This window comes from Emys orbicularis, chromosome 1, assembly GCF_028017835.1.
Source record: "Emys orbicularis isolate rEmyOrb1 chromosome 1, rEmyOrb1.hap1, whole genome shotgun sequence".
NCBI lineage: Eukaryota > Metazoa > Chordata > Testudines > Emydidae > Emys > Emys orbicularis.
Window position 1 is genome coordinate 245039027 of NC_088683.1, and position 550794 is coordinate 245589820.

At 42.5% G+C, this 550794-nt stretch overlaps 1 protein-coding gene across 1 annotated transcript; it reads left to right on the plus strand.

Moving 5' to 3' along the window:
* Positions 1 to 94568: 94568 nt before the first annotated feature.
* OCA2 (OCA2 melanosomal transmembrane protein) lies at positions 94569 to 392424 on the plus strand. The gene is made up of 23 exons (XM_065423234.1): positions 94569 to 94840; positions 146303 to 146401; positions 147425 to 147613; positions 152055 to 152112; positions 153866 to 153938; positions 167784 to 167941; positions 169339 to 169421; positions 169786 to 169939; positions 210166 to 210237; positions 213000 to 213065; positions 215087 to 215143; positions 216262 to 216386; positions 229690 to 229828; positions 241594 to 241726; positions 266602 to 266749; positions 270087 to 270144; positions 272005 to 272113; positions 292711 to 292838; positions 299049 to 299108; positions 299729 to 299833; positions 307879 to 307972; positions 336422 to 336515; positions 392337 to 392424. The coding sequence occupies exons 1-23, from the start codon at positions 94569 to 94571 to the stop codon at positions 392422 to 392424; spliced, it is 2562 nt and encodes an 853-aa protein (XP_065279306.1).
* Positions 392425 to 550794: the final 158370 nt, after the last annotated feature.

Consider the following 550794-nt stretch of genomic DNA (forward strand, 5'->3'; position numbering starts at 1 on the left):
CAAGTTTAGCCTTTGGTGCCAGGAGACCAATGCTAGTCCAAGAGAGTCTGGAACTGGATCTACCTTTGACTTTCCATAAGAAGATATGGATTAAGGTTTTCAGCCCCACACCATAGCACACCAGGTATCAGCCATTAGAAGAGTTCGATCTTGAAGATCTTTGGGCTTTTTGGAACAGAATCCCCAGGTAGCCAGATTTCTCAGAGTAGTCAGGCTGGCCAGACCAGTGGTCAGACCAGTCTTCCCTAGTTGGGACATACTGCGGGTGTTGAAGGCGCTAAACACTCACCCTTTTGAGCCTCTCTATATCAGCCTTGTATATCTCCATCAAAACCTGTTTTCTGGTTGCCATCATGTCTGCTAGTCGAGTTTCAGAGCTATCTATATAGGAACCCTACTATATGTTCCATGAGGACAAGGTGGTACTGAGAACTCCAGAGTCTCTTCTTCCCCAGGTTCTCTTTCCCATCTCTTGGAAGAGATTATCCTTCCTTCTCCCTAAAGCCACAGCACCTGACTTAGAAGCTGTGGCACACTTTAGATGTCAGAAGATCACTGAAAAATCTACCTCACCCTCACAGAATCCATGCGGAGGTCAGGCGCTCTGGGTGTCTCCTTTCGCTCAAAATGTTAAAGGCTCAGAGTCTCGAGACTAGATGGGTCAGACTATGCGTTGTTGATGCTTACAAAGTGTCAGGCACTCCTCTTCCAAAAGAAATCAGGGCACAGTTCATGAGATCCATGGCCACCCCAGGGGCCAAACGAGCATGTGCCTCCATTGTAGAGCTATGCGGAGCACCCACATTGTCATGGGTTAAAACTTTTATCAAACGCTACAAAGTGGATTGTACAAATTTCTTTCTTCCTCAGAAGCCGCTTCTAGCAGGAACATGCTCCAGGTGGTGGTCCTGTAATGGTCTTGCCTTTTGGACAATCCTCAATGCGGTGGGGAGTCTGCCTCTCTCTTTTTCAGTTTGCCTTTTCTTGTTCCTTATTAGTCCTGTTCATTGCTCGCTACTTCCATCAGTAGCCGAATTGTAGGAGACTACTGGGCTACAGAATGGAAAATATCTTACTTGATAATTTCCTTTCCGCTAACAGCATCTCCCACAATTTTACTCACCCAAGATGGCTTTCTGTCAAGAGTCAATATTTTATTTGGTGTATTTAACCTGCAGGGAGTTGACCTGGTGTACGTGGTTAATGAGTTGGACATTAATGTTAGTTATACATTGTCAGAGTTTTTCACCTAGCTTTGGAATGACTTGTTGGCAAGTGGGAGAAGAAGGCATGGTCTACACAAGCCGCGCTGCAGCTTTGAACCGCCTCCAGAAGCTGCAGATAGGCAGAGCGCAGCCCACGCATAGCAGAATTGTGGGAGATGCTAGCAGAAAAGAAATGACCAGGTAAGAAATTTTGTGTTCTGAAACTTACCACCAGGGCCGCCCAGAGGATTCAGGGGGCCTGGGGCAAAGCGGGGGAGCTGCGGTGCTTGTACTCACCCGGTGGCGGTCCGGGTCTTCGGCGGCATTTTGGTGGCGGGGGGGGACCTTCAGTCGCTCTGCGTCTTCGGCAGCACTGAAGGGCCCCATGCCGCCGAAGACCCGGACCGCTGCCGGGCCAGGGTCAAATTGCCCCACTTGCCCCCCCCCCCCCCCCCCCCCCGGGCGGCCCTGCTTACCACCATTGTAAATGCTGGTGCTGCTCCACCTGTGGTAGCAATGGTGGGTATGTTAGTGTAGGCGGGGCTTTAGACTCCCACCAGGGTGTTAAGCACTGTCATATAAATTGTTTCAGAGCAAGTCTACACACCATGGTGGTAAAATACCAGTGATAACCAACACCTTGTTTATGCAGGTACTCCCACCATTGTCACTGCTGTTAGAGGTGAATTCATGTTAGCAATGGAGGGAAAACTCTATTATAGACAAGGCTTAAAGCACCAGCCAGTCCCAAGTCCCTTAAGGCAAGTAGAAGAATAAGATGAGGACACTCAGGTCTTGTCTATATGTACAGCAGTGCATATAAAGCGCTTTAGTGAAGATGCTACTAAGCCAATGGGAGAGCTTCTCCCATTGGTGTAGTTAATCCACCTCTACAAGAGGCAGTAGATCTGTCCAGAGGTTAGCGCTGTCTACACTGGGGGATAGGTTGTTATAACTATATCACTCAGGAGTGTGGATTTTTCACACCCCTGAGTGATATAGTTATACCAATGTAAGTTTGCAGTATAGACCTGTCCTGCATAGCACCTTATGCCTGAGGAATTTAGAGAACTTCACACAAACATTAAGCCCCTGAAATGTTTTGTGCCCGGGGAGATCTCTGTACACCACTGAAATCAATATGGCTCCATGCAGGTACAGCCATTCTCCAGCAAACAGTGAATTGCAGGATGTGGTCTTATGTCTCTTAAGTAGGGAAGTAGATCAGCTATAGCTATGGTAAAATAGCAACAATATTTTCTAAAACAACCAGTTAAGGGTAAACTTAGATCAAGATAAAATCACCAATATTTTATTACCAGGAATATATCTTGAATATAACTGAGTGAAAAATAACTGAGTTTTTGGTTTGCTGGAAGTTTTGGGGGGAAAAAATGGTTTGGGTCAAAACGAAAATGAGAAATTCCAAAATTTTCAATGAATTGGTAAAGTCCATTTCAGGTCAAATGAAATGTTTGTTTGACCTAAACATTTTATTTCCAGGTAGTTTTAAAGGGCTAGATGCAGGAGAAGGGAGGTGGTGATGGTACCCTCTTCTAGCTTTTAGCCTAGTGTTTAGAGCAGTCACCCAGGATATGGGAGACCCAGGTTCAGTTCCCTCCTCTGCCTGCTGTGGAGCAGGGAATTGATCCTAGGTCTCCCACCTCTGAGGATGAGTGCCCTAACCATCAGGTCATTCTCTTTCTTTTTGGCCTGATGATTATTCATGTATCCTGGTGAGTGCCCTAAACAGTGAGCTAAAAGTTATAAGGATGGGGGGCACCCTTGGTTTTGTGAATGGCACCCAGTTCCTTTTTGAAGCTTGAACATGTTTTTGGTCAAAAACTGTCTGGCTAATTCTTGTTAAATTTGCATATAGATTCAGGTCAACCAAAACTGCATTTTTTATTTTTTTTTGAGGGGTGGTGGTGAATAAACTATTTGTCCAAAAATCTTGCCTGATATTATAGATATTATTGTTTACCTTATTACTAGAATCCAAAATACGCTTTTACACCTTTACGTTAACATTTCTAGAAACACTGCTCTTTGTTGATACCCTTATTTGGCTCTTATTTCAACTCCCAAGAGTCGTTCTTATGGCCATCAAATCACTTTTCCTGAAACTTACACTTTCAGTTATTTCTAGAGCTGGTTGAAAAATTTTTCACTTCCTGTTGAAATTTCAAAAGGTTTTGAAACTTTGACTAACTACAGTGATGTCTGACACCCTTCAGAATGATATACAAGATATCCGCTTATTATAATTAAGAAGTCAAATTTCACTCAGTTCTTTCATAAACTAGCATCTTGCTTGTAAATACAAAAAAACCCTAATTATGAATCCCAGATATTGTAGTATGCATTCCTAAATATACAAGGATCTCTGTGTCATAGGAAGTGATGCTATTGCTAAAGTAGAGGAAGGATTCCATTTTCTTCTCTTCAAATTGTAGATGTACTAGTAATTTTCCCCCCAAAGAATCACCCTTTGGGCTGACATTTTTCATGCTTGAAATTCTCAGTTCAAAGAAATATATTTTTGAAAGTTTGACAAAAATGTGTTCACCTGTTCTTGAGTGCAGTAGTGGCTAGAATAACTTTGTGACAATTATTTGGACAGATTTGGGGCCCCTTTAACTGTTCCTTTCAGCTTCTAAGCATTTGAAAACCATATACTGTGTAAACACAATGCAACTTACCACTAAGCTCTTTCCCAGTCCCTAAAGTGTGAAATGCCAAGATATATAGAGGATCATGCATATATTTGGAGATCACAAAGCAGACAGAACAGTGTTTGAATGAACTGCTTTTACTAAACTTAATGATTTACAGGTAGCATTAGCTGCGTTTGTTGATGGTGAACTGCAGCAGAATTTGACTTAATAGATGAACTTTATGGGAAGCATTTCCAGACTTTGATCATCTTTTTGGCTCCATTCACTTCTATAAAACTGCATAACAAAAACTCATGCAGTTTTGCCCTAAAATTCTTGGGTATCCCGTATTTCCAACTAGTGCCATCAAAGGTGACTTAGTTCAACTGGGAAGTTGTCGGCTTCCACTGGAATTATTTTTTAACAGTGTAAAACATACTGTTGGACTCTGGCAGACTGAAAATCCTGCTCTTCAAGACCCATTCTGAATGCTTATTTCTAGCAGCAGCCCAGTAGCTGCAGCAGTTCAAATTGAGACCTATATTCAGATGGTATTCCATCCCTCTCAAATGGGCATCTACGTCTCCTAGAGCTTTGGAGAGAGCAATGCGATGGGAACAGAGGACCTCTGCTATCACTAGCAACAGCACTAGGGTCCTACATTGCAGGAGACAGTACAAGTTTTGGAATCCATCATTATGTATTGCAGTGATGCCAGAGGCCCCTGTCAGGATTTGGCGCTCCATTGTGCTAGGCAGTACACAAACATGTAGCCCATGCACAGAAGAGCTTACAATCTAAGAAAAGTGGCATACAGGTAGGGAGAGATTAATACAATCCAATATATTTGCATTTTTCTTTTGGATTATTAATAAAAACACTATTTTTTCACTGCCCCATAGTCTAGACCTTGTGAAGTGATTGACTTCTTAGTGTGTCTTAATTAACTTGGGCTCTTTCTCAAGTATTGAACCTAACCATTCTCCCGTCCACACAAACAACCCTCTCACCAGAGTTTGGTGCTTTCAACTGAGGCTACCTAGTCCATTCTGGGGGACAGGCTTAAGCCTGAATGCTGCTTTCACTCAGGCTGATTACCTGCCTGCTTTGCAGTATGGATGCAGGCTGAACCACTTGGGTGCAAAAACAATGAGGAGTCTTGTGGCACCTTAAAGACTAACAAATTTATTAGAGCATAAGCTTTTGTGGGCTATGACCCACTTCTTCAGATGTATGGAGTGAAAATTACGTATTTATGCCTGCCTACTGTAATTTTCACTCCATACATCTGAAGAAGTGGGTCATAGCCCACAAAAGCTTATGCTTTAATAAATTAGTTAGTCTTTAAGATGCCACAAGACTCCTCGTTGTTTGCTGAAACAGACTAACATGGCTACCCCTCTGAAACTCGTCACTTGGGTGCAGATAGTCTTCCAGTGCCTTCCCACAATTCTGCTCCAGGGTGTCCAGAGGAACACACAAGTTCTCCCACAATTCACTGGGAAAGCATCAGAGAGCCTCTTATCTTACTGAAGTGCAAAGAACCATGGGATCTGATCCCAGAAGTGCTAGTGTCTTGTATGAGTGAGTGCAGCACCAATATAGACCCAGTAAATCAAGTATGGCTTTGCAGATTGACTTCTCACACCTGATCTAGGCCAATCCAGGCGCTTAGACACAGGCGCTGATCACTTGGGCTAACTCTGAAGTGAACACGTGCATGTCAGAGCAGAATTTGGTAGGGGAACAGCAAAGTAATCATTTAGCTGATGACCCAGTTGAGCAGATCAAATATACATTAATCAATCAGGCAATTAATTAGGAGCAGATCAGTTAAAGATGATTGAAGTGATGATTGTTCTGCTAATTAAGTGGTTATTGCTAAGAAGACAATATGGCATTTTCATGAGGTTGCTGCAAGTCCCCAGGTGAAGTTGTACCAAGTAGAGGATAGTGACTCAGCCAGCAGAGGAGTGAAAGTTTGTGTTTGGGATCAATCCCTTCCTGATGGTCCCCATGCCTGCCCTCCTTGAGAGCCTGGGCAGGGAAGATGTCAGGGCACTAAAGCCCACTGGTGCTTCTGTAAGTGAGGGATAGAGGGACTATACACCTCCCCTTACAGCTGGTCCCCATTGCTTGATCTACTTAGGGATTTATTTGATGCTTTAGCTAGTTATAAGAAATAAAACTAGACTTGGCAGTGGAAATTCTCGTTTTGTAGGTGCAGTTGCCATGACCACTTTCTCAGCCTCTGTCTAGTGGGTTAGAAATATGGCTGATTTTTTTTTTCCTCGATCCAAGAAAACTTATGTTACAGCCCAGAAGATGCGCTTCCCAAAGTCACCTATATAAAAAGTACAGGGCAGATACAGTATGTGATGTGCGACATTGTGGCATGTGTGGCGTACTGTCATACATGGTGATAGCTAGCCCCCTACCCTAGTAATCCAAGTGGTGCAATCATTTTACATACTTTCTCTTGGGTCCTCAGAAGTATTTTTTCTTTTAGTTTTTACAATGGTCATTCTTTCTTCCCACACTACAGACATAACACTTATTCTTGAAATATCAAGATTTTAAGATAAATATCTTCCAACAGCTTTTACTCTAGTTATTATGTAGAGCAGTCCACTGAAATGGGTTAATGATGTATGTAATGAATAAGCTCTTGAGATCAAAGAATCTTATGTTAGAAACTTTTATCTTGAAAAGGCCACTTGTTTTGCAAGTAATTGACTGTGAAACTGACACATGGTTATGTGTAAACGACAGCGTAAAAAGTCTATTCCTTTTGTCATCTGGTTTTTAGATGGCTTAACCATTAAGAAGAAAAATAAGTTGCTCCTTTAGCTAAACACAAACCTATTGTTTGCAATGTTAAGACCTCACCGTTTTTTATTTTTGTTCTTAGATGATGTGTGATCCCTCAGCTTTAAAATATGCCAGCCAAGTTTCTAATTTCCTTGAGGTATTTGAAGGGTGCTCAATAAGAAGTACTTACTAAAAAGTTGTCACTTCTAAGGGTCCAAGAAAGGAAACTGTGAAACGTATCAGATGTAATTAATATATTTAGTCTATTCATTCTGTTCTGTGAGCATTAACAGGCTTTAATTCTGTATTTGACACACATTTACGGAGAGATGTCCTGCAGGTGGTAAGAAATGAAACTACTATGATATATTTCATAAGAAGGGCAAGCGTACCTCCAGTATGAGTTTCTAAAGCAGTATACTCACTGGGCTTTGCTTTCCAAGTCTGAGTTCAAAGTTTTAAAATTGGTTGTGTGCTGCAGAACCTTGTTAGATGTTAACTCTTTTGGTACTTAATTCCAAGACGTAGTCCATTTTGGGTCCCCCATCCATTTAGTTGAAATGTCTATATGCATGCATGACTGACAAAAGAAAATCAATTGGAGAAATTCAAGCTGGCCTTCTGTTTAAGGTAGAGCACTGGGATTCAGGAGATACAGGTTCCGTTCACACAGACTTCTTATCTGTGCAAATCAATCTCCCTGTGTTTGTTTCCTCAGGTTACATCAAGACTCAACAAGGTCAGAAATGCACTCGGTCAATGCAGAAAATCCAATTGAGTAAAAGGCTCTGGAAATCAAAGTTTCATGTCTTCCACAGAAATGCTCATCTCTAATAGAATAGAATACTGTTTTGATGAATGTGATCTCTTATGAGATCTCTGCAAATTTCTTGTAGGGGGCCAATGACTAACAGAATTCTTTACTCCCTTCTGCCAGCACGCTGTTCAATGGGAATTGGCTGGTCCTCTGGATATGCTGCTGCTCTAAGTGAAGAACTAATGTAATTTGTGAGAAAAGATACTCATGATGACAGAAAACTCAAACATCAACCATTAAAATAGGCTGAAGATGGCACGCACTAAGCAGGAGAAGGTACAAACAAAAGCCAGGGAGTAGTCAAAAAGTTTCTTGCCTTGGTTGATTGTCATGTTATGCTACAAAAACATGGGAATAAGGTGGTCAGCATAAAAAAAATACATGCAAGAAATGAAATTGCAAATGCAAACGTATATGTTTATAACCAGATTAACTTCAATCCAGGTTTTGTTTTCTAAAATTGTGAGTTAGAGAATGCAGAGGAGATTAGTAGGAAATACTTTGAGCCAGTATTAGTTTACACTAGGTAGCTACACAGAATGGTCTTGTGCTTAGTGTGTGTTTAATGACATATATTTTATGCAGTGCTTTGAAAAAAAGAATGGATGGAAGCTTGGCTAGAATTTGCATATGGGCTGTTAAGTTTAAAAGATACTGGTATGACATGCATCTCTGTATGGGGGAAGGGGGGAATGAAGTGCTCCTCTCATTTCTTACAGAAGGTCTGAAAACTGCTGTTAATGCTTTTGTGAAAACCATGTAATAGGAACTGCTTCTGCAGATGCCAGCTCTGGGCTACATGTGAGGTGCCTTGCAATACCAGAGCTGTTCTAAAGCAGTTTCACTGTTAGGGGCCCAGTGCGCATCACCATATTGATCTAATATTCTTCCTGCTAGTATAAAAGACTGGGCTCCAGAACAGTCCTCTGTTCCTATTTGCATTGGCACAAGTGGTCTCTGAATCATTTTCCTCATGTTTGAGTAGTTTATTTTAGTTCAAATTTAATTTCAAGCTTCTGGGGCGGGGAGTTTCTAGCCTCATGGTTGTGGACATGACTTAGAAAAAGTCACCAGAGAGTAACTGATGGAGTGGCATGTGTCTTAGTCTACAGACAGCCTGGAAGAGAAGGATCCTACTAGTCACCTCCCTCTCATGGCTCTGCTGGGCCTGTGCTGGCAGGAGTTCATGCACAATCCTCTGCTCAGGTGGGAGGGGGGCTGAGTGTTCTCGCCTTTGGAACTGACCACAGCCAACCAGAAAAGAGGGGGCACTCACTGGGAAGTAGGAGTCCCCAACTTTCCACTAGATGGTGGTCATCCCCCCCATTAACCTATCAGATGACTTGTGTGCAGGGGTGCCCTTGTGGTGACCACCACAAGCAGGGGAAGGATCACATTGGGCCACTGAGGTGGGGTATGCCTAGAGCCTGGATTATGTTCATCTGGCCTGATTGTGAGAGGCATCTGGACAAACAGGAAGAAACAGAAGGATAGTTGGAGATGAAGGAAGCATCTAAGAGTGTTTAGCATTTTGTTTGTATGTTTATTTAGACTAGCTTAAGGACTACATTTTCTCACGTGGCTGGACAGTGTCTATCACGTTTGGGCTCCTCACTGACTCCTGCAGGCTCTGGCTTGAAGATCCAGTTTAGCATTTAAGATTTGAAGAGTGTGGATGGTGAAGTAATAACCACCTGCTGGTTACTTTTTGCACAAACTTTTTTTCAGAAGGCTGGTACCAGATGAAAAATGTTTTCCTTACATCTTAAACTGGCTTAAAATCATGTGCATGCTTCATAAACTGAACATGTCATTTTCATAACCATGATGTTTGAGCTGTAAAAGTTGTCAGTGGCTCTTTTCCATAGTAATATGTCAAGCAGGCATGATTTCCCAAGGCCAAGCTCCACAGAGGCCCCGGGTTTTGCACAACAAAACTTTATGAATGGTTGTGAATCAAAACAATGTTCCTCTGTCAAGGAAATAGACTTTGATTTACTCTGTATGCTAAAAATTACTAAAACTAGTTCTTAGTATTCTGTCCCAAGAGATCTAATTTTGTCCATGCTTTAGAATTGAGTTTGTGTGGAAGAGAATGTTTTCTGTTTAAACACAGAAATTAGAGATGAGGGAACACCTATCTTTGCTACGCCATCTCCTTGTTGATGATGATGCAGGATTCAATTTCTTTAGAATATAAAATTCCACTTATAAGTAGTTAAAAAGCAGTGGTCTCCAAACTGTGGAGGAACATGCCAGAGGGAGCACCACACTCCCAGCCCCGCTCCACCCCCAGTCCTGCGCCATCTCCAGGCCAGATCCACCTCCCAGCTCCATCTTCAGCCCAAGCTCCGCTGCTGAGGAAGCTTTAGCTGTGCAGTAATGGAGGGGAGCGCAGACAGATTCCGCTAAGGGGTGGGCTTGACTGGAAAAGATTGTGCACCCCTGTTATAAAGGGTTAACATATGATGAATAGATGTTTTATTAAGTGGTGGTTCAACTGTCTGAGTCCACCGGGTTGCTTATAACCATCTGTCATCTACGATTGTTGCACTTGTAACCATCTATAACATACTACTCATTTCTGTAATATGCTTATAACATCTATTAACCATTTATAAACAGTTTATAAACAGAACCTTAAGTTGAAGTGTGATGCAATATTCTACTCTTTTGTCCAATATAGTAGTAAATGACCTACCTAAGCAATGGGCCTAATACAGTGCAGATGGCATAGTGATCTTTGTGTTCTAATCTCAATACTCACTTTTTACCATCAACAGACTTTCCAGTCTTCTTCTTACGAAAGTAGATGGTCATATCCACTATTCTGGGTGTGGTCAATCCTGAAGCACTTTTCTGACTGCATCTCCCCATTCTATTATATTAATATAATATACAGTGATATGTTTTTAAGGTTGCTTTTTTGGATGGCCTCTCTCTTTTTATAAGGGACTCTGAATTCTTGTGCTCTTTGTCAGCTCTCACTTGAAGGATTAATAGAAAAGCCAACAGGAAGCCTGCAGAGACGAGCAGATGTTTCATGAATAGACCACTGGGTTTTTTGTTCCCTTTATATGAAATAATCCATTTAGCATTCCTGGTTGTGTAATCTCCTCAGCATCTATGCCATATGGTGAATCCAGGAAGCTAGACAGAAATTCATAAAAGATTTTCAAAGTATTATGTGAAGACTAATGTAGTTGAATTCAGCATTACTGGGAATGGGCCATTTAGCAGGCTTGCTCACATTAACACGATGAGATCATTTCCTACAGTATTGTCTATTTTAAGCAACAGAATTACCTTTTACTCAAAGAACTAAAGTCTAGAAATTCTGAAGCCACAAGCCAGTTGCTACATTGACTTCTGAAAAATGCTTCTTTCCTGCCCACGTCACCTGTAGAAATTGTGGCCTTGCTTTGACTAGAATTTAAGATGTGCCCTATCTAATGCATTCTAAAAGTTGAGGATAGACAATGTGTCTTTACCATTTTTGTAAATGTTGGGTTAAAGGCTATGGAGGAGGATAGGTTAGGGGCAGTGTACCTTGTCTACAGTGGACTTTTAAAACATGTCAGTTATCATGCATTTTCTAATGTGCTAACATTAGACCTTTAAACCCTCATGTAGACAAGTCCTATATGGAATACATAAGGCTGGTTGTTTGTAATGGCAAAAAATGAGGAAAGCCATATTTGGGGGTGGGGGAGGAAAAACCAATTCTGAACGCATGGTAAACTTTTATGGGAAATTATATCTGCAGTGTTGTCACTGTGTTGAGCTATACATAAAAACTTCTGATATTACTTCAGAGAGCTGTAGGGTGACCAGACAGCAAATGTGAAAAATCAGGACGGGGGTAGGAGGTAATAGGAGCCTATATAAGAAAAAGACCCAAAAATCAGGGCTGTCCCTATAAAATCGGGACATCTGGTCACCCTAGAGAGCTGTCTCTTTCATCAACAGAAATTGGTCCAATAAAAGATGTTACTTCACGCATCTTGTCTCATGGGTAGGTATCCTTTTGTTTTACAATAAATTGTTTTAAACTACTACGTCCATGGGGCGTTATTCTGGAATAGCTATAGCTATTAAATTCATACCTTCCCTTATTCCAGAATAATTTCCCCTTGTAGATAAGGTTTTCTTGAAAATCACATCAGCTGGTTGATGAACCATAGGGTCATGAGTAGCATGTACGCTTTGACAGCTAAGTCATGCTGCTTTTGACTTCTATACATACACGCACAAAAGGGAGCCAGTTTACATACTGTACATGCACTTGAGATTAAAAAAACAACAACCAAGCATAACTAAAGTGAAGTACTACAGTTCCACATAACTCACCAGCAGCAAATCAGACAATTTAAAACCTCAGAATCACCCTTCCAACAAGTCCCCACCCTTACTCTTTCCTGATGTAGACAAGCCCTCGGTGAAGGGCTGATCAGACTGATAGAGTTTTTCATATTAAGTTATGGTCTAAAAGTTGCAGAAGTAATAGCTGTGACAAACATATCCTTGGTCAAAAACTGTGTAATAAAATTTAATGGAAGTCCCTTATTATTCAAGCATTGATGTAAAATGAATAAAGATCCAACAAAGACAGTAGAACAACCAGCACTTTATTAGCCTTTTCCTGAGAGAGGAAGATCACAAGATTGACATTTTTTAATTGAGTTCCTCTTGTTGTTCTTCGAGTGATTGTTCACGTCCATTACACATTAGGTGTGCGCGTGTCGCATGCACGGACGTCGGAAACTTTTCCCCTCAGCGGCTCCCGTCGGGCCGGCAGGGTTCCCCCTCCCGCCAGAGCGGCGCCCCGCTCTAGCATATATATATCCCTGCGGGCCCGACCCTCCCTCAGTTCCTTCTTACCGTCCGTGACGGCGTTGGAACAACTCTGTCTCTCGCTTGAGAGTGTCCCTTAGCGTTAATAGTTAGTGTTCTTCTTAGCAGTTATCAGTTCTTTAGCACCTAGTGTTAATCTTAGCAGTTAACAGTTCTTTAGTAGTGGTTAAGCGCCTTTGTTTTAGGTGTTTGGTCAATCCCGACACCGGCCCTGGGCGGCGGGGCATGCCGCACGCCCAAGGCTTCAAGGCTTGTGCCGCGTGCCGCAAGCCTATGCCGATAAGCGATCCCCACGACTCGTGCCTCCGTTGCCTGGGGGAAGCACACCAAAAAGAGTGCTGCAAAATCTGTAAGGCCTTCAAGCCCAGGACTAAGAAAGAGAGGGACTTTCGCCTTAAGCAGCTGCTCATGGAGGCTGCATTACAGCCCTACACTTCGACACATCAGGCCGCGGCACCATCAACTTCGGTGCAGAGTGCCCCGGCATCGGTTCGTGATCCGGCACCGGCGGGGCACCATAAGCCGACGGCACCGACACAGCAAGACCGCCCCCGGCACCGGTCATCTTCGCCGGCAAAATCGAAGGGCCAACCCAAGGCCCGAGGACGCTCCCCGCATAAGAGGGCAGCGCCCGCGAAGACCTCGAATGTGCCTAAGGGAGTGGCGACCCCAGGACAGATCCCGGTGCCAGTGGTTCCGGCGCCGAGAGGCCCGTCGAGCCCCGGGATAGGCGCATCGAGTGGGGAGGAAGGGCTGGAGGAGCTTTTGGAACAACCCTCCACCCTGGACACGTTTGAGGCAGCAAAGTACCTCATCGAATTGTCCACTGAGGGCCCCCTCCAAGCCAAAGATAATCTGCCAAGACTGCCATCCAGAGGCAAGCCGGCAATGGTGCGCCCATCACGGTCACCATCTCAGCACCGTTCCCGGCGCCGTTCCCGGTCGAGCTCCGCCTCGGTGGACTCCCGGCTACTCTCCGCGCAGAGGGCCGCACAGCCGTCGGGCCCCAACAAGCGCCCGGCACCGAGACAGCAGCCCTACTCGAGTAGGCACCGGGACATGTCAGCCACGCGATCCCCAAGACCGACCACTCGCAGTCGTTCCTGGTCCCGAGGTCACCGGTACCAGTCCAGGTCGGCAAGACGTTACTCCCGGTCCCGGTGGTACTACTCTCCGACCCCGGACCGGCACCGTCCCACAGCACCACCTTTGCCATCCAGGTCACCGTCCGTGGTTTCAGAGGCAGACTCGGGCCAGTCCAGCAGATTTGCCCACAGGGCGCCGGCCGGTAGGGAACACGAAGCTGCTTGGCACCCACAGTGGGGCCAGCCAGGGCAATGGCCATTCTGGACCCCTTGGGCCTACCACCAGCAAGGCCCCCCATCCAGGACTTCGAGATCTGGCCCCTCGAGACACCGGTCCCGCTCCCCGCAGGGGCGCCCCTCCTCGCGCAAGGAGGCCACGGTCTCCAGACCACCGGAGCGAGAGAGAGCCGACTCGGCACCGAGCCCGGCACCGTCTCAGGCCCACACTATAGGACAGACCCTAGAGGAGCGCCCAGTAGGCGAGGAGTTGCAGGAAGAGGAGGACGCTCAGAAGGCCCTAACCTCTTCCTCCTCACCAGATGAAGCCGTGGCAGGCACGACAGTGTCTGGCCCTCCCCCGATTGACCATCGGGCGCACCAAGATCTGCTCCGCCAAGTAGCCCTCAATCTGGGGTTGCAGGCGGAGGAGACTAGAACAGGAGGATCCCATGGTTGACATCCTAAGCCCGGAAGGGCCCTCCAGGATTGCACTCCCGCTCATAAAAACAGTACAGTCGAACTACAAGACAGTGTGGCAAACACCGGCCTCCAGCGCACCAACTGCGAAAGGCGTAGAGAGGAAGTACTTCGCCCCTTCCAAGGGGTTCGACTTCCTTTTTTCTCACCCAGCGCCCTGTTCGCTGGTCGTCTCTGCGGTCAATGAACGAGAGCGGCATGGCCAGCAAGCCCCGGCCCCCAAGGCCAAGGAGGCAAAGCGCTTGGACTTATTTGGTAGGAAGGTCTACTCCTCCGGGGGCCTCCAATTGAGGATCGCTAACCAACAAGCGATTCTGAACAGACACAATTTCAATTCTTGGGCATCAGTCTCCAAGTTTAAGGACTCCCTGCCCCAGGGTTCACAACCAGAGTTCACTGCCCTGGTGGACGAGGGGAAGGCAGTAGCCAAAACCTCTTTGCAGGCCTCCCTTGACTCCGCGGACGCAGCGGCCAGGACAATCGCGTCAGGAGTGGTGATGAGGCGCTCGGCATGGCTACAGGCTTCCGGCCTTCCCCCAGAGGTACAAAACACCTTGCAAGACCTCCCGTTCGAAGGGTCAGGCTTGTTCTCAGACCAGACGGATGCCAGATTGCATAGCCTCAAAGACTCTCGAGCAACCCTCAAGTCGTTGGGAATGCACACCCCAGTGACACAGAGGAAACCCTTTAAGCCCCACCCACCGCAGAGGCAATACCACCCTCGTCCTAGACAGGAACCGTACCGCAGAAGGGGCAGGGATAACAGGCGTAGACGTAACAACACGCCTAACCAGGGCCAAAACCACGGCTACGGCAAGCCGCAGCCGGGAAACAAGCAAGGGTTTTGAAGCCGCGATTGAGGACAGCGTACTGACCCTTATACCGGATCCTCCTTTATGTTTCAGGGACCGCCTGTCCCATTTTTACCGTGCTTGGTCCCGTATAACATCAGACCGCTGGGTCCTTCGCACGGTGGAGGCGGGATACACCCTTCAGTTCTCCTTGCCCCCTCCCTCCCCATGTTGCTGTATGCAACTCTTGGGGCACATGGCGGCTTGCACACATGTAGTCAGACATGCCCGCCTAAGACTCAGACCGTTACAGTTGTGGCTGGCCCAAACGTATCGCCCCAACAGAGACCCCTTAGACCTAGTAGTGACAATCCCAGCTCGGGTGTCGAACTCCCTCCGCTGGTGGCTCGATCAGCAGCAGGTTTGCGAAGGGGTCCCTTTCACCACCCCGCAACCCACTCTGACGTTAGTAACAGATGCGTCGGACCTGGGCTGGGGGGCGCACCTTGGGGACCTACGGACCCAGGGCTTATGGTCCAGGGAAGAAAAGTTGCTTCACATAAATCTGAAGGAGTTAAGGGCAGCTCGCCTCACCTGCCAGACCTTTCACGCTACCATAGAAGGCCACAGCATGTCAGGTCTGACAGACAACACTACCGCCATGTTCTACATAAACAAGCAGGGCGGGTCCCAATCCTCTCCCCTCTGTCACGAGGCGCTCCTCCTATGGGACTTCTGTATAGCCCATTCAGTCCACCTACTGGCAGCATATCTCCCAGGGGTCCAAAACGGGTTAGCAGACCTCCTCAGCCGGTCCTACCACATGCACGAATGGACTCTGAGACAGGACGTCCTGCATTCAATCTTCCAGAGGTGGGGGTTTCCCCCGGTGGAAATCTTCGCCACCAAGGACAACAGCCAATGCCCTCAGTTTTGTTCATTCCAGAACCTCAGCCCGGGCTCATTGGCAGATGCCTTCGTGATTCCGTGGGGCGGGAGCCTGAGGTATGCCTTCCCACCATTCCCGCTCATCCACAGGGTCCTGCTCAAGACCCGCAGGGACAAGGCGACAGTCATCCTCATCGCACCATCGTAGCCACACCAGCATTGGTTCACGACCCTGCTGGAACTGTCTGTGACCGCCCCGATCGCCCTCCCCCTCCATCGCGACCTCATCACGCAGGACCGGGGTCGCCTACTCCACCCGAACCTACCGTCGCTACATTTCACGGCGTGGTATCTCTCTGGCTAAACGATACGGAGCACAGGTGCTCCCACCAGGTCCAGCAAATTCTTCTTGGTAGTAGGAAGCCCTCCACAAGAGCGACCTACCTTGCCAAATGGAAGAGGTTCTCCCACTGGTGTGAGCCTCATCACATACAGCCTCTGCAGGCCTCCGTCCCATCAATACTGGACTACTTGCTGCACCTCAAGCATCAAGGGCTCACCCCCGCCTCAATTAAAGTGCATCTGGCTGCCATATCGGCGTTCCACCCCGGAGAGTTGGGGCTTTCGGTGTTCTCCAACCCCACAGTAGTCCGATTCCTCAAGGGGCTGGAGAGGGTGTTTACCTACTCGCGCCCGCCGGTCCCTGCATGGAATCTTAACCTGGTCCTAACTAAACTCATGGGGCCTCCCTTTGAACCCCTAGCCTCTTGCTCCCTCATGCACCTCTCATGGAAGGTAGCGTTTCTAGTGGCCATCACATCGACTAGGAGGGTATCTGAATTGAGAGCCCTCACTTCGGAACCTCCTTATACAGTTTTTTATAAGGATAAGGTGCAACTGAGGCCGCACCCCAAATTCCTTCCTAAGGTGGTCACGCAATTTCATATGGGACAGGACATTTGTTTACCGGTGTTCTTCCCTAAGCCCCATACGGACCCAAGCCACTGCAGCCTGCATACCCTCGATGTCTGTAGAGCCTTGGCATTTGTCATAACTATAAAGGGAAGGGTAACAGCTCTCCTGTGTACAGTACTATAAAATCCCTCCTGGCCAGAGACTCCAAAATCCTTTTACCTGTAAAGGGTTAAGAAGCTCAGGTAACCTGGCTGACACCTGACCCAAAGGCCCAATAAGGGGACAAGATACTTTCAAATCTTGGGGGGGGGGGGGGAAAGGCTTTTGTTTTGGGGGTTGTTCGCTCTTGGGACTAAGAGGGACCAGACATCAATCCAGGTTCTCCACATCTTTCTGAACAAGTCTCTCATATTTCAAACTTGTAAGTAAACAGCCAGGCAAGGCGTGTTAGTTTACCTTTGTTTTCTCAACTTGTAAATGTACCTTTTACTAGAGTGTTTATCTCTGTTTGCTGTACTTTGAACCTAAGGCTAGAGGGGGGTCCTCTGAGCTCTTTAAGTTTGATTACCCTGTAAAGTTATTTTCCATCCTGATTTTACAGAGATGATTTTTACCTTTTTCTTTAATTAAAAGCCTTCTTTTTAAGAACCTGATTGATTTTTCCTTGTTTTAAGATCCAAGGGGTTTGGATCTGTATTCACCAGGGAATTGGTGAAGAGTTTCTCAAGGCTTCCCAGGGAAGGGAATTAGCTTTGGGAATGGTGGCAGCGGACCAGATCTAAGCTGGTAGTTAAGCTTAGAAGTTTTCATGCAGGCCCCCACATTTGTACCCTAAAGTTCAGAGTGGGGAAGCAGCCTTGACAGCATTCTATCTGGAACGGACCAAGCCATTCCACAAGTTGACGCAACTGTTCATTGCCATTGCGGAGAGAATGAAAGGCCAGCCTATCTTGGCGCAACGCTTGTCAGCATGGATTGTGCTTTGCGTACGCACATGCTATGAGCTCGCCAACGTACCAGCCCCGGAGATCAGGGCTCACTCGACTAGGGCCCAAGAGTCCTCGGCAGCTTTCTTGGTGCAGGTTCCACTCCAGGAAATCTATAAAGCGGCCACCTGGTCGTCGGTGCATACGTTCACAGCCCACTACGCGATCCATCATCAGACCAGAGAGGACGCGGTGGTCGGCAGGGCTGTGCTTCAATCAATTGTTCCTTGACTCCTACCCTCCTCCAATGGTAAGCTTGTGAGTCACCTAATGTGTAATGGACGTGAACAATCACTTGAAGAAGAAAAAACGGTTATCTACCTTCTGTAACTGTTGTTCTTCGAGATGTGTTGTTCACGTCCATTACACTTCCCACCCTCCTTCCCCTCTGTCGGAGTTACCGGCAAGAAGGAACCGAGGGAGGGTCGGTCCCGAAGGGATATATATATACGCTAGAGCGGGGCGCCGCTCTGGTGGGAGGGGGGACCCTGCCGGCCCGACAGGAGCCGCTGAGGGAAAAAGTTTCCGATGTCCGTGCACACGACGCGCGCACACCTAATGTGTAATGGACGTGAACAACACATCTCGAAGAACAACAGTTACAGAAGGTAGGTAACCGTTTTTTTTAATTGCAATACAGTACAGCACACATTGTATTGTACAGTTTTGGCAAATTGGAGTTGTGCTGTATTACTTACACAATAGGATGTTTATTTTAAACAGTAAGTGTCACACTGGCTGGTATGAGTCACAGCTAAGTGCACCAATCTCGGGTCAGCCTGTCAGAAAACAGGGCGTGTTCCCCAAACTGGCGGTATAGTCTAACATAAGATTTCACCAAGCCAATAACAAATGTATTATTATGCTTCCAAAATGCTATACTAGTTGTTATGAAGCCACAGACATTCCCCTTCAAGCCCCTCATGCACCATCCAGACAAACCAGACTTCTGTGATAAATTATTATTAAAACCAGAAAACACATATTTGGTTCTACCGGTTCCAAAGATGCTCACCCCAGGTCAAAATATACTTCAGATCTTACCCAAGAACCATGCTGGTAGCCAATTCTTTAGTAACTAAAAACTAATGGTTTATTAATATATTTTTTTTTTAAAAAGAGAAGAGGGTTATTAAATGATTAAAGTGAATCATATCTGTTACAGTTGATTTCAGAGTTTGTAGATCAGGATAAGAGCAGTGATGTTAAATCTGCCAGTTTGTAATAAGTCTGGTTCTTCTTCGAGTGATTGCTCATGTGTATTCCACTATAGGTGTGCGTGCTCGCCACGTGCACCGGTACCGGAAGTTTTTCCCTTAGCAGTATACGTAGTGGGGGAGCACCCCTGCGACCCGTGGAGTGGCGCCTGTATATCGCGCCATAAAGGGGGCTGCGTGCTCCCCCCACCCTCAGTTCCTTCTTGCCGCCAGTGAAGGTAGTCGGAACTTGCTCCAGCTCAGCTTAGCTGCAGCGTTTCTAGCTTAGTGGTATCCAGTTTCACTGAACTTTCTTTCGCAAGTGCCTGGCTCGGGGCATGCCCCGTGGCCCAGGCTTCAAGTCGTGTGACTCCTGTCGCAACTCCATGCCCAGTAGCGATCGACACAATCAGTGTCTTTGCTGTCTGGGCGAGTCTCACGTTAGTGACAAGTGCAAGATCTGCCGCTCCTTCAAACCTCGGACGAAAAAGGAGTGTGAGATCCAACTCCGAGCTCTCTTAATGGAGTCGGCATTGGCCCCGGCACTAGCGCGTCGAGCCGACACTGCGCCGGGCTCCACGTCTTCGGCACGTGGCGAAGCACCTCCGGTGCGCTGTTCTGAATCGGCACCTGGTACCGCGTTCTCGGTGCGCAGCGAGGCGCCATCAATGTCCCGACACCGCGCCCCAGCTAAGAAGCAAGGGAAGTCTCAGCGGCGCCAAGAGAAGAACAGGGGTGAGGCCAGACCCGAGTTGGGCAGCCCACGATCCCCACTGAGACAGAGACCTCCGACTCGGACTGAGTGGAGTAGTCCAGTCCCGTCCGTGCGAGCCTCGCCGGCGGTACGCATGCCTTCGATGCCAGAGGCAGCTCAGGCCGCGTGTGACATCTTAATGCTTCCAGTGCCGGGAGCGCCGCCTCAGTCGGGCCCCCGGTCCCATGGGAAGCCGCCTTTGGGCGCCCATCAGCCCTCCCCGGAGGTGTTGGAGGTCGAGGCACCTTCCCGGGTCGAGGTGCCGAGCAGAGTCCCACGACGCACATCGTCTCCGTGTCCGGGCTCTTCGATGAGCGGATCCCACTCCTCCGGTCTCGATCACCGTCGAGGAGGTGGCAAGAGGCAGCGCTGTTCCTCTTCCAGCAAGTCCGAGAGAAACAGGTCGCGACGCCGTTGGCACCAACGCTCGTACTCAAGCGCCCGCCGTCACAGGGGCCATGCTCGCGGTGAGTCCCGAGAGTCCCCGGCACTCAGGCGCCGTGGCCATAGGCGCCGCAAGGAGTCCAGGGACAGCTCCTCGGACATATATCTCTCGACCTCCTCCAGGTCGAAGTCTCAGGGCAGGAGCCGTCATGATAGACCGCTCCAGCCGTTCTTACGGCACCGTGCGCTCCTCCCGGACCTTGGCGTTGGCGTGCAGCCGTCTCTCCCAGTGCTGCACTGCACCGCAGGACCAACCCACCCTGCCGGCGCCCAATGCGCCTCTGCTCCAGGCTGTGCCCTGGCAGGGACAATGGTGCCAGTGAGCACCGTGGCCTCAGGCACCTGCGCAGCCGGGACCTTGCTCCGTGGCAGGAGCTTCTCGGGGCCGACCCGCGTCACCTCCCGGCACCGGGATCGGGCCATCGGTGCCAAACCCCTGGCACCGACTCCGGCACCGAACCCCGATGTGGAGCCCATGATGCCGTCGGCCGCCGAAGGCACTGCACCGTCCACCTCTTCGGCGCAGGGCGATTCGGTTGCAGTACCGCCTCCCTCTTCTCAAGAGGACTTTAAAGCGCATCAAGAGCTGCTTCGGAGGGTGGCAGCCAACCTCGAGCTCCGGGCCGAGGAGATGGAGAAGCCCTCCGATACTCTCTTCAATGTCCTCACCTCCTCGGTACCAGGGCGTGTGGCGCTCCCTTTCCATCAGGGAGTTGCCAACATCACCACTGGCCTTTGGCAGACCCCGGCCTCTCTTGGGCCTATTTCCAAGAAGGCCGAGAGGAGGTACTTCATCCCCGTGAGGGGTCTCGAGTACCTCTACACCCACCCAGCTCCAAACTCCCTGGTGGTAAAGTCAGTCCACCACCGCGAGCGGAATGGCCAGCTCGCGCCCACGCCAAAGGACAAAGATGCTCGTAGACTTGATACCTTTGGAAAAAAGGTTTATTCGTCAGCGAGTTTCCAGCTCAGAGTGGCCAACCATCGGGCGCTTCTGAGCCGTTACGAGTTTAACCTTTGGGGATCCCTCCCCAAGTTTGAGTCCCTCATTCGTGACAAGGATGCGAAGGAGTTCCGGGCGCTGATCGAGGAGGGCACGACCGCCGCCAAAGCGGCTCTCCAGGTGGCTTCGGATGTGGCAGACACAGCCGCTCGTTTGATGGCTACCGCGGTCTCCATGCGACGGGCGTCGTGGCTCTCGCTTTCGGGGCTGTCGTCAGAATCCCAATCCATAATGCAGGACCTGCCGTTTGATAGCAAGGCCGTTTTCGCGGACCAGACAGACACCCGTCTGCATGGGATGAAGGACTCCCGCACCACTCTGCAGATGCTAGGCCTGTACAGGGAGAAGCCCAGGCCTCAACCCTCTGCTCCGCAAGCTAGGGGCAGATATGAACCCCCACCTCAGCGGCAGAGGGATCAAAGGCGCCGGTCCCAATGCCAATCCCACTCTGCCCCATGGCCTGGGGCCTCGAAGGCCAAACACCCGGGGAAACGGCGTTTTTGACTCGTTGAGGGGGGTCACCGGGCCTGTTGCCAGTGTACCCCCCACACAGTTAATAAAGTTACCTTTTCTAAACCGTTTATCCGACTTCCGACTGCAGTGGTCCCATATAACGTCGGACCAATGGGTCCTCAGCACCATCTCCCAAGGGTACAGGCTGCAGTTTGTTTCCACTCCTCCCAACTGTCCCCCGGCCGGGGCTCCGGAGCATGCCATCCTCCTCGGTCAGGAGGCAGAGCGCCTCCTCTCTCTGGGAGCGGTGGAAAGGGTACCACGGGAATACCAGGTTAAGGGCTTTTACTCCAGGTATTTCCTCATCCCCAAGGTGAAGGGCGGGCTTCGGCCCATCCTCGACCTGCGGAATCTCAACCAGTTTCTAGTGCATTGCAAATGCCGCATGGTATCCCTGGCCTCTATTATTCCGTCCCTAGACCAGAGGGATAGGTTTACGGCGCTGGACCTCCAGGATGCGTACTTTCACATCCACATTTTCGAGGGTCACAGGCGCTTCCTCAGTTTCCTGGTGGGTCAGGACCATTTCCAATTTACGGTCCTCCCCTTTGGCCTTTCTACTGCCCCCAGGGTATTTACAAAATGTATGGCGGTGGTGGCGGCAGCCCACCTCAGGAGGAAAGGGCTGCAGATCTTCCCCTACCTCGACGACTGGCTGCTCACGGGCCGGTCTCGCGCTCTGGTGCAACAGCAGACGAGCTTCCTGCTAGACACCTGTGGGGCTCTAGGCCTACTCGTAAACGAGGAGAAATCCACGTTAATTCCGGTTCAGTGCATAACCTTTATAGGGGCGCTGTTAGATTCCAGGGTGCCCATGGCCTCCCTCCCATGGGACAGATTCGAGACACTCAAAGCTCTCATCGCCTCGGTCACGGACTTTCCGGTAACCACGGCACGGGTGTGCCTCCAAATCCTAGGCCACATGGCAGCTTGCACCTATGTGGTGAGACATGCCAGGCTTCGGATGTGGCTGCTTCAGCTCTGGCTGGCCTCCCGGTATTCCCAGGTCAGGGACAGCCTGGACAAGGTGGTCACAGTGCCCCCCAGGGTGGTGGCCCCTCCCGAGCAACATGCTTCAGGGTATTCCCTTCCGAGAGCCCCCTCCCTCACTAGATCTAGTGTCGGACGCCTCGGACCTGGGCTGGGGAGCCCACGTGGGGGATTTCAGGACCCAGGGTATGTGGTCACCAGAGGAACTAACCCTGCACATAAATGTCAGGGAGTTCAGGGCCATACGCCTGGCATGTGTGGCGTTTTGCCAGCACATACACGGGAGGGTGGTCAGAGTCCTCACGGACAACATGACCAACAAACAGGGGGGCACGCGTTCCCGGGCCTTATGCCTTAAGCCCAGCTCCTGTGGGAGTTCTGTATAGCCCACAATATACTCCTGCGGGCATTTTACCTGCCCGGCAAGAGCAACACGCTCGTGGACCGCCTGAGCAGGGTAGTCTCCCAACAGCACGAGTGGTCCCTGCACAAGGAGGTGGCCAGGTGGATCTTCCTACAGTGGGGTGCTCCCCAGGTAGACCTATTCACCACCGCCCAGAATTGACAGTGTCCTCGATTCTGTTCCAGAGTGAGAGAGGGCGACGGGGCACTATCGGATGCGTTCCTGCTCCCATGGTCGGGGCCCCTGTTGTACGCTTTCCCGCCCTTCCCCTTAATAGACAGGGTCCTACAGAAGGTGAAGTCAGACGGGGCGAGGATTATCCTCATAGCCCCGGATTGGGCCCTCAGCATTGGTATGGGTCCCTGCTGCAACTCTTAGTGGCCCCTCCTTGCAGACTGCCGCTACGCCCGGACCTCCTCTCCCAGGAGGAAGGTCGCCTCCTCCATCCCAACCTAGCCGCGCTCCATCTGACAGCGTGGCTGCTTCATGGTTAAATGAGGAGGAAGGGAGGTGTTCTGAGGATGTGAGAAGGGCCCTGCTGGAGAGTAGGAAACCCTCCACGTGGCGTACCTACCTGGCTAAGTGGTATAGGTTCTCTAGGTGGGCGAGGGATAGAGGTTCCTCTCCCTCTTCCACGTCTATCCAGCTTGTCCTCGATTACCTTCGGACCCAAGGTGGAATACACCTGAGCAACACATCTCGAAGAACGCCAGTTACGGAACAGGTAACTGTCCTTTCACCCAAAAGCTTGGGGGCTCCCAGTCCATTGTTCATAGTTTCCCTTTGTTAGAAATCAGTCCAGAGATGTGGAGCAGGAAAGAGGCAAGGAGATGTCACAGTCTCCAATTTGTACCCCCCAGTTCATGTGCATGGAAAGTTACTGTCTCAAACATGGAGTCAGGGATCACATGTTCTACGTGCCCTTGCTGAGCCATCCATTGTCTTCATGCTGTCTAAGGCACTCTCGGGAAGGGCCCCTTGGAAGAGTTGATTCTTCCAAATGGCCCATCAACCATGGCTGGCTGGTCTTGATGTAAATCTGTCCTATGGGTGTTACCTAGGAACACAACATGTTTGAGATACAAACACACAGCAAAGATCCATAACTTCATACACAATGACAATACACACATGAAAACAGGATAACATTGTTCAACAAATCACAACTTTTCCAGTGATACTGTACAAGGCATACTTTGTATAAAATTTATCACAATGTGCAACAGTGGTGATACAGAAGTTGTACTTTAGTGTAAATATGGTCATGTTTCTTTTTCTACAGCGTCACAGTAAGGTGGAAGATGGTGTAATCTTTCTCTGTAGTATGGAACATTATAATGTCCAAGAGGTGCTGTGAGTGTGGCAAGATGGGAGGCTGCCATAGTTGTTGTGGATATTTAGATGTGGTATTCAAAGGGCTATAGTTAAGGCTGCATGTCTCATGGATTCCATGACTTTCCGTGACCTCTGCAGCGGCCGGTGCGCCTTGCCTCGGGGGCCGCCTGAGCAGCTCAGGCAGCCCCTGCGCCAGCCGCACCGGCTGCTGCTGGGGCAGTCTCGGGCCACCGCCCCCAGCAACAGCAGGAGTTTGGGTGGGGGGCTCAGGGCTGGGGGTTGGGGTACAGGAGGGGGTGAGGGCTCTGGGCGGTGCTTACCTCGTGGGGCTCCCTGGAAGCAGCAACATCCCTCTGCTCCTAGGTGGAGGCATGGCCCAGGGGTCTCTGCATGCTTCCCCCGCCTGCAGGCACTGCCCCCACAGCTCCTATTGGTCACGGTTCCTGGCCAATGGGAGCTGTGGAGCTAGCACTCAGGGCAGAGGCAGAACAGAGATTCCTGGCCACACTTCTGTCTAGGAGTGGAGGGAGGGGGATGTTGCTGCTTCTGGGGAGGCGTGGAGCCAGGTAGGGAAGCCTGCCAGCCCCCCCAGCACCAGTGGGGGTCCCAGCCCCCCCAAGCACTCAAGCCGCCCCCCAGTGCCCCCGGGCCAACTCCCCCCCCAAGATTTAGTCAGGACTATATAGTACAAGTCATGTACAGGTCACAGGCTGTGAATTTTTGTTTACTGCCCAGGCCCTGTCCATGATTTTTACTAAAAGTACCCGTGACTAAAACATAGCCATAGCTATAGTTAATCAGGTCTCAGGTCTTTGCAAATGGAAGGCTGGATTCTGCCACTCTGAGTAGTATTAAGAGCTGGTGTGAAGAGCTGCTGGAGGCAGCCATTTGCAGTGCACAAGAAATTTTGTAGGTCCTGCAAAACACAAGAACTTTGCTATCTATTCTCGAGCGCCTTCTACTAGCACCTTATCTGTTAACTATTTTCACATATACAGATAGAGCACTCCTGTAACAAGTATAGTATTCTCCACATGATTTGCTCACTCGGAAATCAGAGTCGCAGAGCTGGATCCTGAATGATTAGGGACAAATCACCATACAATCACTTCATGCAAATCATCCCTTCAAAGAAACCATCAAATTGTCAGTCACTGAGCAAAAATACAAATGGTCTTAACTTTGTTGTGTCCTAAAATACAATATTTCATGACAGGTTTTTCTGGGTGCTTTTTGCAAGCAGAGATAACCCCCCTATGAAAATGATTTTCTGTTAAATGTATTGTGGGTTTGTAAAGGTGAATCCCATTGGCTGCATTTATCATGCACTTTGGGATTGCTCTGTGAATCTGTGCATTCAGCCCTGTGTGAAATACCGGTTAGATTTGGGTATGGTTTTTATGTTGTAAATGACCACTTTGTATCACTACCCTTGAGACACGGAAAGAATGCAAACATGATAGAGCTCCAGGATGGCTCCCCCCTCTTTATCCCTTCTGGTTCAGTGCATAGCTCTTTCTTGGCTGGAAAGTCTGTCAGGAATGCAGAAACCCATGTCTTGTGCTCTAAGCTACATGATTCTCTCACAACAACCAGCCTGTGAGCAGTCATATCACTCCCTACTGGGAAAGTGATGTTTACACTAAAACTACAGTTAGGACTTATTTTAGAATGTTTGAAGGATGATCTTACATAGATATTTTTCATGAGAGCAGTAATACAGCTGCATTAATTTACCTGGTAGGTGATTAATAGAGATGGGCTGAGGAGGCCATGTTTTTGCTTTGTAAAAACTGACGGTTATCTCCTGGCTTTGCAAAACTGAAACCAGGACTAGTTTGGGTCCAAATTCTATTTATTCCAAACCACCCAAGTTGGTGAGGTCAAAGGTGGTTACAGATAAAAACCTTCTGGTCTGGGCCAATCTCTAGTTACCCCTTGTTTCATTGGACTAACTTAAAATATATCTGAAATTCTAATTAATTCAAACTATATCCAGTGTTCCCTCTAATTTTTCCCACCCATGTTTGGAATTAGTTTTGTTATGTGCACCAATATGGAGGTGATGTGTGGTTTGAGGGGGCTCAGGGCTGGGCCAGAGTGTTGGGGTGCAGAGGGGTGAGGGCTCCGGCTGGAGTGTGGGCTTTAGGGTGGGGCCTAGGGTATGGGAGGAGGTTCAGGGCTGGGGCAGAGGGTTGGGTGCATGGGGGATGGGACCGGGGATGAGGGGTTTGGGGTGCAGGCTGTCCTGAGCTGGGGGAGAGCATCTCTCCCTGTCTGCGGTAGGTCTGGGGCCAGGGCCGGGGGAGAGGCGCCTTTCCCTGCTGCAGCCCTGAGCACTTGCGCAGCCCTTGATAGGCTGCTGAGCCTAGAGGGAACTTGGAATATGACATAACTTTTTACTATATTTATTACTTCTGGGAGAATTCTGTGCCAGAAGTTTAAAAATTCTGCACACAATATTTTAAAACTCTGCATATTTTATTTGTCAAAATAACACAATATAATCAAGTCCAACGGGGTTTTTTGTGTGTGTGTGTGGGGGGGGGGGCGAAGAGGTATTGTTAGGGAATTGGGGAACTTCCCCCACACAGACTCTGGCTAACCCCAAGCCTCTCCCATTCAATCAGGCACATCTGCCTCTGTCCCGGTGTGTCCCTGCACCCCTTGTGGCCTTGCAACCCCTCTCAGCCACCCCTCCTCCCCCTGTGGCCCTGCACCCCCTCCCCTATCTCCATGTGGCCCTGCACCCCCACTCCCATTCAGCCCCTGGCTCAATGCTGTCCCCCACTAGCTCCTGTGCCCCTGCCCCAGTCTGTCCCCCCAGTAGCCTTTCTGAACCCCAGTCTGTGACTGTCCCAGTAGCCTCGTGTGCCCTGCTCTTTGGTTCCCCCTACCCCCAATCCTGTGCCTCCTCCCCTGGTCCCATCATCTGGGCTCTGTGAGGAAAGCAGCCTCTCCTCCTCCCTATCTGAGGCTGGCTGAGCCAGCTGCCCTCTCTTCTGGTGCCACAGCAGCCCCTGGTGGGTGAAAGGTGTAATTGAAGTGCCTCTCCAGCAGAATGTATTTTCTGCAGAGAAAAAATATCTGCGGGGTTCATGAATTCTGTGCATGCGCAGTGGTGCAGAATTCTCCCACAAATACTTTGTGAGCTGAGTTTTCATGATTTAAAACTGGTTTTCAGTATATTTTTCTTGCAAAGTCTGCCCTTAGCACAGATATTAGTGTGCATGTTTTTAGTAGTACACGGGCAACATGTTAATTGCAGAGTTTTCTGAGATGATGCAGTGCAGCTAAGAAGTGTGTAAGTGCCTTTTTTCTATTGCTGCTGCATTATATTACTGTATTTCATGGTAACTTTAATGTCAGAGAAATTAACATCTTATTTTTTACTCAGCCCTGTGAGTCCATCATAATCTTCCAGTTTTCAGACTTCCTCTCCCTGCTTGGTTGCTTGCATAGATTATAAAACCAGAAAGGACCCTTATTATAATCTATTCTGATCTCCAGTATAACAGAGACCATGACATTTCATGAGCCCAATAACCTGTGGTTGAAGTAGGGCACATCTTCTGACTTTGTTTATGTGTATTTTAAACTGCTTCCTCTAGTTGTCTCTTCCTGTTTCCCTTGCTATACAGATTTTTGGTTATTTTTCATGTACTATGAAATCCATCAACTTCTCCTGACACTGAGCCTTGTCCAAGTTGTCATCTCCCACCCATACCTTCAGCCATAAACTTTATCTTATCAATAAGCCTCATTCTTCCCCTTTTTATACCATTTGTGATCCTGCCCAAACTGACTGTTCTCTGGTTATATTTGAATACATTCCCCTCTACTTTCCACCTCAAACATTCAGTCTCTTTATTCCAACAAGTATCTTGATCCCACTGGATTTTCCACTTTGAGATTTGCATTCTTGATCCTGTTTTTTGGTGTCTTGTGTCTCCTTCATTCTCCACCCTCTTGATGTCTATCTCCATTCTCTCTACTGTTCTTTAACCAACTTGCCCTATTGATTCACACTGTTTCCCTTATTATACAGATTTTTTGGTTATTTTTCATCTACTATGAAATCCATCAACTTCTCCTGCTAGGATTTCATTTAAGGGGCCAAGAGCGCTTATTTAAATGTCTGAGGATTGCCATGGGAACATTTAAGAGGCAAAAGCATAGATTTAATTCTGGTGACCACCACTAAGGTGTTCATCAGATTAGTAATATTGGGTAATTATCTATCCATACCTTTATTTTTAACTACGTGTATTGTTAAATTGCTCTTTTTACAGATGAATATCAAAGGCAACATTTCCTCCTTTGACTTTATTTTTTCCCCTGGGCTTCTACTTAATTCCTAAAACTTATTTCTTCTATAACACAGTATATCCCAGTGCTGTAACTAGTTAAACCATTATGGAGGTGGATACAATCGTGGCTGTACAGTTGAGGTTGAATGAGGTAGCTAGTATTGGGTGAACCCTTATGAAAGAAATAATCTACCAATACTTGAAGGGTGCATATACTAGATCCTAGATATCTTCATATTAAGTCTACAGATGACAAATTAAACCAGGTACCTCTGCATGATGGGGCCATCTGCTTATTTTCTTAAGGTTTTTACTACCTTACAATGAGCACTCATCCCAGGCTCTTGACACCGTGAATACACAAACTCCATCAATTACTCCCAGATCAAATACCCCAGCAACAGCGTAAATAAAACAGTTTAATTTGTACTCACACCAGAGTCCACCCTACCCACTAACACGTCCCATCCTTATGGGTAAGGGAGAAAAGTTAGATCACCATGGTCTGCTGAAAAGGCCTGACAAACTTGGAACACTGGAAAAAAACTATTGATGACATGGAGATCCTGCAGGAATTTAACATTCTGATGTCTGCCTCAGGTCTTTGGAAACTGAAAATAAAGTTACTCAGGGCCTGTCTACACTAGAAGTTATATTAGGTTGATATACAGCCACCGCAGTAATTACTGCAGTGGTTCGTGTCCATACTACCCTCATGTTGGTGGTGCGCATCCCCACCAGGAGTGCTTCCACCGACTTAAGAGGGGCAGTGTGGGGGCTGAGAGCCTGGGCTCTCAGCTCTGTGCAGCTCCCCGTACTCTCGGCTCCCTGCTCTGCGCCCAGGGCCGGCTCTAACTTTTTTGCTGCCCCGAGCCCCCCGCGCCGCCCCCCGCGCCGCCCCCCCCGCCGAGCACCGCGCTGCCAGAGCCCGCCCCCCCCCCCGAGCGCCGGAGCCCGCCGAGCGCCGCACCGCCGGAGCGCCCCCCGCCGAGCGCCACGCCGCCGGAACGCCCCCCGCCCCGCGGAATGCCACGCCGCGCTGCCCCCCATCCCCCGCCACCCCAAGATTGGCCGCCCCTTACCAGGTGCCACCCCAAGCATGTGCTTGGTTGCCTGGTGCCTGGAGCCGGCCCTGTCTGCGCCCAGAAGCAGGGTGGCTGCCGGACTCCCGGCAGGGAGCCAGCAGCCTCAGGGCAGCATCTGGCAGGGAGTGGGGAGCCAGGAGCCCAGGGGCAGCAGCCAGGCTTTAGCTGGAGCTCCCTCACCCACCCTGGGGTGACTGCCCGAGCTGTGACTGGCTTTCTTGTCCAATATGGGAGCTGTGAAATTGACAAGAATGACCATCAACAGCCGATGTAAGGAATGCAGTGTCTATAGGAACACTGCGTCGCTCTAACTACACTGAGGGTATGTCTACACTACGAGAGTACTTCGATTTTAGTTAATTCGACTATGTGGAATTGATATTACTAAGTCGAACGTGTGTGTCCACACTAAGGACAGTAATTCGACTTTGTGAGACTTTGTGAGTCCACACTAACGGGGCAAGCGTCGACATTGGAAGCGGTGCACTGTGGGCAGCTATCCCACAGTTCCCGCAGTCCCCGCTGCCCATTGGAATTCTGGGTCGAGCCCCAAATGCCTTCTGGGTAAAAAAATGTGTCGAGGGTGCTTTTGGGCGCCTGTCGTCATCCGTCCATCACTCACGCCCTCCCTCCCTCCCTGAAAGCGCCGGCGGGAAATCAGTTCGCGCGCTTTTCTGATTACTGACAGCGCGGACGCCACAGCAGTGCGAGCATGGATCCCGCTGCGACCATCGCTGCAGTTGTGGCAGTTCTCAACGCCTCGCAGCTTCTCCTCCACCTGTACCAGAGGCAGCTGCAGATCAATCATGAGAGGAGGCTACGGCACCACCGTGACGGCATGAAGTCGGACACTAGCTCCGACCTCTCTGAGAACATGAGACCCAGCGCCCAGGACATCTCGCTGTCACTGGGTCTTGTTGATACTGTTGAACGGCGATTCTGGGCCCGTGAAACAAGCACGGACTGGTGGGACCGCATAGTGCTGCAGGTCTGGGATGAATCCCAGTGGCTGCGCAACTTTCGCATGCGGAAGGGGACTTTCCTCAAACTGTGTGAGTTGCTGTCCCCTGCCCTGAAGCGAAAGGACACCCGGATGCGGGCAGCCCTGACTGTCCAGAAGCGAGTGGCCATAGCCCTCTGGAAGCTCGCAACGCCAGACAGCTACCGGTCCGTCGCTAACCACTTTGGTGTGGGCAAGTCTACCGTGGGGGTTGCTGTTATGCAAGTAGCCAGGGCAATCGTCAAGCTACTGCTATCTAAGGTAGTGACCCTGGGAAAGGTGGAGCTCATCAGAGATGGCTTTGCCGAGATGGGATTCCCAAACTGCGGTGGGGCTATAGATGGGACTCACATCCCTATCCTGGGACCGGACCACCAGGCCAGCCAGTACATCAACCGAAAGGGCTACTTTTCCATGGTGCTGCAAGCACTGGTGGACCATCGGGGACGTTTTACCAATATCTACGTTGGATGGCCTGGCAAGGTTCATGACGCTAGGGTGTTCAGGAACTCTGGTCTGTTTAGACGGCTGCAGGAAGGTCTTTACTTCCCGGACCACAAAGTAACTGTTGGGGATGTGGAGATGCCTACAGTCATCCTCGGGGACCCTGCATACCCGCTAATGCCCTGGCTCATGAAGCCCTACACTGGCGCACTGGACTCAGGGAAAGAACTATTCAACTACCGGCTCAGCAAGTGCAGAATGGTGGTGGAGTGTGCTTTTGGCCGTCTCAAGGGGAGATGGAGAAGCCTACTCACTCGCTGTGATCTCAGCGAGACCAATATCCCCATTGTGATAGCTGCTTGCTGTGTGCTCCACAATTTGTGTGAGAGCAAGGGGGAGACCTTTATGGCGGGGTGGGAGCTTGAGGCAAATAGCCTGGCTTCTGATTACGTCCAGCCAGACAGCCGGGCGATTAGAAGATCCCAGCGGGACGCGCTGTGCATCAGGGAGGCTTTGAAAGCCAGGTTCCTGACTGAGCAGGGTCTCCAGTGACTGTTTACTTTGTGGACACAGATGCTGAACCTGTCCCCGTTTCTTTACCCAGTTACTGTTGACTATCCTTCCAAGTTACATACCCCCTTCCCCACCTTCCCAACAAATAAAATCTGTTCCGTTTTGTTAATGAACAAGGTTCTCTTTCTTACTGTTTTCGCGGGAATGTTTTAAACCGGGGACGCAGACTGTGGCGGGGGGCGGGTTTAGTGTTTTGATGCAAATGATGCTTCTAAACTCCGGGAATGACAGGCTCCGCAGTGCTGGATTGGTTGTTTCAACGCAGCCTGCCAGCAGTCCTGGGCGGGACTGCATGTATGTGTCGGCCAAGTGACTTTCTGGCAGGGGGCGGAGGGTAACAGATCCCCTGCTGCGTGGCTCTGTGATCCAGGATAAGGACCGCGGCATAAGATCTCCAACTGCCCTCCCCCGCCACAAAGTCACAGATCAACCCCCTCGCACCCCAGAACATGAAAACCGCCTCCCAGACTGACCAGGGTAACTGGTGACTGTACTGTGTATGTGTCCTGATGCTGGACCTGCCCCCGCCTCTGTAGCCTGCTACAGGTGACTGTCCTGTCCAAGTAACAAACCCCTTCCCCCCCTTCAGACAGAATCCCCTCTAAAAGACACTCTCGGAAACAGTACTTAACAGAAACAGATGTTTTATTATGAACCGCACATGAAAAGGGGGGGGGAGGAAACTTGGACGTGGGCTATTGTGAGATGGGTAGGAAAGGACTTTTCAAACTTTGTGGAACGAGAGCCTCCTATTGCTGCAGCAGTCTGCAGGGGCTGACTGAAAGTTTTAACGGCCCTTGCCGCCCCTCCTTCTTTGGACTTTTGGTGAGGGGGGTGTGGGACTTGGTGGCGGGGGAGGGCGGTTAGAGATAGACAGCAGCAGGGCTCTGTCCTCCTGCCTCCGGTCTTGCAGAACATCCACTAGGCGCCGGAGCGTCTCCGTTTGCTCCCTCATTAGTCCAAGCAGGGTTTGAGTAGCCTGCTGGTCTTCCTGGCGCCACCTCTCCTCCCGTTCCATGACTGCTCGGTGCATTTGTGACAAGTTCTCCCTCCACTGTGTCGTCTGGGCTGCCTGCTCTCATGAGCAGTCCATAAGTTCATAAAACATGTCTTCACGCATCTTTCTCTTCCTTCTCCTAATCTGCGCTAGCCTCTGGGAGTGTGATGCCAGGCTGGGTTGGGAGACAGTCGCAGATGTGTCTGTGGGAATGGGAAAAAGGGAGTGAATTCCTGAGACAGATAAATGAAGTTGCTAACAAAGAACATAGTCTTTCTCTGTGAACAACACCATGCACTGCACCTTTCACATGCGCAGTCAGGACAAGGTCGAATTTTCGGCCCTCTCCTTCAGTGCCTGGGGTCTTGCAGTTGCGATCAGAGAAGCGTGGCAGGACACCTCTACTTTTCTTGCAGGAAAACATGGTAAGCCGTAGACTTGTGGCAGCTTAAAAATGTAATAGTAGCACTGGGCTCCTTTCGCACTGAAAGCAAGGCCACTCTCTGCTGGCAGCAATCAGGGAAGCATGAGCTCTGCCCCTGTCCCACCACCTCGCGGCTGTCCCAGGGAAAGATCCCTGTATGCTGCCCCTCTGCCGCCTCCACCATGTGGCTGTAAAGCAGTCCCAATACTAACATTCCCCTCCCTAATTTAAAGCAGGGCGTCATGTGCGACATAACGCTGATGAGGATCTCGGAGAGGGAGAGGGGACGGATGCTTCGGGAGAGCATGCAGAAGCCAGGGCCGTATGCCGCCATGCTCTGCCGTGCGATGATCCCGGACTACTTAATAGAGTCATGGCGTGGGAACGTGTCTTACCACGGGGGACCGAACAAGATCACCCTGCCGCGGAACCTGATGCGCATGCTTGAGCGGTACCTCCAGGAGAGCTATGCTGAGCTCTCCCAGGAGGACTCTCTGTCCATTCCCGGGCACATTGACCGTCTTTTCATTTAAGTGCAGCATAAGGGACTACAGAGTGGAGCGTCCTGTGGTGGCCTAATCATGAAAATCCGGACATTAATTGATTTTTTATACGTAGTTGGGACTAAATAGTTGCCTAAGGCAAAGAAATCATGAACACCCAATTGCTGATATAGTTAATATTCCTGTTTTGTTATAAATAAAAGTTTCTATGTTTAAATGAGTGACTGAAAAGCCCATTCTTAACAATATAAATATTCCAGTTATGTTAAAATGAAATGTTGAGATGTTTAAAGCACTCACTGCTTGATCCTTCCCCTGATTCGGTGTCCGGGGTAACGGCTGGGGACGGTTGGTAGGGGATCTCGGTAAGGGTGATGAAGAGCTCCTGGCTGTCATTGAAATCAGCGGTGCAAGCGCTGTCGACTGCCTCGTCCTCCTCATCTCCTTCCTCATCTTCCCCGTCCGCTAACATTTCCGACGAGGAACCGGCCGTGGACAATATCCCATCCTCGGAGTCCACGGTCAGTGGTGGGGTAGTGGTGGCGGCCGCACCTAGGATGGAATGCAGTGCTTCGTAGAAACGGGATGTGTGGGGCTGGGATCCGGAGCGTCCGTTTGCCTCTTTGGTTTTTTGGTAGCCTTGTCTCAGCTCCTTGATTTTCACGCGGCACTGCGTTGCATCCCGGCTGTATCCTCTCTCTGCCATGGCTTTAGAGATCTTCTCGTAGATCTTTGCATTCCTTCTTTTGGAGCGCAGCTCTGAAAGCATGGACTCATCGCCCCACACAGCGATGAGATCCAAGACTTCCCGATCAGTCCATGCTGGGGCCCTCTTTCTATTAGATTGCACGGCCATCTCTGCTGGAGAGCTCTGCATCGTTGCCAGTGCTGCTGAGCTCTCCACGCTGTCCAAACAGAAAATGAGATTCAAACTGCCCAGACAGGAAAAGGAATTCAAATTTTCCCGGGGCTTTTCCTGTGTGGCTGGTCAGAGCATCCGAGCTCGAACTGCTGTCCAGAGCGTCAACAGAGTGGTGCACTGTGGGATAGCTCCCGGAGCTATTACCGTCGATTTCCATCCACACCTAGCCTAATTCGATATTGCCATTTCGAATTTAGCGCTACTCCTCTCGTTTTCGAGGAGTACAGAAGTCGAATTTAAAAGAGCTCTATGTCGAACTAAATAGCTTCGTGGTGTGGACGGGTGCAGGGTTAATTCGATGTAACGGCGCTAAATTCAATATAAACTCCTAGTGTAGACCAGGCCTGACACGAGCCCTATGCCTCTCGTGAAGATGGAGTTATGATGTTGGTGTAGTAGGGCACTTACATCGGAGGGAGCAAGGCTGTAGTGTGTACACAGACAGAATTAGGTCAACGTAAGCCACTTTACGTCGACCTAGCTCTGTAGTGTAGATCAGGCCTAACTAATTCTTCAAACATGAGTGCTTCTTTAGGGAGACTCTGTAAAGGAAAACTATCATTGCTCCTTAACAGATAATTCTCCAAGGCAAAATGTCAGTAACTTCATTTTAGGTTGTTCGTTTTTTTTTTGTTTTGTTTTTTTGTTCTACATACAGCTTGATACACAGGTATTGATGCAAAACCTTTTTTTTTTTTTTGGTCTGCCTATGCTATACAGATATTGACTATTGTAGACATATAGGGTTATAACAGACTGGAAAAAAAAAACTATTCCATCTTTCATGTTGGCAAAAAATCAGGTAGAGGAAAGTGATTAGATTTCCTGCATTCAATTCTACAGTAAAATCTATAGGTCCTTGAAACATCAATTAGAGGAATGAACAAGTATGTGGTTTTTTTTGTTTTTGTTTTTGTTTTGTACTAATGGTGGAAGGAAGTGACTGATGCTTTAGTGTAGAGTAGCTAAATCAGCTGTTCTGTAACTTTTTGTTGTGACTTTAACAGTAGAGATAAGTATCTTAAAACAGGCTTTTTTGCTGTACTCAACTTCAGTAAATTTTTACTATCAAAACTCAGGCATATGTGAAGTGTTTGCTTAATAAAGCTAACAGTGATCCATTTACTTATTCTCTCACTGCCCTTTGTAACAACTAGCTCAGTATTAGGAAGAGCTTTGTTGAGGCTGAGAATACTGGTGGTGGTAGTCAAGTGCTAGCTCGTAACTGGAGGGGGATGTGGGGGGGGGGGGGGTCACATGATAGTAAATCTAGGATTTCTTGCTTCATTTATGTGTGTGCATAGAATGTTATGGTCATTACTAGATCAAGGGATGCTGTTAATAGCTGATGGTAATTCCTCTGTGACCTGTTCACTTAGGTAAATAAACTTTCCATTCAGAAAACACAAGGCATCTTGCTGCTCACTTAACTGAAGAAGCTGAGTTCATTTTAAAGTCTTCCTTTTCTTTGTGCAATCCATTTAATTTTTGAGTCCTTTTCTAACAATAAAAGAATCACTGCAAGAATTCTGCAAAAAAAATCAGGTAAAAATGCATTTTTTCTAAAAAAAAAAAAAAAAAAAAGTTGTTTTAACAGAAAAATTATCCAACTGTTCTAGTAATCTGGGGATAAGAAGCATTTTTAAAATGTACAATTGAAAAAACTTTATTTAAAAACATAATCAAGACTTGGAAAATAGTACAGGGTTTGATTAAGCTTATTTTAGCATTTTATATACATTTGAACATACAGGACTTTACAATGCCAGAGGATACACACACTGTGTTAGCTGTTTAATTGTAAGCGGTTGCTTTTAAATATTAAGCAATAACTACAGTAAGTGTTGCTATTGACCTTGTTACTTATTGATTAAGATGCCAACTTACATTGAAGAGATGTACTTGCATTACAAGATGTACAACTTACAAGAACATTGAAAAGATACGAAGTTGAGGTCATTTATTTTAGTTCATAGCAAATTTCATTTCGCTTGTCAGATTTTAAAACACTAACTTTTTGCCCTCAATCTCTTATGCCTGCGGACGAATAATAGAGCTAGTTCAGGCATATTTTTATCGGGTTATATGTTTTGCAAGATAAACTTAGTATCTTTAAAATATAAATTCAGCTCTGTTGTGATTGTGTTGCAACTAACAATAATATTGCATAGTATGAATACCTCTCTGAGCTAAGCAGTCTAGAATTATTTAATTTGTTTTAAACATCCATATAATTGCCATCAGCTTTTTCCCCCCTTTTGTTTGTTGGACTTGATGTATGGCTAAATTGTGGTATTATGCATTTTGGCTCTAGTTGCCGTGTGCTTTTGTTACTCGGCTTTCTTGAGTAACGGCAATGGAAAGAACAGTTGCTTAGACTAGAAATGTGTTACTCTGCATGGACTGATCTGTCTTATGCAGCAAGAGTTAAGCTGGTTACAAATTCCTTTTTTCCATGAGCTCTGGGGCGTTTATAATTTAGCTGTGAAAATTCAGATCACAGTTCACACTCAAACAGTGTTTGAGGTGTGAACCTGGGAGTGACCCTATATAAAGCAGAATGTAACTTTGTTTTTTATGTAGTGTTTGTATAATTATAAACTTTCTCTGAGTGGGGAAAACACTCTAGCATTACAGATTAAACAAATATAGGACGAACCGCAGCAATGCACTGCAAGTTTAAAGGAATAGGATTCAGTTTAAGGGTAAAAATCCTTTTCTATTTTTGGATAGATGCACATAATAGAAACATTTATTTATTTTTATTGTATTTATATATACTTATTTTCTGGTATTAGCCCATGATGGCAGAAATCTCTTGGAAAAACAGTTGATCTTTTGAGATGCTATCATTCAAAACGCTGACAATCTGATATCAGCTCCTGAGATTTGAGCACTGAATCTGAATCCAAAACCTATACCTGATTCACCTTGAATGTGAACTATCAATCAGTCCTCTGTATAGTTCATGGTAAGCCCATCTAAGCATAGGGATTTAATGACCAAATTTGCTTGGGCATTATATATGAATTCCAGCCACTAATCTCAATAGCAGAATTTGCCTCCCACTTCAAATATTTCTGGTTGAGTTTTGAGCAGCAGTGGAAGGAAAGAAAAGGGAGGAAGGAAGAGATGTGAAACTGATGCCCAGGAACAGAAAGTGGAACAGGCAGAGCATCAAAAGAGGTGGCTTGTTAATGGATTTCTCTTCAGAGGGCATGTTAAATAAAGACAAAGCCTATCAAAAAGAATATTGAGAAACTAGATGTTAGAGACTTAGCAGTTTAAACTGTATTGTAGAAGTAGTGTGTCCAGTTCTGGGCACCATGTTTCAGGAAAGATGTGGATGAATTGGAGAGAATCCAGAGAAGAGCAACAAAAATGATTAAAGGTCTGGAAAACATGACCTATGAGGGAAGACTGAAAAAACTGGGTTTGTTTAGTCTGGAGAAGAGAAGACTGGTGGGGGGACAGAGTGAACACAACAGTTCAAGTACATAAGTTTGTTAGAAGGAGGAGGGAGAAAAATTGTTCTTGTTAATCTCTGAGGATAGAACAAGAAGCAATGGGCTTAAATTGCAGCAAGGGCAGTATAAATTGGACATTAGGAAAACTTCCTAACTGTCGGAGTGGTTAAGCACTGGAATAAATTGCCTAGGGAGAACATAAGAATGGCCTTTTGGGTCAAACCAGTGGTCCGTCTAGCCCAGTATCCTGTCTTCTGACAGTGACCAATGGTGCTTCAGAGGGAATGAACAGAGCAGGTTATTAAGTGATCCATCCCGTGTCACTCATTTCCAGCTTCTGGCAAACAGAGGCTAGGAACGCTTCAGAGCATGGTTTTGCATCCCTGTCCATCCTGGCTAATAGCCAGGACCCATTGATGTACCTATCCTCCATGAACTCATCTTGTTCTTTTTTGAATCCTGTTATAGTCTAGGCCAGGGGCGGGCAAACTTTTTGGCCTGAGGCCACATCGGGGTTGTGCAATTGTATGTTTGGGGAGACTGTGCCTCCCCAAACAGCCTGGCCCCCACCCCCTATCCGCCCCCTCCTGCCCCCTGACTGCCCCCCTCAGAACCCCCAACCCATCCAACCCCCCCTGCTCCTTGTCCCCTAACCGCCCCCTCCCAGGACCCCCGCCCCTATCCACACCCCTGCCCCCTGACAGCCCCCCCGGGACTCCCACCCCCTATCCAACCAGTCTGTAATTGCCAGGATTGCCTCTGGAGCTTTTTAAAAAAATTGGCGTCACATTAGCTATCCTCCAGTCATCTGGTACTGTGCAATCTCAGTCACTGGAGATTTTTAAGAGCTGGTTAGACAAACACCTGTCAGGGATGGTCTAGACAATACTTAGTCCTGCCATGAGTGTAGGGGACTGGACTAGATGACCTCTCAAGGTCCCTTCCAGTCCTCCTGTTCTAGGGTTCTGTTAAACTAACTGTTGGAGCATGGTACGTTACAATGGATAAAAGCCTCTGAAAAGCCTTTCCGTACTTATTCAGCACGATAAAAAAAGATTTCTATAAATACTCAGGAATTTTTCTGAAAAGACTCAAGAAAAATAAAAAAGTCTAGTGAAAAGATTTTCACGTCTGGGTGCTTTTGCCAGACTATATTTTCCATGGTGGATTAACTTTGAACTACCAATTAAAAGTTATTACTAAATCCTGTTATAGCAGAAAGCAATTATGTTCTTAATCTTAAGATTTTACTAATGTGTCTCTTTCAGAGTGGATTTTTTACTTTTATTGCCAAGTCTTTTGTAAGTTACTGTCACAGGGTAGCTGCAAAGCCAATAGGTTTCCTTGTGAGGGTAATAGTGGTGGCCAGTACAAAATGTGCATTACTTAAAAAAACAAAACAGAAAGTGAGAAAAGGGGATAGATAATATTACTGTAGTAAAGTGTGTCTATTGGTACAATGATGACTTCATTTCTTGTTCTGAAGCATTTAAAATCCTTGAAATCCTGTCATGCTTTGAGAGAATTATTGCAGTTTTCAGACAGCATCATTTGGAACTAAAGACTGGATACACTTTACTGCTATGAAAATTGTGAGTTTTATCAGCTTTGTTCTTCTAAAACCAGACAGACCAAGCCTCCTCCATATTTTACAAAGGGGTCTTAACACTGCCAAGGTTGATAGATCCAAAGTTTAGTTTACCTTAAAAACTTGATTTTTTTTTTATTCCTGGTAATTATGGGAAGTAAGGACTATGGTAGTGCAAAAATCCTGACATTTTCCAACAGCCACCAAACAATATGACTGGCAATAACACATTCCATATTTGTCAGAGTTCCACCTTAGGCAAATACTGCACTATCTAAGAAACCGGTGTGTGGTAACTGCTGGCAGGTGCTTTTCAATGGCGATTGCTTATGCTCATCACTTGCTTACACCTGTATGTTTATCTCAGAAACATAGCCACGATTAGAAATAGAGGTGAACCACTAACATTTTCAACAGCAAGCAGAGTAAGAAAATGTTCTGAGTTCATTAGAAAAGCTTAATTGTGCCATTTCTTACAGAGACATGAAAGGGAAATACTACGTTCAGTCATAAAATCAACATTTTGACTCTTCTCGTGTTCCTCTAATTTACATACTCACCGCCTGATCATACCCCCATAAAGTTAGTGGAACTATTGCCATTGATTTCAGTGATCAGATTACTTTTCCTATTAATTTACTTTGAATGAGGTCAAAGCCTGAGATTTGTTCTTAAAGGGATCACGCTCATGACTGATAAGTAAAATGAGATCAGTGACACTGATGTTATTGTGTGTCTGAACATGATTCCGGGCACAACAGAACACCCTGCTGTCACATTCACAAGTGTTTAGAGAATTACCAAGTATGCTGGACTCCTCCGGGAGCCTGGCGATAGAGTACTCTACTCACCACAGGTGGTGCTTCCTCCTGGCAGTTCTGGGAAATAGCTCTGCCAGGCCAACGCCCCTTCCAGGGGTTACACTCACTCTTTCCCCCTTTATGGCCCGTCTCTCGCACCAGGAACTGCAGCATCCTCTTTGTGACTCAGTCCTCCAGCCAGGTCACCGTGTGGTTCCCCTTGTGGGGATGAGTATTGAAGTCCCTGCTCACCAGCAATCTCAGGCAGTCCTCCCATTCACTGCCCCAGGTGCCATTCCCTTAGTGGCTGGTAGGGGAACCCGGGTTCCCCACCCCCCCACTCTAAGTTCCTGCTCAGGGACTCTCTAAACAGCAGTCAAGGTGTGGCTTCCTCCTGCACCTTACTGTCTTTCCGAGTCTCTTCCTTATCTCCTACCCCTTCCCATTCCTCTGGGTTTGCCAGTCTCTCAATTCCCTCCCCCCACAGAGTAACCATGCGCTACTTGTCTCTATAGCCCCCAAATACACCTCCCTCCTCCCAGGGAGTGACTGCAGACTACCTCCCTACAGCCTCCTCTGGTTTAAATTTCATGTCTTTGGGTATGTCTACACTACGAAATAACTCCGATTTTAGAGAAGTCGATTTTTGGGAACAGATTGTATAAAGTTGAGTGCACGCATCCACACTAAGCACATTAATTTGGCGGTGTGCATCCATAGAACCGTGGCAAGCATCGACTTTTGGAGCGTTGCACTGTGGTAGCTATCCCGCAGTCCCCGCTGCCCATTGGAATTCTGGGTTGAGCTCTCAATGCCTGATGGGGCCAAAAATTTGTCGTGGGTGGTTACGGATAAATGTCATCAGTCAACCCCCCCTCCGTAAAAGCAACGGCAGACAATCATTTTGCGCCCTTTTCCCTGGATTGCCCGAGCAGACGCCATAGCACAGCAAGCATGGAGCCCGTTCAGCCTTTTTTCACTGTCACCGTATGTCTACTGGATGCTGCTGACAGACACGGTACTACAGTGCTACACAGCAGCAGCTGCAGCTCCTTGCCTTTGCAAGTTGGCAAAGACGGTTACTAGTCATACTGTACCGTCTGCTGCTTTGCAAGTTGGCGAAGACGGTTACCAGTTGTACTGTACCATCTGCTGCTGTCATGGGTGCTCCTGGCCGGCCGCGGTGAGGTCGGTCGGGGGCGCCTAGACAAAAATGGGAATGACTCCCCAGGTCATTCTCTTCTTTAAGTTTTGTCTAATAGAGATTCAGTGCTGCCTAGAATATCAGGCAAGCCTACCAAAGAACCAGAGAGGCAAACGGCCGCTCCGGGTCAGAGCCCCAGACATCCCGCAGAAATGATGAGCTGCCTGCCATTCTAGGGGGTGCCCCTACAACTACTCCACCCCTGTGCTTCCCTCCTCCCCCACCCCTCCCGGGCTACCTTGGCAGTTATCCCCCCATTTGTGTGATGAAGTAATAAAGAATGCATGAATTTGAAACAACACTGACTTTATTGCCTCTGCAAGCAGAGATCAAAGGGGGGAGGGGAGGGCGGTTGGCTTACAGGGAAGTAGAGTGAACCACCATTTGGCACTTGCTCAGCCTATAGTCTGTCCATCATGGCCTTGGAGATTTTTTTTAATGTTTTGGCATTCCGTCTTTTGGAACGGAGTTCTGATAGCATGGATTCGTCTCCCCATACAGCGATCAGATCCAGTACCTCCCGTACGGTCCATGCTGGAGCTCTTTTTCGATTCTGGGATTGCATGGTCACCTGTGCTGATGAGCTCTGCATGGTTACCTGTGCTGATCAGCTCTCCACGCTGGGGAAACAGGAAATGAAATTCAAAAGTTTGCGGGGCTTTTCCTGTCTACCTGGCCAGTGCATCCGAGTTCAGATTGCTGTCCAGAGCGGTCACAATGGGCACTGGGGGATAGCTCCCGGAGGCCAATACCATCAAATTGCATCCACAGTAACCCTAATTCGAACCGGCAATGTCGATTTCAGTGCTACTCCCCTCGTCGGGGAGGAGTACAGAAATCGATTTTAAGAGCCCTTTATGTCGACAAAAATGGCTTCGTTGTGTGGACGGGTGCAGGGTTAATTTGATTTAATGTTGCTAAATTCGACCTAACCTCGTAGTGGAGACCAGGCCTTTATATAAGCCCCGCCTGTTCCCCCACGGGTGATCTTCCCTAATTAGGGCTTTCCTCCCAGGCCTAATTCTCCCAGATTGCAGCCTAATTGGGTGATTGGGCCCACTTGGCCCAATTCTGCTCTTACAGGGCCAGTGTGGGGAGTATGACCCATCACAGGTCTATCCAGTGTCTACTTAAATCAATTGGTGACCTTCTACAGAGTTTAGTGGGTTTAGGATTGGGCCCATGAATTACAGTATATTTCAATAACCAAGACAAAAGCAGAGAGGTAGAATGATTGGATAAAACTAGACAAATCCACACAAGCGATGCTGATCTGAAGCCAATGGAAAGACTCACGTTAGCTTCTTTGGACAAAGTTCTAGATGTATCTGTCCTGTAAATGGTGTATGTACTAAGGTTCTCTTACCATTCAATATAAGAAAGCAATGACAAATACATATCTGCCCTTCTACAGTCATACGACACATACTTTTAGCTTTGGTTTGCAAAAATGCCATCTAATTAACAAATGTAGCTTGCAGTATAGTGTCTCTATTGAGTTTTCAGAAGTCTCATTTTCTGCTCATTGCATTTTAATTATTTGCATGCTGATGCTGGTTCTCTTATTCCACTGGGAGGGTTAACTGCTGTTTTGTTTGCTTGACCTATGAAATTACACATAGCACTTTATGGATGTTACAATTCAGGTCTGTTCTACTAACTTCTTTGACCTGAGCTGCTTATAGTGGAGTTTCACTTTATACTTGGATTATTAAGAACATTTAGTTTAATTTAAAAAAGAAACCCCATCTCCTACCTTTCTGTTTTAATTAATTAAAGCATCGTGGCATAATAAGACCTTATAACCTTGTAATATCAGATGTGACAGCTGCATTGATTACTTGTTCAATAGATGGGACTGAGCCTAATTTGGTTCTTCACATAAAAGGACAGATCCTGTTTTCTCTGCACACCCAAAACTATTGTCTTCCAGCCTGGATCAATAGGAGCTTTTGTTTTCAGGGAGTGCAGGATTTGCCCCTGTTGCGCATCCTGTCCCAACTTGGAAGCAAGTCACCAAGGATTTGGACTTGTGGAATGGGCTGTTTCCTTTTTGGGAAGGAAATGAATGGATACAGACTTTATCAATCAAATGAGACTAAGAAGGAATATCTAAAGGCCCTGATCCAAACCTCATTGAAGTTGCTGGAAAGTCTCCTTCTGACTTCCGTGGGCTTTAGATTAGGCTCAGTGTGCACACAGTTCCTGTTGACTTTAAACTAGGATGGATAAAACAGCAAAGGCAGCAGTGCTGTCTCTCTTTCTGATTCCCCCTGCACCAGGGAAGTAGTCCAAGCACAGTCCTGTGTTCAAGTTCTCAACCCTAAGTGTGCTTACACACAACTACCTAACCACTGCTATGCCACATCTTCCCCACTACATGGCTTTATTTTGCTTTACAGGCTAACTATACTCGATCCAGATGATTGTGTTGAGGAAGCAGGCTGTGCTCCCTTCCTGCTCATCTGCTCTGAAACACAAAAGAAAACTCACTGAAATGACACCGTCTCCATTCCTCTTTTAGCACAAAAGCTGGAGTATGTGTGAGTGCTATTAGTTTTGTTCGTAGCTGTTTTAAGTTCTAAAATACTTTCACTCAAGCTACTGGGCTAGAACAAACTCAGAAATTTGCAGTGGATCTTTACCTTCTCCTAAATATTCCCATCACAGATCTTTGATTGCTAATATCATTTAGTTTCTTTTGCTTCAATACTGTTGATTGCAAATGTATTTTAAGTAACTGCTAAAAAAAGTCCATGCAGAATTTAATGGGGACGAACTCCCTATGTTAATGTAACTCCCTCCGGGTATCCCTTTGAACAAAAAGAGGTTGTCCTTGGTGTTTTGTGTTGGGCTAAGTCATGTAATGTTGTCTTCCATTGTCGACCAGAGGGTTAGTTAAAACCGCCAATCTTATTTTCACTTATCAAACCAAGGAAGATTCAGAACAAAGGTTTCCAGAGGCAAAAAGCTAGACAGCTTTCTTGTACTTGTAATGATTGATTTTTGCATCATTTTTACAGTTTCCAGTAAAGAGGTCTCCTATAGTTTGGTCATACATCTGACATTTATTTAGTGCGCTACAAAATATGGGGATCAGTAGTCAAGTTGAGCTAGGTATTTCATGAACAGAGGCTCTTCAAGTTCCCTTGCAGCTTGCTATTGCTCTCTTGAACAGAGACAGTCAATTGTGTTGCATTTTGCTGTGGCTTTAAAACGTGGAAAAGTGCTCCTTGTGGACTTTTAATTCAAGGTGAAAGTAGAAACTTGTGACCAACGAGCAGATCCGACATACAGGGCCACACACTTGCCATTGATCCGTATGCAAAATTCCCATTCATGTTAATGGAATTTCTGCTGTGGATTCAGGGAAGTGTGGCACTGAGTATATTGATAAAATTCATGTCAGTAGCTGCTTTCTTACAGTAACAGAAGAGCACACTCTTTGTAGCTGCTTGTTTAAAAACAAAACAAAAACACATAAGTCCCCCCCCCCAAACACACCTCACATTTGGGTACAACTTTGTCTGCAAGTTTGCTCATTTCATAGAGTGAATCATGAAAATAATTCTTTAGACATTTTGTTTTGATACATTTCACAAAACTCATAGATTTTTCAGGAATTATCCACTCAGCTCTAGAAACTGGGCAACTTTCAGAACAAAACGCTGGAGAGTAAAATAAAACTAAAAATAAAAATTGCAGGGACGTTGTAGTTATGTCAAACCCAAATGTTACAAACTCGGGAGATTAAAGTAAGGTACTCTTTTATACGAAATCCAAGTTTGTATATGGAAATGCACAGGTAAGGCACCCAATCAACCTTAACTCTGCCTTCTAGTGACACCATGCGATTGAGGCATTTTAGTGTCTTTGGTTCCATATTAGAGGTAATTGATTTCTAAAGACAATGTTTTTTTTTTTCATATTTTCATAGATTCATAGATTCTAGGACTGGAAGGGACCTCGAGAGGTCATCGAGTCCAGTCGCCTGCCCGCATGGCAGGACCAAATACTGTCTAGACCATCCCTGATAGACATTTATCTAACCTACTCTTAAATATCTCCACAGATGGAGATTCCACAACCTCCCTAGGCAATTTATTCCAGTGTTTAACCACCCTGACAGTTAGGAACTTTTTCCTAATGTCCAACCTAGACCTCCCTTGCTGCAGTTTAAGCCCATTGCTTCTTGTTCTATCCTTAGAGGCTAAGGTGAACAAGTTTTCTCCCTCCTCCTTATGACACCCTTTTAGATACCTGAAAACTGCTAGCATGTCCCCCCTCAGTCTTCTCTTTTCCAAACTAAACAAACCCAATTCTTTCAGCCTTCCTTCATAGGTCATGTTCTCAAGACCTTTAATCATTCTTGTTGCTCTTCTCTGGACCCTTTCCAATTTCTCCACATCTTTCTTGAAATGCGGTGCCCAGAACTGGATGCAATACTCCAGCTGAGGCCTAACCAGAGCAGAGTAGAGCGGAAGAATGACTTCTCGTGTCTTGCTCACAACACACCTGTTAATACATCCCAGAATCATGTTTGCTATTTTTGCAACAGCATCACACTGTTGACTCATATTTAGCTTGTGGTCCACTATAACCCCTAGATCCCTTTCTGCCATACTCCTTCCTAGACAGTCTCTTCCCATTCTGTATGTGTGAAACTGATTTTTTCTTCCTAAGTGGAGCACTTTGCATTTGTCTTTGTTAAACTTCATCCTGTTTAACTCAGACCATTTCTCCAATTTGTCCAGATCATTTTGAATTATGACCCTGTCCTCCAAAGCAGTTGCAATCCCTCCCAGTTTGGTATCATCCGCAAACTTAATAAGCGTACTTTCTATGCCAATATCTAAGTAGTTAATGAAGATATTGAACAGAGCCGGTCCCAAAACAGACCCCTGCGGAACCCCACTCATTATGCCTTTCCAGCAGGATTGGGAACCATTAATAACAACTCTCTGAGTACGGTTATCCAGCCAGTTATGCACCCACCTTATAGTAGCCCCATCTAAATTGTATTTGCCTAGTTTATCGATAAGAATATCATGCGAGACAGTATCAAATGCCTTACTAAAGTCTAGGTATACCACATCCACAGCTTCTCCCTTATCCACAAGACTCGTTATCCTATCGAAGAAAGCTATCAGATTGGTTTGACATGATTTGTTCTTTACAAATCCATGCTGGCTGTTCCCTATCACCTTACAACCTTCCAAGTGTTTGCAGATGATTTCCTTAATTACTTGCTCCATTATTTTCCCTGGCACAGAAGTTAAACTAACTGGTCTGTAGTTTCCTGGGTTGTTTTTATTTCCCTTTTTATAGATGGGCACTATATTTGCCCTTTTCCAGTCTTCTGGAATCTTTCCCGTCTCCCATGATTTTCCAAAGATAATAGCTAGAGGCTCAGATACCTCCTGTATTAGCTCCTTGATGGTTTAACTTTAGCTCATAAACTAATAAACAGATTTGTAAATTCTCAGGTAATTCATTCTGTAACAACAGCTGGACGTTTGGGGAGGATACACTGTATTTTTCCTACATAACAGCGGCTGAATCCCTGCTTTCAGTGCAAAATGGAAATCAACTTTAACTCTGGAGTTGCACTGGTTGCTCCATAATAAGGGAAGAAAATTTAGCAAGTCATCTAATGCATGGGAACCCTGTGAAGGCTGGGTAATCAAGAAGCTTGTTGTGCTTAACTCAGCCAGAGTTCTTTGGCAGAAATCTCCACCAGACAGGTATCGTTTATCATCAAAGCTGTTCATACCATCAATGTATATAAGATGTATTGAACATTTCAGGAAGTATTTCCTGTTGTCTTTAGGAACATGTGCAGAAGAGCTGGAGTTTAAGGGGGCTGTTTAAAGCATCAGCATGGCTTGTGATTGTAAGGCGGGCTAGTAATATATTTTCTTTGACATTGTATAGTAAACAAAGCTTAGATACCTTCATATATCCTTGTCAACCATCTTCTCGTTGTGGAGCTTTGGAACAAGAGAGATGGTGAAAGTTTATCCACAGCAGGGGAAACTCAGATTTTAAAAATTGCTACTTGCAACTGGCCAGTGGTGAAGCATGATACGGGTAGGGAGCTTGTTACACAAACCCTGTCATATAAACACCATTGGCAGAATGAAATAGTGTCAAACAAGCCGTTTGACCTTAGATATATTAGCCTGCTTCACTGGAAGCTAATTAATGTAGAAGAATACTCGACTACGTGCAGCCAGGCTGGGTTTCTCATCTGTCAGAGGCTGAAGAGACTTGATCAAAATTGTTTTTCACAACCCATTTGCATTGTGCTTGTGTGCACTAGTTGGTTGACTTTGTAATTTCATAGTGTATGACATGGGGTTAATTTGATTACAAAGTTGTTCAATCCTGCAAATGCAATTTTCTGTTGCAAATTATTTTCTATGGTACATTAAACGGAGACGCTCAGAAATACAGGGAAGAGGGCAGGAGAAGCCACTTGGAATATCTCCCTGGATGAACAATCCCCTTCTGTCTGGGTTGGCACTGGAAGAACTTGCCGTTTGCAGATGACTATTCATGTGATGCCTTAGTTTCTTGGTGTCGGATATTAGTGTAGGTTATTGTAACGGTGGGGGCTATGTAAGATCATCTCAATTACCAACATCCTCATGCAGTGGTTTTCATATCCAGCTGCTCCTCAGAACTCTCCTTGTCTAACCAAGAACGTTAATTACAATCTTTGGAATTTTATGTAAGCACTGGACTAGTCAGCTGAGAACTAGTGTCAGCCAAAATGTTATCTCCACCATCATATGTAGGTCAGGCTCTGTTTCTTGTCTGATTTTGATTTGTTGCAAACGTCATGGTACTGTATGAAGTGAAAATCCCCCTCTGGTGAGTCTCTCATAGCATGCAGTGCTGCAGTTTTGTCCTGTGACTGGCATTTACAGTGATGAGAGATACAGGATAACATCTTTAAAAGGTCTTACATGACTCTGGTACCTCAGGTCAATTTTTAAAACTGACTTGACTAGGTACTTAAGTACCTAAATCCCATTGACGTAGGCTCCTAAATGCTTACATCCTGTCTGAAAATCAGATTTGGGCTCCTGAATCACAATTACTTTTGAAAATTTACCCATAGTCATGTTTAGTTTAATAGAAAACTGAATAGCTGGTAAAGGGAATGGTCAATTACCAGCTTTCGTTGTATATTTCCTATTTTTAGACTAGAAACTTCAGTATGGAGACTTTGTGTTTGGACAGTGACTAGCACATTGTGAGCACTTCCGAAATCCAAATAATTTTCCCATCTGTAAAATTAGGGATAATAAATAAATGTGAATTTAGACTGAATGAAGAAGAGCTGAATGTAAAGAGCACACACAAAAATAAGTTTTGCATATTCCTGAGTGCCTTGTACTGGCAACTGATTAACTATTTTCATGTGTACAAACATCTGCTTTAGAGCACTCCTGGACCATTACACTGGTCTACAATTTTTGAGAAGTCGTCTGCTTCAGAGATAAAATGTGCTATTTATTATGTATTTTGATGTGCTGAATTCAAATATGGCATTAAAACAACTGATTGGCTACTGTTTCGAAGATATTTAAGTTTTTTACATTTTATGTCTATGTATATTGTGTAGCTAGTAGAGTTTTAATCATAAATTGTAAACCTAGGTCTTTTCATGTGTTTATAGTTGCTTTACATGATAATATTTCACCTGTCCTGTTTATGTAACACTTTAAAAATCAGCAAAAGGATTATATAAATAAAATGTATTATGAAACAAAAGGCAAAAAACTATTCTGTACATAGTTTAGTCCTATTCAGTGTCTACTCGGCGCTTCTTGGCTTGTCCCTTTTATTCATTAAATGGAGCATCTCTTGTCACTGTCCAGCAATAGTCTGCAAGCATTGATGGGCTCCATTTCCCCTGATAGCGTTTCTCCATTGTTGCAATGTCCTGGTGAAATCGCTCGCCGTGCTCGTCGCTCACTGCTCCGCAGTTTGGTGGAAAAAAATCTAGATGAGAGTGCAAAAAATGTATCTTTAGTGACATGTTGCAACCAAGGCTTTTGTATGCCTTGAGGAGGTTTTCCACCAACAACCTGTAGTTGTCTGCCTTGTTGTTTCCGAGAAAATTTATTGCCACTAACTGGAAGGCTTTCCATGCTGTCTTTTCCTTGCCACGCAGTGCATGGTCAAATGCATCATCTCGAAGAAGTTCACGAATCTGAGGACCAACAAAGACACCTTCCTTTATCTTAGCTTCACTTAACCTTGGAAATTTTCCACTGAGGTACTTGCAAGCTGCTTGTGTTTTGTCAATGGCCTTGACAAAGTTCTTCATCAGACCCAGCTTGATGTGTAAGGGTGGTAACAAAATCTTCCTTGATTCAACAAGTGGTGGATGCTGAACACTTTTCCTCCCAGGCTCCAATGACTGTCGGAGTGGCCAATCTTTCTTGATGTAGTGGGAATCTCTTGCACGACTATCCCATTCGCAGAGAAAACAGCAGTACTTTGTGTATCCAGTCTGCAGACCAAGCAAGAGAGCAACAACCTTCAAATCGCCACAAAGCTGCCACTGATGTTGGTCATAGTTTATGCACCTCAAAAGTTGTTTCATGTTGTCATAGGTTTCCTTCATATGGACTGCATGACCAACTGGAATTGATGGCAAAACATTGCCATTCTGCAGTAAAACAGCTTTAAGACTCGTCTTCGATGAATCAATGAACAGTCTCCACTCATCTGGATCGTGAACGATGTTGAGGGCTGCCATCACACCATCGATGTTGTTGCAGGCTACAAGATCACCTTCCATGAAGAAGAATGGGACAAGATCCTTTTGACGGTCACGGAACATGGAAACCCTAACATCACCTGCCAGGAGATTCCACTGCTGTAGTCTGGAGCCCAACAGCTCTGCCTTACTCTTGGGTAGTTCCAAATCCCTGACAAGGTCATTCAGTTCACCTTGTGTTATGAGGTGTGGTTCAGAGGAGGAGGATGGGAGAAAATGTGGGTCCTGTGACATTGATGGTTCAGGACCAGAAGTTTCATCCTCTTCCTCATCTGACTCAAGTGAAAATGATTCTGGTGCATCAGAAACCAGCAGTCCTTCTCCGTGGGGTACTGGGCGTATAGCTGATGGAATGTTTGGATAATGCACAGTCCACTTTTTCTTCTTTGACACACCTTTCCCAACTGGAGGCACCATGCAGAAGTAACAATTGCTGGTATGATCTGTTGGCTCTCTCCAAATCATTGGCACTGCAAAAGGCATAGATTTCCTTTTCCTGTTCAACCACTGGCGAAGATTTGTTGCACAAATGTTGCAGCATATGTGTGGGGCCCACCTCTTGTCCTGATCTCCAATTTTGCAGCCAAAATAAAGGTGATAGGCTTTCTTAACCACAGTGGTTATACTGCGCTTTTGTGATGCAAAAGTCACTTCACCACAAACATAGCAGAATTTATCTGCACTGTTCACACAAGTACGAGGCATCTCTGCTCACTTTGGCTAAACAGAAATGTGTCCCTTTGCAAAATCGAACACTGACAAATAAGCGAGCACGACACTATGATTTCTAGAGCTGATATAGGGCAATTTGTTCAGCAGAGTGATGTAAGCTTTGTTATGATTGCATCATCCATGACTTCTAGGAATAACATGATGCAATTCATATGTATGACGCAATACCAGCTTCAGATTGCATCATTCATTGTTTTGCCTAAAAAGCAAGTACTGTCCAAACCCAGTCATAGATTTATTCATAGATTCAGTCAAAGATGTATTTTAGTCATTTCTGGTTTAAATTGAGATCCCTTCCCTTTATAACTCACTTATCCTCCGCCATTCCCAAGTCAAGGGTCGTATATACTGACCCAAAAGCATATCTTGAAAACTAGAGCCAATCAACAATTTTAAGCATCATTTTCATTCTCAGTGACCCAGAATTAGTAAAGTTTGACTACATTTATTTCAGAAGCATTTTGGCTGTAGAGCAGTGTTATTCTTTCTATAAAGGAAGCTGAAGAATTTCAGTTAAATATATAGACTTTGAAATCTTCTTTTTGTGTGGTTTTATTTTGAGTCCTTTCCTTTGTTTGCCATTTGCCCTCAGAAGATTTCTGCACTGCTAGATTTTCTGGCATCAGCGTTGCCAATTCCAAAAGGTTGCTAGTAGATGAACTCCTATCATGGTCAGAGTCAGTTTCAGCTGTATCTCCATACCTCTGCGGGGGCTCACCTGAGTCATCCCTTGAGGACAGCTGTTGCTTGGTTGTTCTTAGGCAATGGCAGTGGTGGTAGGCTTGTCCTTATACTTCTACAATGCATGACAATGGTGTTAGTCTTTGCATACATATCCTTGCCCTCTATCTGGTGTCCCTGTCATTAGGCACTGGCTGTAGTTTACTAGCTGTCCTTTTTAGAGTTCAGAGAGCTCCTTGGTTCCTCTATCATAGTAGTGTTTGATTTGCTGTCATTGCTATTTAATCTCCTTCTTATCCACTGCTGGATAAGTTCATTCGGTCTAGGCAGTAGAATCCCTGTATGATTGTGGGACATGTAATGCTGTGCTGGCTGCTTCCCATGCCTTCTGTTGGTAGTCCTCCAGACCAGAAATACTGTCCTTGGGTCTTTAATATCCCACGTTTGAATAGTTTCTTAGCAGCCTTGACAGCTGCCCTTTGTCTGGCTGTGATGCAATTAGATCCATTAGACTGGATGTGTCATGTTCAAATTTTGCTGATACTGCAAACTCCTAACAGGCAAACTGATGTCCATTATCTGTATTAACATTGGCTGGGATGGCATGCTGAGCAAATTGAGTTTTGCAGCATTCAATAACAGAGGTTGCTGCTGTGGCATGTGAAGGACCTATTTCCCAATAATCTGAATAGTAATCAGCTATCACAAAGTAGATGTGATTTCCCAATATACAGAAGTCTGGGCCTACCTTGCTCTATGGTTGAACAGGTATTTCAGGTAATTGAGTGCTTCCCTTTGTTCATTTGCTAGGAATTCATTGCAGATACTGCACTGACTACTGAAGTCTTTCACCTCACTGCTTATGTTTGGCCAGTACAGGACATCTTGGGCCTTGTGTAGACACGCTTTTAATATCAATATGCCTGAAGTGTATGCTGGCTACCTTTTCAGAGGGGATGTCTTTATAAAGACAGTAGGGTAATAACACCATTTTGTACTAACAGTTCTCCTCTGTACATCCAATATTCATGAATACTGAGTGGCATGTCCTTCCATCCTGTCTGGCCATCCTGACATAGTGACTGTTCTGAGTGCTTGAAGCACAATGTTTGGGTATGTCTCTATCTATCTACAGACCCTGATAATCCATCACACGAAGGGGTTCTGTCCCTCAAGTGATAATTGTGAAGGTTCAGTAATATTCTTTGGAAACATCTTGGCGCTAATAACAAAGGCTTTTGGATTCCAAAGATTTGGGGTCTCTGTCCACCTGCATATGGCCACATATGGCCAGGAGATATTGCTCAAACATGGTGCATGCAAAAACTATGGCTGGGCTTTCCTACTCTATTTGAGTATAGTTTTGCTCTTGTGGAGTGACCTGGAGCCAAATGCTACAGGATAACAATTCTGTAATAATGCTGCTCCCAATCGGTGTTCACTAACATCACGGGGAATGGTTCTAGGTTCCTTTACGTTAGAGTATTTTAGGACAAGATGGTTAGTGCCACAGGGTGAGCTGGCCCTTTAAAGGAGTTGGGGCTTAACCTCACCTATGCCAGGCCTAGCCACCTCCCCAGGTGAAGGGAATGACACCAGGGGTCATGTGATGGGAGAATGGGACTAGAATCTAGGCCTACTGGGCAGGGGCATGGCACAAGGAATAAAAAATTGATTCCTTTTGGGGGGCTGGAGATCACTGTCCTCCCAGAACCCCACTGGGGACCCTGTGCTCCGCCCTCCTACCCAGCCCCACCGCGGGGTACCCTGTGCTCCCACCACCACCAGGGACCCTGTGCTCCCCCTCGACAGACCCGTTCCTTGCCTGCCCCACCCCCAGAGTCTCTGCTCACTGCCACACTGCTATTGGTTAGGAGGATTGTCAGTCCGTATCATCGCAGCTGCTAATTGATGGAAGTAGAGAAGGGGGCGGGGTGGTGAGCTCTGGAGAATGCTAGCTCCCGGAGGAGGAGATCTGGCTGCCCAGCGCTGCAGCTAAGAGGTCGGCCTTGGCATGCTCTGGTATGAAACTTGGGGGGCAGGTGCTCCCCCACACTGGAGGCAGAGGAACTGTCAGCTCCTGTTGTGGCCCCGGGGCCAGAGGAGCTCGCTCTCTCCCAAAGGGCACTGTGCCCCTGCCAATTATTGGGGGGGAGCGTGCCCCTGCTTGCCCCCCTTTGTGCACACCTCTGCTGCTGAGGATTATAGAGGCAGGCTGAGTTCAGTTAGAGAATTCAGGGAGCCTGTTGGTGAGAGGACAGGTTGGTGAGAGCTCTCCACAGCTCCGAGGTGGAAGGCCTAGGAAAAGACCTGCAAAGGGCCAGGGCCTTTTGAGGGACAGGCCTCAATTGAGGGAGCTGGGAGAGAAGCCTCAGCAAAGAGGGCTGCCTAGGACTGCCAGCCTGGGGAAGAGTCAGCCTCAGCAGAGAAGGGACTCAGATCCCTGCACCAAGGGTTATGAAGCAGATAGAAGGCTAGATGGAAGAGTTTCCTTTTGAAACCAGACTGGGTACGTCCCTGCTACAGTTAGTCACTAACTTTTTGTATCCATGTAAAAGCATCTTGCTGTTGGAATTCCCAGCACCATACATCATCTTTATCCATCAGTCTCTTAAGGGCCTGATATGGGAGAGACATGGTAGGAAGTTGGATAGATTTAATAAGTCCCCCAAAGCACTTTATGGACAGGGCATGTCCTAAACTGCTCAAATCTTCTGAGATTTTAAGTCTTCTGTGGTTAGGTGTCCAACATATACTAGAGCTGAGAGGGAGCTTTTTTACTTTCCATTTGATTCACTTGATGTACAGTAACTCCTCACTTAAAGTTGTCCCGGTTAACGTTGTTGTATTGTTACGTTGCTGATCAATTAGGGAACATGCTCATTTAAAGTTGTGTAATGCTCCCTTCTAACCTCGTTTGGCAGCCGCCTGCTTTGTCCACTGCTTGCAGGAAGAGCAGACCGTTGCAGCTAGCTGGTGGGGGCTTGGAACCAGAGCAGGGCTGGCTCCAGGCACCAGCCAAGCAAGCTCGTGCTTGGGGCGGCAGATTCTAAGGGGCGGCATTCTGTCCAATCTTAGGGCGGTGCGGCTGCCCTATTTTTTTTTTTTTTTTGGCTTTGCCTCCAGGTCCGGCCGCCCTGTGCCGTTTTTGTTTTTATTTTTTGTTTTGTTTTTTTGCTTGGAGCGGCAAAAATGTCAGAGCCGGCCCTGAATCAGGGTGGACTGGCAGCTCCCCTATCAGCTCCCCACTCCCTTAAGTTCCCTGTGCTGCAGCTGCCCAGCAGGCTAGCAATTGCTGGCATTGAGCTGTCCCTCCCCCACTGCCATGTGCTGCTCCTGCCCTCTGCCTTGGAGCTGCTCCCAGAGACGACTCCTTGCTGTGCAAGGGGAGGGGGAAGGGGGGGGCTAATGTCAGGGTGTCCCCCTCCCCCCTGCTCCTGCATCCCGCTTACCCTATTTCCATAGAGCAGGGGGTACACACAACAGGGTTCAGGACGGAGGGAGCTTCCAGGCAGCAGCTGCGGTCTTAGCAAGGCAGTGTACTTAAGACTGGGATCAGCTACTTAAAGGGGAAATGTGCATTTCTCGCTCTCAAACGGTGTGTGTCTGTCTCTGTCTGCTATGCTCTCTCCCCTCCCTCCATGCCTGCTGCCTTGTAGAGTCAGGCTATATTAACAACCAGTTAACCCTTGAGGGCTCAGCCAAATGCTAGTTCATCATTTAGCAGTAAGGCATTCTCTGCGAAATATCCCACCCTCTGACTTCACCACCTCAACCCAGCTTCACAATCATCATCACTATGTACCAATATTAAATTGTTTGTTTGTTTAAAACTGTGTGTGTGTGTGTGTGTGTATTATTTATATTTATATTTATATTTATATATATATTTATATTTATACTATATATATATATAGTCTTTTGTCTGGTGAAAAAAATTTCCCTGGAACCTAACCTCCTCATTAAATTGGATTCGCTTAGCATTGTTTCGCTTAAAGTCGCATTTTACTGGTACACTTCTGGTGCCAGAGAAATGGCATTCACAGCCACTGATAACTGCCAAAAGGAGTCCAGAAGGCTGTCATAGTCTTACCTGTAAGAAATTATCTTTGGCATCTAAACAGGAGAAGAACTTTGCCTGTGTGAACCTTGGCAATATCTCTTCAATTGCTGGTAAAGGATAGTGGGAAAATTTAGAGCTTTACTGAGGTATAAGAAGTCAATATGTTTTTTGGAGTTTGCTGTTTTTTTTTTTTAAAAGTACCATATTGCTGATCCAGCGTGTCAGTTCCGTAGCTTTCTCTGATACTCCCATCTTCACAAGGCTGCCAAACTGTTTAAGTTCCTTCTTCAAAGGAATTACTATTCTGCTTGGGGCATGTTGTTGCAGTTCCACCTTAGGGTTGATTTCCACAGGAAGATATCCCAGGTCTTTGAAAACCCCCAATATCTATTATGCCTTCTTTAGAGGCATGTGGCTGGAACTGTCTCTTGCATTGTCACTGCATTAGCTACCATTTGTGAAAATCCCATCTCATCACTAGATTCCTGTGTAAGCAGAAGTGCTAGTGGTGTTTCAGTTATTTCCCAGCTTAGTTTGTGGGGCTTGCTCTTGTGCGGACATGTTGCTGAACATTGTTCCAGGAGATGTGCTAATACGCCACTGTAGAATTTTAGTCTGCAGTTGCTTTTGGTGGATTCATTTTTGTACAATTGCAGTGACCCTTAATGCTCATTGCTTTGCAGGTAGAGCCACTGTCAAATTGACATTTCATCTGAGTGACATGGGGATGCTTGAAGTTTCAGTTGTGCATATCTGTGTCCTTTGCTCTTCACAACCATGCAGCCACTTCACTCACTCCATGCAGTGGTTGATAAAGACAGACTCATCTGAGGAGGTGTCATTGTCACTCCCTATCTGGTGCACGTTTATAGGACTGTTTCTGTCTCATCTCCATAGACTTGCAGAATGCGTTCTTTTCTTGCAATAAGCACATACATTGCTGCTCTTTCTTGTTTCGCAGTATGTCTCCACAGAAAAAAGCGGTGCATGGGCTAGCCTACCTGAGATGGCTTGAGTCCAGGGAGCATGGGGAACAACAGTAGTGAAGACAGCACAGCAGGGGCATCAGTGCAGGTAGTACAAGCCCAGCACGGGCCCTGGGTACGTATTTGACTCAGTAGCCTGCCCTGAAGCCCATGCTGTGCTGTTTTCACTGCTATTGGTCTCCTCATTAGCTGGATTTAAGCTAGCAGGGTTAGGCTAGCCAGTGCACTTCTGCCTTTATTTGTGTGTGCTGTAGTAGCTTTAACTCTTTCTAATGCTTTCGATGTATGCACTGCTGTGGCAGCTGCCTTAAACAGCACGAGTAATTTCCAGCTCTGTCACAGCAACTGTGCTCTGGCTTCATTATCTCTGGCGCCTAAAGCTTTAAGTTCCTCTGCCAATATGTCAAATTTGCACTGTGAGGTTAACTGCTGCAGCCTGGTTGCATATTGGCCTGTCGTTTCAGCTTCAGTTTAATCAGTTGTACTGAAAGTGCACCTCTCATATATTACATTTCTCTTAGGCACAAAGTGTGACACACTGGCCCCACTGAAGTCAATACCAAAGCTCATGTTGACTTCAGGGGGACCAGGATTTCACCCGAAGTATTTTTTGATAGCATCTAAGATTTGGATTGCATCTCCCCTTTCTTCGTCTGCTCGCTGTAAGTACTCACAGATTAGGCATTTATCCATTTCTGTATTCTGTGTAGCTATTTTGATTATGTGTTTTGTCCAGCCTCACAGCTACTTCATAGCTTGGTCATGAGACCCTGTAGAATCTCCAGTTTTCACAGATATCCCCATGCCATTGCTTCGCAGCAGTGAGTGGAATATTGCTCATAGTCATTGGCAAAGTGACTGCCTCTGGTCAGCTACAGCAAAGAATTAAACCAGGAGAAACTTTTTCTGACAGCATGTTGCGAGCTCCGTGTAAAATGCAGCACACAACAAGCCATTTGCAATGCACAGCAAGACCTACAAAAGGCAGGAATACTGCATATTCGTGAGTGCCATCTACTGGCACCTTATCTATTAACTATGTACAGATAGTTCTCTTCTACAGAGCACCCCTGTAATAGCTACTAAAGAAAAATGTATCACTATTTACTTAATAGGGCTACAGTCAGTCTAAATTTACCTAGGCCAGAGGTTTTCAACCTTTTTTCATTTGCAGGCCCCTAAACAATTTTGAATGGAGGTGTGACCCCTTTGGAAATCTTGGACATAGTCTGTGGACCCCTGAGGGGTTGGAAACCACTGACCTAGGCATAATAGCAGCTGCCTGAACAGTTTTTCTTTGTAAATAACAGATATGCACCAATAATGGTCCTTGTCAGCTAATAGCTATTGTGATTTTTTTTGTTGTTGTTGGGCTTTTGGAACCTTTTGATTTTGAGACCACAAAATAAGTGTTATTGTTTTGACTATGATTCCACCCTCTCTGCCCACTTCTGTTTAGTGTGGGGACAGTCACATAGACATGTGCTTGCACATTTTCAGTTTAAAATGCACATCTAATTCTGCGCATGGCTATTTAGGTATAATAATGATGCATTCATAACATTAGAGAAACTTCTGTCTGATCATTTCAAAACACTTTAGAAATTATAGTGCTCCTGGGAGGTAAACCTTACCCCCATTTACATCTGGGAGAACTGGCACAGAATTTTAATGATTTGCCAAAGGGCAGCCAGGAAGTCTGGGACTTCGAAGAGAACCGAGATCTCTTGACTCACAGTCCTGTGTTTTAACCACCATATTTCCTCAATACATTCATGCACATTCATGTCCTAGTTTTTATGCATATACAAGGCAGGCAATATTTAAAAAATCAAGCCTTTAAAGTTTATAATACCTCTATCCAATCTTTGAAATGACTCTCTCGCAATATCACAGAGGTCTGAGTTAGATAGGAGTGGCTGCATGTCAGTCAAATCTGCTCCAAGATAGGTAGCATGCTTATATGTACTATGCACAGAGTAACACTCAGTCATGACATTGGATGGTAAGGGAGCTGTCAAAAAGGGAGTTGGCACGTCTCCTGAAGGAAGGCAGATTATATCCATGTTCTATTTGGAGGCTAGGGACTGAAGGCATTTAGCAACTGAGACACCTTTAATGTTTAGCTGAAGGATTTACAGGGATGGGCCAATGTTTTAAAAATTGTTAAAGGTTTCAGAGATCTAAAAGGATCAGAGAAATAATTGTGTGGATTTTTTTAAGCAATTTTCCCCACATCAATAGCCATTTCTGTTACCTGTGTTTTTAATCAAATTATGTTTTTTAAATCTTCACAGAGCTTGTGCTCAACGTTCAAGGTTAGGAACAAATTTCAGTTGATACTGATACTGATTTATTCTATAATCTGGAAAATAAACTGTCATTTTGAGATGATTAATTGTAGGATGCTGTGACCGAATGCACCCCTGTATTCACACCCTAAACATTACTGTAATAATCTTTCTACAAAATGTGCCTTGTGAGGTATCCCTTGAAAACTAATAACTCACTAGTCAATGTCATGGTGAAATGTATGCATCAACATTATATATAGTTATGAATTCCCCCTGTATGATGTTGATAGCACATGCAGGGGTGGTTAAACAGGTTTATGCTAAACAAAGGAATGTGTATTTACCTCAATTTACCTATAAGCAGTAAACAGGGTCCTTGAGACAGCAAAAGGAGACAAGGCAAATTGGCATTTCAGCATACACAGGGGGTAAGAAAGAGCATGGGGGGCCACCTTCACCCCCAGACTCCGTGTCACCTTCTTTACTGTTTGAATAAACTTTGCTTTGAGAGGTAATCCTCAGAAGAATCCACTTCAAAGGTGACTGGAATATAAAAGTGAAGGGCAAAAATACCTCATGGTGTGTCTCTCTCTCTCTCGCTCACTCTCTTTCACCTGAGAAGACAAAGGAACCAGCTCTTTGACTTTGGGAGAGGGGGAGGGCATCCTGACCTGAGAATCTCATCATCCCTTTTGCTGGGAAATGTGGTAAGGATTTTTACCTTGAATGAAGTCTAGTTTAAGTCTTAGCTACTAGAAAGCATTTTCTCTTTATTACTCTGGTAACCATTTCTGACTTTAATGCCTTGTAGTTGTACTCACCTCAAATCTCTGAGTTAAATAAGCTTGTTTTATTTTTAAATCAAAACGAATTCAGTGTTGTGTTTAAAGTGAGCTGATTAGTAACTCCATTTAAAGTAGCAGGCTGTTGTCAATACTCCTTACAGGGGCAACAGACCTATAATATATGAACTGCCTGGGAGAGGGCTGGATAGTGCTGAGCCCACGTTTTTGGGCAAATTTGGGAGTAGGAATATGTTGGGTCACCCTGAAAGTAGGAACCGAGGCTGGTGGAAGCGAGAGCTTGGCTCATGTGTTGCTGACCAGCTGCTGGGTCAGAGTTGCGGGACTAGGACTGCATCTTAACACAGACACTCAGGGTGTGACCTGCATGCTGTTTGGCTGTGTGTGAGCAGCCCAGGTTGGGAGCTACAACAGCAAAGCATTGTGAGGCACCCAACGTTGCAGGGCAGGTGGTGACACAACGCCTCACTGGTCTGCATTGCACCCCAGAATGCTCAACTGTAAAGCAAGTTTTTCATAGAGTTTAAAGCAAGAAGGGAGATTAGAGCACGCAATTATCCAGTCACCCCTGTATTTAGCTCAATAACTTATGTTTGGCAAAGCATATCTTCCAGAAAGGGGTCCAATATTCATTTGAAGATATCGAAAGCTGGAGAATCCACCATTTCCCTTGGTGGTTTGTTCCAGTGGTTAATCTCCCTCACTGTTAAAGTGTGCCTTTTTCTAATTTGAATTTGTCTGGCTCTAGCTTCCAGTCATTGGTTTAGTTTACAACTTTCTCTGCTAAATTAAAGACTCCTTTTATTACCTGTTGTTTTCTCACTGAGAAAGTACATATATGCTGTCATAAAGTCACTTCTCAGTCTTCTTTTTTGATGAGCTAAACAGATGGAGCTCTTTAAGTATCTCAATGTATGGCATTTTCTCCATCCCTTGAGTTGTTTTTGGGCTGTTTTCTGTACCCTCTCCAGTTTATCAACATCTTTTTTAAAATGTGGAGACCAGAACTGTATGCAGTTTTCAGTAGCGTAGAACAATGAATCGAGGCTAATACAAGAATATTGAAGACAGCTGCTCCTCTAATTAGTACACGGAGTACTATTTTATTGTCTTGTTCCAAGTTTGAGTATCTATTTCATTACAACACAAAGAGGAGATACTTGGAACAAGAACATAAGATAAAAGGTTTAAATCAGTACAAAGTAGCAGCTGCCCTTAATAACTTTAAAAATGAAATAAAATAAATAAAATAGAATATTTCACCTATAATGTGCCATAAAATGACATAATGAAATAATGTAAAAATTAGATATATAAAATACATTTCAAAATGAAACAAGGCCAAAACAAAATGTTCAAAACAATATTTTTTTCAAAATTTCCATTTCATGGGAAACTTCAAAAATAATTGTTTAATTCCAATTTGGAACAAAAACAAAATTCAAAATGTCAAAATTCCCTCAAAATGGAAATTCCGTGTTATGATCATCTCTAATAATCAGGGTCAGAAATCACTCAACTACATTGTGGAAGCCTCTATTTGTAACAGTTGGAAGCCAATGCAGTGCTTCTGCTTCACAGAATTTTCTTTTAATTCAGACTTGAAGGAAAATTAGCATTCAGATCTATATTGAAGATGCTCTAAATAATGATAATCATTCTCACTCATACATTGTTTATAGAGCTGCCATTATATTATGCAACTGTTCTCCATAACTCCAAGGTTCCAGTGTTCTAACCTTTCATACATCTCAAGGTGGTGAACTGACTTTGTGTTTTACTCTTTACTATACTTTCTAAGAACTGACCCATAGGACCAATTCTCTGGAACTAGTTTAACAGCACAGAAATTGATCTCACGAGCAAAAAGCTTATTCTGCAGCTACAGTTTATTAGCAAAACTACATTACCAAAAATAGGCTTAGCCTCCTGAAAAAATACACTGATCAACAATACTGAGGGCACTTCTGCAAGTTGTGGTGAGCATATATAAAAATCTTGGGACTTCACTAGAACTTATGTTCAAGTAAATCTATGTGTCTTCCCAAAATATAACTAGTATTTCATAGTTATATTTGAAATGCGATTAGATGGATATGAAGGAAAGCTAATCCTTTAGATTTTTAATTGCCACATTAAATATGTAAAATGACAACTCTAAGCATTCAAGTATACAGAGAAATGTAATGTTATACAGTTTTCCATTTACCTTAGGTAATGTTTGTAAACATAGGCAATCTTATAACTGTTTGTAGCAGGGTGGTTACCCCGCTCCTGCCCTGAAGGGCTTAAAACAGCCCTGGGGGAAGGTTGTGGCTGGGAGCTGCTAAGCTGGGCTGATTGGGAAGCTGCTGCAGCTGGGCCACACCCCAATCAGGCCTCAGCTGGCTCTATATAAAAAGGCTGTGAGCCAGAGGCCAAGAGTCTCTCTCTGCACTCAGAGAGAGAGAAGGGCCTGGCTGCAGGGAGCTTGAGACAGGGTACCTGAGTGGGGCAGGGCTGGGGAAAGGCAGAGGATCTGGGGAGCTCCAGCCTGGAAAGCCCTAGGCTGCGGCCTAGCATTGGGCCAAAGGTACTGGGGGTTGCAGAGGGCAGCCCAGGGGTAGGCCAAGGCAGCAGGTCCAAACCCAACCTTGCCTGTGATGCGTGGCCTATACTGCAGTCTGCCCCAAGGAGCAGGGGCTAGTTGGTGACTGGCAGTGGCCTTATTCTGAGGCGAGGTAGGGATAGTGGGTGGGGGCTCCCTGGGGAGGGGAGACCCTAGTACTGAGGGGTGTACTGCCAGGGGGCAGCACCCCAGATAAAAGGGCACCGGGGTCCGGGAGGGACACGGGGGCCGGAGGACAGGCGGATCACTGGCCTGCAGGGGGCGCGCCAATGCTGAAATGAGCTAATTCCCGGAGTCGACAAGCAGGAGGTGCCGCAGGGGTGAGTCCGCCCCTCTACACTGTTCCTCTATTGATTTTTTCCCATGACTGAGAGAACAACAACAAAATGAATCCAGTGTGATCTGAAATCCAAATATGGCCGGTGTATTTTTGAAATGCTGCATCTCTATGGGCACAATCACAGATTAAATATTTTAGGATGAATCGAGTGATTCTTTGTACACACTTTATCTTTCTGTATGAGTTGTAAGGTGAGATTTTTTTTTATTACAATATGGGGATGAGAGGAAGAAAGCTTTGTATTTGTGGGGAAATTACTGTTGGTAAATGTAGTCAAGTAAAGTCATCTCTTTGAGGGTAAAAGGCCTGATTTACATTAACATTAATCCCTCTTTACATCATTCTGGTTGTGTGAAGGGAATGTAAACTGGATCTAAATGTGATTTACTCTTGCTTTAAGGCCCCTTTGCAAACAGTGGGAAGGGACCTTTGTGTAAACAAGAATCAGACCCAGTGGCTTTGCCTCCCTTCCTTTCCATATTTTTACTCCATCGCACAATGTGAGAACAAGGGATCACTCCACGAAGATAATGGCAGGTACTAAAAATACATCTTCACACAGTGTGTAGTCAGATGGTCCAATTAACTGCTGTAGGAAGTCATGGGGTCAGATAATGTTATGATCAATAACAACTGTTGGTGAGAGAGAGAGAGAAGCTTTCGAGCCACACAGAGCTCTTCTTCTGTTCTGGGAAAGGAACTCGCAGCAAAATGCAAAGTGGAACAGATTGTTTAGCATAAGTAGTTTGCGCACATGTAAGCAATCATTCAAGGTAGACTGGCCTGTGAATACCTCTGCAGTCACAGGACGAAAAGAGGGGGTTAGTGGCCTGCATTACAGATTGTTGTCATAAGCCATAAATCCTGTTCACTCCATGATTTTTAGTGTCTTAGCAGAATAATGAATTCAGGCTCGTCTTTTGAAAGAGTTGTGCGGGTTTGCTTTGAGCATGAGGACTGATAAGTCCCTTACAATATGTACTAACTACTTGTGCTAAAACAGTGGTTCTCAAATTTTGTAACTGGTGACCCCTTTCACATAGCAAGCCTCTGAGTGCGACCCTCCCCCTTATAAAATAAAAACACTTTTTAATATATTTAACACCATTATAAATGCGGGAGGCAAAGCAGGGTTTGGGGTGGAGGCTGACCGCTCACAACCCCCCATGTAATAACCTCATGACCCCGAGGGGTCCCAACCCCCAGTTTGAGAACCCCTGTGCTAAGAAACCTGTTCCACTTTGCATTTTGTTGTGACCAGTGTTGCCAACTCCACAAAGCAGGAAGTCACCAGACAAACCCTGAAAAGTTGCTAGATGTAGCTGTTTTTGAGTGCTTAAACTCAAAAGGAGCAAAAAAGTCACCAAACAAAATTTCCAGAGAATTTAACAGAGAATTATATATACGCACACACAGGTGAGTATAATCACAAAATCATTCACAAGCAGCTCAATAGTGTTAGTAAAATCTATTCCATGCTCTTCTTACTACATTCTGTTGCACACCAGAATGTAGTAAGCAACTACACCGGAAGCAACTACAACCGTACACTGTCATCATCAGGGTGCCCTCTGCTCATTGGGAAGGGCGCTCTGTACACTGCAGCCCAGGTTGGCTGGGGTTGGTGAATTTCAGCTCAGCCTCCCTTTCTTGCCAGCCTGGATTTGAGCCGACAGGTGAGTGAAGGGGAGAGCCCAGAGCCAGAGTGAAGAGGGCATTCACCTGACCTGAGCTCAGCACTTCAGGGAGCCAAAAAAGTAGATTTAAAAACAAAAATCCGCTACCCGGATCCCTTCCCCCCCGTTTCCAGGGTTTCATTTCTGAGCAGCTCACCCCAGGCTAAGCCAGGGGAAGGAGTAAAGGGGAACTGAAATCAAGCTAGCTCCACCTTTGATCCTGTAGTAAGAGCTTCATTCCTGGAGGCGCAGTGCCTCTCCACCCCCACCCCCCCGTCCCATTGGGGGCACATGGCCCTGTCTCGTCCCACCCCACCTTCCATCCGTGTGGCTCTCCTAGCTGGTAAACCGCCCTGCCCCGCCCACTTCATTAGCCATCTTTCCCTGCATCACAGGGTGTGCTACATACTGTGGAGCGGCAAGAAAGAACACATTTTGGGTAAAAACAAGCCCTGGCTAATGTGAAGCTCTCTCCAAAGTGTGCCTGGCTTTAGCAAAGTATTTCATTAGCCTCCACAGACTTCTTTTCCTCGCCTGCAGATTATAGTGATCTCAGCCCAAGAAGCCCTGGAATGTGATTCCTTCTGAGAACATGCTCAATTGAGACGTAAGGATATTGACTTGGTGTGCAACAGAATGAGCATGGAATGGATTTTATTAACACTATTGAGCTGTTTGTGACTATACATATTGGTGACTTCTTTCTCTGAATGTCACTGTAATTGGCAAAGAAAGTCGCTAGATTCATCACTGGTCACTTTGACACTTATTTTCTCATTAGGGAAACCAAAAAGGCACTAAATCTAGTGACTAAGTTGGCAACACTGGCTGTGACACAGGGAGTTCCTTCCCCAGACCAGAAGAAGAGCTCTGTGTGGCTCGAAAGCTTGTCTTTCTCACCAACAGAAGTTGGTCCAATAAAACATATTTCCCTGCCTCTCTAATATCCTGTCTCTCTGTCTAACCAGAGTCACAAGTGGTCTGATCCTGTGAAGTGCGGAGCACTCCTGCGTGGCTCAAGAATTACCTCCAAAGTTTGGGTCTGAACTTTCCAAAACTCAGAGTTGTTTGCACCTGCAATCTGGATGGAGCCCATCTCTAATATAATGTTAGTTATGCATGCTACAGGCAATTGTGCCTCATGTTTTAGGTGGATCACTGCAGGGGTCAGGAAACTAAGGATTTTTCTCTCAGCTAGTTATAGAGTATTGCAAAGTTGCCAAGAGCATTATGGGAGTTCTTCACTTTCTTTGGCAGCATCAAAGATTTAAAATTGCAAATTAGTCCAGGAAAAAGTCTGTCTCTCTCTCTCCTCTTCTTCCTTAGTTCAGCCTTCACAATATTATATTGAGCAGTTCAAGTCAATGTTTTAGATTGGAAAGGATTGTCATGTGCCCAGAGCACTTAGTGTTCTAAAACCATCCATTTCCCTTTAAGTATTTTTGGCATGTGGCTATTCTTTCATCCAAGCTTCTCTAAAACAGCTGCTTAAGAAATTCATTTTTTGTTTCAGAAATTTTGGAGACAAGCTGTGTGAAGGTACAGTATTCATTAGGAATGGTAGAAGGGTTCACTAATGAACTTGCTGCCTAGAAATACATTGTCTTTAACAAGCTTTGCCTAGTAATAGGTTTTTGCTATTTGCATTCTATTAGGATGAACTGACTAAAGATGTTATCTTCTATTTGTGAAGCAAACTTGGGCAGTAGAGTTTCCCTTCATTAATGGTCTCTGACCAAGGGCATGTACTGCAGCCTGCCTTCCAGTCCCTCTGCTTGGCTCCCTGGAAGAAATTGCTGGTTGAAGTGTGTTCACAGTATGTGGGGTACTAGTTTTTAGCAATTGTTATGAAATTCAAAGCAAACCAAGATTGTACTCTGTGCCTGACGGTTACATGTGCAAAGGAGAGGTGACACTGCTAGTTTGCATTGACATATACAAGACAGAATTAATCTTTTGTGGAGCTGGTGCTTGGACTGTGGCCCTGCTTTGCCCCGAGGTCCGGCCCCGCTTGGCCTCTTTCTCCCGAGGCCCTGCCTGCTGCTTGTATGGGGGAAGGCAGAGAGGAGCGAGCAGGGGGAAGGTGGTGTAGAAGAGGAGTGAGTGGGGGGTGGGGCCTTGCAGTGGGGTGGGGGTGGGCACCGGGGCCTCTTCTGAGTGTGGGCCTGGTGTCATTGTAAACCCAGTACTGAACATATACAATTGACAACTGTGGTCATGGTGGGCAAGACTCAGGGTTTTTTAATTTTATTTTGAGGAGGGTTTATTTAGAGTCAATATTTTTGCTGTGGCGAAAGAGCAGAATATGGAGGTTGTTGGCAAAATGTTTCCTAGGCCTGGCAAAAAGTGGCTGAAGGTTGACCCTGCAAGTTCCTTTGCTCAGTTCTTTTATACAAAACAAATAATATACTAATGCACCCAGTTTTCACATTATAGGGCAACTTAGAGCAGTATGAAGGATTTTTTTTCAAGGTACTTAAACAGTCCATCACCACTAGTGTGAGGGAGAGAGCATAGCTATTGTTAGTTTTTTCTTGTGTCACTAGGTAGTACAAAACAAAATAAAACACAGAAAAATGTTCAAAGACAAACTCCCCATCACCTGTGGGCAAATGCTTTTAACAAAGCAGTCACCTCCATATCTGCTCTGTCAATACGTGGCCTCAAAGGCAACCTGCACAACAACAAAAGGCGAACCTGGGGATTTAAATTCATAATGCTGCTAGGCATTACAAATCATGGACTTAACAGGGACACTGGTTTCATGGCTCATTACAACAATCATAGAAACACACATACTGTACCTGCTAACCCTTAGTGGCCCACTGCAAACCCCTTTTTGCATAACAATCTAACCCTTATTGCCCCATCCATCTCAAATGACCTCCTACAACGTGGGTTTTCCCTTCTGCGTAACAATCTGTCCCATTTTGTATTTATCTGAGACACGTTGATTTCTTTTGCCAGGCCCGAAGAGCCCTGTGTAGCTTGAAAACTTGTACCTTCCTCCAACAGAAGTTGGTCCAATAAAAGATATTACCTCACCCACCCTGTCTGTCTGTCTCCCTCTCTTTCAAAAATCACTTTTAGTATTAAGCTGCTTCCCAATTATCTTTCCAAATGGTACATGAAACCTCCACAGTCACTGACAAATCAAATGTCTGTGTTTGTGCCTCTTTCATTCAGTATTTATGCCCGCAGAGAGAAGGGAAACAACTCAATAAAATTAACACCTTTTGGAAACATTTTTGCAGCAGTATAATCCTAGACCAAAGGTCCCCAATTTGTGGGGCACACCTCCCTGGGGGGGCACGGCTGTGGCCTGGGCCAGCTCCCACAGGGGGGCAGAGAGGGAGTGCCACCCAGCTCCACTCCTGGCCATGGCTGCTGGCCCCCGCCCTTGGGGTCCCGCCTGCCAGCCCCACACCCAGGGCCTTGGCCCCTGGCCGAAGCTCCACTCCTGCCCCTGCCCCACAGCTATGGCCCCAGCCTTGGCCCCCTTATCTCTGTTTGCATCCCCCTCTCCCGGAGCCCTGGCCCTGCTCCTGGCCCCGGCTCTGTAAGGGTGGGTGGGGTGTGTGGTAAAAAGTTTTGTGACCACTGTCCTAGACTTTAGTTTTCCTGAGTTAAAGCAATAATAAGCCAGTCTTGGTATTACTGAGACCTCTGGAACAGTTTCAGTTCCTCCTCCTTCACCTTCACGGCATATCCCCACTCTACCTATTATTTCTCATTTGCTATCAAGAAGTCAACTCCTGCCTCCGTTCAGCTCAGGATGCCAGCCTCTATCACGCACTCCTTAAATTTACAATCCAGCATCTTTGTGCTTTCTCCAGTGCTGCCCCTCATGCTTGGGAGGCTCTCCCCATAAACATCTACAGAAGTAACTCCTCTCACTTCAAATCCCTCCTCAAATCTCTCCTTTGCCGTGAGGCCTACAAAAAACTCAACAATGGCTAGGCAGCTTGTGTAGCAATACCACTGACTACCATGATGACCAATATTGTCTCACTGTTTCCTTGTATTTCCCCATCTGTCTGTCTTGTATCATCTTTTGTCACTTGTCTTAGACTGTAAACTTACTGGGGCAGGGACCTTATTTTTGTTCTATGTTTGTACAGTACCTAGCAGAGTAGGGGGAAAAACTCCAGTTTCTCTTCTGTAGTTTGGTGCTAATGTCATGCTGCTTCTTCATCACCTCAGCCTGGGGACTTCCTCAGTTGCTGGAATAAAATTTCGGTTGCTGTATCAATATTAAGATGTTTTCGTTCCTTTTTATCATACTGATGGTTGTGGAAATTCTCTTGTTTATCCTAAGTACTTATGCAAATAGAAATTTCAAATATATAAAGTCATAGATGACACGATTCCTACAGAAATTACCACAAACCTCATCACTTTCTGCTCAAAGTGAAAAGTGCACTTCTTTGCTGTATCCTTCATAAACAGCACATCACATGCATATGCATGCCAGCCAACCAACCAATCTGCAAATATTTCCCTGGGAGAGCACTGGAGAGGAGGAACTGTATGTGACAGATGCTAGTCATATTGCTTAATGGATAGTTGGAATGCATTCCGATATTGCCGTGATGGGTGCAACATAAGAACCGGAATAAAATAGATGAAAAAGACCTCTTATGAGCCTGGCGGTGTATTCACTAGAATTTTCTTTAGTGACCCAAAAGATGATGGGTGCATCTGCGACTCCTATTCAGAACGTATTCTGCAGTTTATTAGATCACACAATAGGAAAATTTTAGGGATTCTTGGTAAAACTTTCACAAGAGACTAAAGTCCCATTTTTAAAACTGACTCAGGCACTTAGGAGGCTAAATTCCATTGATTTGCAATGAGACTTTGGCTCCTACGTGTCTGTCACCTTTGTAAATGGGACTTGGGCTCAGGCACTTTTGAAATGTTAACTGTTAGCCTAAATTTTTCTTTGCTCAATTTTATCCTATGGCTCCTAGTTACACATCCGTTGGGCCCCTGAAATAACTCCTCTCCTTTCCTGGTGGGGTGTTTTGCCCATTAATCTGCATTTGGCCAAACTCTTCATGTGTAGTGCTTTTAATCTGTTCTTTGAAGTCAGTGGTGGTGGTGTTTGTATGCTGATCTGAGTTTAATGCTGTTTATTTTCCCTCTTGTGGTATTAGTGTTCCCTGAGCTGTACATAGCAGACATGCCCACCCTCACATGGGTAGGGGCATCAGATTCAGGGGTGGGAATTGAATGCGACTCTGACTTACTACCTGCTTTCTTGATCATGTCTCCAGCTAGTGGTCCAGTGATTATAAAACATCCTACTAATATCTCACAGTTAAAGGTTTTCTGCTTTAATTCAAGTGTTAGAAGCTTGTGTTTTTATTGATGAAGGGCGGGAGTTCCCATTTCAAAGAAGACTAGCTCAAACTCTATTAGCGAACTGTTAATGGGCAGCAGCAGAATCCACATGGCAGTTAGTCCACATCCCCAGCAAGCTAGTATGGGATAGGTTCACACCCTAGCTTGCTGCAAACCATCCTCAGATACCCACTCAGGGCTTCTCTACATGAACATGGTTTGCAGCAAGCCCCCATGTACCTGTTCTTCTGAGGGAAAGGACAGTAGGTCTGAACTCACTGGGCTGATGCCTTCCCCTTCCCAGTTCCCCTATGTGCTTGAATGTCTTGAGTCCCAATGGAGTTGAACTTTGCAGCATGGGGTGGGCAGACTCTGTATCATCCAAGCATCCCTCCCACAAGGACACACAGTAGAACCAAACCATTTTTAGAACCTTCAGAACTGTGGGGTGGGCAGGTTTTACCTCTCATCAAATATCCCTTCCAAGCAGGAAGTAAATGTTTTAAAACCTCTGTTCTACACATTCTAGGGGCCTGATCCAAAGCCCAGTGAAGGCAGTGGAAAGGCTCGCATAGGCTTCAACAGGTTGGTCCTAAGATTATAGTAAGCTGGCTCACATTCCACACATTCTGAAATGTTTATCTTGGAATTACATTTTCATGAGCTTTAACTCTTCATAAAAAAAATCAGTTTGACAAATCAACAGCTGTACCTTAGTCTGGGCTCACAGTCCTTGAGGAGTCCTCTTTTGTAAGAATTTCCTTGAAGCAGTGAAATTACTGAATTTGTCTCTGCTGTATCATGAAGCATTGCCACTAGCAACACTGAAACACCAGTTTTTGTTGATGCCTCTGTTAATTTCTCTCCCAATATCCAGTGTTGCTGGCCTGATTCTGAATGGCACAAACATGCATTAAGGCAAGTTTATTTAAAATGTGGAACTGATAAGAGTCAGGGTGTTGGAACTGGGTTAGTGCACTATCCAATTTCCAGAAATGTGCATTCAAATGGCGGTCTCATTCTGTTTCCCCTCTGTTTGCCCATCCCACCATTTGTCAATCTCTGATTCAGACCGAGACCAGTGATTAGAGGATCTGTTGGGTTTCCTCATCAGAACTGAGGGTTGCTGGCCCCAGCACTAAACCTGGGCATGATCATTGAAATGGAAAGCAAAACTTCTATAGAATCAGAACTGGGCCCAATGTGGGAAAAGGAAACTAAATAGAAATCAACAAGGACTAATGTCAGTGGAGCTACTTTGATTTACAGTAGCTACTCCTGAGGGCATTCTGCGCCAAAAAAAAAAAAAAAAAAAAAAAATTCTGTGCACAATATTTTAAAATTCTGCAAAATGCTCCAAATTTTATTTGTCAAATAAATGGGGAGGCTCCAGCATGGCATTGGGGAGCACAGGTGTCTGGCTGCGCAGAGGTGGGAGATCACTGTGCAGCTCTTCCCCCGGGACACAGATGCAGCAGTGAGGCTGCACCCAACCCTGACACAGCACAAGGACTGGGCCTGCCCCAGAAACACCCCAGGGCCCCGCCCCTCCGTGCCAGGTGCAGGCAGGCTCAGCAAGGCAGGATTCAAGTGTGGAGGGGCTTAGTATGGGGGGGGGGGATCCAGGTGTGGGTTGAGAGGGTTCTGTGGGGGGCAATCTGGGTGCGAACGGCTCAGTGGGGGAGCTGGGCGGGGGGGTGACCTGGATGCACAGGGGCTTACTGGGGGGGTTCAGGGTGCAATGGTAATAGGATTCTGCTGGGGGATCCAGATGAAGGTGGCTGGGGCTCAGCAGGGGGGTCTGGGTGTGGGGAGCTCAGTGAAGGGTCCAGATACTGGAGGAGTGGGGCTCAGTGGTGTGGCTCATCAGGATGGTCCAGGTGTAGGGGGAGTGGGGCTCATGGGGGGGGGGGTTCTGAGGGTTTGGCTCAATGGGAGGTTCTGAGTATGAGGGGGTCTGCATGCCTGGGGGTTGGGCCAATGGGGGAGCAGCTCCCTATACAGGGATCTCTCCCCCTGCAGCTGAGGAGTGATGGGTTCAGGAAGCAGAGGTGTGTGTGTGTGGGGGGGGAGTTTGCAGAGCTTCCTACAGCTGGGGGAGAAATCTGGAGGTGGGTCTGACCTGGCCCCAGAAGCCGTGCAGGGGCAGAGGAAGTCCCATCCTCCCCAGCTCAGCCTGGACTAGCAGCTGAGCTTGGCGTAGGGTAGGAGCCACCAGCCGGGTCTTCCCCAGTCCGGCCCCTTGCCCCACAGAGATTTACCTTTCTGGTGGCTGCCCTGGGCACCCGAAACATACTGCTGGGGAGGGGCACATGACCGCTTTTGTGGCTTCCCTTTGCTTCCCCATCAGAAAGTCATTTTTCTGCAGAGAAGCAAAGAAATCTGTTGGAGACATAAATTCTGCGCATGCGCAGTGTCACAGAATTCCCTCAGGAGTAACTAGCTGAAGAATTTCCTCCTGAAATGCTTTGCTATTTGCAATGGCTGTCATCAGAGAAAATTGTTTTAGTATTGTTAATTGTTTTATAAGATAAGAAAAATTCTATCCCTGTGGCTTATTTTTGCAGGTTATGTTAGTATAAGCCCATAATAGGGGAGCCAAGCATTTTCTGAATGTAGCTGCTGAATCTTTCAGCATAGAAAGGAATTAATTTCTTTTTTTTTTTTTTAAATGAAACTTTGTTTTCAAATGCTGAATATGGAAGTGGAAGGAAATAAAATGCTTAAATATTCAATTGGAAAAAAATGCCTCACATGGATGAAATATTTCAGGTTCTGCATTAATAATAAATGATTTAATAATATGGTTAATTTTATCTAAAGAAGTGGCAAGACTAGATTTTTTTCAATCTGTGTATTCTAAGGAAACAATTCTTATTCATTTTTTTAAAGCAACATTATGCATTGCACGGAGCTTGTTTCATCAACTGAAACAAATACTGTACCAAAGAGCTATGATTTCATGCATAAACCCTAGAGCATTTCACAAAACAAACTGCACCATCTGTTGGATATTCTGGCATGGGAGACCAGTCTAAAAGTTATATGCCTAGGCCACTAGAGTATCCTTTGGCAGTGGAGCACTATAAGAAAAAGGATCTTTTTATTTCTAGTTTGCCGGCCATTTGGACAAGAGGATAAACCAACAGTATGATGAACTCTGCTTTTCTGCACCTGTTTGTTCTATTTTTTCCCCTGTGGTACAGCTGCTGGGGCATATGGGCGCTCTAATTTCTTCATGTGGGAAGGCTCCTTATCTTCATATCTTCGATGGAACAAATTTAGGCTAACAGAGGACTGGAAAAATGTGACATGAAGATTTACTACATATCAGTATTCTAGCTGCTGCTGCAATTTGAAGCACCTGCAGTTTATCAAGTTAGACCTAAGAAAGATCGACAACACGGGAATAACAATAATCTAGACATGTCACTCGTGGGGGGAATAACACAATTTTCTGCACTGTGTTTTAGTAAGCCTGGCTCTCTCGCAGACAGAGTAATTTTAAATTTTGAAAAAAAAACAAAAAAACTTCATGATATTCTCTTCGTAGACTGAGGATTAAGTACCTCTGCTTGCTGATTTTATCCTTTTCCAGATGGCAAACATTGGGTTTTCTTGTTTTTCAAATAGAGCTGAAATGAACAGGGCTTGCTTTAATTTATAATGTTTGTATGACATAAAGGAGGAAATGAGCAAAGAAACCTATGTGTCATACCCCCCAAAAGTGAAAAATAGGGTTCAGCTGTATACACATTTACATGTGTAAAGTATAAAAACAACCATAAAACAAATAAACCCCAAACCAAAAACTGTGATATTTTTTGGAGACATTAACCTTCAGAGTGTTTCTTCTCAATAGCTTTTCCTACCCTGATGACAGTCTGTAATATCTTTATCCTGCAACATTTTTACAGTCATGGGGATTTTAAAGATGTTGTGATGAAGTAAAATTTTCTTAGGAGATTTTCTTGAGAATACAGTATGCACCTACAGAAACTCCTGCACACCAACCTAGGAAAGAGTCAGTCCTTGTAATGAATGTGTAACTGAGGGTTACATTACCAGGTTCCCAAAAGGTCCTCCATCAATGAGAAGCATCCATGCTTTTCTCATCTGTGAAGATTGTTTCATGTTCTGGAACTAAGGTTACACAGGAAGGCTTTGGATTTGAAGAAGAATGTTTAGCCTTTGTGAAGACAAATAGTGTTTATGCTCGTGGAATTTTTAAAAGAATATAAAAATATGACTTTTACACAATTTTTTTTTTTAAGTGCATGGCTCCGAGATAGGAGGAAAAAACCTTCGGGGTATACATTTAGGTCATGATGGAAAGGAGATTATTTTTGCTTTCAGGCCTGCTGTGTGTCTCTGATCCTACATAATCTTCAATATCTTAATAAGAGCAGGGTGCATATTTTGAATGGCCTCCAGCAATAATTTGTAAAACTATATTCTGGGGGTGCCTCCTGTTCACATTGACTCCAAAGAGAGTGAGATTGAGTCCGAAATCTAAATACTTTATTTTAAAATACTGTTGTCTCAAACGACCTTTTCTATATACTAGAGAGCATGACCTAGGCCCAGGGGGGGTATTCAGCACGTAGATGCCCCTGCTCTACGGTCTTGTTTTAGCTCCCCCGAAATTGTGGATAATTGGCTCTTCCTGTGCTGCCTTAGCAAGCTCTAGGCTACGACATCGCCTAGGCTTGCGTGAATAATATTGGCTGAATTCAATGAGTTATTCAAGAAACTTCATGCTATTAAAAAAGTTTCCGTCATTTGTCCATTTTTATGGAGCTGGAAAACGATTGTGGATATGCACAAGTTTTCAAAGACAATAGTCCCACCTCATTTTTATTAATCACCCAGTGCAAATCAGAGCCATTGGGGAACCCTGATGGAGGGCAGCTGGCCCTATGCTGTTTCAGGTAAGTCCTGATTTCCTCTTTTTAGTGCATTGCACATTGTCGTATTAAAATGAAAGTTTAGACCTGTATAACATACTAAAAGGATGGTTCCATGCTACCAGGGATCCTTGGTGATTCTGATATCAAAGCGTGGTGTCTTCTGTTGGCCTACTATGGAAGAGGAACTGGCAGGTGATTCGAATTCCCATGCAATCAGCGGGCATCTTTGCATTCACTTCAGTAGGCTTGGGGTCAGCCCCTTTGGCAGGCATAATAATAAGGAAATGGAAGGTGTGTTTTTTGTTTTGTTTTTTGTTTGTTTGTTTTTTGTGTTTATGCTCCTCTTCGCCTGTTCCATGTCTTCTTCCTTGCTCACCATTGTGCCTGCAACTCACTCCTGCCTCTAGTGGGCAAGTTGACAACTTTTCATTCAAATCCTTATTTAAAAATGTGCTTCCTACTTGAAGCCTCCACATTACCTACGGAGGTTGTGGAGTCTCTCTCATTGGAGATTTTTAAGAGCAGGTTAGACAAACACTTGTCAGGGATGGTCTAGACAATACTTAGTCCTGCCATGAGTTCAGGGGACTGGACTAGATGACTTCTTGAGATCCCTTCCAGTTCAATGATTCTATGTCAACCCACTAAAGAAAGCAGTAAGCAAGGAATGCTGTACCAGCTCCTATTTAAAACAAACACAAACAGAACAAACTAAAAACCTTGCAGCACTCTTAGGCCCATGGACAACAGGGAACTTGATCAAGTGCAGCCCCCTAACTTAAATGCATTGCACATGGGTAAAAGGGGCTTGTAATGGTCTGATTTATTGGAGTAGGTCATACTGGTACTGTGCAACTACACTAGGGGGTTTATACTGGCATAGATGCACTGGTACAAGTTTCCCTGATATAGACTGGCCCTAAGACAGAACTATTCTCTGGTTTACCCAGGGCATTTTCTGTGCATTGTTTCGCTGGTTCATTTAAATGGTTAAGTTCTGTGGGCTATGAACTGGGTTGTTTTCTGTTTTGTAAGGTTCAGGGCATTCTGTTGGCACTTCTACACACAACATACAATCTACATACACTAATAACAAATTAGTGGAGGAATTCAGCATTTCTTGCTGAAGTGAGTGGATTTTTTAATCTCTTATTTGCAATCCACCTTTAAAATGGCAATTGTACAATTTCTGTATGATCTTAGTGAAGGAATTGCTTTTGAAGATCAGCCTGGCTGCCACAAGAGGTCACTTCATCCCTGTTTTTATTCCACATTGCTATAATGGTTGATGTTTCTAAAAAATGGAAATGTATGGGAGAGAGAAGGGTGTCTTTTGAACTAGTTCCACGGGCTGGCATCTTGATTGAAACTCTGCTTCAATGTGCATTTAATGCAGCCTTGCAAAATTGTCACAAAAACTTACCAGGCCAGGCAAAAAATTGCTAGCCCATCCTTATAAATGTCTTGCACACAGCCTCTTCCTACCATCCATATTTGCACACATACTTGTGCACCAACAGAGAGAGACATTCTCTCGTTGGTTTGACAAACCGCACAACTGTTGCCAAATAACTTCTTGGGAGCACACACTTTGTGTACACACACACGCACACACACACTCTCTCTTTCTCTCACACAGGCTTCACAATAAACTTCATTTGCTCTCTTTCTGTCGTTCTCTCTCGCTCTCTTTTCACATCAGATTCTCTGTCTCTTTCAACACCTTTCACACCTGGCTGTTTCTACAAGAAACCAGAGTGCTCAATGGCTGTATAGATTTAAATAGTTAAGAGAGAAGGTGCCAGTAGATGGTGCTCAAGAATATGTAGCGTATAGTTCCTGGGGTTTGTAGGAACAATAAAACTAATTTGTGAGTGCATTGTACTGCAAATGGTTTCCTCTGTTCAGCTTTTTGCATCAACCCCACAGCACTGTTCACTCCCTCCCTCTGCCCCATGTCCATCAATTCATCACCATACAGCATTCATCCTCAGATACCCACTCAGGGCTTCTCTACATGAACATGGTTTGCAGCAAGCTAGGGTGTGAACCTATCCCATACTAGCTTGCTGTGGATGTGGACTAACTGCCATGTGGATTCTGCTGCTGCCCATTAACAGTTCGCTAATAGAGTTTGAGCTAGTCTTCTTTGAAATGGGACTAGATCAGTGGTTCCCAAACTGGGGTTCGGGAACCCATGTGGGTTCGCAAAATGTTACAGGGGGTTCTCAGGAAAAAATTCCCTAATGGCGGACAGAGTTGTCCCAGCAGCCCGGAGCCCCTGGACTTCCAAGAGCTAAGCAGATCAAAGCAAGCATATCTATCACACTGAGGAGATTTAAACTTCAAGACTCCTTATAAGAAATGGAAAGGATGGTGGATATTTTTTGCTGGTTTTAAAATTAAATAGGCAGCTTGTATTGTTTTTAAAATTATTATTAGTCTAGATCACTGGACTAGATCAAAGCACGTTAACAATGTTAATGTGTGGCAGCAGGGGCCACAGGGCCAGTTTGTGTACAGCAGGCTATTGTGGCGTAGATTCACACCTCAGCTTGTTGCAAACTAAATGTTTTATGGGCAAACCTTCAATGGCCGTTCCATTCACCCCTCTATTTTCTCACAGTGCATGGCTGCCTTGCCAACAAAATACATTAGTTCTCTTTTCTCTTCCCCCATAAATTCACTTCCATGCTTCACCCAGTCTATTGCTCTGCAGAAGTAGCTCTTCAAAGCTCTTCATCCCTTTCTCTTGGTTAATCCTTTTGCTAGTTGCAGCTGCCACCAGGAAGCACAGCACCATTCATCAGACTTGCAGTCCAATAGGGAATCTCACCTCTCTATGCTGCAGAGTAAGTCCTCCAGGAAGTGCAGAGATACCACATTCATAAGAACATAAGAAAGGCCCAGTATCCTGGGTCAGACCAAAGGTCCATCTAGCCCAGTATCCTGTCTTCTGACAGTGGCCAATGCCAGGTGCCCCAGAGGGAATGAACAGAACAGGTAATCATCAAGTGATCCATCCCCTGTCGCCCATTCCCAGCTTCTGGCAAACAGAGGCTACAGACCCTATCCCTGCCCATCCTGGCTAATAGCCATTGATGGACCTATCATCCATGAATTTATCTAGTCAGGGGTGAAAGTAGAAATAGGGACTTACCGGTACGGGGCCGGCTCTGGCCCCCGTAAGGCGCGGGGCCTCGGGCAGAAGGGGCGGGGATGGGAAGGGTCAGAGCCAGCCCCGGCCTGCCCTGTACTGGTAAGTGCCCTCCCTCTCCCCCGCCGGGGTAGCAGTGGCAGCCAGGGGCTCCGGCAGCAGTTTAAAGGGCCCAGGGCTCGGCTGTTGCTACTGCCCCGACCCTTTAAACCGCTGCCGGAGCCCCTGGCTGCTGCTGCTACCCCAGGGCTCCAGCAGCAGGGCTCTGGGGGCTATTTAAAGGGCCCAGGACTCCCCTGTTTTTACCGCCCCGGCCCTTTAAATAGCCCCTGGAGTAGCGGCGGCGGGGCTCCGGCGGCTATTTAAAGGGCCCAGGGCAGTAGAGGCAGTGGGAGTCCAGCCCTTTAAATAACCCCCAGAGCCCCGCTGCCGCTACCCCAGGGCTCCAGCAGTGGGGCTCTGCCTGCAATTTAAAGGGCCTGGGGCTCCTGCCACTGCTGAGAGCCCCAGGCCCTTTAAATTGCTGCCTGGGGAAGCCGGGCCGCCCCGGTACGGCACACCGGCTCTTGCCGGTACACCCCAGGTATGGTGTAGTTCTTTTTTGAACCCTATACACTCTTCATGTAGAGTCTGTGGCTTCCCCATGACACTTCCTGCTGGAGCGGGGGGGAAAAGCAGCCAAGGACAGTGCAGGTACAGACTCCAGCTGTACAGAGAAGTAAGAAGTTTGTTACCTTATTGCTGTACATAGTTCTGTTCATAATAAATGGCTTATCTTGTCAGTAAGATACTCATGGCAGTGGAAGGCACAATGTGTTGGCAGACCCAGTGAGAGGAACTGTTGAAATGGCTGCAACAGAATCTGTTCCACTGCAAGGAATTCCCACACCAGCACTGAGAATCAGGGCAAATGCTGAATGTGCCTGGAAATGGTTCAAACAGCAATTTGAGCTGTATACGAAAGCTTCAGAGACAAGTAAACTGGAGGATGAGCAAACAATTTTGCTGCTCTTAACAGTGGCACGTTTAGATGCACTAGACCTCTACAGTGCTTTCCATATAGATGGTGGTGGGGAAAAGAGAGGAAAGCTTTGCAGAAATAACAAAAATGTTTGAGGATCGTTGTGTCCTTAGAAATAGCATTATTTTTGAAAGGTGTGTGTTCAGATGAGAACTCAGAATGAAGGGGAAACAATAGAGGTGTTTGTCAGAGACTTAACACTAAAAAGTCAGTCCCATGAATATGGAATATTAAAAGACTTTCTCATTAAAGACCAGATTGTCCTGGGATGTAACAATAAAAAAGTCCACAAGTGGTTACTCTGGGAAATGGATCTGATGCTAGAAAGGTCACAGATCATACCACTGTGAATACCGGAGCTAAATCATCAAAGTAAAAGTTAACAGAAATAAAATTGGTCCGGGACAGAAAAATGAAAAGCAGGAAACAATACCAATGATGTGACAACCAGCATAAATATAGGAAATGTCCAGCATTCAGACAAATATGTACTCAGCCCAGCCATTATGCTAAAATGTGCAGCAAAAGCAGGAGCGTGCATTTATTAAGTGCCCAAATGCTTAAGAAAAAAGCTATTCTTAAGCACAATAATGGAGGAGGCTGGAAACGCAAAATACTGACTAATTAAAATGTGCACAAGTGGCACTTACACGACATTCAAGATAGACACTGGGGCACAAGTAAATGTAATGAAAGAAACTGAAATCGCGAGATGTAAGGAGCATATAAAGGTGCATGAGTCAAGTCTGAATGATTATAATGGAGGAAAAATTCCTGTGTTGAGAGTGTACACTGATAATTAAATACAAAGGGAAAACAATAAAACAAGGGTTTGTGGTGGTACATAGGAGCTAGCAACCAGTCTTGGTCCTACATTCATGTGAGGTGCTTGGGGAGGAGGTACCAATGTGAGATTTCTAAAGATAGCTACAGCACTCAACCTAAGGTTTAAGAATCTGAAGTCCTTCCAAAATCTGAGAGGGACGAGCTGTGGAGCATGCTTTCAGAAGTCTTAAAAGAGCAACGCTCCGATGCAGAAACTACAGAACCCGAACCACCAAAAAAGAGAATCAACCGTCTGCTGGTGGCATTTGATTCAGATAATGAAAATGAACATGTGTCAGTATGCACTGCTTTGGATTGTTATCGAGCAGAACCCGTCATGAGCATGGACGCATGTCCCTTGGAATAGTGGTTGAAGCCTGAAGGGACATATGAATCTTCAGCGCATCTGACAAGTAAATATCTTGCGATGCCGGCTACAACACTGCCATGAGAATGCCTGTTTTCACTTTCAGGTGATGTAAACAAGAAGCTGACAGCATTATCTCCTGCAAATGTAAACAAACTTGTTTGAGCAATTGGCTGAACAAGACGTAGGACTGAGTGGACTTGCAGGCTCTAAAGTTCACCATTGTTTTATTTTTGAAGGGAGTTTTTTATACATAATTCTACATTTGTAAGTTCAAGTTTCATGATAAAGAGATTGCACTACAGTACTTGTATTAGGTGAATTGAAAAATACTATTTTGTTTTTTACAGTGCAAAAACTTGTAATCTAAATAGAAAGTGAGCACTGTATGCTTTTAATTCTGCGCTGTAATTGAATTCAATATATTTGAAAATGTAGAAAACATCCAAAAATATTTAAATAAATGGTATCTATTATTGTTTAACAGTGCGATTAATCGTGTGATTAATCACGATTAATTTTTTTAATCACTTGACAGCCCTAATAAAAAGAGAACGTGTCCACTTCCCGACGAGAAGTGAACTATTGTCTGAAATGACAGGAGTCAAATTCTTCAGCAAATTAGATGTGTTGGCAGGATTTTGGCATCTCCTCTAGGACGCTGAGATTTTGAAGGTCTGCACTTTCAACACATAATTTGGCATATACTGCTTTCTAAGACTGCCTTTCAGAATATGTTCCACTCCAGAAGTATTTCACCATACAAGGAGCCAAATGCAAAAGAGTCCAGCAGATATGAAAGTGTACATTGATGACATAATAATTTGGGGCAGCACTGCTACTGAACATCAGGAATGACTGAGGGGAGTACTGTCACTGCCTGTTAACTGGGGGCCCTACAGGCTGGGAGCTGGCACCCCCATGTTGGACTGTTCCCATCCTGTGGGGGCTGCTTTATCAGCCTCCAACCTGGCTGCACAGGATTCAGGGGTGGGAGTGGCAGCAGCGGGGAGCAAACTTATAATGAGGTAAGGAGTGGGTGGGGGGGGCGGGGGAGCAGCAAACTGAAGTTTTGTCTACGTAGCAGATTGTCTTGAGAGGCCTCTGTTGCTAGGGTGAAACAGTCTCTCTTTCCCCTCCCTCTTAAACCAGTTAAAACACCAGAACAACCCTCCCTTCTCCCCTAGCCAAGAATTCCCTTAAAATGTAAGTAAGTCGCCTAGTCAGATGCTCCTACTTTTATATCCAGTTGACCTAACCACTTACACTGATAATGGCATACACACATGTGCCTCTTTGGTCTGTTAGCTCGAGTGAGGGGAAAAGTCTTCAAACTTGTGGAAAGTGGGGGGAAACAGTACCTCTGTGGCATGCTCTCCCTTGTCCCAGACATCACCGTTCCTTAAGTTCCTCCATTGAGTCCGGGCTCAGCAGGTCCAAAGGAAGGACGGCTGCTCTCTGCAATATCATCCCAGTTCATAAACAGTTTTTAATCAGAAGATTGTTATTCACTGATAGAACATAGGATCTTCTTGAGAGCTATTGCATTCTCTTGCATCAAAGATTTCTGGCATACGACGATAAGATAATGTGGACCCAGTACATATGTGGTGTTACAGTGAAACATTACAATGTTGAAATACACACACAAATCATAATTTAATGAAACTGTACATACATTATCGTTTGTAGACACTGAACACATTACCGACATGTTGCCATCCTTCCCTTATTCATGGTAAATAAGTAAAGTAAGAAGCCTCATTTAATGAACTGGGGTGCTGGGGACAGATTTTCAGCTGCGTCTAAGGATCTTGGGGTGCAGCAAAAGGGGACACAAGGCAGGTGTTTGTACCCCCAATTGTGGGGCTGGTTTTGCACTGGCCTTGCCCCGGGAGTAAATTAGAGCAGCCCCAGAGATGCTCTAAACAACAATTGCACAGGGACCAGTCTTCTAACCAAAGATTGCTGGGATATAGGGGTGCTGGGATGTAGGCTCTGCTTTCTTACCCTGGCTGCAGCCAGTTTAGGAGCTGCTACAGCAGCCTATGCCACTAGAGGATTCCCACTGCAGGGGAAAATCATACCTATAAGTGCTAGATATTACTGGCCAGTTAACCTAGCTGATCTGAGAACAGTACCTCCACAGTGTGGAATGGGTTGGATGAAGGTGAATATGTAGAGAGAAATTCTTCCCTCCCAGGAGAATTTCCCCCAGTTCAGGCACTGCATAAGGTTACCCTCATAATCCCTGAAGCTGCTCATAGGCAGCCTAAGAAGGTCTGCTTTAAATTGTGCTGCGCCTGGGGTCTGCCACCTTTGTGTCTCCTCCCCTTAGGCAGTGCCTGTGTATCTCTTGAAGGAACAGCACACATTCTCACTTAGTTTCTGTCTGGAAGGTTGAGTCTCTTCCTGGCAGTGGGAAGATGAGTAATGTAGATGTTATGTTTCTTTCTCGTCCTTATAAACAAGGTGCTTCTGACTCCTAATGGAGGAACAGTACAATTTCTGGATAGTATACAGAACGTAAGATATATTTTGTAGCCGCTTGACCTTTAAATTTAAATGATCTTTCCTTTTCTCCTGCCAGAATGCTATGATATAGTTATTGAGACTTTGGGAGACGTCATAGAAAATAACATTTTAAAAACTGATGAAATAGTATCCAAATGTGTCTCAGATTTCACTGTTTTTCAGTTATGTACAACCAGGGCAGCTCTATGTATTTTGCAGCCTCAAGCACGGCAGTGAGGCAGCCTTCGGCGGCATGCCTGTGGGAGGTCTGCCAGTCCCGCGCCTTCGGCGTACCCGCCGCCGAAGCCACGGGACCGGCGGACCTCCCGTAGGCATGCCGCCGAAGGCTGCCTGACTGCCGCACTCACGGCGACTGGCAGGCCGCCCCCTGTGGCTTGCCGCCCCAGGCACGCGCTTGGTGCGCTGGTGCCTGGAGCCGCCCCTGTGTACAACTATAAAGCAGTATACAAAAAACCCTTTCAAATTTAAACCACTCACAAAAATAGTTGATCTCATTAGCACCTGAAAAGATTTAGGAAAAAAATGAATATGCTGCATTGGTAACTTACAAAAGCCTTAAAAGTGGATGTTCAGCCACTTGTGGTAGGATGGAGAGGAGTTGTGATAATGACTTGAGCATCATACTATACCCTTCACAGTCAAAGTCTATATAGATAGATTTACACCAAATCATGGTGGTAGCACCTCCTTTTTACCTGTGATGTCATTCTTTTTTTGATCACCAGCTCTCGTAGATTCCAGAAAGACTAAACTGAACAGGATTCTATTTGGCTAATGAATCCCGAATGAGAAACTAAGGGTGTGTCTACGCTACAGAGACTATGCTGGCGTAATCCTGTAGCATAGAGGCAGCCAACGCCTACAGAAAGGTTTTTCCGCTTAGTGTAGGAACATCTCTCCCCTGAATGAAATTAGCTTTGTCGACGGAAGCAGTCTTCCATCAACATAGCTACGTCTACACTGGGGGTTAGGTTGGCATAGCTATGTCAGGCCGGGGTGTGGCTTTTTCACACCCCTGACTGACATAGTGATGTCAACCTAACTTTTAAATGTAGACCAACCCCAAGACAAAAGGAATAGGATAAAAGAAGCCAGAAGAGAAAAGGCCATCTATAGAGTTGGCTAATTGAGCCTATTATTATTTTGGGGTAAGACCTGAATGTTGTCCTTTATAGTGACCATTATGGGCAGGGTGGGCTTTGTTAATTTTTGGTTGCTTTTCTCCTTGAAGGGAAGACTAGTGAATTCGATTTGTTTTTATCCTGACTGTTCTGGAGCACTCTGGCTTCGCTTGCCTCTTCCATCTCTTGTAGCTTATTTTTATTCTAATATTGTTATAATAATTAAAGACACTAAATAATAAAATTCTTATCCTTTAGGGATCAGGGTGGGCGTTTAAGGTGCAGAGAATCAGTATTAACTCTTGCTACCTTCTTTTCTGGCAGTTTCCCACTGGGATTGGAGGAGACTCCATTCCTTAGCTTTGCTCTGCTGCTGTGCTCTCCTGTGACCAATTCTGCAGAGCCTAAACTGCTTGGCACTATTCCACAGACTCCAAGGGGGAGAGTGAGCATGCTGTAGAAATGTTGCTGTCTCCTTTCAGGTCTGTTCCCCTCTGTTGCCTTTCTGTATTCAGGGGGAGCATTTGGCCTTTAGTAATTAAGTGTTGCAATAAACCACATTCAGCTGTATGAGTTTAAGATGGAATGTTCTTTAACTCAGTCTTCCAGCTTTTTATGTACTGTGCAGATTCTGAAGTGTTGGTTTTTAAATACTTTTCACACTGCATTTTAATGACCATAATATAAAAGCTTTTCAGACTGTTAAACACTAAGGTTTTACTGTATTCACCATTAATAATCATAAAATAAAACCTAATTTGCATCAGGATTTGATTTAGGTTTCACAAATGTAACCAGTAACCTGTGAAATGGAAGGTTATCTTCATGAAACTCAAGTATTTGATCTGCTTAATGAAGGGCCACCAGCTATGGTATAGTTTGTGTGACTACAGTATTCTTAGAGAGTCTCCTAACTGAGAACAGAGCAGTTGCTTTAACAAGCATTGTGGCTGCAGTAGAAAGGCAGTGGTGAATTAGTATTAATATGACCTGAGAAGAAACTGCATGGGCGTGTCATCTATACTGTTTGAGTTGATGAGTTTGTGTTTTGTCTGGTAGCAGTAATGTGCAGAAGAAACAAACAGGATAGCAAAGTGGAATATGATAATATTAAAAATGATGATGCTTTTTCCATTTGATTATTTTTGTGAGGGGCGTTGAATGACAAGGGAAGGCCTCTAAGACATTGAACTGTGGTTTGTAGAACTAGTGAGCCACTTAATCGCTTTCTGCAACTAAACTATTTTTTTTCTCCTGTCCATGCCAAGTTGAAACCAAGGGTACATCTACACTACCCGCCGATCCGGCAGGTAGTGATCGATCTATCGGGGATCAATTTAATCGCGTCTAGTGTAGACACGATAAAATCGATCCCCAATCGCTCTGCCGTCGACTCCGGTACTCCACCGTGGCGAGAGGCGGAAGCGGAGTGGACGGGGGAGCGGCAGCGGTCGACTCACCGCTGTCCTCACAGCCAGGTAAATCGACCTAAGATATGTAACTTCAGCTACGTGACTAGCATAGCTGAAGTCGGCGTATCTTAGGTCGACCCCCCCCAGTGTAGACCTAGCCCCAGACTATCTGTTAAACTGCGACACACTGTGTTTTTCTACACACGTGGCAATCTGTATTTCTATTCTCAGCCTTGTTCTCTCTCTGTTCATGTAATTGACATGGCGATTTCTTGCAATATCCTTGGGAGACCAAATAGAATTAAAGTTAAGTATCTTTGGGGTTCATTGTATGAAAGGAATGGTTTATGTATCGTTGTGGGCCGGGATTGCATGAAGCCTCTAGAAGTGGGAGATGTGACTGATGTGAGACTTGGCGGTTCAAAGGACTATACTGAACAATGTGCCAGACAAGAGTGGACTATTGGAACAAAAAAAAAAGCATTAAGTGGTTTTCCTGGGGAATATCTCGGGGGAGGTGAATGCAATTCCCCACCTTCAATTATGGAAAAAACCCAGCCTTTTGAAGCTATGCCCCTGAGGAGTGGGTCTGTGGCTTCTGATCCCCAATTACAAGACTAAGATCAGAGGCACAAGCTGTATAAAAGAAAGACTGAACTGTTATGGTTCTGAATCTGATGAGGCCTGGTCTACACTACGAGTTTAGGTCGACTTTAGCCGCGTTAAATCGAATTAAGCCTGGACACGTTCACACGACGAAGCCCTTTCTTTCGACTTAAAGGGCCCTTTAAACCGGTTTCTGTACTCCACCTCCGACGAGGGGATTAGCGATAAAATCGGCCTTAGGGGGTCGGAATTGGGGTAGTGTGGACGGAATTCGACGTTATTGGCCTCCGGGAGCTATCCCACAGTGCTTCATTGTGACCGCTCTGGACAGCACTCTCAACTCAGATGCACTGGCCAGGTAGACAGGAAAAGCCCCGCGAACGTTTGAATTTCATTTCCTGTTTGCTCAGCGTGGAGAGCACAGGTGACCACGCAGAGCTCATCAGCACAGGTAACCGTGATGGAGTCCCAGGATCGCAAAAGAGCTCCAGCATGGACAGAACAGGAGGTACGGGATCTGCTCGCCATATGGGGAGATGAATCATTGCTGGCCGAACTCCGAAGCAGTAAACGGAATGGCAAAATATTAGAAAAGGTCTCCAAGGCCATGAAGGAAAGAGGCCATAACAGGGACGCACAGCAGTGCCGCGTGAAAATTAAGGAGCTAAGGCAAGCCTACCACAAAGCCAGAGAAGCAAACGGAAGGTCCGGGGCTGAGCCGCAAACATGCCGCTTCTACGCGGAGCTGCATGCCATTCTAGGGGGTGCAGCCACCACTACCCCAACCGTGTGCTATGACTCCCTCACTGGAGAAACACACAGGGAAGAGGGTTCGGAAGAGGAGGATGGAGGAGATAGCTCTCAGCCGCAAGGAAGCGGAGAAACCTGTTTCCCCAACAGCCAGGATATGTTTGTCACCTTGGACCTGGAACCAGTAACCCCCGAACTCACCGAAGACCCTGAGGGCACACAGGGGACCTCTGGTGAGTGTACCTTTGTAAATATTACACATGGTTTAAAAGCAAGCGTGTTTAATGATTAATTTGCCCTGGCAATCGCGGCCAGTACAGCTACTGGAAAAGTCTGTTAATGTGTATGGGGATGGAGCGGAAATCCTCCAGGGACATCTCCAGAAAGCTCTCCTTCATGTACTCCCAAAGCCTTTGCAAAAGGTTTCTGGGGAGGGCTGCCTTATCCCGTCCGCCATGGTAGGACACTTTACCACGCCAGGCCAGTAGCACGTAGTCTGGAATCATTGCATAACAAAGCATGGCAGCGTATGGTCCCGGTGTTTGCTGGCATGCAGACAACATCCATTCCTGATCGCTCTTTGTTATCCTCAGGAGAGTGATATCATTCACGTTCACCTGGTTGAAATGGGGCAATTTTATTAAGGGGACATTCAGAGGTGCCCGTTCCTGCTCTGCTGAACAGAAATATTCCCCGCTGTTAGCCACGCGGTGGGGGGAGGGGTGAAGTGATCATCCCAGAGAATTGGGTGTGGGGGAGGGGAATTAGTTGGGTTTGTGCTGCATGTTAACCCTGAAACCGCAGCCCCTCCTTTTACATTGCAAACCCATTTTAAATGGCCAACCCAACGGGTGCTTGGTATGGGAAATGAGAGCACTACTGTTTGAAACCATTCCCACATGTTAAGAAGGTTAAAAAAGCCAAAAGACTGTGTCTTACCATGGCTGCCTGCAAGCTGAAATCTGTGGCCTGGCACTGCGTGAGTGATCTCTCACACCAAACCGGCAGGCCCTCAATATAAGAGGAAAAATGCGACCTTGTAACGAAAGCACATGTGCTGTGTAATGTGAACAGCAAAATTTAACGTGAAAGTGTGTACCCATTGTTCTCTAAAATGTGTCTTTTTTAACCACCTCTCCCTTCTCCTCCACCAGCTGCAAATGTTTCTCCTTCACAGAGGCTAGTGAAGATTAGAAGGAGAAAGCGAAGGACACGTGATGACATGTTTACAGAATTACAGATGTCCTCCAACGCTGACAGAGCACAGCAGAATGCGTGGAGGCAGTCAATGACTGATTATAGAAAAGCCCAATATGAACGAGAGGAGAGGTGGCGTGCTGAATCGCGGGATGAACAGAGCAAGTTGCGGACTGAAGATGATAGGTGGCGTCAGCTTGCAGACAGAAGGCAAGAGTCGATGCTCCGGCTGCTGGAGCATCAAACTGATATCCTCCAGCGTATGGTTGAGCTGCAGGAAAGGCAGCAGGAGCAGAGGCCGCCGCTACAGCCCCTGTGTAACCAACAGCCCTCCTCCCCAAGTTCCATAGCCTCCTCACCCAGACGCCCAAGAACACGGTGGGGGGGCCTCCGGCCACCCAGTCACTCCACCCCAGATGATTGCCCTAGCATCAGAAGGCTTGCCTTCAATAAGAGTTAAAGTTTTAAACTGCAGTGTGTCCTTTTCCTTCCCTCCTCCCCCACCCATCCCGGGCTACCTTTGCAATTATCCCCCTAGTTGTGTGATGAATTAATAAAGAATGCATGAATGTGAAGTAACAATGACTTTATTGCCTCTGCAAGTGGTGCTCGAAGGCGGGAGGGTAGGGGAGGGTGGGGTGGTTGGTTTACAGGGAAGTAGAGTTAACCGGGTGGGGGGGAGGGGCGGAGGGTTCTTCAAGGAGAAACAAACAGAAGTTTCACACCGTAGCCTGGCCAGTCACAAAACTCGTTTTCAAAGCTTCTCTGATGCGCACCGCGCCATGCTGTGCTCCTCTAACCGCCCTGGTGTCTGGCTGCGCGTAATCAGCGGCCAGGCGATTTGCCTCAACCTCCCACCCCGCCATAAATGTCTCCCCCTTACTCTCACAGATATTGTGGAGCGCACAGCAAGCAGCAATAACAATGGGGATATTCTTTTCGCTAAGGTCTGAGCGAGTCAGTAAGCTGCGCCAGCGCGCTTTTAAACGCCCAAATGCACATTCCACCACCATTCGGCACTTGCTCAGCCTGTAGTTGAACAGGTCCTGACTACTGTCCAGGCTGCCTGTGTACAGCTTCATGAGCCATGGCATTAAGGGGTAGGCTGGGTCCCCAAGGATCACAATAGGCATTTCAACATCCCCAACGGTTATTTTCTGGTCCGGGAAGAAAGTCCCTTCCTCCAGCTTTCGAAACAGAGCAGAGTGCCTGAAGACGCAAGCATCATGTACCCTTCCCGGCCAGCCCACGTTGATGTTGGTGAAACGTCCCTTGTGATCCACCAGGGCTTGCAGCAGCATTGAAAAGTACCCCTTGCGGTTTATGTACTCGGTGGCTTGGTGCTCCGGTGCCAAGATAGGGATATGGGTTCCGTCTATGGCCCCACCACAGTTTGGGAATCCCATTGCAGCAAAGCCATCCACTATGGCCTGCACGTTTCCCAGAGTCACTACCCTTGATATCACCAGGTCTCTCATTGCCCTGGCAACTTGGATCACAGCAGCCCCCACAGTAGATTTGCCCACTCCAAATTGATTCCCGACTGACCGGTAGCTGTCTGGCGTTGCAAGCTTCCACAGGGCTATCGCCACTCGCTTCTCAACTGTGAGGGCTGCTCTCATCCTGGTATTCTGGCACTTCAGGGCAGGGGAAAGCAAGTCACAAAGTTCCATGAAAGTGCCCTTACGCATGTGAAACTTTCGCAGCCACTGGGAATCGTCCCACACCTGCAGCATGATGCGGTCCCACCAGTCTGTGCTTGTTTCCCGGGCCCAGAATCGGCGTTCCACGGCATCAACCTGCCCCAGGAACACCATGATTTCCAAATTGCTGGGGCCTGTGCCTTGTGAGAGGTCTATGTCCATGTCCATTTCCTCATCACTCTCGTGGCCGCGCTGCAATCGCCTCCTCGGCTGGTCCTGGTTTTGCTTTGGCATGTTCTGGCTCTGCATATACTCCAGGACAATGCGCGTGGTGTTCATAGTGCTCATAATTGCTGCGGTGATCTGAGCGGGCTCCATGATCCCAGTGCTAGCTAGGGCGTCTGGTCTGAAAAAAGGCGCGAAACTAGTATCTGACGGACCAGGGGAAGGAGGGAGGGGCGAGTGACGACATGGCGTACAGGTACAGGGAATTAAAATCAACAAAGGTGGCTGTGCATCAGGGAGAAACACAAACAACTGTCACACAGAATGCCCCCCCCCCCCCCAAAGATTGAACTCAAAAGCCTGGGTTTAGCAGGCCGTTGATTTCACAGAGGAAGGGGGGAAGCAAATGAATACAGAACAAATCTATTTTTTACATCTTAAGACGACGGTGCAGCATGACTGATAGCCCTCGGCATCTTCTGGGTGCTTGGCAGCAAATACTGGGCGCTTGGCAGTTATGATCATGATGGCCTTCAGGCCTATTGCACGATCTGCTGCTCAGGGAAGACTCTGCTAATGTGCAATGATCCGATCCAACAGGGCGCTTGGCATAAAATGGCATACTACGACTGATAGCCATCATCGTCATTGTGAAGGCAGCAGAATATGACTGGGGGGATGGGGGACTGGGGGACATACGGAGTTCCAGCCACTGCTGTACGATGAGGACGGTTACCAGTCGTAATAAACCATCTACTGCCAAAAGGCAAGGGCTGGTGCAATGCAGCCCTACGGCTGCCAGCCCCACAGCTGCCAGCACCCAGATCGCCGATGAAGGCTACAAGTCATGCTGCACCGTCTACCGCCAAAAGGCAGTTAGCTGCTGCTGCTGTGTAGCAATGCAGTCCCACGTCTGCCGGCACCCAGATGACATATGGTGACGGTGAGCTGAGCTGAGCGGGCTCCATGCTTGCCGTGGTATGTTGTCTGCACAGGTAACCCAGGTAAAAAGGCGCGAATCTATTGTCTGCCGTTGCTCTGACGGAGGGGGAGGGGCCTGATGACATGTACCCAGAACCCCCCGCGACACTGTTTTGCATCATTCGGGCATTGGGATCTCAACCCAGAATTCCAATGGGCGGCGGAGACTGCGGGAACTGTGGGATAGCTACCCATAGTGCAATGCTCCGGAAGTCAACGCTAGCCTCGGTACTGTGGACGCGGTCCGCCGACTAGAGCACTTAGAGCATTTTATGTGGGGACACACACAATTGGCTGTATACAACCGATTTCTATAAAACCGGCTTCTATTAATTCGACCTAATTTCGTAGTGAGACAGTTATGAATTTGTAATCAAGAGGAAAACCCAGCTGGGTGTTTTGAAGGACTGACACCTATCAGAGCCTGAGGTGGAGCTGGAGTGACCCCAGTAAGCTTTTTACCATGCGTGTGGGTTCTTTCCTTGTTTTAATATGTTTTCACTGCAATGCCTTTTACCTTTAAGACTAAATGTGCTTGCTTATAAAGAGCTGCTTGGTAACTTATAACTGCCAGCAACTACAGTGTTCACAACCTCTGCAGGGGAAAGCAAAGCCCAGACACTAGCCTTGTAGGCAGCCTGGCTTGCTGGGAATATCACTGTGTAGGGAACTGTATAGGCTGGAAAGCTCCTTGTCAAGAGGGAGAGAGATGTGGGTCTCTGCCCAAGAGAGGTGACAGCTGAGGAGCCGGGAGCCTGGAATGGATGCCCTTGGTGGACCACAGAGGGGGATCACAGGTGCAGTTTTCCTGCCCTGTAACAGCTCACACAGTGCTCTATTTTACTTCTCATATCATGTTAAGAGCTGATATAAAGAACTGCTAGAGGAAGCCATTTGCAGCGCTCAACAAGAAGTTCTATTGGTCCTACACAACTCAGAAGTTATGCTGCATATTCTTGAGTGCCATATACTGTCATGTTATCAATAAACTATTTATATATGCACAGATATAGAGCACTATATATGTAACACTATTGTTTTCTATGTTCTGGTAAGCTATTGAATTCTCCTGTATTTTGTCCCAAACCAGTTGATGGTGTTGGTACGGGAAGGCAAGACCAGATACTACATCTCATAGCATGGCTATACAAGTTTGCAGCAGGTGTATCTCAGCTAAGCATTATTATGGACCACTCTGTCTATAGACTCCAGGGAGCTGATTTAGAATGGTTTAGTGTCCCAGGTAATGCTTAATCAGCTTATGTTCTCTTCCAAATTATTAATTCCCAGGAAAACAGTACCCTTGTTACCAAACCATGTATGTGACTAGACTGACTCCTCCATTCTGAGAAGCATCCATTTCTTACTACATATTCTTTGTTGGCCAGTTTTTAACTCACAATCTGAGTTTAGCCCTTAGCTTGTGGGTTATTTATTTCTCTTAATACTCTCATGCGAGGCTCTTTGAAACTGTATCCATTGACTGTCTCTTTTCATTCCACATTTGGTGTTTCTATCCAGGCTTTTACACCAGACCCGTCACTGCGGTGTCCAAGTGTGTTAGGTAAATCTTTCCAAGAATTCTAATGGGCCTGACTTTTTAACTTTTTATGTATTTGCTTGTTTGTTTTGAATTTGAAGCCTCCAGTGTTCAATATATTTTTCCGTAGTGCTACTGCTTCACTCTTCTGTTTCCGTCTGATCTCTAAAATAAATACAAGCGAATATATTATCTGATTAATTTAGCCTTTTTTCCTCCATGTATTTCTCACAAACCAATCCTGATTCCTACAAAGGTATTTAAGTATTCACTAGAGTAGACAGTTGTTGTGAACAAATTTCAACATCTGAATTGTTCACGATGTCTTCCACTATTTGCTATTATTTATTGAGTTGTATTGGATAGTCACCTTCTGCATGACACATGGTATCTTTTTGTTCTCTGATTGGACGACTGAAACTTTTAACGTCAGAATAATGAATAACAAAAGAAATATGGACACAATGAATATCACACTTCCAATATGAATAGTCGCTTGTACTTCGCAGGGTCTATGAATGTTTTCTTGAATAAACTTGCCAGTAATCCCAAATCCTCATGAACTTGATGATTTCTATGACCCCATGAATAACAGAAGTACAAATTTGCCACATATAGTCACAAAAATATTTGTGAATCGCTTTTGTATTGTATTGTTCAATGTGGTATTATTCGACGAGCTTAAATAAATATCATCTGGTCCTAGTGATATATTGCCCTTGATTTTCTCAAGTTGCATTACCATTTGCTTTTCTTAGGTCCTTACACGAACTAACTATTGACTTCTATTGTGCCTATAAAGGCTGTAGGGTTGGACGCTAGGATGCGTTTTCTCTGCAGAGTTAACTTAGGTGATTGGTGCCCAGGTGTTGAGGAGCCACACTGCAAAGCCACATGCAAAGTTACTGTGTCCTTACTGGTGCTGTACTCACCCATGTGTGTTGCTGGGTCTTTGTGTTGCAGTAAGCTGAGCTGCTCTATGATTCTTTCCCAGTGAATTATGATCTGTCCTTCTGGGGACATGGGGGAATTGTGAAAAGGTACAGGAGGACTATCAGCACTAGAATGGTTTAACCTGTGTCCTCACTGTAAAGCAGGCAAGTGACCTGCCTGAGTGAAAGTGGCAACTGGGCTTTAGCCTGTAGCTCCACCCAGGCCAGCTAGCCTGGATTGAAAGCACCACCAAACTCAGGTGAGAGGTTTTGTCTGTCTGGGAGGGGAGTTGGGGCAATACCCGAGTAAGAGCCGAGTTAACTCTCTGGTGAAGTCATATCCAGAGAGGGCTGGATTCTCTCCTTTGTCCTAGATCAGCTCAGCACAAAGTGGGGGTTGGGAGATGGAGCCTCAGGGAGAAAGTTAACTCTTCCTGATCTGTGGCCGATCTATGTCAGCCCATATGCTCTAACTTATGTCAGCAATGTGTTGTCTGTTGAGGATTGGTTTAACATAGTTCCAATCAGCTCCTTTCTGGTCCCTGGCATGCCTCCTATGCTGAAGGGAGGAGTGGTTGGAACAAGAGTTGGCTCTAAAGCTTCCCTGCTGCTAGGAGACCTCTCAGTTGGCCAGTTACAGTTAGAATCTGGCTCCTTTGTGTCAGATGAGCAACACAAAGGAGCCAGATCAGAAAGCAACAGAGAGTCCTGTGGCACCTTTAAGAAAGGAAAGGAAAGTCTGGTTGTTAATTGTCCTTGAGACCCTCTTACACTCATAATGGTCCACAATTCCTGCTGATTAAGCTGGATATATGCAGAGAGCTTACTGGACTGGGGCTTAAGTGTTTCTGAGGTAAAAAACAGGGCTAGAAGTATGTGCTGTATCACATCTACCTTGCTGACGGTGTTGTACGGGCACCTGTTTCTCATTCTGATGGTCACAGTGTCAGTCAGAGCTCAAACCTGCCGTGGCAATGAATATAGTTCATTCTCTAGGATAAACCAGTGTGTTTTAATTTGGGAGAAGATGTTTTTTGGGGAAATTCCACATTTGGGTAAAGAGAAGAATAGCGATGTCCGGCAGGCTGTTTTATGTATTTATTTTAAATGATGGCTGTTTTTGAAGCTGCTCAGAGTTTTCAAATGTTAAAGTATTTCTGGTAGAGATGAATTACCAAGCAGACTACAGGTAAGGCAGTCAAAAGTGCAAGATAAATATAGTATGTCCAATGGCATTTTAACACCTGGATATCAACACACGTGTATGTGTGCCTGGAGGTAGATATAAAATATGTGTATTCAGTAAGGTCCTAATAGATTTGTTTTCACTCTTTTCAGGATAGAAAACCAGTCAAAAGATATGTACTTGGATAGCAAAGATGATGGAGCAATCTCTGGAAATCTAGAGATGGAGCTGAGTCAGACATCCTCTCCACACAATGCTAACTTGCACGGGAAGGTGGCAGCTGAACCAATTGCCAGCAACTTCAGTGAGCTGCGGCTGTTAAAGGAGTTTCATGGAATGGTGTCTGTTCAGGGACAGCCACAAAAGCCCTATCAAAATGGAGCAATAGGGCAGGATTGCTGTGTTCCCCTTGGGAAAGATTTCAGCCCACTCGCCATGCAGGAGAGGTAAGGGCAAGAACAAACTGAATCAGTTTCTTTTATTGAAAGTTGTTTTTATTCCCTTACAGCGTTGATAAAATATATTTTATTTAACATCTTTCTATAACCGTATGGAGTGAAAAGCTTAGTAGGAATTTATAGCAGTCGTAATTGCCTAGAGATGGTGACTGGCTCAGCAGGTTCCTGGACTAATATCAGCTTTTACAGCTGCTCTGCATCGATTTTGCTATGTTTTCCAAATCTGAGACCTGGGTTTTCTTCACCACTCTGTGTGTTTTGTGATGGGTTTGTTTAACCGACAGAGAGAAAACATCTTTGTTTTGATAAAATGACACACAAATTAGCAAACTGCTTCACAAGTCTACATCAAGGCAATAAGCTGCATCACTGCTGAGGAGGGCTATAGACCTAAAAAGACACTAATAATGCAGTCTTGAGAGTAAGCACAACATAATACCATACATGATCATTTAGCATCTGATTACTTGAGGTCATGAGCACCTGCTAGGAGATGTTCTCTACACTCTCACGGCAGCCACTTTGGCAGTATCAGGCCCCAAATGTGTGCAATTCTATTTTTATGTTTAAAGTGGCGACTCCGAAATATTGCAAGTGGCTGTATAAACTTTCCACCCCCATTTTCATTTTGCTGAAGAGTTTTGACTCTGGAAAGTAGCAATCGCTGAGCTTCTGAGACCCAATTATCATATAGAAAAATCCAACCTGAAATAAATAGAATAAGCACCCCAGTGAGAGGGGAGGTGGAAATAAAAGGCATTTAGAACTGTTGTCAAGAAACTTCAGTGGTTCTGAGGAGTCTTGATGTCTATTTCATAGCTCTATTTAAGGCTAGTAGGGACCATTGTGCTAATCTAGTCTGGCATTCTGCTTAACACAAGCCATAGAACTTTAGGGTTTCATTCCACCCAAAATGAAATGTTTCATTTAGATTTTGAGCATTTTTAAAAAATGTTTTTGCATTTTAAAAAAATGCAGAAAATATCAAAACAAAATAACTTTTGAACTGAAAAAAGTTTTCATTTTGAAACTGTTGAAGTGAAACATTTAAACTTCTTTGGAACTCTTTTGCTTTTTTGAGGTGAACGAACAATTCAGTGAAACTGACATGAATCCACTTTTGAAAAAAAAAGTACTCTATAGGACAATATAAAAATATGCTCTTACTTGACGAAATGATTTTTTTCCTATTCTGTTTCCTGTTTGTTAGCTGGGCCTTTATATGTCTGTGGGAAAGAAGCTGAGTTAGGGATTTCAGTGGATCATAATTTGTCCAAAATAGCCTTCAGATGGAAATGTGGAAATCTTTTACAATTTGAAAAGAATTACAACAACAAAAATAACTAATAATTATTAATAATAAATTAATAACAATCAACTCGTACTCCTTTTATATTCTTCTTCTGAGTATTTTTACAAAATCCCAAGCAGTTTGGGAACAAAGTCAAATGATGTAAAAGCTCCTTAATTTTGAGTGCAGCAGGAATTATTACTGGCCTGATGGAAGTCAAGATGTGCTTTTTCAGAAACATGATGACAGTAAGTGGAGTATGAGAAAATGGGCTATGGTGTCTTGGGGAGCCAAAGACCGCTCCTTTTGAAAGTCTTGTATGTGTCAGTATTGAATGGTGCTGGTAAATACAGTGCTGATATGCAGTAACTGCACAGTTAATAAACATGGTATTTTGAAGTTGAAAACAACATAAGATATAGACATTAGAGATGAAGAAGATGTATTAGATCATTGTATTAGATCACTTTTCTGCAAATGTAATCCACGTCTTGTGGTAACAACCATTTTCTGATTAAGTAAAATGAAGTTACTGTGAGTGATCTAGGGATAAATGTGCAATTTCCGTATCATCACCGTATCATATTACAGAGAATTATATACTCCTAACTTTTTATAATAAAGCATTATGCACCGGAAAAGGGTCTGCTTGAAATTCTCAACTGATCTGCCCTCTCTTCCCCCCACCCCCAACACAATTTCAGATTTCTACATGCAAATGCCATTGACATAATAAATAAATCTTGCAGCATTTTTAATTCCCACTTTTTTTTTTATCATGCATTATATCTGGTCTTCTGATAGCAAAAATCTGCATTGAACAAGTGATGATTTCAGGTGAAATATTTGCAATAATAGAACATTGAGGCCTGGATCTTGCAATCACTTATATTTGTGCTTAACTTTCCTCCTCTGAGTAATTCCATTGAAATCAATGGGACTACTCCTCATAGTAAAATTAAACACGTGAGTAAGTCTTTGCAGGGTCTGGGCCCCAACCTATATGTCTGTGCAATTCCAGAGTAATGAAAATTACACTTCTGATGTTATTTAGTGTGATGCTTACAGATGAAGAGTACTACTGATTAAAAAAGGTGAGAAAACAAACAAATAAACAAAAACAGTCCTAGTCGCAGGAAAGAATCCATTAATTTGACATGTCTGTGTAATTTGTTTTAATGTATCTATTTAAGTTAAATTGGTTAATTATCTTTCAAGGATAATAATCGCAAGGTGTCTAATTTTTTAAATGTATGCCAAAGCAAGCTGTTTCAATGAAGCTATTTAAAAGGATTGAGGATTTACTTCAGTCAATAAAATAAACTTTAAGAAATTGTTCTTAAATTAACTGGCCAATTTTATTTTTGGGAGGTGGATGTCAATGAACTGTCCTTTGCATTCGCTGTAGCATGCTGAGGTGCTGACTTTCTAATGTGCCCCAGGTTATAAATATTTCACACATTTCAATGAATCTGGTAACTCCAGTATATAGCATATATTTATTTATAGATGTAAGGAATAAAGAGTGCTTATACAAAAAGTTCTAGGCACCCTAACAATTTATGCAACTGACTAGTGATGGTCACCTAGCATCATACAAACAATCAGAGGCAGGGGGAAAAAAATAGCTCTCAGCCAGCCAATAAGTGAAAGCAATGGAAGAGCCTTTTGGACCCCACTGATCTCCCTTTCCATGAGCAAACTCTCAACCCTCCTCCAAAGCTTTATCAAATAAATGGCTATTGCATCATGTTCAAATTTGGGCTACATTGGACCAGGGTTATGTGGATGATGCTTTAAAACAGCAAGTAACACATAAATATTAGCCAGTGTTGGTTAAATAACCAACAGAGAGTGTATATTTATTCCAAGGGTTCACATTGTATCTTTTATGCATGAAAACAAACTGCATAATCTCTGAATAACAAATGCTTAAGAGAATATTTAATATGCCCAGACTAAACTGTGTTGAAATCCAAAATGATAATTTAGTTTATTTAAAACTTTTTAAGTTACTATTAATTCTTTGTATTGCAGTAGCATCTAAAGGGCCCTCCTGGGAATCAAATCCCATTAGTACTCTGCGCCCTGTAATGCACACCAGATTTCTGAAGGCTTCTACAATTCCCAGGCCATAACAGAATGGATTAACAACAAACTTCTAAATAAATCATTCTTACTGCCTTGGTTTCTGTTCCAATATGTGGGCAACGGACATGACAGATCAGAATGGTCCCTTCAGAAATGTAGGATTTCTACTCGAAAATGGCCAGTTTCTGACTTGTCTTAAAAAGAGATTATGTAATTACCAGGATAGCCAAAGGGAGGTTTGACCAGCCATTAAATCCAAAGCAAGAGAAAAGGGCCCAAAGTGCTATGTGAAGAAATAGCTTGTAATCAGGTTTCTTTCCGTCTTTCTCTTTTATATTCCCGGCCCCAAAATGCCCTGAGCTTTTCAGACTCAGGTCTGAATGACATCTCAAAGCAAAGAGAAGTGCCTAGTACAATTCCATCTATGTCTTCTTTCTGATTAATTCAGATTTGGCCTTTGGGGCCTAATAAGCCCACAGCTGTAGGCCTCCTCTTCTGCCTCCCAAGTTGAGATATGTACAGGAGAATTTCAGCTTTAGGTATAAAAACCAGCAAGTCTTTAGCCCTTTTCCTGTGAAGGTAGCCTAATCTGCCATTCATGCTATTGAGATGCCTCTTCTTATGGCCAGAGGTGACAGTTGGTGCTCAGCAGAGGAGTCCTGGAAAGGAACTAGTCATGACTCTAGTGCCATCCACCAGTGGCAGCCTGGACAGTAGTTCCAACACATGGGACTAGATGCACCACTTAATCAGATGGATTTATGGCTGCTTCACATCACTGAAGCAGTGCAAAGCAGTCAGAGTACATCAATTGGTGAACTTGGCCTCCCATTGTGCAAACAGGAGTTGAGGATGTAATGTAACTGAAGGCTAAACTCTGACTCCAATAGGAGATGTGCCTGAATATATGAGGGCAAAATTCTGGCACACTAATCATTTCTATAGTTCCAGTGCAACTCAAAGAACTAAAATGACTACACTTTTAACATATTAATTTGTATTAGTAGAGTCATATGTTTACAGTACATTTAAATTTCAACAGCACTACATATTACAACAAAAGTATGTATTGATAACTATTGAATCAGTAAGACAACCCACAATTCTTAACATAAGAAATATTATACCAGATCAGACCTCTGTTCAATTTAAGGAAGTCCAGTATACTGCTTCTGAAAGTGGAAGATACCAGATGCTTCAGAGAAATATACAAGAAGCCCAGAAGTGCAAAACTATGAAATTGCCCATAATGGAAATTTCCTCCTAACCCTTTCAAGTTAGTAGTTGGTTTATGAGCTGGAGCATTTTTGTATCCCTATTTTTAAAAAAATCCTGTATAATATAACCGTAGATGTTATTCATAGCATATGCTGACCTTTCGATAGTGACCACTTGTTACCACAATCATCATGACTTTGGAGGAATATGGGCAGATAAAGAAAAGGGAAAATGGAACTAGCTGCAGTAGAACCAGAGATGCATAATCAGGTCTATTTCTTATGCCCACTCATGGATGAAGGGTTATTTCAGAATGCAAAGCTCAGAAAGGAGGTGGTTTCTGTGCAGGATATTAGGAGGAAGTGGACTGGGTCAGCACAGGGTTCCCATTTTGTTACTAGAAGGAAAAAACCTGGCTCTTCTGTAATGTCAGGAGTCAGATCCTCAGTTCCTGTAAATCAGTGTAACTCCACTGAAGTCAATGGTGCTAACTGACTGATACCAGCTGAGGATCGGGCCCCCGGTCATCAAGTCCTTTCTACATCTCTTTTGTCCTAAAAGAGAATTGACAAAACTACCATGACTTTAATGGAGATCCCTGGCATGGATTCTGAGCTCCATTACCAATGGTAGCAAAACTGAGACCAAAGTTTCAGGAACCAAGGTTTAGCTTTTCCCAGAAGAGGCTCTGGTGCCACACTCTGAAGAGGAGTAATAAGGGAAGTTGCCATGCTAGGGTTCACCAACAAGACGGCAACAAAAACAGCCCACAGGTACCAACAGAGGCACCAACACTAACATCAGTTCCTCACTCCTCTCAACATGGAAGGGAGTATCAACGGAAGTTGATGCCAACACATTCACAGTCCTCCATGTCAATGAGACAGACACATAGGTATCACATGAGCTGATTTTAACACTGAAGAGTTGCTGGGCAAGAAACCCTGTGCTCTGCCTCCCCTTCTTTCTCCCCCTCAACAGAGGAGAGAACAGAGGAAAACTGTGTGATCACTGGATTTTCTCCAGAAACACTAAGCAATGCAGGAAGCAGGTGAGAAGTCTGACCCAGAACTGGGGATGTGGGTAGAGCAGCAAGAGAGAGGAACGAAGAGTTAAGGGTGGGGAAGGAGAGACAGGAGATGAAGGTGTCACCTATGAGGGCATGGAGAAGAAAGGAAAGGAGAGTGCTGAGAGTTGCAAAAAAAATAGTCAAAAAAGGTTGATAAATTGGAGTTCTTAAAGACCCAGTTGTGTAACCAGGGGGCATGTGACCGATACTGAAGGAAATAAGGTGGTGATCAGAAAGGAGAACATATTGAATGAAAGATCCAAGTGGGAGCAGTGCTTAGAAAAGACAAGGTCCCAGGAGTCACCATGATGGTTGATCCAGGGCTGTAGGTCAAATGAGGTTAGGAAAAGGAAGAGAGAAGCAATAGAATCAGATGGGACAACAGAGTGAAAGCTGAAGTTAGAGGATTTGATAGGTAAAATGGCAGCTCAGGCTAAAGGGACAAATCTAATGAAGACTTAACAACTGGCCTCAAACCCTTGAACAAACACGAGCCTGAAGTACTTGAACTGGAGGCAAAACATCCTCCATGTATGTACCCACTACCCTAGGCACTGACTCTAGTCCTGGAGCTCCCATGTAAAAATAATGGTGGGTGCTGAGCACTCACCAGCAGCCCCCCTTATCAGCTCCTCCTCCACCCTCAGCACCTCCCACCTGCTGGCGGCCCTGCCAATCAGCGCCTCCCGCCCTCCGTGATCAGCTATTCCACAGCGTTCAGGAGGCGCTGGGGGGGAGTGGGGAAGGAATGAGTGCAGGGCATGCTTGGGGGAGGGGGCAGAACAGAGTGGGAAGAGGTGGGGTGGGTGTGGGGCCTTGGGGGAAGGGGTGGAGTGGGGGCAGTGGCCAGAGCCCCGAGCCCTGTAAATTGCCGCCAGAGCCCCGCTGCCAGAGCCCCGGGGCTCCAGCGGCGATTTAAAGGGCCCGGGGCTCCCAGCCGCTGCTACCGCAGCCGGAGCCCCAGGCCCTTTAAATCTCGATTTAAAGGGCCTGGGGATTTAAAGGCCCTGCCTCTTCCGGTTGAGCCCCCGCCCCTTCCAGTTGTGGCTCCGCCCCCTGCTCAAGACTTCGGCGTACCGGTAAGTCCTTTAAGTTACTTTCACCCCTGACAGTACCTGAAGCCTTTAGAAACACTCCTAGATTTTCTTGAAACAGGGATAATGGACTCTCTGAGTGAAGCTGAACCCAATATCTGGGCTTATTTGTGGTTTTTGCTTCAAAATTTTCATGACTGTTGTGACTGAGACCATTATTTCCTGTTTCTGATATGGTAGTAACTTCATAAGGCTCCCATTAAAACTAGATGCAACACGTGGGAGTGAACAGGAGTTGAAGATAATCCGTATCCTGAGTACCACCTAGTTAAAACTAGATGCAACACGTGGGAGTGACAATCGGAAGGAATGGTGTAGGAGGAATGAGGGTAACAGAAATAAACGTATTATGTACATAGGCCAAATAAATACATTAATATTAGGCTGTCAAGTTATTAAAAAAAATAATCACGATTACTCGCACGATTAATCACACTGCTAAACAATAGAATACCATTTATTTAAATATTTTTGGATGTTTTCTACATTTTCAAATATATTGATTTCAATTACAACACAGAATACAAAGTGTACAGTGCTCACTTTATATTTATATTTGATTACAAGTATTTGCACTGAAAAACCCAAAATAGTATTTTTCAATTCACCTAATACAAGTACGGTAGTACAATCTCTTTATTATGAAAGTTGAACTTACAAATGTAGAATTATGTATAAAAAACTGCATTCAAAAATAAAATAATGTAAAATTTTAGAGTCTGCAAGTCCACTCAGTCCTACTTCTTGTTCAGCCAATTTCTCAGACAAACAAGTTTGTTTACATTTGCAGGAGATAATGCTGCCCGTTTCTTGTTTACATCACCTGAAAGTGAAAACAGGCATTCTCATGGCAGTGTGGTAGCTGGTGTGGCAAGATATTTACGTCTCAGATGTGCTAAAGCTTCATATGTCCATTCCTGCTTCCACCACCCTTCCAGAGGACATGTGTCCATGCTGATGACAGGTTCTGATTGATAACGATCCAAAGCAGTGTGTTCATTTTCATTATCTGAGTCAGATGCCACCAGCAGAAGGTTGATTTTCTTTTTCGGTTGTTTGGGTTCTGTAGTTTCCGCATTGGAGTGCTGCTCTTTTAATACTTCTGAAAGCATGCTCCACACCTTGTCCCTCTCAGATTTTGGATGGGACTTCAGATTCTTAAACCTTGGATCGAGTGCTGTAGCTATCTTTAGAAATCTCACATTGGTACCTTCTTTACGTTTTGTGAAATCTGCAGTGAAAGTGTTCTTAAAATGAACAACATGTGCTGGGTCATCATCTGAGACTGCTAGAACATGAAATATATGGCAGAATGCGGGTAAAACAGAGCAGGGGACCCCATGGAGTTCAGTCACAAATTTAATTAACGCATTATTTTTTTAACGAGCGTCATCAGCATGAAAGCATGTCCTCTGGAATGGTGGCCGAAGCATGAAGGGACATACGAATGTTTAGCATATCAGGCACATAAATACCTTGCAATGCGGGCTACAAAAGTGCCTGTTCTCACTTCCTGGTGACATTGGAAATAAGAAGTGGACAGCATTATCTCCTGTAAATGTAAACAAACTTGTTTGTCTTAGTGATTGGCAGAACAAGAAGTAGGACTGAGGGGACTTGCAGGCTCTGAAGTTTTACATTGTTTTGTTTTTGAATGCAGTTATGTAACAACAAAAATCTACATTTGTAAGTTGCACTTTTGTGACTACGGTACTTGTATGAGGTGAATTGAAAAATGCTATTTCTTTTATCATTTTACAATGCAAATATTTGTAATAAAATTTATTAAATATTTTGGATGTTCTACATTTTCATATATATTGTATTCTGTGTTGTAATTGAAATCAAAGAGTATATTATTTTTAATTGGTATTCTATTGTTTAACAGTGTGATTAAAACTGCGATTAATCATGATTGATTTTTTAAAATCACCATAACCTTTTTAAAGTTAATCGCTTGAGTTAACTGCGATTAATCGACAGCCCTAATTAATATCAGAAGTTCCTATTGCCCATCTACCCAGCTGTTATCAGTTGCCAGTTTACCATTGGCATCACAGTATATCTTGAAGAGGCATTTGAAGGAGTGCAGGAAAGTGGCTTTATGGATTAATTCCGGGAGAGCCCATGACATTTTGGGTTCATTTGAATTACAGCTGAGCAAACAGCAGACAATTTATTTGATGAATTTAGATAGAGGATAAGGTGAACAAGTTTTCTCCCTCCTCCTTATGACACCCTTTTAGATACCTGAAAACTGCTATCATGTCCCCCCTCAGTCTTCTCTTTTCCAAACTAAACAAACCCAATTCTTTCAGCCTTCCTTCGTAGGTCATGTTCTCAAGACCTTTAATCATTCTTGTTGCTCTTCTCTGGACCCTTTCCAATTTCTCCACATCTTTCTTGAAATACGGTGCCCAGAACTGGACGCAATACTCCAGCTCAGGCCTAACCAGAGCAGAGTAGAGCGGAAGAATGACTTCTCGTGTCTTGCTCACAACACACCTGTTAATACATCCCAGAATCATGTTTGCTTTTTTTGCAACAGCATCACACTGTTGACTCATATTTAGCTTGTGGTCCACTATAACCCCTAGATTCCTTTCTGCCGTACTCCTTCCTAGACAGTCTCTTCCCATTCTGTATGTGTGAAACTGATTTTTTCTTCCTAAGTGGAGCACTTTGCATTTGACTTTGTTAAACTTCATCCTGTTTAACTCAGACCATTTCTCCAATTTGTCCAGACCATTTTGAATTATGACCCTGTCCTCCAAAGCAGTTGCAATCCCTCCCAGTTTGGTATCATCCGCAAACTTAATAAGCGTACTTTCTATGCCAATATCTAAGTCGTTAATGAAGATATTGAACAGAGCCGGTCCCAAAACAGACCCCTGCGGAACCCCACTCATTATGCCTTTCCAGCAGGATTGGGAACCATTAATAACAACTCTCTGAGTACGGTTATCCAGCCAGTTATGCACCCACCTTATAGTAGCCCCATCTAAATTGTATTTGCCTAGTTTATCGATAAGAATATCATGCGAGACCGTATCACATGCCTTACTAAAGTCTAGGTATACCACATCCACAGCTTCACCCTTATCTACAAGGCTCGTTATCGTATCAAAGAAAGCTATCAGATTGGTTTGACATGATTTGTTCTTTACAAATCCATGCTGGCTGTTCCCTATCACCTTACCACCTTCCAAGTGTTTGCAGATGATTTCCTTAATTACTTGCTCCATTATCTTCCCTGGCACAGAAGTTAAACTAACTGATCTGTAGTTTTTATTTCCCTTTTTATAGATGGGCACTATATTTGCCCTTTTGCAGTCTTCTGGAATCTCTCCCGTCTCCCATGATTTTCCAAAGATAATAGCTAGAGGCTCAGATACCTCCTCTATTAGCTCCTTGAGTATTCTAGGATGCATTTCATCAGGCCCTGGTGACTTGCAGGTATCTAACTTTTCTAAGTGATTTTTAACTTGTTCTTTTTTTATTTTATCTGCTAAACCTACCCCCTTCCCATTAGCATTCACTCTGTTAGGCATTCCTTCAGACTTCTCGGTGAAGACCGAAATAAAGAAGTCATTAAGCATCTCTGCCAGTGTGGTTGTTTTGAGGTCTTCTTAGTTAGGCCTCCAAGGCCAATTGTGGAAAGATGCCAGGGACATATGAGCTTCAATCTGCTTTGGGGTATGACAGCTGTTTCATCATGTAAACCTCTTTTTAAATGTAGGAGGCTTTTAATGTTGACAACTTTTTTTACATTATAAGGTCAAAGAGTTAAGCCATCCAGGCAATCAGACTTCCAAAAGAAATAAACTGTATGTAGGCAATTAGAGCTGATAAATAAGCCATTTCTTGGATTTACATTAGCCAATTTAGATGAATAGATTACACGGCCAGAAGGGACCATTGTGATCATCTAGTCTGACCTCCTGTGTAACAGAGGCCATAGGACTTCCCACAATAATTCCTAGAGCATATCTTCTAGAAAAACATCCAATCTTGATTTAAAAATTGCTGGTGATGGAGAATCCACCATGAACCTTAGTAAATTGGTTCAGTGGTTAATTATGTTCACTATTAAAAATTTACATCTTATTTTCAGTCTGAATTTATCTAGCTTCAGCTTCCAGCCAACGGACCTTATTATACCTTTTGTCTGCTAGATTGAAGACCCCATTATCAAATATTTGTTCCCCCTTGTGTAGATACTTATAAACTCTGATCAAGTCATCTTCTTTTTGTTAAGCGAAATAGTTTGAGTTCATTGAGTCTATCACTATATGGCATGTTTTTTTAATCCTTTGATCATTCTTGTGGCTCTTCTCTCAACCCTCTCCAATTTATCAGCTTTCTCCTTGAATTGTGGGTACTAGAACTGGACACAGTATTTCAGCAGCTGTTGCAACAGTGCCAGGACCAGAGGTAAAATAACCTCTCTACTTCTACTCAAGAGTCCCCTGTTTATGCATCCAACGATGAATTAGACATTTTGGTCACAAGGTTGCACTGGCAGCTGTTGAGTATCCACACGACCCCCAAATCTTTTTCAGAGTCACAGTTTCCCAAGATAGAGTTCCCCGTCCTCTCTACGTATGGCCTACATTCTTTGTTCCTAAATGTATATTATTTGCTTGTGCTCGGGTTACTAAGCAATCCAGATCACTCTGTTTCCGTGACCTGACCTGTCCTCTTCATTATTTATCACTCCCCCAATCTTTGTGCCAGCTTCAAACTTTATTAGTGATTATTTTATATTTTCTTACAGATCATTGATAAAAATTTTAAATAGTGTAGGGCCAAGAAATGACCCCTGTGGGACCCCATTAGAAACATGCCCATTCAATGATGTTTCCCTGCTTATAATTACATTTTGAGACCTATCGGTTAGTCAGTTTTTAATCCATTTAATGTGTGCTATGTTAATTTTGTTTCATTCTAGTTTTTTAATCAAATTGTCTGTTTTGTGGTACCAAGTCAAATGCCTTACAGAAGTCTAAGTATATTACATCAACACTATTACCTTTATCAGCCAAACTTGATGTAATCTCATAAAAAATCAAGTTATTTTGACAGGATTTATTTTCCATAAACTCATGTTGATTGGTATTTATTATTTAATTTGTTATTAATTGAGTCCCATATCAGCTGCTCCACTATTTTGCCTGGGATTGATGTCAGACTGAGAGGCCTATAATTATCTGGCATCCTGCTTAAATATTGGAACAACATTAGTTTTCTTCTGGAACTTCCCCAGTTTTCCAAAAGTTATTGAGAATCAACATTAATGTCCAGCATGCTCTGCAGCCAGATTTTTAAAAACTCTTGGATGCAAGTTATCTGGAACTGCTGATTTTTTTTAAAAAAGTCTAACTTTAATAGCTGCTTTTTAACATCCTCCCAGGATACTAGTGGAATGGAAAGAGTGTTATTGTATGATATGACTACATCTATTTCTCCCTAAATGCAAAACAAAAATATTTATTGAACACTTCTGCCTTTTATGCATTAGTATTGGTAATTCTACCATTTCTATCTGGTAATGGATCAATACCATTGTTAGGATTCTTTTTGTTCCTTATATACGTAAGAAATGCCTTCTTATTGTCCTTAACTCTGCTGGCCATAGATTTCTCTTTGTTTCCCTTTGCTTCCTTTATCAGTATTCTACAATTCATAGCTTCTGATTTATATTAATTACTAATAACTTCCCCTTTCTTCCATTTTTGTAGCTTCCTTCACTTCCTCTCTAAACCAGTTTGATTTTTTTAACCACTATGACCTTCTTCTTTGATTGTGAGTTTCTGGGCATGTAGTAAAGTGTTCTTAGACAAGTCCCAATTATCATTCACATTTTTCTGATTAAAGTATTCCTCCCAGCTGATATGGCTCATATTTTTTTCCCCAGCTTTGTGAAATTGGCCAACTACATATATCACTAGTTTGGACTTTATTTTGTTTGCACATTATAAATGAGATCAAGTCATGATAACTTGTACCTAAGCTACCATTACTTTTTAGTTCTGTGATCAGTTCTTCTTTATCTGTCAAGATGATATCTAATATAGAATTCCCTCTGTGTTGGATGCAACATTTTTTGAGTTAGGAAATATTAAGAAATTCCAAGATGTTTTATTTCTGGCAGCATGAGCCCTCCAGCATGTGTCATTCAAATTGAAGTCCCCCATGTTCACAAAGCTTATTTTCCTACACATTATAGATAGGTGTTTAAGGAGCTGCTCATGCTTTTCCCTAGTGTGATTTGATACTCTGTAGCAGACACCAACTAACACCCCAGCTTGTGCTTTACCTGTTAGGACATTGATCCATAAACATTCAGGATCGTTTTTTCTGAGTTATCAGTGACACAGAAACAGGAAATGCCTAGGCTCCTAACATTGGTGTATAGGCAATTCAAGAATTTCTTTTCTTCATATCCTTTGGTTCCTTGATTAATTTTGTTTGTAACATCTCGATTTTGTGCTAAATATGTGCTCATGTCTTCCCTCTTTTTACACCCCCCCACTTTTGTTATTAGTTTAATGCCCTCCTGACTACTTTTGTCAGCCTGTCCCTGAGGAAATTTGTTCCTCTTCTACAGAGGTGGAGTCCATCCAAATTATACAGCCACCTCTCCTCACAGAAGATGGACCAATGCTCCACACAACTAAAACCCTCCTCCACTTACCTACCAAGAGGTTCACTTCTAGAATCTTCTGCCTTCTGTCATCCTTAGTTCATGGGATAGTAAGGATCTCGGAGAAGATTGCTTGGACATTCTTCAGCACACTTCTGAGTTCCCTGAAGTCATCTATTATCTGTAATGTACCTTGTGACCCAGTGAGACAAGTACCAGTCTGAACCATCTCCAATGGATCCTTGCCCATCAACTTTAGAAGCCTGTGCAGTCTCAGAGTGATGTCTTATGTCTTGGATCCAGGAAGACAGCACACTGTCCTGTTGACTGCTTGTCCCTTGCAGAATGTTCTCTCAATTATTTGTAGTACTGAATCCACCAAAAGGATTGTCTGTCTTCCTCAGATGGTTGGAGGTCTCTTTGTGGGCAAGCTTGGTTTTCTTACAGGTTGGGCCAAGCTGCCATCCACAAATTGTGTCCTGTACAGCTCTCCATTCCCTTGGACTAGCTGGATCTTGAAAGATACCTTCCAGAGTTTCCATGTTGTGGACCTGGTATTGATTGAATACTTCTAGCTGTATGGAATTCCTCCTGGTCCTCAACTCTCTGGTGGCCACAGCCAGCCCTTGTGTCTCCAGCTGTGTAGAATGCTGCCCTCTTGCCTCTGCTAGTTACGAACTGCTAAACCTCCTCTCTGACTTCCTGGGTGTCCGACTCCTTGTTGGCTAACTTGGGGAGTTGCTGTTGGTCCAAGGCAAAGCGTACGGCCATTGCCCCACCTGGGCACTAATTTCCCACACTGCAACATTTTATTGCTAGAACTGTTTTACCCCTTGTTCCCTGATGTTACCAATGCCCAGCTAGAGCACTCCTGGGATAATAGGTTTGAGTGGTGATGCTGATATTCTGAGTGCTACATGGGAATAGAAGTCTGGAATAATAGCCAGTCAAACTGATTTCAGTTACTAGACAGCAAGTCATGCCCCAGCTTTCTCCTCACGTAGGTGTGCAAGGGCTCAAATGCACTGGAATCAATGAGGCTTTTTCTGAGGGAGAGCAGCATGAGGGAAACCAGCACAGGACATCACACAATGCAAAAGAGCGCATGGTGGGTGTGGGGAAGAGTTAAGGGGAACTGAGGGGGTAGGACTGGTGCCTGTGTAAATCTACCTGTGAAAATCCCCTCATTGGTGTGGGGAAGGTGTGCCTAGACGGGTTACTGCACAGAAGGTTGTGGAGTGGTTCCAATGCTGCTCCATGGCCTGGGGAGGGGAGTACAGATTCTTGAAACCTTGATGGACGTACTTAGCAGTACAGCCTATTAGCTCAGCTGACATGTGGCAAAGAGGATTTAGCTCCGAGTTTCTGTCATGTTTGAATTACAAGCATGGAAATTAGTGATGGAAAAGTATTGTTAGATCTGCTATGATTTTGCACCCACTTTGCACAAACATAAATAACTGCACTGTGCAAGGCAGTGGAAAATCAGGCCCAGATCGGCACCTCACTTGTGGGAGTATGCCTGTCATTTATTTTGGATCCTCAAAACCTGGTGTTCTTATTCAATCCTCTGCTATGGCTGGATATTCAGGTAGAAGTGGTTTCCAGGAGAGCTTTTCCTCATTTGCTCTTTGGCAAGAGGGCTGTGAACTCCCAGTGAACTCTTTCTGATATGGAGCTCGCCACAGCCGGTCACTGCCAGGCTGGATTGTTATAACACACTCTATGCTTTAAGACCATCTGGAGATGGCAGCTAGTGCAGAAGGCAACTGTCTATTTACTGAGTTGCATTTCCCATAGGTCTCACAGTACACCTGTGGTCTGTTACCTGCACTAGCTATCATTTGATTTCCTCTGGTGTTTAAAATGAGTGTGACATTGGTGATCCACTCTATTGACTATTTATACTATCGTAGCACCTATGCTTACCCAGTCGTGAACCACGACTCCATTGTTCTAGACCAAAAAAATGGTCCCAGACATACTTAGATTGTAAATTCTGTGCAAGACAAGAGACAACAGATGGATACAGACAAGCAGACTGGGAATACATGGAAATGAGACCAAATTGGTCAACATGCCAAGTGACACCACTGATATCTCTCCAGCAGCCACAGTACAGAAACAGCCCTTTACCGGTAAGCACCTTACCTGGTGATTGCCTAGTTGCCACTGAATCTCTGTAGAATAAGATTGCCCAGTCAGGGTAATTCCCAACCTGGGTATATGTATGAGTGTTAGCTCTGCTTGAGCTAGTGCACTAAAATATTAGTGTGGCTATGGTGGCCTGGGCAGTGGCCTGACTATGTACCTAGGATCTAGATGGGGATATATTTGGGCGGCTAGCCTGAGCCGCCACTGTGGCCACACTGCTATTTTTAGCAAGCTAAATTGAGCAGAACTAGTATGTGTACATCAACCTGAGCTGGGAATTACACCTCCCAGTTGCAGTGTAGACGTAAGCATGCAGAGAAAAGTTCCTGTTAGGCTTTCTCGTGGTTGGCCCTTTACATTTTCCGGACACATGGACCCACAACCCTGAATCGGCCATTTTGCAACTTCCTGCTACCTCTCCTCCTCCTCCAGCTATTAAGTATTATTATGAACTCATGTTGTATTTTCTCCAACTTTTTCCCTTTCTCATTCGTGAGGAGATGGCACTTGTTCATCGTATTGCAGACACCAGAGAGAAAGAGAATAGACTAGTCAAGGTGGGAGATGAACAGTGCATGGACTAGGGATTTTGCAGGTGGGTCAATGTTTAGAGATGTAAAAGGAGACGTGATAGGTTTTAGTTGTGGCCTGGTTGTGGTGGGGAGGGAGGAGAGGAAGGGGCTGAAGATGAGCCTAAGTGCTAGAGGATTGAGTAACTGGAGGCATGGAGGTACTGCCAAGAGTAGTTGAGAAAGGAGCTAGTGGAGGGACCTGGAAGGAAATATTAGACTTTAATCTTGGGCCACGTTATTTCTGAGATCGCGTGAGGGTGGATTCTCAGTTGGTGTTAGTGTAGCATAGTGTAGCGTTGATTTAGGTGAGTGTAGATGTAAAAGAGGAGAGAGCCCAGGATCAAATGTAGGGAATTCCCTGTAAGCAGGGAAGTGGGGCAGAGGAGGATCAGTTGAAAGGGACACAGAAGGGAGGGTTAGAGAGGTAGGAGGAGAACCAGGAGAGGATGGAACCTTGAAAGTTGAGTGAGGACTGAATAGCTAGAAAGAGAGAGTGATCAACAAGGTGAAAGGATGAGCATAGACCCTGCATTGTCTAGGAAGAGGCTGCGGGAGACTTTGAGATCAGTTGCAGAGCAGTGAAGTGGGCGGAAACCGTACTGAAGTGGATCCAGGAGTGAATTAAAGGAAAGTGAGCTAATGCAACAATTGTAAACAGCCTTCTCAATGGGTCATAACCTCAGCCAGTGTAAAATGGTGTAACTCCCTTGAAACTGGAATAAGCAGGAGAGCAAGAGGCCAGCACCATTAGAAGTGAGTACCTGTCCTTAAAAGTAGCTCGTAGGAATTGATGGTCCTCAGTGGAGGTGTTCTGCACCTTGCCATATTGACTCCTTTCTGCTTTTCAGTGGATTGTTTTTCCAAATCCCAACGGAAATGAAGAGCAGGCTATGAACAGCATTAGGGAACTTCACCTTTCTCAAAACCAGCAGATATGTGTGGGTCTATAAAGAAAGATATCTTTCATATCTCCCCTTTTTAACTTGCCGTGCGGTTATAAGCAGATATTCTAGCGCACAGTTAGAAACGGGTGTGCACTCTCACGTTAGGTGCACTGAAAATCATTCTGTAGCCAGTAAATTTCTTAGCATAACAAAAGTTCCCAGAATAATGATCACGTTTTTAAGGATTGATGGGTATGCAATCCATGTTAAATTGAACATAGCACTTGAAAAATAGACAGGTGCAGATGAAATGAAATTAGCCTACACATTAAAAAAAAAAAATACAGGGTCACTATGAACTGTGATTTTTCTGTTTTTTTTTAACACTACGACTCATAAGGAGCTCAAGTGATTTAGTCTCTGAAAGCTAAAGCTGCTGAATGAAGCACCGAAATGCTTACAGCCAGCGCCCAAGCGAGCGGGTCTCTGTTTAGCATGTGCTAATGGGCCTGCCTGGGCAACTTGGAATCAATTGTGCAGATGGGTCAACAGCAGACAGTGGCCATGTGGAACCTGATCCACAGTAGTTCATGAATCAATCAGTGACCATAGTGTGAACGGGGGCCAGTCTTGTCAGAGTCAGAAGTGGGGGTGGGTGGGTCCTGGTTTCATTAGTTTGATCACTATTTCTTTGCACATATCTTCTACGCTCTGTATTTCTGCCAAGTGACGTACAGTGATTTTACTTCTGATGTATGGACCTGTTAAGATGAAGTATTTTATTTAAACAATAATTCCCCCATAGGTCCAATCTGTGGTTTGTTATTGATAGGTATCAACTACTTCTTCTTCCCAAGAGTGAAATAGGGAGAGTTATTGCTAATGTAAGCAGTTTGGTAGTTACGGTAACTCGCAGTTTAGAGAGATACGGCGAAAGAAGCTGACTTGTCCGTGATTTTAATGTAATTCAAAAACAGCTGGGAGAGGCTGATGGCTTCGCTAGTGGTTAATGAGCTATTCCCTCTCCCTCTCTGAGTAGTAAGAATAGAAAACAGGGTCCATCTGGCATACCATTCATAGTGTCATTGTTATTTCTGCGATGCTGTAGTATGAAAATGAAACTCTGGTGCTGTTTTTGCATGAAAGTCATTATGTAACACATCCATACTGACAATTTGACTGAATTTGTGTGTGTGTGTGGTGAGGCATTAAATTTGTCTTTGGAGTAGGAACTGTTATGCAGTAGATAAGCCTACTGTAGGATATGTAAGCCAGAATTAATATGCTTGCCTGTATATTGTAAATCAACGTTTTACAACTACTACTCCGCCCACTATTGTACTTTTATGTAATGTGATTTTTTTCCCTGCTACTTTTTTAAAAAAGAAGCAGCCTCAGATATACCCGACTTTAATCTCTAGGAGTGAGTGATAGGAGCAACTCTACCTCCTCTGTCATGCCAATGACATGTGAGATTCAATCCTCTTTGGGATTTATTGACAGCTGTTTCATCATGTAAACCTCTTAGAGAGAAAAGCATGAACCTGATTTTAATGAATATGTCTGATAAAACAAATGGTAAATCCAAAGGAAAAGTGAAAATGGAACAGTTTCTGTTGTCTGGAGAACTGTTTTTAAATGTAGACTGTATAAAGTATGCTTCAATATTACAGAAAATATACAATTTTACTCAGATGTAAAAATCCAGAGTACTGCTAATAAGTGTTTTTTTTAAAAACTTCCTAGTATACAGAAAACAGACTGTTCAGAATTGATTTCCATTTACTTATTGAATGCAGCATAGGTGCTTTTCAGCTCTTATAAATAAGACAAGTATTCTGTGTAAAAGTAACACAATGTGATTTCTGCATTTAGAACATAAGAACATGTTCTAACAGCATCTTCATCTCATGTCTATTTGGCACATAGAAAAATGCAGTCTTTGTGCTCCAATGCAAGGAAGCTAGAGTTATAGTGAAGGATGGCATTTTCACAGAGAAATTATTAAACTCAGCTCGTTGGGAACTACTACTTTGATCACAGGTTAAATAGCAACACACACCCAGAAAGTTGCCTTTACAAATCTGTTCATAGTTGTATAACGGTATTGAAGAGGATTATAAATTCAGAAATGTTCTTTCTAATCTATTTAGTTAGAAGACAGACTATCCCGGACTTGGTACAGAAAGAAGTGTGGCTAGTTTTCATATTACATACATAAATACAATATAGGTTACATTTTTTTGAAGCAAATAGCAAAGACTATTTCTAATTCTGAAATATCAAGAACCAGATCCTTAGACAGTGTAAAATACAGTAACTCCATTGAAGTCAACCACCAGCAGAGGAAGAGCATGGAGCTTCCTTCACTACCAGGCTCCATGTCCCCTTTCTTACCTCTCAAGGTAAAGTTTATTCAAGCTGTAACCCTCAGAAGAATTCTTTTCAAAAGTTTACTGGTCTATAAAGATGGGGGATGAATCTCAAGTGACAAGCAATTGAATTAACTAATTGCACACATTATTACTGTATTATAAAAATGTATCGAATGTGGTCTTTTCTGAAAGCTAAAGTCACACTAGTGATTAATATCATTATGAAATGTGTGTATTAACACTATATGAGGAAATAGGGATATTTAATTATATTATGCTTTAAAGTCTGTGGCCAAACAGGGAGAAACAGGTGCCCTCCCAGACAGGAGAGAAGGCAGCTATTTACACCTTGTTTAATCTCATTGGAGAGAGGTGACCAAAATCAATGGAAGTCCTATCTTACATGCAAATCAGCAAGGGGATGGGAAGTCCACAGGAAGGGAAGAATAACATGAGGTCGTTCTGCCTCTTGAAACAAAGTCATTGAACTTTGGAAGATATAAGCAAGGACAGATGCCACCTTTGACATCCATCACTAGACATCCACTAGGGAACAGAGCTCTTACATATTGAGAAAGATGGGTCCTTCAAGTAAAGAGTGGGTTGAAATATCTGGAAACTGAATATAGGTGACAGACCATCTTGAACAAAGCCTGTTTCTTGCTAAATTAGGTGCAAGACTTTTACATGGGTGTGTTCACTTGTATTGGCTTGTAACTCTTTTAACTTTATTCCTTTTACTTGGCATTACTTAACCTATCTGCTTTTGTAAATAAGCTTGTTTTACTATTAATGTAAACCAACTCTGCTGTGTTTAAATGGAAGGGTGTATTTTCCCCAGTTTCGTTAATAAGTTGTGATGTATTTTTGTGTCTCTAGATAGAGGAACAAATGAACCATATTATTTTTCTGAGCTGCCCAGGAGAGGGCTGGACATTGTACAGAACATGGTTTGGGGAAAATTCAGGACTGGGAGTGTGTTGGGGTCACCTTGATAGTTGTAACAAGGCTGATGGAAGCCACCGTGGGGTTGTAGTCAGGCTTCTGGGGTAAAGGTGCTGAACCAAGGCTAACTGCATAGCACACAAATGCTCAGGGTGTGATCTGCATGCTTGTTGCTGACTGTGAGCATCCCAGGCTGGGAGCTACAGTAGCAAGGCATTGTGAAGCTCTCAGGGTTACAGGGAATGAGGTAATGCAACCTCTGACTGGTCTGAATTGCACCCCAACTCCTGTGACAACCACTCCTTCATTAATAGCAGCAAGGCTCACAATGAGCCCAATCCTTTCCCCATAGAAATTAGCGTGTTTTTCCGTTGACTTCAGTGGAAGCAGGATCAAGCCCTATATAAATAAATGAATAACAATTAACAATGGGATCTGCAAAAGCTCCTAAGGAAGTGAGGAGCACAGTGGGATTTGTGCTTCTAACTATCTGATGCTTTAGAAAACCTCACCCTTAACTAACAGTCCTTTAGTTTTGTTACTCAGTTTAGTGCTTTTCTGTTGTTGCATAGCCTGGTCTTTCAACATGCGGCAATAATACTCATCCATTTAATGTGCATAAGAACATTTTTTTTCTTGCCTGTGATTTTGCTAATGCTCTTGGGGGTGGGGGGCAGCAATTCTTGTAGATTTAGTACCTTCACTGGTCTTACTTGACTGCCTTATAATATATATCTTAAAGTAATAAAAATGAAAAATTTTTGTGTGGATATGCCTTGCATTTTATTTTTATAAAATGTTTCTCTTAGTTACCTTTTCTTTATTTTAAACCATTTTTTTTATATTTCATAACCTATTTTCTTTAAATGCTCAGATACTGGTATTTTGCTACTATCTAGGGCCCCAGTCCTGTAAGGTGTGTGTGTGTGGGGGGGGGGGGGGGTCCCCTGTGACTGTGCGGAGCCTTACTGACTTTATTGTGGCTCTCAGAAATGCAAGTGACCACCCATGTATAACAACTCATGAGCTCAATGCCTAATTATGTTAATCTGGGGAACTTCTTTTGTTTTGTATCCGGATACTTTTTTCTTCTTCTTATATTACACTGTTGCTCTTCTGTGTAGAGCATCCAGTCAGCTCTCTCCCTCCAGTTCCTGTTGCCAGAGCATCCCCCAACCTGACTGCCATAGCACACTCTATTGGAATATCTCCTTCAGCCCATTGGCCTGGAAGCACATTTTAAAGAGCTCTTTGTCAGTACAGCCAGTCAGGAATTTTTCGATTAGTCAGTTTTCTGTTGGAAAATGCTGATTCATTTAAACCAAAACTTATTGCAAGAAAGGATCAGTTTTGACAAAACTTTTGTGAGAAAAGATTTGATAGTTCAGGATGTAATTTCTGGTCAAAACCAGAGCCCCACTCTAGAATAGCCTGGTGAGTGGAGCACTCATGCAAGTTACCTGGGTTCAAATGTCTGAATGGGTTCTGAGATCTCCAAATCAGTCCCTTGAACTCAGGTCTCCCACATCCCAGATGAGTGCCATAACCACTGGGCTATAGAGTCTGTCTTGCTCTATGGGCCAATGAATATTTAATTACTGATACAAAGTGGAACAGCTCCAACAGGAGAGAGTGACCGATACCCACCATAGAATAGCCAATGTTACTCAACTGTGATGTGGGAGGCCTGGGTTTAAGTCCTTGCTCTGGCTGATTTGGGAAACCCAGGACTTGATTAGGCAGAGCAGGGATTTGACCCCAGGTCTCAGATTAGTGCAGGATGGGAAAACAATTTCCTGCCCAACTCTGTCAGTCCAGTGTTGTTGTTCATCTCTGTACTAGTTTGAACTGATTGTTTTATGCGATTGATCTGGGAGGGATATGCTTTGCTGCTAAACAGTGGTCTAATTTGAGCTCTGTTTTCGGAAGGCAATATGAAATACATATTATACTCCCTTCTGAGGTGTTATTGACTTAAGATCATTGAACCTTTTTGATGCTTAGGAGTTTACAACCAGGTAACTGTGTAACTGTCTGATTCAACACATACTAAGGGCCAGGCTTTTGATACAATTCCTGTTTAAAATGCTTTCAAAACACTATGAAATGCTGGTTGACTTATAGACTAACTAGGTTGTTCAGGCACTGTATAAAATAGGATATCTCCATTAATTTATTTTTATAATTTATCTCCTAGAACTGGAAGGGACCTTGAAAGGTCATTGAGTCCAGCCCCCTGCCTTCACTAGCAGGACCAAGTACTGATTTTGCCCCAGATCCCTAAGTGGCCCCCTCAAGGATTGAACTCACAACGCTGGGTTTAGCAGGCCAATGCTCAAACCACTGAGCTATCCCTCCCCCCTATTGCCTAGAAAGTTTTTCTTCTTTTTCTTTTTTAAATATAAAATTATGGTATGGTATTTGTTCTTGTAAAATGTATATTCCACTAAACTGCTCTGTCCAAGCTATTACTGTGCCCTACTGTGCCTCTTTCATGATGGGCCCAATAGAAGAGATTTTTAGTACTAATTCTGCTTCTTCTCAACATACCCCAATCTGCAGGCTGCTGTAATGTATTGCAGTGTGAGAATCTGCTGCTCCGTTCAGTGTCTTTCTATTCTTTGTTCAGCAGTCTGGAGCCTTCTGCCACATTAGTAGAAAAATATTATAAATGAACTTGCACTGTCATACGTTTCTGCAGATCTCTTGTCATGGAATCCCCGTTGCTTAGTCAGCAGCAAACCTCTGACATTTTAAACTGTGGCGCATCTCACTTGGTCTCCCTGCCCCGGCATGGCTGGGGGGACAGCAGATGTTCCCTGGATAGGCCTTGTTTGACTAAACTACTATTAATGTACAGAAGTTTTGTTTTATGGTAACACTGGTGGGGCAGAGGCTGTCCTTTCTCATGTGTATGTACATTGCACAGCACAACAGGGCTCTGATCTCAATTGGGGCTTCTTGGCACTACTACAGTACAAATAATAATAATAATTAGGGCTGTCAAGCGATTAAAAAAATTAATCGCGATTAATCGCACGATTAAAAAATTAATCGCCATTAATCGCATGTTTAATCACACTGTTAATAATAGAATACCATTTATTTAAATATTTTTGGATGTTTTCTACATTTTCAAATATATTGAATTCAATTAAAACACCGAATACAAAGTGTACAGTGCTCACTTTATATTTAGATTACAAGTTTTTACACTGTAAAAAAAACAAAATAAATAGTATTTTTCAATTTACCTAATACAAGTACTGTAGTGCATGAAAGTTGAACTTACAAATGTAGAATTCTGTAAAAAAAACAAAAACCTGCATTCAAAAATAAAACAATGGAAAACTTTAGAGCCGGCAAGTCCACTCAGTCCTACTTCTTGTTCAGCCAATCACTCAGGCAAACAAGTTTGTTTACATTTTGAGGAGATAATGCTGACAGCTTCTTGTTTACAATGTCACCTGAAAGTGAGAACAGGCATTCTCATGGCACTGTTGTAGCCGACGTCGCAAGCTATTTATGTGCCAGATGCGCTAAAGATTCAGGTGTCCCTTCCTGCTTCCACCACCATTCCAGGGGACATGCGTCCATGCTGATGATGGGTTCTGCTCAATAAGAATCCAAAGCAGTGTGGACCAACACATGTTCATTTTCATTATCTGAGTCACATGCCACCAGCAGAAGGTTGATTTTCTTTTTTGGTGGTTCAGGTTCTGTAGTTTCCGCATTGGAGTGTTGCTCTTTTAAGACTTCTGAAAGCATGCTCCACACCTTGTCCCTCTCAGATTTTGGATGGGACTTCAGATTCTTAAACCTTGGATCGAGTGCTATAGCTATCTTTAGAAATCTCACATTGGTACCTTCTTTGCGTTTTGTGAAATCTGCAGTGAAAATGTTCTTCCAATGAACAACATGTGCTGGGTCATCATCCGAGACTGCTTTAACATGAAATATATGGCAGAATGTGGGTAAAACAGAGAAGGGGACATACAATTCTCCTCCAAGGAGTTCAGTCACAAATTTAATTAACACATTATTTTTTAACGAGCGTCGTCAGCATGGAAGCATGTCCTCTGGAATGGTGGCTGAAGCATGAAGGGGCGTACGAATGTCTAGCATATCTGGCACATAAATACCTTGCAATGCTGGCTACAAAAGTGCTATGCAAATGCTTGTTCTCACTTTCTGGTGACACTGTAAATAATAGGGCAGCATTATCTCCTGTAAATGTAAACAAAGTTGTTTGTCTTAGCGATTGGCTGAACAAGAAGTAGGACTGAGTGGACTTGTAGGCTCTGAAGTTTTATATTGTTTCATTTTTGAGTGCTATGTAACAAAAAGAAATCTACATTTGTAAGTTGCACTTTCACGACAAAGAGATTGCACTACAGTACTTGTATGAGGTGAATTGAAAAATACTATTTCTTTTGTTTATCATTTTTACAGTGCAAATATTTTTAATAAAAATATACACTTTGATCTCAATTACAACACAGAATACAATATATATGAAAATGTAGAAAAATATCCAAAATATTTAATAAATTTAAATTGGTATTCTATTGTTTAACAGTGTGATTAAAATGTAGATTAATCGCGATTAATTTTTAAAATTGCAATTATTTTTTTGAGTTAATCGCATGAGTTAACTGTGATTAATCAACAGCCCTAATAGCAATTGTTCATGTCTGGGCTTTTTCTCACATGATTCCCCTCCATTTTGACCTAGCTATCTTATTCAATACGGTATCTTTATATTCCAAGATGAAACTTAAGGAAATCACTTCTCCTCCATTTCTAATGTTTCTCTTTAGAAGACTTTATGCCTTTTCCCTGGAGTCAGAGTCTTTCTTCAGGAATCATAACTTAGTCTTTTTTATGACCCTTGGCCTGGCATGGCTGGAAGGTTGAGGCTTGCTAGGCAAATAGTTAATGCATAGCAAGCTCTGGGGCAAATCTAGAATGCAGTAGCCTGCTGCATTTTAACTGGAGTAGATTAAAGTGCACTAGGCAACTTTTAGTGCGTGATAGCAGGGTCCACATGGACAGTTTGTATGTGGCACACTGGGGTGTAAATCTGCAGCAAACTAGCCTGCCACACACTAACAGTTCATCTAGGCAAGTCCTCATTGCAGCATTGAGTGAGGTTTTTTTTATTTGTAACCTCACTGGAATCAGAAGGCCACAGCTTGCCTGTTGCACAAGGGAGACTTGTTGTCTCTGTGGAGATTGAGCAGAGTCCCTATGAAAGGTAATTTTACTGTAAATCATCAATAATTATTTGTTTGGGGGAAAGTCCCATAAAAAATCTGAGAAGTGCATCTCTGCTGTTACCAGAGGTTAATGATATCCCAGGCTCACTGATTGGGAAGTGTGAATCCAGCTCAAACTTAGGTATGGGAGGGTTGTCCTCAATATAAATCACACTTCATGTATATATTCTTGCAGAGGAATGTCAAAAAGTCTGTCATTTCAAGAGCGAGATGGAACAAAAACCAGTTTTTATGAGACTAGAGGGTAACTAAAATGTAGTTCTATACAAGGCTTAGCGGAACACAGTGCATGCCTGTGTTGAGAGAATCTAGCATCTGTGCAACTGGGGGGCAAAGAAATGCCTGATTGATATCCTGAAATGTGATGGATAGAAACATTAAGAAATGTGATACTATGTTGCCAAGGCAAAATTATCTACCTATTGAGGAGGGGATTTCCCCCTTCAAACCCTGGACTTTTGTTTTTATTATGGTTGACTTTTGGATGTGTAGGAACTTGTTGTTACACAGGGAATTGTCAAGAAGAGTTGTAAAAGCTGAAGTAGTGTTAGAATTCTTCTCCTCTTTTGTCTGTCTACTTTCTGGACAAGTGAAAACTTGGAGTGCCTAACTCTTGTGAATGTTCAACAAACAAACAAAAATCTTAAGATGTTCATCAGTTTCTATAATTTGTTATCCTTGATGTTTTTTAGATCCTAGTCAATTGAGTTTATGTACTCTGATCTCGTGTTTCAAATTCATCTTCTGTTGACACTGCATCAGGAACCTGTGTTGAATAGCTAAGTGTATTAACATAAGTTAGATAACTCCTTCCTAGACTGTGGTTTTCCCATCACTGCTCCCTGCTGAGGCCTTTAAAAGCAGAAGGAATATGCAGAGGTGCTGGAACAATTTGTATAGTGGGGGCGCTGAGAGCCACTGAGCCAAACTGTAAACCCTGTATATGAGGGAAACCACTTCAAGCCAGGGGCTGCTGCCACACCCCTAGTTCCAGCACCTATGGGAATATGCCTTGAAGCACATTGCCTAAGTTATAGTTTAATAACTCTGAAAGCCAGCATCTTTAGTAAATATGGCCTAAGGTTGTTGAGTTCACATTTTTCTAATACTACAGTAACATAGTTGTGCATGGTGTTCTACAATAACAAAAGAAAAGGTCACCAGCCCCAACAAACTTACAGTATAATTGGGATACTATATAGCGAGTGGTGATCACAGATTGTAGTACCATGTGGAGGGAGGGAGAAGGAATATGGCCACAAGAAACTGTAACAGCTAATGTAACAATTTTAAAAAGTAAATTAAAGAAATGTTGCAACTACAGCTAGTTTTTAAAATGATGCTTATCTTAGTTGTGTTTTTGTATCCCGCCCCGTGAATGATGGTTTTGAATTATTGTATCTTTTTCTTTTGATAAGGATGTGAGGGGAGAGTTGGACTTTTCCTGCCAGCTTCCACCCTCTGCTTCACTTCCTACTCTAATTAAAAAAGCCAGTCATCCTTTAAAACCAAGGAATCTGTTTATATTGTTGACATGTTTTCTATAAGACTGTCATCTGTGTGACTAATTTTTTTTTGACTCTATACAATAATTACACTTTGAACTCAGAAATGCGTTTCTAGGTGATCTCCTAAGGGACAAAGACAGCGGGTATAAATAATACTCTGTCCAAATCCATGAACCTGAATACACAGGGCAGCAATTCTAAACTGAAAATTATAGAAAGAACAACAGTTTCTATTTTGGGTTCACTTTTAGATTTATTTCATAAATTATTCCTGTTTATCTCTCAGGCCTTGTCTACACTACGAGAGTACTTCGATTTTAGTTAATTCGACTATGTGGAATCGATATTACTAAGTCGAACGTGTGTGTCCACACTAAGGACAGTAATTCGACTTTGTGAGACTTTGTGAGTCCACACTAACGGGGCAAGCGTCGACATTGGAAGCGGTGCACTGTGGGCAGCTATCCCACAGTTCCCGCAGTCCCCCCTGCCCATTGGAATTCTGGGTCGAGCCCCAAATGCCTTCTGGGTAAAAAAATGTGTCGAGGGTGCTTTTGGGCGCCTGTCGTCATCCGTCCGTCACTCAAGCCCTCCCTCCCTCCCTCCCTGAAAGCGCCGGCGGGAAATCAGTTCGCGCGCTTTTCTGATTACTGACAGCGCGGACGCCACAGCAGTGCGAGCATGGATCCCGCTGCGACCATCGCTGCAGTTGTGGCAGTTCTCAACGCCTCGCAGCTTCTCCTCCACCTGTACCAGAGGCAGCTGCAGATCAATCATGAGAGGAGGCTACGGCACTACCGTGACGGCATGAAGTCGGACACTAGCTCCGACCTCTCTGAGAACATGAGACCCAGCGCCCAGGACATCTCGCTGTCACTGGGTCTTGTTGATACTGTTGAACGGCGATTCTGGGCCCGTGAAACCAGCACGGAATGGTGGGACCGCATAGTGCTGCAGGTCTGGGATGAATCCCAGTGGCTGCGCAACTTTCGCATGCGGAAGGGGACTTTCCTCGAACTGTGTGAGTTGCTGTCCCCTGCCCTGAAGCGAAAGGACACCCGGATGCGGGCAGCCCTGACTGTCCAGAAGCGAGTGGCCATAGCCCTCTGGAAGCTCGCAACGCCAGACAGCTACCGGTCCGTCGCTAACCAGTTTGGCGTGGGCAAGTCTACCGTGGGGGTTGCTGTTATGCAAGTAGCCAGGGCAATCGTCAAGCTACTGCTATCTAAGGTAGTGACCCTGGGAAACGTGGAGCTCATCAGAGATGGCTTTGCCGAGATGGGATTCCCAAACTGCGGTGGGGCTATAGATGGGACTCACATCCCTATCCTGGCACTGGACCACCAGGCTAGCCAGTACATCAACCGGAAGGGCTACTTTTCCATGGTGCTGCAAGCACTGGTGGACCATCGGGGACGTTTTACCAATATCTACGTTGGATGGCCTGGCAAGGTTCATGACGCTAGGGTGTTCAGGAACTCTGGTCTGTGTAGACGGCTGCAGGAAGGTATTTACTTCCCGGACCACAAAGTAACTGTTGGGGATGTGGAGATGCCTACAGTCATCCTCGGGGACCCTGCATACCCGCTAATGCCCTGGCTCATGAAGCCCTACACTGGCGCACTGGACTCAGGGAAAGAACTATTCAACTACCGGCTCAGCAAGTGCAGAATGGTGGTGGAGTGTGCTTTTGGCCGTCTCAAGGGCAGATGGAGAAGCCTACTCACTCGCTGTGATCTCAGCGAGACCAATATCCCCATTGTGATAGCTGCTTGCTGTGTGCTCCACAATTTGTGTGAGAGCAAGGGGGAGACCTATATGTCGGGGTGGGAGGTTGAGGCAAATAGCCTGGCTTCTGATTACGTCCAGCCAGACAGCAGGGCGATTAGAAGATCACAGCGGGACGCACTGTGCATCAGGGAGGCTTTGAAAGCCAGGTTCCTGACTGAACAGGGTCTCCAGTGACTTTTTACTTTGTGGACACAGATGCTGAACCTGCCCCCGTTTCTTTACCCAGTTACTGTTGACTATCCTTCCAAGTTACATACCCCCTTCCCCACCTTCCCAACAAATAAAATCTGTTCTGTTCTGTTAATGAACAAGGTTCTCTTTTTTACTGTTTTCGCGGGAATGTTTTAAACCGGGGACGCAGACTGTGGCGGGGGGCGGGCTTACTGTTTTGATGCAAATGATGCTTCTAAAGTCCGGGAATGACAGGCTCCGCAGTGCTGCATTGGTTGTTTCAACGCAGCCTGCCAGCAGTCCTGGGCGGGACTGGATGTATGTGTCGGCCAAGTGACTTTCTGGCAGGGGGCGGAGGGTAACAGATCCCCTGCTGCGTGGCTCTGTGATCCAGGATAAGGACCGCGGCATAGGATCTCTAACTGCCCTCCCCCGACACAAAGTCACAGATCAATCCCCCTCGCACCCCAGAACAAGAAAACCGCCTCCCAGACTGACCAGGGTAACTGGTGACTGTGCTGTGTATGTGTCCTGATGCTGGACCTGCCCCCGCCTCTGTAGCCTGCTACAGGTGACTGTCCTGTCCAAGTAACAAACCCCTTCCCCCCCTTCAGACAGAATCCCCTCCAAAAGACACTCTCGGAAACAGTACTTAACAGAAACCGATGTTTTATTACGAACCGCACATGAAAAGGGGGGGGGGGAAGGAAACTTGGACATGGGCTAGTGTGAGATGGGTAGGAAAGGACTTTTCAAACTTTGGAACGAGAGCCTTCCATTGCTGCAGCAGTGTGCAGTGGCCGACTGACAGTTTTAACGGCCCTTGCCGCCCCTCCTTCTTTGTACTTTTGGTGAGGGGGGTGTGGGACTTGGTGGCGGGGGAGGGCGGTTAGAGATAGACAGCAGCAGTGCTCTGTCCTCCTGCCTCCGGTCTTGCAGAACATCCACTAGGCGCCGGAGCGTCTCCGTTTGCTCCCTCATTAGTCCAAGCAGGGTTTGAGTAGCCTGCTGGTCCTCCTGGCGCCACCTCTCCTCCCGTTCCATGACTGCTCTGTGCATTTGTGACAAGTTCTCCCTCCACTGTGTCGTCTGGGCTGCCTGCTCTCGTGAGCACTCCATAAGTTCATAAAACATGTCTTCACGAGTTTTTCTCTTCCTTCTTCTAATCTGCGCTAGCCTCTGGGAGTGTGATGCCAGGCTGGGTTGGGAGACAGTCGCAGATGTGTCTGTTGGAATGGGAAAAAGGGAGTAAATTCCTGAGACAGATAAATGAAGTTGCTAACAAAGAGCATAGTCTTTCTCTGTGAACAACACCATGCACTGCACCTTTCACATGCGCACTCAGGACAAGGTCGAATTTTCGGCCCTCGCCTTATGTGTCTGGGGTCCTGCAGTTGCGATCAGAGAAGCGTTGCAGGACACCTCTACTTCTGCTGCGGGAAAACATGGTAAGCCGTAGACTTGTGGCAGCTTAAACATGTAATAGTAGCACTGGGCTCCTTTCGCACTGAATGCAAGGCCACTCTCTGCTGGCAGCAATCAGGGAAGCATGAGCTCTGCCCCTGTCCCACCACCTCGCGGCTGTCCCCGGGAAAGATCCCTGTATGCTGCCCCTCTGCCGCCTCCACCGCGTGGCTGTAAAGCAGTCCAAATACTAACATTCCCCTCCCTAATTTAAAGCAGGGCGTCATGTGTGACATATCCCTCATGAGGATCTCGGAGACCGAGAGGGGAAGGATGCTGCGTGAATGCATGCAGAGGCCTGGGCCATATGCCGCCATGCTGTGCCGCGCACTGATCCCCGACTACCTCATGGACTCATGGCGTGGGAACGTGTGCTACCACGGGGGACCAAACAAGATTGCCCTGCCGTTGAACCTCGTGCGCATGCTGGAGCGGTACCTCCAGGAGAGCTATGCGGAGCTATCACAGGAGGACTGTCTGTCCATTCCCGGGCACATTGACCGCCTTTTCCTTTAAGTTGAGCATAACGGACTACAGAGTGGAGGGGCCGTGTTGTGGACTAATCATGAATATCCGGACAGTACTTGATTTTCTATACATAGTAGAAAAAAGTTTACTAAGCCAACTAAATCATGAACAACAAATTACTGATATAGTTATTATTCCTGTTTTGTTATTAATAAAAGTTTCTATGTTTAACTGAGTGACTGAAAAGCCCATTCTTAACAATATAAATATTCCACTTATGTTAAAATGAAATGTTTAGATGTTTAAAGCACTCACTGCTTGATCCTTCCCCTGATTCGGTGTCCGGGGTAAGGGCTGTGGACGGTTGGTAGGGGATCTCGGTAAGGGTGATGAAGAGCTCCTGGCTGTCGTTGAAATCAGCGGTGCAAGCGCTGTCGACTGCCTCGTCCTCCTCATCTCCTTCCTCATCTTCCCCGTCACCTAACATTTCCGAGGAGGAACCGGCCGTGGACAATATCCCATCCTCGGAGTCCACGGTCAGTGGTGGGGTAGTGGTGGCGGCCGCACCTAGGATGGAATGCAGTGCCTCGTAGAAACGTGATGTGTGGGGCTGGGATCCGGAGCGTCGGTTTGCCTCTTTGGTTTTTTGGTAGCCTTGTCTCAGCTCCTTGATTTTCACGCGGCACTGCGTTGCATCCCGGCTGTATCCTCTCTCTGCCATGGCTTTAGAGATCTTCTCATAGATCTTTGCATTCCTTCTTTTGGAGCGCAGCTCTGAAAGCACGGACTCATCGCCCCACACAGCGATGAGATCCAAGACCTCCCGATCAGTCCATGCTGGGGCCCTCTTTCTATTAGATTGCACGGCCAACTCTGCTGGAGAGCTCTGCATCGTTGCTAGTGCTGCTGAGCTCTCCACGCTGTCCAAACAGAAAATGAGATTCAAAGTGGCCAGACAGGAAAAGGAATTCAAATTTTCCCGGGGCTTTTCCTGTGTGGCTGGTCAGAGCATCCGAGCTCAGACTGCTGTCCAGAGCGTCAACAGAGTGGTGCACTGTGGGATAGCTCCCGGAGCTATTACCGTCGATTTCCATCCACACCTAGCCTAATTCGATATTGCCATTTCGAATTTAGTGCTACTCCTCTCGTTTTCGAGGATTACAGAAGTCGAATTTAAAAGAGCTCTATTTCGAACTAAGTAGCTTCCTGGTGTGGACGGGTGCAGGGTTAATTCGATGTAACGGCGCTAAATTCGATATAAGCTCCTAGTGTAGACCAGGCCTCAGGCTTGGGCAGTTGACATGCAACAGAAATGAGATAAGTATGTAAGTCTGAAAATAAAATGAATGTTGTCAGCTCATTAGATGTCTTTGTATATTAAATAATTTAATATTCCAAGTTCTATTGGAATAATTCTGTTCTAGTATTTTGTAGGCTTCCTGTAATATATGAGGAAGTCTAGTGCTCACATTATTCTTATTCTAATGCAGTCAGCCTTTGAGCTTGTATACATGCTTAAGAAACTATGTGGGTAACATTTCAAAAGAGTGGCCTCTATTTTGTAGGTGCCATTAACACCAGTAATATTTTCACCTACGTTTGTATGTCTTGCAACTGAAATGTAGATATAAATCTTGCACTTCTTAAGTACCTGATTGCAGTTGCAAATCAGATCATTAGAGTGACAAGTAATCCACTGTATGCCTGCAATTTATTTTTAAAATGCTAAAATGTAGCTACAAACTGCACCTGTCAAAAGGAAAGGCCAGCTCTGGTGCACTTGGAAGTGTATACCTTAAGGCTAGCTTCTCACTGCTTATGATGTGTGAGTGCAGTAGGGAAGGAGAGCAGTAAGAAGCCTCCTCCTAGCTATGGTGGTACATGTAAGAACTAGCCATGGCTATGCCCTTCCTACATACCAGTCAGCAGAACTATTTGGCTGCATGGGTGTGTGTGCGCAGACTTATCTTCTTTAAGGGAAGTAGCTTTGCATGCTCTCCTGTGTGTTAGAACAACTCCCAGGATTCATTTTCTCAGTGAGGCAGAATGGCTTTGGTGCTACTTCTGAGGTTTCATGGCTTTGCACCATGTGCAGTGCAGGGATGTGCCTAAATGGCTCATCTAGCCCTTTATGACTTTAAAAAAAAAAAAAAAAAAAAAAAACATAACATAAGAACGGCCATAGTGGGTCAGACCAAAGGTCCATCTAGCCCAGTATCCTGTCTACCAACAGTGGCCAATGCCAGGTGTCCCAGAGGGAGTGAACCTAACAGGTAATGATCAAGTGATCTCTCTCCTGCCATCCATCTCCACCCTCTGACAAACAGAGGCTAGGGACACCATTCCTTACCCATCCTGGCTAATAGCCATTAATGGATTTAACCTCCATGAATTTATCCAGTTCTCTTTTAAATGCTGTTATAGTCCTAGCCTTCACAACCTCCTCAGGCAAGGAGTTCCACAAGTTGTGCGCTGTGTGAAGAAGAACTTCCTTTTATTTGTTTTAAACCTGCTGCCCATTAATTTCATTTGGTAGTCCCTAGTTCTTGTATTATGGGAATAAGTAAATAACTTTTCCTTATCTACTTTCTCCACATCACTCATGATTTTATATACCTCTATCATATCCCCCCTTAGTCTCCTCTTTTCCAAGCTGAAAAGTCCTAGCCTCTTGAATCTCTCCTCATATGGGACCCGTTCCAACCCCCTAATCATTTTAGTTGCCCTTTTCTGAAACTTTTCTAGTGCCAGTATATCTTTTTTGAGATGAGGAGACCACATCTGTATGCAGTATTCAAGATGGGGGTGCACCATTGATTTATATAAGGGCAATAATATATTCTCCATCTTATTCTCTATATCATTGCAACACCCTCTTGACAACCTTCAGATTGTCACACTCCTCAAAATGCACTGCTGCAATTTGAGTTATTGGAAAGATCTATTCAAATACCAAGGGCCAGATCTACTTTCAGTTGCAACAGTGGAAATCCAGAGTAATTACACTGACTTCCATTGGTATTTGTGGTGCTGTAACTGAGGCCACAATCTGGCCTCAAAGCACTGCTTTTCCCATTGTGGTAGCAAACGTACTCGGAAGCCTTTAAATATTGTTGACTGCTTAGCTTTGCTCTTCATTCATGGTAGCACAACTAGAAAATCCTAATTTTTAAAATTCTTCTTTCCTTATTCTTTCTCTTATTTTTCTCCTTTCTTATTCACATGTAATTTCTTTGCCTGTCTTTTCTTCTTTTCTTGATCTCCTTTTCCTAACCTTTTCTGCTTCATTAGTATGTCCTTTCTTCTTCTGCTTCTTTCTTTTTAAAAATGTTTTGAACAGAAGCTAGAAATTCACTAAGCTGTCATTTTGTCAGGGTATACAATTGTGTGAGGACCCTAAGTCTGTTTGGTTTAACATGATTATTAATTCCTAATCCTGTTTGAGAGAATAATGTTTTGCCAGTTTCTTAATGACTGAAGGCCAGCATATTTTAGAAGATGTTCACAACATTCAGTTGTTCCGCAAACCTGTGTTTCTTTCTATTTTGTACTAGTGCCCATTAGCCTAGTATCTGAGCTTTCATCAATGCCAGAGAATCATCAGTTGTAAAATTATTAAAAATTAATTCCATGATGACTTTCCTAGCTTTGAGAAGTGTGATTCTTTGAAAAAATCATATATTTTTGAGGAATATCAATGTTAATTTATCATAAATTCAAGATGTTAGCAGATTTAGTTAAACTAAAAGCTTTTAGGAAATTCAGAGGAGAGGTGATGCTGGCATTTAAAAGTTACCCTGCTTGAGTGTGTTATGTTGTTAAATATGTAGCCATGCATTAAAAGGTTACTGAAAATGTTTCCTTAAAGCAGATTCATTTTTCAGTGTGCCCTGTAGCATTTGGGAATAACTTCTCTTGACAGGTTATCTGTATCTGATGCACAGAAATGTGTGTTTTGGTTTTGGACTACTGCCAATCTACACAACTGCTTCCTCTTACACACTTGTAAATTGTTGGCAGTTGTCAACAGTTGGACTGTTGGCACCACCTGCTTCTAAAATGTGTCACCTCCTTCCTCCCGTCCCCAGTTCTTGCTCTGCTTCAGCTCCAGGCATCTGCTTTTCCCAGAGCTCTAAATTTTTCTTTGCTGAAGGAGTAGGTGGAGGAAAAAAGCTGCAACTGCACTTTCTTTCTAACTTTGCAGCCCTCCACAGTGGGCTTTGTTTGTACTGTGGTCATTGAAAGTTCTTCTCTTGGTTCAAACAGGGCAGAAGAAGAATGAAGGTCCATTTAGGCCTCTTAGCCAGACTCAGATTAGACCAGGTTCAGATCCATGAATTCAACACCATCTTCTCAGCCTCCCTCAGTGGAGTGTCTCCTCAGAGAGGTCAGCCTCACCTTATTCCAGTTCTTTATCCAGAACTTGATGACCTCCTAAATAAGCAGTTTAAGCATGCCTTCACATCCGGGAGAAAACAGATCCTTGCCATGGTAGGTAAGAATCTGGTGATGATATGATGGTAAGCTTCAAGCAAAGGTAGCAGCTGATATCTAGATCCCTGCTGGACATTTATTCTATCAACATGGTGCCATGACAAAACCAAATCATAACTAACTCAGATCCAGACTAGGCTCCAGTTCTGAAAATCTCAGGCTTGGTCATCCAAATCCCTGGCCTTCAGAATGACAGTAATCCAGCTGCCCTGCTTTCTAGCTGCCTGGCTGTTGTTGGACTTAAAGATGCCTTGCCTAGCAGAACGCTCCATGAAGGGAAGGGGTGATACCACTTCCTCTCTCCCACTTTATGGAAATGCTTCCAGTGGCACAGCTGCCCTTGTGTGATGTGCTGGAAGGCAAATTGCACCTACAGAGGTGAATCAAGCTGTGTGTGTGTGTGTGTGTGTGTGTGTGTGGTACACAAGGAATGATTTCCAGCTGGGATAAGTCCAGCCCAGTTCTTATTGTTTCTTTCTAGGGGATGCTTCCTTTTTGATCAATTGTTTCTTCCTTTGGCTTACATGGGGATTCTGGTTTGAGTCTCAGCTGCAGTGATGTGCAAGGTACATTTACAGTCCAGCTACTGGATGGGGAATTCTCTGATTGGTTATATCTTCTGTAATAACTGGTCAGCAGTTGGCAGCTCCAACACCTTTGTGCATTTTGGGCACCCCAGTCATTACTGGATAAAGGGAAATTACTCCGTACAAATTGCCGAAGAGAAAACAACACAGTATATAAAAAAATGCCTTCATTGCTAAACTTTTTTGACATCTTAATGGTGCATGCTTTTAAAGAGTCAACAGGTTATTTGCTGATTTAGTGACATACTTAAAGTGGTCATTAAAAACTGTCTGGAGCCCACTTAGAGATGTGAGCTGTCAAGATGGCACTTCTTTCCTCGACTCTTAACGTGTCAATTGATCAAACTGCTTTTACACTGGGTAATCTTGCCAACAAAATAGTTTAGTTTTTCTATGGTGTAAGTGAAACCACTGTGGCTCAGACATGATAGAGAGATAGACATGAGATGTATCAAAGGAGCAATAGTTGATTTAAACAATTGCTGTAGGGTGGGGCAGTGTAATTTTTTCAATACAGCCACAGTCAGTAAATAGATTTTATGAGTATGGATGGAAGAATATGTTTAGCATTTACTTAACTTTTTTTTAAAAAAGGTCCCAAGTTTTTACTTTGATAACATGATAGATTGTGGCTACATTATACAAATATATTTTAAAAAATCACACAGTTCCCCAAACCAATAATTATTCTAATACATATGACTTGGTGTAAGGACAAATACTCTCTATTGAGTCAAATTACATGTGCTCTGAAAAAGGTTTTGTAGATGCTTTAAAATGTGTAACTAAAGAATAACAGGACTGCATTTGTCACTGGATTCTTGCCTGATTAATTACCGTATCTTGTGTCTCTCTACCCCAGGGCTTATCCTCCAATAAGTCCTGCTTTAAAGTTTTATTGACTTTACAATTATTATTCAGAAAAACATATCTTGGTTCTTTTGTATTTCTATGCTTCTTTTAATAAGCCACCTCTGTGGCTTCTCTGAGGGCCTTAGATATAACTGATATGCTGAAGCATTCTAACTTTTTCTGAAGCAGTTTTGCTGTAAATGTGTTTTATCTGGTGTCATTTTCAAGGAGTCGTATTCAAAACCGTTGACATTCTTGCTTGCAAATTCACCCCTTCTCCAATTCTGTCTGGTTCCTTTCCATAGAAGTGAAAATTATCATTTTTTTCCATTGTCATAGAAATCCCTATTTTACTGGTACGTAATGCAGCTGCTTAACAGACGGCATGTGAAGCATTATATTAACTGGTGTTTAAAATATATACGTTATCTTATAGGGAAGAGAAATGTATTGCACGGTGTGGAATGATTAATCTCTTTTCAATGTCAGACTAAATAATTAGGTGCCTACCATCGCTAGTGATTAATTTAGCAGTGTTTGTCAGCTAACAGCAGCACGTGTGGTCTGATTTCCTCCCTCTGGTTTTGTCAATATGTTTGAGGAGAAGCTTCTTTTAGCAGCAAATTCTTTGCTTTGGTGTACTGAGATTTGAAAACTTGCTATTTTTTGCATTGCAATTCCCAGAACAAAATCTTGCCCTTTCCTATTATTTAAAGGAAAGTACAGCGTAACTTTACCTTGGGTCTAGGAAAGACTTTGCAGGAGAGTGCTCCACAGTATGTCTGATGGTGCATAAGTGTAGAAACTCAGATAGATAGGGGCATGTTCTAAGAGGAGATTCTTGAGCTTCTCTCACAGGCCTGATCCAAAGTCCATTGAAACCAATGGAAAGACTCCCAATGACTTCAGTGGGCTTTGGAAGATGTCCACTCGGACTCAGTCTGCCTAATACATTAGGGTTGCCAGGTGTTTGGTTTTGGACCAGAAAGTCCAGTTTTAAGGGAACCTGTATGGTCTATGGTCAGAAGTATTGACTGGACACCAAAACTCCAGTTACCGCAATTTTCCAGGGCCATAACTAGGGTGGGAAAAGAGGGCAGCTGACACAGGCTCAGAGCTGATGTGGGGAGGTGCAAAAATGGGGTGGCACAGGATCGGGCCCAGTGTTGTCAGCCCTCCAGGATTGGGCCCGGAGCCCAGGGCAGAGCAGCACCTGCTGGGCAGGAGTGGGGAGCGTGGGGAGGAGGGGTCGCCCTGCCCCCTGGCTGGAGGTGCTTTTGGTTCCGCTTTGCCCCAGCCCCCAAGTGGGGCTGGCTTGGCTGCTGCCACAGGCTTGGAGGAGCCGCAACCAGGGAAAGAGAGTGGGGCCTGGCCCCTTGCTGGGCGCTGGGTGGAGGAGGATCCCTGTGGGGAGTTGAGCAGCCCAGGCAACTCCATAGGGCCCCGCCGCCCCAAGATACTGGCTGCTGGGCAGGACAGGATACTTGAGGGGGGGCTGAGTGACCCAGGCAATTTTGACCATAGCTGTAGTGCAGGGGTGCTGGAACAGGGGGAGGGGCAGGGAGCTATTGCCTCATCACTTTTAAAAGTGGGAGGGACAAGCCCTTCCACATTTTTCCTGTCTTAGGGGCAAGTGGGTGAGGGGGGTGGAGGTGCGAGTCATCAACCCATGCCAGCCCCCACTCAACCAGGGCTGTCTCCTACCTGCCTCTCGTGGGCGGGCAGGCAGGTAGGCTCCATGTCAGGCTGCAGCTCCCAGCCCTGGCTCCGTGAGTGGCAGATGACTAGTCCCCTTCCGAGCAGAGGGAGCCCAGATGGGGGGCCAGAGTGGGAGAGGAGTGAGTGGGGCCTTGGAGGGAAGGGGCGGAACAGGGGACAGAGCCTTGGGAGAAGAGGCGGAACAGGGGGCGGGGCCTGGGGGGAAGAGGTGGAGCAGGGGGCGGGGGGAGGTTCCAGCACTCCTGCTGTAGTGAGAAATTGGAAAGTTGGCAATCCTGTAATACATGCAGCGTAGTATGAGGAGTTCTCAACAAACAAATGGGAGCTACTCCTCCTTATCCCTCCTTATAGCCATGAGAGGGCAGTGGAGAGGACAGGGAAAGAGAATCCTTTCCCCCCAAAACAATTAGAATGAGATGTGGAAGGAGGGAGTAACTAGGCCTGATTCTCCACTACCTCTGCAAGGTAGATGTAAAATACTACCAAATCAGAATTGTTCATTCACTCACATTAGGGCGGGGGCATAATGATAGTGTGCTGCGGGGACCAGAGGTTCTGCGCAGATGCCCTGGCCTCCCATTTGGTCCCCCAGGCTCTGCAGGACTGCGGGTGAGCCCTGCCTCCTATACCCTACCCATCAGCTTTTCCATGAGAAAGCGTGGTTCAGCCCTGAAAATTCCTGCTGCAGACTTCTGAATGACTTTGCAGTATTTGCATTACTTGTAGCATCAATTGTGAGGTGGAGAGTTCTTTCCACTGACCATGTCAGTCAATTTTCTGGGTTCCCATGGAAACAGCCAGATACTGTGTGTTTGTAATATCAGTGATTATGAAGTATGATCTCTGTTGTCAGGAACTGGCTCATAAAAAGTAGGCTTCTCTCCATCAGTCAAAAGCACAACAAATGGTACATCCCTCTCCCCTGCAGCCCGAACCTGTATACTCAGTTCTCAGCAGCTGCCAAAGGGTTAAGAATACAATTTTCTGTCTGGAGAACAGTTTGTCTCTTAATTAATAACAACATACCCAGCTGCACTGTGAATGTGTTGTGAATAAATGCTGGAAGAGAAGCTTGAATACTTGACAGTAGTTACAGTTATACTTGAGGCAGGCTATACTTTTCTTTTCTGAAACCTGTATGCAAGAGGGATCTTTCCATATTGCTAGTGTTTTGTAGTCACTGGAAAGGACACTGTCAGTGTTTTTTTCCTCATGGCTATTGATTTGTTGTTTACTCTTCATTGCTTGTAATAGGGTCTTTGAAGTATGAAAATGTTTTTCTCTATTTGTATTATCTGTTGTTTATGTCCCCTTACGTTTTGGATGAAGCTGAAATTAAAATGATGTATTCTCTCTCTCTAATTATATTTTATGTCTACCAGCTTCTCTTAGGCCTGGTCTACACTAGGAGTTTATGTCGAATTTAGCGCCGTTACATCGAATTAACTATGCACCCGTCCACACCACGAAGCTATTTAGTTCGACATAGAGCTCTCTTAAATTCGACTTCTGTACTCCTCGAAAACGAGAGGAGTAGCGCTAAATTCGAAATGGCAATATCGAATTAGGCTAGGTGTGGATGGAAATCGACGGTAATAGCTCCGGGAGCTATCCCACAATGCACCACTCTGTTGACGCTCTGGACAGCAGTTCGAGCTCGGATGCTCTGACCAGCCACACAGGAAAAGCCCCGGGAAAATTTGAATTCCTTTTCCTGTCTGGGCAGTTTGAATCTCATTTTCTGTTTGGACAGCGTGGAGAGCTCAGCAGCACTGGCAACGATGCAGAGCTCTCCAGCAGAGATGGCCGTGCAGTCTAATAGAAAGAGGGCCCCAGCATGGACTGATCGGGAAGTCTTGGATCTCATCGCTGTGTGGGGCGATGAGTCCGTGCTTTCAGAGCTGCGCTCCAAAAGAAGGAATGCAAAGATCTACGAGAAGATCTCTAAAGCCATGGCAGAGAGAGGATACAGCCGGGATGCAACGCAGTGCCGCGTGAAAATCAAGGAGCTGAGACAAGGCTACCAAAAAACCAAAGAGGCAAACGGACGCTCCGGATCCCAGCCCCACACATCCCGTTTCTACGAGGCACTGCATTCCATCCTAGGTGCGGCCGCCACCACTACCCCACCACTGACCGTGGACTCTGAGGATGGGATATTGTCCACGGCTGGTTCCTCGTCGGAAATGTTAGCGGACGGGGAAGATGAGGAAGGAGATGAGGAGGACGAGGCAGTCGACAGCGCTTGCACCGCTGATTTCAACGACAGCCAGGAGCTCTTCATCACCCTTACCGAGATCCCCTACCAACCGTCCCCAGCCGTTACCCCGGACACCGAATCAGGGGAAGGATCAAGCAATGAGTGCTTTAAACATCTAAACATTTAATTTTAACATAACTGGAATATTTATATTGTTAAGAATGGGCTTTTCATTCACTCATTTAAACATAGAAACTTTTATTTATAACAAAACAGGAATATTAACTATATCAGCAATTGGGTGTTCATGATTTCTTTGCCTTAGGCAACTATTTAGTCCCAACTATGTATAAAAAATCAATTAATGTCCGGATTTTCATGATTAGGCAACCACAGGACGCTCCACTCTGTAGTCCCTTCCAGTACAGTTACACGAAAAGACGGTCAATATGTCCGGGAATTGACAGAGAGTCCTCCTGGGAGAGCTCAGCATAGCTCTCCTGGAGGTACCGCTCAAGCATGCGCATCAGGTTCCGTGGCAGGGTGATCTTGTTCGGTCCACCGTGGTAAGACACATTCCCACGCCATGACTCTATTAAGTAGTCCGGGATCATCGCACGGCAGAGCATGGCGGCATACGGCCCTGGCTTCTGCATGCTCTCCCGAAGCATCCGTCCCCTCTCCCTCTCCGAGATCCTCATCAGCGTTATGTCGCACATGACGCCCTGCTTTAAATTAGGGAGGGGAATGTTAGTATTGGGACTGCTTTACAGCCACATGGTGGAGGCGGCAGAGGGGCAGCATACAGGGATCTTTCCCTGGGACAGCCGCGAGGTGGTGGGACAGGGGCAGAGCTCATGCTTCCCTGATTGCTGCCAGCAGAGAGTGGCCTTGCTTTCAGTGCGAAAGGAGCCCAGTGCTACTATTACATTTTTAAGCTGCCACAAGTCTACGGCTTACCATGTTTTCCTGCAAGAAAAGTAGAGGTGTCCTGCCACGCTTCTCTGATCGCAACTGCAAGACCCCAGGCACTGAAGGAGAGGGCCGAAAATTCGACCTTGTCCTGAGTGCGCATGTGAAAGGTGCAGTGCATGGTGTTGTTCACAGAGAAAGACTATGCTCTTTGTTAGCAACTTCATTTATCTGTCTCAGGAATTCACTCCCTTTTTCCCATTCCCACAGACACATCTCCGACTGTCTCCCAACCCAGCCTGGCATCACACTCCCAGAGGCTAGCGCAGATTAGGAGGAGGAAGAAGAAGACACGTGAGGACATGTTCTATGAACTTATGGACTGCTCACGAGAGCAGGCAGCCCAGACGACACAGTGGAGGGAGAACTTGTCACAAATGCACCGAGCAGTCATGGAACGGGAGGAGAGGTGGCGCCAGGAAGACCAGCAGGCTACTCAAACCCTGCTTGGACTAATGAGGGAGCAAACGGAGACGCTCCGGCGCCTAGTGGATGTTCTGCAAGACCGGAGGCAGGAGGACAGAGCCCTGCTGCTGTCTATCTCTAACCGCCCTCCCCCGCCACCAAGTCCCACACCCCCCTCACCAAAAGTCCAAAGAAGGAGGGGCGGCAAGGGCTGTTAAAACTTTCAGTCAGCCCCTGCAGACTGCTGCAGCAATAGGAGGCTCTCGTTCCACAAAGTTTGAAAAGTCCTTTCCTACCCATCTCACACAAGCCACCGTCCAAGTTTCCTCCCCCCCCTTTTCATGTGCGGTTCATAATAAAATATCTGTTTCTGTTAAGTACTGTTTCCGAGAGTGTCTTTTAGAGGGGATTCTGTCTGAAGGGGGGGAAGGGGTTTGTTACTTGGACAGGACAGTCACCTTTAGCAGGCTACAGAGGCGGGGGCAGGTCCAGCATCAGGACACATACACAGTGCAGTCACCAGTTACCCTGGTCAGTCTGGGAGGTGGTTTTCATGTTCTGGGGGGCGGGGGGGTTGATCTGTGACTTTGTGGCGGGGAAGGGCAGTTAGAGATCTTATGACGCGGCCCTTATCCTGGATCACAGAGCCACGCAACACGGGGGACTGTAACCCTCCGCCCCCTGCCAGAAAGTCACTTGGCCGACACATACACGCAGTCCCGCCCAGGACTGCTGGCAGGCTCCGTTGAAACAACCAATCCAGCACTGCGGAGCCTGTCATTCCCGGAGTTTAGAAGCATCATTTGCATCAAAACACTAACCCCGCCCCCCGCCACAGTCTGCATCCCCGGTTTAAAACATTCCCGCGAAAACAGTAAGAAAGAGAACCTTGTTCATTAACAAAATGGAACAGATTTTATTTGTTGGGAAGGTGGTGAAGGGGGTATGTAACTTGGAAGGATAGTCAACAGTAACTGGTTAAAGAAACGGGGGCAGGTTCAGCATCTGTGTCCACAAACTAAACAGTCACTGGAGACCCTGCTCAGTCAGGAACCTGGCTTTCAAAGCCTCCCTGATGCACAGCGCGTCCTGCTGGGATCTTCTAATCGCCCGGCTGTCTGGCTGGGCGTAATCAGAAGCCAGGCTATTTGCCTCAACCTCCCACCCCGCCATAAAGGTCTCCCCCTTGCTCTCACACAGATTGTGGAGCACACAGCAAGCAGCTATCACAATGGGGATATTGGTTTCGCTGAGATCACAGCGAGTGAGTAAGCTTCTCCATCTCCCCTTGAGACGGCCAAAAGCACACTCCACCACCATTCTGCACTTGCTCAGCCGGTAGTTGAAGAGTTCTTTCCCTGAGTCCAGTGCGCCAGTGTAGGGCTTCATGAGCCAGGGCATTAGCGGGTATGCAGGGTCCCCGAGGATCACAGTAGGCATCTCCACATCCCCAAGACTTATTTTGTGGTCCGGGAAGTAAAGACCTTCCTGCAGCCGTCTAAACAGACCAGAGTTCCTGAAAACCCGAGCGTCATGAACCTTGCCAGGCCATCCAACGTTGATATTTGTAAAACGTCCCCTGTGGTCCACCAGTGCTTGCAGCACCATAGAAAAGTATCCCTTTCTGTTTATGTACTGGCTGGCCTGGTGGTCCGGTCCCAGGATAGGGATGTGAGTCCCATCTATAGCCCCACCGCAGTTTGGGAATCCCATCTCGGCAAAGCCATCTATGATGAGCTCCACGTTTCCCAGGGTCACTACCTTTGATAGCAGTACCTTGACGATTGCCTTGGCTACTTGCATGACAGCAACCCCCACGGTAGACTTGCCCACACCAAAGTGGTTCGCGACTGACCGGTAGCTGTCTGGCGTTGCAAGCTTCCAGAGGGCTATGGCCACTCGCTTCTGGACAGTCGGGGCTGCTCGCATCCGGGTGTCCTTTCGCTTCAGGGCAGGGGACAGCAAGTCACACAGTTCGAGGAAAGTCCCCTTCCGCATGCGAAAGTTTCGCAGCCACTGGGATTCATCCCAGACCTGCAGCACTATGCGGTCCCACCAGTCCGTGCTTGTTTCCAGGGCCCAGAATCGCCGTTCCACAGTATCCACAAGACCCAGTGACACCGAGATGTCCTGGGCGCTGGGTCTCCTGTTTTCTGAGAGGTCGGAGCTACTCTCCGACTTCATGCCCTCACGGTGGTGCCGTAGCCTCCTCTCCTGATTTCTCTGCAGCTGCCTCTGGTAAAGGTGGATGAGAAGCTGCGAGGCGTTGAGAACTGCCACAACTGCAGCGATGGTCGCAGCGGGATCCATGCTCGCACTGCTGTGGCGTCCGCGCTGTCAGTAATCAGAAAAGTGCGCGAACTGATTTCCCGCCGGCGCTTTCAGGGAGGGAGGGAGGGCGGTAGTGACGGACAGATGACGACAATTACCCAAAAGCACCCTCGACACATTTTTTTACCCAGAAGGCATTGGCGGCTCGACCCAGAATTCCAATGGGCAGCGGGGACTGCGGGAACTGTGGGATAGCTGCCCACAGTGCACCGCTTCCAATGTCGACGCTTGCCCCGTTACTGTGGACTCACAAAGTCGAATTACTGTCCTTAGTGTGGACACACACGTTCGACTTTGTAATATCGATTCCACATATTCGAATTAACTAAAATCGAAGTGCTCTCGTAGTGTAGACATACCCTTAGTTATGGTGTGTGTGTGTGTGTGTGTGTGTTGGCCCAGAACTGTGGGAATGGGGAAGTGCTCGTCAGACACCTTCAACCCCGCTCTGCTGTCTCTTCACCTGTGCTGAACGTAAGCTGAGTTCATTACAGCTGAGGATCTGGCCCTAAGTTTCTAGCCCATTCGATTGAGAAGATAACCCTCTAAGTGCAAACTGACTCCAGGGTTTAAAGTTCAGCACACTGATTTCCCCCCCCCCCAAATAAGTGTTGTTTAGTCCATGCCACAGTTGCTCAGGGCTAGCCAGTGGGTAGGGAGGGATTCACCTAAACTGCTGCTGATAGTTTTTGGGCCACTGTAAATGTCCTGTTTGCCACAGGCCACAAGAAGAGGGGCACCAGGGTCAATGAATCTGCATAAACGTGGATCAGTGGTCCTTCCCAGAGCTCACTCCCAGACCACCTGTCTTGACCCTAAATGAACCTTCAGTGCTGTATGTGTGAGACCAACCCCTAAGACAGCCATTGTATGGGGGTTTTAGAGGTGTAGAGGGCCTTGTACTAGACCTCCATACTGGCATGAATTTCACACACAATTATTGCTGCCTAGTCCACATCATCCTTCATGATGATTTTCTAACTTTTCTCCTCTCTACATTTTTTCTCTCTGAAACTTTCCACCTTTATGGTTTCTTTATGCTCTTATTTGTTTTATAGTTTGTACCTCTCTCACTCTAATTAGACCCATAACCTCATTAGGGAGTGGGGTCTTCTGATTTCACCAAGCTTGATGTTTTTCTGTTGCTCTTTCTATGCTTGTGTTTCCCTTACTTTTTCCACATTTTTATTGTCATGAACAATACTGTTTTGTTCTGAAGAAAGATTTCCAGTTTCAACACATTGGTCATTCTTTCTTGGCAGTTACATGAAGCTAGAGTGAAATTCAAAGGTGACTTAAACAATGCCGCTTACACACCAGTAAGTGAGGATGTTACATGTTGAGGGAGAGGAAGGGTAGGGTCATCAGATCTAATGTAACCAATATGAGGTTGTAAGATGAAGTAGCTATACCTTCTTACGTCGCTTTTACCCTTCTTTTGGTTACACTTGCTGCTGTCCCTTTCCCTTTCAGTTTCCTTGTGTGTTGGTTACTCACTTAGGAGTAGATGATGGTTTTACTGTGTGCCCTGAGTAAGGAGCAGCATGTAGCACTTTGAGTTACAATTCAGCCCTTGCATCCCTCGTTCTCCAGGATGGGAAGTAAGACAGTGCAGATTACTTTCCCCTTCACACCTGCTCAGCGGAGCTGGCTGATGCATTGTGGTGCTGGAACCAAGGCTTTGTCCACTTCCTGTCCACCTGCATGGGAGTAGAAGTGGCCCCACACTAGACTGGAGTTTACACCATTTACACCAGCTGAGGATCTGGACCTTTATTTCTAAATAGAAATATCTACTGTTTAAAGCAGGAGGATCTCATTCTGTGGAGGAGGTATCCTAATTCCTTACAATGAAAATGGCTGCGATCCAGCAGTTCCTGATGGATTCCTGCTCTTTTACACAGCCCCATTAACTCATGGGAAAATGTGTGGGTGTAAGGGTCTGCTGTGTGGATCAAATTGTAGGACTGGGGACTAAGTCAGGAGATGTCTCTGTTTTAGGTATGTATTGTATATGTCTACTACCAGAGTATCCAGTTATAAGCCTATTTCCATGTGGTATTTTTTAAAGGAGCAGAATGGTCAGTGAGAAACAAATTTAATCTAAGTAGTGTGGATAAGAAGTTCTAGATAATAAACCATTAGCAAAAGACAATGGGATCTTTTGTAGACTGTTTTCTGGCTACTAATCTCAGATTTTAATTTCTTTATTATAACACGGTAGCATGTGCCATTGTGGAGATTGTTAATGCCACATGTAAACCTTAGCAATACATAACTCACACCACACTCTGTCTTTTTGATTGAACGTTATCATTTGTGCCCCCAGTTCCAGTGTGCTATTTTACAGGAGAAGCAGTTAATCATTTTTTGTATTATATTATAAAATGAGCTTATGAATTCCTGATCATAGATTCATAAATTGTATGGGCAGAAGGGACCACTGTGATCATCTAGACTGACTTTCTACGGAACTCAGACCATACAACTTTGCCAAAATAATTCCTGTTTTAAGTAGACCAGATCTTTTAGAAAAACATCCAATCTTGATTTTAAAATCCCCAGAGATGGGGAATGTATCACAACCCTTTGTAAGTTGTTCCAATGTTTAATTAGTCTCATTGTTAAAAACGTACAACTTATTTTTAGTCTGAATTTGGTCAAGCTTCAGCTTTCAGTCCCTGGATCTTGTTATACCTTTGTCGCTAGATTGAAGAGCCCATGATCAAATATTTGTTCCTATGTAGGCAGTTACAGTCTATGATCAAGTCAGCCGCCAACCTTCTTTTTTTTGTTAAACTAAACAGTCTGAGCTCCTTGAGTCTATCACTATATGGCATGTTTTCAATCCTTTAATCATTCTTCTGGCTCTTCTCTGAACTCTCTCCAATTTATCACCAGTCTTCTTGAATTGTGGACCCCAGAACTGGACACAGTATTCTAACAGTAGTCACACCAGTGCCAAATACAGAGGAACTACAACCTTCCTACTCCTACTTGAGACTCCCCTGTTTATGTACCCAAGGATCATCTTAGCTCTTTTGGCTATGGCATTACAGCTAAAGCTCGTGTTCACCTGATTATCCACCATGACCTCCAAAACTTTTAGTCACTGCTTCCCAGGATAGAGTCCCCCATCCTGTACATAGGGCCTACATTCTTTGTTCCAAGATGTATAGATTTACAGATGGCTGTATTAAAAAGCATATTTTGTTTGCTTGTGCCCAGCTTACCAAATGATCCAGATAATTCTATGTAAGTGACCTGTCCTCTTCATTATTTCATTCCTCCAATCTTTGTGTCATCTGCAAACTTCATCAGTGATTATTTTATGTTTTATTTCAGCTGTTACCAGCTTTGTCTGTTACTTTGGGGTATGCTTATTTATTAGGGTTACTCTTTGGGTGGGGTAGTTCTGTAATTCTATCAATGTACTGCTTGTGTCACTTGTGTTCTCATACGGAGCTCTGCTTCTTCCTGCTGCAAATTCCCTCCCAATGGTGTCTGTTTTTTTGTTGGAGAATTGCGACTTAATACTTCAAAAACAGACTCCAATGAGAAACTGCAGAATTGGAATTAATTTGCAAACTGGACACCATTAAATTAGGTTTGAATAAAGACTGGGAGTGGATGGGTCATTACACAAAGTAAAAACTGTTTCCCCATGCTAATTTTACCCTACTGTTACTCACACCTTCTTGTCAACTGTTTGAAATGGGCCATCCTGATTATCACTACAAAAGTTTTTTTTTTTTTTTTTTTTTTTTTTTTTTTTTTTTTTCCTGCTGGTAATAGCCCACCTTAATTGATTAGTCTCCTTAGAGTTGGTATGGTAACACCCATTTTTTCATGTTCTCTATGTATGTATATATATCTTCCTACTGTATTATCCACTGCATGCATCCGATGCAGTGGGTTTTAGCCCACGAAAGCTTATGCCCAAATAAATGTGTTAGTCTCTAAGGTGCCAACAAGGACTCCTCGTTCTTTTTGCTGATACAGACTAACACGGCTACCACTCTGAAACAGGATTTTTGAGCACTGCAGGGATCTTTTAGCTTAGGTACGAGGAGTGTTGCTGCAGAGCAAATGAGGAAACCAAAAGACACCCGGGGGAGAGGGAGAGAGAGAGAGAATGGAACTGATGCATATTTTGGATTCAGCATCAGAACACTTGAGCATGGGTAGGTGTTTTTGTAGAGAAACAACAATGGTTCAAGGGAGAATACTAGATTTGTTTATGTATAAACTGATGGCTCATGGGAGTATACCAAAATTGTTTTGTTCAGGCTAAACAATGGGAGCTGATCATACCTGGCTATGGGCGGTGTTCCTTGGAGGAAGCTCAGAATGCAATTAGGGAGCTTCACTATTTTGGACACCAATAAAGGATTTATTACTAGAATTGGTCTAATAACTACTGAGCTGGGTGTGTGCAGGCATGGGTTTTCATTAACATCTGGAGCAGAGATCCCCCATCATGCAGTGCTTCGCTGATTTTCTGGTCCCAGAGTTCAGTGCAGTTCTTGCCTTGGAATCTCTGTTCTCCATTCTGTATGCGAATGGAGATGCCTCCTTGTCCCATCTTTGATGCAAATGAGGCGAGGGGAGTTTCCTTAATCCTGTCATCCTTATTCCAAGGGTTTAGGTGTGTCTCCCACTGCCTTTTCATTGCTTTTTGTCTTTCTTCTGATCGGCTTTGGTTCAAGCAGAGGCTGGGGTCGGGGATGTCTTTTGTGAGTCAGACAGGCTGGGTACTGCACTCTGGTTCCCCAGGAACACAGAGCTGCTAGGTAACACAGGTCATTGCTAAAAATATTAAATCGTGTAGGGTCAAAAATCAATGCCTGTGGGACTTTACTAGAAACACACCCACTCAATAGTGATTCCCTATTTACAATTAGATGTTGAGACCTGTCATATAGCCAGTTTTTAATCTATTTAATGTGTGTCATGTTCACTTTTTCATACTATTTTTTTAATCAAAGGTCTGTCAAGCAGAACCAAGTCAAATGCCTTATAGAAGTCTAAGTAGATCACATCAACACTATTACCTTTACCAACCAAATTTGTAATCTCATCAAAAAAAGATATCAAGATATCAAGTTAGTTTGACAGGATTCCATAAACTGATGTTGATTGGCATTAATTATATTACCCTCCTTTAATTCTTTATTAATCGAGCTGTATTAGCCACTCCATTGTTTTGCCTGCGATCAATGTCAGGCTGGCGTGCTTGTAATTACCTGGGTCATCCCATTTGCCCTTGTCAAATATTGGCAGAACACAAGAAACTTCATCCTGCCATCAGAATTGTAACTAAACATTTCAACTTCCGGTGAAAATTTCTGCAAGGAATGCATAGTTAGAAGATATTGTTAATGTTAAATGAGCCTAAAATTATAAATCCCAATAGTATTCTTATTATGATTATGGATTTTATTTTGTAAAAACTATAGGGTTTGAAACAATACTTTTAGACTGTGGTTGAGTTAAATGAGGGCTCAAGCTTTTAAAAACATGGAGTTTTTTTTCTTTAAACTTTTTTTATGTGAATGAAATGCTCATAAAAAGATGGCATGTTGACAGCCTTCGAGAATGGAGCCATCTCTTCACAGAACAGACCGTGACAATGAAACTCACACTGCACTGCCAATGTGCCGGAACCCTGATCTGGAGGGACCAGGTAGTTTAGTCCCAATGCCCAATCGTTTCCTGGTCTTTCTTCTGAGATTGCTAACAAGGTGCTTACAGGGGGGCGTGCGTGTAAGATGTAGACCATCTACTGAAATCACCATCTTCAGTTCACATAGGCCATAGCACAGCTAGCAGATGATAACAAATATTGAAAACTATCTGGCAGATCGAACTGGACACCTAAGGTCCTGCAAAGTCTTATGTACATATTTAACTTCACACAATGTGAGTAGTCCCTCTGACTTCAACGTGGCTACTTGCAGTGCATAAAGTGACAACTGTCTCAGTGGATCATGGATAGAGATGTGATCAGTGATGTAGCTGCGTGCTAACTTACTTGTGGTTTTGGAGATCAGGACCAAGGTCTTATGTCAGCAATAGAAGCAGAATAGGAGCTAGTGGAGGGATCAGAACAAAGAGATGATGGGTTCACAGTGGCCTGCAACAATGAAGAGGTAGGTTGATGCATATTGGAACCTCTGCATCGTTCCCATCCTTGGCTCTCTATACAGTGATTCAAATAATCCATTCTAGAGGTGAAAAAGCATGGATTTCTATGGGTAGATCCTCCTCCAGGGCAAAGTTTACTAGTAAGGTGGAGGTGTGGAGGAAGCCATTTTTTTTACCACAGATGCTATTTGATTATCCATGGTTAATGACTAATCAAACATGATCCCAAAACTTCACAACCACTTTGATGAATGGGGAGAAGTGGGGATTGCCGTGGATGGAAGGAGGAAGACAGGTGCGTCAGCCAGTTCTTCAAAGGGTTTCTTTCCTCTGATCCAGCATCACTTTGGTCTTGCCAAAAAATCTGAGTCCAAATGCAGCATAAAATTCTTTTTTCTGATTTGCGGTATAGAACTCTTATTCACAATGTGGATCTTTATTGCATACCTGCCCTGGTTGCACATGTGGAATGTCTTCTGTGGAAGTTAGGCACATGGAACAATACAAATTATGCAATCAGCGGGTGACTGCACTCAATGAAGAATGGAGAGAATTTTGCCTGCAATTTTTTAGGAAGCAACCACTTGATAAGTTAATATTTAATTAGTTATATAAATATACTTTTAGCTAATAAAATATTGTGTAGAGCCTTAGGGGGTCGTTAAAATGAGAATTAACAATTCTGTTGATTTATCTGTTTAGTTTTATTTATTTATTTTTAAGGTACCACTTTGGTTTGCCGAAATTATTCAGCGCAAGGTCAAAGGACAACTGCTTTACAGAGAAGACGCCTTTGCTGAAGGTTTCCTCTGAGGACAATGGGTGGGTTATTTTTATTTCAAATAAAGGATTGCTTTTACATCATTCCTTCTGACATTTTGATTGTAGGGTTGCAGAGAGGCAGCCTAGACAGTAGGGGTTGTGAGCAGAGTAGGACTTTAGTGGAATATGATGGGGAAATGGGAAGGAAAAGGGAGGAAGTAGGTTGTGTGAAGGAGGAGGGAGAGGAGGTCTGTAGGATGAGTGACACTGTCATGTAGATACCAGTGCATAGGATTTTCTTCACATATTGCTGCTTCCTGATGCATTGGGGAGCTGAGACAGCAGTGCTGTAGGAAGCTTGTGATGTGCTGATGTGTTGGTACCTACAGAATCCAATCCCTGGTGCACCAAGGAGCCAATTCTTATATGCACTGAGACACTGGCGCATCAAGGGTTCTTCCCCCATGGAGGTACTCTATTGACTCCCCAGTGAACCAAAGTATGTGTCAAAACATTGATGCATATAGACTGGGCACCTTCCAACTCCTGCCCCTTCACAGACTCCCTTACACCCTAGCTGCCCTTGCACAGTTACTCTTCTCCTTGTGCCTCTCACACAGCCCTACTTCTTCCCCTCTCCACTAGCCTTTCCACAGGCCACAGAGATGGGGAACCAGGCCAGAGACTAGCTGCACTCCAGTCAACCTTCCATGAGTCATCAGACTGGAGCTGTTCTCTTCACTGCCGCAAATGCATGGGGTTTGACAGGGCAGAGATTCACTCTCATGAAGCAGAGGTTTGTCAGAGAACCCCATCTGCACTGCCCAGTTCCTAAACGCACACAATTTACTTGACTCTGTGTAGCTCCTAGAATCTCAGCCAGATACCATTTCTTCCACCAGCCATCACACTAATGTCCTGATTCTGCAAACTCTTAGGCACATGCTTAACTTGACTACCATGAGTATTCCCAGTGAAATCAATCACAGGAAAGTTAAGAATGTGCAAAATCAGGATATAAACCAGTATATTTTTAAATTAAGGGAAATCATTTATTCATTTTTTATTAAAAATGTTTTGTAGGTTACAATGTCTGGCTCTTCATAATCCAGATTTTACCACAGATGATGATTCATGGGATAACAGCTCTGCAGAATTTGAGCAAAGGTCTCACCTAGGCAGTGAAATGGCCAGCTTGTCTAGATCTGCTTCCTCTGAGAAATATGAACTCTTGGACAACCTTCATGTCAAGTTCAATTTATCAAAGATGAGGTATGAATCCAGAGCTTGCTTGTTTTGTTTTTGTTACTTCTGAAAGGGTCAATAACCAAAGGCAGATGTCTTGAAAATGATTTCATTTCTGCAAATGAGTAAAATAACACTCCATATTCTGGGTCATGTTGTACCATCAATTTTTAAGCAAAACCAAAACACCCTTTGAAATTCATCGTGAAATCTGGTTAAGATTTATGGCTCCTTGTTATTACTCGCAACCTGTCTTAGGTCTCTAACTAAATACTATATAAGGGAAAAATATGTCTATATGCCTTTTTTTAAGTTCTTTGTGTTCATTTTGTGAATAATACCACAAGATCTTCCACAACAGGTTTTGCTGCTTGGATAAATTTTTGTTTGCATAGTTTTTAACTACCACTATCTTTGTAAATTTTTATTATAATCATAATAGCTTTTTATATGTACTGTAATGCAAAATGTGCCAAAACAGACCTGCATCCTTCAGTTATCTAAAGTAGGCAGACCTTGTATAAAGTCTACATTTACTTCTTTCTTAGGGTATAGGTTTATTAGTAAATTAAATGTTATCAACACAACCTGAACTTAAGCCTAAAATTGGTCAGTGTTGGCTTTTCCTAGATTTTAGCTGCAGAACCCATTTGTTCCAGATGCTAGTTCCCTTTGCCCCTTCTAGAAACTACAGCACTCTTTTTATATTCTAGTTGCACCTGCAGTAATCACCTGGCAGCATTGCACAGGGTTCAAATATCTCTTGTTACTCAACATAGGTGCCCTGTATCCTGTGCCAGTTCCTAGAGTCTGCCACTCTGTTACAAAACGTTATTTGGCTAAATCACACAATGTGCTTTGTTTTAGCTCACTGCTTCATGTTTATTTTCTAGTTCTAATTAGGGATATTTAAATAACATGGGATTTTCCCTATTCTCCATTGTTGTTGAATAAGCAGAGTAAGCTAACTGTATTGGCTACAGTTAGCACAGCTTGGATAAATACTGACAACTATACCAGCACTGTTTCTTTGCAATATTAGCAGCTTGAGCCAATATTTGATGTTTCAGTCCTGCTTGGTTCCTTTACTTAATCATTTGCAAAACCACATACTTTACATTTTGGGAAAGTACTATATTTCCTTGGTGGATTTTCCTGTGAGATATTTTGCCATATTGTTGAAGATATATAAAGGGCCAGATCCTCAGCTGGTATAAATCAGCATAGCTCCATTGACATTAATGGAGCTACTAGCTGAGGATGTGGCTCAAAATCAGAGACAGAAGGGGAAATTCTTCCCAGATTTGCACCTCATGCAGGCCCATTGAAGTCCAGTGGGATTCCCCTGGGGGTATAAATCAGGATAGAATCTGGCACAGAATTTGTACTTGCTAAATACGGTTAAGTCAAAGGCTGATCATTTCTGGTTTGTAAGCTGTTAAAAGCACTGCTCCTGTAATTCTAAGTGCCAAAAATCAACCAAACAAACAACCCTCTCCCCCAAATGCTATGCTTCATCAATAAAATAACATTTTTCAGAAGCTTCTAATTATATCTTGTCAGTCCCTGAGGATGAATTTGTTATTTAAGGACAAGTAGTTATGGACTTCTCAATTAACGCCTCTTGATTTCTATTGTACCTTCCAATGTAGTTGTCATCATGTTTCTTGTTTCAATAGTAACTGTTGAAACATAATTTGAAAGTGCAGACTGAAGATTTATCAAATGCATTAAATCTAAAATAATCTGAACAGGGCTTTAATAATTTGTAAAATATTAAAAAATCCTAACAAAGTACGTAAATAGTAGTGTGTTGTTAAGAGGCAGAGAATAGATGTGGGAGAGAGAAACAAAATATATAATTAAAGACATGTATTGGGTGTTCTTCACACATCCTACGTGGTTGTAGCTCACACGTATTATCAATCCTGAGGTGCCGGTAATTGCTTTTGTAATTTAAAATTGGTCATTGCTGCCTTGAGTTTCAAACCTTTTTTGTTCTGCTATTTTCCATTTTTCAATAGCTTGGACTTTGATGTTTCTAGATGAAAGACTTTAAATAGACTGAGCCTGCTTCTCTGCTCCCTTGCAGCTTGGATCACTCTGTGGCCACCTACATGGTTTCTAATTTTCCCATCAGTGATCTTGATCCTAGGACTTATTTCCACTATGATTCAAACATGACTTCTGAATCTTTTGAAACTTGTCTAATTTAGTTTTCTATTACACAAATGACTCTCTTAATGCAGCTGTTTATTGAACTAGACCCTTCTCAACTAATTCTAGTGTTTTGGAATGTTTTTCTCTTTGCCCCCATCAGGCTTAAAGCAACCCACTCACTTGACATTCTATCAGAAGGCAGTGGATTTTTTAATGTTTACTTTTAGCTAAAATACTAGGGAGACATCCATGGTTTTAGTTAATGGAGAGATTTAAGAGACAAATTACAAAGTAGAACCCATTGCTACTGTGAATATAAAACAATGTGACACACCCGGGGCACAATCCAGACTAGTGGGGGCTGTGTCCCCCCTGTCTTTGGGTGCCTTATAATGCTTTGTTGTAGTAGCTCCCACCTGGGCCACTCACAAACAGCCTTCCAGCAGGCAAGCCACACGCTGAGGGTCTATGTGTAATTGCAGCTTGACAGCTAAACCCTGGCTCTCACAAGCCTTACTTATACTGAAGGGTGACCTCAACACAGTCCCAGATCTTCCCCCAGAAATGTATGTCCTGTACTGCCCAGTCCTCTCCTGGACAGTACAAATATATTAAATCTGTTATTCCTTCAGGGAATAATACGCCAGCTTATTATTTTAAATAGAGTTACCCAGACACTCCAATTCAAACACACTGGATTAGATAAAACACTAAAACAAGTTTATTAACTACAAACTATATTAGATTCAAAGATTTATCACCATATGCTTCCAGCAAGGTTGCTGACCAAACTCTTCTGGTCAGGACCCACCCTTCCCCCCCAAGTCCAACTTCTGTTTTCCCTTGTCCTCTTAGGAGTGATACCAGAGACACAGAGAGAGAAAGGGTGTCTTGGGGTATCTGCCCCTTCTTTTAGTAGTCCTGTCCCCCATTTGAGAAGCATTTCCAGCTGGGAGCAAGTTGACAGGCAGTCTAGTGAAGGAAACTCCATGCTGTTTCTTTGCTAAGATGTAGATTTTTTGCCCGTGCCCCCTTCCTTGCCAAAGACTGGCCACTTAGCGGGTAATGGTTCATCAGCCTTGTTTCCACCTGTCTGAGGCGTCAGCTTGCCCTCTCTCAGCAACTAGTTTGGCCACTCCCCAGACTTATCTGGAAAACATACTTCAGTCGTGATTTCAGCTTATATTCAAACTTTACATATAATGTTGCTATATGCATTTTGCCATGATATTCTTGATCAGCAAGTTATGAGATATTTATTGATACCTCACAAGGCATACCTTGTACAAACATTATTCCAGTAGCATGTAGGGTGTGAACACTGGGATATATTTTCTATCACACATTGATTTTACGTATAGTATTGACAAATAGAAAAATAATTAGTAGAGAGAGAGAGCTCCCACATATAAGACACAAGGACATAGTTTTTAAATGGTAAATGTAAAAACTGATTACTGGAAAATGCAAATTTTTAATAGAAAATAGTTTAATTTAAAACAAGCCTGGTTTGACATACTAAATATTTTCCTGAGATTTTAGCATATTTGATGGCACTGAATCTTTTTAAAATAAGTCCTTGTTCAGTGTACTCAGGCTCACTGTGATAATGTAAAATATAAATCAAAACCAAGGTTCTGATAGTTTATCTGTGAATGTCCAGAAACTGGTGATGTTTTAAAGAGATACACCTCTACCCCGATATAACGCAACCTGATATAACACGAATTTGGATATAACGCGATAAAGCAGCACTCCGGGGGGGGCGGGGCTGCGCACTCTGGTGGATCAAAGCACGTTCGATATAATGCGGTTTCACCTATAACGCGGTAAGATTTTTTGGCTCCCGAGGACAGCATTATATCAGGGTAGAGGTGTAATTTGATTATTGCGGGACTCCAAATGTCTATTCGCTTCTTACAACTATGATTTTTTTTTCAATAATTTTCAGGGTACGTATTAGAAATATTTTGAGGGATTGATCAAATTTTGGAGAAGTCAGCCATGACGGTGTGCCTCTTGTGTAACAAGTAAAATGTATTTAGGGCCCAGCCTTGAAGTTCTTATACAAGGAAAACTCCACTGATGTCAAAAGTAGCTTTGTATTTGTAAGGATGACAAGATTGGGCTCTGGAATGGCAATAGACAATTGCTTGCATTTTAGTGCCCGTATTCAGTACTCTATGGGGAAACTGAGTTCTCTGGCTAATCATGTTATTTTCTATCTAAAAAATTTCCTTATGATCAAACACAAATAATGGTTTTTATAAAGTTTGTATGTATAAGTAACATTATTCTTACCTTTCAGATGCTGTTTAAGATTCCTAAAAGTTTCAACCCTTTTTATCTTTGTAGTGGTGTGCTCTGTAAGTATTGGATTTGCAACATTCTTACATTTAATATATTAGAATTAGTGTAATGATTTTAAATTGGAATTACTGTCACTTAAGGCTAAATTTAATCCTCTCAGGGGAGTGAGGATCAATGGGCAAAAAGATGCACAGGTCTCTTGTGAATTAGTTAAACACTGTCCCACATGCTACAAACTGTGCCCCCAAGGGAGCTTGGAGAGGAGGCAGGTCCAGTTAATTAGCATGTATGTCACTGGCAGGTGTATAATGATTTTGAAATGGCTCCTCAAGTACCGCTTCAAAACTGGGGGCCTTCAGGGGTCAGCTTCTTCCTCTGTCAAAATGTCCACACTAACTCCTCCACTTCTTCCTCAAACTCTCATGGAACTCCTTGCAGAGTGGAAAACAGGCCCTGCAAAACCTTGTGTGGGCTCTCTGCCTTCCCCAATGGCTGCTAAAATGTGGCTGCCGGTATCACTTCTGGTCAGCTAGCACAGGGAGGGGAGCTGCAGAAGGCTACACTCTAACAGCCATTGGGGAAGACAGAGAAACTGTCCCAGGAATAAAGCAGGGAGGGTGAAAATAGTATATAGCTTCATATTCTAGCTAGTTCCCCCTGACCCAGCCCTTCTTAAAAATCTCTCCCATTCTGCCTGATGCCCTAATTCTAATTCCTCTCTCTTTCTGTCTCTATAACCCTTTCCTCATCCTCCTCTGTCTTCTCCTTCTATAATCTCTGCTCTTTCCTTCTTCCTCTTTTCATTGTTCTAATACTCCTGTCTCTTTTCCCCATCCACAAGTGTCTCTTGCCTGTAAATGCCGTGTGTGTGTTTTTAATTTCCATCTCTAATGAGCTGTTTCTCATCTCTCCTCAAATCCCCCCTCTAGTCCACTGCCTGATTCTAGTTCTCTCCTCTCACTCTTTCCCTTCCGGGATCCTCATTTTCTCTCCTCCTTTCTTTCATGATTATCCTGGCTTTTCCATCCTCCTTGCCTCATATTAACTGATCAACAGTGCTGGTGGAGGCAGCCAGCTCCCGAATTAAGTGTCTCCTTGCCTGGCTCTGTTGCTCCCTAATGCACTACAATGAAACAAATCGAACGCTTGAAAGGTGGAGGCAGAAAAAGAATGGAGGGAGACACCGATCCAGGATCCAGTAGCAGTCACAGTGTTCTAGTGGAGGGAAGCTAGAGGCATAGCAGGGGAGGTGGCTGAGGGGGTTCTGCAGCTGAGTTGTCAGATTGCTGCTGTTGACTGTAAGGACAGTCCTAATGGAATCTGTGAACTGTTAGGCTGCAAGGCTCTGCAAGTGTTTTGGAGGGTTGGAAATTATCTGCTTGCCTGACATGAGGAATCTTTTTCTACCTGGCAGGATTCCTGTAGCAGAGGGCACAGTAAGCATTTGTTTCCCTTCAGCCAGGGCAGGATTTGGGCCTAACTTTCCAGACAGTTCCTTAAAACTAGCCTGCAACTTGGTCCTGGGAGAGACTTGATTACAATAAACAAAATGTATGACTTTGCTAGTTTAAATGTGGTGAAGGATTACACCTCAATACCACTCACTCTTTTTGAGAGTCACAGGCCTGGTTTTAAGTTTTAAGAGAAATATCAGCAATTGGAATTAAATATACCTGAAAACATTATTGTGAATTATGCATTTGTTTATAAGGTTCAAGAAAGGCCATTTCATATATTTTTTGAGACAGACTAGGTAGATAGGTCAACTCTGTAACAATTCAATGTATGCCCATTTTTTGTTTGTCATAGATATTATTTAGCACTTATCCAGATCAAGGAGCACCCTGGCAGATGTTGGCTGTGTCACCATTGGAAAGCTACTGTATCCTTTATCATTTTCTTTTTTTAATAATCAGAGAGAGCAGTGTGGTCATCGGTTATACTGATGATAAGCTGATTCAAAATGGCTGCTTTGCTGATTACAGCGATTTATTTCCTTAGAGTCTGTGATGCTACTTAACTGCCCTTATGGTAGCAAATTCATTTGTTCACAAACCTGTTTCCATAGTAACTTATGTAAATGATAATGAAGTGTGCAAAGGCCTGATTTTCCTATTTCTTCAACTGGACACCACTTGACCCCTATTCATGTCTTAAAAAGGGAACTGAAGTTCATAATGAAACCTGACCACAATATGCAAAATGTAAACAACAGAGGTGTAAAGTCACAATGACAGAAAAATCCCAAAACTAGTTCCCTCAAAGCTATGACTAGTTTAAATGTGAATTAAAGTTATTAATAATACATTTTAATAAATAAACCTTATCATAGTTTACCTGTAATATATAATTAGTAAGCAAGAAGATGGACAGAATCTTTTTTTCTTGTTAATGTCCAGTAAAGTTGTATTTAGAAAATGAAAAATGTACGCAGTGATGGAGATTTGAGTAGAAGCTTTGAGTCCTTGATGATTATGGTGGAATACTGCTTCCTTTGTCAATTATATGAAGTTGAACTCCCAGTTTGATGCTGTGGCCAATAGGGCCAACACAATCTTTGGAAGTATAAAGAGGGGATTCTTGAGTAGGAGCAGAGAGGTGACTTTACCCCTCTATTTGGCACTGGAGCGACTGCTACTGGAATACTGTATCCAGTTCTGGTGTTCACATTTCAAGAAGGATGTTGATAAATTTGAGAAGGTTGAGAGAAGACTCACAAGAATGATTAAGGGATTAAAAAACATGCCTTATAGCACTAGACATAAGGAGCTTAATTCATTCAGTTTAACAAAGAGAAGGTTAAGGGGTGACTTGATGGCAGTTTATAAGTACCTATATGGGGAACAAATATTAGATAATGGGCTCTTTGGTATAGCAGAAAAAGGTATAACATGATCCAATGGCTGGAAGTTGAAGCTAGATACATTCAGACTGGAATAAGGCATACATTTTTAACAGTGGTATAATGGAACCATTGGAACAATTTACCCTGGGTTGTGGTGGATTCTCCATCACTGAAAATTTTTAAATAAAGATTGGATGTTTTTCTAAAAGACATGTTCTAGGAATTATTTTGGGGGAATTCTATGGTCAGACTAGATGATCACAGTGGTCCCTTTTAGTTTTGGAAGGGTGCTAATTCAGATATTTTCTGGAGCACAAATTCTGATCTTTGCCGTCTCCACGGCAGGGACCCTGCTCCAGGCCCTGCTCCACACTCCACATTCCACATGGACCCCTGGTCTCCTTTGGCCGGGGAGTTTCTCCTCTCTCGTACCCACAGAGTGAATGAACTGATGCTGCCAGGAGTCCAGTTCTCAGTAGATTCCCTTGCATTTCACTGTACAGGGACAGACTCCCCATATACCAGGTCACAACACTATTTGGCTGGCCACCCCTCCATCTGTACAGAGTGGCAGTTTGGTCAGATTTGAGTGGTGTTGTGACACCATGCATCAGATCACAATGACACCCACTGAAATTTGGCCCAGTTGCCCTTCTGTCTGGACAGAGGGCTGGCCGGGTCAAATTTCAGTGACGTTGCAACCACACAGCTGGAGCAATGCTCTGGACTGCTCCAACAGCAGCCGTACTGATGTAGTAGGGGACCACTGCTTAAAAGTGCTTGGAGCATCTCCCCCCGCCCCAGCTTCATAGCCTGTGGAACTTTGAGCAAGTGCCAAAACCTTGAGGGGGGGGGGCATTTCTTTCATTTCCCCACTCCTGACACCTCTAATTGGCACCACTGCTTGGAACCTATGCAGGGGGTGAGGAGGGAAGACATTTAATTTGATGCTTCTATTACTCCTAATGTGAGCTGTTCATTATACATGAACATTTAGTGAATGATTAAATGCACCAATATTCTGCTGTTGAATCTGAGGTTTCTAGTACCTTGAAATCTAAGTATTAGACTATAGGGAATTAATATCTACATACAGACTGAAATATTAATAAGCACTGCCAGGCTTGCAGGTAATACATGGTGATATTATTAGGATAGGATTAAAATTAAAAATGATCTGGACAAATTGGAGAACTGGTCTGAAGTAAATAGGATGAAATTCAATAAGGACAAATGCAAAGTACACCACTTAGAAAGAAACAATCAGTTGCACACATACAAATAGGAAATGACTGCTTAGGAAGGAGTACTGCGGAAAGGGATCTGGGGGTCATAGTGGATCACAGGTTAAATATGAGTGAACACTGTAACACTGTTGCAAAAAAAGCAAATATCATTCTGGGACGTATTAGCAGGAGTGTTGTAAGCAAGACACGAGAAGTAATTCTTCCACTCTACTCCGCACTGAGTAGGCCTCAGCTGGAGTATTGTGTCCAGTGCTGGGCACCACATTTCAGGAAAGATGTGGATGAATTGGAGAGAGTCCAAAGAAGAGCAACAAAAATGATTAAAGGTCTAGATTGAAGGGAAAAATGAAAAAATTGGGTTTGTTTATTCTGGAGAAGAGAAGACTGAGAGGGGACATAACAGTTTTCAAGTACATAAAAGGTTGTTAGAAGGAGGAGGGAGAAAAATTGTTGTTCTTAACCTCTGAGGATAGGACAAGAAGCAATGGGCTGAAATTGCAGCAAGGGCGGTTTAGGTTGGACATTAGGAAAAACTTCCCAACTGTCAGGGTGGTTAAGCGCTGGAATAAATTGCCTAAGGAAGTTGTGGAATCTCTATCAGGATGGCAGAGATGGTCTAGATAATACTTAGTCCTTCCATGAGTGCAGAGGACTGGACTAGATGACCTCTTGAGGTCCAATCAAGTCCTAAGATTCTATGTATTTGTTTCTCTTGAATTCTACTGAAGAGGCCATACTTTGGAATGACTGCATTTCTTCTATATTATTATTGTTTGCCATATTAGTTCTAGAGTGCTACATATGTGAATGGTGAATTAGGGACCAATAGGAAAGGTCTCTGCCCTGAGAACTTATGCATCCCACTAGACAGTGTGTATTACGTGTTCTTTGTGCCTGGCCTACAAAAGATGAGGGTCTGTTACAGATCTTCACTGCAGAGCCTGACTGTGATGGGATGCCCGCCCTTTAAGGGCCAGGACTCCTGGGGTTAGGCAGCCTTGTTCAATTAGTCCCACCTATGCCATAGTTATCTGCCTCCAGCCAAGGGGGTAAGATTAATTGGGGTCAGGTAACAGCCTGGTTAATACCTGAACCTCGTAAAAAGGCCAGAGAACTCAGAGGGAGGAACCACAGGGAGCAAGTTGGGGTCCTGTGAAAGGCCCTGAAGTAGGTTCTGGAAAGACTCTTGAGTCAGGGCACTATCCCAGAGCAGGGAAGACTGAAAGGTAGCCCAGAGAGGCTGAGGCTGTGAGGGGACCCCAGGGAAAGCAGCTTGGGAGTCAGCACTCTATCCCAGAGCAGAGAGACTTAAAAGTAGCCCAGAAGAGGCTGGGAACTGAGCCCAGAGGATGGGCTGAAGAGGAGCCCAAACAATAAGAAAGAACCTTTTGTTTGTGTGAACTTTTGTCACCCCAGAAAGGAATTGAACTCTGAGAATTACCTAGCCAGAGGGCTGAGACACAGAAAACCCAGGTGAGGGGAAATTGAGGCAGGGAACATCCCTAGTGCCATGCTTCGCCAGCAAGGGATGCTACGGGGCAGCTATGTCTGTGACACTGGCTCATTAGCTCAAGCTTAGAGACTCTTGTTTTGGGCTCTGGAGGTCCCTGAGTTAATCTCTGATGGCAGCCATGGCACGTTTTTCAATTTAATATCTGCTGTTGTGTGAATTAGAAACATATGGCCCTGTTCTCCTCTCATGGGTGCATCTCCCATTGATGCCTGTACTCATGTAAACGTCTGATCTTGTGAGGAGCTTGCTGTCTCACAAGATCAGTCTCTATGTGAGCGCAAAATTTCCCCACAAAGGTTAGTAGGAATAGAACCATGAGTCCAGGTACAGAACTTCTCTCTCTAGATTTGACTCTGTTGTCTTTGGTGTTTGGAAAGGGCAGAGATCAGTGAAAAATAATAATGATTCAGTTCTGACAGGAAAGTCTATGCAGGCACTGCCAGTATGGCTAATTCAAAATTAACTGTGCTGGAGAGAAATAGAGGAAAGAGCTAAAGTTTTGAAAGCAAAATGTAGCTGATGTGGGAATGCAGAGGCTTGTACAGGCTAGAGATGGTTGGAAAACTTCTAATGAAAAATATTTTCAATGAAAAACCAAGAATTTGTAAGCATTTTCATGCCAAAAAGAGTGATACCCTTCTTTCTTCTTCCGCTTTTGTATTTTTTCCACCTTTCCAGCTTCAGTTCGATGTTTGTGGTTTTCCCTGTCATGCCCACTGTCTCTCAGCACCAGAATTAGTTTTGTTGGAGGCAGTACTTCCCATCTCTGGCAGTAGGAGCTATTTCTACTGGGATGGATGTTCTCCACTTTTCATTTTACCTATGACTACCTCTTTTCCATCTTCTCTCCCTCCTTCCCTTTCTTTCTATTGTTGTTCCTCACCTGTGTTAACCCTAGTTGTCTCTCTTCCCATCATCTTCTATGTCCGTCCCTCCTCCTGAACTGCTGTTTCTCTTTGCTTTTGCCCATTTCACCAAAGCACATCTGGGACACAGCACTGAGGTAGCTAGGCTGCAGCTGTCAAAAGCAATACCAGAAAACCACCCCCTCCAGTGACTTCATGGAGATTTTCCATGTCTGTAGGATTTGCTTTAGTACTATTTTGATCACAAATGCATTTGGTTTCTGTACTGGCCCTGATTCAAATTAAATTGATTTAATATAATCTTCCAAAATGGTGATGGTGCTATTCCTCTTTTTTTTTTTTTAAATCATTTGTAACTTATTGACTGAAAAGCTCATTCAGCTACAAGAGGTATTCTGTGCCAGTGCATGGCAGCAGGCCCTCTTTTGCAGTTGGCAAGGCTCAATACGCTGTTGTAGGGTCACCAGATGTCCTGATTTTATAGGGACAGTCCCGATTTTGGGGTCTTTTTCTTATATGGGATCCTATTACCCCCCACCCCCTGTCCCGATTTTTCACACTTGCTGTCTGGTTACCCTACGCTGTTGTGTCATGTTTGTGAAATATTTTCAAATCTTTGAATGAAAGGCAGGTAAGTGCAAAGTATCAATAATTAATAAGAAGATACACCTTTGGGAACTGGGTTTTAAAAATAGCAGAAAAGATAGTGATGCATTAACAAAACCCATTGCTGCTCATTTTAGGGATGAATACTTCTAATACACAAGGCTTTTTGGCCTACTTGACTGCACAGTCATCAGTATTCACAAATGATCTGAGTTCATTAATTAGAAAACCATGAACTACCAAGAGAAGTATTTCTGCATTTCTCCCATAATGAAAATAAGTTTTGGTTTTGTAGGATGTTCTGAAATGCTAGGTGTTCTCCACATTCATTACTGTGCTTCTCTTCATGCTGTGTTTCTAATAACTTTTGCCCTGATCTATACAAATTTGTATGTTGTACAGGCAATAGAGAACAGAGGTCTGGAGCAAATCAATGCACCATAATAGAACTAGGGTTTCTGAAATGAAAAAGTAATTGGGATTCTTGTATGCTAAAAAGGAATTGTGCAATCCAACCATATACCACCTCCCCCTCATTTAAAGAAGAGTGTGTTTCTTTGGCATAGTACTTATTTACCTTGCCTCACCTATTACAATTATCTTTAGTTGAATACTTCTCTCTTTAACTAGAAATGTTTGGCTCCTATAAAAAAAAGTGTTGCAGGTAATAACTTTAACACCTTCCGTTGCATTGCAGTTCTGAGATTCCTTCAAATTCTTCCAAGCTTTGAGCCACTTCTTTCCCACAAGACCTCGCATTTAGCTTATCGAGCTGTCAGCTCCCACGTTTGCTCTGCCAATGATAGCAGCCTTGATTACCTGTTTGTCCACTTCCCCCTCAAGTACCTTTGTACTTTCTCTTGTGCCAGTGCCTGCCATACATTGGGGAAATTTCCAATTAGACTCTAGTGCCATTTCCTGGTCCTTCAAATCGCCCCTCAAAATTCACCTCTTCTATAACTGCACTCAAATAATGACAAGGCAGGTGGTGAGTTGTGATTACTGCCCCTGACTGGCTAAGAATTGAGCACATCTGATTATTTTTTGTTACCTACACACTGCACACTAGAATCATAGAATCGTAGGGTTAGAAGGGATCACAATGGTCATCTAGTCTAAACCCCTGCCAAGATGCAGGATTTGTTGTGTCTAAGCCATCCAAGACAGATGGCTATCCAGTCTCCTTTTAAAAACCTCCAGTGAAGAAGCTTCCACAACCTCCTGAGGCATTGTTCTACTGTTAGGAAACTTTTCTTGAGATTTAATCTAATATGCTGTAGTTTGAACCCATTGTCCTGCCCTCTTTGACACGAGAGAACAATTTTTTCTCCATCTTTTTTATGGCAGCCTTTCAAGTATCTGAAGACCTCTGTCACATTCCCCTTGAATCTCCTCTTTTTCAAACCAAACATACCCAGTTCCTTCAGCCTTTGTTCGTATGGCTTGCATTCCATACCTTTGATCATATTTGTCACTTGCCTCTGGATCCTTTCCAGTTTCTCTACATGCTTTCTATACATTAGTGACCCAAATTGGACACCTATTTGAGGCCTAACCAGCTCCGAGTAGAGTGGTACTATTACTTCCTGTGACTTGCAGGCTACGACTCTGTTAAACCTAAAATTGAATATGAAAATATATAAATTTTAGGTTTAACAGAGTCGTAGCCTGCAAGTATATATATTGCAACAGCATCGCATTGCTGACTCATGTTGAGCATGTGATCCACCACAACTACACAGATCCTTGTCAGCAGTGCTGTTGCCAAGCCAGTTATCCTCACCTGCACATTCTGTATTTGTGCATTTGGCTTATCTTCCCTAAGTGCAGCACCTTACATTTGTCTTTGTTGAATTTCATTTTGTTGTCTATAGCCTAGTTCTCCAATTTATCAAGATCGCTCTGAATTTTAGCTCTGTTCTCCAAAGTATTGGCACCCCCCCCCAGCTTTGTGTCTTCTGCAAATTTGATCAGTATGCTCTCTATACCTATATCCAGGTCATTAATAAAGATGTTAAATAACACCGGACCCAGAACAGATCTCTGTGGAACCCCACTTGAGACCTCTCTCTAATCCAACATCGTTCCATTAATAGTTACTCTTTGTTTGCGGTTGTTTAACCAATTATGTATTCACTTAATGGTAGTTCCGCCAAACCTGCATTTCTTCAACTTACTTATCAGAATATCATGTGGGACTGTGTCAAAAGTCCCAAGTATATTATGTCCACCGCATTCCCCCCATCCACCAAATCAGTTACCCTGTCAAAGAAGGAAATCAAACTGGTTTGGCATGATTTGTTCTTGGTAAATCCATGCTCCCTGCTAGTGATTACCCCTTCATCCTCCAGGTATTCACAAATTGAATGTTTTATACATTGCTCCAGGTATTGAAGTCAGGATGACCAGTCTATAGTTACCCAGCTCCTCCTTCCCTCCCCCCTTTTTTTAAAAGATGGGCACTATGTTAGCCTGTCTCCAGTCTTCTGGGACCTTTCCTGTCATCCATGAGTTTGTAAATATTGCTAGTGGTACCAAGATTTCTTCAGCTAATTCTTTCAGTGAATTCCTCAAGTGAATAGCCCCAGCCGTACTGATTTGAATTCATTCAAATTGATCTGATGTGTTCTTTACTTATCCTGATCTGCATCCCTTCCCCTTTATTGTCTATGGTAATTTTACGAGTCATCTGGTCACATGTTATTTTATGTGAGAAGACTGAAGCAAAGTAGGCATTGAGCAGCTCTGCCCTCATATCATTTCCCATTACCCGCTCACCTTTTCCATTGAGCAGCAGACCCAACCATCCCTTATCTTTCTTTTTTGTCTGACATATTTGAAGAACCCCTTCTTGTTATCTCGAACATTCCTTGCCAGCTGTGACTTTCCTGATTTTTCTCCCTAAACGCTCTTGCTATTCTCATGTATACCTCCTTGGTGACATGGCCCTCCTTCCATTTCCTGTATGTATCCCTTTTCATTTTTAGATCGCTAAAAAGCTCCTTATGCAGCCACATTGACCTCCTGTGGCTCTTATCTTTCCTCTGCATCGGAATAGCTTGATGTTGAGCTTCTAGTGTTACATCTTTTAAGAACTGCCTGCCTCCGTTGACTCCTTTTCTTTCTAATTAGTCTTTCCACAGGACCTTGCTTACTAGTTCTCTGAGTTGGTTGAAATCTGACTTTCTGAAGTCCAGTGTCCCTATTTTGCTGTTCTCATGTCCTTCTTTCCATAGGATCTTGAATTCTATCAGATCACAATCTCTTCCTCCCAAGTTCCCGACCACCTTCACATTTGCAACTAATTCATCCCTGTTGGTCAAAACCAAATCCAAAATGTATTACCCCCCCTCCCAGTTGTTTCCACAACTTTCAGGATCAGAAAGCTGTCCCCTACACATGCTAAGAATTTGCAGCATGTATTAGGTTTTTCTGCAATAGTCTTCCAACTGATATCAGGCAAATTAAAATCCACCATTAATGCTAGCTCATGTGCGTTAGCTAATCTTGTTACCTGCTTGTAGGATGACTCATCCACTTCTTCTTCCTGATTTGGTGGTCTGTTATAGACCCCCAACCATAACATCATGCTGTTCTTTCCCCTTGTTATACTCACACAGAGACTCAACACTTCCCCTTGGACCTCAGAGCAAATGTATACATTCTTGATGTACAATGCAACACCGCCTCCTCCCCCCCGCCCATACCTATCCTTTCAGAGCAAGCTATACCCCTCATTGCTGGTACTCCAATCATGGGAGTTGTCCCACCAAGTCTCTGTGATGCTAATTAAGTTATAATTTTCTTCATATACCATGACTTCCTGTTCTTGTCCATCCTCCTTGACCCATTTGTTTGTCTCATCCACCTGTTATGTCTTGTCTTTTAGATTGTAACCTCTTTGGAGCAAGGAGTGCCATTTACTATGTGTTGATACAGTACCCAGCACATGAGGCCCCCAACTTGGTTGGTGTCTTTGTGCTACCACAGTATAGATATTAGCAATATTTGAGGTTCGTCCTGTGGCTAAGTTCTGAGCAATTCACAACTATCTCTTAAATTGACCGATAAGCTATGAGGCCAAAGTGTTTCTGGTCAGTGATTTTCAACAAAACTATTTAGAGTTTTTCAGTGTATGTGGGGAGTGGTGACATTGAAAAAAAAAAAAGATATAAGCTAATGAGAAGGAAAAAAGAAGAGCGAAGAGTTGAGGATGTTAGTTACTGTGATTATGGCTGAAGGTGCATGAGTTTTGAAATCACAGATTGAATGATCACTGCAATTACTTCAGTCACGGAGCAGGCAGAGGTCATTGTAAAACCTTTTAATCATAATGCCATGAAGAGCTGGGGGCAGCTGTTCATCAGTAATATCAAAAAGGGGTTTTCCTTTCCCTGAATGACAATCAACCAACTCACCCCTCTCCCCATTCTTAGATACAATAGTCTTGGTGACTGACTAAAAAATCCTATTGCATGTCTAATCTTTTGTGTTTGCCTTTTTGAGGTTTGTTTTTTTATTGCCGTACCTCTGTTTAATCAATATACTCCTCAGATTTCCTGCTGCAGAACAAATGTTAAGTGTCTCCTTGTACTCATTTGTACTGTCTGAAAGATGCTGAGCCCTCTAGCTCTGGTCCAGCAAAGAACTAAGGCATATGCTTAATGTTAGGCATGTACCCAAGCGCTTTGCTGGATTGGGGCCAGAGTGCCCAGCACCCTGCAGGATTGAACCTTAAATGCATTAATAGTACAAATATGAGGCAAAGAGCGAGCTGTGAACTTTAACAAACTGAAGCCTCCAAGGAAACATTTCCCTCCATCCCACAAGAAACCACCAACTCATAGCTGCCCTTCATTCATTCCTCCCCCAACATCCCTGGTATCACCTCTAGAGGAGCACCCAGATAATATGTGGCTGTGGCCCCACTTCCACTATTGGTGGGGACACTGCTGGCCATTGCTCTCATCGTTGATCTCTGTGGAAAGGATAATCTTGAAAGTTTGCCTCCCTTCCAATCCAAGGTCTCTTCTGAGATGACAAGAGGCCTGATTCCCCGTACCAGGCTTCTGCTGTATCCAGTTCTTTGCTTAGCTGAGGGTCAGTAGCTCATTTGGCTGAGAGAGTTAGCAGGGGAAGTTTCAGGGTTTCTTTAACTACTATATATGCTACGAAGTGAAACCCCAGAGTTCCTGCAGTTACTTTGGAACCCCTTAGGTCTTCTGATGCTAAACATTATGGGATGCCTTGTGGACTTCGTGCATTGCTAGCCATAACATAGGAGGAGGGATGTACGTGTGTGGGTGAAGTAGGAATCAGAATACTTCCTGTACTCCCAGAAGAACCCTGGGATTCCTGGTGTGCTCAGCAGCAGATTAACACATGGGCCCATAGGGCCCATGTCCAGGGGCCCTGGCCAATTTGGGGAGCCCCACAGGAATGCCAGAACCTGTGTAGAAGTGGGGGGACTACTGGCACCAGAACTATGGCCCCACCCCCTGCTCCTCCTCTTCCCCCTGAGGTCCCACCCCCTGGCCAGGCCAGAAGTCAGAGCCAGGCCATGGTAAGAGCCACCGAGAGAACCCGGGCTGCTGTGGGGAGCCCTGGACCTTTCACCTGCCCTGGGCGAGGGTGCCTGAGAACAGTCCCCAGGTAGTGTCCCCACTCCTGGGGCACGCCGCCGAGGGCAGGTGGAGGCTTCCTGGGCAGCTCTTACCACAGCCTGGCTCCAGCTTCTGGCGGGTCTTTGGGGGGGAAGAAGAGGAGCCGGGGGCGGGCCCCATGTAAGGGGTGGCTAAGGCCCACCTCAACCCCCCCACCAGGAAGAGGCTGGTGCCACTAGCAGGGCTGTGCTTCACGGCAGGGGAGCTGTAGTAAGAAAGAGTCTTGGGACTTGTTGGGTGGAAAGGAAATTGCCATTTTCCCCTATTGGGAAAACTTCTCTCCAGGTGCACAGAGTATAATGAACCTTGAACCCAGGCTCAGTGTGAGTTGGGTCTTTCCCTGCAAATGTTTTGTGCATCTCTTTGCTTTGACAAGCTTCTGAATTCAGTAAGCAATACATTGAAATCATTAAAATGAACAGACATCATTAAAATCAGACCTTTGAAAATGGTCCCAGTTTGACTCATAGAAACATGGCTGTAGTTTTCCACAGCAAAAGTGTTTTGAGAACATCAGATTGTATCTTAGATGCAGGCTATGATCTGCAGTGACATAACTGGGGAAAAGAGATGAGATTCTGAGTAATGTTTGGAAGGAGGTAACCCCAATGGGATTTCAATTTAAGTTTCTCAGCTTAGACCTGTGAAAGTTATTAAGTTTCATGTGCAATCAAATATAGGACCTTCTTGCTAGGGCTTTTTCTTATGGTTTCATGTTTGAACAGTGACAAATGAAAAATAAAGCTATGTAGGAAGAAACTATTTTGTATGAAGGCACCACTGTGCATACCTTGAAAATAAGTTTTCCTTTTTCTTATGACTTTGTTTCCTCTGTAGTAGTAGCTCTTGAATGTGTCATCTGTATAATTATAGGATTTATGTTGGATGTATTGTGTGGCAGGAAGGTGCCATAATTATATGCACCTGAAGCTTTTTTGTAGAAATAAATTATTGGCTGCACTCATAATGGTGTACATAATGGCTGTCAAAGGTGCCCCAAGTCATTAGGTTAATGAATACAGGTCAGCAAGACTTTTGAAAGACAATAATTAATGCCTCTCATTAGAGCTGTTGATATGGTTTCAATAAAGATTTGTGCCATTGCACTGGGGTTTGGAAATTGTGGACAGCAAGCTACCCTGGAAAACTGCAGCAATGGAAGAGAAATGTAATATAAAGTTTGGTAGGGACAGCATATGAATTTTCCTGTTTGGAATTTGTTTAAAGAAACAACTGTTGACTTCTTCATTGTTGCTTTGCATTTTTTAATTCATCATCTTGTGTAATTATCCCTTTTAAACAAATTAAAAATAAATGTTTGAGTGGATTCATTGCTTGGGAAAAGTGTCAGATGTTCTGACAGCTCTGGAGACTGCAGTCTTCTCTCCACAAGTCAGGGTACAGAGGTACATGCTTCCTCATTATGCACTGGTAATAACTCTGACCTGGAGAGACCTATTTTTTTTTTTTTTTTTTTTTACACAAAGGGTGGTTCAGTGTCCATGCTCATTCAGCCTTTCTGCTGAGAACTAATGAGCGTGCAACATTGTAATTCTTTGTAAAGATGTAGGAACTTCAAATATCAAACCAAAACATTCTGTATTAAAACAGTGTGGGGTCAACCCGGGATAACTTTAGTTATTTCACTAGAGATTATTTAAAAGTGGGATAAAGTGCTGTCCTGTAGGTGTTCAAACTGTTAAGAATGCTTTAAAAATTCTAAGTTGTGTTTTTTTCTTTCCTTGTTCAATTCTCTCAGTACTATGGGCAGTGAAACGTCTTTCTGGAAAACAAATTAATTGCCTGACATGAATTTGTAAAAATGTTGCAACATTTTTACATCTCTTTGTAAAATACCCCCATTAAATATCAGGTGATAAGGCCCTACTTCAGCAATGCTCTTAAGCACTTTTATAAGTTCCATGATCTAAGTACATGTGCTTAAATATAAACATTGGCTTTGCTGAACCACGGCCTCAATGCTGAAAATTCTTAAGTGAAATTGTGAAAAAGTCAAATTCCAGATTAGTTACATTAGCATGGTAACATATTGTTTTCAGTATTTCCCATCCCGTTCCTTATGTATCCTAAAATTTTGTTGGCTGCACGTTGAATATACATCTTTACTGAGTGGTCCACATGATGCCCAACTCAACATGTGCCCGCATTTGTGCACAAAACTACCTCCTGCTGAAGATGGCAGCTGGGATTTCAAATGTGTCATTCAAGCCTGTTGTCATGGTCGGGTTGTTGGCAGCCAGACCTAGTGCTGAAAGCGAGAGTCCGCAGTCATGAGACAGGAGTCAAGAATCAGCTGGGACAGGATACCAGGAGGTCAGAAGCAGGAGACAAACTGGAGGTTAGGAACCATGATTCAGGAACTAGAGTCAGGCCAGGTCAGGATACCAGGGTGTCAGAGGCAGGAGACAAACTGGAGGTTAGGCACCACAAGTCAGATGTCTGGAGTCAAGCTGGGTTGGGATGCCAGGAAATCAACCTGGGGAAGCAGGAGCAGCGTGCAGGAAGCAGGAGGTGTGACTTTTCCCATGACCCTTACAGGCCTGGGTTCAGGAGCTGTGGGTCATGACACCTGTAATTGGTGGAAATGTTGTTTATTATTAGTTCCTGACAAGATTGACTTCCTTTTCCATCTAGTTGCAAGTTTACAGCAACAAAACAGCCTTTAACTTAAACTGGAAAGAGTGGGGAAACAGTTGCCTCCCACATTCACAGTTCCCAGCCACTCCAGAAGTGGGCTTCTAGCACCACAGTTTTTTTAAAAAAAATTGCTCCCTGACAGCTGCATTTCACAGGGTGGGAATCTTTTTACATAGGTTTTGTTCTGAGAATAATTTCGATTGCATTTGAGAGACTGCCTCATATTGCATTTTTTGTCTCTGAGTTAAGTAATATACTGTATTTCAGTATAACATGTAATCCTATATAACTACCGTTGGAAGTTTAACCCTTAACGGGTTTTCCATCAGCTATGAATATTACAGATTTTCGTGAATCCGCTCTGCTGAAGTTAGAACTAGGAGGACCTTTTGCAGCAGATGTGGTTGATCGGCGGGCAGAGGAATACATAGTAGTGCAAATTGGGCAGATAGAAGACCCTGGATCTAGAAGGAGACGTCAGCCACAGGTTATGGTTTTCACATATCATTGTCTTTGGAAATTGTGTCACATCTTTTTTTGAGATTCCTTTCTTTTACTGATACTGGGTTATCTCCATCAACATTACATGGATTTTTGTTTTTGCTGTGAAATGTACATTGATGTCGGCATTAGCTATGTTGTTATTAGTAAATAGTAAAATTACATTTTAACTTGACCTTACAACATTGCATTTAACCCCTCTTTTTGGAACTTAATGAGTTCTGGGGACAATTTCTTCTGACCTGACACTTAACATACAAGTGCTTTTGTCTAAAAAGAAATCAAATTAGTGAAATATGGCTAGAGGGTTTTGGGGGAAAGAAGCACATGAAGAAACAGACATAAGGTGCTTTTTTGCACTTATGCAAACAGATTTCATAAAAAATGAGATGATTAACTGAAGGGAGAGACAAATCAGAGTACTATAAAGTGTGTTAATCTCTCTGCATGTGTAATACATGAAAATAAAAAGAAGCAACATAGTTTAAAAAATAACCATGACCACAGACACCTACTTTTTTTTTTGGTGATTCTGTGTATATGGTTGGCCTTTGATTTGTTGTTGCATCACACCTTAATCATCAGCATTGTAACTCATACAAACTCATGGTTACTATTTATAAGTTAATAAAAGCAGGTCCATTAGCTCATCAAGTAACGTCATTGGGCACAATGTTGTCGAGGTAATTGTAGTGTTAAACCAGCCTTTCTTACTGATGGGAGGGATGCTATAATTTGTGCAAACCGTAACAATCCCCAAGAGATCTTTCTGCTAAGTTGGAATAGCCAGAGTACATTTTGCTCCAGCCACCCACCTCTTGCTGGACACTTCCCTGGACTGCCCAGGACACTGGGGCGGGGGCAGGTAGCTAAAAATTATCTATGTTGACTTTATGCCACCCAGGTTCCTTTTCCAAAGGTATCCCCAGCTGGGTGTTTAAGACTGCTTTCTTTATTCTTTGTGCTGCTAGTCTGAGACAAGGGGACAGAGCAGGAATGAAGAATCTGGGCTACGATTTTTAACTGGACTTTGTCTCTTTAAATCCCTTTTGGCTCCAAAGAGAGAGAATCTCTGCACCCATATTTGAAATACACACTCCAGTATGCATTTAGATAACTTGCCCACATACCAGTGTGCAGCAATATATAATGTTGCAGAAGCTGTTTTTCCTGAGTTCTTTATAGTCATTTCTCCATGTAAAGGACCAAATTCTGGCTGCAGTTTCCATTGGTCAATGATCTCCAAACATCTTGGGTGTATACCAGAATTTAGACCCAACTGTGTAGACACCAAAATAAAAATGTGTAGAAAAATTGAACAGAGCCATGCACCACCTTTACTGATCTTTAATTACTGGTGTTGTTAAATTGAATCTCTTGCAGGTCTTATACAACTGGACTCTACCTTTAAACTCAAGACGAAATGAGCAAGTTATCACAACTAGAATCTTTGAGATACTTAACAGGTTGGCAGAAACCAACTGTAATAAAAGTTTGTATAAACTGATTATTTGAATGCTATGAAAATATATTTTCTTTTCTTTAAACAAAACTACTAAATTCCATCATTTTTTAATTCTTCAGACTGTCAGTAAAATATAAACGTTCCTAGTTTTTTAAAAGTAATTACAATATGATCATCCTATCCACGTCTTGGACTTAAGTTACATTCCAAGACCTGGCATTTACAATCTGGTATTCAAATATCGTAAAAGTTGCTTTACATTTTTTATTTTAACTAATGAAACAATTTTACAGTATTTTTTAAAAAAATATAACCGTTGCTATTTCATTCTGTAAGGAAGCAGAACTTTTCTTTTTTCCCTACAGTAATGCAATCTCCATAAACATTCAAGCTTTCCTACAGGAGTCTGAAATTGTTCCTCTCTCCATGAAGCATCAGTACCTTCATGCAAATATAGAGACACAAGTAACAATTGCATCAGTCATCTTAGCAGGCGTTTATGTGCTTATCATATTGGAGGTAAGTCAATGTATGCACTTTGTGTGTCTGTGTTTGTATCATTTTTGGCAGTTAATATACTTTCTGAAATTGAATCTGAAACCTTCCAGTACTATCAGACACTGCTTAGGGCACAAACAAGACTCCCAAATATGTTGAAGGAAATTGGAATGAATGGCAACTGATCCTAGTAGGTTATTACTAACTGCCTCCATAGTATTTGAGCAGTTCTTGGTTATTTCTTTCTATAGGAAACTTGTGGTATTTCCATTATATTTTATAACTTGGCTGTGAAACAAATTCAGCCTGGGTTGAAACTTGATGGATAAAACCTCAAGTTAAAAGCAAATTACTCACACAAGTTAAAAAGTCACTTTGATCATTCTCTTCTCTAAGACACCTCAGAACAAAGTAGAAATCTTTTGCACATGTAAAACAGTAAAGTAAACATTACTTTTATTTTTAAAACAATGACAATTAGAAATACCTACAATGCATCCTTTAGGGAGGAAGGAGAGGATTTGAGTTAATATGAGGGAAGTCAAGGAATGAAGAACTTTAAACATTTATTCCAAGGCCACTAGATATCCAGTTTAACTCAAATATCTTGTATCATGACTCAAGATGGTAGACATATGAGAAATGGTACAGGATTTATGTTTTGCCATTCAACAAGTCTTTCTTGGATTGTAAATAACAACATGAATATCCTGTAGCTAAAATATGAGACATAGGAAATAATTCCTTCTACATTTACACCACTTTTATACTGGTGGAAGTCCATGGACTTCAGCTGAGTTGCATTTGATTTTCACTGGTGCAGGTGAGAGGAGAATCAGGTCTATGGAGGGTCTCATAATGGCAATGTCTGGTTTGCTGATTATTCTTCCCTATCCATCATCATGATCTTTTTCATACTGTTCCCCATTAAAATGCTAAATAAGATAAGGAATGCCTTTCTTCCAATCCAATTTCAGTAACAGAGACAGAAGCCACGTGACAGAGGGTTAAAAGTTTAGATTATTCACTTCAGGAGTGGAGATTTATTTATGAGGCTGAAACTGGCTCTATGTACTTTATAGATGTGTTATCTCAATACACTAAATATGAAGGGGGATGGTATATTGGATTTTGATTTAAAGGCATCTATATATGCAGTACATCATTGAAATAACCTTAATACATTTTAATGCTGCTTTTATTCTCCAAAATGTATGCAGTCCTTAGCAATTGCAAAAACATTAGGTTTTGAATGTTTGTGTGACTGGGCTTTTTTGTGTGCAGATGTTTGCAAGTTAGAGGCTACTTGTGAAGAATTCACAAGTCATAACAGCCAACAAAACTTTCAGGGACTGAGACTGCAGACACTAGACCAGGGGTCGGCAACGTTCGGCACGCGGCTCGCCAGGGTAAGCACCCTGGCGGGCCGGGCCAGTTTTATTTACCTGTTGACGCGGCAGGCTCGGCCGATCGCGGCCCCCACTGGCCGCGGTTCGCCGTCCCAGGCCAATGGGGGCGGCGAGAAGCGGCACGGGCAAGCGATGTGCTGGCCGCGGCTTCTCGCCGCCCCCATTGGCCCGGGATGGCGAACCGCGGCGAGTGGGGGCCGCGATCGGCCGAACCTGCCACGTCAACAGGTAAATAAAACTGGCCCGGCCCGCCAGGGTGCTTACCCTGGCGAGCCGCATGCCGAACGTTGCCGACCCCTGTACTAGACCATAAAGCCTGGAAATGCATGCATGTTCCTATTGTTTCTAAGAGAAATGTTTAAAATAACTGTAGCTGTTTTTTTTTTTGCTAAAATATTAAGGGATAAATTCTACCCTGAGATGTGTGCTTCAGTGGAACTACTTCTGCAGATTCAAGCATAGAAACAGCAATAAAAAACTGGAAAAATTATTTTTGTCAGATTTCCATTGTAACTATTTTTTATTCTATATCTGAGTTTTCAAAATGGTAAAGTCTTCCTTTGTATCAGCAGTTAGCCGCCTTCGAAATGCAATTTGTTCCATTGGCAAATGTGACAAACAGAGAAACTTTTAAATGACAGAAATCAAAGGGGACAATAATCAACATTCTAACATAATATGATGATTGTCTGGTCTCCCCACGAACCACTTGCAGAATGTGAGTGACGGAATTGATAGACAATGACTTACCTTACATGCGGTATTTAAAACTGTGGCTTTTAGAGTAGTGATTTCTCAGTTCTTAGAGCTCTATTATTCTGTTCTCACTTCAGAGAAATCAATTCCCAGTGTCACAGAGATAACCTTTCACTACTTTCCATTTTCTACAGTGCTGCTGCTTTTCATTTTTTCTGTCTTTTACACTGTCCCTTTGTTTTACTCATTTCCATTTATCAATTTACTGTTCTCTGATCTTCCTTTAATTCATTTTTATAGCCTTCTGTTTTGATTTACTGTGAACTTGTAAAATATTTATCTTTTGAATTTGCCTTTTAAAAAAAAGCAAGGTGACTTATTTAGGGAAACAATGGTGTAAGGGAGTTAATTACCTTTGTTCAAAGACTATGTAACATATTGCATCTGACCAATAACATTTAACATGAACAGGAAAAGCCAAGTTAGGAAAGAAGCAGCTACGCAAGGATTAGCCGTTTAAATGGTTACATTAACTTATTCCCAGATCTGGGAGCTCTGAATTGGGGAGGGAGGCCAATGCAGCCCAAACTTTGTCCAGTTTTTGTAATGGAAGAAAGTTTGGATAAAGATTCAAAATTTCAGAAGCTTATCTAAAACTCAGAACCATCCCTTCTTGGTGCCCTCTTGAATTGTCTGTCTGAACGCAAGGCCATCTTCCTCACCAAGCAAGAGTTTTTTCCTGCTTGTCATGTTCTGTAGCGGATGCTCTATGGAAAACTCACATTCCCTAGAATCCACTCCCACTCTGATGGCCCTTTCTTAGAATCATAGAATCGTAGGGTTAGAAGGAACCATAAGGGTAATCTATTTTAACCCCTTGCCAAGATGCAGGATTTGTTGTGTCTAAACCATCCAAGACAGATGGCTATCTAGCCTCCTTTTGAAAACCTCTAATGAAGTAGCTTCCATGACTTCTCTAGGCAGTCTGTTCCATAGTCCTACTGTTCTTACAGTTAGGAAGTTTTTCCTGAGATTTAATCGAAATCTGCTACACTGTAGTTTGAACCCTCACTCCCTGTTGTCCTACCCTCTGTGACAAGAGAGAACAACTTTTCTCCATCTTTTTTATGGCAGCCTTTCAAGTATTTGAAGACTGCTATCATGAACCCCCTTAATTTCCTCTTGTTCAAACTAAACATACCCAGTTCCTTAAGCCTTTGCTCATATGGCTTGCATTCCATCCCTTTGATCATCTTTGTCACTTGCCTCTACGTCCTTTCTATACAGCTGTAGCCAATATTGAACAAAGTACTCCAGATGAGGCCTAACTAGAGCCAAGTAGAGTGGTACTGTCACTTCCCATGATTTGCATGCTATGCCTTTGTTAATGCAACCTAAAATTGCCTTTGTTTTTTTGCAACAGCATCACATTGCTGGTTCATGTTGAGATGGTGATCCACCACAACTCCCAGATCCTTCTCAGCAATGCTGCTGCCAAGCATTTATCCCCCATTCTGTATTTTTGCACTTGTTTTTTCTTCCCTAAGTGTATCATCCTACATTTATCTTTGTTATCTTCTTCTCAACTTCTGCTACCAGCAGTGTCTCATTAACTATGGCAGGACTGTACTGGCTTCACCCTTGTGCACTGGTCTCTGCTGCAGTCATTCTCTTGGACTTTTCTGGAACTTGGATTTCAGTGACTCCCATTTCTGAAACCTTTGTGGTGGAGATGAAAAAGGCTCGGTGCTGTAGTCAATATCTTGGATTTTCCTGGAAATGGGATTTCAGTGAAAAAGGCTCGGTCCAGGGAATGGGCAAAAGTTTAGTCTGGTTCTTATTTTGCCTAAGCCAATTTGTCCATCCCTTGCCATTTTGATTGTGGGGATAATTTTATAGTGTGAAACTAATGGTGTTCTGATGAAGTAAAATATTCAGAATTAAAAACTTAAGTGCATTGTAAATCCTCCTCCCAAACAATATTCTTGTGAATTTCACACTAGGGACCAAATTCTGTTCTATTAAAGCATTGTAAATCTGTATTGACCTCAAAGGAGAGTTACTTTGGAGTTACACTGGTTGTCCTACAAGTAGAAGTTGTACCTAGTATTGATACTGCACTACGGTAGAAATCATGCTGTTTGTTAGATCTACTGTCCTTCAGGCAAGACATTGTCATTATATCTATCATATATATATGTCAGCTTCTTAAAGACATTTTAAGCATTTTTTTTATTTTTAAATTGCAATAAAAGTAAAGATAGATTCATTGGTCACATCTTACATGCACAAAAAACACTCCCCAACCCCCCCCAACCAACCCCCACCTCCACAAAATCCCACTCAAACCAGTCTCCTGTAAAAGGAAAATCACCTTCACGATCATTTTGCTTTTATTGGATTCTGCTATATTTACCACATACACCCAGTGTTGTTCTAGCATATATCCTTTTTGTCCCCTTATGAGTTGGCATTCTGCAACTCAGTGCTTAAATCTATTTTATTTCTGTGGCCATCTCACCTTCATTTTCTGTTTGAAGTCTCCTTTATTCATGTGACCATCCTTTCCTTCAATAACTTTACATTGATTTTTTTAAAGTTGATTTTTCCTCAAATATTGATCCGTTACCTCTGTGTATTTGGAGTTTCTGTTGCTTTTATTTTATTGAAATAGCTCCTGTTTTAATTTCTTCCTTTCTTGGTTTTTCATTTGAAAAACACACTTTACCATGTTACATTTTATATTTTGAACCTTGGGCATTCATTTCTACTGTGTGTGTGTGTGTGTGTGTGTGTGTGTGTACTCCACACTTCTTATGATGTATGGAATTAAAGTAAAAGATATATCATGATGTAGAATTGTTGACAAGTATAGAGTATTTCATTTGGTTGTGAGTCACCTCAACTACACAGGAAATCAAAGCAAATGTATGTTTTAAAAGAATGTGTATTAGGTTTAACTATATTTTTCTTCTCATATCTGCCCTCTGTGATCCCTTCATGATTGATAAGTTCTACAGAAAAGTTGAGACATAAATATTGTTTGATGTTGTTATATGAAGATATCTGTAATGAGATATAGACATCTGAAATATTGAATTGAGGTTGATTTTCAAAGAATCACATTGAGAAAGTAGTTCACTATATAGTCCAACACACACACTTTTTAGAGTTAAGGTTGTGTATATATTGCCCCTAAAAACACTTATAGAACATTAAAAAAAATCCTCTGAGTGAAAATACGAAATGCTTTAAACTCAGAAAATTCATGGGTAAGGATTCAGTAAAGAAATATGATGAAGTCCTACTTCCAGTTGAAAGAGTCCAGCAGAAAAATTGACGCTAAGTGCAATGAAATCCTGGTAACTTATTACATCTGTTTACTGAGAAGGTGTTTTGGTTTTGGATCAATCTCTGTTATATACCCACTCTTCTTTCAGTTTCCTTCTCAGTTAACCCGTGTATCTATTTCTGTAATTAAAATAATTAATTCTACCACATTAACTCAAATTCAATAAACACTAGAATATTATTTTTAGAGGTAGAGCATATGCCAGTAAAACTAACGTGTATAGAATCTTATACTGATCCCGTTGTTTCCTTCAACTTTGTGGTGGCAAAACATCTTTGACTTTTGCCCTTCTGTCCTTATATACTAGTATTTCACAATTTGCTAATATTTTGGTTACCTAATACATGTATATTATATTATATTAATTATATTATATTATATTATATTATATTATATTATATTATATTATAATTATATTATATTATATTATATTATATTATATTTTAATGAAAATGATTTTAGGATTAATGAAGCATTTTGGATTGATAGAACTAGAAACTGAAGTTCTCTGTTTAACACAGGCAGCATCAATGCAAACCTTTTCTACACGGCCCCACCAATATAATTCAACACAGACTTACAATCTCTAGGAATCGAAGAAGGTAGTAAAGTCTTCATGGCCATTTGCTCTTTGGCTTATTCTCTGAGACTGCCAAGATGGATGCCAGTAGTGATCTTACCTAGAGAGTGGGCTGAGAATTCCAACTTTTTTCATGTAGGCCACCAAACAGCCTACTGGGCTGGATGTGAACTGGTGATCTAGAGCAGTGGTTCTCAAAGCCGGTCTGCCGCTTGTTCAGGGAAAGCCCCTGGTGGGCCGGGCCGGTTTGTTTACCTGCCGCATCAGCAGGTTCGGCTGATTGCGGCTCCCACTGGCTGCGGTTTGCCGCTCCAGGCCAATGGGGGCTGCGGGAAGGGCGGGCAGCACATCCCTCGGCCCGTGCCACTTCCAACAGCCCCCATTGGCCTGGAGCGGCAAACCGCGGCCAGTGGGAGCTGCGATCAGCCGAACCTGCTGACGCGGCAGGTAAACAAACTGGCCCGGCCTGCCAGGGGCTTTCCCTGAACAAGCGGCAGACCGGCTTTGAGAACCACTGATCTAGAGCAGTGGTTTTCAACTTGTAGTCCATGGATCCCTGAGGATCCGCAGACTCTGTCTAAGATTTCCAAAGAAGTCTGTGCCTCCATTTTATAATTTTTTAGGGTTCCACAAGTAAAAAAAAGGTTGAAAATCAGTGATCTAGAGGAAGAAGACACTACACTCTACTACCTAGTCCTTGGGTACTCAGGATTTATATGAATTAGGCAAATTATATTAACATTAGGCAAATAATTAGTTATAGCTTCATAGGAAGATGTGTGTGATTGATACATTTAATGTAGGGGGGAAGATCATTAGTAGGGACGAATAATTAGTTGTGTGGCCTTGTCCAGTATTTCCTTTAAATAAGGCCTCTCTTTAGCTATTGTAAATTAAAATCTAATAGATGACCACAGTTTGTAACTATTTATGCTACTTAAATATCATGTTATCAGAAACAGCCATGAAATTGCCATTTTAAACTGTTTTACAAAGCCTTTTATAAAGTTAAAAATAACGTGCAAAACAGAAGCTATTTCATTACACATAAGAAACTAACAACATATAAATTTTAATGGCAGAAAAATGATACCAGCAGATATTTGAAATTCTTTGAGAACCCCCATAATACTGTGTTTATCAAAGGAACCAGAGGTTCAGTTTCATATCCTGTTTTACAGGTAATCCTAAGAAAAAATCCTCCCGTGATCTTTAAAATGACATTTTAATAATCTAGCATCTTGAGTAACATTGAGTAACTGAATTCTTTGATTAAAATATAGACACACACAAATGCATTGTCGAGTTTTAAAATCCTACAACGGCTTACTTAACAAAACAAACAGATTTATGGTCACAATTTTTATTAACTTAATGGAAAAAAAGTTGCAATTTTCTTCCATATTATAGTGATGTTATAAACAAGTTTAAATTATGATTATACATCTGTTAGGTTTAATTTCTTGAACTCAAAGTAGAGTCAATTTTTATTCAACACTTAGATGGGAAAACTGAATACAATATTTTCTTAATATGCCAAATATTCATAATAGCAAGTGATTTGAATAGGTTCAATTAAGGTATGCTGAAGTTGAGGGAGATTTTTCCCAGTGCTCAGGTAGAGCTAGGGACCAAAGATCAGTGCACTCAGCATGGGTTCTTATCCCACTGATTGTTTTTGTTTAAATACGGAGGTAGCAGAGTGCAGATCTGAGTATCTCTCCATACTCTGCCAGGGGACTGGTGGCAACTATGTAAGGAGAGAGAGGAGTATTCATAGCCTTTGTTGGAAAGGACAAAGCAGGTTTTTGTCTTCTTTGGCTTCTCCTTGTCCGACCTTGCTGGGAGTGGGATGTCTCACTCATTTCCATGCTTTTAGTGAGGTAATGGGGAAGAGAATAGTTAGTCAGCTCCTGGTCTGGGCAAGAAATGGGGTGAAGATCACCAGTGCTGCTCATCCCCTCTCAGTGAAGAATCTTTGGGATTCCTTTTTCCTTTAGCTTCTCTGAGAAGGTGAAGAGAAGAAACTACTGGCCCTGTCAGCCCTCCATATGGTTGGAGGAGACAGCAATATGTTGCCCGTCTCATCTCTGGTCCTTGACCACATTGTTAACGGGGGAAGAAGAGAAAAGCATCCATGTACCAGAGCTACCAGATCAAGAGACCTGGCACTAGGCAGGGTTAATCTAGATCAGGGTGGGCAAGCTTTTTGGCCCAAGGGCCACATCTGGGTGGGGAAATTGTATGCAGGGCCATTGTAACCTTGTTCACTGCCCCGCCCCCCTTCCTGCTCGCTAGCTGTCCCAATAAAGTGCAGAGATGCCTCCAGTTATGCAGCACCCGTGGCTTTATTTACACACACACAGTTCTCCCACCACCAGTGTTGAGCTATATACAAGGCATGCAGGGTTGGTTCCCTCTTTTCCTGCAGTCAGTCCGCAGCTAGGAGACTGACCTTTCCCTGGCTGCCTTTTCTGCTGGATCCCAGCCCTTATGACTGCTGGCTTGTCAGGCCCGCAGGTGGAGCCAATCCACAGGCCAGGCATCAGGTCTGTTTCACCAGCCCCAACCTATTTCTCTTGATTGAAGCTGGCTGAGCAGGGGTAATTAGGTGCTTTTGCACCAGCACCCCACTACAGCCATGACTGTAGGACTGGGGCAGGGGGTTGAGATGTGGGAGGGAGTGCAGGGTGTGGGAGGGGGTGCAATGTGCAGGAAGGGGCTCAGGGCAAGGGGTTGGGGTGCAGGAGGGGGCTCAGGACACGGGGTTGGGGTGCAGCGTGCAGGAGGGGGCTCAGGGCAGGGGGTTGGGGTTCAGGGTGCAGGAGAGGTTTGGGGTGTGGGCTCTGGCCTGGCTCCGCTTACCTCGAGTGGCTCTGGGGTGGCAGCGGCATACAGCAGGGCTAAGGCAGGCTCCCTGCCTGCCCTGGCCCTGTGCCACTCCCGGAAGTGGCCAGCATGTCCGGCAGTGGCTCCTGGGGGTGGGTTGGGGCAGGTGTCTCTGCTGCACGCTGCCCTCACCTGCGGGTACCACCCCTGAAGCTCCCATTGGCCGTGGTTCCCTGTTCCCGGCCAATGGGAGCTGCGGGGGGAGGTGCCTTCAGGCAAGGGCAGCGCACGGAGCCCTCTGTCCCCCACCCCAGGGGTCGCAGGGATGTCTTGCCAGCTGCTTCTGGGAGCGGCACGGGGCCAGGGCAGGCAGGCTGGCAATCCTGTGGGCCGGATTGAGAGCCCTGATGGGCTGGATCCGGCCTGCAGGCTGTAGTTTGCCCTCCTCGATCTAGATTCTGAACGTGCATGGATTTGAATCCAATGAGGATGAATTCTAAACATGAAATCCATGCACAAAAACCTGGCCTGAACACTCCTCTTTTTTAGTCTTTTAAAGGGACAGTGTCAGATTAGAAATCATAGGCCAGATCCTGTGGCCTGGAAAGGATACTTAGTACTACTGGGAAAAACTCAAAGTAACCTTAAAGATGCTCTAAATAAATATCTGAAGTGTTCTCCTGATGCAAGTAGCACTGTGGGTGGATGTAAATGTGATGCAAGGGGCGGATGGGGGCTGGCTGCAGGCAGGGAAGTGACTTTTTTAGGCAAGGATCCTTGTCTGGTAGAATAGTGCCTTTGGAACCACTGTAGCCAGCATAAGCTATCCCAGTCTTGTGGCTGCTCGATCTTGCACGGGGAGCTGTTTTAGTCACTGGCTGCCACCAGCCTAAGACTACCTGAATTGCAGGATGATCGTCAAATAATTGCATCTGAGTTGCGGACAAGACCTGGAAAATCACGGAAAAGTAATAATGGACCTTTATTAATAGCAGTAACTTGGAAAAGCCACAGTAGACCTATTTGTTTAAGAAAAAAATTGCTGGAATGATATAAACACCCAACTGTTACGTTATGTCTGATGATTTTTTTTTTTTTTTTTTTTTGATATCCGGAGAATCTGGTGTAACGAAAGGGCTGTAACAAGGGTGGGGTGAGTGGGGCAGTCACACAGGGTGCAAGGCTGGGGGGGAGGGAGAGAGGAAAAATGGGCTGGAAAAATTATGAAAAAAATCTGGTAGGGGGTAGAGCCCTGCAGGAAGCATGTATTTGCCACTCTGACTTCTGTGCTGCTGCTGGCAGCGGTGCTGCCTTCAGAGCTGGGTGGCCAGAGAGTAGCAGTTGCTGGCCGGGTGCCCAGCTCTGAAGGCAGCGCCGCTGCCAGCAGCAGCGCAGAAGTAAGGCAGGCAATACCTTGCCTGCTGAAGCATTCTACCCCTTGCCATTTTTTCCATCATTTTATTGCTCCATTTTCCCATCCCCCTCCCATGGCTTTGCAACCTGGGTGGCTGCCCCACTCACCCCACCCTGGTTACAGCCCTGTCCCAAACTCTCCAAGATCATTTAATGTACTAATGGGGAAAAAGTATCTGTTGCAAACCTCAAAACGTATGCAAAATTCTGAACTGTGCAAAGCTAATTTGAAACTAAATTGGGGGGGAAGCCTAATATTGTGGAATCCGAAATTTCTGCATTATTGCAAATGAAGTAGGATCTTACACCGGCCGCAAAGGAGATGTGAAGGTTGCATAGAAGGTTATGAGTCACTGTAAGAATTTTTTTAAATCCAAACCAAATTACTGTTTTAATTGAAATTAAAAAAACAAAAAATCCCAAACAGGAGAACACTTAACTCTTTTTTTTCTTTAACTCAACCTGAGTGTTGGCCCTATAGTACTATCCCTGGCATTACCTCTCTAATTGTTTAAATAATTTTAAATATCTTTTGTGGTTGAGTTTTGTTGGGCTGGTTTTTCTTATTTTGAACAACCTTGCCTTTCTCATAATTAGGTTTGGCTGTACAGCTATGGTACTGTATGAAATATAAATTGTACTACATTAAGAATTCTTTAGATAGGAATGTTACCAACTGGATAATACTGCTTGCTCTTCTAGGAACTAAGTGACATAGTGAACTATAAAAGATGCTTTTGTCCAGACTCCTCTTAGGTAGAGCGCTATATTTTAATAGGGATGTGATACTTTCAATACCAAGTGTAAAAACTGCTTTCACAGCGTCCATTTTTGAGTCTTTATTGCCTTATTAATTTGGAACTGTCTTGTTGAATTTGTGAAGGAATGTGAAGCATGTATGTGCCCTATCTTGCATCATATTTCTGGGGTTTTTTTCAAACTGGCCAAGACAGGCAATAGAACATTAAATTAGCTTAATTGAATGCAGCTGTACAGCTTCCATGCTGCCTACGGCAACCAAGAGGGAAGAGAGCCATAAAGTCTTAAAATTTTAACAAGTTGCTAGAACACACACCACACATTTCTAACGCACACAAGCTTTCAAACTGAAAAAAACACTCATCACCTTTGTTGGGCCTCAGATGATTTCTTCCTTGAACAAAAGAGTGAGGCGAAGGGAATGAATGAGGGAGTGTGATGGAGTGTGTACCCCACACATGTCCTGAATGGGAGAAAATGGGCCTGAGAGGCCAATTATGTTATCTGGCTGCCCCTAGAAGGAGAGCAAGGCTAACTTGTGGAGATATGTTTATGAAAGTTTGTGATTTGGAAATGCTCCCTCATAAGGGACTGTGCTGTGAATGTGGGAATTTGGAGATGTTCCCTGGTGGCGGGGGTGGGGAATACTGCATGGCTGTGTGCAGCAGCTCACGAGAGATGCTCTCCAGTTTGTTTTTATTAAAGTTTTATTTCTTTCTCATTCACTGGTTTGTTATTTAATGAACCCCAAGGTCTTTACATGGTGTCAGAGGTGCTGAATGAGAAGGAATCTGCAGTCATTTTGAAGTTAACTCCTTTGTTTGCAACTGAAAACAGAGACAAAGGAACGCACCAGAGAAGCATGTGTAGCACCCTGCACAGAGGCTTTTGCATGTATTTAGTGAGCACTACAGTAGCTTGACTAGCTTAAGAAGGGGAAAAAAGCCAAAAATGGATGTGCTGCAACCTCCATCCAGTTTGCAATTGTCAGGCAATGTTGAAGAGAACTGGAAAAAAATCAGACAGATTTGAATTGTATTTAGCAGCCACAGGGGCAAAGGAGAAAAATGATCAAGTGAAATCATCTATCTTTTTTCATGTTGTTCGTGAGGAAGCATTGGATATTTATAACCAACTTTAAGTTTGAAGAAAGTGAAAGCATGAAGTTAAGTAAAATACTGACTAAATCTGAGGAACATTGCATGCCAAAAAGGAATGAAACCTTTGAGAAACATTTTTTTTACATGCATGCAAAAAACCTGATGACACCATAGAGCAATATGTCAGAGAATTAAGGAAACTCAGTAAAACCTGTGACTTTGGTGAGCTGACAGAGTCTCTGGTCAGAGATAGAATCATTTGTGGCATTAAAGACAATGTGTTAAGAAAGAAACTGCTCTGTGAAGGAGACTTAAATTCAGAAAAAGTTTTCCAAATATGCAGGGCAGCAGAAACTGAAACCACAAGCCAAAGAACTGAATTCACCAGAAGGGGTTATCCATGTACTAAGTACAAAAGAATATAGCCAGAATAGGTCAAATCAAAGAGTGCAACCACCCTCTATGAAAACCACTGCTAGGGGAAAGAGCGGGTACAGACGGTCATGTGGAAGGTGTGGATCACAGCATGGCCCCAAACAGTGTGTTGCCTTTGGGAAACTGTCAAAAATGTGAGAAAATAATCATTTTGCAAAATTCTGCAGATCCCAAATGCAGAAAAATCAAGTGTATTCAGTTAAAGACCATCTGGTCGAGGAGTTTTTTGTAGATGTACTGGGATCTAACAAGCCGGATGAGAAGGACTGGATACTGCCTATGACAGTAAATGGAACTATTATTCCACTGAAACTGGATACAGGAGCTCAGCTTAATATTCTGTCTGAACAAGATTGAGAGACTAAAAATAAGACCAAAACTGGGACCAAGAAAAATAAAAGTAACTGGTTATTCTGGAACAACCAGTGAAGGGGAGGTGCACTGCTAGCATCAACCATAAAAACACCATGTACAGGCTCCTGTTCATTGTAGTGTCAAAAGTGCCAATTTTAGGCCTGGCTGCATGTGAGAAACTCAGTCTGGTAAAACGTGCTCTCACTACAAGATCATACTGAACCTGGTTTATTAGGCACCCTTTCGGGAATATCACGACTTGTTTCAAGGGTTGGGTTGCCTGCAGGGTGAACATACAATCCAGATAAACAAGCAGGTTGCTCCAGTTATCCATCCTTGTAGAAAGGTGCTATTTGCACTCCATGATAAACTCAAGGCTGAGCTTGCAAGGATGAAAGCAATGCAAGTAATATGAAAAATTTGAGGAGCCCACAGAATGGGTGAGCTCCCTAGTCACTGTGGAGAAAAATGCTGCCAGCTACGCACATGCTTAAATCCCAGAGACTTCAACAAGGCTATAAAAAGAGAACATTTCAAACTACCAACCAGAGAACAGATTATGGCTCAGTTTGCAAATGTTCAATATTTCAGTAAATTGGATGCATCCTCAGATTTTTGGCAGCTAAAATTAACTGAAGAAAGCTCAAAATGATGCACATTTAATACCCAATTTGGAAGATACAGATTCTTACGCTTGCCCTGCAGCATAGCTTCAGCCCCAGAAGTGTGTCACAAAACCATACATATGATCTATGAACATATTAATGGTTGTTGACACCTCAATGGATCACATCATCATCTGGGGCTCAATGAAAGAGCAGCATGATTATAGACTTCGGGAAGTCCTGGATGCAGCTAGAGCTGCAAACCTCAAAAAGGAGAGAACTGTGTTTTAGGAGTTACAGAACTGACTTTTGTTGGGGGCATTATTTCCAAAGAAGGTGTAAAATCTGATAAGAGGAAGATTTCACCCATTGAAATGATGCCACATCCACAGTCAAAAAAAGATGTCTAACGGTTCCTGGGAATGGGTAATTATCTTGAAAAATTCATACCTAATCTACCAAAGCAGCAGCTTTGAGAAAACATCTAGAGAATAAAAATGAATGGTATTGGGGTGGAGAACTGGAGGAATCACAGGAAGGTTTAAAACAAAAACTGATACACAAACCAGTATTGAAGTTCTATGCACCAGGAAGGTCTATTAAACTCTCAGCAGATGTTTTACAGTTTGGGTTAGGGGCACTGATTTTACAGAACCATGAGGATTGTTGGCAATCAGTGGCATATGCATCCAAATCAATGACTGAGGCAGAAACCAGATAAGCATAGGTCAAAAAGGAGCTCTTAGGAATATTGTTTGCCTGGGAGAGATTCAGTCAATATATTTATGGACCACAAGCCCGTGATCGTGTTATTTAGCAAACTGATAAATGACAGTTAAGGATTCAAAGAACGATGATAAAGCTGCAAAAGTATGATTTGCTTGTGACCTACACGCTCGGTAAATTAATGTTCACTACAGTGGCACTTTCCAGAGCAGTAGCTTCCACAAAGCCAGAGAAGACTATAGAGACAGAGCTGCAAGCCTATGTAGATCTGATGGTAAAGTCAATTCCCATAGCTAAAAGGAAACTGCAACAAATAAGAGAGGAAACGGAGAAAGATGAATCGTTGGGAATCGTTAAAGAAGTGATAATTAAAGGGTAGCCTGAAGCATAAGCAGTTACTGTCCAAGCATAAGAGACTATTGGAACTGTAGACATGAACTTACTGTGATAGATGGGATAGTTTTCAAGGGCAGTAAGGTTGTAATGCCAATGAGTCTCTGAAAAGAAATGCTGCAGAAGATCCACAAGGGTCGCTTAGGGATTGAGAAGTGCAAACAATGAGTACGAGAGGTTCTGTAGTGACTGCGGATCAGTCACATCACTACTAATATGGTAGGGAACTGCTTTTTCTACTTGAGTTACAACCCATGCCAACAGGCAGAGCTACTGAGACCTCATGCAGTTCCACAAAGGCCTTATGAGAAGGTAGCCACTGACTTATTTACCTGGCAATCAAAGGATTATTTAATAGTCACAGATGATTAGTTTCTGTATCCAGAAATTTGTACACTGCACAGTACTAATAGTTAGTCAGTGATAGCTGGCAGGAAGGGAATCTTCTCCAGACATGGAATTCCAGATCAAGTCGTTAGCAATAATGGGACACAATTTTCCAGTGCAGATTTTAGGCAATTTGCCATATATTGGGATTTTCATCACAAAACAGCAAGGCCAAATTACCCCCAATGAAATGGACATGTGGAAAGGTCTATACGGACAGTAATGCACCTTATGAAAAATACTTTTGACAGTGGGAGTGATTTGTACAAAGCTTTATTGGCTTACCAAAGTACACCTCTGGAAGAATGGCTTTTCTCCAGCTCAGCTGTTAATGGGAAGAAGGATCAGGTCTAATTTACCAATTACTGATAACTTGCTGAAATCTCATAACAATGAAACCATACGGAAGATGAAAGAAAATCAGAAGTGGAAGCAGAAATATTATTTTGACAAAAGGGCCTGTGATCTCCTATCTCTTAACCCAAGTGATGGTGTGCCTGAGGAATTACACCTCGAATACTTGGGGCCAAAGAGGTACCATTAAAGAACAGCTACATCCAAGATCTTATGTAGTTCAGACAGACCAGGGGGACACATTTCGATGTAACCGAAGGGATTTACAAGCAATTCCAGAAAGTTCCAACACATTGACAGCTGAGGTGGACTCTGGCATTTCTTATTTGACTGTTTCTTTAACCATCAACACACAAAGGTGAACTTGTGAAGGAACAAGAGAACAACTCCGACTCTAATAAAAGGCTTATATTGAGAAGATCAGAGCGGGAGATTAAATGTCCTAAAAGCCTCATAGAGACTTGCTAACCTGCCTGTAAAAGTGGTATTTGAGTGAAGTGAGTGGTAAAGACTCACTCAAGAATGATGTGCTGGTAACCTCTCCTCTGTAGGTAGCTGACATATTGGGGTTATGGAAATGTACTAGATGGGTTGAGAATTTAATGCATGTGTTATTAGATAGTTAGCGGTTTATATACATGTACATAAAAGTTAATTCGTTTTTCTTTAATAGGGAAGATGTAGAGAGATATTTATGAAAGATTGTGATTTGGAGACTCTCCCTCATAAGGGACTGTGTTGTGAATGTGGGTATTTGGAAATGTGCCTTGGTGGCATGGGTGGGGAACACCACATGGCTGTTTGCAGCAGTTCACCAAAGACGCTTTCCAGTTTATTAAAGTTTCATTCACTGGCTTGTTATTTAATGAACCCCAAGTTTGTTACGTAACTGATTGTGAAGTCCAGCTGGGCAGGAGCAGGCTGGTTAGTATAAAGAGAGGAAGTTTGTAGTAGAAGGGGGCTGTAGGGAGAGTCTGTGATCACTCTCTGGGAACAGAAAGGTGGTGAGGAGGAAGCCCGGGGGGGGGGGGGAGAATAAGCCACAGGATCTTAACCCTGAAAGAACGGTCAACCTAGAGTGGCTGTGGGGAAGAAGGCCTGAGAAAGGTTGAGTAGGAAGGAATCCAGGGAAACAGCAGCAAGGAGTGGGAGTGGAAGTGCGCAGACCTTGATTGCTAGTTGTAGGGTCCCTGGCCTGGAACCCTGTGTAGTGGGAAGGCCCAGATTCCCCTACCAGCCACTGACAAGGTAGCATGAGTCCAGAGAAGGGTATGAGGACATTGGAAATCTCTGAGGCAAGGATGTGAAGGCCAAAGACCCTCTTGTGAGGACACATGACTGTCTTATGTTAGGCTTGTTGTTACTCTGAAAGGGGTGAACTAAATCTTGACCTGGACGGATGGCCGAGTTATGGAAAAGAGATTGCCGCAGGAATGGAGTGACTGTCAATATGGGCCCGGCCGTGAGGAGGCACTCCTGCAATGAGGGATTCTTTTACAGGGAGGCAGAAGAAAAGTAGTAATGAAGAGGTAGGGAAAAGACTGGAAGGAACGGGGAAATGGAGAGAACTGTTGGAGCAGAGAATGGGTGTCATGAAAGGAAGGGCTGGCTGAGTGAGTGAGAAAATGGCTCACAGCGACATTCCAGAGAAATTCCCCATTGTGGTAGAGAATTCCACATTACAGTGCTTCAGTAGTTGCTGGCACAGGTCTTCTGTACTCCATGGGGATTCACCCCTGCAGGAGGGTGGATGGTGTTTACACAGACAGCTTTCCTTGGAGGGTTGTGGGTGTGGGACAGCTACTTTAATTTCTCCTTGGAGCTTTAGGAGCTCCCCATAGTTGGAGGTTACATCAGGGATACGTTGTGTTCCCCAGTTATTCTGAACACATTTTCTGCATGGCATCTCCTCTTTCCCCTCTTCCAAAGGAAGCTGTCCATCATATTTTCAACTAACATTTGGCCATGTACACTACTCAGAGCCAAATTTTAGTGCAGCACTAGTTTACTTCTCCAGGTGCAACTAGGAAATCAGGGCAAATTATGTACGACTATTACACTAAATTTTTTTCTTTGACGAAACACAGGAAGTCCCTTCCAGTCTTGTGTTCTCAAGACCTTTTGCCTAGTATTTTTCAGGGTCCTATCCCTGGCTATTGTATTTATAGCCCTGAGGGATGGAATTTTCCAAACTACTTAGCATTGGCCTAATTCTGCTCCCATTGAAGTCAACTTCCATGGATCTCAGAGGGAGCAGAGTTAAACCAATGCTGAGCTCTTTAGAAAATCTGATCCTTAGTTTACTGTGTACACTGACCCAATCTCTTCAGTTATCTAAGCAGGACTGTTATGAAAACTGCTGTGTCTTTCAACTCCGTAACCAACCGCTCTGGCCTTATCAGCACACAGAAATAGTCTGGTCTATATCCTTCAAGCTAACAACTCTTAGGGTATGTCTACACCCAGCCTCTAGTTCGGCGGCTGGGAATTGAAGTTCTGGGTTCAACTTATCGCGTCTTGTCTGGACGCGATAAGTCGAACCAGGAAGTGATCGCCGTCGACTGCGGTACTCCAGCTAGACGAGAGGAGTACCGCGGCGTCGACGGGGGAGCCTGCCTGCCGCGTGTGGACCGAGGTAAGTTCGAACTAAGGTACTTCGAACTTCAGCTACGTTATTCACGTAGCTGAAGTTGCGTACCTTAGTTCGAATTGGGGGGTAAGTGTAGACCAAGCCTTAGCAACACTGAGACATGCTCGCTTTAGTCTGTTTAGTCATACAGGAAATTCTGCCTGTAGCTAAAATATCACAGGTATAACTTCAGCACATAAAAATAATCAACCTCCTGAATTTACATAAGGCTCCCTTTTCTATAGAGAACCTGATAACCCCAACTGAATCAGATGAGGGATTTACTGAAGCTCAGCTCATTGAGCTTTGTCTGCCTCAGTTCATTTTCTCATTAATTAAGACAAGACTCCCAATTTACAGCAACTAGCTACTTGTTAAATGTGACTTTCATAGGCTCCGTAGCCTCTAGTTGTGACCAAAGCTCCCTTCCCAGTTCTCCTTGTAGGTCCATAAAATACACTGCTGCTGACCACACATTATTTTACCATTATTTTGTCATTTTATTGTAAACTTTTTACAAAGTTGATTTTTTTCTCACAAATCTTATGTGCATAATATGTCATTCTGTCAAGAGAGGAACAATGTATCAGGGAGGGCAAAAAAAAAAAAGCATTTAACAAGTTCAATTGAATGAAACAACAACATTTCCATTTTTCATTCCCCTTCAGCATAGATGATAACAGCTAATTTACCTGATGGTGTGGCTAAACGCTCACATCTACATGACTTGATTTCTGTTAAAGTCCAGGAGTGTGGCGGTTTTGAAATCTGTACATTCTTTCATATCATTTCACTAGCTAATGGTAACTTTCAGTGCTTGAAATGTTGGTGGTCTTTGTTTCCTGCAGCTGTGAGGATCATTAAAATGTCTAATGATAGGAATATAAATGAAGGTGGTTAAATCCAAAGGTTGAAAATTGTTCGTTCAAGATACTTGTTTATAATTTAAGAATAATGAATACACTTTCAGAAATCATGTTTGGGTCACAAATGATTTGCAGAAGATTTGTGAACAGTAAAAAGGGCTAAATTCATTATATAATATATTCAAAATAAATAATTCAACCTGATTCAAAATCTATATTAAGAAGTTGTTTGCAATGTGAAAAAATAATATCAATTGGTGTAATTCATTTATTTAAACTTCATTTTTTTGGGTTATCTTTCCTATGAAATAAAGAAGTTTAGTAACTTAAATTTTTTAGGCTTATGAGTGAACATCTCAGCTCGGTAAACATGAACCAATGTATATATGAAACTCTTCTTATCATCCTATTACATTACTTATATTTACCTTCTATTTATGTTAAACAACTTGTCTTGTGTTTTAAATCAGTGCATTGGGAAGTGACAAAACTGCTATCTTCAGGTCGTTTTCCTTCAGGCAGAGATTTCTATACCACAGCTTTCCCCGCTGACATCAAATCAGAGGAAATAATTTGGCATACTTTGAGTAGAAATGAATATAAGGCTGGATGTCATAGATCAGTGAATTTTTTACCTTGGGGTTGTACCAGCTATTCTCTGGGAGTCGCACAATTTTCTACAGAATCTATGTTTTCATTTAAAAATATTCCTTGCGGTTCACAAAGATAACCTTCCATAGGTGTTGCAATAATTACGTTTACTGAATGTATGAAGCAGTATGTAATTTGCACAGACCTTTACAGATGATCCATATTTATAAGACCATTTCATAATTTATATGAATACTAAAATATGTAGATCATAGCCCTGATCCTGAAAACCCTTACTTATACATGCAATCTTTACTCACTCAAGTAGTCCTACTAAATACCTTTTGTGCATACGGCAGTACTGGAAAATAGAGTTACCATGTAATTTTTTGAAAAATAGGAAATTATTGGTCAATCTTTTTAAAAAAAGCATGCAATACTTTTCCACACTTATATGGCAAAATTTTAATATATTTTGACTTTTGCACATCCATCTGCATTTTTACTTGTTTTATAAAATTTTTCATTGACATTTAAACATATGTAATATTTTAGTTTACTGTTTGTACAGATGTTCCAAGTAACTATAGGCAGCATTACATTCATATTACTAAGTACAGAAAATATATAATCAGTGTTGATATTACTTTTCCTGTTAGTTGCTTTGTGGCTCCTGCAGGACAGGCTTTGTGAGCCCTGACACACCCTTTCTCTGGCCAGCTACATCTAATATTCCTGCTACATCCACGTTCTTCTCTCTTCTTCAACATGTAAAGTGGAATTATGCTCGTTTTGCACACCCATTGATTGCCACACCACTGCAAGTTACACTTTGTCACTTTTTTTTTTTTTTGGCTAACCTACCCCCAATAACAATCTTTTACTTTGGTAGAAGTCGCTGCATAAATAAATAATTCAGGGGCAGTGAATTTGCCCCACTCCATTTTGCACAAAGGAAGTGGACATGATTGAATTTCCACACCTTGGAATCCCCAACGGTGAAGACGAGTCCCCAGCAGGCATAGAACCCAGAAGAATTGGTTCTTACACCACTCATTCTCCTCTGAAGATCTGGTGTAAGAAGAATATCAGGAATGAGGAGGGTATTATGACCCGACTATGTTATGCCATCCCCAGCTGTGACCAATGCCCTGGAAGAGCCATTACCAGCTGGTGTTGGTTATAATGGTCTTCCAGGCTGGGACAGAGCCAAGCAGACAATCAGGTGGCTGTAATTGGGTCCCTGAGGTTCCCCATGCTCTCCTTCCTGCTGCACTCAGCAGACATCATCTGCAACAGAGAATCTACACCAGGGGTGGGCAAACTACGGCCTGCGGGCTGGATCCAACCAACCAGTCATTTTAATCCGGCCCTCAAGGTCCTGCTGGGGAGCAGGGTTGGGGGCCGCTTCACATGGCTCCTGGAAGCAGCAGCATGGCCCCCCTCTGGCTCCTATGCATAGGGGCAGGCAGGGGGCTCAGCTCTGCATGCTGCCCCCACCCCAAGCACTGCCCCCACATCTCCCATTGGCCAGGAGCTGCAGGGGTGGTGCCTGTGGATGGGGCAGTGTGCAGAGCTGCCTGGACATGCCTCCGCATAGGAGCCAGAGAAGGGACATGCTGCTGCTTCCGGGAACCGCTTGAGGTAAGCGCTGCATGAAGTCTGCACCCCTGAGCCTCCCCTCGTGCCGCAACCTCTTCCCCCAGCCCTGATCCCTCCCCACTCTCCAAACGCCTTGATCTCAGCCCAAAGCACCCTCCTGCACCCCAAACCTCTCATCCCCAGCCTGCTCCCCCAGCCGGAGCCCTCATGCCCCCAGACCCCTGCCCCAGCCCTGATCCCCCTCCCATCCACGGAACCCCTCGGTCCTAGCCCGGAGCACCTTCCTACACCCCAAACTCCTCATCCCCAGCCCCACCCCAGAGCCCACACCCCCTCCTGCACCCCAACCCCAATTTTGTGAGTATCCATGGCCCGCCATACAATTTCTATTCCCAGGTGTGGCCCTTGGGCCAAAAAGTTTGCCCACCCCGATCTACCCCCTGTATTTCTGTCCAATTGGCTTACATTCTGCATTGATTAACACCCCATGCAACACACTGAAGTAAAGCAAATTTCCATACCACTCCACTGAAGCCAGGAAGCCAAGTGCATCTTTGAAGTAAATCCCTTGCAGGGCAGAATGTAGCTCAACATTTCTATTCAAAATGTCATACATTTTGTCCCTTTTCTAAACAAAACCCAAATTTTCATCCATAGTACTTGACAGTGTTCCAGTGGAAAATAATTAAGCCAGGTTGCCTGTGTTTCTACAAATGTCAGGTTCTGATGCCAGATTAAAGCTTTAGTCCTACTTTTCAGATTAATTAATGGATCAAGCCCCTGTTGCATTATACACTGAATTTCTATCTGTGAGCTGACAGCTATGGTCCTCTGCGACAATGCAGATCACAAACACAGGATGAAGCCTATGAGAGCGGGGGATGACACATTCTTGGTCATGGGGATCTGGCTATGGAGCAAACCTTCAGAGGAGACCAGGCAAATGCAGAGTCTTAACCATCTTTTTCTTCCTCTTTGAAAAAGCCTTTGGGCTTTTTATTTACAACACTGACATCCCATTCTACCCATTAAGCCCCTATTGACACCAAAAAAAGTAAACACACATTTTTAAAACTCAAAACCAAACCCCCTATTCCTTGCAAAGCTTTTACCCCCAGACACTCCATGAGATTCAATAGGGATTGTGGCATTAATTTTACATGGAAGGTGCTCTAATACTACAGTGGTGGGTGGCAGTATAAAACCTTTAGCAAAATCGATGTTTGCTAGAGCTGTTTCCTATCCAAATGTTGAAGTATTGCCATTTTTATTAGATGCAAATGAATTCTTCACTCAGAGAGAAATATTTTAATGCAACAGGCCCACATACGTCACTGGATAAAAAGTGGAGAGCAGATGAATTGAGCTGCATTTGAAGCTTTACACTAAAGTCATTGACAATCATCTTTCAGCTGCCATTTATCACTATTATAAAGAGAAATGAAATGTTGGATATGGTGTATCATTTATCAAATATCTTCAAAGGCAAATTTTAGAAGCCAGGATGCCCTAGATTTCAACTGGAAAAATAGTGCTTTAGAATAATGTAGTCTGGCTTCTAAATCATCTCATTTTACCTGCTTAAAAGATAAGGCACTTACTTGCCTCCTGAATTTTGGAAGAATTGTTCATTTTCATAAAGGCAGCATTACAGTCTACCAAAAACACTTGATAAACTGTGCAGGAGTTGTACACGGGGGTGGCTTTAGCCCGCCTTGACTGGGGTCAATTGCACCCACAGAAATCACAAAACAAAAGGTGCCAAAACAACCTTCTGGGGTGACATGGGGTGGGATTGGAGAGCTGCAGTCTTTCCTTTGTGTTATGGAGGTGCGTGCAGCTCCCTAGCCTGGGCCACGTGTCATGGTGGCACGTCGCTGCACAATGATGTCAGAGTCGTGCACCATTTTGGAGGTCTGAAGGGCAAAATCTGCCAGAGGGAGTGCTGGTGGCCGGGCCGGGTGGAGCAATGCCCCCATGTGTCCCAGTCTCTAGGCTGCAGGGATGGGTTGTTGGGCTCCTGGCAGGGCCATCTCCCCCACCAGGTTGTGGGTGGGTGTCTGTTACTGCTGTGAGTAACAAGGTCTGGCCCCCTGAATGCACCCATTGAATCAGGAGGCACATCTGCCACTGATTGTAAAGTACCTTTGAATAGCTAATGGAATTTTGATCTGAAGTCGTTTCAGATGTTCTGAAATCATTCTGCCATGAATGGTTTTGGAAATTTACAGTATTTTTAATTAATATCAAGTACCATAAATGTGTTCAGAAAGAGTTGTAGAACGGGTGAGTTGGGGCAATTGATTTCTTATAGTAAAATACATACAGTAATAGGAATTGACATACAGGATTAGGCCACTGGTCAGAATGCTGTCTGTGACCATGACCAGTATCAGCTGTGCAAATTGTGCAAAGTTCTTGGCCTCATTGATATCTTGTGGCAGTGAGTTCTGCAGGTATATTGTGCATTGTTTTAAAAAGCATTTGCCTGTACACTATATCCCATTAATCTGGATGGTCTGGGGGACACCCAAAACTGGCAGATAACCAAGTGTTGGGATCTGCTTCTTCCAACCCCATCCTGGTCCCACATTTCCTGTGCTCTTCTGGCTGCCTCGGGTGCTCCAGTGCTGCCATGCAGAATCCCCTGCTGACTTGCCTCTCACTGCTGGCCAGACAGCCCAGAGCCCATTGATGTTGGAGCCCAGACAGTGTCCGCTGTGGGGTGTGCAGGCTGACCATGTCACTGCCTACTTTGGTGCTGCTAGGGAATTGGCTGCTGCCTGGCTCCGAGCTGGCCACACACTGCTACTGCAGGCACCAGTTTGGCAACTTTGCAGGCTCCTGGATGGTGGTACAGCCATGTACATTGGTGAGCACTGGGAGATCCAGCTTAAGGGGGGCCAGGATCAGCCCCTTCTCCAGTAACCACCTCTGGGGGACTGAATCATAGAATCATAGAATATCAGGGTTGGAAGGGACCTCAGGAGATCATCTAGTCCAACCCCCTGCTCAAAGCAGGACCAATTCCCAACTAAATCATCCCAGCCAGGGCTTTGTCAAGCCGGGCCTTAAAAACCTCCAAGGAAGGAGACTCCACCACCTCCCTAGGTAACGCATTCCAGTGCTTCACCACCCTCCTAGTGAAATAGTGTTTCCTAATATCCAACCTAGACCTCCCCCACTGCAACTTGAGACCATTGCTCCTTGTTCTGTCATCTGCCACCACTGAGAACAGCCGAGCTCCATCCTCTTTGGAACCCCCCTTCAGGTAGTTGAAGGCTGCTATCAAATCCCCCCTCATTCTTCTCTTCTGGAGACTAAACAATCCCAGTTCCCTCAGCCTCTCCTCATAAGTCATGCGCTCCAGACCCCTAATCATTTTTGTTGCCCTCCGCTGGACTCTTTCCAATTTTTCCACATCCTTCTTGTAGTGTGGGGCCCAAAACTGGACACAGTACTCCAGATGAGGCCTCACCAATGTCGAATAAAGGGGAACGATCACGTCCCTCGATCTGCTGGCAATGCCCCTACTTATACAGCCCAAAATGCCATTAGCCTTCTTGGCAACAAGAGCACACTGTTGACTCATATCCAGCTTCTCGTCCACTGTGACCCCTAGGTCCTTTTCTGCAGAACTGCTACCTAGCCATTCGGTCCCTAGTCTGTAGCTGAGCATGGGATTCTTCCGTCCTAAGTGCAGGACTCTGCACTTGTCCTTGTTGAACCTCATCAGGTTTCTTTTGGCCCAATCCTCTAATTTGTCTAGGTCCCTCTGTATCTGATCCCTACCCTCTAGTGTATCTACCACACCTCCTAGTTTAGTGTCATCGGCAAACTTGCTGAGAGTGCAGTCCACACCATCCTCCAGATTATTAATAAAGATATTAAACAAAACCGGCCCCAGGACCGACCCTTGGGGCACTCCGCTTGAAACTGGCTGCCAACTAGACATGGAGCCATTGATCACTACCCGTTGAGCCCGACGATCTAGCCAGCTTTCTATCCACCTTACAGTCCATTCATCCAGCCCATACTTCTTTAACTTGGCAGCAAGAATACTGTGGGAGACCGTATCAAAAGCTTTGCTAAAGTCAAGGAATAACACATCCACTGCTTTCCCCTCATCCACAGAGCCAGTTATCTCATCATAGAAGGCAATTAGGTTAGTCAGGCACAACTTCCCCTTGGTGAATCCATGCTGACTGTTCCTGATCACTTTCCTCTCCTCTAAGTGTTTCATAATTGATTCCTTGAGGACCTGCTCCATGATTTTTCCAGGGACTGAGGTGAGGCTGACTGGCCTGTAGTTCCCCGGATCCTCCTTCTTCCCTTTTTTAAAGATGGGCACTACATTAGCCTTTTTCCAGTCATCTGGGACCTCCCCCAATCGCCATGAGTTTTCAAAAATAATGGCTAATGGCTCTGCAATCTCATCCGCCAACTCCTTTAGCACCCTCGGATGCAGCGCATCCGGCCCCATGGACTTGTGCACGTCCAGTTTTTCTAAATAGTCCCGAACCACTTCTTTCTCCACAGAGGGCTGGTCACCTTCTCCCCATATTGTGCTGCCCAGTGCAGCAGTCTGGGAGCTGACCTTGTTTGTGAAGACAGAGGCAAAAAAATCATTGAGTACATTAGCTTTTTCCACATCCTCGGTCACTAGGTTGCCTCCCTCATTCAGTAAGGGGCCCACACTTTCCTTGACTTTCTTCTTGTTGCTAACATACCTGAAGAAACCCTTCTTGTTACTCTTAACATCTCTTGCTAGCTGCAACTCCAAGTGTGATTTGGCCTTCCTGATTTCACTCCTGCATGCCTGAGCAATATTTTTATACTCCTCCCTGGTCATTTGTCCAATCTTCCACTTCTTGTAAGCTTCTTCTTTGCGTTTAAGATCAGCAAGGATTTCACTGTTTAGCCAAGCTGGTCGCCTGCCATATTTACTATTCTTTCTACACATCAGGATGGTTTGTTCCTGCAACCGCAATAAGGATTCTTTAAAATACAGCCAGCTCTCCTGGACCCCTTTGCCCTTCATGTTATTCTCCCAGGGGATCCTGTCCATCTGTTCCCTGAGGGAGTCAAAGTCTGCTTTTCTGAAGTCCAGGGTCCGTATTCTGCTGCTCTCCTTTCTTCCTTGTGTCAGGATCCTGAACTCGACCATCTCATGGTCACTGCCTCCCAGGTTCCCATCCACTTTTGCTTCCCCTACTAATTCTTCCCTGTTTGTGAGCAGCAGGTCAAGAAAAGCTCTGCCCCTAGTTGGTTCCTCCAGCACTTGCACCAGGAAATTGTCCCCTACACTTTCCAAAAACTTCCTGGATTGTCTGTGCACCGCTGTATTGCTCTCCCAGCAGATATCAGGGTGATTAAAGTCTCCCATGAGAACCAGGGCCTTCGATCTAGCAACTTCTGCTAGTTGCCAGAAGAAAGCCTCGTCCACCTCATCCCCCTGGTCTGGTGGTCTGTAGCAGACTCCGACCACGACATCACCCTTGTTGCTCACACTTCTCAACTTCATCCAGAGACACTCAGGTTTTTCTGCTGTTTCATACCTGAGCTCTGAGCAGTCATACTCCTCTCTTACATACAACGCAACTCCCCCACCTTTTCTGCCCTGCCTGTCCTTCCTGAACAGTTTATATCCATCCATGATAGTACTCCAGTCATGTGAGTTATCCCACCAAGTCTCTGTTATTCCAATCACATCATAGTTCCCTGACTGTGCCAAGACTTCCAGTTCTCCCTGCTTGTTTCCCAGGCTTCTTGCATTTGTGTATAGGCACTTAAGATAACTCACTGATCGTCCCTCTTTCTCAGTATGAGACAGGAGTCCTCCCCTCTTGCGCTCTCCTGCTTGTGCTTCCTCCCAGGATCCCATTTCCCCACTTACCTGGGCATGGGGACACCAAGGGGCAGGTGACCCACTGGCTGGGGTGAGGGGTGGCACAGGGTGTGGCTTTCTGAGAGACTGTGTTCACCCCATGCCTCTACAGGTAGGGGGTGAGTGTTGCCATCCTCAGGGGAAGGCTGTGCTGGGGGCACTTTGCATGGGGTGCTGTGGAGTGCGCCACGTGAGGGGCAGCTGCAGGGCTACCTGGTGGACACACTGTGGATTCAGATTATTAGGATTTTCAGATAAAGGGAAATTTGGGTGACGGGAATATACTGTAGTAGGTTTGAAGTTTCTGCTCTTGTGAGTATGTCTTCACTGAGGGAAAAAAAGGCTTTTTCCATTGAGATACCTAACTCAGCGTGAAATCCTAAGAGAGACAAGGCACGGTAGTTTTTAACATCAATGTAGCTAGCTGGGTAGCTAGGTCTATCCTGAGGGGTATGGAGATAGGGTTGACCTTGACCACCTATATTTATAGATTGTAGATCAGAAGGGACCATTGTGATCATCTAGTCTGACCTTCTGTATAACACAGCCCCAAAATAATTCCTTTTAGCAAATCTTTTAGAAAAACATCCTGTTTTGATTTAAAAATTGTCAGTGATGGAGCATCCACCTCAACCCTTGGTAAATTGTTCGAATGGTTAATTACCTTCACTGTTAAAAAATTATGCCTTATTTCCAGTCTGAATTTGTCCAGCTTCAACTTCCACCACTGTATCTTGTTATATATTTGTCTGCTAGAATGAAGCACCCATTATCAAATATTTGCTCCCCATGTAAGTACTATGGATTGTAATCAAGTCACCCCTTAACCTCGTCTATGTGAAGCTACATAGATTGAGCCCCATGATTCTAGCACTATGAGGCAAGTTTTCTAATCCTTTTATCATTCTCATGGCTCTTCTCTGAACCCTTCTGAGCACTGAATCCCAAACAAGGATCATATTCCTGGGACAGTTGGAGAACTCTTTGTGAGGAAGCTTGAGGTAAAAACTATCATGCCTTTTCTCCAATATGATTTAACATTGAGATAACTACACATACCAATGTAAAAAAAACCAAACACAACAACACATTTTTCCAGTGAAGAGACAGCCTCAGTTTCATTGACTGTGCTATTTCTCTTGTATTGTGAGAGAAGGTTATTGAAAAGTAAGTAGTTGTGATTGGCTGAAAACTGCATATTTGGGGTGTTAAAGTGAAATGACAGATTTCCACTGCTTGCGTTAGGTTGTGATAAATATCTTTTGATAAATTCAGGATGGCACGAAAGACCCCAGTTCAGAAGTAATTCTAACCAAATATATTTTTACAAATGTCATCATCACAATTTAAAAATTATATACAAGTAAATAGCATAGATGTGTATTTAAAGGGTCTTTTTTTTTTTGCATAATTATAACCAATACAGCTTTGATCTGTAAAATGATTTTGGAAGGTCAAGAGCTTGTTTTAATATCCTTGGTTATTTTGAACGATATTTAAGAGCCAAGATATTAAATGATCACAACTAATTAAATAGAAGTCGTAAACAACTTTTCCATTCTAGATACTTGAGAACTTCTTCTGAGGTCTAATCTACGTGGGGGCACTCAAGAAAGTTAAGGGGAATCAACTGATGGTGTGAAGACAATATGCATAAATTACAGCACACTAAACTGTCACATGGATGCTCTCATTCAGTAGTAAAGTGGCAAACTAAGAATGACAATGTTTCAATATTTCTATGGGAAACAGTTCTTTCAAGTAGGGAGGCAATTTGTCTTAATATTTTATCTGACATTTTTAGTCGTTCAGACACAAAATGTGCTGTTGTGTTTGTTTAGACAGTTTATAGACTGGAGTAGTTGCCACACTAGGGTTCTGCTGCAGTCCCACCCTGTGGTGTTTTATGTAGGTGAAGTGAATTTTATCTAAATGATAAATATTGAAAAGTAAATCAGATTTTTGAAATTCGTTCAATTTTAATAATCTGTAGTGGTGGTAGTAACACAGGCAAGTTCTGATGTTGATTGTCATCTACTTGCTTAATTTCAGGTTTCTGGTCCAAAACATAGGGCCTGATTCTCCACTCATTACACTGGTTTACACCAGTGTGAAACAGTGGTGTAACGGAGTACAGAATCGGAGCCTGTGTCTCCTGGGGTTTGCTCAGGTCTGCAGGTTTGTTTCTAAAATATTAAGACTTTCAGTGATCCCATGGAACATAAATTTCTATAGACTAGAGGACGAACTGGGTCCAAGAATGCCTCAAAGAAGTCAACTGTTAAACTAATGGGGGATATTATTTTTCTATTTTAAGTAAAATAAAAAAAAATGATTTTTTGATTGACAGAACGCATGTGTGCATGTGAAAGACAGCTGAGAGGAAAATTAGGCTTTATTCTCATTTTGATATTTTGCATTGTACAAAACACAATTCTAACTTGGAATAGTATATTTGATACCTAGTTAGGCCACAAACCTGCAAAGAGATTTGCATTGAATATTATATATTAGAAAACCAGGGTCCAAATGAATAATAGGTTCTGGTCCAAAGCACATGGAAGTCAATGGGAGTCATTTTCCAGGGACTTCAATAGAATTTGGATCAGGTCCATAAACTATTCAAAATTTTGTGATATCCCTATAACAACATAATTAACTAAAGTCTGATATAATGCCCAAGTATCTTGAGATATTTTCAATGGCACTGTAATGGGGTTGGCACCTGCCTCTGGCTGATAGTGCTTGCAAACACAGTTCTTTTTCACAGGGCGGCACCCACCTCTCATGGATGGCCCCCTTTTCTCAGTTGGGTGGGAGCCTGTTTTTGTTTTTTGGTCATACATTAGGGTGGCACACACCTCTTATGAGCATCCCCCCCCCAGTGAGACTTCAGCAGCTCAGCTCTCCAGCTGAGCCCCCACACTGTCTCCCCTTCCCAGGGTATGCGGTCCAAGTTCTTATCATGGCCCTGTTATGGGGCCGTAGCTCTAAGGCTTCTCCCAGAGGCACTGCCTTCTTCAACCACCCAGCCGTGGCCCATCCCAGTATCTGCAGTTGGTGGTGTTTCAGCAGGCGTCCCTGGGCTCAGTCTTTGACCAGACCAGCGGGGCCCATCTTGGAACCCTCGCTGGCCTGGCAAGGTTCTGTGCTCAGTCCCCCTGGGCTTCAGCCTGCCCACGCTGACCTTCTGCTGGTCCTGCTGCTCTTCCTGCCAGCCAGGCACCTGGTCTTCAGCAGCCTTCCCCGGGCTTCAGTCCTGTCTGAAGTGAGCTTGCCACAGTGAGCTGTCCATGGTACTGCTTCTCTTCCAGCCAGCCAGTCAGTCACCCAGACTTCACTCCTCAAGCTCCACACAGAAACTGCCTTCTCTGCTCTGCTGCTTGTCTTATATAGGGCCCTTCTGGCCCCAGACTGGCTGCTCCATCAGCCCCTCTGATCGGTTGTTCCTCTGCAGCCATTCTGGGCTGCCTGCAGGACTTCTCTTTGCTCTATTTTGTGGCAGGGTGACACAGGGCCAGGGGGCCTCCAGACCTCGTCTACCTTGCCACAGGCACAAATGACTGGTGTCTAACTCAGAGTGAGTGAATGGTCTAACTATTATTTGCAGTTTTGAAGGTCTCTCAAATTTATATATTTAAAAATGTCATTATATATTGTAATTCCTTGTTAGTTGTATTATGTCCCTATTAGGGCTGTTTGAAAATGTTCCATTGAAACTTATTTTGATGGAAAATTGGATTTTTGACTGACCCAGAATTTTTGCAAAAAGTGTCCATCTGTGATGGCAAAACTCCCTTTGATTTCAATGGGATGAGGATTTGATCCTCTCCCCAGATGCCTCACTGCAGAGCTTCTGCCTAAACTCTTCCCCTGCCCTCTGCCAGATTTCCTGCTTCAGATTTAAAGAAACAGTACACACTGGGGATGGGATGAGTAATAGGATTGATAACAAGAGAAAAAAAACCCTTAATTGTAGGTCACTATCATCTTTCATAAGCACTAAATTCTCTCAAATGTATTTTTTAGATGGGGAGTATAAAGTATATCTGCTCTGAAAGATCAGAACGGTATGACCTAACTACAGCTCATAAGGGTTTTACCGGTAGTGTAGTATAAAAAAAATCTAAATAGAAATCTACTCTTTCCTATCCCTCACTCACAATCCATCCACTGAATAATTGCATCTTATTTTAGACAGCATACAAATGTATTTTCCACATTTTATTATTATTGTATAGCTTCTGCTTCATAGTTTGTTGGAATGAAGGGCTGCACAGTGGACAAGCTATTTACAATGTGTTTTGTACCTGAATAGTCATTGTTCAGTCTCTAGGAAATACTATTACTTATATCTCTTGGAAACTCATCAGGATGAAGAAGCTGAGTGATGACTCCATTTTTACAGGAAAGCTCTCTAGCCTTCCTGCAGAACTTGAGATAATATCACCAGGGGTGAAAGTAACTTAAAGGACTGACCGGTACTCTGGAGTCCTTAGGATGGGGCGGGGCCTCAACCGGAAGAGGCATGACCTCTACCGGAAGAGGCAGAGCCTTTAAATCCCCAGGCACTTTAAATTAGGATTTAAAGAGGCTGTGGTAGCAGCAGCTGGGAGCCCCGGGCCCTTTAAATCACCCCCAGAGCTACCAGCTGCAGAGGCGGCTGGGAGCACCGGGGTGATTTAAAGGGCCTGGGGCTCCGGCTACTGCTACCACCCCGGGCCCTTTAAATCGTCCCCGGAGCCCTGGGGAGGCGGTGGCGGGGCTCTGGCGGCAAGTTAAAGGGCCTGGGGAGGTAGCGGTGGCTGAGCCCCTGGCCCTTTAAATCACCGCCTGAGCCCCACCACTGCTACCCCAGGGCTCCGTCAGGCTCCGGGGACGATTTAAAGGGCCCGGGGTGGTAGCGGCTACCGGAGCCCCGGGGCTCCAGCCACTGCTGGGAGCCCCAGGCCCTTTAAATTGCCGCCAGGGGAAGCCACTCCACCCCGGTACGGCACACTGGCTCTTGCCAGGATGTACCAGCTTACTTTCACCTCTGAACATCACCCCCAGGTGACGGCGAGGTCCTCGTAACCTGTACTTCTGAGTATATGTATAATGTGAGATGGAGAAATCAGTCAACACAATTTACACAATAAGGAGTACATGAAAATTCCACAGATTAAAAGGCAACTTCATTCTGTAGAAACAAAGGAAAAATAAAAAAATACAACCAAATCTCTGGAGACCTTGGGACTTTCCAGGCCCTTACTATATATGTATCTTATTCCATGATCTCAGATGGTTGTATTCACAATCCGTAGAATACTTCAGGCACAGCATTGTAACTGGTGCCACTAGGGATCATTAGAAGTAAGCCCCCTATTTTCACATGCTCATAATTATCTGAACCTTTCACTTTTGGGGATGAAATGATCAGTGCTTGGTCTTAAGGGATTTTTTTTCTTGGCAAATGTTACCAAATAACGTAGAGCTATGGGAGAAAGGAAAAACACACTTTCCCCATTGCTTAAAAATTTAACTCCACTTCCTTTTGAACAGGGCAGCAACCAAAATGGCTAAATTTTGAAACTTGCCAGGGATGTAGCTCTTAGAAGGGTCTAGTGCCTTTGTCTGGTTTGAAAGATGTAGATTTGAAAACTACCACCATGAATTTATCCAGTTCTCTTTTAAACGCTGTTATAGTCCTAGCCTTCACAACCTCCTCAGGTAAGGAGTTCCACAAGTTGACTATGCGCTGCGTGAAGAAGAACTTCCTTGTATTTGTTTTAAACCTGCTGCCTATTAATTTCATTTGGTGACCCCTAGTTCTTGTATTATGGGAATAAGTAAATAACTTTTCCTTATCCACTTTCTCCACATCACTCATGATTTTATATACCTCTATCATATCCCCCCTTAGTCTCCTCTTTTCCAAGCTGAAGAGTCCTAGCCTCTTTAATCTCTCCTCATATGGGACCCATTCCAAACCCCTAATCATTTTAGTTGCCCTTTTCTGAACCTTTTCTAGTGCCAGTATATCTTTTTTTTAGATGAGGAGACCACATCTGTATGCAGTATTTGAGATGTGGGCGTACCATCGATTTATATAAGGGCAATAATATATTCTCAGTCTTATTCTCTATCCCTTTTTAATGATCCCTAACATCCTGTTTGCTTTTTTGACCGCCTCTGCACACTGCGCGGACATCTTCAGAGAACTATCCACGATGACTCCAAGATCTTTTTCCTGACTTGTTGTAGCTAAATTAGCCCCCATCATATTGTATGTATAGTTGGGGTTATTTTTTCCGATGTGCATTACTTTACATTTATCCACATTAAATTTCATTTGCCATTTTGTTGCCCAATCACTTAGTTTTGTGAGATCTTTTTGAAGTTCATCACAGTCTGCTTTGGTCTTAACTATCTTGAGCAGTTTAGTATCATCTGCAAACTTTGCCACCTCACTGTTTACCCCTTTCTCCAGATCATTTATAAATAAATTGAATAGGATTGGTCCGAGGACTGACCCTTGGGGAACACCACTAGTTACCCCTCTCCATTCTGAGAATTTACCATTAATTCCTACCCTTTGTTCCCGGTCTTTTAACCAGTTCTCAATCCATGAAAGGACCTTCCCTTTTATCCCATGACAACTTACTTTACTTAAGAGCCTTTGGTGAGGGACCTTGTCAAAGGCTTTCTGGAAATCTAAGTACACTATGTCCACTGTATCCCCCTTGTCCACATGTTTGTTGACCCCTTCAAAGAACTCTAATAGATTAGTAAGACACGATTTCCCTTTACAGAAACCATGTTGACTATTGCTCAACAGTTTGTTTTTCTATGTGTCTGACAATTTTATTCTTAACTATTGTTTCGACTAATTTGCCCGGTACCGACGTTAGACTTACCGGTCTGTAATTGCCGGGATCACCTCTAGAGCCCTTTTTAAATATTGGCGTTACATTAGCTAACTTCCAGTCATTGGGTACAGAAGCCGATTTAAAGGACAGGTTACAAACCTTAGTTAATAGTTCCGCAACTTCACATTTGAGTTCTTTCAGAACTCTTGGGTGAATGCCATCTGGTCTCGGTGACTTGTTAATGTTAAGTTTATCAATTAATTCCAAAACCTCCTCTAGTGATACTTCAATCTGTGACAGTTCCTCAGATTTGTCACCTACATTATTGTTGAAAATAAATTTCTCTTTGATGATCAAAAATGATTCAATCTGTGAAACAAATCTTCATAAGAACATAAGAATGGCCCTACTGGGTCAGACCAAAGGTCCATCTAGCCCAGTATCCTGTCTTCCGACAGGTGCCCCAGTGAGACTGAACAGAACAGGTAATCATCAAGTGATCCATCCCCTGTCGCTCATTCCCAGCTTCTGGCAAACAGAGGCTAGGGACACCATTCCTGCCCATCCTGGCTAATAGCCATTGATGGACCTATCCTCCATGAATTTATCTAGTTCTTTTTTGAACCCTGTTATGGTCTTGGCCTTCACAACATCCTCTGGCAAGGAGTTCCACAGGTTGACTGTGCATTGTGTGAAGAAATACTTCCTTTTATTTGTTTTAATCCTGCTGCCTATTATTTTCATTTGGTGACCCCTAGTTCTTGTGTTGAGAGAAGTAGTAAACAACACTTCCTTATCTACGTTCTCTACACCAGTCATCATTTTATAGACCTCAATCATATCTCCCCTTATCTGTCTCTTTTCCAAGCTGAAAAATCCTAGTCTTATTAATCTCTCCTCATACAGAAGCCGTTCCATATCCCTAACGATTTTTGTTGCTCTTTTCTGAACCTTTTCCAGTTCCAATATATCTTATTTGAGATGGGGTGACCACATCTGCACACAGTTTTCAAGATGTGGGCATACCATGGATTTATATAGAGGCAACATGATATTTTCTGTCTTATTAGCTATTCCCTTTCTTAATTATTCCCAGCATTCTAGACATTGTAGATTAAATAATTGTCAACCAGCTTTGGGAGTAAAAAAACACCTTTTATTAGGACATATTTTAGCTTAATATTTCCTCTTTAAATATTTAATCAGTGCAATAAAACCATTAGACACATGGTGACTATTTCTTTCAATGAGTGCTTTTCTAATGTAATCTTATTGCATTATTACAAGAGCATTTGTGGAGTTGTTGTCTAGTGCTCCAAAGAAGACACTGGGGTCCTATTTTTCAGCTCTGCTACTGATCTATTTTGAGATTTTGGACATGGCACTTAGCAGATGTTGGCCTGTTTGTCTGTAAATTGGATAGAATAACACTGTTAACAGGCCTAAAGTCTGTAAAAGTGCTTTGAAAACCTTGGATAAAAGATGCTTTGAAAGTGCAATGTATTTCAAAATATTGTATTTGCTATGGGTTAGACTAAACATTGTTATGGGTCAGGTGTGGCTGTGGCTGCTGCCTTCCATTCAGAATAAATATAAAGAAGCTATTGTACTTAGGTAGCTGAAACAAAGGCAGCAGCACCCAAAGCCAGGCACATAGAAACACTGAGGCCTTGGCTACGCTCAGGACTTGGCAGTGCTGCCGTGGCAGCACTGTGAAGCGCAAGTGTAGTCGCAGCTCTCTCGCAGCGCTGTAAGTACTCCACCTCTCCGAGGGGAATAGCGTGCAGCGCTGCAAGCGAGCGTGCAGCGCTGCAGGCACTGATTACACTGGTGCTTTACAGCACTGTACTCGCTGCGCTCGGGGGTGTGTGTGTGTTTTCACACCCCTGAGTGCAGCAAGTTGCAGCGCTGTACAGCTCCAGTGTAGCCAAGGCCTGAGTAGAGACTGAATCATGTAACTCAAGGTTTTTAAAATGCAGGGGTTGGGGCTCTGAATAGTGGAACTGTGTGTGCATGCATGTGTGTGTGTGAGAGAAAGAGAGAGGAGGAGGAAGGCAGACTGGGTGAGACAGTGGGACTGCCTGGACAAGCACAGTGTATGACCCTGGAAGAAGCTAGAGAGAGAGGGCTTCTGGGGTAGATGCTGGCTAAAGAGGCTTGGGGCTGTAAGCAAAGACTTTATCCACTATTGTTTGTTCTTCCTGCACTTGGCGAAGCAGGACTTTGTATATACCTTATAAATAAACAAGGCTGAATCAAATGTCTATTGTGTACAATGGGTATTCAAGACTACTGTTACAGAAGGCTAGTGAAGGGGAGTGACATGGTCTAAGCAGTGGGCAAAGAAAATGCTTTCAGCTGCTGGTTTCAGATAGACTAGAGGGCAATGCAGAGGTAGTGGAAGCACATTTTGAATAGGGAGGCAAAGGTGCACAGTGAAACCTAAATTACTCCTAGGGGAATTCTGTGCCAAAAATTAAAAAAAATCTGCACATTATTTTAAAATTCTGCAAAATTTTGCATATTTTATTTGTCAAAATAACACAATATAATCACACCAGTTTCAATTATTTTGGTAACAATACAGACAACAAACAAGAGTCAGGAAATGTTTTTTGACAAATAGATTTCTTACTAGGCATATTAATATAGAACTTTGAGTAATGAGGGTCCTGGAACAGGGATTTACAGAAAATTCAAAGATAATGAGGATGGAGAAGAGCCCCTGAAGCTGTGCCAGGCAGAGATCTATGTACACACTGCTGAGAGTAGATTCAAAAGAGTGAAGATAGCAAAATGATTTGGAGGAGATCCAGTGGGCAATTAGAGGCAGCGACGGCCCACAACATTTTGGCACCTGAGGTGGGGAGCGCAAATGACACCCCCATGGCCCTTCGCTTGGGCCAAAACTTTGAAAGATCTCAATTCTGCCTTCTTCCTGTTCTACTCCTCTCATGGTACTGCTCTACCTACCCCAATAAAGGAGAACTAACCACTTAAAATGCATTGTTCAAAAATTTTATGTAACACTTAACTTTCAAATGCCTGAACAGCAAATGTAACTTTTCTTGTCTGCATAGTAAAAACTGGCATTTTTATCTGTTTGAATAATCAAAGTGGTTCTTTCCGTGCTTTCTTGGTTGTAAAGATTTGAACTGCTTCCTGAAGGTCCACAGTCTGGGCCAGCTCATGCTCTATTGAAATGGAAGCTGCGTTCTCCATTGGCAATGGTTACAGGAAGTTTTAGAAGTATGTGCAGAGCAACAAAAGCATTTAGAAAGAGGGTGGTCATCTTATTTGTGCACATATATTCCAGAACAGCCTTTGGAGTTGATCCTGCTGAAATGTATCTTGAAAGGGCTTTCAGTTCATCACCTAAATCACTCTCATCAATATCGCGCATGTCATTTTGTGTCAACACTGTCTCTAGTGCCCTGCGTTGCTGGTGTAGGTTTTCTTCAGGTATAGTGAGGAGTTTTGGAATATCATACAACATCCCAAATATACTGCTGTGTTCCTTGAGCTACATGAAACATTCTTCAACTGACTGTATTGCACAATCTAGCACCTGGTTAAATAATTCAACTTTGAATTGTTGTTTGGGGTCTCTTATGGGATTATCCTGTGTCTCGTAATCAAAAGGTCGTCTTCTTCTTCAATGACTTTTGTATTCTTGAATGGGTGGGAAAATAACTTCAGTGTGAAGTTCCTCTGCCAACTTCTGTGCACTCTTCAGAACATTTTGAAATCCCTCATCTGACCGGTAAAACTGTAGGTCTGACTTTGCTTTGTCCAGTTGTTCCATTTCTCCAGAGTCTCTTGCTTACAACATTTATTTCAAACAGTATGTCATGCCACAACACTAAGCCACACAGAAATTTGAAGTTATGTATGTTTCTGGTGATTCCATTGCCCTTTGCCACTTTTCTCCCACGAACAGTTCCTGTCATAGCATTATCCTCCATAATGGCAACTCTTGCATCATCTATTGTCCCAATTTGATGTTTGATAGGCTTTATCGCCTCCACTCAACTTTCCCATCGTGTGGCACTCAGTGGTTTCAGTGTCAGAGAGGATGCTCCCAGATGTTGCTTCAAAATTTGCCGTCAATGAGTTGATGCAGAGAAAAATACATAGATGCTTTGAATTACATTAAAAAATTCAGCAGCCTCACTAGAAGCTGATGCTGCATCACTTACCACTAAGTTCAATGAATGAGTACTGCCTGGGACAAAAAAAGCTTGAGGGTTTAACTCTCAGATCCATGTCTGCACTCCTCTGTTCTTTCCTCTCATGTTGGCACCATTATCGTAGCCCTGACCTCTCATGTCAGCTATCACAATTCCTGTAGCTTCCAGATTTTTAAGAAGCACATTTGTCATACCAGCTCCTGTGGTATCATCAATGTCAATACATTTTAGAAAATGCTCTCTGACAGTCCCCATTGCAGGGACAGTTTCACTAGGTTCTGTTGTTACAAAACACACCATTAAAGTAATTTGTTCCGTATGGCTGATGTCAGGTGTGCAGTCCAGAATAACATAGTAATATCTTGCTGACTTCAGATCTGCCACAATCTTCTGTTTGACTTTTGTTGCCAGTAACTGTATGATCACATTTTGAATTGTTTTTCCAAAGGTAGTGGTATGTACATTTCTTGGGTGGTGACTCTTCTTAGATGCTCCTGGAGTACAGTATCAAACTCAGCCATCAGCTCCACAATTTTAAGGACGTTTCCATTGTTTGGCACATACAGCTGATCTGAAGTGCCATGCAGCGCTAGGTTTTGCGTAGCAAGCATTCTCACAATGACAATGAGTCTTTTCAGAACATTTTGGCAGTAAAGAGACTCTGATACAATCTTCTCTTGATGCTAATTTTCTATGGTGGCCTTTAACCTTAGTCTCATCTCAAGCTCTTTCCACCTATGGAATGCTCTGGTGATTTGCTGCCTTCTCATGGCATGCCGGATTTCTAGCCAGATTTTCCAGTCCTTTGTTCCTGTAGAACCCAATGTGGCTGGAACATTAGACTGGAAGAGTTTGCAACAAAAACAGTATGCAGCATGCTGGGTTTTTGAGTACATAAGCTATGGCCTCCCCACTTTGTCACCATTGCGGATTTCATGCCAGTAATGTGTTGGATGGAAACTTCTATTTTCATTTTCTTTGGGGAACATGAAGTTTTTTCACTTGCTGTGGTCCATGCAGTACAAGGAAGTCCCTCAGGCTACTGCTCAAGTGGGTCCACAGCAGGGCTGGCTCCAGGAACCAGCTGAGCAAGCAGGTGCTTGGGGCGGCAAAGGGAAGGGGTGGCACGTCGGGCTGCCGCTTGGGGCGGGAAAAACCCTGGAGCCAGCCCTGATCCACAGTCCTGGATCATCTAGACTTAAGGAACTAAACTCAGCAGCAGCCGTTTCTTGCGCCTCCACCACACTCTTCTCTGATCTACACTTTTCTTCAGGAATGTGCAACATGGTTACATTTGAGATGGAGATATGGATGCTGCAGTAGCTGCCAGGTCACCTGCACTCTGACTAACTGGAAGATCAGGCATCTCCTCACCACTCTCATCCTCACTGGGGCCAGAAGGCTCACTGTGAACATTTGTGTCTCTGTATCTCAGGAGAGCTCCTTCCTGCTTAGATAGAAAAGCTTCTTTTGCTTTCTTTCTTTTTCTGAATACTGCCCCAGCAGGGCGTTTTCTTCTTTCGCTCAGACTGCTGTTCTGTGCCAGCTATAGTGGCTCTCAACACTCAGTTGAAGGGGACAAATAAGCAGGCTGGTAGCAGGGCCTGAGTGAGGGAAGATATCAGCATCTTAAGGGCCCAACTGACTCCTACCTGCCTGTTATGTCTCTTGTACCCTCCTTCCTCCAGCACAGCACTCCACCATCTCTGTGCGTCTAGAGCAGAGAGAATACATATGCACCAGCAGCAGACACAATTTTCTACACTCTGGGTCCTAGTGGCATCCCCCCACCATCTGGCACCTGAGGTGGCCGCCTCAGTTTGCCTCATTGTAAGGCTAGCCCTGATTAGAGGGGAAGATATCAGGCCAACTGTTATATATGACTCATTCAAGGAGCTAAGGAGTGGAGAATAGAGTTGGTTGGCAGGCTTAACCCTGTCTATCAGGGCTGTGAATTTTCCACACCCATGAATCATAGAAGCATAGAAGAATAGGGTTGGAAGAGACCTCAGGAGGTCATCTAGTCCAACCCCCTGCTCAAAGCAGGACCAACCCCAACTAAATCATCCCAGCCAGGGCTTTGTCAAGCTAGGCCTTAAAAACCTCTAAGGATGGAGATTCCACCACCTCCCTAGGTAACCCATTCCAGTGCGACATAGCTAGGTTGACTTAGTTTTTAGGTGTAGAGGAGGCCTAAACAGATTTAAAATAGTCTTCAATAATGTCTTGCCTTTTGTTACAGATTGTTCACAGAACCCTAGCAGCAATGTTGGGCTCCTTGGCAGCTTTAGCTGCATTAGCTGTGGTTGGTGAGGTAAGTTGCAACATTTCAAGTATTCAGTTTATTTCTGTGCATTGTATCATAAATCCACACATACTTATTCCTGTGAAAATGGTCCCATGGTGCAGCAGTCTCTATGAGACTTTAAATGCTGCAAGAACAGTATTTGTGTACTCTGTGAATTCCTGTTCTTGGGGCCATGAAAGAGAGATGCAGTCTTGGCTCCAGATGGGAAAAAAGAGAGCAAGGCCAACTTAATGGTATGATATTCTGATTCTACAGGAACTTGAATAAAACCATTTTCAGCTTAATTCAGATTTACTCTAATTTAATCTACTTTACTCTGTGATGTAAATGGGCCTAGGTGAGGCCTAGTCTAACCTTCAATTTTCTTAGGTTCTGCAAACTCTTAACTTTTTGTAGCTTATGTAAGGTCTATATTAATAGTGATGGAGCTAGCAATTTTGCTAATGGATAATCTTTTACTCCATCAGGCTATTCAAATCCCATAGTTCCCCAATTTTTACCAGTAATAATCCCTTATATCTTCAAAAGTACTGAGAGAATGAAGGTCTGACTGGAAGTATGAGTGATGTAAGAGACCATATAGGCCATTAGGTTACTGAATGCATCCAGAATATACAGAAGATTAGAGGAGTTTGGCCATTTGTATCCCCCCAGAGGAGGGGGGTCCTGTAATTGCGTCTGTGGAGTCATCTCCTCCTGATCCCATGTTTTTCATATTCTTGGAAGGATCTGTTCCTGTGGTTCAGTGACGTATATTGCCAGTAAGAGTTAGTGCTTCCCAGATAAAGAAAGGTCAACCTGCCTATCCCTCAACTCTGATTGGACCATATTATTGGGCTATGAAGCTTGTAACATCTGATTTTCTTGGAAGCTCTCCAGTGCAGTGATGTTGAATGGAACAAACTAGAATCACAACCTTAAAGGTCTAGGTGCCCCCAAATAAGGTGTGGTCCTTTCTGGGCCATCACAACACCAAGAAGGGCTGCCGCTTCTCCTCCTTCCAGGAAGGAGGAGACCACGACGACAACATCTGACCAGCCAACTGCCCAAGGAAGCCCACCAGCCAATGAAAGATACTGAGACCAGAGATGACATCACCTGGTCCCTGATCTGCAGTCTTGATGCTGATGCTCCAAAGATCAGCAAGCTAAAGAATCATTTTTTTTCTCTAAGGCTATGTCTACACTAGCAGTTTGTCAGTAAAACTTTTGTTGGATAGGGGTGTGGAAAAAACACCCCCCTGACTGACATAAGTTTCACCGACAAAAGCGCCGGTGTGGATAACGCTATGTCAGCTAGAGACGGTCTTCCACCAACATAGCTACAACCGCTCATTGGCATAGAACGGCTCTATGGAGACCTTACAGTTGTGCAGCTGCAGCGATACAGCTGTGCCTCTCTAAGATCTGCAGTGTAGACATGGCCTAAGTCACCTTTTTCAATTTTGTTCCCCCTTTTAATCTGCCTGGCAAGGATGCTTGGCACCTTTATTGATTTTTCTCCAAACATTTCAAAAGTATGAACAAGAGAGTGTGTATGTGTATGTCAAAGAAATAGCGCGTGCTTATTCTAAATCTGCAGTAAATCCTAACTTAATTGCTTCATGTCCCATTGGGTTATAAAAGAGTATCTGCTCCCAAAAGGGAAATTATGGGTTGTTGATCACTTTGTATCGGAGAGAGGAAGATTAGGTAAGGAAAGAGTTAACTGTAGAAAGACAAGGTAGAAGTCATTCAGTAAGGGGCAACTTTAAGGAAGTCTGGTAACTGGTTCAGGAGCTTAAAATCAGACTATGACACCTTAAGTTTGTACAAAAATAGATCAGGTGTTATATTAACTCCATGATTTAAGTCTTAACTGTTTTCATCCTATGATCTGGTCAGTTGTTGATTCCATTCCATTATTGTCAATTTGTTGATTTATTAGTTCAATTCCAATTGAAATTTTGATTTGACAATTGTACTGTTCAATCCTTAAATAGTCTAGTAAAAGATTTATAGTTTTAGTTAAACGTTTACTTAATTTCAAGTTTGCTTTTATTAATTTGTAATAAATCCCTTACAGTCATAAAGCTGTTTTTTTTTTTCAAAATAGCAAGAAGAGATCACAATACACTCACCTGGGAAAAAAATTAATGTCGTAAGGTATACCAGAGCTCCTTGGCTCTGTCCGAAAACTGATATCTTTATCCCTCACATTTTTGTCATGTTCAGCCATATTAGGTTTCCCATGGAGCCTAAACAAACATATCTACTGGTTATACTGCCTTGGGGCCACCATAGATGATAACACTCCATCAGTGGTGTTTACTCCTTTCAAATATTTTTATCTTCCCCCATACTCCTTAATTGACAATTAGCAAAACTATATGTACTTACTAGTTCTTTCAATCTTTGCACGTATCCTTGTGACTACTCTTCTCTGAATTCCCTTCAGTTTGTCCACAGGTGACGGTGAATGTCCTATTCTGTTAGCAGAAAGTAAAGTGAAGTGCAGTCTATAAACCAGTTTTCATTTATTTCTGTACAAGAGAAACAAACAAACTAAAAACCAAATGTAGGTGCTAGATAATGAGCTGTTCAGGCTGTCAGCGTTTTTCAGAGATAATAGAAAAGAGCCCCCTTTGGGTACATTGCAGAAACACTAATTAATTTCTATCACAGCTTATTTAAATAGTTCACCAATTAAGTGGAATTTGAAGTTCCATAGCTAATCACTAGTTAGGTGATCCACAGGATTAACTGATAATTGTATTGTTTGATTTGCAGAGACCAAGCATGGTCAAAGTGGTGGAGTGGATTGATTATGAAACCCTGGCGCTGTTGTTTGGAATGGTAAATAAAATGTAACTTTTGCTCTAAAAGTGCTGGAATAATTGTAGTCAATGTCTAGCTGTTTCTTTTTATATGTTAACATCCTTTTAACTGAGAGCTGCTATGTTGAAAATTTGGCTTCTTTAGAGTGTTTAAAAACTGGAGGCAATCAAAAACTTGGAGAAAATGAAGCACTTTGGAAAATGTTGGTCTCGGTTTCTTCCCCTCATAAAACAGGGGTGATAACTAAAACTGTATAAATAACTGATTTTTTGGTTTGCTGAGTCAAGATGGAATAACATTTCTTTTATTGGACCAACTTCTGTTGGTGCGAGAGATAAACTTTTGAGCTTGCACAGAACTCTTCTTCAGGTCAGAAGAAGGTCAGAGCTCTTTTTCATGGCATTTTTTGGTTTGCTGGCAGCTCTGAAAAATTGAAAAAAAAAAGATTTGATCCAAAATGAATAGGAAAATTGCACAAAAATATTGGTGAATTTGTCCCCAAAATTAGCATTTTAAAGGACGAGCTGGAGGAGGAGTTCTCCTATACTTTAGCCCACAGTTTAGGGTGCTCACCTTGGATGTTGGAGAGACAGGTTCGATTCCCCTCTCTGCCTGATGTGAATAGGGTTTTGAAATTGGGTGTTCGAAATTGGGTGTTCCACATTTCAGGAGAACACCCTAGCCACTGGGTTATGGGATGTTCAGATGTGGGGCTCTCTCAATCTCTTATTTCAGCTGTTCTACTTTGTATAAATAATTAAATATACATAGGACTTAAACTTGAGTCTCCCTCATTATAGGTAAGTGTTCTAACCACCAGTCTATAGAATCATTCTCACTCACTTTCCCTGGCCCAGTGACTATTCTCTGTATTATTAATGACAATGAATAGTCATTGGGCCAGGGAAAGAGAGTGAGAATGACCCTATAGCTTGGGAGGATTTGAACCTTGGTCTCAGAGCCATAACCATTGGGCTAAAAGTTAGAAGGAGAGCAGCAGGAGCCACCACTTCTGCCCCTGAAAAACATTTGTGAATTTGTGAGAAAGTCACAAATAATTTTGGGTCAACCAAAACTGCTTTTTGGGGCAAATAAACTATTAATCAATTTTTTTTGCTGATCTCTAGTGATAACACATCTCCCATTGAAAGGATCTTTGAGATCTATAAATGAAAAAGCCTGCATACATGCCAAGTGTTACCACTAAGACAAGATGGGTAATACCTTTAATTGGACCAACTTCTGTTGGTGAAAGAGACTAGCTTTGGAGAGCGTTATCACTCTCATTCCACTTGTTAATTTTATTTACACTAAGCCTTCCTCAAACATACTCGACTAGAGAAAGTGATTTCCTTTGTCCTAATCAGTGTTCTGTTGTGGGCCTGAATGAGCAATTGGACAAAAGCATATACCTGGCTAGACTATAATAATATATCAATTATTTGCCCACCTCTACTCCTATTAATCTATGTTGCCCTTTTGTGACTGAAATTTGCTATGGTATCATAAATAGACAAAATCCACTGCCATCTACATCCATTGCCATCTATGAATTTTAATGACTTCCTGCATCCAAAAAGACTGGGGGACCAGGAAATCTCCCTGAAATATGGAAAAATTTAAATAATCTTAGGGAGTTGATGTCTTCTGGACTCTAAAGAGCACTGCTGAAGAAAACAATGGTAAACTAATGGCCACTTTTGATTAGCGAGAAGGGCAGAGATATTTGTAACATGTGGTGCCTACCAAGTAATTAGGAATGAAATTCACACCTGTAGAGAGGCCTGCACAAAGTCTATGCACCCCTTGCATCCTGAAATAAGACGATGGCCCTACTGCACAGATGTAAATTTTACCATAAATGCCAGTAATAGAAATCTGACTTCTGATGCGTGGCATCCTAATTTACGTCTGATGTCCTCTCCAAAAACAGGACCAAAATTGTGGCAGAGATGCAGGACTCCTTGTTAAAGCAACAAACCACACCATTCACTTTTTTATGTGAATAATTCCATCCTTATTTCTTTCTTTTTCTGTAGATGCTTTTAGTGGCCATATTTTCAGAAACTGGATTTTTTGATTACTGTGCAGTAAAGGTAGGTTTATTGTGACATCTTGCATTTAAATTCTTTATAGTACTGTATTTATATTACTGCAGCACTCTTACATATTTATTGAACTAATACAACTGCTGTTTAGTCAAACCTATTAGACTAAATCATACATTTTAAAACATTTATGTAAGGACAATTTACATTTGTCATACTACAAAGTAATTGTTAATTTATAATTATTTTAAGGAGCTACGTGTTGAGGAAGCATTTCAAGAAATGATATTTTTATAAGTTAAGGCCACAGACCCTGATTCAGTAGGGTACTTAACCACATACATAATTTTAAGCATGTGAGTAGTCCCATTAGGGTGACCAGATGTCCCGATTTTATAGGGACAATCACTATATTTGGGGCTTTGTCTTACATAGGCACCCTTGTCCCAATTTTTCACACTTGCTATCAGGTCACCCTAAGTCCCATTGACTTCCTATCCACTGTGTGCAACAGAGCTGGGCTCCATGCATACTCGTCTGTGTCCAGTCCAGAGGAGAGTAGAGAGGAGGTGTGGGTCAGACCACTGGGTTTATGTTTATATATGATTAACGGCCATAGACCTTTGTGTAGGGGTTGAATCAAAGACTCAGCTGTTATTCTATCTGAACAGAATGGTAGCGTGGGGTGGCTTAGGCTGCACAGCCCATGGGTTGGGAGAATAAATTCAATACCCAGTCGTCCCATTCATAGTTTCCTGTGTAAAGCTTGTTTACTTAGATTGTATTCAAGGCAGTAGATTTCCATATGACTATAAAAGGAGGAATGCAGGATTTGAAGTTAAAGCAAGAGAAAACAGGAAACCTGGATTCTCTTCTTGGTTGTGCCACAGATTCCCTGTGTTACCTTTAGCAAATCACTTACTCTTTCTGTACCTATTTCCTTATCTGTAAAACAGAAATATTTTCCTACTTCCCTAGAGTAGTTTGTAGCTAAATTAATTAATGTTTGAAAAGCATACTGAGATCCTTGGTTGGCAGGCCCTAAAGAAGTGACTAGTATAACATTGTTGCACCATCTTTTATAAAGTTGTTCATTGGTCATTTCTGAAAATGAAGCTGATATGTTCCATGCCTTTATGCCATTGCTATTTGTTTGGTTTTATTAGGCTTACCAACTGTCTAGAGGCAGAGTGTGGGCCATGATTATCATTCTGTGTCTTATTGCTGCAATTCTTTCTGCATTTTTGGACAACGTTACCACAATGCTTCTCTTTACTCCAGTAACTATAAGGTATTTTATGTTATGCCTTTGGCGTTAGTTGTTTATAGCTAACCATTGCTAGTTGGTGTGTGTCAAAAATCATATTTGAGATGTTTGTTCAGCAGTTTGAATGGACCTTACAACCCCAAATGCTCTGACTGTAATTACTATCTAGAGCTACAACTTTTAAAGAGTTCAGCTTCCTTATTTTCATGTATCAGTTGTGAGCACAAATCCAAGTACTTACAGATTTAACTATCTCTGCAGTTAAGTAGGTACAGATGCAAATACTCTGAGTTGTGCCCACATTTGAATTGTAATTGCAAATTGCGCAACCCATTTCGTTCTGGGCGCAAATTGCTCTTGCAAACAGGGGTGCTGGAATTTTTGAAAAAAAAACAGCCCCAAACCCCTATTCCTTCATGTATAGACTAATGTTTATGTACAATTTTGCCTCCTAATGGATGATTTAAAGAAATTATAATTCCTGCTAACGGGCAGTAGTAGTAGTAACTGGCAATTATTCTGTACTGAAGAACACTTTTTGGAATAGAAGACTCTGAATTCTATCCTTATTGATCTCCATGAAGTGGATACAATCCCAGATTAATTTCATATTTCTAGATTAATCATAGTTTTTTTATTAAAACAGTGACGTTAGTTACAGCAGCTTTCTGGAAACTGCATGTGATTTGTAATTACATTTAGTTCATGTGATTATAAATCACGCTTTGGCCTGAATTTAACCTACATTCAACCTGGTAAATCCAGTTAATCCAGTTTAGTTTAAAAAAAAAAAACTGGGGTGGGGAAGATGGTTTTAAATATGGCATCGGGTGATGTAACACTTGCAGTCCTTATCATATTTACGTGTATAGAATTGTATGAAGATATATGGCCCATTAAAATGTAGTTTACAGCAGGAAAGGTCTATTTTGCAAGTGGAATTTATTATAGGCTGGGAAACAGCTGGTGAATGAAAGCTCAATTTGTTTGCTGTATGATTATATTTTAAACAGATCACATCACTTTTACTCAAACAATATTTTTATCACTAACAGTAGGTAAAAATTAGATGGTTAAACAAGCGTCGCCAATTATGTTGCAGAATATTTGGAATTAAATAAAATGTAATTGGTAATGGATTGAAATCCTAAAAGTCTACATTCTGAAACACTGTTTACATGCAATACTACTGTAGCATTTATTCTGTTTTATACTAACAATTCTGTAACACTGGAAGTAGGGTAACATCAGCATATGAAAGAATCTTTTATTTGAATTGCTATTAGGTGTACTTCTAAACTAGCAAAATCACAATAATTTCTACTCTAATGGTTATTCTAAAAATATAAGGTTATTATGTATGTGTATATTTCTGAAAATGTCATGCTAGAGGTCATTCTTTTTATCCTGTTGTTGTTCTCCTTAGTCCTTACCTATAATTTCCCAGTGCTATTTTACACTGTTATTATCATGGAGATGAAGCTAACAGAAAAGTCTACTGATTCCATGACAATGAGGAGTCAGACTTTTTATCAGTGAGGCATAAAATATGATGTTCTGTTCTTGTCATATTTTGTGGTAAATTGTTTTTAGAAATAATTTAAGAAACCTTCTTTAGCTATAACTTATTTTAAAACATATTTTGAATGTCAAGACACTTTATGATTTGCAATGTTCTACAAAATTGCCTGTTTATATGGGAAATTGAAAATCTTGGATAAGTGAACTATAACGGTTTAATCCTACAGTTCAGGTAAACACATTTTAACTATCCTTCACAGCTTCCTTTTATAGACTACAGCAAGCATTTTTTTTGCAAAGTTTATCTATGCCCCATCAAGAAAAAATAGTAAAGGATCATTAAAGTTGTACAGTTATGCACTCAGAAGTCAAGGAATGACTTGTGCAACTGCATTTCAATGCAGTCTTTAATTACATAATCTCATACTATTGCTCAAATAATACAATGTAACTTTTTACTGTACATTTTTTTCCCTGGAGTCTTAGGCTAGGTCCACACTACCCGCCTGATTCGGTGGGTAGAGATTGATCTTCTGGGATCGATTTATCGCGTCTCATCTGGACGCGATAAATCGATCCCAGAAGCGCTCCCTCGTCGACTGCGGAACTCCTGCTCACCGAGAGGAGGAAGCGCTGTCGACGGGGGAGCTTGCCTGCGCTGCGTGGACCCGCAGTAAGTAAACTTAGTTCGATCTAGGAAACGTCGACTTCAGCTACGCTATTCTCGTAGCTGAAGTTGCGTTTCCTACATCGATCCCCCGCCCCAGTGTGGACCAAGCCTTAGATTAAGTGTAAATGGATAATATAGAACATAAGAACGGCCATACCGGGTCAGACCAAAGGTCCATCTAGCCCAGTATCCTGTTTACCGACAGTGGCCAATGCCAGGTGCCCCAAAGGGAGTGGACCTAACAGGCAATGATCAAGTGATCTCTCTCCTGCCATCCATCTCCATTCTCTGACAAACAGAGGCTAGGGACACCATTCCTTACCCATCCTGGCTAATAGCCATTAATGGACTTAACCTCCATGAATTTATCCAGTTCTCTTTTAAACGCTGTTATAGTCCTAGCCTTCACAACCTCCTCAGGTAAGGAGTTCAACAAGTTGAAATATTTTTATGCTTTTAAATGGACACTATTTTCATTGTGATAACATCTGTTTTAACTTAGGTTTTTACATGAGAAGTTCTTTTCGCTCTCTGAAATATACATTTTAATAACATAGGGTTAGATTGAGTCATAAACCCAGTTCTGTCTAAGGGCAGTGTGTAGCTGCACTGCCACCCAATCTCAGGAGAAGCCCTGGGAAGGAATTTTGACTGAAGCTCAATTTCTCCTCTGTTCCCATTTTGCTTACAGGGGGAGGAATTTATTGTAGCCATTTATAGAATACAGCTTATTTCCCCACTTCGCGCAGGCTCATCTCCACTGGTCAGTATGGGTTTTTTTTGGTGGGGGGTCGGGGGGAAGGGAGAGAAGGAGCCAAGGCTCCACTCACTTAATTGCCTCCTTGACCTGATGGGTTTAGGAGTGGGTATTGGTTACTCAGACCCTGTGGCAGAGACAGAGTGGTGCAGAGAGTGTTAACAGAAGGGTTCAGGGAGGCTTTCTCCCCATTGTTCTCCTTCCTGGTTGCATTAAGCTGGGTCATGTGGTGTTAGTTGGCAGCCATGTGCTGTATATTTTCTTTGCAACCAGCACCACAGCCACATTTGGGTGCAAAGCAGATGATAAGGAAGTATTGCATATCTTTCCTTTACCTGTAGTTAGTCTTTGTCTTTTTAGTTTGTAAACCCTTTGGGACAGGGACTGTAACATTCTGTGTGTCTGTACAGGACCTAGAGAGGAAGGATGATCCAGTGGTTAGGACTAGGGTGAGTCAGGAGACCTTCGTTAAATTCTCTATTCTGCCAGAGCTTTCCTCTGTTGCCTTACGGAAATCACTTAGTCTCGCTGTGCCTCAGTTCCCCATCTGTAAAATGGGGATAATAGCACTTCCCTTTGTCACAGGGGTGTCAAGGATAAATTCTTTAAAGATTATGAAGTACACAGATACTAGAGTAATGCAGGCCCATAGAAGTACCTTAGATAGATAAAATGAGGTTGCAGTCCATATTGTTGGAGTTTGTGGGCTCTATTGTAATCTAAATAATAAATAACAAATTGGTAAAATGAAATCCTCCCAGAGACAGGGGGAACTGTAATTTGTTCACCTGTGTAGGTTTCTTACCTGTGCCCCATATTAGAGGCTTTCCCTTCACCCCCTTCCCTGGCTCTTGTCATGCAGATGGAAAGCAGAAGACCGGAAGTCCGAAGTGCAGGCAATGCAATGTTTATTGGGCTTTAGTTCCAAGCAAGCATATTCCGAAGCCCTTCACACCAGTTGGGCTTATCTCTATACACCGATAGAGTTTTCCCCTTCCCCTCCCCCAACTACAGTTCTATACGCCAATAGAATCCTCTAGCTCCGCACACCGATGGAGCTCCCTCTTTCCAGTGTTCTGTTTCCAGCTCTAATGCCACAGAGCATTTACCCTATGTCCCCCTTCCCAGCTCTGACACTGCAGAACCTTGCCTGTTTCCCTGTTCCTCATTCCCCTATTCCTGGTCCCCCATTCCCACTCCCATTCCCACTCCTTCCTCTTAGCAGGCCCAAATATACCTGCAATGCACTCCCCTAGTCACACCCCTTATAACTGATGGTTCTGGAGGGTCGTGAGTCGGGGTCTTCATCTCACCCCTTTTGTACCCCATGGGAGGGGTAAGGAATGAGGTTGTGCTCCGGTCAGGGGCAGGCATTTCTCTGGTCTTTTAGTGTTTTACCTCCCCACACACACTCCCCTTGCCCCTCCCGACTGGTTGCCTGACCTTGCTTTGAGATAAGGAGTTGAGGCAGTCTTTAAGTGTGCGCTCATATATTACACTCCCCCCATACGCTGTAACACTTTTAGCTTCATCCCTTATCTCTTCCCATTGTACTAAAAGCCCCATCTGGTGGTGGGAAATGCAACACACAGCATCGTTGTCCTTCACACATATTACTATAAGATACGAGTAATAAAAAGTCAAACCCAAAATTCTGTCTCAGGCTGACAAACAAGCCTATATGCTAACACCCCAAAGAAGTGTTCTGAAAACATTATTGAATATCTTAAAATAAGTTTAAAGAATAGAAATAGGGAGACCCTTCAGGACATACAAAATTCTGGGAAGGACATTCATTTTCCATATATTAGTTTTACCCCATAAACTAAGGGTTAACAAACTCCACCTCTGCAAAATGTTAGCCATTTGGGCAATAATTGGTTCTATATTTATCTTAGGGATAGAATCATAGAATTGTAGGACTGGAAGGGACCTTGAGAGGTCGTCTAGTCCAGTCCCCTGCACTCCTGGCAGGTCTAAGTATTGTCTAAACCATCCCGGACAGATGTTTATCTACCCTGCTCTTAACAGTCTCCAATGATTGAGATTGCATAACCTCCCTAGGCAATTTATTCCAGTGCTTAACCACCCTGATAGCTAGGAAGTTTTTCCTAATGTCCAACTTAAACTTCCCTTGCTGCAATTTAGGACCATTGCTTCTTGTCCTATCCTCAGAGGTTAAGGAGAACAATTTTTCTCCCCCCTCCTTGTAACAACATTTTATGTACTTGAAAACTGTTATCATGTCCCCTCTCAGTCTTCTCTTCTCCAGACTAAATAAATCCAATCTTCCCCTCATAGGTCATGCTTTCTAGATCCTTAATCATTTTTTTTTTGCTCTCCTCTGGACTTTCTCCAATTTGTCCAGATCTTTCTTGAAGTGTGGCACCCAGAACTGGACACAATACTCCAGTTGAGGCCTAACCAGCGTGGAGTACAGCGGAAGAATTACTTCTCGTGTCTTGTTTATAACAGTCCTGCTAATAAATCACAGAATGATGTTTGCTTTTTTTTTTGGCAACAGTGGTACACTGTTCACTCATATTTAGCTTGTGATCCACTATTACCCCCCAGATGCTTTTCTGCAGTACTCCTTCCTATGCAGTCATTTCCCATTTGTATGATTGTTCCTTCCTATGTGGAGTAATTTGCATTTGTCCTTATTGAATGTCATCCTATTTATTTTATACAATTTCTCCAGTTTGTCCAGATCATTTTGAATTTTAATCCTATCCTCAAAAGCACTTGCAAAGCCTCTCAGCTTGGTATCATGCACAAACTTTATAAGTGTACTCTTTATGTCATTAAGTAATTGATGAAGATATTGAACAGAACCAGACCCAGAACTGATCCCTGTGGAACTCCACTTGATCTGCCCTTCCAGCTTGACTGTGAACCGCTGAGAACTACTCTCTGGGAATGGTTTTCCAACAAGTTATGCACCCACCTTATAGTTGCTAAATCTAGGTTGTATTTCCCAAGTTTGTTCAGTATCAAAAGCCTTACTAAAGTCAAGCTATACAACATCTACTGTTTCACCCTTCTCCACAAGGCTTGTTACCCTGTCAAAGAAAGCTAATAGGTTGGTTTGACATGATTTGTTTTTGACAAATCTATGCTGTCTGTTACTTATCACCTTATTATCTTCTAGGTGTCTGCAAATTGATTGCTTAATTATTGGATGTCCTGAATATCTTTGGGAATCAGTATTCCTAAATATTTCATGTAAAAGGATTGCCATTGAAAGTCCCAATTTGAGAAAAGGCCTTTGTGGGCATATTTGTTAATTCCTAAAATTTCTGATTTACCCCCAGTTAATTTTATATCCTGAGAGGAGTCCAACTTTATTAATAGTGGTTAGTAGGTTAGGAATGGTAACCTTGGGCTTAGATATAAATACATCATCCACATAGAGTGGGTGGGGTGGGGGGGGAGAGCCCAACGGTTGGGGCGGCAGGGGGTGCGGGTGGGAGGGAGAACCCAGCTCTGGGGCAGCAGGGGTGGGGCGGGGGGGAGAGCCCAGCGCTGGGGTGGCAGGGGGTGCAGGGGGAGCCCAGGGCTGGGGTGGGGGGCAGCCAAAAATTTTTTTGCTTGGGGCGACAAAAACCCTAGAGCCTGCCCTGCTCATACCTCTCTGAAATGGAAATGGGGTGGAAATAATACCATTGGTAACTACTCTAGAAGTTGGGTAAGAGTATAAAACCTTAATCCAAGCAATACATTCTTTATCAAACCCAAATTTTGCTAACACATGCAAAAGATAATCGCAGGCTATGCGGTCCAAAGCCTTTTTGGCATTTGAAGAAATGACAGCTAAGGGTTCCTCAGAATCTCTCAAAGTGGCAATAATATCAATCAGTTGGTGCAAATTATCTGAGCTATGTCTATTATGAAGGAAGCCCACCTGATTTATGTGTGAGGGAACTTTGTCCAATAGCTTAGCAAGAGCTTTAGCTAAGATCTGAGTGTCACAATTGATTAAAGAAATTGGCCTGTAATTACTACATAGTTCAAGGTCTTTCCCAGGTTTAGGAATAACTGAAATTACAGCTTCTCTTAGAGTAGGCAGGAGAGTTTGCTCTTTCTTGGTCTCATTTAACATATTCAAAAATATAGGTATTAAAGTTTCAGAGAACTTTTTGTGAAATTCAGTCGAGATCTGATCTGCACCAGGAGTCTTTCCAACCTTCATTTCTTTTATAGCCTGAGTCAGTTCCATGATTTCTAGGGGAGCATCTAATAGTTCCTTCTGCAAGTCAGAGAGCGGTGGCAGAGACAATCCAATAAAACAGTTATCTAGGGCATCTTTACTGATCTGCTCTTCAGCTAAAAATAGTTTTGAATAAAACTGTTTACACTGTTTATTAATATCGGAATGTACTGTATATAATTTGTTACTACTATTGTGAACAGCAGCAATCTTATTTCTGTTAGTCTTTTGCTTAAGTCTGCATGCAGCAGCTTGCCATCTCTCTCAATAGATTCCCAGTAGCTTTGCTTCAGACAGACTAAGGCAAACTCAGCCTGTTGGGACAGAAGCTTGTTGATTTCATATCTTAGATTGATGAAGATTCTGAGTTTCTCTGGGGAGGAGGCAGGAAGCATAGCATATAGCCAAGGCCTTAATTTCCTTCACCAGAGTATAAACTGTGTTCTCTCCATTTTGTTTTAAAGATGGCATGAGAGATGATACAGCCTCTAATGAAGGCTTTAAAGCACAGGCGATGTGTGTGTGGGGGGGCACACAGGGTCACATGCCCCCCAGATTTCTGCCGGGCTGAGCACGGCTGAAGGGACATGCCTGGGAAAGGCACCAGCAGCGAGTGATCCCGCTGAGCAGAGGTGGTGCCCAGAGCAGGGAAGTGAGACTGGGCTGGCAGTGCAGATCTCCACCTGAGAGGGTGCGGGGAAGCCTGCTGAGTCTCATTCCTTCCCTGCTGGCAGCTACAGTTACCTGCTTGAATATATGTCTGGACTAGCCTGCTTGGGGTGTGCAAAAGAGCTCAGGGAATCAGTTGGGGGCAATGGAGAGAGAGGCAGGGGAGCTGAAATGGGCGTGGGAGGCTGGGGGAGGCAGCAGGGGCCAGGAGTGATGGGGGTGGGTGGGGAGGCAGTGGGGGGCCAGGGGTGATTGGGGGGGCCAGGGAAGGCAGCGGGGACCAGTGGAGATTGGGGGTTCAGGGGAGGCATCGGGGTGCAGGGGTGATGGGTGGGGGGCTGGGGGAGGCAACAGAGGCCAGGGCTCCAAAATACAAGTTCACCCAGGGCACCATTTCCCCCAAGGCCGAACCTGGCAGGGCTGGACTTAAGGGTGGGCGACTGCCCAGAGTGCCGTGGTCAAAAGGGTGTTGCTGAAGGGTATCTTGGCAGTCACCCGGAAGTTGACTGTGGCTGTGATGGCGAGGGGGGGTCCCCGCCATTGTGTTCCCTCCAACTATCAGCAATTACCATTTGCCTAAAGGCTTCCCTGATGAAGTAGTGGGAGCATTTTTTAAAACAGAGTTCTAACTCCTTCTGGATAGAGTTAACAGATGATGTATCGAACAGCAGAGAGGTATGTAATTTCCACGTTTTAGTTGGAGGTGCATACCCTGGGGCCCTAAAAGATATATGTATAGGAGCATAGTCAGATATAACAGTAGTACCAATGCCACAGTCAGTGACAGAATTGATCGAGTCTTGTGACACTAAGGGCAGGTCTTCACTATGGGGGGGGGGGTGTCGATTTAAGATACGCAAATTCAGCTACGCAAATAGCGTAGCTGAATTCGACGTATCGCAGCCGACTTACCCCGCTGTAAGGACGGCGGCAAAATCGACCTCCACGGCTTCCCGTCGACGGCGCTTACTCCCACCTCCGCTGGTGGAGTAAGAGCGTCGATTCGGGGGTCGATTGTCGCGTCCCGACGAGACACAATAATTCGATCCCCGAGAGGTCGATTTCTACCCGCCGATTCAGGCGGGTAGTGTAGACCTAGCCTAAGAAATAGCCCAATCCTGAATATGTTGAATGAACTGCAGAAAAAAAATACTCTGGCCATAGGATTACTCAATCTACATACATTTTGTAAGCCTAAATCAGCCATGTATATATGAAGTACCTCATGAGTATTCATGTTTTTGTATGTAGATGAAGATTATTTAACAAGGACTGGATCTAGAGTTTTGTTAATGTCCCCAGCTACCAGGGGTGAAAGTAGTTTAAAGGACTTACCAGTACACCAGAGTCCTGAGTGGGGCATGGCCTCAACGGGAAGAGGTGTGGCCTCAACAGGAAGAGGCGTGGCCTTTCAAGATTTAAAGGCCCTGGGACTCCGGCCGCTGCGGAGCTCCAGGCCCTTTATATCACCGCGGGAGCCCTGCTGCTGCTACCCCAGGGCGGCAGGGCTCGGGCTAGAGCTGGGGTAGCGGCTGCAGGGCTCCGGAGGCGATTTAAAGGGCCTGGGGCTCCAGCCGCTGCGGGGAGCCCCGGGCCCTTTAAATCACCGCCGGAAAAGCCGTAGTGGCTTACTTTCACCTCTGCCAGCAACAACAATAGGATGGTGACCCATGTCATTTATACTTATAAAAAGTTTATGAAAAAAATTGGGATTATTCTGGTTTGGCCTGTAGAAATTGGCTAAAATGATTATAGAATTCCCTATTTCAGCCTTGAGGGCAGTAAATCTGTCCTTACTCTCAAACCTTGCACTTAGAATATTAACATGCAACTTTTTATATATTAGTATAGCAATGCCCCTCAGTTTAGAATTAAAGAAACTAGAAATTGAAAGGCCAACCCAATCTTTATTTTGTTTACAAGCTTCAAGTTCTGTCAGATGTGTCTTCTGGAGCATAGCAATGTCAACATTCTCTTTTTTTAAGCATTGAATATATAGTTTTTCTTGTAATAGGGTTATTAAAACGCTTTATCTTCCAGGAGACACATTTAATTATAGGAGCCATCATTGCTAAAATATACCAGATAAAATATAAAGTCACAGTGTGAAAAATGAGGAATTGCACATTCTCTTGAGAAGCATACAGTTCTTGCTTATCTAAGCTGCAAAAGTTACATAATCCAGTACATATTCACTGTACATGTCACTTCCCAGTACACATTCTACAGGAAAGGGAAGAAAATTCCCAGCATGGGAGGGTAACGGGAAGAAGGCAGAAAGCGGAATTAAATAAGTGAAAAAACAAAATGGAAAATAGAGTGGAGAGAGAAATACATGTAAGTACCTTACAATAAAAAAGGAGAATCTGTTTAAACAGTCTAAAATATACATTTGACAGTGTGGGGTGACTGGATCAGGTGAAATTTGGATATGCTCACAGCTCCTGGGACCCCAAACATTACAACTATAGTAATCACCTATATTACCAATAAAACCTTGATACATTAGTCAATAAGGAAGCACCATCTAATAAAGCAATGATATATACATAATTACTAATCAAATAATAGATAGTACATTGATGCGCCTTTCCCATGAGTATGTGTCTGGACCAGCCTGCCTGGGTGTGCAAAATTGCTCAGGGAATCAGTTGGGGCAGTGGAGAGAGAGAAAGGCAGTGGAGCCTGGGGAGCTGAAGTGGGCATGGGAGGCTGGGGGAGGCAGCGGGGGCCAGTGGAAGTAAATTGATGATAACCCTTTAATCCTTCAACCTCAATGAGAGAGAGAGAGAAAAAAAGAAGAGGACTAACATATCAGTATCAACTAGCACCCATCCACTTGTTTAGAACAGTCATATCAGATCTGAGCGAGCAATACATAAATTCCATAAGATCAGATCCTGGCATACATGTCGCTTCTTGTGACAGAGGAGTCTGTAGATTTTTTTGAGATATTTTTCTGCCTTTTGAGGGGAACTGAATGATACTATCTTCTTGCCATTCTTAATATGGAGTGTTGCCAGGTATTTAATAATATACTTCAAGGCCATTTGCCTAGCCAATTGTTTCACTTGGTTAACAGCTGCCCTCACTGCAACCACATCATGGACATAATCTTGAAAGAGCAGTATTTTAATTGCTGGTTCTCCCCATAACATCTCCTTTTTTGATCTGGATTTCTGCAATATAAGCTCCTTAGTGGTTAACTTCTAGAACTTCACAATCAATGTTCTAGGCCAATCTTCTGGAGCTGGCTTGGGGGTGAGGGCCCGGTGTGCTCATTCTATATCAAAACAAAAATTCTACTGGCAGATCCAACAACTTAGCAGTTTAGGGACAAATTCAGAGGGTTTACCTTTCTAGGTTACCTCAGGGATACCCACAATCCTGATGTTACATCATTGTGAGTGGCTTTCCAGATCAATTAGCTTGGTCTTAATAGGCTTGATATCATTACAGTTCTTCAGAACCTGTAATTACTGGTCGTTCTTCTTTGAAATCATCTTCCACTTCAGAAGTTCTGTGTTCAGCTTCTCCCATCAAGCTGATGGAGCATGCACTCTGAATCTCAGTCATGTTGATCTGTAGGGTGGAAACTGTAGATTTAATTTCAACAGTATCTGCAGCCACCTGTTGTAGTACAAGCCAGCAGCTGTGTTCGGGCTCAGGCACCATTTTGTTTGTAAAAGTGGGGGAGGCAGATTTCCTCTGTCTTTTTGGATGTGGAGAGGAAGATGCAGAGCTAGAGGGCATCTTGTGGGTTTCAGTAGTCAGGCACAATATTCCTTGAGGTTGGATGGGGGTGGGAGAGAGAGGTGTTAGGGGATGATGTTTTGGGATACCCCATGGGTGCTTCAGAGCTCAAGCAACCTGCATCCACTTTGGTCACAGTGCCCTTTGGTGTCCCCCAGGCACAAATTTTTAACACTAAGGTTAATTCCAGCTCTTTTAAGCACTTAGATTGCTTATGAGGGAGGGAAGTACTATTATCCCCATTTTAAAGATGGAGAACAGAGGCACAGAGAGATTAAGTCACTTGCCGATGGTCACATGGGAAGTCTGAGGTAGAGCAGGTAACTGAACCCAGTCTCCAAAGTCCCAGGCTAGCACCATCTTGCCCATCCTTCCTCTCTTCCTCTAGTTCACCATTGGAACAACTTATCTCATGTGATCCATTCTCTGTCATTTGAAGTCTTTGCATCAAGGTAGGAGGTCTTTCTAAAAAAGATACTGCAGCTTATGGGCACAGTCACAATTCTGTGCTTGTACATGCAGGAGATCAGACTAGATGATTATAATGGTCTTAAAATCTGTGATTCACTTAAACACAAACAGCTTTGAACACATGCTTAAGTCCATCCCTATTCAACAAATCACGTAAGCATGTGCTTAAATGCCTTTGAAATCAAATGTATGTCTACAATGAATCTGGGAGGTGTGAGTCTGAGCTCAGGTGAACAGATTTGTGGTAGCTCAGCTTGAGCTACAAGGCTAAAAATAACAGCATGGGTGTTGCAGTACGGGTGGTGGCTCAAGCTTAGACCCATAGGATTGGGTGGACTTGGGTGGCTAGCCTGAGATGGCACCAGTGCCACAAGTCCACCCTGTTATTTTTAGAGTACTACCTCAAGCTGAGCTGGCATGAGTCTGCCCACCTGTGCGGGGAATCACACCTCCCAGATGCAGTGTTGCTGTACTTAAGTGCTTTGCTGAATTGGGGCCTAAGACTTTGATTCAGGAAAGCATTTAAGCACATGCAAGTCCATCTCTGGTCAGTTATGCTCTTAGACGTATGCTTAACTTTAAGCACGAAATGGCTTAGCACATGCTTAAAGTCAAGCACGTGTTTAAGGGTTTTCCTGAATAAGAACTTTAGTGAACAGACTGTGCAAAATGTACTGTGTATGCACAGCATGATTTTTAATGGACCATAACTTGATAAACTCATTCTAGTGTTCTGAGATACTACTTCTCACTGAGGGCTATTTCTTTACAAATTGTTTAATACCTATAGTCAACTGTTCTGCTGATAGTGAAGTTAAAAAAATGCATGAATTTTTTTAATAATGTGGCAAGTGTATTTTCTACGCTCCTTGTCCTAAAAAATTGTTGAAATGCTACTGCTCAACCTTAAAAAAAAAAAAAGTATGGGCAGAGACCAAACTTGGTAAATTCTAGCCTGAAAGGTAAATGTGTTAGAAAGTTATATACCACGGTGAAGGGTTGTTAAAATGGAAAGGCTCATGTAACTTTAACTATAATTCAACTGTCGTAATGATTTGCTACTTTTAATATTGTTTTTAAAATATGTATTTTGAATGCAGTAGCCATTACAGTATATTGTAAAATGTAAGTATTAATTATGAAAGGCCAAGTTTTAACCTTTGTTCAACAGTTTGAAGTTTCTGACACAAGTGCTAACTTTTATAAATCATTTAAGGTTAGAGGCAATTTAATCAAAGGTTAAGGAGCTGATTTCATTTTCTTATGTATACCGCAGGTTATGTGAGGTACTTAATCTTGATCCTAGACATGTGCTGATTGCAGAAGTTATCTTCACAAACATTGGAGGGGCTGCCACAGCTGTCGGGGATCCACCAAATGTGATTATTGTTTCAAAACAGGAAGTGAGGAAGGCGGTATGTATTGTAATCCATTGTGTTACCTAAAAATAGGTACAGATGTGGGTTTATTCAGTAGTTTAGATCTTTTCTTCCCACAGAGATCCATATAGGGGGAAAAATGCACCTATTCTCTTCAGCTATTTTATCGTTAGTGCTATTGGGTAGAGCTGGGTGAAATTTTTCAAACCAGAAATGTGTTGAACAATGGCCTTATTTCAGAAACAATTTTGTCCCCTCCACATTTTTGATGTAATCCAAAAAGGAACTCGCCCACCATTTTGGGGATATTTTTTTACCCCACCCCCCTTTTCAGGGGCAAAATGGAAAAAGGAAGGACGGGGAAAAAAGGGCAGAGGCAGGTGAGAAAATGGGGAGCAGGAGAATTGAAATTGCTTGGGTTTTTAGTGAAGATTTCCCCCCAAAATCTCAAGTAAACAAAACAACCCTATAGAACAAAAGTGATTTTGAAATTTTTGAAACTTGTCACAAAAGAAGCGTTACTATATTTCAGTCAGCTCTGCTGTTGGATAATGCAAACTATGAGACTGCTTTGTCAAGTGTGGGATCTGGCACAGAATTGCAAACCTCAGGTGTTGTCAATTATTGTGTAGTTTTATTGGAGACACAGAGAACAGGTGACCCCCCCCCTCCCAGCATAGGCCTCAGCTTGCTGCTAGCCCCTACCCAGAGTGCAATGGCTTGAGAGGTTTTAACTTCCTACCCGAAGCTCCAGTATTAAGAATATAAGTTTCATTTTGCTGGCTAATTGAGGTCAATGAGAAAAGTAATATGATCTATGATGTACTGCACAGTAGGAGCTCCAGGCATCTGATCTTGGAACTTCTTTATTCACAGCTTCCCGTTGAACGCAGATGCCTTTTCCTTCCTTTGAGGGTGTGTAGAGCCCCTGTTCTCAGATTTTGGGAAGAGCGGAGAGTCATGTGGCTCTTCTACACCTCCCATTATAGCTCCCTTTGTTGAGAAGGAGAAGTCCCTTTGACCTCCCACATTTGTTTCGTAAGTGGGGAGTCACAGCTCCTTAGCCCCACTTCATCATGCTCTTTTCTAACTCTCTCTCCTTCCTCTTTGGATGGGGAGAGATTACCTCTCTGCTCACTCTGATTACTATAGTCTTTTGGGAGGTGGGGAGACTGGTGTATCCTCAGTGCACTCACAATCTCTCTCTCTCTCTCTCTCTCTCTCTCAGGACCTTGGTGTTTTGAAACAATAGGATGAGGGTGTTCTCTTCAGTGGCTGAGGCCCCCATTGGCTCTAGCCCTGTGATGATGTAGGAGTCTGCGTGGGTGGATTGGTTGTTAATGACATTCATAATGTCTGCATCCATGGGATATGGCTCTAGGCTAGCCCCCTTGGCATACCCAAGCCCTCCATGGAGTAGTGTAGAGCCATATCCCTGGATGCAGATACTATGAATGTCATTAACAACCACCCCACCCCACCCATGCAGACTCCTACATCATCACAGGGCCAGAGCAATAGGGAGCTCAGAGAGGGATTCTAAACAATATGAAAGGAACTGTCCCTTCCAGAGCTCCCTCTGGGATGGAGTGGTTCTGCCTACAGTAACCGGCACTCTCTAGCCCATAGTTTATTTGGTACAAAAACTCTAAAATGTGTACATGATACTCTTTTCTGTGGCCAAGCCTTCTAAATCCAGAATAACTTTGCAAACATAAATAAAGAAATACCACATAGTATACTGCTTACAGTGTCAAAATAAACTTTGCAGAGTAGAGAGGGAATTGTTATATAAAGCTCTAACTTTAAATTGGTTGTGTATAGCTCTTAATTATCAATTATGTCCATGTTGCTATACCAATAAGGTCTGTTCTAATTAACTGGATTGTTCTTCAGGGGAATAACAATGTACATTTTGAGAAACATCTTTCAAAGCCATAGTATTTAATAGATGAAGTTTACCTTCAAAAACATCTGAAATGTATTAGTAGAAAATCACAGTCTAGTCAGATAACTTCAGAGAGCCTGTGATGTTCCTGGTATTCATTGGGTGGTGATTGTGGTCATTAAACTACACATGTGCAATTATTCAGGCCATCTACTATAGATGAGAGTAATTTGTATCTGTCATGAACTGCATTTTCTCTAATATTCAGAAAGTCTATAAAAGTTTAACATTATAACTGAGGAAAACATTTAAGCAACCAAATTCAAGGACAATAATGTTGTATTCTTTTTTGGATAGTATTTTGATAAATTTAGAAAGACCCAGGTTTCTAAATGCCTACTGTATGTGATATCTTAGCAAATTCTGCATTTATGACTCCAGCTTAAACAAAAATATTGAAAAACCATTCAAATACTTTCACTTTTTGGATTGTTTTTAAATCTATATCATATTAATGAAATTAATACTTAGAGTAAATTAATGAGGGAAATCCTGCAAAGCCTTATGGGAGTAATCCTTATGCCTTTTTTAGTCTAGTTGTCTTTACTAAAACTGCACTCAGCAGTCATAATTACTTATGTGAGTCAGGTGTATAGGATAAAGCCCAAGAATCTGCCTAAAAAGTTTAGAACTTGCATACTATATTTGTACCAATTAAATGTGTTATCTTTTAATAAGTATTTTAATATAAAAAAACCCCAAACATAGTAAGTTAAGCCACTTTCATGTAATGTTACTGAAACTTTTAAAATTAATATTTTATTTCTATATTTTCCAAACAGCCCCTCCTTCCTCTGTTATCAGTAGCATGGACTGAGTGTTGTCACTGTAGAGACTTCTGAATTTTTCTCCTTGATATTTTCAATGAAATTCCTCTACCAGTTTTGCGTTTCCCTTTGAGTCACTTCTGAGGGAATGATTAATGCCTCTATTGTCCAATCCACAGAGAGCTTACACAAGTACCCCCAGCATATTCTTGATACTGTCTAAACAGTAACAATATTACAGCTTTGCAATCATCACTTTTTTCTCTCATGTGGAGATCGGTTAGGAAACCGCTGAGATGTTTATGGCTAAGTTTTTATTTTATATTTGTGCAAATGGTGCATGAAAGTGAGAAACTCTCAGAATCCTCCTTGCCACTTTGGCTGTAAAAATACAGGCTCGTTCTGAACTGCGGTTGATTTCAGTGGAGCTGCTCACATTCTTAAAATTACATGTCTAAGTGATTTGCTGCACAAGGATCATCACGTGTGTTTGTAGCTTAAAGTTTGTGGATGTAGCAGGAAGCAGAGCAGTTTAATAGATTAAGCATAGGGCCAGACACTTGTGAGTTAGATTCCTGGCTATGCCAGTAAGGGCATATCTGTACGAAGAGTTAGTGCACAGCAGGGTGGAGTGCAAGGTACTCCAGCATGCCTTGCACTAACTGTCCATGTGGACCCTGCTGCTGGGCCCTAATTGTTCCCTCGGGTGCTTTCCATACTGCTGTAGGTCAGTGTGCACTAGGGAACTGTTAGTGCTCAGCAGCAGGGTTCACACAGAGAGTTAGTGAGTGGCACGCTGGAGTGATGTAGATTTACACGCCGGCTTGCTGCGCACTAACTTGCTTCTTTGATGCAGGATGTTAACAGGAGAGAGAATTAAAGTGAAAAAGAATGGAAGGGAGAGGATCCAGCACAAAAAATTTCCCCTTTTCTAGGGCTGAATCCATTGCCTTGTGCAGCCATTTCAAAGTGGGCATAAAACACTAGAATTCTGATTTGGTAGCATTTTGAACTCACTCTGCACAGGTGTGAATGACTACACAAGGAGCAAGGGAATAGAGGGTCTGATCCTATGTATATGTGGGAGTGGAGGACACACACAGTAAACAGAGGCCTTAAGGAAAGGTTGGGCAACAAAAATTCTCAGCATCTCCTAATGAGTTTATCAATTTATTAAATATATGATGAGATCCCTTGTTATGGCCATATAGCAAATCTTTCTTGTTTTGTGACCAAAAATAGGATAACATTATTAAATTAGTTCTAGAAAACAGAACATTTTTAATACTTTAAAAAAACTCAGTTCATTTTTATCTAGTTTGTCTGTTATGGTGTACTCATCACTGTAGTAGTATTTGAGACTATAGAACTTTCATAACGATGCATAACTTTATTATACAAAATGTATAGGTGTAGGGTCATCACAAAATTGTCATTCTTTGGATTCAAAAGATATCATTTACTGTGATGCATTTATTGGTTATAGGTTATGATAAAGTTAGCATTTGTGGTCTATAAATAAAACTTACTTGTAAACTTGCAGCATTTATGACTGAAGCTCAAAAGAAAATACTTTGTATTAGACTGTAAAAGTATTTTAAGCAATACAGATTGTAAAATAGTGGACCATAAATTAAGGTGGCCACCTAATTCAGAGGAATGTTTTTGCTGAGTTATTGTATAATAGTTCTATAAAACTTCCAATTGCTTTATAAAACGTAGGATCTTTCCCTTATTTGCACCTTTGCCGTGGTTTCTTCTCAGAAAAATCGGAGTGATTGTGTGAACGCCATGCTGCTTAGTGCTGATGCGTAGTGGGGCGGTCACCCTGCTCCCGTTAGGAAGAGATTAAAAGCAGCCAAGGAAGGCTGGTTGGGTAAACAGCCACATGTGTGGCCACACCCAATTAGGGTCCAGCTGACCCTGATAAAAGGGCAGGCTCAGGGAGTGATAGAACACTCTAGCTCTATTTGAGGAGCAGAGAAGACTAGGCTGCCTGGGAGAGCAAGCAGGGTACCTGAGGCAGAGTAGGGCTGGGGAAGGGCAGGGAGAGCTGAGGAGCTTTGGCCTGGTGGGTCCCCAGGTTGAGGCCTTGCCAAAGGCCAGGGAAGGTACTAGGGAGGCAGCTGGGGCTGGAAAGGCAATTGGTCCAAACCCCCTTGCCGATGATGAGTGGCCACTTCAGACTGCAGTTTGCCCCTGAGGGAAGGGGCTAGATGAGGACTGGCAGTGGGTCACTGAGGTGAGGTGGGCTTAAGGGTTTGGGGTTCCCTAGGGAGGGGAGACCCAGAGTGTTGGGGACACTGCTGTGGGGCAGCACCCTAAGGTAAGGGGCACCAGGGTCCGGGAGGGATGTAGGGCCTGAAGTGCTATAAGTGGTGGAGATCAGGAGAAAGCATGCACTAGTAGGAAAACACCGGCCAGCAGGAGGCGCGCCAAGGCTGGAACCGAGCTAATTCCCGGATAACCAGCAGGAGGCGCCGCGGCAGTGAGTGCCTGCCGTGCTACATGATGTCATAAGCTATTTCTTCTCTCGCGTTCAGGAGAAGCTATGGATCTTCATCATTGTCTAATTTAAATATTTTCTTCACTTAAATTTGTTCAGTCATTGTCGCTCCTTTTGCACATGGGAACAGGAACTTCTTCTCATGCCAGGATCAGTGTAGAATTCAGTCTCTCTGAGTTAGATGGGAGAGAGATCCAAAGCAGAGCTACAAGCAACAGCCTTTTTTTAGGTTTTGAAGTAGTTTTATGTTGTTAATATTCAATGACACAGCAAAAATATTTGACACCAAGACTTTAAAATCAGATTATTCTGGTTATTAACTTATATTTTGCAGTTCAAGTCAAGCCTGGTTTAGTAGTCAATATTTTTTCCTAAATTTATGGTCATGTAGAGATTAATTGTTAACACTATAAGAAAGAGGGGATTCCATGCTGCCGTATGGCAGGCGGCACGGGTTCTTCGAACACTAGCAGTTATTGAGTTAGTGACTGTTAAAATTAGTCCAGGATGGAAGTACCAGTTACAAAGAGGGAAGTAGAGGAAGGTAAGATGGTATTCAGAACTGTGTGTTTTAGGTCCAATATCATATGACTCGCTAGCAACAGAAAATGAATGTTACCTTCTGCAATCCGTGTAGCTAACGTATTTTGTAGACAGGGTTAAATGTGTAGACATGGTTAATAACTTTGAAAATGTACTAGCTGGTTGTAGTCAATTTTAGGTCCATTAAAGGTATTAAACAGGAACACACTAGTGGTTTAAATGTGTTAGATGACACTTGTTTGATCACGGCCTCTTAGGCATGGCCATGGAGACTTTATTTTGGTTGTTTCTTGTTGCTCTTGAAATATAAAATAAAGGCCATTCTCAGTGAAAGCACAGTATTTGGTTGCTCCTTATGTAAGGAAAAAAACAAACTAAATTTTCAGTGATATCTTGCAATTATTTCTGCTCTTGGTCATTCAGAAGACATTAGACCATAAAACAATACCCAGGCCAGCAGTGCTGTTTTGGCACTGGTCCAAGGCTTAAGTCTTGGATTGTCATATTTAAGTGTAATTTTCTCTCTCTGCCTTAAAACTGAAGACTTTTTCTCAGAAAGTTTTATGTGCAAAGAAGTAATTTCACACCTCCATAAGCAGTGAGAAGAAAACATGTCAGATAACATGAAGATAGTGATATATTATTTCAGGAAAATAGCGTGTTCCTGTATCTCACTATGAAATAGAAACATTTGTAGAAATTTGTGCTTAAATACAAGAACAGATGCCCATCTGCTTTCAGTTTTGGAGTTGCAGACAATAGAACCTGTAAGCTGTAATCACCCTAAAACAAAGCCTTAAGGATGCCTTTGCAATCTGGAAAGGTTGGGCTATTTCACAGAATCAGTAAGGCCCCAAGTTAAGGATATTTTCAGCACCACATAGCATTTGTCTGACATACTGAAACCTCTTAGATAAAAATTATTTCTAGTCTCTATTGTGCAAGTCAAGCTATTTGAGCCAATTGTGTGAGAATAATATTTATGAAAATTCATGGAAACTTTGCAGTGTGCAGTAGACACATTAACCATTTAAACTGTGTTCAGAGATATAAATAATAAAAAAGTTAGAAGATAATTTTTCACTGACTTGTATGCCCAATATAATTATTTAGATGAGTAAGTGGTCTGAATGGTGGCCCTGGCTATATAGAAGTGCAGGGGAGAAAGGGGACATGATGTGCAAGGTATGTGACTGGTAGAGGATACAGGCTCCGTAGGGATGCTACATCCCCTTCCCATGCAGAGGGATGAGGAGGTGATGGGGAGTGGGTGGAGCCTTGAAACTACCCCCTTTTGCACCCATGGGTGCAGCTATGCTACCATCTTGGGTTGCAGCGAGTAAACCCCTAGTGCAACATATTCCCTCCACAGAGCAGCAGAGGGATTTAGTGGGAGATTGTGACTCCCTATATCACAGTCCCCTCCTTGGGTTGCTCCAGGGGCAGTGCAACAATGCATTACTCCTATGTTGTGTTCTGAGGTGAAATCCAGACCAATGAAGGGTTGTTATCACTTGCCCTGTAGTCCCAAGTGCTTTAAGTGCTCTGTTGCTGCAGCTCCCCTGTGGGAGCCTGGACTGCTCACAGTCAGCAACAAGCATGCACTCTCTGTCTGTATGCTGTGCAACCCTCATCGAGCACTCTGACATCAGCAGTTTGCCTCCTGTAGCAACACAGTCACTCCCTGGTTTCAATTAGCTTTGATTATACCTGGTGAAATGACCTCAATATACCCCCAGTCCCAATTTTTCCCCAAACCGTGTGCCCTGCAATGTCCAGCCCTTTCCTGGAACATTCAGAGGAATACTAAACTTGTTTGCTCCTCTAAAGAGGCAAAATGCACAGCTTATTAGTGTAACTGAAGTAAACAGTCACTTCAATTCAAACACAGCACTGGGTTGCTTTAGATTAAACAAGTTTATTTAATTACAATGACATAGGTTTTAAGTGAAATCAAGTATAAGGGATAAAGACTGAAACGATTACAAACAAATAATACTCAAAATGTTTTCTAATGCTACGACTTTAACAAGCTATTGTCTAGGTATCAGGTAAGATTCTTACCACACACTTCTTCCAGCAAGATGACTGACCACCCCTCTCTCTGGCCAGGATCTCTTCGCAAGTTTCCTTTGTCATCTTAGGTGAAAGATAACTTGGGGTTCTTTGCCCCTCTCTTTCATAGTCCAGTGAACTTTTTAAATGGATTCTTCTGGAGGTTACCGCACAAAATGAAGTTCATTCAAGCTGTGAGAGAGGAGACCGGGAGTCTGGTGGTGAAGGAAGCCCCATGCTGCTTTCTTCCTCCACGGGTGTCTGCTATAATGCAAATTGATCTGTTCCTGTCCCCTCCAATGCAAATGAATGGCCACTTGACATGTGATTGCCAATAGACTCCAATGACACCTGTCTGGAAGTGTCAACTCATCCTTTGTCTGGGAGAAATCTGTTTACTCACTCCACGGACTTGTCTGGTAAACACATTTTAGTCCCACACATCCTTCACATTTGTACGATCCCATGGGCTTTTACTGTACATATAACACACAAGAATATTAATAATCAGTGTGTTATTACTTTTTCAATGATACCTTACCTCAGGGGTTCTCAACCTTTTTCTTTCTGAGACCCCCCCAACATGCTATTTAAAATCTCCATGGCCCACCTGTGCCACAACAACTGTTTTTCTGCATATAAAAGCTAGGGCCAGTGTTGGGGAGTAGTGATCAGGGCAGTTTCCCGGGTCCCTCCACCATAGGGGGTCCTGCAAAGCTAAGTTGCTCAGACTTCAGCGACAGCCCTGGGTGGCAGGGCTCAGGGCCATGGGCTTCAGCCCCATGCGGTGGGGCTTTGTCTTTCTGCCCTGGGCCTCAGCAAGTCTAATACCGGCCCTGCTTGGCAGACCACCTGAAACTAGCTTGTGGCCCCACCACGGGCCCTAGACCACGGCCTTACCTGACACACATCAGATCAAGTTTGACATTAATGAATACACTGAACTGATCAGGCCAGCTGAAAATCTCTACTAGATCTCAGGGAGTCCCTTTTTCTCTGGCATTGGGATGTTCTTAGATTACACCCTAACATAGAGTTTTGTTGCCTGCAATTCCTCCACACCCATCTTCCTTCTGCTTATATCTTCAGGGAGGAGGTAGTATTCTTCTTCCTAAGAAATTCAGAGAATGTCAGTTGACTGCTGGGCAAATCTTGCTAAATTTAATCTTGCTTGTTTTTTCTGATATTACTTGGTATGGCTGCTGCACACCCAGTCCTGAAAAGTGTCCACAGTGTCGAAGGGAGCTTGGAGCATCAGACTTTACGCAAAGTATGAAGAAGATAGCAAAGGAAACTAGCCAGTGGGGCTGGGTGTTGAATTGCCTGTCCTCTTCTCAAAAGATTTAAAGAATAAGCAGGGTTGATAGGAGAAAGTTTTGGAGCTGAACAAAACCCCGAAATTCAGCCCAATTACTGAAACACTCTGCGCAGCTTGAGTAGCAGCTGTGATGGAATACCAAGAAGATGCAAATAATTTTCCTCTGCTGATGTTGTGCACAAATCCTTACTTCTGAGACTTTTGTGTGTCAACTCTTGTGCCCTGTGCCTAGTCTTGAATTTCAAAGAGTATAAATTGACACTGTCCCTTCAAAATAAGTATCTGTATGCACAGCCCCATCTCAGTTCAATTTCTTTCAGCTGTCAATCAAACTTGAGAGCTGCTTATCAACTTCAGCATTTTATTTTTTTTTCCTGATTGCTATGCTTTTCTTTTTCACATAAGAATTTAATTTTGAGGGTTTCATATAAAGGTATTTCTTGTACTGTGTTTTTCTGTTGAGAAGTTTCTGCATTGTTACAATTGATGATAAAACTTTTCAGCACTGGTGCAGACATCCAAAACCTAGAGATGTAAGAAACTTTGTAAATCAAAGTCTAAGGCCTGGTCTCTGAGGTACCATATTCTTTATCTTTGCCATGTTCCCATAACACATGACTCTGGTCTAATCCAATCATCAGAAATAAAGGTGTTTTCTGTGCGTTTTAGGTCCCCCTTTCTCCTTTTCATTTTAAAAGTAGCAAATAATGTAAGTGCCTTTAACTCTATCTCTTTCGAGAACTCCTATCAACAGGATCCACCAAAGTGCTGTCTTTCTTTGCACTGAGATAGATAAATTGCTGTCAGTGCTATGAAAAGTCTCAAGTGCATTACATTCTGAGAGTCTGTTGAAAACTGAAAGAATTGGACTTATTCCAGTAGCTCTTGGTTAGGTATATTCTGATCATCTCTCCTGTTTTACTCCTCATGCAACTGTGTCCCAGTCATTGTATTATCCTGGGAATGAGGATTATTGGTTTGTGCAGCATCAAAGTGCATACAATTCAATCCCAGTCATACTCCTGGATCTCTTCAGATTATATAGGAAACCTGCAAACCTTCTAGATTAGACTGTGTAGAACCAATTACTGCTTCTTCATATCTCTTGAATCATGGTTCACGTGGCAGCATTTTCTGTCTTCTTTTGTGGTCCATATCTTTAAAGAAAGAGGCCCTTATGCAAACATTTGGGTAGTTAGGCCCATTTTCATGCAAAATGTCTGTAATTATGTAAATATATGCAGGACAATATGTCTGTTTTTGTGAGCGGATGTTGAAAAATCTGGCCCTGTAAGTCTTTGTTTGCTCACATGACTCTTGGTAGATCTCTTAAAAGTTTGTAGATTGATTCCTTCATAATGTTCTCTCCTTCAGCTTTGAAACTTAATTTGATGCCTGCTAAGTATCCAGACCAGCCTTTATGAGCTTTACAGGATTGACTTATACAATCTGTTCTGAAAAGATGGAAGGGGTTGCGTGGGAGGGCCTCTGTCTTGTTTGCTCTGGATGTTTCCACATCATATATACTCGAACTGAGAGCTTTCCACATAGATGCTCTCAATAGGGAGTATGGTGCAGCCTAACCGTGTGTATTTCAGGTTGCAAGTCCAAGCTGTCTTAAAATTCAGGATGTAAACAGCCCCTGATTCTGCATGGAAATGTTATTACTATGTATTATTTGCATTACAACAGCAGCAAGATGCTTTAACTGAGGCTGAGGCACAGAAAGATTAAATGACTTCACACAGCAAGTCTGTGGGAGAGACGGGAATTGAACCCAGATCTCTTGCGTGGTAGTCCAGTGCCTTAATAAATAATATTAAAAAAAACTTCCTCCCAAATCTGGCTTTGTGGAGATTCCCTGTTGAGAGAACTCTTGTTGTGGATACTGGAGGGAACCTTGATATCAATATATCTCTAATATCTAGAGTTGAAACTCTTTGTCATTAGGGCCTTTATTAAAATTAAAGCAATATAATATAAATAGGGGACAAAACTTGAATTTTTTTTGGTAAGAAATAATGGGTGAGGTTTTCAAAAGCACACTGCATTGGCTCAACTCTCCTTCCATTTAAGTCAATGGAGTTTTACCTTTGACTTTAATGGGAGCAGAGCTAGATCAACACTAAGCACTTTGGAAAATTCCACCCCAAATATCGAACATTACATTATATATTTGAATTCTGCTTTTGACCCTGTTCCAAGCCTCCGTCATACAGGAAGTATAAAGGAACTCAAATAAATACTAAATTGAAGAAAAAATATTGCAAAATGTGTTCTAATTGCTAGAGAATGTTTTTGCTGTAATAGCATATTGTAGAATTTGGGACAGGTCTTGGTTTGAGTAAAATGGATGCAAAAACTCATATTGTCATCAGTGGAGCCAGGAGCTGGTAATTAGTGTGTAAATATATAAGAACTATTTTGATACACTGAAATTTAATGGAATATTTTTGAGTTGGTTTGGTTGGAATGAAATTTATTTAATAATAATTTCCCTGAGACTGGGGAAGCACAAAATATGCTATGCTTGGAAATTACCTATTGCCTACTTTGTTACGTGTATATAATCACTGAATTGTAAAGTACATAATGACAAATACTTTTTCAGGTAATGTAGGAAAATAACTGATCTGTAATTTATAATTGCATTTTTACTCCTAGGGATTGGATTTTGCAGCATTTACAGGACATATGTTTGTTGGAATTTGTCTTGTTCTTCTGGTCTCCTTTCCTTTCCTCAGACTCCTTTACTGGAACAAAAAACTTTACAACAAGGAGCCAAGTGAGATTGTTGGTGAGTTAGAGCATGAAATCATATTTTTATACCCATTGAGTTGGATAATGTTTAAAATTAAATGAATGCCGTGTACCATAAGGTTGTGTGTATGAAAACAGATTGGTCCACACAGCCTCATTCTATCTCTGAATGTTAGTATTTTACTAATAGTTTGGTTTTGGTTGTTTTTTATTTTGCAAGTAATGATTTTCCTGACACTACTGCTTTTAGTTATTTGTTAAGATTTATGTACATACTGAAGGTGTGCAGCAAATTATATGAAATTTCCACCACAGTAAATAAACATTATGCTGATTACATCACCTGAACCTAATGAAGCATTTTTCATTGTGCTGAGAGGCGTAATTGAAATAGACTTATCAGCAATTTAAAAATCATTGTTGTGTGTTTTGTTTTTCGTTTGGGTCATTATGGTTGTAGGAGGTGTGACCATGGGAAGAATTCTAAGATAATCTAAACTACTCAAAATAACATTTGTGCAGAATTCTCACTCGTGGCCTTTTGTTCTACAAGTTCCTTGGAACTTCCCAAGGTCTAAAGGTTTTTGGTCCCTAAAGCAGCTGTCATGGGTTGGGGCATGAGCTTTCCATTTGCCATCCTCCCACTGGTAGTTGCACCATATAGCGGTCTAAATGCTGCTTTTGGAAGCTTCCAAATAGTTCTTTCTTGTCTGCAGTTAGAGAAAGAGTTTACTGTAGGAGCTTTGTCTCCAGCTTTCTGTTGTGGCTCTTCATCCCAAAACAGACAGGAATGGGAAGGACTATCTTCTTCTGGTGTGGCCATTCCTATCTGCCAATCAGGTCCAGTCCTTTTAATTTGTCTTTTAGTTTGCTGACCTTACGGACTTTTGTTTCAGTGTTTTCAAAGCCTTAGTCATTGCTCTGGGGCTTTAATTTGACGACTGGAATTCCCTCTCCAGTAGAGTTGCTGTGCCCTGGCACCAGCTGGTGAAGAAGGTGTTACATACCTGTCTCAGCTAGCCCTGTTTGAACAAGGTTGAGTAATAAGTGCTCCTCCGTAATGATGGTGATTGCTCACCTTCTCCTGCAAGAACTTAGTAGTCTGGACAACCATGGTCAAAGCAAAGGAAGGCTGAACATATGGCACCACCCCCCAGAACCCTGTGCTTCAGTGCTGGGATACAAAGGTTGGAGGCAATCTTTTGAGTGATAGCCAAAGTACAGGTTGAGCTTTAGGAATAGGTGTCTGTCCTGGTCAGATCCTTTCTGCAGTAACTTAAAAGGTAAGTGCATGAGGGTGTTGATTTGTCCTGTCATCAGATGTGGGCAGCATTTGATGTAGTTGATACAGTAATGAGATCTGCTGTCTTGGTAGTGACTCCCACCAGAGGTGGGTGGCTGTAGTCTCCTCCCTGGAGATCGAGAGAAAAACCTAATGACTTGCCTTATCAATGAGAGAGCTTGTTTTGAGCTTGTATCCTGTCCCTTAGGCCCTCTCCTCAAGGGAGGGAAGGAAAAGGTTCTACCGCTTAGAAAGGTGGCTTGTGCCTTGACACTTGATTTCAAGGGAGGCCAATACCCATTTTGCCCAGGATACTCATTCACAGCAGCAGAAGCCAATGGCTTTTCAGTATGTTCTAGGGGATATAGGAGAGATAAGGTGAGGTAATATCTTTTATTGGTGAGAGAGATACACTTTCAAGCTTACACAGCTTGTCTTTCTCACCAACAGAAGTTGGTCCAATAAAATATATTTTTTCACTCACCTTGTCTCTGTAATATCCTGGGACCAGCATTGCTACAAAAACACTGCATACAACTAGGGCAGATAGGCAGCCAACCACTTTCTGTAGCTTGCCAGGACATCCCCGTCAGAGCAGATTTAAGATCCTTTTACCCTGAGGTGTGCCCTTGTCCCCCTGTACATGAGAGTCCTATGAATTGCTCTGTGGGACTGCAAAAATCAAGTTTTCAAAAATTATCAAGATTTTTTCCCACCTCTGGGTATCAGGAAGAGATGTTGCAGGAAATCTATTCCTAATGTCCAAAAAAGCTATTAAGCTTGTGCTTCTAGGCAAGAAAGGAAAGGATGTTATATCCTGATAGTAAAAAAGAAAGAAGCATCTGGCAACACCTTAGGGTGCAGGGAACTGAATCAATATTTACCCCCCAAATAGTTACTGGTTACCATGGGAGCCTTCAGTGATCTTTTAGAAGAAATTATCTGGCTAGGTGCTCTGCAGCTGCCTACTTAAGGATATTCAAAAATAAAGGAAGATTTGCCATAGGGGGACTACACTACTAATTTTGAGTCTTGCCTTTTGGGCAGGCCTCAGTGCTGCATCTTTTCACAAAATGGTTGGTGATAGTCATAGCTTACCCTACTCACCATGGGAGTGGAGGTTTCAGCTTCCTTGGCTGATCAAAGACACCAGTGGGGTGACAGAGTCACTAAGTTTAAATGATAATTTACCCAATTCCCAACTTGTTCTGAGTAGACAATTGAAGTATACAGGATAGGTGGGCTGAGACCTCCATTATTACTGCTGTTAGGGAGGATCCAGAACTCTAAGAGTGTAGGAAGTTCCCAGCTGTCTTGCACAAGGCCCAAGAATAAGAATCCTGCATGGATGAGCTCTTCAGAGAAAAATAATTACAAGGTGAGTAATTATCTCTTTTTATGGAGGGGAGAGTGAAGCCCCATAACTTTAAAATCCATTGTAATTTTGTATAATTATAAAAGATTACCACCTTTCTTTGCCTACTGGGAGTATATTATTATAATCTTTGGTATCCAGCAATTTTTTCATAACCTACCTGTTTGTTATTTGAAATGAAATTAGTTCACTTTAATGAATTTCTTTTCTAATTAAAGTGATAGCTTTCATGGATATTTTATTGTATAATTGGAGTTGTTATACAGTAATATTTTGTTTAAAATGCCATTCTGCAAGGAGTCCCCGTGACAGAGTGTACTGGGCCTGTTGAGGTCCCCTGCTGGAGGCCTTGTGGTCCTACTACATCCTGCCCTAGAAAAGGAGCAGTAAAGGTGGGTCCGCCAGGCCTGCCTAGAAAGGCTGCAGGGAAGAAGCCAATCAGAGCCCAGCAGGCTCAGTTAAAAGGAGCTGCAAAGTCTGAGCAGGTCAGTTGCTGGCTGGGACCAGAAGAGCGAGGAAGGACTGCAATGTTGTGAAATTCTCCATGCGAGGAGGCTGGGGAGAGACCCTGCTCAAGTAGGAACAGACAGAAAACCCAAGGACTGTAACTGTAAGGTAACTTGGGTGAAGGTGATGGGACAGAGTGGGAAGCAGCCCAGGGAATGCAGTAGCAGCCACTATTAAGGAAAGCAGCATGTGGCTGATATTTGCAGGGTCCCTAGATTGGGACCTGGAGTAGTGGGTGGGCCCGGCTCCCCCCACTGGTGAAGTAGCCAAAGCCCTGAGAAGGGGACACATTTTATGTAGAAGCCCAAGCACAGGGCTGGAATAGAAGCCCAAGAACAGGGCTGAAGACCCTGCAGAGGGCCAACCATTTGTTGAACTTTACCAGTGGAAGGGGACTGAAGTGAAGGAGTGACCTGCTGGAGCGTTGGGGCAATAAGAAGGTGAAGAATCTCCAGGGAGAAAGCCCTGGGGACACTGCTCTATATCAGGGCAGGCACAGACTTAAAGCTAGCCCAGAAGGAGATGAGGTCTGAGCCCAGAGACAGGGCTAAAGCCTTGAACAAAGGCACAGGGATATAGGCCCTGTTGGACCTTTTACCCTGGAAGGGGTTCATCCATTTTAGACTTTGTGTGACCTAGCCATATTTAGGTCATATTCACCCCTAAAATGGTGAAGTTATTTTTGTAATACTTTCTTTAATAGAAAATTGTCTTTTTATGGTTTTAACTTTTACATTGTGTTTGAGTATTTTAAAGAAATCAGTTGTGTATAGTCACATTACTGATTAACGTGAATAGTACATTCATTCATGAATATTATATTTAGCCAATAAAGTGTTGTAAAGCTTTAAGAAACTGGCATATTTTGCCTCAAATTAGCCTCCTTATTTATAATCCCTGTTACGCTCAGCCTAGTATATTCAGAAATTATAATCAGTGTTACTGTGTGCTTTCCCCATAATCAGCAGCTACTCTATCTCTGAGAAGCTAATCAGTAGCTGCTCAATTAAATCAAATGCTAAAGCACTATTTCTACTGAAATTTTCTGTGAAATGGGAAGAGAAGGTGATAAACACAGATTTCATTAAAAGGTAGCTGCAGTAATTTGGCTTTGGAAAAGCAACAGAATATGTTCAAGATGTCTTAATGAGTCCTTTCCATCTCTAATTGCCATGATTCTGTGATAACTTGAAATGTATTGTTTGAAGCAGCTCTTTTAATCAACTAAATATCTGCCATTTTACTCTCTGATTAGCAATCAAACAGTCTTTGAAGTTATAGGAAATGGCACTGATATGCTGTTCTCCCCTGATTTTTATTGTCTGTTATGTACTTTAAGTATCTTCTGTTGTTTTTGGCTACTTAGATTAGTCAGCTCTGAGTGGGGTACTAAAAACAGATTGACTTTGATTTTAAGAAGAGGTAATTCTGTTTATTTGAGGAGAATATTGACATTTTATTTTCAGCATTGTGCATTACCTGTCACTTTAAATCCTGGCATCAGTTGAGGGCTGTAAAACCCAAGCAAGCTTGTGCTCTTCCCATAATACGGCTTACCTCCTGTGGTTTGCTAATCTTGAAACAGACATAATGATAAAAAAAAAAAAAAAGAGAAACAAACATAAATAGAAACAAACAAATAGAACTTTAATATCTCTGTCATGGTTACAAAATGAACTGCAGCTTAGATTCCTGTTAGCACTTTGTGAGTGCACCCCTTGGGTGATATGCTTGGCTTTCTGCACCTCACTGTGGGCGGAACCATGCGGTCCAACCACGCTTAGACTGGGTCTCTGGGCTGCAACCCCCCTGTTTACCAGCTGTGTTAATGTGACAGGCCCAACTAGGTGTGGTATCTGTCAGTCCATTCCCTCCAGGGACCTGTGGCCAGCAGGGTGGTTAAAGTGACTCAAAAATGGCTTCTTCAAAACAAAGCATTATTTATTGATTCCCCCAAGGTACCAAGCACATAGAGCAAAGGGTAAAAACAGTAAAGGTTTATATACACATGTCCCCTTTTTTTAATCTTTAATCATTCCTTAAAAGCTTTTGTGCATTGCAATCAGCCCAGTTACCTCCACCAAACTGCCCCTGCTGGTTTCTGCCTCTCTGTCTCCTTACCAGCCAGTCAGCTTTCACTGACACTCTGGTCACTCAGGGTATGTCTACACTGCAGTTAAAAACGTGTGGCTGGCCCATGCCAGCTGACTTGGGTTCCTGCTAAGGAGCTGTTTAACTGTAGTATAAACGCTTGGTCTGCAGTCTGGGCTCTAGGACCCTGCAAAGTGGGAGCGTCCCAGAGCTTGGCTGCAGCCTGAGTCTGAACATCTACACAGCAATTAAACAGCCCCTTAGCCCAAGCCCTGTGAGTCTTAATTAGCTGGCATGGACCAGCCATGGGGGTCTAATTGCAGTGTAGACATACCTTCAGTCAATCCCCACCCTTTTCTAGGCCTGGTGTTCTCGAATGTTTAGAATCCTCTTTATCCTAGCCTTAGCCTTGGGAAGAGTAAACCATTCTCAGCTTGTCTGGAGCCCGGTAGAGGATATTGCCCAATAAACATCTTCCCCATGGTTTTCTCCAGGACTATTGCTGTGTCATTGTTTTGCCTTTCCTGCTTGGTTTCTTTAACCATCCCTTTTTATAGAATTCCATTGCTAGTAACCTGTCAAACAAACATACAGAGGCAAATTCATCACAAATATCACAGATATTTCCCAGTTTGTTATGATCCTAGTAGGTGTGGGGGAAGGCGGGAGGCAAAATGTATTGTAGAAACATGTGAAAAGAATGTTGCATTCCCCATGTTGAAGAAACATCTTCTATACCCTAATAAGGTACTGAAGAAAAAGATGAAAATATATAAAACCTACATGAAGTGCCTGTGCATTTCCCCGAAACTTGGGTATTCTAAGAACAAAGGACCAAGTACAAAAAGTTCAGGGCAAGAGTTCAGAAACAGTCTACAAAAAAGGCATTTGAATAGCTCAGGATGAATAAGAGAGATCTTTACCCTGTTTCAATTTGTCACTTGGGACCTGGCTTCTTTAATCTATCTTTCTTTAGTGGAGAAGAATTAAAGGAATTTCACACTCACCTAAGAAAGAAATAGGATTAGGTGGTGTGGTCAGAGAGTGGGAAAGAGATGTTCCCTAAAAGACTATGAATGGGGGAAACAATGGTATATGCCTGTAGGAGAAAATATTGTTATTCCTCTCAAATAGACAGAATTTTCTGTTGTAAAATCAAAGGCCTGTCTTAAAATCATTGTTATTCCCTTGAGGATTAATGACACATATTTTTCCCCATTGAGAAGTACTGCCTTCTACCAGAGGCTTACAGCTACTTAGCTGCTAGTGTTCAGATCTCAGGATTTATGAAGTTCTTTATCACCAAGGTGGTGGGTTATATACAATATTGTGGAGCTGTCACTCCCCTTAATGACTGCTGTAGACAGGCTTTCCTCTACGAGAACCCATAATTTGGGGAGATATAGCCCTCCAATTTTTCTGTGTTGTTTGATCCAAGTTCTGACTGTATCACTCACTCAAGAAAAAAACTATTAAATCAAGAGCGTCAGATGCCAGTTGTGGGGCCACGTGCTGTCCAATTGATGTATTTATCCAGCACACATGTCAATTTAACAATATACTGTAGTCTAGCCCACTAGCCACAGAGGAAACAGTGCTGCAGTGGCGTATCACTTCGCACACGGAGCCAGGAGAGCACAAGGGAATTGTCTAGGATCGTGTGTTTGTAGTCATGTGTAAAGAATTTGGTATAAAGAGAAAGTGATGTAATCTGCCTCAGCATGAAGTGCAGAGGCATAGAAATAGACTGGTGTGCTAGTCTGTCTCCCTCTCCTATGTGAAGTGCTACTGCTGTCTCTGCAGACATCAGAAAAAGGGTGAAATGGGAGAGGAGAAAAAAGGCACAAAACCTGGAGATTGAAAAGTATCAAAATGTAGAAAACAAAAAGAGAAAGTAATGGGGGAGACAGAAAAGAGAGAGGGAGGGACAATACAGCTACCTCAAAAGGAGAGAAGAAAAGACAAACTGAAAATCTTATTTAGTCCTCACTGAGCAATACATTTGACACCTGTGTGTTAAGTATAGAGCCTCCCATTATCTGAGTAGTGTTGTTGTAGCAAAAATATCATTGTACTGTACATCATTTGTAGAATACAGAATGTTGTCAACTTTGTACTGTAATTGTAGAAGAATACATGCAGTCTTTCTATGGTCCAATTAAAATGTTGTTTTAATACTTTTTTCCCTTGAACTTGTATTTTATTTTTTCTTACTACTAAACCATCTAACTATCCTCTTGCATTCCATTCCTTCTAGTATGTTGTATAGGAATTCCATACTAATTAAAATTGAGGTGGTTTAGAGGTTTCAAAGTTCACACCTTCCTGAGTGCCACAGAGACAAGCTTCTGCATCCTTTCTCTGCAGGAAGGCTTAGAGGGAATTGTGGGCCAGGGAGGGGGCATGGTCAGTGGTAGCTGTCTGTTGCCTGGGTCCTCTGTATAGTAGAAATACAGTATCTCTGTTTAATTCTGTGTTCCATTCTCCTGAGTAAGGGATTAATGCTTTAGGCTCTTAGGGTCTGATGCACAGTCCATTGAAGGCAATGGAAATCTTTTAATTGACTTCAATGGATTTTGGGTCAAGTCTTTAGGAAATTGGACATGTGGTGTTAGATGTCAAAGAGAAATTTTTAGGGATCTATCATTAGATAACAGACATTCACAAAAGACATTTTTTTGTTTTTAACTTGTCCCAGCATTTCTGCCTGTTAGTTTACTCTCTCTAAAGAGGATATTTGGATAGCTACAATAGCAGATTTACCTTGAACATTACATTTCTGATGGTAAAAATATCAAGTTGCTATCTCTTTCACTTGCAAAGGTACCCATAAAAATACAAACCAGTGTAAATGTCTGTAAACCTATCACTAGGGTTGTAACCTTGATAGTGATTTTTTTGCTAAAGCTCACAGGTTATGCTTCCTCAGAGCCCCCAGAAAACTGAGATTCCCTGTTTTCAGTGACACTTAGTTATCTGATTTATTTATAAAAATTGAGATTGTATTAATGCTTACTCATGCTAAAGCACAGTAGGGTGTTATCACAGGGGACAAGAGTTAGACGTATTTTTCGGGAGAACAGGCCAAATGTGTGTGGTTTTTTTTTTTGTTTTTTTTTTTTTTTTAATGTGGTTGAGAGTGGACTGGTGGCAGTGTTCTACAGGCCTGGCAAAAAAAAAGTCTAGCTTTTTATGGTATCAGTGAATTCCTCTAAAATGCCTGACTTTCTGTACAATTCCCAAATGTCATCTGCTTTAGTGGTTGGCTACTTCTGTTGATCTTCAAAAATAACAGGAGTACTTGTGGCACCTTAGAGACTAACAAATTTATTAGAGCATAAGCTTTCGTGGGCTACAACCCACTTCTTCGGATGCATATAGAGTGAAACATATATTGAGGAGATATATATACACACATACAGAGAGCATGAACAGGTGGGAGTTTAAAAAAAAAAAAAAACACTTTTGAAGTGATAATCAAGATAGCCCAGTACAGACAGTTTGATAAGAAGCAAGTGTGAGAATACTTACAAGGGGAGATAGATTCAATGTTTGTAATGGCTCAGCCATTCCCAATCCCTATTTAGCCCTGAGTTGATTGTGTCTAGTTTGCATATCAATTCATAATTGGGTCTACTGGGGTTCTTTAGAAATAGATCTTGTTTTGACAGAGGCATATTTAAAGATTATGATAATTTTGACAACAATAATAGTATTTAGTACTTATGTAGGACTCTTCATCTTCAAAGTGCTTTCCAAAAGGTAACTAATTCTCACAACACTCCCATGAAGTAGGTAAGCATTACTATCTGTTTTACTGATTCTGAATAAATGCCACTTATCAACATTTCCTTCAATCCCTGGATAAACCAGTAATTTTATTTAATGTTAAATTAACAAATGCTGCATTTTTCATACATTAACCACACACATGGTCTAGAATGTTGTATGGGAAAATAAAATATAAAAATTAAGGTTGAAGTCCTTGATTAGCTGCCATAGGCAGGTAAGGTAAGGACCAAGCTTCTGTATCCTTTCTCCGTGGCCAAGGTGGCGGCATGCTCTGTGGGTGTACCACCTGTAAGGATTCATTGGCCAAACACCCTGAGCAGGATGGATGCTGTTACTGATTATGTCTGAGGATTCAGTTCCTCATCCTTGCTCGTGTTAATCTGACCATGTTAGTTCATTACCAGGGTGTGGCAGGGGAGACAGTGCTGCAATGTTAAATTTGTGGAGTTTTTCCCATAATGGAGGGGGGTTACCTCCCTCCTTTTAAAAGGCAGAGTGTTTTGTCCATGGGACCTATTTGTTCCTGTGATGCCCCACCAGCTCTGGGATCCCCTATCTCAAAGGTTCTCAACCTTTTTTTCTTTCTCAGCCCCCCCCCCCCCCGCCGCCAACATGCTATAAAAACTCCACACCCACCTGTGCCACAATAACTGGTTTTCTGCATATAAAAACCAGGGCCAGTGTTAGGGGGTAGCAAGCAGGGCAATTGCTTGGGGGCCCCATGCCACAGGAGCCCCCACAAAGCTACATTGCTCAGGCTTCAGCTTCAGTCCCGGGTGATGGGGCTCAGGGACCTGGGCTTCAGCCCCATGCAGTGGGACTTTGGCTTTCTGCCCTGAGCCCAAGCGAGTCAAATGGTGGCCCTGCTTGGAGGCCCCCCTGAAACCTGCTCAAGCCCCTCTAGGGGGCCCCGGACCCCTGGTTGAGAACCACTGCCCTATCTCATTTCCATCTGCTTTGAAGTGTGGCTGTAATGGAGCCAAGCTCCATGAACTCCCCCTGTCTTGCAGCCTCTGAGACTTCTTCCTTAACTAGGTTCCAGAGAGCAGAAGGGCTCCCCTTGTATCACACGGGAACAAGTACTTAAGTCCAGATGTACAAAGGCATTTAGGCACTGAAAGATGCAGATAGATGCCTAGTGAAGTTTTCAAAAGTGCCTTAGTCAAGTAGGAGCCCAATAATAGTTAGACAACTAACCTGCTTAGGTGCTTTTGAAAATCCCGCTAGGCAGCTCTCTGCATGTTGAGGCACTTAAATACCTTTGTAAATTTATCCCTAAGTTGTTGAATGTCAGGGGTGGGCAAACTACAGCCCAGGGGCCGCATCTGGCCCTCCAAAGACATCTGAATTTGGCCCTTGAGCTCCCGCCGGGGAGCAGGGTCCGGGGCTTGTCCTGCTCCATGCGGCTTTCGGAAGCAGCGGCATATCCCCCCTCCAGCTCCTATGCGTAGGGGCAGCCATGGGGCCCTGTATGCTGCCTACATCCTAAGCGCTGCCCGCGCAGCTCCCATTGGCCGGGAGGACAGGGCAGTGCACAGAGCCGCCTGGCCACGCCTCTGCGTAGGAGCCGGAGGGGGGACATGCCGCTGCTTCTGGGAACTGCTTGAGGTAAGCGCTGCTTGGAGCCTGCACCCCTGACACCTTCCTGTGCCCCCAACCCCGTGCCCCAGCCCTGATCCCCTTCCTGCCCTCCGAACCCCTCAGTCCCAGCCCGGAGTACCCTCCCGCACCCTGAACTCATCCTTTCTGGCCCTACCCCAGAGCCCGCACCCCCAGACGGAGCCCTCACCCCCTCCCACACCCATACCCCCAATTTTGTGAGCATTCATGGCCCACCATACAATTTCCATACCCAGATGTGGCCCTCTGGCCAAAAAGTTTGCCCACCCCTGTTGTTGAATGTCCTTAGCTGGATAGTGGTGTGGGTGAGGGATCCAAAAGACAAGTAGTGTGCTAAGAAATCCAAAATGCCCTGTGTAATCATTTAGCATGAAAGATTATGCAAAGAATAATGTTTAATGAAAGGAATATTACTAGGGATATTAAAACATTCTGCTCCAAACATGTATTAGCATTGCTAAACCATTTTAATTTTCCAACTGAATTACTTAGTTTATTATACTAAAGGTTGTTGTCAATACTTGCAGTAGCGCTGAGAATGTCCTGAGATATGAGAAGTTCATATATTTCTGGCACATACTGCAATGTGTCTTTTAACCAGTTGTGGTCCTTTTAACTTTTTTAGGAAACAGATAATATTTTGGTTCCTTTAGACTTGAGATTGTTCTATGTTTGAAATTCTTGAGTGCTTTCTTACTGCTACTTTAAAGTTGTGAGAATCCCTTGGGGAGAGAAAAGTGAAGATCAAGTATTCTCCAGCTTTCTGATAACAAAATTGTATACTAATATTGTGTAATAAGGGAAATATGTAATTTTCCTCTTATTTATGATAATTCTATTTAAATTGAAAGGTTTCTAGTTGGGAGAACTAGTGGTGCACTGTGATCAGGAATCATCTAAACTACTTTATGCAGATGCAGAAGTATACCACAATATCTTTATGTAGCTATAGAGCAATAGTCTACACCAGGGGTCGGCAACGTCGGTAAATAAAACGGGCTGGGCCAGTTTTATTTACCTGCTGACGTGGCAGGTTCGGCCGATCGTGGCCCCCACTGGCTGCGGTTCGCCGTCCCGGGCCAATGGGGGCGGCGGGAAGCGGCGCGGGCGAGCGATGTGCTGGCCGCGGCTTCTCGCCGCCCCCATTGGCCCGGGACGGCGAACCGCGGCCAGTGGGGGCTGCGATCGGCCGAACCTGCCGCGTCAGGAGGTAAATAAAACTGGCCCGGCCCGCCAGGGTGCTTCCCCTGGCGAACCGCGTGCCAAACGTTGCCGACCCCTGGTCTACACTTTTATCATATTCCTTTCCCAAAGGGGGAACCTACAAAAACAAAATCCTAGTTGAGGGATGAAAACATCAAGAGGTGATTGCTTTTATATACCTATCTCTTGTTCTCATGACATTCATAACCCTGATCACTGAGTGCATACCAAAATGAATGAAGAGATACTTATGTCAGTCAGCAGGGCCTGGACTTGATTAAACTTTCTGTGGTGATATTGTGGGAAGATGTGACACAGAAGCCTATTGGTGGTTCATTACTTTGTGTCAACAACTCTTGTCAAATCTGACATACTTACTACATCTAACACACTGTTTTCATGATACATTACATGCCACCTTTGGGAACTAAATAGCTCATTGATCATTAATATTTTTGCATGATGTGGGTATGGGGTGTGTACAAAGTTATGGATTTATGTTAGAATTATGTTCTTAAAATGTGTTTGACAAGCAATGCGTAAGCCCAGTCTGCCTTAGACTAAGCAATGTGTATTTGCTTGTCTCCCCAGCCTGGTCGTAAGGCAGAAACAACGAATGTATTTTTACATATTAGGTAAACAAAGCTAAGAGGCATGTCAAGGGGTTACTGTCTATAAAAATGGGGATCTGAACCTCAAATGATAAGCAATTGAATCAACTGCTTATACAATATTACTGCATTATAAAAGTGTATTGAGTAAGGTATTTTATGAAAGCCTGTGACATATTGTTGATTAATACCATTGTGAAATGTATGTATTGATACATGAAGAATTATAGATACTGACTGTTGTTATGCTTTAAAGTCTGTGACCAAACACAGGGAGAAAGAGCTTTTCTCCCAGAGAGTAGGGATGGTAGCTCTACCTACGGGTCTACAATGTAAATTAAGGATTATAAAATTAAAACAATGTAAGCCTCATTTACATATGAATCAGCAGGGCAATGGGAAGTCAACAAGAAGGGAGGAACAGCAGGAAGCCCACCTGCCTCTTGTAACAGGGTCACTGAACTTTGGGAGATACAAACAGAAACAGAGAACCATTTTGGTATCCATCACTTGGATTAAGGGGCCAGAGCTCTTGAAATCACAGAATGTTGGATCCTTCGACAAAGGGGGTTGAAGTCTCTGGGGACTGAGTTTAGATGAGAAACCTGCTTCTGCAAAGATTGTAACTTACTGAAATTAAGTTTTAGAAGTGTGTTTTTACTTTCGTTTGCTTGTAACCTTTTCTATCTTTATTCCTTATACTTGGTATCACTTAATCCTATGCCTTTTTGTTAAACTTGTTTTACTTTTATTATAGACCAATTCAGTGCTGTGATTGAAATAAGCGTTTGTCAAACCCCAGTTAAATTAATGGGTTGCAGTGAATTGTCTTTTTAAAGGAGCAACAAACTTAACTTCTGTAAATGTTCAGTGAGAGGATTGGACACTGCAGGGAGACATCTTGGGAGTGGGTGTTCACTGTTTGTTACCTGCAAGGCAAGGTTTGAACTGGCAGAGTCCTGAAGAGTTTGCTGGCAAGGCAGACAAGCTGGTGTGTCAGGGAGTTGTCACACAGTTTAACAGGAGCAAAACTCTCACTTGCTGACTGAGAGGGGTGACACAGTAACTCACAATTCTGGGAACCCTAGCAGAACATTACAGAAGGCTAGGTCAGAGAATCAGAGTTTGCATTTTATTCTGATTGCTCTGAGGTTTGCAGTCATTCTGAGAACTTCTCATTGTGAAGTTGGTCCAATAAAAGATATTACTTCACTCATCTAGTCTCTCAGGTTTTTAGACAGCAGTTCAGATTGAATAGTTATCTAGATTTTAAAACTACACTATATACCATTGCTATCATGAGAGTTTTCACTCTGGCAATTCTTCTATTTAACAAATGTCTCTTCTGATTTTGATTTCTTTCCCTAGTTTATTTAACAAAATATAGCTGAATGTAATGATTTACCATTATATCTTAAATTGATTGCTATAACATACTCTGTATCTTCAGTGCCTTCATTATTAGGCCTTTATGTTGCTAGATTAAAAGCATTGGATGAAATACTTATCTGTTGGGTTATAGCTGAAGTCATTTTGAAGCTGCATTTTTTTTTCATGATTCTTCATTTCTTAATAAAACTTTGGATCTGTCAGGTTTAGATAGTTGGTTGCATTCTTTGATTGTATTAATATGACCTTTTTACGGGACACACCATTTACCACTTGTCTGGTGCCTCCTCCTGGTCACTGTGGGGATTAGCTCTCAAGGTGATGCCCCTTCCTGTGGTTGTATGTTGTCCCCTCATATCTCACTGTGGTCTGTAGCCCCTCTCTCACTCTCTGGAATCCCAGCGTCCCCTTCATGACTCAGCCTTCCAGTCAGGTCACTCAGCATTCCTCCTCCTCTTCCAGGATACAGTCCTTCAATTCTCTGTTGGGCAGGCAGCCTTCCTGTTCACTGCCCCACCAGTCTATGCCATGCCCTTGGTGGCTGGTAGGGGAACCCGGGCCCACCAACTTCTCTGGATTCCAGTCCAGGAACCCTACACAAGTTCTTGGCTATCCTCTCCCAGCCATCACTGCTCCTTCCTTGGAATGCTTCCTAGAACTCCTTGTTTCACTCCATGCTCTGTGTGTACCAGCTCCAAACCCTCCTTCCTCTTTCCAGGGAGTGACTGCCCCTTCCCAGTGGCAGCCCCTGTCTGTTGCCATCTTCCTGGCTTTATAGGCCCCACCTGTTCCTGCCCAGCTGAACCTTCTTGCAATCCATTCCCTGCTCCCTGGCTCTCCCTCCAGGTGCAGTCTATGGAGTTAATAGGCCTACCTGGCTACCTTCACCCCTTCCAGTTCTGTGTAGTGGACACCCCATCACAGACCTTAGTAGTTATTTATTAGATTAAAAAATTTTACTGCAGGAAATTATATATCCACTGCTGAAAAGAGGATAATGAATTGCACAGCAATTTCTTTTTCTCCAGACAGTTGTCAAAATACCCATTTGTACTGTAATAAAAAAATATTTAGCTTGATTTTGAAGATACTGCGATTTATAAATCTGATAGTCTGAGTTAAAAATCTCTTGATTGTGAGTATACTGGAATAATTTTGATAGAATTCAAAGCAGAGAGAATTTTTTCTGAAAACCAAAATAGATCATTGGGAGTTTAGTTGAATGAATGGTGGCAATTTGTTTTGGATCTTTCTCTGATTCTGAAGTTGATAAAGTAATAGAAATACTGTTAGGAAAGTGATAATTAGCAAAAGAAGTAGCCAAAATGTATGAGTAATTATTAAGCTTCTCTTAGGGTAGTGTCTAGAATCTCTAACAGAAGTGGGAGCCCTACTATGCTAGGTGCTGTACATACATATCCTATGTCACTTTTCCAAATAGCATAAAATCTAAATAAGCAAGGGATAAAGAAGCAATTATTAGTCCCATCTGTAAACAATGGGAAAATGAGGCATAGAAAATTATGGCCCAGCTTTTCAGAGGGATTTAGGTATCCTTCTCCTATTGACTTCAGTGGGAGTTAGCCATCAAAATCACTTGCCCAAGGTCATAGAGAGAGTTTGTGGCAGAACTGGAAACTGAACCAACATCTTCCGACTTGACTTCAGTGTCTTAACCACAAGACTTCTCTTTCTCTAACAAAATGTATAGTTAGGATAACTGTATGCTAATTAATAACCAATCTTGACTGAGATTTTTTAATGGGTCACTGAAGTCGTCATTGTCATCAGTATACTGAATTCCTGTTTCAGAGGCATTAACATCTTGCCTTGTGGTTTGAGGATAATTAGTCCACGTTAGTTCACTGTATATCTCTCAGCTTCGTTTGAATGTTATTTAAAATACAGAACTGTGTTTAATTTCCTCCATTTTTGCTGCCATAAATTTAGCAAACTTTGTTGTCTGTTATGTCGTCTTAAACTTTATTCTTTCATGTAAAATGCCATAGCAGGCTGGCAGTGTTTTACTGAAACTCCTCACCCAGCTAGCAATTGTGGATCTTGCTGGGGAAACCCCCCAAATTCTAATGATATTGTTCACGGTAGGGGGGGAAAAAATCCTGACCATCTGTACTGCTGGATGCTACACTCTGCTTTGGTCCGTCAAGCCCCAGACTCTGCTATGCAGGCTGCAAATCTCTATAAAAGTGATTCTCTGTCTATTCAGCTCTGGGAGGTTGTCTGTTTTGAGTAAATCTCACTTTTAGATGACAAGATTTTTTTACTTTGATAAATGTTGAGGCTCAAATAGTAGAACTGTTTAGAAGAAAATGTTATCACTTGGGTATAAACTCTTGGATTCACATTTATATATTGAAGGCTGCCAATGACCTTGGTACAAATTATTATATAAACAATACATAATAAATAAAACTGACATTTCTAATTCCATACAGTTTCTATTCAGCAGCTGATTGGTATTTTTAGCCCGAACTCTTATGTATTTCTTTCAACAATATTGTGCAGGCTTCTTGTGTGTCTTTGTTTTGTGATTTTTTTTACAATTAATTAAATAAAGCAAAGCATGTGATTTTTTGTTATCACAGTGTTTGAGAAAAACTGATCCTCAAAGCACTTCCACCTATGCTTATCTTTACCTGCATGAATAGTCTCATGGAGATGTGAGGGGGCTTGGGGTGCAATCCAGACCAACGAGGGGTTCTCACCTGCCCTGAAACCCTGGATTCCTCAGATGCTTTGCTGCTGATTGTGAGCATCCCAGCTTGGGAGCTACAATCTGCAAACATGCAGGTCACACCTGAGTGTGTGTGGTAGACTGCCCTTGTTCAGAAGCTGACCCCAGCAGCCTGTCTACTGCTCCATTCTCTTCCACCAGCCTGGGTTACTATTTGCAGAGTGACCCCCAACAAACTCCCAGTCCCGAATTTCCCCAAACCTATGTGCTCTGTAATGTCCACTCCTCTCCTGGATAGTTCAGAGAAATAGTAAGGTTTTGATGTTTCTCTAAAGAGACAAAAGCACATCATAGCTTGTTAACTTAACTGGGGTAGATACACCCTTCCATTTAAACATAGCACTGAATAGGTTTATATTAATAGTAAAACAAGTCTATTAACAAAAGAAGATAGGCTTTTAAGTGAATTCATGTATGAGAGAGAGAGAGAGGTTTACAAGCAAAGAAAAGTGAAACCACGTCTAAAAGTTGAAAACATAATCTAGCAAGATACAGGCTTTGTTCATGTTGGTTTCTCTCACCAATCTTCTTCCTAGCCATGAATGAACCTTCACAGAAGCACAAGGTGATGTTTTCGCTTGTCTTCCTAGGTGAAAGATCTTTGCCTAAGCAGGTTTCTCACCTATGTTCAGTTCCCAGATGGAAGCATGGATCAGCATTCACATCACACTCCCCATCAGTACTCGTCCTGGGCTGGGGAAGCTAATGATCCAACCGGTGGACCAAATTCGGTGGTGAATCCTGGTCACGTGCCACTTAAGGCACGTTGTGCATATGCTAAGAAGTTGTTCTCAGGGACTTCAGCTCCGTCTTGATTGAAGGACTCGTCTTTCTTTCTCAGCTTGCAAGAGCTCTGTTCCCTTGTGTCTGTCTAGTGATGGGTGCCAAAGATGACTTCTCTCCTTGCTTAGATCTTCCAAAATTCAACGACTTTGTTTCAAGAGGCAGGATTACCTCATGCTGTTCTTCCCTTCCTGTGGGCTTCCCCCTGTATGTAAATGAATCTTCCATTGTTTTGATTCCACCATGCTGAATTTACATAGGAGACAGGTAAATAGTTGCCTTCTCTCCTGTCTGGATGGGAACCTCTTTCTCCCTGTTTGGCCACAGACTTTAAAACATATTAAGTATCCATATTTCCTCATATAGTGTTAATATACACATTTCACAATATTAATCACCGGTGTCATTAGCTTTCAGAAAAAAGTTCATGCTACCCTTTTATAATACAGTAATATTGTATACAACCAGTTGATTCAATTGCTTATCACTTGAGGTTCAGCCCCCATCTTTATAGCCTGTTCTGTGGATTACCCCTCAAGGTAAAGTTTATTCAAGCTGTGAAGAAGGCAACATGGAGTCTGATGGTGGAGAAAGCTCCATGCTCTTTCTTCCCCCACCTGTTAGCTTAATAGCTTTGTTTATCTAATCTGTAAAAATGGACCTTCATTGTCTTTGCCTGAAGATTGGGCTGGTCAAAGAATCAAATATGCATTCCTTTGTCTAAGGAAGACTTGTTTATAAACTTCTCTTGATATGCCTGGTTTAAACACACTTTAGTCAGAATTCTAGCATATATCCCTAACTCTTAATACCCACCATGGACATACTTCTTGCAAGAATGTTAATGATCAGTAAATGATTAGTTTCAAATGATACCTCACAAGGCATGTTTTGTACAAAGATATTACAATAATGTGTAGGATGTAAATATCAGGATGCTCAGGGTTGCAGGAGTTCAATAGGGGCTAGCCATGTGAATAAAGATGAGCATAATCATAAATGATTGCAAGATCAGTACCTTAAACTTATTTGGTATTGTTGGGAAGTTTGGTCTGGTACTTAGTAGTTTCTGGCTCCCACCAAGATATTCTGATTTTAATCTCAACTGACACTGATTCCCTCTGAGACCTTGAGCAGCACTTCTTTGCCTCTGTTTCCTCATCTGTAAAATGGGGATAATGCTTATTTATCTACTTCACAAGGACAAATTAGTTAATAATTGTAAAGCACATCTCTTTGCCTCTGTTTCCTCATCTGTAAAATGGGGATAATGCTTATTTATCTACTTCACAAGGACAAATTAGTTAATAATTGTAAAGCACATCTAAGAACTAAACCCTATAAAAGTTGTATTATTGTTATGTGAAGCTATAAAATCAATGGTGCTGTTTTTTTTTCTTGTTCAATGAATATATTGATAAAATTATCTTTTGCTCTAAAATCTTAGCTAGGAAAAATATATTTTAGTGAAAAAAGTTAGACTGCAATACTATGAGGAGAAAATTGTACTCCTAGGAATATGATTTGCACTTTATTAGCCACAGCCCATCACTGCTAACTGTCTTGACTGTCTTTCACCAAGAGAAGTTGGTCCAATGAAAGATATTACCTCATCCACCTAAGCTTCTAGAAGTGTAGTGCACTTTCAGGTTAAAAATTATCATAAAATGACAATTATCATCCCATCATGGATGGTCATGCTTTCCTGAGTGTATTCAATTAACAGAGCTCGTCACTAAGGATTTTGAGAATTAATTACATTGAGTTTGCAAGACTGTGTTCTTTGATATTGCTAGTGTTAGTGGAGGAGTGAATGATATTCTGAAAGAGGGAATCATTCTGAATGTGAGTAACAGGATTGCAGGAAGAGAACACACACTTGATTTTTTTTTTTATAAACTAAATACAACTTTTTTAAAATGTGGGGTGAAATCCTGGCCGCCCTGAAGTCAATGACAAACCTCAGTGGGACCAGGATTTCACTTGTAAATTTGTCTTGTTTTTCAGTGTTCAATGTGTTGAATGAAGGGAGGACTGAAAGTGAATGAAGGCGCTAACACAGATTGGCCCTATGGACCCCATGTGTTTGATGAAACATTTACTTGAGACTAGAACTGGATGGAAAATATATTTTTCAGTGGAAATTTTCTAAAAACGTTTGGCCAATCTCCTTCCTCAACCCCACTAAAAATTCAGAAATACTACTGCAGTGCCTCATGGGAATTGCATGCCTCTCATTCTCCTCTATGGGTTGGGCTCTCTGACTGCGCTACAACTCATCTGATGCACCACAGTCTCCTCTCATACTGAACTACTGCAATGCATCATGCCCACAATGCATAATGTAGTAACTCCTGCAAGGCATGACATTGGCATTTCTGAACTGAATTTTTTTAGTTTTGGGGTATTTGTTTTTTCAACTTAAAAGCAGTTTTTTTTGGGGGGGGGAAGGTTAAATGAATCAAAAACTGTATTTGATGGAAAATATTCAACCTTTCCTACTTGAGGCAAGTAATAATGAGCTAGTGCAGGGGTCGGCAACCTCTGGCACACGGCTCGCCAGGGTAAGCACCCTGGCGGGCTGGACCAGTTTGTTTACCTGCCGCCTTCGCAGGTTCAGCCGATCGCGGCTCCCACTGGCTGCAATTCGCCGCTCCGGGCCAATGGGGGCTGCGGGAAGCGGCGCGGGCCGAGGGATGTGCTGGCTGCAGCTTCCTGCCGCCCCCATTGGCCCAGAGCAGCAAACCGTGGCCAGTGGGAGCCGCGATCGGCCGCACCTGCGGAGGCGGCAGGTAAACAAACTGGTATGGCCCACCAGGGTGCTTACCGTGGCAAGCCGCGTGCCAGAGGTTGCCGACCCCTGAGCTAGTGGATTCTGTAGATGGTGAGAAGAAAAAGATAAACCCAGACTACTCAACTGTCCCTCATTCTAAATGATCACACTAGTTTAAATCCCAAATTAACTAAATTCCACACATATGTTTATTGTTGAAAATAAAGACTTAGGGAACTGAGGTTATCTACAGAGTTAATTACATTAAAGGAATAAATTCTACATTTTCATTTTCCTGCATAAGTGACTTTTATGTCTTAGTTTGAAACTTTGTTGCACATTAAAATGGGCATTTTGCACACAGCACTTCACACACCGAATAGTAACATATAGTACAAGTCACATTATCTTGCCGAGGAAAGACGAGAAAGGAAAACATGTTTTTGACTTAAGCTTTCTGCTCTTCAGTTCTGTTTGGTACCTCAATACGATGGTGATAGGTGTCTTTTATAAAAAGCAAAGACAGAGTTTCACTCAATGAAAAAGCTACTAGGGAACAACTTTTTACTTTGGCTGAAGGAAATTTGATAAAAGATTTAACCATCTTCCAGTAACAAATAACCATAGTAGGAGGACTGGCCCTTGGGGGACTGAATAGATGTGATTGAACAGGGTGTTGCAACTGAGGGCTGGTCCACACTAAGCCCCCAGTTAGAACTAAGATACACAACTTCAGCTACGTGAATAACATAGCTGAAGTCAAAGTATCTTAGTTCGAACTTAAAGGTACTTACTGCGGGTCCACACGCGGCAGGCAGGCTCCCCCGTCGACTCCGCCTACTCCTCTCGCGGAGCAGGATTACTGGCATTGACAGCAAGCACTTCTGGGGTCAATTTATCGCGTCTAGACAAGACGCGATAAATCGATCCCAGAAGATCGATTGCTTGCCGCCGAACAAGCGGGTAAGTATAGACGTACCATGAAACTATCAAAAAGCAAAACGGTAAACTGTATTATCATGCTCCACAAGTGTCTGCCCCTGCAAAGGACAATAAAATACTCTCTCACTGAACAGAGATGCTGGAAGACCAGGCACAAAGCCATGATAATTGGGTTTGAGGATACATGAATAAGAAGGGTGAGACATAGGTCTATCTTGGTGTGAGTGGGATCCAGTGATCAAGGAAAAGGGAAAAGATAAGTTGTAAAAATAACTGTTAGTGGGCCCCAATAGCGAAGGACATGGAAAGAGATAAGCTGTATAAAAACAGGTGCAAGAAATAATAATGTCAGTAGCAATGGCTAAGAATATGTGGAAGGAGGATAAGCAGACTCGGAGGAAATTAACAAAATATGCTGTGTATGTGTAGCATGAGAACAAAGCATGCTATGTACAGGGATTGCTCCTGAAAATAACCTGACCACTCACACAGTGCATGATGTAATGTAGGATGGAAGATGCATGCATCAGTATAGGGTCAAACTTGTACATAAAGTAATTAACACTTGGACTCTTTGGATTTGTGATATGCCCTGTACCTAGCCCCTACCCATGAGTCTGATCAGTGCTGTCTAGTCTTAGTGTATGCCAATCAAGAAACCTGAGTGATGAGTTTTGGGGAACCAATAGATTGAGGTCTCAAGAGAAATCCCAACGTGATAGAACCTTCTTGGCATCTCTCATACCTCATGTACTTAAATTCAGTGTAAAAGATTATCTCATTTAGATTGAGACAGCATATAGGATCACTTAAAGTTTTCCCTTTACCATACAGGGATCACAAAGCAACATTTTTAAAGACAAAATCAGAGTGATGAAAGAAAATGAAGAAGCCTACAAGGAAATCAGACTCCACTTTTTTTTAGATTTTTGCATTGAAATAGGAGCTTTTAGTGCACGGTAGCAGGGTTCATACAGATGGTGCACAGCAGGCTAGTATGGGGTAGATTTACAACTCAGGTTGCCATTTACTAACTGTTCATATAGGCAAGCCCTTAGATTGTAAACTCTGGGCAAAGACCATCATTTATGCACCTGCAAAACACATTTATGAAGCCATTCAAAATGTAAGTCAGTTGCTGTATGTGGCTCTTTGTTTGCATCAGTTATGTAAAATTATAATGTTTCATCAAGGGTGAATCCTCGTTAAGCCTCTCTCTGCATGATTTATAATCTCATAACTGCGAATAATTGGTCACAAAGGTAGGGGGCTTCAATAGATATGTTACTGTTACTAAATAATATGAGCAAAGTAATCACAACAACAACAAATAGAACTAATGTTACCTCTTTCAGTATTTACGGAAATATTTGTTTTCAGGACATTCTGAAGGATAACTCTTAGTAAATGAAATAAATGCTTATTTATAATTATTTATTGCTAAATTATGAATAAGCAGCACGAAGTGCTTCATATGCCTCTCTTCCCACACTAAAGTTCTCTGGCTATATGAGTGATCTGGAATTGGGCAGCAATTAACCCTTGGCAATTTGCTTAAATGGTTTTCATCTTGGGGGAAAAAAGTTCCTTCTAGGTGGTATTAGATATTATCTGTGTAACTAAGGATTCTGCTCGTACTTTCTTAGGATTCTTCTAGGAAATCCAAGCCTCTTTCCTAATGCACACATTCTATCACTTTATCTGAGCAGGAGCATACAGTTTTCCCCCTTGATGTCAGGCTCCAAGGGGGGGAAAAAACACATTGTTAGAAAACATGACAAGGCCACATTTTGACTAACACCAGATTAAATATTATTTTGGCCTGAGTGCGGACAAGGATGTTGCAGGGCCGCCCGGAGGCGGGGGCAAGTGGGGCAATTTGCCCCAGGCCCTGGGCCCCGCGAGCCCTGGCCCGGCGGCGGTCTGGGTCTTCAGCAGCATTTCGGCAGCGGGGGGCCCTTCAGTTGCTCCAGGTCTTCGGCGGCGGGTCCTTCAGTGCTGCCGAAGACGCAGAGCGACTGAACGGCCCCCCGCAGCCGAAATGCCGCCGAAGACCCAGACCGCCGCCGGGTGAGTACAAGCGCCTCAGCTCCCCCGTTTTGCCCCAGGCCCCCTGAATCCTCTGGGCTGCCCTGGGATATTGTGTTTAGAAATGTGTTAGGTGGCGTACTGTTAACCCTCACTCTCACAGATCTTGGGAGACATACCTGTCCTCACTTACAGACAGCCTCCCAACCTGAAGCAAATACTCACTAGCAACCACACAACACAGAACAAAAACACTAACCCAGGAACCTATCCTTGCAACAAAGCCTGATGCCAACTCTGTCCACATATCTATTCAAGTGACATCATCATAGGACCTAATCACATCAGCCACGCCATCAGGGGCTCGTTCACCTGCACATCTACCAATGTGATATATGCCATCATGTGCCAGCAATGCCACTCTGCCATGTACATTGGCCAAACTGGACAGTCTCTACGCAAAAGAATAAATGGACACAAATCTGACCTCAGGAATCATAACATTCAAAAACCAGTAGGAGAACACTTCAACCTCTCTGGCCACTCAGTAACAGACTTAAAGGTGGCAGTTTTGCAACAGAAAAGCTTCAAAAACAGACTCCAACGAGAAACTGCTGAACTTGAATTAATATGCAAATTAGACACCATCAACTTAGGCTTGAATAGAGACTGGGAATGGCTGAGCCATTACAAACATTGAATCTATTTCCCCATGTTAAGTATTCTCACACCTCTTGTCAAACTGTCTGTAATGGGCTATCTTGATTATCACTACAAAAGTTTTTTTCTCTTAATTAATTAGCCTCTTAGAGTTGGTAGGACAACTCCCACCTTTTCATGTTCTCTGTATGTGTATATATATCTCCTTACTATATGCTCCATTCTATGCATCCGATGAAGTGGGCTGCAGCCCACGAAAGCTTATGCTCAAATAAATTTGTTAGTCTCTAAGGTGCCACAAGTACTCCTGTTCTTTTTGTTAACTCTAGGATTCGCAACAGTCTCAGTGCCTATGGAACAAGCATCTCAGAAGTCTCCAGAACTTGCATCCCTGGGAAATGGTTTAATGTCATTACACCATGTTCTCAAACGCTAAAATTCCACCACACTGGATAATTAAAACATTTATTTTATATAATTAACAATGTTTTAATATGAAAATAAAATAAGTGAAAAGAATCCCAACAAATCATGGAGCTAGCATTGTTCATGCTAATTCTTCCTGGACAATTTCATGCTTTTCATTCCATTCCATTCACCTTCCTTGATTTATATTTGTCCATTCTCCTTGTACAGGGGCATTTACCTTCATATATTTCTACAAAATGGCTAGCACTCTGTTAGCAGTACAATAGGGTACAGTTTATTTTGTATAGGTTAAAAACAAATTGTTTGATTTTAGACCCAGAGTTTGTCCTTGGATATGTGTGCTCTGTTCTTTCGTCAGTCAATGGGAACCACTCACTAGCATTGGAGGGAACAATTTGTTCTTCGGAAACTGAATCTGGGGTTTGTTTCATTTAAAGTTTTAAAAATGTTTTTCCTCTTTATTTATCATTATTTTTTCCTACACACCAAAGCAAACTTTCAGTAATAGTTTTGAAGGTCACTAGCTCTATGCTGCTTCCATTTGAGTGGTTTTTAACTTTGGAGTGCAAGACATTCAGTGTGTATTTGCGTTTTTTGTTTTTTTTGGGGGGGGGATCTGATTTAATATGCATTCTATATCACTTTAAGCTAAACAATCCTATTTCTTCTTAGAACTGAAACACGAGATCCATGTTTGGAGACTGACAGCACAACGCATCAACCCTGCCAGCAGAGAAGAAACTGCTGTGAAATGCCTCTTAATGCAGAAAGTTCTGACTCTGGAGATCTTGCTGAGGAAAAAACTCAAAACGTTCCATAGGTATAGCCTGCACAAATTCACATCACTTTAATTTTGTAGAGGCACAGATTTTTTGGCGACTTGTGAAATCCACTGTCTGGCGGAATGGGTGCTGTTTTTAGCATGGGGCTGCAGGGTTTGCTGTATCAATGCTTTACTATCTGTTCATAAGATTAGGAATGAAATCTAGCCCCACTGAAGTCAATGATACTGAGGCCAGGATTTTACATTAGTAATCCTACGCACAGCTAGGAGAGTGAAGATCAGTGTGTTCTCCATTGGGCCCAGATCTGGATTCCATGGTGTGCTTTTGAGCATCACGTGGGAATTGGAGAAGAGGTGCTGCCCCTTCTACCCAGCACCCTTCCCAATGATGATTAAAGACCGAGTAAGTAGCTAAAAGATGTTTGATAAATGTAAGGAGACAATTGGCTTTTTGAGGTTGGTAATATGCCCCTGAACTTCAGGATCTAGAAACATCAGGTAGTTTTCATTTGAAGGCATAAAAAGTAAGTTTGTGATCCTTTTCCATTCAACAGTGTCCTTCAGAACATACAGTGTGGCATGCTGCTAAATAATTTTTAAAAATAAAATATTAAAGTGCTCTTCAAAGAGGATGAGACTTTGGAAGACATCCCACTCATGTATAAAATTATTTATTAATAACATTTTAAGAAAGCGCTATCAATTTAAATATGACCCACAATTTAAATGTTGTGCTGAGGATGGGAAAAGCTTTAATAAAACCTGAGTCCAACAAAATGTTAATCCAATTTTTTTTTTTAAATTCCAATGAAAATCACTGCATGTCATTTAAAAGATGCTCTTTAGAATTTGAAACCTAAGTAGTACAGCACAAACAACCTGATGGTGAAATTGACTCTCTAAACAAAAGTGAAACTGACTTTATTAATTTTCATTGTCCAAGCTGAGTGAAATGTAGTTAATTAAATAAAGGGCATGAAAAGGGAAATGTAAATTGGATTTTAAAAATTCTTTCAGTAACCTGAAGTGTTTTTGTTTATATCCTATGATGTTTACACTGACATTGTACATAATAGTCTGGCAGGTTCATTTTATGAATGATCAAATCCTGATCAAAATCAGGCAATTTAAAAAAAAAAAAAAAAAAAAAAAAAAAAGGAAATAAAATATTATAAGAAATCATGATTTACCAAAGAGAGAACTTCTGAAGTGTGCATATAAACTACCTCATTGATGCTGGAAGTCAGGATTCCTTCAGCATAATGCAGCAATATGTAATCCATTACTGTTAATAGCACAGCTCCTGAACCCCAGGGTATGCTAGAAGAGCTGACTATACTGATAACTCAATAAAGTAATCGAGATTTTAAAAACTTCATTATAAAATGCAAATGATATATCTCTATCAGAGTGAGTGTGCGCGCGCGCACACACACACACACACACACACACACACACACACAAATAATAGAATATTAGGGTTGGAAGAGACCTCAGGAGGTCATCTAGTCCAATCCCCTGCTCAAAGCAGGACCAACACCAACTAAATCATCCCAGCCAGGGCTTTGTCAAGCTGGGTCTTAAAAACCTCTAAGGATGGAGATTCCACCACCTCCCTAGGTAACCCATTCCAGTGCTTCACCACCCTCCTAGTGAAATAGTGTTTCCTAATATCCAACCGAGACCTCCCCCACTGCAACATGAGACCATTGCTCCTTGTTCGGTCATCTGTCACCACTGAGAACAGCCGAGCTCCATCCTCTTTGGAACCCCCCTTCAGGTAGTTGAAGGCTGCTATCAAATCCCCTCCCCACTCTTCTGCAGACTAAATAAGCCCCGTTCCCTCAGCCTCTCCTTGTAAGTCATGTGCCCCAACCCCCTGATCATTGCTCTCGGCTGGACTCTCTCCAATTTGTCCACATCCCTTCTGTAGGGGGGGGGGGGCAAAACTGGATGCAGTACTCCAGACGTGGCCACAGCAGTGCCAAATAGAGGGGAATAATCATTTCTCTTGATCTGCTGGCAATGCTCCTACTAATACAGCCCAATATGCTGTTGGCCTTCTTGGCAAACAAGGGCACACTGCTGACTCTTATCCAGCTTCTTGTCCACTGTGATCCCCAGGTCCTTTTCTGCAGAACTCCTGCTTAGTCAGTCGGTCCCCAGCCTGTAGCGGTGCATGGCATTCTTCCTTCCTAAGTGCAGGACTCTGCACTTGTCCTTGTTGAACCTCATCAGATTTCTTTTGGCCCAATCCTCCAATTTGTCTAAGTCACTCTGAACCCTATCCCTACCCTCCAGCATATCTACCTCTCCCCACAGCTTAGTGTCCTCTGCAAACTTGCTGAGGGTGCAATTCATCCCATCATCCAGATCATTAATAAAGATGTTGAACAAAACTGGCCCCAGGACCGACCCCTGGGGCACTCCGCTTGATACCGGCTGCCAACTAGACATTGAGCCGTTGATCACTACCCATTGAGCCCAATAATCTAGCCAGCTTTCTATCCACCCTGTAGTCCATTCATCCAATCCATATTTCTTTAATTTGCTGGCACATCACCATTGTTTTATCTCAAAATGGCACATGTCAACTTCCAGACCTGGTGCAGGAACGAACTACAGTCTTTGGCCTCAGTCCTGCAATGAAGTTTGCTAGTTCAGACCTAAAATGTTGCAGAGTTCTTTTGAAGTCAGTGGGACTTTTCATAAGGATAGGGTCAATGTGCTGCAGGATTGGGTTTTTAAGGTGAAATCCTTGTCCCATTGAAGTTAATGGGAGTTTTGCTATTGGTTGTAATAAGGCCATGGTTTCATACTTAGAGTGCATTGCTTATATAAGTAAGAGGATGGTCTAAATGTGAGAGCAAGGGCGTCCTTACCCATACACAAAGCATGCAGCTGCGTAGGGCACCAGGAAATTTAGGGCACCAAATTTCCTGGTGCCCTGAGCAGCTGCATGCTGCTCCAGCCCCTGTTCCAGCTCTTCCCCAGGGCCCCCGCCCCTGCCCAGCCCTGCCCCCACTCCCCTGAGGAGTGCAGCAAGGCCAGGCCTGCACTCACTGGCGGCGGGAGTGCAGCAACCTGGCCCCAGCCGCGCTGCCGGTGAGTGCTGGGGGGTGGTTCCCCTCTACCCCACAAGCCAGCTCTCCCCATCCCCCCTGTGGAGGCCTGGGGCCAGCCTCCCCGCTCCTCCCCCCGCAGAGGCCCGCCCCGCCCCCCCCGGGGGGGCTGCGTAGGGCCCCAGAACAGCTAGGGATGGCCCTGTGTGAGAGGAGCTAGTTGTAATAAAGAGGACTTATTCCAATACTATATTAACATTGTGGCAGAACTCTAATTTCATAGCTAAAGGGCATGTGTCCTTTTCTTTCAGACAAATTTCACAAGAAGATAAAAACTGGGAAACAAATATTCAGGAGCTCCAAAAAAAGGTAGGTAAATGGCAGTTATACTAAGTTTCAGAAGAACTGGTCCTCTGATTTGGTACACCGATAATATTTTGAAGTATATCCTAGAAGAAAATGCAGGAACCAATTCAGTGCACCTATCAAATACTCACCATGCAGGGAAGAAAAGCTGGTGGGCTGGCTTCTGAATGGGACAGCGTTAAGGTAGCACATTCAGATGTTAACGTTTCTTTTAAGTTTAACCTTAAGTTTGAATTTCCTGTGTTTGTTTTAACTATAATGTACTTTAGGTATATATACATACACACACACACACACACACTCGCCCCCCCTACTGTCTGATATATACCTGCGACCTTAAATTTACTTAATGATGTTTTTTGGTCACACTTTATACTGAGTTTCCATTTATAAATACTTTTGTAAGGTGTTAATACATGATTAACTGATGATTTAATAAATTGCTAATCCATTGTTATAGATTCCAACAGTTCAACAGGTTGCTTATATCATGGCTTGTAGCTATAGAGAACATCTTCTACTGATATCCTTACCACCATCTATAACATAATATAAATATGTTAATGACATAAATATTAATATATTTTTTGTGGTGTGATAGCACCTAGGAACACCAATCATGGACCAGGGCTAGCAATTCTATGTGCATTACAGACACAGAACATATACAGTTCCTGTTTCAAAGAGCTACAGTCTAATCAACCTCTTATTAAAAGAACCTTAGTATAAAGTGTGATCAGATTTTTAAATAGTCTTAACCGTGTGTGTGTGTGTGTGTGTGTGTGTGTGTGTGTGTGTGTGTGTGTGTGAAGAAAATGGTGACTAGAGAGGGGAATACCAGGACAGAGAGTGGGAGAAGGTTGGGACTATATAGAGGAATCAGGATGGAGTGGGGGAAGAATCTAGGTGGAGCAAGTGAGACTAGAAAGAGGAACCAGTAGACAATAGAGAAGACTGGGACTAAAAAAGGAAACTAGAGAGGAATGGGGGAGAAGATGGGGCCTGGTGATAAGAATATGATCTTGGGGGAAAAGAGGCGTCAGGAAAGGAGAGTGCAGGAATTAAGTAGAATGATGAATAAAGGAAAAGAGTAGAACCTGTAGATTAGGTTCTAAGATTTTGGAGCAGAATTCAATAGCATGGGGTTAGGGATAGCTCGGTGGTTTGAGCATTGGCCTGCTAAACCCAGGGTTGTGAGTTCAATCCTTGAGGGGGCCATTTAGGGATCTGGGACAAAAATCTGTCTGGGGATTGGTCCTGCTTTGAGCAGGGGGTTGGACTAGATGACCTCCTGAGGTCCCTTCCAACCTTGATATTCTATGATTCTATGAATTTATTTCTGTGCCATGGAATCACAGACTGCATTGGGCCCTGATTATAAATGGAAATTGCATTTCAGTGTTACTGTTCCCATTACAATAAGTTAAAACTGTGGTAGCTGAACAAATATAAACATTTTGAGCAGTCATGACCTGCAGCTTCCTGCTGTTCACATTTGTGTCAAGGGCCTTAAATCTACAGTGGCCTCTGCTAAATTGTAATCACTTACCTAACATACAATATGATAATGAAAATGTTTAAAAATCGACTTCCTTTATTATCAATTACATACGAAACAAATTTAGAAGTTGTAGCTAATGTCAAAAGATTTTTGTTGTCTAAAATAGCATTGTTTCTACAGAATTTCCCCCCCCCCCCCAAGAGAATCTTTTTCCTAACTTAAGATTTTTACTTTTCTCTCCTGTATCACCTTTCCTTTACAGTAAGAGATTTATGCTTTACAAATGCATGCGGGATTGAAAGTGTGTACAGTATAATAAATTCTTCTGTAACATAGTTGCTGAATGTTTTTCCTACCTACAGCACAGAATAACAGACAAAATACTTCTCATCAAATGCCTGACTGTGTTGGGATTTGTTATCCTGATGTTCTTTCTCAATTCATTTGTTCCAGGCATTCATCTAGATCTTGGTGAGTCTGATTTCTCTGCTTTATCATACTGATAGACTTAGTAACAAAAATATGACATTTAAGCTTGGATCTGTTCACAAGGTCCTTTTCTTCTATACTATACATATCTCTGCTACACAGTCCTATGACACTGATCAGACCAGAAGTTTCCCAGATTAGGTTCTCAAAACCCGGGCATGTCCCAATTAAATCAGTAGTGACAGGTATGCTGGTGACTTCCATTCTCTGACCCTCCTTCCATTTACCAGAGAGGAGAGCCATATCAGAGGGTCAAAGGTAGGGTTCCCTTGGTGCCTGTGTACATGCTTCTCAATCTGCCAAGAGCTGAGATACTGTGTATGACAAAAACCAAACATGAGGTGCAGAAAAAAATCATTCCTGCAGGAAAATTAAAATGTTCTGGGAGCCACTCCTTCAGTATAAATAACTCTTTGTATAACTTCAGTTCTCTGATTCTTTATTATCAATGTCAATGATTTTCATTGAGGAGATCAAATTTGTATGGAATGTGGGGACTAAATGAGCAATATCCCCTGAAATAAGAGGTACCACTGAGAGGTACCTATGTATTTAACAGTTTACAATTGAGCAAAAGCTAAATGGAATTTCATGGTTCAAAGAAAAGGTATTTTCCTGGTCCAGTTTTCAAAGGCCTGCAGCAAACAATGGAAATTTGAGAGCTTCTCATAGACAAGGTCACAAGAATCCTTTGTACTGGAAAGTGTTAGGCAACCTACGTATAGAGTTTGCTACCAGCTCCCCTTATAATTACCCACCACCAGCAAACCAGATAACTCAGAAGATTAAATCCCCCTCCCTCTCCATTATTTCCCCCTCTTACATTTTTCTATTCCAAAGCTCCCCATTTTTATCTGCCTGGGTGGCAAGATAAGGTTTACAGCATGACTTGAAGATTTTCAGATTCGGCCTATTGCAGACTAAGGCTATGTTTCATTGTTAAAACTTTTGTTGCTCAGGAGTGTGAAAAAACACCCCTGAATGAAAAAAGTGTTAATGATGAAAAGCACCGGTGTGGACAGCGCTTTGTTGGCAGGAGATGCTCTCCCAGTGATGACGCTATCGCCCCTCGTTGGGGGTGATTTTATTTTGTTGCCTGGAGAGCTCTCTTCCTGGGACAAAGAGCGGCTACGCTGCGTACGTTACAATGGTGCGGCTGTAGCAGCCCAGCTGTGCCATTGTAAGGTGCAGAGTGTAGACCTAGACTAAGGCAATGGAGGCTGTGGGAGAGTGAATTCCGAAGTTGTGAGGCCTTCACAAAGAACACTTGCTCAGAAGCCCTTTCTCATGTATACCTGTGGAGCTTTAGCTCAAGCACCTCTGCTGACTTCCCCTGTGAAAGTATGGCGCACAGAGAGAAGTAAAGTCAACATTTTAAACTTCACCTGGAAACCAACAGGCAGGCGGTGTGGCATATACTCCTGTCAAGATACTCTTACAAAGCCATAGTTAAGGTATAGCCCCAGGCAGAGTACCTGACAGTAGTCTTAGTGAGGCACTCAGGGTGGGCAGCTGAATGAAGAGAACATGAAGTGAAGTCAGACCTACGTCTTAAAAAGCACCCTTCTCTATTCCCACAAGCTAGGGAGTCTTTCCAAATCGGAAGCGGGTTTGGCAATTTCCACATTGCTTCTCTGTTCCAGTCTCTGCTGGCAACTCTCAGATACTCTAACCACCTCTTCTTCAGAGCCTCATAAGGTCAGTCAGACACAGAGGCAGGGAAAGGGACAGCCTTTACAGCTCAGAGCCTCCCTTTGATTTTTCAGCACCTCTGCTGCAGAGTGAGTGGTCTCAGCAGTCCTGTGGAGCTGGAACTGTTGTGCTTCCCCAAAGGGACTCATGATACAGCATCATACCCCACTGAGAGGTCACATAAGCTGGGGGAGGAGGTAATTCTGAGTTTGAGGAGACATACCAGTGCTAGCTCCCCACCCAAATGGGCAGGACTTCCCCAGATCCTGCAGCAGGGAGGGGGCCTCAAACCATCCCAATAGGCAACCCCCCATCCCTGAACTGGCTCACTTGAGGAGAGATGGTGAAGTGGTGTCCAACCCCTGTAGATGGGCATGGGACCCACCAGACCCTGGCACACATGCATAGAAGGCAGTGAGAGGGGCTCAGAAACCAGTGAGGGGAAAGCCCCCCCATACCCTAGATCACATGAGGGGGAGGGAGGGCTGCTCAAATCCCCCTAGAGGGGCCAGGGCTCCCCAGATATGGGCACATGGGAGACATCTCACTGATGTCTCAACCTCTATTCTCCCCCACTCCACCAAAACTCACTCCCACATCCACCATCCCAGTGTCCCACCCCTCCAGTCCCCCTAGCTCCCACAGCTTCCTCACTTGAGTTCCTAACCTTTCTCCCCTCCCATACCACCCATCCTGCTTTATCCTCCTCCATAACCTCCTCTCTTTACTTCAGCCCCCAACCCTTCTCCTCCTCTTTCCCCACTCCTCTGCCCCTTAGTGCCTCTTCCAGGAAGCTTTCACATGTCTAATTTTTTTCTGCAAAATATTTTGATTACATTCCCATCAAAATAGAATTCTTCCATTGACTTAGCTACTGCCTCTTGAGGAGGTGTGTTACCTGTAGTGATGGGAGAAACCCTCTCATCAATAATGTCTACATGGAAGCACTGCTACAGAACTGCAGATATGCCTCTGTAGCAGTTTTAGTATAGACATACCCTCAGTTCAAAATGTCTTTTGTCTTAGGTGAGTGCTTGTAATTAACTTATATTTAGGCCATGTCTACACTACAAAATTATGTTGCCTTACGTCAGCATACAGCCACCGTAGTTATTAAATCACTTGTGTGTGTGTAAGCTTGGCTCCTTGTGTCGGCAGTGCGCGTCCTCACCAGGAGCATTTGTATTGATTGAATTGTCGGTGTGGGGCATTGTGGGATGGCTCCTGAAAGCCAGTAACAGTCGATGGAAGCAATGCAGTGTCTACACTGACACTGCATTTACCTGCCACTAGGGGAGGTGACGTTACTAAATGGGTGTAGAGAGTCACTTATATTGGCAGGAGTCAATTTAAGTGAAGATACTTCTACAGCTAGGTTGACAGAAGGTAGTTTACGTCAGCCTAACTGTGTAGTGTGCACCAGGCCTTAGTTATGTTAATTGAAGGGTAAGTGTGATGCTCTGTACCTCGGGGGAACACCCAGCACCCCCATGTTCATCCTTGTAAAATGATTGTGTGGTATCCAATGTAAAGTTTGTCATGTCGGGTGTCTTCAGAAGGCTCATGATGCACTGAGCATTGTCGTTATAGTGATGTGAGTAATTGTTGTCACAGTAATGTTATAGGTTATAATTTCATGTATATAGTTATGAGGCTGAAAATGTATCCTCATGGCTTAAAATAAGCCCAGGCAAAAACTCTCCAAGAGCAGAGAGGCAGTTCACACCTCGTCAGGGTATGCATGGGACAAACCCAGCCCAGCCTCACGGGAACAAATGACGCTGGCCTGGGCAGCAACAAAAGGATCTGTTGGACTCTTGAGTGAGTCACCCCCCCTTCCTTTGGTCAGTTTGGGACTGCGATGAGGTAATGCTCACCTGACTCTGAAGGGTGGGGGCAAAGGCAAGAGGGAAGAAAGAACATGATAAAAGGGAGAGACGTTTGCCATGCTTTTTCTCTCTCTTCCACCTACATCTACAGACGCCACACCAAGTGACTGAAGTGCTGATCAAAGGGGAGAGCCTGGCTGAAGAGCAGCCAGCCAGCTTGTGGTGTGAAGCATCTAAGTTTGTAAGGGCATTGAAAGTGTTAAGATCAGCTTAGAATGCGTTTTGCTTTTATTTCATTTGACCAAATCTGACTTATGCTTTGACTTATAATTACTTAAAATTTATCTTTGTAGTTAATAAATCTGTTTGTTCTACCTGAAGCAGTGTGTTTAGTTTGAAACATGTCAGAGACTCCCCTTGGGACAACAAGCCTGGTACATATCAATTTCTTTGTTAAATTGACGAACTCATATAAGTGGGCATAACTGGACACTGCAAGACGGAGGTTCCTAGGGTTGTGTCTGGGACCGGAGATATTGGCTAGTGTCATTTGGTTGCACAATCCAAGGAGCAGCTTGCATGCCAGAGGCTGTGTGTGAATAGCCCAGGGGTGGGGGTTCTCACAGCAGAGCAGGGTAAGGCTGGCTCACAGAGTCAAGGATTGGAGTGACCTAGCAGATCATCGGTCCAGATAACACCAGAGGGGAACGTCACAGTAAGTTCACAGCCAACAATCTCAATGAGGTCTGTCATTCATTCACTCATTAGTACCTCTCTGTTTAACAGAACAAGGCAGCAGAAGGAAAACATTTTTTGGGGGGGGAAGGCATGTAACTTGGACCCCAAATGACCCCAAATTTGGATCACTAACACTACCCATGTCCCCATGTGGTGCACCAAATTTCAAAGTGATCTGAGTAACTATTTGGATTTTGGAGCACTTACAGGTGCTGAGCTTTAAAGCATATACGATGGCAGGAATGGAAACCCTCTAGCTGTTCTTTTGTATTGGCGCATGGACACTATAAAAATGTACATTTTTGTAAATACCAGTCTCAGTTTGGGTCCTGTGAGGATTTAGTGGTGCCTTGCACTCCCTTTGTTAAAACTGAGACTATTTTTTTCAGGGCTTACATCTTTGCAGTCCCTATCTCAAGTGACTCTTCTGAGGCACACCAAATTTCCAAGGAATCCAAGTGACCATGTTGATTTTAGAGGACTTAGAAATGTCGACCTTTAAACAGAAGTAATGACACAACCTTAAGTATAATGGTGCTGCTGTGCCACTGTAATTAGTGTTAATGGGGGCCGCAAGCTCACACCATGAGGGCTTATTGATAACTCCTGAACTTAATTTTAACTATCAGTTACATATTATTGTTACTGAACTTTTGCTGCTGTGATTCTCCATGGATTTTCAGTTCTCCAGTGTATGGAAATAATTTTCTTAAAATACAGCATATCATATACTCTAATGCTTCTGTTAAAGTTGTGCAACATTTTTCCTCACAAAAAGGAAAGTGGATCTTAGATGGGTGTTCAATTTTCCTGCAGAATAATATGTTATACAAAAGTTAGAGTGTTAGCAATCTAATAACTTTTAACTGCATTTGGTAGAGTGAATCAGAAAGATTATAGAATTCTTTATCAAACCCCAGCATTGATATAATTTTTCCATTATGAATTAGGAATCACTAAGATAATTTGCAAAGGCTGATGTTTTAATCTAAACAATAAAATCAGCATATTTAACAGCCTTATTAAATGCTAGCTGCCTTCCTGTTCAGTTTTCTTGTATCCCTTCATTAATTTACTTAGTTCTATTTATATGCAAATACATATGTTAATGCAGTGTTAAGGCTCAGACTTTAAACAAACAGAAATAGAAAATTGAGAGTGAAGGTTCCCACAACAGCCTTCATTCTACCTCTTCTGTATTTGATTTTTTTTTAAAGTAACTTTTGTTTTATTCTGTTGGTTAAGCCCTCCAGGGAAGATACTCATTTCACTATAGGTGTGTACAGTGCCTAGCACAATGATTTTTGACTGTGGCTCATATGTGCTAGCATCATACATCAATTATTATTTATTTATATGTTTACACTTTATATGTAACAGTTGCACCTATGTAGCATTGTGTACTATTTGATGTATGATCTGGTAATGAGATGTTGTTTTTAAAGTGCATTTTTTTCCCCTGACTCTTGCATGGTAAAAATCCCAACTTTGATGTAACATTAACAGATTTTTTTCACATAATTTTCTTTGTTTTTTTTTTCTCTTTGTATGCCTTTCAACCTGTCCACAATTTGCTCCTCTGTATTACTCTAAAGCAGTGGTTCCCAAACTTGTTCCGCCACTTGTGCACAAGTTTGGGAACCACTGCTCTAAAGTGAAGCTCCCATAACTTGGCTATGTGCTATTCATAGGCCACACAGTTTCTCTGCAGAACTTCCTTTCCAACTCCCTCCCCAGTAGAATGGTTTTTGAACCCAGTTATACATTTGGCCTCCACACCATGCCCTGGGAAAAAGTTCCACAGGTTGACTATGTGTTGTGTGAAGAAGTACTTCCTTTTGTTTGTTTTAAACCTGCTGCCTATTAATTTCATTGGGTGACCCCTGGTTCATGTGTTATGTGAAAGTGAATAAGGGAGTGTTATTTATCCTTTCTCCAAACCATTCATGATTTTATAGAAGTCTATCAGATCCCCCCTAGTCATTTCTTTTCCAAGCTGAACAGTCTGTCTTTTTAATCTCTCCTCATATGGAAGCTATTCCATACCCCTAATAATTTTTGTTGCCCTTCTCTGTACCTTTTCTATTTCTAGTGTTTCTTTTTGGAGAGGGAGCAGGCTGCAAGCAGTCTAGGCTGTTTCTTTCAACTCGTAGACAGGGAATAAACCAGACTTGCCTGGAGTATGGATAAAGGGGTTAAGCGTACATAAAGGAATGTGTGTGTAGGGCTCTTTGTTATTTTAAATCCACTTCTCTAAGTGCTGTGTACCTTATGGGCAGAATAAATCATGCTTTATTTTGAAGTAGCTGTTTCCGTATCACTGCAAACACATGCTGTCACAGGCTCCGGGAGGATAGCTCCTGCAGGTACCAGGCCCATTGTGCTAGCTAAATAACACAGCTGGCAACCGTGAGTATAAACCGGAGACCCAGTTGGATATGGTTGGATCATGAGATCCCACCCCAAGGCAAAGTGGAGGCACAGGCCTGCCACATAATAGGGATGCACTTCGGGGACTGCAAGAGGGTCTCAGCAGGAGTAGCCTACTCAGGGGCTGTGACAAGTTGTTCCAGTGGTTAATTACCCTCACTGTGGAAAAATGTGCACATTATTTCTTGTCTGAATTTATCTGGTTACAACTTCCAGCCATTGAACCTTGTTATACTTTGCTAGATTGAAGGGCCTTCTATTATCAAATTTCAGTTCCCCACATACATACTTATAGATAGTGATCAAGTTACCTCTTAACTGTCTCTAAAAATTATAAGATTGAATTGGTGAACTCCTCTGTGCTTACACTCAGGTTCCTCCTTGAGAATTAATTCTCGTTTATATTTTAGATTCACTGCAGTTCAAACCTTTGGCTGTGCCATACATAGCGTTGTTCTTGACTTCCAGTAATTCTGTAAAATTTTGTCCTTGAAACCTGTGTTGAGTGCTGCTCGGCTGCACCCTAACATTGGCCCTTTGAGTGTTCCTCTCATGATCAATGGGATCTTATATTGTTATAACATTTAAATCCTGTGACCTGAGCACTATAAAAAGAATGCATTCATTGTTTTCATTTCATTTAATCTGACTTCTGCTTTATTCAGTAAACTAGATTTTACAGGCCTCCTCTTTATTTTATTGCCAATGCATTACATTTAGAAATGTGTTGAACTATTGTGATTACAAAAGGCCCTTGTTGTGTTGTCCTTTCTTTGGAAACCACTTGTTATATTTACTGACTCATTTACATAATGCTCAGGAAGTTTTGAAGAAATTGACAAGAGAAATTAAAGACTATAATTCGAAAGGGCACCAGCAGAATAAAAACCAAATGACGTCCATAGAGTGTATTATGCAAATTAGAGTGGAAGTTTTGTCTTTATACAAAAATGAGTGACACCTCAAATTCAGCTCGGTGAGTTTTGCCCATGTAATATCTCTTGATTTTCAGCCTGCTGTTGTTTAAACAGACATGCAGATTGCCAGCTTTTACAGTAGTTTCTATGATTGAACTAGTGATTATAACAGACTAGTGGTTGAGTAGCCAAGTATAGCGCTTGCTTGGAAAATTGCCTAGTGATGAAGAAAGCTCTATGTTGCTCTGGAGTCTCACATAAACTTGATTAGAAGTTACAGTTGTTACATTGTACAGTTGTACAGAAGTTACATTCAAAACTAAAAATTTGAATGTAATATGCACGGCACCAATGTTTGTTCTGCTTAGAAACACTGAGCCTGATTCTCCAATCACTGCACCCTATGAAACCTAAGCATCTTCCATCCCCTACTTATGGGTTCTTGTTTAACATGTTTCAAAAAGTGGATCTCAGAGTTCACTAGTTCATAGCAGGAGTGGTTCTTCCTCAGTACAGTTGAGGCAAATAAGCAGGGAGCGATGTGTACAGAAGCTTGCACAGATGCTGACACTGCTGCACCTAATTCAGATGACTTAAATCTACAGGTCCAAGACTAGGCAAACCTACCTATGAGTGACAAATAGGAAACTTTTCATAACCAGTTAAGTTCTACACAATTTAAACTTTGTGAAAAAGTCACATCCTTATGCAAAGAGAATATTCCAAATGTGAAATGAATGTAAACTGGGGGGTGTCTTTCTGAGAGTGTAGACAGCCTGAAAAAAATGAGGTGTCTATGGGTTATTGCCCCAATCTTGTTACCAGGACACAGCCTGAGCAACTGACCTGTGTATTAGGGAGTTCCTTTGGGGTGGGTGTGAAGGGATTTTCCCCACCGGCCACCCCACTGAGGCAGGGCTGTGTAGGGACCTCCAGAGCTGCCAGGGAGAAAAGAGGAGGATTTATGGCAGAAAGAAGTGCAAACAGCCTCCATTCATCTTGAAAGGAGTGTCAACTCTAATAATCTTTGTCTTTCTCAGTTTTACGCCTCAGCTTGCTGTTCTAGAATTCTGGGAGGCTATAGCCACCACCCAGCACTAGTAGTAAAGAGGGTAAATCTTCTGATACTGCCATACTGCATGGTTGTTAAGGGTTGTACAGCCCTATCATCTTTCATGTGAACTAAATTAATGTAAATAGAAATGTGTAAAACTAGATTGATGCTAGGTAAAAAAAGAATGCGGGGGGTGGGGATGGAGGGAATGTTTTGACATTTCAGTTTAGAAATTAAATGTTGTCTCAGGTCAATAATTTAAAAGTTTGCTGCTGTCTTGGGTTTCCTTCTTCCAAAATGTTTGGAAGCACATTTTAAATAAATGATTTAGGGTAGCACATGTTAGCTTAGGAATCAAGAATATCAACTGTACTGGGAAGGCATCTAGAATATTAAACAAAAAAAGATTGTGTATCACACATTTTAAGGGAGGCTGAGGCTTTGTGCCAAAATAAAAATTCTCAAGGTTCATTCAGTATTCATAGCCTATTTCAATGTGCCTTTTGTGTAAAAAGTGATTTATTCTCTTTAATCATTTGCAGAATTTAGCGTTTTCTTCCAAAGTATCTAGGGGTGAAATATTAATCATTTCCCATACAAATGAGCTTATAGGTATTGACTGCAAAGTAACTATTCACAGTGATATTTGAATCTCACCCGCATTTAAGTTCTTAACAGCTAATATTTCTTCTTCCATCATTTTACTTCTAAAGCATTCCCATATGGTTTAGTAAATTAGAGGGTAGGACAGAAACTCCAGGAACCAACCTTCTTTCACAAAGCTTTAAATAAAAGGTTGAACAAACTAATTGCATGAAAAATACTTCATACATGTTAATGCTTCTGATTTTTTGGCCCTAATACATTTGTCTGAGGGAGACCTTCACTATAAATTGCATAGCTGATACTATTTATGAGGGTGGTGGTGGTGAATTAGAAGAACTTTAATTTTACTAGGCTCTGCCTGTCTGGATTTAGGCTCTTATCCAAGGCCCACTGAAATCAGTGCAAGTCTTTATGTTGACTTCACTGGGCTTTGGATCTGATCCTTAGTCAATTGCATACACAGTGTACCGATGAAATGAGGACAATTGAAAACTATAGACTTCTCCATTTGTTTATGATAATGTGCACAGGATTATCTCAATTATGTCTCCATCAACAGTCATGAAGGAACGTCTCTAGCCGTTCCATTGTTTAACTCTATATAATATCTTTTGGTTAGTTCTGAACTCTACCATGCCTCAACCAAAGGCTCCTCACTGGTCCCGGAACATTCTAGCCAGTTCCTTTCTGACCACAGTCTGCTAAGCAGGTCTCCACAGGAGTTGATTAATGCAGTTCCAGCTCTCATTGCCTGAAACCTCTCTTGCCAGACACTGGATATCCTTTTTCCTGACTTCCAGTGAATACCAACTGAATTGGCTGGGAAGCTCCTGCCTTCAGTCAGCCCTTTCCTCAGGAGCTGATGGTTGAATGTCTGTTCTCTTCCCTGGTCTGCCTGCAGGTGAGCTGTTTTGCTCCCCTTTTAAATTCCTCCTCCAGCTTTGTGCAAGCCTTGCAGGTGTGATGGGATGGAACTGGTTGAGCCCAGAGCAGCTCCTTAACCCCCTGTGGTCCTGGGTGGGGTTTGTGTACCCCATCACACCATCCCAATCTCTTTTGTATGTAGTAATTCCTCTTGCTAATTTTTCACAAGTGTTTCTCCTGCCAAAATTAAGCTGCCAGTTTCTACAAGTGAGGCTGTCTCCTTAACTCCTGACGTGAAAATGATGGACAGCAGAGTGGCACGTTGAGGCATTCTGACTTTTAAGGATTTCCACCCATGAACTGCCTTCTATTATTTCATCTCTTACGGCATGTAGCAGTGCTGAGTTAAGCTGGCTGGAAGCCGTGTCTTGGATTCAAGAACAAAAAGGCACATAAGTGACTTGCACATTTTATTTTGCTGCTCTCTGATGTACATCATGTAGAGATTTGACTGCCATGTGGAATAAATACTAGCTTTCTGTTTTGATTTAAGTGTGTAGGTGTTAAAAAGAGGGTGAACATAATGGTTTTTAAAGTATTTGGCTTATCCTTATCTGACTGTTTTATTTTTATATATATAGAGAGTTAGCATTTTGGAATGGAGCCAGATTCTTGCAATCAACATTGGCTTGAACACAGAATGTCAGGTCCAATCCATGCCTTCTTGGCAAGTTAACTTTGCAACACTTCTACCTGGAATGTGTGAGAGAAAGGTGTCTGCTTTCAAGGGCACTCCTAATATTCATCTCTTTTGAGGCAAATTTCCCAAAATAGGTGCCCAAATTATGCCTTCAAAATGTGCATTCATCCTTGCAAAACAGACATTGTCCAGACAGTTGCACAAAGCGTGACTTATAATTGCGTGTACAAATGCCTATGTTTTCAGTACAACTTTTGTTTTGTGAAATGTACCCTTTCAATCTAAATATTCACACCCCCTTCATTTTATTTTTTGACTCATAAGGATGATGTAGGATATATATTTTAATATTTGTCTTTTTAAAAATCTGCCAGCTTTTACTGAGGGAAGGCTGTGTAAAATGATGCAGGCATATATACTTGTGTAACATAGGAAGTCATGTAGCTGTTACATCTGTCCATACAAATCTCCTGTAGCTAGGGCACTGGTAGTGACCTGAGGCATTTGACCATCTCAGATGTCAATGTTTAATTGTGTTTTTCACAGAATTCTACCTTAAATATCATCACACCTTCTATCACTTGGGTTAAACAGGACTATCACAAGATTAGCGAGTGTGGACTTTGTAATGCAATAGTGGATGTGATTTCTCCATTCTGACCCCACAGTGACCAATTGCTATTATTTTAACAAAAAGTTACCTGAATAAAGCCCAGTTGACCTTGGAATTTTAATCTGGTGTCACTCATACTGTGGATGTGCTGATCTGTGGCTGAAAAGCAGCTGGTTTTGTTGTCTCCTTTTCTCCTCATTCTATGCTATGGTCTTGGCTTTTTCATTTGATCTCTTCCCTCCACCATGGGTTGTGGTTTCTTTTCAGCTCTCTCCCATTCTTTCCATTCACTCATGCTGGATGAAGCTACCACTGTCACATTGCAAACTGCCCTACCTGTCAGCGTAGTTAAGCATTGGACCAAACTACCTAGGTAGGTTGTGGAATCTCTGTCCTTGGAGGTTTTTAAGAGCAGGTTAGACAAACACCTGTCAGGGATGGTCTAGATATACTTAGTCCTGCCATGAGTGCAGGGGACTGGACTAGATGATGTATCGAGGTTCCCTTCCAGTTCTACATTTCAGTGATTCTATGTCTTTAATTTCATTAACGGATCCAAATAGTTCCACATTTTGTGTGTATTTGTCTGATCTCTCTCTCTCTCTCTCTCTCACACACACACATTAACAAATACTCAGCGTTGATGTGTACTCAGGTTGCATGTGTGGAGTGCATGTGTACTCAGGTTGCATATTTTTGTAGAGGAAATATGAAGCTGTAATTAAAGTTTTGTATTCTACTGTGAGGGAGATTAATGTGTTGTGTGTTTTTTCTTATGCGTTGGAGGCCGATGGAAGTTCCTTGTGAAGATGTCGAGTCTATCACCATCCGTGGAGATGTGTTTGGGCATTAGTGAGTGGTTAAGAGATGTTCCATAACTTGGCATTCCCTTATTTTTAGATATGACATCCTTAGCGAAGTTTCATCCCTTGTAAACAAATTTTCATTTGAGGAACATCCTGGGTTTTTGATACAGCACATGTAAGATGTATAGTTGTCCCCTCTTGATGGGGTTGCTGGAGTGCTGTGGTGCCCCAAACCTTCTTAATATACTTAATAGCATGCAAGGTGTACCATGACTTGAAGGAAAGCACTGAAGACATGTTAGTTGCTACCCCTGAACGTACCTGGTGGGTCCCAAAAACACACACATGCACAAATCTCACACACACACAAAGTAATGAGTAATAGTGGTCATTTTGACTGAAGAAAATTTTTGAATACACTGGAAAAGATAGGAGAAAAATCATTAATAACGGTGTTTAATTGCAAACTGATTTTGTTAAATGCACACTCATCACTAGCTGGTGGGGAGTTTTAACTATATGGAAAATGCGAATTATAACAGGCCAGCCATTTATCAGCAGAAAGGAACTGACGAAAAGTGAGAGACAGGGGAAAAGAGTTTTCTTAAAGGGCTAATTTTTATTTAATTTCAATTCATAAACCAAGTAACAGATTTACTTACAAATTCCAGAAAATTCAGTCTTTACTCACAAATAATGTGCTGTAAATTTGGGAAAGATGCACTGTATTCATCTTGCAAAACAAAGAGGCTGAATATCTTCTTTAATTGTAAAATAGACTCCAGCCTTAATATAGAGGTACTATTTTACCTGTATAATACACACATACCGGTTATATGCACAAATGGCTGTGTACATACATATTCCCACTGCATGTGGTGGTGATACCAACATAACTAATTGGAGAACCATGTGATAAATAAAATTTACTACATGGGCCTGCAATGGCAAAGAATTCATCTACTCTGGGACTACTTCTAAAATTCCACACCTTGAGGCTTCAACAAACAACCACCTAAAAAGAAAAAGGCAACCTGTCAGAGAAATTTGTTTCTTTGTTTCTCTCACATGGGGGAATTTCCATTCAAAATTACTCTGGCCCAAGTTCTAGAATGGGACAGACTTCACCAGTGATGGGTTTAAATTTCAAAATCTTGTCGCTGCACAGGGCTAGCAATGGAATCTGTATACAACTGGATAGGGAAACTTCCAAGCTTGCTAATGGAACCCAGCATCTGTTTTGCACCTTGATATTAGGCTTTCAAATCATAACATTTTTAGGTAGAGAAAAATACTTTTGGTTATTTATACAGATTTTCATGTCTTCCCTCTGGGCTCTATACTGCTAGGCTAATATTAAATGAGGCCTCAATCTGGTAAAGTATTTAGGCACATGTTTAATTTTAAGCATGTGAGTAGTCCCTTTGAAGGCAAGAACAGGGCTGCAACTTGTAGTACTAACATTTTTTGAAGCTCAGTAAAACGTATCTAAAACTTTTTCTGTAACATACCAAATGTAACATGTTCAGAATAAATGGTATTATTGTGTAGTATTGTTTTTATCACCACTTCTTTGGGATGATCTACTTAATTTACTAGTGACTTTGCCAGTGCAGTCATACCAAACTCATGCTAATATAACTTGGTATTCTGTGTGTGTGTACCTATATGATATAAAAAAAAGTTGTCTTCACTGCAAACGTGTCTGATGACTTGCACAAATGGAAACTCTGGATGTGCCCTTAAGATTTTCATGCAAAGGAAACTATTTCAGATTACAACAATTAATATGCATATATGGTTTCTAAGGATTTCAGATTCTTAGAAGGATGCCCATTTTATCAAGCTTTTCAATTTGGATGTAAGCCAAATAATATCCCAGTTATTAAAAGCAACAGTTTTTTCTTAATTAGTCATTTGCAAAGTCTGCAGCTGCCATGGTTATCTTTCCCCTCTCCTTCCTCATATTCTAGACACTAATTCAAGTGCTTGATTATTTTCAAAATAGAAAGTCAGCTCTCTTTTGGACTGCAATAATCTGTTTGCAATGAGAGATTTTTCTGTTCTGAAGATTTTCTTTCTCGGTAGAGTTTAATGTCAAATAAACCAAAGCACAAAACTATTTCTGTTTTTTTTTTCCTGGGGCAGTGCAGAATATGTGCACATCCTTCCTGTGTAGGAGGCATCACAGAATTTTCAGAGTGCATGGTACATTAAAGTTTCATGATAGTCCTATTTCTCTACAATCCATAGAAACTGTAACTGTATCCCGTAGAAACCATAACTGTACAGAACAGGAGTTTAAGATCAGTCCATCAAACAAGAGACACACTGACTGATTTCTCTCTCTCTCTCTATCTCTCTCTCCTATTATATTTCTAAAACAGAAACCATGTAGGATGTAATAGAAATGGGATGAAATTGAATAGTGCAAAGTGCAAGGTCATGCATTTAGGGACTAACAAGAATTTTTGCTGTAAGCTGGGGACTTATTAGTTGGAAGTGACTGAGGAGGAGAAAGACCTGGGTGTATTGTTTGATCACAGGATGACTATGAGCGGTCAATGTGATGCAGCTGTGAAAAATGCTAATACAGGCCTAGGATGCATCAGGTGAGGTATTTCCAGTAGAGACAGGGAAGTGTTAGTACCATTATACAAGGCATTTTTGAGACCTCATCTGGAATACTGTGTGTAGTTCTATTCTCCCATGTTCAAGAAAGATGAATTCAAACTGAAACAGGTGCAGAGAAGGGCTATGAGGATGATCGGAGGAATGGAAAACCTACCTTATGAGAGGAGACTCAAAGAACTTGGCTTTGTTTAACCCAGTGTTTCTCAAACTGGGGTCACCGCTTGTGTAGGGAAAGCTCCTGGTGGGCCGGGCTGGTTTGTTTACCTGCCCCGTCCGCAGGTCCAGCTGATCGCGGCTCCCACTGGCCGCGGTTCGCTGCTCCAGGCCAATGGGAGCTGCTGGAAATGGCGCGGGCCAAGGGACTTACTGGCCACTGCTTCCAGCATCCCCCATTGGCCTGCAGCGGTGAACCGCGGCCAGTGGGAGCCGTGATCAGCTGGACCTGCGGACGGGGCAGGTAAACAAACCGGCCCGGCCCGCCAGGGGCTTTCCCTACACAAGCGGCGACCCCAGTTTGAAAAACACTGGTTTAACCTAACCAAAAGAAGGCTGAGGAGAGAGATGCTTGCACTCTATAAATACACCAGAGGGATAAATACCAGGAAGGCAGAGGAGTTATTTAAGTTAAACACCAATGTAGACACACAAACAAATGGATATAAACTCTCAATCAACAAGTTTAGGCTTGAAATTAGACAAAGGTTTCTAACCATCAGAGGAGTGAAGTTCTGGAACAGCCTTCCAAGGGGAGCAGTGGGGGGTGGGGACCTTAACTGGCTTCAAGACTGAGCTTAATAAGTTTATGAAGGGGATGGATGGTATGATGGGACTGCCTACAATGGTGTGTGATCCATGGTCGACTGCTAGTGGCAAAAATCCCCAGCGGCCAGAGATGGGACACTAGATGGGAAGGGTTCTGAGTTACTACAGAGAATTCTTTCCCAGGTATCTGCCTGGTGGGTATTGCCCACAGGCTTAGGGTCTAACTGCTTTCCATATTTGACGTTGAGAAGGAATTTCACCCTGGGTCAGGTTGGCAGAGACTTGGGTTTTTTTCCCTTCCCCTGCAGCTTGGGGCACAAGTCACTTGCAGGTTTAAACTAGTGTAAATTATGAATCTTCTGTAGTCTTTAAACCATGATTTGAGGACTTCAGTAACTTAGCCAGAGGTTAGGAATCTGTTACAGGAGTGGGGGGTGTCCTTCTGTGGCCTGTGATGTGCAGGAAGTCAGACTAGATGATCACGATGGTCATGATGCTCCCTTCTGACCTTAAAGTCTATGTAGGCAATGAAATACCGTAAATTAGGACACTCTGCTCTCATTCTTTTAGTTCTTAGCTGCTGTTTCTTGGAGGATTTTCCACTCTTCTTCTTTCCTTTCCTTCTCTCTCTGTTCCTGTCTGCTACCTTTTGTTGCTTCTTCTTGCACTTTGTTATTATTGGCTTCTGTGGAAAGGTGGGTTTTGCATTGTAATAGGAAGACTAGATGTCATGTGATGACTAAAGATCATTCTGATACTTGCCAGTAGGATGAGCCTCAACCTGTTACCAAAAAAGGCTGTACCTCCACCTCTTGATAGTTTCCCCATGGACACAGATAGTTTCTGTGTCCCTGTAGGGTACAATGGGCTCTGAGAGTCTTGAATAGAGAAGCCAGTCTCCACAGTACCCTAGTTCCTTAAAATAGTTCAAGATTAGGGAATGGACCCTAAACTGGAGCAAGGACAAGCGGGAAGCCAACTAAGTGCACAAAGCCCTGACGTGATATGTTCTCCATAGCTAGTCCATCCCCAGAGGCTGTCTGCCACGCATTGCACAAAGTGGAGTTTCTAGTTAACTTTGATAGACACAGACAGTCCTGGGGAAAGCAAGTTACTCTAGTCCAGTCAGAACACAGTAAACCCACGGAGTGATTAGGTCTGTATCAATGGGCGTGGTCCCCTGATTAGCTGGATTTGGAAGAAGGCACCATTTCAGTCTGGTTTCCATGGACTAGGGCTAAGTCTAGTGATACGTAGAGGCCTCTTAAGGCAGATGATTTAAGAGTATGGCCAAAGTCTTGATTAAACTCCTTGAAGTGTTTCCCTGTTCCTCACTTCTGTTTTGCCTGGGACACAGTATGTGATGACATAGATTGCGCCTTCTGAGAAAGAGATGGAAAGTTGTGTGTAATTATAGTGCGGGGGCATGATAGCATAAAAATTTCTTTCCTAGTGTCTCCTATACTACATATGTTTAAAAAAGAGAGAGGTGATATGATTGCTCCCTGTACAGCTGCACATGTGAGAGCTTGTGAGGGCTAGGAGCTGCTACCCATCACTACTGTCTGGGATCTGCTAGAGAGGAATGAAGAAAGCCACACTGGAGGCTGTCTTGTAGTAAACGTGTGTGTAAACCTAATACAGTTTATAAAGACTGGCAGTAACTTGTAAAAAAACATCCTAATAAAACATTGGCACCATGATAACAAATGAGTTACAATATGCTTCTCTATGCAATTCAGTTACTTTACATAAACATTAGCAAATAATTATTCCCTCTGTATAGCACATTTAAGGTGATTTGTCTTCATGACAGGCAGGAAGAAACAAAAAAATGCCAAGATATTTACACAGATTGCTCCAGAAATATTAAGAACTGTTAGTTCTTAAATATTCCAGGTTTGCTAAATGTTACACTTGTGCAATATGGGTCTAAAATGCTGCCATTTAGCACTTGGTTTGTATAGGTATAAATGTTGAGGGTACAATAGGGGCAAAGGTGGTGGAGAATCAGGGCTTTGAGACCTAATTTTACCTTTAGACTTGAATCCAAAACTCGTATTGACTTTAATGGGAACTGCACAGGTCTATGTGAGGACAGAACATCGGCTCTCTGTTTGGTTTTGCTGTGGTGCAGTGGTGGCTGAGACTAGATAGTTGAGAGAGAAATCAGTTAATTCATGTGAACCATTAATTCATCATAGTCCTTATTTATACTGAAAGACATTCAGGCCAGATCTTTAGCTATGGTGAAGATCACACCAAGCAAGTCGGAGTTAATTAATCATTTAATTTGCATTAATAGATTACACTTTGTTTTTCGTTTGGAAGGCAGGAAGGATATAATAGAGTTGTCAATGGCAATAGCCAAGGGATGCGATGGACAGAGATTAGGAGTTCACCCCTTCTGTGGATACTGCTAAAACATCCCTGACCTTGGACAACTTTTCTTCCTGTGGCTTATAAATATTTCTAAAGAGCTTTAACTTCTTGCCTTTGGAATGCCCAAGATCAGTGTTTCTCAAACTGAGGTCGCCGCTCGTGTAGGGAAAGCCCCTGGCGGGCCGGGCCGGTTTGTTTTCCTGACCCGTCCGCAGGTCTGGCCGATCACGGCTCCCACTGGCCGCGGTTCGCTGCTCCAGGCCAATGGGGTCTGCTGGAAGCAGCGGCCAGTAAGTCCCTTGGCCCGCACCACTTCCAGCAGCCCCCATTGCCCGGGAGCCGCGATCGGCCAGACCTGTGGATGGGGCAGGTAAACAAACTGGCCCGGCCCGCCGGGGCTTTCCCTACACAAGCGGCGACCCCAGTTTGAGAAACACTGTGCTAGCAGTTAAAGTCAAGGGGGAAAGTGTTTATATCGTAGAACATAACATAATATATACATGACTATTTTACAAATCCATTAAAAGGCAATGAAAATTCCTAATCAGGATCCAATATTATGTGGCTTTATAAAGGCCTTTCTTGACATTCTAATGAGTGCTACATAACTAAAAGAAATTTTCTCTCTAATTTTATGCATGCAGTATTTTCAACAATTGTGCTGTGCTCCAAGGATCACAATTAATCTAAAATTCCCTTGAAAGCATGCAATATGTTATTTAAAGTTCCAAAACTACATATGTATTGGAAGAATAAAAATTGCATCTCCTGTGTAAGGGAATCTTTGTATAGAACTACAGTGGATCTCTTTCTTTAGGAATTGAAGGGCATCAGTCAACATTCGCTAACTTCATTAATGGAGAGGATATTTGATCTGTATGTTTCTACTGTTATTTTTTAATCAAATTTAGATGGAATGTCATTGAGTTTTAATTTTAAACCTTTGGATTTTCTTAAAAACTAGGCTTTGTTTGCCAGATGCTGGGAATGGGCATCAGGGGATGGATTACTTGATGATTACCTGTTCTGTTCATTCCTTCTAAAACACCTGGCATTGGCCACTGTTGGAAGACAGGATACTGGGCTAGACGGACCATTGGTCAGACCCTGTATGGCCGTTTTTATGTTCTATGTTCCTTGGGGACAAGGGAAGCAGAAGCACATATGTACCAGATGAATGGCCCCAGATCTTAAGTGCATGGAATCACTCTGCTGTATTTTGCTATTTCACAATATCAATGAGCTAGAAGTGGCCTCTTAGAAGGCCATTTTATGTATCTACCTGCCCTGTGGCAGGATCTTAGTATCTCTAAATCATCTTCAGTACTTGATTATTAGTTTTGACTTTAAGATTTCTACCAGGAAGGATTTTTTCCCCCAGAGGCATAATGTTCCAACTATAACACTTTGATAGAGATGTAGGAAATAGTCACAACAAAAAGAGAAATAACTTGAAATGGTGAGGAGCTTTGTGCATAACATTAACAATTCAAAAATGATGTATATCAATAGTTTTTCATCCAAATATTGGCCCCTTATCCAGTCGAGTTTCCTTCTGAGCAAAAATGGGCATATGCCTAGTGAAAATTCTCTTTGAAATCTGGTTTCTTAGCTTGAAATTTGGCATAGTCCCTTGGCAAAAATTGCCATTTCATGCACAGACGGTTCCAGAATACATTTAAATAATGCTGACAATAACCCTAGAGTATGAGTCAGGAAATTCTGTGGTTGTTTTCCCTGGTTGAATATTGAGCATTGAGCTTTTAGACATCTGTGGATGAAAAGAAGTGTATAAGTGTATTAATGTATGCTGTGTTATTTTAGTCATGACAGTCCCAAGATATTAGACATAGAAGGTGGGTGAGGTAATCTCTTTTACTGGACTACTGTTGGTGAGAAAGCTTGAAAGTTTGTCTCTCTCACAAACAGAAGTCGGTCCAGTAAAAGAGATTACCTCACCCACGTTGTCTGTCTAACCGTATTCATCTACATACAGTATATATGTAAATGTCGGTACATGAATACTCCATGTATACATAGTTTATCACTGTTTTTAAGAGAGAACCCCCTATCCTGGAATAGCCTTCCTTTCCTCAGTTTATCCTCTAGCCAAAATATCCTGTGTGAGGAGGACTGGACAGAGAATGCCTTTCAGTGCCTATCCTAATCAGATGGAATTTTATTTGTGAAGCAAACTCAGTGGATTTTTCAGCAGCACAAGATGCTTCCTCTTGCTAAAGCCTGAACATACTTGTTGATTCCTCAGCACTCCCAGAAATTGCTGGCCCCAACAGCATAAGATTGTTAATCAAACGTGGATCTCCTCCTACATTTGTACAAGGTTTCTATTTCTACATAAATCTAGAACATATTCTTGTAAAAGAGATTTGTGAAATTTCCTTGCTACACAGTCAGCACAAAAAAATAGGTCAGAAAATGTTTAAATGAAAAATGTGTTAATGTATATTTTATGTCCTTAGAAAAATAAATGTGCATCTTAGACAAATCTAGAAAATGTAACAAATACTCCCTGTTCTCCTTTTTTAATGCAGGGTGGATTGCAATGTTGGGAGCTATTTGGCTACTAGTGTTAGCTGACATCCATGATTTTGAGATGATACTAAACAGAGTGGAATGGGCAACACTTCTTTTCTTTGCAGCACTGTTTGTTCTAATGGAGGTAAGAAGAATTAAGACAAAAATGCACTTAGTCCTCTTTATTTTTAACCAGTGATTTCTATAATCTGGACAGTTAGAATTGCAAGAAGCACTCGAATAATGGGGGCAAGCATCATCCTGAATAGAGGGCTCACACAAGAAAGGGGTGAAAGCTCTGTAATATTTCTCTTAATAGTTTAGTTATAATAACAGAGAACAAAATTATGGAATGGGGAGAGCTGCTCTGGAGTAAAGTCTCACTTTTCATTATAACCTGGATTTTGTCCTCTTCCCTTTTCTCTTCCATAATTTCCAATAAGGAGAGGTTTAGTTTAAAACTTGGCATGCGCATTCCATGTGAGCAGACAATTATTTTTTAACCAAGTTTTAAGTTATTTAGACAAGCCATAGAAAAAACAGAAGTTAGTCGTAGTTTGAAGAAATCTCACTTTTCCCCATATCCTGACTACAAAATGGCTCGTCTGAGAGGCTTCTTCAAATGAGATTTGTTTGAAAGCTGTTTGTGCGATCTAGCACACAAGACCAAATTTCAAATACTGAAAATCATCATTAAAACATTGAGTGCAAGTGAGGCTTGAATAGTTTAATACGTTGTTTGTGCATTCAATTTCTGAATGGCTGGTTGTTTCAATCACATTTGATTCACTATTTCAGAATGTTGATGTGAAATTTTTGTTTTGGTTTGGCACAAATGTTTGGAGAATGGGTGATCTTCATATGAATAACCGCATTCACATGCAAACAAGGTGATTTGTGCATGCACAAGAATGCTCGTTATTCACTAGTCATTATTCTGTTTTAAAAGTTTCAATCTTCCAATCGTGGTGCAGAAATAAGGCCATGATCTGACTTAGGTGAACAGTCTCACACCGTGAATAGTCAAAAAGAGCAGTTTATAAACAACTCATAATTTGAAATTTGTTTGCATAGTCAAATAACTATAAATAGCAAATAGATGTGTATATCTGAATTTATTTATGAACAATTCATCAACAGAAAAATGGGCTACATTTGCAGCAGATATTTGTCATGAATAAGTCAGCTAGTTCTGTTTAATATACCAAATTAGGAGTTCAGAGCCTAGTAAACTGAAAGATTATTGGAGGCTCTGATCATCGGAAAGGTTGCGATCAGCTGAAAGGAGTTCAGAACACCACTTGTTCATCTATTGTGACCTAGTGCCACCCATTCACATACATTCTCACACATGCAGTTTCTAATGCTATCCTGAAATGTGTTAGGCAGGAATGGGAATCCCTACTGAAGTCACCATAGTTTTATGGTGCTAGCATTTTATGTAAGTCACATTCTCTGATCTACTGTTTTAGCTTGAGTTTAGATGTTTTTATTTGAGCACAGTGTGGCTATAATGTAATGTAGTAAACAATGTTGAAAGCAGTTTTGCCATTTACTGAAATCTTGCAGTTCCTATTGATATAATCCCCTGAACTTTTTTTTTAATAGTTTCTCTAGTCACTGGTGGGTATTGGAAGAATGGTTAACAAAACAATATTTCTTCAGGCTCTCTGGAGCCATACTATCATTAACTTATGAAACAAACTGGGACAGATGAAATGCTCCTTGGAAAAGTGGCAACCACATTTAAACTCTTCCACTTATAAAAATTGGGGAGACAGCTTTGTTGCTGATAGCTAAATGCTGAGAAGTTTATTTTTGAAATGGGTATTATTGGAGTGTAGGCGTGTAGGCTTGCGTGGCCGCCCCTCACTGTCAATCTCCGAGGGGGGGCACGCCTCTTCGCTGTCACGCACCTGCAATGGCAGTCTGTATAAGGGGAAATTAGCTGTCTCTAGGACTCAAACCCTCAGACAGGGTAGAGCAGTGAACAGTTCAGAGGCCCAGGCTCTGGGGCATGGCATGGCACCAAGTACAGTCTAGGGGGCTCTGGCAAGGGGTGAGCGCCCCAGCAAGCGCAGGTCTCCTGACCTAAGGAGCGTGGAGTATTGCCACCCCAGGGGAAGAGTAGCAGGGGGGGACGTGGGCCCTCCCAACTCCCAGCAAGGGGCCCTAACAGCGGCAGAGTGGTCTTCCACTGGGTCAGCGGGGATCCTGACCATAACACGCTGACCTAATCTCTGGCAGTGCTGCAGCCAGACTTGGGTCGGCTGCCCCTGGGGCACTTCCTATACTCCCCCTTGGGTGTACCTTTCAAGGGTCATCGTCCGTCTCCCCAGGGTACACTGCGAGCGGCAGTCCCAGCAACTCCTCAGCGTCCAGCGTGTCTGGACGTATGGGTAGCTCGGGGCCCTCCTTGGGACAGCAGAAGTCTTCTGCAGGCTCCTGCATCTGCGGTGGGGAAAACGTGTCCGTCTCCTTTGTCAGCTGCCTCCCAACTGAGCTACAGGGCCCACCTTTTATACTTTCTGTTCCTGTCCTGCCCCTCTGTTTCTGGTGTGGAGAGCGTGGCCTTCCTGGTTCTGCCCAGCAGGGGGCAGCTGACTGCCCCTCACTGTCAATCTCTGAGGGCGGCCACACCTCTTTGCTACATGGAGGAAAAGCTCAAATGTCATTAATGTTGTTGCTACTCTGTACATTTTGTTAAAAATATGAAACTTTTAAAGGGGCACGCAAGTAGAAACCAAATTTAGATATGTTTAAAAAATTAATACAAATGTTTAATAGTTTTGAATTTTCCAGTAAAAGAGACTTTTCTTTAGATTAAACATTCCCTTCTGGTGTTTGTAGAGTGTATGGAGGAATTTAACTGAAAGATGTAGTCATCTGTTTTCTGGGTACTGCAACATTAAATGCAGAAGCGATTCTTCCCTCTTCCAGGGTCAGCAGTGAGGTAGCTCCCATTTTGTTTTTCATTTCAAATGCAGAACATTATATAGGAATCACTATGCACCCTCTCCCTTCCCCTGCTTCCCTCTGTATTTATTGTCTTTTTCTAAAGTAAAAGTAATCTAGACTAAAAGTACAATTTTCCCCTTTGTACATGTGTAATTAATGTACAGCACAGTATTGCTCTAGATAGTCTAACTCATCTTTAACGCAAGGGACTTACTAGGTAGGACACTACAATTATCCTCAATTCTTTTTCAAGAGTGCCATTATATCTTGATCTTCCACCAGGGATGACACCAGAGATAGACCTAAAAACTGAAAGACAGTTCCCCTGTCATTGCAGTGTCATTCTCCCTAGTACCACACAAAAACATGGACATTAAGTTTGAGCCTAACTTCATATTTGGAATTTGAATGTTAAACCTCCTGGCCCAGAAGGAGACACTGCTGCCAGCTGAACCACACTAATATCTCTGGCTCAGCTGTGTTACAGCAGGTGCAGCACTTTTTTGTAGCCTTCCGCTCTGACAGTGCTGTGTTTGACTCCCAGTTGCTCATATTCAAAGCTATGATGAATATTCTCCATGCTGATTCAATAGGGGAATGGAGAGAGTAAAATAAAAGGTTAGAGGTACTCAGACTGAGGGTTCTGTTTACTTTGAGAGAATTGATTGTTCTCTCAGGGTCATCTCAATTGTATGTGTCCTGTGCCTCTCATATCACTGTCATGTGGTGCCTGCTCTCTTTCCCCTGTGACCTTCCTGTACTCTTTTTGTTCAATAACCCACCTGAGCAGCTGGAGTTTGAGGGTGTAGTAGGAAATGTACCTGAAGAAGCTTCAGATGACTGCACCATTGTTGCTTAGTTTAGCACAGGAAAACAATTATAAGAGGCTAGGCTCTTTGGAGCTGCCAGCAATTCTCAGAAGCTATGAAAATGTAGGAAATTTGTATCTGTAACAGACAGGCCATCAGCATTAGGTAACAAAATTTGTATTAATAGAGCTTCTGAGCCTTGGGATGGGATACTCAAAAGTGCACCCCAATCCCATTCTGGACATGCTGAAAAGGGAGGTGACAAGTCAGGGGTCTGCTTCATTATGCAGACTGTCCACAGTGGCATAAGTTAGAGGAGTCCCATGACTGTTCTGAATCATGCTAGGACCAGGCCAGTGCAGAATCAGGGACCCATAACTTTCTCTTCAATGCCCGCCCTCCTCTTCTGTGCTGAGCAGAGCTAAGAGGTGAGAACTGAGCTTAGGGTCTGGGAAAAGGGGAAGAGTTTGGGGAAAGTTGAAGATAGGAGTTGGCCTCTAATAAAAAACTGGAAACTAAACATTCAATGTGATGACCTGTGCACATCCCTAACTAAGATCTAGGCAATAGAGAATGAAGTTTAGAACACTGGTTTTATTTGTTTTGAGTTATTAGTGTTGGTGGGGTCCAAATTTCTCCTCCTCTGCCATAGAATATGTGGTTCAATAGTCTGGTCTGGACTGATGGAGTAAATAAAGAACAAGGGTTGTTGGTTTTTTTTGCTTTAACATTTACATTCAGATCTAGGGTATAACGTAGCCACTTTGTGCTGTGCTGCCAGCAGAATCTTGATCCAGGGCTGGTGGACCCTTGGAGGATAACTATAATGCAAGAGAGATGGGATTCCTCTGCTGCCACAGAACCAGTGTAGAAGTTCCCATGCCACCCTCCCTACACCAATATAGTGGTATGGGCAGGGCATCCCTATGCTGCATCTGTGATAAATGAAAGGAGGGGGGTAGCTCTCTTTTATGGACACCCAGCCAGCCAGTTAGCTATAAATCCCTCTTGGTATTGTTCTCTACTTGCTTTACCTGTATAGGGTTAAAGAGTCTCCCTGCATAGGTAAAAGAAAGGGAGTGGTCACCTGACCGAAAGGGCCAATGGGAAGGCTAGAACTTATTAAAATTGGGGGGGAAAAACCTTCCCCTTTGTCTGTGTTGTTCTCCGAGAGGGGGACAGAGCAGCGATGCTATAAAAAGCTTTGGGCCAGGCATGAAAAATCATCAAATCATACCTAGAAACTACTCATTTAAAACCCCAGATATGTAAGTAGATCAGGAAATGTCTAGGAAGACGCGATTAGGTTTATCTCTGTTTATTTCTTTATGGCTTATGGACTCCTCTGTTCTAACTCTAGGTGTTTTTGTTTTGCTTGTAACCTTTAAGCTGGACCTCAAGAGAGCTATCTTGATGTTTAATCCTTGTAATAGTTTTTTTTTAAATCTAGCAAAAAGCTAGATGAATTTTCTTTCTTTTTTTAAGAACAGGATTGGATTTTTGTGTCCTAAGAGGTTTGTGCACATGTTGTTTAATTAGCTGATGGCAGCAGCTGATTTCCTTTGTTTTCTTTCTCAGCTCTTCCCTCGGGGTGTGTGTGTGTGTGTGTGTGTGTGAAAGGGCTTGAGGGTACCCCACAGGAAGGAATTTCCAAGTGCGCCTTCCTGGGTTCTCAAAGCGGTTTTTGCACTTGGGTGATGGCAGCATCTACCCATCCAAGATCAGAAAAAACCTATAACCTTGGGAGTTTAATACAAGCCTGGAGTGGCCAGTATTAATTTTTAGAATCCTTGCGGGCCCCCACCTTCTGCACTCGAAGTGCTAGAGTGGGAAATCAGCCTTGTCAGCATCAATATTTGGATGTGGTTTCATCCCTTGAAACTGTTAGCAGCCAGTGTAAATTAGAGCAGCCCTACATGCAACAGTCCTTGGACTGGAAAAATGCAAAGGTGAACTTCATGTAACTTTGCATCTCCATATGCTACCTCCCTGACTTGCACTATGCGTTTCTTGGCAGTAGCTGAGAATGTGACCATTAATTGGTTTTTGTTTTTTGGGTTCTGAGTCCAGCTATTTTACAGAAATTCTTTCTTTTTCATTTTTCTTTTTCTTTCTTTTCCCTCTTTTCTTTCTTTGCTGGGAATAAGCCACAAACTTCAGCCTGAACTGTCCAAAGTTTGGAATATTTGCTCTAGGTTCTTGCTTCATATCTATCTAGGGTTTCTTTAGGTTTAAAATAATTTGCACTCAAGTATTCAAACAAAATGCATCCACTCCAGAAGAAGGGAAACTTTAAACCTCAGCGTGGTGGTGTTAATGGAGATGAGATGTCTGTGCCCTACATTCCCTTTAGAGAATCTGGTTGACATTTCAAATGCAACAAAATTCCACAAATAATGTGGCTCTGTTGACATTTCTACTGTTCTCAGTAGCTTGCCCAGCTGTAATGTGTACCTTACATAGGGTGAATATTGACACATTTTTGAGAGAAAATACGTGTCGACTTTGTTTTAATTCACTTTAAAGTATTTGTTTCAACTGCATATTTGCTCACGTACTATTGGTTGATCTAAATTTCTCTCTTTTAGGCTTTGGCTCATCTTCATTTAATAGATTATATAGGAGAACAGACAGCTTTGTTAATAAAGGTACATTTCAATGTTTACAGTTATTTCATTCCCAAGCTGGAGAAATATTTGTATTGCTTTAATAAATAGACTGACTAATCATTGCCTATTGAAGGATATGCGAAGGGTTGTATTCCTGCATCAGATGTGCAATGGGTGCATTTCACCCTTCAGTGTGAATGGTCTTCAATATACATCGTGTATACCTCTCCAAAGCCAGAATATATGATCTTATCTGAATAGTACGTCTTTTCTGTAGTTTTAATTCATAATAAACAAGGTGGGGGAGATAATGTACAGAGGGAAAAAAAGCTGTATAATTATAGCTGCACAGGACATTTCTTGTATGAAACATAAACATGGTTGTTAGAAATGTCACTTGCTGCATGCCTCCTTTCCCGCGTTTCTGTTGAATCAGTAGAATTATTGTGTATAAATCCTTCAGTTATTTCTTTTTAAAAATTTATTTTATATTCATATCACCTTTTTAAAAATGAGTGTGTTGATGATTTAGTGAAGAATGTGTACAATTATGCCATTAGTAGCACGCAGAAATATCAAGTTATTGTTAGAGCTGAAAAAAAATGTCGGCTAGCTTTCAGTTTAAATGGAGTTGTAACTTCATTTTTTTTTAATACCAGGTGGTTCCCGAGGATCAACGCCTAGCAGTTGCTATCATTTTAGTACTCTGGGTCTCTGCTCTGGCATCCTCCCTAATTGACAACATTCCATTCACAGCTACAATGGTATGTCTCTCTTCAGCAGTTGCATTTCTTCCTTCCATTATGTGCAGTGAGTCCAACTATTTGATAACAAGCTTGCTTTGTGAGACCTTAACTGTGTTACAATTTCCCCCACCTCTTAGAGGCAGTGAATATTATTACTGGGCTTATTCATCCCATTTAGGCATCTCAGTGGCAATCTGAACATGCAAATATCAGATTTGCAAATGCCATTATGGTGATTAAGTATTAAATTAAGTGCTCCATTGTACTTGCATTTTTGCACTGGCCCTGGGCTTCTGGCCTTTTAAGTATCTGGCTCTCAAATCTTCTTATTCTCGCATTAAATCCATAGTGGCAGTTCATAATAATTCATAATGACAATGAATAGTCATTGGGCCAAGGAAAGAGTGAGAACTACTCTATAAAAACTGGTGCTTAGGGCACTAACCTAGAATTTGTGAGACCCAAGATCAAGTCCCTGCGCCAATGCCCATTTAATTATTTATATAAAAAAGGAACAGCTTCGACAGGAGAGAATCAGAAAGGCCCAACCCAGTAGAGGAGGAGGAGGCAGTCTGCATTTGCAACCTTTAGCCCAGTGGTAAGGGCATTCTCTGCAATGTGGGAAACTGAAGTTCAAAGCCCTTCTCTGTATCAGGCAGAGAGGGGAAGTGAACTTGGGTCTCCCACATGCCAGTTGAGTGCTCTAACCATTGGGGCTAATCTAGTTTGAGCTAAATAGGAACAAAGAACTGGAGCCACACAAGAACAAAACAAAAAACGGATTAAGAGAATTTATGGAATCTCTCCATTGCTTAACAAATATGGTTGATTCTAAATACAAGGGTCCGTGGTCGAGCTGAAAACAAGAAGAGGAGGCTGAAATTTGACTGATGGATTGTAATCCTAAAACTCTTTTGTTCACTTCAAGCATTTAAAATTGAAGATCCAGATTTCTACCCCAAATCTACATTTAAAAAGATGATGATGTCACAGTTCATTTAATCAAAATGATGGAAAATTGTGGAAGTAAAATCGGACAGTTGAATTCAGCATTTTGTCAATGTTTTAGAAACATACACTTCTGTCCATCCAGCTCAGCAATAAAGTGTGTTTTCAACACATTCCAATAAGTTTGGTCTTAACTTTGTAATAGTTATGTGTTGTTAGAAAAAGAGCAACAACAAGAAAACTCCACAATAAGTTGGTTCAGTGGTTTTCAAACTGGAGTACATGAGCTCTCAACAAGGGGGTACATAAGAAAAATCCTGTAGTGGCATATTTTATTTAGTGAAACTTGGCAATATAATCATAGGTATATTATGAACCTACCTCAGATGGCAGTACACAGTAGATTACATTATTTGGAAAGGGTTATGCAGCCTAAAAAAATTGAAAATCACTGTATCTATATGTACCTAAGGGCAGATACAAAAGAGTAGGGCCTACTAGTTCAGAAAGTGGATACTCAATTATTGTATCTCTTGTGTTTTATGTACAGAACTGTAAGCTTTTCATGCTGTACAATATGTCTGGCTGTTTATGCTTGCAGAATGCATATGGTTAATCACATAGTATTGTTTTGTTTCATTCCACAAAAATATTCTTGATTTTTTCAATGCCCCTGTTCTCCTTACCGTGTGTGTGTTGAATATACTCACAACAATCCTGCTTAAATGCTTTATTTTTTCATTTTAAATGCCTGCTGTCTTAGCACTGTTAATTCAGTAGCCAGGGAGTTTTCCCCTAAAAATGTTAGGTGATACAATGGTAATAAAAATCATGTTCCTTATTTTAATTGATTTGTTTTATAAGCTGCATATGTTGAGCCATCTGTTTATATATATTTTTTCTTTTATTACCAGGGACTAAAAATGTAGCCATAATAAATCCTAGTTTTAGTTGAATTTTAATACTATTTTCTCAATATACTGTAATAAATAATTTCTATTAACCACATTGCTGGCAAGGTGACTGAAACTTGACAATTCATTGTTAGAAACCAGACTGATTTTGACCTGCCACTTTTTATCTCTAAAACTGACAGGCGCTTTTCATTTTCAGTGCTGTATTTTTCACAGGCATCTAATGTCCTCAATGTCACTTTAATTTTTGGATCTCCCTTTGTGTTCTACTTTACCAGAGTGTTCTGTACAAGCTTCAGTATTCCAGTCCACTGGTAAAAGTGTAATACTGGACCCTAGCAATCTGCAGAGACAGACTGTCCTTAATGAGACATCAATGGTTTTGAGAACTACAGATACATTTTCCCATGAATACACATTCTGAACAGCGTGTGCCGTTTTCATTCCAAACAAACACTTTTCTAGTGTGTAATTCTTAGAAAAATATGTACCAAGAATTTAACATGGTATAAAATTAAGGTTTAAAGAAAACCCTTGAATAAAGAACACACAATTATCAAGTATCAAGGCCAGCTTGTGTGTAGCCTTATGCAAGTGCACAGGAGAGATGTGACATCGTACCTTCCACCCTCCCTTCTGTCCCTATGCTGGCATTGGGCACAGACCTGTGGGGTAGCTGAAGACACTCTTCCTGGATAGTACTGGCAGTGTTTCTAGCTTGAGCAGTGGGAGGGGAGAGAGGGACTCTATTACTACCTGTCAGAACTGGGCCAGCTGGGAGAGGAATGCCCATCACTCCCTTTCAAAAGGTGATTGAAATGCTGTTGCTGCAGCAGCATGAGCTACCTTGAGTAGAAAAAGGAATTCTGTCTGAGTGAGCTGCAGCACGTTTCTTCCTCACTGCCAATATTCTCCATGGCTTAACAGCCACAATGTAATGCATTATCTATATTTGTGCTTCAAGGAGGGCTTTCCCCATCACAACCTAGCTTTTCCTTCTCCTTGATCTTGCAGTGTAATCAACATCCTACATGTGTGACTGGTTTTTTTTTCATAAAAATGAATTCTGTACCAATCATCATTATGTTTTTCACTGTGAGATGAAATTGAAGATTGTGTCTGTTAATTTTTAAGCAGGAGCTTGATCTTATCTTTAGTAATTAGGAAACTTGATAAGAAAATTGTATGAAAAAATGTTACCAAATTTTTAAAATATGCCCTGTTTTGAGTATGCCCACTTTGTGATATTTTTGTTTACAAATGATGTAAAACAAAGGATGATCAAGGAAATGGAGGGCCTGTTTCACTCAAGGAGACTAAGAGAGGTTGGTTTGTTTAGCCTAGCAAAACAAAGGCTGAGTGGGGGCATGATGGCTTTCTATAAATACATCGGGGGGTAAACACCAGGGACTGTGAAAAGCTATTTAAGTTAAAGGTCAATGTTGGCACAAGAACAAATGGGAATGAACTGGCCATGAACAAATTCAGGGTAGAAATTAGAAGACGATTTCTAACCATCAATGGAGTGTGGTTCTGGAACAACCTCTTAATAAGAATAGTGGAGATGAATAACCTAACTAGTTGTAAAATGGAGCTTTACTAAGTTTATGAATGGGATTATATGATGGAGTTGCCTGCAATAGTATGGACTGGACTCAATGACTTGGGAGATCCCTTTCAATCCTATGTTTGAGTCACATACCAAAATCAATTTCCATATAATTTGCTGAGTGCCCTCCATTCCAATTCCAGCAAGGGGGTTTGAAACAACCCACAAAACCTGTTGAGTCAGGTTCTTTTCTAAGTATTTTCATATATTCCAAGACTAGAAGGGACCGTTGTGATCATTTAGTCAGACCTTCTGTCTAACACAGGCCATACAACTTCCCCCAAAATAATTCCTAGAATATATCTTTTAGAAAAAACATCCCATCTTGAATTAAAAAGTTGTCAGTGCTGGAGACCACCACAACTCGTGGTAAATAGTTTCAATAGTGAATTACTCTCACCGTTAAAAATCTATGCCTTATTTCCAGTCTGAATTTGTCTAGCTTCAACTTGCAGCCATGGTTATACCATTCTCTGCTAGATTGAAGAGCCCATTATCAAATATTTGTTCCTCATGTAGGGACTTATAGACTGTAATCAAGTCACTCCTTAACCTTCGCTTTGTTAAGCTAAATAGATTGAGCACTTTGAGTCTGTCATTATAAGGCATGTTTTCTAATTCATTATTCATTCATGTGGCTCTTCTCTCAACCCTCTCTAATTTATCAACATCCTTCTTGAATTGTGGGCACCAGAACTGGACCACTGTATTCCAGCAATGGTTGCACCAGTGCCAAATACAGAGGTAAAATGACCTTTCTACTTCTACTTGAGATTCCCCTGTTTATGCATCACAGGATACATTAGCTCTTTTGACCACAGCATCACACTGGGAGCTCATGTTCAGCTGATTATCCACCATGTCCCCCAAATCTTCTTCAGAGTCACTGCTTTACAGTCTTCCTTTAGTTTTGGGGACATCATCCCAGGCTTCTTTTATGGCACAGAGCTGAGAGGAATATGAAGACATACTGCATCTTGTAGAATCATTCATACTTCTTGGATCTGAATTTATTTCCTGAGGCTGATTCCCACTCGTTGGTATTTCCTACAGTTTTTTTTTGTTTATTTACACCAATGTAACAACCCCAATGTGTGTTTCATACCTTTATAAAATTGACTCCACATAAATTAATACCAATATAATCATGTGTTATAAAAGCAGTGAAGAAAATGTTTATCTTCAGATTTTATATTTGCTTTACTTTTATGTTTGTAACACATTCCCTGCACTAACCACAACATATAATACAGTATAAATAAATACACTCTTAACTGACACTATTTTAATTAAAGGTGTCATTTATATAAAGCTGTTAGATGCCTGGATTGTTCTGTGCACATCAGTTTATATATTTGTAGAATCAAGGATAGTGAGGGGATTGCCTTAATATAACATGTGTTTGAGGGCACTCCTCTTACTTTCAGGTGCAATAATTATTTTCCACAGACATGCCGTCTGTCTCAGTATCTGCAGGCAGGCACTTAGCCCTGTAGTTAAAGGGCAAAGAGAAGTTGGCCTTGCTCTGCTGAACCCCATCCTTCACTTTCCCTAAATCCTTCCAACAGCACATTAAACTTTCCAGAAAAGCTAGCAAGCTCTCTAGAAATTAGTGAAGGAGAGATTTCTCCTCAATAAAAACAAGGAAAGGAGTGTAAGAAAGAAACATTAATCTTCTGATATAAAGTTGTTGCTCTCATATAGCTACTGTTGTCTGTACTGTTTATAATCCCTCTAGAGGGTAGGAGAAAGGAACATAAGCTTTGGCATATGGTTGACACACAAATAGACATTGGCTTTTGCCTCTATTGAAGGGCACTATGTTGTAGCTAAAAAATTTCAAAACATTATTGAATTCCAAAGAACATGAAATAAATACGGGAAAGGTAGCAGTACTGTTTATTTTAGCCAAATGCATCCTGCTTTGTAATAACCAAATTGACTTGCTGCAGACCCTTGTAAATATATACAGCTTGGTTCAAAGGCAGTTTTATAAGTAATCCTCATCTGAAAAAAATATATTGAAGCCTAGAATGACACATTTCCTTCCAACCATTTAATATTTTATGTCTCTATTTGCAGCACTGGGTTAATTGCATCTGTAAATGAGACTGAGGTTTTAAGCATTCAGAGTGAGTTCAAAAGTGATGCATAGCACATATAATTGTATAGATTAACATTACAAATGACATTAAATGTTATTTAATGGGAGAAATGGAGAAGCACTGCTTTTAAATTCAAGTTCATACACTGACTTCTCCTGTGTAAAATATCATTGTTAAAAGAGGAGACATCCAATGATGAAAGGCCTGATCCAAAAGCCAGTGAAGAAAATGGAAAGATTCTCATTGACTTCAGTGGTATTTGGATCAGGCCCTATGTGACAGAGTGCTGGGCAACAGCAGTTAAGCCAGTACTCTGGTCACTGCAGCTTTAATAATGATTCCAGAGCAGACCCAATTATCAGAGCTGTGCCTAATGGATGTGCTGAGGAGAACTAAGAGGCTATTCAGACCATTAGGCAGATGATATAAAAGGAAGGAAGAGGAAGGGAGGGAGGTAGCAGAAAGAGAGAGGGAGATTACGTTTCCCTCCTTGTCTCAGGAGCTGAGGGCTCCCTAGGCCTATAGATGTAAGGCAATATAGTGTATGAAGGTGGTGGAAAACAATATTGTAAATAAACTGCATGGGGTGTTTTACCAGAAAAAGGTCTCTGAGTTGTTTGTGGATTTGAGAAGAGGCATGAGAGAGGGGGGCCCTGCAACACCCTCCAAGAGTTACTGCTGAAGTGCAAGATGTTTGATTCTACATACACTACTCAGAGTCATTAGAATGAGGAAACGCTTGGATGGAACTGAAACAATGTGGTTGTGTTGTATCCAACATTGATTTGGGGGCATTAAGAATTAGTCTTTTCATGAGACTCTGTACTCTGTGTGTGTCAGCTGGGGTAGTTCACAAACCTTGGGGCATTCCTTGGCTCAGTGAAATATTTTGAAGTGGAATTCTGGAACTTTAACTGACTAGTTTTCTTTCAACTCCAATCCAGTTCTTAAAAGTTCAAGTTCAAGATGCAGCAATGCTTGTGGAGAGTTGCTGTTATTATCAAAGGATACATGTACACTACATTAAAATCCTAAACCCAGGAGAAATACTTTTCAAATATGTGGAAGAAGGTTATAGTACATCAGACCCAAAATTTGACTTCTAACAGTTATTGTTTGGTGATGATTATATGTTGGATTTGAAGTTCCTTTAAAAGAAAAATATATATGTGATACAGCACTCCATCACGGAGACAAACATATCTATTGATAATGCATGATTTGCAATATTTTTCTTCTCTTGCTGCAAAAGCAGCCATCTGAGGGAATTAAAGGTAAACAATCCAATCCTGCTGTCTCTATTGTTCTCAGAAGGATGACACTATTGATGTTTTTGACAAACAGACTAAGTAGACTTTTAATAAGACGAATAAGTCACAGCATTTCTAACTGAAAGAAAAATCAATTTGTCAAATAAGTAGATAATAAAACTGGTGGGGTAAAATATATGTTCGAGTTTCTAACAAGGTATTAAATATAGTTTATACAAGATTTTAAAATATGGATGCCCCCTTTTAATTTAAGAAAATTACAAGATTTTTGTTCTTACTTTAAATCATTGTAATGTATGTTTGTCTCTAGAAAAGATATAAAGAATCATATACTTTCCTGGTGTGACTTGTTGTTTCTAGTAGATTTCAGTGGCCTCAACCAGTAGTGGCAACCGGTCATTAGGAACAAATGGGGCTAAAGCCCATCAATAATGGCACACTATAAATATAGGACCGGATTCTCTAGTGGGAGTGTCATAAAGAGTCTGTGATCTGGCCATGAATGCCTAGCAGAGAACTATTTTCTGGGTGTTACTGTGCTGGATCTGCATCTGTTCCTCTGCCTCCCCTCCACAGGGGACACTTAAGGGGTCCTTAAGGAGTCAGCTGTCCTCCAGGTCTCAGACCACGGCCAGGAAATGTCTGCACTGCTAGGCCCTAATTCAGTCAAGCATTGCTGGGGTCTTATGTCTGAATTGTGGCATAGGCTCAGGCTAGGTCTACACTACCCCCCTGAATCGGCGGGTAGAAATCGATCTCTTGGGGATCGAATTATCGCATCACGTTGGGATGCGACAATCGATCTCCGAATCGACGCTCTTACTCCACCAGCGGAGGTGGGAGTAAGCGCCGTCGACGGGGAGCCGCGGAGGTCGATTTTGCCGCCGTCCTCACAGTGGGGTAAGTCGGCTCCGATACATCGAATTCAGCTACGCTATTCGCGTAGCTGAATTTGCATATCTTAAATCAACCCCCCCCTGTAGTGAAGACCTGCCCTCAGTTGGTGAAGAAGGCTCTAGCAGGGAAGGTCTTCCTACTGGGAGTCCCCGAAAGGCAAGAGGAGAATTCTATGCTTGCAAACAGACCAATGTTATATATTACCTCTTGGTAGCATTTTCAATTGTTTAATTAAATGGATTTTGTTGATGCTCAGTTCATGGTTAGTGTTACCATATATATATGCGTGTGTTTTTGTTTATATTTTTTTCAATAACAGATTCCTGTGCTTCTCAACCTGAGTCAAGATCCTGATGTTAACCTGCCTGTGAAACCACTAATCTTTTCATTGGCCATGGGTGCGTGTCTTGGAGGTAAGGGACTGTAATAATTTCAAAATTACTGTATGTATAAACATTCCACAGAATAGCTCAAGAGCAATAAGGCTCCATAATTTTATTATAGAAAACACACTCGGTTCATATTGACTTTGGAGGGCATTGGATCAGGCCCTTAATGAGTGTCTGCTGCGTACCCCATAATAGAGTTTATTTCTGATTTGTTTGCAATCTGTGTTTGAAGGCCAGATATGCATAACATAGTCTAAATGCACAGAGATGCAGTCCAGATGGTGCTTAAAGGGTTCAGATCCTTTGTGAGGAAAAAGAAAAGGACAAATTTAGCGTTCAGATTCATAGATGCCATAGTGGCTTATTTAAAAGGACATGCAGTTAACGTATAATATATGTGATCTAAAAGTCTGATCCAAAGGCCACTGAAGACATTGGGAGATTTTCCATTGACGTCAGTGGGCTTTGGCTCAAGCCCAGAAGACTACATACAGATCTATTCACTACCTTATTTAGCACTCCTTACTCAGACAAAACACCCATTGAAGTCAACTTGAATTGAAGTCAGTGGGAGTTGTGCCTTAGTAAGGAGAGCTGAATAGAACCTGGTGGTATTTTAGCTAAAAATAAAATATCATCTTGGTGCTAACTTGTGTTCCTTGTGTTGCTGCTGTAATTAATCTGCCTCAACATAAAACAATGTGATAAATTAGATGGATTTATTTCTCTGCCAAACTTTATTATTAAAGGAGTCCCACAAGGATCTGTTGCAGGCCCAGTCGGCATTCTAATTTATAATAGCAGTATAGGATAGCCATCTGGTAGCACTTTAATTCACCTTTATGCTGGTTATTCTTTTTTATATTCTACAAATACTTCACTGTCATTGGGTTATGAATGAGTTACAACAGGATCTTACCAAAGTACTGACTAGTCTGTTTTTAAGTGCAATTAAAATAGTGTGTGATTTTATAATAATAAATAATAAATCTATGTTGATTTTAATTGCTGACTGTACCTGAGAATTTAATATTTAATTAATTATTTAATTAAATATAAGAATTTAATTTAATTTATGATATTGTGATATGTTTCATCTTATAAATATTTAGATGCTTGTTTAGATGCTGCTAAAATTCATGTTGATTTTCCACAATAGAAACTTAAACCCAAATTGATCTTCCTGTGCTATACAGGCCTTCTCTCATTTATTCAGCTAAGTGATTGCTAGTTCAAATGACCTTAATACCCAGCAAGGATTATGATGATGTAATTGACAAATTGACTTTGACTTTTAAGGGTGCATTGCAGAGGTTGGACACTATATCAATGACCAATCATTTGTTACTGGGACATCTTTTCATAGTCATCATTGTGACTTAGTCAGCTGATCTATCCCTCTTCATCACAGGGGTAGGAAGCATCAGCATTTGTTAAAGTAAGGGCTTAGCTAAACAAAGAGTTAGTTTGCAGTGAGCTGGGATGTAAATGTATAGTGCACTAGCCTGCTGTGCACTAACTGTCTGTGTGGACCGTTCCACCATGCACTAAAAGTTCCCTAATACATTTTAATCTACTTTCATTTCAAACCGCAACAGGTCAGTGTGCACTAGGGAACTTTTAGTGCATGGTAGCAGGGTACACGTGAACAATTAGCATATGTCATGCTAGTGTGCTGTAGGTTTACTCCCCAGCTTGCTGTGCATCAACTGATTGTCTAGACAAACCTAAGAAGTGTCAGAGTATCCTCTTATTTCCAGAATTTGCTCATGCTTGCCTCCGCGCATCTCTAAGATACTACTCCAGTTTCATTAAAGTGGTTGGCTGGGATTTTCAAAAGAGGGAGTTAGGTGGCCAAATCCCATTGGAATTAAACAGGACTCAGATACCTAACCCCTTTGGGCTTTTTAGTAGAACTCAGCTGTCATTTCTAAAGTTTCACTTACCTTCTTGCCCATATTTGTTGTTGTATCATCATGTGCTCTTAAAGAGAGACAATGATGTATGTATGAAGTATGCAAAATTGGTAAAGGTGTGAACAGTGCTTTGGGATTTATTTAAATGAAAGGCACTATGTGAATACAAGAAGTGCTTTGATACTAAGTACCTAGATGAATAGCTTGATAGAGCATTATCATTATTAGTTAGTAAACTCAGAAATGAACTCTCTGTACAGCCCTTTGTCATTATTTGAAAATAAAGTTGAAGGTATTTCAAATGAAGTAGCTACTGTGGAAGGCTGAATGAAACATGTCAGTCAGTGGATGGATCGCCTGCAGGCCAAGGTACAGACTCTCTTGGTGCTCACATTGCAAAACAATCTGCTATATCTTGGAAGCCAGTGAAGGGGAACTTGGTGACAGAGCAGTGACTGGAACTTAAGAATGAAAAATGCTCAGAATACACTTTTTTAAAGTGCTCTAGCGGCCAAAAAAGACTAGACCAATCTTCTCCTATGAAAAAAACAGTGATGACCTTTTTGAAATTAATTACAAAGGAAGAATTTATGTGTGTTGAAATGGTGTAAAGAAATCCCATGAGGGCAACTAATCCTGTTGTATTGTAACTATACAATACAATTATAATGTGATTCTCTGCTGCATTGAGCAGAGACTGGATCCTACCAGCCACCCATGCAATCAAGGAAATTAAGTACACAAGCCATTGTGTAGGGGAATTTGACTAACCAGTACAATTTGACTCACCAAACATGGATTTACAATTTGTTTGTTTGCAGTACACAGCAGCAAGACTCTGTTGAGACATTGTTAGCAGGGCCTAGGGTAAATGCTGCATTCATTAGCAGGGCCTAGGGTAAAGGCTAGTGTAGGAGGGTCAGTTCACCACTTGGCCCTTTCCCTGGCACTGGATAATGCCCTTGAACACTAGTACTAGGGCATTTAAATTTATGCTGCTTCTTCTTTTCTGCCCCTGGTTGCCCCTCATGCAGTTGTGGGTACTCTTGGGGGAAAGTAGGGATGAGGAAATACCTCACTACTCTCACAACTCTGCAGTGGCTGCCATGGAAGTGGGGTTTTGGGGCACAATCCAGACCAGTGAGAGGTGGTGTCACTGCTTGTCCTTGAGTGCCTTAAAGTGCTCTGCTACTGTAGCTCTCTGTATGGATGCTCCCAGCCAGCATACAAGAATTTATGGAGTGTCTGTGGTTAAGCAGCCCTGGTTCAGCAACTCTACAGCCACACTCTGGTCTTCACCAACGGTGGTTACTACTAGCCATGTGACCCCAAAGCACCCTCAATCCTGAATTTCCCCAAAACCATCGGCCCTGAAATGCCCAGCCATTTTCTGAAACGTTCAGAGGAGTAATAAGGTCTGTTGCTCCTTTAAGGGATGAAAGCACAGCAACTCGTTGCCTTAATTGGAGTTAACAGCACTTATATTCAAACACAGCACTGGCTTAGTATAGATTTAAAAGTAAAACAAGTTTATCAAGAAAAGAGAGGTTTTAAGTGAGTTCAAGTGCAAGATGGTTACAAGCAAATAAATGTAAAGTATGCTTTCTAGTGGCTAAGATTTAACAAGCTATAGCCTTGGTTCAAAGTAGATTTCTTACCAATCTTTCTCCTTCCCAGCTATGGCTGACTTTCTCTCAGTTAGGAACTTCCACAGAAGTACAAGGTGCCAGTTTGTCTTGTCTTCCTAGGTGAAAGATCTTTGCCTAAGTATGTTTCCCACCTATATTCAGTTCCCAGAAACTTCAGCCCCCTTGACTGAAGGGCCCTTCTTTCTCAGCTTTCAAGAGCTCCAGCGCCTTGTGTCTGTCCAGTGATGGATGCCAGGATGGCATCTTCTTTCTCCTTATATCTTCCCAAACTCAGTCCCCCCCCCCCCCCCCCAGACTCAAGATGACCTGAAGTTATTCTTCCCTTCCTGTGGACTTCCCACCCCCCTGCCAATTCGTATATAAATGGGAATTCCATTATTTTGATCACACCTGGCTTAATTTAATTGAAGACAGATAGCTAACTGCCTTCCCTCTACTCTGGGAGAAAACCTTTTTCTCCCTTTGGTCACAGACTTTAAAGCATAATATCAATGAGTATCCATAATTACTCATATAGTGTTAATACATACATTTCACAATGACATTATCACTAGTGTGTCATTAGCTTTCATAAAAGACCTTACTTGATACCCTATTGTAATACAGTTATACAGTACACAATCAATTGATTCAATTACTTATCATTTGAGGTTCAGACACCCTATCTTTATAGTCCAGTATGTCATTGAAATGTGTTCTCAAATAATTTTTTTTTTCTCCTTCTGGGAAGAGATGCCATGAAATCTGATGAAGACTTCACGTTGGTTCCTTATCTGCTGGTGATACTCGAGTCGTTACCTCCTCCCTTTGTTAGCTTGATGGATTTGTTTACCTTTTATATAAATGTACTTTCACTCTCTCTGCCTGACAAGCAGGCTGGTCAAGCAAACTAATCCAAATGCTTTGTGTAGGTCAGACTGGGCTTATGCATGGCTTTTCAAATACATTTTAAGAAGCATAATTTCAATGAGTTATTAGTTTTCCAATGATATTTTACATGACCCCTTTTACATACAGATTATGACAATAGTGAACTAGAGTCCACTGGATTGGTCAGGACAGCTGGAACTCACTGCAACATGCCAGGGAGCTCCTGGCCATCTGACATTGGGATGCTCTTAGGGTCACATGTGGGGAGAGGATTACTTCCAGTTTTGCTTGCTGTTTCCCTTTTTTTGAAAAGCAGATAGGGGTGGACCTGGAACACCAAACTTTCCTCTCAGTCCAGAGGCAACAGCTCTGCCCAGGTACACTGGAGAGGATAGGCTCTCAGAAACCAGTCACAGCTCCCTAATTCTCAGGGATGTCCCATAGTATTTGCCAGCTTTATGCCAGCAGAGATTCCCTTTACACTGGGTGAATTCTTCAGGGGAAATCTCTGACCAGTGTAAGTTAAGCTTCTATAGTCAAAAGTGAACATGGTAGACTGGAGATTTAAAGCTTGCCTGGGCTTATGATTTCTTCCATCTGTGTATTGAATGACCCTCTTCACTCACATATGCCTGCACAGTAATGGTCAGCCTAATTAAGCATTGGGAATGTATTGCTTATAGTCTTTTCAATGCTAATTTTTTACAGCTTTAATATCTGGCAATATTGATTACTTTTTAATAATTGATTGAGCCTGATGGAACCTGTAAAACTACAATAAACCAGAAAGTATAAGCAAACAAAAAACTTGGTGGCTTGTTTCCTGAGGTCTTGAAGACCATTACCCTTTCCATAATTCTCCTGTAGGAGATTATAAGGAAAATCTAACAGCTCATATCCAGAGCTAATGTTTGGAGGCTAAATGGTGACACTGTCTATTGTCTCCTTGATTTGCACATTTCAACACACATAAATTATTCCTTTGTAATGAATTTCAAAAAGGTCATCACATGGTTTTCTTGCACATGTGAATAGGAGTACTAGCCCAAGTCCCAGGGGAGTAAAGCCAGGGAAGATTGCTAAATCCTACATTTTCAGAGCAAGTGAGGATGTAATCACAGCGTTTCTATTGACTGGTAAGATTTAGAAGAGTGAAATAATAACATACAAATATAAATGTAACTTAATAAAATTAAATACATAATTGGTGAAGTGTCTGTTGTTTATGAATGCTCAGTTGATTGCAACCAGACCCTTTATTGAGCTGAACAGGCTGTTGCTAAAAATGCTACTTTAGGTTCTTTTACCTTTTGGCATCTGGAGACTTTATTTGTCCCTTTATCACTGTCCCCATCACTTAGTCTTAGTTTGTAAAAATGTAGGTGAAAAACTGAGTGAACAACTTATATTAAACATTTATTGGTTCTCACCTGCTGATGTGGGCAGGTGCCAATTGTATTCACCTGCACTAGTGGAGACTGCTGAGGCCTATGTGGAATTTACCCCTGGTATATGGTATTTCTGCTACTCTCCTGCCATGTTGGGTTCTGCTGTGGGAGAGAAGCTTTAAACTGTAACCATAACAGTTCTGCTGGGAGATGCTGGCTGTACAATTTGGCTGAACTGGCACATCCCAGAAGTATTCTGGCCATGCTCTCTCTCTGGTTGCTTGTACCACTTTGGAATGTGGGGTTGGGGGGGGGGGGGGTTGTAGGCAATTTTCTGCTACTGGGCACCTTTCCAGCTTAGGTTACACTGGCAGTAGTTAGCAAAACCTATGGGTGAATCAAATCCATCATCTATAGGACCTCTGTACTAGATTTATAGATATTTAAAGAAGCAATTGACTACATAAATGGGCAGTCAGGTGTGTCTCAGTGACGCACCACTACAGCTTTACTGTCTCTTGTCTTGTCTCTTTGGTTTACTCCCTTTATGTGGTTGAAGGTGATGTGTGCTCTGCACAGTGGAGATTCTATAATTTATTATACCCCTTGGTGCTATCCAACAAAATGTTAAACTATCTACAAGCCTGCAAGACTTAATGAAGGTAGAAACCTGTTTAATATTGCCAGACAAAAGTGCTTCTTTGTGAGAGATAATATGAGAGAAAAGTTATAGTCTCTAATAATTAGGCTTTAAAAATATATTTCAAAAACAGTGCTAAATTGGTACTAGGAAAACAACATAAATATTGCTAAATTAAATTATTTTATAGTAATAACAGCTCACATTTATTTAGCACCTTTCATCTTGAAGGATACCAAAGCTCTATATAATTTTAAAAAACTGAGAATGTTTGGGGTGAAAATATAGTAGCTGTTGAAGAGTACACAGTAACACTTCACAACATTTAAGATAGAAAATGGGGGCTTAGTCTTATGTCTCCTCTAGAAGACAGCTATATTTTAGATAAGTTTCCTGCCTGTGAAGGTATGTCAACTCATAATCCAAATAAAAGGGTAGAATCAAACGGATTGAGACTGATTGGGATATTTTAAAAGGAAAAGGACAGTGTGTTGCATCTTGACCTTTACAAATAGCTGAAATAAATAGACTTAGGGACTGTTCCCTATTTTTCAAGACTATGATGTGTTTCTAACAATCCTATGCCTTAGAATGCTACAAATCTAAAGCAAAAATATAATGTACTTTCATCCTTTCTTATGTTGGCACCTAACCATTTCCATTCCTGAGTATTCTTAAGCTGTGGTTGCTGTCAAGTACACAACAGCACTGTTTACCTGTCCTCCTTTAAGAAGCACTCATTTCAGATTTAAATTTTACATCCTCAGTCTCTCCATTTGTCATTCTAGCAGGGACTGTGTCATATCCAGAGTGAGCACCAATAAAATTGCTATCTTCTGTGATCAGTTCTTCATATTCACCATCAGTGTTTTCCAAAATGTCCTGTTGTTGATTTTTCCTATCAGCCCCAAGCATCTGTATATTTCTGTCCTCTCTTAAACTCTAGATTAATGTTGCTGCACCTGGTAAGCCCTTAAGAGATATTCACCTTTCATGACATCCAAAGTCTGGGTCATATCACTTCATCTATTTTCAGTAGGGAGTCCTGCTTAAATAATGGTGGTGCAATATGCCCTCAGTGTGAGAGTTAGGCTTATTACAGGGACCTCACAGCCAAAAAAAGATGCTGTAATCTCTAAGACTGCTAAAGAGAAACCTCTCTGGAAAACGTAAAGCAGAAGATTCAGAATTTTAGATGATTCCAGCCAAAATTCAAAACCGTGTTTATCATCTGTAAACAGGTAGCATCTCAGGCCTGGTTAGTCTTCAGACTTTGAGCTAACCTAGAGACCAAAGTCAGGATGCTTCAAGTCCTTTCCTCAGTTTATCAAGGGTGCTTTGACATACAGGTCTGACAGCAGCTGTCTCTAGTATACTTTCATATGCAGTGTCAAGGAGGAGGAAATCATTGATCTCCAAGGATAATGCTATTGCTACAGAGTCTCTAGAAAATCCATGGAATTGACCAACTTCATAGTTTAGATCACTTCTGAGCCTTATGTCATAATACGGATGCCAGGTTAGTTCAATTAAACATGAATTAAAGCTAATGGATTTTCCTGGTTTGATTTGACAGAAATCTCTCTTGTTGCTTGAACAATCTCTTTGGAATCTATGCTTTCAGCAAATACTTTGCTCCTTATACTGAATGTTTGGAAAATCAGATGCACATGTTGCTCTCTCTGATGAAAAACTAGGCAGTATGCGACCGTCAATGAACAAAGTCACGAGGCATGACTATAGTTGGCAAGTGGATTTGTCCCAAAGTACCTGGCATGGTGACTAACTGCTCTAATCAACAAATGGAGCGGATACAAAATATTACAATTATATTAATAAAGTATTTCCCATCCAAAACTAAGGAGCTGAGGTTGTTGTACAGTAATTCCGAATAAATTGTTGACCCATTTGGAAAAAAAAAGTCAGAGAAATGTAATGAAACAAACCCACTTGTAAAAGCCACAAAGAAAATAGACGGGAAGAAGAAAAAAGGAAAAGAATCTTAAGGCTATGTAGTGGTACAGCTGCAGCACTGCTAGGTCGATCTGATTTTAAAACATAGACCAGGCCTAAGTAACAGACCAACACTGGTGATTATTAAGAACAGCTTTGGGAACGAGTGAGCAGCTGTTGTTTATAAGCAGGGAGGGAAGAACTGAGGTGGATGTCAAGGAGGGAGCAATTCCAAATGGTTGAGCAAATGCAGCAAAGGCGTGATCACCAGATGACCCATGAGAAGGTGGTGGAATGTCTAAAAAGTGGGTGATGCCAGAGTCTGAAAGCCCATCAGGATGAGTCTCCTGAAATAGATCTTGATAATAATTAGGAGCAAGTTAAAAGCCTTAAAAAAACAACCCCAAGTGGGCCAACTTAAAATCAATCTGCCATTGTACTGGCAACCACTATAATATGATCACAGTTGCTCAAAACAATGAACAAATGGCATTCTGAATGAGCTGCTAATGTTTGACAAGCGCTGTTGGAAGCCCTGTTAGGGAGGAGCTTAACCTTGTGATTATCAGCCCTGTGGTTTTTGTTGCTGATATAAGGTTGTCACAAGATAAATAAGGTGGATTGTCAGAGCAAATTGTGCAACTGAAAAAAATGTGTGAATAATATATTTAATTGTGATTGTTATAGATTGGGTTAAAACTTCTTACACAGATGAGGTTTTTTTAATGTTATTGTTCAGAAGTTTTAACATATCCATACAGACACAGTCAAATACAATGACAAAGAAAACACAGAAGTACGGATTTAACAATAACACAATATGAAATATTCATAGATGAATAAGACGAACTTTTATTCCCTAACTCCACCTCCTCAAACAAACAAACAAGCACCTCTCCCCCAACCCAACATCAGAAGTCCAATGTACCTGGATTCAGTTGTAATGCTCTCATGAAAGACCAAGTGTCTTCATAGTTGGATCTTGTGCCTCTATAGATTAATGTCAGTTTTTCCATGAGGCTGCTGTTGGTTAGGTCAGTTAGCCAAGCAAAACATGCCTGGGGAACAACAGATTTCCATTTTTGTAAAATGATTCTTTTGGCTACTATAAGTGCTGCAGCAATCCATTTCCTGGTATTACTCAGACAGGGTAGATCTTCTAGAATGTCTAAAACACAGAGGCTTGATGTAGGGGAAATACCTACCATACTAAGGAAGAGCACCATACACTTCCTTCCAAAAAGTGGATATACTTTGACATTCAAAGACTACATGAGAGAGGTTTGCACTGGAGCTATCACATCTCCAATGTTTACTATGTGGGGCAAGTCCAGTTTTATGCACTCACTCAGGAGTCCAATAATATCTATTTAGAATTTTGTTCTGAAAGAAACGCAAAAACAGAGAACTGGATGTTTTGCATATATTGTGCTAGATATTATTCCACCTATGAGAGGAAATGGACATGTTTAGCTTCTTCTCCCATTTTTTTATGGTATAGTTAGTAGGATAAATCAAGGAGTTCAGCCATTTGCTACTGATAGCTCATCTCAATTGATTGGCCTCTTACAATTGGTATGCGTACTTCCACCTTTTCATGTTCTCTGTATGTATAAATAGCTTCTGTCTGTGTGTTTCACTCTATGCATCTGAAGAAGTGGGCTGTAGCCCACGAAAGCTTATGCTGAAATAAATTTGTTAGTCTCTAAGGTGCCACAAGTACTCCTGTTCCATTTGTTTGTGTTATCCACAAAATGTTTTTGGCTAATATTCTTTTTAATATCCACTTCAGTATCCATTTGTGGCCTGCCAACAATTCCCCAGGTCCTTTATAATTTTGAGTTGAAGCTTATTGTAGAAAGGACCTTGATTTATTAATAGCTAGTATTTGCCACAAAGATATGTAATGGAGGCTAAAGTAGTCCATTCAATAATATCTTTTATGGTTAATATGCCATTGGTTAGCCAAGTGGATTTGAGTTTTGAGCTATTAGCTAATTTAAATTGGGTATTATTCCAGATTGGCATGGAAGGAGGGCTGGATTTTCTGAAGAATGCGCCAGGAAGAGATAAATATTGTATTTTTCCTTAAAGGTGCAGGCAACCATTTTAAAAACGGACGTGCAGAGAGAAAGCCAAAGGGGTTAACTAATTTTTCTTCATTCTCAAGCCACAATGGGGCTTGGGAAGAGTTGGTGGGACAGAATCATCTTATTAAAAATCTTAATTGAAAAGTCAGGTGATATATATACAAATTAGGAAATCCCCCCCACATTTAGCCATGATTTTTTAAGTATCTTGTGGATATCCGAGGTGTCTTCAAATTCCATAAGAATTATTGTACAACTCTATTTATGCTTGTGAAAGTTGAAGCAGGAAATTTAAGTTTAATTAAGCTAAACATATATATCAGTCTTGGTCCTACATTCATTTTAATAGCGTCTACCTTTCCCAATAAAGTTATTGGTAGTGAACACCATTTCTCTGTCTTTTGTCATTTCTCTGAGTATGACATCCATATTTGCAGATACTACCTTTGATAAATCAGAGCATATCCTGAGGCATAAGTAGGTTATCTCTATGTATGAATGAAAGGAGAATGATAATATTTGAGATGGATTTGGTCTATGAGAAATAGCCATCACTTGAGACTTGTTCCAGTTTATCTGAAATCATGATATCTCACTGAAGTAGTTTATTGCAGATAGTAGTGATGGAATTGGAGAAGGGATTTTTGAGAGTAAGCAGAATGTCATCCGCATATAGACTAATCTTTACTCTTTATCCCAGATGGTAATTCCTTCAGTGGAAGGTGTCTGTCTGATATACGCTACTAGCAGTTCCATAGGTATATCAAATAGTAGAGGCGATAGATGATATCCCTGACGTGTTCCTCATTTTAACTGAAAAAGGAAGGCGATTGCATCATTTGTCAGAACAGATACAATGGGTGATTTGTAAATAATATCAATCCAGATCAGAAATTTAGCTCCAAATCCAAATTTTCTCAGGATCACTTGTAGGCATGGCCATTTCACTTGATCAAAGACCTTTCCAATATCTAATGATAGGATAGCAGCTGGAACATCAGTTGTTTGTGCCTGCTGGATTAAGTGGAATATCTTCCAATTATTGTCCGCTGCTAATCTGCCATGACTAAAACCCACCTGGTCTGCATGAATGATTGATGGAGCAGTGAAATGAGAATCTTTGTCAGAATTGTATAATCTGTGTTCAACAGAGAGATGGGGCAGTTAATCGCCAGAATGACCACTGTCCTATTTTTTTTAATTAGGGTAATCATCATTGTTCTCATGTCCCGTGACATTATTCCTCTGCTAAATATTTCATTAAAGGCTGCTGACAGTATCAGTACTAATTGATTAAGGTATTACAAAATTCTGCTGGAAAGCCATTGCACCAGGCACTTTGCCCAAGTTGAGCGAGCCAATTGCCTGCATATCTTCTAGTAGAGTGATATCTGCCTCCATATAATCAGTTTGATGTAGTGGGAATGTATTGGTCATATAGTTTGCAGCTGAACTCAACATGATGTTTAAAGGTTAGCATAAAGACCTTTAAATTGTCTGTTAATTTTAAACGTTAACGTTTAAACGTTAAACGTAAACGTTCTGAACAGAAAGACCATTGTCCCGTAGCAAAGAGGTTATATAATTAGTGGATGAAGCCATTTTATTTTTCCTCTCTAGGATTTGCCTGCTTTATCCCCCCATTCATAATGCGTCTTTTTAACTCTATTAAGCATGAATTTGTTCCGGGTAGACATATATTCATTGTATTTGTATTTTGGGGTAGTGAGAGAGTGCAGGAGCTCATTATTTTGGGGGTCTACTTTATTTTTTCTTTCTTTCAAATTTAACAACCTTCTCTGCCAAGAATTAAATAATTTATGCCTTTCTTCTTTTCAGATGTGAATTTTATGCATTCTCCCCTTAAGGTTGCCTTCAGTGCTTCCCATAACGTTATAGTAGAGGAGACAGCATTTGTATTTTCCTTCAATAAATTGATAATTGATGTGGCAATCATTTGAAGAAATTTAGTCTCTCTAAGTAAATGTGTGTTTAACTTCTGACTGAAGGCTCTTGTAGCACTATGGCCAGAATCTATGTGAAGAGAAATTAGAGCAGTGGTGGGCAACCTGGGGCCCACGGGCCACATGTGGCCTATCAGGGTAATCCACTGGCTGGCTGTCAGGCAGTTTGTTTACATATGCATGGTCGTGCGCAGCTCCCTGTGGCCCATGCCGCTTCCCACAGCTCCCATTGGCCAGGAACGGCGAACCGCGGCCACTGGGAGCTTCAGGTGGCCATGCAAATGTAAACACACTGTCTGTCGGCCTGCCAGCAAATTACCCTGACGGGCCGCATGCGGCCCATGGGCTGTAGGTTGCCCACCACTGAATTAGAGCATGATCAGAGATGATGATACTACCAACTTACACCTCCAGACATGCAGGAGATAACACCTTATATACAGAGATGAAAGTAAGCCAGTACGGTCTGGTACGGAGTACCGGCACGAGCCGGTACACCGCCGACCATACCGGCAGGGGGCAGCTTCCCCAAGCTGGCGATTTAAAGGGCCTGGGGCTCCTGGCAGTGGCTTGAGCCCCGGGCCCTTTAAATCGCCGCCAGAGCCCTGCTGCTGGAGCCCCCGGGTAGCAGTGGTGGCCAGGAGCCCTGTGGCTCTGGTGGTGATTTAAAGGGCCCGGGGCTCCACACCGCCGCTTCCACAGCGGAACCCCTGGCCCTTTAAATTGCCACCAGAGCCCCGCTGCCGGACCCCAGGGGCTCCAGCGGCAATTTAAAGGGCCCGGGGCTCTGCTGCGGTAGTGGCGGCCGGGAGGCTCAGGCCCTTTAAATCACTGCCAGTGCCCCATGCCACCGCCGCTACCCCGGGGCTTCAGCAGCGGGGCTCTGGTGGCAATTTAAAGGGCCAGGGGCTCCGATGCAGTAGCAGGAGCCCCGGGCCCTTTAAATTGCTGTCAGAGCCCCGCTGCCAGAGCCCTGGTGTAGCGGCGGTAGCCCCGGGCTCCGGTGGTGATTTAAAGGGCCCAGGGCTCCCTCTACTGCATCGGAGCCCCTGGCCCTTTAAATCGCCACCAGAGCCCCGCTGCCGGAGCCCCGGGGTAGTGGCGGTGGCCCGGGGCTCTGGCAGTGATTTAAAGGGCTCGAGCCTCCCGGCCGCCACTACCACAGCGGAGCCTCTGGCCCTTTAAATCGCCATCAGAGCCCCGGTGACTTAAAGGGCCCAGGGCTCCTGGCCGCCGCTACTGCAGCCGGGGCCCTGGGTCCTTTAAGTCTCAATTTAAAGGGCCGGGGATTCAAAGACCATGCCTTTTCCGGTTGAGGTCCCACCTATTCCGGTTGAGGCCCCGACCCCCTGTTCAGGACTCCAGCATACGGGTAAATCCTTTAAGTTACTTTCACCCCTACTTAGATATCATAAAGAAATCTAATCTGGAATAGGATGCATGAGGTGGAGAAATATGCATAGTCATGCTTCATAGGATGCTTCAGTCTCCAAGTATCCAGTAGTCCAATATCCTTCAGTAGGGAAAATGGATGGTGTGCCAACAAGTTCTGAGATTTTCATCTAAAGCACTGCGCTTTGTCTATGATATCATCCATGACAGCATTCCAATTTCATCCTAATAACACTGGGACATCAGCTCTGCTGGAAATAAAATCAGATATTTCTGCAAGAAAGGGTGCATTTCCATCATTAGGATTATATACACTCTCCAGAATTTATCTCATAGTATTGAAAATGCCTTCAATTATTATGAGTCCACCCTCCGGCTTTTACCATGACTGAATACATTGAAAAGTTAGGTTCTTGTGGATTAGTATTACTACCCCCCTGCTTCTGGAGTTGAAAGAGGAGTGATAGTCATGTCCTACCCATAGTTTTGTAATTCTGTCTATATCTTCATTCCTTTAATGGGTCTCCTGAAGGAAAGCTATCTGACATCAATTTGATTTTAAGTGCCCCAAACTTTTGATTCTTTTGGAGGATTCATTAAGTACCCCTGCTTTCCAGGAACAAAACTTAATAGCGTTAATGAAAAATTAGTGATTGTTCAGCTGCTCATTGATGCCCAGTAGATTGAAAGCCTTTGAGTGTCTTTCTATTAAGAAAAACAAACAAAAATTATACACCACTCATCTTATCTTTAACATCCCAGACTGCTAATACAATCATGTTCAGATCCCAGATGGCGTATGCCTGCACCCACCCTTGCATTCCCCCAATATGAATTAATTAGGAATCTCCCAGAAATATACCTATATTTACCAAAATATGTACATATGCCAAGTATATAAATGAATGAAACCTATTGCTTCAGAGATATGAATGCATAAGTAGTAGTATATAGTATATAAATGTTAATATGCATATGGTATATAAATAGTTACCTCAATAGATTAATGGAAAAAGGTAAACATGAAGTGACAAATGATAATGTGTGCAAACAAATATGAATATATTATTCCCATACATATTATAAATACATAAACTTGTAAGTATGAATAGAAATATAAAAATTACAAGTGTTCATACAAAGTGATACAGGTAGTCACAAATAATACTCAAATAAATAATTATGAATATATTATAAATATATAAATCAACATACATATAGTTATAAATATAAGTGCATATAAGGAAAGGAGATAAGAGTAATATTATTGTGAATGTATAGATATTTTTATATTGGCTTATCAATATATTGAAAGTATTGATTCTCAAGCTATACTAAATATCTTGCATGTCACTACTAATTATACACTGTAACACTATTAAAATATCAAATATATCAAATATTGCCTGGTTTTCCCAATAACAGGTTCCTTTTCTTCAGGGCTATACTCTCCATTTACTTTTCCTTTATGAGAGGATCATGCTGTTACCCTTAGTGAGATCTGATCTCAAATCCAATACTGCTTGCCAAGCATCCAATGGAGTATTGAAGTATTTCACAGAATCTGTCATCTTCATTATGAAAATGGCTGGCTATCTGAGGCTGTATTTAATATCTGATGCTCTGAGAGCTCCTTTGATGCAATTAAATGCTGCTATCTTCTTGCTTAAATTTACAGAGAAGTCTGGAAACAAACAAAATGTAAAATCATCATTCGTAAGCGTTCCTTTTTACCTAGTAGTAGATATAACTTTATTATATCTTAGCAATTGAAAGATGACAGGTCTGGGGCTATTGTACTCTCTCCTTCTGGCCCCTGCCACTCAATAAACCCCTTCAATCTCCAGGGGAGGCAAACGTACCTCAGAGAGTGTGTTCTGGAGAAAGCTAATCATGATTTTTCCTTCCAGCCCTTCAGGGATGCCTACTAACCACAAATTATTTCTGTGTGATCTGTTTTCAAGATTTCTTGTGTCTCCTCAAGACTGCTTAGTCTTTGCCTTAAGAAAGCATTCTCCGTTTTAACCTCCTTCAGTTCTATGGCAGTTTTCTGTAATTTATTCTCTAAATAGCTCAAACGTGCTTTGACTTCTCCCACATCTTTAGAGAGCTCATGTGTATCTTAAGATAAAAGATCCAATATGATAGTTAGAAAGTCCTTCATAGCTGCAAAGTCCTGTCTGAGAGACTATTGGGTTTCCTTGACATTACCTTTCTTTGGAGACTCAAGCTTGGGTCATTTAGGGTATGTCTACACTGCAATTAGACACTCACAGCTGGCCCATGTCAGCTGACTTAGGCTTGCAGGGCTTGGGCTAAGGGGCTGTTTAATTGCAGTGTAGACATCTGGGCTCGGGCTGCAGCCTAAGCTCTGGGACCCTCCTACCTCCAGGGTCCTAGAACCCAGGCTCCAGCCTGAGCCCAAACATCTACACAGCAATTAAACAGCCCCTTAGCCTGAGCCCCGTGACCCTGAGTCAGCTGGCACAGGTTAGCCATGAGTTTTTAATTACAGTGTAGACATACCATCAGCGTTTCTATTTTTCCTAGCAGGATTCCCAATAACACAACAAAAATGGTCCCTCTCTTCTAATTAGTAAATTTCTGACAGAAGGTTGTAGTTTAGGTACCCAGGAGCCCTTAATTGATTAGGTTTAGTGTGTAGGGGAGCCATCTTCTCTACAGGTCACGTAACTCCCACCTAGGATAACCAGATAGCAAGTATAAAAATCAGGACGGGGTGGGCGGCAATAGGCTCCTATATAAGAAAAAGCTCCAAATATCAGGACTGTCCCTATAAAATTGGGACATCTGGTCACCCAACTCCTCTCCAAACTGATGAGTTTAACAGTTGCCCTTATTTCAGGTTAATTGTAAGAAACAATAGCGGCCTCTAAGTCAAAGGCACACCCAAGACCAATCAGGAATTCTAATGATTCAGGCTGAGAGGTTTCAACAGGGGATTGTTTTGGGGGGTAAAGGGTGTGTGTGTGTGTGTGTGTGTGTGTATGAGAGAGAGAGAGAGAGAGAGAGAGAGCAGCACAGCAGTGACAACACAGGGACAGGAGCAAGAAAGAAGCAGAGAGAGAGAAAGTCAAGCCGAGGCAGCCTGGAAGTACAGTAATGTAGCCCCAAGATAAAGCTAAGAGAAAATGCTTTTTGAATGCACAGTGCTGGCTGGAAAGGCAAGGTTGGAACAGCAAATAAAGTAGCTGTCTCCTGCAATTTTATTCCTCCTATGTTCTGAGAAACATGACTTTGTACATTCTTTGTAAATACACAAGATTACATTAAAGAAAATGCCTGTTGTCAATTTCTACTTCCAGCTGGAGCACCTGCAAGGCCCAGAGTTTTGACTAACTGCTTGGGTAACATTACTAAATCTTTCACATGGTCATAGCTGAAGATTGGATTACTTGAAGATAAACTGAAAAGATTTTTATAAATAAAATTTTGAGTAACCAATGACAAAATCTATGGTATTTAATGACAATTACATTGCCATTTTAAATGCAGAAATTAATTTTTTTCAATTAAAAACCCTATTAAAATTGATCTGTTAATTAAGGATGAAAGGATAAATCAAAAACACAAGACATTTCCCATAAATTAAATCCCACACATCAGAATCTTTGATTACTCCACAAAGAAAAATAAAGCAGAGAGAGAAAATAACATGAAAATATTCCCCCAAAGGAATGATAATTTTCTGTTTTCAAAGAACAACATACAGATGAAAGCTTTTTCTTCCTAACTTATGTAGATTTTTATATTGTCCCCCACTTTAGTATCTGAGAGTCTCCAAAACATTTAACAATAGAAATAACACTAATTTCTCTTTCCCCCTTCCCAGCTTGTAGGAGAAATAGGTTGCTTTGTTTACAGGTTGGTGTGTGAGAGCGCATAGGTGCTTGGTGCCTTTGTGTATGTGTTTTGAAGAGTCTTGTCACTTAAGAGTGTGAATTCCACAATCTTGGTGCATCTACTATAAAAGTCGCTTCTTCTGCACTCAGAAGCATCCTATTATTAATGTCAGTGTCATGGCAACAGTGGAATGTTGCTGTCATTGGAATCCGTGGCCACTAAGAGAGAGGTGTTCTGTCAGGTGGCTAAAATCAATCCATGAGGGGTTTCAAAATCGGAATTGAGACCTTGAACTGGACAGAGTTTGCAATTTCTAAAACTGCACACCATTTTATTTAAAGACAGTTGCAAGAAACAAGTTTTAAAATACTCTTCACCAATCCCAAATACAAACACCATAGTTTTAACATGATTGTATATATGTAGATTTTGGGTTGAGGGACAAATATTTGAAACATTGTTGCAATTTTTTAAAAATTGCCCCGTCGACTATAAGTAGAGGCAGAATCAATAGTGTGTGGATAGGATGAAGGATAATCTACTTGTTCTGTATCCATGAGGTTTCATATTTACTGCATTGTGCATCTTGTGTTTTTAAAAGGGTCCTATGCCATGATATAAAGAAAGGAAGAATAGTCTAATGGTTCAGCTCTGAAATAAAATTATGTTCTGAATTGATTTAGTAAAGAATCTACAGAAAATCTAACACTAATTTGATGCTATTTACACTGTGGATGAAATTAAAGTAAGTACTGCAGTACCTTTACTTGTACTAATGATTTTCTCTTCGTGAAAAGCAACTGTTTGCTATGCAAGCTTTGCAAATTAGTAATAGACTAATGATTGGAGAAGGACAGCACAGCTGGCATTTTGGATTCCTAAAACACAAGTGTAGGTTTATTTAATTGTATTTATTTTCTTAATACATTTACTTGTCATGAATTTCAGCATGTCCTTTGCTTGAAGCTTGTACTGTCTATATTTCAGATTATTGTGAGTATTTAAACACATTGTCTTGTATTGGTGACCCACTGAAATAAGAGAGTGAACTGATCTACAATATAAAACTGGCAACTACATTCAGCTTGAATGTCCTGGGGACTTCTAGCCAGAGCAGAGGGGGAAGTAGTATCATGCTTTTAAATTATATTGCAGCAGAAAACACTGAATCTTTCCAGATTCCTCACTCTGCTGAGGTAGCCTTTTCCTAGATCTGGCCCCTGTTTTGGAAAGTCACTGACAACAGCTGGTGCTGCTGGTAGGAATATTGAAAAATCAGTGGAGGGAGAGGAAACAGGAAAAACCCTATCCCGGCAGTGATTGAATCATGGTCACAGCAACAGTGCTATCAGGGTTCTAGCGTAGTTTCACTGACCAGTATAGAAAGACATTCTTTTTATAACCATTTTACTACTATGCTATTGAGAGTATTCATGCATAATATGTAACATACCACAAGGTTTCAATAGTAGAGGGGTCATGGCCAGCATGTTGGTCATGACAACTGGAGTTACAAAAGCATTTTAAACAAGGAACCTGAAACATGGCTGAATCGAGGATCAAGTTGAAAGTCCTGCTTTCTAAGTTCAGTTGGCTGAAGTCCCAGCTTCTGAGTCATAGAATTATGAACAACGAAAAATGTGTAAAATGTTGGTGGCATACAATATTAAAGGCTTTCAGTGGAATGAGCCTTCATTTCAGGTGCATAAATGGATAAAATACCAGGAAGTAGACCAGGGATGGGTAAACTACGGCCTGCTGGCCACACCCGGCCCTCTAGCCAGTTTAATCCAGCCTTTGAGCTCTTGCTGGGGAGCGGGGTCTGGGGCATGCCTGCTCCTGCGCTCCAGCCGGGAAGTGGGTTGGAGGCCGCTCTGTGCGCCCGTGACAAGGCTCACGGAAGCAGCAGCATGTCCCCTCTCTGGCTCCTACATTTAGTGGCAGCCAGGGGGCTCTGTGTGCTGCCCCCACCCCAATCACCACCCCTGCAGCTCCCATTGGCCGGGAGCTGCAGGGGCGGCACCTGCGGATGGGGCAGTGTGCAGAGCCGCCTGGCCACACATCCACATAGGAGCCGGACAGGGGACATGCCGCTGCTTCCAGGAGCTGCTTGAGGAAAGCACTGACTGGAGCCTGCACCCCTGACCCCCTCCCGCACCCCAACACCCTGACCCAGCCCGGAGACCCCTCCCGCACCCTGAACTCATTTCTGGCCCCACCCCAGAGCCCGCACCCCAGCCAGAGCCCTCACCGCCTCCTGCACCCCAACCCAAATTTCGTGAGCATTCATGGCCCACCATACTATTTCCATACCCAGATGTAGCCTCGGGCAAAAAAGTTTGCCCACTTGTAAAACAACAGAACTACACTTTTTCTTTCATAGCAGAAATTTTGATTGCTGATTTTCCCCCAACCCCAACAATTAACGTTGAGTCCTGCAATACTTACTTACACAAGGTGGCCTCATGGAAGTAGTGAGACTGCTGCTAAGTGCGTAAGAGTTTCAGAATCAGGCCCCTAGTCTACATGTAATGCAGTCTGGGAAAGTTAGCTAAAACATTTAATTTATCTGCATATTTTCCTGTAGACTCCATGCACAGGTAAAAATGTAATCCACTCAGGACCTTGAGGCAGAAACATGTTACCCAAAAGATGTCAGGTTAGAAAAAAGTTTTGTTTTCATGACTGGAAATCTCTTACAGTAATTCATATGCATGTGCTGTAAACTGTAATGCTCATCTTGGGTTTGTACACAGAAGTAGCAAGTTGGGGTAAGAGCACAGAAAGAGACCTACCTAATTTAAGTGAAGCTCTTCTAAGATTCTAGAGCCAGGCTTAGTTGAAATCAGATATAGTCATGTACAAAATGTGATTTCTCCTCCCCCCCCCACTGACTGCTGGTTTTTTTCAGAACAATTAGTAAGGAGTCAATGATTTAATTTTTCATGCCCCTCCAGCTCTTTATTGTAAAAAAAAATAATAATGTTGCTGGCGATTTTTAATTTTTTTTTATGCACACAAACTATAAAAATAAAAGTATACAATATCAGGAATGCACTTTCATAGATGCATGGCAACTGATTCTGCTTAAAGCAGCAAATTTGAATGGGTCTTTTGTGAAACATAGAAAGTTAGCTAAACTATTTGATGGCTGTCTGTTCTACGGCTAATAAGAACCTTAATTTAATGTTAACTTCTGTAGCCAGATTTGTGAGACCAGTTTATTGCTATGTAGGAAACTGAATGCATTATGGCTATTTAACCATACACATCACTTTGCCTATTTTGAGGTACGCAGAGAATATTTTGCTTTGAAAGTGAGTGGGAAGCCTGAACCAGAATTTATTAAATGAGAATTTTGTTTAGATAATATAAGCAAATGCCCCTACCCTCTTGTCATGTGAATTGAACCGACATCCACACAATGGAACTATCCAATCTGGCCTGCCAAACCACATGTCTGGTCACCCTCCCAGAGGTACTAATTCTTAGTCAGCTGAGAAGAAGAAAGCAAAGGCTGGGCATACTTAGAATTCATTTAAATATGTGGCTTTTGTTTCTGAATCATTCTTAATTGTTTTATCCTTGGCCAAAACTGTCAATTTCTTTTCTTGCACTTGGGGCTAATCCAGGCTTTTACATTCCATGTAGGAATATTTATCTGAACACACAGACAGAACTGACATTTGAGGACCTTAAGTGCCTTGAAAAATAGATCAGAAATATCATATTTATCACCATTTTTCCTCAACAAATATCCTGCAAAGAACTTTTCTCTTGTTTCTGCATAATGACTGCACAAAACTATAGCAGTTCTAAAATGAGTCTATTCTATTTTATTTTTTGTAGGCTCTTATACAGCCCTTATCGCTGTACTATCCAAACTCCTTCCTGCAGTGCATTGTGACTAACATCTGTTATGTGTGGTTAATTCTCTCATCCTCTTCCACGGGGAAGAAGAATGCATGCAATATAGTGTTTTGATTTGGTAGGATTTTGTTTCTGTTTTAATGTACATGCTGCCATGTATTTATATTAGAGAAGGCAAGGTTGTAGCACACCTTGCACTTGGAGAGGAAGTTGTATGGGTTTGTAATGGCCCTTAGTTTCTGTGGGAGTTCATTCCACAATCTCAAACTAGCCCATGAAATAGCTCTGTCTCATGCACAGATGAGCTTTATCTTTGTGGTAGAAAGTTCCATTGTGACTGAGGAGTGGAGTTGTCGGTCATGATCTTCATCCCAGAGCTTTACGCAACATTTTACATATTCTGGGCCCGGTCCATGGAGTGCCTTGAAGATAATGACCGAGACTTTGAACTTGACTCAATATTCTATGGAAAGCCGGGGTCAATAGTGGAGGACAGTTCTGATGCACTGCTGCATTCTGTATTAGTTGGAATTTCCTATGGTGTTGACAGCTTCGTGACCAGATATATAACAATGCTGTAGTCCAGCTGAGAGATGACAAAGACGTTTATAACTGAGGCCAGGTTCAGCAGGATGAGATGGAATCTCCTAGACAACTGGAGATGGTAAAAAGCATTACTTGCAGATGCTGCTGTATGAGAGCTTAGTATCAGGGAGGAATACAGGAGTGTTCCTAAACTACAGACCAAATCGACCAATTGTGGGTCTTCACCTTCAACCAGAGGAGACTGCACGGTAGCTGCAAACACATCAAAGTTCTTTCCTCTCTCCCCCAGCATAACCTCTTCTTGCTTAAATTCAGCTTCAGTCTGTGAGCTGATCTCATCCAGTCACTTAGCTATCTTGGTGCTAGTGGTATAGTCATATGTGGTGAGGGAGAGGGAGAGCTGTGGGTCATCTGCATATTGTTGGCACTTAAATCCATGCCATGTAACCAGATCAACTAGTGGTTGCATATAGATGTTGAATAGGGCCAGTGAGAGACTTGATCTTTGTGGGACTCCACAAGTGAGAGGTCTAGTGGTGGAGGTACAGTTTCCCATCACTATTCTTTGGGTGTGACCCTCCAGGAAGGTCTTAAGCCATTTTAACACATTCTGTCTGCCACTGCTCTCAAGGTGTAGATTAGTATCCCATGTTTGACAATGTCAACTACTGTAGGTAGGTCCAAGAGGATAAGAACGAATTTCCACACACCATCCATTGACAGCAGGAGATCATCCATCAGCGCCACTAAAGCTTTTTCAATTTCATGTCCTAGCCTTAATCCAGATTGTGCTGGGTCTATTAGCTTCAATATTCACTTCAATTATATGAGTTTATGGTTGGCCTTTGGCTAGAATCTCTAAAAGGTTTTTGAGCAATAGAATGATTGATGTATTTGCTTTACTGAAGTCTGCGTTTTTCCAGGTCAGTTATTTTATAAACTTCCTTTGTCTCTTAGAGTTATGGATAAAGCCCAGGTTGAATGTTTTTACAGTAACCTGAATTTACAGAAATCTAAATTTCTGGCCTATTTATTTTAGGTTTTGTATGTTTTGAACTGTACCCCCTGTGAATGTTTGGGAGGAAATTTAGGGCAATATTTTTAAAAGTTAAGAGGGCCTTTTAAATGTAATGTTTATTAATTATTATTTGAAGTACACTAGTGCCTCAGTATCCCAATCAAGAATAAAAGCCTTGTTGTGATAGACAATATATAAACAATTCTAGGGCCTGCCCCAAAGAGCATTTAAATGACTGCATGGCACCTGAATTTGGGGGGAGCGGAATGTTGTCCAGGCTTGTCAGAGGAAGGTAGTAGTATTTTACGGGTGGGGTGGTGGGAGGAGGTCAGAAACTGCTGCAAAAAGATGGGTGGGGGTCAGCTTGGCAATGCTGACTCATTCCCTGGGAATGTATGGGTGAAAGGTTTTAAAAGGTGCAATCCTTGGCGTTAGAAGTCCTTTCTCCAGGCAGCAAAACACAGCCAAGCTAATTGCTGGTGCCTCCTTGTGGCGGATGTCCAGTGCAGGTACTCCATAGGGAAGGCATCCAGTGACCAGATCAATGGCCTGGTAAAGGACTTAGAAAGGAGGAGTTGGCTAAAGGAATGGAATTGGGGTGTGTGTGTTGGGACTCCTATGATTGGTATGGCAGGGAGCCAACCCCCCTGTCTTACAGACCACCTTAACCCTCCAATGGTTGGAAAATGAAGGGTGGCTGGTGGAAGCCCTGGGTAGTTATTTGAATGAACATGGAGTTGCTTGAAATGTACACTTTTATCTGCCAAGTAGTCCTAGACATCTAATAAACAAGTTGTGGCCTGATTAAATCCATATCAGGTGTCTCCTGTCCTTCTTTTGGTGTAGCCGGACAATGAGAAACACTATACTTATCACATGGTAATTAATCTTTTTTTACAAAACCATTGCCCCATGTTAATTATGAACAGATTATGATAGACATCATTAAATCAAGAGAACCATAAGAAGAGTGGCTGTTGCGTTGTTGTTCTTTGTCATGATGTCTTTGTATAACGTGAATAAGCAAATAAGTAAAAGAAATAAGTAAAAGTTTGTGCTATACCATTTAGCACTTGCTATTCTTTAGTAGTCATGCAGTGATTTTATGGATTTCTGGGAAATACTTAATCCTTATTTACTAAAACATCATTCTGAATGAACTGGACATGTGTATGAGTTTTCATGTGCATTAGCCTAATCCTGAATTTTCTATGATTCTTTGGTTGCAAAATTGTTTTTTCACTACCAAATTCCTAGCCTACTACAAAGATAGAAATTAAAAGAAGAGGAAACAAAAGGTTGTCTTTATTGCTGATTTCAGTTTAATTCCTGAAGCCAACTAAGACAAAATCTAATTAAACCACACAAACACAGAGAACAACAAAAAAACCAAACTAACCCAAAGCCAAACAAATGAAAATAACCTTCCTACTTTCAGATAATATTTAAGATGATTTCCCCCAACTTAACCCCACTTTGGGAAATAAATTCATTGCAAAGGCAGAAACTCTTTCTATAATGCCTCATAATGCTTAGGCATTATTGCAGCTCCTATGCAGTATGTAAAATCTCCCACTATTTGGTGATCCCTACAGTACTTAGATACAACAGTGAGAAACGAGGATATTGTTAACCGTTTCTTTAATCTGAAGGAAGATGTAGATTCATCATGTTACAGTAGCATTGTTTTTGTTGTCTTCTTTTGGTGGTGGTATTTGGCAAAGAAATATGCTGCAATCAAAGCAGAAATCTCTTGTGAAAATGTTTGGGGACAAAAGACTAGTGATTAGTTCCAATTGTTTCGGAATTAAAAATTCTTTAAGCTTTCCACCTGATTTCTTTCCTCTCTATTTGCTTTCGGATCTATTTCTTGTGTCTTGCCCTTCTTGTGACATCTTCTACCAGTATACATGTAAGATACAAGTTTGGTTTCATATCTCTAAATAAATATTTCTTAATGCATTTAGAGTCAGAGATGGAGTGAGAAAACTAACTGAGAAGTTGATGGATGCCCTCAAATCACAGATACTACTTGGTTTGGGGATACACTTCTGAAGGTTCGATACCAAATTTTTTTGTCCTGCTGCACTGTCATTTAGCTTTTCTCTCTACCCTGAAGTAGTATGTGTGTCACTTTGTGGAGGAGAGAGGCAATGCAGCAAATCAGTCTTGGTGCCACAAGTAGAATACTCCATGGTGTTATAAGTTTAGGCCCTGATACTCTGAAAGGATCCATGTGGGTGCATGCTTGCACTTCCAGGCAGTCCCAGTGACATCAATGGAACTCCTGGTGGGCATAAATGGCCCTCCCCATATGGATTCCTTTGCAGAATCAAGGCCTTAACAGTGGGGTGAACAGCTTACCTTATTTTTCTCCATGAAACTATTAGAGATTTGGAAATTCTAAGACCAGAAAGGACCATTGTGATCATCTAGCCTGACTCTTGTATAACACAGACTGCAGGACTTCTCAGAAATAATTCCTTTGAACTAGAGCACATCTTTTGTCACTGAGAGCAGCAAATGTTGGAAATGGAGAGAAGTTCAGGGATTGTAAAGGAGGTATAACAAAAAAGGTACATTTACTTATTGTTTTTCAAAGCTGTTCCTTCATGGTGCAGGAGCAGAGAAAAGAAAACCAGTATGGAACTATAAAATTTAATATAAAAGAAAAGCAATCCCAAGTGAAAGAGGGACATATACTCATAGGAAAAATGTGATAATTAAAACATAGAAAAACACAATCTAGGGGGGCAGTAGCAAGGAAATAATTCAATTTAAATGAAAAGAGATGAAAGATGGTGGAGCTGAAGAAGCATATACAGACTTGTGGAAAAAAATTAACTTTCTAGGTGCAAGGAAAGTTAGTTTGCTTTTTTGCAGAATCACCAAATTGTGATTTGGGATTATCCTCTTTCAATTTAAAGCCATGCACTGGACTAGGTTTGAAAGTGTTTTTTTCCAATTGCACTATTTTGCACAGGTTGGGTCCTTGTTATAACCCCGTGATGAATGTACAACAGCAGTGCAGGGCCCAGAGTAGGAAGAATGGTTCTAACATAGGAGGAAGCTGGACTGGAATTAGAAGACCTGGTTTCAGTTTCTGGCTTAATCACAGACATGCTATAGGACTTTGGAGGAGACATTTAATCTAGTTTGTGCCTCAGTTCCCCATCTATAAAATTTCCTATCTTGCACAGTTGTTGAGAAGATAAAATCCATTAATGTTTGTGAGGTACTTAGATAGTATCATGATTAAGACTGTATAATTACTTAGATAGTGATCCTGAGGCTCTTAGCAGTGAATCCCCATCACTTGTAGCTTCTTCAGAATGCAGCAGCAGCATGCTAGCTTGGTGGCTTGAGTGTGATCTTATTATGTTCACCCTGTGTTCCTCATTGCCTGTCAATGAAGGCCTGGGTTACCACTGCTTTATTCTTGTCTTATTCTGCTATAACTCCATTGTTGGTGTAAAACTGGAGTAGCGTAGCAGGCAATCAGGCCAAGGTGGCATACTGAATAATTTGGTCATTTGGTTGTTATATCTCTTAATAGTTTATTAATTGTAATGTATTTATTACCTGTTCCAATCCATTTCTTATCTTCTTTAAAAGAAAAAGCATAAAACTTCTCCCAAGGTTATTTTTAGTAGAATCCCTCTTGGCCCCATGTTTTTTACCTTCACACACTCGTACCCCCCCATTCTTTTCCCATACCTGAACTCCACAGTTTTGTTTTGCTTGAATGTGAAGAGGATATTTTATTGTATTGTGTTTTAGACTATAGGTAATGTTGTTCCTGAGCACTTTGGGATGTGGAAAGCTATGTGAACAAAATAATTCGTCATGGTAGAAAGTTTGCTGGCTTAGTCACTGCAATCTCCAGACACAGCATATGAATATTTGGAAAATCGTGTGACTGCCTTTCCCCAGCTCTGTTCTTTCATAAGCTGAGCTCTGGAGGACCCAGAATACTTACTAAGTCAAAGCAATTAACCTCAGCATTAATTACCTTCTGATCTAGTTTTCTCAAAGTCAGACCAGTAAAATATCGGTACAGCAATGAGTAACTAGATCAAAATGTAAGAATGATCTTATGCCAGAGGGAGCACAGGAAAAATACATGCTTAGAACAATGGATTCCTAACATAGTGCCATTGGACACAACAGATGAGTTGTGATACTATAAGTGGAAAAAGCCCTCTTTTAGAAGGTTGCCCCTTTTGCTCAAAATATCATTTAGAGAAGAGAATGCTGAAAGTACTGTAATTTTCCCAGCAATGCTCCAGGTCAGATTTATTGGCAAAGGACACCAGTTACGACTGGTAGAATCAGCTACAAAACTTTTATCAAGTTCAAGCAAGTCTTCCCAACCTAAAGCTTTGGATAATGAATTGGACTGTTTGGATACCTGAATAATTTATTTATTTATGTGAAATGGAGGGATTAGAAATGGAATGGGAGAAGGTGAGCTACTTGAAAGAATTGGAGAGGAACAAGATCTAGTGTGTACTTCCCCCTCAAAGGTACACACATTTTAAAAATACAGCACAATACTTTGGTATCTCTTGGGGGAGAGTTATAAATTGGTATACCACCATTGACTATTGAAGCTATACTGGTTTACACAAGCTGATGATCTGATCCAGGAGTTTTAAAGAGACAGGACATTTGCAGTTAACTATTTATAAACTGCACCTTCTTGGTACTGAAATTCCACCCTAGTAGAGACCTATGAACAACATCTGTTCCTACCAGTCTGCACCCTATTTCAGTTTTTTTTTAAATCACGAGTTTTATGTATGTTTAAAAAAGAGATGAAAATGTAAGATTAATTTGCCAATCTCATGTACACACAGAAGAAATGCATCCATTTTCTTAGTACCCTCAATCAATAGTTCAACATATTGTTGAAGAAATGTGCTTCCTTTCCTGTACTTCCTCCTCTTTGTCTTCATTTTATCTTGATGGCACCTCTCTGTTTATAAAACCAATAATCAGAAAGTTTCTCTGAATACAGGTCATTGGTGTCATTTTGACTACATGGTGTTATGTTTCATTCCCATTCTCTTTGCTTGCTCGGAATCTGAGGCTGATGTGAGGCTTAGCTATGAAAGCATTAAGCTATTTATAGGCTGAGAGTTATTGTTGAGATGGCTTCCTTTCAGGTATATGCAAGAGAACTGATTTCTTTTCTAACTAGCAGATCTAAAGTCTTCAACCTAGACTAACTGAATGGCAAAGCAAAGGAAGAATAAGAAGCAAAGGACAAATATAAACTGGCATTAATTTTTTTTTTTTTTTGAATTACAGGTAATGGGACATTGATTGGCGCATCTGCAAATGTTGTTTGTGCAGGAATTGCAGAACAGCATGGCTATGGCTTCTCTTTCATGGAGTTTTTCAGGTACATTTTTAGACTTGTTACTTTAAATTTCTGTTTAATTTTCCCTTCAATAAATGTATCTGGAAGCCTGGTATAAAATACATTAAGTAATAGGCTCAGTTAACATTTAAAGATGTTAGAAGAGAGTTGATAAGCAGTACGTGGACCTACTGCAGTAAAACAAATTATGTCTTTATTGTTGGGATTAGCCAAGCATCACAAACATGGGCCTGCAGAGTTGTCAGATCTATACAATTCAGGTGGAAGTGGAGCTCCTCAAGGAAGAGAGAATCTGAAGATAAGATTTCAGAAAGTGTACCTGACTTCAGTTGGATACAAGACTTTGGCTTGTTAATTCTAACAGGAAGCTTGGTACTTGGGCACTGCCTGGAAAATTTGGCAGAAAACCAGTGTAACTCCATTGAATTCAGTGACGTTACACTAATGTAAACTAGTGTAATGAAGCATCAGTCCCACTGCATTCACTTCTAAACATTTAATTACGAGAAACACAAATGACTGAGAAGTTAGACTAATGGTTCTCAAATTGTGGTCAGTGGACCATTTGCTGGTCACATGATGGCAGTTTCTTTTATTTATTTCCAGCTTCTGTGTTACATTAATAAAGGTAAGATACATAGAGGGCCAGACGTTAAGCTGGTGTCAGTCGGGGTTGGTGTAGAGAAAAATGAGAAAGTCTGAAGTCATTGAAGCAACGCTGATTTACATCAGCAGAGGATGTCTGGCTCAAATACTTTTAATTTACTTTTCCAGGTAACCAATTGCTGTAGCTACATTAACAATATTATGCCATCTTGAATGAGGGAGGGAGGTAATGGTGAATGGAAGGAGGTCATTGAGACAGTCTGTATTAAAATATAGTTCAGAGAATGAAAAAGTTTGAGTTAAAGAATGTAATGACAAGTTAGAGGTTGTTTAAGGGCAGTTAAGGGAAAAATGTACTAGTCCACTTTTTTTGGGGGGGGGGGGGTGAAGGTCCACTGGAACTGGTGGTCTTAGAGTACCTCTGAAAAGAAAATCTGGGGAAGGGGGAATAAAATAGATATACTTTCTTATTTCAATTACAGTGAATAGTACACAAACTGGGAGTTGAAAGTTTTTTTTACTTTGATGATACAGAAAGTAGAAAGGCACATTAGAAATGGAGCAAGACGAAGGAGGACAATGGAGGCCATGGTTGAAGCAAAGACTTGGCATTTCCTAGTGGACCACCCCTAGTATTTTGTCTGAAACCCTCTACTGATATTAAAATGAATTTTTCAGTAGTTTGTTAAACATATTTTAGAATTATTGTTTCTATTGTTATTTGTATATTGTAATGAACATCCCTGGTATCACTGGGCCATAGTCTGATACTGATACCCTTGCTCATACTGAGTAGCAACTTGCTCCATAAATTGGTCCCACTTAAGTGAGTAGGATTACTTGTGAAGCAAGGTTCTCCTCAGTCTAAGCAAGAGTATCATAGTCTGGCTGTTGTGACTAAAAATGTAAGGAGTTACCGGTAAAAGAAGTATTTAACAATTTGAGCTACTCTGTACTTAATTTAAGGTGGTCAGAAGGCGTTCAAGGGACTAAAACTGGCACTTATTGCATTTTGCCATTTGATATGTTTTCAAGTTCCTCCAGTCTTTAAGGTGATGATGGGAAGGGTTTGATTGGAATTGGGAGATGAAGGACTAAAAATCAAGCCCAATTAAAGATTAAATTACAGTTGATTTAGACAGAATGCCATACAGGGTTTATTTTTTACCACTTAACTTGAATATTTGGAGCAGAGAATACAGGAAACTTCTTCCCATAATTTCTGTCCTTTTTTCTTTTTTGTTTTTTTCTCTACCTCCCCATCCCTGCTGCTTTCCCTCGTGCTGGTTCTGTGAAAGCTACCAAGCCTGCATGTGGCAGAAACCAGAGTTGAGACATTGGTAATGATGATGAGAGAGCTGTAAATTTCTGACAAATCCCCAAACATGCTGCTGTTCGGAGAATTTGACCCAAATTATCCCTTTAGACACGAACATCCACATTTTCTGATCATGAGTTTCAGAAGGACATAATACAAATCAGTCACAAATTTTCAGTTTCAGGACCTTTTTAGACTATATACTGTCTTATGCAGCTAGGGTGATTGCTGGTACACTTTTAAGAAATTATAAATGGGCACTTGTACAAAATAGGGTGATGTAGAAATGATGGGCTTATTTTGGATTGCTGTGTGCACATTTGCAGACATTCAGATTGTTTTAGGATTTAGCTTTTCCATCAAGAATTTTGACTTTTGGGGAAAAAATGAGAAACAGAAAAATTTCCCTGGCTGGATTTCATCTCCATGGTGACCACATTCCCTCTTCTTGCTGTGCCACCATGGCATTTCATGAGAGTCCATCCAGAGGAGGTGTAGTCCAGCTGGGGATACTGGCCCATAGAGCAAAATGGGGGCATGAAGCTCCTGAACTACAGTCTCCATGAGGCACCTTTTCCAAGTGACAATTTTGTAGCTGAAAACTGAAACGTTTTCAGGTGTTCCGTTTTTCAACAAAAAGTCAAAATTTTCCATGGAAAGCATACATTTGTCATGGGAAATTTAATTTACCCATACACTAAATTTTCCATTGAAAAACAGTTTTGGTGCAAAATATTTGACCAGCCGTACTAATTATAACATTTCAAACTCAAAGAGAAACCCTCAAGGTGAGGTTGAATCACTCTTCCCATGAGTGGTAGGATACAGGTGTTGTCAGGATGCACCCAGAGCCTAGCCGCCGCTGCTGCTGCTGTGTCTCAGAGCTTGTCTAGATGAATAGTTAGTGCACTGCAAGCTGGGGTATAAATCTACCTCGCACTAGCATGCTGCACACTAATTGTCTGTGTGGACCCTGCTGCCACACACTAAAAGTTCCCTAGTGTGCTTTGATCTACCTGGCTTTGAAACGGGAGTAGGACAAAGTGCACTAGGAAACTTTTAGTGTGTGGCAGCACAATCCACCTGAACTAGAGTGTGTAGCAGGCTACTACGTGGTAGATTTACATGTGCACTAAATGTTCATCTAGACAAGTCCTCAGAGGGAAAAATGCTACTCTCACTTACACAAGTGTAAACACAGATTCACGTCAGTGGAGTTACTCCAGAGTTGCACTGGTGTAACTGAGAGTGGAATTTGGCTCAGAGTTTTTTATTGGAACTGTATTTTCAGAAGGAATGGCAAGACTGTTACAGATGAGGAATTAATTCACAGCTAAGAATCTGGCTTCTGCTCTCCACTTTTTGTATTTCTGTAGGATCATAGCCTCTGGTAACCCCCCCTTCCCAATGTTTAAGTGCAGATTAGTGGCACGAAGGAGGAATGCATGAATACCGACACGTGCTATTCAGAAGGAAGCTTGTCAGACAGAAGTAAAATAAATACTTTCAGAAGCTATTAACCATGAATTTTGTTTGGTTGCTCAAGTTTGTGGGCCAAATCATCAGCTAGTATAAATTGCCATAGCTTCATTGACTTTAGTTGGAACTAGGTTGATTTACACCATCTACTGATCTGATGCTGAAGATTGATTTTTCTGTATGATACACTTCACATCTGTAAGACTCAATGTTAGACTATTCCAGATACCTTTCATACCATTAGAGATATAGTTCATTTTCCTGCAAATACAGAACTGGGCACTGTGATATATTTTCTAGTGTTTTATCCAGTCTAAATTTATAGTCCCTAGTGAACAAACTTCACCAATTCCTTGAAAGACATTTTCGAGTGCTAGTAGGAAGCTTTTCCTGGTAATTCTTCATTATATCCCATTACTCCTAGTTACATCAGTATATCAGAATGGTCCTATCTGACCTTAAAAATCTAGGAATAGAATACTAAATAACTCTACTTCTCCATGGATCTAAAGCACTTCCTAGATGTGTAGACTGTTATTGTGGCCCGTTTAACAGGATGGCAGGACTTTGCTGTTAAACATCCTTGTTAACAGATGTCTAAAATCTGCAGGTAAATACTGAATGATTCCTGCTGAGTCACTGTGGCTCATTAAATCCAACTTGGATGTATGAGCATGGGAGAATCTCTCAAGAGAGAAGGAGCTAAGATAGAACAGCCAAGTTCAGGAAGGAAGCTTTGGCTGAGGTTTCAATTGTATTATTTTTTTAAGTTATTAATGAAGCTAATTAGCTGAAGGGGATTAATAGGGGGAATGAGTTTGGACACTGACTCAGCATGTTGTACTCTGCTGAAGATGGGAAGGGAACTCAGCACATCTGCATTATACCCAACCCTTAGAAATTGTTTAGCCAAGCAATACTTATTTCCTTTTTAATGTTTCCTCCTGAGCAAATCTATCTTGTTTCAGTTTGTTTCTCTTTGAACTTCCTCCAATTTGGTAGTATCATTTGCGTAATATGGAGCCCAGGAATTAATATAATATTCCAGGTGCAGTCTCACTACAGCGATGTAAAGAGAGAGTGTCTACATTTTTCCTTTGTTCTTGACCTGATATCTTTGCTTAAAATATCTAAATTACTCTGGCTTTTTCTGCAAGCCTTTACCATTTCAAACTCATGCCTAATTTCCTATACACTTTTAACCCTCAGTCTTAGTATGTATTTGCCCCACATGTAATTGCTTGCATTTTTCCATAAACATGTCACCATAGGACGAAGACAGAAAAAAATATATTAAAGTTTTGTGCAAAGTATTATATGAGTGGTGTGTGGATGGGCACAAGGATAAACATTACAACAGTTAATATACATACAGATGTGATGGGATGGAAAGCAGATAGATCAGAATGCAGAGGGGTGTCCTCTGTACAAGGTGAATGGTAAAAATCTGAAAACCTAATGAGCATAGTATTTCTGGAGCTAAGAGCAATTTTGTTTGGCCCTGTAGCAAAACACAACCATTGCTGAAAGATGTAATCAAGAAATCACAGATGAGTGATCAAGCTGTTTCATAGAAAAAGAAAGTGGCAAAATGTACTAATTTTATTTCAGTCAGATAGTTGGTGACTGGGAATTTGGTATGGTGGAGAATAGATTGGGTGAGAAGAATAAATAGAATAACTTTATACAATTAAGTAATTATATGGATAACAATGATTTTGCATTTGAAGAAGAGAGCCTGTAGGGAGGGACTGGCGTGAGCTCCTGGGGCCTAATTTAGAATTCATGGTAAAATTAAGTGGGTAAAAACATAGAAGTACTCACTATATTTTTGGCATGTTTTGTTATTCCTCTATTATTGTTATCCCTCATTATGGCATCTAGAATGCTAAATTAATATTTTTTAGCTTCACTGGGAGTAACAATAATTTGAAGATATTTGAAAAATATTAGTTTATACTAATAGTTTCAGAAACAAATTGTTTTATTAGTAGGATTTATCCCTGAGGGGTATACTTTATAACAAAAGTGGTTACAGTAGGATATCCCATTTATCCTTGCTGGAGAGCAGTGACCCATACAGACTGTGATGCCTTCAGTGATGATTGTCATTCACATGTAGGAGGACAAATGTGATGTCTTAATGCTACTCCCTGTGCATCCTATTTCCACAACACATTAAAATTGTTTGTGTAAAATATTGAGCTGTGCAAAGCCACATAAATCTCCTTACTTGATTATCTGTAAGAGAGCAGCAATCCTGTTTCTTCCAGTTCATTTAGCCTACGTTCCCAGACTCTTTTATTACTAATACTTTGTAAAAGTGCTGTCTGCCAAAATAGTTCCTTGCTCCTCAAACTCAGTCTGTCATAGGGTGACCAGACAGCAAGTGCGAAAAATCAGGAGGAGTGGGGAGTAATAGGAGCCTATATAAGAAAAAGACCAAAAATCAGAACTGTCCCTATAAAATCGGGACATCTGTCACCGTAGTCTGTCATGCCACACCACTGCTGTTCTAGTATTGGGCCTGTCAAGAGTGCAGACTACCCAGTTGTACTGGTTTTGGTGATGGAGACATTCACCGAGGAATCTTACAGTGAAACTAGGGTTGCCAACTTTCTAGTCGCACAAAACCGAACACCCTATCCCTGCACTTTCCCCGAGGCCCTGCCTCTGCCCTGCCTTTTCCCAGAGGCCCCACCCCCTGCTTACTACATTTCCCCTCCCTTGGTGGCTCGCTCTGCCCCACCCTCACTCACTTTCACGTGGTATGGGAGGGGTGAGGGCTCTAACTAGGGGTGTGGGCTCTGGGGTGGGGCCAGAAATGAGGGGTTCAGGGTGTGGGATGGGCCTCTGGGCTGGGGCAGGGAGCTGGGGTGTGGGAGGGGTGAGGGCTCTAACTAAGGGTGGGGGCTCTGAGGTGGGGATGGGGATGAGGGGTTCAGGTTGCAGGAGGGGGCTCCAGGCTGGGGGTGGGCGAGGGATTTGGAGTGTGGGAGGGGGCTGCGGGTTGAGGCAGGGGGTTGTGGTGCGGGGGGGGGTGAGGGCTCTGGGCTGGGGGTGCGGGCTCTGGGGTGGCGCTGAGGATGAGGGTTTGGTGTGCAGGAGGGGGTTGTGGTGCGGGGGGGTGAGGGCTCTGGGCTGGGGGTGCGGGCTCTGGGGTGGCGCTGAGGATGAGGGTTTGGTGTGCAGGAGGGGGTTGTGGTGCGGGGGGGTGAGGGCTCTGGGCTGGGGGTGCGGGCTCTGGGGTGGCGCTGAGGATGAGGGTTTGGTGTGCAGGAGGGGGTTGTGGTGCGGGGGGTGCGGGCTCTGGGGTGGCGCTGAGGATGAGGGTTTGGTGTGCAGGAGGGGTTTGGGGTTGGGGCATGGGCTTACCTTGGGTGGCTCCCAGTCAGCAGCACAGGGGGGCTAAGGCAGGCTGCCTGCCTCTCCTGGCACCATGCTGCGCATGCCCCGGAAGCAGCCAGCAGGTCTGGGTCCTAGGCAGGGGGGGCCAGGAGTTCCTGGCCAATAGGAGTGCGGAGCCGGTGCTCAGGGTGGGGGCAGAGCATGGAGCCCCATGGCCCCCTGCCTAGGAGCTGGACCTGCTGGCCGCTTCCGGGGCGCAGCATAGTGCCCCAGGACTGGTAGGGACTAGCCTGTCTTAGCGCTGCCACCCAGACTTTTAATGGCCTGGTCAGCAGTGCTGACCGGAGCTGCCAGGGTCCCTTTCCAACCAGGTGTTCCAATCGAAAACCAGACACCTGGTCACCTAAGTGAAACAATCATTTCACTTGTGGCTTTTGATAGTTTTGTGCAGCTATGCAGCTCCAGAAGGAAAAATCTAGAACTGTACTGGTTCCCAGGCAGGTTTGCCATGCTTCCAGGATTGTCCTGGAGTCTCCAGGAATTAAAGATTAAGCTTTAATTAAAGATGATGTCATGTGATGAAACCTCCAGGAATATGTCCAACCAAAATTGGTAATCCTATTCTCGGGACGCTTCAGAGTGCAGGGGATCAGAATTATGGGAGATGCTGCTAGCAGAAAGGAATTTGGTACTTAAGAATTTTTCCACTATTACCATGTTTAAGGAATTCAATTATTCAGCTAACTTCATTTGGATTTTCCAGTCGCATTCACTTTTAGGATGAGACCAAGCATAGAAACTTTCAGCTCACTGAGATGAGAAGGTAGTTCAGCCTTTGTGCTTCTTGAAGTATTATGTTCTCTGCTGAGATTGCTGGGAAGGGTGTCAATTGTTACTGGTGACTATTGGAAAAATAAATGAGAGATTTTCAAAAGCACTCAATTCTGCTGCAGTTGACGTCGTTGGCTTTTTTACCATTGACCTCAGTGGCAGCATCACTTTTGAAAATCCCACCCTAAACGTCCTCCCCACCAAAAACAATGAAAATTTTTGCAGTAGGGAGTGGTTTATTTTCTTTTCAGTGTGCTTCTTTGGTTTCATTTTTGTAAGGCACAGCAACAACAAGGAGGAAAAGGCAAATTAATGACATTTGTTGCTTTGTTTTTAAGCAAAAAAAATGCAGAACAATTTAGTATTTTTGAGCATTTCAGTTTGAAGAATTTTTCCTTTTCCAACTTGAAATAGGATTTGTCTACATTAGGTGTAATTTTTCATGGAGTTTAGCATGTGTAAAGCTTTTCTTGTCTTCTAATTATGACCAATACTTTTGAAAAACATTGTTGGGTTTGTGGAAACTGAACTAATTGCCTTTTTTTAATTGTGAAGTGTCCTTGATTGGATTAGCAAATTCATTTGCCAATTAAATTATGTGAAAATGAAAGAGCGAGCTTGGGATCATACTCTGCTTTAAAAGAATAAATAGGATTAATTGCTGTGAGTTAGTTGTTAAAAATAGTTTTTGTTTTACCTTTCATGCTGTATATAATTCATGTATCTTAGTACATGAACAATTACATTTAAAAGCACATTACAAAATAATTCAAAGTTGGGATAAAATCCACACAAAGCCCCAGATCCTGCAACCATTTACAAATGTGCTTAATTTTATTTCTATGAGTAATCCCAGGGTACGTCTACACTAAAAATGTATCAGCTGAAGCCGTGCCGCTATCGTGATTCAGTGTAGAGGCTTAACTATAGTGACTGAAGGAGTTCTTCCATTACTGTAGTAAATCCACCTCCCCAAGAAGCAGCAGCTAGGTTGATGGATGAATTCTTCTGTTGTCCTAGTGCTGTCTACACCAGGGCTTGGTTTGGCTTAACTTCTTCTCTCATGAGTGTGATTTTTTTTTACACCCCTGAGTGATGTACCTGGATTGACCCAACTTTCTAGTGTAGGCCAGCCCTCAGTGAAGTCAATAGATAGTGGTAGTGAAGCTAAGAATGTGCATGAGTATTTGCAGGATTGGGGCCTAAATACTTCCCAGTGAACTTCTGCACAAGTACATTGGTATGCCCAAATATAGTGAAATGGAGGATTAAGGCATAAAACAGTGGATTATATATCTGGGTGAATAGCAGGGAAAAATTTACTATAAATATTTGTTTAAATTGAAAATTAATTTTGATTTGATCATATTTCTGACTTGTGATCATCCTCTCTACACATTTAAACTTGTATGTGTCTGAATATTTGCCAAAAAAATCACCGGAAGCACTTTTCAAGGTACATATTTGCTTGTAAAATATTTAATTCACATTTTGTACGATTTTACTTAATTAGGTAAGTTTATCTAATGATAAAAAAAAACAGAAATAATAATATCATGTGGCATATGCAACTAATTAATGTAGTGTGGATTGCAGAGTGCTACCTACAGGTAAAAATATTTTCTGAAGAAATTCATAGATACTTCTGAATAATTAATAAAGCTGAGACGTTATTGGTGATTATGTAGAAGTTTCTGAGGATTCTTTACATGAGTTTAAAAAGTGATTGTAAATAATATAATCTGTATATATGGAATACATGGTGGAGTTGCATAAAGGCTTTGTTGATGTGAATTTGGAAGGCTTGGATTACTCATGAGTGGCAAAACCATGAATACAGGACTCTGATGCCAGTAAAACTTTATACCCCACCACACCATCATGTACACTTTATAATATGATACAGAAATCTATTTTAGGATTTTTTTTAGAGAATTAAAAAAAAAGTTGGGACAATTTCTTGTATCCCTCTACATGTTTAGATGTTACCATTTACCATTAGTGTAAATGCACAGGATGCAGAGAGAGAGAGAGAGAGAGAAAATAAAATGAATACATGCAAACCATCTCCCAGTAGGACCTCAAATGGCTTTTTCACACACAAAAATGCCATCAATGTACAGTCGGATATCTTGGCTGCCTCCAGAAGGGCCAGAGTGAGTGCTAGACTCCACTGGGAACCCAGGAATCTCCCCTTTTCAGTAGTATGAAGTTCCCATTTGTAGTCTTGTAGATTTGCAAAATAATAGACATTAGGACCAAATTGTCTGCTTGTGTAAGTGAGCAAAAATCTCTTACACTAGCCAGGAATTTGCTCCCCAAAGTGACATTTTATATGCAGAAGAGATGTCCACGTCTCCGGGGACTGGATCTTGCCTGTCCAGGGTCTCAATCAGATGTATTTTTTGGGTACATTCTGCATTTGATAGTGTGGATAAATGTATCTGTGGAAGGCTGTTTTTTTGAAAAACAGTGGCTCTTTGGAGATACTCAGAGGTTTGGAATGTGAGATTCAGTCTCTGGGAGACAAATTAGTGGAAAGGTCATAAGTATGTGATAAATTGCACCAGTGAATGATAAATGTATTTATAACGTCTTTCTAATTTATGGGATGGGTATGATCTCCATATTTAGGATGTGTGTGTATGTTTTCTCCTATCCATGAAATGCAGCCACTTCTGTGTAAAATATGAAAACTATTTAACAAAACAGTCACAACACTGAATAACAATAACCCATAGAAGTTAAAAGTACATTGTTGTTAAAATAAAAAGAGTAGGCAGGATGCAATTACCCTTCATTGGAATTTAGCATGAAAACCTGGGTTAACTCACTTTACTCTTTAAAAATGTCAAGGGATCATTAGTAACCATAATTGTTCAGTACTTCCTTTTTATTGTTAGTAGGAATATAAGTGGATAAATACTTTAGGTAACTTATATTTAAACGTTAGTTGTGTCAAATATGGGTGGAAGTGTGTCATTCCAAGCATCAAGTATCAGAAAGACTAGCTTAGTTATAAATGTCTATACTAAATGTAGAGATTATCTGGGTGACCACTGTTGTTAAGGACTATGTTAAGAATCAGATTCAAAGCTTTCCATGAGATAAGTCATGACCAATTTAAAGTAATTTAATATGACTTACAAAATCAATCAGTGAACAGCTAGGAGTGCAGTAAAGCAAAATAAGATTTTTGTCACGTTGACCATAACACAGTCTCAGTCATCCTTCCTAAATATTATCTTCCAGCGAAGTCAATATCTAATAACATCTTGACAGCATCATTTTGAACACTAATGATTTCCAGAAAAACTTTTTGTCAGTGACAGGTACTGGTCACTATATTGTTGTTTGTGCCATCATGCTCTTATGCACACTGCCTGTTCTTTTATAGGTTTTCAAGGTATCTTGAACTATACTTTTCCTCATAAAGCAGTCACACAAAAGTTTCTGTAGCAATCTTATCATTAGCATAATACTTGAAAAGTGATGTATTTATCAGTGTATACATGCCAATAATTTCTAGTTTATTTCACATGGTGGAAAGGAAGTGGCAAAAGGAGAATTTGAGCTGGAGAATAGCAAAGACAATTTGAAAGCAGAGGAGAATTAGGGGTGAATATCTGGGGATCTTTCAAGACCATTAAGGGGCTAGTTTCATGCAGTCTGGCATAGATACATTAGACCTCCATGTTCCCATGTATCCTGGAGGTGGGGAGTTCATCCTGAGAGCTGCCAGGCAGTGTTATGTCCATAGGACCCCTCTCTTGGTTTTTCTCTTAAGAGGGTAACTTCAAAAATTATCTGGGGTGAGGGTTCACAGGTGACATGCTGAAGGAAGCCACTGGGGGGATGAATTGAATCCCTGCATTCCTTTGCTGTCCCAGCCCTACCCCATTCCTGGCCAGCACTACTCACTTTTTGGGATGTACAGGCCTTCTGTAGCTCCCAACAGAGGTTATGATCAGTTTCTTGTGCTGCGGCCTTCTACCCTACACCATGGAGTTCTTGCCAGCAGGATCCACTGTCAGGATCTATGCAGTACAAGTAGATGCAGTCCCCGGGGTGAATCTTGGCTTAGGTCTTTTAGAGTGTAAGGTAGTGTCCAATGGGATGTGTAGAAGTCCTCTTGATTGAGTTATTTAAATTTAGGGAGGACAGGGCAATCAAGAAGGTAGGAAATAGGACATGATGACCTAATAAGTATTTTTGCATCTTCATGTTATTTCAATAGGAGACAGTGATAGTGGTAGCCAGTGAGATTTTGAGTAGTGTGGGCAAGCACTACTCAAACTCTTACTCAAAGTTATATAAAGTTTCTCATGCACCTAATTCCTAACTTGCTGTTCTTCAGCTATTACAGCATTGGCCCTCTCTTGTTCTGTGGTTTCTCTGTGTTGAACTGTGAAATATCTTGAGAGTTTTGTCATATAGACAAATGTCGAAACACGACACTTACTGCATATGTGTACTAAATCAAATGCATCTTATAATGGGATGATTTCTGTGCTAGTTTGCCACTTGTTGATATAGGTATTGCAATTATTGTCCTTTTATCAGAGGAGCCGCAGACTCTATGTAATAAGATTCCAGGATTGTCACTGTGTCCCTCTGAAGCCTAGAACATCTGTTGAGTCAGTGTGAAGCAATAGAAACCGCTACAAGCACAGCTGAGAACTCTTTTTGTTTGTAATATCACCAGGTGCAATCATCACTGGGATTTGTGGTTTGTTACTGTCCAATTTTTAAATTCTCAGCCATTGTGACTTTATGCCAAGAGGCCTAGAACATTGTGATATCAGAGGTAACTCAACCAATCACCACCCATACTCGTCAGCTAATTTAATGCAACAGTTTCATTGGTTGTAGAATGGACACTGCACAGATGGTGGATTTACTTGGCCCAGCTGCCACACCTGTGTGACATGGGCAGAGCTGTCCCTTGGGTAGGACGAATCGGGGTGACCGCCCCGGGCCCTGTGCTTTGGGGGGCCCCACGTTTCCATAAAATCAGGACTGTCCTGATATTTAGCCCTTTGTCGCGCGTCCCGACTGTTGTACGATTGGGATGCTATTTGTCTTGATATTCAGGTGAGGCGGGAGGTGGGCGGGCGAGTGGGGTGAGGAGGTGAACGGGGAGGCGAGCGGCAGATGGGTGAGGAGGTGAGTGGCAGGTGGGTGGGCGGACAGTGAGGAGGAGAGTGGTGGTCGGTGGGGGCAGGGGTTTGAGGAGGCGAGCGGAGGCTGGGTGGCTGGATGGCGAGGAGACTAGTGGGGAGGCTGATCTGTCCCAGGCCCTGCACCCTCCTAGGGACGGCCCTGGACATGGGTTTTTAGCTACTAATATAAATAATCTCACGTACATTCTCCAACCCTAAAGATGGGGGTAAAATCAACACCTCTGAAGGAGAAACCACTCTTTTCTCTGCTTTACTATGTACTGTAAATCCTGATCTGATGCTGCTGATTTCATATAAATGAGTGTTGCAGTACTGAAGGGAGATTATTTTTCATAGACTGAATGCTTTTGTGCAGGGTATCCAAATAGTTCTTAAATTATTGTTCTAAAGTTATCCTCAGCAGATAATTTATGCATATTTTTGTTTTATCTAAAACCATCCAGAGTGAGAGAGATTTTCTTTAAGTACCTGCACACTGATGGTATTAGGTGATTCTCAGGAGATGCTTTCTGTGCCAATGTGAAATCACTAGCGTTAGTTTAGAAGTTAGTTCCCAGCTTTATAAAACATGGATGTCAGACTTTTGGGAAATGTTTTGAAATGAATAAAGTCATCTTTCCATGGAGAGATTTTTGAAGGATCTCCCAAGACTAGGATTTGAATAGCAGGTGGGGGTGAATTATGACAAAATAAAATATTTGTAAAGCAGAATGGTTGCTCCACAGAATGTTTTTCAAAGTTCTCAAGGCAGTGCTTCTTCAAAATCGTTAGTCTCTCTCTAAACACAGTAGTCACTCGAGTCATCAAAGAACTAGACTGGATGAAGCACTAGAAAATATTCTGCAGGGAACAGCTCTTCATTGGCAGAGGGATGGAATCTAATATAAGTCTTTTCCATCACCAATGAATCTGACTATGATGTTTCAGATTTAAGCCTTGACCACGTAGCTCATTTGTAACTGATTGAGAAACAATATTCACCTTTCCAGTAACTTCTTCAAGTCTGCAAAACTCAAGTGGTTTCCTTCATTTTTCACAATATATATATATATATATATATATATATATATATATATATATATATATATATATATATATATATATATATATATATATATATATATATAGACTACATTGAGTGTCGCTTCCACATGATCAAGTAAAGCTATTTGGGACAGTATTGCATATGAATTTGCATAATTTTATAGTGCAGTGCAATGCCCTACAACTAACGCATGTCTAGTTATCCATTGTTAGGGGATACATTGACCGAGAAAAGGAATATTTTATATTTGATTAAACTCCTGCTGCATGAAGGCAGGTGTTATCCTAGTCTCTGTGGTGATGTCTGCTTTAGAGTTGAAGTAAATATGCTTTTGTTAAATGCTGAAAAGCAAGAAGTAAAGGTCATGTTTATCATTATGCTGATGTGCTTGTCAGGCTTGTAGTTGAGAAATTAAAAAAAGAAAAAAACCTAGTCTGTTAAATCAGAGATGCTATTTTTTACAGCTAAAAGAGGTCAGTACATTATTTTTCCAGATAATCCATCAATGCCAGGGTAAGTGAGTTTCCAGAATCCGTAATGTTAATGGTTCAGTGGTATGAGCAGGTATCAAGAGTATGTGTGTGTGTTTCTGTGCTGTCATTGTGGTCCAGCATTTTTGTTTCATTGCCTAACACTGAATGAAAGACTTACTGTTATCACATAAGCATTGGTTGGAATCTTCCACGGCCCTTGAATTCTACAACCCACTGATTGTCAACACCCTTCCTGTCTTCTCATTGCCGAGCTAGAATTGGAGAAACCTTTAGGGGAAACCTTGTGCTGGTGTTGCACAGCTGTGGGTCTGGGGAAGAGAAGTTACAGAATCCCGACTGCCCTTTCTCCCCTGAAGTGAACAGCATGGCTGAATCTCTCCCCAGTGCTGGGAATGGGAACCAGTTACTACCTCAACCAACCCAGCACATCCTAGAGGAAACGGTCTGTGTTTTTCAAGGGTATGTCCAGCTAGCCAATGTGCCATGCTATGGTCAGCAAGGCCAGGTATTACACAAACAGGGAAAATAGAAAATTGATGATAAGCAGGGACAATTGCTTATTACTTTAGATATGTACAAATTCTAAACAACCAAGCAAACAAAAGATGTGCCTAGCCATATGCCAGATGGCTACGCCAGTGGCATACCTTAAATATAGAATGTTAAAACATCATGAAACACACAATATGAAACCAAATAGAGTTATAAAAGATAGGAAAGATACAGTGTAAGGGTACATTTTGCTCAGGTATTCAGATTAATTCCAGAATACCCTACCCTGGCTGCACTTTCTTGCTTTTATTCAATCAGCCCAGACTCTGCCCTATGATACCCATGTACAACTTCCAATCAGATTAGAGGGACTAGCGCACACAAAGGAGGAAAAATAATTGTCTGTAATTTATTTTGCTAAAGATCTTGAGTTCTGTAATATGTGTAAAGTACAGAATTGGCTGGAAGCTTCTTTGTTTCTACTTTTGTGCAGATGCCTCAGTCACCTCTAGTTAATAGTTTTTATAAGCGCAAGGAAGTTCTCTTCCTTCCCAACTTGCTTTCCAAGAAGATAGTAAGCATTTCCACCACATCCACTCCTTCTGTGGCTATCCCTGCTGTTCTTCACAGCTGAGAGGCCTAGAGCTAAGTGTTATTTGCCATTTTAAAAAGATGAGTCAGAAGTTACCCTGCCATGTTGCAATTTAACTTTGTATGTAACAGACAGAATGGGGCCACACCAGAGTTGCAGTGCTAAATGATCTTGCTCTCTGCTAAAGTGTTGTCTGTGCTATCCAGGGAAACCATGTTTGCATCATTTCCCAGAATTGTGATTAGAAGCTGCCCACCATTTCAAATGCCTCCAAGGGGCACTTCACTCTTGGATAGTCTGGATTTTCCTATTAAGAATCTATTTTTAAAAGCGTAACGAGAAGTACTATGCAACTTTTGATTCAGCTTTTTAAATATTAAAGGCAAGTTCTTTTTTTAAAAGTCCACTTTCATCTACAAGGGAAACTCATCATCTGGTGGTGATGGAGATGAAGTGGAGGAGAGGGAAGGAAGGAAGGGCAGAATGAGTGCAGATGACACAGCAGGGAGGTGGAGGATATAGATAAGGCCATTATCTTCCAGAGAAGCAAGGAAACCTGGGGGGGGCAGTTAAATTCAGGCTGCTTAAAGGAGTAGGATTTATATTTTGTTTTCATTTTCAGTTTATTTTTGGTTATTTTAATTATAAATCTCCTTTAGTGACATGATAGATTTTATTCATTTTTTTTTAATGTAGCCTGTTGGCTAAGGGTGTGATGTCCTCTTTTAGTGGCTGGTCTATACACAGGATAAAAGCCTGCTAGTAGAACCTCCTAATAGTAGAACCTTCCTTTACTCAAGTTGTACAGGCCTGTGCTTTGGGGGCCTGAATCAAAGCTCACTGACGTTAGTGTGAATCTTTCCATTAACTTCTGTGGGCCCATGGATCTGGTTTCTAACAGTGAAGGTCCTAGGTAGGGTTGCCAGGTGTCTGGTTTCCGACCGGAACAACTTGTTGAAAAGGGACCATGGCAGCTCTGGTTAGCATCACTAAATGTTCGCTAAAAGTCCGGTCAGTGGTGGAGCAGGGTTAAGGCAAGCTCCCTGCGACTCCCAGAAGCGACTGGCATTTCTGGTTCCTAGCCGCAGAGGTGGCCACTGGGGCTTCGTGTGCTGACCCTGCCCCGAGCACTGGCTCCGCAGCTCCCAATGGCCGAAAACTGCAGCCAATGGGAGCAGTGGGGGGAGGTGGATCACAGAGCCCCCTGGCCCCTCCGCCTAGGAGTCGAATATGCCAGCCACTTCTGGGAGCCACCTGGAGTAAGCGCCGCCCGGCCGGAGCCGGCACCCCAAACCCCCTCCCGTACCCCAAACTCCTGCCCCAGTTCAGAGCCCCATCCTGCACCCCAAGCCCCTCATCTCTGGCCCCACCCCAGAGCCCACATCCCCAGCTGGAGCCTTCACCCCCTTCCACACCCCAGCCCCCTCCCCAATCCCCGTGAAAATGAGTGGGGGTGGGGGAGAGTGAGTGATGGAGGGAGGGGGGATGGAGTGAGTGAGGGATGAGGCCTTGAAGAAGGGGCAGGGCAGGGGCTGGGCCTCGGGGTGGGGCAGGGGGTGGGGCAAGAGTGTTCGGTTTTGTGTGATTAGAAAATTGGCAAGCCTAGGTTCTATGTCCATGAACAATACATGGATGGGAGTAGCCATTATATTTTAAAAACATTGTATAATCACAATACAGACATTCCAGGCTCTGTGTGTGTTGGGATGGGATATCGCCACTGCCTTTGACCTCATGTCCAACACACCAGAAGTGTAGCAGTATTCCAGTATGATACATGGCCTGTCATGTCCTATTGCTTACGTTTGTTAGTAGTAGTAACATTCCACTCCTGTCTGCCAAAGACACACACAGACAGGATAGAGCTACATTTTTTTTTAACTTTAACTTTAAAACTTAAATATCTGCCACCCACAAAATTGTGCTTGTTTATAAAAAAAAAAGAAGGCGGCTTTCTTTTTACAATTTTTTCAGGAGTAATGGTTTTGACAGACTGATTGTATCTCTCTTCACATCATGTTCATAACTTCTTTTTAATGGTGGCACTTTAAATGATGTCTCAAACTCCCTCTGTTGCAGGGTCTCCGAGCCTGAGGCTCTACACTGCAGTTTTATAGCCCCGTGAGCCTGAGTCAGCTGACTTTTTATTGCAGTGTAGACATACACTTAGGGTACGTCTTCACTACCCGCCGTATCGGCGGGTAGCAATCGATTTATCCGGGATCGATATATCGCGTCTCGTTAAGACGCGATATATCGATCCCCGAACGTGCTCACCGTCGACTCCGGAACTCCACCAGAGTGAGCGGCGGTAGCGCAGTCGACGGGGGAGCCGCGGCCGTCGATCCCGCGCCGTGTGGACCCCAGGTAATTCGACCTAAGATACTTCGACTTCAGCTACGCTATTCGTGTAGCTGAAGTTGCATATCTTAGATCGATCCCCCCCAGTGTAGACCATCCCTAAAATGTGAGGGACCATAGTGTAAAGGTTAATTAGTCCTAATCTTGTATGTATAAACAATATTTACAGATTCTGTTTTGTCTGGCATACGGAGAGCAGCAAACCATAGTAGCAAAACTTAGGTATATCTGAAGTTGTGAAAAATTGTATTATATGATTTTATTTGAGAAGTAGTTATAAAAAAGTTTTGGAAGGGATAGATACAATTGAGCTTCAGGCCATAAGACAACCTCTATTTAATGGAAGTTAGAAACTTTTCCTGTGGGTAGATTTAACATTACTGCCTGCAGTAGTTTCTTGCACCTTTCCCTGAAACATCTCGTAATGACCACTGCTGGACTGAAATTTTTTAATGGAATACTGTTTGTGTGAAAGAGAGAGAGAGAGAGAGAGAGAGACAGTAACTTAGAGTAATTTATTGTAAATAATTATGTTATAGTTAATTAAAATGAATGCTTCTGAATTTTTAAATTAACATTTTGATTGAGAAGCAAGTAAATCAAACCTACATCTATCTTAAGATAATTTAGATGTGAAACCAGTTTAATGAAATGTTCAGATAATTGACAAATGCAGATTGTATTAAATAAGTAGGATTAAATGAATTGGGTTGTTTTTATTTTTGGATAGTGTAGGAACAAAAGAGATTGAATGTGCTATTTATATACAGTTTATGTTCTAGACTAAACTTTTTGTACCAATAGTATCTTCAAATAATTTTTGATTTTGAATCTTTACCTAATAGTGAATATAAGGTTCCCATCATGTGGCCATTGACTTGGTTAAAAGGTTTATCAGGTTAAAATAGAACAGTGAAAAATAAGCAATAAACCAGAGGGGAAAATGTTAATGTATAAACTGATAATAAATATATGAAGAACCCTGTCAACTCAGTTTAAAGTTATTGCAACCCATTCATCTCTACTGTATTTTCCTCCTACTCTTCCCCCACACCTGTTCCTCTAAATCTTCTCTCCTCTCTGCCCCTGTATAATCTCCCTTTCTCATCTTCACATCTATTTCTGTGTCACTCCATTTTGGTGCCACACGTGGGTGGGAGATGCCACCACTTATTTTTCACAGTCAATAGGAAACCAAGCCCAGGGAGCCTAGCAGAGCCTACGTGCATGTTGAGCAAGCTGCATCAAGGGAACCGGGCTCCAGGAGCCTAGTGGAGCTCAAAGAGCTGCACAATTGTGTTGTGAACATCTGCACAATCTGTGAGCAGTGTCTCATTTTGGTGACAAGTGGGTGGAACTTATTTTGTGGATAGAGCTTTGAAAAATACCACTAACTTCTCCCCAGCGCAATCTGACCCCTGGTTTAAGGAAACTGAAATTGACTACTTAGATATAAGACCCTCTATGCCACCAGTGTGCCTCATATGTCTGGACTATGTTATCTGTATCTGATTTGGAGACAATTTCTGCTATACAGTACATATAAGGAGTCTTGTAAAGTCAATGCGATCAGGATCTGGCCCTTGGTCTGCAAGATTGATGGGACAACAATCACATTATCTTTGTGTAGCCCAATTCACATATGTGTAGTCCAGTGCATGATAGCAACAGTCAGTGATTTTTTTCAGAGTAGCAGCCGTGTTAGTCTGTATCCGCAAAAAGAATAGGAGTTAGTCTCTAAGGTGCCACAAGTACTCCTGTTCTTTTTGTCAGTGATTTGTCAATTATAATTTTGTTAACTCAATTGTCAGGAAAAAGCTACATAATTGCTGTTCTTTTATTTTATGTATTATTTATATTATCATAATACCCAGTTAAGATTGGGTTCCCATTGTGTAGGCACTGTTTAAACATATAGGTCCCTGCCCTGAAGATTCATAGTCTAATGAAAGACCAAACACAAGTGAGCATGTAAAGGAGCTGTCCCTGGTACTGTTGAGAGAGGTGTAGTGGAGCCATGAGCCCTAAAAGTCCTGCTTTTGTGGTGGATGAAGGGGCAGGAAAGCTAAACTAGCTCCCTGCATCCTGGGGCTGCTGCTTCTAAACTATCCTTCCTGGAGAATACTGGGGCCTTCTGAAAGGAAAATTTACCTTGGAAAGATCCATGGAGAACTGGGGGACTGCTGTGGCAACATGTTCACCAAGATCTGGTTCCTGTGGGTTTGACAAGGTCTCTCCTATTGCCCCTCATTCTACTGCCAAGTCTTCCCTTCTTGCAGGATGTACTTAGTAGAGCTAGTCCAAACTTGGAATTTCCATGTTGAAAATTGGAACAAAACCAAATATTTTAGAAATTTCCCATAATGCAGTTTTTTTAAAAAATTGGTTTGGATTTAATTTTATTTTTTGTTTCCTCTCCCCCTCCATTTTCATATTTGTATTATTTTTATATTATTTCATGACTTGTCAGTAGTAGTGCATATTATGCACTGTCATAATGTAACACAATGTAGCTGACATCAAAGTGTCTTCTTTATGAAATGACAGTTGACACTCAAACAGGAGACCCTTTGGTGTAGAAAAGAAGATAAGATATTTCAATCATTATGAAATAGCAGGTGCCCTTAATGATTTCAAAAATAAAATAAAATACAATTTCAACTATTGTCATATTATGCACTAGTGCTACTACTGACATGTCATGAAATAATGTAAAAATAATAAAAATACAATAACGATGAAAAATCCACAAAACAAAATAAAATTTGAAATTTCAAAATTCCTAAATGAAATTGGACATTCTGAAACAAATTTTCATTCCAAAATGAAATTTCAAAATTCACTGAAATGAAAATGTTCTTACACGATTGTTTAATTTCAAAATAACTGTTTTTTCTTGGCTGGAATTTTTTCAAAAGGCTTTTATTTTGATGACAACAGCATTTGTTTTTTAAAAAAATGTTTTGATGAAAAAATTCTGACCAGCTCTAGAACTTAGTCTAAGGAACCAATGTTTTTTAGTTAAGTTAGTATTACTGTATCCTGGAACCAAATTTTTAGTGACTTTAACCTGACCTCTAGATTTGTACGCCCAAATTTGTATTAGCAATTTTTTGAATACCTAACTTTGAACACCTCAAAAAAAAATGAATTTGAACACACAAATTGGGTAGTTAGATGGCTGACCAGGGGAATGCTATTTGCATGTGGAAAAAATTGCACTTTTGAAAATGTGTCCAGTGGTATTTAGAGGATGAAGAGGAAGAATCTGATTTGCTTCTGCATTTCCCATTGGAAATTATTGACAGCATTCTCTGACAGGAGCTACTGACCTTCACTGATTGTACATCTGGATATATTTTTTCACTGGGCATGTTTCCACATCAAATCTCTTGTCCAGATGGAGATACTAAAAATACTTTCTCTTTTCTTCTTTTCTGCACATTATTTTTTTGACTTCCAATACAATACTTTAAAAAAGTAATTGTTGTAAATATCAAGCTAAATAAGAATTAATTCTACTCAAGCTACCCAGAATTTCATGGAGAAAAGGTCCATCAATGGCTATTAGCCAGGATGGGTAGGGATGCAAAACCATGCTCTAAAGTGTCCCTAGCCTCCGTTTGCCAGAAGCTGGGAATGGGCGACAGGGGATGGATCACTTGATGATTACCTGTTCTGTTCATTCCCTCTGATGCACCTGGCATTGACCACTGTTGGAAGACAGGGTACTGGGCTAGATAGACCATTGGTCTGACCCCGTATGGCCATTCTTATGTTCTTAATTAAAGTACATCCCTCTGGCCTTGATCATGAATACCTTATGCATCCCAAAATTATATTGATGTCAATGGGAATTTTGGGTGCACAATCAATGCAAATGTGGGTCTCCTTAAGTTATATTTATAGCTTACATGGACACTTCCTCCCCTTGTAAAATGTTCTTCCCTCATTCCCATAATAGTCCTAAAGCTTTAAGCATAGACTTTGAAAAAGGAGTACCTAGTTTGGCTCTTAAGTCCACTTTTAAATTCCTAGATAAGAGCCTTAATTTTCAAAAATGTTGGACCACTGACTGTACTTATGAAAATTAGGTCACGTGTTTAAGCAATCAAATATGGACTTAGGAGTAGACCTTGGCAGTTCCTAAAATAAAATAAAATAAAATAAATTTGGTTCAGGTCAAATCAAATCTGAAAATTCTGAAAAATTTTAGCAAATCAAAACAATCAACAAAAATGTGTTGGGGTTTTTTATTGGGGGAATCAAACAATATGTTTTGTTCATCCAAGGAGGAGGCGATGGTGGTGCTTGCCTTGTAACTTTCAGCCCAGTGGCTAGGACTCTCACTTGTGGCATGGGAGACCCAGCTTCAGTTCTCTCCTTAGCCTGGTGTAGAAAAGGGATCTGAACTTATATAAAATACTTGAATAGTCATTGGGCCAGAGAAAGAGTGTGAGAATGACTCTATAGTCTGGTGGGTAGGGCATTTACCAGGAAGATGGGAGCTGCAAGTTTAAGTCCCTGCTTTGACTATTTCTACACAGTGGAACAGCTTCAGTTGGAGAGATTGAGAGAGACCTACTTTAGAATATCCTCTAGCCCAGTGGTTATGGCACTCTCCTGCAAAGTAGGAGACCCAAGTCCAAATATCTGCTCCACAGCAGATAGAGGGGGGAACTGAATCTGCATGTCCTACATCCTGAGTGAATGCCCTAACCACTGGCATAAAAGGAAATGGGTACAACCTCCTCCAGATATTTTGTGAATAGTGTCTAAGCACCACCAAAAAATTTGTCCACAATATTTCACCCAGCTCAGTTTAGGAGTCTAATTTTAGGCACCCAATAGGCAAATCTTGCCCTTAAATATTAATGAATCTATTTATGTAGAATTGCGTGTTTTGTTAAAAGTAGTTGAAAGATTTTTGTTGGCAGCAATCAGTTACTGTTGAAGATAATTAGAAACCTTTATATGGAGAGTATTCTTGTTAATATTAGTACTGTGAACATGCCAATACTTGTCACAAGCCCCATGACACACAGAAGCATGACATTTGTTCAGAGGAGAATAAATTATGTCTTTACATTCATCCAGCTGTGTATTCTTATGGTAGAGTCTTTAGTGTGATTAATCACATGGCCATTTCACATTAGAACTGTCAAGAACCCTCTTAGTGCAAGAATAATAAATTAAATGCAGTCTAGTTATTGCTCATGGCTCTCCTGCTGTGAACTCTATTTTTCCCCTTTCCCTTTTCCTTTCCCATTTCCTGGGCTTGTTGCAAATACTTCAAGAGACACATACTGCTGTGGACTTAAATTGGGACGCCTCCCTGGACCTCCCAGATGCTAAGGTTTATAAAACCTACAACCAGTAGAAGTATTTCCACATAATTTTAACATCCACTTAAAACAAAAGCTTTTATGCAAATAAAAAGCCCCCTGGAGAATCTGAAACCCAAACAATGCAGCACTAAGACCTACAGTGGATTTTCAAAGACACAAGAGGGAGGAAGTAGGCACCCAACCCACATTGAAAGTCAAAGTCAGTGGAAGTTCTAGGCCTGACTCCCCATTGTGTCTTTCACAATTTCACTCTTATATATGAAACTGTCTTAAACAAAAGGGATGCTGAATTCGTTGGTTTTCATTATCCAAACTGAGAGAGAGGCCAGAAAAATGTAAACAAAAGTTCAGTTGCTTCAATTGCTTATACACATACTTAATTTTAAGCACTAGAAGAGTCCCAATGAAGTCAATACATGCTTTGCTGGATTGGGACCAGATAGCCTAATCAGTGATGAATAAATTGAATTTTAAAGATATTTTTTGTTTTAATAATATAGAGTATATTAGTAATATTAGAAAATGTTTTTGCACTGCCAGTGTTAAAGGGTTTGTTCAATAGCATTTTAATTTTATGACTGAGCTATGTTCCAACAGAACAATGAATCATCAACCAACAAGAAGAGCTCTTCATTCTTATCCTCATTTAACAGTTTGCCTCTGTCCTATTTTTGTGTGTGCTAACACTGATGTTTACTGGTGAACATCATGTGGTGAAGCAATTTTGCATTTTATTACTGATGATTTGCAGAGTTTGTCTAGCCAGTTAGTCCAACTTTTTAAGAATGGCACCTTAAAGTGTACTCCAACTGGAAATTTTCATGATAATATTGGCGTAGGAAATGAATGTTTTGATATCAAGGTGTCAGGTGATCCTATTTGTTATAAAACTGGTAGTCCAGAATGGAACGAAGTGTTATTTCTATAACTTGTGATAGCAACAATTCATCTAATTTACTTGGCCAGCTTTGAAAAAAAGGGTATTCTAGAGGATCTAATGGAGTGATTCATGTATCTGTAGATCAACTTTACTTTGCTGCTCAAACTTGGCATCTGTTTCTTAATATATTTTATCCAAATGAATTGGAAGACTACTGCATATATTATACAGCTGGTTTGTCTACAGGAAAAAAGGGAATAATTTGGTAGCATATTATTAATGTATTTTTGCAGTAGTTTTGTGAAGTACAATGAATTGCTGTTTTTATGAGTAAGATTTTTGTCTATTATTTTCCTATGTACTTTTCACAATCTGAGTTCCTTACTGCAGAAAATTATATTGTAATGGAGCAGTAGCACCACTAGAATTAAGTTTGTGACTAGCTTACTGTTTAACAGCTGATTTTTCTAAGTCTGATAAAGTGCACGTGGTTACTTAGATTGTCTTGAAAACTGCTATGCCTCATTGAGATCTACTGTAGGGTTAGCGGTCCAGTGAAGGTGGTCTGTAATGCCTTGTCCTCTTCCAGAATGTTGAGTGAACCTATATTTAAACCTCAAAAAACTCCAGGAAATAATAAGTTAAGATAAAACAAACTTGACCCCCTGAAAATTAGGAAATAGAATTTCCTACACCACCTGTGAAGCATAGGAAAAGCCCAAGTATCCAGTAGGAGAGCTGAGCTTAAAATGGCAGTAGTTCAGTTTGACTGTATTAGATTAAATAGACCCTTACAATTTCTAGAAGTACAAGAGACTAGTATGGTGGTCTGTCCCTACAGTGTCCTCAAAGAGCTGCCATTCTCTCCTCCAATTCTCTCCCTGGTTATAGAAACATAAGCTTCAGATTTGGGTTTGGTGGCTCACTTGGGTCTCTTGAAAGCTCATGGCCTATGGAATCCAAAGGAAGCCAGGCTACATATATATCTTTTGGAATTGAAGGCTATCAGACCCTATGGCTACGTTGTTGGACTAGATGACCTCCTGAGGTCCCTTCCAACCCTGATATTCTATGATTGTTTTTCCACAAGTGAGAAAACATAAGTAAATACAGACGATGATTGATTGACATGGCAGCACATCAGAGAGAGGCTTGCACCACAACAATATGCCATAATGCTGCTGGTAGCAGTGCGGAGCGGGAAAGAGTTTTGAGGGTAGCTGTGCACATGATAAATAAAATACTCCAGTTGAGACAGCTTGGATCATTTCAGACTCTCATGTGATCCCTATAGCTTGAGGATTTTACAGAGGCTAAGACCACACGGAAGGTAGATGTTTATCTTCAAGACACTTATGTATGTCTACCAGCACAGACTGGCTACTAAAATGGCAATTCAAGAAGGATTTATGGAATTTTCAAATAGCTTTACTTTGTCTTAGATGTCCCCTATCCAGCTTGTACCCTAAATAGGTATGTTCATAGTGACAACTTGTGTAAGGGACAGCTTTGGGAGCAAGACCTCTGGGCAGTAGGAGGCAAAAAGCTAGTTGAAGACAATCAGAGGGAGGATAACATAGAACACCCTTTTTTGACTTAGGCTAAATCTCCCCTGCCTAAATGTTTTTTTTTTTTTTTAATTACAAGATAGTTGACTTGCTGTAAACGCCTAGTGGAGATAAGGGCCAGGCAGTTTTTATTGCATGTACCTAGGTGTGAACGCGCCTAACTAAATCATGGTAAAAACTATAGAACCTTGTCTCACTAGGATAGTACAGTGAGATAGACAACCCACAGAAATTCTCACTGTAAAACCCCCACCCTTTTTTGCAGTGAAGACATAGCGTTAGTGTCCGTAACATGCTCCGTGCTGAAAACCAGCCAGTAACGTTGTCTTACCAGAACACGCATTGCTTTTTTGTGGGCTTCTGCTTTTAAAAAAATGTATAACAAGTATTTATTTATCACTTTAGCTTTATACAGCACTTTATGCACTGAGAGAGAAAGAGAGACAAGTTCCCTGCTCCAGAGAGCTTACAGTCTAAACAAGGCAAGAGAAACGCAGGGTGTAGGACAACAGTTCATAAGAGAAAGGAAAGAGAGAGAGGGCTTGAAAAGGAAAGCTTGAAGGAGGGAGTTGAAGAAATTGAGAGGGGGCTCATGGCAAGTGAGGACAGGGAGACTTCTTATTGACTTTAATTTAGTTATGTATTTGTTAGTGAGTGGGGGCATGCACAGGGATAGAGAGTAGCTTTAGTGCACAACTGATTCTCTTGATTTACTTGCCAGAGTGCCAGTGAATATACCAGGTTTGTCTGTCTCTCTGAAACTGCATATCATGTGTATCCAAAGAAGAGATCTGTGCAACTCGAAAGTGTATGTCTTTCACCAACAGAAGCTGATTCAGTAAAAGATGTTACCCACCCACCTGGTCTCTTTAATATCCTGGGACCAAAAGGGCTACAACAACATTGCAAATATCATATGTTTTGATAGCCAAACCATGTATGTATTTTGCTACTACATAAAGAACGATCATTATAGGTTGAGGAATGCCCTGATTTTCCATCACTTTACATATTACACATGTGATCTGTCACACAAAATCCCTTTATTCTCTGAAAAATATTTTCTATTTATTTGATTTAATGTATTACAAGGCACCTATCCCAGGCTCTAGGTGCCCTGGAAGTCATTAGGAACACAATCCATAACAACAAAAATAGTAACGAACTGCACACTAGTGGAAAAGGGCAGCTTATCTGCTGATGCTGCTGTCAGAGCGGATTATGCACTAGTTTGCTATTTATTTATCCTATGACTGGTTTGAGTTCAATCCCTAGTTCTCAGTCTGCAGATATTTGCTATACACATTGGCCTTGATCATATAATGAGCACCACACAGACAGAAGACTACACTCACAGGGAACCGCATGGACTTCACTGCAGGACAGGGGTTGTTATTGCTAACCGATTAATCAATCTGGTTTAACTTTTGAGGGCCTGACAGGGGGTTCTGTCTAAATCTGCTGCTGCTGGCAGATCTTGCTATGCTGTGGTTTCCTTATTAGATATATTCCTACAACTTCCTATAAGCAGTTTCCTAATCTTGGTCTTATTCACCAGTGCTTTGGTGCACACATTGTTTGTTTTTTATTATTAGTCGAGAACTAGGATGAGACGTCTGTATAACTATCTATTTTGCTGCTAGAATTTTTTTAGTATTTTCTTATATTCTATTTCTTCTTTGGTACACACCTTGCCACCAATCCTGGAAGCAATAATGATATAAGGGGGCACTTTTGGGGGAGGTCCACAAGATGATGTTATTTACAGGAATAGGGTATTATCTGTTTGAACACTTGAAGCCCTCTAATGGTGCTCACACTGTTTTGTGTAAAGCTGGTTGAAAAATTTTCTTTGGAACAGTTGAAAAATGCAGTTTTAATTCAATTGAAATGTTTTGTGGGACTGTGTCGATTTTGATGTCATATTTTGTTGTAAATTGTTTCAATAGTGTGATTTTGATTCATTTTGTTTGGACTTTTATATTACATTAAAGTATTAGTTTAATATACTTATATGTGGTGTATTTAATATTGTGTATATAAATATTAACATATTAAATACAATATAAGTCAAAATAAGTTGAAACCACACTTAAAATATTTAAATACTATCTTCAGGGGTATCACATTCATTCATATGGTGGGCCTGACCCTGCCACTTGGTGTGGGTTACCTTAATCAAAAGTTATTAAAATAGATATAGATAAAGATAAACCACATTGGTAATTACTTACATTGATTTAGATTTTAGTGACTGCTACTGCTGCTCCCCGATACCTGGTATCGCTTAGTGCTCCTAAGCAAATGCCATTTCCCTTCACTTGGACACATACCAGCTTCTGTCAGACTTATGTCTCTCCAAAGCCTCTTAAACGTGATCAAGTGGTCCTACACCTGTGTACGAGGTTCGCTGGATTGCTGTGCTAGAGTCTGGATGACAGCAGTGTGATTTGTAGTGCGACCAGTGTGTTGCACGCTAACTGCCCCGAGTAAAGCCTGATGGTACACGCTAAATGTTCCTTAGTTTGCACTGATGTGTTACGGTTTGTAACAGGACTTCATCAATGCATACTAGCAGGATCTACATGGGAGAGTTGTAATGCAGACTCCGGGATCATGTAGACAAGTTCAAAGATTCATGGGATGTCCAAAGGCTGAATGGAACTGTTCTATGGGCTGGATCCAGCCCACAGGCCATACATTTGACACCTCTCTTCTAATGAATGTTTTTTCAGTTTTTGTTTTGAGGGAAATTTAAAAATTTCAGCTTTTTGTTCTGATTTGGAACTATTTTTTTTCTGTAGTTTCAGAATTTCCTGCAGAACAGAAATTCCAGTCCCTGACCAGCTCTGTTTTCAGATTTGCCAGAAATCAGTCAAAACAGCACTATGTATATAGATAGGCCTTGCATATTTGTGTGTAGTTAGTAAACCCAGCTGTGCCTATGTGGTTTCTTTGTATTCTTGTTGTCAAGGAAAGAGGAAAAGATGCAAGAGCTGTGCATAGGAGAGGTTTGGCAGCTGGGTCATGGGCTGGAAGGGAAAAGATTGTTCCTTCTTGCATCCCTTACTTTGCCAATCAATGCCTGGCAGCATTTATGCAGATTTGACTTTATGCATTGGCCCAATGCAGACCTTTAGAGAAACAGGGTAAAGTGTCAAGATGTGACAGGCCAAGTGCTTTTTAGGTGCATACACACTCAACCAAAACTGCGAGCAATTTCACTTGCTCAACTGGCAGACAAATCCTTCTGGTGACCAACCTGGGGCTTATTGTGTAGAAACTCTACAAAAACTGGAACAAAACATTGTAAAGGCAATGGAACAAATCCTGAAAATAGCAATATTCCCAGTTGTCACGGGCCCTAGACATGATAGAATGTACGCTGTACTTATTCATGATAGCAGTAAGTGCTGCTTCTGAGCATGCTCTCATAGAATCATAGAATATCAGGGTTGGAAGGGACCTCAGGAGGTCATCTAGTCCAACCCCCTGCTCAAAACAGGACCAATCCCCAACTAAATCATCCCAGCCAGGGCTTTGTCAAGCCGGCCCTTAAAAACCTCCAAGGAAGGAGACTCCACCACCTCCCTAGGTAACGCATTCCAGTGCTTCACCACCGTCCTAGTGAAATAGTGTTTCCTAATATCCAACCTAGACCTCCCCCACTGCAACTTGAGACCATTGCTCCTTGTTCTGTCATCTGCCACCATTGAGAACAGCCGAGTTCCATCCTCTTTGGAACCCCCCTTCAGGTAGTTGAAGGCTGCTATCAAATCCCCCCTCATTCTTCTCTTCTGGAGACTAAACAATCCCAGTTCCCTCAGCCTCTCCTCATAAGTCATGTGCTCCAGACCCCTAATCATTTTTGTTGCCCTCCGCTGGACTCTTTCCAATATTTCCACATCCTTCTTGTAGTTTGGGGCCCAAAACTGGACACAGATGAGGCCTCACCAATGTCGAATAAAGGGGAACGATCACGTTCCTCGATCTGCTGGCAATGCCCCTACTTATTCAGCCCAAAATGCCGTTAGCCTTCTTGGCAACAAGAGCACACTGTTGACTCATATCCAGCTTCTCGTCCACTGTGACCCCTAGGTCCTTTTCTGCAGAACTGCTACCTAGCCATTCGGTCCCTAGTCTGTAGCAGTGCATAGGATTCTTCTGTCCTAAGTGCAGGACTCTGCACTTGTCCTTGTTGAACCTCATCAGGTTTTTTTTGGCCCAATCCTCTAATTTGTCTAGGTCCCTCTGTATCTGATCCCTACCCTCCAGCATATCTACCACGCCTCCCAGTTTAGTGTCATCTGCAAACTTGCTGAGAGTGCAGCCACACCATCCTCCAGATCATTAATAAAGATATTAAACAAAACTGGCCCCAGGACCGACCCTTGGGGCACTCCGCTTGAAACCAGCTGCCAACTAGACATGGAGCCATTGATCACTATCCGTTGAGCCCGACGATCTAGTCAGCTTTCTCTCCACCTTACAGTCCATTCATCCAGCCCATACTTCTTTAACGTGGCGGCAAGAATACTGTGGGAGACCGTATCAAAAGCTTCGCTAAAGTCAAGGAATAACACATCCACTGCTTTTTAGGTGCATACACACTCAACCAAAACTCTCTTAGCACTCCTTTAAGCCATTCTGCCTTCCTCAGCTCAACATAGGCATAATACCTCAGGCTATGTCTACACAATCACTACAGCTCCACAGGCTCCTATCCTGATCTATACTACCCAGTACTACTCCAGTGGAAAAGCCAATATGCAGCTTTATGTTTTTAAACATTTTGTTACAATTTTTTGTTTGGAGGTGCAAGCAGCAGGACAGACTAGCTGCCTGAGTAAGTAACTAGGTGGGATCACATTCGGGGCAGCTAGGTGCTTGTACCACTGTGGCTACACTTCTGGTTTTGCTGCGTTCGCTCAATTAAAGCTAGCGATGTTTGTCTACCCAAGCTGGAAATTACACCTCCAACTTGAAGTGAAGATGTATCCGCAGAAAGATGGACAAGTGGAAACTAATTTACTGTTATTAGCTCAATTTAATGAAATGATTTTATTTTTACTAAGACTGATTCTGCCTACTTTAAAAAAAAAAAAAAAAAAAAAAACAGGCTGGATTTTCAAAAGCATTCAGCATTGGCGCAACTCTGCTCCCACTGATGTCAACAGAAGTTTTCCTAGTGGCAACAGAATTAGGCCAGTTCTGAGTCTTTTTAAAAATCCCAACCAGCATGTATCACTCTGAAATGTTTAGGCAGTTTACAAGAATAAACAAATGAAGGCCTGATAGTGATAAAGTTGAGCTGGAAAAAATGCAACTGTGCCAAGGTTCAATGATATTTCCAAAGTTCTGGTACTGAGGAGCATTTGATTCACATCTTCCTGTGGAAAGAAACACTTCTTCTTAATGCAGGCATCAGGTTGTGTTCTGTCACTTTATACGCTGTAGGATTACATCCAGTGCCTCTCTGTTGCTTCGGTAATGTGACATAACCCAGGAGGTGCTATGACAACTCTAATAAAATAAATTGTCTTTTGCCAGAGGAAGCAGTACCTTGCTGGTAGGAAATTACCAGGGCTGCTTACAAAGCAGCAAGTGGCTCTTTGGGCAGCCACCCAAAATGTATTGGTTAATTTACCACTATCTGTAGTCTGTCAGTGTTTTTACTTTAATTTGCATTTGTTGCTGTCTTATATATCCTCTGTCTTTACACTGTTTTTTAAATTGTAATATAGTCCACAGAAACATGCATTATTGAAGATGATCTTTGGATATTAATTCATTGTAATTCATTGAAACAGAAATTCAATTGCTCTGTCCATGGAAGTTACCTGTTGATCCCTTAGACTAGAATGTTATGTTGTAACTAAATTGATCTGATTTCCAGTTAAAAGCAAAAAGAACTGTCGACAGTGACTGTCTGGCTTGATTCTTTGCATATTACTAAATACGTTAGAGATCTTCTTTCCATAACCTTTGTTTATTGAGACGTTTAGATCACTGCTTCTTTTCTTGCCCTCAGGAGCACATTGTATTTTGATTGTATTAGTGCACAGTGGGATTACATTGTAAGGGCTCCGTATCATTGATATTTATGTCCATATCTAGGGCATCATAAAGCTAATGCCCAGAGCAGTGTGAACTGTTCTAGATAGGAGAAGTTACAGATAGGGCCAGGAGCACCGCCAGCTTTTTTGCCGCCCTAGGCGGAAGGTCCCGCCCCCGAAATGCCGCCCCTGACAGAGGCGGCAGAAGGTCCCGCCCCTGAAATGCCGCCCCCGACAGAGGCGGTGGAAGGTCCCGCCCCCGAAATGCCGCCCCCGACAGAGGCGGCAGAAGGTCCCGTCCCCGAAATACCGCCGACGACTGGGGCGGCAGAAGATCCGGCCGCCGTGGTCGCCGCTCCCCAAATGTTAGCGCCCCAGGCGACCGCCTAGGTCGCCTAATGGTTTGCGCCGGCCCTGGATAGGGCCATGATTTTGCTGGCAAGTGTTGAGTGGGGCAGAGCCACTGCTTGATTTCCATCTTGCTCCATTTGGCGAGGCAAGCAGTTGATGATCTTGCACTCCAGGATGGTCATTATGCCTGAGTCTTTATACCGTTCCCCACTCTCCATGTATCCATGCAATGTGAGGTGTAAGCTGGTCCTAAAGGAACACACAGAAAAGGCTTACCAAAAAGCTTTATCATAGTTGCAATAAACACGGAGATCATGGTGAGAAGAACTCTGAAACATGCTGTAACATGTAAAGCGTCAGGCTAGGTATTCACTACTCAGGTGTAACAGAACATGTGTTCTTTAGCCTATAATAGGAGTTCTGGAGTTCCCACTGAGAAATGGTGCCTCTACACCACTCCTAATGTGGGTAGTGTGTTACCAGATTTGCCCGTTACTTTGGGGTATGCTCATTTATTAGGGTTACTCTTCTGACGGGGGGGGGGGGGGTGTCTGTAATTCTATTAATGTACTGCTTGTGTCACTTGTGTTTTCATATGGAGCTCTACTTTTCCCTTTTGCAAGTCCCCTCCCAATGGAGCTATCCTGCAGGACCTAGGTTCCCCAGGGCTGGGTTCCTCCAGCTGCAGAAGAACACACACAGACACAGACACAGACACGTACGTCTGAGTGGACCGGGTCAATCAGCACTTTCAAGCTGACCCCTTATATGTCCCTGGACTCAGTGGGCTGGGTTGAGCAGCACTTCATAAGAACAGCCGTACTGGGTCAGACCAAAGGTCCATCTAGCCCAGTATCCTGTCTACTGACAGTGGCCAATGCCAGGTACTCCAGAGGGAGTGAACCTAACAGGTAATGATCAAGTGATCTCTCTCCTGCCATCCATCTCCACCCTCTGACAAACAGAGTCTAGGGACACCATTCCTTACCCATCGTGGCTAATAGCCATTAATGGACTTAACCTCCACGAGTTTATCCAGTTATCTTTTAAACGCTGTTATAGTCCTAGCCTTCACAACCTCCTCAGGCAAGGAGTTCCACAAGTTGACTGTGTGCTGTGTGAAGAAGAACTGCCTTTTATTTGTTTTAAATCTGCTGCCTATTAATTTCATTTGGTGACCCCTAGTTTTTGTACTATGGGAATAAGTAAATAACTTTTCCTTATCTACTTTCTCCACATCACTCATAATTTTATATACCTCTATCATATCCCCCCTTAGTCTCCTCCTTCCAAGCTGCCACCCTCGTATGTCACAGGTTCAGCTCGTCCCTATTCCCACTTTCACGTTACAATTGTACTGGTAGTAACCCACTTGATAAACAAACCCCACAGGATTTTTGGGCACTACAGGGATCTTTAGCTTAGGTAAGAGAAACGTTGCTGCAGAGTGAATGGGAAAGCTAAAAACACAAAAGAGTAAAGTTCAGAGAGAGAGAGGGAAGCAACCAGCTTAACCATAAAAGTTATGTATTGAATAATAGTGATAACCACACAAGGAGAGCCTAAACAACCATAACAGTTACATTATTAAAGGTTACAAAAGTCATATATAGAAAACCTGAGGTAGAAAAGAAAACAGAGAGAGAGAGAGAGAGAGAGCTGGGATCTCACCAATCCATGAAGCTTGAACTGGTCGGGGTTCCCAAGTGATGGTGGTAGGTCAGGGTCCTAAGTGCTGGAGATAGGCAAAGCCCCCAGCAAGATCAGCCAGGAGAAGATGAAATCCCAGTGGGACTGATCCAGAGTTTGGATCCATGCATCAGAGCACTTACTGGAGTGTGGGTAGGGTTTTTTGTAGGGACAGAACAATGGTTCAAGGGAGAACATTAGATTTGTTTATGGGTAAACTGATGACTCGAGGGTTTTATTTAGGCTAGACGATAGGGGCTGATCGCTTTTGGCTATGGGTGGTGGTCCTTCCAGGAAGTTCACAATGCAATTAGGCTGGTTCAGTATTTTGGATATCAATCAAGGATTCTTTACTAGAATTGGTCTGATAACTGCTGAGCTGGGTGTGTGCAGGTGTAGGTTCATTAACATCTGGAGCCGAGATCCCCCAGGATGCAGTGCTTCCCTGCTCCCAGAGTTCAGTGCGGTTCTTGCCTTGGAATCTCTGCTCTCCATTCTGTATGCTAATGGAGATGCCTCCCTGTCCCATCTTTGATGCAGATGAGGCTAGGGGAGTTGCCTTAATCTTGTCACCCTTGTCAGGAGGGTTCTAGGTGTGTCTCCCACCGTCCTTCTCTGCTCTCTGCAAGTCTTTTATCTGATCTGTTTTGGTTCAAGCAGAGGCTGGGGGCGGGGGATGTCCTTTCATGAGTCAGACAGGCTGGATACTGTGCCCTGGTTCCCGAAGAACACAGAGCTGGATATGGACAGACAGGGAAGTAAAAGGAAACAATGAGACATTTTTAGTAAGCATGGTAGGCTGCTATCTCAGCACACAAGAGGCCTTACCATTGTCAAGTTTTTATAGGCATCATGGCAAAGGAGAGTTTTGAGAAGGGATTTGAAGGAGAATAATGAGTGAGTTTGCAGATGTTTACAAGGAGCTTCTCCCAAGCATGAGGGGCAGCATGGGAGAAAGAACAATGGTGCTTGTTTGAAAATTTAACAACTGAGCAATGGTGGCTAGTACCATGGGCTGATTGGAGGTAGAAGTCAACATTTCAGTAATGAATGAGAGATATTAGGTAGGGGATAGGTTGAAAAGGGCCTTGAAATGGAAGAGAAGCAGTTTTTGTTTGATGCAATAGAGAAGAGGGAGCCATTGGAGAGATTCCAAGAAAGAGGTGATATGGTCAAAATGATGGGCTAGGAAAACGATCTTTGCGGCAGCATTCTAAATGGATATCAGTGGGGCAAGATTGCATTTGTCAAGGCCAGAGAGCAAGATATGGCAGAAACTGAGATGTGATATGATGAGAACTTGGATAAGAATTTTAGCTCTATGGATGGATAGGAAGGCTGTATTTTAGTGATGTTATGTAGAAAGAATCTACAACGTTTAGACCTAGTCTGAATTTGAGGACCTTAATAGAGGTTTGAATCAAGGATGACATCCAGGTTGTGGGCCTGAGTGACAGGCAGGATGGTGGTGTTGTCCACAGTGATTGAGGAAGGTGGTGTGTGGGACGGCCTAGGGGGAAAGATTAAGAGCTCTGTTTTAGCCATGTTGAGCTTGAGCTGATGGCTAGACATCCTCAAGGAGATGTCAGAGAGACAGACCAGATTTTAGTTTGGACAGAGGAGACAGGCCTGGAGTAGAGAGAGTCATCAGCACCGAGATGGTAGTTGAATTTGTGTTTGCAGATGGGATCACCTAGAGATAAAGTGGGTAGGGGGAGAAGAAAAGGGACCAAGGACAGAGCCCTGTGGAAATGTCACCAAAAGTTGGAGGCAGATGAAGAGAATCCTCCAAAGGTTATGCTGAAGGAGTGATTAGAGAGGTAGGAGGAGAACCATGTCATGAAAGCCAAGGTGAGGACAAAGATTTCAAGAAGAGGCGCTTGACTGATGGTACCAAACATGCGTGACAGGTCAAGGAGGATGAGGATGAAGTGCTGGTTCTGACCTTTGGCTAGGAAGAGGTTCTTAGAGATTTTAGAGAGAGTGGTTTCAGTGGAGTGCAAGGAGCACAAATTAAATGTTTTAAAAAGTCAGTTTTAAATTCTTATTATTCAAGGGGGAACAACAGGTTAATGGTCAAGTATGGCCCTGAATTTAGATCTGAACTGGGTCTTAATTGTTTACAACTCAGATCACAAGAGACCAAATCCTGCTTTTGGACGTATATACATGGCTCCTACTAGAAGTCAAAAGGAGCCATGTGCTCTGCATCTGAGGGCAGACTTTGACCCCCAGCAGGTGCTGTGAATAGTATATAATTTTGTGCTCGTCACAAGGAGAAACAGGTAAGAAATAATGCAGACCTTTCTCATCTCCACTGGAGAGCTCTTTGGCTTATATGTTTATTCATGTTTTTTCTCTCATATATATGCATACCTAAGAGAGATGCTTTTAAATCTGATACACTGCAGTTCAGAAAGCCATCTGCTAAGTTTGCAGTCACTTAGAATGTTTTCATGGAGTTTAATATTCTGTCGTTCTGCTACTCAGAGTAAGTGTTCCACACACTTTAGCTATTTATTTAGGTTACCCTGAATTTTGAATACTATGCAGAATAATTAAGTGAGGATGTGCTTCTAAATATTCTTAATGCTATCAGCAGTTCATATTTCAGTATATAGCAGAATTTGAAATATTAAATATCGTGTCCTTCAACTGCACTTCTGCAAAGTTGTTTACTTCCAAGCTAACGTATAACTATCCAAAGCAAAGTACATTTGGTATAGACTAACACAGGTTTATGCATAGAAATACAATCAGTGCATCGCACATTTGCAGTGTGTATAGTAGTCAGAATACATTGATTCTTCATATAGTATACTGATAGAAGACTAAGTTTTATTTTTGTCACCACTCTGAACGGAGCATTCAGAATATGTAACTATTTGGAATATAAATTGAATGCAAAGGTATTATTACCTTGAGCAATAATGATGAATAATTCCTCACTTCAGTGATATTTAAAGAGAATTTCTAAGTCATGAAATTGCTTAAAAATCTTTTGGTAAATGACACATCTCATGTGCATTGCTTACCAAAGCCTCAGGTATAAGTTATAGAGGTGTCAATAGCAATTCCGTAGGTAAGCTTGCCTTGAGGTTTCAACTGAAATCACAACTCCTCTTTTTCAAACTTTAATGATTGAGTTTAGTCTCCCAATTAGTACAATAACTCTTCAGAGGGCACTTGAAATGTATTTGTGGTTTTTAAGTGAAATTTAACCAGTGCAGAAGAAAACATTTAAAATGTTTTATTTTTGCTCAGTTTTCCTCACATTTCCTTGCCATTTCCATAGTCCCCACGAATTCCATTCTCTCTCCACCACTTCTCATACACATTTTGGTAACATCTGAGATACTGGAACTTTACAAAATTAAGCAGAACTGTTATCTCCCTTACTTATCATACCTTACTTGAGTTATGCCAAGATTAAATTCTGGAACTGCTCAAATCAGTCAACTACTTCCCTTTTTAACAAAAATGAAAATTTTCAAAAATTTTAATTTTCTTCATCAAAATGTACTTTAATGAAAAGTTTTCCTACCGTTTCTCTCCCTGAATCACCAGCTGTGCTGTTCACGTAGTGTCAGTGAGCCAGAAAGGCAGACTGGGCATGAGATGGACTCTGTAAATGGGGGTGAACTGTAGATGGGGAGAGGGAGGCGGAGTAAGCTGACTCTGTAGATGGGGAGAGGGAGGCGGAGTAAGCTATCCAACAAATCAGTACTTTCTTTGAGACCTCTGCTATTGGTTTAATTTAGCTGCCAAGACTTTAATTAAGTACAGTGTACTTAGTCTGATTAGGCAGTCAGTGAAGTTGCCTAAGGACTTTCTCATTTGAACAATATCAAAATTAGAAAAAAAATTGCTAGTTAAATAAGATACCAGGATCAGATTGAAAGTGCTTGATGAGCAATATTTTCTGGAAAAATTGTATATCTTAAACCATTATTTTGAAAAATAATTTTAATGGGAAGCAAAGGCAAAATTTACTTATTATAAATGACAGCCAGAGACTGCAATCTGCCTAACCCACAAAATGTTGGTAGTGGGACACTTGCACAGATTTGCCATGTGAATTGTAGAATATTTAAAATACGTCTATGTAAATGATTTATATTTATCACCTCAGTGAAGAAATTGCTCATGTTTAGTCATTTATCTACTGAAATAACCACCATGTAAACCCTATTGATGGTTCTGATTCAGTGCTTACCCTATGGACAAGTGAAGTTAAGGAGGTTAAATTGCTTATCAGATTTGACATGAAAACTGGAAGAAGTTTGTTAAGCATCTAGACAAGGGCCTTTTAGAGCAACAGAAAAGTGTAATCACTGAGATGGCTGCTCACATTTGATGTAGAACCAGCTGAAAGGATTAGTTTCTGAATAAAACCCCACATATTCTCAAGTACATAGAGATGGGTCTACGAGAAGATGGACAATAATGTAGCATAATAAAGAATTCAAAGGATTGCCTAGAACTTCTTATCAAAATGGGAGTAAGGGGGACAATTTAAATGGAAGATGGATGAGAGCTGGAGACAGCCACCCAAGGTAACAAGACGTAGCAAAAATTATTGTGTATATGTACAATGCCCTGATCCCCAATCCTTATTAGAGCATCTAGGTACTACTATAAAACAACTATTAAATAATAAAACTGCATTCCTACAGCTTATCATTAGATTGGATAGAGTGTGTGTGTATGTATTCCTGGAAATGTATTGTTAGCAATTCATGGTTAAGTTGAGAAAGCCTTTACTTTGTTCAGAAATCCTTCTGAAGTTTGAAAAAGGCGTAAAGTTAGTGTATAGAAAGGGGAGGTGAAGACATCTGCCCATTCCTTCTTATCGTGAAATTGGTGCTTTGTATACTCTGTGGCAAGTTGGATCTCAGTTCTGCAGAAAGGCCTCTGGATTCTGTGGCAGTGTCATTTGCATTTAAAAAAATTGAGGGTTTGGATTAAATAAATGTAATGAATGAATAACTCAGCCATTACAGCAGCCCCTCTGTTATTTGTTTGATATTAAATTCAGTTCTTTCTATGCTGTCCTCAGAGATTTCACTGTGCCAGACATTTCCATACTGACAATTTATAACTGCAACAAAAGAGATAATGAGGGCACACCTGGCAGGTTTGGCAGTTGTGTAAAGCACAGCTGGAGCCTTTGGCAGTTGGGGATAGCCATCTTGCATTTGTTTCTGTTAAAATGGTCAGAAGTGAAATAGTTGATAATGTTTTTTTTCATAGATTCATAGATTCTAGGACTGGAAGGGACCTCGAGAGGTCATCAAGTCCAGTCCCCTGTTGCAATTGCTATCTCTAGTTTTTAGTGTTAACACCCTATTGAGATAAATGGGACAGTCCATATCATTTACAGCACAGTTTAGGCAGATATTACACTCAGTTCACATTTTTAAAAGTTTTCTTCACAACCAGGATGGCTAGAAACATACTGGATTTTCAAATAAAAGGTTATATCCTGTCACGTAAACCTCTGATAAGGGATATAGCATATCTGTAACTGCAGAACACACTGGGTTGTGAATAGTCAGTCAGCCAGCCAGCCAGCAGAAAGGCCCCCTTCCAGAAAGGTGAAATCTGACCTTGCCTGACCTAAACCAAGACGAGACAAAACTGTTACTTAAGTCCTGATCCTGCATGTGCTTAACTTTAAGACCATGAGTAGTTATGCATCACCTAGTGGTAGGTGGGTTATGCCTCTGTTCCTGCTAGCTCCAATTTTTCTCTCGGGCCACAGTCATGCCATTTAGTAGTCTACCTTTTAGTGGGTGTTGACTTGACCCTTCGGTCAGGTCCCCAATCCATCTTCTTTCTTCCTGAGGTGATGGAGTCTTAAGGAAGATATGGGATCCCCCAGCCTCATGATTGGGGAGAACTTCAACCTCTGTTGACCCCCATGGGTGTCCAATACCAGCCGGGTTGTTCTAAAGGTCTTTACCCTCTCCTTCCTTCCCCAAGGGAGAGTCCGGAAGTAAGGGTTTTCATGCCCTTCGTAAGAAGGGGGTTGGTGGGGAGCCTGGGCCCTCCCACTCCACTAGGCTCAGCCCAGGACCCAGTAAGAGGCACCAATGTCCAGCACCCAGGAATGCCTTAACACCGTTTCCCTGGCCAACTTCCTATCATCCACTCTCTCACCAAAGTCTTACAGTTTGCCTCAAAGTAGTAAAATAACTGAACCTTCAGCCCCTCTGGGCTCAGTAGGGAAGCTCTTTCTCTCCAGGAAAAGGTTTCTCTAGCATCCTTCCTCAGGATCTCTCAGGACAGATCTCTCTCTGCCCTATCAGGTCCTTTTTGAGCTGCCTGGCTCCCTTTTAAGCTTCACCACCAGCTGAAGCATGCTTTGCAGTTGGGGCTGGGTGGGGTTGCCTGGGTCCACAGCTGCTCCTTAACCCCTTCAGTTCCAGTGGGAGGTGTATACTCCCTATCACAGTAGTCCCATTGAAGTTAAAATATGTGCATGAATCGTTGCCAGATCAGGGCATTATTGCTTCAGGAACTCAAGAAACTGAATAAAAATGGGCCTGATTTTAATCTATTTTGCACCATTGTAACTCTATTGACTCAACTCATCAGAATCAGGCCCAGTCATCTATTTTCAACTTAATTTTTAATGGGATTTAATATTCCCAAAGTAGTTAAGTTTTAAAAATTACATTCATCTAAAACTTGCAATCTGATTTTTCTAGTCACCTAAATATGGCACAAAATGCCAAACAAAGAAATTACAAGCTTTGCACTATACATCCCAGAGAGAAGAAGAATTTCAAGTTCATTATTATTTCCTTAGTAAAAATACATTTGAAAGGAGAATGACTTGTACCAAAGTGTTCTTTATATAGACTTGTAGACATATTTTTTTATTATTTTGTGTAAACTAGAAAATCTTATTCACATAAAGAAAACCCACAACCGCCCCCCCCCCCCCAGTATTTATCACTTTGTTATTACATGAATTTAGCGATTGTTTTTGGTAATTGTTAGATGCAGTTACAAATACTTTTCCAGCTATGCTTGTATTCATGAAGTGTTACATTTATTTTAAAGGCATAAAACACTTGTGTAATAGCTTGCTGCTCAAGCATTTTGCAGCAGTTCAAATTTGGAAACTGTGGACACAGGGTGCTCTACAGCCTTTACATAATCACATTAATCCTAAACTGACAGTGTCTAAGAATTGGTAATTAGGAGAACATAAAACAGTTGCTAATAAATAGAAGTGGTTTTGCAATTTATGGGCATGTATCTTCAGGAGGTGGGACCCATTTGCTTTGTAGTTGTTATGAAAAATCAAATGAAGACAAAGGTGAAAGAAACTGCCCTAGGGAAGTTTAAAAATGAATTTTTATTTCACACAGACTGGTAAAATGTAACAGTTGAAAACATTGCTTGCAAATGATTTATTTCTTCCTGAGATGGGAGCCCTATCCCAAAGGAGTATTGTTTATCATTATTCCTTTTAATTTATATTTGAAGATAATAAAGCCTGAGGGACAGATTGTAAAGCCTCTAAGTTCAGTGGTGCCCACACAAGTAAAAACCATTTTGGGTAATATGGACGTTATCTAAAGCAATTTTTTATCTTTGGTAAGTCTAAATAAATCATTCCAGCCAATAGGACAATGTTCATGTTTTGCCCTTCAGTGCATTAAGGATGTTGGTGCAAGCATCAGTGAAAAATCTTGTTTCATAATGCTGCAGTTCACATTTATCAGAGTAAAAATACTGCATCTTCTGCCTGCATTTTCCTTAGCTGAGGAGGCCAAATTCAGAGAAATAAGAACCTAAAGTGCAAAATGATGTAAATGCACTGGAAACAATGGACAGACTCAAACCTGATATTTAAAAAAAAGATAATGCTATGATCTTGTGGTGGGGGAATTTAGGGCCTATTTGGAATCACTAACCACACAGTTGGTTTTCCCAGTTGTACATAAGAGTAACTTGACAGGTAAGAGAGTAATGGAAAAGTGCCATTTTACCTTATTCTGAAAAATGATAAGGAAAGTGTAATGCTTTGTAAAGCTCTAAAGCATAACAAGCCTATTCCAATAATCTCTTTATCTTAATCCCTCTGTACTCATTATAGCTGTAGGCTCGAGTAATATTTATGACTTTTTTTCTCAAAAAGATACTTGAAAACATAAAGGCTTGCATTTTTAAGAGTTACTAGTGATTTAAGATGCTCAGCTTGAGACACCTTAAAGGGGCTTGATTTTCAGAATGTGCTGAGCCCCCATCTTCTCAAAATCAGGCTCCTTTATGGTGCCTCAGACTTGGCACCCCAAATCACTGATCACTTTTGACAAGTTCAGACAAAAAGTAATTCCGATGAAATGACAGTTCACTTCTATGCAAAAGCAATGATGCATCTTTTGTTTGTTGGAGGGTGCCAAAGGAGGGTGAGATTAAAATGTTTGTTTCTGATCTGTTATGATGCTGTAACAATTCCCTATTGTCTGCACTTAATTCTGAAACTCTGCTCTGAAGTTTAGATCTTATGCATTAGACAGAGAGATTAGTTCAGTGTGCCAATGGGAAGGCAAGAAGTTTGTTGGCCCTTTCCTGAGAACATTGGTGATCTATAGTCCCAGTGGATGGCATTGTAAATCTGTCCATTTTAATCTGAGGAATAGAGAGCTACTGACTTTTGGAACTGAAGTACTCCACAATTTCATAATGTACACCTCACATTTAGGGCTAGAGTCTGCAAGTACATGGAGCCTACCTTCCTTGTGACTTCCATGCAGACAGGGTACACAGCTGTTGCTTCTACACAGGACTATTGTTTCCTAACCCACCGCCCCCATCCGGGGCTGTAAGCCACTCTAAAGAGGGCTGGCAGGGGAGGCAGCAGAGCTCTGGTTACAAAACTGGCCAGGTAGGCTTGGAGGAGTGAGCTACATCTTCTAGGGAAAGTGCAGCTGTCACAGTCCCTTGCATGCTGGGGAGTTCTCTGTGTGTGTGGAAGGGGAGGAAGAAACATGTCTTTTGAAGCACAATCATTCCTGGAGGTCCCTCTGGGGAAGCACAGCTCCATGCCACTCCTTGATCTATCTGGCACAATTTGGCCTTCAACTTTTCTCAGGAAAACAATAATTCAAGAAATGTTATTTTAATGGGGGAGGAAAGTTCCCTGATGACATACAGAAGACCGCTCATGCCTTAAACCCCACTGGCATCCTTGAGGCTCTACAGCATATCTGTCAGCTAGGCATAGCTAGATGAGATGCCTTTCAAAGCCAGTCAAAACCACCCCTGATTCAGTGGGAGATGACTTTGCTAAACAACGTGATTTCAGGTATGCTGTACAAGTTTGCTAAACTTTTAAAGTGGCTCTACTGTGTAACATCCATGACAGCTGCCCCATCTAAGCAGAAACCCAACCAAGAGAGGATTTAAGCAGAGCCTGCAGCAGTAGCATTCACAATATAGGAGCATTTTAGTGATGTAAAGTACAAACACATGAACAAAGAGGATAGCAAGTGTCTCCTCACATGGGCTACTGCTATGAGAGAAGTGCAGTTCACAGCCCCTGCTGCCATTCTCTATCTTGCCCAAAGGAAAAAGTTGCTCAACTACTGAGCTGATGTGCTCAGCTGTTTTCAGTTTGTGATAAATCTGAAGCTTGGAAAGTAAACTTTGAAACATTGAACAATTTTTTTTCTACAGTAGATGTAATTAAAAATAGAGTGAAATAAGACTCATTTTTTGATTAAGTGGGCAATGGGCATGCATCCTGTCTTCAACCTGCTGCCACCAACATTATTTTCCTGGCACATCCCTGATTTGGCCATCTCCTGTTTCAAGTCCTCTGTTGGCTTCCTGTTCTCCACTGCAGCAAACACAAACTTCTGTCCTCATCTTCAGGACCCTTTATAATCTAGCCCTTTCCTACCTGTTCATACTAATGTCTTACTGTGATATTGACTCCTGCCTTTGCTCTGTCAGTGGTGCTAGCTTTAATCACCTGCAAGTAACGTAACACTTGCATCCATGCTGCCTAATACATGTGGAAAAATAGAATTTTGACTCCCTGTCAAAATCTGTAAAGCCACCATATTTTCCTCTTGCAAGTTCCTCCTCAAGGCTTACCTGTGCCATGATGCCATCAGAAATCTGCAAACTGTAATAGACAGGCAGGTATCCAGCTGTGATGGCTGCTATTGATTGACTTTACACACCTGTGAATTGTGCACACAGCTACTCTAAGCTAAAACTTCCTGTTACTATTCTTACTGCTTCCTCCTTCCCCATTGCCCATTTGTTTGCCTCACTTACCTGTCTTGTCTTTTAGACTGTAAGATCTTTGGGGGGCACTTATGGTATGTTTGTACAGCACCTAGCATAATGAGCCATTCACTTAGTTGAGGCCCCTAAGCATTACAGTAACATAAATAAATAATAATAATAATGACAATCTATTATTCTTTGATACTGCAGGGATCTTAGGGAAATGAATGATGCAAAAGCAAAAGATGCCAATTTTGGTCCATGTGAGTTTTGGTGACCGTTTGGTGATTACTTAGCTTCTGAGTTGTGTTTGAGTTTTTAATACGTTCAAAACAGGTGGAAGGTGTGATCACAGCACTTGTAGACTGACTGTAGCTAGATCAAAGCGGACTTGGATATGTGTACCTATGCTGAAATCAGACCTCCCAGTTGCAGTGTAGACATATCCAAAGTGAAATCAGGAAAAGCTTAATTATTTTTGTCAAAACTAACCAATCTCACATGGATCGACCCTCCATAGAGGTACTTCTTCACTCCAATCGACCCTGACTGTCCAGTTTATCTGGTGCCATCCTTTGGGGGAATGCATAGTGGCCTGCTACTCTTCAAACCTCCAAGAATGTTCAGATGTTGTTGTCCTCCTCCTGGCTCTGCAAGAGGGATTCAGTTGGTTCTTCCTCCTTATCTTTGCTTTTAGGGCACCAACATATGCACCTGCTTGTATTCCCATATCCCTAGCAAGAGGCTGTTCTGGTAGCTGACCTTCCCTCACTTCCAGTAGGAATTGAAAGCTCCAGCAGGTCCCACTGCTGCTTCTTCAATGGCATTTCATTCTGAGTATGAGAGTTGCCTCCAACTAGGGGGCAGGGATAGCTCAGTGGTTTGAGCATGGGCCTGCTAAACCCAGGGTTGTGAGTTCAATCCTTGAGGGGGCCATTTAGGGATCTGGGGCAAAAATCTGTCTGGGGATTGGCCCTGCTTTGAGCAGGGGGTTGGACTAGATGACCTCCTGAAGTCCCTTCCAACCCTGATATTCTATGTACCATATTGTAATGAGAATCCACATTTTGTGCCACTATTTTAAACTTTTAAACTTGGAGAACCCTTTAAGCATAATGGAAAATGTAACCAACCTTTACCACTTAAATCATGGACAACATTGTCAGCACTGCTGAGTGCACCCAGGAAAATAATCAATAAATGCACACAAGTGTATATGCATTTTTCATGTAAATTTCATTTTAAAGCATGTGTTTTTAAAAATATCATACGGTGTCTCCATTGTCCTTATCTGCTGCTGAACCGCTCATAGGGAACTCAGCACCCTCACATTTATATTAAGCATCTAGATTCTGTATTTAGTGCTGGATGCTCTGGATCTGCTGAGGTTACTAAAGATTTGACTGGTTAGCCCTATATTGCATGACTCCATTTTCCTTTTAGCTTGTGTTTTAGCCAAAGAAAGTGAGCACATGGGGGGGGGGGGGGGGAGAAACCAAATGGGGCTAAAGAAAACTGCTTCATAAGTGCTTTTTGTGAGGTTTGCATGAAGGACTTTCTTGGAGTGGAAGATGTCTGAATTTTATTTTCAACATCCTTACTTAAGAGCAAGATAAAGCAGAATCAGAATAGATAATTTACTTCAAGTCACTGTGGGGACAACGAACCATAGTTGCTGGTGTTTTTACACTAGCTTTGAATGTCCTTGCCTGTTTAGGTTGTGTAGAAAATTCATTCTAATTCAAAATATTTTATATTTAGTTATCTTTTATTAAAAACAAAATAACAATACACTTTCAGTGTTATGAGAAGCTTATATAACAGGAAATTGGAGCCATTTTAATTGGACATTCTAGTATAAACTTGGATAAACCTTTACTTATGATCATCCCGAAGTCCTATTATTTGATCGGTTTGTCAGTAGTGTGTAATGACTGAACAAAAAGTGAGTTGTTGATATAGTAAAAGTTTGAAACATTTAGTAATGACCCTAAATATAGCAAAATACAATTTTGACAGTCCCTATAGATTCATGTTTACACCATGTACCTTAGCAGCTCTGTATTAATCAATTTAATTGGTTCCAGTGAATGTATCAGAACCTTGCAAACTGAATTTACTAATATGGGTTGCTACTAAAAACAATAGATTTTAACATATAATCATTTCAAGATTTTCAGAAAGTAGGTTGATCTCTTTCCTCCCACATCACTGTAATGATGCCACTGGCAATAATGTTGTGTTGCAGAGAAGTTGTTCTGTATGTGTTATCTAGTAAATCTCCCATGATGATGTTCATCTCACTAGCAGATGGATGCTGGTAAACACATAACTACACTGTAGTTTTCTAAAGGCGCTGGAGTCATTTTATTATATTTACATTTTCTAACTGTTAGAACTGTGTGAAACTTTGATAATGAAACCAGAGGAAATTGAAAGACTGGAAGAACATATGCCAAGTCTGGTGTGGGGCGTGGTTAAGGGGTGGTCACATTGCCTGCCTCAAACATTGGGCCATGCAATATTTTTCAAGCAACCCTTAAAGATACTCTGTGTGTGTGTGTGTGTGTGTGTGTGTGTGTGTGTACACATACCTGCACACTGCACAGAAAGCTAATACATGACAGTGTGGTTTAGCAGTGGCATGAGGCTGAGTATAACCAGTATAATGCACAAGCAGTGAAGCTATGAAAACCATCTCAAATCTCCCATACTACAACATATTCTGTGTGTCAGGTCCTTTGCTGGTAGCCAGGTAGGGGACTAGTCAGCTGTTCCTGGAAGGCATAATGAGCTGAGGGTATTCTATGGCACCACATAGCAGACCTGTTGGTACCTTGATACATCATATTTTCTGGGGCCTCACCCCTTCCCATTTCACCCCAATTTTACCCCAGTTACTGATGTTTTAGGGGCCCCCTGAGCTCGAGTCCCTAGCACAATTATCCCTCCCTCTCCCCGCTCTTGTCAGTCCTGCTGGTAACAGTGCTTATGGGGCATGGGAGTATTTTGATTTGAATGTTTAGGTTTTAATTAACGGGCCTGAAACTCATATGAACAGAAACCATGCAAAGTGAATTTACCCATAACGTTTGCCAAGACAGGTGCAAACTCTCTCTCTCTCTCTCTCTCGCACACGCACACACACACAAGTTTAAAAAATATTAAGACATAGCAAGACTAGAAACTGAATTGCTCTCATTATCTGCCTAATGGTATAATGTCTGAAAGTCTGAATATATAGTTTACCACTTGAGCAAGAGCAAATAACCAGAATCTTGACTTTGTAAAGGGTGCCATCTTTATGTTTAAATATATATTTGTTCCCATTGGCCCTCTAGAAGCTAAAATGTGCTTTGTTGATGGACATTAGAGTTCTTTCTATGGGGAAACTAAGGAAAGATCAGTCTACTTCATGTCAAGTTGGAATCAGTCAAGAAAGGGACATTGGGTCTTTTGCATTAGTGGTATAAAAGGTGGTAACTGGTTATCATAGTGGAAAGTAGGTATTTTAGGGTGTTCTTGCAGTGTGATATTTTGGCTATTGCAATTAGTAAAGATACTTGAGATAGCAGCTCCTTGTTTAAGTGCAAGGAGCTTACTCAGTGAGCTGTCCTCAGCACTAGAGCTCACTTTTTTCCCCTGTTGGCCTGGCCAATCCCAGATTTGTTCAGGTTTCACTGCAAGGCTCATCTATTATCTCAGGCTTTTCATGGAGGAGTGACTCTGAGGGATGTAAGTTGATTGGTTGAGGGGTATAGTGGTGGATTAACTGGTTATTGCTGATAATAATGGGCTATCTTGTGAAGTGGCTTTGGACAGTAAAGTATTTGCATTAAGGTTAGCTATCTTTTTGGTTTTATGGGAATGCGTAAGAACTTCTGTATCAACTGTTGTTTTCCTTTGAGGAGCAACTTCTATGTTGCTGTTGGATGAACAAACAGAACTGTCCCACTCTTCAAGTCTGTCCTGTTTGTTCCAGTACCAAATAGCTGACTTGAGTTTTGGAGTTGCTGTCATGTGTTTCAAGGCAGCAGTGTACACCTCGAGAGAAGTATCAAAAGTCCTACCAGAAATGAGTGGGAATGCACTGTGACGCTGCCAGGATTTTCATCAAATTACTGAAGACCAGACTGATAAGCCTTGTATTGCAGGATATTGTTTTTTTGGGGGGCGGGGTTAGTTTGTGTTTTATCCAAAGAAAATGAACCCATTAGAAAAAAACAAATAAGTCTAAAGAATGCTTTGTTTTTTTTCTTTCTTTTTTTGCTTGCTTGCTGAAGGAAACTGTAAAAAATGAAATATAATGCCTCTTGATCACCTATGTGTGCTTAAGTGCTTTGCTGAGTAGGGGTGGGTTAATCACATACTGAAAGCTAAACACGTGTTTAAATGCTTTGCTGAATCGCAGCCTTGAATCCTGAAATCTACGCCCATAGCTACTCTTTACTAGCCCATAGCTAGTCTTTGGCTACCTATCTTGCCACAGTGTCAAATCACTAAGGACTAGTCCATAGAGGAAAAAAACGTTGAATTGGAGTGATATGCAAATTTAGCACTGCCCATCATGACATACACCAGATCTGCGCCCAGCCTAAATTATACCCCTCTTCCCACATCAGTGAACACATCTCTAAAAGTTTAAACCTGATAGTTTAATTTAGCCACAGTTTATACATGGAGAACTGAACTGTGGCCCATTGCATTTTATGCACTCTCATCCAGATATGGTGAGATTCAGCTTCTGATGCATTTTTCTAACTTCTTTATCCTGATATGATAACTTCAAATAAAGTTCTCTTCAGATACAACAGGAAAGGAAGAAAAGTGACACAAATGCATCCATGGTATGTTCCTTCCCAACATCAAACTACTGACATTCTCTCTCTTTTTCATTACAATTTGTTGGCTTTAATTTGTAACATTCTACCCAGGGGTCAGCTGGACTTAATCATTTCCGGTGGGAGGCAGACAATTAATGCCAACAGGAAGGTCACTATATTCATCAGCTGTTGTTGCTATCTCACCATCAATTTGTTGCATCTTTTGAAGTCATAACTACACTGCTTTTCTCCATATTTCAACGGGGAGTTCATAGATTTTTAGTATTTTTTCATGGTGTTTCATACAGGTGTCTACCATTGCCATCCCTGCCTTCTCAGGCTTGAATAGCTTTTGAATAGTTTATTATAAAGGCACTGTTTTTCTGAGACCCCTATATTTCATATGAACTGCACCACAGAGATAATAGAGCTGGGCAAATACTGCAAAAACATTTCTGTGACTATTGATTTGAACATTCAAGTTGGAACTGGTAATTAACCATTTTCTTTACAGTGAAGGACTATACTGACTGTGCCTTTTTTCCTTCAGATGAGCAGATTTGGAAAGGCCAGCAAAATGCTCACTACAGGTTATGTATGGAAAGCATGAAGTTTATTGTCGAAAAGATTTCGGGAGGTTTTTTCCAGAAATGTAGAATGCACAATTTAACACCATTTATTTTTCTCACTTGAAATTTCATTTCCCTGATCTGAGGTACATTGCTTGGAGGGACTGTATGGAAAACCTTGGCACAGACTCAAAACAGACAGAAAACTGGGAGAAATTATTGTAATTTTAGCAATCAAAAGAAAATGTGGTTATAGGTTACGTTCAGTGTTTTCAATTACATGTTAACTACTATGTATGGTAACTAGTAGGTAACCACACTATAATTTTTATGTAATTCCAGGCTATGTGCAATTCACAGTAATTTTAGTGTTTCGTGAATGATCATTGGCAGTGTTAGCCACCTGCTATTTTAGAAACAGGTGTCCAATTGTAAAGGTGTCATAGTCATGTAGATAAGCAGGAGCACCTCTTTTTTAGACCTTTTCTTTAAATGGGCACTAGAGCCAATACCAGCCTGTCCTTTCAAATAATGGAAATAACAGTATTTTGCGGACTTGGGATGATGGAAAGTTGAGACAAACAAGAAGGCAGGAGACACAGAGGTCAGCATGCAGTGGAAGACAGAAGAGAAGGAGGAAATAAGGGGATAGGAGGGAGACTAAGAGAAATAGAAGGGATAATAAGAACAGAGAAAGAAAAGAGGGAGATGAATTCCTAGGACCTTGATGACCAGGGGACCACACATTAAAAATATATCCCAAATTAGTGCTGAGTGAATATTGTAAAAAAAATTTCCCACCAGCATTCATTCAGATTTTTAAACGGATTTACTTCAACTGTCTTTGCACATTTTTTTGGTGTTAGCTTTACATGTTTTCTAGTGAATCACTATACCTGTAGGAATGGTTGCAGAAGCAGATAGTTTTCAGAATACTTCAATATTTATGTAAAGCTTTCTTCTAAGGGTTATGTTTATCCAGTCGGAGAAGAGAAAATATACCACGTACTTTTGGTGACCAATCACATGTTCAGATTTTAAATATCAAAAGTGAAATTTTCTGTTTGTGACACAGTTTAATGAACAGTACTAAAACTATACTGGCTTACTCTGGCAGGAAATTTGGCAGCAATACTCAGAATGAGTTCCTTGAAAATGAGCTGCATACCAAAGATTATTTGCAAAAGTTATTTAGCAAGTAATTTTGGATGAAGACTAAATCTGCAAAAATTGCAGTGTTCATGGATTATTCATAAATGTAAAAAAGTGAAATTTGTACAAATAAATCTTCTCTCAGTTCTAGATGAGATGTAGCACTGGGACTTGCTCCTTGAAAATATGAGTTATTTTCTTTATATTTAAATAAATATAGACCCACAGCTCTTTTGTTAAGAAAACTAGTTAACAGCTGCCATTCTTCATCAATGATAACTGTTCTTCCTTCCTCCCAGGGCCGGCTCCAGGCACCAGCTTACCAGGCAGGTGCTTGGGGCGGCCACTCCGGAGAGGGGCGGCACGTCCAGCTGTTCGGCAGCAATTCGGCGGACGGTCCCTCACTCCTGCTAGGAGCGAAGGACCTCCCGCCAAATTGCCGCCGCAGATCGCGATTGCGGCTTTTTTTGTTTGTTTGTTTGGCTGCTTGGGGCGGCCAAAACCCTGGAGCCGGCCCTGCTTCCTCCCCACAAAAAGTGTGTGTGTGTGTGTGTGTGTTAATGTTTAAATAAAGAGGATTGTAAACATATCCTTTTGATTAAGAACCATGGATATTGCTTTCGTTATACATTCCTTTTGAAAGGAAATGTAAAAGAGCCACCTTGTAAACCAAATGATAGAAACTTCATTAACAGGAGTGACTTGCCTTCCACTCAGAAGCAGCCTTGAATTGCCTCTAGGAGCTTCAACACCTGGATCCAATTTTCGAGGCAGCTTTTGTAATTTCAAAAATTTTTGTGAATTTTTGAAAATGAGCTTGTCACTGTAGGACTTCCAAACCAAAGTGTGGCACATGTTCAAGGACTGGCCTGAAATGACAAGGACTCATATTGTATCTTCTGCTGGGTTAAACATCATCTCATATAACATGGCACTTGCCAGGCATGCAACATATTTCCTTGTTGTGTGTGCAGGTGTTGATAATAGAGAGGCCAGTAAGTGGGAGAGAAGAATCTGCAAGAAGTGCTCTATAAATTATATTCTTAAACGGATATTCAGGTATAGATTAGGGACCAAATTCAAGCCCCATTTTAAATCAGTGTGCAACCCCACAGCAGTCAGTTGGGTGACATAAAAGTGAGAGCAGAATTTGGCACTCAGTGTTCATATATACTACCACCATGCTCCACCTCTGTAACAGCTTGAACCACCACTGCCAATGGTTTGATCTTGGAGGATTGCTGGTATCATCTAGCAACTCCAGAACTGATTAGAGAACTCCACCTTCCATTTTGAGAGCTGTCTCTGCAGATCCCCTAATGATTCACTACCCCCTTAGTGCTATGAGCTCAGAACAATCTAGAAGGCAGTGACTGTTGGGTCTGTCTTTCCTCCAGGGTAAATCACTTTTCCAGTAAATCCCACAATAAGCCAACCCCCCCCTGCCCAATTTCTCTGAATGATTCTAATGTCTCTGTCTCATTTTAGAGAGAGCTGCATTATGCTATGACTTTTGCACAAAATGTTTCATTTAGGTGGTATGGTACACAATCGGGTGATTAACTGTAGGTGTATTGTTATAACAGGAAAATGACTCCCTATATAACTAGCCTTACATTTAATATACATTTCCTTTTTAATTACTTAGGGGAAAAACAAGAGAGATGTTGCACACTCTCCCAAGTGTTGGTGTGCTCACACCCATTTGAAGTGGTGGTGTTGGTGTAAGGAAGGGTTGTTTTGACTTCTGAGCTCTGTTGATCTGTGGTGTTATGATTTGAAGTAGCATCAGATTAGCACACTACCAGGCACAACCCTAGCTTTGCTTTGGAGGAGCATACCATGACTGCAATATAGTTTCTGATTTGGTCCCCTCTTTATTTCTGTCCCTAACAAACTGTGATTCAATTCCCTCTTGTTTTTATATTCTCCTTTTCCTAAATACACTGGATGAAATTCTGGCCCCACTGATGTCAAAGGGAGTTTTGCTATTGATTTCCATGGGGCCAAGGATGTCACCCACTATTCCAGCAGTTGTCCTGAGGCCAATGTTCGTTCTGTACACTGCACAGCAACAGTAATGGTGTAGTTTTTATGTTCTGTGAAATATGTTCTTAGATTTGTTTTTTTTTAAATGAAAGGACCTATAAATTACATTGTAAACGTTTTGGGGCAGGTACCGTGTCTTCCTGTGTGCCAGTACAGCACCTAGCATTGTGGATCCTGATCCTGACTGCAGTCTTCCAGCACTACAACTAATAAATAATATTAATAATGTTTTTGTTCAGAACTCTAACACTTCTCTCATCTGCACAATCTGGCCCACCGCAAATACCCCAAATAAATCAATGAAGTAAGGTATTACGCAACATGAGTATGGGTGGCGGAACCAGACCTTTGACTCTTACTGTTAAAGCAAAGGTATGATTAAAAACCTTGCATGTTGTTCTGCATAATTCATGTACTGCCTGTACAGAATTGCACAAAGCTGGAACCAATTTTTCAATTTTTTTTACAGAAGGGATAGCAATTATTATTTTTTTAAATCCCCTCTCTTCTTGTCCTTATGCACCCAGGTATTAAGTGCCCTTCATCTCTGAGCTCTTGTGTATCCACTTGTGAGACCCACTAAGTTATATTAGTAAGGACAGGACCTGGGCTTTGCTAAGTCACTGGAGCTTACCCAGCAGAACTGAATTTATTGTTCAGTAAGTGCAAGGTCTAATGTAAGTCTGCAGTTTCTTTTCTTATGAAATCCTTAGCAATCTCACCTTCACCAGCTGTTGTGTAGAAATGAGCCGTTCATGGAAATCCACTGGATGTATTTACATTTGGAGGAGGACTTTTTTACAGCACCATTTTATTTTTAAAGTGAATTTGTCAGATTTGAGCACTTTTAAAAGTGAGATGGCAAATCTTAGGAAGATCAAATGAGCTCAGAAAGAAAAAGAAGAGTTGATATTGTCTGAAAAGCAGTTAGGTGACCATATAATTAATTTGTTTTAAATTTCAAAGGCAGCTCTAAAACGCAGAAAGCTGTTTGGCAATGCCATGAATTTAATAACACAGTAATTTTGTGAAAGGATAATTGTGCAGCTTTTTTGAATAAGTAACCATTCAAAAGCTAGGACCAGACAGTTTAGCTGGGGGAGAAAATATACTACGATACATTCATATGTGTTCAAAATCAAATTCAGACATAAAAAGGAAGCCATGCCTTCTGGGTAACTTTGTGACAAGCTATTGAATTCCTATCTTACCAAAAATCACCAGGATTCTGTCTCGGTTTTGTTCACATGCATAAATGAGAGTTACCATACACCTTCTTCAGGGAATATTTGAAAGTCTTGTCAGCCTGGTTGCCCTGTCTAACAATTCCTCATTCCCCTTCCATTCTTCCAAACACCCCTCTCTAACCCCAAACAAGCAAAAACTTAACTCTGCTGTTGCTAACCAATGTTTTGAGAGCTCTGATGCTGCATGGCCCCTTAAATCCCAGAGTGACATGGGCCCTCCCAACCTCCTCCCATAGAGGGGAGAGTGGCTGGCATCATATGTAGGAGTTGCCAGAATGGATCAGACTCTATTGTCTAACATCCTGTCTCTGACAGTGAGCAACACCATATGCTCCAGGGAACGTGCCAGAAATCCCACAGTAGGCAGATGTGGGATAATGTGCCTGCCATGAAAGTCTTTACTTGTACATACACTCAGTTTTGTGGGTAACTTATTTTTTTCTTGGGTTGCCTCAGTTTCTGTGGGGTGGTCAATGTGGATGAAAGGCTCACTGGGACATTGGGTCCAGAGTGGTGAAGCAGGCTGGTGGGGACATATCAATGAGGGGTGATGAAGCAGTTATTTTTAACAGAGGTAGTTCAAACTAACATTTTTCTTTATGCTATCTGCCTGTTATTGCTTGTCTACCTTGTCTAAGCTTCTTAGGCAGGGACTGTCTATTATTATGTGTTTATACAGTGTCTAATGCAATGGATTTCCAATCCTGACTGAGGCCTCTAAATGCTACTGTAATACAACTGCTACTAATACCAAAGCTCCTCTAATGCCATTGGACCTGTTCTGCTCAGGTCACTCTGCATGGCAATGAAACAGCATTGGAAAAGCGTTACATGAACCCTGGTCAGAATAGTGTTGCAGGTGCAGGTAGGAAGCAGGAGGAAGAGCAGATTGCACCACACTCATCACAAATGTTGTTTTCTTTTAAAATGTGTATATTTGTATATGGAGAAAAGGAAGATAAGGAGATTATGGGACCTGAGAGCAGCTACATTCCTTTGCTGCCTGCACTCCTTTGCTGTCTGAGTAATTAATGGTGAATGAAGGGTGAAGTTGTCTTGAATCTTCTAGATGCTGCCTAACATAAGTGAGGCAAAAAGCACCACTAATACATTCACATACACTAGGTACATCCTTCTTCAATTTCCAGTGAAGACAATGAAAGAAATATTGGCACTTCAAAGAACACTATCACACTTTGATGATGGTTAGTAAAACAGGTGGATGAATATGAACATGGAGAATATGAGTAAAAAGGTCATGAAATATGAATGAGAATATGAGTAAAAAGGTATGAAATATGATATGACACTGCAGGACACACAAAGTCCTGCCCAGTCTTCAGTTTCTGTCATTTTGAATTTTCTGTCAATAGAAGCTTTAAAAGCTTAAGTTTATTCTGAAAAATCGCACTGTGGGATTTACCTCTGCTGAAAGAAGTGTTTTGACATGAAAACAAATCTTTTAACACTTTCCCCACAGGCCAAAGAGATTTCCTCAGACACTCACAGAAGTTGGTGCATCTTGTAGGACTACAATACTTTTCAACTGACACTCAAGACCGTTCAGCATTATGGGGATAAATATAGTACCAGCATGATGAGGTTTATTACTTAAATGCCATTGGAAGCCAGCTAAAGGAATATCAGCCATAAACCAGAGTTAGAAAGAACCTTATTAAGGTTAGAGTGTACACACAGTATGAAAACATAAGTAGTGAATGAGCTATCCTACTGCTCGCTTAACTTGTGAGAACTGATATAATTCATGTAATTGCGTATTGACTGGCACACAACCAAGACATTCAGTTCTAGATTCTCAGTTGGCATAACTTGGTGGAGATCCATTGAAGTAAATGGAACTTTGCTGATTTACACCGTTTAAGGGTCTGACCCACACTTTTCTAAATGTCATAACTGGATCACTGTCCTGCAGTGATCCAGTTATGTTCTTTGATTTTTTTGAAATGTTGTAACGGTATCAAAAGCTAAGAACTTGTATGATAGACTTTTTGAAAGCAAAAGTAAAAGTTGACTGCCATGTTATTGCTTGGCAAACAAAGTGTTGCATTCTTATTGCTCTTTCCTTATTTTGTTGTTGTTTCAGGTTGGGTTTCCCCATGATGATTGTGTCCTGTACTATTGGGATGTGTTATCTCCTTGTTGCTCATGTCGTACTGGGTTGGAACTCTTAATAATTTATACTTTCAAGACCAAAAGAAGCTTTCTGTCTCGTTCGATCTATACATCAGAGCACTAAGAAGACACCATAGAAAAGAAGAAGAAAAAAAACCAACTTTAAAAAGCGACATATTGATTAAAATGATTGGCAGTCTTAGTTTTTGTCATTCATAACTTTATGTTCTGTGAACAATTTGCAGAGCTGAGTACTGAAGTTTAAAGGATTCAAATTGTTTGTCATGGTCAATATTAATAAGCACATAAAGAGATACCATCACAAGGGAATATGTTGTGTCCTGAAACTTTGACTTGTTACAATCTGAGTACAGTCACAGATGAAAAGACCTCATTCACAATGGAAGATGTTCAGTAGTTTCTTCTTAAGGGTTCATTTGTCTTTGTCAATATATTTAGCTATTTGTATTAAAGTAACTAACATTCAGTCTGTACAAGCTGTAACAATAGACATATAAGCAGACAATCTGTACACTATAAAGGATGTACCGTTGTCTGTGTTCAAAAATAAAAACATCCCAATAAGAATTTGATATGTAAGAAATTATTCTTTTGAAATTGACTAATAAGTCATACGCCCTAATGTTTTTTCAGTTTAAAATTTCTTGTTCTTTCTAATCTTGTTGGGCATAGAATGTGGCAGAGCAAAGCAATGAACATTTTTCTTTCAATTATTAATTCAGTTCTTTAGTGGATTACCCTAAATCTTTTAATAGGTTCAGATATACCTGTAAAATGAAATCATACTTTGGCTGTGCTTTTGTTTTCTTTGATAATACTGTGTTAAATCAATATATATATTGATTCATATATTTGGCTATTGGACCAGGTCACATTATTTATTATGAAAGCGATTTCAATCCTCATCTTCTAAGCCTTTCCTGGGATTGGCCCAAATAAAGGTCCCCCTCGTCCTGTGTAACGCTAGAACTGACATGCTGAAGAGTGAAACTCGTGTGAATAGGAGTGAATTTCAGTGAACGAACGCAGAAGAACAAATGATGTCACTTGCCCCTGTTTCTAGTAAAGTGATCTGGGAAGTGACAAAGGAAACCGGTAATAGTCTCTTTCCCCTGGAGGATTTAATATTAATAATAAATCATATAGCTTGACCCACCCAAGTAGCTGGAGTAGCTGATCATTTGCAGGTTGTATTCCTTGACTAAATGCCTTTGAATTCAAAATATAATTTAATTAGCATAATTCAAATTAGCTACAATGTTCCTTCAAAGAATGATTATCCCTCCTCCATGTTGCCTCATCCCAATAATGAGCGCAAACCCCGGACCCCCTTTTCAATATGTTGCTTTATAAACAAACAGAACAAATAAACCCAGCCTGAAACACATACTTATGGGACTGAGCTGGGCCTAAGTCCCATTCAAATCCATAGGAAAGCTGCAAAGTTTTTCTTTTGGAGGAGTGCTTTACTCCGTAATGAATGAAATTCTGTTACCATTCGAGAAACGTGGGTGCTAATTTGTGTTGATCCATAGTTTTAAAAAATCATGGTAATTTCAATTGCCCTCCACATTTCTCATGTCCTGCTTATGATAGTGAGGTCGAGGGATTGCTCTTTACATGCTGAATAAAACAAGTGAGAAAGCTGATTCAGACCCTCTTAAATGCCTTTGTTCTTACATATTGCCTTTTACTCACCAATGTATATAATATGTTTCTTTTTCTTATCTATAAGAATCAATCCTACCTTTTGAGGGCCAAGCCTTCTACATAACTTTAAAAAACAACAAAATTGTAAGAAAAATAAACCCTTGTTTGAGTTCCAGCAACACCAAACATAGTCAAGCCAATAATGTGGTTGCACTACCACACATGAAAATACATGGCCCCATTTGCAACTTCCTGGAAAGGGATGGGGGGGGGCATTAGGTCACATTACCACCTACCCATCACATCTACTCATCCAAAATACTGGTGTGGGTAGGTGGTCTCATTGGTTTCTATTTAGGAAGCTCTGCCAGCAGGACTGTTTTGAGATTTTCTTTGTCCTAAACTACTTGATCTGCCAGTGGTGGGTGTATAGTACACAGGGAATAAAATATTATGTTTAAACAGTTATCCCATATTCTGAGGCAACCAAAAGTTTTAGAATAAATTCTGTCTATTTCTAGAAGAAGTTTGCTATGCTGTAATATTTTTCTGATAATTTTCTTGAAATAAAACTGATTTATTTCCTGGAGCATCCTTGCTGCTTCATTTGTATTGTGAAACCAGGCTTACTGAGAGCGCAGAGGACAAAACAAATGAGGAACATAAGATAATGTTGTTTGTTTGCACAGGGTTTTAAGTGATTGTAATCGAGTGCTCAGCAACCAAAGGAAGAATGGTGATACATCAACATGTTTTTCTGCCGTATTACTTTTGTTTCTCACTTCAGCAGACAATGTGCTTAAATGAGAATTACACACATGCTTCAGAGCATTTCAAGATAATGCAGTAATTTTCATTGACTTCCTTCATAATTATTAGAGTAATCTGCACAGCAGAATGGCTACATGCTCAACATAACTAGTGCACGGGATTGGTTGGAATACTATTTACAATGAAAATGAATGTAAAAGTTTGAAAAACAGAGAAGTTTAGTAATACATTATATAATTAGATCATCTATTGTATGTTTAGGGCTGGTATCTGTGAGCCTGATTCTCATTTTCACGAAGGCCCCTTTACATCACTCTGGCAATGGAATGGGTTTTAGAGTGAATATAAATTTATGCCTAGTTTGAGGCTCTTTTACCAGAATGGTGTAATGAAAAAACAGGCCTTGTATGTACAATTTCCACCCCTTTGGCCTGACAGGAAGTATGCTCCAGCCTAAGCTTTAAGAGACATGGATTAAATTCCTGGCTTTGGGGAAGTCACTTAGCCTCTCTGTGTCTCAGTTCCCCATCTGTAAAATGGAGATGATAGCACTTCCCTATGTCACAGATTGTGAGAGGCTCAGATAGCAATGGGGATTATATTAGTGCCATAGATAGATTCACTGCTACATTACTCTATCGAAACCAATGTGGAACACAGAAAACATTTAGAACCTACATTGCAAGAGAATTCAGAAATAACTAGCCCCAAAAGAGAAGATCTCTTACTGGTAGTCCAGAAGACCTGCCTACTGATCTGATTCATTATTATTAATCAAATAATATTTTAATACATTTATCACCAGGGTAACCAAGTGGCTCTGAATGCATCACTTCAATTCAACCAAAATAATGTTTAAAATCTATCACAGTTGTTTCAGAGAAGATTCCAATGTTCTTCCTGTAAGGACAAGTACTATATAATTTACTTTGACTTTTTATGCCAAACAGAAAGTATGAAAGCATGGGAGGCTTCAACAGAAGTATCACTTCTCTTGACCTGTAAATTCCTCTAGAATTGTAAACATCAAGGATAATATTATGCAAATTTAAAGAAAGATTATCTTTTGTGAATTTGTTATTCATTTTTCACCCATTTGAATAGCTTTGTATGTAATTGAAATGTAACAGTAAATCAGGACTTCCTTTTCCTTTCTGCTCATTGTTGGCAATTTTAACATTTAAAAGCAGAAATGCATTTAACTCTTGATTGTAAGCATCTCGTATGAAAGCCTAGCCTTAATGGGGAATGTTGCCACTGATTTCAATAAAGCAAGGATTTCACCCTTGATTCACAACCGCTATAAGAATGAAATGTACTACAGTATGATATTTGTGATACTAACTTCAGAAAATGGAATCCAACAGAAGGGAAGCCAATAGAAAGGAATATAAACTACGGCAAGTATTGTGTAAGAAGGAAGGTTAACATGGAATTTGAAGACCAAATAGTCAAAGAGATAAAAACAAATAACTATATCAAATATATCATAATTAGGAAGATCATGGGTGCATTGGACTGCCACTGGATAAGGGAAACAATTAAAGAAAGGGGACAATACAAAATAATGAATGGTATAGAACAGGTAGAGTTGGCATGTTTATTGAGCCTTTCTCAAAATACAATACAAGGGGACAGTCAATGAAAATATTAAGCAGTGAATTTCAAACTGATTAAAGGAAATATTTTTCACATCATGCACAATTTGTCTTTGGAACTCACTGCAATAGGATATCACTAATGCAAAATTAAACAGAAATAATTGTCATTTATATGTGAGCATCCAGAGTTACAATAATAAGGATTAGTAAACCTCCCAGGATTTTGAAAGAGATATAATACCTCAGGCTTCAGGGCATAAGTCAAATTCTAACTAATAGACATAGGAAGAAACTTTCCTTGTTGGGTAGGTTATTTCTAGAGTTTGTTGGGAATTCTCCAACAAAAATTGGGTTTTCTCTGGAAAAATGCTGAGTTTGTGTAAAATTTTGAGGTTTTGGAATTTTTCATTCCACCTTGAAACAAAACAGACCTTTCCATTTTTTTCATGGAGACAGAGACCCACTGCAGAATAGCCCATATCATGGTAGTTAGAGCACTCATGTGGGATGTGAAAGACCCAGTTTCAGGTCCCTGCTGTGCCTGATTCAATTTCAATCTATATATTAGGGGTAATGACATCTACTTTTGTAAACACTTAGAAATCTTCACATGCTATATACCTACTAAGTACTATTTTTATAAATAACAGAATTAGGATTAGCTGCAAATACCATCTATTATTTTAAAGACCCAGGTGTGGAAAAAATGTGGACGCGCCCTTGTTGATTTGTCTAGTCTCTCTTCTGCCCACCTTAGCTGCACTATCAGTCCATCCTGTGACTGCAGTTACTTCAAACTCCCTTCTGGCCACAAATCAGTTCTCTGTCTCCCCTCCAGCAACTCAATCCTCTGCCTCACCACAGCCTCATTAGCAAAATTCACCCATTAGCTTCCCAGCCCTACACCTTGTGCCTCTGCCTTCTAGCAAAATTAATTCTCTGCCTTCCCTCAGATGATTAGATAGGGCGCAAATTGGACAAGGGCCACATTGCTCACAAATTCCCTGATTCTATATTCCACCCAACCTCCTTCAAATCCAATTTTTTTCCACTATAGTTTCTCCATTACAGACATGTGACAACCTATTAAAACGTAGATTGTATGAAAAAGGAGCCACACATTCTGTGCAATTCATGCAAGCCCATAACCTTATTTATATGAACCTCTTGCCCTTTCTACATGTCATCTGGCATTAACGCTGAAGCCTGAAATTTGAAAAAGAATATAGAGAAGCAGGGGGATTGTTGGTTCAAGGAATTAGTAATAGGCTATTGAGCCTTTCACCTCAAGGGCACTGCTCAAACCTCACTAAGGTAAGTATTTACTGTAAATCATTTCTATTTGATGTCTGTTCTATATCTTCCGTGAAGTGAGTTTGGTGGTGTTGCCCGGTGAACAAGTGCCACATAGTACATAGCTCTAATGGATAGCTTGAGAAAAATGACCAAAGAGCTGACTAGGCATCATGGCTGGAGCAATAGACCTGCAACTAATTCTTCAAGAAAATGGATTGATGTTTCTTGATTAGGAGCGTGCAGACTTGGCCCAAGCTAGGTGGAAAAAAAAAAAGCGTGAAGGGGACTGTGCAGTTCTGTAAGGAGGCAAGGGAAATGTTAGTGAGCATGTCTGGGTGTCTTCACCCTCATTCAATCCATCTGCCAAGTTAATGGAAATGTTCCCATTAACTTCCCTGGGAATTGGATCAGGCCCTGTCTGTGGTGCTTCCCTGTCAAGGTAGAGAGACATTACTGCGGAAGTGTGGAGAAGGTTGAAATGCTGCTGCTTATGTTCTATCTCCTTTGTGACTAAATACAGACTTCAGTCTTGAGGGCTGTTAATCCAGCAATCATTCAAAACTCTAATAAATCAATAAATGGAAATAAAGGAAATAATTTATTCCTAAATTTGCCAGTGCCAGAGGTATGTGTTCAGTTAATAGTTGATCTAGCTAGCCAGCTACCATCTCACATATTTAATAGTGTATTGGGAGAGCAAAACGTTATAGCCATTGAGTTGAAGGTTTAAACCCTCAGCAAGTCGGAAACTGCTTTGGCTTGTGAGGGTAAATTGAAAACAAAAGTTTTTCCTGAATTGACTCAGGAGTGCTTAAGGCTCAGGGTGCTTTTGTTTGTTTGTTTGTTTTGTTTTGTTTTTGTTTTGTTTTCCTCCTCACCATCACTCCTGCATTCACTGTTGAGCTCAGAGAGCTAACAGCTACAGCCACCAAAATTGAATTTTTAGCCTCTCAACAAGTCTGAGAGTGGGAGATCCGCAAACTGCAATTTTTCTTTCTTTGTTTTATATAAAAAGAACAAGTTATTTGATTTCTTCCTGTGAGGTGGAAGTATTTAAAGCTTTGGGCTGCTGGTTATTTTCTCTGGAACAAGAAGTTTATTGGTAGATGGGTGTTGGGAATGAGGCAATGCATTTCAAGTTTGCCTTGAAGGTTCATGCACTTTCATTGAGTCTGGTCAGTACATGTCTAAGCACTGTAACATAAGTGGTAAAAATGACAGACCTGAATGGTATTCCTCCACCTCTATACCTCGTGAGAGTGAGAAAAAAATACTCCTCTAAGATTACAAAACTCGGGTTTCTGACCCTAAAACTTGAGGTAAGAAAGGAATAGAAAAGTAGCTAGATCCAGCTGACGAAAAACCTCTAATAAACCACAATAAATCCTGTACTGCATTCACATACATAATTGATAGTGGTTGCCATTAAAATCCTGACAATTACTGTTTGAAAGTAATGAATATTACTACATACTTGGCAGTATAGGCAGCACCACCTGGAGGTTTTTAAGGTCAGGCTTGACAAAGCCCTGGCTGGGATGATTTAGTTGGGGATTGGTCCTGCTTTCAGCAGGGGTTTGGACTAGGTGACCTCTTGAGGTCCCTTCCAACCTTGATATTCTATGATTCTATAGCTAAGTTTCCTGATACTTCTTATTACAAGACTCCTGGGTCCAGAGTCAGTTGCTTACAACTTTTCCAAACTTTAACAATTTGGGTTAAAAATTTCACTGCTGAGTGTTTTCCTCATGCTAAATTTTTGGCAAAAGTTTCAGCAAAAATGGTTCAGCTGTTTCTGAGTACAAGATTTTTAAGCCCATATTTTCTAAATAAATAAAAATCATGCCACCTTTTTATTGAGAAGCTCTAGTACCCCCCGGGCCTTGAAGCAGGGAAAACTGGCAGGAAGTTACCGTGGTGTCAGGGATATGTTTTTTTTCTGGCCCATGAAAAACTGCACAAATTTGGCCATGTTAAAACACTTTGAAAAATCTCAGTTCACACCTGCTTAGTAGAGGCTGCGTAGAATTTGACAGCTAAATTTTCATAAGATTCTGCCTGCCTTGAGCATGTCCTATCCTAGGGCTGCATGGGATGAACAGAACTTTCCCTGCAATCTCTCGTCCTAGGTGCTGTGGCTCTGGAGACAAGAACTGAGAACAAACAGACTCTCTCTCTTGTGCTTTCAGTGCTGCCCTTGCTACTGACCAGGCAGCGTGGGAGAGGAACAACCTGACTGGAATACAGAGGGGACAGGAGCAATCTTCATGTTGGCATTTCCTAACTTCTACCTGTTTCACTTTGCAACCTTAATGCTCTTTGAATATTTTTGCATGTAATAAGTATGTTTACAGTAAGCGTATGGAAATTAATTAAGCTAGAATCAAATGGAGGCCACTTTAATGCTGAATGAGAGTCTCCACACAGGGGTTTAATGCAGTTTAACTAAGCCACTTTAAATTTGCATTTTTAGTTCATTCTGATTCACTTTCCTGAATGTCCCCATGTAGACAAGCCCTTTAAGTCTCCCCTTCCCTAAAAATAGGGAAGATGGGGATTGTGTTGTAGGGAGAGCTTTAGACTGTCTGAGAAAGTCTGACTGTCTCAAAGCAAGAGAGTGCAGCTGAGGATAACAGGTTTTTTGAAACAGACAGTGCTCTTATTATGTTAATAGGTTTTCTGCTAAAACAAAATCTGCACTAAAGTGTTGGATTTTGTAAACAAGTTGTCAACATCCTTTTTTATGTATTCACATTACAGTTTTGGCTTATTATTCCTAGTAAAATTGATGCCAACTTGCATTACATTTGATTGTGGAACGATACAGGCATCACCGTGATAAAACATAAAGGAACTCACACATTTCTTCCCGCTAACACTAAGCAAAAGTCTTGTGTAACTTAAACACATTTGACTCTTTAGTGTGTTTAAGAGGAAAACAACTTACGTTTGCAGTAGGTGAGCAGCAGTGAATGTAGCCTGTTCTTAAACAGTCTACAGGACACATCGGAAAAGTCAGGGATTACAGTTCCCATCAGCCCACTCCCCCTTCCTCCTGACTAAAGGGGAAAGGTCCTGAGCCAGGAAGTGGCTGGGTTTTATTTGGGATCTGTGGCCACATGGCAAGGAGGAGCTGCAGGGAAGGTGAAGCAGGAGCTACATAGTGAATAGGGAGCTGGAGAGAAGACCCAGGAACTGTCTACAGAGTGGCATGTAGAACAGAATCTGACTGCTGGACATCACAGCTGGGTGCAGGGCTGGGTGAGACTTCTGGGGGAGCAGCAGCAGATGGTCAGGAAGCCAATGCAGAGGGGCCCCAATGAGAGACCCTACCTGAGCCTGGCTTGTAAAACTGTAAGTTCCTATTTGCTTGAATAGAGACTGGACTGGAGAGGAAAGCCCAGGAACTAGGCCTGAAGAATCCTGACTCTTGACTGCACTGCCCTAGGGGCCCAAACAAGAACAGAGAGGGTTGCAAGTATTGGTTGGACATATTCCTGGAGGTTTTATCAAATGACATAATCTTTAATTAAAGATTAATCTTTAATTCCTGGAGACTTCAGGACAATCCTGGAGGGTTGGCAACCTAAGAACTGCTACTTTCAACTGTAAAGGTTTAGCCTTTGTACATATGGTAACTTCAATCATTCCCTTTCCTGACAGCCCTGGTAAAACACTCTTTCCCCTAGCCAGGAGTCTGAATGGTTATTGGGACCCACCAGGGCTAGCGTACACCAGGCCTAGAGGCTGTAGCATAAACAGTGGTTGCCTCTGAATTGCAGTACACGTGATATGCAGAGGTTTGGTGAACTGTAAAGCCTCTATAATTACAGGACTCTGGAGAAGAATGATAAAGAAGGGGGTGATGCAGGTGATAGGAACATGTTTTCAATTTGCAGGTTCAACACTGTTTAACAGGATGCTTAGCATTATGTTGGCTTTCTCCTTCCCCCCTTCCAGTTAGACTTGTGAATACATAAAAAAAGGATGTTGACATTACAGTTTTGGCTTATTATTCCTAGTAAAATTGATGCCAACTTGCATTACATTTGATTGTGGAATGATACAGGGATCACAGAAATAAAACATAAAGGAACTCACACATTTCTTCCCGCTAACACTTTTTTTTCCCTTTCAAAAAAATAGGAACTATATTAACAATTCTCCAGTCACAGGGTACAACCCCCAAGTTTACAGATTCGTTAAAAATCCTTGCTATTAGACTTGCAATTTCATGTGCCAGTTCCTTTAATATTCTTGGATTGAGATTATCCGAGCCCTTCCGATTTAGTCCCATTAAGCTGTTTGAGTTTGACTTCCACCTCTATCTCCATATCCTCATTCCCATAGTCACTCTGCCACTACCTCTAAGATCTTCACTAGTCTTATTAAAAACTGAAGTAAAGTATTTATTTAGGTGTTGGGCCATGCCTAGATAATCTTTAATTTCCACTCTATCCCCAGTGCTTAGAGGTCCCACTTCTTCTTTCCTTGTTTTCTTTTAATTATATGGCTATAGAACCTTTTCCTATTGATTTTAATTCCCTTTGCAAGGTGCAACTCTGCTTGGCTTTTGGCAGTTCTCACTTTATCCCTATACTTCCTGACCTCAAGAGGTAGTGTTCATTGCTGATCCATCCCATTTTCCATTCCTTGTAGACTTTCTGCTTTCTCTTAATCACCTGTTTGAGATGCTTGCTCATCCAGCTTAGTCTGCAACCCATTCCTACATATTTTTTCCCCTTGCTGGGGATTCAGGCTTCAGATAGTTTCTGCAACTTTGACTTAAAGTAATTCCTAGCTTCCTCCACATTCAGATCCCTGAGTTCTTCAGTCCAGTTCACTTCCCTAACTAATTCCCTTAATTTTTTAAAGTTAGCCTGTAGCAGGGCGGTTACCCCGCTCCTGGGATAAAAGGAGTGAGAGCAGCTGAGGGAGGCTGGCTGGGTAGCTGGCCACACCTGGCCCTGATAAGAGGACTGTGAGTCAGGAGCAGTGAGAGTCTCACTCCAGGGTTGGAGTGAGAAGGACCTAGCTGCCTGGGAGAGATGGTACCTTTGACAGAGCAGCGCTGGGGAAGGGGCAGGCTGAGCTGGGGAGCTCAGGCCTGGCTACCTCCCAGGCTGAGGCCTGGCAGGAAGGCCTAAGGAGGTTTTGGAGCTGCAGGGAGACAACTGAAGCTAGAAAGGCAGCAGGTCCAACTGCCTTGCCAATGATGAGTGACCATTACAGACTGCAGTTTGCCCTAGAGAAAGGGGCTAGATGACAACTGGCGGAAGCCACTGAGGCAAGGTGGGCTTATGGGGAGGGGGTTCCCCTAGGAGGGGAGACCCAGAGTGTGGGACTGCTGCTGTGGGGCAGCACCTCAAGATAAGAGGCACCGGGGTCCGGGGGGGACACAGAGCCTGAAGTACAGTGGTGGAGATTGACGAGGCAGCAGGTACCAGTAGGGAGATACCGGCCAGCAGGAGGCGCTATGGACTGAGCTAATTCCCAGACTGACCAGCAGGAGATGCCATGGCAGTGAGGGCCCGCCATACCACATAGCCCTTTTGAAATCAAGGATCCTAGTTGCAGATTTATTTTTGTTTATCCTTCCATTAAGTTTAAACTGAATTAATTCATGATCACTCGAACCAAGGTTATTCTCTACAATCAGCTCTTCTATGAGGTCCTCACTACTCACCAATACCAAATCTAAAATGGCATCACCTCTTGTTGGTCTAGTGACTATCTGGTGAATAAATCTGTCAGATATCACATCCAGAACAATCTGGGTCCTACTATTATTAGAGGCACTTGTCCTACAATCTATATCTGGGAAGTTAAAGTCTCCCATAATCACACAATTCCCAGTAGTATTTATTTAGTTTAAACATTAAAGAGAAATCTCTTGATATCCAAATCAGATCCAGGGTGTCTGTAGCACACCCAAAGCACTAGCCTGGGGAACCTCTAGTAGCTTTTTTCCCCAAAGTGATTTTGGCCCAAACAGACTCTGTCTTATCCATTCCATCACTTCTAATTTCTTTATAGTCTACCTCATCATTAATATTAGGGTGACCATACGTCCCGTTTTGGCTGGGACAGTCCTTTTTTTAAGCCCTGTGCCAGCTGTCCCAACTTTTTTTTCAAAAGGAGGCACTTGTCCCGTTTGCTCTTGTTTACTTGATCAGTTGGCAAGAGCAAGCAGGACAAATGCCCACTGTTGTCAAAAAATGGGGTGCAGTGTGAAGGAACATGTGGGGAGGTAAGTAGAGATGCCAGCCTCCAGCAGGGGGGAGGCAGGGCTGGGGGGGAGGCAGCATTTCAGCATGTGCAGGGGCTGGAAGGGTTCCAGCGACGGGCAACAGCCTTGTGTGCGAGTGGGGAGAGGGGACTCAGGCGAGCGGTTGGGGGTGTCCCCTTTTCTCTTTGGGAAATATGGCTACCCTAATTAATATACAATACTACTCCACCACCTTTGCCTTTATTTCTGTTTTTCCTGAACACCACATACCCTTCAATGCCTTTATCCAGTCATGACTACAATTCTACCATGTTTCTATTATCCTTATAATATCTGGTTTCATTTCCTGCACTAATAAGTCTAGTTCCTTTTGTTACCCAGGCTCCTTGCAGTGATGTACAAATATCTTAACTGTTGCTGCTTGGCTTCACCCAAATTTCTCGCCTGATTGGGTACAGTCATTCTACTGCCAGTATCACCTACCTGACTGTTAGCTTCATTTGTATGGGCACTATCTTTCCTCTTAATGTCCATTCCCCTATGCACTGCTGTTCCTTTCTCCATTGCTGTATCCTTCCTTACTTGATTTTCCTCCCTCTCAATATTAAAATCAAATAGAGTTGCACCTTGTTTACATGAGAACTGAATTTGGTCAATTGTAACCATTTGATATTAAATAAATGATTTCTGTGGAGGCTTATGAAAACTGAGAAAAACTGATACATAAAGGTCTGCTGAGAGGCAATTTACTGTAGCTGGTAATGATTGCACTCCCTTCTGACTCAAAACAGAGACGGCATAGCCAATCCTTTCTACCAAGAGAAGGCCTGGCTGGCAAATCTACCGTGTATTGGTAACCAATTTTATGCCTGGTGTACGCGAATGTAATGCTGCTGGTTACACTTCATTTTGGCCAACTTCCCTAATAGCAGAATGCCAAATAAACCTGTTTGGCTACTAACAGTTGGATTAATAGATGGTGAATCTAGAAGAAACCACTGTCTGACCTCCAGGAAGTTTCACCTAACACTTTCTAGTAATTCGTGGCTGAACTAGAGCATAGCTTTTAGAAAGATATCCATTCCTGATTTAAAGATTTCAAGTGCTGAAGAATTTACTACACCCCTCCCCCCGCCGTAAATTATTTCAGTGGTTAATTACCTTTACTTGTAATTTGTTTGTTGCTGTAATCAAGTATGTTATTGTTATGGCTGTGGCTATTTGTGGACAGGGTATATGAATAGCAAATAGAGTTGTAGCTTGCTTACATGAGATCTGAATTTGGTCCACCATATCCATTTGGTATTTAAATGAATGAAACAAACATTCAGAAGGGTTGCTTTTGCATTCTGATAGTAAAGAAGTTATCCGATACTACGTGGATCTGGATCTCTATTTTCCTTATCTAAAAAGAGCAGTATAACTACAGTCGTGTTAATGACAGAACGTGACCAGCATAGCAGCAGCTGCTGATCAGCTGTGCATGACTTATCTGGCTCATTGTATCCACCCCGAGTGCCGTTGTTGGTACCACACAACATTTTGATTAAAAGATTAGAACAATATAAAATTAACGTGGCAAACATTAAATGAATTAAAAACTAGCTAATTGATAGGTCTCAAATTCTACTTGTCAATGGGGAATCATCATCAAGCAGGTGTGTTTCTAGTGGAGTCCCATAGGGATTGGCTCTTTGCCCTATGCCATTAAACATGTTTATCAATGACCTGGGAGAAAACATAAAATCATCCCTGATACAGTTTGCAGAAGACACAGAAATTGAGGTGGTGGTAAATAATGAAGAGGACAGGTCACTGATTCAGGGTGATCATGGTAAACTTGGTGCAACCAAACTATGTGTGTTTTAATATGGCTAAATATAAATGTATACATCTAGGAATGAAAAATGTAGACCATATATACAGGATGTGGGACTCTATCCTGGGAATCAGTGACTCTGAAAAAGATTTGGGGGTGGGTATGGTGGATAATCAGCTGAACAGGAGCCCCTCTCTGATGCTGTGGCCAAAAAAGCTAATCCGATCCTGGGATGCATAAACAGGGAAATCTTGAGTAGGAGGTTATTTTACCTCTGTACTTGGCACTGGTGCGACTGCTGCTGGGCTACTGTATTCAGTTCTGGTGGCCACAATTCATGAAGAATGGTGATGAATTGGAGAGGATTCAGAGAACAGCCATGAGAATGATTAAGGGATTAGAAAATCTTCTTTATATTGATAGACTCAAAGAACTCAATCCATTTAGCTCAACAAAGGGAAGGTTAAGGGGTGACTTGATTACAGTCTATAATTATCTACATGGGGAACAAAAATTTAACACAGAGCTCTTCAATCTATCAGAGAAAGGTATAACATGATCCAATGGCTGGACGCTGAAGCTAAACAAATTCAGCTTAGCAAAAAGGCATAAATTTTTGACAGTGAGGGCAATTAACCGTTGGAACAATTTACCGAGGGTTGTGGTAGATTCCCATCTCTGGCCATTTTAAATCAAAATTGGATGTTTTTTCTAAAACATCTGCTGTAGGAATTATTTAGGGGAAGTTTTATGGCCTGTATCATACAGGAGGTCAGACTAGAGGATTACAGTGGTCCCTTATGGCCTTGGAATCTATGAATTGTTTCAAAGTCAGTTGTAAGCCATGTGGTTTGAAATCCAGCATCATCACTGTGAAACCCAGGAGAAAAGTGAATTAGTTTGTAAAGCCACCTTGTTCTGTCTGGCTCTCTTACCTGATAAATATCTGCATTTGAAAATCTGTTCATAGTCTACAAACATTGGGCTAGAGTCTCAGATGGTGTAAATTGGTGTAGTGTTATCAACTTCAATGGAGCTATGTATATTTACACCAACTCAGGATCTGGCCCATATTGCTGTTTTGACTGATACTCTGAATAAATGACTGAAAAGCAGAAGGGGACAGAGAGGTAAATGTAGAGCAAATCCCATATAACATATACTCTATGCATGCTCTCATTCCATCTATGAAACATACTGGCATGGGACTAGCAAGGATCTTGAGGGGTTCTGACTCTTCTTTTGAAGGATGGACTTGTGTGTTATACCATTGGAAGTGGAACCTTGATACAGGAAATATAAATGGTGCCTTTTAAAATACAACTCACTTATTTCTAAATAGAATGAACACTTCTCTAGCCCATTCACAAGCCTGGCCTTCACTTATTCTCCACTTTTTGAAATCATTATCTGTATTGCCACCTCTCAAATTCTCTGTTTCTCTTAGACCTGGTCTACACAGTTTTTGTACTGATATAACTACTTTGTATAGGGGTGAGATTTTTTTATTGATATAATTATACAGGCACATGTCTTAGTGTGGATGCAGATATAAAGTTACCTTATAGCTTATACCCCTTCCCACACAAGAATAAGCTATACTTGTATAAGCACATTATTCCAATATAATTTGCCAGAAGCTGGGAATGGGCGACAGGGGATGGATCACTTGATGATTACCTGTTCTGTTCATTCCCTCTGGGGCACCTGGCATTGGCCACTGTCGAAAGACAGGATACTGGGCTAGATGGACCTTTGGTCTGACCCAGTAGGGCCATTCTTATGTTCTTATAATTATGTCCATATTAGATGGTAGTACTGCTGTAGCTGTACCAATATAGATGAAGCAGTACAACTTTTGTGTGTGGACAAGCCCTTATTCTTTCCTGTACCTGTTTTGCTTCAGACTCCACATTCATTCGCACTAGTAGAGTGATGGAAAGGTGTGCTGGGCAGGTCTGAAGCAATGGGTGACAAGTTTGAGATCAAGGAGGCTCATGTTTGAGGAAAAGGGCTAATTACACTTGGTGAGATTGTATATGTGGGGAATTGGTAACTCCACCCCTTTGGCAATCCTTGTACTGTCTCTGGAAATGATTAGGTCTGGCAGTAGAATGACTGTACCCAATCAGGCGAGGAATTTGGGTGAAGCCAAGCAGGTTTATGCATCTCTTCTAAGTACAAAACCTAAATAAATATAAATAAAACATAATGTGTAAGGTTTAATTTTTCTTGATATTTCACTCTATTAATCATGGGATTCATTAGATAATTCTGTCCAAAGCAGGACTCATGAAATTAGAAAGTCAGATTCAAGTGTAAAATGCATATCTGCAGTACCATATTTGTATATAGACATTTAGCAATATGATGAAATAAAATTAATTCCAGGCTAAGTCTATTTTATATATTCATCTTCCTCCATTGTGTTCAAAGTGGAAATTAAGGATTCAATTTGAAAAGTAAGGTTAGATTAACTAGTAATTTATGAATATTCTTTCTATTAACGGTTTTTGAGAGAACTGTATTTCTATTGGAGCAGTATCATGTCAGTGCTATCCATCTGACGATCTGTGATGATATTTATCATTCATGTGTCTCACTTATTGCAGCTGGGGATTTAAATTTACATTTCATTCTTTCTTGAGAGCATTTGTGCATTTGTCTTGCTTTCTCGTCTCATTGGTTTCAGATAATTATTAATACAAATTTTGCTTTAAGATTTTTGCCACTTTGAAAATCTCTCCTACAGGGATATGTCTTCATTTTACCACCCACTCTCATAGACACTAGAACTGGGAGGGACACAGTTTTCCTGTTCTGCAAAACTTTTCTCCTGTTCCGCATCAAATCGACACCTTCAAAAATTTTCTGGAAAAAACAGAAAGAGAGAGAGACCCCAGGACAGCCAATAGGCTTGTGATTAGGGCACTCACTTTGGATGTGGAAAAGTGACTGTCCACCATCTTGAGTGAGTACCTTATCCAGCAGGCTATTGGCCATTGTGAAGTAAGAGGCTCTTTCTCCAATTGTGACTAGATTTTCCAAATGGATGCTAGAAAGCTTTCCTGACAAAAGTTTAATCAAAACTGGTATGTCCTTGTGAAAAGTTTTGATTTCAATGACTTGGCATTTTCTGATGAAAAATCATTTAGTCAAAAAATTCCTGAATAGCCACCTGGCTACTCAGTTGAGATCAGATTCTTCATCAACTCTTTTATCTATAAGAGAAAACCCACAATGCATGCTGCTGCCGTGGCACTATAACCAGTCCTCTATTCCCTCTAAAAGAAGAACTTTTAGCTGCTTCTGCTGCTGGAACTCTGCTATTTCTCTCTTTAAAAATGTTTTTGTGCCATTTTGTGCACAGGGAGCCATATTCACCAGTATATTCCGGCTGCTTTGTATTGCTTCTGTCATGCAAAGGAGCCATAAAACCAGTTTAACCAGTCACTTAAATCCAGTTGATGGTCACTTTGGGTACGTCTTCACTACCCGCCGTATCGGCGGGTAGCAATCGATTTATCCGGGATCGATGTATCGTGTCTCGTTATGATGCGATATATCGATCCCCGAACGTGCTCACCATCGACTCTGGAACTCCACCAGAGTGAGCGGCGGTAGCGCAGTCGACGGGGGAGCCGCGGCCATCGATCCCGCGCCGTCTGGACCCCAGGTAATTCGATCCAAGATACTTCGACTTCAGCTACGCTATTCGCGTAGCTGAAGTTGCGTATCTTGGATTGTTCCCCCCCCCCTCAGTGTAGACCAGCCCTTTATGTCACAGGAGTGGTTCAAAGGACCTGAAACATACTGGAGAATGTTCTTAAAGGGGAAATAATGTGATGTACTCTGTAAATTTGACTGGTGTTATTCTATTATTGGCTTCTTGACTTTTTTTGTGGTTCTTTTTTTTCTTTGGGCAGCGGTAGCTCAGCTAGTTAGATTAGATATTATCAAACTTTGTCTTTATAGAATGTAGTTGCAAGTACCAATTAGTGGAAGGAAGGATGGACTCTCAGAGGCAAATTCAGTAGCAGCAAAGGTAAATTCTTGAAACTTACATACGTTCTAGTTAAGGTGGAACTGGAGAGGGAGCATATAGGTTTAGTGTATCCCCATGGCTGTGCATCCCTCTCTAACATGCTGGGCTAGTCACTCAATGGGAAGTACTTCAAACTTTGTGCTTTTTAAGGACAGTGAAATCTGGCCTGATTGAAGTCAATGGGAGTTTTGCTATTGGGTTTTTGACACAACAAAATATATTTTTTCAAAACTGGCATATTTCAATGTAGCTGAAGTGGCTCATGGAAATTGTCATTCGGGTTCCTTAGTTTTTGAGCAAAAGAATTTGGTTATTGATATTTTTTGTGAAAAGTTGAAATTTACAGAGAAGAATTTTAACAAAAATAATTTTTGTTGTGTCATCTTTCACCGGAAACCCTTCTCTCCCCCATGACCCATTTTCCAACTAGTTCTACTCACAGTTCAGTCAATATGAGCTTAGAATTCTATCATTGCTTGAATGGTCCATTTCATTCTTATTACTTAGCTACTTTGTGTATAGTGTGCCTCTATTGTGATAAATTTGTGTGTGTGTTGGGGGATGCAGGGGGAAGACTGGCATACCCTGTAGGTTGTCATTTGTGCACTTGCACTCTTCACAAGAAAGACCTGCCGTGTGTGCTTTGCAGTCACATTTACTCCCATTAGCATATAGAAATATCCTGACTTCCCAAACAGTCTTTGTATCGAAGCAATTTTAAAAATGGTTAATACCTACCCCGAGACATCCGGAATACTTTAAAGCCTACAACAATTTACATCAAGACAAAAAAATGTTGAAGTCAAGCTTTATTAGTTCAAGCTGTGCACAGTTGATCATTTGGAGTGGAATGTAATAAGAAGAGCTTTACAACTTATAGCAACTCTTGGGAACGAGAGCACGATGCTTTGCTCTGAATAAAAGAACAGCTTTTGTCACTAGAAAGAAATAAAATGAAATCAGTGTTTGGAGCTGTGTATCTTCTCTGATTGCTCAGCAGTATTAATTATTTTCCTGTAATCACTTTTTAAACTCTGAGTAACAGTGTCGTCAGGACACTGAAATACCTCTCGCCAGCATCCCTAGAATGACACCTCTCTGCTCAACCGAACTCATGTCTTTTGAGGCATAACATTTTCAATAGATGAAAATGACTTCTAGTTTATAGCCATGTGTGTGCTCTTTATTTATGCATATGTTTCATGTTACTGGGCATTTTAAGGAGGATATGCCACATCTCTATTTACTTCAGTCACATTGTTCCAACCTTCCTTAAGGCTTTCTGTTACAAAATCAATCTATTGTAATAGTGGAAAAGTGAGTCATTGTAAGGGGTTACACACTGGGAACTAACCTGTAATACTTGTTGCTACTTGTATGTGGTAATCCTAGGTGCTCTCTAGAGGGCAGAGAAGTAACCCTGGAGGCTTCTCACTCTTCTGAGTGTTTGTGTCCTCTCATGAAACTCTATGATTATGCAGTGACTACAGTTTTGCAAGAGGGGAGCTAGATACTACAATATGGGACATTGCTTAGGTCTATGGATTATGATGTGTGAGGCAGTTACGTGGTTGTAAACCTGTGGAAGAAGAAGAATAGAAAGATAGTAAAGGAAGTGATTTTGGTTCTTTGAACTTTAAAGGCTATGCTTGTGTGCTGTTTGCAATCTGATTATTTGGTCTGACTTTTCAAATGTTTGCTCTATTTGTTCAGGGTTTTCCTTTCTTTTTTGATTGTTGTCACTAGCCACCCTTGACATTGCCATTCTCCAATGTTCTCCTTCCTGTTCAGTTTTCTTCCTCATGCCAAATAATACGCTGTTTACCTTTTCTTTTTCTGTTGTTTTTGCAGCACAAGAAACGTCAATGTGGATATTAGCAGGTCAGCAAGGCAATCTCTCTACCAGTACAGGATTGTGACCTCCTATATATTTTCTAGAGGCATTCAGTACCTGAAAATTAGTCTTACCTCTTTTCTTCCAAAGGAAATCCCTCCTCCTTCTTTTGCAGCTCCCTTGAACAAAATTCCCATCAGGTAGATCCATTCTCCTTTGTCACTCTCTTTTCCACATGTTACAAAACATTTTTCACCCAAAAAGGAAGTAAAATACATTTCTTCCTATTCTGCAGCCAAAAGTTCCCATAGTACCTATGCATAATAGGTATGCTCACCTAGCCTCTGAGGATAGAACAAGAAGCAGTGGGCTTAAACTGCAGCAAGGGAGGTCTAGGTTGGACATTGGGAAAAAGTTCCTAACTGTCAGGGTGGTTAAACACTGGAATAAATTGCCTAGGGAGGTTGTGGAATCTCCATCTCTGGAGATATTTAAGAGTAGGTTAGATAAATGTCTATCAGGGATGGTCTAGACAGTATTTGGTCCTGCCATGCGGGCAGGGGACTGGACTTGATGACCTCTCGAGGTCCCTTCCAGTCCTAGAATCTATGAATCTATGAATAATTAAAAAGTAAAGTCTGCTGGAAAAGCAAAGTCTAGTTTTTTTTCTAAATAATGCGAAAAAATCAAAATGAAAAGCAAACAAATCTTTGGCATGAAGTGGAATGTATAAACATGTCCTTGGAAAAGAAGTATGATTCATAATTGTCTGCAAATTGTCAGAAATATTCTTCTGCATGTTCTTGCTGCAGGTCCTATAATTCATACTCGTTAACAGCTTAGGGAGCAAGCTGGAGCTTTTTAAATACTAGTTTGCAAGAATGATAATTGCAGGCCTGTCAGATGGTACATAAAGCTATGGAGACATCCTGTGCATATAAGAGGCCTACATTATAAGAGGAAAATCATGATTTCCTGATAAGGACAGTTGAATTATACTTAACTATTACATTAAGTTTCAAAGGAACATGTGGCGGTCAAAATCAGTGGTAGTTAAACTACTTTAAAGGTAAACTGCAAAAATAATTGCTTATTCCTTTACTTCTCCTTTCTGGACTTTTGCAGCCTCTGAGCTCTGTCCAATCATGCCTGGGGTCAAAGGGCCTCCAGCAGTCATCTTATTTGTAGTCTTTTCCGTGACATAGTCTCTGGGTGAGAGAGAAAGCTAGGAGGTTGCATAAGATCAAAACAGTCCTTTTCCAATGTAATCAACAGATCAGGAGTAGGCTGCTCCCTTTCTTTGTTGTGCCACATTCTAGATTGGACTGACCACAAAAACCTGAAAGGCTGGTGAAATGTTTCAGTTTGCCAAAGAGTATTGCATATGGTTTTTAACTCTGAAATCCTCTGCCATTCCTCGTAAGTAAGCAGTAACTGAGTGAAGCACAAAAACCAAGTGTATGTTTTCAAGAGGCTAAAATGAAATACCTTAAACATAGCTGGTTTTAAAAAAGGAGGAAACTACACTTCCAGCAACACATGGATCAACTTCTGCAGTTCTGAGCTATGTCCACCATCACCTGCAACAGGAACCAAATGCCAGTTGCCTGATATGGCTAGCATTTCTGAGATACCTTATGGACCAGCATTTTAAGTCTTTCCCGGCACGTAACTTTGGCAAAAAAGGCCATTATTTCTGCTCATCCTGGTTTGCTGATTTTCAATGGCTCAATTATTCTGAAGCTAATGACCGCATACTTTATTTTTACTGTTGTACACCTTTTAGGTGCAATCTACTTTTGTCTAAGTTCTCAGCTGAAGCTTTCACACACTCTAATTGGAAAAAGGTTTCCGACAAATTTGAGAGGCACCAAGCTTCTTTGTGTTATCATGAAGAAGTTGATATTCTTCAAAAGTCCACAAGGAATGTTGGCAATGTGCTATCTTTTCAGTACTCTCCAGAAGAAAAAAGAATACAGGAAGATCCTAGTGAAAATACTAAGTAGGATACTGCCTTGCCACACAAAGACTTCCAATACTGAACAAACTGAAAATATACCCTAAACTGGAGATGTTGACTGCAGCTTTATTCATCTGCTTTGTCTGCAGGCAGAATATGATCATGATATGTTACTGTAGTTGAAAAAGAATCAAGACAAATTCACAAGTCCAATTAGTCAGAATGAGATAATAGAAATCATGGATCTTAAAATCAAAAATATCTGGAAACTGGTATACAATTATGGTAGAAGAAACAACAGCGTTCTCTAAAAAATAGCAGAGACTTTGGCATGTGAGGATATTATTAAAAATAAAGAGATCCAAAGAGATACTCCTGAAACTGTTTACAAAATCACAAGATTAACTTAAAAATCTTCCAAATGAGATGCTGTATTTCTAGACATAAAATATGAAACATTAAGTATATAACCAGGAATCTATGTGCCCCCCAAGATGGGGTACCTGTACAGAAGCATTGGCTTCATGTTTGAAAATTACCTTGTAATGTGTGTAGCTTGGAAACTTGTGAAAGATACAATGAAAGATCTTGAAATGAGATCTCAAATTGGCAGCGTAGCAGCTGAGTTGGAAAAGTTCAACTTGTTCTTTGGTACTGAATGAAGTTGAAAACTCCCAAACATGGTAGGTGGTCTGCCCAAAATTCTGCAAGGGTTGGACATTTCAGCAACAGAAGGCTAATTTCTTATGAAAAAAACCTCTTAATTCACTTCAGTCCTGGTCAGTGACTGGGATGTGGCAATTGTGCTTAGAGGCTAGAGCAGGAGTCAGTAGTCAGGAATTGGAGCCCAGGGCCAGAGCTGGAGACAGAAGCCAGGATCCAGAGCAAAGAGTCAGAGTTGAAGTCAGGAATTGGAATTGAGGGTTAGGATTGGGTTACCTGGAGTGAGGCAAGGCAAGAGCAAGATTGGGTCCAGAGCAGGAGCATGGCTAGGAAGAAGCAGGCACAAGAATGATCACTGCTATGGGTGAATGCTTTGAGCAGACACTGAACTGCTGTTGCTGGGCTGCTGACTTTTCCAACTAATCAGGTAGTGTAGCCAATCAGGCAGCCTAATACAGACTAGCTGCCCTCATTAGGTTGTCCGGAGACTGGCTCTCCTGCAAGCTCTGATTCCTGACAGTACCTCCGTCCTTGAGGGCTCCTCTCAGGGGCTTCAAGGCCTGGTTTCTCAGGGTCCTTCCAAGGGAATTCTTGCAATAAGTCTGGGACATGGATGTTCTCTATCAGTTCCCAAGACTGCTCTTCTGGACCATAGCCTTCCCAGTCTACCATGTACTGGAGCCTTCCCATAACTTGCTCAAGGTCTCAAGGATTTGGTGGACTAAGTACTCCTATTGCCCACAGACTGTTATGAGTAGCTGGTGAGAAATTTTGGGTATAGGTTCTCAGTGTAGAGCTTTCAAAGTATGATGTGAAAGACAGGGAGGATCTTCAATGACTTGGGTAGCTTTAACTAGAAAGCTGCTGGATTTACCCATTAAGGCAGCTCATGTATTGGTCACCTAGTTTGGCGGATGGGTGGCTCAATTTAAAGTTCTGGAAAGAGAGCCACACCTTGTCCCTTATGGCCAGGCTGGGGACATCCCAATGGTCTTGGTTCACATGGTGGTTATAGGCTTCTTGCAAGTGTTCCTTGAGCTCCTGGTGCAGGTGGGGGGCTAAATCCATGGTAGTCTGTACTGGGGAACTCACAGGTAAGCATGGGGATTCAAACCTGGGTCTCCTATATGCTGGGTGACTATTTTAACCACTGAGCTAAGGTTATAAATGGGGGCACTACCTTTTTCCCCTCTAAAAAAGTACTACACTGACTTAAATACCCAACTCCGGGAGAGGGTTCATAGCTGTGAATTCCAAGTGGAGTCATGCACCTCCCTCCAGCTGGGATTTAGGTACCTAATTCCCTTTGAGGGGTAGGGCTTAAGTTTCACCCCTCTGCTCAGCATTTCCTATTGGCTAGCCTATGTGGCTCCCTGCTCTGCATGCTGGCTTTTATGAATCCCATTCCTATGTGCAGAACTCTCCCCATGCCTTGTATAGGGAGCTTGAGTGCCTGACTCAAGTTGAATACCACTATGTCTGTGAGCAGTGAATCCTTTTAAGCTGAAGCTGTCATTTTTAAAATGGAATTTTTTTTCCAGATCAGCCGGCTCAGCTCACTAGATAACCAGTGCTCTGCATAGCTTTCATTTCAAGGATGGACGTTCTACAGGAGAAATGAGTTTGGTTTGATTTACACCCACTGCATCATTGACTGTGTAACACAGAAAATAACAACCACAACCTGAGCGAGAACTCTGACTGAATTTAAATACGACGTGTATTGACTGTGCATAGTATGAACAGTGTTTGTTGATAGAAAGGTCTTCTGCATTCTTCTTGAAACTCAAGATCTTTCCTAAGTTGCACAAGGGAACATGTTGTTTGCCAGAATCATACAGAAATGCCATTTGATTATCATTATTCAAAGATCTTGGATTTTAAATTCTCAGAAGTGAAATGATTATATTTAGAAGGTTAATTTAATTATGCATTAAATTGGGACTGTTAGTCTTTCCCTGCTGTCTTTTCCATACCTTGGCGTATAGCCTAGTGTATATTACCAGCATGTTGCATGATCTCTCTTAAGAAAATGATCCCATGTTAATTAAAAGTATTCTTCAAAGGCACTGTGGTGAAACCCCTTCATTATTAAGTGTGTTAATTTCCATTCAGAAGTATCAAAATACACAAACTACTGCTGAAGATTTAAAATACTGAAATCAAAAATATAACCAACTAGTCTATTTTCACCCCTGAATTAAATAATTAAAAATGACATTGTGCATAGTAAACAAGTCCTAGACTTTGTGCAATTATGATTAATAATATGTGTAGATTTTGCTTTCATTTTTATTTCTTTCCATGGTGTTGTCCCTTTGAATGGTAGAAGTTTACAGTAGGAAAAAAATTGATCTCAAAGACTCAGGGTACTTTACGTTTATTCACAAAATGCACACAAGCCATGTTTACCTTGCTCAGAGATAGCAAAAGCAGCAAAATTGTACACAGGGTATCCCAGTTCCAGATACACCAACAGAGCCAGCACGATGTCCCACTCTGTAAAAAGAAACTCCCTCTATGATCCTTGTTCTCTGTTCTGCACTTAGCATGCTGCCTCTGTCATGCCTGCCTTCCCTGTACCCTCATATGGAAACCCCATTCAGCTCAAAGCCATACAGCTGTCATCATTTTTGTCAAAAATAACGAGGAGTCTGGTGGCATCTTAAAGACTAACAGATTTATTTGGGCATAAGCTTTTGTGGGTAAAAACCCCACTTTTTCAGATGCATTTTTGTCACGTCTGAGTTAATTATGACTCAAGATTGTCAAATAACAGGTTCATTTGGAATGATTTCATCAAAGATTATCAATCAGAGATTTGTACAGCAATACACAGAAAGAATAGATACATTAACACCCTCTGTTGTCAGTCTAAGAGCTGGATCTGTGTCTCTCCTTCACTTTGGCTGCAGGGACGTGGCAGATTTCATACCCCAACTAAGTTCCCAGACCAGTGCTATTATAGAGGGTTTCCAAACAAAGAAAACCTCTTTTGACAAAATAAACATGTTTTGATGTTATTTCTGTACATTCTCAGTATACCTGATTTCATAGAATCATAAAATATTAGGGTTGGAAGAGACCTCAGGAGGTCATCTAGTCCAATCCCCTGCTCAAAGTAGGACCAACCCCAACTAAATCATAGAATATCTGGGTTGGAAGGGACCTCAGAAGATCATCTAGTCCAACCCCCTGCTCAAAGCAGGACCAATCCCCAGACAGATTTTTGCCCCAGATCCCTAAGTGGCCCACTCAAGGATTGAACTCACAACCCCGTGTTTAGCAAAACACTGAGCTATCCCTCCCCTGTATTATCCGAGCCAGGGCTTTGTCAAGCCTGACCTTAAAAACCTCTAAGGATGAAGATTCCACCAGCTCCCTAGGTAACCCATTCCAGCGCTTCACCACCCTCCTAGTGAAATTGCGTTTCCTAATATCCAACCTAGACCTCCCCCACTGCAGCTTGAGACCATTGCTTCTTGTTCTGTCATCTACCACCACTGAGACCAGCCTAGCTCCATCCTCTTTGGAACCCCCCTTCAGGTAGTTGAAGGCTGCTATCAAATCCCCCCTCATTCTTCTCTTCTGCAGACTAAATAACCCCAGTTCCCCATTTATATGTGAAGGCATTATTATTTACAGCAGAGAGGACTAACAAGATAATATATTTCAGTGGGTCCTTCCCCCATAAATATTCTTTATCTGCTGTGACAGTTATCCTGTATCTGTTCCCCGGGTTTATATATGCTTATGTAAACAATATATTTATTAAGGGAATGGTTTCCCAGACTATCTGGAGCTTTATGGACACAGAGGTGCCCAAGATTGTTAAATACAGTCCAACACACAGAATTCCTGAATAGGGTTACTTATTGGTGAAGGACCAGTGTTCTGGGCCTTAAAATTCAACATACTCTGTTAATATTCTAAAGAACAGTAAATATATAAATGAAATGTACAGGAAGTAAAGGACTAAAGGGGGTAATATTTACTAACAGGTACTAACATTCTCTATACTGAACTTGGGGTAGTCCAGCTGGGCCTGGCTGTTAACCTACCTTTGATCAAGATGCTATGCAACAAAAAGAATGCCTCAGGCAGATTCAGCTGTAACTATCATCCACTGGAACTAGCTTCTCTGCAAAGATCCATTCAAACAAATGAGTGTTTAGCTCATACAATTCACTTATGGCTATATGTTCAAAAGAGCTCAGCAGTCAGCAGATCCCATGTAGGTACCTAAATAGGTGACTGGTCACCCACCAGTTCCCAATGGCAGCTACTGGGTGCACAGACCATTTGGAAATCTGCCCACTTCATTTTGGTGGCTGAGGGTAATCAGAGGTGGGATTGCAGTTCAGGTAGACATACTGTGGTTTAACTTGTATGACTTTCACAGTGACATAAGCTAAACCAAAAGAGGCACTCTTCCTCCAGAATAAGAGCATCAACACAGGGACTTATACCGATATAACTATAGTGATGCAATATAGTTATTGTGACAATACCCAGGGTTGTGAAGCACCTCACCAACACCTGCGCTTAGTGTGAGGAAGTCTTTTCTGTGCCTCCTCTGGATCAGCTCCCTGAAACCACCAGCCTCTGGCAGCACAAGCCCTACCTTCCAGGTCATCAATATCTCCCCTCCCAGACATCACTCTGTCTGTGCAGGTAGCAACAGGCACATACCAGCCCCCAAATCCTTGGGGTGTTCCCTGCAGTGTCCAGCTCCTGATCCACTGAACATGCACAGAATTACCAGGCCTGCTGCTCCCAAAGGAAGAGTGCACACCAGCTGTTAAGATTCAACTCAGGATCATCACTTTGCTTAACACCACAGCACTTACATATGTTTATAGTGAAAACAAGAATAAATTTATCATCCAAGAATAGAGATTCAAGTAACAATAAGTAAGAACATGGGAAACAAATGGTTGCATATAAACCAAAATCATAATGTGCTTTCTAGTAACTAAGCTTAACTAACAGCTTACCCTCCTGTCTAAAGAAGTGTATCTCAGCCAAAAGTCTCTCCAGCATTTTCAGCCAAGCCTGATTGAGATCCCACTTTCATGAAGCAAATTCACTGCCCATTTACTTCCTTGGTGAGTGAAGCCTCCTCCCACCCCCCCCAAATATACTCAAACCTTTGATGTGCACTCTCCCCTCACCCCCCAGACTTCTTTTTCACTTCCTATTAGTTTCTGTCTTTGAAATTCTCACAATACTTCATCTGCGTTTGGTTCAGCCTGGTGAGTGGCGCCCTATTGTGACCTTTACAATCCTTAATTCACATGTAAAGAGTCACATAGATAAACATTTCTTGGCTGATAGAAAAGCCTGCTTTCACTTCTGCTGGAGCCCACTCCGTAGACACAGACTTCAAGAACATATTTTCAGGATATCTATCTATATACGTAACTCTTTACATAGTATCGGTACATACATTTCACAATGCTATTGATGACCGGAGTGGCACAGGCTTTTATTAGAGACCTCACGTGACATTCTTTTGCTGAGTTAGAATACAAAACTCAGGAGATTCCTGTAACCCTTATGCATCCCCTTCATGCCCCTTTCCAATTGGCACAAAGAGATTCCTTGAGCACAGCTATGCTTGTAAATCTTCCCATGGAGACAATCCTGAAGTCACTCCTCTGCTGCAATAATTTCTCATAAACTGCCCTGGCTGCAGATTGGTCAACAAGGGTGTTGCATTGCGGAGTGGATTATTCCTTCCTTGGGAGAAAGATGAGTGGCGATAAACTCAGGCTAATCTTTCCTAATCTGTGTTCACTAACAATTTGTGCATAAATATATAGTTCTTTGATCAAGGATGGATGAAACAGGCAAAGCAGCAGCAAAACGTACACAAAAGCGATAGCTACAGAAGGAGCTTTGTCTGCAAGTTCTAACCAGACTTCTCCAATACACAAACCTGTCTCCACTTTCTGTGCAAAACCTGTGTGACTGAAATTCACTGACAGAGCACTGAAGTGACAGTCCCTTTTTATGAAAATATGCTTGGTTGTCATTTGGACTGTGTGTCTCTCAAAAACACTATGGCCTTGGACTCACTATGTGTGTAGCATTCGTGTAAACAAAGGATAACCTAGATATGGTGTAAAAAGGAAAAATAATATCTACCGCAGAGGGATGTTGAGGCTAAATGTATTAATGTCTGTAAAGCTCTTTGAGAACCTCAGATGGAAGTTGCTCTTTCAAGGGACTCCTTAACAGTTCTATCTGTTAAAAAACGTCTAATGATGGTAGGTCCTCAGTGGAACTTTTTAAGTGCACATACTGAAACAGCAAAGTATTTTCTATAAAGTTGGAAGCCCAAATGTAGCATTTACTTTAATGCATGTATGTTGTGAGATCATGTTAATGAAAGATCCTAGAGTAGTCTATATTCACACTAGGTTTGTGTTAAGATTGCGCAGTTAATGTCTCAGTGTTGAATTTGCAGCAGTGTAGTTTTTGTATGTTATATAATACAGTTTCCCATTGCAGTTGTGGCCACATTTAAATTTAAAGTCAAAGTTTTACCTTTTGTCGAATTAAGTCAGTACTTTAGGGATATAAATTATACAAGGACAAATGCAGCGCTCCCATCAGTCTTAGCTTATATATTTAGAAATGTATATTTGTTCCCATCATCAGGCATTGGACATCATATTGTCATAAAATGTATCATCAACACAAATTCAAAATATAAGCCTTTCAATCTAAAGGCACAATAATAGAACTCCCAAAACAAGAACCATTGTTCCTTGTAACAGATTCGGCTGCCACCCGAGTGCCCCATGGTCAGAGGTCACGCTGTGGCACCCTGCCTCTGTTTTCCCTCCTTCCGGGGTTTCTTAAACAAACTCCATACCCCAGTCCAAAGGTAATTTTAAACACTTCCCTTCAGAAGGGCCGGTTTATTCAGTCCTCTGAGTAGACACTGGCCCTCCAGGCCCCAAACCCAGTTCAGTGTCTCTATCTTCCTTAAGTAGGGAGTGGCCAGCACTCCTTACTGGAGCTAGTCACAGTTGCATCTTGGATCTCTTCTTGCATTCATTTATGCTACCAGCTGGCTAATATACCCACACCAGCTAGAGTATTGGTGCATTCTACTAGAGCACAGGCAACTTTGATAGCTTTCTTGGCACAGGTGCCTATTGCAGACATTAGCCAAGTGGCAACTTGGTCATCAGTCCACACTTTTGCCTCTCATGCCATTCCCCATCAGTCCAGAGACAATGCCAGTTTCAAATGGGATGTCTTACAATCACTGTTCAGGTAGACTCCAGGCCTGCTGCCATATGTGTTTTTGAGTCACGTATAGTGGAATGGACATGTGCAAGAAGAAGAAAAAACCTACCTTTCTGTAGCTATTGTTCTTTGAGATGTGTTGCACATGTCCATTCCATGGCCCTCCCACCTTCCCCTCGCTTTCAAAGTCTATCTGGTGTGAAGGAACTGAGGCAGGTGAGGGATGGCCCCATTCTCTTATGCCAGCATGCAGCAGTGCATGGAGACATTGGGCACGCAAGTCACCCTGATGGGTACCACTGCAGAAAAGTATCTCTGGCAACTATGCATGGGGCATCCACACACTCACAGTGCAGTGGACATGTGCAATACATCTCAAAGAACAATAGTTACAGAAAGGTAGGTAACAGTTTTTCCCCACCTCCAGACCCAACCTTTTGAAGCTAAGCCTTGGGGAGAAAACCATTTCCTGGCTGATTGCCTATTCACAGTCTGCAGATCAAAGACACAGACTTTATACAAGAGTAGCTCACAGATTCATGGGGATTTGTTTTCTAAGCAAAAGGTGTTATGAACTTCTGTGTGGGGTTTGAAGGACTGTTCACCTGCCAGGGCCCTTGCTGGAGTTGTGATGAGCTCTGGTAAATTTATTAGCATGCATTTAGGTTCTTTTGAATATCCTTTCTCTGTAATGCTTGTATCTTAAGAATAAGTGTGCTTGCTTAGGAAAAGCTGTGTGGTAATCTATACCTATTGGCAATTACACGGTTTATAGCCTCTCAGGTGAAGGCAACTCGAGCCTGCTTAGACTGTCTGACATGCAGGGGTGTTCATTAGGCAGGGAACTGTGCAGCCGGGAAACCCCCCAGTCAGGAGTGAGAGAGATGCAGGTTTCTGCCCAAGAGAGGTGACTGCTGGGAAGCCAGAAGCCTGAGAGTGAGGGCCCTTACTGGACCATGGAGGAATGTAGGTGCAGTTGCCCTGATCTGTCATTCAGGATATTTTATTTTATGGGTCCTGTTGCTCTGTGTGACACAGTGAACCTTCGGGAACCTCATTTAGCCTTTTCATTGTAACTGGTGAGTTATCAGGATTTACCATGTCAGTAAAGTATATATTTTAGACACTTTCTGTCTGCAAAGGAACTGCGTTTGCAGCCTACTAAATCTGTGTTTTATAGCAAGTGTCTTTGATGCATAGATTGTCTGCTCCTGACCTTTTCTTTTTGCTTTTATTCTGAAAAATAAAGCAGTACACTAACATTAAATACAATACACGGTCTGGGAGCACAGCATTTAAGTATACCTGATAGGATAAGTACAGTATGTCTAGCAGAGCTGGTCGGGGATTTTCCAATGCACTGTTTTTTCATCAGAAAATATCAGTTCATCAACATCAAAACTTGTTGCAGGAAAGGGTTGGTTTTGACAAATTTCCCATTTCAATTTTTTTTGGGAAAAAAAAATATTGAAGCTGTCAAAATCATAGAATCATAGAACTGGAAGGGACCTCGAGAGGTCATCTAGTCCAGTCCCCTGCACTCAAGGCAGGACTAAATATTATCTAAACCATCCGTGACAGGTGTTTGTCCAACCTGCTCTTAAAAATCCCCAATGATGGAGATTCCACAACGTCCCTAGGCAATTTATTCCAGTGTTTAACCACGCTGACAGTTAGGAAGTTTTTCCTAATGTCCAACCTAAACCTCCCTTGCTGCAATTTAAGCCCATTGCTTCTTGTCCTATCCTCAGAGGTTAAGAAGAACAATTTTTCTCCCTCCTCCTCGTAACAACCTTTTATGTACTTGAAAACTGTTATGTCCCCTCTCAGTCTTCTCTTCTCCAGAATAAACAAACCCAATGTTTTCAATCTTCCCTCAAAGGTCATGTTTTCTAGACCTTTAATCATTTTTGTTGCTCGTCGCTGGACTTTCTCCAATTTGTCCACATCTTTCCCGAAATGTGGCGCCCAGAACTGGACACAGTACTCCAGTTGAGTCCTAATCAACGCGGAGTAGAGCGGAATTATTTCTCGTGTCTTGCTTACAATACTCCTGCTAATACATCCCAGAATGATTTTTTTTTTTTGCAACAGTGTTACATTGTTGACTCATATTTACCTTATGATCCACCATGACCCCCAGATCCCTTTCCACAGTACTCCTTCCTAGCAGGGCCGGCTCCAGGCACCAGCTTGGCAAGCAGGTGCTTGGGGCAGCCACTCCGGAGAGGGGCGGCATGTCCAGCTATTTGGCGGCAATTCGGCAAATGGAATGTTTTGACGTTTTTTTTAAATGTAAAAGTTCTGCTTTGGGGCAAAATGACTGTTTAGAAATGTAAGTAAATTTACGGTAAAAAACTGGAAAAATAAAAATGGTTGAAACTGAAACAAAATATTCTCAAATTATCCAAATAAAACATGTTGATTGACCTGCTCTATTTTTTCCCCAGAGTTTTGGTTTGGGAAAAAATTAAGGTTTCAGTTTTACATCCCAATTCAGACTGGAACATTTTTTGGAATCTCAAAAATGGTCATGGGACAGAAAAACGGTTTCCCGCCCAGTTCTAATGGCAAGGCTAAACTTTTTATTCTCTAACAGTGTTGTAAGAAGCATTGAGGTGAAGAGATGCAGAGCTGTATTGTAGATGTCTTATGTACTATGCCTAAAAGTCTGTCTCCTAGCAACATAAATGTTGCTCTTTTGGCAATTTAATATTAGCTTTGCATTTGACTGAAAAAATTCAGTGACAAGTTCAGCTGTAGCACAGGTACCCTGAAGAGAAGGAACAATAGTAATAGAGGTGGATGTTGAGTACTGTATTCTGACATCTCAAAGGCATGCAAAAAATTATGGACCTAGTTCTGAGGCCCCGCCATGCATCTGGGCTGAGATTTTATTTAAATAGCCTATGGGATTTGGATACACAGTTCCCATTAATTCTGATGGGAATTGGGCATCCAAATTCCTCTGGTAGTTTTGAAAATCCCAGCTGTCAGGTAGTACTTACTCATGGGAGAACTCAGTGGGACTACTCAAATGAATAAGAACTATTCAGCATGCATGGGAGTGGACAAAATCAGGCCCATAATATAGCTCCAACACAGGAGATGAAAGACATGCAGCTGAACAAGGCGGAGTTTCCTTTAAGCTTTCCTCATGTGCAAAGTATTACAGAGGGAACCATATCACAAATTTATTTATTACCAATTGCTTGCAAACAACTGATAGAGTATCCTACAAGCACTCACATACAGAATGGAATATATTTCAGAATGGCAATGTGATACTCCCTTTTGTGTTTGTGCTAGGTTTACTCTCTTTAAAAATGCAGGACTCACAGCCTGGGTTCCGTTGGCTTCTGCTCACCAGCTTTTGACCAAAACCTTCCACCTCCTTGCTCCCTTTGATTCTCTCTCCCACTCTCATCTGCATGCTTTCTTCCCTTCTGCCACCTATTCCTTCAACTCCCTCCTCTCCTTGGGGCCTGAGCTTGAGAGTTTCTGCATTCCTACAACTGCTGTTGACTTGAATGGGGGTTTTGAGTGCTTGGCTCGTCTCAGTTTCAGGCCTTTCCTGAGTAAGGTGACTACCTACTCTCGATTCAAGTTTCACCTTAAAAACTCACTTCATTCCTGGAGTTTGCCAGTATTAACCCACCAGAATAAAAAATGCTGTCACATGCCACACTGTAGGTCACAGAGCTGCCCTCTGCCTTCTGTGCTACGATTTTCTACCAGCTCAAAATGATGCACAGACCTTGCAGGATGAACAGTGCAGGGCCTCACCATTCCAGAGGGAGTAATAATAATGAATCATTGTTTCTTATTTGTGTCACAGTAGCGCCTAGATATTCCTACTCAGACTGGGGCCCCATTGAATACATCTACACAGCAACGCCCTCTCCCTCACCCCCCAGCAGCAGTGAATTTCAGAGCCAGGGGCAACTGCTGGGCTCAAGTAGAAGTCTGAGACCATCCCCCTCACAGGGTCTCAGAGCCCAGGCTCCAGCCTGAGCCCAAACGTCTACACTGCTATTTTTAGCCTTGCAGTGCAAGCCCCGCAAGCCTGATTTAGTTAATCCAGGCTCTGAGACTCACTGTCATGGGTCTTTTTTTGCTGTGTAGACGTAACCATTGTGGTGAATGCTGTACACAGACATAATAAGAAGCAGTCCTTGCCCTGAAGAGTTTGCAATCTAAATAGACCAGGAAGAGAAAGGAGTTGTGGGTTTGGAGGCACAGAGAGATTAAATAACTTGCTCAAGGTCACAGGAATGGTCAAATCCTGGCCCCATTTAAGTAAATGGGAATTTTGCCATTGACTTCAATGGGGGCCATGATTTCACCCAAGGCCTGTGACAGAGCCGGGACTTGATCCCACATCTCCTGGGTCCCCGTGCGGTGTTGCAAGAGCAACCAACCTTCTTTTCATTAAGAATTATTATTATGGTTTGTATTACTGCCTAAATTTAATTAATTAAAATCAGTGATGCCAGAAAAATGCACTGTCAAAATAAATGTATATTCATTGTATTGTTATAGGATGGGAGATGAAATTACAACCGTTCATTTGCAGATAAAGACCAAGAAATATTGGCATTTGCATCCTAGCTGTTGTGACTAATAATATTTTGATTCAATGGCTATAGATTTATTTGGGGAATGTAGTTTGGCTTAGTAATTCTGATAGACAGTGGTATTTTATTTTTAAGCTCTACTGCTTTACCACACCTGTTTGCTGTTATTCTGGTTATAAATGGGTAAATTACTGAATTATTTGCAATATTTACTTCATCCAAAAGACCTTTTATTGAACGAAATCTATTATTTTAACATTTATTTGATGGAAGTTCCTCTCCTGAGTTCACAGAGCATGATGATATGATTTCTTTTAGTACCTTGCCTCATAAGCCTTCCACAAAATGGACTGGTAGGTCATTATTTAATGCTCCATTTAGAGTAAATGTGGATTCCTTTGATTCATAGATATTAAAGCTAGAAAGGACCATTTGGTTGCACATGTATGCTATCCTAAGGAACAAAATTTACAAAAATTAATTGGACCTAATACAGCACCTGTCAAGCAGACACAGTGCTCATTGACTGGCATTGTGCCCATTATGCCAGGGCAGTATTTGTCACTTTATCAGCCCAGCCCTCTCCAAGAAAAAACAAGCAATAGACAATGTCTAGATACAAGGTACTTACATCTCAGCAAGCTGTATGAAAGTTTAATAAAATTGACTAATTCAGATGTGTCCAAGGAGCCAGAAAAAATTAATCTACAGGAATGACAGTAAGAAAAACTTTAGAAAACAGAAAAAAGAAGAAAAGAAAAACATGGGAAGTCAATGGTGGTATTGAGGATCTTGCCGATGGAGGGGACTGGGATGGGGGAACAAGAATGTGAGTATTTTAAGATGACACTGAAGTTGTGATCCTTGGAGTTTGGAGAGATAGTTGGGTGGACAGCTATTGCAGAGAGAGGAGCCAGTGGAAATGTATTAAGAGAAAGATGACAAGCACTGCTTGTTATTTTTGCAAGCCAACTAGCTAAGGATTTAGGAAATGTAAAAGTTCTTCAGTTGAAGCTTAATAACACATTTTTTTATTTTCTCCCACTTTAAAATACTTTTTTTTTCCCTTTAGAGAACCAGGGAAATTAGCTGCAAAAAACTCTAGTGTTAATACAATTTTAGGTTTAAGAAATCAAGCACTCAAAAAATAAGATAATACTAAATCATTCATGTTGCGCACACACACATATTTTCTATTTCAGTTTACCTTGTTAACTGGAAATCTTGATGTGTTATTGTTACTTATTAACATACGTCACAGAATATAAAAGATGTTGAACGTGGCCAAAATAAAGTGGCAATATTACCATTGATTTTAAAGGGAAGAGCATCAGGTTTTTAGAATGTCCTGATTTTTGAGCAGCTGATTTCATTAATGCTATTTCCCATCACCCCCAGTATATAGTATAAAAATGAATATTCTGTGTATGGGAACATAATCTGGCTTTTGAATTTGGCCTCTGAAAAGTGGTGCTGCTACTATCTAATGTCCAGTATTCTGTATCTCCTAGCATTGTTGCTTTTCAATGGGGGCAGTGAAGTCTGTTCTCATCCAATTCTCAAGCTCTCTCTATAATTTCTCATTCTTGAGGAACAGAGAAGGAAACAGAATAGTGTTCTTAGTAGTATCATCATTGCTTCATGTCTCTCATTCAAAGAATATTGCTTATTCCAGCACTGAGGAAATTAACAAGGCACCAGGTTGTTTGTATGGCATGCATTATATGATGTAGAAATAGAAATGAATAGATACCAAGCCTTATCTTTATAAGGCTACAAAAATAAAACAGTGTGTGCTTGAGATTGGTGTTTGAGGTGCTACTAAAAAATAAGAGATTGGTGTAAAGGTGATCTCCTTTGAAAATGACATCCAAGAGATCACAGAGGCACTGAATTGCTTTCATCTCTGCCAACAAGCCACGTCCTTTGAGAAACCACAGATGTTCAAACAAAAACATAGGCCAAATTAGTTTTATGACAGCCTGTCCCCAACACATGTACATCAACTTCAAATATGCATTGGAGAAGAGAGTTTAAATTTTTGTTTGTCTCCTAATCTTCTCAGGATAACATGAGAATTATCCAAACACTGTCACTGCCTGTAGGTTAAGTAACAGCTTCCAAACACGAACACATCTGTCAGTGGCAGTTTGCAGCTAATACTTCATAATTGGTACCATAGAGTAGAGAGATTGATTAGAAACAACTAATAATTTCTACTGCTTAGCCCCATGCTTTTGTTTTTTGATTGATTAATTTATGTATGCTTTAAAATGAGTCCCCATAACAAAGATTACTGTAAATTTCCCATTTTAATGGAAATTAACTGCAAGCAGGATAAACACTTTTCGAATCACTTTCTGCAGGTGCTCACTATAATAATAAGATTCCATACAACTCCTTTCCGTTCTGTAAATAAAAACAGATTCCCTACAATATTTCTCTTCTTTAGTTGATATGAGAAGCTGCACAGCACACTTTTTGCTTTTAGGACACATTTCTCAATCTCTTGAATGCCTGAGGGTAATTACTATCACTGGGTGAAAAACAATTCTGAAGATTTTTGTGCTTGAATATCTGTGTGTTTATTCATCTGTTATCTTCCTTCTTTGTGGCTTTTCCTATACTTAAATTGATCACATCAGCTGACAGCTACTACGGGGAATGTAGCACATGACTGTGAACAAATTAAGTGCTGTATGGGGGAATACTTCTTTCAGCTAATAGGAAGGATCTTGATAAACACATAAAAACAGATGTTTCCTGTTCTATCAGCTGCAAATATGAGGAGATTCGTTCGGCGCTGACATATACTATATGTGAAATTATGTACTTACCTTTCCTTAATAAACACAGAGTAGTTATATTTATACTGCTGTCTCCAGTGGCAACTACAGAGAAACAAAGAAGAAACCCAACACCACAGTTTAGCTTTAGTAGTCCTTGGCATATGTCAATATTTTGCTTCTTCTTTCTCTCTTTACTTTCTCTCTCTCTCTCTCTCAAAAAAGGCAGTGAATCAAAGATAAAAGTTATATAGATTCTGCCTTCCAATTCTATTTAACACAAATATATTGACAACAGAGAACAGATTTTCCCTTTTAAAACATTGTTTTACTCATTCAAACCAATGGCTTTCTGAACAGACCTGCACACATCTTATTACAGGTTCGGGCCTTTATCTGGAGTAAAAGTTTGGTTGGAACAAGGTTGTACCTAACTATGCTCAGGGAAGACCATGGCTAACTAGGATCATAGTATAAGTGGTTAGTGATGGTTATTTGATTTAGAGGACCATTCTTAACAGAAGTAAACAGATACCCATACTTTGCACTATATTTTTATACAGGAAAAAGGAAGTGGGGCAGGGCCCTCCTCTTTAAGTCTTCCTGGGCTTGGCCTAACTAAGTGCATTAAGAGACCAGCTGAAGTTATCAGAGCTGCCAAACTAAACTGTTAGCTGTGTATGGAGAGCTTTTTTGCTCTTCCTTGGCTATAGCTATAGTGAATTTGCTGTAGAAAATAACACTGCAGAAGTAAACAGAATTCAGAACATAAGAATAAAAACGGAAAATGGCAAACAAATGTGACACCAATGTCTCTGAAATACTGGTATACCTGTGGTTGGGTGGCTGATTTCCATAGATTATCTATTTGGAAAGTTGACAGGTGTGTTGAATTTACTAACCTTGATTTATCACAGATTTAGCAGATTATGCTATATGACATCTCAAAGACACATTTGTCTATTAATACTCATAAGAGGTTGCATTGTTATAGCCAGTTCCTTATGCTGTGGCCTGCACCTGCTGTGCTTTAAAGAATAATGGAGTCAGTCCTGAAAGGTGTACAAAATATTTGTTACCTAAGTGCTATATGGTTCTCTTTGCTTACAAAGTGTAGAAGGGAGATGAAAGCCCCAAAGCTCATGAAGCAGCAGGAGTAGGTGGGATGCAGAAGGGAAAATTATTTATGCTGTTCTGCAAAGTTGAGGAAGAAAGAATTGGGAACAACTAACATATGTGGCATTATGACAAGTCCAGGGAATTAACAGGTGAACTTTCACTCTGATCACTCTGGCAGTAATTGGCTCCCCCAGAGAGGCCTGATTGGGGCATGAAATGGAATGAGCTAATCACGATAGCAGGCTGGGTGAGCTAAAGGATTAATTAGCCCATCAGCTCAAGACTGATAAGAAGAGCACAGGAAGGGAGTGAGGAACTGGGCTAGCTGAGCCCAGAGTTAGAGTACTCTTCAGGAATAGAGACCTCATCTTCTCTTGGGCCTAGGGAAAAGGGCTGAGGCTACAAGAGATGCTGTAAATAGCATTGCTGCATAAAACCGTAAAGGTGGTGGTGGAGAGAACATAAATAAACAGCACTGTGTGGGTATCTAACCAGAGGAGTCTGAGCAGGTTTCTGTAGTTCAAGAAGACAGGAGTGGACCATGCTCTGCTACAGGCCTTTCAAGCCCATTGAGATTTACTGCTGCTGTTTCATTTTGGGCAATAATAGCCCTGGTGGGAATGGCAGTATTCCAGGGGGATGTTTGTTCTAAATACCAGGGGCTTAGTCCTTTGCTACTCAGCCTCTGCATGGTGCAGCAGAAGTAGAGGAGAATGATTATGGTGGTGTCCAGGGGATATTTTGGCCTCTAGTACTATTTAGAGCAATTTCAGTTCTGCTTCACACTATGTGCAAACTGTGACTAGGGCTCAACAGGTATACAGAGTTGTATGGTCTTGGTTGAGACTCTTAAACTGAGTATAATACAGTAGTATATATGAAAAACATGTTTGGTTCAATAAAATACAATCAGTATTTTGTATATTGGACATTTGAATAATAGAATCATTGTAGATTATTGGGTCAGAAATGTTTTATTTTGCAGGACTGTTCCCCCACATATCTATCTTAGGTACTTATATGGGAGGAAGTGATCATGATCTGATAGAATTCAAGATCCTATGGAAAGGAGGACATAAGAACAGCAAAACAAGGACACTGGATCTCAGGTGGAATTCAACCAACTCAGAGAAATAGTAGGCAAGGTCCTGTAAAAAAGACCAATTAGGAAGAAAAGGAGTTGAAGGGGGCTTGCAGTTCCTAAAACATGTAAAACTAGAGGCTCAACATCAAGGGGGAGGGATGCAGATCGGGATAATTAAAGAACATGTCAGAGATCTTCTGATCAATTTGAATGAATTCAGATAAGCAGGGCTGGATGCCCTTCACCCGAGGGTACTGAAGGAATTAGCTGAAGAAATCTTGGAGCCATTGGCAATAATATTTGCAAATTCATGGATGACAGGAGAGGTCCTGGGAGATTGGATAAGGGCTAACATAGTGCCCATCTTTAAAAAGAGGGGAAAGGAGGAGCCAGGGAACTATAGATCAGTCAGCATGACTTCGATACCTGGGAAGCTACTGGAGCAATGTATAAAAACATTCAATTGCAAATACCTGGAGGATAAAGGGGTAATCACTAGCAGGGAGCATGGATTTACCAAGAATAAATCATGCCAAACCAGCTTGATTTCCTTCTTTGAGAGGGTAACTGATTTGGTGGATGGGGGAATGCGGTGGACATGATATACCTGGACTTCAGCAAGGCTTTTGACACAGTCCCACATGATATTCTGATAAGTAAGTTGAAGAAATGCAGGTTTGGCGGAACTACCATTAAGTGGATACATAATTGGTTAAACAACCACAAACAATGAGTAACTATTAATGGAATGATGTCAGATTGGAGGGAGGTCTCAAGTGGGGTTTCACAGGGATCTGTTGTGGGTCTGGTGTTGTTTAACATCTTTATTAATGACCTGGATGTAGGAACAGAGAGCATAGTGATCAAATTTGCAGATGACCTGAAGCTAGGAGGGGTTGCCAACACTTTGGAGGCTAGAGCTAAGAGTCAGAGGGATCTTGATAAATTGGAGAACTAAGCTATAGAGAACAACTGAAATTCAAGAAAGACAAATGTAAGGCATCACATGTAGAGAAGGAAAAACTAAATGCGCATACAGAATGGGGGATAACTGGCTTGGCAGCAGCACTGCTGAGAAGGATCTGGGAGTTGTGGTGGATCACATCCTCAACATGAGTAAGCAATGCGATGCAGTTTAGATTGCATTAACAGAGGGATAGCATGGTCACAGGAGGTGATAGTACTGCTCTACTCGGTGCTGGTTAGGCCTCAGCTGGAGTACTGTGTCCAATTTTGGTCACCAATGTATAGAAAGGATGTTGAGAAACTGGAAAGGCTCAAAAGGTGGGCAACAAAGCTGATCAAAGGGATGGAATGCAAGGCATGCAAGCAAAAGCTGAAGGAACTGGGTATGTTTAGTTTGGAAAAGAGGAGATTAAAGGGGGACATGACAGAGGTCTTCAAATACTTAAAAGGCTGCCATAAGAAAGATGGAGAAAAGTTGTTCTTTCTTGCTACAGAGGGTAGGACAAGAGGCAATGGGTTCAAACTACAGCATAGCAGATTTAGATTAAATCTCAGGAAAAAAAGTTCCTAACTGTAAGAACAGTAGGACAATGGAACAGACTGCCTAGAAAAATCATGGAAGTTCCTTCGCTGGAGGTTTTCAAAAGGAGGTTGGATGGCCATCTGTCTTGGATGGTTTAAACCAATGGTGGGCAACTTGCAGCCCGTGGGCCGCATGCGGGCCCGTCAAGGTAATCCACTGGCGGGCTGCCAGACAGTTTGTTTACATTTGCACGGCCACCCGCAGCTCCTAGTGGCTGCAGTTCGCCATTCCCGGCCAATGGGAGCTGCGGGAAGCAGTGGGGGCTGCAGGGATGTGCTGGCTGCCGCTTCCTTCAGTTCCAATTGGCCGGGAACGGCAAACTGCAGCCACTGGGAGCTGTGGGCAGCTGTGCAAATGTAAACAAACTGTCTGGCAGCCCGCCAGTGGATTACCCTGATGGGCCGCAGGTTGCCCACCACTGGTTTAAACACAACAAATCCCGCATCATGGCAGGGGTTTAGACTAGATGACCCTTGTTGTCACTTCTAACCCTATGGTTCTATGATTCTATGCTCCCCCATACTATAATATCACAATCTTTATTGTATTTATCTTCATAATAACCCTTTGAGGTAGGTAAGTGCTAGTATCTCCATTTGACAGGTGAAGCACAAAGAAACTCAGTGACTTGCCCTAGGTCTTACAGAAAGTCTGTGGGAGAGAAGGGAATGGAACTCAGGTTTAATGAGTCTGAGGCTAGCCCCCGAATTGCTGGCTCACTTGGCTAGTCTCCGTAGCTTGTGCTTGTTAAAGCATTATTATAGCCCCTTACTGGCAATGGATACACTAATACCACCAGTGCCAAAAAAATTAAAATTCTCATTCAGAAAAGGACATGGACAAGAGAAGAAGGTTTTGTTGACTCCCCTTCTGCTGCAGAGTGCTAAAAACTGGGTAAATATTTAGGCACCAGAAAAATGATTTCCTTCTTGAAACATTTCACAGAAGCTATCTCACAAAGTTTTTCTGGGGGAGGTGGGCACATCTCCTGCAGCAAGGTGCTCTATAATTGGTGGATACACGCTCTTACTGTGTGAGAGGCTTCTTCATAATCAGTGTCTTCTCTTTGTAGGAGACAGGATAATGCAAAGAGGTTGCTACTATGTACTAGCTCATATGATCCAGAAGACTAAATTACAGGAGAATTGCAAAGGTAGAAGCATTGTCTAGATTGCCAGTGTCAGTTGCGGTAAAGAGCAAAAGGGATTCAAGGTACAAACATTTCATTCATATGTTTTTTGTTGGGAAAACACACCGATAATTTGCTGTCATCCTTCTTCAATTGGCACAGGTGCTCAGCCCTTATGAAACTATAAACTGCTGGAAAACATTAGCAGATTGCGTTAGATGGCAAGTTCCTCATTTAACTGGAAAAGACATTGCCTTGGCAACAAAAAGTGATCCAGTCCTATCAAAGGTTTTTCACTATATACTGCATGGAGCTTTTCTAAACATGCATCTCACATTGACATAAAGCCATATTTCAAAAGGTGGCTGGATTTTGTCTGCCAAGATGGATTATGTGCTGTATAGGTTTCATATAATAAACCCTCAGATTTTCCAGCTCAGCCTGTTGTCTGAGCCGCAGCATGTGCTTGAACATCTTGGTCGGGCCATCGTGAGAATGTTAGCTAGGAAGCTACTTTTCAACTTCAGTTAGGCAAAGATCTTGACGACTGTCAACAACTTTAAAGATTACCTGCTACATGGACACATGCTGGGCTTGAGTCGCATTTACATAAAGGCCCATTTACACCACAGTTTACACCCACATTAAGGTCCCTTTACAATTCTGGAGTGGAGTCAAGGGACCTTAGGGTGTGTCTATATTACAAGCTAAGAGTGTGAGTCCCAACTCACATACAAATACTTGTGCTAGCTCACCGACAGCTAGTGCAAGTATAACTAGTAGCTTAGCCGTACTGAGTATGTACCCATAATGTTTAGGCGGGTTTGTACTTGGCATGGCTAAGCTGTTCTGTTGCTGCTTGTGTTCCTGTGGCTACTTGTGCTATTTATACTTGGGCTAACTCTCATCAGATTAGTAAGAGCATCTGCAGGAGCTGGGAATCACACCCCACAGCTCGTGGTGTAGATGTAACCTTAAGACATATCTACCCTGCAAAGAAAAACCCACTTCTGGCTTGTGCTAGCCGGCTCAGGGGGCTCAGGCTGCTGGGCTCCTCCATTGCTGTATAGACTTCTAGGCTCTAGGACCCTCCCACCTTGCAAGGTTCTAGGGCCTGGGCTCCAGCCCAAGCCTGGAAGTCTACACAGCAATGGAACAGCCCCACAGCCTGGGCCATGTGAGTCTGAGTTGGCTGGCATGGGCCAGCCACAGGTGTCCAGTTGCTGTGTAGACATACTAATAGCTTAATTTGTAATGAAAGAGGTGCCAGGGCTCAAGCAATTTTTTTACATTCATAACTGATGCAGCAAGCCCAGAGGTTCTGGGGCTATGAACAGCCAAGCCTAGAGGTGCCGGGGCTCAGCCCTGGCTCAAATTAAGCACTGCCCTCAGTGGAAGTAGTCTGACCTTCTTCTGTTAGTGCCTCAACAAGCAGGGGTTTGCTGTTTCACACCAGAGGTGATGGCATTAAATGGCATCCATTTGTGCACACAAATGCTGTAAGCCAAATAGCAAGCACTGTCACCTTTATGTGAACACAGCTCATAGATTTGAACATCTCTGCAACTAGCTGATTGACATTCATAACTGTGTGCACAAAATAGATGTTAGTGCTCTAAGGTGCATAGGTATACACAACTTTGCATGAACATCAGTGGAAGCCAAGTTAAGGCCCTTTGAACATCTATGTGTCAGTTATATTTGGAGAGTATAATTCTGTAAAGCTGTTTGAGTTGCTCTATAAATCAATAGGTAATATAATAAGTAGTCCTGGCAGAGAATTCACATGCAGTAGGAAGACATATATTTTCTTGTGGCAGATGCATATTCTCGGTGGCCAGAGGCATATGTGCCAGCATCTGAAAGCTACTATTAATAGAGACATTTAAAGGATTTTAAATCCCACTGAAATCCTTCACCTAGATGAACTTCTTGGAGGATAATATTGGGTTATGTCCTTCCTAGGTAGTAGAGAGAATTGACATGTCTGCTTATGGGGTGGTAACCTTTCATAATTAAAGCAGAAACAGATTAAATTGGGGTTTCTTTACCAACCTGAATAATCCCCTCCCCAGGTTTCCAGAAAGTTGTTGCTGTTTTTTTTATTAGTCGTATTAGAGTATTTGTAGGTGATATGGGGATCCTTGTGCTGAGCACTGTCCATTTATATATCAGGAGGCAGTTCCTGCTCCAAAGAATTGACAATGCAAATACATGGAAGATGTATGAAGGGAAGGGGGAGAGAAACAAAGTATTATTAGCTCCATTTTACAGATGGGGAACTGAGTGACAGAGAGATTAAGTGACTTTGCCAAGCAGGGCTTTGGAGCTGTGCTCCGGCTCCGCTCCAGCTCCAGGCAAAAACCTGCAGCTCCGCTGCTCTGTGCTCCAGCTCTGGGCTCCGCTCCAAAGCCCTGCTGCCAAGGTCACACAGCGAGGCTGTGGCAGTCAGGCACTCAACCCAGGTAAGCTTAACTCCAAGTTTCAGATTCAGGTTACCCCTCTCAGCCCTTGGGCTCCTCTCTTCCTCCAAAGGGCCTGGTATCATCATCTTGGGTAGGAAGAGTATGTAAGGGTGGGCAGTGGCCTGTAATCACTTCCCCTCCACTGGCTTTTAGGTAGACCTTCCAGAGGCAGTAAATTGGCCTAGTCCCCTCCTCTTCCATCTTTAATGGCGAGAGGAGTCTTTTTCCTTTAGCTAGAAGAGATTTTCAGGAAATTAGGCCAGGGGTGCTGGAACAATTTGTATAGTGGGGGTGCTGAGAGCATTGAACCAAACTGTTAACCCTGTATCTGATGGAAACCACTTCAAGCCAGGATGTGTGGCAGCACCCCCATTACCCTTAGTTCCAGCACCTATGAATCAGGCTGCCTGCCAGACTCCCCCTTCCCATTCAGAAGCAGCAGCAGGACCCCAAGCTCCAGTAGATGCCACAGCAACTCCTGCAAAGCCTGCTTACCACTGAGGACTGCTCTAACTTATGCTAAGTTACAAACAGCCAAAATGGGTTGAACACATTAAAGAGGACTGGAAAGATGCAGGGTGTTCCAGCCATACCTCCTGTCCTCTATTCATGTCTCCTCTCCCTGTTATGCTAGCAGCACAAAATCAAGTCACATAAAAGTCCTTATGTTGGCTCTATACCACCAGAGGATTATCTTTACAGAGGATGATACTCCTTGGACCAGCTAAGAGGACTTGAGGACCTGATTATGTCAGCAGTATGATGAAAAGTGGCTACATCAGCCCAGAGAATCTGGACCACTTTGCCCAGGTGTGCATAATTACACATGGTGCAAGGCAACAGGGAATAAAACCTCTAAAGGTTTTTTTTTTAAAATATGCTGATGAGAGAGATTTTCAAAGAGTAGGGATTTATCATTTTTTGACCTAGGCTGATCTTTGCGATGACAAATGACAGGCTGGCTTCCTTTTTCAAAAAGAAATTATTTGGCATCACGAACATTGGTGTACTTGGTGTGAAGAAAAAAAAAAGCCAATTTATATTTTGAACTTCTACTTTTTTAATTTTGGAGGTTTTGTTCTCTAGCCCATTAGCAACAGTTTCAAGTCACTTAAATACTGCTAGCCAGGTCTATCTAATGAAACTAGCATTTTATAATGAAAAGAAGTGATTTACAGTTAACCTGGTTTCCCTTTCTGCCTCCAGGTCTCTCTCTCTTTCTGTTGTGATGGAACTCGCTCCTTTTTTAATTTTTATAAGTAGTTCTGAAAGCTGAAATATTAAAGCTTTTCCTCCAGAGATGTGTGAATGAGAGCGATTTCCAGCTCTGAAATGCTTGGCATGGCACTTGCAGATTTGGCCAGCAGGAGGCTTCTCTTCAGTGCAGCCGGTTAGAGCTGCTGTGACAACTGTGCTTTGATTGTGGGTTGCAGTGCTGTGTTGGTCCACACCCACTGTGTTTACTTTGATACATGGCTTTTGAACATTACTTAAAGGACCACAGGCAACCATCTTTGATCCCACATTTGACCTATCATAAATTATCTGTTGAGGAAGTGTCCTCAGGGTACCAAAGAGAATGTTGTTTGTATAAATGCAGTTCTCTGTTTCCAAATAATAATAGCCATAGTTTAGATAGGGCCAGGACAATTTTTGTGTGTGTTTTTCTGCCAGCATGTAGAAAGAGCATATGTTAATTACAAACCCCTTTTCCCAAATTTGTGCTGATACCCTTGAAGAGGCTGCTATGTGAACAATCAAATAAAAGAAACAGAGCCAAGTTGGCTTGTGATCCACTGGAAACATTAGGAGTGTGGGAGGGGTGCCATTGTTTCCCAAACAGAAAAAGACAAGATCGGTAGGGAAAGAAACGGAATGTTCAGCCATTTACGAGGCAATGGTGTAGGTAGCATGGGACATTTGGGTGGGCCCTGACTTCGGATGGGCAGGCAATGACTGGGGGAGGGAGGGCAGACAGGGTGGGGGCAGGAGGGATCAGGGGCTTGCCTCCGCCCACCCCCTACAGTCCACCCAGCCTTGTGGGGGGCAATGGATGCTCTGGCCGGGGGCCCCCTGGGGCCCTGTGCGCACACCCAGCTCTGGGAGGAGAGGCCATTCTCCAGCGCACACAGCTCCCACAACCTATCCCCGTCGCACCGCCCCTACTTTTTTTTTATGATGGCTGCTGCTGGGTTGGCCTGCCGGCTGCCCTCCTCCTCCTGTGGCATGCGTGCATGTGCGCGCGGCATGCTCGTCAGGCGCTTGGCTGCTATGCTGCTGCTGTCCCTTCCCCTCTGGTTGGGACGTGTGTGTGCACCCAGTGTGTGGCATCTTCCAGGTCAGGATGGGGCTAGGCCTGGGGCTGGAGCAGAGCCGTGGCTGGGGGGTGGGCCTGGATGCTAAGAGAGTGGGCCACAGCCAACGCAGGCTGACCCTATTAAGAGGGTTTCATAGACTCCCTGAAGCTAGTTCTCTGTCTCCTCAGTGCTGCCAGGCTCTACCAGATCAAGAGTGAAATTCTGGCTCCATTGAAGCCAGTGGCAGAACTCCAAATGATTTCAATAGAGCCAGGATTTCATTCAGTCGAGCCAGGATTTCACCCCAAGCATTTAGGCTTAAACTTAGCTACTCTACGTGTGATAGATTCTACATTAGAATACTTTGTATGGACACAGGTGGGAAAATACTAGGACTATGGGGGAGGGATAGCTCAGTAGTTTGAGCATTGGCCTTCTAAACCCAGGGTTGTGAGTTCAATCTTTGAGGGGGCCATTTAGGGATCTGGGGCAAAAATGTGTCTGGGGATTGGTACTGCTTTGAGCAGGGGGTTGGACTAGATGACCTCCTGAGGTCCCCTCCAACCCTGATATTCCAGGATACCAAATCTGGCCTTGATATGTGTGGAAATCCAGCTTCTGTGATCCTGTTCAGAAACACTATGATAATACTGAGATTTTCAGTGATTCCTGAATCTAGGATGATCACCTGACTATCATCTGTTGACAAACAAAACAATCTGCCTCTGCTTGCTGAGTGGCTGAAAGGATCAGTCAATGTTTAAAAGTAGCCAATTTCCTATAAGGCCTCCATTTTGAATCTCTGGGGCAGAGGGAGGAAGAAGGGAAACATTGCTGTGAGAGTTTCTCAGTGAATCAGTCTAACCCTACTTAACCTGACTGAGTTTTACAAAGTGGAGATAGCTCAAGGGAATGCTATGTCTAGTTGCTTTACATCAACAGTACAAAAGCATCTGAAAGCTTGCTTACATGCAATTTAAAGGGTTAATAAAGAACATTGTGTTTACAGTGTTGGTCCATTAAGAAACAAGGAATTATGGAGGAATTGGAGCCCAGGGGAGGCTAAGGAGAGTGGATTTCTGAAGGCTGATGTTGCCCTCACAGCTACATGGATTATGAGGGCAACTGATAATCAGTCAATTTCTATTGGGTAAAATTTCATCTTTCCGTGACTAGTGTGACAGGTGAGACCTTGGTATCGTTTCCCCTCCTGAGAGTATTTTCAAATGCTGGGATCCCTGATACTGTAGACAGAGTCTGGGCAAATATGCCTAAAACTGATGATGATGGAGACAAAAATCAGCTATTCATGCACAAGAGTCATATGCCTCCAGCATAAAACCACTCCTCTTCCTCTTGGTTTTAGGATCCATGGCTCACAGTTTAAAAAAAAAAAGTAGTTCAGTGGTTCTGTCTTATGAGCACCAGTATCGGACGCTTTCTGGGAATGTCTGTTAACTGCCAAATTCCCAGACATAGTAGCCACGTGGTTCCCTTTAACAATGCCACAAATATGTTGACAGCCCTCAGTGGCTGTAATGTAAACACTTCACCGTGCTTTGCCCACAGCCTGCATGGTTTTGTATTAATAAAAGCTGGTCAAAAAAATCCCGATGAAAGTTTTTCCCATACGAAAATATGATTTCAATTAAAATGAAAGTGCTATATTTAAAAGTGAAAAGTTTGGGGTTCCTCCCACTTTCATTTTACCTTTAGAAAAAGTTAGGGGTAAGTAAGAATGGGTGGAGATGTGATGGGGTGTCAATCCAGACAACCACTGAGTGGGTTAATGTGGGCCAGAAGGGAGCAATTAACTGTATAAGGTGCACCTGAAGGGAAGCCAGGCTTTATAAGCACTAATTGCAGATGAAGCCCAGCTGGGGGGGCAAGGCTTGGCCAGGCCAGGCTGGGTAAGGCCTGGAGCAGCTGTTGGCTAGGCTGCAGGCTGGCTGTGTAGTCCGGGAGAGGCTGAGAGCTGGGGCTTGGAACTCAGGGGCAGCTTGGGCTGGTGGCTGGCTGACCAGAGCTGTAAATACAGGCTAAGAGGGAAAGGCTGGAAGTTATGTTGGAAAATGAGGGAGAAGAAGCAAGGAATGAGGAATGGCTTCAGATTAGGAAGAAGAAAAAAAGAATAGAAGTGTCTGGATCTAAAGAAAACGGAGCAGACGGGGTGGGAAAAAGTGTGAGGAAAAGGATTGACATCTTATAATTATCAAATCACTAACTGAAGATGTGAAGATAAGAGATGTTAATCCCTTGAAAATAGTTGATTTCAACAATTAGATGAAGTATTGGAGATGTATTAAAGCTAAAAGAATGCAGGCTGGAGATTTGTTAGTAGAATGTACACATAAGGAACAGTCTGAGAAACTTCTTAAAACTACAATTTTAGAGAAAATAAAAATTTGCTAGCTACCTACGTTTATGACTGGAACAAGAGGGGTAATGTATAGGGTACCACTAGGATGAAATTAAAAGGGGTATAGGTGAGGACCAAGTGCTATTTGTTAAGCGACTGATTAGCAGGAGGTGGGGAGAACACAAGCCATCTGAATAACATTTAAAAGTGCCACGCTGCCTGATAGGGTTCATAGGATATCAACTCTTCTGGGTTAAACCATATATCCCAGCTCCTTGGAGACGTTATACATGTCAAAGTTTTGTGCATGTGGCAGCTGTCTGAAGGGGAAATGAGGTGTGGTAAATGGGAAGAACACCACTTGTATGAGAACTGTATGGAAGGAACAGAATTAAAATGCAGCAATTGTAGGGATAAGCACAGTGCAGCATACTAAGGGGGTGTGGCAGCAGAATGAGCTAGAGAGATGCAAAAAATTAAAACTATCTGTTAATTATCCTATATAGAAGCTACCAAAAGATATTCACAGCTGAATGTAGAAAAGGAGGAGAGTGCCTGGGAGGGAAAAGAGCGACTGGTACACAACAACATGCAGTTCACTCAGGAAAGATAATATAAGGGTGTGACGCTGAGCCAGGGAAGATAAATCAACTAGCAGGCTAAATGACCCAAATTCAACCTTTAAAGACATATTAGAAAAGTATATAAATGGTAATTAGGGCCATTCCCTATAAATAGCCAACAAAACCATGTTAAATAGACTAGAGCAGAGGTTCTGAAACTGTGGTCCGCGAGCTCCATTCAGGTGCTCTACGGATAGTTCCCACTAAGGTGCGCACCTGGGCGGCTGCACATGAGAGAATGAAGGGCCACCCACCTAAGAGCCAGGTGTGGCTCCACTAATTAGGTGCCTGGTCCCTGAGAAGATGCACATGTAAGGTGAGGTGGTGGTCTTGGGGGAATAGGGAGTAAGTGGGAGGGGGCAGTGAGGTGAGAAGAGGGGGTGGGAGGAATTTGGGACGTTCAGGGCTGTGGCAGCCAGAGAAAGAGAAGACTTTCCCTAGCTCCAGGGCTGCGGCTGCCGTGGAGAGACCCCCTTCCTTCCCAGCACCAGCTCGGGAGCTGCCGTGGTAGGGGAGAGAGGGCACATCCATTGCATTAGAAAGGTAAGACTACTGATATTAAAATATGAGTTGTGTGCTTTTATTTGTAGAACAAAAAAAACCCAATTATTATTAAGGGTTTTTTTTATATAGCGCTTTTATCCAAAGTGCTTTACAATAGTTAGCTAATGGTACAAACAACATTTGGAAAGATCATTGAGTGGTCCGCCGAGACCCTCAGCAATTTTCAAGTGGTCTGTGGGGAAAAAAAAAGTTTGAGAACCATTGGACTAGAGCTTTGAAATGTAAACTCTCATCGTTGGAGAATTGGAAGAAGATACTGATTGTATTTCTCTATGTTTACTTATATCTTGTTAGATGTTAACCAGATTAGCGTGGAGACACTAAACTTCTGTTCCTGTCTGTTACTATATTCTATTGATTCAGAGATCAAAAGGGAATATTACCATTTACGTGAAACATATGGTGTAATAATATCATTGTCTTTATTTCTCTTTGAAGTTTGTAGTAAACTACCTATGGACTGCTCGAATTAATAATTGCCTTCTGCTAAGCAATGCAACACTGCTCTACAGCCAAAATGCTTCTGAAATAAATGTAGTCAAACTTTACTAATTCTGGGTCACTGAGAACGAAAATGATGCTTAAAATTGTTGATTGGCTCTAGTTTTCAAGATATGCTGTTGGGTCAGTATATACGACCCTTGACTTGGGAATGGCGGAGGATAAGTGAGTTATAAAGGGAAGGGATCTCAATTTAAACCAGAAATGACTAAAATACATCTTAGATTTATTCATAGATCCAGTCAATGACTGGGTTTGGACAGTACTTGCTTTTTAGGCAAAACTATGAATGATGCAATCTGAAGCTGGTATTGCGTCATACATGATATGAATTGCATCATATTATTCCTAGAAGTCATGGATGATGCAATCATAATGAAGCTTACATCACTCTGCTGAACAAATTGCCCTATATCAGCTCTAGAAATCATACAGTGTCGTGCTCTCTTATTTGTCAGTGTTTGACTTTGCAAAGGGACACATTTCTGTTTAGCCAAAGTGAGCAGAGATGCCTCGTACTTGTGTGAACAGTGCAGATAACTTCTGCTATGTTTGTGGTGAAGTGACTTTTGCATCACAAAAGCGCAGTATAACCACTATGGTTAAGAAAGCCTATCACCTTTATTTTGGCTGCAAAATTGGAGATCAGGACAAGAGGTGGGCCCCACACATATGCTGCAACACTTGTGCAACAAATCTTCGCCAGTGGTTGAACAGGAAAAGGAAATCTATGCCTTTTGCGGTGCCAATGATTTGGAGAGAGCCAACAGATCATACCAGCAATTGTTACTTCTGCATGGTGCCTCCAGTTGGGAAAGGTGTGTCAAAGAAGAAAAAGTGGACTGTGCATTATCCAAACATTCCATCAGCTATACGCCCAGTACCCCACGGAGAAGGACTGCCGGTTCCTGATGCACCAGAATCATTCTCACTTGAGTCAGACGAGGAAGAGGAAGAGGATGAAACTTCTGGTCCTGAACCATCAATGTCACAGGACCCACATTTTCTCCCATCCTCCTCCTCTGAACCACACCTCATAACACAAGGTGAACTGAATGACCTTGTCAGGGATTTGGAACTACCCAAGAGTAAGGCAGAGTTGTTGGGCTCCAGACTACAGCAGTGGAATCTCCTGGCAGGTGATGTTAGGGTTTCCATGTTCCGTGACCGTCAAAAGGATCTTGTCCCATTCTTCTTCATGGAAGGTGATCTTGTAGCCTGCAACAACATCGATGGTGTGATGGCAGCCCTCAACATCGTTCACGATCCAGATGAGTGGAGATTGTTCATTGATTCATCGAAGACGAGTCTTAAAGCTGTTTTACTGCATAATGGCAATGTTTTGCCATCAATTCCAGTTGGTCATGCAGTCCATATGAAGGAAACCTATGACAACATGAAACAACTTTTGAGGTGCATAAACTATGACCAACATCAGTGGCAGCTTTGTGGCGATTTGAAGGTTGTTGCTCTCTTGCTTGGTCTGCAGACTGGATACACAAAGTACTGCGGTTTTCTCTGCGAATGGGATAGTCGTGCAAGAGATTCCCACTACATCAGGAAAGATTGGCCACTCCGACAGTCATTGGAGCCTGGGAGGAAAAGTGTTCAGCATCCACCACTTGTTGAATCAAGGAAGATTTTGTTACCACCCTTACACATCAAGCTGGGTCTGATGAAGAACTTTGTCAAGGCCATGGACAAAACACAAGCAGCTTTCAAGTACCTCCGTGGAAAATTTCCAAGGTTAAGTGAAGCTAAGGTAAAGGAAGGTGTGTTTGTTGGTCCTCAGATTCGTGAACTTCTTCGAGATGATGCATTTGACCATGCACTGCGTGGCAAGGAAAAGACGTCATGGAAAGCCTTCCAGTTAGTGGCAATAAATTTTCTCGGAAACAACAAGGCAGACAACTACAGGTTGTTGGTGGAAAACCTCCTCAAGGCATACAAAAGCCTTGGTTGCAACATGTCACTAAAGATACATTTTTTGCACTCTCATCTAGATTTTTTTCCACCGAAGTGCGGAGCAGTGAGCGACGAGCACGGCGAGCGATTTCACCAGGACATTGCAACAATGGAGAAATGCTATCAGGGCAAATGGAGCCCATCAATGCTTGCAGACTATTGCTGGACAGTGACAAGAGATGCTCCATTTAATGAATACAAGAGACAAGCCAAGAAGCGCTGAGTAGACACTGAATAGGACTAAACTATGTACATAATAGTTTTTTGCCTTTTGTTTCATAATAAATTTTATTTATATAACCCTTTTGCTGATTTTTAAAGTGTTACATAAGCAGGACAGGTGAAATATTATTATGTAAAGCAACCATAAACACATGAAAAGACCTAGGTTTACAATTTATGATTAAAACTCTACTATCTACACAATATACATAGACATAAAATGTAAAAACTTAAATATCTTAGAAACAGTAGCCAATCAGTTGTTTTAATTGTCATATTTGAATTCAGCACATCAAAATACATAATAAATAGAACATTTTATCTCTGAAGCAGACGACTTCTCAAAAATTGTAGACCAGTGTTACCTGTGTATACATAGGAAATAGAATTGACTTTAAAGCCACGATATATATATATTACGTATTCTTCATCCAATGAATGCCTGCTGTGTTGATTACTGTCAAGAGGCTAATGCAGCCTGCCAGAGATCTATAAAAGAACTCTAGGGCCCCAATCCTGTTATCTCAGAACTGCTTAAAGTTGGTCAGGGGAAGCTTGAGTCGCAAGACTGAGGACTCCAGCGCCTGTCTGGATTACCCTGTTATTTCTCATGGAAGAATTTATACAGACCCTGCACATGGATGGCCATTTGGATTAGAACCTCTGGAATTGATTCTGAAATAACTTTTTGCAACTCACCATCTCTACTATGAAACTGACCTAAAAACTTTACTCATCTCTTTATGTATAATGAGCTTTTAACCATCTCTCTCCTTTTTTAAATAAATCCTAGTTTAGCTCATAAGAATTGGCTGTAAAAGTGTATTTGGGTAAGATCTGAAATATTAATTGACCTGATGGGTAATGTGTCCAAATTCTTGGGACTTGGTAGAACTTTATATATGGTGAATAAGATGTTAAATAATCCTTACCATATCTGACTTGGCTGTCTGGATGGGAGCCCAAGGCTGGATTGCTTTAAGGGAGCTGTGTTTTTGGCTTCTGGGTAACCAGTAAGGTATTATAGAAACTATGTTGTTGCTGGCTTGGTGAATCTAATTATTAGAATAACCATCAGTTTGGGGGAAGATGGCAGAAAAATGTTTGAATATAGGCAATCTCTTGATAGACTGCAGTCATGCAATTTTAAATGAAGAGAATATAGTTTAAACAACATGGTTCTAATGATTTTTTGCTGGAATGCACATAGTTTAATAAAACCTGGTCAGGAATTAAAGAACACTGGTTTTGAAATGGAATAGAAACCTGACATGTATACAAGAAATGTGCTTAGTGGGGGGGACTTATGTTTAGACTTCCAGGATATGGTGTATTCAGACATGACATAAAAAATAAGAAGAGGGGGAGTGGTCTATATATTTATAAAGGAAGGTCTAAGTTACGCTGACATAGATGTACAGAACTTACGCTTTGAGTACAATACTGTTGAGATTCATCTGCAGAATAAAAAAAAATCTTTATACGAATCTATAATGCTTACAACTTATGTAAAAAAACCAGACAATCAGAAATTGGAAGAGTTAGTTAAGGGTGTCAAAGGCTCGTATATCATTTGTGGAGACCTTAATAGCCATAATGAATTAGGGGGAATCAGGAAAATTGATTATAATGGCAAATGTGTGGAACAGTTCACTAATATGCACAACCTGGTATTGCTCAATACTGGAATACCTACTAGGTTTAATTTGATGGATGGAACCTTTTCATGTTTAGATCTGGGAATTGCAACAAGCAATATAGCAAGTATATGCAGCTGGGAAATCTATAAAGAAGATGGAATGGGAAGTTATCACTTCCTTATGCTAAATATATATCAAAGCCAAGGTAATGTTGAAAACACTGAAGGAATTCCTACCTGGAGCCTTGGAAAAGCAAACTCAGGATTTTTTAATAAGTGTAGAGAGTTTCTAAGTACCAATTGTATAAGTCATAATCTAGAGGAATTTCATGATAATATTATAAAGGGAGTTGTAGCAGTAGCCAGTCTAGCTATATGTAAGACATTGAATTGCCACAAACTCAGAAATCCAATGCCCTGGTGGAATGAAGATTGTAAAGCAGCAAGTAAAGAAAGAAATAAGGCATCCAAACAAGCAAAAGTATAATCAATAGAAAGGACTTAATGAACTATAAAAGATGTAAAGCAGTGGTACAAAGAATTATTAAAAAAGCAGAGAAAGAGAGTTGGAGAAAGTATTGAGGGAAAATGAACAAAGATCCTAAAGTTTCAGATATATAAACAAGTGAAAATAATGAATCGGATATAGAGTAAAAACAAATTTATACTTGGTCTTATAGTAAATGACAAAGTTGAAAGTTTTAACTTCGGAAAAGCAGATATTTTAGCAAAAGAATTCCAAGAAGTTAGTAGTGATACAAATCAAAGTAAAGAGGTTTGTGAACAAAAAAGAATGTCCTGAAAAAATTTGTGAGCTCTTCCATGGCTGATAGAATACAAAGATGACGTACGGAATGAAAATTTCAGCAGACAGGAACTCAATAAAGCTATAGACAAAAATAAAAATACAGCCCCAGGTAAAGATAGCATCTGCAAAGCAATGCTTAAGCACCTACCGGAAGGGAGTTTGAGAGTTTTATTGAAATTACATCATAATATTTGGGGGACAGGAAAGGAATACTACTGGCAGAATGGAAGTTATACTGATAGGGAAAATGTGGCAAGTTGCACACAAGACTTGATGCATAAAGACCTATTGCCCTCCCATAGTGTGTGTGGGCAAAATTATGGAAAGAAGGATAAACGAGAGATTAGTAACATACCTGGAAAAAATGAAATTATAAACTGTGCACAAGGTGGTTTCAGGAAAGGAAAATGCACAGTTGATCATACTGTAAGATAAAGAGAAACCAAAATACAAAAAACCCATGAGAAACAGGGAGTTTTTGATATCTGTATTTTTGGACAGTGAAAAAGCATATGACATGCTATGGAAAAAAGACTTGCTGTATAAACTATCCACAATTGGAATAAGAGGGAAAATGTTCTGGTGGATAAGAGATTTCTTAAGTGATAGAACCATACAAATCAGGGTGGGGATGGCTTTGTTGAATATTTGCAGTAAAAGCTCTTTTATCCAGCACTTCACCAACGGGTAAGCTCTATAAACCAGCATTTCTGATCTGCACTGAAAGTCCAGTTTATAGTGTGGTTGGTGGGGGCTGGCAGAGGGCTGGGACATGGGAGGGGCTGTGGGGCATGCTCTGGGAGGGAGTTTGGGTCTGGGAGGGGATTTGGGGCAGAGGGTTGGAGGGCTGGATGGGGGGGCACTCACCTCCAGTGGCTCCCCACAATCAGCTTCCCGTCCCTGCTGTTGCTGGTGGAGGTGTGATTAGGTGGCTTTCTGCAGGCACGCTGCCTCTATCCACACTCCCCGAGCGCTGACTCCGCAACTCCCAGCCCATTGGCTGGGTACCACAGCCAATGGGAGCTGTGGGGGGCAGCGCCTGCAGACAGAGGCAGCGTGCCTGGTTGCAGAGCCACCTGGCCGTGCCTCCGCCAGGAGCAGCAGGGACAGGGAGCCGCTTGCTGGAGCTGATGGAGTTGAGCACCTCCCCATCCCGCACCACGAGACCCCTCCCACGCCCCTACCCCAAGCCCCCTCCCAGACCCAAACTCCCTCTCAGAGACGGTGCTCCGCACCCAACCCCACCCCACACTCCAAACCCCTCCCTCTGAGTTAACCTGGCATTTTAATTTATCAGCACCCCCTGTACCTCCAGCGTGCCGGTTAAAAAAGTTTTTACTGTGTAAACTTACTAATGGCACTCCAGAGGGTAGTGGTATCAGACCAACCCGGTTTAACATGATTAATGATCTCCTGGACAGCAAATGGGCAGGGATAGATAATTAGTCCATTTGCGGATGACTGTGCTATATGGGCCAAACATAGAAGACTTAAGAGAGCTGTGGCGAGGACCTATGAGGCACTCACAGGTATTTCAGAATGCGGTGATACTTGGGGATTTAGATTCTCACTTGCTAAAACAAAGGGAATGATCTTCACAAAAAGGGAGATTGGGGAAGAACGGACCCTATATCTCTATACAGAAAAAATACAGGTAGTTCAAAATTTTACATTCTTAGGAGTTATGTTGCATAACAAACTAATTTGAAAAGGTCATATATCAAGACTAAATGTAGAGATCGGATAAATGTGCTTAAAAGTATTGCTGGGAACAATTTGGGTGCAGATAAGAACACGTTGATTCTGTATAGGGCGTTAATAAGACCAGTTATAGATTGTGGAAGCCTTTAATTCAGCTTCTAAATCAACACTAAAAAAATTAAAGCCATTCTGAGCCAAAACTCTGCAAATTTCATGTGATGTGAGTATTACAACTCCATTGTTTATTCTGCAGGTAGCAACCAGAGAAATGCCTATAAATTTAAGGATAAAATTGTTAGATTTAACCTTTTGGGCTCAGGCTAATGGAAATAGTGAAGATAAGAGTATTAAATGAATACACAGGGACTGTTGGGAATTAAGTAGACAAGAAGTAACTTGGTGCCATAAACTCTCACATGCTAAAAAGATCAAAAGGTGGGTGAAAAGGAAGGTCTGAAGAAATTAAAATCTTTAGTCATGTGAAAGCAAACCATAGCTGGATGGTTGTATCTCCCCTGAAGATGCAGGACTACCAATATGATGACTAAGATTTATGAGTTTATACATAGAAAATGGGGTCAGCATTACCAAATCTATACTGATGACTCTAGAGATGACAACACAGATAAAGTGGGAATGGCTTTTTGTATCCCTGAGCCTGGAATTAAGAGATCTATCAGACTATCCCATTTTGTGGCCATCGTGACAGCTGAATTGATGGGCACACTGTTGGCAATGACCTGGATAAGGGATGTACTCTTGATTATGACTGCTATCCTATCTGACTCTTTATCGAGTATAATGACAATTAGAAAGGGAGCTTTGGAAAACAGGAATAACTTGATCAATGAAATATTGTTCTTAACCATGGATTGAACCAGGGATCTCTGGAGCTAAATGCATGAGCCGCTACTGCATGAGCTAACAGCCACATGGCCTTAACTAAGGCTGTAGCAGACTCATTAATCTCTACGTGGTCTCTGTCCCACTAGAGGGGACAGAACACCACACCCAGGAGGTGTGTGGGTTACAAAGGCACTTAACAAGGAATGGCAATAACTATGGCCCAAAGATAAAAAGGGATCAAGGTTCTATGAAATATGTCCTAAACTTGAGGATAATAGTATACTTAATAGCTATGACAGAAGAAGTGAAGTAAGTATATTTAGAGTTCTGACAGCTCACTATGACCTGAATGGTAATTTATCTTCACTAAACAAGAACTGGCTTGTGCGACACATACAAAGTCCAAGAAACAGTTGAACATCTGCTATGATTTTCAAACTGGTGTATGTGTCCCCCTAGGGGTACATGAGCTCTTGTCAGGAGGTACGTGAGAAATCGTGTAATGGTGGAAATGCATTGTGTTATCCCTTACAGACCTTTCCCCCCCCCCCCCCCGTGTTTATAGGTATATTATAACCCTCTCTCAGATGGCGGTACACAGTAGATTACATTATTTGGAAAGGGGTACGCAGCCCAAAAAGTCTGAAAACTCACTGTGCTATGGCAATGCAGGGAGAATTACATAGATTTTTTTTATAAAGACCTGAGATGCCTCAAGGTGTAAGAATAGCCTGAAAGGATTAGAGGGAGTACCATGAAAGTCTGGTAGCAATAAAAAAGCATTACTTAGCTTTTTTTTAAGGATACAGAATTGGGTGAGAGGATGTAGATTTTTTGCCTATGTGAAAACTGCGGTAGGTGATGGTCATAGCCTCACATGCTGAAGCTGCTGGCCATAAAATGACAAGAAAAGTAAGCCAGCAGGGGGAAAAGCTGGGATAGGAGTATAAAAGCCAGGAAGGGGGCTACAGTCACTCTCTGGAAAAGAGAGTTGGGTAGGGACAAGGAGGAAGTCCAGGGAGAGAGTAGACCCGGGGATCCTGTCCTGAACTAAGTGGTTCGGCAAGAAGCCAAGAAGGGTGAAGTAGCTGGGGGGAGCAGAGGAATATCCGGTGGCAAAGCAGAGATAGGCAAGGAGATAAAGAGCTGAGGTAGGAAGGAGTCCAGGAAAACAGCAACAGGGTGTGAGACTGAGCAGACCTGGATTGCTTGACACAAGGTCCCTGGGCTGGAGCCCAGAATAGGGGCGGGCCTGTGTTTCCCTACCAGCCAGTGGGAAAGTGGCACTGGACCTAGAGTTGGAACAGAAGACTACCTGAGATGGCATATGGACAGTTTGCCCGGGTGGAACTCTGTTACCTCAGAAGGGAGGGACTACATAATGACCTGAGGGAAGAGGGAACACCCTGAGTTGTGGAGGGGGGGGGCGGGCACAGAGTGAGCAACTGACAGAAGGCACCAGAAAGGGCAAGAGCTAATTCCCAGACCCTCCCACAAAGAGGTGCACTTGTGGTGAGTGCAGGGCCGGCTCCAGGCACCAGCTTACCAAGCAGGTGCTTGGGGCAGCAGCTCCGGAGAGGGGCGGCTCATCCAGCTGTTCGGCGGCAATTCGGCGGACGGTCCCTCACTCCTGCTCGGAGCAAGGACCTCCTGCCGAATTGCCGCCGCAGATCGCGATCGGGGCTTTTTTTTTGTTTGTTTGTTTGTTTGGCTGCTTGGGGCGGCCAAAACCCTGGAGCTGGCCCTGGATGAGTGGAAACCCTTTATGGGGGAAAATACTTTCCTACATTTTCACATTTGTGGGGAAAGCTGAATTTCCCCTATAGATTTTTCGCACACAGATTTTTGTGTGAGAAATCCCATTTTTCTGGCAAGCTCTAATATTAATGATTTTTTAAAATTATTATTTATTTATATTACTGTTCTACCTAGTAGCCCTAAAACAAGCCTCTGTATGAGAGATGGTTGCAGCTAGCCAGAAACTGGGCAGCCACTTTCAAGCCTTCTGCTGCTGTTTCTCATTGAAATGGAACTCTCTGTGAACCAGATTACCCAGGATAGCTGTGTAAGGTAGGACTACACATGTATGCTGATATCTCTTTTGGAGAACAAATGGCCTTAAACAGTTTTCTGCTTGGAAGAGGCAAAAGACATTGAGGCATTAACTGTGGGGACTGTGATCCAAGTTCTCATCCTTCTGTGGAGTTAATCCACAAAATAAACTCTGGTGATAATTGCTTTGGAGAGGATTTTGTGGTGCCAAGGCTGTATGCTTGAATGTCCTTTTGACAAAATATTCAATGATCTACTTACTCTTTAAAAAGTAAGTAGTTTTTCCACTGGGATCTTTTAAACTATCACCTATTTATCTCAGCAATTCTATGTAATGATGTACCAACCAAATGTAAGTTACAGTTACAATTGATAGGAAAAAGCAACAGAGTCCTGTGGCACCTTAAAGACTAACAGATGTAATGGAGCATAAGCTTTCATGGGTGAATGCCCACTTCGTCAGACACCTGTAATAGAAATTTCCAGAGGCAGGTATAAATATGCAGGCAAGAATCAATCCTATTATGTACAAATTAGGTAATGTGTCTTGGTTTACAGTCTTGCTTGAGGAGACGGGCAATACTCATAGCTACATATTTAGGGCTTGTTTCTGCCACCCTGCCTGGAGTGATATCAGTGGGATTACTTATGGAGTAAGGCATTACTCAGCAGAGAAAGGGGTGGAAGAATCAGGCTGTAGCATCCAACAATTATTTTAAACAGTGAATTAACATTATCCCTGGATCAGGTATTGGGCCAGGTCCCTAGATGGTGTAAATCAGCATAGATCCATTGGCTTCTATTGAGCTATTCCAGTTGGGTGACACCCTGGCCTCTTAATTTCAGTGGGGACAAGATTTAATCTAGTATTCCTACACTCAGACTAGATAAAGGCAAACTCCAGCTGAATGAATGGGGGTGGGGAGGCTGGGACATTTGTTACTTTACATTTTGTTTAACATGTCAGAACACAAAAAAAGCTTCAAGAGTAGCAGAAAACGACAAGGTCTTTACAGTACAATGGCTTAATTTATGCTTTATATTCAGGTTGGCTGATAATTTGTTTAAAAGCTCTACAGACAGGATTATTTATGTTCTGACAGAAAAGTTTATCACACATGTTTGTGCCCTTAAGAGGTCTCATTTGCATGGGTAATGAAGTTACAGGTTGATTTAAACTAGGTTCACATTAGACATTAGCAGAGGGAGCTTCCGTGCAGTAAAGTAGGTCCACATCTTTCAGACTCCCAGTATTCTTAAAGGGAGATTTTTACCTCAATGCTTAATTTGTGTCCTTGTGTCAACTAGAACCTAATTCTGCAATTAACAGTTCTCATCCCTGCCTCCAGCATGTTCAGAACCAAGCTGCTTGTTTTTAGTAGAACATTTGACAAAAGAGGGCAAATGTTCAGTTCAATGAGTGGGGATTCATCCATGTGCTTCTATTAGCATTAAAGGGAATGCTTCAGCTAAATCCCCTGCAGCACACTGAATATCTCCTCCTGTATGTCACCGGGAGCCACATAAGTCTTTCTTTCCAGGATGTGTCCTTGGGGTCATTTCCATTTTCTATGCCTGCATACTAATACGAAATATGGGGAGATATTTCTGACATCCCCAGCTGGGACAATTTGTTTTCATGACCCTTATGAGCTTTTAGGTTGACTGACATGTTGAAGTTTCACTTACCTCAGAAATTATTAAAACCTGGAATGTTTTCATGCAGTTTACCAAATGCTGTTTTAACCAAAACAGACATATTGCTCTTCCCCTTTGGTTCCATTGCATCTGGATTGAATCCGACTCTCCCATTAGGGAAATACTGCCCATGCCAGGTTGGAAGGCTGTATTACATACTGACCTGTCTTCCCATCTGGAGGCAGTTAATGGAGAATGAGGGGATAAGCTACTGAGTTGCTGAGACAGAGGAAGGAGGGTCAGCACCACTCCAGTCTAGAGAGTAATAGTGGTAACCAAAAGGCAAGAGAAGCGTCTGAAAAGGCTGTGTAGACACTAAGGGCTAGATCAGAGGTAAACTTCTCAAAAGTGTCTAAGTGATTTACTAATTAATCCATTTTCAAAAGTGACATAAGCACTTAGCCTAAATCTCACTGGAAGTTAACAGAACGTGGGGCTTGTCTATACTTGAAATGCTACAGCAGCACAGCACTGCAGCTGCACCACTGCGGTGCTTCAGTGTAGATGCTCACTGCAAGTGACGGGAGGTGCAGTCAATCCACTTCCTTGAGAAGCAGTGGCTAGGCTGATGGAAGAATTCTTCCGTCAACCTAGTGCTGGCTACACTGTGGGTTAGATCTAGCCTTTGGGAGCTTTTGAAAATTTTACCCCATGCCCTTAAGGCTCAGCCCATAGCAAGGAGCAATGTCCAGAGGGAGCATGAAGGAAGCATTCTGCATCGGGGGAGAATGTCTCTGAGGGCAGCTTGGTGAGTGTGGGGAGCGCACATGCTAGTAAATCTGTTTATGAGGTGCAGTTTATTCCCCCACATACAGCGTGCTGATCTCACTTTGCCTTCTCCCTACCGTCTTTGGAGTGTAGAATGCCCCAGACCCTGATGTGAACCAAGTATACTCCCACTCTGGCGGTTCATGTGAAGGACAGGAAGAATCTGGCTATCTATGTAATGTATCTGTACTTTATGTCATGTGAGTACTAATTGTATAATGTTGTTCTCTGCTAGTCACACACAAGTTCAGGTCAGGCGGTAAAGAATACTATATGCCAGGCCTGCACAACATGCGGCCCGCGTGGGCTCACTGTGCGGCCCGTGGTGGTTGAGTAGATGGGCTCACTGTGCGGCCCGTGGGGGGGGTGAGTAGGCAAGCGGCGGGTGAGGGAGGGGGGCTGAGTAGGCAAGCGAGCGGGCAGTGACGGGGGGGCAGGTGAGCCGGTGGCAGGGGAGGGGGGGCTGAGGAGGCGAGTGGTCGGGCAGTGGCGGGGGGGCAGGTGAGCCGGTGGCAGGGGAGGGGGGGCTGAGGAGGCGAGTGGTCGGGCAGTGGCGGGGGGGCAGGTGAGCCGGCGAGCCGGAGGGGTGGGGGGCTGAGGAGGCGAGCGAGCAGGCAGTGGCGGGGGATGAGGAGGCGAGCCGGGGTAGGGGGGCTGAGGAGGCGAGTCGGTGGCTGACCTGTTCTACTGATCTGGTCTGGCTCCCATCCCCTCTCCCAGGGCCGGCTCCAGGCACCAGCAAAACAAGCAGGTGCTTGGGGTGGCACATTTCTAGGGGCGGCATTCTGGCACCAGCCATCATAGGTGCCGACTCCGGGGCATGGGGGAAAAGTGCCCTCGCCGCCCCAGCTCGCCTCTGCTCCGCCTCCGCCTGCTCCCCTGAGCGTGCCACCGCCGCTCCGCTTCTCCCCCCTCCCTCCCAGGCTTGCCAAACGTGAAACAGCTGTTTCACGCAGCAAGGCTGGGAGGGAGGAGAAGCCAAGCTGCGGGGCGCTCGGGGGAGCCGGCGGAGGTGAGCTGGAGCGGGGAGTGGTTCCTCTACCCCCCCATTACTTCCTGCGCCCCCCCACCCTAGCTCACCTCCGCTCTGCCTGCTCCCCTGAATGTGCCGCTGCTCCGCTTCTCCACCCTCCCTCGCCTGAGAGGGACGGGGGAGAAGCGGAGCGGCGGCACGCCCGGGGGAGCAGGCGGAGTGGAGGTGAGCTAGGGCGGGAGGTCATGGGGGGCCCGCAGGAAGCAATGGGGGGGGGAATGCGGCACGCGGGGGAGGAGGCGGTGCTGGGGATTTGGGGAAGGGGTTCAGAAGGGGTGGAGTTGGGGTGGTGCCGGGGGCAGAAGAGCACGAAAAAGAAAGGGGAGGCAGCCAAAAATTTTTTTGCTTGGGGCAGCAAAAATCCTAGAGCCGGCCCTGCCCTCTCCAAGGCTGTCGGGAGGTGCCTGTCTTCCACGCCTTCCATTCACATCTCATTCATTCAGCAGGGCAACTGATTACAAAGTGGGGGGAAGATCTTATTCTACTTCTAGCAAAAAGGCATCTTTCTTTTACCTTAATTATACTACCTTAGGGGCCCGCTATAACATATTACCGAGGTTCAATACTGCTGTTTCGGTGGGGCGGCACTGGGGAAGGAGGGTTTGTTTCCGCGGGGCAGATGGCGCGGGGGGGGGGGGGTGTTTCGGTGGCGCTGGGGGGGGGTTGTTTACGTGGGGTGGGTGGCGCTGGGGGGGGTGTTGTGTTTCGGGGGGGCTGGGAGGGGGTTGGCGGCGCTCGGGGGGTTTCGGCCCTCAGCTGTTTTCTTTGGAGTAATATGGCCCTCACCACTTTACGAGTTGTGCAGGCCTGCTATATGCAGTTAAAACCGCACAGGGAAATTTAAATAGGCAGAATGCAATTATGTGTAGAAGACAATGAGTTTAACATTCCTACTCTTACAGAAAGTTACAGGGGGTCTCTAATAACCACAAATGGTCAGAGATCTCAACTACAGTAATTATGCCTTTACCTTGCATCTGCAATGCCGCTGGCAACATGCTAGTGTATGAGTCAGAAGGAAGAGTCCTGTCACTATCAGTAGCTACATTTGAAATATAAATATCTTGGCTAGTTTGTTTGTTTTTTAAAGCAACATCCTGTGAACTAATCTCTCTGCAAACTTCCATTTTTTAAACAGAGGTATCGTTTAATGGTGTAAATATAGTGCCCATCTATAAAAAGGGAAATAAAAACAACCCAGGAAACTACAAACCATTTAGTTTAACTTCTGTGCCAGGGAAGATAATGGAGCAAGTAATTAAGGAAATCATCTGTAAACACTTGGAAGGTGGTAAGGTGATAGGGAATAGCCAGCATGGATTTGTAAAGAACAAATCGTGTCAAACCAATCTGATAGCTTTCTTTGATAGGATAACAAGTCTTGTGGATAAGGGAGAAGCTGTGGATGTGGTATACCTAGACTTTAGTAAGGCATTTGATACGGTCTCGCATGATATTCTTCTCAATAAACTAGGCAAATACAACTTAGATGGGACTACTATAAGGTGGGTGCTTAACTGTCTGGATAACCATACTCAGAGAGTAGTTATTAATGGTTCCCAATCCTGCTGGAAAGGTATGACAAGTGGGGTTCCACAGGGGTCTGTTTTGGGACCGGCTCTGTTCAATATCTTCATCAATGACTTAGATATTGGCATAGAGAGTATGCTTATTAAGTTTGCAGATGAAACCAAACTGGGAGGGATTGCAACTGCTTTGGAGGACAGGGTCATAATTCAAAATGATCTGGACAAATTGGAGAAATGGTCTGAGGTAACCAGGATGAAGTTTAACAAAGACAAATGCAAAGTGCTCCACATAGGAAGGAACAATTAGTTTCACACATACAGAATGGGAAGAGACTGTCTAGGAAGGAGTACGGCAGAAAGGGATCTAGGGATTATAGTGGACCACAAGCTAAATATGGGTCAACAGTGTGATGCTGTTGCAAAAAAAGCAAACATTATTCTGGGATGCATTAACGGGTGTGTTGTGAGCAAGACACGAGAAGTCATTCTTCCGCTCTATTCTGCGCTGGTTAGGCCTCAACTGGAGTATTGTGTCCAGTTCTGGGCACCCATTTGAAGAAAGATGTGAAGAAATTGGAGAGGGTCCAGAGAAGAGCAACAAGAATGATTAAAGGTCTTGAGAACATGACCTATGAAGGAAGGCTGAAAGAATTGGGTTTGTTTAGTTTGAAAAAGAGAAGACTGAGAGGGGACATGATAGAAGTTTTCAGGTATCTAAAAGGGTGTCATAAGGAGGAGGGAGAAAACTTGTTCACCTTAGCCTCTAAGGATAGAACAAGAAGCAATGGGCTTAAACTGCAGCAAGGGAGGTTTAGGTTGGACATTAGGAAAAAGTTCCTAACTGTCAGGGTGGTTAAACACGGGAATAAATTGCCTAGGGAGGTTGTGGAATCTCCATCTCTGGAGATATTTAAGAGTAGGTTAGATAAATGTCTATCTGGGATGGTCTAGACAGTATTTGGTCCTGCCATGAGGGCGGGGACTGGACTCGATGACCTCTCGAGGTCCCTTCCAGTCCTAGAATCTATGAATCTCTGAAAGATGTGTACAAAACCCATAAATACCTATCTTCCCTCCAGTTAAAACGTGTCTGAGACATATTTTAAAACAAAAATAAACAAAACTTTGCTTACGAGTGGAGACTACTTAAGTGTAATTTTAGGGCCTGATCCAAAGTCCAAAGAAGTCGATCAGGCTCTTAGTCGGGTGGGAATATTTAAGTGCAAGTATAACCCCCCTAAAAAAAATATCAGGCTATCTAATGGAAATATGTAGACATAAAAGCCATTCTAGATAAGCATGTAAAGTTGTAGTGATAGTCATACTGCTGAAATTAACAAAGCATGTCACTTTTTTCTATTCTGATCCAAAATAAAATAGGACCTAGTTAATCTCTATAATTATAGTGTCTGTATATTGTTGTCTTCTAGTATCTGAGAGCAGAAATGTTATTTACTGCATGGTTCAAAGAACTTGGTACTCAATTTTTTTTGAACAAGTGAGTGAGCTGGCCTTTATTGTGTCAAATGCTGATGAAGGAATGAGTTGTCTTCTCTGGAAATGCTGTGAGCTCCTATTAGTGGTCTGTGTAACCACAGACCAACTGGCTGCCTTTTATTCTCTTCATTCTTTTCATTCAGATTGCCCTTCCTTTTGGGTATATTTGTGGTACTCCAATAAATCACATTTTTCAGCTTATTGCAAGTGACTGTTTTAACCCTCAGGTTTCTGCAGGCTACTAGTGACATCATTCTGCTACATTCCTTAAAGCTGACAGCTTGACAGCTTAAAGGTTAACCGTAAATATCATTAATGAGAGTGATTTGACTAATGATAGCACATTGATAGATCTGAGCTACCAAATATTTCTTCTTTCAAAAGTTGTCCCCTTTCTCCCTGGTAGAATTCTGACTAATGTTGATACATTGTATATGTTGATATACTGGCCCTTGATTTGATAGATTGAGGTCAAGATTTTCAAATGGCTGCTGATTTTGAGTATCCATTTTAAAGGTGCTTGATTTTTCAGAAAGTGCCAACCACCCGTCCTCTGAAAATCAGGTCTTTAATAGCATATTTATAAAGGTGTGTGTTTGTTTTTGCAAAGTCTCTATTAAAATAAGCAGAATTGTTAGGTCACAAACTGCAGCTCATCTTCAACCCCTGCTTCTTCCACATCCTATATCCATGCTGTGGTCACATTTTTCAGCTTTTTCCTCACTTCATTTCAAAAGTCCTTACCTTCTGTTCCGTCCTGATGGCCAATTCAGTCACCCAAGATCTAATCTCATCCTTTCTAGACTACTGTAATTTCCTCCTTTCTTGTCTTTTTATTACTAATCTCTCTCCCCTCTAGTCCATCCAAAATGCTGCTGCCAGATTCATCTTTCTCATCCAATACAATGTTTTTATCATAGCACCCCCTTCTTTGAGTTACTTCTCTGACTCCCCACTTTGCGCACATCAGGTTTCAACTTTTTGTTCTTGCTTTTAAGGCCCTGCATCACTCAGCTTCTGGCTACATCTCTGATCTTCTTTTCTGTCCTCCCCTTGCCTCCACCACTCTACTGATGATGCTACTTTCAACATCCTCTTCACATTCTCCTCTCACTAATGCCACTGTGCCTTCTTCCATGCTGTCCCTTATGTTTGGAAAGCCTTTTCAAAATCTCTTGGTTCATCCAGTTCACTCCTAAACCATCATTCCGGCATCATAAATAAACAAGCACATTTACACTTAAAAACAGCAGCCGCAACAGAAACATTTGAAATTAGAGGTGTGGTAAGTCTAGTAACCATGGAAGTTGATTGCTAGACCCCCGTCTTTCATCATTCATCTTCTTGCTGATGTGTGTTTTATCTTTAGCTGTCTGCCAAGCCTATCATTTAGAATACACCCATTCTCGGTGTTTCCTGTGAAGTGCCTTGTACATTTGTGAATGCTGTAAAATAAATAATAGAATAAACTTTGATTGGCTGGCTGTGAAACTTTTGTATTACCCCTTCTTGGGTTTTTTTGGGGGTGGTGGTGGTGGTTTTTTTTTTGTTTTTACTTTTTGTGTGGATCAAAAGGAGAAGCTTGTTTTCTCAGGCTGTCAAACACTTTTTATGAGCATGAAGTGGTGTTTTAAGGAACTAACATATTTGAGCTATATCAAGACAGAGGACAATAGAGTACTATACATAAGACTACTTCCTTTCAGGTTTATAACAGCAAAATAGTTTTGCACAGGAGGTCAGAGTGGTGGGGGGGGGAAAAGATTGGGTGCTCTTCCAACCTCCACCCACAAAATAAGGTCCACCCAGTAGATTGTGTAGATGTAAAAATGATTGTGCAGCTCGTGGGGCTTCTTGGGCCTTGGCAGGGCTTGAACAGGCCCATGGGCTCTGCTAGGCTTCTTTGACTTGGCTCCTTCCTTAGTGGGGGAAAATAAATGGCGGCATCTCCCACATAGCACCCACTGGTGACACCAAAAATGAGATGTCACGCTCAGTAAACTGTGCAGCTCCGTGACTCTCCCTCTCCTTTCTTGTATGAGGAATGAACCAGTAATCAATATTGACATTCAAATTATCATTGGGCATCTGATGATGGATGAGGCAGTTTGCATCACACATTGCTATGGTTCCAGGCTCTTTGCAGAATCTCACACACACATAGGTTATGCTTGGTTCACATTTCTGAGTTTTTCTTCACAGACATAATAGCTAAAAATTGACTTTCAAAAAAAAAAGAAAAGAAAAGAAAAAAGAAAAGAAAAGAGAGTTGCAGATCAAGACTGTAGGCTCAGAGAAGTATCAATACAGTGTCTAGGTGTGTACTGGCTGTTTCTGAGCCCTGGCTTTGCATGCTCTAGCAAGCACATCTTGTTGCTTCAGTTTTCCTGTCACTGCTGAGCTATGTTTTTCAGTTTTCTCCCTGTTGGGGAAAGAAGACAGAAGAGAAAGAGAGGAATCTAATAGTCCTTACCAGAGATATTGCAGCTGAACACAGAAAATGTCTGAAACCAGTTCATGTGAAATACTAAACAATTAAATATTGCCATATATGTTTAAGCCTAGTAGCACTTAGACCATCTATCTATTTATATGGCCCTCATCATCGTAGTATGTGAGCAGTTCCCAGGTATTAAACCAATATGGCCTTGGTTCTGGTGGACTGTGCAAAGCTGGTTTAAGCTCATGGAGTCTAGCCTCTGGAAAGCTATAGGCCATGTCTACACCACAAACTTGTGTCGACTTAAATTACATCATAATACAGCTGCCACAGTTAGAGCATTGGTTGTGCATGTGTATACTTGGCTCCTTGTCACAGCAGTGCATGTACTCACTAGGAGTGCTTGTATTGATGCAGAGTGCAGTACACTATGGGTAGGTATCCTATGTGCAACTCACCAAGGTCCAGCACGCTGTCTTTTGGGAAGTTTTGGCAAAGCATGATGGGGCCAAAACGAGGAGTAACTGGGAGCATAGGGTCAAATTCCCAGTCTGCAATGTTTTCTGTATCCAATAATTTCACACCCTTTTTTCAAAATCCCTCCTTGCTGTCTGTCATCTATGAGAGAAGCATGGAGCCTACACAGCTCTGCGCTATTGTCGTGAGCATTGCAAGCGCAGAGCACACAATCCTGGAGTAATTGCAGAGCCACAAGTAGAACCAAATGAGTAGGGACCATGACAATTCCTTTGAATACAAGTTGCTGTGGGACACAGCAGGAACAAGTTCAAGGTTGTTGGTAGTAGTCAGAGAAGATGGTGGAGCACCACTTCTGGGTCTCAGAAACAAGCGCTGACCGGTGGCATCACATCATAATGCAGGTTTGGGATTATAAGGCTGCAGAACTTTCGGATACGCAAGGCCACATTCCTAGATCTGTGCGCTGAGCTCGCCCAAGCCCTCCAGCGCAGGGACACTAAAATGGGAGCTGCACTGACAGTGGAGAAGTGAGTTGTAATTGCACTATGGAAACTTGCAATGCCGGTAAGTCGGGAATCAATTTGGAGTCAGGAAATCAACCGCAGGGGCCCTTGTGATGCAAGTGTGCAGGGCCATTAATCACCTCCTGCTACGCAGGACTATGACTCTTGGCAACATGCAGGACATACTCGATGGATTTGCAGCTATGGGGTTCCGGAACTGCAGTGGAGTGATAGACAGCACGCATATCCCTATTTTGGTACCAGACGACCTTGCCACTGAGTACATCGACACAACGGGCTACTTTTCTATGGTTACACAAGCATTGGTGGATTGCTGGGGATGCTTCACCAACATCAGTGAGGGTTGGTCAGGGAAGGTGCATCACGCTCGCATCTTAAAGAACAGGACTCTTCAGAAAGCTGCAAGCAGAGATTTTCTTTCCTGACTCGCAGATTACCATTGGGACTATTGTAATTTCAGTAGTGATCCTGGGTGACCCAGCCTACCCCTAGCTCCCTTGACCTGTGAAGCTGTACACCAGCAACCTTGACAGCACCAAGGAGAGATTTAACTACTAGTTCAGCAGGTGCAGAATGATACTTGAATGTGCTTTGGTCATTTGAAGGGATGCTGGTGTTGTTAACTCACAAGATTGGACCTCAGTGAGAAAAATATCCCAATTGTTATAGCTTCCTGCCATGTCCTGCATAATATATGTGAAACAAAGTGGCAGTGTGTGTTGTGAACTAATAAAGATGAATTATGTTCAAAATAATATTTTAATCTGTAACAAAATCAGTGCAAAAAACCCCTGCACATTTAAAAAAAAAAAGACATTAAGAACTTAATAAATTAAGAAAAAAGAACTCATGAAGTGGAAAGAACATTCATGTCCATTTCAGCTACACATACACCAACTTTCGCTTTCATATGTCAGTGTATGTGAAGTGGTGATTGTCTTTAATGTCCCTGGTGTAGAGTGGTAGGGGTAGTGCAGTAACCCTTGATGTCACATGGAATGTTGGGGGGTCCCGATATGGAAGTCTCAATGGGCTGGTGAGGGAGGTGATCCTGGGATTGTTGAACCTTCAGGTTCACCAGAGTCTGCAGCATCTATATTTGCTGCTGGAAAATCCACATTGTGTCCTGGTGCATCTCCCTCTCCTTTTCCTGCTGGGACTCCTGGACCTTTCTCCTCTCCAATCTTTTCTTCTCCAGGCTGTCTGCAACGTTCATCCTCCAGACCCTGTGTTCAAAGTCTGATGCAGCACTGGCTTGCAGGGTCTCATTGAATATGGCATCCCAAGTCATCTTCTTTCTCCTCCTCATCTGGTTCAGGCATTCCATGGGTGTGGAGGGAAGACCTTGAAGACTGCAATGGCAGCAGCTGAAGATAAAACACACAGAGGTACCATTGTCTGCATATTCACTATAGAAAGTGAAACTTAAGATGCTGAACTTGCTCCCCTAAAGTTTTAAAGATTACTTTGTCACTTTTGCTTAGGATTGCCTATACACGGCGCTACCCACAGCACCAACCATGGTGAATATGGCCTGCTGAGGGTTGGGAAAATGAGGAGGGAATTGCTAGTAGTATAGGATGGGTCAGTGTCACTGAATACTGGCACCATTTTCCACAGGCAGTGGTGATTTTAGCTGATATCTCACTCCTGAGGGTAACAAAGCCAGAGAGGGCACAGCTGCTGCTGCCATCCCAAAACTTCCTGGGTCCGTATGCTGCTAGCCTGTGTACTGCAATGATGCCTGCTGAGTGTCATGGGAAATGTTCTACCACAGAGGAAGAAATAAGGCAGCCCTCCTTAGACACCTTCAGCAGAGGATTGCAGAGAACCTCCTGGAAAGTTTCATCAAGATCTCTCAGGAGGATTCAAGGGACATCCCTACATAGATAAACAAATGGCTCTGCATGCCCCCACTGCTTAACTCTAGAGGAGAATGAAAAGTAGATAATTCTCCCTCTCTTGGTTGTACCACTACTACTTCAAGCCTGAGCAAATTAATAAAAAGTCAAAGATGTGTCCTGCTACTTTGGGGGAGGAGGGAAGGGAAATCACTGTAATTGAAAATGTATCTACACGCTTATCCAAAGTTCTTTCCCCTGCATCGGCTTTGCCCGTGCTCAGTTGTCAGCACTGGCTGGACTGCAGTGGAGTCAAAAACAGGTTCTGGCTCGCTGCACAACTGGATCCCCCAGTCACCTTTCCCCCATTCTCTTCCTCCTCCTCTTCCTCATCCTCCACCACCACCTCCTCCTCCTCACTGTTTCTGGCAGGGGCCTGTGACTCGGGAGCCTCACAGGTATCCACAGTGCTGTGGGGCGGAGAGGGGCTGGTCTCTGCCAAGTATGGCATGTAGCCCTTTGTAAAAGCAGCAGGTGTGCAGCTCTGCACTGGATTGATTGTTGACGTCTCTGGCTTACTGGTGTGCCTGCAGCAGCTCCTTGGCTTTCAAGTGGCACTGCTGCTGGTCCCTGTCGCACCCCTTCTCCTGCATCCCCGGAGCAATCTGCTCATAGAGATCTATGTTTCTATGGCTAGTTTGGAGCTGTTCCTTCACAGCCTCTTCTCCCCACAGGCCCAGAAGATCCAACATCTCTTGTCTACTCCAGGCAGGAGTGGATCTGAAGCATGTAGCTGGCATGGTCAACAATAGAGAGCTGCTAGGTGTGCTCGCCAAGCCAGGTATTCAGGAAAAGGAATTTCAAAAATTCACAGGGCTTTAAAGGGGAGGGGGAGCTTTACTTCTGGGCAGTGGAGTTCACCATGGTGACCAGAAAAGTCAGTGTGGGGCATTGTGGGACAGCTGCTGGAGGATTGTTAGAGTTGACATAAGTATAGCAGTGTCTGCACTCACACTGCGTTGACCTAAGTACATTGACCATAGCTCTATGCCCTTCGGGGAGGTCTCGTTACTATGTTGTTGTAACGGGGCGCTTACATCGATGGGAGATAAATTTAAGTGTAGAGACATGCACAACTAGGTTGATGTTAGCTGTCTTGCTTTGCCCTGCCCAGACTTTGCAGTATAGACCAGGTCATAGAGTGCCTATAGAGTGGGGTGGAATGCAGTGAAGTTTCTGGAAGGTGGGGAGTTCAGGTGCTGTTAGGGACTGTTAAATGAACTCTTGGCTCAGGCATGAGGACAGTCTCTAGTACTTAAACAAAGCAAGGCAAGGGTTAATGCTTGTTCAGCCTGTTTTTTTGGGGAGTAGGAAGAAAGGAAGCATAGGGCATCGCTACATAATGCATTGCAAATCCTGATTCTTCATTGCTTTTTGTAGTGGTTTACACGTGTGCAAAGTGAGTGAAAAATGCTACCCAATCAGAATGCAGTGTTTTGAGTTCATTTTGTACAGATGTAAATGACCACACAAGACACCAGGCAGTGGAGAATCAGGCCCGTGATATTCTGGGTATTAGAGATGAACAAATCATTCAATCCCATTGTTTAGAGAAGACAGCTGTATGTGAAGAATTCACAAGGGGAACGGTAAACTACTATTGAGCAAAGTCATGCTTTATCCATACAACAAGGTTATTTTTGCTTGATACTAGATCATTTCAGAGGATGACGTGGGGGATAGAAGGGGCATTATTGGGTTGATAGATCTATTTGTCTCATGCAGTTCTGTAAGCCACAATACATCATCTTGACACATTTTCATTGTGTTATTATTCCATAAGAATGACAGTGTATGTGGGGGGAGGGGGGGGGAGTTCTGTGATGCATCAGAATTTTCTAAACATCTGTAGTCATGGAATCTTGTTCTTATGAATTAAAGAATTAGAAGACAGACTGCAGGATTTCCCTAGTTTATCTTGTGCAAAAGGATGTCACAGAAACCATTAATAATTGCAATATGATGTTTAGTTTATAGCAAAATTTTGCCGAGGGATACCCTGTTATGTGCTTCTCTCTCTTGGGCCTAATGAATATTTAATTATTTATATGAAGGGGAACAGCTCTGGAGGGCATGGGCAGGAGAGACTCTATAGCCCAGTTGTTAGAGTACTCACTTGGGATGCAGAAGACCTAAGCTCATTCAAGTCCCTACTCTGGATCAGGTTCGGACATGGGAGCCTAGTATAGACCCATCCTTCCTTCACTACTCATTTGGTTATCTAGTTAGTCTATGGCAGGGATCGGCAACGTCCTGGGCCAATGGGGACGGCGGGAAGCAGCGCGGGCGAGCGATGTGCTGGCCGCGGCTTCCCGCCGCCCCCATTGGCCCGGGACGGCGAACCGCGGCCAGTGGGGGCCGCGATCGGCTGAACCTGCCGCGTCAGCAGGTAAATAAACTGGTCCTGCCCACCAGGGTGCTTACCCTGGCGAGCCACGTGCCAAAGGTTGCCGACCCCTGGTCTATGGGGACACTAGTTGGGAGAAGGTTCTAAGCTCCTCAATGAGATTTTGGTCAACCTTGTTTTGAAAAAGGGGTTGAAAAGCCAGAAAGCTTGTGTTTTTTAAAAAGTATTTTTTAAGTTTTATTTTGTGGTTTTTTGTTTGTTTGTTTTTTCATTTTTATTGGTGGTGGTGGTGGTGATAGTGGTGTTTGTTTTTGTTTTAGAAATTCTGGTCTTGTCTACATTGGAAGACTCACTGGTGACTTGAGAACTAGTAGGATTATGACATCAGAAGTAACAAGGAAGTGAAACTAGAATAAATGAGAAGCAAAGTGTTTTTTTATTTAGACTGCTTAAATCTTTGCTTTTTCTTAATGCAGTAATTTACATGACCAAGAAACATTTGGGAGAAAAGATGTTTCTAATATTCAATATACCTGGCCCTTCAATTAAGGTCTAACAAATTCACAGTCCATGTTGCTGAGACCTCCAGCAAAGATCAGACTTGTTGCTCCTAATAATGGAAGCTGAATCTAGACAAATTCAGACTGGAAATAAGGTGCATATTTTTAACAGTGAGGGTAATTCACCATTTGAACAATTTACCAAGGATTGTGGTGGATTCTCCATCATTGGCCATTTTAAAATAAAGATATGCTCTAGTTCAAAAGGAATTATTTTGGGGAAGTTCTATGGCCCTTGTTATACAGGAGGTCAGCGTAGATGATCACAATGATCCCTTCTAGCCTTGGAATCTATGAATTTGTGTATTTCTAAGGTAAAAACAAGCAAAAAAAGGTGTGGAACCATTGTTTTATCTGGTAGGCATTTTAGACATCTTTCTTGATGAGCTCTAGCTACTTAAAGGTGACCTGCGGGGGGGGGGGGGGGGGGGGGGGAAGGGGAAGAAAGAAATTGCATCATTTTTTGCTTCTCTATGGGGTAAAGAAGGGTTTTTTTAAGCTATTCCTCAAATATACCAGTTTACCAGAATCAGTGCTGCCCATCTCCTTCCCATGACTGAAGCTTACCCAGCAGCCCAAACTCCATATTGGATTTTAATGTATACGGTTTGATGGAAGGTGGGCAATGATAGTGCCCCTGGTTTCCAGCCTGAAAGAGCTTTTAATATATGGAGATATACCTATCTCATAGAGCTGGAAGGGACCTTGAAAGGTCATTGAGTCCAGCCCCCTGCCTTCACTAGCAGGACCAAGTACTGATTTTTGCCCCAGATCCTTAAGTGGCCCCCTCAAGGATTGAACTCACAACCCTGGGTTTAGCAGGCCAATGCTCAAACCACTGAGCTATCCCTCCCCCTGAGAATATATTATTGCCCTTATATAAATCCATGGTACGCCCACATCTCGAATACTGTGTACAGATGTGGTCTCCTCACCTCAAAAAAGATATTCTAGCACTAGAAAAGGTTCAGAAAAGAGCAACTAAAATGATTAAGGGTTTAGAGAGGGTCCCATATGAGGAAAGATTAAAGAGGCTAGGACTCTTCAGTTTGGAAAAGAGAAGACTAAGGGGGGGACATGATAGAGGTATATAAAATCATGAGTGATGTTGAGAAAGTGGATAAGGAAAAGTTATTTACTTATTCCCATAATACAAGAACTAGGGGTCACCAAATGAAATTAATAGGCAGCAGGTTTAAAACAAATAAAAGGAAGTTCTTCTTCACGCAGCACACAGTCAACTTGTGGAACTCCTTACCTGAGGAGGTTGTGAAGGCTAGGACTATAACAATGTTTAAAAGGGGACTGGATAAATTCATGGTGGCTAAGTCCATAAATGGCTATTAGCCAGGATGGGTAAGAATGGTGTCCCTAGCCTCTGTTCGTCAGAGGATGGAGATGGATGGCAGGAGAGAGATCACTTGATCATTGCCTGTTAGGTTCACTCCCTCTGGGGCACCTGGCGTTGGCCACTGTCGGTAGACAGATACTGGGCTAGATGGACCTTTGGTCTGACCCAGTACGGCCTTTCTTATGTTCTTATGTTCTTAATGAGAGCTGGCTGGAAGCCAGAATTTCTGTTCCCCAGGAAATTCTGAAATTTCAATAATATAACTAAGATAAAAATCATTCCAAATTGGAAAAGCCAAAAAATTCCCTGAGAACAATTTTTTTTATTTGAAACAATCAAAATTTTTCATGTTGATAATGTTCGAATGTTTCATTCTGGCTTTTAATTTATATGAAAATGTTATATTTTATATTACATCCATGTTATTAAATATATAATTAATATTTAGTATTTTACAAACTCTAAAGAAATCAAAATAGAAAATTGCACGTTTCTGAAATGTTTCCATTCTTCATCAGAACAAAAAGTCAGAACTTAAAATAATTCCCACAGAATGGATTTTCAAGCAATAGTTTTGAGAGAACAGGAATAGAATCTTCAAAAATGTCTAGACAGGAAGCTGGACACCTGGTGGGTGATTGTGCTCCCTGGGTTGCCTGGCTACCCAGCAACCTGCCTGTTTGAGCTGCTAGGCTCTTTGGGCTACAGCAGCTTCCCAGGTTGCCCAGATCCCTGGCTAGCTGGCCCTCTGACTGCCTGGCTCTGTTCCATCAAAACATTTCAGCCAGCTCTACTTTCAGCACTTTCAAAAGATATTTTACTTGGATTATATTTGAAGATTTCTGGTGCCTGGGCCCATAAACCCAATAACAGTATGGAGAACTTTCACCAGGAGTCTGTTTCTGCTGAGTCATGCAGAAGTTCTGGCAAGAAACATCTTTTCCCCTTGCTATTTATCGAGTGAGATTTGCTTTGGGAGCCAATGGGTGGAGATTGTTGGGCTGGTGGTAATCAGATGAATATCCGTATGAACATGCTGCATTTTGGGGTGAGGGTAATGGTGCTGTCAACCTTGGAACTAGCATGCAGGTCAAATTGTGGAGTATCACATTAATATCACAAAGTCTTTAGAATGTTCTAATTGCCAGTGGGATTAAATGTACTGCGATGGCTTGCTTGGGGGAGCAGGGAATGTTCAGTAGTTCTTTGGATACTGGTTTGGATGATGCACTGTTTTGGATGTCATAAAGTGAAAATTACACATTGAAACAGTGCATGAAGTTCATAATGAAACTCAGTCATGGAATTTCAGCTGGTGGCAGTGATGGCAGTTTGCATCCACAGGATCTTTCAAGAAAGTTAGAGCTAAAAAAAAACAACAGTTAGAAACTCAGGAAATACAGATCTAATGATGCACTTCTCAAATAAAATTTCTCCTCCTCCACCTTAACTCTGTCCCATATAGTTGCCTGAAGAAAATCAGAAACTTTTCCATCATTGCACATAGTTTGTTTTTTTTACCAGTAACCACAAACCCCAGTGTTTTAATCTTAATCACACAATGGCTGTGCTGCTTTACGGCTTTCAGTATGATAATATATGATATATCATACATTCCTGATTAGAGAAATAGCATTCTTAAGGCTGGTTTCAGAGTAGCAGCCGTGTTAGTCTGTATCCGCAAAAAGAACAGGAGCTCTTGTGGCACCTTAGAGACTAACAAATTTATTTGAGCATAAGCTTTCGTAGCCCACGAAAGCTTATGCTCAAATAAATTTGTTATTCTTAAGGCTGTCATCTTCCTACTCCTCATTGATGGTTTAGACCTGCTGGGTGCTGAGGACACTCATCTCCTCCTATGAGGTGCTGAGTACCTTACAGGGTTGATTACTATAATTCCATGTGGTAGAGAATTATCCAAATGGTATTTGTAGGTTTCCACCTACAAACTTCATGGACTAAATTCACTAGTTTGCTCTTGCTTCTTTGTGTGCCTCTGATGATGCAAAATAGGAACAAACCTGGCTTAGCTGTGTTTATAGCTGTTCTGTGTTGCCAAAGCAGCACAAAGGAAGATGGTAGAGTGGCTTCTTTATGGGGCAGAGTTAAGGTACTCTAGGGCCTTGTTTGAAGAGTGCAACCTTAACTGCACTCCCTGGATTTCTTTCTAACTTGTTTTGTTTTACATCTGTTGTTCTTGAATGGTAACATGCACTCAAACCACTGGTATGAGACTGCATCTTGACTTCACCTAAATGAAATTTTCTTTATGGGAATAGAATGAAGCAGGGATGCTTCACGATCCTGACAAATAACACAGCTTTTTTTCCCCCCCCTGGACCCGTAGATGTAACTATTTTTTTTAAGTTGCAAAGTCAGCAACTTCAACATGGAGTCTCTGAAACAGAGAACCTCATGATGCCATTTTTACAGTCACTTTTCAGAGTAGAATGGCACTATAAAAATCACAGAAGAAATATTTCAACTCCTCCACTTCCCAAATCAGTCTGTAGGGAGGTAGAAGAGGATGAAAACCTACGCAACAGAAGACTGTTAATAATTATTAATGAAGCTTACTGAAATAACTTTCTTCACCATGAGGGACCACACTACCTGGGGGTGAGATTCATCCCAGCACAGAGTCCACCATGAGGCCCATGCACCATTTAAGTCAAACTTAAGACCTATTTTGGAGGATCTTAAGTGACGCAAGGGCCTTGTGCTGGCTTTCTTCATGGGATGTTTTGCCATGGGAGAATGTCACTTTGTCTAAGGACCAAAGACAAAAGTTTACTGTTGTCTGTTCATGTTGGCTGTCCAGTGACTTCATATATGACCAAAGAAGTTTAGTTCCTTTGATAACAGAATCTGAGTGGAAGTCTGAGGTTCAGAGGTAAAAATAATAATGGTGGCTAAGACTGAATGCACATTTTAATTTAGCCATTCAGCAGGGCCGCCCAGAGGATTCAGGGGCCCTGGGGCAAAGCGGGGAGCGGACATAAAAAAAGGCGCCACCCGCTGTGGCGCTTGTACTCACCGGGCGGCTCTCCGAGTCTTCGGCGGCGGGTCCTTCACTAGCTCCGGGTCTTCCGCGGCACTGAAGGACCCCGTGCCGCTGAAGTCCCGGAGCCAGGTGAAGGACCCCCCGCCGCCTAAGTGCCGCCAAAGACCCGGAGCGCCGCCAGGTGAGTAAAAATTAAGAAGGTGCCTCTAGCCAGGAAAGGGATTCTCGGCCAGGGCTCACGGGGCCCCTGCGGAGCCCGGGGTCCCCCACTTGCCCCACCACTGGGCGGCCCTGCTATTCAATGCAAAATATTATGCTTACTTAAGTTTTTAATCTCTTTCCCTGTAGTATTCTCCTAAGAAAGGACCTTATTTCTTCCTGGAACCTCTCAGGAAAAAATGCATTCCTTTTGGGTGTTCAGTAAGAGTTTCCTTCAGATGAATCAGAACCTTTTCCATTTGCACTGGCTAAGGAGATACAAATTAATCTCATCCAGGCATATCAACTATAATGCAGTGAACTAAGGATGAATAGTTCAGATTTGTTTAGACCCTACAAGGATTTAAAAGTAGGTCATACCCAAAGTACCTGTATCCAAATGGGAGATGTACCCAGAGTTGATTTAAATTAAATATATAGTGTACAGGATTAGATAGATAGAGGCCCATGGCTAATACAAGGTCGTCATTTGTCTAATGACACAAACCATGAAATCAGTATTTTGAATGGTTTTTGATAGCACCAGGCCTCTGAAAGCAGAATCAGTGACAACAGTCTACAGTATTAACAATTAGGACATTCAATTTTTAGTACATACTTCATCTTTTTACATTTATCATTTTTAAAAAGCCTTTTAAAGTTATAATGAAGATAACTTTTTCATTCTTAATGCCTGAATTTACCCTCCAACTGAGGTGGGCTAAAGAGCAGTAGCACTTCTAGAGATGATAGTGTATTCAACAGCACTATTTTCCCATTCCCGGTGATGTCAGTGAAAAGATGCTTCTGATTTACCATCTTTTCTTTTTTTCTTTTCTTCCTGGATGGAATGCTGAGCTTGAAGTTCTGTTTTCTTATTTGATCACTAAAGACCAGCTGTCTCAATTTACCCCTTCATACAGAAACTCAGCATGAGACCTTTGAATCACTTCAGTTCACCAAATTGATCTTAAGTGAGACTTAAGTGGTACATAAGCCTTGTGTGTCCCCTCTGCACAGGGATGTCACCCCCAGATAGGTAGGTACTTTATCAGGGAATGGGGCTTCAGAATCAGCATCAGAGTATGAACAGTGCTGCCCACACAAGAGAGAGGTTCATAAAAGATGAGGAAGTGAAAGTGCCCTAAAAGTTTCTATTTACTTTTTATTGACTAATCAGGAGGGGATAGACAGTGAAGGAGACATATGATTTGAAAATGGTCTTGACATCAATGCCTCTAGAGGAGAAGTATTAATCTATAATAGAACAAATAATTCTAATAGTTTTCTAAGTGGCAGGGATAGCAGGGGACAGAAGGGGAAGGAAGAAAATAGAATGCAGTGAAAATGGCATAATGATAATTTGCTAATTTTGATTACTTGTACTAGCTAATTGACCCTATGTACGTTCCCATGCATTAATCACAATGTATTGTGTCTTATAATGCTAAGAAGACCAGAAATCCCTTTGCTAATTTTAGTAGGCTTTGCTGCATAGCTATTTGTCTCTATGCTAACTAGTAGGAAATATTGCTTTATAGAGGATTTTTGTCCCAATTTCCCCCCCCCCCCCAAATGAATGGTCATAGTCCAGTTTCTCCATTTGAGGAAAGTAATATTGCTAATAGTCTTAGTTTCTCTGACTAGTGGTGTTACAGCTGCCACTAAGAGTATTTCAAAGATGGTTGTGTAAGTATGACATTCAAATCGATGTCCTTACAATGTTACTGTGAATTAGTCATAGTTCAGGGAATGAAAAAATAGTTTTCAGGCATATGCAGTAAAAAGGGGATATGTAAATTAATTTAAAAATACTCTAAATATTCAGTAAACAATGATCAAGGTCCAATGAAAATCATGTCTCTTGAAAACTGTGAATCTGTTGTATAAAACTGTAAATTGGGAACTATCAATTTTTCTTTCTCTCTCCTTTTTGTTTTGTCAGTGAATAGTTTAGCAAAGCTTTATTGAGAAGGAAGAGGAGACCATATGGTTTAAAGTTATCCTAGACCCAGGCCGTCCTTTCCTGTTGGAAAAGCCATGGGAGTGGACTGGGGAGAAGGTCTCTTATAGAGCCTTCACTGCATTAGTCTGGGTATGCTCCTTTCTCCCTGAACAAGGACTAAGCAGGGGTTTTGGCCAATAAAGGCTTTACGTTTTCTGAGATCCATGCAGAGGATCTCATGTGCAGGCTCTGTGCTGACTGCTGGTCCTCTTAGGGTTGCCAACTTTCTATTTGCAGAAAATTAAACATGCTTGCCCCACCCTGCCCCTTTTCCGAGGCCCCGCCCCCAACTCACTCCATCCCCCCTCCCTCTGTCGCCTGTTCTACCCCATCCTCACTCACTCGCTCATTTTCACCGGGCTGGGGCAGGGGATGGGAGTGTGAGAGGGGGTGAGGGCTCCGGCTGGAGCTGCGGGCTCCGAGGTGGGGCCGGAGATGTGGGGTATGGGGTGCAGGAGAGGGCTCCGGGCTGGGGCAAGGGGTTGGGGTGCAAGAGGGGGTGAGGGCTCTGGCTGGGGGTGCAGGCTCTGGGGTGGGGCCAGGGATTAGGGGTTTAGGGTGCAGGAATGGGCTCCAGGCTGGGGTAGGGGGTTGGGGTGCAGGGGCGGCTCCAGGCAGCAGCGCAGCAAGCGCATGCTTAGGGCGGCAAGCCGCGGGGGGAGGCCTGCTGGTTGCTGTGAGGGTGGCAGTCAGGCGGCCTTCGGCGGTGTTTCTGCAGGAGGTCCGCCGGTCCCGCGGTTTTGGCGGCAATTCGGCGGCAGGTACGCCGAAGCCTCGGGACCGAAGGCCGCCTGACTGCCGTGCTTGGGGCGGCAAAAAACATAGAGCCACCCCTGTTGGGGTGTGGGATGGGGCTCCGGGATGAGGCAGGGGGTTGGGGTATGGGAGGGGGGTGAGGGCTCTGGGCTGGGGGTGTGGGCTCAGGGGTGGGGCCAATAATGAGGGGTGCAGGAGGGGGATCTGCGCAGGGGTTTGGGGTGTGTGGGGGGTGAGGGCTCTGGCTGGGGATGCAGGCTCTGGGGTGGGGTTTGGGGTGCAGGAGGGGGCTCAGGGATGGGGCAGGGGGTTTGAGCATGGGAGGGGGTGCTGGCTCCAGGCAGCGCTTACCACAGGAGGCTCCCGGAAAGCAGCGACATCTCCCTCCAGCTCCTAGGTGGAGGCGTGACTACGTGGCTCTTTGTGCTGCCCGTGCCTGCAATGGAAGCTGCTGAGCTGGCACTGGAGACAGGAGCAGAGTGCAGAACCCTCATGGCCGTCCCTCCACCTAGGATCCAGAGGGAGATGCTGGCAGCTTCCCAGGAGTGACACGGAGCCAGTTAGGGAACCTGCCTGCGCCGCCAACTGGACTTTTAACGGCCTGGTCAGTGGTGCTGATCGGAGCTGCTAGGGGCCCTTTTCGACCGGGCATTCCGGTCAAAAACCAACACTTGGCAACCCTAGGTCCTCTGAGGCTCTCTCCAGCTTTCTGTCAATGTTGCTCTGATAGAGACACATAGACATTGCATCCCCTGCAGACAGCAGAAGGTCTTAGCAGAGGTAATGCGTGGGGCAGCATGCGGGGTCACATGCTACCCCCCAGATTGCTCAGTCACATGGTGTGGGTGGGCCCCCTGCCTGCGGGACAGCTGAGCTGGTGAGCTGCGCCGGGCAGAGACAGGAGGAATAGCTGGGAGCTGCAGGTGGGGCCACTGTTGTCTGGGAGGGGACGGCTGCCTGGGGGTGTGTGACTCGAGATATACCAGGATTGTGTCCTCGCACTATCAGCAGGCACTGGGTATCAGCTTAATAATTAATTCAGAGGTGCATATGTCCCAGCTCCAGCTTCATCCTTCTCTATGCTCTGTCCTTTTCTTGCCTTCCCAAAGCCTGGATCCTCTAGCATTTGAAATTGCTTTCCAAGTGACTTGTCCAAAGACACACAGGATATTGGTGGCGGAACTGAGGTTAGAATCCAGGGCTTCAAGACTGATCCTTAAGCCTCAAGAGCAACCTTCCTTTAGTGTCACTTTCAACATGTCATTTTGCAGGTCTATTAATTAAGACATCTCCACCTCACAAAATACCTAGAATTCATACGCACTTATGGCAATGCCTTAAAGTGGAGGGGAAAAAGGTACTGAATTGTCATTTGAAACCATGAATATCAGAAAGATATTTCCAACAAGTTGAGAAAAAGTCAGTGAGTGGGTCTTATTGCCATCAGCTGATAGAAGACTAAGAGCTTGTCTAAAAGGACACTTAATTTGCGGCAAGCTGGGGTACGAAATCTATGCCACACAAAACTGCTGCTCACTAAGCATCTGTATGGACCCTGATGCCATGCAATAAAAATTGCCTAGTGAACTATTGGTCTCGTGCCAGTATTTAGCCTTAGATGGATTTTACCACCAGTCTTCTCTGGTTGCTAAGAAAGGCAAATCAAAGCTCACTGGGGGACTTTCAGTGAGCAGAGTCCACACAGCCACTTAGTGCGCGGCAGGCTAGTGCATGGTGGATTTACACGCCATCTTGCCACACACTGAGTGTATGTATAGACAAGCCCGTAGAGAATCCTCCATTCTTTATGGAAATTATAGCATTAGTGGTGGAGTTGAAAGATAAATTATAACAATAGTAGAAGTCAGGCACAAGTGGTTCTCAGTTGAGGGTGTTTTATATGCTTTGATCTTTCTGCTAATAGGAATGCTTTGGGGAGTTATTAGGACCTTTTCCCTCCGTGTTACGTAAGGAAGCCCCACTGCCTAAAATTAAACAGATCTCTTTTAATTGTGTTTCTTTTAAAATTAAATGGCTAGGGAGAAAATCTGAATAGCACTCCACAGTAATGAAAGGATATTTCTATGCAAAGTGTCTCTGAAGAGGCATGCTCTAGGCCAAACAGCTACCAAATCATAACTGGTGTTGCCAAGCAACACTACCTCACCTACTTAAAATGAAAATGAAAATTAGCAGTCACTGAGGAGCACAACACAGTTAAAAGTTGTGGAGAAAGTATAGCCTAGTTAGTGCAAGAAAGAGCTGGGGAACCAAGAGAATTTGCTGAGTCAGTCATTCTGTGTGATTGAACATGTCACTGATATTCCTGTTCTGTAGCTTGCAGCTTCTTGTCCATCATTGTGGTGTCTGAGCATCTACTATACTAGATGTGAGTGATGGATTGCTCTGCCTGGATACAGTTATATCAAACTACAAACTCCCGTTTTGTTTTGTGAACGCCATCTTGATTGCAAACTCCTCTGTGCCTTCACTGATGCTTTTTTAACTCCATCTTGGACTGGGATTCTAAGGGTGTATCTGCACTGGAGCTGGGGCATGCTTCCCAGTGTGAGTAGACAGACCAGCACTAGCTCCGCTCAAGCTAGCATGCTAAAAATAGCAGTGTAGCTGGGGGTAGCACAGGTAGTGGCTTGGGCTAGCTGCTCAAGCACATAGTGAGGGGGTCGGGATGGGTTTGTACTCAGGCAGCTAGCCTGAATTGCTGGCTATGCTACCCTGGCTACACTGCTATTTATAGTGTGCTAGGTCGAGCAGAGCTAGCATGTGTCTGTCTACTCACACTGGGAAGCATGCTCCCATCAGCAGTGAAGATGTCCAGCAACGGGTGCTATCAGAGGCGTAGCAATGCAGAGCAATCAAGAGTTGTTAACCTGCAGAGTCTCCTGGTCAAATGGAACACCCTAGGACAATGAGCTGGCTGCAGTCCTGAGGCACCAGTTCTCTAAGGTGGGCTTGTCACCAATCAGTGAATCATAGAATCACAGAAACGTAGGGCTGGAAGGGACCTTGAGAAGTCATCAAGTCCAGCCACCTGCACTGTGGCAGGGCCAAGTAAACCTAGACCATCCCTGACAAGTGTTTATCCTACTTGTTTTTAAAAGCTTCCAATGATGGAGACTCCACAACCTTCCTTGGAAGCCTGTGCCAGAGCTTAACTACCTTTATAGTTAGAAAGATTTTCCTAATATCTAATCTAAATTTCCCTCGCTGCAGATTAAGCCCATAACTTCTTGTCCTACCTTCAGTGGAGATGGAGAACAATTGATCACCCTCCTCTTTATAACAACCCTTAACATATTGGAAGACTGTTATCGGACCCACTCTCAGTCTTCTTTTCTCAAGACTAAACATGCCCAGTTTTTTTAACCTTTCCTTATAGGTCAAGTTTTCTAAAACTTCTATCATTTTTGTGGCTTTCCTCTACACTCTTTCCAATTTGTCCACATCTTTCCTAAATTGTGGTGCCCAGTACTCCAGCTGGGACCTCACAAGTGCTGAGTAGAGTGAGACAATTACCTCCTGTGTCTTACATACAACACTCATGTTAACACACTACAGGATCATATTAGTCTTTTTTTGCAGCTGCATCACACTGATGACTCATGTTCAGTCTGTGGTCCACTATAATCCCTGGATCCTTTTCAGCTGTACTATTGCCTAACCAGTTATTCCCCTTATCACCAGATAGGGGGCTTGAAACCACTCAGGAATGTCACCTGACAGATTGGACTGGCACATTATAAAATAAAGGTTTCCTCACTGGCCATTTAAGAGACCAAAACCAGGAGGAGAGTAGGCTCCTGGGAACCTGAAAGGACTGAAAAAAAATGCAGAGGGCACTTGGAGTGGGCAGGCCACTGTGGAGGGGCTGCAGGAGGTTGCATGATTTTTTAAAATTTTCCATAGATCTATACAGTTCTTGTGCTTTGTTGGTTAGTAAAATGTGTTTGGTTTAGAAATTCCTTTGCAAAGTCTGTTTGTGTCCCATAGTCCTGAAAGAGGAAACAGTAACTCAGAAGTTCCACAGCATCTGGGAATGTGCAATAACTACTGGGGAGACTTGGGAGAGATGGCACTAGTTTTGGGGTGTAGGCAGTTGGACTGCAGAGTGCCCATCTCTCAGGAAGGTGTCTTGGGACCTGAAGGTGTGCCTAAAGGCCCAGAGTCAGAGACAGGGCCTAGACTCTACTGAGTGCCAATCTAAGAGCACATGGGATCCAGTGGTTGAATCCAAGTATAACAAGCTGGTGAGTGGCCACCAGAATGAGCTCATGCAGGTTTAAAATGTTATGCTTATAAGAAGCACACTGAATCTTTTTCAAGGGGATAAGGCAATACACCGCATTTATTGAGAGTACAATTTAAGCATTAAAATCAGCATATGCTTCCATTCTCTCTCTCTCACCCCCCCCCCCCAAAAGGTTCTACAGCTGGATCTTATAGTTACCAGTCCTTAGTGCTCGGTCAGTTCCAGTGGCCAGCTGAAACTGCACACGAGGGCAGGGAGGAGCTAACTACAGCTGTTTCTTATCTCGTCCTTCTGGCTCCACTCTTTATCTTGTCCTTGGGGTGTATGCCTTTGCTTTAGGGTCGTCAATCTGCCATCTGGGTGATTCTGATAGTAAGGTTGGTGCCTCTCGACTTCTCCACTCCCCTCTCGACCATCCGGCCCATGAGTACTGGCGCTTCCTGTCTCTTCTCTGTTAGCATGCCATATATTCTTCACTCACACACAAAATAGTAAATAATTTCAAAAGCAAGAATTACAGCCATAACACTTTTATTCTTCTAAAAAAAACCAATCATTAACACACAAAGCAAAGAATAAAACCAAAACAATTTCTTCTTACTAATTAAAAGTTAACAAAATAAGCAAAATGGAGTACAATTTACTCGAGACAATTTCTCTCCATTAGGCCTTTGGCCTACAGTAATACTAAGTGTCTCAGTAAATCCTATTCTAAAACTGTAAAAAGCAAAGATCCCACTGGAAACTGGAAGTTGCATCTGTATTCCACTTTCTGGAGTAAACACTGGACTTGATCCACAAAGCCATTTAGTTGCCTAAATCCAACATTTAGGCACCACTGAGCTCCTCAAAATCTCTGCTCAGCTGCTACCTAACCCTGTAGGTGCCTAATTTTCTGTGAGTGGGTATGCAACCCCCCCCCCCCCAATCTTGATGCTGCCAAGTTGCTCAGCTCCTTAGCTCACACTGAAGCCCTGGCAGGATTCTCAGATGAGGTGTTTCCCTGCTTATCTCACCTGCATGGCCTGACATGGAAGGGCTAGCTCAGAGCACACACAACCTGCACCAAAGATGGCCGAGGCAAGCAGCTCAGGAAGTGTTGTGTGTGTCCCATTATAGTTACCAGTCAAGTAGTCGGGACACTCACCTGGGACGTGGGAGACCCAGGTTTGAATCACCCACTCTGCCTGATTTGGAGTAGGGACTCAAACCCAGGTCTCCCATGTGTGCCCTAACCACCAGACTCTTGGGTATGCTCAGGCGGGGGCTCTCAAACTGTATAAATAGTCACTGGACCAGGGAGAATGGCTCTACAGTGCAGTTGTTAGGGCACTCATCGGGGAGGTGTGAGACTTGGGCTCCAGTTTCTGCTCCCAATCAGGCAGAAATGGGATTTGAAGACAGGTTTCCCACCTCCCACGTGACTGCCCTGACCACTGTGGTATTGGCTGTAATGGGTTGAGAGTCTCTCTCTCCTTTTTCATGAGAAAGGTCTGGCCTGGCTCAGAGTTAGGCAGCTAACTACATAAAAGGGGCAGGCCTTGGTATTTCCTAGTGGCTAGTTTATGCGGGTCCCTGCTTGCCTTCTTGGTTCCTTAGATGCCCAATTCTCCCCATACATTGAATAGGGAACCTATTTCGAGGTTGCAAATTCCACTGGGTGGCAGGGCATCTGAATGTTAGGCATTGCAATGCCTAAGTCTCTTTGAGGATCTAGCCCACTGTGCTTAAGAAAAATATATCTAGAATGTATGGTTTATTTTAACAATTGTGGTAGAACCTCAGTTACAAACACCTCGAGAATGGAGGTTGTTCGTAACTCTGAAATGTTCGTAACTCTGAACAAAACGTTATGGTTGTTCTTTCAAAAGTTTACAACTGAACATTGACTGAATACAGCTTTGAAACTTGACTATACAGAAGAAAAATGCTGCTTTTAACCATCTTAATTTAAATGAAACAAGCATAGAAACAGTTTCCTTACCATGTCAAATCTTTCTTTTAAACTTCCCCTTTATTTTTTTAGTGGTTTACATTTAACACAGTACTGTGCTGTATTTAGTGTGTGTCTGTGCTGCTGCCTGATGGCGTACTTCCAGTTCCGAATGAGGTGTGTGGTTGACTGGTCAGTTCATAACTCCGAGGTTCTACTGTACGTCATTAATGTATATGCACTTGGTTTAAAATGAGTACAGAACTTAATGACGATGATGGGAAAAATTCTGCCCTCATTTACACTCATGTAAGGTATGGCCCAAATCACTATGTAGTTATTTAAAAAAAAAAAAAAAAAAAAGGCAAAGAACTGGATGATCAGATTACTTTAATAAACAGAATAACAAATATTTAAAAGATAACACTCTAAGTATGGGTCACCTACCATTTTCATGTCCATAGACAAGTAACCTTGCATTGACCTATACCCCCTCACTCAGAGGCATACAAAGTGAGCTGATGACTCTTTTTGGTTATAAGGATTTATTTCTTATGCTGACAGTACTTATCTTTTGACCCTTAACCCACGGTATTGCATGCACTGTTGATAAAGGTGAAAATTATTACTGACCCCATTAACCTAAAATCATTCCTAGTACTGGAGTCTAAATATGCTGCATTTCTTTACAGGACCTTACTAATGAGGTGTAAATTACTGAAAGTGTCCTGCATTTACTTAACAGATGTCAGATTCCCTGATAACTGAGTATGATACTCCCATGCTCCACCTTCACATTGCCTGAGTTGGAGCATTATACTTTACTTCACATATTTCCTACCTCAAAATAAGTATCATGTCATTAAAAAATAACAGGAGTACTTGTGGCACCTTAGAGACTAACAAATTTATCTCTAAGGTGCCACAAGTACTCCTGTTATTTTTGCGGATACAGACTAACACGGCTGCTACTCTGAAACCTATCATGTCATTGTAAGCTAAGGCAGGGGAGGATGTCACTTAGCTGAATAACATCCAGCAATGCTCAGTAGGATTCTTCAATAGCAGCAAAACTTTGAGCATAAATCAAAACAAGTTACTATAAATACAACAATGACAAAAAGATTTCCCAGCCAGGGGACACCCAGACCTGAGCACATGCATATGGAACCCTACCTTTCTATAGATAATCTACCCCTTTGCCTGGCCAACAGCCATTCCTATAACCCTTTCCCTAAGCAAAGGGAAGGGAATCCAGAGATACTGCCTCTCAACCTTGTCGTAGTCATCTAAAACATTTCAAAATATGTTAGATCAGGGGTTCTTGTGAACCCCAGGGATTGTGAACAGGAGTCAGAGGATCACAGTTACCCTGTCTCCCCGTATTGCTAAGGGAGAGGGGATCCCAGTTACAAGGAGGGGCCTGACATGCAAAAGTTAATGGGAGAGGAGTCTTGGTATGGAAAATGTTGAGAACTACTGTAATAGATAATGTAAATAATAATATTGTAATCAATTCTACGAAATAATAAAAGAAACATCTCTTTAGAGGACTTCTGAGTAACCAGAGAAGATCTCTAACCATTACTCTTGACTGATTTCCAATGCAAAAATCTGTTCCCGAGGAGGAACCATTCTTAGGTTTTTGCATTAGGAATCCTATTTTCAGCAAATAAAGATGTAAAATAGGGTGAGTCCTGATGTCAGTATTTGAAATCAATAGCACACGTCATGTAATGTCTTTTGAATTTGGCTCCCAGAAAGTCAAAGTGAATCTTTAAGAATGGGAGTCTTTGGACTTGCCTGCACAGTAAGGCACTGTGCAGCAAGCCAGGGTGGGAGTCTACTGCTCACAAGGTTGCCACTTCCAAGCAGTACTACACAAAGCCACACACTGGGACTTTCTCTGTGTTGCAGCAGTGTTCACATGGCAAATTACTATGCAGCAAGCTGGTGCAATAACAACAGACAAGTGATTAGTCGAATTAAGAATACCTCCATGAATAGTAAGAAATTTGAACCCAACTAGTTGGGTGGCTGGCAATCTGGCCAATACTGATGTGTGAGCAACAGAACAATATCTATACTTAATGCTACAATTTTACCCAAGGGCTCTACTTTTGCTGCTTTTCCTATTTCCTTCTCCTTCCATATTTTGCAGGTCAGTGGAAGAGTGAGCGGGGTTTGCTTTTACCCTACCTTTACTTACTGTTTTACCTTTGCATTTACATCAGGCATAGCTTTGTTTAAAGAGATGCTGAATTTTATAAATTAGGGTTTGTGGGCAACAATTTTTAAATGTATGAAGCCAAATTTAGCTTAAAGCAGTTTGCTTTGTTTGTTTCCCTTTTCCACAGACAGAACTGCCAGGGAAGTCACTTCTCTTTTTTCATAGAAAGGCACTTCCCTTTTGTATGCAGAAACATGTTGACTGCTGCCCCAAGAGTTTTTAGAAACATTTCACTGTTCCCGGCCAGCTTTTGGCTGAAGATTACACAGGAATTACAAATTAAAGGCACAGCAACAATTAATATCTTTAATTTTAAACTTCCTTGATAAATGACTTACATAATACTTTTGCAATTATTTAACTTTAATTATTAAAGATGAACAGATTTATAGTGGAATATTTTAGAAGCCATGTAATTTATGTTTTATGCAAACCTTTCTGCCTCCATTACAGCTGGCAGCCCTCTCCCATGGATTACAAAATTTATGGCTACAAAGCCCCTAAGACTTGGGAACGTGTAAATTTTCATTATCTTTTGATAAATAGAGCTTCCTTCTTTTATATCATGAATAATTAGTATTGTGGTTAATAGTTAATATTTAATATAATAAATATTAATAATTATTGAGATATATAATAAATATGTATGATTACTATCCAACTCAAAGAATCTTACCTTATTACCACCCCAACTCAAAGTTCATTTAACCTTTGAATTGTGTGCAGAGCCTTTAAGAGCTTTAAATTTTGTTACTCATAATAGTTAGTAGGAGGTGTCCCTCCTTAATTCATACAACATGTGAATACACCAGTCTCTTTATACCCAGGTCTTTGGTCATTCATGATGGGAATTCTATAAGAAACATATCGGAGAGTCTGAAATGACTGTTACCATCTGAGTGAGAGACACCTTTCCGTCTTAGCTGTGGGGCATCGGTCAGAAAGGGGAGAGTGTCCAAAATGATTGTTACCTTTTGCATGTGAGTATCCCAGCTGACAGTTACCTCTCACCTTAGCGAGGCTAATAAATAAATAAAGATAAAAAGGAAGCGGTGGCTTTCCACCAGGCAAGATTAGAGAAGTAACCACAGTGCAAAGAGACTGCTTTGTAAAGAACACAGTCAGGAAAACAGAAAAATAGCTTCTATGTTTGGAAAGCCAAAAAACTCACCCCCTTTGACTTTTGAAACCACAGGGTCTCTGTGATGTGCTACACCAATCCTGTCCGTGATGACACTTGCAGCCTGGAATTCATCTGGGGTGCAAAGTGCACCTGTCAGAAATAAGAGGTTCTTTTTCAGATGGCTACTTGGAGTTAATTAAGAAGATGAAATGGGTGAAGAGAAACTTTGAGCTTTAGTTAATGCAGAGAAATATAATTGAACTATAGGAAAAATTAATATACATAAGTATGAAGATAAATATAGTAAAGTGGTTTCTTGCATTATTTATACATTAGTCTTACATACTCACAACCTTATGGAGACCATTAGAAAAAAAGATGGAAGGAAAAGTAAGTGGAGATCACCCCAAGAGGGAGATGCTGGTCCAGGCTTCCTACCTGGTTGTCCCACGTTGTCAACAGGCTGGATAACCATATCTTTTATACACCATTTTCCATTCTACTCACACATGTCCAGCACCATATCTGATAAAGATTTGGTCCTTGCTCATGTGTGGTAGTCAAGCTAACCATGTACTGTATTCCAGCGAAGCACAGTTAAACTTCCGACCTTTAATGCCTCACTTACATCAATTGATATCCTAATAGTTTTGATACATCAGTGCAATTAGCTCCATGGTTACCTTGTTGCAAAAATACCCTAAGATGCTATGATATGTTTGTTTGTGGTTTACCCATATCATAGGCACCAACTTCCTTTCTACCCGGGTGGTGCTCGACGACCCCCCCCCCATCCACCCCAGACCCGGCTCCCACTCCACCCCTTCCTCCAACCCGCCCCGCCTCTTCCTGCTCCCACTCTGCCCCAGGCCCCGCTCCACTCCACCCCTTCTCCCCAAGTCCCCACCCCACCCCGCCTCTTCCTGCCCCTTCTCCTCCCCTGCCCCCACTCCACCTTTTTCCCCCAGACCCCACTCCGCCTCTTTCCACCCCCCTTCCCCGAATGTGCCCCATCCCCGCTCCTCCCCCTCCCTCCCAGTGCCTCCTGCATGCCACGGAACAGCTGACTGCGGAGGGCTGGAGGCCTAAAGGCATACTTAGTAAACTGATTATATTTTACCCCAAACTATGTATCCTCTGAGATCAGGTCAGAGGCCAATGGTCCACTGTGCTGCAGCAGTATCCTCATAGCGAATTACTGTGTGGCAAGCTGGTGCACTGTAGAGTCACATTCTGCCTTGCTGCGCAGTAACTCGCTGTGTAGACAAGCCCTTAATAAATCTAAGAGTCCAAAGTCTAAATTGGTATAACATACACATTACAGGAAAGGGGGATAGAAGAAAGCATAAGTCATACCCACATAGATGCCCTTAAGACTTCTTTAAACCCACCTCTGAATCTGGTCTGTGGGATGCATAACTTCAGTACATTAGTGTAAGTGCTATGGATCATAATGGGACCCTCAATCTTAATTAATGCTTTTCTTTCAAACATCCTGGAGAGGATAGACCCCCGTGGTGTTTTATTTATCTGCAGTCTCTCTCTGGACCTGTTTTAATGGCTGAACTCAGCATTCAGGTGCTCATGCATTACAAATACTGACATTTGCAAATGTCAGTTTAATAACAAATTCTGGAGACCCTTTGTATTGTCATCTGCTTGATGAAGCATTTGAAGAATGAAAAACATCAGGCACTTTCTATTGAATGAAGTTGTAACTTATGAACACAGGTACATTACATTATTGATTGTCAACAAACACATTCATAGTGAGTACCTAGATATTCTCCATAATTCATGGTGATTAATCTTACAGAAGAACATACAATAAAGTTCATTTGTCTTCTATTGCTGCTTCCAAGTTCTCTAGGCTGTTCTGTCTGTCCTGATTCTTCTTCTTACACTCCGGGATTTTTTCTGGTTTGCAGTTGTTTTTATTTAAGCTGTGTCTACGCTACAAATGACTTCGGTATAAACTACGTCGCTCAGGGATGTGGAGCAACGTAAATTACACCGACATAAGTGTCCGTGTGGACAGCGCTATGTTGGTGGGAGAAGCTCTCGCGGAGGCAGGCGTTATTAAGCCGACGGGGGAGCTGTCTCCTGTCAGCTAGTGGGTTTTCACCAGATGGGCTATAGCGGCGCAGCTGTGCCACTGTAGCTGCTGTAGTGTAGACATTAGCCTGAGAAAAAACCTTGCAGCCTTTTTAAACACGTTTTCTTCTCATTTGGTGTTAGATGTGTAACCCTGTAGCAAAATTAGGCTCCCTGGCAAGCCTGCAGCTCCCTAGATAGAGCTGTCGAGGTAAGCAGTAGAGCAGATTTTGCAATCTGTGAGTCAAGGCTCTCCATGCTGAGAGCAGAGAGATCCCATCGACTGTGCTGTAAAGGTGACTTATTTGTGAAATACTAAGAAGTGGGAAGTCAAACAAAGGTGCTGAAGGAGCTGATCAAGGTAAAGAGTGCATGGTAATATATTTAGAAAATGATATTTCTAGTGACAGATAAATATACAGAGGGGAAGTCACTGACTATTAAAAGTCAGGGAATAGATATTTTAGGAGAAGGAAGGAATTTGCCAGGCTTCCCTCCTATGAATAAATCACAGCATCACAATCAGCATGACCTGCTGGAATAAGCTTGGGAGGGGAGGCAGTGCTTGTGTTGAGGAAGTTACCAGCTACTAAAGATACAAGAGTCAATGTGGGTGAAAGAGGTGTGGAGCTGAAGCGATGATGGAAAATGCAGGAACTTGGCATTTGTAAATAAGGAAGATGAAAGAAAAGAAAAAAGATGAGACAAGAAATGTAGGAAATAAAAGAAATTAAGGGAAGGGGAAAGCATAACCAAAACTCAAATGATGATAATGCCTAGTATTATTGAAGTTCATGCTATTTAAAAACATCTAATTAGGCCCCATACACCCCTCTGAAGTATATAGGATTGCCAGGCGTCTGGTCGAAAAGAGACCCTGGGTGCTCTGGTTGGTGGCGCAGTGGGGGCCCGGGGCAAAGGCAGGCTCCCTGCCTGCCCTAGCTCCACACGGCTCCCAGAAGCAGCCACCAGGTCCTTGTGGCCCCATGGCACATGGATGGCCAGGGAGGCTCCATGTGCTGCCTCCACCCCTAGTGCCGGCTCTGCAGCTCTCATTGGCCGGGAACCGTGACCAATGGGAGCTGTGGGGGTGACCCCTGTGGGCACCAGGGCAACATGCGGAGCCTCCCTGGCTGCCCACGCGTCTAGGGGCTGCAGGGACCTGGCGGCCACTTCCTGGGAACCGCGGTAAGTGCTGCTGAGACCCGGCACTCCAAACCCTCTCCCGTACCCCAACCTCCTGCCCCAGCCTGGAGTCCCCTCCCACACCCAAACTTCATCCCGGAGCCCCTGCATCCCCCCAACACCCTAGCCCCCTCCTGCAACCCAAGCCCCTCATTCCCGGCCCCACCCCACAGCCCACACCCCCAGCCAGAGCCCTCACCCCTCCTCACCCCACCCCCCTGCCCCAGTCCAGAGCCCTCTCCCTCTCCCACACCCTGCACCCCTCATCCCCAGGCCCACCCCAGAGCCCGCACCCCCAGCCAGAACCCTCACCCCCCTCCCGCACCCGAACCCCCTTCCTTAGCCTGGTGAAAGTGAGTGAGAATGGGGGAGAGCAAGTGTCAGAGGGAGGCAGGATGGAACAAGTGGGGGTGGGGCCTTGGGGAAGGGTGGGGCGGGGTGGGGCAAGGGTGCTTGGTTTTGTGCAATTAGAAAGTTGGCAACCCTTACAAAAATTTTATGATAGGTAAGTAGTATTATCCCTACTTCACCCACAGAGAAATAGAGGCAGAAGTGATGCAGCAAAGCTCACAAAGAGCATCAACATCAGAGCCCAGATTAGAATTTAGAAGTTTGGGGGTCCCAACTAAAAGGTCACACTTTCTTCTGCCCAAGGGGAGAAAGAGACTGGAGAATGATTTAAAGAGACAAGCGGAGAAAGTGATGAGAGATGTGGAGGCAGAACTTGAAGAAACCTGTACCAGAATTAGGAACTGGAGAGGGAACTAAAGTAAAATAAGAGAGAGACACCTTGGACGGTTTAGTGAGAGAAAGGTGAACATGGAGAAGGCTGAAATAACTCCTGAACACTAGAGTCTGTTAATGGGAGCTTATGAGGGACTGGTGGTGGTTCTATTCTGAGGTGTTTGCAAAAGCCCTGTCCCTGACATGTGCCGGTTACAGAAGCTCTGCCCCTGAGGCCTTCTTTCATAAGCTTCAAGGACTGAGAAGCAGAACACTTCAAACAGGATTAAATAACATTTGGAGTCCGTATGCAATTTTAGAGCTTATTGCAAAAATCCCTTGACCAAAGGATTTGTTCTTTCTATCCGTGTGTTTTGTCTTTGGCTTTTTTGTGTTTTTTTTTTTTTTTTGTCCAGGTGATACTCCTCTCCTCTGTCAGCCACTTTCACTGGAAACCTAGTCACTGAGTGATACTGGAAATAATTTTATACGCGCAGATTAAGCAAACTCTGAAATAGTGAAAGAAAGTGTTTGGGGGAGCTGATTCGGATTCCATTACTCGTGATGGTTAGCACCATATTCCGGGAACCATTCCATTGGGTTCAGTGGGACTATTTGTGGAGTAGGGTACAGTAGAACCTTAAAGATACAAACACCAGAGGTACCGACTGACCGGTCAACTGGACACCACGTGGAATCGGAAGCAAGCAGTCAGGCAGCAGCAGAGACCCCCCACCCCAAAAAAGCAAATACTGTACTTTGCCTGTATTGTATCTTAAAGGTAGGCACATCTGGGCTGCCTGTCCCCACCCCACCCCCGGACGTGGGGCAGCCACATACAGCTAGGAGATGAAGACACTGGCACTGCCAACCCAAGGCAGTCTGAGCTGGCAGAGCAGGAGCAATGCAGCCGCTTTCCTGTAAGCTGAAGGTGCTGTTTTCATCCCTCCCTCCTGGCTTTTTTCACACACACACACACACACACACACACACACACACACACACACACACACACACACACACACACACACACACACACACCTGGCTGGGAGAAGGGTGCGCTGTTTTCCTCTTCCCCCAACTTGGGGGGGGGGGCACACTGGTTTCAAACACACTCTGCTGTGAGGGGAACAAGCTTACAAATAGTCAGTCCAATCCCGGGAAAGAAGCTGCCTGCAAATAAGCTGCTGGCACTGAGGAGGGAACTGCTGCTGGAGCCTGGCCTGGAGTGTCAGCTGCTGGAGGTAGAGCCCAAACTGCGTTTTGTTCAGCATTATGAACATTTCAGAGTTACAGACAACCTCTATTCCCAGGGTGTCCATAACTCTGAGAGTCTACTGTACTATTATCATGCACAAAAGAATCAAATTCTGCCCTTTTACTGGTAACTGTTATCTAAGTTTGCTATAGGCAGGGATGGTAGCATACCTGTTGTTAAGGTTGCCTGACACATCCCATTATAAAACCCTATTTTCAGTTGTTTATAACTTTGCAAACTAACTGTTGGGGCTGAAATTTTCCATGCTGGGTGTTTGACTTAGTCAGACTCTTTTTGGAAAAATTTCAGCCAAAGGTGTTCCTGAGAAATAGGCTAGTGAAAAATGCATTTTTTTTGTCCATGTTAAAAAATTCTGGTGACTTTTTTCTTTGAAATGCATTCCAGCAGCGATTCGAAAATTGGCAGGGGGAGGGGCGGCATTTGTGTCCGAGATGTACCTTTTGCCATCCCCAGGAAAATCCACTCAAATTTGGCCAAGTTATAACCTTTTATAAAAAGTCACAGTTCACACATGCTCAGTAGAGACTTCGATTTTTAGCAGCTACGTTCCATGAAAATTCCATCCACACTAAGCATGCTCCAGCGCTCTGTTGAGCAGGACGCTCCCTGAAATTGCAGCTCTGCAGACAATCTTAATGGTGATATTTCCTAACTTTTGAGTGCCAGACTTTGCAATGTAAATGTTCTTTCAATGCAGTTGTTGTATGCAATTGAATTTAATTTAAACTGGGTGCCTGCTGAAGGGTATGCCAAGGATAAGATGAAGCGGGAAGAGAAACCAGGCAAGAGGAGGATGTAGATATTGCTTTCAGTGCTTTGTGCGTAGTATTCTGCTTTGTGTATGCAGAGCAATGACAAATAGCCTCAGGCTCACCTGTGTATGGGCCAGATTCACTCATGGCATAAGAGGTTGCACACCACTGACCTCAAAGGAGTTGCAGTTGCTTATGCAAGAGCTGAATTTGGCTTTATATCTTCAGGTACCCAAGTGTCTAGCAGTCACTATTTTTTTTAATGGTGTACCACTCACTTGGAACATGGTAGCACAAATGTTTTGTGAATGATTAGTATCAAATGGGTAATGAAAGCTGATGGGAAAAAATCTCAACCAGAATTCCTAGAAACCTTGCAGCACTGAGTACATTGACAGTGAAGGATATAGGACTTACTTTGGTTTTGATGAAGCCTACTTAGTATTCTCTGGGCCTAGCAAATTACAGTCTGTGCTACACACTGATTTTTTTTTTTTTTACCAAATGAACTGTAATTATGAAGTGTTTTTTTGCTGATCATTGTTCATGCTTCATTTATTCACAAAGAATTGAAAATAATGTTATGTTTATGTGCAACTAGAGATTTTATGGTCACCTGCTGGAAAAAAGCACTGTGCTAAATGGAGATGAGCCCAAGCTTGGATTCTGGACCCAAACTTTCCCCAAATTTGGATCTGTTTGGATTTGGAGGTTTGGTTCCAGCTCATTTCCAGAGTTGAATGTTAAATCATTTTCTTGAAATGTAAACTCCGTTTTAAAATTGTTATGCACCACCAATGAAAATCAGCTGCAAGGTGAGTTCCAATTGTAATTAGAGCGAACTTATGAAATAGTTTAAAGGGACTTGTGACTTTACCAGTGGGACACTTGTGGGAACCATGAAATTCACACAATTTCCCATAAGTTTCTGCTACTTCATAATGGCTCCCAGCGGCTACTTTTAGATAGAGACATGTGGTCATATTTTCTGCTGGAGCAACTCCATTGAAGTAATTGCAGTTATGCCAGCAGAGACTTTGGCCCATAAAATTTTGCAATATCAGATCAGACAACTGGCCCATCAGGTCTAGTGTGCAGTGCGCAGGAATGCCCACTACCTGACCCTGAAAGGAACATGAATCTTCCCCTAAATTCCAATGGTTTAATACTGTAGCTGGTGGAACACTTTTTTTGAACTGGGCTCCTGATCACTTTCAATCCTGATGCATGATGTAGTATGAAATATAGCCTGAATACTTATAGATATTAATTGTCATATTGTCAACCCCTTTTTAAAAATACAGCCACTGGTTGACTCAAGGGTCTCCTCTTGCAGTGAGTTCCACAGGTTAACAATGCATATCTTTGTGTTCTAGAGTTAGCAGTCATTAATCTCAAGTGACACCTTGATCTTCTGTAATGGGATAGAGTGAAAAAGTAGAGTCAGTTGAGTTTACACTATCCCAGAGGCTTTCAACTGGGGGAGAGCCACACACTCCACAGGGCGGGGTGTGCATCAAACTTTCTAGGAGTATATGCCATACCTGGGGCACAGGGTCATGACACAGAGGTGGCTGGGCCAAATTTGAGTGAGTGGCATTGCAACTTGGTGCTTGGACTCCTCCAACTTCTTCAGTCCTTCTGGGACTGGTCCTGGTTGGACCATCTAAACACGTAAGGGGTGTCTTTATAGTAGTATTTGTTAGCTTCTGGCTATTGTGTGGTTTTTGGGGGGGAGGGGGGACCTTCCCAAGTAAATACTAATATGGGTCACAATTTTAAAAAGGTTGAGAACCCCTGCACTATACAATTCAAAGTTTAGTATCTGATCTACTTCAAATGCTTGTAAAAAAGGACAGTTTAGATCAAGAGAAGTAAGAATTTAGGTGTAAAATTTTCAAAATGCTAATGGAAATTAGGTGCCCAACTCCTATTCGAAGTCCCACTACCACAGGCATTTCATGACAGCTCTGTATTAATAGGATGAGATGCTCAGCTAATTTGTCAGTTAACAGAATTACCCCTATTTTCTACAGCTGAGGGTCTGGCTCACAACGTCTGTTGAAAATGGAAGTTTCACACCTGTGACATACCCAGGAGGCCATCCATACGAATGAGTAGCTGTGTCACCCCTGCCCTCTAATCTGGGGTGCCCTTTACACCAGTGGTTCTCAAAGTCGGTCGCCACTTGTTCAGGGAAAGCCCCTGGCGGGCCGGGCCGGTTTGTTTACCTGCCACGTCCGCAGGTTCAGCCGATCGTGGCTCCCACTGGCTGCGGTTCGCTGCTCCAGGCCAATGGGGGTTGCGGGAAACGGCGCGGGCTGAGGGATATGCTGGCCACCTTCCCGCAGCCCCCATTGGCCTGGAGCGGCGAACTGTGGCTAGTGGGAGCCGCGATCAGCCGAACCTGCGGACGCGGCTAGTAAACAAACCGGCCCGGCCCACCAGGGGTTTTCCCTGAACAAGCAGCGGACCAGCTTTGAGAACCACTGCTTTACACTGCCCTGCTGCTCACAAAGCCTCCAGCGTGTAAGTCACTCCCAGCTCTGCCTGTGTGTGAGCTGCAGCCAGCCAGCCACACCTTGACTCTTACGAACCTTTAAAATTACCACAGAGAGAAACCCAACACACTCCCAGTCCTCTTATTTCCCCCCAGAAATGGATGTCCTGTACTACCCAGCTCTCTCCTGGACAGCACAAATATATTAAGTCCATTATTCCTTTAAGGGAATAATATCCACACAACTTGTTACCCAGACACTTCAACTTGAACACACTGGATTAGATAAAACAATAAAACAAGTTTATTCACTACAGAGAGGTAGATTTTAAGTGGGTACAAGTAATGAGGCACACAAGTCAGAAAGGGTTACAAGAAAAATAAAGATAAAATGCTTACTATTATCTCCTTAAGAAACTATCTTTGTTGCAAAGCAAACTTTCTTATCACTTGTTCCAGAAGATTACTGACCAAACTTTCAGGTCAGGACCTCTCCTCCAGAGTCCAACCACTACTTCCTTTGTCTCGTCAGGTGCAGTGAATGTGATGGGAAGGGGGTCATTGCAGTGCTTGGCCTTCCTTTTTATAGTTTCAGTCCCCCACTTGAAAAAACATTTCCAGATGAGAACCAGGACCAAAGAGTCTATGTGGAAGGATATTCCCTGCTGTTTTTTTCATGTTTGAACATCCTTTGTCTTCCCTTTCTGCTTGATGACTCTATTTATTGCTTAGACGCAAATTAAGCAGAGCACACATTCCTTTCTTTAGGACAGATCTGTTTGCCATGTCTGTTTGACAGGGCTGTGGGGTTTGGAACATGCATTAATAACACCATACAGGGGACTCTAATAAGTTCACATACAATGTTGCCGCACAAATTCAGGACAATATTGACCAGCAAATTATGAGTTTTCAAATGATACCTTACAAGACATACCTCATACAAATATTATTGCAATAGTGTGTAGGTTATGAACACAGGTATATTCTGTTACCTACTCCCCTCAAAAAAAGCATTCATTGGAATTATAAAGCAGCCAAACAAGAAAAAAAATAACAAGGAAAATATGTGCAATTTTGATGTTTCCAATGTGCCCATCACCTGAGCATCTAATCTCACTTGTATTTTTCACCATGTCTTGATTCTCTGGCAAATGTGGAAAAATGCTGGGCCAAAATCTGACTTGGTGTAAGCAGGTGCAATTCAATCAACAGTCTGTGGTCCCAAACTTGTAACTCCCTGTCAGTTGCTTTCCTGTCTCTTGGACATGTAAGTTACACATGTTTACACAGTTAAATGTCATACTAGTTTAAGTTACACTACATTACCGCTTATGCCTGTTGTCTCCCCAGTTACATCCCATATGTAACTTACACTGCTGTTGAAGTCACAGTTGAATTGGCTCTGTATGCACTGCTCAACTTATTTTTGTAAAGTGTTTTGCTGTCAAATAAATAATCCCTCCACTGCATAGGTATGGGTGAGCCAGTGGTGGCTGGTTATGGTAGTTACTGGTGTATTCCCTGTGGATATTCGATATCCTACACTGTTCTCCAGCTGAAGGTAATATTCTGCATTGGAATCAATTAGAAGATGTCCATTATACTTGACATAAAAAGAGAAATCCAACCAGTTGATTGGATTTTTGCCAGCACATGACAAATTTTGGTTAATAGATAGTGATAAATTACATTACATTGTGATAGCAGATTTCTGGGCCTTGCAGCTGTGTTTTCCATTTGAGAAGAAATCAGTGACATGGCGTTTGGATGTTTTCTTAGTTCAACTTGTTTATTTGACACTATATGCTCCAGTTGTGGAATAGAGATGAAGAACAGCATTCAGGCAATCCTCTCATTCAGCAATCTCAGCCAGCATATCAATGCCTAGTTTCCAGAGATCAGTTTTGCCCCCCAAAATGACTCTAGTGAGATAAATGAAGGCAGCGAGCAAACTTCTTTGCTTCTTGCCACAGCTCCCTGTTATTCAGGGACTGTATGGTGCATAGGGGGTACATAGAGGTTTATAGGGATCCCCTGGGTCAGACATATGCATAATAGTTCACCAAAAGGTGGCATGTGAGATCTCTCCCAACAGCCAGTAGCCCATTGGTTGTCATAATCATTGTGGAATATATGTATGGATAATATTTAAGGAGTTATGTATCTATACTGAAATATTATGTTCTTATATATTATGTTCTTAAGGTCTTGGAGTTAAGGCAGGTCACCAGGAAGTGACATACCTCCGATATGTTCCTGTCAGGCAAGAGGTAACTGACACCTATCTCCCTGTCTAGTCATTTGGGTATTGTGTATTGGAGGCCTATTTGCATAATAAGCAAGTTGTGAAATGAAAGATTGCAAAATCTACAAGAAACAAAATCTACAGGATGAAACAAACAGCAGGGGGTGTCCTGTTTATAAATAGAGACAAATAATGGGACTGGTATATAGGGTTGCCAACCCTTCAGGTTTCAGAGTAGCAGGCGAGTTAGTCTGTATCCGCAAAAAGACCCTTCAGGATTGCCCTGGAGTCTCCAGGAATTAAATATTAATCTTTAATGAAAGATTATGTCATCTGATGAAACCTCCAGGAATACGTCAAACCAAAATTGGCAACGCTACTTGTATATCTTGGGGGGGGGGGGAAGAAAACACTGAATCCTTCGCCTGGGTGGCAATCTGATTGTGTACTTGTCTCATGAGTGGAGGTCACAGCCAGCTTGGCTGCAAAATGCTGCAAGGATTTTGGGTGTGCAATATTCTACAAGACATGAGAGTATCTTGTTAGTGAAGGCGAGGCTCTAGAATGAATGTTATGATTTTGTTTTAAATATAACCAATTGTTTCTTATACATCTATTTGCCACTATTTTAATCTCGGTGGCTTATTAAATAAACCAGGGGTCGGCAACCTCTGGCATGCGGCTCGCCAGGGTAAGCACCCTGGCGGGCCGGGCCAGTTTGTTTACCTGTCGCGTCAGCAGGTTCGGCCAATCGCAGCTCCCACTGGCCACGGTTCGCCGTCCCAGGCCAATGGGGGAGGCGGGAAGCTGCGGCCAGCACATCCCTCGGCCCGCGCCGCTTCCCGCAGCCCCCATGGGCCTGGGACGGCGAACCGCGGCCAGTGGGGGCCACGATCGGCCGAACCTGCCGACGCGGCAGGTAAACAAACTGGCCCGGCCCAGCGTGGTGATCTGAGGTGGGACTGGTAAGCTGAGATGTACTATTAAGCAGTGAATCTGTGAATAGTGAAAATGCCCAGTGGACACTCCAGGGAGATGCTTGGAGGACTTCAGAGCTGGGGCATGCCTATCACAAACCTGTGGAGTAACAGCGGGGCTGCAAGGTCTACAGGGGAGTGTTTGTGTTGCCCCCATGGTGGGGTGGGGTTCAGGAGCTGACCCATGGCAGGCATAGGCAAGGCTTCCTCACACTAAGGGCAGGTTATAGCGAGGTGCCTCACAATCCTGAGTACCCCCGGGAAGTGTCACACTGCCCTTAAAAGAAACATCACAAAATTAAACAGCAATGCAGATTTTTTCCCCCAAAAACTGAACAGTGCTTGCATACTAACAGAAAGACCATGTAAAATTGCCACCTGGTGCCTCCCCCATAACAATTTTTAGCATCAGAACTAGGCTTCCATTTAAAATCAATTCCAATTACCACTCTCAGATTTGTTTTCCTGCGGTGTTTTTTTTTTTTAAATATGATCTAACTAAGCTGCGATAGAGTGTCTAATCCCTGTAGTATGTAGGCACCTGATGCGATAATTACAAAGAATTACTTCTGGGTTGTGCACAAACAGACCAATGACTCCACTCCTTCCACGAGTGGAACAGAATCTTATGTAATGCATAAGCTATTGATTTTTTGGGGGGAGGATGAGTAGCCTGTGTGCTTGTTGGGTTGGACTTTTCGAAGATGTGCAACATACATTGAGAGATGTGGACACAACAAACTTCCCTCTGATGGTAGGAACACCAGAGGGCCTTCTGTTGAAAATACTCTTCCCCCATCTCCTGAGAAGATGACCCATAGCCAACCCAGTATTTTTTAGCTTCCTCTGGGCTCCCACCACATCCCCATTCACCCCTCCCTCCGCTTCTCTATAGAAGTGCTCAGTCTTCCTGCGTTCCTATTCTTTCTCAATCCATCTGCTCCCCTACATCTCAGCTCACTCCCATCTTCCCATTCGTCCTCTCGTCTCTGTCCCCCCCCGCTGCTGGAGGTGAATGAAATAATGCAGAGATGATTAAATCATGATTTTAGGCTATCAGGCTTAGGTGAGGCCTTAACTAGTGATCTCCTGATATTTCTAGCTTTGTGTTGTATTGCAAACCCCAGCCATTGAAAAATCATGAGTCAGGCCCCAAACCAGAATATTTAGCCAGGTTCTTTGAATATTATCTTTGTCCTAAATAAGTAATGTACAATGTCGTATATTAACATTTATTGTAATTTTGCCTTACTGCAAAGGGTTTTTTTAGGGCTGTCAATTAATCGCGGTTAACTCACGTCATTAACTCAAATAAATTTATCACAATTAATCGCACTGTTAAACAATAGACTATCAATTGAAATTTATTAAATATTTGTGGATGTTTTTCTACATTTTCAAATATGTTGATTTCAATTACAACACAGAATACAAAGTGTACAGTGCTCAAATTATATTATTTTTATTACAAATATTTGCACTGTAAAATTGATAAACAAAAGAAATAGTATTTTTAATTCACCTCATACAAGTACTGTAGTGCAATCTCTTTATCATGAAAGTGCTACTTACAAATGTAGACTTTTTTGTTACATAACTGCACACAAAAACAAAACAATGTAAAACTTTAGAGCCTACAAGTCCACTCAGTCCTACTTCTTGTTCAGCCAATTGCTAAGACAAACAAGTTTATATACATTTACGGGCGATAATGCTGCCCACTTCTTATTTACAATGTCACCTGAAAGTGAGAACAGGTGTTCACATGGCACTGTGGTAGCCGGCATCACAAGATATTTACGTGTCAGATGCACTAAAGATTCATATTCCTCTTCATGCTTTGGCCATTGTTCCAGAGGACATGCTTCCATGATGATGATGCTCATTAAAAAAATAATGCATTAATTAAATTTGTGACTAAACTCCTTGGAGGAGAGTTGTATGTCCCCTGCTCTGTTTTAGCTGCACTCTGCCATATATTTCATGTTATAGCAGTCTCAGAAGATGACCCAGCACATGTTGTTCATTTTAAGAACACTTTCACTGCAAATGAGACAAAATGCAAAGAAGACACCAATGTGAAATTTCAAAAGATAGTTACTGCACTCGACCCAAGATGTAAGAATCTGAAGTGCCTTCCAAAATATGAGAGGGATGAGGTGTGGCACATGCTTCCAGAAGTCTTAAAAGAGCAACACTCTGATGCGGAAACTACAGAACCCAAACCACCAAAAAAGAAAATTAACCTTCTGCTAGTGGCATCTGATGCAGATGATGAAAATGAACATGCGTCAGTCCGAACTGCTTTGGATAGTTATCGAGCAGACCCCGTCATCAGCATGGACGCATGTCCCCTGGAAGGGTGGTTCAAGCATGAAGGGACATATGAATCTTTAGTGCATCTGTCACATAAATATCTTGAGATGCCGGCTACAACACTGCCATGAGAATGCCTGTTTTCACTTTCAGGTGACATTGTAAACAAGAAGCCGGCAGCATTATCTCCTGCAAATGTAAACAAACTTGTTTGTCTGAGCAATTGGCTGAACAAGATGTAGGACTGAGTGGACTTGCAGGCTCTAAAATTTTCCATTGTTTTATTTTTGAATGGAGTTTTTTTATACATAATTCTACATTTGTAAGTTCAAGTTTCATGATAAAGAGATTGCACTACAGTACTTGTATTAGGTGAATTGAAAAATACTATTTTGTTTTTTACAGTGCAAAAACTTGTAATCTAAATAGAAAGTGAGCACTGTACGCTTTGTATTCTGTGTTGTAATTGAATTCAATATATTTGAAAATGTATAAAACATCCCAAAATATTTAAACACATGGTCTTCTATTATTGTTTAACAGCGTGATTAATCACAATTAATTTTTTTAATCGGACGATTAATTGCGATTATTTTTTTTAATCACTTGACAGTCCTAGGTTTTTTTTAAATTATGAGATTGATTTATGAGATTTAATAATAATAAAAAAGTTCTGCTTCCTTTTTATTTGCCTTCTGGTTTTGAATTTTTTTCTCTAGCTATGAGGGCTAGAAACATTTTTAAAAAAAGATGAGACTGGAGCTTTAAGAAAAAAATACAGAGAGATTTGCCATGAAATTGTGAGTGCTGGCAATGTTGTATAAGCACTTGAATAACCAAAACTGCTCATTAGCAAAGATGTTTGCTTCGAAGAAAATACAGTATTTCAGAAATTTACAATTAAAACTACTTTTACCATTGTGAAATTTACCTAATCCCTGAGTGCACTGTGAGCATCTTGAAAATACCTCCTGAATCTGTAGTGACCACTTCTCATGCTGCGTTGTCAATTGGACATAGAAGTAGCTCATTTCCTATTGACATGGCAACACTTTTGTGGTTGCCGCATAGAAAGATTAAGAATGATTTTTTTCTCTGTGAAAGGGACTTTGATGTTTGAGCTCTATTTTTGGAATTATTCATCAGCTTCTCTTCACACTGATTACAATTTTTAGTTCATATACAAGAACATTGTTTCTATGGAAGTACTAATTAAAGCTATCTTTATGAACAAATAGGCAAATAGAAAAGCATTTCTGCTACAGATGAATTTAGGTTTTAACCATTTCATACACAATTGGGAGGCAATTCGTAAACTCTACACCAGAGACTAATAATCATTCTTAGCGCTTCTTTACTGCTTTACTCACTAATTAGATTTTCCAATACCCCTGTGACGTAGGTAAGTAAGAATTATGCCAGTTTTGCAGTAGAAGAAACAGATAAATTGCCTAAGTCCATAGAACAAGTCAATGGGAGTGCTGAGATGAAAGCTAAGTGTCTTTGATTCTAGCATCATTCTCAGTCACTAGACCATGAAGAATGAACGTGCATACCACCTAATCATGCCTCCATCACAGAAGACTGAATTTGTTTATATCCACCCCCCAAATGTCCAAATTCAGGAGCAAGTTCCTACTGCAGTTATAGAACTAGATCCTCAGCTGTTGTAAATCAGACCAGTTTCATTGACTTCAATGGAGTTCATTTGAGGCTTTGGATCACTGCTTTTTCTGCTCCAAAACTAGGAGGTTGGCTTGGAGCTAGCTAGAGGGAAATCCTGAATTTCATAGCACAACTTTCTTTTTTATAACTTTTTCGAAAAGGAAAAAAATACATTACTGCCCAAGTGAGTCCAACAACCACGTCTTCACTCAAAAAAAGAAAGCAAAAGGATAAATATAAATGAACACAGTTAATAGGGCTGCTATAGAGGACATCAAAGCCATGGCGGCTTGTCAAATTACTGTTATACCTAATCAACAGAAAATGCCCAGCAATAAGAAAAATATGCAGCATTTAAGATATTCAGAAGCATGTGTGAAAGGCTGGTCTAGTGGAGAGGGCTCTGGACTAGGACTCCAGTGACTTGGGTTTAATTCTTAGTGACAAACTTGTGTTACCTTGGGAAAGTCATTTAATTTTCACTGTTCCTCAGTTCCTTTCCTGTAAAATGGGATAACAGTTTACTACCTCACTTGGGTATTGTAAGGATAAAGCTAATGATGGTGAGGCTGTCAGATACTATGGTACAGAATGCCATATAAATATATAGATAATTAGATATTATTATCCCCATTTTGCAGATTAAGAGTGAAATGCTGGCCCCAAGAAAGTCAATGGGAGTTTTGCCATTGACTTCAATGGGGCCAGAATTTCATCCTAAAAGACAGAGGCTAAGAAAGGGTAAGCGCCTTGCCTGGGAGACACGTCAGATCTAATGGATTGGGCATAGGTCTAGAAAACAAGGATCTGGTTTAAAATCGTGGTTCACAATGGCAATGAATTTAAAATGGGTATATCACTTCAGTTATCAGAGCCCCAGTTTACCCATCTGAAAAAATAATGAAATTTGTTCACATCATGGGGCCTAACTAAGTGATGTGTGTAAAGTGCAGAGTGTTACAAAGGCCTATCAGCGGTGAGAATAGATCCCAGGAATTTCTGGTTTCCGGCCCTGTGATTAATTCACTTCAGGCCGTGGGAGTTTTCAAAGCTACTGCTGTTTTCTCCATTTTGAAATTCACAAGTTATCCTTTTTAATAAACCAACTAAGCCCAGGAAAGGGTTTCTGATTTAATTTTGTAGGGTTGCTCCGAGGTCATGAACACAATTTTCGAACTAAAGAACCAGGTTTCAATTTCCCCCCCAGCACGAATAGTTTACTCAGCTCTAATGGAAACCTACCCCCCACTCACTCACTCATTGTTCCCCCCCCCAAGACCTGCCCAAAAAAGGGTGTGTCACAGTGTAAACTTGTTGCCCTAAGTGCATGAAAAAAGAGACCAGTTTCCCCCCTATTATTGGCATTTATCTCACAGAGATCAAAATTGAACCATTGCTGTTGTTCTTAATTAGCTATTGCTATTACCATAAGAGCTAGGATCCCTAGTCCTGGACAAGGACCCCATTGTGCTAGGCACTGTACAAACACAGAACAAAAAGACCAGGGTTTTGTCTGGTCTCCTTATCTGTTTCTATTACTTGATTTTTAAACAGTCCTAAAAGAACCCAAATTCATTTTATTTTCTTCAGTGCTGCTAAATAATCAGCTCCTAAATAAAATGAACATCACGACTTCTCTTATCTATAGCCTCTATGTTTCTGCTTCATTATATTCTCCGTCTGCTGAGGGTTAACTAAATGAAGATAAATAAGACTCATTTACCACTGTAGGCATCACTTGCAATACTTTGTTCCCATGAAGTAGATATGAGCCACTCTTAGCAAAACTTCAGCCGTAATCAGTATTTGCCAAGTAGCAATATATTTGTAGTATTATTATCCTGAAAATACAATGGCAAATACTTGTGATAGATATATCTGGTTTTGGCTGCAGGCATAGGTCCAATTTTTCAGATATACAGAATTATGGACAAATTTTCATGCATCAATGTGTGCTGAGTGAAATTCTTCCCTAATTCACCCAATGTCTTTGCTAATCCCGAGCATTTCAAAATCATAAACCAGCCTCCCCCCCCCGAACCAAAATCATGAGATTGATTTAAAAATCACAGGGTGTTGAGTGATAAATATTGGGTGCTTTTTATTTGCCTTCTGGTTTTAACCCTTTAGGGGGCACTTGCATAATGTTTCCAACCTTTTCCCTGCAACCATGAGGGTTAGTGACAGATGAACTTTTAAAATAAATGACAGTTGAGAGGTTTCAAGAAAAACACCAAATACTGCCATGTGCACGATACAATCATGACAGTTAGCAACACCATGAGTGGCAGAAATCTCTGCTTTCTTCTTTTGCTCCACCTTTCTCATGTATACAGACCTAAGCCCTTAGGGACTTGAGTGGTGGTGACGGGGTCCCTGGGGTGCAACCTGAACTGTGAGACTGCTGAGCCCTCTGTCTAACTAACCTGTGTTATCCCTCACACTGTGATGCTTATGTCAAGCTGCAAACCTCTGACTAGCACTGCACTTACATAGACATCCACAGACATGGACACACCCAGTTGAGATACATGAATGATCTCCAAGTCACTCATGAATCAGCAATAGAGAGACTCCAGCCAATTCCCCCCAGTCTTGCACCCCAGAACTATATTGTCTTCCATTGGTCAAAAGCCTGACCAGTGTAAGTTCCTCACTTAGTTTGCCACCCCAACAAAAGGGTAGTGGCTGTGCAACAGCCCTTGTTAACATGAGCTGAGATTTCCCAAGCACTTCAGGCAAAGTACACTCTTTTAGGTAAAATATAAAACAGATTTATTAACTACAGAGAGCTAGAGTTTAAGTGATTATAAGTGGTACGTATAAAGGTCAGAGATAGTTACCTTAAGAAACTAAAAAGTAAAGATGCATTCTAAATCCTAAACTTTTAGTCTGAGCAAGAATTGAATCATAGAGTTTTTCTCACCCTGACAGATGTTATAAGCAGGTTATAATTCCTCAGTACACAGGCTGGGACTCCCTTCCAGGCTGGGACCACCCTTTCCCAGTCCAAAGTGTTTGTCTTCCAGACATTCTTCCAGGTGTTCAGATGTTGGTGGGAGGGAAGCGGGGGGTGCTCAGGGGGAAGAGAGGCCAAGTGATGATGTCACTCTCTCTCTTTTATACTTTCTTCCAGCTTGCTGGAAAGATCTTTGCTGTGACATTGGTTAGTCCGCCCCCATGGCATAGGTGCCTCCTCTGAGAAGTCTCTAGCATAGTGGACTGCGTGTTGATGAACCATGAATGCCATCTGGCTATTGGTGGCTACTCCTTTGTTGTAACTGAAAGGCTGGTTGTGGGTGTTCCCTATTTCAGTAACACATACAGTAATACTTCATAACTTCACATACAAGGACAGCACATACAATCCAACAGGTCATTATTGTTCAACAGATCAAGACTTACAAAATGATACCTCACAAGGCATACTTTGTACAAAACATATCATACTAATATCACAGTGGCGAATACAGAGGTGCCCGGGTGCTACTTTGAGGTACAGAGTGTTACAGTGGGATGATGCTGAGCATCGCAACACCTAACTTTCAGGCCCCTAGAAAATCACAGGAATAACACTGAAACCCACAAATCCTGAGTTAGGTGCTTAGGCTTCCTACAAAGTGAATGAGGAGAGAGAGGTGACTTAGAATGAGATCCACAAAGCCAGCATGCTAGTCAGTGCAACGTCTAAGCTAACCAATGGGAGATGCCAACAAGAGATGTGTGTCCTAAGCCTGGCTCCTCTCAAGGAGATAGGCACCTCCTTGCAGCCTGGATTTAGGTGACTATATCTGCTAGTAATCTATGAACTGAGGGAAGATAGGCATTCCTCCACCTAAAACCTGGTCTATACTACACAATTAGATTGATGCAAGGTAGTCTATGTCAACTTAGTTGTGCATATATCTACACTTAAATTGGTCTCCCACCACTGTAAGTGCCCCATTATTCTGACATAGTAAGACCACCTCCCCAAGTGGTGTAGAGCCACAGTTGATATACTTAGGTCAACGCAGTGCATGTGTAGACACTGCATTACTTATGTTGACCCAAACTGTCCTCCAGTTGCTGTTCCATGATACCCCACACTGACTGCTGTGGTCACCATTGTGAACTCCACTGCCCAAGGGTTACAGAGACTGGAAGCACCTGGCTTTAAAGCCCTGTGAATTTTTTTTATTTCCTTTTCCTGATTGCCTGGTTTGGTGAGCACACCAAACACCTCTCCATTGTTGAGTGCAACTGCCCAGATGTCCATGCTGCAGACACGCTCCTTTCTGGAGTAGAAAGGAGATAATGGATCTCCTGGACCTGTGGGGAGAAGAGGCTGTGCAGACACAACACCGACTCAGCAGTAGAAACGTTGATATCTGTGAGCAGATTGCTCAGGGGCTGCAGGAGGAGGTGTAGGAGAGGGACCAGCAGCAGTTCCATGTGAAGGCCAGGGCGCTGTGGCAGGCTTACCAGAAGCCCAGGAATGCCAACAATCGATCCAGTGCCGAGACGCTTACTGGCTGCTTTTACAAAGATCTGCATGCCATACTCGGCAGAGACCCCACCCCCATCGCCCACAGCGCCATGAATATGTCCAAGGAGCCCAAGTCACAGGCCCCAGCCATGAACAGGGAGGAGGAGGAGGTGGTGGATGAGGAAGAGGAGAAGGAGAAGTATGGGGGATAGGAGACTGGGGGAACCAGCTGCACAGTGAACCAGCTGCACAGTGAACCAAGATCTGTTTTTGACTCCACGGCAGTCCAGCCAATCCAGCCAGTTGACTGGAGCCTGATGTGGGGGAAGGAGCCTTGGGAAGTGTGTTGATAAATTTTCAATTACAGGGATTTCCCTCCTTTCCCTCTCCCCCTTCCCCAAGTAGCAGGACTCATCTTTTGACTTTTCATTAATTTACTTGGGCTAGAAGAGGTAGTGGCACAACCAAGAGAGGCAGAGTTGTATCTGCTTTTCATTCCCCTCTAGAGTTAGGTGGAGGGAGGAGGAGATGCAGAGCAGTTTGTTTTTATACACAGGGATGTCCCTTGAATCCTCCTGAGAGATCTCAAGGAAATTTTCCTGGAGGTTCTCTGCAATCCTCTGCTGAAGGTTTCTGGGGAGGACTGCCTTATTTGTTCCTCTGCATTAGGACACTTTCCCATGCCACTCAGTGATAACTTCAGTAGGCACCATTGCAGTCCAGAGGCTAGCAGCATACGGACCTGGGCTGCTTTGGGATGCCATTGCTGCAAACCCATCGACTATGTCCTGCACATTGCCAATTGTCACAGACTTGCATAGCAGGAGGCCATTAACATGTCTTTTATAGCAGGAGGCCATTAACATGTCTTGTATAGCAGGAGGCATCACATTGACCCGGGGGTGGATTTCCTGACTTCAAAGTGATTCCTGACTGACCAGCAGCAATCTGGCATTGGAAGTTTCCACAGTGTGACCACCACTCACTTTTCTGCTGTCTGTGCAGCTCCCATTTTAGTGTCCCTGTGCTGGAGGGCTTGGGCGAGCTCAACGCACAGATCCAGGAATGTGGCCTTGCGCATCTGAAAGTTCTGCAGCCACTGCTCATCATCCCAAACCTGCATTATGATGTGATCCCACCAGTCACCGCTTGTTTCCCGGGCCCAGAAGCATCTGCTCTGTGAATGCCACCACCAACCTTGAACTGGTTCTTATGTCCCACAGCAACCTGTCTTCTAAGGAATTGTCATGTTCCCCACTCATTGGGTTCTTTTTTGTGGCTCTGTAAATACTCCAGGATCATGTGCTCTGTGCTTACAATGCTCATGACAATAGTGCACAGCTCTACAGGCTCCATGCTTCTGTCAGAGATGGTGGACAGCAAGGAGGGCTGTGCAGGTTTGTGGGATTTTGAAAAAAGGATGAGAAAGTATGGGATACAGATAACATTATGGGATGGAAACAGTTGCAGTCTGGGAAGATGACCCTATGCTCCCAGTCATCCCTGTGCAACTTGTTTTGACCCCAACGTGCATTGCCAAATCTTCCCAAAAGACAGTACACTGGACAGTGGTGAGTTGCTGCTGGGTATACCACACTTTGCATTGATACAAGCACTCCTAGTGAGTATGTTCTTCACTGACACAAGGGAGCCAAGTGTTCACATGCACAAGCAATGTACCAATTGCAGCGGCTGTATGCTGATGTAACTTGAGTTGACATAACTTTGTAGTATAGACAGGGCCTAACTTGTACATGGCGGTTGATCTGAGAGGTGTGCTGAGAGGCCATCTCACTCTGCACAGAAGAGGAAGAGTTGTTCCATTATAACCTTTAATCTATTGTTTAGCACGCGCATCTGGCATTTGGGAGACCATTGGCTCAAGCCCTGCTTCTGCCTGAGAGGAAGAAAGAACTTGAATAGGCATCAGACACTTCTCAGGTGAGTCCCCTAACCCCTGGGCTATAGAGTCATTCCGTGACCTAGTTGATGTTTAATTATTTAAAGTGTAATAACTTCAATTGGAGAGGTAGAGGCAGCCACACATCAGAATATCCCAGAGCTCAGTGGTACAAGATAGCTGCTAAGGGCATTTTTACAACAAATACTTAGGCACTGAGAAAGTTTAGGGGGTTACAGCGTTAGGGGGCTGCTGAGAAGGAATTTTGTGGATCTCAGTGGTGCCTAATATTGGGACTTATGTACCCTCGGGGTTAGTTGCCTAAGTACCTTTTTTGGATCTGAGCTCAAGTGCTTTTTGGGGCTGGGGTCAGTGGGAAAACATGGATTTGCTTGAAAATCCTTCATTTGGACAAGCGATGGTAATCTGGAATCAGACTACTCCCATGCATAAAGTTAAGCACATGCTTAAGTGCTTTGCTAAATCAGGATGTCTTTGGATTTAAAATCCATTAATAATCCATGGGTGATATTGTTTGAAAATGTAGCCTTCCTGTAGTTTGATTGGATTGACATAGTGTTAGCGTGGAAAATTCTCTAGTCAGAATTATATGATAACACACACACAAGAGTCCCTTAAAATGGAAAGGACATTTAATGACAATCATTTACTGAAATGAGTGTGGATTTTTGTGTGTACTTGGGCTTAAATGTATGCCTAATTTACTCTAATGATCCTATCATTCAAAAGAAGTTGTTACTGGTATTTTTTCAGTGCCCCCTTTGTATTCTTTTTTCTACAAGGATTTCCTCATTAACCTATACTTTGTGTTTGTTTGTTTTTTAAAAATCATGCTAACATTATACTCATGTTAAAACATCACCTCAGCAAGGTTTCTGATATTCTGTCGCCAATTGTCTTTGTTAATGAAGAAGATCACAAATGTGGTGCTTTTTCTAATTTGCTATAGGCCTTTTTCCATATGGCTGGAAGATCATATAGGTTGAACAGATGCCAATGTGTTTGACCTATCAGGTGGTTGTGATTGTTAAAATCAATCATTTAGTCCCTTTTTGAACATAGATGGCCAGAGGATAAAGCAGCATGCTAGGTATGAGGTCAAAGAGAATATGATGAATCTAAAAGAACCAATCATCTCATGTTTTTTCCTGAAATGTGACTCTCATGTTCAGCTGAGATGTTAAAATGACTAATAATGAAAGGAAGAAAATAATTTTTGTTGCTGGAAACATTAGTCTAATTTTGTGCCATTTTTCTGCCAGATGACTTATTCTCTGAAGAACAGCTAATGCTCCCTTTTAACGTGGATTTGCACATCTTTTCATTAGGGTCGGTCAAAGGAGTATGGCAGTTTGTGCTCTGAAAATTCTATCCTTGTCTTTCCCTGAATTGTGAAGCATTGTACAGTCAGCTCAGAGAGAGGAGCTTTAGATACTAATCCTGTTATTAATAAACCTGATTTGATAATGCACTTCCTGTCATGCAAATATATCCGAAAGCTACAATAGAAGCATATATGTTAGTACTGAGCTAAATATATGATTCTCAAAGAAGTCATAAAGCACTAAAGCACACACCATTGTAAATTTAATTCTAGGATTAGATTTAATATTTAATGTAGAATATATGATCTGATTAGGTGAGACACATGCCTTTACTAAAATATAGCCTGAGCAGTTAAGACTTTAATGTATTCATTTTTTTAAACTGGTTCCAAAGAGGTAAAGGCACCATTCTTTAATTCAATACATTTTATTGAGGCTACCATCTGTTTCCAACTGTATTGCATCAGTGCTTTTTTCCTGCTTAGATTGCATGCAAGTACCTATTGAATTCTTTTAAAAAGATAATTATATTATTGATATTACTGGGCGTATAAAAATAAAATGGCTCTTGGCCTATGGGCAACATTTAAGGAAGATTAAGTGCTTTTTCTGCAAGTCAGTATTCCAGTTCCTGTAAAGATCTGCTAGGAGACTTAGGGTGACTATGTGTCCTGATATTATCGGGACCATCCCAAAATTAGGGGCTTCGTCTTATATAGGAACCTATTGCCCCTCCCCCCCCATCCCAATTTTTCACACTTGCTATCTGGTCACCCTAATGAGACGGAAAGCTGAGTAGTTTATCCCTACAAGGGAAGGAGGATTATTGCTGAGGAAATAGAGGGCTCTCTAGCTATTCTCTGTACTCTGTGACTGATCCAACTCCTAATGAAGTCAGTGGAAAGACTCCCATTGACTTCAATGGGGGCTGAATCAGGTGTTATAAAAGGAGTGAATCTAGGAAATGGAATACATCTCTCCTTTTTCTTGTGTTTCTTTTGAGCCTGACTACTCCCAAGTGCTGAGTTCTGCTGTCAGCCCCAGTGATCTGCAGCTCAGAAATGTCACAGAAGTAGGAATCATTCTAGCTTCTCCGAGCTGAACACATCCAATGAAATTGGTGCAAAGCGTGACAGGCCAAATGGGAAAACTAAGAATAGGGTCAGATTTATTGTGTTTCTTAAAGTGAGTCATGATTAGGGATCAAGAACTGGAGGCAGGCGGGACAGTGACCTGGGGGAGGGTAAATGAAAAGCTTAGTTTGGGGAATTAAAAGAGAGAGGTGGTGTGGGAATACTAAGAAGGGTGGTCAAAGCTTACTGTTAGAAATTAAGGCTCCAATTCCTCAAGGCATTTAGGCACATGCTCAACTGTAAGCAGAGGAACCCTCCAATTGAGGCTAATCATATATTTTAAATTAAGCATGTGCTTAAATGTGTAAGGCTGAATAGGAATCAGAGTCAATGGAGCTATTCATTTGCTTAAAGTTAATGTGTTTACATGGTTTTACTCAGTCAGAGCCTAAACAGGTAAAGTTCTAAAGAGAAATAAGATAAGGGGAAGACAAAAGAAACTTAAAATTGTAAATTATCATCTGAAGTCTGATATTTAGATTAAGGATCACAGAATATGAAATCTTTGCGGGGAAGGAGCAGAGATCATGCCATTGTTTTCTTTTATTCAGCAAATAAGCTGTAATAATATATCTCTGAATGTTGATTCATTGAAATAAGTAGAGCAGAAAATACACTAACTCAGTGCATTTTCCTTATGCACCTTATTTCTGTATTACACTATCAACTCCAGTATGACAGTTACTGTAATAAAATGAGGTCTAGTTACCTCCTTCACACACACACACACACACACACACACACACACACACACACACACACACACACACACACACACACACACGTATACATACAGATTCTGGGGAAAGTGTATTTTTGGAGGAGGGGGGAAATACTAACCCCTCCCTTTCTGCACAGGGAGGACATGTTACAAAGGCAACTTCTATACATGGACAGGAGGGGCAAGATAAGACCTGCAGTTAACACATTATTTTTATAGGCTGGAACTTTCAAAGGTGCCCAACTCCCACTGAAATTCAGTTAAAATTGGGCACCTGATTCCCACAGGATCCTTTGAAACTCCCAGTCATAATAGCCAAAGTGTATTAAGTGCTTTACAGAGATGAAAAAGAGAAGGGTTGCAAACTGCATACAGTCTAAATGATATCATTGCCATGAGAAGTGAAGACAAAACAGAAGGGAATTGGTAGGGAGACTAGGTTACAGGTATAAGATTATGGGAGTGATTTTTCTCTCTCTTATACTGGTGTAATTCAGGATCATCTCTACTGAAGTCAAAAGGATTTTACCAGTGGGGAAAAAAACAATATGAGTGAGAGGAGAATCAGGCCTTCTGCATTTGTTTCAATGTTCGGCATTAGTCTTGAAAATATATTTCTTTTCAATAAAGGTACATTTAAACAAAACATTTCAGCCTGGAGATGGGGTTTGAATGTGTATCACTTGTTGGATCACCTTTGTCCATTTTTCCAATTGGAATGAATAAATTTAATTTCTCTCCTATTTAATCTACTTTAATATTTAACAGTTTGCTGTAATCACAGGCCCCACGTTATGCACATGCAGAATGTTAAGTACCTGTGCAGTCCCTTTGACTTCAGAAGAACTACTCACATGTGGAAAGCCATCCATGTACTGATGGGTAGTTTGATCACATTTTCATATTCAAAAAATAACCAGATGTGCTATAGTGCAATCTGACGTGTAAAATACACACAATAATACTTTTTTAAAGAATATGGAAATCTGATCATTATAATTAAAATATGAAAGGAGATGAATAAATTGTGGTGATGCTTTTTAATAATGAGACTCTAATAAACAACGGAAATACCAGCCTGGATCATCAAGTTGTCTTCCTCATGTGAAGGGGACCTTCCATATGTTGCTCTCTCCTGCCTTCATAAAAAGGGAGAAGTGCTGCTTTCATAGCATTCTCCCCCTGCCTGAATCCCTCTGGGTCCCACTCAGTGTGGAATTGGTGAGGTTGGGGAGGGAGAAGACTGGCTGTTCCCCATTGCACCATTCCCTGATAACCCTACAAATAAGAGGCTGTTTGAAGCAGAATATAATACCACAGGGTCAGCTTCATAGCCAATACTGAACTGCCCAGTTCCCTAGGTTCAGGTTCCCTGCTACAGAGCCATGCTGCCTAAGGAGAGCTGCTAGCAGAGTAGAACATCATGGATGGCTCTGTCTCCATGGATCTGGAGGGGTCTCTCCTCTATGATCAGCCAAGGCAGAATTCAATTTCTATTTTTGTATCATTTCAATGGAGAATATTGATGCTTATTTTTAAGCATTTTTGTTTGTTTGATTTAAATTTTCACAGTTGTGGTCAGATGATGGGTGTGCGTGTTCAGACAATAATTATTTAATGACAGTAGATGTTGAGATTCAAAAACGTAAAGCTTTATAACTATTAAAAAACAAATTGTCAATGTCACATGTCAAAATATACAAAGAAAATAGCCTTAAATCAAACTCTAATTACTTCTCAAGCAGCATTTGTCTTATTTCACCTATCTTTAAATTTTGATGATCATCCATGGACATTTTTTTCTTCAATTTTTGTGTGTACGGTAAAATTGATGTTTACCGACATTTATCAATAAAGATGTAATCCTGCCAAGTCTATCTACAGTTCACAGTGCTGGGAGGGTTTTCCCTCTGTAACTAGACAGTGGCTCGGTCCCTCTAGAATGCTACTTGGTAGGAAACAATGCAAGGGGAAACTCATGGAAATGTCCTGCTCTTCTAGCCCCTTGCTGCTGGTGGTCTGGCTCATTGAATAAATGTCTGACTCTTGGATGACTTAATCCAGTTGTATTTTACTTTAATAAAGCAAATGCAAATACTTTTTCTGAGCTCCTTTGAATGAAATAAAATACATCTGTGTGGTTCGGTGACCACTCCATGCTTACAATGCTTCCACAAACCCTTTTTATTCTCTGTCTAGTTCCATCTGGCTGTGCATAACAGGAGCGTCACAGCACCTCATCCAGATTCTTTGTCTGGGAAGCTCAGCCCTTAAAGGCACAGTTCCCCAGTACCTCAAACACCACCATCAGGCTGATGAGCTTTGGTGTCATGTCTCAGAAAAGATTCATCTGTTTCTAGTATGTTACCCTTCTTCTCTCTCAGATTGTTGATCTCATTTAAAGAATCAGACTAATATACTGATAACTGGTGAAGTGAGAGATATACAGACACATCTCTGGCCCAGAAAAAAAATGCTTTATGCACGGTGGTACTGGAAAAATTGCTAGTATTTTCTTTTGGTGACAGGGGAGAACTGCTTGCCAGAGTCAGGATCACCACATCTGCTTGATTCAGTCTCTGTTTCAGGTGCACACAGAAATCCAGAAAACTAGGAGTAGCAAGTGAGTGAACATATGAAGGGAGTCCTCTTTTGTAACATATGTTTTTCACTTGTGAAAGGAGCAGCCTAGATTTTTATGCCCACTTGAAATGGATTATAGTTATGCCGCTGAGCCGGCAGTTAACTATACTTTGAGATCGAAGACATCCTGTATGATTGTTTTAGGGTTGTGTGAATGAGAAACCTTGCACGGGGAATTTGTACAATGATTATACAGTTCAGGACTAAGTTTAAACATGGATATTTTCTAAGGTTGTAATTAACTGTGCATATATACAGGACAAGTTCAATAAAAATAGCCCTATGGGATATTAATAAAGTCACTTCCTACAGAGCACATGTTTTTCCTCATAGCTGCACTAGATTTGATACTGTTAGGAATATTTTAGACTATTGAAATCCACTCAACTTCAAAGGTTTCTGTTCCACATACATTACAAAGGAGGTCAGTTTATTATCCCATTTTATGGACATGGAAACTGAGGCACAGAAAGGTGCCTTAACTAGGGTCACTGGCCAAGCTAGGACAGCTCTTCTGAGTCCCAGCCCAGGGTGCCATTTACTAGGCCCCATTGCCTGCCTTGAAGGTGTCTGCTCATTTCCAAAATTCAGTTAAGTTAATGGGAATCTTTCCATTAATTTCAATGGGCTTTGGATTAGGCCACTGGCTTGTAAACTGTTCAGTTAGGGATAGATGTGTTTTAGCAAGACAATCCTGTCTTCTCAAGGGTTTTGTCAAGTGCCCAAGGGTTAGGATTTAATGCACGGGGAATGGAGTTAATTGGGAGTGAGGTTGTGGGTGAATTGCTGGCAGGAGGAGGGATGGTAGGGTAAGAGCTAAATAGCAACAGGAGCCCTTGGGACTAGGAAAGAACAGAAGGGTATTACGAAGGGATAAATACTGTTTTCTGTCTCCTGGCTTTTTTCTGAAAGTGTCCTGAATTTAATTCTGAAAGGGGAAAGGGGTAGGTGGAGGACAAAAGAAGCAGTGAAATATGATCTCAGCAACCACTGATTGCAGTTTGTCAGTGGATTGCCACCTTGAATTTGGGAGTTATATAAATCAGGATAAAATTTGGCACTTTTTTGGGGCCCAATTTTGTGTCTCTTATTCATTCAAGTAGTCCCATTTGTTCCAATAGGACTACTCTCTGAAAAAGTAAGTACTCCTCAGCATGAGGAAGGATTGAAGAATTAGTCCTTGTCTTGTATTAAAAACTGTCTTTTTATTTATAGTAATAAGATGGTAAAATAAGCAATCAAGTTTTGAATGGGTAAAAGGAAATAGCAGTCTAGTTTGGCTTTCCAACCTTTAATCGGTAGTTAAAACAGAGACAGCTCCTTAATGTATCATAACTTCATTCCAAAAGAATGGCTGCTACAGTACTTCAAAGTAAAAAAATTTAAGGAACAGTGATAATTAAAGACAATTAAACTTGTTAACTCTTTATTATTTTAGATTTTTCAGTTTAAAAATGAAAACACTAAAAATCTCCATTGAGACAGCATAGTTCATGTATATTGGCTAGCAGCACAAGAAACATCAAGATAAGGTTATTTCCATATATTTTTCTTTACTTTTATGCATTTCAATTATTTCTCCCTTTTACTAATGCTATAAGATTAATGTATGAAGTTATGAGACATTGGTGTAGATGTGCCAAAGAACAAGTAATTGAAAATCAGCAAAAGAATTTCAACTGTATCTATTTAAATTGCAAAAACTCTTACAACAGAAACTATTGTGAATAACTCCTATTAGTGACAATATGTGCAAAATCCTTCATTAGGATTGTATGTTCTAATGTTCATATTTTGTAAGTATTAAAACTAATAAAGAGAAAGTTAGGAAAGAGAATGCAACTCTATGAGTCATTATGTCTGTTTTCTGATTTGTGCATTCATTTGATGAACCTTTTTCAGTTTATAAATTGGAAAAAATCCAAGAAAATGAACAAATAGATTGCTTTGATTGCAGTTTCAATTTTTAAAAAATGCATAGTGTAGTCAATCAAGAAATGTTATGGTAATTACTGTAAAGATAACATCTGTGCATACTCTTTAGATTATTAACACCTTCTAAACTCCAGCAGGGGAGTAACTCGGACATTACTAGACTTCCATGCAGGGCCGGCTCCAGGCACCAGCCCACCAAGCTTGTGCTTGGGGCGGCACCTGGAGGGGGGCGGCGCGGCGCTCCGGCCGCCGGGGAGAGCGGGGCCACAGCCGGGCTCGCCGCCCTGCCCCCTGCGCTCTGGCCGCCGGGGGGAGAGCCAAGCCCCAGCCGGGGGGAGAGCCGAGCCCCAGCCGGGGCTCGCCGCCCTCTCGCCGCCCTGCCCCCGGCGCTCTGGCCGCCGGGGGGAGAGCCGAGCCCCCACTGGGGCTCGCCGCCCTCCTCCCAGGGCTCCGGCCGCCCTCCCCCCCGGCGCCCTCCCCCCCGGCCGCCAGGGGGGAGAGCGGAGCCCCCGCCGGGGCTCGCCGCCCTCCCCCCGGGGCTCCGGCCGCCCTCCCCCCCGACAGGGGAGGAGAGGGCAGCCGGAGGCTTTTTTGCCTGGGGCGGCAAAAAAGCCAGAGCCGACCCTGCTTCCATGTGAAAACAACTGCTGTTCTTTCACACATAAAGAGGTAATACATTCCTCTCTGAGGGTAGGTCTGCACTACTGCTTCTATCGATATAACTTACGGCACTCAGGGGTGTGAAAAAGCCACACACCCCCGTGTGACCCAAGTTGCACAGACCTAAGTGCTGGTGTGGACAGCGCTATGTCAGCGGGAGACGCTATTCTGCTGACACAGCTACCAGAGGTGGAGTAATTATGCTGACGGAAGAGCTCTCTCCCATCAGCATAGAGCATCTTCATCAGATGCGCTGCAGTGGCACAGCTCCGCCAATGTAGCGCTTTGAGTGTAGACTAGCCCTGAGAGAACAATGGAGCATCAGCTGCAGGCAGAACAGAAGTTTTATGACCGTCAGGGTTTTTTAATGTCTTTAGTGCTACAAACTGTACAATATATATGTTACCAATAGAGAACAAACCCAAATATCCTGTCCAGTCCTTTATATATAACAGATAACGGATTATGCCAGTGCTGGCATTTTTGTTCCTCATTTTTTTCTCTTCGTTTCGTATTATAGTGTGGTGATATGGAACATTATCTCTGAACTGCCGCTGTAAAAATGTCTATTTTTGACCTTGTCAATCAAATCTGTGGTAAATCTAATATGAAGCTCATTCCTTTTTCTGGGTGATTGAAGGAAACTTTCAGCATTATTACAAAGTTAAATGTTCTGTTCACAGGAAAAAGTGTGTTACAGGATAGAAAATATGCCATAAACTAGAGGCTCTCTTTTATATTAGAAAGAACCCTTGATGAAAATAATATCGGGCATGACACAGAAAAAAGTGGAACAATATTGCTTCTTAGCAGCTATTTTTAATGTCTAAATAATTGTGTCCACAGTAAGTTTGACTTGAGACAGCCATATGCAGTAAAAAAGTCAACTTTTTTTCTTCTGCAGCACTGTAACATAAGGATTATGAAATAATGCAGTAAGCTTTGTGATAGCTCGGGAAAACCCACTTGACAAGCTGTTTCACACACACCCCCCCAAGGGCTCTTTAAGCTCTTAGGCCTAAAGAGAGCTTAATTGAAGTTAATTGAGAAATTAAAAGTGGGAAAAATATTACAGGGTATAAAAAAAACCTTCCAGCAAATTAGATAATTGTCTCCTCCTTACCTTCTTTTTCTAAATGAACTCACCTGAAAAGGTGGGATTCATTTATTGGGGAGGGAGGGAGGGATTCACAAAATCATGAGTTTGCCAGATGTCTTCAATAGTTTCTGCAACCGACAAAACCTGACATTGTCTGAGTTCACTCATCCGTACTAGTCAGTCTTCAGTTGAAGCAACTGTAGCAGGGTGAATCATTCTGAGTTAATCAGACTCTGCACCTCCCAAGAATGTTCAGCTGCATTGCATCTTGTGATGTCTATATTTGTGTATAGCAGAACTCCAGGAAACTCCTCCAGCCATCTTCTCTCCAATCTGTCCTTCATCTCCTTCACGTCAGAGTGGCTTCTAGGTACAGAAAACAACCTGTGTATGAATAGTGAGCTGTTCAACATACTTTTCTGAGGCCTGGTCTACACTAGGAGTTTATATCGAATTTAGCGCCGTTACATCGAATTAACCCTGCACCCGTCCACACCACGAAGCTATTTAGTTCGACATAGAGCTCTTTTAAATTCGACTTCTGTAATCCTCGAAAACGAGAGGAGTAGCGCTAAATTCGAAATGGCAATATCGAATTAGGCTAGGTGTGGATGGAAATCGACGGTAATAGCTCCGGGAGCTATCCCACAGTGCACCACTCTGTTGACGCTCTGGACAGCACTTCGAGCTCGGATGCTCTGACCAGCCACACAGGAAAAGCCCCGGGAAAATTTGAATTCCTTTTCCTGTCTGGCCAGTTTGAATCTCATTTTCTGTTTGGACAGCGTGGAGAGCTCAGCAGCACTGGCAACGATGCAGAGCTCTCCAGCAGAGTTGGCCGTGCAATCTAATAGAAAGAGGGCCCCAGCATGGACTGATCGGGAAGTCTTGGATCTCATCGCTGTGTGGGGCGATGAGTCCGTGCTTTCAGAGCTGCGCTCCAAAAGAAGGAATGCAAAGATCTACGAGAAGATCTCTAAAGCCATGGCAGAGAGAGGATACAGCCGGGATGCAACGCAGTGCCGCGTGAAAATCAAGGAGCTGAGACAAGGCTACCAAAAAACCAAAGAGGCAAACCGACGCTCCGGATCCCAGCCCCACACATCACGTTTCTACGAGGCACTGCATTCCATCCTAGGTGCGGCCGCCACCACTACCCCACCAGTGACCGTGGACTTCGAGGATGGGATATTGTCCACGGCCGGTTCCTCCTCGGAAATGTTAGGTGACGGGGAAGATGAGGAAGGAGATGAGGAGGACGAGGCAGTCGACAGCGCTTGCACCGCTGATTTCCCCGACAGCCAGGAGCTCTTCATCACCCTTACCGAGATCCCCTACCAACCGTCCCCATCCGTTACTCCGGACACCGAATCAGGGGAAGGATCAAGCAGTGAGTGCTTTAAACATCTAAACATTTCATTTTAACATAACTGGAATATTTATATTGTTAAGAATGGGCTTTTCAGTCACTCATTTAAACATAGAAACTTTTATTTATAACAAAACAGGAATATTAACTATATTAGTAATTTGTTGTTCATGATTTAGTTGGCTTAGTGAACTATTTACTCATAAATATGTATAGAAAATCAAGTAATGTCCGGATATTCATGATTAGGCCACCACAGGACGCTCCACTCTGTAGTCCCTTATGCTGAACTTAAATGAAAAGACGGTCAATGTGCCCGGGAATGGACAGAGAGACCTCCTGGGATAGCTCGGCATAGCTCTCCTGGAGGTACCGCTCCAGCATGCGCATGAGGTTCCGCGGCAGGGCGATCTTGTTCGGTCCCCCGTGGTAACACACGTTCCCACGCCATGAGTCCATCAGGTAGTCCAGGATCAGTGCACGGCACAGCATGGCGGCATACGGCCCTGGCCTCTGCATGGTCTCACGCAGCATCCTTCCCCTCTCGGTCTCCGAGATCCTCATGAGTGTAATGTCACACATGACGCCCTGCTTTAAATTAGGGAGGGGAATGTTAGTATTGGGACTGCTTTACAGCCACGCGGTGGAGGCGGCAGACGGGCAGCATACAGGGATCTTTCCCGGGGACAGCCGCGAGGTGGTGGGACAGGGGCAGAGCTCATGCTTCCCTGATTGCTGCCAGCAGAGAGTGGCCTTGCATTCAGTGCGAAAGGAGCCCAGTGCTACTATTACATTTTTAAGCTGCCACAAGTCTACGGCTTACCATGTTTTCCTGCAGCAGAAGTAGAGGTGTCCTGCAACGCGTCTCTGATCGCAACTGCAGGACCCCAGACACAGAAGGCGAGGGCCGAAAATTCGACCTTGTCCTGAGTGCGCATGTGAAAGGTCCAGTGCATGGTGTTGTTCAAAGAGAAAGACTATGTTCTTTGTTAGCAACTTCATTTATCTGTCTCAGGAATTTACTCCCTTTTTCCCATTCCCACAGACACATCTGCGACTGTCTCCCAACCCAGCCTGGCATCACACTCCCAGAGGCTAGCGCAGATTAGAAGAAGGAAGAGAAAGACGCGGGAAGACATGTTTTATGAACTTATGGACTGCTCACGAGAGCAGGCAGCCCAGACGACACAGTGGAGGGAGAACTTGTCACAAATGCACAGAGCAGTCATGGAACGGGAGGAGAGGTGGCGCCAGGAGGACCAGCAGGCTACTCAAACCCTGCTTGGACTAATGAGGGAGCAAACGGAGACGCTCCGGCGCCTAGTGGATGTTCTGCAAGACCGGAGGCAGGAGGACAGAGCCCTGCTGCTGTCTATCTCTAACCGCCCTCCCCCGCCACCAAGTCCCACACCCCCCTCACCAAAAGTACAAAGAAGGAGGGGCGGCAAGGGCCGTTAAAACTTTCAGTCGGCCCCTGCACACTGCTGCAGCAATGGAAGGCTCTCGTTCCAAAGTTTGAAAAGTCTTTTCCTACCCATCTCACACTAGCCCACGTCCAAGTTTCCTCCCCCCCCTTTTCATGTGCGGTTCATAATAAAACATCTGTTTCTGTTAAGTACTGTTTCCGAGAGTGTCTTTTGGAGGGGATTCTGTCTGAAGGGGGGGAACGGGTTTGTTACTTGGACAGGACAGTCACCTGTAGCAGGCTACAGAGACGGGGGCAGGTCCAGCATCAGGACACATACACAGTACAGTCACCAGTTACCCTGGTCAGTCTGGGAGGCGGTTTTCATGTTCTGGGGTGCGAGGGGGTTGATTTGTGACTTTGTGGCGGGGGAGGGCAGTTAGAGATCCTATGCCACGGTCCTTATCCTGGATCACAGAGCCACGCAGCAGGGGATCTGTTACCCTCCGCCCCCTGCCAGAAAGTCACTTGGCCGACACATACATGCAGTCCCGCCCAGGACTGCTGGCAGGCTGCGTTGAAACAACCAATCCAGCACTGCGGAGCCTGTCATTCCCGGACTTTAGAAGCATCATTTGCATCAAAACACTAAGCCCGCCCCCCGCCACAGTCTGCGTCCCCGGTTTAAAACATTCCCGCGAAAACAGTAAAAAAGAGAACCTTGTTCATTAACAAAACGGAACAGATTTTATTTGTTGGGAAGGTGGGGAAGGGGGTATGTAACTTGGAAGGATAGTCAACAGTAACTGGGTAAAGAAACGGGGGCAGGTTCAGCATCTGTGTCCACAAAGTAAAAAGTCACTGGAGACCCTGCTCAGTCAGGAACCTGGCTTTCAAAGCCTCCCTGATGCACAGCGCGTCCCGCTGTGATCTTCTAATCGCCCTGCTGTCTGGCTGGACGTAATCAGAAGCCAGGCTATTTGCCTCAACCTCCCACCCCGACATATAGGTCTCCCCCTTGCTCTCACACAAATTGTGGAGCACACAGCAAGCAGCTATCACAATGGGGATATTGGTCTCGCTGAGATCACAGCGAGTGAGTAGGCTTCTCCATCTCCCCTTGAGACGGCCAAAAGCACACTCCACCACCATTCTGCACTTGCTGAGCCGGTAGTTGAATAGTTCTTTCCCTGAGTCCAGTGCGCCAGTGTAGGGCTTCATGAGCCAGGGCATTAGCGGGTATGCAGGGTCCCCGAGGATGACTGTAGGCATCTCCACATCCCCAACAGTTACTTTGTGGTCCGGGAAGTAAAGACCTTCCTGCAGCCGTCTATACAGACCAGAGTTCCTGAACACCCTAGCGTCATGAACCTTGCCAGGCCATCCAACGTAGATATTGGTAAAACGTCCCCGATGGTCCACCAGTGCTTGCAGCACCATGGAAAAGTAGCCCTTCCGGTTGATGTACTGGCTGGCCTGGTGGTCCGGTCCCAGGATACGGATGTGAGTCCCATCTATAGCCCCACCGCAGTTTGGGAATCCCATCTCGGCAAAGCCATCTCTGATGAGCTCCACGTTTCCAAGGGTCACTACCTTAGATAGCAGTAGCTTGACGATTGCCCTGGCTACTTGCATAACAGCAACCCCCACGGTAGACTTGCCCACGCCAAACTGGTTAGCGACGGACCGGTAGCTGTCTGGCGTTGCGAGCTTCCAGAGGGCTATGGCCACTCGCTTCTGGACAGTCAGGGCTGCCCGCATCCGGGTGTCCTTTCGCTTCAGGGCAGGGGACAGCAACTCACACAGTTCGAGGAAAGTCCCCTTCCGCATGCGAAAGTTGCGCAGCCACTGGGATTCATCCCAGACCTGCAGCACTATGCGGTCCCACCATTCCGTGCTTGTTTCACGGGCCCAGAATCGCCATTCAACAGTATCAACAAGACCCAGTGACAGCGAGATGTCCTGGGCGCTGGGTCTCATGTTCTCAGAGAGGTCGGAGCTAGTGTCCGACTTCATGCCGTCACGGTGGTGCCGTAGCCTCCTCTCATGATTGATCTGCAGCTGCCTCTGGTACAGGTGGAGGAGAAGCTGCGAAGCATTGAGAACTGCCACAACTGCAGCGATGGTCGCAGCGTGATCCATGCTCGCACTGCTGTGGCGTCCGCGCTGTCAGTAATCAGAAAAGCGCGCGAACTGATTTCCCGCCGGCGTTTTCAGGGAGGGAGGGAGGGAGGGCGTGAGTGACGGACGGATGATGACAGGCGCCCAAAAGCACCCTCGACACATTTTTTTACCCAGAAGGCATTTGGGGCTCGACCCAGAATTCCAATGGGCAGGGGGGACTGCGGGAACTGTGGGATAGCTGCCCACAGTGCACCGCTTCCTATGTCGACGCTTGCCCCGTTAGTGTGGACTCACAAAGTCTCACAAAGTCGAATTACTGTCCTTAGTGTGGACACACACGTTCGACTTAGTAATATCGATTCCACATAGTCGAATTAACTAAAATCGAAGTACTCTCGTAGTGTAGACAAGGCCTGAGTGTAAATATGTGTAGGGGAGAGAGAGGAATGAATGATAGGAACACAAGGTCCAATTAATATATAAGAATTAGAACTGGAGGAAAAATGAAAAATAAATCATGACAATTTTTAAAAAATTGAACATGTGTTCATTTGGAATACAGATTTTGAAAATGTGATTTTTTTTCTTTTACACAAGTCTTTTTTCCATTTTGTGACTGAAATAGAGAAGAAGGGGGAGAAAGAGATGAAAGAAGGGGAAAAGAAACTGAAAACCTAAGAAACAACCTCCCTACCAAATTTTTCAATCTTCAGCAGGGGAAAAAAACAGAAAATTGAAAAAAAAATCTTTTGCAAAACTATCATCTTTTCATCTTTTGTTTGTGATGGAAAAAATGCAAACATTTCAACTAGCTCTAATAAGAATAATATATTTTTCTGCTTTTCTTCCAAATAAGTGCCCCCATGGCCTGATCCCAGGTTCCACTAAGCAAATGGAAAAACTCCTACTGACTTCAATGGGTTTGGATTAGACCTCTAATTATCATTTCCTTATTGTGTGTGTCTGTTTTTTTTTTTGTCTGTTTCTGTCAGTGTTTTGCTAGGCTGTGTGAAGCTGTCTGATTGTCTTGGGGAGCCTGGGATGGATTCCAGCAGTTGTTTAGAGTTAGGAGCACCTCAGATGGTGATGGCTTTGGGTATTAGTAGAAGAGAAGAAGATACAGTTAAAGCATTGTTATCTGGCATGTTCGGGGAATGGGGGGTGCCAGTTAGTCAAAAATTCCGGTTAACTAAGAGTTATATTTGCCAATGGCATACCAATTTTCAAAGAATTAGAATACAATAACATGAATAAAGTATAAAATAATATACAGGTACTCACCAATCCAGTAGTAGTACTGCACTGCAGGGTGGTTGGTTTCTCGAAGCACTCAGGTGTCTACAGGTAAAGTTTTCTGTACAGTAGGTTATCGTATGACACTACATATCACTATGGGCAGTGCATGGCGTACACCCAGATCACTAAAAATACACTTAACACTAAAACTATACCGAACATAATTTAATCTTTCTTTGATGATTCAGAAGGCACTTCAGGATCTTGCAGTGCTTCAGGGTCATCATTATCAAAATCAATTATCATTCTAGACGTAGAAGGTGTAGGAGATTGGACTGAATCTGTAATGACCCTATGACACAGCCTGGAAGCTGCTTTTTTGAATAAATCCCTGATATCAGCTTGCTTACTTGTCTTCTGCCTCATTTGCAAAAAAGTAGAGTGCAGAATGTGCAATTGCATAACCTCCGGGGCTGTATACTAGTCCTGGTTACTAGATTGAAGATTTGTATTTGGGAGATACCAGAAATGCCAGTTAATAGAGCTGTCCGGTTGATGAAGTGCCGGATAACACAGCTTTTACTGTATTTATTTTTTGTTCTTGTTTCAGCAAACAGCTTCAGTTAAGTTTTTCATTCTGCTGTTTCACTTTCTAATTTTCTCCTGTCTCAAGTCCATTGTTCCCTTCCCCCATTCTTTTCTGCTTCACATGGCAGTTGCGCTGTTTGGTGATGGAATCTGCCAATGATGATCACCCTTTATCTATCCAAAGTGAGCTGGAGGGTACCTAACCCCAGGCCCACTGAATTTCAGAGGAGTCTTTCCATTGACTTCAAAAGGCTTTGGATTGGCCTTGGGATGTATTGATGCCTTAGGTGCATATGGAGTTTGGTTCCCCACCATGGTTACTAACAACTCTAGTTGGATTGGTGACTCAAAAAGAGGTGCTGTGGCAGCCGGAGGAAATGATTCCAGTAATCTTCTACAGTCCTTGTTTGATCAGGACCCCCATTCCCCGAATGAAGCCATAGGCCCACAAATGGATTATAAGTATGAGGCCACAACTCTATGATCTTTAATATTAAAGGGAGCAGAGGAGTGGGGGAGGCTATCCTCTCCTACAGAAAACTACCAGGAATTTATTAGGTCCAAAGTGAGGTGGAAGGCCTTACATAATGCAAACCAGGTGTGAGGGCTGGCTCTGTTACCAGCCCCCTGCTACTCACTTCTTGATTCAGCCAAATGCTGAATCGTACCACTGTTCTCTGACGAGAGGGGATGAAGGTACCGGTGAAGGAGAGTTCAATCTGTGAAAGCTAAAGACCTCTTCTCCCTCCCCTCCCTCCCCCAGGTGAATAGAATTCACCATGCCCACTTGGGTTTCTGACCTGCTCTGGCTGCAAGTTGTGGCAATATTTATCGACAGTTTATTACTTCCCCTCCCTTTTTAAAAAAAATTTATTCTTTCTTTTATCATTATTATCCCACCTGCCAGATCTCCTGGACGTTGTGAAGAAGGTGAACACGACTGAACACCTTTCCAGTCTTGCCCAGCGGGAAAAACTCTTTGCTCACTCCAAAAGGATTAGATCTCCCCACAAGGCAGGAAACTCAGACATGACAGCTACCCCACATGGAGAGCGGAATGGGCAGGGCAGCTTTCAGCAGCAAGAGTGCTGAACCCACTGAAGAGGGAGGATGTGCTGGAGCCAGTCTGCTCTCTCCCTCCTCCCCTCAGCTTGACCACTGGGTAGCAAGAGCTCTTCTCCACTCTTCCCAAGCTTAGTTCCCACATGAACCGCACATTCTTTTGGGGAGAGCAAAGGAAAATGGCCCTGGAGCCAGAGCACCCCCTATCTCTTCTCAATCCAAACAGGACCCCAAGGGGTGGCCATTCCTAATCAGTCCAATTAAACACTCACCCCACAGTGGGAAGGGGCAGTCTGCATCTCTGCTTCCATGTCTCCCCTTCCTTTATCTTCATTTTTGCACCTTGTATTTCCCCTACACTTTTCCAGGCTGCAGTCCTTCCATGTCCCTACAAAGGGAAAATGACTTGGGCTCTGCTTAGTGTGCCTCTTCTGCACCTGCAATGCATTATGGTTTCTTCCCTCACAGCAGAAGGGAAGTGACTAGGATTACTCAGTTTCCTTCTCCATCAGTCTCTCCAGTTACTAGTTTTTAAGTTAGTTTCCCTTTTCAGGTGTGTGTGTGTGTGTGTGTGTGTGTGTGTGTGTGTGTGTGTGTGTGTGTGTGTGTGTGTGTGTGTGTGTGTGTGTGTGTGTGTGTGTGTGTGTGTGTGTGTGTGAGTGAGTGAGTGAGTGAAGTGCTTTGGAGGGAAGCCCAGAAGCGGCCTAAGTGACTGCCTATGGCTCAGACTGGTCTTGTTCATTTCTAAATAACCTCAAATGGCTGAGAGGGTTTCAGGCACATTTCGATCTAGCTATTCCAAATCACGTAATTTTTTTTTTATATAATAGCATGAGCCAGGCAGAGATATTCATCTCCCTTTCCCCCATTTTATATTCAGCAGGTGACACCTCATTTTTCAAGGTCTGGTGTTGCTGAATAAAAGACACATCAGGAAACTGGTATTGAAATTGTGCACCTTAATCCTCCCTATTGCGTGGTAATCCCAAATCCCTGCTTCTGCTCACAGGAGGATCAGCAACTGTTAGCTGCGCCATCTTCACATTTTTATGTATTCATTTTGAAAACAGTTTCTCCAACTTCTTTAGAGTTGTAAAGGAATTAAGTTTCAGAGAAACTGACAATAGTTACAAAGTGCCAAGAGGAGGGGAAAAAAACCCCAAACAAACAAACACACCGGAAGCCTGCTGTCAGAATGAGCTTTTAAATCTCTTATGCGTGGAGATGCATACAGGGCTGCAGGAGACCTAGTACATGGAAAATTAATCATGCTATCTCCAACTGACAGCTTAAGTGATTAGTGTGCAGAGACCTTCCATATCTCAAACCACCAGCATATAAATTTTATCAACTTTAGGTAGCTGACATCAGTTATGTAGAGCCATATTGCAGCAGAAGCCCCAGCTTTAAAATAATAGGACTTTGTTAATTTACTGCCTAAGTAACAGTGGCTTAGGAAGAAAACTCATTTTCTACTTTGCTGGAAAACATATAAGTTCCATTTCTATACAGAAGTACCTCATGTCCACAGCCAACCCAGTAAACCAGAGCTAATAGTTTATGTACTCCTTCTGGTCCCAATCAGCCAGTGGCAAAATCACCATTTTTGCCCATTATGCTCATGAAATATCAGCATGTAGGTGGTGACTTTCTTGAATTTACAATAATGGTCTAAATATTTTGTTCACTCCGTGATTGTGAGCAGTTCCCTGGAAGTATTCAAAACTTAGTGTTTGAAATCTGAGCTACAGTGGTCAGTTGTGCCTAGTCACATGATCTTACTTCTTCCTGATGGTGTGAGCGTACTGTAGCTACTATGATTGGCAGATGGGAGAAGAGTTACTTTAAGAAGCCATTGGGGGTAAGGATAGAATCTGTCAGGGAGATGTGACAGTTTAGGAGTTTGGGGAATTGAAAGCTTTTTTCCTTTCCAGGCCTCATCCAAGGCACCATATCAACAAAAAATAGGCTAATATGGATTTATTGGTTAGGTGTAGAGTTTAAATTTATTTTTTTCTTGTGACCTTTGCACAAAACAATTGTGGGGTTATGTCCTGGGAAGCCAATGGGATGTTTGCCATTGATTACAATGAAGGCAGGATTTCACCCAAGGGCTCAAAGTGTGCCACATACAACTTCCCAAGTGCAATCAGCTGTGTGTACAAGCAATGGGTTTGGTAGTTATGAATTCCATTAGCTGTGTGTGCAAATCATGGAGGCTGGATTGAGGTCGCTTTGAAATACTGATCCATGAAATCAGAATTCTGGCACCTAATCCATAGCTGGACTTGACAGTTCCTATGAGAGAGACAAACTTCCCGCAGCCCCCATTGGCCTGGAACGGCGAACCGCCGCCAGTGGGAGCTGCAATCAGCCGAACCTGTGAACGCTGCAGGTAAACAAATCATCCCGGCCTGCCAGCGGATTTCCCTGACGGGCCACGTGCCAAAGGTTGTCGATCCCTGGCCTAATCTCTCAGACCTGCTCTGATTGATCTCAGAGGAATGATTCAGCCTTGTAGCTAAGGACGCACTGTTGCAAGTGCTTCATGAGTATGGAAGGGTGGTGGGGAGTAGAGGACACAAGCAAATTTCCCCACTCCTGGCACTCCCATGCAGGGGTGAAGCACAGTTAAAATCCTTGCATTGAGTGAAGGCAAGGATTGTGAGTCTACCTGTCACAGTGGAGTAGGAAGATTGCTTCCCTCCCCAATTCTGAACCAATGAATGGAACTGGCTGGGTGCTGGGGAAGGGAAGCCCAGGCTGCATCCTGTTATGGATTGGTGCAATGACTATACTCCTTGTGCTCCCTGGAGCTACAGAAGATGTGTCTCTGCACCACCCCAATTCAAGGGTTTGCCTTACAGAAACGAACATGACTTAAGTTTGAAGAGGACTTAAACAGGTAGCATTTCTCCATGATTATTCTGTGTGGAAGTAAATCCAACATCCTTGATTCTGCCAAAACCTGCAGCAATGTCTGGAGGAGTAGAGAAAGGGCTAGATATATATATACTGATGAGAGGTGGGGTAAATGGTAATTAATAAATATTATTCATATTCATTTTTTTCTAGTGATAATTATGATATTGTTTTAACAGAAAATAGGTATTTAATAAAGATAACATGTGGTGTGATCATGTCTATGCTCTACTAGATGTGAACAGAGAAATTTGGTAATTCTAATAACTATTCACTTTAAGTGGAAATGAGATTTATAAGACTAGGTAACCCATTGGTTTGTTATTTTTAAAAAAATCTCTCCATTGTCTTTTGACCAGTTTATCCCATAATGCTCAAGACCTTTCTTAGTAATAGAGAAAAGATCACTGAAAGTCTGAGTGACACCATCCATCTGTGGGATTTGGCAATGGGGGTTTGAGCTCATCCATCCAAGACTGCCATGTGTTCGATCTAATTTACAAAGCCCGTTCCACATGAGTGAATGATGGGTGTTCTAGCAGTTTCAACCCCACCACAAGGGGAAAACTCATTGTGTGGTATAACTGGAAGCTGTGGACACATTCAAACACTGCTGCACATGCTGACTGCTACCTGTGCTGGTGGGTAGAGGAATCAAAATTGACTTTAGACAAATTCCCATATCACAGAAGCTGGAAAGTAAAGGGCCTTAATTACTGTGATGCACTTAAATGACCCATTGTTCTACCTGAAAAAAAGTCTCCTAGGACACAGTCTCCCTGGTAACCATGGTACTCAGAACTCAAGAGCTTCTTCAGAAAGCTAGTCCCAGAGTGCACTCATGTTTTTCCTGGTCTTTTATCACTAATCCCACAAGCAGCATTCAAAAAGAAGGTTTGACATTCTTCTTAAAAAAGAAAATTGCTACACTAAAATTAACTACTGAAGCTGCCTTTGGACTTCTGCAAAGCAAAGCTGAGGTGAAATTCCGAGAGGGAGCAAGAAAAGATAGGGCTGAGATGCCTTTGATCTTCTTTCTGCATTCACACCAATCATATGTGGATTTAAGAACATCACAACAAGAGACAATGATATCATTCTGTTACAGCAGCATGCCAGGATTCTTTATGGGGTCTGTCTCTTTACAAGGTCCTGTAGCGACAGTCTGCAAGCAGTGTTCTGTATTTTGTCTTGTATGTTTTCCTTGGTGTTGCTAGTAAATCAGAACTGTATACCAGAACCTTCTACAGTGGTCACCATTAAAAAGTCAGTATTTACCATACAGAAGTATCTGATGTACCATTGTTTTTCCCGCTGTATGGAAATGGCTGTGATGACTTCGTAAATATCTGTTGAAAATGGTGACTTTTTAAGGGTAACTAATACCATGAAACCTCCTGCTCACTAGCCCTGGGTTACTCTGATCCTTGCTTATCTCTCTACACCACTGCTATCATCTCCAGCTCACTTTTTTTGTTCATCTATACTTTTTACTTTCCCCCTAAAATCTCTAGTTCTCTTTGTTTCCTCTGTGTGTCTGGCACATCAAGCTTGTTGCTGTGATCTTAAGAAATTGATTTTTTTGTTCCAAAAAATGTCGGTTTTAGAATTTTTTAATCATTTTTATTTATGGTTTATTCATTTCCCAAATAAAAAATATGAAATATTTGAAAAATACTTTAAAAATCTTACCAAGTGACTAGACTGACCAAAATATTCATTTTAAGGTTTTTTTATTTTGCACACAAAAAATGAAGATTTTCTTTTTAAATATGAAAAATGTCACAAACCAGTTTGAAAGACAACAATTTTTTTCAAATGTGTGATGGACTGCACACCTGTGTTCACACCCTACACACTATTGTAATAATCTTTGTACAAGGTATGTCTTCTGAGATATCATTTGAAAACTCATAACTTGCTGATCAGTAATATGGTAAAGTGCCTGTGGCAGCATTATGTGTAAAGTTATGAGCATAACCTGAAATCATGACATGAGTGAGAAAAAAAAGACTTCCCTAACCCTTGTGAAGAAGAGGTAGGCACATGGGCGGCCGGTGAACCAGCTGTTGGGGGAGGCTAGCCCCCGCCCTCTGCCCAAGGCCCCTTTCTTTCCTCTCACCTTCTGCCCCCTGCAGGATCCCAGAGTACCCCTCCGCAGCCCCTGGCCCTAGCACCGGGCAGCTGGGTGGCACAGCCATAGCGCCCCCAGGTCTGCCTGGCGGTGTGGCTCCAGCTCCCCTAGCCCCAGTGTGAAGCATAAGGGAGCAACCACAAAGTAATTTACAACAGGGAAGACTTTATACCTCGACTAAGGAATGCAGAGAATGGAAAAAAGATTGGAGGAAAGTCTGTTGAGATGCACTGCTTAATGGAGAGAGATCAAGAGAAGCCTCTTTGGAAGAAGACTAGGGGCATGGCTACACTTGCAGATGTAGAGCGCTTTGAGTTAAACCAGTCTTTGTAGAGCGCAGTAGGGAAAGCGCTGCAGTCTGTCCACACCGACAGCTTCAAGCGCACTGGCGTGGCCACATTTGCTGCACTTGCAGCGGCACCGGGAGTGGTGCATTATGGGCAGCTATCCCAGCAGGCAAGTGACTGCAATGTGCTTTTAAAATGGGAGGGGTGGGGTGGAATGTGACAGGGAGTGTGTTGTGTGTATGTGGGGGGAGAGAGAATGGGTTTTTGGGGGGCTGAGAGCATGTCAACATGCTGTCTTGTAAGTTCAGACCCCCCTGTCCTGTTGCGCCTCTCTCTCTCACACACCGCATTCCACAGTAACGGCTGGCATGCCGGCTGTCAGAAATGGAGCTTTGAAAGGGCATTTCCACATTCCTACAGGAGTTCAAAACAATTATAAGAGTGGCCGCTTGACTTAAGGAGATTATGGGACGTTTCTGGAGGCTGATCAGAGCGCAGTAATGCAACACCTCATTCACACTGACGCCCATGTGTTGTAGCCAAGGCGCAGCAAACGTTATTCCTCTCGCCGAGGAGGAGTACCAACAGCGCTGTAGCCGTGGAGTCAGAGCGCTCTACATGCCTTGCCAGTGTGGACGGGTAGTGAGCTAGTGCGCCCGGGGCTCCTCTATTGCTCTGTAACTCGCAATTGTAGCCAAGCCCTAAAGTATATTTGTGCTTGATATAGGAAGTGAATGAGAAGGGATTATGGTTGTATAAGACGAAGAAGTGATATGAAACCTGATTTTTGTTTGTGAGGAGATAACTTACCTTAGAAGAACTGTAGGATATCTCCAGATTTGAATGCTCCATAAAGTGCACTAACCTCCATTTTCTTCTTAAATGCAATCCGAGTTGTTAGTTTTAAACTATAAATCTCTTTAGTGTCCTGTGAATCGAGAATACTGCCTCTTCCTGTGTTATACTACCACAATTGAGAAAGAGATGAGGCATATAGGATGACAGTCCATTTTTGTTTGTACGTCTGGGAGTTGACAGCAGGGTATTTATTGTAGGTGGATAGCCCTAGTCTCTGGAATTTACTTCCTTGTTTAGTTCAACAGCCCAAATTAACTGACCTTTAGGATAAGTTGCAATGCCTGTCTCTTCACCAGGCTTGCGAGGCTTAATCCTGTGCCAGTCAAGTCAATGGGAGTCTCGTAGCTCAATTAATCAAGCAGAAAATTGTGTTTGAGAGGGTAGAAACCTAGACTTCTTGATTTGGGGATTTTTTAAATTAAAGATAAATCTAAGATGATGCAATTTTAAGAATTTTTAAAATATTTTTATGAGTCTGGAGTATTTTATTTATTACACATTACACACTGAAAAAGAATTAAATAAAATAATGGAGATTTGTGACTCCTTGGTTTTTTTTCAAGTTTTTAATTTTTAGGTTATGTGCATTAGGGTATGTAATCATGAAGAGATAACATTATTTTATAGCTTCCCTCAAGTAAACACAAAACATTGTTTTTACCTAAGAAATTAGGGCTACATTTGTGCTTGGAGCGAGGGGTGTGATTCACAGTTTGCATGGACATATTCACACTAACTCTCATCAAGAGACGAAGTGGGTATTCACCCACGAAAGCTTATGCTCCAATATGTCTGGTAGTCTATAAGGTGCCACAGGACTCTTTCTCGCTTTTTACAGATCCAGACTAACACGGCTACCCCTCTGATACTTCTCATCAAGAGAGTACACTAAAAATAGTAGTGTAGCCACAGTAGCATGGGCAGTGGTGAGCAGAGGCATGGGCTAGCCACCTGGGTACGTACTCCCGGGGTCCAGGAAGGTTTGTACTGAGGGAGGTGAGCACATACTGCCTCTCACTGCTGCCTGGGCTATCCCAGTTACAATGATATTTTTAGCACACTAGCTCGAGGAGAGCTAGCTTGAGTATGTCTACACAAACAAGGGCTCACTCCCCTAGCTCCAAGTGTAGATGTAGCCTAAGAGCAGAGGTAGCTCTATCAATATTTCAGTTCAGTTCCATTTGTTTTTTAAATAATGCATTTCCTGCAAGCTAACGCCATCTTCCTAGTTTATGTCTTAGCAACTAAAACTACAATGCTAAAAATCGAAGTGGAAAGATAACAGAAACCAGAACAACCCATAGGTCTTTAGCTTTCAACATGGTGAAAAACAAGTTAGAACTCTTGTCCTTTCAATCTACTAGTTTAACAAATAAAGGATGATACAACTGTGAAACAAAGTGTGGAGCAAAGGGTACCCACTATGAAGAAGATGGCAGCACTTCTTGCCATGTGCATCTTTGAAGTAACTAAACCGATACAACTTTATAGACACAAAAACCAACCAAACAAAAACCCATATCTGAAAAGAACATTAGGGTTGCACGGGTAAGTACTCATAAGTGTGGATGTGCTGAAATTAAATTTGCATGTGCAAGCTTAACTTGTCCCCTTGTACATTTGCATTAAGATGTAATGTTTAACTGCCTCTAACATAGTATTTCTTAAAGGGACATCATCAATTTAAAAACCATGCTTCTTTCTGATTTTTTAACCTATTATTGTAACAAGTAAAGCCAGGTTTATTTTTACATTTTTTTTCTGAATTTGGTAAGACTTAGTATAAATTTTCCTTTTGTGTTTGCAAGAATGGGACCTTAATCAATTTCTCTGTGTTTTCCACAAGGCAAAAAGGAACAAAAGAATACTTTGGTGATTATAACACCACAACAGTTGCAGAGAGCATCAAGGGCAGTAATAATACCTGATATTACTTTTTATACATTTTTACACATTTTTACATTTTTTTAAATTTTTACACATTTTACACATTTTTACACTTTTAAAAGATCAACATTTCGTGTTGATTGAGCATTTAAATACAGCATAATAACTTTTATTCTCTAGTCCTATATACATGCACCATCTTGTTGTATTGTGTCTATGAGACAATAAGAGTACATTACATATATGATGCACAATGACAGTAGGAAGGGCTCCTCTGTAGCCCTGCTTAATTCACTGTGTGTAATACAAAATGAGCAAATGATTGAGTCAAGGGCTCATTTGGAAAAAAAATGCATGTTTGTGAAGGATATGGGATGCTCTGTAATAATTTATGAATATTGTATGTGCCATGGTTATTGGGCTAGTTACTGAATGACTACATTGGGTTAAATATTGGGAGGTTTACCATATACTTATACTGGATTAAATCAACAAGGCTGTTGGGAAACAAACAGGAAGGCAGAACAGTAACTCAAGATTAGGTACTTCCTGGGATGGCTAACAGACAAGGCCTGTGCTAGTAACTATGAAGAGCTTACCTTTCAGACTCCAGCCAAGTTACACAGCTTGTTTTGTCAACGCCAGGTGTGACACTACACCCCGTATTCTTCACAGTGATATTATTATGATATGATTATGGCATAATTATGATGCATTTTGTACAAGATAAGTCATGTGAGGTGTCATTGGAAAAGTTGTGATTTGCTTAACACGATTATCCTATTTGTATGCATGTATCATTTTTGTATCTGAAGTTATGAATATTGACTATGTATCTGTATTTCAAATATAGTTACACCTAGGTAACACCCACTAGACAAGATGCTTTCAGTCTAGATAGCTGGCTGAGAAGGGCCTATTCAGGGCAATGAGCCATTAGAGAAAACAATAGGCCGTAGGAGAAGCTTATCTCCCACCTGGTGAGCCTTCTTGAGAACACGCCAGACAGCCTGTGAGTAATGGCTGCTATGACTCTACAAGGACATGTGACCAGGCCACATGATGCTGGACTCCATCTTGCAATGTCAATATTTTTCCACAGACTGGTCTGGGAACCAAGCTTTGGAACAAATATGCTAAGGCAGGGAGTGACATCATCCGGGGTTCTCCACTCCCCACACAAGAAGACTCTTGGAAACACTTGAGGAACAAAGACTGAACTGAGGGAAGTGCTGGATCCAGGCTAAAGGGATTTCTAGAATGTGTATGAAACATTTGGGGATTCCAAACTATAAAGCAAGTGCAGCTTGCCCTTTCAGAATCTGCAGCCTGCTTGTATCATCTCTTAGGGTGATAATCTGCTAATTCATATTCAATCTATCTAGTATAATAAGATTAGTTTGTCTTTTTTGTTTATTTGCTAGGTAATCTGCTTTGATCTGTTTGGCATCACTTATAATCACTTAAAATCTATCTTTTGTAGTTAATACACTTGTTTTTGTTTTAATCTAAACCAGTGAGCTTTGAATGGAGTGCTTGGGGGAAAATCTCTGCTTGGCTACCACAAATGTGCATGGTCCTCTTCACATTCAGGGAGAGGTGGACCAGGTGTTAAACCCATATACTGGCCAGATTTGAACAGAGCATGATGGTACTGCTCTGGGGTCTGAGGCTTGGAGGCTGGTGATTAGAAAGCCTGCGTGTAACTGCAGCCGGGTGTGTCCTTACTGTGTGAATGCTGGTGAAAGTGCAAGCTTGGAGGGCTTTGCAGCTTGTCACAGGAGCACAGTGTGAGAGGGAGCCCAGACTGGTGGGTCAGAAGGCTCAGTGCTACCCCAGTTCCAGGTGGCACCCCCGGTGGGGGGACCCATCACACCACGAACCAACAGATTAAAAAGACTATAAAACTTTCTGTTCAGAGGGGGTACTTTATTGGAAAATGTATTAAACTGAGGCCTTCTTAGGGTACTGCCAAGACTTTAGGTAAGGTAGACCTACATATAGACTGTTTATTGCTGTAAAGCCATATCCTAAATCTCTTATACTATGCTTTGGTTCTGCTGTTAAGATTAATCAATACTTTGGTTTAAGAAGGCTGTCTGGTCACTGTATTTACTACTGGTTGCAGGTTCCTGAAGGGAAGAACCACACATGCCAAACCCAGTTGGACCTGCTGGGTAAGCACAGTTAATACACATAGTACTGTAACCCAGCGCCCAGTCTCAGAGTAAGATAACTGTGGCATTCCATCTCAGGAAAGGTAAACACACACCACCTGATACCTGAGGGGCTGTCCTCAGAGAGACCAGGAAGGGGACTGAGTGTAGCTAGTCCCATAACCATGATAATCATAACATATTGGATTATTTGAAAACTAGTCTGTGCTCTTGTAATGATTGTTGGGTCAGTCCCGTAGAGCAGAATTTCGAACAACGGGGTTACTCATATGAGGAAAGTTACTCCTGGGCATAAATCTTCACAGAATCAGGTGCTTTGTCTGTACGTTTGTCACAGACATGAGGCCCATGACAAAAATTTTATTTTTAGGATTTTTTTTTCCATACAATTTTATTATATTTGCCACCAGTCTAGCGCGCATCTGAGCAAGGCTTCATTAGTTTTTTATAAATTTGGCTCTGCCCTGTGTAGTGAATTATGGGAGAGTGACCTGGATTTTTAAACAGTTTTTAAACCACGTAGTTTAGGAATGTATGATGTATGTCTATCAAACCAAGCTATACTAGGCAGTGTCTTATACACTTTGGCTGAGATTTACAAAGGTACTTAGGTGTACAAACCCCAAACTTAGGTGCCTAAATCTGGGTATTAAATTCCTAAATCAAAGTTTTAGGCTCCACTGCAATCCATAAAACTCCCACCAATGCTGTAGGTACCCAAGCTCAATTGGCATCTAAATGTTCAAGTAAAAGTTCCATAGCACCTAGCATCTGGGCATACACATTGTTGCCTCCATCTAGGCACACAGACCTCTATCTTCTGCCTAAATCCCAGAGTGATCCATGAACTGGGGGAAGGTAGAGGTTCCTAACTTGTGGGTGGGGCTCAATCCATTAAGTGTGTTCAGAGGCCCATTCAAAATCTGGCTGGAAGTGGAGGTGGTGGTGGTGCTGCTGCCCACCACATAACTTTTAGTGATTCAAGCACTCATCTGCACAAATAGCTTTCAAAATCAACCTGAAATCATGAATAGGTGTCCTGGGACTCTGCATGAATGTTGGCAGCACTAGGGTGGGGCCTGTAGTAAGTGAAGGCCCAGTATGAGGCCTAAGGCCTGAACTAAAGTAATGGTCAAGACTTTGCTAACATAAAGCAAAGTTAAGCTGTGAGCCAGAGGCAGGCCCTGCTCACAGAAGCTGGCAAGGAAAGGGCTGATGCTGCAAAAAGATACATACCTAAAAAGTACTGAACACTAGATATTAGAACACTCCTATACTGGAACATTCCACAGATAACATGGAATAGGCCAACCCATCCCAATGACAGGGGCAAAAGGGTAAAATGATGGATAGAGTTGTTTTGATCGAACCAACATGTACAAGGTGAGAGGCGGCACCTTACTACGTAGAAGGGTTGTACCTTGCTGCGTAGAGGGGTTGCACCTCAATACGTCAGGAGTGATGTGTAACTTGTTTGTACCTGTGTATAAGAATGCATCCCTGAGTGGATGTCTTTGTCCGGCCGAGGGGGCAGTGGAAAGTTCCGCCACTGACTGAGCTGAGTCCATTGCCGAGAGGCACTTTCTCGTAGTATGCCCAGTAGACTAAGTAATCTGCGGGGACCTGCAATTGTGTCAGGGTCGCAATAAACCTGGCCGAGGTGCCTTCGTACCTTACTAGAGTCTATGGTCATTGGGGGTTCTCGTCGGGTTTGCGGTGTCAGCTATCTGCAGAGCTGGGACCGCACACAGAGGGAACACACGCACGCAGCCGAGTGATATCAACATAGGAGCAACCAGAGCACCACACCGGTAGCATCTGACAACAGGGCCTTCCCTCTAAAGATTAAAAAAGCAGGAGAGCAAACTAAATATAACACAATTTATAATTATTAGTTTATAAAAAACTCATGATTTTTGTGCTTGCAGTTTTTGCAATACTGCATATTGGAATTTTCTCTAGAAGAATTTTATATCTCACCAAGCTATCAGTCAAGTAAATGTGATTTTATTTTATTTTTAATTGAACAGTAAGTCAGTTGTGATTAGTTTTCTGAACAGAGACTCTTAAAACCTAGAGATGGAAAATGTCTGTTCTGTTATCTATTTCATCTCACTGCCAGGGCAACATTGTTCCCTGTGCACATCTACTAGTGATTTTTCCAGGCTAGTATTTAATGTATCAAGTAACAGGGCTTCCACCACTTCTCTTGGGATATTTGTTTCATGGCCTTCTGTGATAGATGTATCTGGAGAAACATGGGTATTCTCTTCTTGCATAGAACATTGGAAGAATTGATAATATATTTTCAGTTTAGATGCCAAGAAAAAGCTTGTAGAAAAAAGGATCAGGTTCAAAAAGACCAAAAAAGGGAATGGGCAAATCCATATAATACTGGTGAAGGTGCACAAGTTCACCTTGTTGATATGTTCTCAGCATTACTCATTTTTAAGGAGAAGATCATTTATGAAGCTTGATATTCTGCATATCAGTGTAAGAATATCGTGGTATGACAAAGGTGTTAACACCAATGCTCCGGGGATATTTCAGATCAGACACCCAATCTTACCTCACTGAAGTCAACTAGAATTTTTCTATCACTTGCACTGGTAGCAGATACAAGCCCCAAATAATTACAATCTGCCTACCAACTTCAAATTGAAACAGATTTCTTCCTTTCCTGTTCTGCTGCATTTCAGTGGTAGTGAAGATGAACCCTATATGGACTTACCTTCCTCTCATGGATGTTGAACGTTAATTCGTTAATATTATAAAGTGCTTTGAGATCCTCAGATGAAAAGCACTACAAAAAGTGCAGAGAGAATTTTCATGCTAACATGTTTCTCTGACCAACACGCCTGTGATGAGAGATGAATAAAATATGGCTGTGACATGAAAATCTGGAGATGCTAATTGAGCCCTTCCAAATTGATAATTTTTAGATGCCCCCGGGAGGCGCCTATATATCTGAAATGTTTCCTATGTAATTATTCTTAATTTGCATTCTTTTCCTCATTTTCTAACTTCCATTTAAAATCCAGTGATGTTTAAAATTGCATACACATTTCATGACAACATCATCAAAATTGTACTGAAGTCTGCAAAACTTGGTCACAGGCGTGATTTGCAGAGTATGACTTGACAAATTTTGTGGCAGTTCAGTTAAAACCATTCGTTTCCCATTACCCCTGTGGATTAAAGCATCCCAGGGGGTTATTCTAATTTATATCAGCTGGCTATTGTGGTAAGTGACCATCCATCCAGTGATAGCCAGAGTGGAACACACTCCAACCATGACCTTGCTCTTAAAATACCCCCTTCACTGGAAGCATCATAGAAGGCAATGTAGGAACCGGTGATGGCTCTATGCCCACTGGGAATTCCTCTATGCCAAGGGAATTCCCACCTGGAAAGATCTAACCTGAACCCTGGATTCCACTAGGTTAACGCAAAGAAGATCAAGTAAGTCTAAGAATTTGCCCCAATGTGTCCACTAGTTTCAAACTACAATTTTAATGTTCGCAGTGGACATTTCACTCTCCAAGAGACCTCTATAAAAGCTCGACTTGGGAAATAGACAATAAGAGAGAATTCCATTTGTCTTTGTTTTTTTACCTCTTTCTTCACTCTCTAACCAGCTGCTATTTTGTTGCTATTTATTTGACAAACTTTGTTTCCAGCTTACTTTGGAATCCCCCCTACTCATCCATCTTTTCATTAGTTTTGTTTTTCTGCTCTCTACGATGGGAAAGCTTCATGTGTTCCTGTACACGCAGCACAAGGTTACACTTTAATCCTGTGGACCTCTCTAGAACTAATTTACTCTGATAGCATCTTCTTTGCACGTCTAATAGCATTCATTATCACACATTAATTACTTTGCAACAAAGACAAATGCTCAGTGTAAAATGCTCAGTGTCACACATTTATAAACGGCTAACAGCCAATGGTGCATGGATCACGAATACAGTGGAAACTCACATAATGACTGCAATAAAGTTTCCTGCCAATAGCTGCAGTGAAAAATACAACTTCCCAAGATTAATAAAAAGCTCACTACACAAAAGACATCTTGTGTATTTGTAGTTTAAATCCTTGTCCTTCATAGAACAGAATGACATATAATCAATTTCTTTCACAATAACAGAAGTTGACTTTGTTAAAACTTTTGCTTCCCACAGGCCTTGTGGTCTTGCAGTTTTCTTCAGATTTCCAACTGTTGTACTACCAGAAGGGTAGCTCCAGTAATTGTAGCAATGATGTTAGCACCAGTATATACCAGCTACCAACATTTTAGCCCTTGTGCCATCTAGACCATCTCTGAGATAACATAGATGTTAAAAAACCAGTGGTTGGTGCTTCTACTGGTGCTATCTATAACACTGGTGGTGAAACAATGGGAAATTTGAAGACAAAGCTAGTGTAGACATAGCCAAAGGACAAAGTACATAATCCCTCATGGCTATTCCATGATTTGCTCAAATTTCCCTCACAGAGACCATCCTGTCTCCTCTGGTGGAACTCCCTATAGTAGGTAAACAGAAGGTGCCAGGAAACTCCACAAGGGTCACATCGCTGAGTCTAGTTCTAGTGCTTCATTTGGGAGTTAAGGGGAGAGAAGACAGAGGCATTGATCATAGAAATCTATATCTGTGGAGTGTGGGGAATTGTGCTTCTAACTCTGTGGATTCTGGAGCTTCCACAACAAGGGTTCCTAACCCCAGGGAAGTATGGCTCTGTCAAAATATGCTAGGTCTCCTAGCACTGCCAGCCTATAGAAAGAGGAACTGGACTCTAGCCTTCACTAGCATGCCTGGCCGGCCTTGTTTTTTAGGCAGCTGGGAGGCCTAAAGCAGTCAACTGGGCTGGAGCAGGCTCTGGTGGTGCCCCCTGGAAGAAGGGGAGGATTTGGAATGCCAGGGGGAGAGAGAACCCTGGAAATGGGGGACTAAATTGTGACCTGGCCAGAGGGCTTAGTTACAGGAAGAGAGATCATTGCAGCAAATGGACCAACCGTCAGCAGGGGGCACCATACAGGGACACAGTCATTATGCCATGCCTGGCCATGAAGAGGTGCTCCTGCAGTGAGTGAATCCCTTCACATGGTCCCATTGTTGTTAATTTACTAGTCTCTACTAAAATAAATCCTACTGTATCTGGTTAATTGAATGAGAAGTTCTGAATTTCTGCACTTCAGAATTCAATGGGATTAGTCCCAGTGTGAATATTAAGCAGGTGCATAAATCTTTGCAGGATTAGGGCTTTATATATATATGAAAATATATATATATATATATATTTATGAAAATATATTTTATATATATATTGCAAATACTCCTGGACATTTTGTGGCAGATGCTGTACAAAAAATGTATCTTGTAAAGCTGTCAAGTGTAGAAGAACATTTTTTAAATGAATAGAACAAATTATAAGACCGTACATTAGGCCCTGATCCTGCAGAGCTCAGAACTCCCTCCACCCCAGCAAGCCGATCCATCCTATCTATGGTTCTTTCTATGGCTGATCCCACCTAAACAAATTCGAAAATCTAACCCTTGGAATTAATATGCTACGTTTAGTCAATGGCTTGCTGCCTTTCCACAACTCTCCCTTGTACGACTGGGCAGCCTACACTCCCAGGTAAAACACGTCATAGTTAATTATCAATATTTCTGCTGTAATTCTTTCTGTGGAATGAGTCACGCTCTAATTGACAGCCATTTTCAAATCAAATACTCAGGAAAATTATGCTTGAACTTTACTTGAACATGGCTAGTTTGAATTATATGGCTCTGTGCAAGTCAAGTGCACAGGCATGATTGCTGAAAGTGCCAGATGAGTCACTACCCTCTATACTGTGGCATATTCCACATTAACATTATTACTGTATTAGAGAGGGGAAAGTTGTGCTTAAAACTAAACATGTGCATAAGTGTTTGCAGGATGCTAAACTCATGCCATTCCTTGGACTCCTGAATTTACTCTTCTCTTCATGGAAATAAATATATTTTCAGGTGTCTGCCTTGAGCTATCTTAAAGGGACCCAATGTGGCAGATGGTGGGAATGAAACACTTTCTAAATGTCATGTCCTTTTAAGGTGTCTCAAGGTGAGCAACCAAAATCACAAGTCACTTTTGAAAATTGTACACTTATACTTTTATTTTTGAAAGAAAGGTTTACCTAAACTAAGAGAATGAAAAAAAACAAGTTAGTTTACAATAAGCATTTTGTTTTAGCTCTCCTTCTCATCATCATTTTCTTCCACTGAATCAAAAAATGATTACGGGGATACACTTTCTCAATCAGTCCAAAATCCCCATGGGTTCGTTTTCAGATACCATAAAAAGAAAATTACCCTTTTAAAAAGAACTCCCTTTTCTTCAGGTTTAAGTAAAGGGTAACAGCCAAACAGCATGCTAAACAAGTTCTCCTACAAAGCCATCAGTCCATAAAGAAAAAAACTTTATCCAAGCCATTAAACAAATGGATCTATTGTGTGCAACAGCCTCTCTAATCAAGGAGAAGGATTTTTGAAGTCAAATAGATTTCCTTTCCTGACACAAATATAGTTTCAACTGTAGTCCCCACTGTCTCAATTTGATTTGAATTGAGGTCTAGATCATCCCTGGCACATGCTTCAGCAGCTGAGACAGTCATGTGGCCTATGGGACACATTTTGGGATGAGAATTAGCTGATGGGATGTTTGAACACAGAGACTTTCTGGAGTTCTGTAAGTTTCATGCTTTGCTGTTTAATAACCACCCCACCCAAAACAGTAAAGAGAATTGTAGATGAAATTCACTGCAGTACAGAGTGCCAGCACAGGGTCCTATGCACCCCTGGGAGCTGACAGTGCTCACAGAACCTTGCAGGATCACAACATTCACAACATCACTGGTGTACAGCGGAGCTCACTGATTTTGGGGTGTGTGTGTGCGGGGGAGGAGTTATGACATTGCACTCCATATTATTTTATGAAAATATGCTAATGAGTGTGAATATAATGAGACTGGAATATGCTTCATGCAAAAGGTCTCTTGTAAGGTATCATTACAAAGTTTATAATCTACAGAGTGTGGTCATCCTATTTGTATAAATGTACCACTCTTGTATCTGAAACTAGAAATATTAAGTATAACTCTGAGGTCCTATTGTAGTTACACAAAGTGTGGGCCATTAATGGTGGTTTGGAATCTTTAGGGCTCCCATTAAACAGGACATTTGACTGTAGATGGCTCTGTTTACTTGCAAGCCTTCCTGTGAGTCAAGCTGGGACGAATGAAGGCTTGGGGTCTCCCAGGACATGTGACCATGTCACCTGGTACTGGAAACCATCTTAAACCTGATGCTTTTCCATTTAGAAGGAGGGGAGGGGACCCAGAGAGACAAAAGATTCCCGCATGGTACCAAAGCTATAAAAGGGGGTGGAACAGAACAAAGGAGGCTGCAGTCATGAGAAATCCCCTAGCTACCACCTGAGCTGGAACAAGGACTGTACCAGGGGAAAGGATTGGGCCCAGACTAGAAAGGAGTCTAGTCTGTGAAAGAAGCTTATTGGAACATCTCTGAGGATGAGATTTTATTTGTAATCAGTTTCTTAATGTATTAGTCTTAGACTAACATGTTTTGTTTCATTTTGCTTGGTAATTTACTTTATTCTGTCTGTTATTGCTTGGAACCACTTAAATCCTACTTTTTATATTTAATAAAATCACTTTTGCTTATTAATTAACCCAGAGTAAGTAATTAATTCCTGAGGGAGCAAACAACTGTGCATATCCCTTTATCAGTGTTATAGAGGGCAGACAATTTATGAGTTTACCCTGTATAAGCTTTATACAGATTAAAACGGATTTATTTGGGGTTTGGATCCCATTGGGAGCTGGCTGTCTGGGTGCTAGAGACAGGAGCACTTCTTAAGCTGTTTTCTGTTAAGTCTGCAGCTTTTGGGGGATGTGGTTCAGACTTGGGTCTGTGTTTGCAGCAGGCTAGCGTGTCTGGCTCAACAAGACAGGGTACTGAAGTCCCAAGCTGGCAGGGAAAATGGGCTCAGAGGTAGTCTCAGCACCTCAGGTGACAGTCCCAAGGGGGTTTCTCTGACCCAACCCGTCACAGGGGTATTTCCCTATTTCCTGGTATTAAAGACCATCCTAAGAAATTAATCTTGCACAATGCCCAGTAGATCACTAAACTCTGGCTGGTGTGAGCCTGTCATATGTGAGTGCAGGTATGTGAGTGATGACTGTATGACAACTGTGTAGAATCTGTGTGTGAGCAGGTGTCTGTGGGTCAGAATGGACTGAGGAGCTTCTTAGCAGGTGCCTTTTCACAGATGTGCACAGATGTGCTGGTGTGAGCATTACTAGGGTAGGGAAGAGGGAGAATGGATATTGTGGTAGTGGTGCTGTCAAAACAAGCAATAGAGAGAAGAGAAATTGTGGGGTTGGAAAGTTGGAAGACCCATTTCAAGTTGTTGCTTGGAGTTCATATGCAAATTGTTATTCCGCTCTGTAAGCAGCTATGGATATATCTGTGTCCATCACCAGATAACTGCAGATAAAAAACAAACAAACTACCTGTATGCCAATCCCATGCCTAAAACCAGACTGGTGGGGAGGATGCCTGTGAGATCAAGATGTGCCTGAAGCTGATTCAATCCTATATTAATGATACAATGAAGAGTTTGAAAATGATATGCTGTAATCCTCTTTTTTTGAAGTTATTTTCAGTCTGATTGTGTTTGTACAAAATAATTAAATAGCTGTATGAGGCTACAGAATTGTGTTTTTATGCTCAAACGAAGAAATGGAAGCAACAATTGTTTAACTTGGCAACTATTATGTGGCAATAATGAATGTGAAAACAAAGATACAAGAAGAGGCATCATAATGGGAGCTCTCAGTCCATCTGTTTGCCTGTTTGTTTAAGGGAGGTTGCTACATGGGCCTAGGAAACCACAAAAGTTTAGCTGGAATATCTTGTGAAGGAGCAATATAATTTGTATTAGTTTATGTGAGGAAGGAGACTTAAGCCTAAACCCTGCAGCTGAATCCATGAAGTAAATCATGCTGTATTAGAATGTAAAAGGGCACATTTATTAGTGCACTGCCCCTCAAAATTAGCAGATTTCAATCAGCTGTGGTGACAAGTATATTGTCTAATTGTTTCCTCATGCTCCCCCTGTCTGTTTGTTGCATCCCTCTCTTGTCTTAAAATCTAAGTTTTTCAGTGCGGTGACCATCTCTTTGTTATGTGCATGGACAGTGCCTAAGAGAATAGAGGCCCCAGTCAGGGATCAGGAGCCTACACCCTACCACAATATAACTAATAAGTAATAATGAAGTGTTACAGTTCATTACATACAAGGAAAGCATATTAGAGAAGCATTGCTGCTTATAGTTAAGGCTAACCTGTCACATTATTATGGCTGATATGACTCTAAAAGCAGGACTTTTAGGAAAAGTAACCCGCCATGCACATCATTTTGTAAAGCTGTCAGGAAAAACTGTATCAAATGGGTAAGACATCATTCATTCCTTCATTTGATCTCAGCTAGACATGAGCAGAACCAATGAAAAAAACCTTAATCAGATCTTTGGAATGGCCTTGAATATTTTGCATTTTTTTTTATTTTAAGTTGTCACAAGTACATGGCGGCTAATAGCACTAGTAATGGTCTGGGTGTAACTCCAGCTATCATGTATGGTCCATTTTTAAAGAGAACCTTTTGGCTTTACTATCAGGTGCACATGGGCAGCATGAAGTTTAGTTAGGAATCTGCCCACACCAATTTTCTGATGAAACTATTAACAATATGAAGCTGTGTTAGCAACATTGGAGGAACATAGGCCCCCCAGTCCTGGAAACAGATCACTGAAGGTAGACCCTGACATAAGCTTAGAGTCCTATTGAAGTCAATGGGGCTCTACATGGGTACAAAGACTCACCCATATGGACCCAATTACAGGATTGGGACCTTAATGTCCACTCTGTTTGTATTGCTACTGATGATATTGTATCTGCATCTCCTTGTCTCACTGGGGATTTGTGTGTGGGAGAAGCCAATGGATATTTTCCACTATGTGTTCTCTGTTTCCTGGTTCTATACATTCAATAACTTCTGAGTCAGAGAAAATATATCCTCCCCATATACATTTTTTCTGTGTCTTGTGCTAACATTAGGAAAATATATTATATGGTATCATTTTTTTTACCCTAGTTTATAGCTTCAAGGCCCTTATGTGACTTCTTTCCTGTTTTTTTTTTTTTTTTTTTTTTTTAAATATGGAATTTCTAACTTAGGGGCCTCCAAAGTTTCACACCATTCTGAAGTAATGGGTGGGTAGTTTTGTGTGATAGACTAAGTAGCATCCCAGATGAATCATAGTTGTTAACCTATAATTATATGGAAATGTACTAGAAACGAAGTTATGACTAATAAAGGAGTGACTTTCTGTCTAGCAATCCAGACAAACACAAATCAGGATCCCATGAGGGAAATGCTAAAATAGTGTGAAAGAAGCTAACACTTCAGTGTGGGAAAATATAACCTAAAAGTTTGTTGAACTGTATTTTGGGTGAGGATGAGAAGGGGGTGGGGAGTACATGTGTGAAAAGGGCTCGATTCTGAAAGGTGCTTGCTCCTATGAAGTGCTGAGCACCGTCAGCTCCCATTGAAGTCAGTGGGAGTTGAAGGCATTCACCACTAGACCTGGGCAACATTGTTCCTCCAAAAAATTTTTGCTGAAAAATGTGGCTTTGGGTCGACTTAGACGCCTCTCGAATTTGTGTCACATTCACCAAATTACTTTGGCCAAACCAAAGAAATTCTGAAGGTGAAACAAAACATGATGTTTTTTTAATTTGTAATAATTTTTTCTTTATAAATTTACTTCAGTTTCATTTAAAAAAGGTTTTTCAACATTGCATTTCAGGCTGAAGGACACGTTTCAGTTGACCCGGAATTACTTTTTTTTTCAGAATGGAAAATGACTACAAAACTCGGTTATTTGCACAGCTCTGTTCTGCACCTCACAGGACTGAGCCCACATAGCACCATTTGTCTATAGATCTCAAAGTATTTTAGAATGCAAGACAAGAATCACTGTCCCCAGATGGGGATTCTGTGGCACAGAGGTGAAGTGACTTCTCAAGGTCTCCCAGCAGGTCACTGGCAGAGGTAGGGACAAGTTACATCTCATGTCAGCCAAATGCTATGTCCCCGACTGCACTGTCTTCGAGAATTAATAGTTGCTTTTGTCAAATGTGTGTTCCCAGAAATCCTAAAATAATTATAATGAGATATTAATAGCAAGAGCAACTATTTCCCCTTTAAATGTTCTGTACATAAAAGAACATAAGAATATAAGAAGGTCATACTGGGTCAGACCAAAGGTCCATCTAGCCCAGTATCCTGTCTTCTGACAGTGGCCAATGCCAGGTGCCCCAGAGGGAATGAACAGAACGGGTAATCATCAAGTGATCCATCCCGTCGACCATTCCCAGCTTCTAGCAAACAGAGGCAAGGGACACCATCCCTGCCCATCCTTGCTAATAGCCATTGATGGACCTATCCTCCATGAACTTATCTAGTTCTTTTTTGAACCCTGATAGAGTCTTGGCCTTTACAACATCCTCTGGCAAGAAGCTCCACAGGTTGAATGTGTGTTGTGTGAAAAAATACTTCCTTTTGTTTGTTTTAAACCTGCTGCCTATTAATTTCATTTGGTGAGCCCTAGTTCTTGTTATGAGAAGGAGTAAATGACACTTTCTTATTTACTTTCACCACACTAGTCATGATTTTATAGACCTCTACCATATCCCCCCTTAGCCGTCTCTTTTCCAAGCTGAAAAGTTCCAGTCTTATTAATCGCTCCTCATATGGAAGCTGTTCCATACCCGTAATCATTTTTGTTGCCCTTTTCTGAAACTTTTCCAACTCCAATATAACTTTTTTGAAATGTGGCAACCACATCTGCATGCAGTATTCATGATGTGGGCATACCATGGATTTATATAGAGGCAATATGATATTTTCTGTCTTATTATCTATCACTTTCTTAATGATTCCCAACATTCTGTTCGCATTTTTGACTGCTGCTGCACATTGAGTGGATGTTTTTAGAAAACTATCCACAATGACTCCAAGATTTCTTTCTTGAGTGGTAACAGCTAATTTAGACCCCAAGGTTTTATATGTATAGTTGGGATTATGTTTTCCAATGTACATTACTTTGCATTTATCAACATTGAATCTCATCTGCCATTTTGTTGCCCAGTCATCCAGTTTTGTGAGATCCTTTTGTAGTTCTTAGCAGTCTGCTTGGGACTTAACTATCTTGAGGAGTTTTGTATCATCTGCAAATTTTGCCACCTCCTTGTTTATCCCTTTTACCAGATCATTTATGAATATGTTGAATAGGACTGGTCCCAGAACTAGACCCCTGGGGGACACCACTATTTACCGCTCTCCATTCTGAAAACTGACCATTTATTCGTACCCTTTGTTTCTTATCTTCTCTGTCCTTTTCTACAATATTTTCCCTGAAAATACACTGCAATCTCAATATAGCCATGGTGGGGTGACTGGGTTGCAGTGAAGGCTCGTCAAAGCTACCACACTATTGAGTCTAGAAGGCAAGAGAGACAATTACTTTTGATTTGTTTCCTTCCGTGATCGTAGATTGTTGGCTAAAAGAAATTTCAAAACTAAACCAGAATTAAAAGGTAAATTTTTCTACCAATGGCAATTGAATTACATTTTCCCCTGATACAGATTCCATCTGAAATTGTCAGGACATACATTACACAGTGGAAATTACCTAAGTCAAGAGTAAATGATTAGGATTACCTATTTGTTCATGTTATGATGTTGTCAAGACTGGCCAATGTTCTCAATCCAAAATAATGTGACGGTGCTGTGTCACCTGCCTCCACTCATTCACACTTATATGGATAAACAGGAACACTTGACTCCTGTCATATCAACCAAGGTTGCTGTCTGGAGTTTAAATTGCATGGCCCAGATATTCACTTAAATGCATTTCTTTGGGTGTGTTTGAATCTTGAAAAAAATACCAGAAATTACAGCACAAAGGAAATCACATGCGTCACTTATACAAACATTTGAGGTGACTTGATCATAGTCTACAAGTACCTACATGAGGAAGAGATTTCTGATAGTAGATGACTTTTCAGTGTAGCTGGAAAAAAAAACATAATGAGAGCCAATGGTTGGAAGCTGAATTTTGATAAATTTATATTGGAAATCAGATGCAAGTTTTTAATACTGAAGGTAATTAACCATGAGAACAACTTACAGAGGAACATGGTAGAGTCTCTATCACTTGAAGTCTTAAAATCAAGACTGGATGTTTTTCTGAAATATATTCTGTTGCTCAAACAGAAGTTATTGGCTTAATGCAGAAATTAGTCGGTGAGGTTGTGTGGCCCTTGCTATGCAGGAGGTCAGACTAGATTGTTGTAATGGCCCCTTCTGGCCTTAAAAATGTATTAATCAAGTGGGACTTTTATTTCAGTCTTTATTTTTATAATCTCCATCCTCACTACAATGACCACCATACCACTAGCAACCCATTAAACAATGCCAGAGGGTTATAGTACTTGAAGCACTATAAAGTGTTGAGAGCAGAATCTGGCCCTTGGTGTTTTTTTTGCTGAAATGCTGCTTTGCTTGTTTCCAGCACAAACCCAAGTTGTAGCTGCTGCTATCACTCATTCAGATTCTAGCTAGACCAGGGGTCGGCAACCTTTGGCACACTGACGGGCCACGAGACAGTTTGTTTACGTTGACTGTCCGCAGGCACAGCCCTCCGCAGCTCCCAGTGGTTGGGAACAACAAACCACGGCCACTGGGAGATGCGGACGGTCAATGTAAACAAAATGTCTTGCGGCCCGTTAGCAGATTACTCTGATGGGCCATATCCCAAAGGTTGCTAGCCCCTGAACTAGAGTAATGGAGAGAGCATTGCTGGTCTCTTTCAACTTGTTCAGAATTTTGTGGTCTGTCAATAAAGCAAAGAACTAGCCCACAGAATTCCCACTATCCACTTATCAGATCCCACCGAATGAAGCTTATAACCAGTTCCTGTTCAATATTCTTAGGTCTTCTGGGGCCTGGGCCACAACCAGAAGTGTGCTCTAGTAATATTAAAACGTGGTAAACCCAATTTATGGTGGCTTTTGATGACTGGAGTGATGGAAAGGAACTGGAGGTCAGTCCTGATGCAACCTCCCACTCTTCCCTCTTGTGGAATAGAGAAGTTAATTAGTGATTCAGCTACAAGAGGAACAAGGACATGTTGTTGTATACCTTTAGATTCAATATCTGACCTCTTATTGTTGTGTTAAACACCATAAGTTGCCCCTAGTATCCTGTATACCAAACCATCTTATGTTTGCCAGATGTCATTTGGTGGATGGTGCTAGCTATTAGCAGTGGCAATAACCCCAGAAATAATCTGACCACAGAGGAGAAATTCTGAATAATTTTATAGAAATGTTCAATGAACAGATTTGGCATAGGATCTAAAATGTTATTAATTAAGGAACTCAATTAGCGGCAGTATATACTAATTGCCTGGTTATTATTACTGATGCCTGTAAACAGTATAATTGCTGAGAGTCATGTGCTGTGCCATACTGAGTCATAATATTTAGAAGTATAAATAAAACTAAATACAGGAGCAACATTATTATGGGAAGGGGCCTGATTAGCTGTAAAGAAGAGGAATCATAATTATTAAGCAGCAGGAACAACAAAAAGGGCTGCAGTTGAGATGGTTGCAAATGTGTTACTGCCACAAGACAAGATGTTAGCATTCAAATTAATTGACAGGCACTGCAAGCTAATAATAGGACTTTATTCAAAATTCTGATGCCATGCAGTCAGTTTCCTACAGAATGGTTCAGTCGAGGGAAGTTCATTTAATATTGACCAGTCTTTTTAACCCAGTGACCTTTTTAAGACTGTATTCCTCTCTGTTATATTGGTGTAACTAACATAATATGGACCTTAATTGGTCTTCATGCAAGTTTCTTGTAGTGATGATAGGCCAAAGCTATGCTGCAAATTCCTGAATTGGTGCTGGAGCACTAGACAAATGACAATTGTATTGGCAGTTACCTTTGTATTACAGGGGGTAGTATTTAAAATCTAGGGTCAGATCCTGAGTTGATATACATCAGTTTAGCTCTGTTGAGGCCAAGAACAGGAAGTGGAGGCTGAAAGTAGCCAACAGAGCTACAGTGATTTGCATTATCTGAGGATCTGGACCTAAATATTCACTGCTTCATGTAGCTGCAGTAATCGATGGTACCTTGCTACACTTAGAATTGTAGGTATCACAATCACTATGGGGAGGCAAAGATGGAGTTTTTAATGGGGCCCACTTTATTTCACTGACCTCAGTGCTACATATCTGACTTTCCAAGGACAGACTAACCTGGCAAGATGCGGGAAGTTTGGGGGCATTTCTGGGGTTTTGTGTTTATACAAAATTATAAAATTTACTATGTTGTGAGACCCCATTACAACAAGGTAATTCACTTGACAGTTATATTAGGTTTATAACATTTCCGAAACTATTGTCACTATATTTCTATATTTTAACAGTATCCTCTACATGGTTAATTTGACAGACCTTAGTAGATGTGACTGAGGAGTACTAAACCCAGATGGGTGACCACAGTCCATGCTACTATAACAAGACAATGTCAAAGTTGCAAAACGTTATATTGTTTCATCAAATCTTGATGTATTTGATTCAATAGCAAGTTCAACATACCTGGTTGGGTTCCATGTCACCTGATAGTTCTATAACAGGGGTCAGCAATTTTCAGCACGTGGCCCATCAGGGTAATCTGTTGACAGGCTACGAGACATTTTGTTTACATTGACTGTCCGCAGGCATGGTCCCCCGCAACTCCCAGTGGCCGTGGTTTGCCGTTCCCAACCACTGGGAGCTGCGGAGGGCTGTGCCTGCAGACGGTCAACATAAACAAAATGTCTTGTGGCCCGTCAGCGGATTACCCTGATGGGCCACATGCTGAAAGTTGCCGACCCCTGAATTAGAGTGAATGTTCCTTTGATTCCTTCCATTACTCCTATTGCTATGTCCTTGTGATAGAGCAGTGGTGTAAAAGCCATAGCACATTCTTTTTCTGACTGTCTGATCCATGCTAACAGTCATCTCTGCAAAAATAATCTTTTCCCAGCATACTCTTCTGGGCCTGGCCCTTTATATTTGTCAGAGTCAAGCAACTGCAACCCCACAGTGGCCATTTTGAAGCTGTCTTCTGCCTGGGGTGGCTTCCTATCTTCCAGTTGATAAGCACCTGATTTGTTCCCTCAACTTTCCCTTTCTTATTGCTGAAGAGATGGTACATTCCTGTGTCCTCCATTCCTCTACCTCTTTGAACCATCTGCAAATAGCTGTGCATGTTTATTATTCACACCCTCCCCCTTGTTCATCTATCATCTTTTTGGCCAAGCAATATTTAGCTTTTAAAAATCGTTCTTCCTAAATCTGTGCTTTTTCTGGGAATCAACAAATATAAGTAACCTTAAAACAGAATGAACAAAAAGGAAAGTAAATATAAGAAATTAAATTTAATAGAACTCTGTTGGCCTACTAATCAGCACCTTAGTGTTTTAAAAGATGTAAAAAGGTCTGTTGCGAGGACTGAGGACATTGAATGACTGACGTTTAACCACTTTATCTAGACTCTGAAGGCATGTCAGCTGCAGTGTGAAAAGAACAATATGGGTGTGGTCTCCCCAAATGCAAACTTAATAGAGGAATCTGAGCTTTTTTATTCAGTCTGTGGCATGTGGAAATGTTCACGTTCAAGCCTTTTAGATGTAACTCCAGTCAATGCAATTCTCTTGCTCAAAATTGTGAACATGGGATCATTAATCATGTCAAAAAAAGGGTAGCCATCTCAACTGACCTCTGTGGTGCTACTGGATATGAAATGTGAAAGTAGCAATTCCAGATGCAGCAAGGCAGCTGATTTCATAGCCTTCATGCCTCATATTCATTTTAAGATATGCCATTTATTTTGTTGTTCCTGATAAGTCCTCAGGTACCTGGTTTTGATTTTTTCCTCTTCTGCCCGGCCAGGTCTGTTACTGTTCCAGAGATTCCAGTAAATTACGACTAGATTTTAGATCTACAAGTGCATACAAACTCCCTAATTCCTAATGGTTTAGAAGATAGCAGGTGACTTTTGCCAACCAACCTTCATGGACATTTGAACTTGTGTCGCTCCAATGCAACTTGCAGGATGACATAAGATACATCTCACAGAGGCTCAGGTAAACCACAGGACAGAATGTGCTTGAATTTAGCCCAGTTTATTCAAGCAGCAATAATAAAGTGGGAGTGAGTAGTTTGCTAATGACTTTTTTATTGATCTCTTGTGCTTCAGCAATTTAGTTATTCACTGTATTAGAAGCTAATTATTTTCCTGTTGCACTTAAAATGCTAATGAAATATGGACAGTTTGCAAGTAAATTGGTTGCATGCATTGTGGTGACAGCACAAGACAAAGCACCAATCTGTTTAGCCATCAGTTCCACAGTGCTCTGGTCTGAATTTTGTAAAAACTAATTTGAATGACTTTTTC

What these genes read in the sequence shown, in the direction of transcription:
- OCA2 (XM_065423234.1), top strand. Translation starts at nt 94,569, where the DNA reads ATGTACTTGGATAGCAAAGATGATGGAGCAATCTCTGGAAATCTAGAG. An exon ending in TTGATTACTGTGCAGTAAAG is followed by an intron (nt 215,144 to 216,261) that starts GTAGGTTTATTG and finishes TGGTTTTATTAG; the next exon opens with GCTTACCAACTGTCTAGAGG. An exon ending in CACTGTTTGTTCTAATGGAG is followed by an intron (nt 292,839 to 299,048) that starts GTAAGAAGAATT and finishes TCTCTCTTTTAG; the next exon opens with GCTTTGGCTCATCTTCATTT.